At 40.5% G+C, this 561,085-nt stretch overlaps 5 protein-coding genes, 2 long non-coding RNA genes, 3 other non-coding genes and 2 pseudogenes across 31 annotated transcripts; 6 read left to right on the forward strand and 6 right to left on the reverse strand.

Moving 5' to 3' along the window:
• Window positions 1-5,399: 5,399 nt before the first annotated feature.
• Window positions 5,400-15,204, reverse strand: Bmi1 (BMI1 proto-oncogene, polycomb ring finger). The gene is made up of 10 exons (XM_048367563.1): window positions 14,982-15,204; window positions 10,155-10,285; window positions 9,763-9,859; window positions 9,206-9,261; window positions 9,066-9,116; window positions 8,706-8,814; window positions 8,588-8,627; window positions 8,093-8,191; window positions 7,680-7,760; window positions 5,400-7,590 (listed from the first exon to the last, which is right to left on the reverse strand). The coding sequence occupies exons 2-10, from the start codon at window positions 10,264-10,266 to the stop codon at window positions 7,261-7,263; spliced, it is 975 nt and encodes a 324-aa protein (XP_048223520.1). The 5' UTR covers window positions 10,267-10,285; window positions 14,982-15,204; the 3' UTR covers window positions 5,400-7,260.
• A 1,193-nt stretch (window positions 15,205-16,397) lies between these two features.
• Commd3 (COMM domain containing 3) lies at window positions 16,398-20,287 on the reverse strand. Of its 2 annotated transcripts, XM_048367564.1 has the most exons (8): window positions 20,106-20,284; window positions 18,592-18,703; window positions 18,426-18,489; window positions 18,302-18,336; window positions 17,899-17,959; window positions 17,753-17,809; window positions 17,603-17,662; window positions 16,398-16,723 (listed from the first exon to the last, which is right to left on the reverse strand). In XM_048367564.1, exons 1-8 carry the CDS (start codon window positions 20,242-20,244, stop codon window positions 16,664-16,666), a joined length of 588 nt encoding a protein of 195 aa, XP_048223521.1. In that variant the 5' UTR covers window positions 20,245-20,284; the 3' UTR covers window positions 16,398-16,663. The 2 variants fall into 2 exon arrangements, with proteins under 2 accessions (XP_048223521.1, XP_048223522.1); XM_048367565.1 differs by lacking the exon at window positions 18,426-18,489 and having other exon boundaries at window positions 18,302-18,379; window positions 20,106-20,287.
• A 25,218-nt stretch (window positions 20,288-45,505) lies between these two features.
• Window positions 45,506-45,609, forward strand: LOC125367369. The gene has a single exon (XR_007214065.1). It is a non-coding gene; the product is annotated as a U6 spliceosomal RNA (small nuclear RNA).
• Window positions 45,610-91,989: 46,380 nt separating this feature from the next.
• On the forward strand, window positions 91,990-92,063 carry Trnan-guu. The gene has a single exon. It is a non-coding gene; the product is annotated as a tRNA-Asn (tRNA).
• Window positions 92,064-96,213: 4,150 nt separating this feature from the next.
• On the reverse strand, window positions 96,214-96,320 carry LOC125367360. The gene has a single exon (XR_007214058.1). It is a non-coding gene; the product is annotated as a U6 spliceosomal RNA (small nuclear RNA).
• Window positions 96,321-192,128: 95,808 nt separating this feature from the next.
• On the forward strand, window positions 192,129-331,333 carry Dnajc1 (DnaJ heat shock protein family (Hsp40) member C1). Its single transcript, XM_048368017.1, has 12 exons — window positions 192,129-192,654; window positions 248,218-248,319; window positions 248,774-248,820; window positions 256,215-256,380; window positions 257,220-257,317; window positions 258,244-258,337; window positions 272,195-272,285; window positions 283,289-283,452; window positions 317,775-317,894; window positions 323,366-323,414; window positions 328,337-328,785; window positions 331,119-331,333. The coding sequence occupies exons 1-12, from the start codon at window positions 192,406-192,408 to the stop codon at window positions 331,185-331,187; spliced, it is 1,698 nt and encodes a 565-aa protein (XP_048223974.1). The 5' UTR covers window positions 192,129-192,405; the 3' UTR covers window positions 331,188-331,333.
• On the forward strand, window positions 196,873-217,509 carry LOC125367347. Its single transcript, XR_007214049.1, has 3 exons — window positions 196,873-196,997; window positions 199,065-199,069; window positions 217,476-217,509. It is a non-coding gene; the product is annotated as an uncharacterized LOC125367347 (long non-coding RNA).
• Window positions 198,710-221,442, reverse strand: LOC125367348. Its single transcript, XR_007214050.1, has 3 exons — window positions 221,430-221,442; window positions 207,890-207,894; window positions 198,710-199,162 (listed from the first exon to the last, which is right to left on the reverse strand). It is a non-coding gene; the product is annotated as an uncharacterized LOC125367348 (long non-coding RNA).
• LOC125367381 lies at window positions 212,784-212,923 on the forward strand (annotated as a pseudogene).
• Window positions 331,334-341,820: 10,487 nt separating the features above from the next.
• On the reverse strand, window positions 341,821-476,579 carry Mllt10 (MLLT10 histone lysine methyltransferase DOT1L cofactor). Of its 16 annotated transcripts, none has more exons than XM_048367861.1 (23): window positions 476,440-476,579; window positions 475,381-475,540; window positions 471,585-471,664; window positions 444,416-444,470; window positions 431,570-431,679; window positions 421,511-421,614; window positions 418,165-418,258; window positions 415,799-415,894; window positions 407,940-408,035; window positions 400,757-401,009; window positions 395,052-395,621; window positions 388,192-388,236; window positions 387,384-387,416; window positions 369,682-369,860; window positions 358,073-358,190; window positions 356,129-356,201; window positions 353,379-353,533; window positions 351,475-351,660; window positions 350,262-350,350; window positions 349,793-350,154; window positions 348,422-348,518; window positions 344,873-345,067; window positions 341,821-343,351 (listed from the first exon to the last, which is right to left on the reverse strand). In XM_048367861.1, the coding sequence occupies exons 2-23, from the start codon at window positions 475,538-475,540 to the stop codon at window positions 343,307-343,309; spliced, it is 3,195 nt and encodes a 1,064-aa protein (XP_048223818.1). In that variant the 5' UTR covers window positions 476,440-476,579; the 3' UTR covers window positions 341,821-343,306. The 16 variants fall into 16 exon arrangements, with proteins under 16 accessions (XP_048223818.1, XP_048223813.1, XP_048223816.1 ...); XM_048367856.1 differs by having other exon boundaries at window positions 353,379-353,536; window positions 476,440-476,578; XM_048367859.1 differs by lacking the exon at window positions 476,440-476,579 and adding an exon at window positions 475,820-475,959 and having other exon boundaries at window positions 353,379-353,536.
• Window positions 476,580-486,698: 10,119 nt separating this feature from the next.
• On the forward strand, window positions 486,699-499,551 carry Skida1 (SKI/DACH domain containing 1). Of its 6 annotated transcripts, none has more exons than XM_048367737.1 (3): window positions 486,699-489,944; window positions 490,926-492,563; window positions 492,732-499,551. In XM_048367737.1, exons 2-3 carry the CDS (start codon window positions 492,506-492,508, stop codon window positions 495,692-495,694), a joined length of 3,021 nt encoding a protein of 1,006 aa, XP_048223694.1. In that variant the 5' UTR covers window positions 486,699-489,944; window positions 490,926-492,505; the 3' UTR covers window positions 495,695-499,551. The 6 variants fall into 6 exon arrangements, with proteins under 6 accessions (XP_048223694.1, XP_048223695.1, XP_048223693.1 ...); XM_048367738.1 differs by having other exon boundaries at window positions 486,699-489,144; XM_048367736.1 differs by lacking the exon at window positions 486,699-489,944 and having other exon boundaries at window positions 489,961-492,563.
• Window positions 499,552-526,963: 27,412 nt separating this feature from the next.
• LOC125367115 lies at window positions 526,964-527,830 on the reverse strand (annotated as a pseudogene).
• Window positions 527,831-561,085: the final 33,255 nt, after the last annotated feature.

Here is a 561,085-nt window from a genome sequence, read left to right on the forward strand (position 1 = left end):
AGAACCATTGAAAGGGCAGAATTCCTGAGGGTTGCTATCAAAGGCTTCACGCATAAGACCCGAGTCTACATTGCTATGGGCTGGTGCAGAACATCGCTTAAATGGGGGTAGGAGATGAGTGTTCCATCTTGCACAAGAACGCAAGTGACTGCATTCTGCAAGATACCCATGGCAGACAAAGAAGAGTCGAGACTGCAGGTGTGCTCGCGGCTCTAACCCATAGGAAAGCCACCCTTCGGAAGAGCAGAAATGGTCCTTAAGCTCTTCTTTGTGTCTCTGCTAGCGACGAGGGACTGAACACCTTCACTTCTTTCTTTGGCTCCCGCCTTGTTTGGAAGGTGAACAAAAGCTTTCTAATGGGGTCCTTGAAAAGCCATTTCGGGTCAAGTTGAAGAAGAGAGTAGCTGCGACGTCAGCAAAGCCTCTCGGTCTCGGGGTGGGGCAGGGGGGCTCAGGTGCGGGTTCCATTCCCCGGGCTCCCGGCCGCTCCCATTGTCTGCAGTGGGGGCAGGGCCAAGCCCGGGGAGCTCTGGCTTTGGCGTGGATCTGAGGGTCGCATCGGGGTTGAGGGGGGAAATAAGTCCCCAAAGGCATCCTCAGGATTCCACATGCTCCCGCCCCAGGCGTTAGGGGGAAGACAGCCGCATCCGAGGCGGCGATGGCGGCCCGGGCTGCAAATCGCCGTCGTGTGGTTGCTACTGGCAACCGAGCCTCTGCCGAGCGCGCAGCCCGCAGCCCCTGGAAGGAAGGTGGCGAGGGGAAGTGGCTGCGGCGGGGCGCGGCGCGGCCGCCGCCCACAGGGCTCGCGCTGCCGCCGGCTTCAGGCAGGCCCCGTGGGCTGGCGCCGAAGCCCTGCCGCGCGGGGGTCCCCCCACATTCTTGGGTAGGGGGCATCGCTGACTCGGAAGCGTCAAAAATACAGGCGGCCCTCCGTGGATGCAACCGGGCAGCACGGATTTGAAGCTCGAGATCCCTCGGACCGCCGGGGAGGTGGGGGGCCGCCGACCCCCGCCGCGCGCACGATGCCGGGCTGGGAGTCAGCCCGGCCCGCACCCCTCGGCTCCGAGCCACGCCAGGCGGAGGAAGCGGCGCGGGGCCGCGCGCGCCGCCCTCACCTCCCGGCCCTTTGTTCTCCGCCCGGGCGCCACGTCACGCTATGGGGGGGGGGGGGTGGCAATCTTCGAAGACCGGGCAGCTCCCGGAGGCGCAGCAGACTCGGCACGCCACGGAAACCGCTGCCTGGCTCCGACCCCCAGTGTGGGGCTGGGGGCGTCTGGGCACCGCCGAGGGGCAGGTGCGGGGTGCTCGTGGGACCCTCCCAGCGGAACCGCCTGTCGTCGGATCGGCGATTTTCCCACCAGGCCTCGGAGCGGCGATGGCTAGCCATCCTTCCTTCGCACCCCGAGAGGTGTGAGGCCAGCGACCGGAGGAGGGACCCGGCGGGGCCCAGGAAGTGATAGCCATTAGGAAAGCAGGGGGGCGGGGAGGTGTTGTGGGTTCTGAATCGCCCTAGTCCCCCCAAAACGGGGTGCAAAATGCCCTTGGAGGTCCTCTCGGGGTCCCATTCCCTAGCACACAGGCGATTGCGCACAGGTGACGGCTGGAACCCGAGGACAGGTCCCCAAACCGTGGGGCCGCCCAAGCCAGCACCCGGAGATTATTCCAAGGGGGAAATTCTGTGCCCCCAAAGGAGGAAAGCTGGGGGGCAGGGAGGGGCAGACGGCGGTTTGAAAATGACTGTGCCACGTAGGCAAGTCAGTTGTGACGACCAGCACAACGTGCTACTGAAATGCCGAACCCGCCACCAAATGGCGGCTCCTGGCAGTCTGCTGCACTGATAAAAAGAGGCCTCGCCCGGCGTCGCCCATTTTAGGGCACTTTCACTTCTCCCTGGCTCTCCCGACCCCTTCCCACCCCCCTAGATCTTCCTTCCTCGCCGGGTTTTAGGGAGCACGTGGGACCCCGAGTGGGAGCCGCCGGGGCCGGGGGGCGGGGACGCGGTGGGCGCGTCGGCCTCGTGCGCGCGCGCGCATGGCCAGCGGGACGAAGGCCGCGGGCCGCCCCGCTTCCTCCCGCCCGGGGACCCGTTTAGGCGGCGTCTTCGGGACTCGGATCGCGACGCGGCCGGCTCAGCCACAAAGCCTTCCCGACCCCCTCACCCCGTCCAGGTTCCCACCCGAGGGAGGAGCGCGCTCAGCCGCAGAGTGACCCCCCTTCGTCCTTCCCAAGCCACCTGCGGGACCCTGGCCGCTTTGGATTCGTTCGCCATTTATTTCAGATCCACGCGACAACACCTCAAAGTCCAAGGACACCTCGTTCTAGCTGAGGGGGAAGAAGGACTTTGGAAAGGAAGCCAGTGGGGAGAGGAAGACAAAGAGAGGCGACAGTCGGGCACGGCACCCACTAGAACGTGGGTCCGCGGACTCTGCCAGCCCTGCCCCGCCTCGCGGGGCCTGGCTCAGCTTCCTGTCCACGCTGGGTGCGGGGTCCTCGGTGGCTGGGCCGCCCCGCCGCGGTCAACTGCTCTGACGAGGAAGGGAATCGCCACGTGCGGGGGGGGGGGGGGACCCGAAGCCGCAGGGTGCGGCCGTGCGGGTCCCCAGCTCCGATCCGGGTCGACTCCGCGCTTCCCGGGCCTCTCCGGCCCGAGGGGCCTGACAATCTCGCGTTCAAATTTGGCGGGAAGCGCGCGCCGCGCAGGGGGCGGCGCCCAGGCGAGCGGCGCACGCGCAAAATGGCCTCCGGGCTCCCCCGCGGCCTGTGCTGGGCGCACGGGGCTGGGCTGGGCCCGGAGGGGTTGCGGGACGGAGGGGAGGCTGTGGCGCCTTTCACTCCTCGGGGAGCCGCTGGTTCAGAAGTCGGGGGAAGGAGCGGGGCATCTCCTGAGCGGGTCCTCGGGGTACGGGCCTTCTGGCCCGGCGGGCTGCGCTCCTGGAAAAGCGCTGGGAGTCTTGGGGTCCCGTCCTTCACGCCCCAGAAGCTAAGAAACCTGTCCCCCTCTTCCCTCCTCTTCCCTTCCTTTTCTTTCTTTCTCCTTTTTTTCCTTATTTTGTAGATAAGATGGTTCCCCACTTTTGATCACCTCTATCCTTTCCGCTTCTTCTTGGGCTCCACGCGTTGCGTTTCGCAGCCCGCGCCCTGGCGCCCCGAGTCCACGGCGGGGCCGGGCGCGTTCCTCCCTCCCCATCCTCCTCCGCTTCACCCTCCCCGCTGGCCGGACGGGGTGTCGCCCCCCTCAAGCTGGGTCCTCTCTAAATGGGAGTGGGCAACCCGAATCTGCAAGGCACCTTGAAGTCACCTTCGCCGCCGTGTGAAGTGTGGGTTCCAGGGCGACCCAGCCCTCCCGGTGAGAAGGGATGAGGTGACCCGGAGTCGGGGTGACTCGGGGAACGCCACCTGCCCCTTTTGAAAGGTGTTTCTGAGCATCGCTCTAAGGAATGCTTGTAGGCCAGGGTCGGAGCTCTTACTGAGTGGTAACTATTTATTTAGAGGGCTACATGAGGTTGCGGGATGAGTTTTCCACTTGAGCCTCAAAGAACCCACGAGGATCTTCGAGTCACTCTTCCTGTGATGCCTAACTTTTGATGTGATCAGTGACTTCATGAAGACAGTTGGTAGAGAAGTTCATGTGAGAAAGACCTCCACAAATCGCACACGAAGAAAAAGAAACTGGTGCAAATAAAGGAAATCCGTTTCAAGAACCAAAAGAAGAAAAACGTTTAAAAAATCAACTGCGGAAACAGGAAACACTCGACTGTGTAAACATTTTCAGAGACTTTCAAAACCAAAAGTCTGAGTGATCTTGAGATTCGCAGAGACATGGGCTGCCCCGGGTCTCCGCGGGACGATTTCCCAAGTCAGATTTACTGAGAAGCTTCCATGTGGAATGCCTTCTCTTTCATAGAGCCTATCTCTACATTTAGTTTGATGTTTTCTTCCCACCACTCCATTTTTGCTTTTTGTATTTCTTGCAGGGTGTGTGTGTGTGTGTGTCAAGTCCCCCCCCCCCCCCAGCAAGTTTTAAGAAGGTCACTGTTGTAGTGTTCATTTATACAGGAAGAAACACCCCTGTGTGAAATGTTTCTAACCCTAGACAATATTATTAGAGTTGGGTTCTGTGCTCTTTGCACATTAAAGGCACGTAAGATTTTTGAAAAGATTTCATTGGTATTTTGTTAGAAGCAGCCCAAAACCAGCGTGATGAAAGTATAGTCATTTTTAACCCAATTAGATGACTGCTTTTATTTTGGGGGAAAATGGAAGACTATGTTCCAAAGATAGAAGAGCCTCTATTTCATGTTAACTACTTCACTAAATCATAATTTCCAACTGCCATTCCCTGTGCAATGGTTACACAATGATCTGAGAGGTGCTTATTAGGACTTTAAGATACAGAAAGAAAAAGCCTAATGCTTCCTTCACCTAGAATCCTAAGACTGGGCTCCAGGTGCAGTATTTTTGAAATCCCATTTCTTCCAGAGATTACAATATCAAACCCCTTTCTTAATGGCTAAAGCAAGTAAGTTCCATCAAGGTTCCAGAACAAAACCTCAAGAGGCCTACACAAAAAGTGAAGCACTACCCAAATCAACTACAATACCAAACACTGGGGAAAGAATCCTGAAGGAAAGCTCCCACCAGCTTTGTTCTAGTTGCATTTACCTCTTGAGATCCTAACATTTAAGAAAATGGGAACATAGTAACGTGACTAGCTGGTTAAGTCAACTGAAGGGCAACTTTCTTTTTTCATCTCAGTGCAATTAACGGGCCCAGCCAGCCGGCAATTTAAAAAGCAAAAAGTATTGGTAGGTGGTATGCATGTGTAAAGCAAGATAGATCACTATTTACACAACAGCAGCCAGCTGCATTTTCCTTTTTTACATTTAAACTAAAAAAAATCTGTGAAATCAATTTAGGTATCTGCTGCAGAATATCTTGTTAGCACCAACTTTATGTTATAGCATCCTGGAATACTTTGAGAAGCAAAAGTCAAACTTGAAAGCTGACTTTTACAAGTGTCCTGCTTTCATAAATTAGCTTTGATAGAGGTTTACTTAAGGGTTAAGAACTTAAAAGTGGTAATTTAGCAAAAGTTTTAAATCCTATCAGAACTGTAATGGCCATCTACAAACGCAAACTATGATAATCTCTCCTGTTTTATTCCAGCATACATACATTTTAGCTGAAATATCTTTTGAAACTTAAGCAATTTTCAAATTGACCAGGGGTAAAAATAAATCCTGTCCCAAATACAATAAATGGAAATGTTTTCAAGTGTGGGGAAAAGGGGCCTACAGAAGTTATAAATCTGATTTTTAAAAAGAAGTCTATTCTAAAAAGTTGTCTTTTGTCCATCATGAAAAACTTAAGCCTAGAAAAATGAGTTAAATTCACCCAAATTAGCAAACATTGGTAACTTTTACTTCAAAGATTGTAAATAAACAGATACATCTTTCACTGGGCTCTCAATACACAACAAATCATGTACTTCTTAGTAAGACAGGGATGTATTCCCTTCAACTTTCACTCGTTATAATCCAATAGTTTCCAAAACTTCCGCACATTGTGCTTTTCATATCAAATTTTTATTAAAGATCTTAGCTATTTTCTAAATGAATATTTTATTGGATTTTTCCAATTACAAATGAAATTTCATTTTACAACTATAATTAGAAACAACACATACAATGGGGCTGTACAAATTTAGGTCAAAATAAAAATATATGTATTTTGTGGCTTCATAAAACATTTACTGAGTCTTCAAGGAAAGCAGAACAGCAATATATGTAAAAGTAATGATTTAATGACTATAAGCAAGACAAAGCAATAGAATTGTGCTTCTTTTGCATACTGAGGGACAATGAAATGTTTAGCTACAATTTCCCATACAAACATGAAACAATAATCATATAGGATAAACGTCCTCACAAATAACTGATGAGGGATGAACACACCAAGTCCGACCAAAGCAAAACACAAACTGAAACTGATGGGATTTTTTTTTTAAATTTGACATGTTTACTTGATTTAAAAATATCTGTAGAAGCTATGATAAATTGCTTCTAACTTCCAGACAAAAGAGCAGGCATAACTATTAAAACAACTCTTAATTGGAAGTTACTGTATCACATATTAAAATAATTTTAGATAAAATGCTTTCTTCCAGGAATTAAAATGGTTTAGTTAAAAATTTTAGAGTTACAGTGCTAAAATGCATTTAAAAAACACATTCATCCCATCATAACCAATGGAAAAGTAGGACACTCTATAAGCCTTAGCTAAAATTTTCTTTACTGAAAATTAATTTTAAAAGTAAACATTACTGGAGGAAAGTCAGAATTACGATGACTTGGCAATTACTTCCAATGGAACAGAATTTGGAATTAGACTTCCACATCACATTTACTCTATGCTGGTAAGGCTCACCACAAGGTAGGGACAGGTGTCTGCAAAGGTCGAACCAGTTTGGAGAATTTAAACAACCAGTTTCTGAATGCATGAAACACAATATTTTCTTTATAGTATTTATAAATATATCATACAATACTGTTTCCTGTTATGTCATATACCAATATGGCATTGTACAACAAGCATAATGCCATCTGATTCTTACAAAAGCGAATCATTTAAACAAGTCAGTAAAATAAACGGTAGTACCCGCTTTTAGGCATACAGATTGTAAAACAAGTTTACTTTGATCGGTTTTGCGTAGCAACAGAGAAGTAAAAATCAAACAGGAATTAAAATGGCTAAATATGCAAGAAATTGTTATTCACAGTGACATGGCTACATAGAATGCATTATTCTATGCTTATTCTTTCTGTTTGTTGAATTTCAAGATAAAAAGCACTTGTTTTCTACAGGTTCACAAAACAGCATAATAACAAACAACAATCAAGGAAAATGTGATGTAGGTCTTAACTGACAGTAACAAACTATGGCCCAAATGCTTCAATCCACTGCAGAGTATTTCCAAATCCAAACAATGGTTACTGAAACCTCTTCACTTCTTTCCTGACACACAGGAAGAAGATCTTGCCTGCCTTCCCAGAATTCAATTCTTTACAGAAACAATCTTTTCCATTAACGTCCACATGAGTATCACATCTAGTCCATCTTTTATAGCCAAACTCAATGTCACTACAAAAGAAAGCAAACTGGACGATAGTCACATGTATTAGCATCTATAAAGCTGTAATGGCATGAAGATATCTATATAAATCGGGGTTTTAAAATCATTTCCCTCCACAGTCTCAGGAATCAGCCAGATGAAGTTGCTGATGACCCATTTACTGACGATTTCCGAGGTCTATTGGCAAAGGAAGATTGGTGGTTCCCGCTGGGGCTGTTGCTGGTTCCATTCATAGTGCTGGAGATGTGAGGAAACTGAGGATGAGGAGACTGCACTGGAGTACTGGGGCTAGGCAAACAAGAAGAGGTGGAGGGAATACCTCCTGCTGGGCTGTTGGCCTTGTCACTCCCAGAGTCACTTTCCAGTTCTCCAGCATTTGTCAGTCCATCTCTCTGGTGACTCATCTTCATCCTTTTACACGTAGGTCGAACTCTGTATTTCAAGGGAAGTGGACCATTCTACAAAGTTAAAAAGGAAAAAAACTCATCATCCTCAACTCTTTGAATGTATTTGGCCACAATCATCTGCAGTCAAATATGCTTCTTACCCTTCTCCAGGTATAAATGTAGGCAATGTCCATTAGTGTATAGTAATCCTTTAAAGGCTCCTCTTCATACATGACATCAATCTATTGAAATGCATTTGCAGTATTGTGACATAAAGAAGAAAAGGCAAATCTACATGTTTTCATCATCTAAACATAATCCCAAAATGCTTTAAAAACCTCTCCAAATACTTGGGGGAAGACAGTCTCCTTTTAAAAGTTTAAGTGAGAGAAAAATATTTCTAGAAATTAAAAGATTTATTTTCATAGCATAAAACACTACCAAAATATTTTGAGATGACTTAAGCATTACAAGTTTTTTCTATTGTTCTTTGAAGGCTCAGAACCCCCAAAGTACAAATTAAATTGTTTAAAAAAAATCAATGTAAAATTCATGAAGACCATAAAGTAGGTACCTGGAAAGTATTGGGTATATCCATTTTACTTCTGAGGAATTTTCTTAAGTGCATCACAGTCATTGCGGCTGGGCATCTTAAGTATCTTTTATCATTCACCTACAAACACATTTACAAAAGTGATTTTTTTTCAATTCTTACCTTTCAGACAAAACATTTCAACTCAATCCCTTAAATATGATAAAAATGCAAATACCAAAATCAGACACAACTACACTCCCAACTAATTATACTTTGAGTTTAGTATTTTTACAATATGAAATGAACAAATTCCTAACATAACAGTCTAAGGATATTAAAGCATGTAGCATGATCTATGGAAAACATCTTTTAAAAGTAACTATATAATTATAATTATTAATTAGAGTTGACAGATCCTCTTAAACATCAAACAAGGCCATTTTTTTTCTGTTAAACAAAATCTTCTGACCCCAGAAAACATTACTTCTCATAAAAATCAAGAATTTATTTATGTTTCTGTAACAAGGAACATACCTCCTCTTTAGATTTCTCTTTGCTTACTTTCCGATCAAATCTATGAAACAAAATGTATTAGTGAGATAATGTATCTAATAAATATACCAGCATAGCATAGATTATCTAGACAACTTACCTGTTCTGGTCAAAGAATTCAATGGATAAGCTTATTATCTCATCATCAGTTATAATTCTCTTATCTTCATCTGCAACTTCTCCTCTATCTTCATTAGAGCCATTGGCAGCTATAAAGACATTTTGAAATTCAACTTTCTAAAAAATTACACATCTAGTTAAAATGTTTTTATAGAAGGATATAAAGGATACTTTAATTCCAATATACATATTTTTTCTAATGGTGCTGCAAATCAAACCCAGAGGATTAGGCCCAATAAGCAGGCACTCTATCACCACTTTGATACTAATAAGAGCACAAATACATTTTAATTAGACTAGTTTCACCGAAATAAAATGTCACCCAACACCCCAAGCTTACCATCAGCTGAAGGATGAGCTGCATAAAAATCCCTTCTTCTCTTCATTTCATCTGAAGGAAGGAAAAAGATTTACACATTAAGGTACAACAGGACAAATCAATGAATACTGTTTTCAAATTCATTTAATCAAGTTACTCACTTTTGAAAAGTCCTGGAACCAATTTGTATACAATATCTTGAAGTGTTTTATCTGACCTGAAAAAAGAATGTAAGTAAATTGTTAACATGGCAAAAACTAAAAATGTTCTGCTTTTATAGATGGACCTTTTGGTGCTATCTTACTTGACTATGATGCTGTCTATAACTGCACATATAAATGAGAAAAAATGTTTTCTAGTATTATTTCAAATGAGAAGAAACATTTTATATCAGCCATACTTTATATCTGCTGAGTCAAGTTGGCTTTTCAAGACAGTACAGTTGCTAATATGAAAAGAGAATAGAGGAACATATGTAAACACTTTTAAAATGTATTCTTCTGTCAGCTTTAAGCAATAGAAAAAAGTCTTAATCACTGTAATAGTGACCTTTGTGTAAATGTGACCACCATTAAAAATGCAAAAAAGTGGGGCTACCGCCCCCCTCCCCCACCAAAGCATATATATATCAGGTGGGGATTTGAGAGTAAACTGCCTTCCCTGTTTGTAAATTATGCAACTCCAGTAATGCAAACAAGGAATTTACCCGTCTTCCTACCTTATGTTCAGTAGTGGTCTGGTTTTGTGAACTTGGACATCACAGATAGGACAATACTTGCTGGTCTCCAGGTAACGTACAATACATGTTTTACAGACTAGAAGAACAGGAAAGTTTCGAAATTAGAAACAAGCATTAAAATTGATGTCCTGAGAATATGAATAATGAAGATGGTCAATGGAAAGTGGTATCTTCAAGTAAATAAACCAAACTAGTCAATATCTTGAGAACACTGACACCTTGTTACTTGTAGTAAGTAGTAACAAGGTCACTAAATACAACAGCAGAAAATGACTCCCTTCCAATTGTACCAATATTCTGAAGAACTGTGGGAATTGTTAACAGATAACTGGGATATGCACGACACAAGAGAGGACTAAGGCTGGACTTACAGGAATGCAGACATTCAATGATGGTGGTAGCGTCGATGAAGTAGCCTCCACAAAGCACACACATTAGGTGGGGATTTAGCTCAGTGATCTTGATTCTGGTTGTTCGATGCATTTCTGCTTGATAAAAGATCCTGGCGAGACATAGAGATTTTGGTGATGAGTCAAAGAAATAGACTCCAGATCATCTCCAACTTCAAAGAATTGTATATTCTTCTCAAACAACGCAGTTAGCACTGCACAGCTGGACAACCCTAGCATTTTCTACAGATGGAATTTACGAATCAGATCTGAATAAACTACTGGAATGGTGGAAACAAGATGCAATTCAATGTCCCCTGGCCGCCCAGGCCCTCCGGGAGGGAGATGAAAAGGTCCGGGGTGGGGGCTGGGAGCTGGGAGGCTTCGGGTCTCTTTCTTCCATTTGTCCCCAGCTCCGCAGCCCCCAGGCGGCCGCAGACACCGCGCGTCCCCGCTGACGTCCACCCGCCGCTAGGGCCGCTTCCAGGTCTCCAAACTTATGGTAAACTTCCTCCCGGCTGCTCTCCGGAGGGGATTCCGGGACTCGGGCGATCAGACGGCCGAGCCGCCCGAACCTGCCGGGCTCCACGCACACAAAGGGAAAGCCCATTCCGCCGCGGCTGCATCCCCGGCATTTCCGGGGCTGGGTGCCGGCCCGGGAGCAGCACCTCGCGCCGGCCTCGGCGGGCTGGGGCCTGGGCCCAGGGACGCCCGGGGGCCGGGATGCGAGGGGCGGGTCCGGCGGCGCCCGGAGCGGCGTCGCGCCCGGGATTCGGAACTCGCCTCGGTCGAGGTTTCCATAGCAACTTACACTTACACTTGGCATCCGGCCACGGCTGCAACTCCGCGCGGAGCCGGCCCGAGCCCCGAGCTCCGCTGGCGTGCGGGGCGGCGGAGGGGCCGCGGCGGCGGCGACGGCGGAGGCCGCGGGCGCGGGGGAGGGGCGGCGCGGGGGCGGGGCCGGCGCGGGGGCGGGGTGGGTGCGGGCGCGCGGCGCGGGGGAGGGGCAGCCCCGCCGGGCCGCGGGCCGGGGGCCCGGCTGGCGGCTCCGGGGGAGGGGGACCCCGGAGCCCCCGGCAGCCAAGTGCCAAAGGAAATGCCGAGCGCACCCCCGGCCATTCCGGAGCCGGCCGGGGGCCTCCTTCCGCGCCGACGCCGCGGAGAGCTGCTCGCACGTCGTTAACCGTCGCGGGGTCAACATCTCACCAAGTGATCTTTTTGAGAATTGCCAACTGTGCACTGAGCCCCGATGCGTCCAGGCTCGGGTTGCACTGATAGTTCCTGACCCGAACCTCTTCAAAGCTCCCCTCTAGGAAGTCCTCTGGAGATGTAGATGAGATGAGCCGCACACTTTTGGGGGGAGGGCTGAAAACTGAAATCTGTTTTACCAGAGGAGGGGGGCGGGAGGTTGAGGCTCTATTGAACAAACTATGCTGGAGGCAAGAAAAACCAATGGGTAGGACAGTGACGATATGGAAAGAACCATGTGACCAGCCCATTCCCAACGCTAAATCAACACCTTGTCAACCCAGAGTAATGATAAGAGAGAAAAACAAATGTCATTTTTTCTCAGCCTAACTTCCACACAAACCGCCACACGAGGAAATGATACTCCCAAGATAGTGTAGGGTCTAAAAAGTCAAGGTAGGGAACTGTCAGCAACAATACACCTGGGGGCCATCATGGAAGTCAATTACTTGGTGTCTAGTGTTGTTGGAAATGAGTCGGAGCTTCTACACCTGCCTGAAGCACATCTTCAAAGGGGCCTCGAATGGTAATCTAGCAACTTGTGAAGATGTATCCTAGGCTTTTATTTTTAGGGAATGTTACCTTTTTCTTTGGGAATTTTAATGTCGAAGAGGGAAATGCCATCCAACCTACCTCAACAGCTGAAATTAAGAAGTCAGTACTAGTACAGTGACCAAAACTAAATAAAACCAAGCCTCTCTTACTAATGTGACCATAGTGGTAAGCAGCAACTTCAAGCAGAAAAGTTCTTGTGTAAGTCCTGGTGTCTTGGGTTACTTGTTTATAGCTAAGTAGTCAACCTACATTAACATAAACCTACACGAGGTAGCAAAGATGTTGAAGATGAGCAGTGTCCTTAGAAGTGTAATATATAAATCTAATTGTTACTACTGGTGACTAAAGTCTAGCCTTCTCCATGCTTAAAGAAAATTCTTGTGAAGCCATAGGGAATTTCCTAGAAAGACAGCAAGTTGATACTGCTTGCTTGTGAAAGCATACCACACTAACACCACTGATCCTGAAGTTCACCAAAGGGCTCCAACAAAAGCAGCTCCCTTTATTTCTTCTCATCAATACACAAATACTAACTCAGGAAACAAGCTTCAGTGGAGGGTTATCTACAAGGAGACTATGAACATTTAAGTCACACATACTTGACCAAAAACTCTTTCAAATTCATCGTGTCTTAATTCACACAATTCCCTGAGAAGAATCAGGTCACAATCCTACACCATTCACAATATTAACAAACATCACTTTGTTACTTAATTTTAAACCTTTCTTTATCCTATTGGAAAGTACTGACAACCTAATGAAGACTTCCAAAACGCCTGACATGCTTGATAAAGTTTAAGAGGTAATCTCTTGCCCCTTAGAAATGAAAATCTTCTAGGTCCTAACACACAACTTAGTCACAAGCCACTAAAAATGCACCCTACAACTGAAAATACTCAATTGTTAAAACTTGCCATTATAGCTTACTCAGTCGGGACTGTCAGTTTTTAGTTGGAGGCCTAACACCCGAGATGTCAAAATGAAGGAAAACAGAAGCAAGTTCTTATGTTAACAATCAGTAAGACTACAGCAATCTAAGAAATGCAAATGAACTCCATAACCCCAGTTGGGGCTCAGAGCTCAATACAAGTATGGGTAAATTTGGAGTTGACTGTGGGGAGAACTTTTTTTTTTTTTTGCCTGTCTGAATATTTCACATAAATCCCAGAACTTAGTGGTGAAGTATTAAAATTTTTTCCAGACACACTTAAATGCTTCATTTTCTTACAAAAACTTATCTGATACACATGCATAGAGTGTCTTTCATAAGGCTTTCAAGATACTATTACTAGGGGTATAATTTCCAGCAGTAGGTTATTGCAAGCATCTCTTGACTTCATGTTGGGGGAGATGTATGGAAACGAACTCAAGTATAAAACTTTTATATGATTTTACTCATAAAATCAACCTCTGGGAAATTCTACTTATAACCTCTGGCCGATCTACTTAAAACCTCAACCTTACTAGGAAAGCTCATAACAGTACTTATGAGCTTACTTACAACAATTTACATCAAGTATCAAGTCCAGTATAGTTTAGAGTTTCCAAAACTTGGGGGTGGAGGGAGGGGGGAGGCTAAGATTCCCATTATATACAGGTCAAGCTACTCCTAACATTTTGCATATTCTGACTTAACGCTTGCCTTTGGACAGATAAGCTCAGAATTTTTGCCTACTTTAAGCGAAGGGGTTAATACACGATTCTTTCAGATATTGAACCGTGACCACTAAGCCCACTAAATCCTTTTATTGCAACTGGGAATGATCAAAGTCTCTCTACTTGTTTATTTCCAATTATTAACTGTAAATCTCTGGAGGAAAGATCATGCTCCATCGCTGTCAAGCCCAAATTGACTGGGTAAACATAAGCAATCAACTTTTTAGTGCTCCTTTCCCAAAGCATCCTTTTGTAAGCCACATGACCTATGCTGACATCTAGCAAAACCTACAAAACGTGGTGGGCTGAGATCCTGAGTGTGAGTGTGTCCCACACTGGAGAGAAAAGTGATGTAGTCTTTGCGAAGGCAAAAGAAACAAGGGAAAAAGAAGTAGAGGGAAAGGAACTCTCCGTCAAGACGAACGCATCGTCACCACCTTCGCTACAGATGCATATATGCACAGGTCCTCAAACCGCTGCAAATTTGAAATGTGCACCTCCCGGGGAGCAGGTCCTAAGCCCGTTTGGGGCCCCCGTCCAAGATCCCCAGCAAATGCCACCTCGAAAACCTGCCCATTTTCAAGAGAAATGCACCAGACCTTGGGAACAACTGGGAACCGCCATCTTACGAGCCATCCAATTTCACACAAGTGTCCCTCCAACTTAAGTTAATAACATTTTTGTCGGGGCGCCCCGCCGCCTAACACCCACCGCGGCGGGATCGCGGCCCCCCGCACACCCCGTCCCTATAAGATGGGGGCGTTCCCTGGACGTTCGAACCCCTCCAGAGCCCTTTCTCGGGGCGAGGGGGGAAGCCACTCGACCCAAGCAGCTCCCGATTTCAGGAGCCCGTCCGGGTCTCCTCCCGATCTACCTCCCAACAAAGGGCGCCGCGGCCGGGAGGGCTGCGCAGCCCGGGGCGGCGAGCGTCCTCCCCGCGGACCATGTGCGTCGCGAGGGTGCGGAGGGGCGCTCGGGGGAGAAAGGAACTAAAACGTGGGGCCGCGCGCGAGGCGAGGCGGCGCGGCCGGGCGGGCGGGCGGGCGGGCGGCGGCTGGAGCGGCGCCGAGCCCGGCTGGCGGCGGCGGCGCGGCGCGGGCTGCGGGTCGGTCCCGGCGCCGCGGGCGGCGGCGGGCGGGGGCGCGCGCTCGCGGGCGCGGGGCGGCGCGGGGCCCGCGGCGGGCGGCGGGGCTCGGCGCCCACGCTGTCAGCGCCTCCGGCCGGCGCGGACCGAGCGCGGGGTAAAGGGGGGGGGGGCGCTCCCCGTCCTCCCGCGGCCGCCCGGGACCCCCCGCGCGACTCCCCGCCACCCCCCGGCCCCGTCCCGGAGGCGCCTGGCCTCCTACGTACCCGGAAAAAGCAGCCGGCGCGAGGCGATCGAAGCGGGCGGAAAAGACAATGAAAGTTAAAAGTCGTTCAGCAGAAAATGAATGTGAGCCAAGCGGCCATCTTGAAGCGAGCTGCAGACGCCGCTGTCAATGGGCAACGAGCGCAGCCGAGAGGAGCCGCGGCCGCCGCGCTCGGCTCATGCCGCCTCCGAGCCCGGCCTCCTCCTCCTTCTCCTCCTCCTCCTCCTCCTCCGCGGCCTCCTCCTCCTCCTCGGCCGCCGCCGCCGCCTCGGCCTCCTCCTCCGCCTCGGCCTCCAACGCCTCCTCCTCCTCCGGGGCCTCCTCCTCCGCCGCCGCCGCCTCGGCCGCCGCCGCCCGCTCCGCGCTCGGGGGAGGGCGCGCGCGGAGGGGGCGCGAGCGGTATTATTCTGCGGGCCGGGGAGGTGTTTCTAATCCGGATCGGGGCTCCCTCGCCCACATCCCCATTGTCTCGCCACGATCTCTGCCTTTAATACTACGATTATTATTTCATAGTTGCGGGGGGGGGGGCGGGGGGCGCCGTCTGTGCGGGCGGGCGGGCGGAGAGGCGGGGGGCGGGGAGGGAGGACGAGGAGGGGGAGGGGAGGGTGGAAAAAAAAATGCACCGCTGAAGGCAGAGTGGAAACTGACACCGGCTCCAAAATGGCTCGGAGTCCGCCCGCCCCCTCCCCCCGCCGCCCCCCCTGCCGGGTCACGTGCTCCCCCTCATTCCTTAAGGGCGGCCTGGGAATTAGTGTCGGTGTAGTCGGGCCCGTGGCCGCCCCCTCCCCTCCGCGCCGCGCGCCTTCCCCCCCCGCCCCCCCCCCACAGCTCTGCGCCGCGGCGGCGGCGGCAGCGTTGGCGCGGCCGCGGAGACATTTCTCCACAGGGCCACACGCGCCACCCTGCTCTCGGCGCGGGTATCGCTCCGGCCCCGCGCGGCGCGCAGACCCCCCACCGCCGCCGCCGTTATGTCTTTCTCCTGCCCTCCCCCCTCTGCCCGCGGCGTGCGCACGTCCACGCCCCCCCCACGGCCGACGGTGGCGGGGGGGCGGCCCGGCTTCCACACCCCGCGCCGGCCCCACGGACTGCGGCCCAGACGCTGGCGCCGAACCTGCGGCCGACTACTTGGGACTCGCGGAAACAACAGCGCCCGCCCGCTCCTGCCTTCCCGCGGCCGAGGCGGGGCGCGCGCCGGCAGCCGCGGCTCCGAGCCAGGCCGGCGGCGGCCCGTGGGACGAGCCCCCTCCGCGCAGGTAGCGGGCACCGCGCCGCGCCCGAGCCCCGGGGTCCCCGGTTCCGGGGTCGCACCCTTCCCCCCACTGGCCTCGGGTCCGGAGGAGAGGCGGGCGCTGAAAGTTAGCGCGCTCTCCAGCGGCCTCGCACGCCCAGCCCCAGTCAGCACGCGGACGCCCAGGGCAACGTCGCCACCTCATTTATTCGGGGTGCAACACTTTCTTTGATGGGACTTGACAAAGATCAGGATGGGAGAAACCGTTGATACGAAAGGGGACTCGAGTTTCCAGCATCACCTCTTCACGTGTACAAAAGCCCCATGTGTTCAAACAGTCCATTTATGAAAATGCCCCCCCTCCCCCGAAGAAGAGGAGGACTTCCAGGTGGCACCCAGGCCGGCTGGCCGGGCAGCAGCAGGGCAGCTAGGGGTCTCCTCCGCGCTCAGCCGACTCATAACTGACTTGCTCTTTCCAGGCTTTTCGAGGCATCTTTGAGTCTCCCCACCAAGTCCTACAAACGTGCACCAGGCCGGGTGTTAGGAGAACGTGGGTGACGAAGTATCCAAGTTTGAGAAGTTGTACGAAAATGAAGTTGGGAGAACATTTTTTTCTCTCTCAGCAAATTTAAGATGACCCAGGATTTGAAGCTCTGACCAACGGCTGTGGCTCATCTTCAAATCAACTATGCCCACAGATTGAAGTGTAATTTCTAACTGAACTCTCCTTTTTTTTTTTTAGGCAAATAGTGTCTAAATTAAATGTCCTAAGTCATCTAATGAATTAGTTGTGCTGTGTGCACATTTTCTAAAAGCTTAAAGTTATCTTAAGAGTTACTTAGGGTGACTCTACAGGAGATGTCTTGGAAAAACTCATTTTCATCTAAATTTCTTCATTTGGTGAAGAAATGACCTTCATTGTTAAAAAAAAGTTTGTTGCCATGTCTATCAAAGTAGTTTTCAATTTCCTCAGTCTTACACTGGTAACACAAACAGTTTAAATCTTAAATTTACTTCCCCTTTTTAAGAAAGTCATTTTGAACTGCTGTAAACAGAATTTTCAGTATTTAATTCAATTTGTGAAAGCAAAGAAGGTGTTTTTTATATCATTGCTTTTATCTTAACTGGATCAAACTCACTGTGAATTGGATGAAGTTACACTAAACACTAGACTTTAAAAGTATATTTTAAGTGGAACAAAAAATATAGACCATTAGTAACATAAGTGTCATCTTCAGGTCAAAAGTGAAGCATATGTGAAAATATTGCTTTTCCCTTTAAATCCTTAACCTTCATGAGTTGCTGACAGGTGGTTAGATTATTTTTCTTTTTAAACTTTCCATATCATAACTGACACAAATGGAAAAAGATACTCAGAAATCCTAAGACTGTACCTGTAATTGTTCCATGTCACAACTAAAACTAATATCTGGGTTGGACCCGGAATCAGCGTTCTAGGGAAGAAAAAGAAGGCTTGGTATTTAAATCAAGGATATTGGAGATTTCATTATATATCTGACAGGCACAGATCATCTTATACATACCTCTATATTTAAAGTCACCAAATAGGCAGGTCTGTACATCTTATGAAGTTGATTGGTCTAAAACAACACATAGTACATGCATATCAATCTCAACTACTTTTTAAAAAGTTCTCTAAAACCTTAGTGAGTAGTTTGCTAAACCTTACCTTTATCTGATATTCCAAGCGCCAAGAAACATCAGTTATATGAGGGAGCGATTTGCCTATACTGAAAGATACAATAATTTTGCACTTAATATCTACAGAAAAACGACATTATTTATCTTTACTAAAAATAGTGTCTCCCTTCCACCCCCTACCCCTATTTTAATCCATTCTGAAGGTATTATTAAACTTCACTTTCATGCTTGGAAGAGTAAAAACAATCTAAAACTATCTCAATAAACGTCTGTTTAAAAACAATTGCTTGAGTACAATTGTTTCGCTTGCCCTTTAGCCCCATTGAATCAGAATCTCAGGACTTTCTGCCCAGTAGTGTTTCACACAAACATTCTCCATGCATACCTGCAAGTGTAAAGGGCCTCAGCTTGACACTTTACACTGTACTTACCTTCCCAGTAGGATTTCTAGGGAATCCTTATTATTCTGTAGAAGTAAAAAAGAGAGAAACACATCTTTGCAAAGTGAGCTGAAAAAAGTAGTAATTGTTAATTTAAACTTTTAAAGCAAGTGACCTGATATTCCGTGCAAAACAGTTCTATTCTCTCTCTGTCAAATTTACAGTCTTCTAGGAAAGTGCTAGAAGGGGTGGAAAGGCAAAGTTTAGTCTCAATTTTAAAAGTGAAATTGGAATCGTAAAGATACTGTTTGAAAACAAATGGATACTTAATAAGTCCATACCTCAGAGTGGATTTGTCAGCCCGGTGCTTTCCTGCCTCCAATATGTAAGTTGCAGCTGCCGCATGACAATATTTTAAAACCACTGGGTCAATATGTTTCAAATCTGGGTGATCTAAAATAAATTAATTGCTAGTGATAATAAATTCTTTACTATCCTCTTCCTAAAGGGCACTTTAAGTTAGTCTAAAGCCCTTGTTATAAGATAGCAAAAAAATTTCAGTTTTAAGCAGTCAATTGTAAGTAAATGAGATGAGCAACAAGGTTAACTACAAAGCAGAAAAGACAATACATCAATAATTCTTTTGTAATCTGTTTTCAATTGCCTTTTAATTTTGCCTTAATATTTTACTGATTTTAAAAGCAAAGCCCTTAAGAAAAAAATAACTTACTAGTGACCATTCAAACACTGGGTGGGATCAATTCAAAGGAAAGTCTGAAGATACATATTTTTACATGGTGCAAATTTTTGGATAACCTTCGCTCTCAAAATCATGCCATTTTCAGGTATTCACCTGAAATTCACCCCATAGGCACTAATACATCAAGGGAGATAGGACGGAAGGCAAGAAGGAGGGTTTTGAAGTTTCTCTTTTATATTCTATCAGCATTGTCAGGTTTTGACAGCTGTCCTTTTTTTTTTCTTTTTTTTCCTTTTGCGATTAACCCAGGTGGTGGTTGCTATTTTTCTTTGAAGAACTTCCACTTTCATACTTTTTGTACAAGTGTCTATGACACTACAGAGAAAATTGAATTGTTGGAGTATTTACATTTCAGAACGCTATTTAAAAACGACCTGTCTTCAAATGTGTCCTCAATCCATACTGACCCTGCCTTCTGCAATCCCCGGGCCGACTGCCTAAGACACTCACCTCCTGATAACTGGGGCGGAACAAAACCTGGTGCGCCCTGTTTCAAGGTTCTAGGGCAACATACAGACTGGTGCGATCAGAGGAAGTTGAGGTACCCCCTAAGTGGGAAAGTGTGGTCACTTTTTGCACGTAGTAGTGAGTGCGGGCACTTTGCAGCCCCTTCTTGCCTCGTCTAGAGAGCCTGAACCACAGGGAGCTCCCCGGATGAAGTGCAAGTGTCAAAACAGCCGCCGCCTCCGGCCAGGCTGCAACCCGTGGATGTTCAGGCCACACAGAAGACGTGGACACCGGCTTTACAAAGGAACAAAGAGGCCGGGAGGGAGCCCGGGCCCGAAATGTGTGGCTGGCTCCGTGCAGGTGCTGGGAGGGGACACGACCAGGCTCAGGGTCCGCTGGGCGTCGGGGCCGAGCCAGAGCCCCGGCCCGGCGGCGTCCCGGCAACGCCTGGGCCCTGGGCCCCGGCGCCGCGGCGTCCCGGCGGAGCCCGGCCCCGGCCCCGGCCCCGGCCCGGCGGCGTCCCTCAGCCTCGGCCCCCGCACCCCGTCCGGAGCGCCGAGCAGAGCCCGGAGACTTCCTCTTCCCGAGGCGGGCTCCCCGCGAGCGCCCGCCGCCCAGGCCCGCTCAGCCCCGGAGCTGAGTGCTTACCTAACACGGCCCCGTCCGCCTGGGCGTCCAGCAGACTCTGGAAAGCTGCCCGGACGAGAAGCGCGAAGGCGCTGGAGTCGAAGCAGCCAGGATCCGCCAGCATCTGGAAGCCTTTCTGCACAGACTCCGAGAGCTCCATTGTGAGCGCGCCGTGACCTTCGACACGCGCACCACGTGACACGCGCCGCGCGCGCTCCGCCGAGGCGGCCGCGCGCGCACGCGGCTCGCGGCGGCGGCGGCGGCGGCGGCGGCGGCGGCGGCGGCGGCGGCGCCGCCGCCTCCCCGGCCCGAGTCTCCGCTTCCCGGGCCCCCTCCTCGTCCTCCCGCGGCTGCAGCCTCCGCACCCCCGCCACCCCCCTCCGCCACCCCCCTCCGCCACCCCAAGTCTTTTCCCCCCGCGGAGCCGCGCGCGCGGGCCGAGGGGGCGGGCCCGGACGCTTTGTGGACGCGCTCGGGGCGGACCGTCTCCCGCCGGGCCCCCCTCCCTGCAGGACCCCCGGGGGGTGGCGGGAGGTGCGGGGATCGCGCCCGCGCCGCGCCGCGCCGCGCCGCGGGGGCGGAGAGCTGGGTTTGGTGCGGGTTTTATTCTTTCTTTCTCCTTTCTTACACTCGGCGGCGGAAGCCCGGTGCCCCGGGGAGGCTGCGGACGGCGGGCTGCGGGGATCGGGGTGGTGGTGGGGGGGGGGGGGGTGGCGCTCACCTTTCCTTTGTCAGGTCCCGGGTCTGCGCGGGGGGCTGCGTGCGCACAGGTGCGGGGGGCGCGCGGGGGGGGGGGGCCGGGCCGCGCTCCGCGCTCGCGGGCGGCGTGCCCTTCTCCGGGAGCGCACTGCCCGGGCTGGGAACGCACGGTGGTCGGCGCCGCCTCCGCCGCCCATCGCCACCTTTCGGGAGGGAGCGACCCGCGACGCGCGCGCGGGGCCTCGGCGCCCGCGGCGGCCGCAGCTCGCGTGGCGTGGAGCGGGCTCTCCGCGCGGATCCCGCAGGCAGCTTGGAGGAAGCGCGGAGGGGAGCGCCCGGGTCTTTGCGGGGAGGGATGGAGCGCGGTTTGGGGACGCCCAGATCTTCCGCGATTGAAGTCCTGTGTCAGGTTTTTCACGTCCCCTCTATCTCCACGAAGTGGTTTGCAGAACAAGAGTGATTTATCCTCGTCGTTAGTATTGGATTTCCATCGCGGCGTGGGGTAGACAATCCTGATCCAAAGAACTTGGAAAAAGCGAACACGGAAACCGAAGGGCTTGACGGGTGGAGGGAGGGAAGGGCCGCGGGACGAGAGAGGTGTTAAACTCTTCAGGAGTTGGGACCTGCATGTCGCATTCACGGGAAACGTGCTCTTCACTGTCAGAATTTAGGTGCTTGTTTGGGGGTGGGGGTGGGGACGATGGTTACTGGCTGCAATCAACAGTTCACCTTGCACCTAGATGTAAAAGTAACGGGACACGAAAATGCAATGAGTTAGCATCCGTAACAAGTTGAGTAACTCCACTCGGTCCTGCTTTGGAAAGTTTTAAACAGCTTGTGCACTTCATTCTCCCTCGATGAGAATATAACAGCAATGAAAGCTTTAGAAGTCTCTGTAGGGTCTTTAGGAAACAAACACCTATTACACATCTCTCCCTTTCCTTCTAAATTCTTGGTTTCTTTTTAGCCACTAGGAAAAATGTAGTTGAAAAGTTCTTGTCAAGCTGCCTGGTTTATACAGGGCATGTTTCACAGGGCAGAACTGTTTAAATGTTTAAAAAAAAATCACAACCACCAAGCTCATGATGTTTATTACACACTTAGGCTCTAGCATAAAACTGGGTGTTTCTACTTTGATAGAATTCGCGTTGATACCTAGTCCTGCTTAATGTAGTGTCAAAAGGGGAAGCATTGATGTCTGAGTATAAGTTTTGAAAAGCTTTGGGGAGAGCAAAGTAAACAAAAGTGGTTGGGAGTGTGTGGGCATAAAAGTTAGCAATTTCACAAGAATTGTTTCCACAATAGCTGTCACCTTACTCTCTTGACCCATATGCAAGTACTTTCTCTTACAGGATGTTTGTTCTTTTTTGCCTAAATATATTTCTGTTTTAGGCCCAAGTGATGGGTACATTCCAGGTCACACAAAAGTTTTAATTACAGTACTTTCTGATGTGACCAAAAAAAAAAAAAAAAAAACCCTGAATTTTCCTACTATTGGTGCATTTAGCTCAACTTCTCTTGAAAAATGACACAGTATTAAGTATTTGTTTAAATGTGGAACATATGTTCTTTGACAAGCCATTGGAACACAGAAGAATGATCTTTAAAAGACCTGTTTGCTTAGATGTAGCCTTTCTTGGTTGTACTCACAAACTAACATATTTTATATTGTAAAAACAACTGTATATAAACATATTCTTGGAAAGTGTGAAGAACATTATTTAATTTTTTTGCTTTGATCACTGAAAACAGCATATGTGCTTTCATTAAACTTAAAATCCTGCAGACAGTAATGTAAATTTGACCTCAAAGAGACTTTATAAAGAACAATTATTTGCAGCTAAAAATAACAATAGTCAAACATCTTCATGTTAGAACACATATTGCTTCTACATGCAAATATTAAGGCACAATGTACTAATAAACTTTTGAGATACTACAAGTTACTTTGAGAACTGGAAGTATCTCCAATGTATCCCTTTAAACAGTGTTAAAGAGTTTCAAAATACATTGTATCCTTTGAGCTGGCATGGGTTTTTTCCTTTCTTTTTTCTTTTTAAAGAAAGCAACTTCACACTGGCCCCTGTTTTGTGATTACAATGAAAATAGATTGGGGATGATGATCAGATCTCGGTGATCAGCTTTTCCCACAGGCCTTCTACATTTGTAATACTTTCATGAATTGACAGTATTTTCCTTTTTAGAGTACATAAATATGTTTGTGCAAAGAAAGCTGAAAGAAGGTATTACTTTTGATTGAATTTATTGATCATCTAAAAGGAGAAAAAGACTCCAGTATGCTAAGTGTCAGGAAAACATCTAAAATTTGCCATTGTCTATGATAGAGGATAGCCTTTCTTCTTACCTATCAAACACCTGTCATTTTCTAGAAAGTTTTAAACACATTCCAAAGCTACTTGTACAGAAGAAAATATCCTCACTAGTCTCTACTACTGTTTTATAATGGTTAATTATCTTAAAACCTTGAGATGTTAATTGATGAAGATAAAATTTAGTGCTTCTTTAAGTTATTTTAAGCACACCAGCATTATCATGACCTTTGAGAGTGTAGGTTTAAAAGTATTCTGTGAAGTTATAAAGCATCTACATGTATTTTAGTAATATCTTAGGTGTAAATTTGGGATTTAGGATTGGATGGTCAGTTTTTGCTCATTCATAGAGTTCACTGGTTTCATTTGCATTTTCTGTCACCTACATGGTAAAACACTACATTTTATATTTAAGAGGGGGCAACAAAGCTTTTATTTTCAAGTTAAACATATAACCAAGATAATTTCTAAATAGTTATTATTACAGTCATTAATTTGGGCAAACAGAACCTTTCCCCCTCCTCACATAGTGTAGCTTAGTGTTTGTAGTGGATTTAAGAATAAAGCTGAAATTCTTTTCAGTGGATGTAGTGTCTTAATATGTGAGGAAAAGTGAAATGTTGGTTACACTAAAGAAAGTGGAACCATGAGAAAAAAATCAGTGATCCTATATTCTCTAAAACATACATTAAAAATGTGCTTAGGGTTTGCATGAGTATTTTGCATTTCTCTCCCTAAAACTTTTCATTCCAGACATTAGGATTCAGTACTGAATAGTTAAATTTTGTTTAAAATTTTCATCATTATGTATTATTTAAAGGTTTTAGTCTTCATATAGTTATATCAGGGAAATATAAACATTGTAATAGAACTATAAAAAAGAAGTATTTAAATATAACTTGTAAAAGTTAAATTATACTACTAATAAATTGAGTTTTTATTAAAAATAAGGCTCTAAGCATTTTCTGAAGGAAGGATGTTCATATTGCTATACATTAAAACTGAGTAAATTCTATAATTAAGATATTAGCAAGAATATTCTTGCATTTCTGAAGTAAATTTCAGGAACTCACATCTTTGGTACCATGACACAATTGTCCTAGATAGAGGAATAATAAGATAACCATAAAATGATAGGAATATATATGCACATCGAGTCATAGCTTTGTATCTAACCAATCTATTTAGAAAGGTTTATGCATATCATGAAAGTGTGTTTTCACTTTATAACTGAAATTACTTGAAGAAGTTCAGTCCCTTTTTTTTTTAATCAAAGCAATTACTGTTACATGAGAATATTTGAATTGTGAAGTCTTCACCAAAGAAGTGAGGAATTGTTCTGTAAAAAGGCAGTGAAACTAAACAAATGTAATCTGGCAAAAGATCAAGCTAGTGAAGAAATTAGTAAGAAATGAGAAAGAAAATTACCATATACCAAACATTCAATGGAAAAAAGACAGGTTAGGCTGTGTATTGGAAATTTTACACATGGACAAATATGAAACAGGAGTTTGCCCTTAAATTCAGTGATTTCAGTTATTACCATCTACTTATAATTTGTCTATATCACAATAAATGAGTTTAGTCCAGAAATCATTTTTATCTATATCACCAGTGATTTGATGTGAAAATCAGGAGCTGGCCTATCAGCTAACAGATTCTGTCAGACTGAGATTTTAGGTAAGAAGTATAGTTAGCTCTTCAACAGCAAGTTGAAGTTTTTGTGTATTTAAATTGCAGAATTTAACATTTGACTTTCCAACATCATGGATCTGATATTGACCCAAAAGACCTGTAGCTTAGCTGTAAGAGGATAAAACAAAGCACAAAGTTGAAGCAAGTTTACTTTGATAAAAGTATATAGTTCTTCCTGATGCACAGGGACTGTCCATTACATTGTTAATATGTTAAAGAGAGGGGAAAAAAAGAGAGAGGAAATAAAGAAGGAAGGAAGGAGAAAGAGAACAAGAAAGTTAAACAAGAAGGCAAGTTTACTTAGTGTTGATTTTCTCTGAAACATTCATTGTAGGGAGATTCTCGAAGCTACACTGAATTCAATTGAGCTTCACAGTAACAGGCAAGACAAGCCTGGAAGATTGTCAGGTCCCGGATTTAATCAGTTTCAAAGGATCCTACTTTTAGACCACAAAAGCAGAGAACATTTAACAGATTCCCTTCCTTTTTGCTTCTGGATTTGGAATGCATTCTCACACTTTCTTTTTTCACGTCTTTAAAAGTGTAGATTGAGCTGGATACATGAATTCCAGCAAACAGCTGAACAAATGGGCCTACAACTGTGGGTTATTATTATCGACAGAGGTGGTTTGTTTAAGTTTGTATTTGGAGAGCATGCTTTTTGCATATTAAGCTTTGAAAATCTTAGGTAAGATACAACCATCAATGTTCAAGGAGATTAAATTTGATGAACAAAAAGAGAAGAACAAAAAGGAATGTTTTGTAAGTTAAGTCTTGTCACCAAAATCTGTCCTTGCTTACAAACTAACTGTAAGGCTTATAACGATACTCACTTATCAAATGAGGCATTCCAGAATGAAAGTTGCATATGTAAAGGATGATCTGAGTTAAATACAAATGTACCTTGAACTCATTTGAAACACTTAAACCAAATTTATATTCTATAAGAGGCTGGGAATGTAGCTTAGTGGTATAGTGCTTGCCTAGTATGTGCAAGGCCCTACATCCAAGTGCTAGCACTGGGCAAGGCAGGGCAGTGAGATTTGAAAAGCATTTACTTGGCAGAGAAAGGCCTTGATAAAAGTGTTTTGATGTTCTGAAATATGTACAGCATTCAAAATAATACTGTTCAAGAATTTAACATTTTAATTGTGGTTATTGTGATTTTTCAATAGAATTCATATTTTATTCCCCTTGACAAATAAAATACAGCTGGGAACAATGGTACAGATAATTGAGTCGAAAAAATTATTATTATTATTTTTTTTGCCAGTCCTAGGGCTTGAACTCAGGTCCTGAGCGCTGTCCCTGGCTTTTTGCTCAAGGCTAGCACTCTGCTACTTGAGCCACAGCACCACTCTGGCTTTTTCTATATATGTGTTGCTGAGGAATTGAACTCAGGGATTCATGCATAGGAGGCGAGCATTTTACCAATAGGCCATATTCCCAGCGAAAAAATAATTTTAAAGAGGCTATAGTAGGCTGGGAATGTGGCTTAGTGGTAGAGTGCTTGCCTACAATGCATGAAGCCCTGGGTTTGATTCCTTAGTATCATATAAACAAAAGAGCCTGGAAGTGGTGCTGTGGCTCAAGTGGTAGAGTGCTAGCCTTGAGCAAAAGAAACTCAGAGACAGTGCCCAAGCACTGAGTTCAAGCTCCAGGAATGGAGAAAAAAAGAAAAAAGCTGTAGTAGAATAATTGCTGTTCCATTGAACATTTCTTGAGTGGATCAAGCTATTTAGAACATACATTGAATACACATACATAGAACATATACGTGACTTGTATACCATAGTAAAGCTTCAGAAAGTAATTTTATAAACAGTTGAGAAAACAAGTCCCTAGAAAATAGATAAAACCTTTCATTCTATTTCTTCTCATAAACTCAGTTTTCTCTCTCTAGTCTGTCTTTTGTTTGATTGCTTTACTATGGTTTAAACATACTGTTGTTCTAATTTTTTCAAATGCTACATTAAAAGTGAGAGTGCTTTTCATTGCTATGCTAAGGATGTAACCTTGAGCCTTGTACATGCTAAGTAAGCACTTTAATTTCACTACATCCAAGCCCCATGAAGTCTTTTTACTGTAATAAAATGCCAAGAAAATAATGACTAGGAACATGGTGAGAATTGTATTATAAAGACAATTTAGTCTATTAATTAGAAACTTTGACATGAGTTACCAACATTTGGGTAATTACTCAATTTTTGTTCTTTCTTTTTTCTTGTTTTTATGCTGAAGGAAATAGGATTGAATCATTTGGAACAGCAGTATTCTAAATCAAAATTGACCAAATAATTTTCAACTTTTATTTGTCTTGCAGTAATTAAATTAAAAGCCATGAAATGAAAATAAATTCACAAGGAATACTAATACTGGTGGAAATATGTAAGTGCATGTGGCCTAGAAAATTTCAGGATTTTCTTATGTTTTTCTTAAAATGTGAAAGTTTCAAGAAAATTTTAACTGGAGCCCAAGTATGAGGCACAGATGAGCAGTTCACAAAGGTATAAGAAAACATTTATTTTTACTAAAGTAATAGTTACTAAAATTTTTGTAAGCTTAAGTTAATATTTTTATAAGATCAAAGATACAAATAAACTGGGTATTGGTGTCTCATGGCTGTAATCCTAACTACTTAGGAGGCTGAGATCTGAGCATTGCAATTCAAAGCCAGCTCTGGCAGCTGAGTCCATAAGATTCTTATCTCTAATTAACCTCCAAAATGCAGGAAATGGAGAGATATGGCTGAAGTGGTAGAGTGCCAGCCTTGAGTAAAAAGCTCAGGGTCAGAACCCAGGCCCTGAGTTCAAGGCCCAGAACCAGCACACACACACACACACACACACACATACACACGAGGTACCAATGCTACATGGTTTGTTTTGAAAATTTTATAGATAATATATATTAACATGTATAAAGAATTCTTTTAATAGTACATATTAGAAATGTTTTGAAATATCGATTTTGTACTTGTCAATTACAATAGAAGGAAAATAATCTTACGACAAGTTTTAGATAGTTTTGTAGGTTACCTTAAATTATTTTATTAACAAGGCAGACATAATTATAAATATAAAGTACAAATGTTTGTGAAATATTTTAACCATTGTTAAGAAATGTTTTCAAAAGCCTGCAAGAACATTTTCAAACTATTACTTTTAAGTTAATTTTATTTTATCTTTATTCTCTGTTTCTATAAGTTGCTATGATCAATATTTGTCTGTTTGGCAACTATGACATTCCACAATGACTAATGTTGAAGTTGAGTCATAATGATAGTCTATTATATTAAAATCAAGAGTGACTACAGGAAAATAGTCATTTTGCAAGCAAACATCCTGCCATGTAATGGTTTGGGAACATATGTCATAAAGTAACATTCAAATATTTACCTCAGCCTTAAGTGTTTGTCCATTGACATAAATGTTATAAAGACAAGCTAATTGTGTTTGGTTAGGATTTTTTCTCTTCCCTTTTTTTTAAATTAAAGTTTTAGAAAATAGAATGAAGATAGCCTTTGCTAGGTGAAAGCATACAGTATCAATATAATTTCTACGATTTTTAAAGCTGGAGAAGTTAGGCTCAGTGGTAGAAGTTAGCAAGGCCCAGCACCAAAAAAAAAGAAGAAAAAGAAAGAAGTAAAGACTAGTGATGTCGCTAAGTGGCATAGGGCTCCTTAGCAGGTGCATTGCAAAATAAACAAATTAATATTAATAAATGTTAATACATGTAAGTGAAAATTTGTCCCATAGGAATGTGTTATGGGCTATGCAAAATTTTAAATTACCATTCTACTTTAGTAAAATAAAATATAATATAGGAGATTAGCCAATACTACTCTGTGCAATGTAATAATATTGTACCAATCTTTGAATGAAAATCATTGTGACTCTCATTTTCCTTCAAGATATCTGAATGATTACATGGTTGATTGGTTACTTGGGAAAAGATAAAGACTTAAGTGGCAAATTTAAATGTTGGAGTTATTTTTACTATGAAGTGGAGTATTAATTTTCTGATAACATGTTTGATTATAACAAGATAGATGAAAGGAGACTATTTTAAAAATCTTTTCAGAATAGAAATATAGTCATAATAGAAATATAGAATAGGCATATATTAACAGAAATATAAGTATAGAATAGAAATATAGTCTTATTTTTATAGGAAGATATTTCATAGCTTTGTTTTTAAATTTTGTTATTCTTCTAATAGAGGTAAGGATCATTATAAAGTTACACAAATAAGTTATAATGCCTTTTAAAAATATCCTGGTTTGTGTGGCTTATAAATATGGGCTTTAAAAAAAGTGACATGAGTTGTTTAAACAATTTTACTGTGCTGTTTTTATAAAGATTCCATTCACTGGACAAAACCCTGGTACATAATAGGTTTTTAAATGCATCTGCCAAATGGGTGAATGTTGTATACAGCAAAGAATGAGAGCAATGGGGCCAAAGGCTGTCCCACCTGCTTCCACTTCTACAGCCATGGAGGGAAGATTTAGTTTCCTCAAGTCTCATTCACCTCCAGTGTGCAGTGGAAATAATAACGGCGTCTCTTTTATATGGCCCTTGAAAACCATTCAGAGGGAAGGCACATTCCCCATGCACACAGTAACAGCCAAATAAGAGAATTCTGTAATTGTGAATTTCGTTTTTCCTGCTGTGGTCTTTTTCATTTGAGTTGACAGCTGTTACTCATGTGATGTAACCATCCAGGGACCCCAAGGACAGAAGAAAAACTGAAAATAAAAATCTTCTGGTTTGTCTGGCAGTTCTTCACTTTCAGGGGCTCTAAAGGGAATCTTACCGAGCTCTAATAGTAACAAGGCTTCTGGATACCTCCACAGCTTTGGCGGCAATCATTTCCTTACTCTCTCACCTCTGGTCTCCCAGGAATCTCAGAGCCTACCTACATCCATTATGGTCACCCCACCTCGAAGTACCTCCTCCTCCACCCATGTGTGTACACACCAGTCTTGGGGCTTGCACTCAGGTCATGGACACCCTGAGCTTTTTTGTGGAAGGTTAGAACTTGACTGCTTGAACCATAGCTCCACTTCTGGCTTTTTGATGGTTAGTTGGAGATAAGCATCTCGCGGGGATTTTTCTGCCTGGCTTGGCTGCAAACCATGATCCTCAGAGCTAAGCCTCCTGAGTAGCTAGGATTACAGGCATGAGCCACCAGTGCCCAGCTTGGGTTCTCTAAATTTGTTCCATTGATCTATGTGTCTTCCCCTCCACGGTCTTAATTACTGTACATTTCAAATGTCTTAAAAATCAGTACATGAGTCTGTTAATCTTGTTTTTCTTTTTCAAAGTTGATTTGCAATTTCCTTTTGTTTGCTTTTCCCTCATAAATATAAAAATCAACTTGTTGACATTTTAAATTTTTATTTTTTTTGTTGGTGGTTGGGCTTGAACTCAGGGCCTAGACACTGTCCCTGAGCTCTTTTGCTCATGGCTAATACTCTACCACTTTGAGCCACAGTGCCACTTCTGGTTTTCCGGTAGTTAATTGGAGAAAAGAGTCTCACTGCCTTTCCTGCCTGGGCTGGCATTGATCAGTGATCCTCAAAATCCTACTTGGATGTTAATTTGTGATCACATTTAATCTACTAATGAGTGTGGAAGACAAACGGCAACTATATTGAGTCTTTCAATCCCTGAACATGATATATCTTTATTTTTAATAACTCTCCTTTGATTTCCTCTCATCAGTGTTTTATAGTTGAGCATGCAGCCCTTAGACAAATATATTTTTTAAAAATTAGATCCATATCTAGGGGCTGGGGATATAGCCTAGTGGCAAGAGTGCCTGCCTCGGATACACGAGGCCCTAGGTTCGATTCCCCAGCACCACATATACAGAAAACGGCCAGAAGCGGCGCTGTGGCTCAAGTGGCAGAGTGCTAGCCTTGAGCAGGAAGAAGCCAGGGACAGTGCTCAGGCCCTGAGTCCAAGCCCCAGGACTGGCCAAAAAAAAAAAAAAAAAAAAAATTAGATCCATATCTAAACATTTAATAATTTTGGCAATTTTGAAATGAAATTTTTTTCTTTTAAAATTTATTCATTATAAATATATGGAAATACAGTTTTTTGTTTTAGATATTGATCCCACTTATAATTTATTAAACTCAATGTTTTCTATAAGAAATGTATTCCTCCTTTGAGTAGTAAGACATCTAACTAAAGCCCTGAATAGCAAGCAGACATTTCGTAGGTCTAAAGTAAAACTTCACTTTTAACTTCTACTTCTTAGCTTGCAAGTCAATCTATTCTAATTGGGGCAGAATTAGCTGCTGGATAAGAATATTTATATATCCCATAAAAACACACCCTAACCTAAGAAGGACGCTGAGTTAAGTTCTCAGCAGTCCATTCCACCACTGTTTACTGAATAAACCAACCTCAAGAATACAGACTCACTGTGCCATCATTTCTATGAAGGAAACACAGCCCCAAGTGTCATTTGTCCTTTTCATTTATTCAACAAATACTTTTTTGAGTGTAAATAAAATGCAATGAATTGTTCTAGGTGTTTGAGATACAATAACAGAACTAAGACCTCTGCCTTATGAAAAGAAAGAAAAACAAGAAGTATTATAGAGTACATTAGATGACAACAAATTCTGTCAGGCAAAAAAGTAAATCTAGGATGAAGGATAAGGAGTGAGATGGGAGGCTATTGATACTTTTAAATGGGGTGGTTATAGAACTAGTAATTTTTTATAGAACTAGTAATGTTTGAGTTAAGGTTAAAGAAAGAAACTGGGTCTCTTCAGTCCTGTAAAACAGTTTCATTCTGAAGCCAGGCACTATATAGGCTCACGCCTATAATCCTAGCTACTCAGGAGGCTGAGATCTGAGGAGTGTGATTTGAAGCCATTTCAGGCAATCTCAAAGAGTCCTATCTCCAATTAACCACTAAAAGCCAGAAGTGGAACTGTGGCTCAACTGGTAGAATGCTAGCAGAGGAGCTCAGAGACAGTGCCCAGGCCTTGCAGCACAAAACAACAAAAGCAAAACAGTTTCTTCCTGGGATTTGAGTTAGGATCAGGTTTTGTTTTGTTTTTCAATAAGCCCCTAAAACCACTGTTTCTCATTCCAGGGTACACATGTCCTAGCAATGTCCATGGTGCCTTTGGGAAACGTAGATGGCCGATTTATCTGGTACATACATGATATTCTAGATACCAAATGGTACCCAGCCTCTTCTTCCATGGGTACCTAGCTCCCCTTCAGTGAAGGGACTCTTGATCAGAGTGGGTAAGGGGCGTTGAATTTAACTAAGGGACTATTTAGGAGGGGAAGGGAAAGAAAGGGCAGATAAATAATCTTGAAATACATTGCAACTATATATGAAAACAGTATAAAGAACCTCACTGAAAGCTGTTGGTCAATAGGAGACTGGAGGCAGGGAAAGAGAAATATTGTTTGCAGGGTAATAGTAGGAGGGTGAATGCATAGAGTCCAAATAGATTATTTGCCTGTATGAAAACAAGATAATGCAATCTGGTGAAATGACTTCAGGAAAGGAAAGAAGGAAGCGAGAGTGACAGAGCAAGTGATATTGATTTGAGTGCATAGTCTAAATGAGTGGAAACAGCACAAATCTCCCTGTACAACTAAAGGAGAAGAAGAAAGAAGAAAATGAATTTAGTACCTGTAACCTATGTCTAGTAGTAGAGACGTGGAGCTTCCTCCTCCCCTTCGTGATTGTGGAGTTGAGTGGGTATTGCTGTTTGAGGCCACTGAGCAACACTGATAAAGAGCATTGTACTCCTATTGCTATCCTGGGAAATGACCCAAATTCAAAATCTCAAGTATATCTGGGTATTGGTGGCTCACGCCAATAATCCTAGCTACTCAGGAGGCTGAGATCTGAGGATCGGGATTTGAAGTCAGCCTGTGCAGGAAAGTACATGAGACACTTATTATCAAAATTAATCACCTAAATAAATAAATAAATAGCACGAAGTGGATCTGTGGCTCAAGTGGTAGAGTTCTAGCAGTGAGTGAAAAAGCTTTAGGACAGTGAGTTCAAGCCCCACGTCTGGTGCACATGAGCACGCACATGCACATACACACACACACACACACACACATTTAAAGTATGGCTTCTACTAAACCTGTATCACTTTTTATCATGCTGTTGAAAAACTGGGCTGGTGGCATAGCTCAAGTGGTAGAGTGCTTGCCTAGCATATATGAGGCCTTGGATTCAGTCCCAGTACCCCAATCAACGGATCAAGTAAAAAGAAAATGTAAGTTGCACCATGAAAGCGAATCACAATGATAATTCTCATCAGGCCAGGCCTGTAGTCTTCTAGCAAGGCAGGCAAAGTCTCACCAACTTCAGTTGCCAAAGGTAACTTCATGGCGGGATTCTGAATTATTTTAGTCCTCCCACATGTCTGCCCTCAGGGTCCCCTGCTTTCTCATTTACTGTCCTAATTGAAACCTGAGGAATCTGGTGAGGTTAGAACTTCAAAAACGGATCCTGTAATTAGACAACCCACAGGATTAAGTTAGGTTTTCAGCAGTTTTCGCTCTGATTTGGGAGCCTCTCAGCCTTGTTTCGCCACGAATGACACATTCCTGAGGACCAATCATAAATCATTCCTTAAGAATAGTAACAAGTAATCTCTGACTTTTAGTCCTTGGTGTAAACTGAGAACCTAGCCTTTGGATTGGTTCTTTCTTTCAGTTGTCCAACCAATGGAAGACAACCCTGCCCCATCCTCTTCAGATTCCTCCTGCCTTTCAAGCTGCTACTTAGTGACCTACCACCGTTGTAGTGAATGGAGTTGTATAATACCAAAACTCAAGTAGACTCTCCAAATGTTATCTTCTTACAATCTCCACACTCTGTGAAATAGCAACAAAATTTACAAAGACACTCATATGTTTCTAGTTTTTAATTTTTTCTTTTTTAATAATCCATGTTATGACTCTTCCATTAAGAGAACACACCTATTAGCATATTCTGAGTGATCAAAGCATAAAAATGAGACATTTTACATAATTTCTCATTTTGACTTTTGTTGGTTAAAAGCATTGGCCTTGGAACTAGGGGAACTGAGGTTAAAAGTCTAGGTTCATAACCTACTTTGGGGTATAATCTTGGGCAAATTATTCAGTGTTAAACACAGAGAGCAACTAGATTGTCCTTTGAACCTCTCTCTCTTTCTCTCTCTCTCTCACACACACATACACACACACACACACACACACACACACACACACACACACACACACACAGTCTTTCTATTAGCGCAGCCTGGCCTCAAGCTTCATATCCTTCTCCTGCCTCAGCCCCCAGAGTTCTGGGATTATAGCTGCATACCTTGCCTGGCTCTCGAGATGATAAGCACAGGGACAGGTCTTTTTATCTCTGGTCCCTTCCTGCACTTCAGCATTCCAGGCAGCATGGCATGGCAAAAGTCAGAAATAGTTACTGAATAAATCACCCTTCCTTTGGTCTTGCCTCCAAATTCCAGAGGTGGGATTTTTGTCCACTTTCATTACCCTATGCAACAACACATTTCCAATCAGAATTCCTCAAAGAAACTGAGAAACTGATTCCAAAATTAACATGGATATGCAAAGGATAATAATAACCAACAGAATCTTTCTTTTCTCCTTCCTTCCTCTTTTTCTTTCTTCTCCCTTCTTTTCGTTCTCTCTTTCTCTTCCTTCTTTCTTTTCTTTCTTTTTTCCTATCTATCTGTGCTTTATTTCTTTCTCTCTTTCTTTTTTTTTTTTTTTTGTTGTTGGTGGTGGTGGTCATGGGGCTTGAACTCAGGGCCTGGGAACTGTACCAGAGCACTTTTGCTCAAGGCTAGCATTGTACCACTTTGAACCACAGTTCCACTTCCAGTGTTTTGGTGGATTGTTGGAAAAAAGTGTATCACAGACTTTCTTGCACAGGGAGGTATTGAACTGCGATCCTCCGATCTCAGCCTCCTGAGTAGCTAGGATTATAGGATGAGACACCAACACCAAGCTTTTTCTTAACTCAGGGCCTCATGCTTGCTAGTCAAGTATCTCCTATTTGAACCATGCTTCTAGCCCTTTTGCTTCTATTATTTGGGTATGGGCTCATGCTTTCTGCCTGTCTGGCTTAAACCACATTCCTCCTATTTACATTTCCTGTGTTGTGGCATAAGTGATATGAACTTATACCACATCAAGCTTATTGGTTGAGATAGGGGCTCACTAACTGGGTGGGCCTAGAATTCTGATCCTCCCAATTTCCACCTCTCCTGTCGCTGAGATTATAGGTATATGCTACTATGCCCAGTTTTACCAACAGAATCTTGAAAAACAAGGGTGGAGGGCATTACCTGTCAAATATTAGAATTTATATTACAAAGCTCTAATAATTAGGACAGTATGCTATTTGCACATGGTAGACAATCTGCTAAATAGAACAGAACAAAAAATCTAGTAACAAAAATTATATGTATATATGAATGTGAAAAAATATATGATAGTTGCAACAATAGTGCTTTTGGAGGAATATGCAGGGAGAGATCTTTGTGACAATGGAATAGGTAAGCAAATAAGGTAGCTATAAAGAAAAAAGAAATGCCTTAACAGGATCTATATTGACATCAAGAATTAGGTTCTTGGGCTGGGGATATAGCCTAGTGGCAAGAGTGCCTGCCTCGGATACACGAGGCCCTAGGTTCGATTCCCCAGCACCACATATACAGAAAACGGCCAGAAGTGGCGCTGTGGCTCAAGTGGCAGAGTGCTAGCCTTGAGCAGGAAGAAGCCAGGGACAGTGCTCAGGCCCTGAGTCCAAGGCCCAGGACTGGCCAAAAAAAAAAAAAAAAAAGAATTAGGTTCTTCAAAAGACACCACGAAGGGAAGAAAAATCCCAAGCTACAAAAGGGGAGAATATGTAATAATACTTACATCTGATAAAGAACTCATGCACAATATGTAAATGTCTATATCAGACAGACTTTGACAAAAGATGATGTAGTAGTGTCAATAAACTTATTAAAAGATGGTCAACTTTAATAGATAGTAGGAAATACAAATTAAAGCCAGACTTGTTCTACCAAACACCTAAAGGAGATTTAAACAAACCCAGAAAAACCAATCAACAAAAAACGTCTTCTACCAGGGGTAGTACGTGGTACCTACCTGTTAATCCTAGCACCCAGGCGGCAGAGGCAGAAGGATCATAAGTTTAAGGTCAACTTGGGCTACATCGCGGGGTCTTGCCTCCGAAAAAATCATAAAACAAAAACAGTGGCTAGTGATGTGGCTCAAGTGGTAAAGTACCTAGCAAGCCTGAGGCTCGGAATTCCAACTCAGTACTATAAAAACCCCAACAAAATGAGAAAAAGCAACAACAACAAAAACTTTCCATAAAATAAAAGAGAGGAGGGAAATCTTCCTTATTCATTTTATAAAGCCAATATGGCTCCGATACTAAAGCCAAAGTTGCCACATAAAAGAAAACGACAGAGCTTGGTGCCCGTGGCCGTGCCTGTCATCCTAGCTACTCAGGAGGCTGAAATCTGAGGCTCACAGTTCAAATCCAGCCTGGGCAGGAAAGTCTATGAGACTCTTATTTTCAACTTACCATATATATGTATATATACATATATGCGTATCTATATATGTATATATATGGATGAGACTTTTATCTCCAATTTACCATATATATGTGTATATATGTATGTATATGTGTGTAAATATATATACATATGTATATGTGCATACATGTATACATATATAAATACATGCATGTATACATATATAAATACATACATATATACATACATATACACACATATATTCATATATGTATATATGAATATATGTGTGTATATATTCATATCTATATATATATATATATGTGGCTCTGTGGATAAGTAGTGCAGTGCTAGCTTTGAACAAAAAAGCTTAGGGACAGTACCCGGGCACTGAGATCAAGCCCCAAGACTGTTAAACACACACACACACACACACACACACACACACACACACACACACACGAAAAGAAAGAAAGAAGAAAGCAAGGCAGGCAGGAAGGAAGGAAGGAAGGAAGGAAGGAAGGAAGGAAGGAAGGAAGGAAGGAAGGAAGGAAGGAAGGAAGGAGAAAGAAAAAAAATCTATAGAATATTATTCCTTATGAATGCAAAATTCTTTTTTTTTTTTTTTTTGCCAGTCCTGGGTTTGGACTCAGGGCCTGAGCACTGTCTCTGGCTTCTTTTTGCTCAAGGCTAGCACTCTGCCACTTGAGCCACAGCACCACTTCTGGCCATTTTCTGTATATGTGGTGCTGGGGAATCAAACCCAGGGCTCCATGTATATGAGGCGAGCATTCTTGCCACTAGGCCATATTCCCAGCCATGAATGCAAAATTCTTAACAAAATAGTATCAAGATAAATCCAATGGCAACACCAAGCAAGTGTTTTTTGTTTTTCTGTTTTGTTTTGCTTAGTTTCTGTTTTTCTTTTGGTGTCAGTCCTGGGGCTTGAACTCAGTCAGGGTCTGGGCTCTGTCTCCGAGCGTGTTTGCTCAAGGCTAGCCCTCTACCATTTGAGCCACCATTCCACTGCTGGCTTTTTTGGTGGTTAATTGGAGAGAAGAGTCTCACGGATTTTCTTGCTCAGGCTGCAATCCTTAGAGCTCAGCTTTGTAAGTAGCCAGGATTGCAGTACCGGGAGGGTTTGTTGTTGCTTGTTTTTGAGACCAGATTTTGCTGTGTGTAGTTCAAGGTAGCCTCATTCTCACTGTGTAGCTGAGGCTAGCCTTACACTAATGATCCTTCTGCCTCAGCCTCTTAAGTGCTAGGAATACAGGTATGTACCTGCACACCTGACAAGCGAGACTAGAACTAAAGATACAAGTGTGTTTCAACGTGAGGAAATCAGGCTAGCTCTTGGCACCAATGGCTCACGGTGGCTCAGGAGGCTGAAATCTGAAGACAGAGCCTGCATGCCAGCAGCAAAGTCTGTGAGACTTTTTTCTACACTAAACCACCAAAAAGCTGGACATGGGGATGTAGCTCAAATGATAGAGCATCAGCCTTGAGTAAAAATTCTAAGTGACAGTGCCCAAGCTCTGAGTTCAAGACCTAGTAGTGGCACGCACGCACATGCACACACACACACACACACTCAATGCAATACACAGAATTAATAAGATAAATGAAAAGAACATGTAAATCACTTCAACTAGGAGAGAAAGAGACTAGGAATATTCTTAATGTGCTAAAATGCTTTTGTAAAAAAAAAGTTAAAAAAACCCCAAAACTCACAGCTAACATTGTATTCAAGAGCATTTGCCCTGGGGCTGGAAATATGGCCTAGTGGCAAGAGCGCTTGCCTCCTACACATGAAGCTCTCCGTTCGATTCCCCAGCACCACATATATGGAAAATGGCCAGAAGGGGCGCTGTGGCTCAGGTGGCAGAGTGCTAGCCTTGAGCAGGAAGAAGCCAGGGACAGTGCTCAGGCCCTGAGTCCAAGGCCCAGGACTGGCCAAAAAAAAAAAAAAAAAAAAAGCATTTGCCCTAAGATCAGTTACAACATAAAGGTTCCATTTTGGCTGCTACTAATCAACAGTGTGCTTTAAGTTCTAACCTCAGCAATGAGGTAATAAATACAGGCCATCTAATTTGGAAAGAAAGAAAGTAAAACTACTTTCATATGTAAACATTTCAAAGATCCTACAGAAACAAACCTCACTACTGGAACAAATCAACAAATGCAACACAATTGCAAAGTACACTAATGCTCAAAAAATTGCTTTTGTTTGTTTTTTGTTTTTGTTTGAGATGAGATCTTGCTAAGTCGTTAAGTTGATCTTGAACTCCTAAGTTCAAGAGTTCTTCCTGCTTCAGTCTCCTGAGTAACTGGGACTGTTGGCATATACTACACCCAGCTACAGATAGATGCACACATACACATGTATTTTATATGCATTGTATATATATATATATGCATATGTGGGTATATGCATATGTATTATCACTGTCAATAGCATTAAAAAGAATAAACTGCCTATGAAACAACTTAACCAAAACAGTGAAAAACCTAGTATACCTAGGTTATAAAAGCTAGTGTAAGGAATTAAAGCTAGCAAACATCATTAGTTATAAAGGAAATAAAAACCACAAAGAAATACCATGTTATAGCCACTAGAATGGCTATGGCTATAAATTTTTTAAAAAACACACACATAAGGGGCTGGGAATGTGGCTTAGTGGTAGAATGCTTGCCTAGAATTCATGAAGCTCTGGGTTGGATTCCTCAACACCACATAAACAGAAAACGCTGGAAGTGGTGCTGTGGCTCAAGAGATAGATAGAGTGCTAGCCTTGAGCAAAAGAAGCCAGGGACAGTGCTCACATGCTGAGTTCAAGCCCCAGGACTGGCAAAAAAAACAACAACACAGAAACAAAAACAATCTAAAGAAAAAGTACTATTTTCTGCCAAGGATGTGGAGAAATTAGAACATCAGGACATTATTGTACCAGGAATGTACACTGGAAAACATTTTGGCAGTTCCTCAACAAGTTAAATTTACCAAATGACCAAGGGGTTCCACTTTTATGTATCTGCCCAAAAGAACTGAAAAGACAGTAAACTAAATATATACCCGCACATTTTCACAGCAGCATTTATAATAATCTCAAAGTGGAATGGTCAGAGTGCCCACTAATGGATATACTGATAAATAAGTTGTGGTATACAATGGAATATTATTCAACTGTTAAAAATATGAAATACTGGTATCTATTATAACAGGAATGAACCTAGAAAATATTATGCTGAATGAACCATATCAAACACAAAAAGTCATATGTTATAGGATGCCATTTGCACAAAACATCCATAGAGATGATTGCAGATTGGAGATTTCCCAGGTCTGGGTTGAGGATATGAAATTGCTTAGTGGACATAGAGTTCCTTTTGGGATGGTTAAGTGCAATTGCTGACTACACAGTATTGTGAATGAACTAAATGCTACTGAATTGTTTTCTCTTAAAAGGGTAATCATATGGCATGTGAGTTTCACCTAAAATGAATAAAAGACATACAATGCTAATTTGGGGCAGTAGTGTTGAGCTATAAAGAGCTCTGATGAACTGGTGATGGATATATAGCTTGGTTACAATTATTTGGGCAAATTGGCAATATTTATTAGAGCTGAAAAACATGCATACCCTGAAGCCCAGCAAATCTCTTTCACATAGAAATCTCTTTCACATATACTTTTCACAAACAAAAGTTTAACTGTCCACTAAAAGACATATGCTGGGGCTGGGGATATGGCCTAGTGGCAAGAGTGCCTGCCTCGGATACACGAGGCCCTAGGTTCGATTCCCCAGCACCACATATACAGAAAACGGCCAGAAGCGGCGCTGTGGCTCAAGTGGCAGAGTGCTAGCCTTGAGCGGGAAGAAGCCAGGGACAGTGCTCAGGCCCTGAGTCCAAGGCCCAGGACTGGCAAAAAAATAAAAAATAAATAAAAAAAATAAAAGACATATGCTAAAATATTCTTAGGCATACTATTTATAATATAGGCCAGCTCGAGAAATTAGCTACATGCTTGTCCATGGTAGAACAACCAAATGAAATCATATAAGGCAATGAAAATGAGTATTTTACTGCAACAATATTGGGCAAAGCTGATCACTCTTGTGGGAAACGAAGGGAACTAGACAGAATAGAGCACATGTTGTGTGATTCCATGTATGTAAGGTTTAAAAAGCAGTCAAAGCCAGGCACTGGTGGCTCATGGCTGTAATCCTAGCTAATCAGGAGGCTGGGATCGGAGAATTGCCATGAGATTCCCATCTTCAATTAACCACCAAAAAGCCAAAAGTGGAGGTATGGCTAAAGTGGTAGAGTGCCAACCTTGAGCAAAATGCTAAGGGAGTTTAAGTCCCAATACTGGCCCACACATGTGCTTATGCACACACACACACACACACACACACACACGCAATGAGCTAGCTCTGTACAAAGCTCCAACTCTGTATTTCTTTAAAAAGCTTATTGATGAGAGAACTGTACAGAAGAATTAAAGGTTTTCTATTCAGATAATGCTCCCAAAGTATTTGCTGCAAAGATCTAAGTTATCTTCCTATAGTAACTTCTGTATTCTGTCAAAATCTGTCCATTCTTTGATCCCTTTTTCATTAGCCCCGGCGGGAATGGAAAGAGCCATTCTCCGTTGTTCCTGTTGTGAACACCTAGGCTGGGTAACATACACGTGGCCCCTGGGCCGCTCCTTGCGCCCATCTGCAAGTCATGGCGGCCCGCCCGCTGGCTCACACTTTTGGACTTCTGCCCAGTGTGGAGAGGTGGTATCCCCTAAACATGGGCACTCTGTGGCTCCCTATAGGAGGTCCTATTTCTTTACCTTATGTTCTTGACAGGTGAAATGTAGGAAGCAATAGTAAGAGTTGGAGAGAAAACAACAAGGGAAAGTGAATGACTTGGCGTTTCATATTTTTAAAACCTGAAGATTCATTTCATGGGGGGCGGGGGAAGGAGAGAGGGAGCAGAGGGGCAGGGAGGGACAAGAGGGGAAGGGAAAGGGAGAGAAAGAGGAGGAGAAAGGAGTCTCAGCTCTAGCAGATAGGGACGCCACAGGACTCTACTGCTCCTTGAAATCAGTCAGAAGGCAAAAAAATCTGAATTTTCTTTTCTTTTTTTCCATGTTGGTAAGAAAATTGACTTTTTCGTGCGTTCCTTTACTTTAGAAAAACTCCTACTTAGTGTGGTTGAACAAAAGAAGATACAATTATACAGAATCTGCCAAATTCTTCTAGAAACGGTAACAGCTCAGTTACAATCGTGACTTTTTTGGTAAATGTACGGTCTGTGGGTATACATATCTGGCTGTTTTCTGTATTTTCTTGTACCTAGAAACATTCTTAGTGTAAGTAACAGAATGTTAAAACATGAGGTTTGAGGGCTGGGGATATGGCCTAGTGGCAAGAGCGCTTGCCTCCTATACATGAAGCCCTGGGTTCAATTCCCCAGCACCACATATATAGAAAATGGCCAGAAGTGGCGCTGTGGCTCAAGTGGCAGAGTGCTAGCCTTGAGCAAAAAGAAGCCAGGGACAGTGCTCAGGCCCTGAGTCCAAGCCCCAGGACTGGCCAAAAAAACAAAACAAAACCATGAGGTTTGAAACTTTTATGTGAGATGAGTTAAAGTCCAATCTCTCTGACCCCTCAGATATTGAAGGAGAAAGGATAGAGTCATGCAAACAGAAGGACATACAAGGTGGTTTGTTCATTGGTGCATGAGAAAAGAACTGAAGCCAGGAAACACAGGTGTTCGCCAATCTTGCAGAGCTCCTGGGAAGAGAATAAGTGTCTACTATCTATTAGAAAGACGCATGATAAATAAGAATATTAAGAGAAATCATGGGCCTGCTATAGTGGCTTTTGTCTCTTTATAGATTTTTTTTTTCCAGAGCTTCGGACCAAACTCAGGGCCTTGCACTCGCCAGGCAGGCCCTCTTCCACTGAGATCCGCTAAATTCCCAGCCCTGTCTCTTTAAAAAGTACTAAAACAATTAGTATGAGTTAGATATTAGTTCAACAATCGTGTGTTTGGGTGTGTGTGTGTGTGTGTGTGTGTGTGTGTGTGTGTGTGTGTGCATGCATGCCCATCCTAGGGCTTGAACTCAGGACCGAGGTGCTGAGCTTTTTTGCTCAAGGCTAGTACTCTACCACTTGAGGCATACCTTCACTTTCAGTCTTTTTTGTGTGCTTACTTAGAGATAAGAGTTTCATGGCATTTCCTGCTGGGGCTAGCTTTGAACTTCTATCCTCAGATCTCAGTCTCCTGAGTAGCTAGGATTACAGGCATGAGCTACCAGCACTGCCCCAAACCTATCTTTTTTTTTTTTTAACCTTAAGCAACTGAACAACCTGGTATATGTTCATTGCATACCTAGAATATATTAAACACTACCACAATTTTAAATTCACTCATTAAATTCAGTGTTTATTAATAGAAGGTTGCAATAAATTCATTTGTGAATTCAGAAACAGCACAATCAATTTTCTAGCTTTGATTCATCAATTCCTATTTATGAGACTTCAAACAGGGGCTTAGGATATATAAATGCTAGAGATGGAGAATTTGCCAGTGTGTATGAGACTCTGAGCCTCAGCACTGAAGAGAGGAAAAGAAAAAAGAAAAAGGGATGGGAAAGAAAGAGGAGAGGAGAGGAAAAGAAAAGAAGAGGGGAGGAAAGGAAGAGGGGGAGGGGAGGAAGAGAGGGAAAGAGAAAAAATAACAAGAGAGAAGGAAGAAAGGACGAAGAGGAAAGAAGAGAGAGGAAGAGAAAGAGAATAAAAGAAAGAGGAACCTGGAAAAAAAACACATTTATTTTCTTTGGATCTCACATTCATCATCTGTAAAATAAAGATAATACCTATCTCTTAGGCAAGTACTATACCACTGAGCTACATTCCCAGACTGTTGGGATTTGAGTTAAACAATGAATACAAATTGTAGAAAATACTTGAGTGTGGGCTGGGAATATGGCCTAGTGACAGGAGTGCTTGGCTCATATACATGAAGCCCTGGGTTCGATTCCTCAGCACCACATATATAGAAAAGGCCGGAAGTGGTGCTGTGACTCAAGTGGCAGAGTGGTAGCCTTTAGCAAGAAGCCAGGGATAGTGCTCAGGCCCAGAGTTCAAGCACCAGGACTGGCAAAAAAACAAAACAAAACAAAACAAAAAAACCTTGAGTGTGAGATCAGAAGTTGGGCATTTATTACAAAGGCAGTAATTTTTCAGATTTTCAGTTAGGGGGTTCTATGCTGTAATTTGGTTATATGATCTAATTTGTGCCACATTTTCTCATTAAAAAAACCTTAGATGATTAAGTTTAATCAGAAGTTTCATTATGAGACAATCAGCAGCATCAACATATACCAGTTACCCCTTGCTACATACCATGCTTTGCCTCAAATCCATACTCAGGCCTGGAGTAGGTATACTTTGACATCCATATCTAACGCAATCAGGAAAAACAACCACAAAAAAGACAAACATGAGTAGGAAAGATAAGTTCAAAGTGAAGTTGTCACACTGATACCTACAACAAAGACCAGATTTGGAGGAAGAGAACCACTCATTTGCCTTTAAGTTTCCTAATACTCAGAAGAGTATTAGGAAATGGTCACCAATTGATATTGGTGATTAATGCTTCCAATTTCTGGCCATAGCTTTTTCAGTCAGATTCTTATTATGTCCTTGAAGCTGGGCCCCAAATCCTTTTGCCTTATCTCCCCAGTGCTGGGATTACAGGTGTGGCATGCTATACCCTTCTCTAGTTTCAAAATGTTGTTTTGTTGCAAAACATTTTTCCACTTGGCTAAAATGCTTGTAAATAAAATTAAGTCAACAATAAAACAACTAAGTAAAGACATTTAATCTCTCAAATTAGAGAAGCAATCCATATACTAGCAACCAAAGTAAACACCAAAGATCAACATTTATGACTATAAGATAATGTGAGTAGAATATTTGAAACCAGTTCCCCCAAATGAATCTCTGCCCCTCCTCAAGAGAATACAGACTTTTCTCCAGTTGTTTGCAGTATACATATGAATAGGAGGAGCATGAAAGAAGATGGAGGCTCCCACTGGCCTGTAATCATTGATAAGGAATGCACACACATCACTCATCGCCATTGAACTGTGTTTGTCGCCAACACTTTAGATAAGATCAATGTACATATACATCTTTTCTATTTTTTAATGTAAATTGGTTCAGCCACTCTGGCAAGCAGTATGGAGATTCATCAGAAGGCTAAATATAGAACTCCCCTATGACCCAGCAGCCCCACTTTTGGGTATCTATCCAAAAGACCACAAACAAGAACACACTAAAGCCACCAGCACAACAATGTTCATCACAGCACAATTTGTCATAGCTAGAATCTGGAACCAACCCAGATGCCCCTCAGTAGACAAAAGGATCAGGAAAACGTGGTACATATACACAATGGAATTTTATGCCTCTATCAGAAAGAATGACATTGCCCCATTCGTAAGGAAATGGAAGAACTTGAAAAAAATTATACTAAGTGAAGTGAGCCATACACAAAGAAACATGGACTCTATGGTCTCCCTTATTGGGAATAATTAGCACAGGTTTAGGCAAGTCACAGCAGAGGATCACAAGAGCTCAATAGCTGTACCCTTATGAACACATAAGATGATGCTAAGTGAAATGAACTCCAGGTTATGGAAACGATTGTTATATCACAGTTCTAACTACTTTCAATGTCCCATCTGTATCTGTAGCTTCTACTATTGATGATGATCTTGTATCACCTTCCTGTGGTTGTACCTACACTATCTCTGTAATCTTATCTGAGTATATTGGAAACCGTGTATACTGGTATTAGAAGTAGGAAATTGAAAGGGAATACCAAAATTGAGAGACACAGGGTAAAAAAAGACAAACAACTACAAAAGCAATACTTGCAAAACAGTTTGGTGTAAGTGAACTGAACACCTCATGGGGGGAAAGGGAAAGGGGGAGGAGGGGGGCGGTATGAGGGACAAGGTAACAAACAGTACAAGAAATGTATCCAATGCCTAACGTATGAAACTGTAACCTCTCTGTACATCAGTTTGATAATAAAAATTTGAAAAAAAGAATTTAGTATATGTGCTTGCTGTGAGAGCACATATAGTAAAACTGGAATGATATGGAGATTAACAAGGCCCCTGTGCAAAGATGACACATGAATTTGTGAAGCATTCCATATTAAAATTGTTTTAGTTATTATTATTATTAGTAGTAGTAGTAGTAGTAGTAGTAGTAGTAGTAGAAGTACTGGGGCATGAACTCAGGGCCTTAGAGCTTTCCTTTAGCTTTTTTGTTCAAGGCTAGCACTCTACTACTTGAGTCATAGCTCCACTTCCAGCTTTTTGATGGTTAATTGCAGATAAGTCTCACAGACTTTCCTGCCAGAGCTGTCTTCAAACTGCAATCCTCAGATCTCAACCTTCTGAGTAGCTAGAATTACTGGCTCATATAAATGGTTTAAACGCTGACAGATACTGTCAGGTGAGAAACCAACACCCAAATAGCAATGGTAATTGGCACAATAATGTAGAATTAAGACACAACCTAGATTGTGGCGGAATGCATGGCATCTCTTCTGCCTGCCATCCTCCTTGCCCAGACTGGAGACTTCGCAAGCGCCCTTTCCTTAAAGCAGGGACAAGAGATGCCTTTGGAGCAGGTGGGTGATTCAGTTGCTGTCAAGTCAGCTATGACCAGGAGTGGCCATCCAATATAAATCATGAGACATCAATTCTGTCTTATGAGATGCAATATGGTTCAGTGTAGAGCATGCTGTGGCCCTTGGTTGACCCCTAGCACCCAAGAAAAAGAAAGCAAAGATTAAACTTTATGACTTTTATACAACACATTTTTTTACTTCAAATAGTAATTTCCCTACTTAATCATCAGATTTATTTACTAAGTACGGTTCCTCTCCATACTTGGTTCCTGCTTCATCTCCCATCTCCAATTCGAGTTCAACCTCAGCCCTATTTATCAGCATTGAGTCTATTCCCAGAGAGTGAATCAAAGACAGTTTCAGAGGTCAGGTATTCTGTACAATTTTGGATGAAGGAATATTTCAGAAGGGGAATGATCTACTTTTTAAAAGTCATTGACTTGTAGGGTATCAGTGGCTCACGCCTGTAATCCTAGCTACTCAGGAGGCTGAGATCTGAGAATTGTGGTTTGAAGTCACACTGGACAGGAAAGTCTCTGAGACTCTTATCTCCAATTGACCACCAAAAAAGCCACAAGTAGGGCTGTGGCTCAAGTGGTAGAGTGTTAACCTTGAGTAAAAGAAGCTCAAGAACAAGGTCCACACCCCGAATTCAAACGCCAAGATTGGCAAAAACAAACAAACAAATAAAACCATTGCCTTACTAACTCTGCCCTCTTCCCCCAATAAAACTACTTGCTATGACATATGTGATTCCTTTTTCTTTCTATTTTAGTTCAAGATTGAGACTCAAACTCAGTACCTGATACTTTTGCTCATTGGGTAACACTCTATGAACTGAGCCATGCCTCCGACCCCACACACTTAATTCCTGATGGGAGCTCTACTTCTGTCTCCTGCTGCAACTCTGGCTAGGTCCCTCTGCCCTGCAAGACTGGCCTCGCTACATGCCACCTTGCCTCACAAATGTGCCTCAAGTTTTTATTTTATTATTATTACTTTTGCCTCTGGGCTTCTGCACAGGCTGAAATGTGACCCATCTCACTTAACTACCTTCTGTCTGGAAACTCTGATTAGCCTTTCAAGATCTGCTTTAATCTTTATCTTCACATGGGTACTTTTTCTGTGCCCTATTTTGGTGGCATGGCATTGGATCTCTAAACTATCCTCTGATTGCCTGGGTACTCTTCTGCCTTTCATAGTAAGTAGTAGGAGGAAGGGGAGAGCTTGTCCAGCTCATCAGGGCATTCCTAACAGTTAGAACAGCATCTGGACAGAGGGAGGGCACCATACAGATATGGTGAATGAATGAAAGACCTTTCACTGAAGGAAACAACCCATTTGTGTGGATAGCTTTGTTTGAAAGAGAAAAAAAATAACTCAACTATAGGCACCACTCATGTCCTTTTATTCTTCTTCATGAGATTTATATTCCTTAGCCAGTACTCCAAAATAGTGACATCATCCACTTGGCAGTCCTACCATTTGTATTCTCATTTTATATTAGACTTAGAGGAACCTCATAGTGGCTTATCAGAAAGGTATGAATCAAAATAACAGTTCAAAGAATGAAAATACCCTTGAGTTACAGCTCCCTAGTAAAGAATATAGTAACTAGTAGAGTTCAGACTGGAGACCAGGCAAACTAACTCCTGAATTTCAGTCTTTGCTCACTGCTGGAAAATAAAGGCTCACATGAAAAAAGCAAAAACAAAAACACAACAATGCAAGCCTGGTACAGTGGCTCTTGTCTATAATCTAGCTACTTGGCAGGTTGAAAATGGGGATATTAAGTTTCTAGGTCACCCTGGACAAAAAGCAAGACTCAACCTCAAAATTATTCAGAGCAAAAGAAAAGGCAGGAAGCCAGGCTCAAGTGGTAGAGTACCTGCCTAGCAAGTGTCTTAATACCACCAAAAGATCTCAATTTCTATCTCTAGTAATTGATATCTACATTCTCTATACCATCTGCCTCTGTATCTGTCTGTGTATATCTGTATGTATAAAATGCAAGGCTGGTAGCTCAGTTGCCTGTCATGTATAGGCCCTGAGGATTTAATTCCCAGCAGAAAAAAGAGAGATGAAGAAAAAGAAAGAAGAGAGAGAGAGAAAAAATAAGGGAGAGGAAAGAAGGGAAGAAGGAGGGAGGGAGGGAAGGAAACAAGGGGGAGGAAGGAAGGAAGGAAAGAGGAAGGAAGGAAGGGAGGGAGGGAGGGAGGGAGGGAGGGAGGGAGGGAGGGAGGGAGGGAGGGAGGAGAAATATAAGATGCTGTACCTGAGTTTGGGTGAATTCCTGCTCTGTACAGTTTATACTACTATTATTAGCAGAACATGACTGGTCATTCTTGCCTTCAACCAATGATGTTCAGTAATTTAGGTCCAGATACTTGAGCTGTTCTCCAGGTAGTTCTGACTCGGGGTTATTTCTGAGGTGGAGGTGAAGCTGTTCATCTGAACTGCAGCCATTTCTAAGGTCTTCTGGGAGCCCAATAGCTCACTTCCAGTTTACTTGTGTGAGTGGTGGCAGACTTTCATTTTGGGGGCGCTGATAGATTGAGGGCTACAATCCAGTGGAAGGTCTTCATCAATTTCTTTGCCAAATAGACCTTCTGATAGCACAGGGCTTACGGCCTAGATGCTGGGCTTTGCTCTGAGTGACTGATCCTGGTAAGAGCAAAACAGAGCTGACCAATAAGAGATGCAACAGTCTAATAGACAAAGGTCAGAAAACGCACACCATCATTTCTGCTGTAATTAGAATGGAGTTCTGTCTGCATCTAGGAGTTGGCTATACATAAGCATGATTCTCAGATGAGAGTCACTGGGAGCCTTCCATGCTTTAATAGGCTCAGAACATAGTAGTAGTGTCTTTGTTTCATTCCTAACCTCCAGATTTTTATGAATTAATTAACATTGCCTTTTTCTTTTTATTCAAACAATAAGAAAATGGATTATCAGATTCCCAAGACAAAGCTTAGCTTAAAACAACTGTAACTAGAAGACAAGACTGGAAAGATGCAGTAAAACATAACAAAAATTTTATTAACAATAATATCAAAATGCTCCTTTAGCAAACACCATACTTCAAAGGTATGTTCAAGTTACATTGATTGAGTCTCACATAAAAGACAGAAATAAGCAAAGAACACCTTATAAACAACAATGAACCTCCCAAATTGTAGCAATATCAATTGAATGTCCTCACTTTTACTTAGTGGCTGACAACTCTTAAATCCATGAAAAATGTTGCAGAGATGTCTGCAGAACGATCTGAGCAGAATATATTTATGATCAGTTTGTAATAGGAGATATTGCTGTCTTTTACAACACAATTGGTCTATTTTAAAGTTGGGGGGGATTGAACTCAGGGTCTTACACTCTTACTTGGCTATTTCTTATAAATTGCCATCCCTACAGTCCAGTCTTTTTTTTTCTGATTAATTGGGATAAAGAACTTTTTTTCTACCTGTGCTAGCTTTGAATCCTATCCTCAAATCTCAGCCTCCTGAGTAATTAGGATTACAAGTGTGAGCCACAAACAGCCAGCTTAAAGTATCTTAAGTTAACTGTCTAAAGAAAAATGTATACTTTGTAACTAATGGATTAAATGAAATGGTAATCTTTCCAAATTCAAATTTGGATCATTTAAGTAGCTTACCATGGCATTACAATAGTAATACTTTAGCCTGTAAGTTTAAAGGGATGTGACCAAAATATTGACGTTCTGATTTGAAATAGCATTATTTATATTCCTAAGTGTGGCTGTATGGTCCTATAAGGGACTTTTAAGACAAAAAAATCATTCATGTTTATTCACAATTCATACTATTCATAATTCAGACTTGAATATGTTTGCCCTTAACCTAAGACAAAAATGATTCATGGTCATTCATAATTCAGATTAACCAATAATTTTTCATCAACTGACATAGGAGTTTGAACTGTGCACATTCTAAAACAAGAATAATTATTTTCTTCTAATTGTTAAAGCTTTGTCATATGTTAGCACAACAGTTCTGTCTCTGTGTGTGCTCGTGTGCCCACACACGTGCATGCCAATAGTGAGACGTGAACTCAGGGTCTGAGCACTATTGCTTAGCTTGTTCTCCTCAAGGCTGGTGCTTTATCACTGAGCCACATTCTACTTCAAGCTTTTTGGTGGTAAATGTAGAGATACGAGTCTCATGGACTTTACTGCATGGGTTGACTTTGAACCATGATCTTCAGATCTCAGCCTCCTGAGTATCTAGGATTACATGTGTGAGCCACCAGCGCTCCCTGAGTATAGCATTCTTACAATTATGAAAGTTTTAAAGTTACAATTGTGAGATTCTTAGCATTTGTGAACATTGCACATACTTTACAACTGCAGAACTTAGAATGAACCCTGGTGATTGCTATTCAAACTTCATCAATGACCACCAGATGTCAACATTGAACTTTGTGAGTGTGTGTGTGTGTGTGTGTGTGTGTGTGTGTGTGTGAATCCTGGGGCTTGGACTCAGGACCTGGGTGCTGTCCCTGAGACTTTTTGTGTTCAAGGCTAACACTCTACCACTTAAGCCACAGCACTACTCCTGCCTTTTTCTGAGTAGTTTATTGGAAACAAGAGTCTCGTGGACTTTCCTGCCTGGGCTGGCTTTGAACCATGATCCTCAGATCTCAGCCTCCTGAGTAGCTAGGATTACAGATGTGAGCCACTAGCACCCAGTTTGAACTAACTTTTTGATAGTATGAATTTACTTTTACTCTTGACTTTATCAGAAAAAGAAGACTGTTTATGACATTTCATAAGAAATTCATCTTTAATGAAAACCATAAAAGTGTTATAATCTTACTTTGATGCCTCTCATCCCCAAAATTAAAGAATATAATTCAGTGAGTGCTTTGCTGAGAAGAAGAGAGGGGGGTTAGCAAAGAAAAAAAACAGAGGAAAAAAGGAATTGGTGAAGATTATAATGTTTGGTTAGTTGGTTTGGGTTTTGTTGTTTTGTTTTGCTTTGTTTTATTTTGGTGATACTGAGATTTAACTCAGAAATTTGCACTTGCTAGGTAGGTTTCTTTTTACCATTGACCCGTGTCCCAGTCTCCTCTCTCTCTCTCTATCTCTCTCTCTCTCTCTCTCTCTCTCTCTCTCTCTCTCTCTCTCTCTCTCTCTCTCTGTCTTTTTTTGGCAGTACTAGAATTTGAACTCAAGATCTGGCACTTCCTGACTCGCATGCTAAAACATGCTTCCAGCCTCATTTTTCATTGTTGATTTCTTGAAAGGCTCTTATTTCCCAACTCTGTGTGTGCCTTAGGCTTCCCCTTTCACTGAGACCACAAGCAAGTGCCACCATGTCCAGATTCCCTTCTTGGACATGGAGTATCTTGAACTTTTCTTACCAAGCTGGCCTACAACCTCTATCCACCCAGTCTCAGCCTTTTATTACCTTGGGAGTTCATTATTATTTATTTGTGCTCCAGTATAAATTGAGAAGGGGGTCTCATGAACTTTTCTGCCCAGGATGGCTTTGAACCACAGTTCTCCCAGTCTCAGCCTCCAAAGTAGTCAGAACCATAAGCTTTTCCTTGTCAGTCCCCTATGTAACTGGGATGGCAGGCTGAGAGGGGACCTACAGAGCTTTTTTCCCTGGGCTGAATTTGAATCCATTCCTACAATCCCTGCCTCCTGAGTAGTTAGGATTGCAGGTGTGAGCCAGTGACATCTAGAAAGTTGTACAGTTTTTAACGTCTAGTCCTGTGAAACTCCTGTAATTTTTATCTTGAGGATTTTTATTTTATCAGTATCCTTATTGTTGTCACAAACATATTTTCACCTTTGTGTGCTTTATTACTGCTTTAAAATATATATAAGTACAAATTTGGTTCAATACAAGAATGCCCAAGATCATAAGCTTCTAGAAAGTACTTTGCTGAGTACTAATGAGACTGTTTTATTGTTTGCATCATTATAGTGGTTTCTTTTAAAAAAATACTATTCATCAACACTGGCTACATAGTATATAGAGAAAATTTTTTCGTGTCTTTTTTTTTTTTTTTTTGCCAGTCCTGGGCTTGAACTCAGGGCCTTAGCACTGTCCCTGGCTTCTTTTTGCTCAAGGCTAGCACTCTACCACTTGAGCCACAGCACCACTTCTGGCTTTTTCTACATATGTGGTGCTGAGGAATCGAACCCAAGGCTTCATGTATATGAGGCAAGCACTCTACCACTAGGCCATATTCCCAGCCCTAGAGAGAAATTTTACTAGTGAAAATACACTTCTTGCCTGGCACCAGGGGCTCATTCCTGTAATCCTAGCTACACAGGAGGCTGATAGCTGAGAATCGAGGTTCAAGGCCAGCTAGGGCAGGGAAGTCCATGAGACTCATCTCTAATTAACCACCAGAAGACCTGAAGTGGCACTGTGGCTCAAGTAGTAGAGCACCCTTGAGCTGAAGAGCTCAGGGGCAACACTCAGTCCCAGAGTTCAAGCCCCATGACCAATTTTAAAAAGTACACTTTTTAATGTTATAATTTAGTCTTACATGTCCTATTTCACAATCAGTTCAATATATCTAGTTTTATTTTTTTCCCACAACTTAGGGAGTACATTATTATTCAATATAATATGTTGAAAATGTATAATTAAAAAGAAATCTCTATTTCAGAAAAAAGTGAGTTGTAAGGACTTTCAAAACATCATAAAACTCGAAATTTCTCAGCCCCAATCATCTGATTCCATGCTAATTTTCCTTTTCTTTTCTGGCTTTCCTTTTTTTTTTTTTTTTGGCCAGTCCTGGGCCTTGGACTCTGGGCCTGAGCACTGTCCCTGGCTTCTTCCCGCTCAAGGCTAGCACTCCGCCACTTGAGCCACAGCGCCGCTTCTGGCCGTTTTCTGTATATGTGGTGCTGGGGAATCGAACCTAGGGCCTCGTGTATCCGAGGCAGGCACTCTTGCCACTAGGCTATATCCCCAGCCCCTGTCTTTCCTTTTTTGTGTGCTAGTCCTGAGGCTTAAACTCAGGGCCTGAATGCTGTACCTAAACTTTTTTTGCTCAAGGCCAGTACTCTACCACTTGAGCCACAGCTCTCCTTCCTAGTTTTCAGTGGTTAACATGGACTTTCCTACTCAGTCTGGTTTCAAACCCTGATCTTTAGAACTCAGCTTCCTGAGTAGCTAAGATTACAGTCATGAACCATCAGCACCTGGTTTCCAAGTTAACTTTTATAGATTAAAAATTTTAATAAATTTTCAGAAGAAATAAATCTCCAAGTATGTTTTGATTTTTATTGCAGAGAAACCATAGCCTTGGAAATCACTTTCAAGTGGGGTGATAGAAACTGATAGTAGACATTTGGTTCATTTTAAAGTGATATAAAAATTTGAAGCACCTGAATATATTATATAAATACATTTTAAAGAAATGTTCATAAATATAAATAAGATAAAATGTATTATAAAAACATAAATCTGTACTCAATTTGTCAATAAACAAATACCTATTGAAGATCTATTGTCATACTACCCTGGACTAGATTGCTATTTGGTGATTATAGAACTTAAACTTACATATGTGTTTGTGTGTGTTTATGTTACATATGTATACATTATAGTTGCATTATAAAACATGCTAGTCCTTTGAAGACTTTATAATTTAATGGTCGATTGAGGACATAAGACTTAGACAGTAGAGATGATTTGAAGTGAACTAAGAGAAAAAATACAAAATTTAAATGCAAAAAGGAAGTCATTAGTAGGTGCTTGTATGTTGAAGTAAAATGAAAACAAGTGAGTCTTAAGAGGAGATTTAGGAGGGGAATTGGATTTCAGCAGATGTCAAGAACAAAGGAGGGAGCAGGAAGAACAGAAGAAACAGAGATGAGGCAGACGACAAGGTTCCTGGATGAACCTCACAGGGTGGAGGGTTCACTGTGCAAGTTACAGAAATGATGTTGGAGTAGTCCCAGGAAACTAGAAAACTAACCAGATGGAGTCAGATTAGAAGCAAAAGGGAATAGCACCAGCCACAGGATCTTGAGCAAACCAGCACTTATTAAGGTGTCTTTTGTATGTTTCAGTACTGGGACTTGAACTTAGGCCTCATGCTCCATCTTAGGTTTTGTCTGTGTGTGTATGTGAGCACACACGCACATGCCCATGTGTCAGTCCTGGTGCTGGAACTCAGGGCTTGAGAGCTGTCCCTGAGCTTTTGTATTCAGGGCTAGTGCTCTAACACTTGAGCCACAGCTCCACTTCTGGTTGTTTTTGGGGATTAACTGGAGCTAAGAATCATATGGACTTTCCTCTTTGGTGGGGCTTAGAACTGTGATCCTCAGATCCCAGCCTCCTGAGTAGCTAGGATTACAGATGTGAGCCACTGGAGCTGGGCTCTAGCTTGGGTTTCTTGTTCACAGATGATGTTCTACCACTTGAGGTGTGCTGGTCAATTTGCTGGCTAATATAATCTCTTGAACTTTTCTGCCAGGGCTGGCTTTGAATTTTGATCCTCAGATCTCCGCCTCTTGAGTAGCTAGGATTATAAGCATGAGCTACCTGCACCCAGCTGAGGATGTGTTTTTTTTTTTTTTTTTTTTTTTGCCAGTCCTGGGCCTTGGACTCAGGGCCTGAGCACTGTCCCTGGCTTCTTCCCGCTCAAGGCTAGCACTCTGCCACTTGAGCCACAGCGCCGCTTCTGGCCGTTTTCTGTATATGTGGTGCTGGGGAATCGAACCTAGGGCCTCGTGTATCCGAGGCAGGCACTCTTGCCACTAGGCTATATCCCCAGCCCGTGAGGATGTGTTTTTAAGAACGCCTTTCATCAGTGACTAAATGGCAACACAATTAATGACATAATTATGAGCTTGATACTTGGCAAAGAGGGTGTCTAAAGGACAACAGGAAAAAAAGAGGGCAATGATAAAAAAGTGACACTCATGAACATGTGTTGGACTCATGAATTAAAACATGTTGAATGAAAACCCCATTTATACAACTATTTAAAGATAATAAAAGTAAATTTAATAAAAACCAGAACCTCTTACCATTCCACTTGCTCCAATCCAATTACACTGGTATCAAAAAATATATAAATTAAGAAATAAAACAACAAAACAAACTTAGAAGGAAAGTGACGTCCAGAACAACTTGGAAGAGAGTAAGAAAAGAGCTATTTACACTATTCAATTTGGATATATGACATACATATATAATATATCATCACATTTGAGGTGTCTTCTGCTTGCAAAGTCCTTGATATGAGACAATCAAGCACAAATGAAAGCGATTTTCTGTTTCTGAGGAGCCTAAAATTAATTGAACTCTTTAGAAATATGCATCAAACCATTTAAAAAATTATAGCAGATTTTTTTAATGAATACTAACAGGCATGAAGATAAGACCTCATGGGCACTCACAGAAGTATGAGATTACCATTCAGGGGTTTCACATAAGAGGAACATTTCTTGTAATGTCAGTATGCACATGTTATGAAAAGGAAAGGCAAGAGTAAAAATGCCAGCACCCTGGCATGAGTAGTATGTCTTCTAAGTGGTCAGTATCTGCTAAAACTCAGGGATCTTTGTAGAAAAGTGGCTCACATTTGTAACCTTAGCTACTCAGGAGGTGGATCTCAGGATAGAAGATTAAGGCCAGCCTTTAAAGTTCGTGAGAGTCCATGTTAACTAATTACTGGGTGCACTGGCAGGCTTTTGTCATCCCAGTTATGGGAAAGTACAAGTAGGAAGATTTCAGCCTGGATAGAATGCTAAGCATGATTTCAAAACTAAGCAAAGGGGGCAAAGGGGGCAGAAGATATGGTTCAAATGGTACAGCACCTGCCTTGCACGTGTAAGGCTCTGCGTTTCATCCCTGGTACCCAAAGTGCTGTCTAAACTGGCTTGGACTGGCTTCTTAGCAGGAAAACTGGTAAATAATGAAAGAAAGGAAATATTTGAATGGGCCAGCCTGGTGAGATGAGATTACCAAGCTGAGGAGGCAGAGAAGTGAGATTTACTTAATAGAGGAACAAGCCAAAAGGAATGGAGATGATCTTGTGAGGTTCCCCCAACCTCTGCCATTTTCGCCTTTGCATGTATGTCCAACTAAGCCTCTTTTTGTATCCAATCCCGAATCCTAAAGTTCTCATTTCCCCATTCCCTTATTCCACTAAGTGTCTTTATATTTTATTCCCTAGTAACTAAACTTTGTGCTTGGAAGTTGGTCATACTTTTGTTCCAAATCTTCTGTTATCTGGCTTCTGTTGATATACTTCATTTTTTAGGTGGCAAGAAATAAACTTAGCTAGAAAACCTGAACACAGAGAACTCTAAACTTATATTTCTTCTCATTTCCCCTTGCTTCCCATTTTTCATATATTAAAGTCTTTCTATGACCCCAAGTATTCTGGTGGAAACTGACCACAGAATGTTTTTCTTAAGCATAGTTACTTAGCAAAATGTCAATACCTAATTAATTGGGCTGCGAATTTAATTAGCACACTATTGAGCAACAACTTTTTATCATTTAAAAAGAAAAAAAGGACACTTGACATTCTAGATAGTGGGCTTCGAAAGGTCAATTAATTCTGCAACTGATTATCTAAATATTTAATAGCACCCAAACAAGATACTAAATGGTCTCTGATTTGTTTGTGAAAAGGAACAATATCACTTTACACACGGCTTTCAAGTTGGTGCTAAGCATAATATTGTCTTGGGAAACGGATGATTCAAGTTTTTTTTCACAAGCAATGTCTTTTTGTAATTTATCTCAGCATGCCTAGAATTTTTAAAAACTATTTTTCTTCCTGATGCTCTTTTTAATCTCCTTTTTCCCTTTATTTCAAAATGTTGTTTGTCCCGAGGTTTAGTCTATGCAGCCTTCCTCTCTCAACATATGCATTCACTGTCTCTGGGCTGTAAGAGCTGCCTTTTTACTACGCTCACACCTATAATCCTAACTACTCAGGAGGCTGAGATCTGAGGATCACAGTTCGAAGCCAGCTTGGGCGGGAAAGCCTACAGGACTTTTATCTCCAACTACCCAGCACAAAAGCCAGAAGTGGAGTTGTGGCTCTAGTGGTGGAGCAAAAGAAAGAAAGGAGGGAGGGAGGGAGGGAGGGAAGGAAGGAAGGGGGGAGGGAAAAAGTAAAAGAATTGCCTCTGTGTTTGTAACTCCCATGTTTCTATCTCCAGCTCAGCCTTTCCCCTGAGCGCTAGCCTCAGCTCTCCTCCAGCCTTATCCACTACCATGGAGTTCTATCAGGCATTTTAAACTTCCAACCAGAACTTCTGACTCTTCCCCCTTGGCTAAAACCATGATTTGCACTGCTTTCCCCACTCTCCATAAATGGAAACTCTGGTCTTCCCAGGAGCTGTGGTGGAAAACTTGGGTGTTAACCTTAACTTTGGCTCTTCTCTTTCCCTGCCCTCCCTCTAACTAACTGTGAGAAGGTCTCATAGATTGTACCCTGGAATCCATGCAGACTGAACTCTTCCCCACCCCATCATGGCAGATCGGCCCTATTTCTACCACTTTAGTTTGCTTGGTTTGTTTTGGGTTTCTTGAAACAGGGTCTCTTTGCTACATAGCCCAGACTGGCCTAGAATTCACAGTCCTGCCACATCAGGAAAACTAGGACCATAGACACACACCACCACACCCAACTCTCCCTTACGTTCTTAACAGCTTACTAACTGTTTTCCTTGATTTTGTTTTTACCTTCAACTTTCAAATCTAAAGCTATGAACCCCGGGCTAGCCTTAAACTCAACTTGAAATCCTCTTGCCTCATCCTCCCTAATGCAACAATCACAGGCGTATACCACCATGCCTGGCTGGAAATGGCCTTATTAGGGTTACTGAATTTCATAACCACCCTTACTGAAATAGCTAAAGACAAACAAAAACAACAACAAAAATCTTAAATGACAAACTTAACTCTGAGTTAATGACTTAAATCATTTTACAAAAAAAGAGGCAATCAAGTAAGCATCTATCTAATGACCCCAGAAAAACCCTTCCATGAACCAGGCAGCTGTTCCCTGTCTTGCTTCTCTCCACCCCCTAAGTACAATGGCGTCTGGGAAATGTAGTTTTTTAGCTTCTCTGCTCCAGCTGTGCTGGATGGCAGAAATAGTGAATAAACAAGCTCTCTCTTTCGTTTGCTCTCAGGAATTTCAGATAGGAAGTGGTCTAAGTATAGGCATGGACCCAGTTCTGGCTGATAAGCTATGAGCCTTTTCACAAGAGATTCCCTTCCTGATACAGATAACTCTTTTTCACTTGCTATCTTTCCTCCAATTGGGAACACAGAGACAATGCCTCACCAACATAGTGCCATCCAGAGACCATAAGGTAACAAATTACGAATGAAAGGCAACTCACTGGGTTCATAGAAATGAATGAGAACCCCTGGGTCCCCAATGCCATTGTTGAGCTGTTGCATCAGACTTGGGTTCCTGAGCTTTGCATGATTTTTTTTGCATGTGTGAGAGAAAAATAAGCTTTTTCTTACAACTTTCATAGTGAATTTTTTTTTTGTTTGCATCCCTGAAAACAAAACCCATTCTAGAATCCGGTCTAGGGCAGGGGAAATGGTCAGACTCAGGATATATGTGTGAAAACTTCTACACTCCCTGTACAAAAGTCCCTAACGAAGATAAAAACATCTTTGTGTCACCCCCTTGACACCTGTTTCCTATTGAGCCTAAGGAAAAATGGAGTTGAACTCATGTTTAATAATTCTGAATGGCACTGGGAAATACCTAACGTCTATTTCAAACACTGAAGCAGGAACAAATGAGCCTCCAAAACCTACTTTTCCACCAAATGCAGGTGGGCAGAACAAAACCCTTCACATCAACCCACCCGCCGTGTTCTGTTTTTTATTGCTTGCAGGAGTAGACTATTGTAATACTAATACTTCTAAAGAATATATTAACTCTCAAATCAGAAAATACAGCTGGATCAAATGAACATTCCAGACCAGAACTTTTAAAAGAAGTAGTCTTGAAAACTCTCTTCCATCATTATATGTACATAATGATTTTATGCACACACACACACACACACACACACACACACACACACACACACACACACACCTTCCTGGAGCTTAAACACAGGGCCTGGGTGCGATCCCTGAGCTTTTGTGCTCAAGGCTAGCACTCTACAACTCAAGGCACAGCTCTACCTCTAGCTTTTGTAGTTAATTGGAGATTAAAAGTGTCATGGACCCTTCCTGTCCAGGCTGGCTTCAAACTGTGATCCTCAGATCTCAGCCTCCTGAGTAGCTAGGATGACAAGTATGAGACCCCAGTGGCGGGCAGTAATTTTTCTTAAGGAAGATTATGTTGTATGATTTGTATCCATCCACTTATTACAGTTTGGATCTTAAATAGTCCTCAAAGTTCATGTCCTTCAAAGATTTGGTTGCTAGCCTGTGGTGGGACCTTTAATGGGTAGGGCTTAGTGGGAGGCAGTAGCTCACCAAGCCCTTGACAGGACTAGGAGAATTCAACCTCTTTTCTCTCTTTGCTTCCTGGCTGGCACGATGTGAGCTGCTTTGCTTCACTGCGTGTTTCCCACCATGATGTTCTGCCTTGCCACCATGTCCAAAAGCAACTGACTAAGGACCGAAACGTCAGACACTCTGAAGCAAAATGCATCCTTCCTTTTTCTAAGTTGATTATCTCAGCTATTTCTGTCACAGTAAAAATGCTGGATAACACACCATCACTTGTGTCTTGTTCACACTTTTATTTGATTGGCGAGAGCAAAGGACGTGGCTCAGGGGGTAGAATACTTGTCTAGAAAGCACAAGATCCTGAGTTCAAACTCCAATACTACCATAAAAAGATGAAGAAAAAAAAAGAAACTTCTGCTGATGAGCATTTTAGGGAAGTCATAATGTACTGCTGCTATACAACACAGTTGCTTGGAAAGCTGTTTAACCCACTATACATCCTGACATGACCCTCTTTATTTCATATCCTTAGCCCAGTGTCAGCCCAAAGTACGTTCATAGGCTGGCATGAATAAGCCTAGAATGCGATTCCTATACCCAAGACCAGAGAAAATCAGAAAGTAGGCAAAGCCATCTGTAGCCCACACCGGGGCAAGCCTTGTCTCCATCTTGTCCACACCTCCAGCAGCCCAGGTAACTGGAGCTAATTCTATCTTTTGCTACAAAATCAGTCCAACCAAACCCCCAAGCAGTAGCCAATTCTGCTATTCTTTGTAGTATATATAATGAATAATTGCACTTGTGTGTTCCCTTCAAACCTATGGGATACTTTCAAATGAAGAATCTGAAACATTAGTTTCTTTGAGTGAAAGCCCAATCCTACTTGGAGCAACCATTTCATTCACAAGTCTTATTCAGTCTAGAATATTCCATGAGATTGAGACATGATTTCTAGGGCAATGTTTGTTCTTTTCTTCATGGATGCACATATGGTCACTTTGGTCCTCTTTCTCCCGGTGTTTAACTCAGTGGTCCACAGACAGTCTTTTATGGCACGAAACAAGTTGATCACGGCAGAAGGAAACTCCAGGGAATACGGTAAAATGGAATCCCGAGCAATCCAACTTCAAGTCACACAAATTTAGATATACATATTTAATACAGTGGGATGAGTGTTTCTACTTAACACAGAACACAGTCAATGCCAGGAATCTGTCACCTGGCTGCTGGGGAAAATGGCCAAATATGCAAAAGGTACCTCTGCTTCTCTCCCACACACTTCTCTGCCTGACAGGCACCCAGCTCTCCCTGGTGATGTAAGGCTACTTTTTCACAGACATATGGATTTAATATTTGCATTTTAAAAGAGGAGCTCGGCTCCCCTCCCCCTCCCCCACCTGGGAAACTGAAACAGCCCTTGGTGAGGTGCACTCTGGGCTGCTTTTCTTGCCTTTTCTTGCCTGCTGAAAGACAGCAAGACAGGTCTTTCCATGTTCTGCCATCTCTACTTCTTTCCTAATTCCTCCTGTGTCCTTGTTATCTAGATTTAACCAATTTAAATATCCTCCAGAAACTGCATAGCTCCTCAAAGAAAAGCATCCTTATGCTTTCCCTTTTGTTTGCTAACTGCAGGCCAGCGCTCAGAAACATTGTTCTGGTCCTCTCATGCCCTGTTCAGTGGAAGAAGCAACAGCAGGGTTTGGAAGGCTTCTCTAAGGCAATGATGCTTTAAATGAGAACCTGAGAAAAAGAAAACTAGCCATGCTGGAAGTAGCATTCTAGTAAAGAAACAGCACATGCAATAGCCCAGAGTCCAGGCTTCTACATTTGTTTTGGCATAGTCAAGGATGAAAACAACATCAAGGGAACTGCAGCACAATGAGCCAATGGGAAATGGTAGGGCATGAACTTAGGTATGAATGGATAGCATTGCATTTGTGGACCACAGGAATCTGTTGGTACTTGACCTCTGAGAGGGCTAGACAAGAGTGTAATCATTTATTTTATGTTTCCAAATGGTCAAGACTAGCTAGGTAAAATTGGAAATAGGCCAAAGCAATTTATATCAACAGATGACAGGAGGAAGAGCAAGGGGGATGCTCTGGGGACTGACAGCATTCTGTTCGTTGATCCACAAGCTAGCCATACAAGTGTGCTCAAGCCACAAAACACCACTAAGCTGTACATTTATGACCTGTGCCCTTTTCCTGTGGAATTTTTTTCTGTAACTTTTTGTAAAATATTGACTGAAAAATCAACATACATGCTTATCATGACCAGATAGAAGACAAATTCCAAGGATGTGCAGAAGGAAGCCCTCCTTCAGTGGATAATAGTTTGAAGCGATTAAAGGCTGGCAAGATAAAGATACAAAGAAAGATGGAGAACCATTTGAAGTGAAATTGCCAGAAGTGGGTGATGGATTGAATGTAAGCATTTTAAAGAAGAAGATACAATAGTCAGCTTTCTGTTATCATTGCAAACCACTGAAAGCAATTGACTTAAAAGAGGAGAAGGCTTGTGTCTGGCTCACAGCTGCGGAGGTTTCATTCCATGGTTAGTTGGCCTGGTTGCTTTGGGACCCAGAGAAAGGCAGCACATCAAGGAATGGAAGAGAGAGGAGACTGGCATCCATCCTCCCTTTCAAGAGCAAATGCTTAGCCAGGCCCTGATTGCTCACAGCTGTATCCCTTGCTACTCAGGAGGCTGAGATCTCAGTATCATGGTTCAAAGCCAGCCTGGGCAGGGAAGTCCGTGAGACACTTATCTCCAATTAACCACTAGAACATCAAAAGTGGTGCTGTGGCTCAAAGTGGTAGAGTGCTAGCTTTAAGCGAAAAGAGCATAAGGACAGTGCCCAGCCTCTGAGTTCAAGTCCCATGCCTGACAAGAGAAAGGAGCGGGGGTGGGTGGTGGGAAAGAGGGGGAGAAAGCACAAGCCCTCAGTAACCTAATACCTTCTGCCAAATCCCACCAACTCCTCAAAGGGCCATGGTCTGGGGACCAAAATCACTTTCTGCTCTTTCCCTGAAAAACATAAAAATAATTGTATCTTTTCCCCGAGGATTTTTGTGCATAAAGTAGTTTCCATAACTTCTCTAACAGTTGGCCATTGTGAATTGTTATACTAATTGAGAACAAATGCTTCTTGCATTTTGTAAAATAGTTTTAATAGAAATGCTCTTTATAGGAATAAATATTTGAAGTAACACATTTGAAAAGTAGACTTGAAATTAACTATAGGTATTTCTATGGCTAGGTTCATTTGGCAATAGAGGAGAGAATCAAATCTTTGAGGAAGTGGAAGTCCAGTAGTAGAGGTCAGTCTTGACATTCATTTATTTATGTCAGAACCCTTTAGAAATGGGTACCAGTGAAAACTGGTACAAAATATGATGATACATTAAAACACCAACATTTATTTCACTTTACACAAACCATAATCTAGCATTAGATTCCTACAGTAGTATTGTGAAGATGGACTAATTGGCCAGGTATTCAACCAACACACACTCATACCCATATGTATATGTATATGCATATTTATTTATTTCACGAATCTAATATGAAGTTGAGGGAAGTCCAAACACAGCTCTTGAGTGCTGAAAGTTAGTTTTTTTCCTGGTCTACTCTGATGGAAGCAGACAGCCTCTCAGGCCTTTACAAGTATTATCAGGCACAGCTGAGAGGGAAGCCCAGCCCACAGATGGCAGGTCTTTGTCCTTGCCAGTGGCCAGCAGGTCATAGCATCCTTGGTTGAACCACTGGGTTAAACTTCTCTGGATCAGAGTGGTATCCCAAGAGCAGAGAAACAGAAAAAAAAAAAAAAAAGCAAATGTAAAAAAAATACAAATCTGTTTACCTGTCATGTCAAAATCAGGAAGAGAAAAGTGAAAAAATTGCATCTGCAACCAAAATTAAGGAACCAGAAACAGCTTAGATAAAGAAAAAGAAGCTGGTAGCCTATTACAATTGGACTCAGGAAACAGTGAACCAGCTGGGATGTAGTTCAGAATCCTTAAATTCCTAAGCATACCAGAGGATGTAGCTTCCTTCTTTAGATACCAGGGCACAAGCTAAACTGTTTGTTAATAAATCAGCCAAATCAGCCTTCAAGATTACCAAGTATACTTGCCTTTGAGTTGATGTTAAGAAACATTGCACCATTGAGTAATGGCTTCCAATTGTTCAAACTTGAAGGAGAACTAATCTGATGAAACATATCTTTGATTACTTATCATTACTAAGTTGCAAGAAATAATAACTAATGATGGATGATAATCAAATTAGCTGGAAATGGTATTTTCGATTTAATTTAAATCCTATTTTGAAATTGTTTTTATTTGGGCAAATTCAATAAGAAATAGCTCAATATTTCAGAACAAGGAGCACACACCAATTTCACAGTTGGGTCATTAGTGTTTTGAATAACAATTCACTTTTTAAAGATTTGTGGTCTTAATTATTGATGATCCATTAATCTTCATTTGTTTGGAATGAGCTCAGGAAGAGATAATCTTTGCTTTTAGGATAGAATCTTGAATGGTTTGGAACTGGCTCATAGGGGGATGTATGTATAGCAATCTGAGTATGGTGGTTTGTGTTTGAAATAATGTACAACTGAGCAGTTACATGACAATCTTAATAGTTGATTTCAAATTAATAAATGTTCTAATTTCATGCAATATGGAAATATGTCATTAATATAACCAATAGGAAAAGACAGACTTTAAAATCTACTCTAAAATGATTTAACAGACTATTTGGTTATGATACTAGTATGACTTAGAGTGAAGCTGAAATTTACCACTGGCTATTTTGATTTGTTTTTAGAGAGGTAAGTTATCTGACTGGAAAATACATAATGAAATGCATGTCTTTTATAGACATGCCTTTAATAGACTGAGTATTTCACATTCAAGTTTGCAGCTGAAATCTCCAATTTATTTTTCCCACTATATGTTGCATGGGTAATTGAATCACTCACATATAAGGAATTGTTCAGAATCCGGTAAGTTATAAGGCTGTTTAGTGTTCATGTTCATTGAGGCATTATGTAGTGAGTTAATTTTGACAAGGTACTATTGACAAAAAAAAAAAAAATCTGTCTCTATTGCTCAATCTAGTTCTTTCATCTTTCACCAGTGTCCTGAGATTTTCTCTTCTTTCCACCACCACTCATTCAAAACCAAGGAAAAGAAAAAAAAGACAACATTTTGGAGTTTGAGTTTCCTCAGCAGTATTTGAATTATATCTGGATTCAAACTTCTAAATTATTAAAATATTGGAGGTATCAGTAACTATGTGAGGAAAATGTATTGGTTACTTTTGACACTGAACAAAAGAGGCAATGCTTAATTCCATCCATGAGCTGGGTGGATAAGAATTTTGCATCCTTTTCCTCTTCCTAAAATTCTCCTGTTTCACCTAACCAGAAAATGGTCAACTACACACTGTTGTTTCTCTTGTGTCTTTCTAAGCAATCACATAATACCAGGTATTATGATAAAATTTAGTATTTTATGCTGTATTCTAAATTAAGAATTATGATCACAATTTCTAGGTGATATCTCAAATGATTATTTTTGTGTCACATTATTCATAAGGGTAGTATATTGCTTTAGGAATTCTCTATACTAAGTTGCTTAGCTTAAAAAATTAGGTAACTATTAGCTCCTTAGTGGATTACAAATCAAGTTAGCAAGCACAATATAATTAGAAAACAATTGGGAGTCCCACTCTAGGGGGTCCTTAATACAAAGCACAGTATGCAAAAGTCTCCTTCATTTGTTAATTTTAGAGGACAGCATTCAGTGCAATAATTGAAAGCAGCACAATGTTCTATTCTGTGAAGAAACAAAACATTGTTTGTGTTGGTGTCAAGTAAGTAAATTATTCTTTAAAAATCTTCAAATGGAGCACATAATTGATTTTTGAAATTCTATTATAATTATATTTAGATTATTGTAACAAAAAATCCCAGTACTTTCTTCATATTCTTTATGTACAAAGTCAGCTGGTGTTCTGTGTAAAAAGAACCAATTCAATTCAGAATACTTGTGCTATAATGAAGGGAAGAATTTAAAACAATATGTAAAAATGTGTGAAAAGCATTACAAAGAACTACTGACTTGTTTTTTTTAACAGACTATTGTATTTATTGCAGCTATACATTTTTAACCCAGCAATATGACTATGTAAATTTTCAGTGATACTTTCTCACCTTTCAGTAATATCACTTAAGATCAATGACTTATAGATAACTTTTTGTGACATGAAAATACTGACATTTTAGCTGATCAATATTTTTTGCTCCCTTATTTTTAGATCTCTACAATTATCCAATAAAAAAGCCTGAGACATTGAACATGTTGCCAATTTTTAGCTGAAAAATTTAAAATATATTTTCAATTACGTAACTTTAAAAGCTATGAAATTGCTTCATTACTTCCCCCTCCACTATTTCTACAAACATCACCAGAATTCATACACAAGTTTTCTCTATAATATTTAGGATCATAGTTAGCTTTCTTAAAGAAAAAGATTTCTTTAAAAAGAGTATTGCTTTTAAATTCCCAGCTAACACAAAGAATGTTAGCCCTTGAACTTCTATTAATGTTTATTTTTAATGTATTTAGCATATTTTATTTTTAATATTTTAATGCATTTCATATACTATCCAATGCATTCTATGTATTTGATAAATGAATGCAACTGTTCATCTTAATTTCAGTTTAAAACTTAACATCTTTGAACCTTTGTAGTTTTTCATAAAATAAATCAGAAGCAGCATTAAGCATTTAAAAAGGAAATAAGAATACCTTATTAATTTTACTAAGTGTCTGATAATGCTTGGTATGTAGTACACATAATCAGATTACTTAATAAAGCCATGGATTGGAAAGGGACTGCCAAAGAATTATAAATTGTATTTGTTTGGATACAAAAATAAATGTTCTTAAAATGACACTAGAATTTAGTGAAATGAACTTATGATCTTTGCTAATCCTTATACTTATGCATATCTTAGACATTTACATTTGGGGTCCTATTTGAAATACCTGTGATTATATCTAGCACTTGAGAAAATATACTTCAAAACTGCAAGAACTGTAGATAGTTGACATCGGAAGTATCCATAAGACAGACAGGGATCATTTACAATGTACTTTATACAATCTCTATTTCAATAGCTTGAAGCAAGTAGGACCTATGAAATCATAAAGCAAGCAGTAATAAAGAAATGCCTTGAAATTATTTTAATATTGCCAATGTTAGGATTTTTTAAACAGCAAACAGACCAATAAATAATGTTGAAAAACAACATTTGATAAATACCGTAGATGTTATAAATTGATTTTCATACACTGGACATTTGTGAAAGTTTTTTTTTTGCATTCCTGAGACTTACCTTTGACAAAAAATTGCTCAGAAGTAATTTACATTCTTTACCTGTGCAAATGCATTTTTGAATGAAACTTGGGAGCTCTATTTAAAACTCTGCTTCTCTTGATTCTTAGATAGTGATCATATGCCTTATTTAACTTAGTACAGAGATTGTCTTAATTTTGGATTACATATTAGCACTGTTTAGCATATGAAATGTTAAACAAGACATACTTTAATATGGAAATCCTTGTTCTTCATTGGGCATTGATCAGTACATAGCCTCATGAAAAGGAACCCAAGTTATCTTAAGAGTTCAGCAAATAAGTGCAGTAAGTATTTTTGAATAACTTAAAAATAAGTAGGCCTTAAAGCCCATCAGTTGCCCTCCCTGATGAGATTCAAGAGTAGACAGAACACCTACCCAGAAAGCAACTTTCAATTTTTATTTAGAAGCAAGCAATCCTTCAGAGTTGAAAAAGTTACTTATTTTAAGCTATATTTACTCTTTTACTTGGCTGTCATAAATGTTCTTTTCTAAATCCCTTTAGATTTTGTAATTAAAAAATCCTGATTAAATTTAAATAAATTTGGTGAGTAAAGGGCCATAGGCACAAAAGATTAGACACAAAGGAAAAACCTGAGCTTTTGGGCAATGCTTGATTGCCAGTTTCATTCACTGTGAAATGATCAATGTCTATTCTAGTGAGGAATAATTCCAAAAATCACCCAGCCTTAAAAAAAAATCTGTCTCAGAAACAAAAGTTAGAATGTTCTTTGTATGGTAGGCCTTGAAGCTTCTCAATGTTTTTAGTTTTGTGGGATATTCCAAAGCCAGAGAGCCGGGGCCATTTCTTTTGGAAATTGTGTGTGTGGAGGGTGGGGAGGTGTTTTGTTTTTTTATTTTTGGTTTTCAGTTCCCAAAAACGGGGCAAAGATGACCTTAATTAAAGCCGTCAATACCAAAGATGGAGCTTAGACATAGGGCTTCCTCTCAAGGAAAGCGTTTATTGTTTTCTTCAAGTAGTTTGGCAGCTGTATTTCTATGAAATTTTCTAATAGAATAAAGCATATCTCCTTTGTTCTGCTTGAGAGACATCCATTTTCTGCGTGCAAATCTAAAACCAACAAAGCACATCTGTAAAAGCTGTCCTGTGGACAGTAACAAATATTTATCCAAAATGCAAAGATCGATGAACACTACAGTAATGCAGGGAGGCGGGGCCGGGCTGGCGCCCGAGCCGGCCGCAGGTGACCCGCGGGCGGCCCCGGGCGCGAGCCACGCCCGGGCTCCCCGCACGGCTCTCCGCGCGGCGGGAAGGTCGGGGGGCCAGGTTTGGGCGACGCGTCTGGTGGATCCGGGGGTGGGAGGTGACCCGGTGACCGGCGGCACTGCCTCGTGCTGTGGGAGGTGTCCGGAAGAGAGGACGCGGTGAGCGGGTGGAACTCAAGCCTGGAAACTTTCCCCCAGGGGCAAACCCAGCCCAGCGCGGCCCGGCACGCCCCCGGACCGCGTGGGGGTGGGCCGCTCACCTCCGCGTGCTCCTCCTCCCGCTCTCCCTGCCCACCCCCGCCACGGCCCCGACGGGCCCGCGGCCTCGGGACTCCTTCACCCCGCACGACCCTCTGCGCCCCTCAGGTCGCCGCGTCCGCCCCCGCGCCCCAGGTAGGAGAATGGGGCGCTGGGAACCCAGGGGCTTCTCACGCCGGGGAGGATCGAAGCCTTTGATCGCAGGGCGATGTCCAGGGCAAGTGGAGATTAAGGGGGTTCGGCGGGGAGAAACGCACTTGGGGCGCGCTGGGTCCCGCTACGGACCCGCACCGGATCGACCTGTAGATCGCCCGGGGGCCCAGCTCGGGGCTCGGCGGCGTGGGCCGTCTCCAGCCGCTCCCGAGCTGCTCGGTGGCTTGGCCAAGCCGAAAGCCTCTAGGGCGCGCACACGGGGGCCGCCTCGGGGGACTGGCGCCCCATCCCTCCCTCCCTCCCTCCCTCCCCTCGGGGCCCTGACCGGCTCCCCGCCGGCCCGCGCAGGTGGAAGTGACCCGACGGGCCGCCCACCCAGGCCCGATCGGGGCGGGGACTCTGGCTCCCCTCCAGGAAGGCTCTGTTTGGGGGCGCCCCACTTCGAAGCGCCCTCTTGCTCCCCCCCCAAGGGCTCAGTTCGTCTTTTTCGGTTTCATTCTTCGACGTTCTGGTGACCCATGCCTCGCCACGCGCCCCCCCCCCCCACCACATCTGAGGCACAACTAGAAGGCCTGGGTTCCCCGAGATGTCGGGGGTCCGGCGGAGGGGGGGGTCACCCCTCGGGTCAGCTGAATAGGAGGCCCTCTGGGAGTCGAAGGCTGGCAGGGCACAGAAGTGGCCAGGCCTGGAATGGGGGCGCGAAGGATCTCAGGTCCCCCGCCATGACCCTGCACCCCCAGATCCCAGAGACCCGGCTGCAGCTGCAGAAGCCGCCACCCCCGCTGGCGCCCGTCCACCGCCTGCAAACAAACCCAAAGCAAACGCGGCCGAAAGGCGGGCGAACATGGCGCGGCTGGAAAGGGAGCCGGGGCTTCTGGAACGCCTGTCCTTCCGCCCCCTTGGGCCTCTCCTTCGCCCCCGCTTCCAGTGTTCTAACGTGACCCTCCTTTGCATTCCTTCGGGGGGATCTGTACCCCACGATCCCACTCCCGCACCGTCACACCTCCCTGCTCTCCGCCGTCCCCTCGCTTCTTCCCCCCTCGCGGTTCCTTCTCCATTTTGTGGTGTCACCAGCGCGTCGCTTCCCGGTTCCCCTTTTGGGCTCGCCCGCCTAGCCAGTTTCACTTTTTGTTCTTGGGGTGACGGAGTGGCCGGGGATGTAGGGATGGTGAGCTTCGGCTGGCTAAAGACCCAGTTCTTTGAGAACCCGCGAACCTCTTTTCAAGAGTTGCGCGCTGCCCTGGCAGCTGCCGGGCACTTGGCTTGACCTCTGCCGCCACCGCGCTGGGCCACCCAGCGCCCCTGGCCTGCGGGGCCCCCAGTCTTCCTTCCTTCCTTCCTTCCTTCCTTCCTTCCTTCCTTCCTTCCTTCCTTCCTTCCTTCCTTCCTTCCTTCCTTCCTTCCTTCCTGCCTTCCTTCCTTCCTTCCTTCCTTCCTTCCTTCCTTCCTTCCTTCCTTCCTTCCTTCCTTCCTTCCTTCCTTCTCTCTCTCTCTCTCTCTTCTCTCTCTCTCTCTCTCTCTCTCTCTCTCTCTCTCTCTCTCTCTCTCTCTCTCTCTCTCTCGCTCTCTCTCTCTCGTTTTGGATAGCTGAAGAATCTGAAGCTTATTTTCCTAGGAAATTTCCGATCACGATTTTCCAGAACCCAGCCAAGAAGACAGCAATGTCAACTCATTCATTCTTGCTTTCTTTTGAACACAGTGAAATCCCAAGCACTAGCATAATTAGGGATTTTTTTTTAAAGACTAAACTTTCCTAAAAAAATGTTTTCTTTTACACTCATGGCTGGTTTGATATCCTTAAAGATTAACTCTTTCAAAAGGGACTGATAGGTTTGAAAACCCAAGTTCCCCAGATTGTGGTTCCTGGGTTAATTCCTTTCGATGCAGTATGATTTTGAAGTTCAAGGTCTCTCGAAGTGCTGGTCAGTGAAACAGGGAGATGGAGGTTGCTACATTAAAGAATCCAACGGTGGGTGATGTGTACAGACTGCCCATCCTGGCTATGGAGAAGCTTCTGCAAGGCTGCGCAGACTTGCTTTGGGTCTAGTAGAGGAGCAGCTGGCTATAGAAACTCTTCGCCTGAAAGAAGCAGTGACAAAACCATTTGCCCCGCCCCCCCCCAGCGCCTTTCGTAGTCCTTGTGAAAAAGGCTACCCTATATCCAGAGTTTGAAAATAATGTAATTGTTTCTCAATTACATTTAACATACCACATTCACACTTAACACTTCAACCTCTTCTCTATCAGAACCAGATCCTTCTGAATAAAATATAAGAATGCATACTTGATGTGAGTCTACAGTTACAGAAGTTATTTTAAAAGAGAACTACTGAAGGAAACTCTTGTTTAAAAAATAAGAGGGACTCTTATTTTTTTAAATGAGGGAATTGGCCTTGAAAGGCATTTTAGAATGTTTCCTTAAAATAATAATTACCTCCCTTGGTTTAAAAAAAACTAATTTTCTTGGTTTTATATTTATTACTTTTTATTAAAATTAGGTTTAAAACATATAATACTTTCAGAGTATTTATGAAAGAAAGGTGAAAGTAAGTAGATATTGGCAACTAGGCCTTATTAAGAACCTAAGCCTAGAAGCTAGCACCTTCAAATGATGTTTGTCTAATCAAGTTGGGTACAGGATTTCTTTGATTCAAATAGCTGTAAAAATAAACTGGAGTCTTTAAATCTTATAACAGTCTTGTATGTGTGAGAGCATTTGTTCCTAATAGATGAACAAATGAGATGAGTCTGACCTGATGAATAGGTAGATTCATTCCCCCCCAGATGAGCTTTCTAAAAATGCCATCTCTGATGGCATTCAGATTCTTTAGTTTAACTAGATAATTCAGTGCTTATGCCAACATAAGTCTAGTAATTGTTGTCTGCTGCTCAGAGGAGTACAAACTAAGCAAAGCTCAGATTATTTTACATGTATTTTACTCAGATTATTTTACATATGTGTATATATTATATATGTATATATCAAGTATCAGAAATGTTCAAAACCCTTTGAACATTGATGACATATGTATAAATTGTAATGTCCGATAAGGAATTTTCACATATTACGAGTAATTAGGCCTTTATTTTCTCTATTTAAAACATACATGTATAAGCCAATAAATTAAATATCAGATAGAGTAAGCACCTAAATAAGAAAAACAGAACTTGAAAAACACTGGACACAAATATAGAAGAATTTCTTCAAAGGATTTCTTAAATAAAATATTAAAAAGTATTATCTAGAGAAAATGATAAATTGAATTAGCTTTAAAACTGTTATAAGAACACAAAAGGTCAAAAGATAAACTGAGAAGATATTTTCAAGATGTGGATTTGACAAAGGGTTAATATTTAGCATGTATAAATAGCTTCGAAAGAATTTAATAGTTTATAAAGAACTTCATAAGTTAAAGATGTAAGATGGTGCACACATAAATTAAAGTATGGTCCTCTTAATAGGGAGAGTACATACTGACTTCAAAAGAAAGTGATTTCCTTTTGGAAAGATGGAAAAAGGAAGGAGATGAATTGGAAAGAATCCTTCGAGGGTGTCAACTCCTTATAAAAAGATCAGAGACAATTATGGCAAGATGGTAACACTTTCTACGCTTTGTATTTTTTACAAGCTTGTTATACTTTATTTTAAAACTCTAACATCAATTCCCAATACAAAAGAAAACAACTGACACATTTCTTTTTCTTAGTCAATAATAATTTTGTCCAGCGGCAAAGCAAACACTGTTCCCTGGTGTTTTCTTGTGCAGAGTTTGAGAGTAATATGATATTCACAGAGGAGATTCTTGTATTGTGGTGTCTCTGTGGTGTAAGGTTGTTTGTGTTCTGAGTAGACTTAATGAGAGGAATGGAAACACAATAGAAGTTATGAATATGTATGAGCATATATTCTCCATGTGTGAGCGTGTGTGTGTATGTGTGCACACACTTAAGTGCTGCGGTTTGAACTCAGGGCCTGGGTACTGTCCCATAGCTTTTCATTCAAGATTGGCTCTCTTCCACTTGAACCACAGCTTCACTTCTGGCTTTTTATTTTGGTAATTAATTGGATGTAAGTATTTCATCTACTTTCCTGACCAAGCTGGCTTTGAACCATGATTCTCAAATCTCAGCCTCCTAAGTAGCTAGGATTTCAGGCAAGAGCCACTGGTACCTGGCTGTGAGCATATATTCTTACCTAATTAAATCAGTTTTTAAACTACTATTGTTTGGATTCTGAATTCTCCCAAAGGCCCATGTGTTAAGTGGCACTATTGGGAGAATATGGGAGTTTCAAGAGCTTGAGCTTAGACAGCTTCAAGCCTCTGAATCTCTTTCTTTTTGGAGTCCCAAACCTGATAAATTTCATTTTAGTGGCTGGAATATGGCCTAGTGGCAAGAGTGCTTGCTTCATATACATGAAGCCCTGGGTTCAATTCCTCAGCACCACATATACAGAAAAGGCCAGAAGTGGTGCTGTGACTCAAGTAGTAGAGTCCTAGCCTTGAGCAAAAAGATGCCAGGGACAGTGCTCAGGCTGAGTCCAAGCCCCGGGACTGGCAAAAAATAAAAATAAAAATAAAAATCATTTTATAAGCTGATTATCTCAGGTGTTTTTTAGACTAATAAAAAGTTAATACAAAAAGTAACCCCCCCAAAAAACAAACAAACAACTATAACCAAAAAACATAGGCTGGGAATGTGGCCTAGTGGTACAGTGCTTGTCTAGCAGGCATGAAGCCCTGGATTTGATTCCTCAGCACCACATAAACAGAAATATCTGGAAGTCATACTGTGACTCAAGTGGTAGAGTGCTAGCCTTGAGCAAAAAGAAGCCAGGGACAGTGCTCATGCCCTGGGTGCAAGCGCCAGGACTGGCAAAAAAACCACAAAAAACAAAAACCCTTAACACCATTTTAAAATCACTATTGAAAAATCTTATCATCTCAGGCCTAGCAAGCAACGTTTGGTTATTTGTGTGTGTGCGTGTGTGTGTGTGTGTGTGTGTGTGTGTGTGTGTGTTCTAGATACCAGAAATTGGTGTTGTGAAAGGATAGAAGAGACTTTATTTTCTCATCTTATGGAACAGGAGACATTAAATAATGTTCCTGTCATTGCTACTTTGTGTTTACTTGTAACTTCCACATAACACAGTAACATTCAAAAATGTAGCTGTTTCATTTACTTCCAGACCTTCCCTTTGTATAAGGTCAGTGTCCATCATGGAGTAACATGGTTGTTGTTTTACTTAAGTGTGAGGCCAGTAATGGGTTTGGATGCTGAATAATCCTGTGATGGGGAATACTATTTGCAATCATGCCCTGGCACCTCTAGCTCCTGCTGGAGGCCCAAATGATCCAACTGCTGATGGGTTTGGGTCACTTTGCACATCTACATTTGCACACTTTAATTCTATACCTTTCCAAATCTCTGGGTTTAAGTCTCAAGTAACAATAGGGAGCCAGTGACTCATGCCTCTAATCCTAACTATTCAAGAGGCTGAAATCCAGAGGACCATGGTTTGAAGCCAGCCTGGGCAGAGAAATTCATGAGATTTCATCTCTAATAGAACCACAAAAAGTAGGGCTAGAGGTGATGACTCAAATCATAGAGCACCTACCATAAGCACCCAACTGAACAAGAGAGAGGCTCTGAGTTTAAACCCCAGTACTGAAAAAGGAAGAAGGAAGGAAGGAAAGGGGGAGGGAATGAAAGAGGGAAGGAAGGAAGAAAGAAGAAAAGAAAAAAAAGTGAAGAAGAGAGAAAAGAGGAGAAAGAAAAGTCTCAGTTCACAAAAGACTTCCCCGATCTTTTCACAGTCAGGGTGTCCGTTCTCATTAGAAGCTGGATCAGAAAGAACCTATTACCATGTTCCCTCCAATGAATAAGCATGAATAAGCCTTCTTCCAGGAGACAACTAACGTAGAAGAGCCTGCCACAGATACACAAGGGAGGTGTGGCAATGCTAATTTACTTAATGCAATGTGTTTGAGAATAGCCCGGATGGTGATCATGGCCTAGCACATCATGGGAGAAAAATGGAAGGCTCTCTCCTACTATTTTCTGTCCTGGGAACCTTGGAATATGTTTGTGTGTGGGGTCACCCAGAGGGTCAGGATGAAGAGCCATGCATGCATGCATGACTGTGGTTATATAATAAGGACAGTGAGAAGCAGGGGAGAGGGTAGCTCCACACAGGAAGGCGTCTCTACCACAGGTGGGCGGCCCTATGTAAGGCTCTGAACTTTCTGATCCCTCTGAAGAGACGCCATTTTTTCCATTAGCATACATTAGTCATGCAAGGGAAGGAGATCATTGTAACATTTACACGCACACACACACACACGTAAGTGAAAACATTTAAGGATTTTCCATCCTGTAGCATGCAACAGAGCTTCATTTCTTTTTCAGCTAAATAATATTCCATTAGCTAAGCATAAGACATTCTGCTTATTCATTGATGGAAAATTGAGTTAATTTCTACTTTTTGTCTATTTTAAATCATGTTATTAACATCACTTTCTAAGTTTCCTAGTGGCCACATGTTTTCAATTTCTTGGAGTGGAATTGCCATATAGGATCATATGGTGACCCTATGGTTAATATTTTGAAAGCTCTGTTTTCCAAGTGGCTGCATCATTCTGAATTCCCATCAGCCATGCACAAGGTTCCAATTTTTCTGCTTCCGGTCCAGCACTTGTTATCGTCCATCTTTTTGACCTTGGCTGTCATGGAATTAGTGACATTGCAATGTGGTTTGATTTATATTTCCCTAATGACCTTCTATATTCTGGATGTTATTCCTTTATCACATAAATGATCTGAAAATATCCTCTTCTGTTCTATGAGTTGTTTTCACTATTCTGTCTCTCTCTCCCTCATCTTTTGTTTACCCTCCCCCCCTCACCTCCCTCCCTCCTCCCCCAGTGGAAATAAAGTTTTAACTCAGAGACACTTGTGCTTTCCAGGCAAGTTGCTCTACTGCTTCTACTTGAGCCACGCCTCTGGCTCTCTTTGCTCTGGCTAATTTTCTGATAGTCTTCTTGCTAGGGCTTGCCTAAACTGACATTCTCCTATTTTTGTTTTCCACAAAGATGGGGTGCCAGGAATGTACTACCACGCCCAGCTTTTCCTTGAAATGGAGTCCCACAAACTTTTGTGCCCTGGCTGGACTGAAGCTTCGATCCTCCTGATTTTATCCCTCTGGGTATTGTAAACCATTGGTGCCCAGCAAATCCATGGTGTCTTTTTGAAGCATGGAAGTTTCTAATTTTGAAAATATTCAATTGATCTTTTCTTCTGTTGCTGTGCTTTTGGTGTTATAGCTAAGGAACCATCCATCACCTAATCCAAGATCATGAAATTTCAGGCCTTTTCTTCCCCTTAAGAGTTTGTAGTGTTAGTTCATACATTTAAGTCTGATCCAATTTGAGTTCATATTTGTGTATGGTATAATTTAAAGATTCAACTTTATTCTCTTGCATGTTCTTTTCCTGCTGAAATGTCCTAGCAACCTTATTTTGAAAAAAGTTGATTGACAAAAAAAGAACTGGAGAACCCTGTATAAGTATCTATAGTAGATTTTGGGAGCATTGTATTTTCCCCTTATCTTGGTACTGTATCTCTTTTGGACAAATTTTTTTTTTTTTTTTTTTTTTTTTTTTTTTTTTTTTTTTGCCATTCCTGGGCCTTGGACTCAGGGCCTGAGCACTGTGCCTGGCTTCTTTTTGCTCAAGGCTAGCACTCTACCACTTGAGCCACAGTGCCACTTCAGGCCTTTTCTATGTATGTGGTGCTGAGGAATTGAACCCAGGGCTTCATGTATAGGAGGCAAGCACTCTTGCCACTAGGCCATATTCTCAGCCCCGGACAACTTCTTTTATACTTTTCCCATTAACAGAGTCAATGGCAGAACCACAAAGACTCTAAACTAAATTAAGAGATTTAATGGCCAGATTCTATTTCTATAAAGAAATATTTGAGGTTATTGTTTTTTATTTGTTTTATTATCTTTTAAAAAGATTTCTGGAGAGAGAAAGATGGCGCCGAGACAATAGGGAGGCACCCCGACTCGCACCAACTGAATAGCGAGCTGGGAACTCCAACACCCAACACTCCACCAAGAACCCAGCAAAACCAGCATCCAGAAGCAGTGGAGAAACGCAGGAAAACAAAAAGGAGCAAAAAAGAAGAACCGAAAACCTACACGGAGCCGGAGATTAATCGGGGCACCCTCCCCCCACCAGCCGGCCCTGGCCCAAACAGGGTCAGGCTGGGAAAGGGAAACCCGGCGATCGGCAGACAGGTTGCCAGGAGCGCAGAATCCATATAGCGGGAGACCCCACGGACACAAAGCAGGGTGCGGACCAAGACACACCCAGCAGCGACGAGAAGTTCGGGTCCACACCGGATTCGGACAAGGGAACCCAGCGCGGCAGAAAGAGGGAACGGGGGAAGCCACCACGACACTTCGCCAACCCCTGAAGGGCCAACGGCGGTGCGGGACACACACACAAAGCAGCAAAAGTGAGTCCCCCATAATCCCTTCCCCCAACGGGAGACCCAAGCCCGACAAAGACGATATATCTCCCTCCCTCCCCCTCCCCACTCCCGTGGGAACAAAGATTCCCCAAATCAGGCGGGAAGCTCCCAGCAGGCACTGGGAAGCCAGTCTAGCAGGGGAAGGGCGGAACAGCCCCAAGCCCCCAAAGGTTCCTGAACTGGCAGAACCGGCCCCGTCCCCTTCCCAACAGGGGCCAGGGACGGCCGGCAGGGCAAGCCCCACCCGAGGCGCCTAGACCTTGCGGACTCTTACAACTAAAATCACAGGCGCTGGTGGGCAATACCAGCCCAGCAGGGTCACCTGAGCCTGATCTCGTTCCCCCTCCTCGAAGCGGAGGCGAGGTCTGAGGGTGCCAAGCCACACCCGGACAGTCGATCCCACTGGGCCGCACACATACTGCTTCCCCCCCCCAACGGACTCGCGGGAGGGCGCAAGCACAACCCAACAACCCAGGGCTCGCTCTGGGAGGCAGACCCCACTTAAGTGCCTGTTGTAGGGGACTCACAGTGCACAGGAGGGCGGGGCCCCGGCGAAAGCGCCCGCTCTGATAGGCGTGCCCTGCACTGGTGGGCGGGGCCACAGCGACAGCACCTGCTGACGCAGACACGCCTACACAGAAGGGAGGGAAGATCTACACAGACTTCCAGATGCGCAAATCACAAAGAAACATAACTCAGTTCATCAAAGGACAAGCCAACTCGCCAGCTCCAAAAAGCAGCACGACTGGAGAGGAGATGGAGAATAAAAAAGCAAATGAGGACATGTTAACAGGAATGATCGAAACCGTCAGAAATGAAATCAGAAAACAATTCCAGGAGTTTAGAGCGGAAATCTGGAAGGACACCCAGGAAGCCAAGAAAGAAATGGAAGCAAAACTGGATACAATGCAAGCCTCGTTTAAAGAAATGGAAGCAAAAATGGATACAATGCAAGCCGCCTTTAAAGAAAATCTCCACACCCTGAGAATTGAAATGCATGAAAAAATAGATTTAAAATACAACTCTTTAAAGGAAGAAATTTCCACGATCAGAGCTGATATGACAACCATGAATAGCTCTCTGACATCCATAAACTCCGCAATTGAAACCATAACACAAAGAGTGGACCATATGGAATCCAGAATCTCTCGCCTGGACGATGAAGCAGCTGACAACAACCAGAAAATGACCACACTCCAAGAAAAGGTGAAGCTTCAGGGAAGATTACTCCAGGAACTAATGGACAAAGACAAGAGATATAATCTGCGCATAATTGGAATAGAAGAAGGAGCCGAATATCAGAGCAGAGGGCTTAATCATGTTCTCAATAAAGTTATTGCAGAAAACTTCCCCAATCTCACAGGGGACCCCATCCAGGTAACCGAAGCCTATAGGACACCTGGCAGGCCAGACCCCAGGAAAACCACCCCAAGGCACATAATATTCAAGACTACAGACCTCAAGATTAAAGAGCAAATTCTGAATTCAGCCAAAGCGAAGAAGGAAACTTTTTTCAATGGGAAGAGGATTCGAATAACATCCGACTTATCCACACAAACTTACCAAGCTCGAAGTGAGTGGAAGAACACCATCCAAGTACTTCAGAATAACAATTTACAACCTCGGATCAAATATCCAGCGAAACTGGAGTTCACATTCGAAGGGAGAACCAGATCTTTCCACACCAAAGAGGAGCTAAAGGAGTATGTGAATAAAAAACCAGCCCTACAGCGAATATTAAGAGGGGAAGCCCACCCAACAGAGATCGTAAAAGACACACAGACAGATTCAGAAAGAAACTTCAATAGCCAAAGTCCAGCAGAAACACAAGCTCACTAAAGACAAGAAGAAAAAAAAAAAAACAACAGGAAAAAACAGCCCAACAAGAAATGGAAGGAGAAAAAACACCCTTATCCTTGATCTCTTTAAATATAAATGGCTTAAACTCCCCGATCAAGAGGAGCAGACTGGCAGAATGGATCCGCAAGCAAAAAGTTGACATCTGTTGTCTACAAGAGACCCACCTTACAGCAAGGGACAAAAACAGGCTTCGAATGAAAGGATGGAGCAAGATCTACCAAGCAAATGCACCCACCAAAACGGCAGGTGTAGCCATCCTGATCTCAGACAAGCTGGATTTCTCTTTAAAGTCCACTCAAAAAGACAAAGAAGGACACTACATATTGATACAAGGAAAAATCCAGAATCAAGACATCACGGTGATAAATGTATACTCACCGAACAAAAGAGGCCCGACATATGTCAAGCAAATTCTCACAGAATTACAGAGCAAGATAGATGCAAACACAATCATAGTGGGTGACTTTAATACTCCTCTCTCTCCAAGAGACAGATCCAACACCCAGAGGATTAGTAAGGGAGCTGAGGACCTAAATAACACCATTGCCCAAATGGATCTAACAGACCTATATAGAACCTTCCACCCTACAGAGACCCAATACACCTTCTTTTCAGCAGCCCATGGATCATATTCCAAAATAGACCACGTCATAGCCCACACAAAGAACCTCAGCAAATACAAAAGAATTGACATCATCCCATGTATTATATCTGATCACAGTGGATTAAAGGTAACCCTCAACAACAAAGGATACCACAGAGCCTATACACACTCTTGGAGGCTAAACCCCACGCTGCTATCCAACACTTGGGCCACAGATCAAATTAAAGATGAAATCAACGAATTCATAAGCCACAATGACAAAGAAAACACATCACAAAGAAACCTATGGGACACAGCTAAGGCAGTACTGAGGGGCAAGATCATTGCACTCAGTACCCACATTAAAAGAATGGAAGCAGAGCAGGTGAATACCCTCACGATGAAACTAAAACAACTGGAGAAACAAGAAATGACAGAATCTAAAACGACTAGGAGGGGAGAGATTACAAAGATTAAAGAAGAGATAAATCTGATTGAAAATAGAAAGACCATTCAACAAATAAATAAGACTAAAAGCTGGTTCTTTGAGAAAATAAACAAAATTGACAGACCCCTTGCAAGACTCACAAAAAAAAGAAGAGAAGAGACTCATATTCGTAAAATCAGGGACTCCACAGGAAAAATTACAACAAATACACACGATATTCAAACAATCATAAGGAGCTATTTCCAAAACCTCTACTCAACAAAAAACAATAATTTTACAGAAATGGATCAATTCTTAGAGAAGTACAAACTGCCCAAACTGAACCAAGAAGAAATAAATCAACTAAATAAACCAATAACTTACGGTGAGATACAGGAGGTAATCAAGAACCTCCCTACTAAGAAAAGCCCAGGCCCAGATGGATTCACCAATGAATTCTACAAAACCTTTAGTGAGGAGCTAATTCCAATACTCCTCAAACTCTTCCGCGAAATAGAAACGGAGGGAAAAATCCCGAACTCATTCTACGAAGCTAATATCATACTCATCCCCAAACCAGGCAAAGATCCAACAAAAAAAGAGAACTACAGACCAATATCACTAATGAACACAGATGCAAAGCTCCTCAATAAAATATTAGCTAACAGGATCCAGAAAGTGATCAAGAATATCATACATCATGACCAAGTAGGCTTCATCCCTCAGTCACAAGGATGGTTCAACATCCGTAAATCAATCAATGTAATTCACCACATAAACAGAACTAAAATCAAGAATCACATTGTTATCTCAGTCGATGCCCAAAAAGCCTTTGACAAAATACAACATCCATACCTATTAAAAGCTTTGGAGAGAACAGGAATAGAGGGAACATTCCTCAAAACAATAAAAGCCATATACAACAGACCAACTGCTAATATCATATTAAATGGAGAGAAACTTAAATCATTCCCCTAAACACAGGAACAAGACAAGGATGCCCACTCTCCCCACTTCTGTTCAACATAGTACTGGAATCCCTAGCCATAGCAATAAGGCAAGAGGAGGACATCAAAGGGATACACATCGGCAAGGAAGAAATCAAGTTATCCCTATTCGCAGACGACATGATCTTATATCTCAAGGACCCAAAAAACTCAGTACCCAAACTCCTACATCTAATAAACCAATTTGGCAAAGTAGCAGGATACAAAATCAATCCACAAAAGTCAGCAGCTTTTCTGTACACCAGCAATAGACAAACAGAAAAGGAAATTATGGAAACGATTCCATTTACAGTAGCCAAAAAAAGAATAAAGTACCTAGGGATCAACTTAACCAAGGACGTGACGGACCTATTCAATGAAAACTACAAAAATCTAATAAGGGAAATCAAAGAAGACACAAGGAGATGGAAAGACCTCCCATGCTCATGGGTAGGCAGAATCAATATAGTGAAAATGGCCATACTGCCCAAATTGTTATACAAATTCAATGCAATACCTATCAAAATCCCAGCCACATTCTTCACTGAAATAGAGAAACCAATCCATAAATTCATATGGAACAGCAAAAAACCTAGAATAGCCAAAGCAATTCTAGGCAAAAAACATAGTGCAGGAGGTATCACCATACCAGACTTCAAGCTCTACTACAAGGCCATCATAACAAAAACAGCATGGTATTGGTATAAAAACAGATCGGAAGACCAGTGGATTAGAATTGAAGACCCAGAAATAAAACCGCACTCTTACAGCCAACTGATATTCGACAAAGGAGCTAAAGACATACAATGGAATAAACATAGCCTCTTCAACTACTGGTGCTGGGAGAACTGGGCAGCCATATGCAGAAAACTCAAAGTAGACCCAAGCCTATCACCATGCACCAAGATCAACTCAAAATGGATCAAGGACCTCAACATCAGACCTGAATCCTTGAAACTACTGAAGGACAGAGTAGGAAAGACACTAGAACTTATAGGCACAGGAGGGAACTTCCTGAATAGAGTCCCAGGCGCACAACAAATAGGGGAAAGACTCAACAAATGGGACTACTACAAATTAAAAAGTTTCTGCACAGCTAAGGTCATAGCCACCAAAATAGAAAGACAGCCAACGATATGGGAAAGGATATTTACCAGCACAGCAACAGACAAAGGCCTGATATCTGTCATCTACAGAGAACTCAAAAAACTAAGCCACTCAAGCCCAATAAACCTATTAGGAAATGGGCAAAAGAGCTAAAGAGAGACTTCACAAGAGAAGATATAAAAATGGCAAAGAAACACATGAGGAAATGCTCAACATCCCTGCTAGTAAAGGAAATGCAAATAAAAACAACCCTGAGATACCACCTCACCCCAGTTAGAATGGCCTATACTCTGAACTCAGGAAACAACAAATGCTGGAGGGGCTGTGGGGAAAGAGGAACCCTTCTCCATTGTTGGTGGGAGTGCAAATTAGTACAGCCACTTTGGAGAACAGTATGGAGGTTTCTCAAAAAGCTCAATATAGACCTACACTATGACCCAGCCATACCACTCCTAGGCATCTATCCTAAACAGCAAAACCCAAGATATCAAAAGGACATTTGTACTTCCATGTTTATCGCAGCACAATTCACAATAGCCAAAATTTGGAAACAACCCAGATGCCCCTCCACAGATGAATGGATCCAAAAAATATGGTACTTATACACAATGGAATACTACATAGCGATTAGGAATGGTGAAATATTGTTATTTGCAGGGAAATGGTCAGAACTCGAACAAATAATGTTGAGTGAGACAAGCCTAGAACACAGAAAACAAAGGGGCATGATCTCCCTGATATATGACTGTTAACAAAGGGAGATGGAGAGACAGTAGAGACCAAGTCTGTGATCACTGTATATGTGCTTGATACATTGTATACTGCATATGGGTCTACCTGACCTAGACAAGGGATGGGAAAACAGGTTGTAAGATACCACAAGAAATGTACACAATGCCCTACTATGTAACTGCACCCTCTTTGCACAGCACCTTGTAAAAAAAAAAAATTATGTTCAATTGATAATAAAAAAAAATTAAAAAAAAAAAAAAAGATTTCTTCATTTTTAATTAAATCAAACATCAAAAGAACAAACTGAGATTTATTTTGCTACTAAAATTGATTTTTAAATGCTTTCAAGGCCCTTGAGGAGTAAAATTTAGTAAAGAGAAACAAAACAAAACAAAAAGAAGCCATGTCACATTGCATGCTAGAAAGCACCAAACATCACAAGGACAGTTTGTGCGTGTTTTCTACCAGCAAAGACAGGGAGGAGAAGAAACAGTTAGGTGTTCTTTCATAAGAGCAGAATGCAGGTCACTTTAACCATACAGAAACACAATTCTACATCTCTAGACAAGTTGAATTACCAAAGGCATTTTTGTTTTGTTTCTAGTATAATATAATATATATTATTATAAAGATGATGATGAACAGGGGGCTACAGTTACAAACGTAAGGTAATGAGTACATTTATATTTCAACACTGTTACCCTCCTCCCTCATTTTATTTCACTTACCACTCTCCACTCCTCTCCCTCCCAAGTTTTTAAAGTTTATTTCCAACCATAGTGTTTAGTGAGAATCATTGTTGCATTAGTTCATCCTTTGTCCTGCTGTTTCTGTGATTCCCTTTCGCTTCCATGGACCAGATAAGCTTATATACAAGACAAAGGGTACAGAACACTAAGAAAGAAAAGAATAGAAATAACTGCATACAGGACATAAAAAGAACCTCTTGTTTCCAATTCTTGGAGTTCACTTTGATACGTTCATTATATATGGTCCTATGCTCTCAGTGATTGGGCTATTGTGATCCCCTGCTAAGAATATCATAGACATATTCTAGTTATTACAACTGAGGGAAACAATGTAACCTATATTTCTCTGGGCCTGGCTTACTTCGCTTAACATAATTTTGCCCAGGTCTTCCTTGTGAATGGGGCAATGCCATTCTTTTTGATGAAGGCATAGAACTCCAATGTGTATATATACCACATCTTCTTGATCCATTCATTTATTGAGGGGCCTTATTATCTTTAAGTAGTTGTATAAAAGGGTTTCAATTCAACATGTCAATTTATGAGTACAGTTTATGAGTGTTTTGATCAATGTCACCCTTCCATCAGTAGGAATAAAGAAATATTTGATGTCTGAAAATCTTTGCATATAGAACAGAGACATGTTAAACCTTTGTTCTGTCCACAAGACAGAACAAATAAAATTAATAAGCTAAAGTGTTTCTCTTATTAATTCAGAAGCTGAGGACAAACTTCTGTAAGAGCAACATCCACACTGTTCCTTAAACATTTCAATTCAGAATTTATTGTATTTGTATTTGTTTTTTGCCAGTCCTGGGGCTTGAACCCAGGGCCTGAGCACTGTCTCTGGCTTCTTTTTTGCTCAAGGCTAGCACTCTACCACTTGAGCCACAGCACCACTTCTGGCTTTTTCCAGATATATGGCCCTGAGGAATCGAACCCAGGGTGTCATGTATACGAGGCAATCACTCTACCACTAGGCCATGTTCCCCTGTATTTGGTTTTGGGATGAGGGTGTCTTACTGAGATGCTCAGGCTGGGTTTGAACTCCATGATTCTCCCACCTCAGCCTTCTGAGTACGTAGGTCTGTGGGCAGAAGCCAGCATGCAAGGCATAATTGAATTTTTAAACTGTTTTGTAGAATATGCAGAGAAAAAGATTGCCAAAACCCACATCATTAACATAAATAGGATTCCATAAAAGAGCCCTGCAGGTGAGCATTTAAATTTAGATTTATGCATGCAATTTATTCTAGATGGGGGTTAATGAAAAGATTTCTTTTTCAAAGAAGAATGAGAGAAAATCTATAACCACACGCCTCTAAATTATAAAGTAATTGAGAATAAGGGTTTCTACTCTGTAGCTCATTTACCATTCTGGCGTAAGGATGGCCACAGACCCGTGGAATAGAATGGAGAGTCCATATCATCCATCTCAGCCACTTTTGTGCAATAATTGTTCTCTGTTCTTAGGGCTACTTCTCAAGAAACAAAAGGTCAAGTCATAGTTATTTGCTGAATATGTACCTGGAGGAAAAAAAGGGAGTTTTTATTGGAGTTTGAACTCCTTGCACTTTCTAGGTTTGGCACCCTATCACGTGAGCCACAACTCCAGCCCTGCTTTTTGGTGGTTATTTGAGAAATTTCACAGAATTTGAGGAGGTTCACAGACTTTGTTGCCTGTACGGGTTATGCATTGCAGTCCTCAAGATCTCAAGCTCCTGACTAGCAGGGATCAGAGGCATGAACCACCAGCACCGAGCGGCAGTATTTTTTTTTTTTTGACAATATTCCAGTCCCCCAAGAGACTCTCATCTCCAAGGAACTACTAAAAGAAGCCAGAAGTGGAGCTGTGGCTCAAGTGGTAGAGTTCTAGCCTTAAGCAAAAAGGCTCAGGGACAATGCCCAGGCCCTGAGTTCAAGTCCCAAGGTTATCACAAAAAGTTTCAAAAAAAAAACCCCCCAAAACTCAAAAACATGACCATGAAATTCCAATCATGATTCCAGGTTTTCTTTTGAAATTAAGCATCCCACTGGAACAACTGGTAAAATCTGAGTAAATATTATAGATTAGGGATTAATTCTAATAGTATGGGATCTGTACTGTGGTTATATAAAATAATTTTTTAGTTTAAGAAATACATTGGAGTGTTTAGGGGGTCACACATCTGCAATTTTCTTTCAAACAAATCAGGGAAAGCACTACTACTATTGAGACAGACAAAGAGAGAGAAAGAGAGAGAGAGAGAGAGAGAATAAAGCCAACATAGTAAGATACTACTGTTTAGGAAACCTGATTGAGTTCTTCATATGATTCTTGGCAACTTTTAAGTCTGACATGTCAAAATAAGATATAATTTTAAATGTTACTTTACATAAAGCTTGCCTGAAATTTAGATATACTCACCCCTCTTAGCATCTAAGATACTGTTTATCTGCCTTACAAAATTGAATTATGTGTTTGTTTTTTTTTAACTAGGCACTGTTGTCTTCATGATTTAGCTGACTTTGGTTCCAGGCTTCTTGTCTATTATGGGAAAGGAAGGAGCTCTCTCTGGGGCATCTGTCTGTGCTTGCCTGCCTGCTTGCCTGACTTCCTCTCTTGCTCTCTCTCTCTCTCTCTCTCTCTCTCTCTCTCTCTTGCTCTCTCTCTCTCTCTCTCTCTCTCTCTCTCTCTCTCTCTCTCTCTCTGTATTGGGGTTTTAAACTCACAGCCTCACACTAGCTAAGCACTCTACCACTTGAACCCCTTTACTAGCCTTTACTGTTTTAGGGGTTTTTGTCTGTCTGTTTGATATGGTCTTAGATTATTGCCTGGGACTGGATCTAGATCTCCCCTTAGCTGAGATTACAGGTAGGCACCACGGGCCCCTTTAATTTCTTTTAATCAGAACTATAATTTTGAATGGTATATTAACCTAACATATCAAGAGACATGTATTCATAGGTTATTTTCCAATAGGCCTAGGAACTAGAGAGGGAAAGTCCTATTAATTTATATTGGAGTAAATAACAGAATACTTACTTCAAGTTAGACAATGTGTACTATACTTCATTTTCCAACTGCCCACCTTGCTGATTTCATTTCACACCAGTTTTTCTCTCTCCTAGGGTTCAGAGTCCCTCCACTTATTGCCATCTGCTCTGCCCTTCCCTTCCCTTCCCTTCCCTTCCCTTCCCTTCCCTTCCCTTCCCTTCCCTTCTCTTCCCCTTCCCTTCCCTTCCCTCCTTCCTTCCTCCCCTCCCTCCCTCCCTCCCTCCCTTCCTCCCTCCCTCCCCTCCCTTCCTTCCCTCCCTTCCTCCTTCTCTCTCTCTCTCTCTCTCTCTCTCTCTCTCTCTCTCTCTCTCTCTCTGCTGGTACTGGGGCTTAGGGTTTGAACTCAGGGCCTGGGCATTGTCCTTTACTTTGTTTTTGTTTTGCTCAGGGCTGATGTTATACCTCCACTTCCGGCTTTTTGCTGATTACTAGTCTGTGAGATGAAAGTTGCACAAGCGTTCCTGCCTGGGCTGTCTTTGAACTGGGATCCTCAGATCTCACCTCCTGAGTAGCTAGGATCATAGAGCTGAGCCAATGATATCCTGCACTTTATTTATTTATTTTTAAGCAAATGAAGGGAATTTTGTTCTGATTTTTTTAACATTAATTGTTAAAAGGAGTTCAGAAAGCTAGGCAGGACTTCCAATGTACTAGTACTTTTACTATGAAGAGGGGACAGCAAAGGACTGTGGACTCGAACTTGTATACACCATCATGAAAATAAAAGGCCAGGGCTCGCTTGCTAAGAATGGTGTAGTCAGGAGAGAGACTGTCAGGGGGAACTGCACTTTACTGAGCGAGCCAGAGCGTCCTAGGAAGCCCCCCTGGCTACCGAGGAAAATGAAGCACTACTCCAGAACCTTTGCCATTCTAGTGGGATGAAAGCGTCTATCAGGATGGAAACAGTTTGATACTATTTGTGAATAATGCTTGTCTGTTAAAATTTTAGTTCTTTATTATTTGGTGAACCCATAGAAAAGGTTTGGGATTATTTCCACAAACAAAAGAGAAGTCCAAGGGGTGGTTTAGTGGTAGAGTGCTTCCTTTACATGCCCAAGGTCCTGGATCCAACCCCCAATACTGTAAAATAAAACAAAATCCCAGACAAAGAAACAAGCAAACAAGAACAAACCCTAGACTCACGGAGATTGAACGCCTATATTTTAAATAAGTCTTTCTTTGAACCCTCTACATAGAAAATGAGTACATTATTTCTTGCCTTTTTTCACTTTTTTTTTATTGGCAGTAGTAGGGTTTGAACTCAGGACCTTATGCTTGGTAGGCTAGCACAGAACAGCTAAGCCAAACCTCCACCCTGCTCTCTATAGGTTACTTTTTGCCCAGGGCTCACTGGAATTGACTGTGTACTTTTATATCTAGCCAGCTGCACTCCAGGATGGCTGTGGATTTTTTTTTGGGGGGGGGGTGGGGGGCTGAGTTAACACTGGGGTCCTTTTAATCTTAGCCTCCCACACAGATGGATATGAAAGGTGAGCACCCTGTACCCAACGATGGGCTGAGAACTTCCCTGCCTGGGGTGGCCTCGAACCAGTTACTCTCCCATTCTCAGCCTTCATGACATGAAGCCATGGGCACCTTTTCTTTTAAATCATCAGTGTATTAAAAATAAAATGAAAAGGTTGGAGACATAGCTTAAGTGGTAGAGTGCTCTGAGTTCAAAACCCTGGTACTTCCAAACAAGTAAAAATGAATGAATGGACATATCTGAAGAATTTTATAAAAATTTCCAACTAAGTGACATAACCTTAAAAAATACATAAAAATCAGAAACTATATGCTTAAAAAAGTTCCTAGTTTTCTTGAATATTTTACAGGTGTATAGATGTATCTAGTCTAAGGATAACTTATGAATCCTATTTCTCTCTGGCCTGATAACTAATACTTCTCAGTTGGCGATTTGAGTGTGAGAAATTGACTTCTGGTGAGCAGAAGATATGCGGTTAAGCTTAGAAGGGATCAACTTATCACTATCATAAATCACTTGCAAGTGTGCCCTACACGATTCAAATGGCTCTTCTTTTGCTCTGAGTAACATCTGGCTAGTTTTCTTCTTCTTCTTCTTCTTCTTCTTCTTCTTCTTCTTCTTCTTCTTCTTCTTCTTCTTCTTCTTCTTCTTCTTCTTCTTCTTCTTCTTTTTGGGTACTGGTTGAGGGTTTGAACTCGGGGCATGGGCACTTTCCTCCTAAGCTTTTTTGTTCAAGGCAAGCACTCTACCATTTGAGCCACAGCTCTACCTTGCTCTTGCTCTCTCTCTCTCTCTCTCTCTCTCTCCCACTTGAGCCACAGCTCCACCTCTCTCTCTCTCTCTCTCTCTCTCTCTCTCTCTCTCTCTCTCTCTCTTTCTCTCTGTGGTTAATTGGAGATAAGAGTCTCCTAGACATTCCTACCTTGGCTGGCTTTGAACTGTGATCCTCAGACCTGAGTAGCTAAGATTATATAGGCTCAGTATTCTTCGGGGCTTGCACTGTCCCTGAGCTCTTCTGCTCAAGGTTAGCGTTCTACCACTTTGAGCTACTGCTCTACTTCTAGTTTTCTGGGGGTTAATTTGAGATAAGAGTGTCACACCCTTTCCTGCCTGGGCTGGCTTTGAACTGTGATCCTCAGATCTCAGCCTGTTGAGTAGCTAGGATTACAGCACCTGGCTCAGGCCTGGTGCACAATCTTCCACTGTCCAAATGATCTCTCTCTCTCTCTTTCTCTCTCTCTCTCTCTCATTGTAGCTGGATTATCTATCAACTTAATCACCCTTCTGAAAGATGAGAATGGAAAAGAATTAAGGTTGTGCACTATCATATTAATGGAAATGCCCTGCGTTGCCTGCTCTGTTGGGATGAAGCAGTAAATACAGGACCTGAAAAAACTGGATTTGTGATCGTGGAAAGGCCTATAAATCAGTGCTGTCCTCCTTCCTTGTCTATTAAGACCAGCTAGGCACCGGTGGCTCATACCTGTAATCCTAGCTACTCAGGAGACTGAGATCTAAGGATATGGTTTCAAACCAGCCCAGGCAGGAAAGTCTATGAGACTATTATCTCTAATTAGCCACTGAAAATCTGGAAGTGGAAGTGTGACTCAAGTGGCAGAGTCCTAGCCTTAAGCAAAAAAGCTCAGACACATTGCCGAGCCCATGTAAATCCCTTTTGCACAGATGTTTCTCTCTCTCTCTCTCTCTCTCTCTCTCTCTCTCTCTCTCTCTCTCTCTCTCTCTCTCTCTCTCTCTTCCCCCCCTCCTCTCTCCTGGAAGAAAATCCAATATGTGGGGTCCATGGTGCTGGGGACCAAACCCAGGGCCTTGTTCATGCCAGTGTAAGGTGCTCTATCAGGGAGTGATATACCCATCCATCATACATATTCTTAAATTTTCAGTTCAATAGCATATGCTATGAAAATGACCAAGTCATTTTTCATCTTTAGCAATTATAAAGACCCTGGTGTTAATGGAATAATAAACTATATACAGGAATAATTTTTTCTGGGGTTATCTAAAGTTTAAGAAACAAATATGTCTCTGAAATTAATGCAGTATATTTACTTTGTTTTTAAACACTATATATATGCATAAATATATGTATGCTTAAAGTGAAATATTCACAAATATTTAGACAGTCTTATATGTTTTGCTCTATGTTTGTTTAGTAGGCATTTAGCATAAAAGCCATGTTAATAGATACCATTGGAAGAAAACATTCAGACTCCATTCAAACTTTTTAAATATTTATATGTTCTTTTAAAGCACTTTTCAGCAGAGAGACACATAGGCTAATTAATGGGAGCACAGTCATTCTCTCCTATTAAAATGTCTAAAACTACAGAACCAGGAATGAAGACAAGAGTTTCAAAACCACAGTAATAGTCCATACAAACAATATTTTGGGGAAGCAATGGAGGTAATCTTCTTTTCTGAAGTGGTTTTCATCAATTGTTGCTTTTCATCTATTCAGAAGGTGAACTGTTCCTGTGATGTTGAAGGGAAGAGAAGAGATGGAACTAAAGATACTAACGTGAACTAAACTGTTGCAAGTCTTATTTTAAGCCGGAAAGTAAATATTTAATGAAGAGGCATTGCTGCCCATTCTAACCAAATTATCCCAGTAACAATAGCAGAGGGAAGGACTCTGGAATTCAAGGGAGAGAAACCATTACCCATGTGGTTTTAGCTTGTATGCATAAGAATATAAAATATAAGATTGAAGGTAGCTTCTCCTAATGAAACCAGACTCATTATCTGTGCAGTATAAGTTTCCTAGATTGTGTTTTTCACACTCAGAATGCTCAAGTGCAGGTGTAAAAAGTGTGTGGAAAAGAGAGGTGCAGCTTGGCGAGAATTCCCAGCTGTTAAACATCAGAGTTTTCAGGCAACACCACTGCTAATTGGTTCCAAAGCTAATTTAAGCTGTCATCACGCAAGGGGCTCAAAATGTGGGTTGGACTAAAAAGCATGTTGCACACTAGCATAAATCATGATGTGCATAGAAGGAGAAAAAGCTACTTTAAAAGGCGCGAAGAAGACGCACAGATTTTCCTGTAGAGTATTTTAAAGGGACGGGGTATGTTTGCAAAGCAATGATTCTGTGTTAAAAGTTGTCCAGCGTTGGCCTTCCTTTGTATCTTTTGCTCTAATTTCTATTTCCTCAAACTGGATTATATATAAAGAAAAAAATCCGGGAAGATGTTTGTTTTACAGGACATAGCTTAAATGCTGAGATTTCCATTGAGAATAAAGCAGTTAACTCAGAGCAAAGGGATGCAGGAATGTTTCTGTTAGCTTTTTCTGATGTTCCTTTGCAGTAACAAAACGTTATTGTGTCCAAAAAACAAAAATCGCATTGTAGTTTAGTACAAAACAAGCAAATAGGGACTCTGTGTGTGTGTGTGTGTGTGTTTTCACCACTACCTGAATTTAAAAAGAAAGGCAAATGCGATTCAGATGACAAATAAATAAGTCAGCAGAGAACTGCACAAATCATTGGAAACCAAAGGAGAGTTTCTCAGCTCATGAGATAAACCTGTGCTTCCTTATAAACCACGGCTAATCCGAAATATAGTTCCTTATAAAAGACAGCTACGAAGAAATATCTTTCTGAAACAGAATGGGGGGGGCGGGGCGAGGAGGAATGAATTGAACACCACGCTGCAAAGTGTGTGTGGTTCTGCCCCATCTTGTACATATATGCATTCTATATATTTCAATGCATCTAAAAGGTAGAAGTTAGAAACGAGAGGATTATAAAATGCTCGGCGAAAGATTTCGGTTCCGATTTGAATCGGGGAATGGAAAGGAAACGTCGCTCGCGGCCTTGATTATCCTTCATAAAGGCTTCGGCTGAGGGACCCGGCGGCATCACAGTCTCTGTGGCGCAATCGGTTAGCGCGTTCGGCTGTTAACCGAAAGGTTGGTGGTTCGAGCCCACCCAGGGACGCTCCTCGCCTTTTATAGGCTAGTCACCAGTGGTTTTGCACAAATGGGGAGTTCAGGCCTTTGGGCCGCGCTAGGGTAGACGTTCCGGGACTAAAGCCAACTTTGGGGCCCGCTGGCGGGGAGTTTCGGGGGTGAGGGCCCTCCTCTAACCACGTTCGGCTCTCGCGGCCAGGTGGGCGCTGCTGGCGCTGCACGCGTGGCCCTCAGGGGCTCCCAATGGCGGCGGTGGCTGGTGGGGGGGGAAGGCGCGCGAGGGGCAGCGCGCAGGAAGGGGGACGGAGCCCGGGGAGGGGGGGGGGGGGGGGGGAGAAACAAGAGCGCGAGGGCGGGGCGAGCAGGCTCGGGAGCCCCGCCCCGCGCAAGGCGGGACGAGTGCGCGCAGGGAGGGAGGGAAAGCCCCGCCCCTTCCCCCGCCGTGGGGGAAATCCCTGGAAAGCCTCAGATTCCGCCCCCCCCCACGCACGCACCGCCACTCGTCGTAAACTCCCCCGTTTCGTGGGGGCTTGGGGCGTCCCCCCATCGGTTCTGGGTCAGCGTGAACGGGCACCCACCTCCCCCCACACGCCCGGTTCCCCCTGTGAATAGTTCTGAAAGGATTCCTGTCATCACCAATCCCTGGTGCGTGCAGCGTGGGCGCCGAGTGCACGAGCTCTGCGGGGCCGCTAGCATTTTGTAGGAACTGGAATTCCCCGTTGATTCAGAAAGGGAGAGACCCTCCTTTCTTCTTGTAACTACTGTGTGATTGTTAAACCCAGAAAGGAGGAAGAGGAAAAGGGAGACTGCTTTCGTGTTTCCTCTCAGCATTCTATAAGCATGTTTACCCTTGCCTTCACAAAAATGCAAAAACCTCCCCAAATAGTTACTTTGACTTTGTTCTGCTGGGTATGTTCTGCCTTTGGAAAGCGATCGTTTAATCATAATAGTCATTGTGTCCAGTAGAGATGATAAAAATCTGAAAGTCTTAAAGAAAAGCAGGAACACTGTGATACTAGCTGCTGAGGTAACACCAGCCTGTAGTCCCAGCTACCCTGGAGGCTGGACCACTACAGTCCAACAGTTTTCTACTCTTTATAGTTTCTCCTAGGTGTTCATATTAATTGCACAAGCCTCTTCTTTTGTTGCTGTAACTGGGTACCACAAGCTGGGAAATTCATAAAGAAAAATCATTCATTCAGCTGACAGTTCTGTCATCTAGGAAGTTCAAGATCCTACGGCTGCAACCTGCTGATGCCCTTCTCATGGTGGGGACTGCCGAGGCCCAGGCAGGGCAAGGCCATCGCATGGTGAAACAGAGCAAGATTGCTAGCTTGGCTCTCTCTCCTTCTTAAAAAGGCATCAGTGGGCACCAGGGTCTCACGCCTGTAACCCTACCTACTTAGGAGGCTGAGATCTGAGAATCTTGTTTTCAAGCCAGCCCTGGCCAGAAAGTTCATGAGACTTTTGTCCCAGTTAACCACAAAAAAAGCTGGAAGTAGAGGTGTGGCTCAAGTGGTAGAGTGCTAGCCTTGAGTGAAAAATCTCAGGGATAGGGTCTAGGCCCTGAGTTCAAGTCCCAGGACCTTTACGCAAGCACACACACTCACTCACAGACATACACACACAAAGCCACTCATGCCATCATGACACTCTGCCCACAAGACTATCTTGTAATTCTAATGTCTCTCCAGGACCCCTCTTCCAAGTTCCATTAACTTGACTTTGGGATTAAGTTTCCAACAATCCAGGGAGTACACCTCAATTAGAGCACTGCTAAAGACCAACCTTTATAAACAGAACATACTTTCCAGGCATTGTTCTAGGTGCTTCCATGGACTAATGTATGCAACTCTCAGTCAGTGTGGGAAGCTCTGATGATCACCTTCGCAGGAGCCCACCAAAGTACAGTGTGGCTGAACAATTTGCCTGAGGCCTCACTTAGACTTGAACTTAGATAGCCTGTGTTACTCTCTGCCGTGTTTCTACCTTGAAGTCCTCTGCTCTCAACCAGCTACTTGATCACTTAGTTAAACTAAGAGATCAGGAACCTGTGCTTTGCATCCACCCAGCATACAACAGGGTCGTTTTTGAAACTAAGTAGTTTCTTTGACCTGTAGAAGTCTAAAGGCTCCAGAAACCTTTTGTTTTGTTTTTCTTGTTTCTTTCTTTTTTTCTGGTAAGCTAACCAAGTGGATTCTGTTCTTTTAAGAACCACGTGCATTGCTTTTCTATCAAACTGTAATCAAAGCCACCCTTACAGGGTTTTCTGAGACAGATCTGGAAATAGGCTTAGCATCCTTCTGGTTCTTAGAAGCTCGGTTATTTAGACAATGGGTGTACCAGGCACACCCCAAGTATTCTTCGAAGTCTTTTTGTTTGACTGGGAAGCTCTATGACACATCATTTGAAATCATCTTGAGGTTTCAACCCAGTGTCTTGCAGTCTCATCTTGATCTGAACTTTATGCTGGGCACATTCATGTTGAGGTATGTGGCATCTTCAAAGTCCTAGAATGATTTCCCCCCCAAGTCCATTTCTTACCTTAAGAACAGTGTGTCATCCAGAGAGACGAAAAGGGAGAAACAGCATTGCTTCCAAACCCAGAAAATCCTGCTTCCTTTAGGTTTCTGCTGAATTCCACTTCGAAACTGTATACATCTTTTTTTTTTTTGCTCCCTTATTTTACTCTTCAAGTATTTGTTCAGAGGCAGCTCAAAAGCAAATAAAGGAAATCAGTTGATACTTCCAACAACCTGCCTATAAACCCAGATACCTTCCTTTCCTTCCTTCTTTCCTTCCTTCCTCCCTTCCTCTCTCCCTCCTTTCCTTTCTTGCCTTCCTTCTTTCTTTCTCCCTTCTTTTTTTCTTTTTTTTTGTTTCTCTCTTTATTTCCTTCTTTCTTATCTTTTTGTGGGAGGCAATATGGGGTTTTGAACACAAGACTTTCCATTTTCTAAGCAGCTGCTCTACCATATGAACCATGCTCTGGCCCTTTTTGCTTTAGTTACTTTTCAGATAGGATCTCATGTTTGTGCCTGGAGCCTCAGACCACACCTCCTGAGTGGCTGGGATTACAGTTGTGCCCTGATATGTCTGGCTTACAAAAAAAAATAGATTGTTGTCAATTTTGACCTAGGCTGACTGCTACCTGTGACAGTGTTGTTTTCTTATCTGTAACTTCCACGGAGCTGGATTATAGGAGTGAGTTACTCCAGTCAGAGGTCTTAGGTACCTTTTTGATTTCCCATATTACTGCTTCACCATAGTCTTATGTGTGTGTGTTTGTGTGTGTGTGTGTGTGTGTGTGTGTGTGTATTTGCATGCTACTGCTAATACATCGTGAAACTTGGATTCCCACTCCTTCATCCTTTGAGAGCAATTTCATGACATCATGGGGCTGGGAATGTGGCCTAGTGGTAGAGTGCTTGCCTTGCATACATGAAGCCCTGGGTTCGATTCCTCAGCACCACATATATAGAAAAAGCCAAAAAAGTGGCACCGTGGCTCAAGTGGCAGAGTGCTAGCCTTGAAGCCAGGCACAGTGCTCAGGCCCTGAGTTCAAGCCCCAGGACTGGCAGAAAAAAAAAAAAGAATCTTCATGTTCAGCCTTCTATCTGATTCCTAATTCATGCTACAGACACCATCTCCAAATACAAAATTCTGTTTTAGTACACTATAAAACTCCGTGCCTTAAATCAACTCTGTGTGCTATGCTACTCCTTAGGGTCTCTCATGCTGTGAAAGTTGGGCTAGGTGGCCAACACCTCAGTGCTCTTCTGTGTCACCTTTGTCCCTGGGACATCTTACCTGGCTGGGCTTTCTCTCAAGCAGACTAACCTGGTTTTCTTCAAGTAGCAGCTCAGGGCTCCAAGAGGGAAGAAGTGGAGGATGCCTGGCCTTAATGGTCCCAGAGTTAACTTCCTGTGCATTCTATTGGCCCAAATAATCATAGGCTATGCCAAGACTGAAAGGGAGGGCCATGAGCGCTACCGATGGTGGGAGTACGGTAGTAAGGGAGTTACAGAATCCTCTGAGTCTTCTTTGGGGGAGACCAGTCAGCCAAGCCCTTCATCCGTGCTGTGAGCCCATAAAGATTCTTTCCCGGGGGTCATTTTGCTTTGTCAGTCATGCCATCATGCCTGGCTTTGTTGACTTCTTTTGATTGTATACATATTTAAAATATGGAATGCTTCATGAATTTGTGTGGCATCCTTGCGCAGGGGCCATGCTAATCTTCTCTGTATCGTTCCAATTTCAGTGTATGTGCTGCGGAAGCGGGCACTTGATTGCATATTGTGACTAATATGCTTACTGGCTGCTTGTCTGTCCTGCCCCTGCGATGCTTGGACCCGTTAACCATCCATCCTCATCTAAGGTTCAGGCACCTCTCTCCCCGCAGCCTAACTTTGCCAGTCATTTCCTCATTGTCCATGCTCTATCCTCTATGGCTGCCAGGCTCCACCATCCACACACACTGATAACAGGGAGCCTGGTTTTGTACCAGCATCCCCAATGGCCTGTGGACATTGACTTTCTCAGGGATGCTGGGTGCTCTCACCCAGTGCTTCCTCATTCCATTATCGAGCAGAGTATTCCCTGGGCTTGTCCACAGAATATGGCTGGTGGGTAAAGGGTTCTGGTCTAACCTAACCATTCCTCCTTCCTCCCCTCACCTACCTGAGATTTTGTTTCCAGCATTTGACACACAATCAACTATCGTCCAAACAGATTAAATGGAAAATTCCCAAAATGAACAATTCCTCAGTTTCAAATTACATGCAGTTCTGAGCAGCAGGAGGAAATCTCTCCGCATCCTGCCCAGTCTTGCCCATCTGTGAGTCAACCCCTGTGTCCAGCATAGCCCAGCTCGGGTGCTCCCCATCTGCGTGCGGTGGCAGCACCGTGTGTGTGTGTGTGTGTGTGTGTGTGTGTGTGTGTGTGTGTGTTTAAGGAACACTGGCTTTCCTTAATAATGTTCTCAAAGCACAGGAGGGCTGACACCAGCCATTTGAATGTGTCAACAAGAGATTGTGAAATGCTCCCATTAAGTGGGGAAAAAAAAAAAGACAGTTCTCAACTTAATAGGGCAAGCAAAACAAAACTGTAAGAGGAGATTTATAGAAAGACACAAATATATCCATGAAATTGTGAAGAAACATAACCCCAACCTAGGATCATTTGACTTAGCATCTTTTTATTTGAGGATACTGGAAAGCCACAGGCATTCAGGATAAACCATACTTCAAATTTTGATCTTTTTTGTGGTCTACTGATATGTGGCACTGAGCCACAGCTCTGAGTCAGCCATGGCAAAACTGGGGCTCCGCAGTGTGCTGTGTTGCTAAGCTGTGATGTTGACGAGGGGAAGTGGATTCAGTGCATTTTCCACTTAGGATAATAGTTGACTTACAGTGGGGATGTGGTCATATTCTGAGCCGCTGAATAAATGGGTAGCTTCTGGTGATGCCTGCTAGCTTGGGCCTGTGGTTCTTCTTAGGGTCTAACCTCTTCTCTTCTTCAGCAAGCTGGTTGCTGTTATGACTTAACCCTATTTGTCTATGGCCAGGAGGGAAGGTAGGGAAGAGCTTCAAGGTTATGCCTATGGTCTTATAAGGCAGAAGATTCTACATCCTTGGTGAGCGAGGAGAGAATGATGGCTTTTGATAGCATGACATCATTTCTATCATTTATACAGGGGCCAAAGTCTGGGGAGAATGTGGGAATTCAAGATGTCCCTGTTTGATATCTTATGCTCAACTCCTTCAAGGAGTCCTGTGTTTGGGTGGTAGATGGACATAACTGGAGTGTTCTACCTCTTCCAAATTCTGCTTATCATTGAGGCCTGAGCTTAACCCTTAGTTTTTTCTTGTGTCCACTTCTAGAAGATGAATACCTTTTTGTGTGGTGGTAAAGAGTTATCTGGTGTTTGTGTTTATCTTTAATTGGTGATTAATTGACCTCAGCTTTTCAGTGTTGTTTTTTAGTGCACCAGCAAAAACCATTTCCATAATCCTTGCAACTACCACTCCCTCTTTCTCGCTCAAATCCCTGAAAAATACACTCACCAGTACAGACCTTCACCGAGATCTGGCCCTGGTTCATGCCAGGAGTGTTCAATATTTTTATCAACATCTCTGGTCAGAAGCTATCCATTTTCTAACTACTACACGTGATGGGCCTTCATTGGCCACTGGCTAATGGGTGATTCAGCCCCAAGCTGTATATGAAATGTCTCTAATATAGTCTTCATTAAGTCCCTACGAGGGGTCAGGTCCAGCACTAGCTACTTCACAGATTAGACATGAGTTTAATGAGGAAGGCTTTCTTTTGATAAAGCACCTCTTTTGATAAAGCAAGAGAAATAACATTGCTGAGCAGAGGGAAGAGCTGAACTGTAATGTAGATGTGATGGCAGCTCAGCTGATCCCTTGAGAAGCATGAGGTACAAGTAGCTCTTCAGAGTTGCACCAGATCAAGGCACCAGGGCCTTGAAACTGCAAAGCGATCAGTTATTGGATGTAGGCTACCCTTGGCGAATGCAAGGCCTTGCACTTGCACTTCCTAGGCGAGTGGTTTATTCTTAGTCACACTTCCAACCCTCTTAGTTTCATCTTTCATTTTTTTGCCCTGGTCAGTCTCCTACTGAGACTCACCTACCTATGTTTCCCAAGTAGCTGGGATTATAGACATGTGCCACCAAACGTGGTTTAGTTGGTGACACACCAAAGATGCAAATAAGAGTTATTAAAAATATATATAATTATGTATAATACTAATATATTAATGAATACTATATAGCATAATGTATTAGATCAATATACTGTATATAGCAGCACATTCATATATAAAATTCATGTACCAATATATTATGTAATATGCAGATATAAGATATATGTTTATTTTTATCATGTATATGCTTATTTTCTTTTTATAATTTTTAAAGTTTTTTATCATTTATTTTTACTTGAATAAATGAATGTAATTAATATTTACTCCTAATTATCTAGCCAACTGCATCTCTTTTCTTCTCTATTGATTTTTTGTGCTTTTTTTCATTTTTCAATGTTCTAATATTTACTTTGATTGGCACACATATATTATTTCTACTGGCACCACATAGGTTCATAGTAGGTTTTTTTTTTTCCAGTTGTAGGGCTTGAGTTCAGGGCCTTGGCAGTGTCCCTGAGCTCTTCTGCTCAAGGCTAGTGCTCAAGCACTTTGAGCCACTTCTGGTTTTCTGCTGGTTAATTGGAAATAAGTGTCTCATGGGAACTTTTCAGTCTAGGCTGGCTTTGAACTGCCATCCTCAGATCTCAGCCTCCTGAGTAGCTAGGATTACAGTTGTGAGCCACTGGCATGTGGCCATAATATGTTTTTATATTTGGAAAAATAGTGACTTGCCCCTAAACTTAGCACCTCACATTCAATGAGTTACCTTTAATTTTTTTTTTTCTTAGTGACTCTTTCTTTTAATAAAAAATACAGACTTTTCCAGTTTTGTTGAGTGGGTCAAATCCAGGCTTTTGGAGGATTCTCACTTACACAATCTTGGAGGCTTTTGTCTTTTGAAAAAAAGAGGATGTAAAAGTATAAATATAAAATTAACTGGAGACAGGGGCTGGTGGCTTGCATCTGTAATCCTAGCTACTCAGGAGGCTGAGATCTGAGGATTATGGTTCAAAGCCAGCTCAGGCAAAAAAGTCCAAAGACTCTTATCTCGAATTAATCAGCCCAAACCCAAAAGTGGAGCTGCAGGTCAAGTGGTAGAGTACCAGTGTTGGGTGGAAAAGCCAAGCAAGAGTGCAAGGCTGTGGGTTCAAGCCCTGGTATAAGCACGCCCCCCCCAAAAAAATTAAATTAATTAAGTACTGGACCTTGGAAAGAGTCTGAGAGCCAGGCTCTGGCCGCCTTCCTTATACAGGTGGTTATCTTCTTGTCTCTCCTCTTCGTGGCTCTCACAGACGGGGTCTCTCATTATTCTACATGCTAATCTATCAGCTTACATCCTCACAGGAATCCAAGAAATGACTCATTGAACTTAAAAGTCACTTCTTCATTACTTTTCCATTTTGGAATTTCTACACAAAGATTAATACTATATGCATCTAGCAGTCATGCTATACTTAAAAAGTTTTCAAGAGGGAGTACAATATAATGTTACAGATGGCTGCTAAGCTAATAAGAAACTAAGCAAAAGGGGGCATTCACTGTGGCCACTGAAACATGAATTTGCTACTCAGTAAATTTCACATGTAACCTGTTAGATTTTTCTTATAGAAATATATCTCATAGGAATACTTAATAAAATATTTTGCATCACAGATTGGGGTTTGTTGCATTTTGCTTTGTGTGTGGCGAGGGATTAAACTTGGATGCTTTGTATGTGTTTCACCACTGAAAGCTGTGCCCTCAGTCCTAGGTAAAGTTTTTAATATAACTTTAATGCTCAAATCTCAGAGTAGGGCTTGGAATGTGGCTAAGTGGTAGAGTGCTTGCCTAGCATGCATGAAGCCCTGGGTTCGATTCCTCAGCACCACATAAACAGAAAAAGTCAGAAGTGGCGCTGTGGCTCAACAGGTAGAGTGCTAGCCTTGAGCAAAAAGAAGCCAGGGACAGTGCTCAGGCCTGAGTTCAAGCCCCAGGCCTGGCCAAAAAACCCCACAAAACAACAACAACAACAACAACAACAACAACAACAACAAAAACCCTCAGAGTATACTTACAGAAAAAAAATCAATTTTTCATTCCAGAAATGATTGGAGAGACACAGGATTTGACCTACATTCATATGCCAAAAATAGATCACTAAAATGGGTGGTAAAGCCACTTAATGAAATAGTTTTGAGACCATAAATCAGTAAGTAGGTTAAAAAGTGTCTCACTAGTAAGTTATTCTCTTTATAAAACAATTGAAAAATATGTGAAAGTTGCTTAGGCTGTGTCTCTGAGCTGCTACGAACTCTATAAGGTAAAGGAACAGATTTTTATAGGCCACTTAATCTAAATACTTTAGAAATATCAGAAGATAAGTAATTTATAATTTCCACATTACTCTTAATAGCTTTGGACTTCATTGTAAGATATTTGTAGAATAGAAAAATGTGTAATTCAAATTATTTGATAGTTAACTTATTCGTTAACAGTATTCTTTGGGGCTACTATGAATTTTGGGAAATTTGAAAGATCTTAGAGAGCAAGTGCTGATGGCTCATACCTGTAATCCTAGACACTTAGGAGGCTGAGATCTGAGGTTTACAGTTCAAAGCTAGCCCAAGCAGGAAAGTCTGTAAGACTCTTATCTCCACTACACTACCAAAAAAGCTAGAATTGGGGCTGTGGCTCAAGTGGTAGAGCACTAACTTTGAGCAAAAAAGCTAGGGACAGTACCCAGGCCCTGAGTTCAAGCCCCAGGATTGACATTCACACACATACACACACACACACACACACACACACACACACACACACACACATCCTAGAACATTCAAAGGGTCCCATCACATGCTTTCTTGGTAAGAGAAACAGAAGGAATGCATTATCCTCATAAACTAATATGTTGAATTGAAATCCCTTTGTACAGCTTCTTAAGGATAATAACAAATTAAAATTTAAAATAGTCTAGAAAAAAAAAGGACCCATACATTGCTGTAAAGGAAACTGAAAACTGAATTAAACATAGGTGAACTAAGCATTTAGGATGTGGGATTAAGAAATGACTCAGGCCAGGCACCTGTAATCCTGCCTACTCAAGAGGCTGAGATCTGAGGATCCAGGTTCAAAGCCAGCCAAGTCAGGAAAGGCCACGAGACTCTTATCAACCAAGAGTGGTAGAGTGCTAGCCTTGAGCAAAAAGGAACTCAAGGACAGTGCCCAGACCCAGAGTTCAAGCCCCAAGACTGGCAAAAAAAAAAAAAAAAGAAAAGGAAAGAAATGACTGAGTCAAACACCCAGAAACTATAAGATGGCATTCATTAGCACACCTTTAAGATGTAGGGGAAAACTTACAAATATACCTTAAATTATTTTTAGTTAATATTATTTTTCCATTGCTACAACATCACACAACAAAACAAACCTCTATAAGTTGTAGGCCCTTTCAGAATTGGTAATCACAGCAAAATCATAATCTTTTTCACATTTAAACAATGTATTGTATTGGCGTCTCTGTCAGTGTGGGCTGTCTTTAGGATTGTTAGATCTCAGGCTCCTAGCACCACAGGGACGGGCCACCGGCTCCCAGCAGTGAATCACGGAGTTTGGTCAGGATCCTTATCTAATACTTACAGAATAAATGCAATCTGGAAGATGAAAGATTAGGAGACATCTGTTCTGGTCAAGCACTGATTCTGGATGTGCCAACTCTTAAGAAGATGACTTGATATCATGAGCCAAAGCGGAGCTTGCTGGCATCTGCATGTGGTATGTACACAGCCCTCTGTATCAATGATTCAAAATGTACTTAGCCTACTTCAGATGCATGGGTGCTGGATAGGGGCAGATCTTTGTTATTACTTACTAATATGTGCAATAACTGTACAGCATCTGCATTGCATGCATACAATAAGTAATCTAGATGTGATTTGGCCTTTGTGGGAGAACGTGGGCAACTTAAACACAAACATTTGAGCACCTGGAGATTGTGGTATCTGACACAGGGCCCTGTGGCTACCAATGGATGGTGAAACAGAAATGAAACCAAGGTGAACATCACTGCTTCGAAGACTTGAAGTGATTTCCTGCACGAATTGTGCATATTCTTTGATATGAATGAGCAACATTTTCTTAATTTCATAGAGAGAATGAATAAAAAAACACTTTTAGAAACCTATTTATACCATTGGCATTAATCCACAGCACACAATCAAGGCAAATTCAGTGTGCTGACTGTGGAATTTTGCTTTCCAGATGAGTCTATGTTCTTTCAACCAGTCTCTAAACATCAGCACCTCGTAGAACTCACAACGGGCCCTAGAGCTACCACTGTTGATCTTCAAGTAAGTGCCTGTTACATTCACATGATTTACTATTTAATTTAATTTTTTGTTTATGTGATACCCAGAAATTGAACCCAGGGCCTCATGCATGCTAGGCAAGCACTCTACCACTAAACCACATTCCCAGCCAAATGATTTACTTCCCTCTCCCCATAATTTGCATAGATCAACACAGAGGTATAATAATATAAGGTTTAAAAGAATGATGTTGAGATTTTGTAATGCAAGAAAAAAAATGAGAGGATTCTTTTGAGTTGATTTGCCTCTCTCATAAACAGATGTTAGACATTCTTCATTCGGGGATGCTTTCCTTTATATGCTGATAGCCAAGAGAAAATCACTGACTTTTAAATTTTGTGAAGAAAAAGTCAGAGGGAAAGAGTAGGTAAAAGAAGACACAATCTCAGAACAAAGGACATCATTTAAAAGTTGGGTCAGGGGCTGGGGATATGGCCTAGTGGCAAAGAGTGCTTGCCTCGTATACATGAAGCCCTGGGTTCAATTCCCCAGCACCACATATACAGGAAATGGCCAGAAGTGGCGCTGTGGCTCAAGTGGCAGAGTGCTAGCCTTGAGCAAAAAGAAGCCAGGGATAGTGCTCAGGCCCTGAGTCCAAGCCCCAGGACTGGCAAAAAAAAAAAAAAAAAGTAAAAGGAAGAATTTACTACACAGTCCTTCTCTTCTTGTTATGCTAGGGACTGATAAAAATGTAATGCCACATATTTGTATAGTCAACCACAGGACTAAGCCAACCTCTCCATTCTATAGCTGAGCAAATTAAAATTCTTCTCCAAGTACATCTAAACATTCTGTAAGATGTAGGTTGAATCTGATCATAAAGTAGATCCTCCCCAGCCCTTTGTTCCTTAGCAAAAATGCTCAGTTCTCTGGTCGTGGGCTCCCAGAAGCCAGAAGTCACATATAATAGTCACTAGAGATCCTGGTAGATCTTCTCAAAAGCAAAGTTGTCTTTCTGGTAAACAAGATTTTTTCTTTATATTTGTGCTATAGAGCCATCCACAAAATGTATTTCCTTGACCTGACACCTCAGTTTTAGCCACCAGTGTTATTATAAGAAAAGAGAAGCCACTTTGCAACATTAGCTAAGCAGTAGTATAAATAGGATTTAGGATGCTTTTGATTTTTATAATTTTATTCACAAGATATATGAATTGTCATGGTTTTTGCATCTTTAAAGTTTTGTTTGTTTGCTTTTCCAGTCCTGGGGCTTGAACTCAGGGCCAAAGCACTGTCCCTGGCTTCTTCTTTTTTTTATTTTTCCTTGAGGCTAGCACTCTACCACTTGAGCCACAGCACCACTTCTGGCTTTTTTTTTTCTGTATGTGGTGCTGAGGAATTGAATCCAGGGCTTCATGTGTGCAAGGCAAGCACTCTACCACTAGGCTATATTCCCAGCCCCATCTTTAAGTTTGATCTCTTATAGCTTCTAAAGTATTTTTCTTTACTTCTTTCCTCCCTCCCTCCGTTCCTTCTTCTGTCTCTCCCCTTTGCTTTCTCTTACTCCTTCTTCCTCTTCTATCTCTTTATTTCACTCTCCTCTTTCTCCTTTCTCTTTTCTTGCTTTATCTTTCTCTTCCTTTCATTTTCTCCTTGTCCCTTTCTCTTTCTTTCCTTCCTTCCTTCCTTCCTTCCTTCCTTCCTTCCTTCCTTCCTTCCTTCCTTCCTTCCTTCCTTCCTTCCTTCCTTCCTTCCTTCCTTCCTCTCCCTGTGTAGCAAAAGCTAATCTTGAACTCATTATCCCCTGCACCAGTACTGGGATTACAGGTGGCCTGTGCCACACGTATCTACAATTTTGTTTTCTTAATGTTTTTTTACCCTGCCATCTTCAAAGTTTGTATTTGCAAGCAGAAAAAAAGGATAAATTATCTCTTAAAATTTGACATTATCGGGCTGGGAATATGGCCTAGTGGCAAAAGTGCTTGCCTCGTATACATGAAACCCTGGGTTCGATTCCCCAGCACCACATATATAGAAAACGGCCAGAAGTGGCGCTGTGGCTCAAGTGGCAGAGTGCTAGCCTTGAGCAAAAAAGAAGCCAGGGACAGTGCTCAGGCTCTGAGTCCAAGGCCCAGGACTGGCAAAAAAAAAAATAATAAAAAAAAAATTGACATTATCACCCTTCTTCTCTGTTCCTTTTCCATTCCCCCCCTCCCTTCTCGCTCACTTGTCTCTCCTTCACTCCTCCTATGATGCTCCTGTCCCTAAAGTTTCCGAAAACACATCTTTGGAAATTCCAGTTTACTTGCCATTTTAGAGGTTTCCATTGTATTAATACCCAGAGAAACCCTTTATGTTGCTATCAGCCATTTACATTATAGCGTGCATGAGCTTAAGAGGGATATCAGAGAAAGGTACCATCAAGTGGGGAAGATCATAAAAGAATAGGGAGGCTAAGAACTTGGCCTGAATTCATCTACTTTACATGAATTCCATCTACTTTGCTTAGTTTTTAAAGCGTTCTCACTTTTAAAAAATCCATTTCGATTAGACTTACTGCAGACAATTCGGTAGAGAAAACAGAAATGCGTGTGATTATGTTTTTTTGTTAAACAACAACAACAACCATGCTTTATAAATAACACAAACACTTCTGGTTAATCCTAGTGGATTGAGCAGATGCTTTTATTTATGATCCTTTCTATAAATTGCAGTAAAAGGATCTTAAAGGATTAGAAAGGAATAAACCCTCACAACAAAGAGAATGGTGGAAGAAATGTCAAAAGGCAAAAGATGCCAAGCAAGATTGGGAAAGCTAATGAGTGATACCTGATTTGTAGCGTGACTGAGTTGAAACCCAAGACCCAGTGGAGAGCCAGCCCCAAATTGAGGCGCAGAGCTCCTGAAAGCCACAGGAATTTGTAGGGAGCAGAAACCTGGTTGGGGGCGATGGGAGGGGGGTGGGGGGAGCATGGGCACTGGGAGAACTGAAGGAAAGGAGGTGCACTTCTAGTCCCTAATTGCTTCTCCCAGGATAGGGTAGAGCAGCCACTTCTACCAACCCCCCAGAAGACTGGAAGGTGGTTGGGCACAATGTGTGCATGAGTTGGAGACAGATGAATAGAACCCCAAAGCAAAGCGAGTGGGGCAAGTTAGCATAGAAACTAATGAGCTTCGTTGTAAACCTCATCTATTTACTGACTCACTGTGCTCTCATTGTGGTAAAAACTGGTTTATTTGGAGAGTGAGGATGAGGAAATAAATATTTTTTGTAAGAAGGCAAAAAACTATATAAGAACAAAAAATCAAGAAGTAGCAGAATTCAAGTGTTTTTGAGATATGGGGATCAAAACAGTGATAAGTAATAATAAATACAAGTCATAGCCAAAAAAAAAAAATTACAAATGGGGCCTCCTCCAGAGTGATGCCAGAGAAGATACACTCCTTACAAAGTTGCAACCATCACTGAGTCCTTCCTTCCTTCCTTCCTTCCTTCCTTCCTTCCTTCCTTCCTTCCTTCCTTCCTTCCTTCCTTCCTGTCTTTCCCCTTCCTTCCTTTCCTTTCCTTTTTATTTTCTTTCTGTGATGATACGAGACACTTGGGTTTCTGACTCCCAAGTGGTGTTCTACCACTTGAGCCATGCCTCAAGGCCAGCGTTTTACTGGTTAATTACAGAGTTTTATCAACTTTTCTGCTCAGGCTAGCTTTGAACCTCAATCCTCCAGAACTCAGCCTTCTGAGCACCTAGGATCACAAAGGCGAATCATGGGTGCCTGACTTATAATGTGAATGTCTACCAAATTCAGGTGACACTGATGTTGCTGATGCCTAGAGCACATTTTGGGGTACCAGGGCTCTGGTGACCTGATAAACATACTTCTCTCTGCTCAAACCTATGATGATATAGTAGCACTGGCTTTCTCCATTGGACACCTTCTTGGTTCTAAAAAAATATATAAATGTGCAAGAGCAGTTCTGTGTGTCGTTAGCATTTAAGTCAAAGAATGCAATGCTAATGACCATCTTCACTGTCAGTCCCCCTCTTTTTGTTCTTTTTTATGCCAATCCTGGGCCTTGGACTCAGGGCCTGAGCACTGTCCCTGGCTTGTTCTTGCTCAAGGCTAGCACTCTACCACTTGAGCCACAGCGCCACTTCTGGCAGTTTTCTATATATGTGGTGCTGGGGAATCAAACCCAGAGCTTCATATATGAGGCAAGCACTCTTGCCACTAGGCCATATTCCCAGCCCCATCAGTCCCCCTCTTTCAGTTCGAAATGGTGATGTGTTATCCATGCTGACCACCATCTACTGATACCCGTGCCTAGAACCATGGAAACAACATAGTTAGTTACCCAACTAATGTTAGGTGGATGACTGTCTAATATACCATCGTGTTTGGCAGTGTTGTCTCTTTTCCAACTGGATTGTCTAATGATGGCAATGCTTGTTTCTGAAGTATTTGTTGCTGTGTGTGCTTAATGGTGCCTGGTTTCTGGCCCTGTGAAACTCACTTTGGTCAACTAACAGAAACATTTATTAGATTCATCATGAGTAACTAATAAATTAATGTAGGTGAAAGGAGTAGTTAATTAGCTCTAATCTTGGCAGAAAGGATCATTAGCACTTAATGAGAATGAATAATTTCATAAGACATGGAAATATATTATTGCCTCAAGCTAAATAGCTTATAACCATAGCATTGCAAATTGCTATTTCAAATTAATGAGTGACACTTTCACATATTGCTAGATGATCTATAATATTTTTTAATGCTATACCTCTAGGTCCAATAGCGAGTATACAAGGGTCATGTAATTTCACTGTAAATTATTATAGTTAATCAGACTTGAGATTCTGTCTTAATGTAAATTGCTATCCTTCTTTCCCTGAGTAAATCTAGCTGCCTTTAAATATTGCTTCTTGAGACAAGTTTTTTTCTAGTTCCTTCTATCAACCTATAACCCCCTCATTCTTTGTTTCAATCATATTTGCTTTTATGATGCTAGGGATGAAATTGCAGGTCCTGCACGTGGTAAGCAGGTCCCGCCCCAGTCCCTCATTCTAGCTAATCATGTCTGGCTTTTTCCAGTTTTTCAGAATACTTTCAGGAGTTTGTGAATGTATATTTCCTTGTATGTGCTTAATGTTTTCTTCCCTCCTGTGTCATGAAAGACAAAGAATTGGGTCAGTGGTTTAGTGGGTGAACACTGCATGTGTGAAGGACAGCAGATACCCCAAAGTCTTGTTTTTCTGTTGTCACTATAAATCTGTCAAGGATTAGATGGAGGCATCCAGTTAAATCAACTTTGAAATTTTTAACAGCCAATATTGATGTCCTCTTAAAAGTCAAGCCGTATTCCTTGATATTACCTCAGACTTTGACCTGAAAACAAAACAAAAAGAACTTATATCAGGCCACGTGCTTACCAGTTTACTTTATTTACCTCTGATTGCTATATGGAATAAAGATCAGTTATGATTATTTTCCTCCTGTAGGTTTCTTTGAACAGAATGGTAAAGTTCTGAAAGAAATCCCAGTGACACCTTCCGTGTACTTGGGATGAAAGGAACAACAGTTGTCACCTGTACATGGAGGGAAGTCTATAGGGATGGTGTGTTTCTCCCTGGTTCTGTGTTCCAGTCCAGCTTTCCCATAAAGATTATTGCTTTAGTTCCAGTATAGCTATTCCATGAAGATTAGTCCTCAGTCCCAGTACAGCTATTCTATGAAGATGGTTTGTTTTCAAGCTGAACCACTTTTACAAGATACCCTTAGACACAATCCATAACAGAACGACACACATTATCTCCTTAACCTAGTTTGAGATGTCACCCCTCTACCTAGGACACGGTTTTCCTTGCTTGTGGACTCTGCTCATTATGTGCCTTCTGCATGTGGAGTATGACACAAACCCAGTCTCTATCCTGACAGCACCTCGTTCCCATTACCTCCAAATCTTTCTTCTACTTGTTACCATTTTGGGGGAGGAGAGAAGGAAGGAGGAGATAGTAATGGAGCCTATGGCTTATCATCTTTTTAAAATTTAGGTAGGATCATGGCATGTCTCTCCTCTACCTTGACCCTAAAGAAGATTGGCTTCAGAATCAAGTCTGAATTCCTTAAGGCATGACATCATTTCAACTAACATTTGTCATAATAAAATCCTCAACTCTGAGCCCTTGGCTCAAACCAAACATTTGCTTTTCCCCCTGAATTTACCCATCTAGGTGCTTTTGATTCTTTTGTGGGTAATTTCTCTCTCTTACTGTTGTTTTTTTTTGCTGCCAGTCCTGGGCCTTGAACTCAGGGCCTGAGCACTGTCCCTGGCTTCTTTTTTGCTCAAGGCTAGCACACTGTCACTTGAGCCACAGCGCCACTTCTGGCTTTTTCTATATATATGGTGCTGAGGAATGAAACCCAGGGCTTCATGTATATGAGGCCACTAGGCCCTATTACCAGCCCCTCTCTCTCTTACTTCTATATTCCCAATTCTACCTTTCAAGGACCAGTTCAGTTGTCTTGTTCATCAGAGAGTTCCTAAGCCCCAAGCCCCAAAGGAAAATAGAATTTAGGGTCATATCTTCTGCCCTGTCTTAGACTTATTTGTATTTTTGTATTGGTTACTTATACTTAAATTCTCTTACTTTCAAGAAAGTTTGATTTCTGTTTCTTTTGCTTTTTAACTCTTTCTTCCCTCCTCCTCTTCCTCCTCCTCCCCCCCTCCTCCTTCTCTTCCTTCTTCTTCTCCTCCTCCCTCTTTCTCTTGTCTGTGTGTGTGTGCACGTGTGCACGTGTGCCTGGTCTGGGCCTTGAACTCGGCCTGGGAGCACTTCTTGAGCTTTCTTTACTCAAAGCTGGTGCTCTACCACTTGAGCTACAGTTCACGACTAGCTTTGTGGTGGCTAATTAAAGATAAGAGTCTCACAAACTTTCCTGACCAGGCTGGATATGAACCACAAGCCTCAGATTTCAGCCTCCTGAGTCACAGGTATGAGCCACTGCACCCAACTTTCTGTTTCATTTTCTTACCTCCTAAAATATCTAGTATTTTTCTAAGTTGCAAGATGATACAGTGACAAAGAAATAGACTGTGAAATAAACACTACAATATAATCATAGAGCCCTTTTTGTTTCAGCATTTATGTTCTCAGTTTCTTTAAATTATTTTAAATGGCTATATTTAGAATTATTAATATAACTAAATATCTATGTTTGGATAAATTAAGAATTAAGTGCTGGAGTACTTTGTTTGTTTTTGGTTAGTCATGTGGCTTGAACTCAGGGCTTGGGTGCTATCCCTGAACTCTTTCACTCAAGGCTAGTACTCTATCACTTTGAGCCACAGCTCCACTTCTGGTTTTCTGTTGGTTAGTTGAAGACAAGAGTCTCATGGCCTTTCTTGCCCTAGCTGGCTTTGAACCACACTTCTTAGATCTGTGTCCTAAGTAGCTAGGATTACAGGCATGAATCACGAGCACCCAGCTAGTTGTAAATGGTTATTTGTAAAAGGATTATCTTAAGGTGACTTTTAAAATCATTTTTTATAAAATGCATACAAGTTAGAAGTAAAAAAATAAAGTGGTACAAAAATTCATTTTTATCTAGAAAAACAAATGGATTAAAAATTTAAAACTCACTAAGCCAAGCAGAAGTAATCAGTTAATATAATGGAACTAAAATTAAGTATCTTTTTAATTCATTTTCTATGAGTTGCAGAAATATTGACTGGCCTCGCCTTTAAAGACTGAAAAGACTTAAGTGTAGATTTTTATCTTGTTAGGAACTAAATACATGACATCAATTCATACCTTTATGTTTTCTATTGGGGTGTACTTGGTACATATATAAAATCCTAGTGTGTTTATGTTAAAGTCCAGCAAAATTTGCTGAGCCAAGGATGGCAAGTGGGAGGAATCAGGATGTCCTCAAAATATGCTACTTGATTACAGTGATTATTTGTAGCCAAGGGCCATGGAAAAAGGGCAGAGGAAGAGGGCTCTCTGCCCTCCCCTTTTCAACCTAAAAGCAGGACATAAATCTCCATGAGGAATATGCCCCCGTTGTACCAGGAAGAGGGGAGCATGCTATCACGCTGAGCTGATAGGGAGCTGAAGCTGCACAGACAAGCCTTACAAAAAGAATTCTCCTCCCTGGTCAGTATCCTCTTCAAATGTCCTGGTCACGGTCCCACAAGCTGTCACCCTAAGCCCCAGTCCCTGTTTCCTTTGGTCATTTATGCACAATGTATCATTTTTGTTAGGACAGTGTGTAAGCTCTCAGTCCAATCTTCTTCTTTGGGTCTCCATTCCTTTACATGAAGGCTCCTACATACATGTAAAATACTAACATCAAATAAAATTCACATGCTTCTTTCTTTCTTTCTTTCTTTCTTTCTTTCTTTTTCCTTCCTTCCTTCCTTCCTTCCTTCCTTCCTTCCTTCCTTCCTTTCTTCTCTTGCTGTATTCCTTTTTTCTTCATTCCTTCTTCTTTCCTCCCTCCCTTCTTCTTTTTCTTCTATCTCTTTCTTTCCACTTAATTTTTAGACCTAACCACAAACCTAAAATAGTAAGAGGAAATTTTTTCTTCCCTTCCACAGATATTTTATAACTAAGACTTTTTGTCTTTCCATAAAGTCTTAAGAAATGGTGTGTGTGTGTGTGTGTGTGTGTGTGTGTGTGTGTGTGTGTGTGTGTGTGTTGTTAGTGAAGAGGTCCTGACAGTCAAGAGGCTGGTGGTGACCCTGTGCAGGTATTACATTTGTGGAAGGATACGGGGTCAAGTACTGAATGTCTTCCAGTGTCAGTAGTCAGCGTTTAGATGACTTTCGATTGCCCCAGTTAAGTCCTTATATTACCTTCCAAGTTTCACCTCTCCCATCATATGCTGAAAACAGATCAATTGAATCCACTATGCTTAACAGTGAACTGACCATTCCTCCTCCCTTCCCCCCTCCTTTTTTTCTTGACTTGCCAAACTCAGGAGCCCATTGCTGTCTCTAAGGAATGTCAGCACAACTAACTGCTTCCCTCCATCTCCCCATAGCCATCCCTCCCACGCTCTGCAGTCAGAGGAGCTCCCCTCCCAATCACAAATCACATTAACTTGGTTTCAAAACATTCTTTTGCTTTGACTTCTAGTCTCAACGTCAAGTTCTTCTAAGAGAAACAATGACATTCGCAGCACACAGCCAAGTCACCATGGCCAGAATGAAGCGAACTGCAGGAGGATTATCTAGTAATTTATTCTGAGCACTGCAGACAACGTGCTGAGGCGAGACAGACACAGTTACCACGCTGGCTTTCATCCCTCTGCGGTGACCATGATCAAAAAGGAGGATCAGCAAGTTCTAGCCTTTGCACTGCTGGCTGCTTTTGTTTACTAGTGTTTACTAGTTAAGTTCACACTGTGTCAGTTCAGCACACTATATAGAGACGAACACTTAATGGAAATCGGACAAAATATCCTCAAAAATAAACTGTGTAATAGCTATTTACGATTTCTCTTTGCCCTTGTGATTTAACTTCACTCTCAATATTGATCCACACATGTGAATTCTTAACTCTACTTTCCCCAAGGAATCATGTTTGCTTTTTTTAAGCTGGAATTTCGTTAATCATTAGGATAAAAATTTAAACATGACCCCAAGGAGACAACAGTTCCTATTTGACTCACACTTAGGTATTGGTTCATTTGTTTTTAGATGTGTGTATGTGTGGGAAGGGTTTACTGGAGCCTGAACTCTACCACTTGAGCAATGCCTCCAGCCTTGCTTTTTCCTGGTTATTTTGGGAGATAAAATCTGGTGAGCTTTTTTGCCCAGGATGGCCTCAAACTTGAACCTCTAGATCTAAGCCTTCCAAGTAGCTGGGATTATAGATGTGAGCACCCAATGCCTGTCTTCACATTTAGCTTTTGCCCGCATTACCATCCAGTCACAAATAGCATGGGTCAATGAAGAGTTAAAGAAAAAACATGGAAAGCTGGTGTTCTTTTTTTCCCTAGGGTATGAGGCCTCATGTAGTCACGGTTATGTTATCACAAGGTCTTATGCAGTTGAGATTAGTAAAAGAACTGAACTTAGCTGCTAAGGTTTTGCTTATCAAAACATGACCTAAAAACTGGCCTACTAATTGGATAGCTTTCCTTTCACTAAATTGTGTTATTAATGCGACGGTTAATTATCCAACATTTACAAATGCTCTCTCAACAATAAATGGATCATCTCTAATTAATAGCTGGTTTTGGTTTATTGATTTTATCCCATCAGTTCATTATATTTAGGAATGGCTATTATATATGTGGAAAGAAGGAAGGAAGGAAGACAAGGCATATATATTTTGTCTAAATCTCTGCAGTTTGAATCCTCTCTTGGCATTAGATTCTGGTGCCCAGTTCACACGGGCTATGAAGTTTCCTGGCCAATCCTCTGCCTTTCCATGGGGGAGGGTAGATGCTGGGGCAAGAGGCCCTCCAATAGCACTTGTATTTTGCAGGAACCTTGTAGAATTCTAGGCGCTAGAAAATGTTCGCTCTAGTTCTAACTCTGCTTCTAGCCAAGTGTGCTTGCTTATGTATTTATTATGTTTTTAATCATGTAAAAGCCATCCTCAAACTCACTATGCAAAACAAAAATTAGGACCTTGAGACCATAAATCTTAACCACATGGCTTCCTTCCCACTTCCTCCCCTGGCCTTCCTGACCCTTGTCCTGAGTCCTATGTCCATATTTTCTGTATTCCTCTCATTTAACCTAGTTTTAAGGCATTTATGTGGTTTCATTGTGTGTGTCTGTGTCAAAACTTAGTTTGGGATGATCATCAAAGTCACAAGTGATTCTATGGCCACTCTTATGCAGAAAGGGATTCATGTAGGTTCCTTCTGCTTGAATTTAGCTGTGAGTGTCTGCAGATGACCCACAGCAATACTTTTATGCATTACTCTTTCTCCTACAGAAATTTTTACCAGAACCAAGTTCTTGGGTCCAGAATGGGAATAAAACAAGACCAGACCCAGAGTGATACAGTCTGCTTGAGCTGGACTGGAGACATAGTTCCGACCAAGAGCAAGTCAGGCCTGGGGCCCAAGAATGTGTAAGATGTAGGGCTTGGCTAGAGAGCTCAGGATCTGGAAAGGAGATGATTGCAGACATCTCCTGAGAGAACTATGCAGCAAGAGCAATGATGGAGATTCTCTGAGTGTCTATCCTGAAGACCAGTATCTAGCTCAGTTGTGAGGGGCTGAAAAAAAACCAAACAGTAAGGATATTCTGTAAGAAGTGATGCCAGAAGTAAGACTTGAACTCAGCACTATTAAGACAAGAAAGCTGCCAGGTAGTGGTGGCTCATGCCTATAATCTTAGCTACTTAGGAGACTGAGATCTGAGGATCATGGTTCATAGCTAGCCCGATCAGGCTCCAGAAAACTGGAAGTGGTGCTGTGACTAAATGTGGTAGAGTACTAGCCTTGAGCAAAAAAGCTCAGGGACAGCATGTAGGCCCTGAGTTCAAGCCCCACGACTGACAAGAAAACTGGCTAGAGAAACTTCCACTTCCATGTGAGGGTTGACAAAAGAATGGAGGCAGACCGCATGCTTTGTTGGTGAACCCAAACATGGTGCTCAAAGGCAGGAAGGGATGAGAATGAAGTGGTAGGCAGAGACTTAATCGAACAGTGCTTCAGATTTCTACAGGTTTTCATTCTTATTCTGCCTTCCAGGATGATTTGTACTGTCTTTTGAGGACCACCAAGTACTGCAAGATGATGATGTTATTATTGTTGTCATTAAAACATACTTATATATATATTTGTCATCAGGAGATCACAAAGAAGTAACAAAAAAGTAGGCTCACTTAAGTTCACAACATAGATTCTGTGAAAACACTTTTCTCTTCTCTACAGTTCACAATACTTAGGAAATCTAAAGATTAAAAAAAAGATAATCAATACTTCAAAACCTTGTAAATGAAAGACTATGATGGAAAAATATTAAGAAAATTGCAGTCACCAAACTGCACAGTAGTATTTTCCTTTCTAGAAGAATCCTAAGAGAACAAAATGAAAATTGCGGAAAACATAAAAGTCCAAATATTTTGTTTTAGTACTCTCCACGAGTCTCTTGTTTTTAAAAATCAAATTTAATAATAAATGTACCTACTTCATGCTTATGAGGAACAAGAGGCTGCTGAGGCTAAAATGGTCCCAGAAATACCAATTTGTGTCTTGATGTGAGATTAGTTATCTGAGTCACTGGCACACAGAGTTGTTACTTTAAGGGAAGACTACATTCAGAAATATTGCAATGGTGGTTAAGACTAGTGCAAGAAATTAACATTTTTTGAGTTCTCTCTCAAATCCATCATATTTCAGTTAATACATTTGCATACACTTGCATATCACCCAACACATTTACTTACATGTTTATAAACTAATTTTAGCTTCCACAGGTGACCATTCTAACTGGGGTGAGGTGAAAGTTTAATGATGTTTCAATTTGCATTTCCTTTATGGCCAGAGATATTGAGCATTTCTTCATGTGTCTGTTGGCCATTTTTATTTCTTCTTCTGAGAAGTCTCTCTTTACCTCATTAGTCTGTTTATTAATTAGGTTGGTGGTTCTTTGAGGGTTTAGTTTTTTTTTTTGTTTTTTTTTTGGCCAGTCCTGGGCCTTGGACTCAGGGCCTGAGCACTGTCCCTGGCTTCTTCCCGCTCAAGGCTAGCACTCTGCCACTTGAGCCACAGTGCCGCTTCTGGCCGTTTTCTGTATATGTGGTGCTGGGGAATCGAACCTAGGGCCTCGTGTATCCGAGGCAGGCACTACTTGCCACTAGGCTATATCCCCAGCCCGAGGGTTTAGTTTTTTAAGCCCTCTGTATAGTCTCAATATTAGGCCACTGTCTGGGTGCTTGAAAGGGGTAGGGTTAAGAGGAGAGGGGTGAACAAATGAGAAGAAGAAGTGAAGAAGAATGCAGTTAAGAATTCAATGTATATCCTATAAAATGAAGACAAGCAAGGGAAGGGTGGGTTGGGGGGAACGGGCGAGAATGTTGAAAGGGTGACAATGACCACAATGCATTTAGTCATAAACTGATTTGTTAAATGGCAGCTCCTTTGCACAACTACTCAAAGAATAAAATAAGACAAATGCAGCAGGGGAGAAAGATCGAACTGAACTCTCAGATAATGATATTTAAACGCACATTCTTTCCTCTCAGTAATACATGATGCATGTTAACATACTAGAGGCTCCAAAAACTAAAAAGTAGGCTTGTGTTTTATTTAACTCACTAAAACTTAGACTTATTTGACCCCCAACACCTGTTTAATTGCCGTATCTTTCCTAAGAAGCTAATTGTTTGACACTGTATGGGCACACCACTGGATAAACACTAAAAAGTATTCAAGTATTCTTTGGATTTTTCAGATAGGAAGTGTTTCTACACAGAATTCTGGGGGTGGTTTCTAAGTACACAGATTAGAACGGGTTAAGGAGTGAATGGGAGGTGAGGAAATGGAGAGGCTTAATAACAAAGAAAGATATAAATTATGTAAGGGGCTGGGGCAATATGAAGTCACAGGAAAGGAAAAGCAAGTATATTTATAGCTCAAGGAATGTTTCCAACAGCGACAGAAAGCAGGCTGGAGGGACAAGGTGACCTAAGGCAAAGTGTCAGAGAGGGAGCAGGAGATGGGATTTAGGACACAGGTGTAGGGTTCTGAACAAAAAGAGTAATGGCTTAGTCCCCCAGGTTGGAAGGAAGATGGAATGTCTAACCAAAATTGACATTTACAGTTCTATCTGTATTTGAACTTACAGGAGCTCGTATCTTCTAGTGACCTAAGTGCTTCTGACTTCAGACGCTAACTCTCTTCTGCCTAGGACAACTCCCTTTTTCTTTGAGCAAAAGGATGGATCATTCCCTTGGCTGCTTACAGGCAAGTTTTAAAATTAACTTAATAAGTAATTAAGAAGAAATAAACACAGGAAAAGGAGTGTAAGTGTAAAATGGCTTAGGTGGATATTTTGACTCTCAGCCTAGTGCATTTGGTTGGGTCAAGAATTCATCCTACATTAAAATTTTGCCCTTGTTCATCCTGTTCTTTTTTTTCCTGACATCTTCATTAGCCCACATTCAGTGTGCTGTAATTGCTTGTATTATGTCTGTTTCTGACCTAACAAAGCCCTCTCTGAGGAACATGAAGTCAGGGTCATGGATGCCATCTTCTTTATTATGATTTTTGTTCTGAGTAAGAAAAGCTTGTCAGAACAGGAAGGAAGTCCAGGCACTGATGGCTCACGTCCGTAATCCTACTGATTCAGGAGGCTGAGATCTGAGGGTTGTGGTTCAAAGCCAGCCCACAGGAAAGTCAGTAAGATGCTTATCTCCAATTAACTACTCAAAAAAGAACAACAACAACAACAACAAAAACCCTGGAAATGGAGCTGTGGCTTAAATGATAGAGTGCTGACCTTGAGCAAAAAAAGCTCATGAATAGCACCCAGGACCAGAGTTCAAGCCCCAGGACTGGCATAAAAAAACCAATTAATTAATAATAAATAAACAGGAAGGCAAGATTTATGAGGTATTTTCTCACCAGGTTTGTGTCTTGTTCATCTTTCTGTCCTCATTCATCAGTTCATTCATTCAGTAAATATTTATTAAGAGCGCACGATTTTCCAGGCAAAATGCCATAGGCTGGAAATGATGAAATGAACACACAGAGCTTTTAGTATAATGAGAAGAGACATATATTAAGTGGACATACAAGTAAATATATAGAGTTAACAAAGGTGCTAAGTGATTTGAAGGAAAAATGAAGAGTTAATGAAACATTAAAGAGAGAGAAGGCTGCCTGGGTTTCTCTACGTTGTGAGAAGCTTCTCTTGGAGAAGTTTGAGATTTGAAGGATAAGTAGAAGTTCTACAGGTAGAAGGAAAGCAGCATAAGTTAAAGCCTTTAGATTTATTCTAGAAGTGCAATTGTAACCCAGTGAGGGTTCAAAGTGACCTTATGGCATAAGTTACATGTTCAAAAGGTTATTCTGTGCAGAAGAATTAGGAAGGGGCAGAGTATAACTGAAGCATTCATGGTGAGACTAGATTCCTTGATCCCATGCAAAACAATGGTACATACCCCCAGAGAGTTAGTCTTGGGAACTTGAGTGAAGGGTAATATTTGTTTTCGATTTTCCAAAGACAATTCTTCTGGAACATCTTAGATAAAATAATAATATAAGAATAAAATGATAAATTAAGGAAATAAGAACTAGAAGAAAAGACAAAATACCATTATTGGTAGAAAACATACCTAGAGACCTCAAAGCACCTACAGAAAAGTTAGCAAAAATATGATACTTTCATGATATCTAAAAGCAATAGTTAATTTAAAATTTAAAAAATGGAAGTACTCCTCGTATACATGAGGCCCTGGGTTCGATTCCTCAGCACCACATATACAGAAAATGGCCAGAAGTGGCGCTGTGGCTCAAGTGGCAGAGTGCTAGCCTTGAGCAAAAAGAAGCCAGGGACAGTGCTCAGGCCCTGAGTTCACTAGGACTGGCCAAAAAAAAAAAAAAAAAAATGGAAGTACTGATGTTTGGACTGAAGAGTCTCATACTTGATGTGCAATTACTCTGCCAGTAAGCCATTCCTTCAACCTTTTTTTGTTTGTTTGTTTTTGTTACCAGGGGTTATTTTGACATAAGGATTCATTTTTTTTGCCTGGGCCAAAACCAAGACTGTGATCCTTCTATATCAGCTTCCCACTATAGCTGGAATGACAGGTACAAGCTACCACGACCAGTTCCTTTTGTTGATTTGAACTGTAATCTCCCAATCTCATATTTGTGATTACCCATTGTATGTTTTCTTCCCCCTCCCCTTTTTTGGGGGGGGTTCTAGGTTTGAACACAGCACCATCTATCCACCCACCTGTACTCCACCCATCCATCTGCCTAACCATTCACTCATCTACCCTCCTATCCATCCATCACCCAACCATGCATCCATCTATCCTGCACCTAGCCACACACCCATCTCTCCACCTACACACCCACCCACCCATCCACCCATTCATTTATCTTATAGTCTATGCATTCTCCCAACTTTCTATATTTCTATGAAGCTTTTAAGTCTGTTACACCCTGGGCCTGGAAAACTGCACTGTCAGATGTTCACATGGCTCTTTTCCCTTCACCACTCAGATCTCTGTTCAAATATAGTATCAGAGAATTTTCTTAGGACCACAATTAGTCTACTATTGCGCTCACTTCACCTCCCCATCACTCCCTGTCTTGTTTTGTTCTCACAGCATTTATCATGACCTGAAATTACACGATTTATTGATTCTTTTCTTGTTTGTTCTGTCTTTCCCCGCAGAATATAAGCTCGATGAAAGAGGAGATTGTTTGATCACAGCAAGAGTTTAGTAAATATCTGCTGAATATGGATTTGTTAACATTTGTTAAATATCAGCTTGCTCTTCAGAATAGCACATTGATTCTACTTAAATAAATCTGTTACTATGGTTTTCATGCTGGCAGAACTAGGGAGACGATTCTCATACCTTGTAAACTTTTCCTATGCATTTTCCTTCACTGAAGTCACTACTTTTTAATTTCACCAAAATTCTTCTTTTACTAGGTGTTTGCTAGTAGTAGAGTAATTGCCTAGCAAATACAAAGCTCCGAGTTCAAACTCCAGTATTGCAAAAAAAAAAAAAAAAGAAAGTAAAATCATCTTTTGTCCTTTATTTAGTTTTGTTAGCATTTCCCTAGCCTCAGGTCCTCAGCTCCTCCCACTAGCCCCCAGATCCACCCATACCTAATGAGCCACTCCTACTCACCACCTACCTACTTCCCCTTTACCCCCAGAGAGAAGCTGCCACCTGGATTAGGTGCACGACACCACGTAGCTCCCTCTCCCGTGGGAACTATGGCCCTACTAATAAACCTCCCTATGAACCTTCTTCTCCTGTCTGTGATTATCTCCACATGGTCCTCTGGGATGGCCAGGACCTGTTCTTTCATTGGTGCCAAACCCGGGATAGGTTCCCCGGTAGATTTGCTCCCCCATTTCTGGGGGGTCCAAGCTGCCCCCAGGACCTATTCTGCTGTCCTAAGCCCACCCAGAGGACCACCGAGGTAACTTCTCCTGACCAAGCACTCTACTTCCATCCACCACGACAATCTACAAATTCGCCCTCATACCCAGGGTAAGTGATCACCTAACCAGGGGCTGGGATCCGATTTTCCGATTTACCGTAGGGCCACAGGGCCGTGGCTTCAGGGCCACACTCGGCGCTCGGTCCGGGACACGGTTACTGGGGTGACGGCCTCATTGCTGATTGTCTCCTACATTTCAGCTGACCAGAGTAATACCAAGGACGCTTGGCATTTAACTCCTCAGCTCCGCTAATCACTTGCCATGGGAGGGGCACAATCTAAAAGCTGCTCAAGTTTGAGCCCAATCTTACAAGTTTGGAATATTTTACAGGACTTACATAACTTCTATGAGCGCTCGGGCAGATGGAGTCTCTCTCTCTCTCTCTCTCTCTCTCTCTCTCTCTCTCTCTCTCTCTCTCTCTCTCTCAACTCTGCCTGCCTGTCTGCCTGTGATATAAAATGGGCTGGTACTAGCTTCCAAAGGTACCAATATTTGTTTAACATCTGCTTTGAAAGACACAAAGAAAGGTTTTCTTTTCTTGTTATTGATGTTTGCTAAGTTTGGAGATTTGGTTAAGTTCTGCTTGTTGTTGGCTAAATCCTGTTTTCTCTAGCATAGACCACATGGTGGACATAGAATTGGTTTTAGCAAGCGCCATCTTGGTTCCATCAAGGTTCCAAAAACTCTTGGAGGTGGAGCCCACCCATCCCCCAGGTGATGGGAGTGCTGAATCTCCCTCGAGGCTGGGCAGGGATGTGGAGACTCTAGCTCCCGGTAACCCTGCCCCCCACCCTGAACTCTGGAACTGCTGCCTTGCAATTCAAATGCTCAGAGGTGAAGGTGTCTTGCTGTGAGCCTGCTAAGGCTCTGACCAGCTCCGCCGCCATTACGCTTTGCCAAGTGTCTGTTCTGTTCCTCTCCTGTCTCCCATCTCCTGGACCTTCTCTGAAGGGCCATGGCATCCCACTTCAGCTTCCCATTGGAGCTGAACTGGTTTCTCAAAATGTGGCTTCTCCATTTCCTTGCCAGATAATCTATGAAATTTTTGTTTGATGGAAACATTTTTGTTTTCTAAATGACCACGTGGTTCTAAAATATGGGCAAAATAATATCATTTTGCCACTGGAATTCCAGAAAACTTACATGGCCAATTTCAAAAAAAAAATTCTAAGCGCGCCCCAAAGCTTATGCACAACAGTCTGTCATCTGTCTGTTGGTAAAACATGTAAAAATTGGCAACATGGTTTCAAAAATTACTTTCTTTTTTGACTACTATTTTAACTTACTTTTAAGTCTTGTGTTAAACTGATCTTTGCAGCCTGTGGGTGGAGTCACAGTGAACAGCCTGGAGGCAATCCTGACTCCAAATCACCAGACTCCAAGCCAAAAGGAAAAACTCAGGTTTTAAACCCAAACTAATCATGTTTGGGTACAAGCAAATGTATCTAAGAAAAACTCCAAAAAGTTCAAATATGCAGCACGTGGTATACAATGATGTAAAACCAGTGTGTTTTTCTTTATGTCCATCTATGCTAAAAGTCAAGTGTACATCTGATCCTGACAGTTCTTTGGTATAGACTAAGACTTTGCTTCTCCATTTTTCTCTCCCATGCTCTCATAAACTCTTTAAGACCAAGGGACCAGAGTCATTTTGGAATGAGTGTGCAAATGTGGCTGCTAACCTCGATTTTCCTGACCCAGGACTAATATTTTGCTTTATAGGATGCAGGTCGACATGTGTGCTAGCTGCGTGGACTGTGGTTGTCTGTGGCTACAGGAAGCTGCCTCCACAGTCTGCTCCCAAACTGCCTGGCTTCACTACTAGTGATTCCTTATTCTCTCACTCTTGCATGGAAAATTGCTCAGGGAATCTAGTAACTGGTGGTGTTCCTGTGAAGATTTGACAGGCCCAGAGTGCTCCTGCCCAGGCTCTGCTCCCCCCACCCCCCGCAATATTAGAGTTGGGCTTATAGCAGGCCTATCATGACAGAGTTGCAACCGAGACTTACTCCAAGGTTAAAAGCATCACAGTTGTGTTTGGTGGCCACAGGGTTGCATTGGGGTAGCATTGGTGTCTTGCCCCTCCATGTCTTAGAAACTGTCATGGCTGCTGCAGAGAGCAGGCTTGGTTGGCCTTTTGTCTGTGTGGATTTTGTGACCAGGAAGATGGTTAAAGGCCCAAGCCTTCTAAAATCTTTTTTAAAGTTGTCACCCTGCTTAAACCAGTAGAGCACCATCCAACAAAAGCCAGAGTACTCAGAGTAAGCAACCAGGGAATACTGGGAGATTTCAAATGTCTTTAACTAGTCTGTGTAGGAATTTGCAGGCAACCCAGCAGGAGGTGTGACAATCTATACAGGGGACTCTGAGATGCCACTACAGCCTTGCCCAGATCCAACCCATCTCTCCTGCCTGCCTCCATCACACATGACTAATGAAGCCTGCTGATCCAGGATGGAAGACACAGCCATTTCGGATCCACTGAAGCTGAGACTTTTACATTGTCCTGACCCTTTACCCTCTTGATTGTTATTCATTTGTGCTCTTTTCCACCTGCTGGTAAGGTTAAATGATATGATTTAACTTGATGGCACATGGATCTCATTCAGTCTGCTGTTCTCTTAAGTGTTACAGCAGAACTCTGGCAAGTATTTGTTGGTCAATTCTCAACAAGTTACAGGTAAGCTCTACTCCTATTCTCCTGTTGCTTTAATTGGAAATAAAAAGGGCTTTTCTTGCTAAGACTCCTTGGATTGCAGTTGGAAGCCAGCCCGGGCAGAAAAAAAAATTAATATCCCTCTAAAACTCCATCTCCCAACTAACTAGCAAAGAGCCAGACTGGAAGCTTGGCTCAAGAGAACCAGCCAAATGCTGAAAGCGGCACCGTGGCTCAAGTGGTAGCCTCGAGCAGAAGTGCTCAGGGACAGTGCCCAGGCCTTGAGTTCAAATACCGTGAATGCCAGCTGGGACCAGCTATCTGAGCAATGAGCACCTAGACCTTCAGGATGAGGTCAATCCTGACAACGAGGAACCATGGAGAGGAGTAAGAGGAGATGAAATCTCATTTTAAATGGAGTCAATTTAAACTTGCCCTTCCAAAATTAATCAGAGCCAGGAGATCAAGAGGAATAGTTGTTTACCCACCTAATGTCCATACCTGTCCATTTTCCATCTGGACAGAAACTTGCACTCTTGCCTTTGTTACTATATACATACATATATATATATATATATATATATATATATATATATATATATGCTTCTGACTGGTTACTCCCAACCAGTCCACTATCCCTAAACACTTCCTTCCTGCCCTCAGTCCAGTTATTTCTCCTTCCTTGTAATGGGCCACAGTTGGGTTTATGTTCCAAATGGAACTTTTCTGGCTTGTGCCCAGGGTGTGTTCTCCCATGTTGTTCATGTTAACTGCTCCTGTGAACTTGTCAGCCTTTTGCTTGACCTTTTCAAAAGTCTCTTTTAACAGGATAACATCCCTCAGCCAGGATGCTACCTGGGAACTTGCAGTTCAAGGCCACCCTTTACTACACTGCTGTGTCCATCATAGATCTAGACCCTGAAGACCCCAGCCCCAGTGACTCCTTGATGTGCCCAAGCTGCAGGAGGTAGCCAGAGGAGACCATGACACCCATTGGCCCTGATAACCATTCTCGTGGAAATGATGAGGACTTTTACCAACCAAACTGTCAAATACTTCTTGGACAGTACCAGGCCAAATGACGAATCAGGGACCCCTGACTACTTCGCCCCTTTACAGCAGGAAGTAGCTCCAGAAGAAACAACCTCTGCCCATACTCCTGGCCTGGTACCCCTCCTCTGTTATTAATAAACAAGTGGGGGAAAGTTAGCATTTCCTTAGCCTCAGGTCCTCAGCTCCTCCCACTAGCCCCCAGATCCACCCATACCTAATAAGCCACTCCTACTCACTTCCTACCTACTTCCCCTTTACCACAGAGAGAAGCTGCCACCTGGATAAGGTGCAGACGCCATGTAGCTCCCTCTCCCGTGGGAACTATGGCCCCACTAATAAACCTTCTTCTGTCTGTGATTATCTCCACATGGTCCTGGGATGGCTGGGACCTGTCCTTTCAAGTTTAATGTTGGATCACTTGGGTGGGTTTGACTCTTGTAGTTATCCCTGTTTCTATGAAATCCTTAACTTTCTATATTATTAATTTAGATCTTTAGATTAATTTCCACATAAGCTTTTTCATAAGCAAATCTTTTCAGTAACATTACTATTATTTTCTAGATATTTACATCATCTACACTTTAGTGCAATGTGTATTTTCTAGAGTGATTTGTTCACCAAAATCAATTTCAAAACATGGTTTAGAAGAGTTTTTTTGTGTTTGTTTTCCTAAACGATATCTTTGTTGCACACAGCAGTCTGAAAAATGATCATTTGAGAGGTTTAAAATAATACTATGTTTGATCTATAATGTTGCCAGCTGAGGTGCAGTTTGATTTTCTCTAGAAGAATGCATACAGATTTGTACCTGGTTGATTTTCCTGCCAGTGTATTGAATTATAGACAAGAACAGTGCACATGTATGCGCACGCACACACACACACCCATACCCCACACACTACTTTCCCTCAGTAGTTCTATTCTATATAGGAATGCAAATTAAAAGACAGAGACTAATTAGCACAGCCTTTTAAAAATATCCCATAGAACAATGTGCACAGAACTTAGAAGTGCGCCAAGGGTCATCAGAGAGGTTTGTCCTTAGGTAATTATTTCCTCTCTGGATTTAATGGAGAAGAATGCATAACAGGATACAAGAAACTTGCAGAACAGCAAACTTGAATGAGGGTTTGCCTAGGGCATGGAACTAGGGTCTGTGATGAATAAGGAAGTTGTTATCATAACAAAGGAGGGAAAGGTCCACTAATTTATGCTAACCAGGCAAAAGGCTGAGATCACATTATTAGCTGGGTCCCTAACTCTTCACAGCCATCGCTGCCTGGATAAAGCATTGTTTATGTAAGTAATTTATGGAACTGATTTTCTACTTCGTAATAGAATTAATGCTACCAAAATTAAGTATATTAACTCTAAGATGCTTTTGCCTAATTCCCAATTGAAATTAGATGGAGTTTCCTCCTTTCTCCTTCCTTCCTTCTTCTCTTTTCTTCTCTTTCTTCTCTTCCTTTCTTTCTCTCTTTTACTTTCTTTTTTTAAAAAAATTATTTTTTCTTGTTGAATAATCAACTGAATCACATCCAATACTAAGAAAATAAGAAAAATGTGCTCAAAATTATGACTCACACATTCTGTTTATGTTCTGTGACTATAGGTTGATCACACTGCATATTTAATATGTTTGGCTGATTCCATGTTTTGAAAAACTTAAGCCGATTCATAGATATTATTGGCTTGCTGTTTTCAGTGACATGAATTTACATATACTCCTAGGGTTCCAGTTACCAGAATTGACTGTGTAGGGCACCCAAATGCCCAGTATATTCAACCTTCATGATATTTTTCATTTTTTCAACCTCCCTTCTTTCAAATAGAAATACTTTTTCACACTGAGCAGAGATGGGTCCAATTGGAAACCAGCAGTAAGGATCAACTAAGTGAACAGCATAGTAAATCATTACAGTAGCATGGGAAGTCTTTCCATTTCCTTAAGTCTTCTTCAATTTCCTTCTTTAAAAGTTTGAAGTTTTCACTATAGAGATCCTTCACACCTTTGGGTAATTCCTAAGTATTTTGGGGGGTTATTGCAATTGGAGTTGCTTTCAGTTTTCAGTCTTGATCTTGTTTTGGCATACAGAAAAGCTACATACAGAGTGTTGTATCTGCTCTAATAGCTTGGGGGAGGAGTCTATTGGGTCTTTTAAGCACAGGATCATGTCATCTGCAAAGATTCAAGAAAGATCTCAATTAGTGTAATTCCTTGGAAAGTCAAAATCGAAGGTCAGCAAAATAAAACTTTTGGAAGCAGGTACTCAAAACGAGTAGGGTGAGGAAAAGGGGAAAACGGCAGATGAATGAAGAGAAGAGGGAGACAAGAATCCAATGTTTATCCTACAAAATTAGGAAGGGGTGGGTAGGGAAAGGATGGGTGAAAACATTGAAGGGGATGACATTGATCAAGATAGTGAATTCATAAACTGCTTTGTTAAATGGCAAGTCCTTTGTATAACTACTTAAAGATAATATTTTTAAAAACATGATGTAGCACCTAATTTATGAAAATCATTGCAGAGCAGCTACTAAGACAGTCTTGGAGAGTTCTGAGCCTAGTCTATGTCTTTCTCAAAGAGCTTTTTTCTCAGAATGAGGTGACACACCCGCACTCTCAGCTTTTCTTTTTTTTTTTTTTTTTTGGCCAGTCCTGGGCCTTGGACTAAGGGCCTGAGCACTGTCCCTGGCTTCTTCCCGCTCAAGGCTAGCACTCTGCCACTTGAGCCACAGCGCCGCTTCTGGCCGTTTTCTGTATATGTGGTGCTGGGGAATCGAACCTAGGGCCTCGTGTATCCGAGGCAGGCACTCTTGCCACTAGGCTATATCCCCAGCCCGACTCTCAGCTTTTCTAAGAATGATACGCTACTGGTACCATTCCAGATGGTGGTGACCAGGGGTGGTGGTGGTACTGTAGACGATGATGCCATTACCTGCAATGGATGCCAAAGGCCATTAAGATCAAACTCTTCCTCTGAATCCCAGAGAACAAAACACAGATGAACTAGATATGAGTCAAGCAGATAATTAGGCAAAGATGTTGACAAATATGAAATTACCACTGTGAAAAGAAACAGTTGTCATCTTTGTGGTAGGATTCAGGCAAGTTTCCTGGTTAAACTTTTTTGGGGTGGGGGGTGGGGTGTTGGAGGGCTTGAACTCAGTTATGTTCAAGGCTAGCCACAGTGCCATTTCTGGCTTTTTTCTTTTCTTTTTGTAGTTTATTGGAGGTAAGAGTCACACAGACTTTCTTGCCCAGGCTGGCTTAGAACCACAATCCTCAGATTTTAGCCTCTTGAGAAGCTAGGATTAAAGTGTAAGCCACTAGATCCCAACTCTTGGTTAATTTTAATTTTATGATTAAAATAATAGTTGATGTTTTTTATTTTTAATACTGTTTATCCACATCTTTCTTATTATAAACTAATAGTTTTATTCAAAGATCAGGAAATGGAAACACATAAAGTAAAAAATATCACCCTTCATCCCATATAGAGCAAAATCTTGGACAAACCTTATTCAACCTCTCTAGTTTTCCATTGAGTTTCCCAGTTAACAAACAAAAGTAACAGCTCTTATGGTTGCCATTGTTGTTACAGACTGCTCAGTGTTTTGAGGCAAGTTCTTGCTGTGTTGCTCAATCTGACCTCGAACTCTGGGGCTCAAGTAATCCTCCTCAACCTCTTCCATAACTGAGTCTACAGGCATGCTCCGCTATGCCCTATCCAGCTTTAATTGATGTGGTATCTTTGGGGCCACTGGGAGGACATGCAGTTTTCTTGCAGACAGGAGAATTGGCAGAAATTGCCCTGTGATTCTGCAGAGACTGGTGTGTAGGTAGAAGGCTGGGAAAAGAGAACTGAGAGGTCCAGTCAGGAAATAAGGGAGAAAGGGAGAGGAAAACTCTTGCCTAAAAAACCTAGGTATCTAACTGGCTTTGTGCAGAGCTGTTCTGGGAACACACAGAGCCTGCTCTGGGAATGGCTCCTTTCTCGCTTCTAACCTGAAGCCACTGAGGCCTCTGTCCTTTGCTTTTGAATATTGCTGGAGGGGCTGGGAATGTGGCTTAGCAGTAGAGTGCTTGCCTAGCTTCCATGAAGCCCTGGGTTCGATTCCTCAGTACTACATTAAACAGAAAAGGCCAGAAGTGCACTGTGGCTCAAGTGGTAGAATGCTAGCCTTGAGCATAGAAAGGCTCAAGGACAGTGCTCAGGCCCTGAGTTCAAGCCCCAGGACTGACAAAATAACAATAACAATAACAACAATAATAATAGAGAGAATTCTGGGTTGATGATATTTTTGCTTCAATATTTTTCTGAAAAGAACCCCTATCTAATCTGTATCTTTTCTCTACAGTAAGTCCCCCATACACCCCTGAGACACAGTTCTTTCACTTATGTTTCCCTGTCATTAAACAAGAGCACCATTCATGAGGCCGCGAGGTGTAGGAAGGTGCATTCCGCAGTCCTGTGATCAGCTCTCCTGCTTTAGTGAGCCTGAGACTGCTTGGTTTTGCCTGATTTCCCCTCTGTAGGTGAGACAGGAAGGCTGGGGCAAGCTAGAGCTGGGGCTCTGTCTTGCCCCACAGAGGCTAGGCTGTGGTATAACCCAAGTCAGTTAGACTGTGGTTTCTCTTGAGGAAAGACAGAATGCTGTGGTGTGCATGTGGTTTGATTGTGTCCCTCAGTCGTTTATATGTTGAACTTTAATCCCCATTGTGAGGTATTCCACTGGGTGGAAACTTACTCTCAGGGTGGTGTGGAAAGGTGGCGCTGGGGGGAGGGACTGAAGGGGGGACCAGGGTCGATGAGGCTAAGAGGGACAGCAGTCAAAAGATAGACTGTTACACACACTCCCTGTCTCTTGCCATGTGACACCCTGTGCCCCCTCAGGATTTTATCAATAAAAAGGCCCCCACCAGATAGAGCCTTTCACCTTGGACCTCTGGCACCATAACTTAACAAGGCTCTTTCAATAAAACATAACCCAGGTTGTGCTATTGTGTTTTCAGTCACAGAAAACAGATAAAGAAGAATTGAGAACTGAGTTCCAAAGTCCTGTTTGCCGTGTGTGTGTGTGTGTGTGTGTGTGTGTGTGTGTGTGTGTGTGTGTGTGCCAGTCCTGGGGCTTGAACTCAGTACCTGAGTGCAGTCCCTGAGCTTTTCTGCTCAAGGCTAGCTCTCTACCCCTTGAGCTCCACATCCATTGTCCGGTTTGTAGTGGCTAATTGGAGATAAGAGTCTCAGGTCTTAACTGAGTAGATTGTCTTTGAACCATGATCCTCAGATCTTAACCTTCTGAGTAGCTAGAATTACAAATGTGAGTCACTAGATTACATTTCATTTTCAGCCATTTTATTTCAACTATGCTTGATTTCTATTTTAAAGACTTTGAGATGCCATAAAAATGATAGTGTACCTGTTTTTGAAGTGGAAATTAGAAACTAAAGCTTTGTAAAAATGAAGCAAAAAAAAAAATCCTTCCTGTGGATTGAAGCTGAGTTCCCACGAGCTACACTAGAACAGGAGTTTCCTGACAGTGAACTTCAAGAGTAATACCATAGTTTACATCGTTAGCTTCATGTTGCTGTGCTAGCATATTGATTTCTTGGTAAAGACAATATTCCCCTGCTTCTCAGTTATGTTTGCCACATGGAGCAGGGAGAAGGCAGAATATTCTGGTACTAGTGAGAGTCCTCTAGGAAGGAAATGTGGGAAGGAGGAAAGAAGCACTCACAGGAAAACTATCTGTCTGACACCAGCTTTTTGGCAATGGCTGCTGATTAAAGTCATAATCATATGGTCAATAAATGTATGAATGTCATCTGCCTTCCTATTATAAAAGTTGAGGAGTATTCCATCATTGCCATAGTGGGGAGCCAGAGACACCCCAGTTTAGGCATTCCAAGCACCATAGGCAAGCACTCGATTGAGACAAGATACTTTCATATCACAGTTTATGGACACTATGACTTGGGCCTAGCAAGCAAGGCTCTGTCTGCTCACAGGTCTGTAAAAAAGTTCAGTCATTCTCAGGAAAATGCCAGATTCGAAGCACCAGCTCTTGGTTTCAACACCTGGTCTCATTCACAGAAAACTGTCCTTCCTGATGTAATGAACACAGTGACCTTCTGAGCTGAGTGATCAGAATTTAGAGTTCTGAACTAAAGCTCTTATTTGGAATGCTTGAAGGTTTTGTGGGGAAATGTGTTATAGTTTAAAGGGAGAGATGAGAAATCAAGATAGTGGATATATATGACCTATACCTTTGGATCTACTGCCAAAATATTAACCAAACTCTGTCTTATTAAACAACTCAGTGATTGAGTAGGTTATAATAAGGAGCCATAAACAATCCAGTTGTATTCAAATGACTATACCACAAACAAGGGCTGGAAACAATGCATAATAAATGCTCAGAGATTGTTCAAGTTCGGCTCTGGCAAGGTTTGCCCAGAACAGACTTCCTGTCTCATGCAGTGTCTCTCAAAAGCATTCCATTGGGAGCTCAATAGATGAACCATTGAAAAAATGTGAGTAACTGATAGTGCTTTCATTTCTCTCAGCAAAGAGATTTAATTAAACTTGGTTCCTACACGTGATTCCTGCATCGCGGTCTGCTCTCTCTAAGCCCCTGTCAATATTGCTTTGCCCATTAATTGCAGCACTGCCTAGAATGGAAAGTCTCATGCAGAGAAAAAATATTCCATATTTTTTCATTACTTCATAAAGATGCAACTGATGAACACATCAAACAATTAGAGGAGGTTGTGTATGCGTACAATGGAAAAGGGAGATGGAAAAATATTATTTTATAATGTCAGCAAGAGATCCTATTATTACATACTTACTGGTTCATAAAGAGCTGAATTCTTATTTCTTCAGGTATGGGGTGCCATGAGTTATATTGTTTCAAAAAATCTACATTTGAATCAAATTAAACTCTAGATAATCAAATTAATCACTAGATAATTACCTAGTGATCTCTGCTACATTTTAGTTTATTTGTAGATGCTATAAATTGCTTTCAAATATATTTCCTTAAAGGCAGATTTTTATATCATTTGTCTGCTGAAAAGCTTTTCTCTGCTACCCAAGGTATAACCACTACAGAAGTAGACTTGGTGAGAGAATTCAAGGCCTTCCATAACTCTCCTGGCTCTTACCTCCAGAATCTAGATTTATTAGTATTTAGTCATGCTAATCCATGGTGCTTTGGAAAAGCTTGCTCCTTCCTCCCTTCCTGCTACTGTTCGTTCAATGGGTTATTTATATGGTATAGCCTAATGGTTACAAGCAAAGCTTCTGTAGGTCAAACTTTTTTCCAGTGCTTAGTTGTGGAGCATTCTGGAACAAGTTACATAACCTATCAGTGCCTCAAGAGTAGCTATCAATAAAATGGAGCTAATAAAATTTATCTCACAAGTTGCCATGAGATTTAAGGGGCTAGGATAAATAGCTGTGAAGTAGACTGTTCCATTCAATATTGTTTCCTTAATGACATTTCTGATCTAGCCTGACATCACAAAGAACATAGGTGATAATCAAGCTCTCTTTCATTCAGACAGAAGCACAACACTGCCCACAAAGAGATTCTAATGGCTAAGGCACTGAGACCTCCTGTCATTTGTGCTGGCACATGCTTCCCAGGGACACACCAGCTTCACACAACTGTTGAATGCTTTTTTACTTCCCTGAGTGATGATCAACCACAGAAGTAGTAACTCGAGATGATTTTGGCAAAGTGTCGGAACAATATTGAGAAGTTCATGTGATTGCTGAGGATGCTGGAAATCTAGCTTTGGAGAACCAACTGCAAGAAGAGACCAACCCAAAAGACTCAAGGAGTCAGGCGCCTAGGTCATTTTGCATTTGCAAAGTGCCCAGGTGCCTCTCAATACAGCATGGCTAACAGCCAGGCTTGCACTTCTGTCCCCTGTGTTGAAGGACTGTCCTGGCTTGTATCCCTTGTGCTTGACCCATGCATGGAGTAGTTCATTTATTCATTCATAGATCTGTCTTCAATGCAAAAGAGACCGAGAACAGAAGGCTCTGGACTTTACAACAGCATTTGCCTTGACAACTCTCACGAGAAGAAGCATTCCTAACAAAAGAGATATCAGTATTGGGCTGTCACAAACAAGAACAAAAGAAACCTCCAAATGACTAAACAATATTCACTACATGCCAGGTTTAAGATGCAAAATGCAACTCATTGCTGCTACCACTCAAAGTACCGTCAGTGAAAGGTTTCATGTTCAAGCCCTGCAGTTGCCACCGAGTCCTGATCTACAGTTAGAAATAAAGACCATTTATTTCCCTTCGTTCTATGTGGGTGTTCCAGTTGCCCTCATGTTGCCAAGTGAAATTTTAAGAACTTTTCTGGCCATTCCTTTTGTGAGTGAGTCTGTGACTGGCAGGTACAGGAACAAATGCACCACTTATTGGCTGTGGTCCCACGTACAAGGAACAGGGTCAAACATACAGTGAATTAACCTCGGGTGGCGTTGCGCTGAAATCTTGATGATGGTGATCATCTTGAACATGAGATCAAGAGAGAGCAACTGTGGAGACAACATCTTTGAAATAATTAAAAATCCAAACAAACCAGTGATGTCTCCTTTCATCTTCACATTCTCTTTGGAAGAGAAAGAAATCTTCTAGAAGAGCTACTTGCTAAGCATTGTTTCCAGGGAACCAATTCATATATGAGACAGAACAGAAGATAGTGTATATAAACAGAATGATACTTATGTGCGCATATCTTTTGAAGATGAGAAGGGAGGAAAAGATTAGAGGAAGAGAAGAACACGAGAATTTTAAAAAAGGAAACTATGAATTTGCAACACAGCAAATCATTTAAGCCATCTGACATTTGATAATGTGGGTAATCTACTCAAGAAAAATGGCCAGAGAACATTTGCCTTTTTTCAACAATGAAAGTGCCTATCTTGCAATTCTTTCATCTGTGGAACGCAGCTAGGTTCTCTGGGTGCTCAGTCAACTTTCCAAAAGTTTCCCTGGGCATTTTTTCCTTCTTTCTCTTCCCTCCCTCCCTCCCTCCCTCCCTCCCTCCCTCCCTCCCTCCCTCCCTCCCTCCCTCCCTCCCTTCCTTCCTTCCTTCCTTCCTTCCTTCCTTCCTTCCTTCCTTCCTTCCTTCCTTCCTCCTCCCTCCCTCCCTCCCTCCCCTTCCTTCCTTCTTTCCCTTCCCTTCCTTCTTTCTTCCTTCCTGTCTTGATCCCTCCCTCCCTTCCTCCCTTCCTTCCTTTTTTCCCTCCCTCCCTCTCACCCACTCACCTACCTGCTTGTTTTCTTGCTTTCTTTCTTCCTTTCTTTCTACAAAACCTAAATCTCAGACAAGCTTCTCTGCTCTTGCTCACATCTGACTCATATCATAGTTTCCTGAAAGGCTGAAGATGTGTCTTGCAGATGACAGAACATTCTAGTGTTGGCTTCTAACAAGTCACCTCAGTCCACATGGGCTTCAGTCAGTCTGAGCCCCTGAGAAGAGATGGAGAACAGTTAACTCTTGCAACGAGAAAGCCTTTTTAGTATTGCCAAAAGAGGAAGTATGTTTTTCAGAGCCCAGCAGTCAAGAGATAAAACTGGAATAATTCACTTGAACAGCTTAGGCCTGGCGTCCCCCAGCAGATGTGATAACAGAATGTAAATATTGATATCCAGCTGTCAGCCCATTGGTCTTCTTCTCAGAGGTTAGGAAGACTTGGCTGTTCTTGCTGGGGGCTGGCTAGGGGCAGGCAGGAAATTCACAAGAGAATATATTTATTAGGGTTTTATCCCCCTTCTACGTTTGAAGCTTTAGAAGAAAAACAACCCAGAGGAAACACAGGACTTCCTCCCTGCTGGGTCCTGTCGGCTTCCTCCTACCCTTCATGCTTGTCACAGACGGGCAGCTGGCTTTCTAAGAAGCTGCATTTGCTCTTCATGGGCAGTCCGTGGTTTGACTTGGCTGTGAAGTCTTGAGTTTGACCTTGAGAGCTGCCTGCTGGCCGCTGGCCTTCCCCTGGTACCTCTGCTTTGTTCCCCTTCCCCCTCCATTCTGGGGTTTCTTCTCTTTCACACTGAATGAGTCTTTCAAACTGCCAACCCCACCATGGCAACCTGTAGGTGAAGCTCTCTAAAGAGACCCTACTACTTCATGGTGTGTGTTCATTTGATTGACAGTGACAATATTCAGTCATGTACCTCATGAGGACATTTTGACCCACACTGGACCTCGTACATGTTGATGGTCTTATCAGATTACACTGGAGTCAGGAGCACTGAAGGGTTACAAGTTTATCACCCTGGCTACTTGGAAGACAAAGGTCTAGAGGACTGAGGTTCAAGGCCAATGTAGGCAAAGAGTTGACAAGACTCCACCTCAATCAATCGCTGGGCATGATGGCATGCCCTGTCACCCTAGCTATGGTGATGGCAGTCCAATCTAGCCCAGGCATAAATCAAGACCCTATCTCAAAAATAATCAACACAAAAAGGACTGGTGGTATGATAGAGTGATAGAGGACCTACACAGCAAGTGTGTGCATGTGCGTGTGTGTATGCTGAAAATTGTCCATTGTATAGTGAAATGGTAGTAGTCTTGCTAACATCATAATACAACACTAACATCACTTGTGTTTATGGTGATGCTGGCATAAACAAACTGCATGTCTTATAAAAGTAAAGAATAGCACACACAATTATATACAGTACACAATACTTGATAACAATCAGAAGTATGTTGTGTTTTGCATATATTTTTATTGGTAGAGGGTATACATGTACTTATAAAAATGCTTATGTAAAACAGTAGCCATATAAATTTATATTATCTGTTGAATGCATCAAAAGGCCACGGTGATGGATTGACCTATAACATGTGGATTTGTATAACTCCACTGAAAGACAGTTACACTGATCAAATTAACTATTAGACATTTCTTACAGTATATTCCCAGGAGTAGCTGATGTATGGCTATTCAAAAGGAGAAAACACTGGCTAAGCTAGGGACATAGCTCAGTAGCAGAACACTTGCCTAACATACAAGAGGCTCTTTGAGCCCTAGCACTGAATTAAGAAAAAAAAAAAAAAAAGAAAGGAAAAAGAGAAAAGGGACATTTACTAGTCTCATTAGTAAATGAAGAGACAGGTCCTTTGTGAAGATTTTTGTTTTATCAGATTGGCAAACAGTAAAAGGATTGATATATTAAAACTGGTGAACATACATGTAAATAGCATAAGTTGTCCCTTTCTCTTCAGAGTAGGGTTATCATACTTGGCAAATATATATTTATATATGACATTCATTTAAATTTGAAGTTGGGCACTGGTGGCTCATGACTGTAATCCTAGCTACTCAGGAAGCTGAGATCTGAGGATCGTAGTTCAAAGCCAGCCTAGGCAGAAAATGCCAAGAGACTCTTATCCCCAAATAACCACCAGAAAGCCAGAAGTGGTACTGTGGCTCAAAGTGGTAGAGCACTAGCCTTGAGCAAAAAAGCTCAGGGACAGTACCCAGGCCCTGAGTTCAAGCCCCACAACCAACAGAAAAAAGAAAAGGATTTAAATTTGAGCTAAACAGCAAAAAAAAAATTTTTTTTGAAAATTTGTGCACTGGGATGCAGCTTCTTGGTAGAGTATGGGTTTAGCATATATGAGACCCTGGGTTCAACTCCCAGTAACACACACACACACACGCACACACACACACACACACACACACACAGAGTCCCATATATCATGGGGGTCATACTTCATTGTGGCGTTCTTAATTACTTTGTATGTGGACAATTATCACACTGTGTCCTTACAAAGATTCAAAACACCCTTAAGGATAGAATTTCCCCCTTTGCTTCATCCATTGTGGTTGATGCCCTTTAGAGCTGTCTGTCTGGTGTGGGTGCCATTCTGGAGACTAAAGCTCCCTCTTTCTACTGCGTAGCTCTCATTTCTCCTCCAGGGCTGTCTGTATTCTTGCTGTTATCAGAATCGTGTGTTGTCTCTCTTGGTTTGTCTCAACATTAAACTTTTTTTTTTTTTTTTTTTTTTTTTTTTTTTTGCCAGTCCTGGGGCTTGGACTCAGGGCCTGAGCACTGTCCCTGGCTTCTTTTTGCTCAAGGCTGGCACTCTGCCACTTGAGCCACAGCGCCACTTCTGGCCATTTTCTGTATATGTGGTGCTGGGGAATCGAACCTAGGGCCTCATGTATATGAGGCAGGCACTCTTGCCACTAGGCCATATCCCCAGCCCAACATTAAACTTTTTTTCCTGGAACATTTCTTTAGTATACTCTAGGTGGGAGAGACACATTTGGGGATCCTTATACATCTTAAAATATTTTAATCCTCTCTTGTCAATGAATTGATAATGTAGATTGTTAACAGAAGTGTAGATTGAGACTAGATCTCTCAGAACTTGAAGAGCTTTGTCTGTTGTCCTCTTTATTGATGAGATGTCTCACACGCTCTTGCTGTTTTATTTAGGACAGGAGCTATCTGGGGGTTTCCCTCAAGAAATTTTAGTATTTCCATTTTTATCACTGATGCTCTGAAATTTTTCAATTATATATCTCAGTAGGAGTCTTTTCCCTTTTACTATTCCTCATGTTAGAACTTTGTAATCTTGATATGACCTTCATCTCTGGGAACTTTATGCTAGTTAAGCCTTCCCTTTCATCTGGGCCCTATCTTCCTGGGATTCCTGTAGTTAGGATGCGAACCCTGTTGGATGTGCTTCTGTGCTTCATACCTTCTCCACCATGTGTCCTCATTCTTGTTATGTTTCTGGAAAACAAATGTTCCTACATTTCCATACACTTCCCTGACTATTATGATTAATTATTTTGGTGGTTTTTTTTTTAGTTTCTAACAGCTCTCTTTTCTCTGAAGGTTATCTATCCAAAGCAACTTCTTTTTTTCTTTTAATGATATTTCCCCAAATGTCTCTGAGAATATTAGGAAAGGGTTGTTTTATTATTTTTTTGTTCTTTTTCTGGAATTATAATTGCTATATCAAGACTATATTTGTGTATGTTTTACATGAATATAATGTGTGGACTCTAGATTTGTTTTCAAAGCCAAGGTGCCGAGCGCTGGGCCGCATCCTGAAAATGGGGTCTTCCAGCTCTTCGCCCCGGGCTCCGGACCCTGTCGTTCTGCCTCCTGAAGCTACTACAGCCAACCCGATGCCCCGACCTCTCCCGCACCAGCTCCCCTGTTTAATAACTGCTGGAGCTGTCGCGTTCTCTCCGGGTCCGGGCTGCTCGAGGCGGGCGCCTACGTGTACCTTGTGGCTCGGAGGCCCTGGAAGCGGGGGCTCGCCCCGGGCCCCGGGCCCATTGTGCAGGTGGTCGTCGGCATCAGCATTGCCTGTTGGGGTATAGTTATCCTGGTAGACCCAAAAGGGAAAGCCTACCGCGTTGCTTGAAGACAACACCAGTGACTTTGTCATCATGTGTCCTTGACTTCGTGATACACAGATCAAGCATGGGATTTATGGATATTCTGAATAGACACATGGACATGGATGTTTGTCACTATTGTGGATACTGACAAGCCTGAAAAGACAGTGAAAACATTGGTTGTCACTCTTTGGATACTATGAGTGTATTTTTTTTTTCTCCAATTACATGAGAACCATTAAACCATTTAGAGAAGAAAATGTTTCTATGCTTTATCAGAAGAAGAAAGATAATCTCATTTATACTGAAATACAATTATTAAGATAGTTTTTAAAAGCTATCAAAATGGAAGAAATTATAAACCAGTAGAAATAAGTTGTTTTATTATAGTTCCCTTTATTTTTTGGCAGTACAGAGATTTGAACTCGGGGCTCATCACTTGGCTTGCTTTTTAGCACTCTTACCATTTTAGCCATGCCTTCAGCCTGCTTTTTGCTATGTTTGGGAGATGGATTCTCATGGACTTTTCTGCCCGAACTGGTTTCAAACTATAGTCAGTATCTCAGTCTCCTGAGAGGCAAAAGCCATAAGTGCCCTGCCCTGGTTCTTTCAAGGCATTTTTAAATCCTTCACTGCATGAGGGCTTCAGAGCTAGTCTGAATTATAACCTTAAAACAGAATTCAAGTGTTTTTATTGGGGTCATTTGGCAAGTCAGAGATAGAGTTAGGACATGTCTACTTATTCTAGTCATTGAGGAGAGTAGTATGGTTCCAAGAAGACAAGAACTAACGTTTTGAAACACTCATAGGTATCAACTTACAATACAAGACTTAAATACCAAATGGTTGAAATAAATTCAAAGCTTTTAATAAGATGAAAGCCTTTGATTCTTTTTCCACAGCCATCACAGACATTCTTGTGATGGAATGGAGATGCTTTGGGGATAAGGGCTCTATATTTATTCATTTCTATGAGTTGTGCTTGCTATCGATGTTTTTCTCTGAAATACTGTAGTTTCTATGTAAAAGTATGTTTCAATTTTTTTTTTCTGAAAAGCACAGGTACTTATATTAGACTGCTAGTCAAAGTAAGTGATGAATGAAATGTTCAGCCAGTACCTTGAAGGCTGTTACTGACACTGAAAAACTGAAACACTTGGATTTATTTGTCTCAGCAGTGTCCAAAAATGTGTCCATGAACAAAGAGGGAGAATAACATGGTGAGATTTATTGAAGAAAAAGATAGAGCGCTCTTAAAAAGGGCTCCTACTGAAGGTTAATGCATAGGGCTAATTGTGTAGGTGTTAATAAAGTGTCTTTAAGAAAAAAAATAATGTGTGTACTCTATAGAAACATCATAAATATATGTATATAAATGTTTTATGTATATGCACTACCTTCATATAGGAGTTTTTATGCCTCTCAACAACTCATTTTCCTTTCTCTTTGTGCTGTTTAATACTTTAAATTCCAGTACTAATGAGAACAATAGACACCTTGGGATGGAGAGAACAACCATTTGTAGGTTCAGCGAGCTGGCTAGTTTGGGAAACAACTACTAAATTCAAAGAAACACTATAGATTGGTATGCAACATGGGTTGCAAGCAGGGTAGATTTACACAAGGGTAAGGAAACTATTGTATCCAGCCAGATAGGATCAGCTAATTTGCATACTTGCAGTGGCAGTAGAAAAGAAGGAGTAGATTAAAAAAAAGTCATCCCAAATGAAGTGCTTTGTTCTAACTTTACATGAACTGTAAAATCATCCTTTAAGGTTTCAACCTTGATAAACTGAGGGAAAATATGGTGCCAAATAAGTTACCCATAACAATAACCATACACACACACACACACACACACACACACACACACACACACACACACACATATCTAGGGAAAGAAATGAGCTTTGGTTGAGTTTCTGGTCGACATCAGTATAGGTAAATACCATTGTGTCCTCAAACAGGTGGGAAAAGTCTGGAGATGGAGACTGGGTACATACAGAGGTTATCAAAGTTGATAACACTTCCAAGGAGACCATCAAGACCAGGGAGACCTATGATGACATTGTAAGCATCATCCACACTCCCAGGAATGAGGATGGAAAAGAAATCACTAAAGAAGAGAGACACATCTGGAAGTGTGGAAGGAGAAAAATGGTATAGCAGCTTCACTCACCAGAGAGCACAATTGCATCATGAAGGTAAACCACCAAAACCACACAATTTACTGGTGTTCTGTAAAAAAAATGGTTAAAGATAACATTATTATATCATGTCCAGGAAGAGGCTGAATACCCAGTTGGAGAAATCTGGTAATAACGTAAACATAAACAGACCATGCATTGCACTTGCCAATAATTTGTCTTCCTTATGAACAGGCAGCTATTTCTTTTAGGTAAACAATGGAAATATTGAAAAATACATATAGAATAATGAGCGTTGCTGAGAACCACAGATAATTATCCTTAATATGCTGGTGATGTTTCTCATCATATATCTACTGGTTTATACAACTGTGGTCTTTCACAAGAGGCAATTCACCATTTTTTTCTGTTACTATTTTAATAAGAACATTTATTGGGGCTGGGGATATGGCCTAGTGGCAAGAGAGCTTGCCTCATATACATGAGGCCCTGGGTTCGATTCCCCAGCACCACATATACAGAAAACGGCCAGAAGTGGCACTGTGGCTCAAGTGGCAGAGTGCTAGCCTTGAGCAAAAGGAAGCCAGGGACAGTGCTCAGGCCCTGAGTCCAAGGCCCAGGACTGGCTGAAAAAAAAAAAGAACATTTATTGTGGCTGATGCTCTTAAATGCTTATGTTATATCCAGTCTCTTTCATCATTCACAGTACTATGGGTTTCTTTAAAGATCAGTATGTCCAACTAAAATACTCATATTCCTGGAGCTCTTTTCAGCTAGAGGGCTATTCACATAGCCCTCTGTGTGCTACTGTTCTAGCCAATGATATGTAATGAAAGGTTTCTGGGAGGGGGAAGGTTGTCTGACAAAGTGTTTAATTGGACAGATCCAAACAGCATGTTACTTATGGATTTTTGCCTCTTTCCTTTTCTTCTCTAAAATGTATACCTAATCCTTATTAGCGAGGGGTGAGCAGCTACTATCTTCAACTCTGAAGATGAAAGCTACATGATGTACACTGGGAAGCTAAAGAACAGAAAGATCCTAGGTTCTTACTATGTCATTAAACACCTGTATCAATCCTGGAATGCATTTCTCTGCACTTGTTTGTGTGTAAGACAAACCCTTCGAGTGAAATTTGTATTATGTTCTGTGTTACTTCCAGCCAAAATCAATATTGATTAATACATTTAGTGAATGAATTTTAAATGGTCCCCTTTGCATCATAAAATGTTATTAGGCATTTAATTTTCAACTCACTCCTCAGATGCTTTGAAAAAATAATGTTCCAAGATAGAAAAAAAGATATAAATAGCCAGGCCAGTCCTGAAATCCTACTTATTCAGAAGGCTTAGATCTGAGCATCATGGTTCAAAGCCAGCCAGGAGAGGAAACCATACAAGACTCTTATCTCCAAATAAGCACCAAAATGCCAGAAGTAGGGCTGTGGCTCAAGTGGTAGAGCACTAACCTGGAGCACAAACACCCAAGGACAGTGCCCAGGGCCTGAGTTCAAGCCCCAGGGTCAGCCCAAAGGGGGGACAAAAAAGACACAAATAATCTGGGCCTGTTCAAACTAGGGTGTCAGAACAAGAGCTAAATGTAAGCAAAGACAAAGTAGTTATTCTTAAAAACCTTGGTGAATGAGAGCTACTAATATTAAACCTAAATCATACCCACCATTTCTGGCACCAAACTCATCCTACACAATACTTGAAAGCACCTCAATTTATCAGTTTCTTTCTAGTACGTAGTTCTAAGAAAAAATGTGTTGTGTGAACTTAATAAAAAGATGTTGAAAGCGTCACTAGAAAAAATTTGAAATATAGCAATTTTTATCATCTGTTACCTAATATCAAGTTTCAATAAGACACAAAGTTCAAAATAACAAACTATTCAATCTAGCCCCTCACCAAAATATAAAATCTGAAATCATCTGTTGCTTTCTGTTTGTGGCCAATTCTGTCATAACGTTTGAGAGGCATTATATAAAACAGAAGGCAGCCTGAGGGACATGCAGTTCTTGTTCTTCATCATTTCTGTTATCCCTTGATTAAACGAGATCAGAGAGATGTTTCCAAGTGGAGCTTCTACAATTACCTTTGCCAGGGTTGGTTTTATCCATCTGGAATAGAGCAAAGGACATGATAATAATTTCATATGAGTTGGGTACTGCATCCTTTGTCAAGATGTGGAGAGTTCACTGCAATAGCAATTCTTAGCAGTGTGTACATTAAACACAAACAACCAAAGCATTGTTTTTAAATACCTATGTGTCAGGAAGAGCTTTATATATGCCTCTCCCTCAAGAATTGGTGTATTTTCTTCTTTTGAGCAACATAAATACATAACTCATGGCATTTATTTTTTCCCCTTTAGTTTCCAAGAAACTTAGATACAATTTTTTACCTCAACTTTATTTTAGTGTCTATCCATTCTGTGTACTATTCCTTTCTACACATGATTATGTTTATTATTTAAATGAATGACATAAGCTATATGTATAAATAAAATTGCTTTTTATCAGAAATGAAACAGTTTATACCATAAAATAAAATAACATGCTCCTGTGTATCAATTTTGTCTACTCCCTTATCCCCTTCATCTGTAATTCTTTCTACATATGACCCGTAAACACTTACATCTCATTATACATATGTGGTTTCAAATCATTGGTGAAATACCTTAAAGCATAAATAACTAAATACAAAGCCCAGCACTTGTGTGGCTCTTACCTGAAATCCTAGATACTCAGGAAGCTGAGATCGGAGGATTGCGGTTCAAAGCCAGCCTTGGCAGAAAAGTCCCCATGAAACTCTGTTCTCCATTTAACCAACCAAAAAACTGGAAGTAGAGCTGTGGCTCCAAGTGGTAGATTGCTAGTCTTGAGCAAAAGAGCTCAAGGACAGCACCCAGGCCCTGAATTCAAGTCCCAAAATGAACAATAACAACAGCAAAACTAAACACAGGAAACACACCAAAACAATTTGTCTAAACATGTGATTTTTCTGGTAATCACAGGGTAGAACCAAGTCACCATGATTAGTATGGACCTCTCAAATATTGATGGCACAAGCCAAGCTTTGGGCTGGATTTAGACAACACATACTTTGAGACTACCATCATTGGCAAATGCAGAGTAACAGGGAGGAGAAGAAGACCTACTTTGAGGAAACTAGTACTGGGCCAAATGCAATCCCAAGTGCCCTTCATGTGCATCTCAGTGGGAGACTTTTAAACTGGGTTAGGAAAGTTCTGGAAAGACAGTTATTGGTGATTAGAGACTTGGGAGGAGTGGGGTTGATTTTTGCTCTTTCAGGAAGACAGACTTGGTAGAGCCATTACCACATACATCCTGAGAAGCATCTATTCAGATGTTCATTTTCTTGGTGCAGAAAGAATTCCAACTTTCTTCATCTAGGCTCAGGAAAGATCACCTAGTTCTGGAAAACTTTGGGAAGTGCTAGCAGTGATTTTCATCAAATTTCAACAATCTCTCCTCCTATCGCCCTGGAATGACTGGCTTTGGGCAGGACTGGAGTCAGACACATCCTGCTCATTCAATTCCTGAGCTGATCCTTAAAGTCAATGTGAACCAGAAAGCTGCAGGCTACACAGAGGCTCAGAGAAATGAAGTCATCAACAGGTGACACCTAAACCTGGTCAACACAGATCCCCAGGCTCCCCAGAAGAAGCTTTAAATACAGTGTCGTTAGGAAAAATCATATTCTTTCTCATCTGTAAGATACAGCCATTTGGGTTCCATTTCTGCACATATACAATTTTCTTTTTCACAGCTGCACATGCCTGACAGCTTCTGAAAACATTGTGCAGAGTCAGCCAAGTAGACAGGCCATGCAGAAAATCTACAAGGTGTGGGCACAGATTCAAGAAATAAGAGCAGGCCTCCTAGAGTCAAGCCAGGAGCTGGAACTTCAAACAGAATGATCGTAATGAGCCAGTGTAGAAACACAACAAATTTTTGCATTTCAATTGCAGTGAGGCTGTAGTAGAGCAGCCCTCTGCTCCCCTCTCCAGCCCCTCTCTCTGGGTCAAGTCAGGTCTACAGCTTGCGAACCTCCAGCTAAGTTCTGGCTGTGGTGTTGGCCTTCACCTGTCCTTTCTCCTCAGGCTATTGAGTGAATGTCTCTTTTTGTTATTGCAAGACAGGTAAAGTCTCTTTGCTTTTCCAATAAGGAGATAAATATCCATGGTCAAATAATCTGGTTGAACAGGAAATGTTATTTCCCTTATTCCTTCATGGCCAAGTTCTGTATTTGAAAACAAATATTTATGATGGACAATTATTTCCAAGGAACAGATAGCTATCAATTAAAGGACCAGAATGAGCATGGCAGCAAATCTGATTCCCGGAGAGGGAAGAACATACTGGGAAACATTACTTTCCAGGGTTAAGACTTCTTCTTGCCATGGCTCCTCGTTCTATACCAGAGACAGAAAGTTAAACATTTCCTTGGATTGCTCCCAAATGCAGTAAGCATTCCTGACTTGAGAGAAGCTTTAGAAACCATATTGAAGTTCAAGCCACACAGAGGACCAGGGGGAGGAGGAGGAGGAGGAGGAGAGGGACCCAGACAAGCACATTTTAGGGATCTCTGCCCTAATGTTGGTAGGAGTTGGTTGAAAGAGGAGCAGCTGAGCTCATAGACTTGATTCTGAAGGCTTAGCTACTCCTTTAAGGACATAATATCATGGTAGAAGACCACAGGGCAGGGAAGGAAATGCTAACCTCATGAAAATTCCATTTTTAAGGACTCTTTACAGGCTTTTCCCCAAGAGAAGAAGAAGAAAAATGACTGTGGCCCACATCTCTGAGTATACCCAGATGAGCTACCAGGTGACCTTTTTTTTTTGTTGTTGTTTTATCTTGTTTTGTTTGTTTTTTGCACACACACACACACACCCAACTTGGTATCTGACACATTCACTCATGGGCTGGCACACTACCACCTGAGCCACATCTCCAATACCCAGATGACCAGTATCAGGCAAGCACTCTTGCCACTAGGCCGTATTCCCAGCCCTAGATGACCAGTTTCAACCCCTAATTCAGCAATTCAGAAGCCTGCCAGAAGCCCCACAGATGCCACATCCTAGTCCAGCATTTGCTGCTGTCTCCTCACCTCTGTCTCCTTTCTGTTCCCAAGAAGAACACTGGAGGATAATGGGTGCAGGGGTGGGGTAGAGGAGAGGCTGTATATTTCAGGAGCAAACAGAGACTGAATTTGAGAGGCAAGATGTTTATCTAGACCTGGGAAAGCAAAGAAAGAAAAAAGGAGGAGTCGAATAAACCAATGTCATCTTGAAAAAAGCCCTTGAGCAACCTGGCAGAGAGCTCTGGAACAAGAGATCTTTAGCAAAACGGCCTGGTGCAAAGCTGAGGGCTGGGATATTCCTTCCCCATCTCACCCCAACACTGAATGTGTGGAATCTGGAACCCCAGGATCTGCCAGCAGAAGGGTGTCTGCAGACCCCACACTTCCTAGAGCTGGGCAGCTAGGACTGCCTGGCATGGAGACCAGGAAAGGGCAGCTGTGTCCACAGCCATAGCCAAGGAAGGAAAATTCCAAACAACTATCATATGTGGGGGACTGCCATAGTGATATTTGTAAGCCACAATTCCCTCTGTCTTCATAGAAAATTGATCAGAACCCTTGCAGATATGCAAATCCACAAATGCTCAGGTTCCTAGCATGAAAGGATTTAGCATTTACAGGTCACCTATTTACATCCAGGTCATTACTAGACGACTTTAAGATCCCTAATGAAATGCAAATGCTATGTAAAGAATTATTGTAATGTATTGTTTAGGAAATAATGACACGGAAACAAGTCCATACATGTCCAGTGCAGACAGAAATTTTAAAAAATTGTTGTTGTTCTGAAGTTGGTTAAATCTACAGATGTAAACCCACAAGTAGAGAATTGGCTGAATACACGAATCTCTATAATATTGCTATTATGAATTCAGTTCATCTCTACACAGGCATCATTACAATTTACCCCTGTGGAATTGTTTCTGTGGGCTCTAAGCTTGTAATGGCTGTAAATCATATATTTGTCCTTAGGATGCTTAAAACCCAACCACCACCTGTGAGAGTCCAGATCATTCCAAACCCAGTAGTTCTTGCATAAATGTGTGGTCACACAGGCATGACCACGTGCTCGTGTGCACACACACACACACACATACACACTTTTGCAACTGGAAGTCAGAGCTTGGTCCACTTGAAGCCAGGTCCAGCCCAGTGTTCTGTGTTCTATGATGTTCTCCAGAGGATTCTTTGGGGTTAGGAAGTAACACGGTCACACCTCCCCACAAAGGAGTTTCCAAAAGGAGTTTCTCCAACCATCTCCTCACATGTCCTCCATACTTTAACCCTCGTTCCCTAAGTAGGTGACAGTAACAATCCCTTTCCCATTATGATTTCTGCACTTGGAAAGTGGGGTGATCCTGTCTTTCACACACATTGATTAGCATCCTGATTTCCACTGTCAGTCCCTCAGGGGACATTGAGGTCACTCTTGTCAACCTGTGCCATCTTGAATCTCATACCAGTAAGTAGGTAGGTACTATTGTCCTTATTTTGTAGTTGAGGACCATGAAGTAGAGAGAGAGATTATGTTGGTATGAAGCTAGATACTGAATTCAGGTCTTTCTAATTCCAGGTTGTGTTCTGTGACATAATGTATACAAAGAACGGCCAAAGTAACCTACAACCTGATTTTTAGAGTAGGTTAGAAATTTTTGCAAGGCTTAAGAGGACACTTTCAATACACAAAATCAGATTTATATCTATATACTAGAAAAAATAGTCAAAAATAAAAATTTCAGGGCTGGGGATATAGCCTAGTGGCAAGAGTGCCTGCCTCGGATACACGAGGCCCTAGGTTCGATTCCCCAGCACCACATATACAGAAAACAGCCAGAAGCGGCGCTGTGGCTCAAGTGGCAGAGTGCTAGCCTTGAGCGGGAAGAAGCCAGGGACAGTGCTCAGGCCCTGAGTCCAAGGCCCAGGACTGGCCAAAAAAATAAATAAATAAATAAATAAATAAATAAATAAATAAATAAAATAAAAATTTCAAAAATACCATGTAGGGACTATGTAGTGGTTCATGCCTGTAATCCCAGCTACTTAGAAGGTAGAGGCAGGAGGATCATGAAGTCAAAGGCAAAGTTAACAACACTATCTCAAAAACAAACTAAAATCAAAAAGACTAGGGCTAGAGTTCAAGTGACAGAGCTCTTGCCAAGCTTGAGATCCTGAATTCAGTCCCCTGAGTTATATAGATATACATTGGTCTGCCTGTCTACCTGTTTAGTAACACTTCTAAGATATATAGATAGATATAGATGATAGATAGATGTATATCTATAGATGTGTGTATATAGATGTATGTATGTAGTGTCTGTGTGTTCAATTGAACAGCTTCCCATTGACTACTATAAGATAGAAATCACTTTCATATGACTGGTCTTTCTGTCACACACCTACACATATAAAGACTACATGGAAAATCTTTCAAGTGTCAGTACCCTGAGTTGCTGGGGCTGCACCTGACACTTGATGCATCGTTGGCCAGTGCTACTGGGCATTCTTTCTTCTTGAAAATTCTAACCAGATAAAGACCTGATTCAGAAACCATCCAGGTGAGGTAAATGTGACAAGGAATTGAAGACAGGCTAGCCTGGGGCCAAATGTAAAAAGCACATTCCACTCCAAGTCTGTTATTCATATTCAATTTTTTCCCCACAAGAAAGCTGTTTAGCCAATTGCTTGCATCTAGACTACATTAATACCTAAGTATAGATTATGCTTTGGCTTCTTGTGTTATTTATTTTTTATTTTTTACATCTTTTCTGGGTAATCAAACCCAGGATGTTGCCCTTGCTAGGCAAGAGCTTTGCCACTAAGTTACATCCCAGCCCTAGTTCATCATGTTAAATTTTCACTTTTCTGACTGACTTATCTGATCTGACTTTTGTAACAGATTGAGGTTTCTACTCACAGATTTTCCATAATTGGTATGAATTAAATACCTTTTAGTCATCTAATAAAAAAATCACAGTGAGGAAATGAAAGAAAAAAAAAACAAGTAGAGAAGTGAGAAAATGGAAATGTGAGATCATGGAGAGAACAGATAGATTTAAAAGAGAAGCATTCCTGCTAATCAAAACCAAATTGAAGCTACAACCTAAAGATATTGTCTGTTCTAAGCATGCACTGTGGTTTGTTTTTATATAGAAATCCCGGGAAGAGCTATTGTTAAAACTGGAAACAGTAAGCAGCTTGAAGGGCCCAGATGTTTGTTTAGGCTTTTCTGGTCTCCGAGGAGCCCAGCTCATATTTCTGCCGAGAGCACACAAAGTCCTTGGCCAGTGGCCACTGCCTGCCTCACACAGAGACAAGCCAGGATCAAGGTTTGGCCTGACCAACGTTTTGTTAACTTATAATTTATTTAGAGACATTAACTGAACTAGGGTGATTAAACCTTTTACAATTAACAGAGGGTAGGGTAAGGAACGGCTGCTTTCCCATAGACATTTCTCTGAATTGGAGTTTTAAAATAAAATCTGCTCTGTGAATTTCTATCCTTCACGTTAGCTTATTGATGAACATAGCTAAATTTAGGTTAAATTACTTAGGAACCAACACACACATCCTCTTATGTGGTAACTTAACTTTAAACTACAAACACTACCCCTTACTATAAATTCTCATTAATTTGAAACAAGGATGTAAAATATATGTGGTTTGTGGTAGAGCTCTTACTTCGTTTGCCATGAAACACCTTCTTTTTTTTTTTAACAGAAAGCATATTTAGGATTCAATCTATTATGAACAATAATTTTCTTTTATTATGGTTCTTCAATTAATCATGCATTTCAGTTGTGTATATTTAATACTTACGCTAATAATTATCAAGATATGTAATGATATTTTGTGCTTGTGTTTTAGAGCAATGATGAAAACTTAAAGGCTTAAAAGTTAAATCAAGCTAGGTGTTGTTGGATCACACCTGTCATCTTAACTACATAGGAGGCTGAGAACAGGAATATCAGAGTTCAAGGCCAGCCAGGGCAGTAAAGATTGCTTCTCAATCCATAGCCAGACACAATGGTTCACACCTATCATCCCAAGGTTCATGGGAGACTTGGATCAGAAAACTTTGGTGCCAGCACAGATAAGGCAGAAAAGTTGATGAGACTCCAACTCCACATAAGAAAGCTGGCTCCTGATGACATAGTTGGGATCACAGTGATGATAGAAAGACTAAAAGTAGGTAGATGGCGGCCCAGGCACAAGTCAGAATGGGAAACAATGTCCTAGTACACAGTTCTGTATCTGAGCTGTCACTGGGTTAGCTGATATTTCCAGTTTGCAGGACAACAGATGGCATCTGCATGGCTTGAGTACAATCATGTATTCGACTTGTGGTTTCCTTCCCAATTGGACCTGATACACTCATGAGAAGCATGAAAATGACAGCTCTATAATTCTTTTTGTTGCTAGAATAGTTAACATGGCAGAGAGCTAAACATATATGCTAAATGGATTTTGAAGATGTCTATGGGTTTTTAACATTTGAAAGGTTTTGTTCATCTCTAAGGTGGTAGGAAAGTAAACAGGTCTTTTTTTCTTTTTGTTTCCTTTTCTTTTTTTTTTTCTTAACCAGTCCTGGGATTGAACTCAAGGCCTGAGTGCTGTCCCTAGACTTCTTTGCTCAAGGTTAGATCTCTACTACTTGACCCACATCTCCACTTTCAGCTTTTTTTGGTAGTTTATTGTAGATAAGAATCTAGTTTCCTACCTCAATTCTCAGATCTCATCCTCCTGCATAGCTAGTGCCTGGCTCTAGATGTTAACATTAATTTTTTTAATACAAAAAATGCATGAATTCAGCCAGATTCTAGTTTCCCATGCCCACAATCCAAACTACCCAGGAGGCTTAGAGTTGGAGGATCAAGGTTTGAAGCCAGCCTGGTTAGAAAAGTCTGCAAGACTCTATTTCTAATAATAACCAGCAAAAATCTGGCCTGGAATTATGGTTCAAGTGGTACAGCACAAAAACAAGCAAGCCAAGGAAGTGTGAAGCCCTGAGTTTAGACCCTAGAACTGGGGATGAGGAGGGGAGAATGAATTGATTTATATTTATTATGTTATAACTAGCATACAATTTTTGATAATTTTGTGTTATATGATAATTATCAGCAAGTTATATGGGTTCCCCACCCTGAGACCCTAGGGAGCCATTTTAAGGGAATTCTATGGGGATATGGGGTGTGGGTCAGCAATAGAGACCTGCTTAGCATGTACAGAGTCCTGTAATTGATCTGCAGCACCAACAAAAGAACAAAATGAAAAGAATAAAAGCAAAAGAGGGGAGGAAAAAAGAAGAGAGGAAAGCAGGCAGGAAGGGAGGGAAGGAGGGAGGGAAGGTGGGAGGGGAGGGGAGGGACAAGGAAGAGAGGGAAGGAAGGAGGGAGGGAAGGAAGGAGGGAGGGAAGGAAGGAAGGAAGGAAGGAAGGAAGGAAGGAAGGAAGGAAGGAAGGAAGGAAGGAAGGAAGGGAGGGAGGGAGAGAAGGAGGGAGGGAGGGAGGGAGGAGGGAGAAGGGAGGGAGGGAGAAAAGAAAGAAAGAAAGGAAAAAGAAAAAAGACACAAGAGAGAATTCTATAATAAAGGCCATTTTTTTGGCTTCTAACCATGTTTCCAATAATTACTTCCTTTGACTTCTTTCAACATTGTTCTTCTCTTACATTTGTTTCCTTTTAGTAACTTGACTTGAAACTGCTCTCATTTTGTACTTTTCTTAATGAATGCAAAAAACACATTTATTTTTCCTTTCATCCCTTCCAGTATTTTCTCTAATATCATTTTTTACATCTTCCAATTTGAAGTCACTTAAATAAGTAATTAAAAGCTTTTTTTTAAAAAAACAAACCTGTCTTCTAGATTATTTATGAAGATGTTAAACAAAACTGGATTTGACCTTAAACCCTACCGAGTCTACTAATCTAAACCAAGATCATTCCTCTACATGCTGCTTCATTTTAGATTATCTGTTGTTTACAGTCCTATCTAAGATCCATTTCAGGGTATTGATAACCAAAGGCATCCATTTCCATTTTTTAAATGCATATACTATCAGGCTTACTGAAAAGTCCAGATGTTTTATATCTTTTGTCTGTTCATTTGATAATTGTATGAAAAATTCGATCCCAAATCCTTTTCAGGGCCACCTACATGGAGGTGAACAGCAATGTGGGTCCATTAGATTCATTTGTTCTTCAGAGTTAGATAATAAGTCAGGAAGTAAACAGAAGAAATGAGCAATAAAGATGGATCATTACACAGATAAGCGATGTTTTGGCTTGGAGTAATAACATGGAAAACAGGAGAGAGGGGAAGAGGAGAGAGACTTGGAGAAGAAGGAAGGAAGGAAAAACAACACTATTGTGCAAACAACACTACTGTGTAAACAACACTATTGTATAGAACAGTTAAATAGAATCATAATATATTATCATAAACATAATGATCACATACATACCTGGCTCACAGTCACAATGAGTATTAATAATAGAGTATAAAGTCAGAATAAGCTCTATAAGCGGTAACCCAGAATGTAGCATCCTTGTACAGAGACTAAATAACAACATAAGTAGAATCAAGGATAATGTTCATCCACTGCCCAGTTCTCTTTAGTAAAAATTTCCAGTAAGTACTTGGACTGCATGGAGGAAGAAGACAGGCTCTTTGGCCTTCTAGACTGAGCCAGCCACACCATGGCTGAGTTGTGTTGTATTGTGTTTTATTTTGTTTTCTCTGTTCCTGAAGAAAAATATTGCAGAGCCAGAGCACAATACAACACCATTCCGCCTGAAAAAGAATAGGTAACTCTGTCATTCGTGATGATATGAAAAAAAACTGGAGGGCATTATGGTATTTCCACTAACTTATGTTAGATACAAAAGAGAAATATGCTGGCTCTCACTTATATGCAGAATCTAAAGACCCCTGAAGCCAGAGCCAGGCATGATGGTATATATGTGTAATCCCAGCTACAAAGTGCAGGTAAGAGAATTACAGTTCAAGGCTAACCTGGGCAAAAGCATGACACTCTATCCGGAAAGCAAACTAAAGCAAAAAAGGGATGGAGGTGTGGCTCAAGTGACAGAGTACCCACCTAGCAAGCAGGAGACCCTGAGTTCAAACTCCAGTACTACTGAAGAACCAAAAAAGAAGAAGAAAAAAATACCACAAGTATGGTGGCTCATTCCTATAATCCTAGCGACTCAGGAGGCTGAGATCTGAGTACCTCATTTCAAAGCCAGCTTGGCCAGCAAAATCCGTGAGACTCTTATCTCTAATCACCAGAATATCAGAAGTGGTGCTATGGCTCAAAGTGGTAGAGTGCTAGCCTTGAGCAAAAGAGCTCAGAGACAGCACCCAAGCTCTGAGTTCGAGCCCCACAACAAGAAAAAGAAAAGGAAAGAAAGAAAGAAAGAAAGAGAAAGAAAGAAAGAAAGAAAGAAGAAAGAAAGAAAGAAAGAAAGAAAGAAAGAAAGAAAGAAAATACGAGAGCCATACAGGTAGAGGTTAGAACTGTGGTTCCCAGAGTTTGAAGGTATGGGAACTGGAATCAATAAGATACTGGGCAAAGGATATAAAATTCCAGTGGGACAAGGGAAATAATTTTAATTGATAGAATGCAATATGATGGCATAGTAACATATCACATAATTAAACATTGCTAAGAGTAGGTCTTAAGTGTCCTAACCGTAAAAATGATGAGCATGTGAGGTAATGCATATGTTAATTAGCTTCATTGGGCCATTCCATAATAGGTATACCTATCAAAATATCTACATAATAACCATTATGCACTTTTTATTCCTCAGTTTAAAAAAGAACAATATAGAAGGGATTAGGCAAGTGGGTTTTGTTCCCTGCCACCCGACACTAATTAGTGGTGGAAAGTTAGGCAAGATGTTTATTTAGCACTATGGTACCAGTTTCTTGATTTATAAGATATTAGGATTGAGCTAAAATGATAGTTTTCCAGGTAGGGTGGGTTTTTTGTTTGTTTTGTTGATCCTGGGGCTTGAACACTTGGCCTGGGCACTGTCCCTGAGCTCTTCAACAAAGGCTAGTCCATGTTGAGCCACAGCGCCACTTCTGGTTTTCTGGTGGTTAATTGGAGATAAGAGTCTCACAGACTTTCCTGCCTGGGTTGGCTTTGAACCACAATCCTCAGATCTCAGCTTCCTGAGTCTCTAGAATTACAGATGTGAGCCACCGGTGCCCTGTTAGATAGGTATTCTCCAAGAGAGCCCTGGGGTAGGCGCAAAGGTTCCATCTACTCACATCTACTTCACAATCATTTTGCTTTGATTTTTTTTGTTTCTACTTAGACTTTTGTTTGTTTGCTTTTGGTTGTTTATGTCTTCTCCTCAGGTTTGACAAGTGTCTTGTGCTTGCTAGACAGGCATTCTACCCATTTGAGTCACTTCCCAGCCCTTTTTTTTTAAGGTCGTTTTTCAGATATGGTCTCATGCTTCCCACCCCACGATCAACTCCTGAGGTCAGCCCTAACTTCAATCCTCCTAACTATGCCTCCTGAGAGGCAGGGATTACAAGCAACAACTACCCTTCCTGGCCCTGTATTGTGTGTGTGTGTGTGTGTGTGTGTGTGTGTGTGTGTGTGTGTGTGATCTTTTTATTTTTGAGATGGAAATGTCCTCTCCTGTAGCCCCAGCTGACTACTGAACTCCAGCTCATGATCCTCTTGCTGCAGTCTCCTAAGTGCTGAGTGTAGGCATAACCATGCCTGACTCTTCACTTGCTTTTGAAGTGAGATTTCGAAGGGCAAAAGTGTTTGACCCCCCTCAGACTTATTTCAGTCCTATCCTAAGATTGTGTGTATCTACAAGCCAAGAATCTGTGTCTGTATTAATAAAGTCCTTTCAGATTACAAAGAAAAGAAGGCAGTGATTTTCATCTCAGATGCTAGATACTATAGTTTGAATATGTCTCCAAAATTCAAATATTTGAACCTAAAATCTGACATGCTGGTAATGAGTTGGCACCTTTGGGGACATCATTAAGTCATGAGAGTTCATTTCTCATGAATAGGATGAATGCTTTCATAAACAATGTCAAAGGGAGTACGGTGGGGCTCAAACTTCAGTCTTTATTTTTATTTTTGCCAGTCCTGGGTCTTGAACTCAGGGCCTGAGCACTGTAGCACTGTCCCTGGCTTCTTTAGTTTTTGTTTTTTGTTTTTTTTTTCTCAAGGCTAGCACTCTGCTACTTGAGCCACAGCACCACTTCTAGCCATTTTTTCTATATATGTGGTGCTAGGGAATTGAACCCAGGGCTTCAAGTATACAAGGTGAGCACTCTTGCCACTAGGCCATATTTCCAGCCCTCAAGCTTCAGTCTTTGAGGGCCTGGTTAGAGGATGCCATCTGATGAGCATTTCACCAGACTCTACCAGTGGCTTGTTCTTGGGCCGCCTATCCCTTAGAACTGTAAGCAAACATTTCTATTAATGACAAGTTACCAATCTGTTTTGTTTTTCTTTTTAGTTTTTAAATTATCTTTAAGTATCAGTACAAAGGAGTTTTCTTTAACAAAGCAGTTTATGAATACAATTTATCTTGATCAATGTTGCTCCTTTCAATATTCTCACTCATCCTTTCCCTACCCACCCTGTCCCTCACTCTTCTTAATTTTGTAGGATATCCATTGGATTCTTGTCTGTATTCTCCCCCTCTTCTCTTCTTCATTTATCTATCCCTTTCCTGTTGGCCCCACCCTATCCCTTTCTAGTACCCACTTCCTGGCATTTATTTTGTTGACCTTCGTCTTCACTTTTCTAAGGAATTACACCATTTGAGTTCTTCTTTGAATCTACTGTATGTCAGTGCATACATTTGGTCAAGAGAGTAGGGAAAGGCAGTACGGTCCAGAGACATGCTAGTACAGACTAGCCTTCTGAGATTTGGGTCACTGCTCAAGATGTAAAGGATCCTCTCATGGCAGTGTAATTCCTGGTGCTCAATGGCTTTGGAGACTCACCTCCAAGAGGACTATTCCTAATCCTGGTGCTGCTACAGTGCTCTGGACACCGCTTCTTCTTACTTCCTCTGCATGTCTACTTCCTGGGCATCTTAAGTACAAGTTTCTAGTGAGGGAGAATTTGACTAATCCAGTATGAAGGATTCTTACTTCACCAGTGGTTTTACAAATCTCCAAGACCTAATCCTTTGTGGCTAAGGCAGCAGAATCAGATGCCACCCAACATAGCATCTTTTGCATAATTAACAACCAAGACTGCTTTGTCTCATGACAAGTCTCATGCAAGTGGGCAGAGTACTCAGAATATAACATTCTGCCTGGTTTATTTGTGTAGCTGGCTTTGGTCCAAGGACTATGACATTGCTAGGTGTATTTCATAGCAAACTACACAGGGTTTGAGGCTTTGAATTACTAAGTGTAGATTGTAGTAAATATTGCATTTGATTGAAGACCGAACTAAGTGTTGCAATATCCCAAAGATACGGAATCTTTAGTGTGATTTTGGTTGTAAAGATGATAAATAGGGTCAGGCAGCATGGTGTATGCCTATTATCCCAGCTACTTGGGAGGAAGAGTTAGAAAGATCTTGGTCAAAGGAAAAGGGAAATTTTATTTAAAAAGTAAACTAAGGCAAAAAGGACTAGGTGGCATGACTTAAGTGGTAGAGAGTACATGTTAATTAGCATAATCTTCTTGAGTTGGCGCCAATACTGTCAAACAAACAAAACCAAATGATCAAAATAGAAAGATTTATCAATCTAGGTGCTATAAACCCTAACTCTATCCCAGATCCTTTTGTCTAATTCTAAACTTAAGTCTTAAGAAAAGTAAAAGTAATCTACAGCAGCCATGTTAAGCCTTGGTTAAGCCCATAACATCTGGGAAGATGTGAAGGTTATATTCCTCATCAGAAAGAAAATCTATTATCATGGGATCAGATCAGAAGTACCCAAAGGCCAAATGAGGCCCCAAAGGAGAAGCTGGATTCTTGTATCAAGGACCCTGTAAGTACTTCCAGGCCATATCAAGTGGGTGCTTGGGAGCCTCTTCTCTTCCTCTTCCTCCCTTAGTGAGGCTTGGTTTTTTCCTTAGTAAGGCTGAGAGGCAGCATCTGAACTTTTGGAGAGGCTCATAGGTATTCTATAGAAGGACAACCCCATCAGACCCTGTTGTGGGTGGGAATGGATCTCCGGCAGAGCATCCTCTAATGGCAGCAAGCCACCATATTCCTCTCCTTCTCCACTTAAATCAGATCATCCTGGGATGGAAGAAGGTGAGAGAAAAAGCCATAAGTTAGAGAAAAGCCTGCCCGGCCACAGGGACTCCAAAAAGGTGAATGGGAGGAGAATCCATGAACCCTAGTATTGCAACTGCTGCCTGTTATGACAAGTTACCCCCCTCTTCCCTAGCCCTCGTGTAAGTCCCATTAGCATTAACTCGGTCCCAGGCAGGAAAGGATGGCTAGGTGACTTAAGGTAGCCTCACCTCGTGAATCATACAGCGGCTATGCCAAAGGCCCCTGGGATGTCTTTGGGCTTCAAAAGCAAATCCAGTTGTGAAGCATCTCTAGTTTTCAAGTTTCTATAGTTTTATGTACATGGGGATGAATTGAACTCAAAGCGAATGCCTCTGCCTTTATTGGGTAGATTTATTTAATAAAATTAAATGGATTAAACTTTAGATTAGAATAGGAGCTTATCTAACCAGGAATTTACTTTAAAAGGAAAAATTTCCATTCAAAGCTGAAAAGGAAAAACATAAGCTTCTAGGTCACAAATATTTTCAAAATCTACCACAGACCAAAATGTTAAAAAAAAGTAATGATACTGATTTTAGTTTTAAATGGAAAAAAATTAGAGAAGGATCAAGACAGCACTATGGCAAAGGTAAGCTTCCTTTAATGTAAGAGATACGAGTTCAAACTCACAAAGTCATTTTTACAGAACTAATGCCTTCTTATAAAGGAATCGAGCCTTCTACTATGAAGATTTATGTGTACTGATTACACATAATATGATTTCACTGCAAGCTCTAATTGTATAATTACATTTCATTAACATCTTTGACCACAAATCCAATCCAGACTTATTATCAATCCATCGAAAAGTCCTGCCAATTCCAATTCCCGAGTATCTTTATTATCACTACGAAGACCACCCCTACCATCATCTTGAACTCAAGTGACTGGGTATCTGGTAATTTGTCTCCAGCTTTCCCCCTCTGTCACTCTCCCATCTGTCTGCCACATTGCAAACAGAAGGCCTCAAAATGTACATACCCCAAGTGCAAGGAAAACTTCACTGTGCTTCCAGGCCCTTCCCTGCCCCCACCTCCTCAGGCTCAGCTCACCCAAACTCATACTTTCTATCTTCCTCCAGCACCAGGGCTAATCATGAATTTAGGACTCTCAGTCCAGAATCTTCTTTCCTAACTGATGGCTAAGTCCAAGGACCCTTCAGATCCCTCACCAGGAACTACCTCCTCCAAGAGGCCTACCATGACTTTCCTCTCTGACTGGAGCAAATGCCATTCTTAAATTAGCACTGTATGACTCTCCTTCCTTGTTCCTGTTACAGTGGCACTTTTTAGTGGTTTGGTAATTAATTAGTATCCACCACCAATACAGTACCAGAAGATGAAGAAGGTACGGAAGATAAAGAAGATAAATCATTTGGTCTGTTTTTGCTCACTCCAGGACCCAGAAAGTTCTCTGGAACACAACTAGAACCCAGTAGCTATATATTATATGGATATTTAAAATAAAAACATAAGTATTATTTGGATGGAAAACATCAGGCCAAATTATTATTATGCCATGAAGCCAGGGATGGCTCAAGTGGTAGAGTGCCTTCCTACCAAGATCAAGGCCCTAGTACTGCAGAAAGAAAGAAAGAAAGAAAGAAAGAAAGAAAGAAAGAAAGAAAGAAAGAAAGAAAGAAAGAAAGAAAGAAAGAAAGAAAGGAAGGAAGGAAGGAAGGAAGGAAGGAAGGAAGGAAGGAAGGAAGGAAGGAAGGAAGGAAAGAAAGAAAGAAAAGGAAAGGAAGGAAGGAAGGAAGGAAAGAAAGAAAGAAAGAAAGAAAGAAAAGGAAAGGAAGGAAGGAAGGAAGGAAGGAAGGAAGGAAGGAAGGAAAGAAAGAAAGGAAGGAAGGAAGGAAGGAAGGAAGGAAGAAGAAGGAAGGAAAGAAGGAAGGAAGGAAGGAAGGAAGGGAAGATCCTATTTTCAACAAGGAAGAGAAGGAGGATTTTCAAACATACAATCTGAGATTCTATTGGTTCAAGACAAACTATTTTTACAAAAATGTTGCCTTTTCCATGCTATCCATGAATAGTAAACACTTGTACTATGTGTGTCAACCTCAGATGGCTTTGACATAATTTGTACTCTCTAAAGTTGAAAAAGAATTTTTGGCTCTTGAGTTTTGGTTTTGCTGAGTGAAAGTGATTCCAAATTTTAGCTTTGATTGAGTTTTACAGCTTTAAGGGGGGAAAAAAGTAGAACACTGCAAAAAAAAAACCTACTTGAAAAGGCAATGTCACTGGTGGAACCTACCTATCGTAGGTGAAATAGTAAGAACTTGAGAAAACTGGGTGCATTGTGCTGTTTTAAGGGGCCTCCGTGGTTGCTCATAATTTCTATTTCTACTTCAATAAATATTGCTGTTTGTGAGGTTTTTTTCATCACTTGGACCTCATAAAAATTTAAATGTGGTTCAAGATTTGGGTAGTTAACTTTTATGGCTAGAAACATTTGATTTCTAAATTTGTAATCCTTGGTGCCGTTAGGGGAATAGACATGTGTGAACAGTCTGGAAGGAAAAAAAAAAAAAGATTCCATTACAGCATCAAACAGAAACAGAATTAACTCTTTAATTTGCTGGGCAATCTTTGGATCTCCCATCCACCCGATATACTACACAGCCATGACTAACCTGACTATTTAAACAGAAGTCTTTTGCCTGAGTCAGAGTTCACTAATTAGAAACTTGGGTAATGTAAGGAAGTATTCTCAGAATAAACCATACCGATGATTTAAGAGCACTGTGTCTTTCTTGCTCACAACTAATTCATTTCATCTGAAAACAGTGCCTGCCATAAAGTAGATCTTTCACCACTGTCAGGTGATTTTAAAACAAATGTGTATACAAGTAAAGCTTTAAGATGCTTGGTTAAAAGAAATGACAGAATCTAAAACGACTAGGAGAGGAGAGATCACAAAGATTAAAGAAGAGATAAATCTGATTGAAAATAGAAAGACCATTCAACAAATAAATAAGACTAAAAGCTGGTTCTTTGAGAAAATAAACAAAATTGACAGACCCCTTGCAAGACTTACAAAAAAAAGAAGAGAAGAGACTCATATTCGTAAAATCAGGGACTCCACAGGAAAAATTACAACAAGTACACACGATATTCAAACAATCATAAGGAGCTATTTCCAAAACCTCTACTCAGCAAAAAACAATAATTCTACAGAAATGGATCAATTCTTAGAGAAGTACAAACTGCCCAAACTGAACCAAGAAGAAATAAATCAGCTAAATAAACCAATAACTTACGGTGAGATACAGGAGGTAATCAAGAACCTCCCTACTAAGAAAAGCCCAGGCCCAGATGGATTCACCAACGAATTCTACAAAACCTTTAGTGAGGAGCTAATTCCAATACTCCTCAAACTCTTCCGCGAAATAGAAATGGAGGGAGAAATTCCAAACTCATTCTACGAAGCTAATATCATACTAATTCCCAAACCAGGCAAAGACCCAACAAAAAAAGAGAACTACAGACCAATATCACTAATGAACACAGATGCAAAGCTCCTCAATAAAATATTAGCTAATAGGATCCAGAAAGTGATCAAGAATATCATACATCATGACCAAGTAGGCTTCATCCCTCAGTCACAAGGATGGTTCAACATCCGTAAATCAATCAACGTAATTCACCACATAAACAGAGCTAAAATCAAGAATCACATTGTTATCTCAGTCGATGCCCAAAAAGCCTTTGACAAAATACAACATCCATACCTATTAAAAGCTTTGGAGAGAACAGGAATAGATGGAACATTCCTCAAAACAATAAAAGCCATATACAACAGACCAACTGCTAATATCATATTAAATGGAGAGAAACTTAAGTCATTCCCCCTAAAATCAGGAACAAGACAAGGATGCCCACTCTCCCCACTTCTGTTCAACATAGTGCTGGAATCCCTAGCCATAGCAATAAGGCAAGAGGAGGACATCAAAGGGATCCACATCGGCAAGGAAGAAATCAAGTTATCCCTATTCGCAGACGACATGATCTTGTATCTGAAGGACCCAAAAACCTCAGTACCCAAACTCCTACACCTAATAAACCAATTTGGCAAAGTAGCAGGATATAAAATCAACCCACAAAAGTCAGCAGCTTTTCTGTACACCAGCAATAGACAAACAGAAAAGGAAATTATGGAAACAATTCCATTTACAGTAGCCAAAAAAAGAATAAAGTACCTAGGGATCAACTTAACCAAGGAAGTGACGGACCTATTCAATGAAAACTACAAAAATCTAATAAGGGAAATCAAAGAAGACACAAGGAGATGGAAAGACCTCCCATGCTCATGGGTAGGCAGAATCAATATAGTGAAAATGGCCATATTGCCCAAATTGTTATACAAATTCAATGCAATACCTATCAAAATCCCAGCCACATTCTTCACTGAAATAGAGAAACCAATCCATAAATTCATATGGAACAGCAAAAAACCTAGAATAGCCAAAGCAATTCTAGGCAAAAAAAGCAATGCAGGAGGTATCACAATACCTGACTTCAAGATCTACTACAAGGCCATCATAACAAAAACAGCATGGTATTGGTATAAAAACAGATCGGAAGACCAATGGATTAGAACTGAAGACCCAGAAATAAAACCGCACTCTTACAGCCAACTGATATTCGACAAAGGAGCTAAAGATATACAATGGAATAAACATAGCCTCTTCAACTACTGGTGCTGGGAGAACTGGGCAGCCATATGCAAAAAACTCAAAGTAGACCCAAGCCTATCACCATGCACCAAGATCAACTCAAAATGGATCAAGGACCTCAACATCAGACCTGAATCCTTGAAACTACTGAAGGACAGAGTAGGAAAGACACTAGAACTTATAGGCACAGGAAGGAATTTCCTGAATAGAGTCCCAGGGGCACAACAAATAGGAGAAAGACTCGACAAATGGGACTACTACAAATTAAAAAGTTTCTGCACAGCTAAGGACATAGCCACCAAAATAGAAAGACAGCCAACGATATGGGAAAGGATATTTACCAGCACAGCAACAGACAAAGGCCTGATATCGGTCATCTACAGAGAACTCAAAAAACTAAGCCCCTCCAAGCCCAATAAACCTATTAGGAAATGGGCAAAAGAGCTAAAGAGAGACTTCTCAAGAGAAGATATAAAAATGGCAAAGAAACATATGAGGAAATGCTCAACATCCCTGCTAGTAAAGGAAATGCAAATAAAAACAACCCTGAGATACCACCTCACCCCAGTTAGAATGGCCTATACTCTGAACTCAGGAAACAACAAATGCTGGAGGGGCTGTGGGGAAAGAGGAACCCTTCTCCATTGTTGGTGGGAGTGCAAATTAGTACAACCACTTTGGAGAACAGTATGGAGGTTTCTCAAAAAGCTCAATATAGACCTACCCTATGACCCAGCCATACCACTCCTAGGCATCTATCCTAAACAGCAAAATCCAAGATATCAAAAAGGCATTTGTACTACCATGTTTATCGCGGCACAATTCACAATAGCTAAAATATGGAAACAACCCAGATGCCCCTCCACAGACGAATGGATCCAAAAAATATGGTACTTATACACAATGGAATACTACATAGCGATTAGGAATGGTGAAATATTGTTATTTGCAGGGAAATGGTCGGAACTCGAACAAATAATGTTGAGTGAGACAAGCCTAGAACACAGAAAACAAAGGGGCATGATCTCCCTGATATATGACTGTTAACAAAGGGAGACGGAGAGACAGTAGAGACCAAGTCTGTGAATACTGTATATGTTCTTGATACATTGTATATTGCATATATGTCAACCTGACCTAGACAAGGGATAGAAAAACAGGTTGTAAGATATCATAAGAAATGTACACACTGCCCTACTATGTAACTGCACCCTCTTTGCACAACACCTTGTAAAAAAATTTATGTCCAATTAATAAAAAAATAAAAAAAAATAAAAAAAATAAAAAAAAAAAGATGCTTGGTTAATATACAAAACATAGGGTGGAACCTAGCCACTTTGGAGGTAAAGTTGACAGACTTATGATTTGAGGTCAGCCAGGGGAAAAAGTAAGTGACACACCATCTCAACCAATAAAGAAGTTGGGTATGGTTGAGTATGCCTGGTTTCCTGCCTATGCAAGAGGCATAAATAAGAAGATAAAAGTCCATGCTGTCCTAGGCAATGCCCTGCCCAAAAAATAAGTAAAGAAAAAAAGAGCTTGTGATGTGGCTCAAATGGTAGAGTGCCTGCCTAGAAAGTGAAAGGTTCTGAGCTCAAACCCCTGTACTTCCCTCACAATACATACATAGATTGGTACACACACGGTGCTAGGAATGTAGTCAGTGGTAAAGCGCTTGCCTAGCATGTTCAATCCTAGCACTCTCCACAATATCTTAAGTAATATATATATATAACACATACATATACAATATATACATATATGTATAATTTGGGTAAATCTTTTTTTTTTATTTTTATTTTTGCCAATCCTGGGGCTTGGGCTCAGGGTCTGAGCACTGTCCCTGGTTTCTTTTTGCTCAAGGCTAGCACTCTACCACTTGAGCCACAGCACCACTTCTGGCCTTTTTTTCCCCCCTTCTTCTTTTTTTGCCAGTCCTGGGGCTTGAACTCAGGGCCTGAGAACAGTCCTTGGCTCCTTTTTTGCTCAAGGCTAGCACTCTGCCACTTGAACCACAGCACCACTTCTGGCCTTTCATATATATATATTATATATATATATATATATTATATATATATATATGGTGCTGAGGAATCGAACCCAGGGCTTCTTGTATATGAGGCAAGCACTTTACCACTAGGCCATATTCCTAGCCCAGTAATTTGTTTTTAAATCAACGATTTTTTTTTTTACCAGTCCTGCAGCTTGAACTCAGGGCCTGAGCACTGTCCCTGGCTTCTTTTTGCTCAAGGGTGGCACTCTACCACTTGAGCCACAGCTCCACTTATGCTTTTTCTATATATGTGGTGCTGAGGAATTGAACCCAGGGCTTCATGTATGCAAGGCAAACACTCTACCACTAGGCCATATTCCCAGCCCCTATATCAATGAATCTTAATCATTGTAGTAAGTACATCCTTGGGTCTTGAACTTTGGAGGCAGTAGAAGTTTGTTTCATTAATGAAGAAGAAATAATATTTTCAGTGAGTTTGTCATGTCTAATAGGACTGGAGCCACAGTGAACTCACAGTTATTTATGAGTGTGTGCATGTCTGTGCATATGTGTGCGTGTGCGTGTGTGTGTGTGTGTGTGTGTGTGTGTACTGATTCTGGGGATTGAACTCAGTTATTTTCCCTGAGCTTTTGTGCTTGAGGTAGTGAATTACCATTTAAGCTACAACTCTTCTTCCAGTATTTTTTTTTTTTTGTAGTTTATTGGAGTCTGATGGACTTTTCTGCCTGGACTGGCTTTGAACTGTGATCTCAGACCTCAGTCTTCTGAGCACCTTGGATTACAGGTGTGAGCCACCAGTGTCTGGCTTCTTGTGATTTTTAATATTCACTTTATTCAAGCCTTTAAATTCAGCTTAGAGGTATTAATGTTGTACTTACAAATCTAATACTTGTGTGTTTAAAAACAATGGCTCTCATTTTGTCTTTAATTCATTTCCAAGAGATGATACATCTGTCTATTTTCTTCTAATTTATAAAACACCAAACATGCTAGAGATATATAATACATTTACCCACTATTCACTCAGGAAATAAAATATTCTAGATACTTGGGAAGTTCCTAGACAATTCCTCCCAACTATGGTGAACTATATCCTGTAAGTATTTACTGCAAGCAATACTACAATGATGTATGTATTTTAAAGCTCTACATAAACAGTATTATAAGTTATGGGTTGGTAAAAAGATGCTGACAAAAAGTTGGAACCTTTCTGTGGCTTGTCTTTTTTTTTTTTGCCAGTCCTGGGCCTTGGAATCAGGGCCTGAGCACTGTCCCTGGCTTCTTTTTGCTCAAGGCTAGCACTCTGCCTCTTGAGCCACAGCACCACTTCTGGCCATTTTCTGTATATGTGGTGCTGGGGAATCGAACCCAGGGCCTCATGTATATGAGGCAGGCACTCTTGCCACTAGGCCATATCCCCAGCCCCGCTTGTCTTTTTTTAAAAATATAAATTCTTAAGCCTGGCTCTGGTAGCTCACACCTGTAATCCTAGTTAATTGAGAAACTGGGATCACGAGGATCACAGTTAGAGAACAGCAAGGGCAGAAAAGTTCATAACACCATTTTTTAAAAATTTATTTATTAATTAAACAAAAATTTTTTTTTTTTTTGGCCAGTCCTGGGCCTTGGACTCAGGGCCTGAGCACTGTCCCTGGCTTCTTCCCGCTCAAGGCTAGCACTCTGCCACTTGAGCCACAGCGCCACTTCTGGCCATTTTTTCTGTATATGTGGTGCTGGGGAATCGAACCTAGGGCCTCGTGTATCCGAGGCAGGCACTCTTGCCACTAGGCTATATCCCCAGCCCTAAACAAAATTTTTTGACAAGGTATTGTGCAAAAAGGGTACAGTTACATAGTAGGGCAGTGTGTACATTTCTTGTGATATCTTACACCCTGTTTTTCTTTCCCTTCCCTAGGTCAGGTAGACATATATACAATACACAATGTACCAAGAACATATACAGTAGCCACGTGGCCAAGCCCAAGAAAATTCGCCTAGGGCTTTAAATGTAATGTCGACAATAGACAATATGTCAACAATAGTCTTATATGAACGCACATACATAGCTTTTGAGCTATTGTGATCCACTGAGAGGTCAATTTTTGACCTTTATATGTTGAGTAGTTGTTTGGTTTTAGTTATATAATGTAGGGTTGTTGACCCAAACCTGTGGAAAATACCATTTGACAAGCAGTTTTTGGTTTCACAGACCTGGTCTCTACTGTCTCCCCCTTCCCCCTCCTTAATAGTCATATATCAGGGAGATCATGCCCCTTTGTTTTCTGTGTTCTAGGCTTGTTCAAGTTCTGACCATTTCCCTGCGAATAACAATATTTCACCATTTCTAATCACTATGTAGTATTCCATTGTGTATGGGTCCCATATTTTTTGGATCCATTCATCTGTGGAGGGGCATCTGGGTTGTTTCCATATTTTGGCTATTGTGAATTGTGCAGCGATAAACACGGAAGTGCAAATGTCTTTTTGGTATCTTGGGACCTGTTGTTCAGGATAGATGCCTAGAAGTGGTATGGCTGGGTCATAGGGTAGGTCTATGTTGAGCTTTTTGAGAAACCTCCATACTGTTCTCCAAAGTGGTTGTACTAATTTGCACTCCCACCAACAATGCAGAAGGGTTCCTCTTTCCCCGCACCCACTCCAGCATTTGTTGTTGCCTGAGTTCAGAATATAGGTCATTCTCACTGGAGTGAGGTGGTATCTCAGGGTTGTTTTTATTTGCATTTCCTTTACTGCCAGGTATGTTGAACATTTCCTCATGTGTTTCTTTGCCATTTTTATCTCTTCTCTTGTGAAGGTTCTCTTTAGCTCCTTTGCCCATTTCATAATTGGTTTATTGGGCTTCTATTCCGATTATGCGCAGATTATATATCTTGTCTTTGTCCACTAACTAGCTCCTGGATTAGTCTGCCCTGGAGCTTTACCGTTTCTTGGAGTGTGGTAATTTTCTGGTCCTTATCGGCTGCCTCGTTGTCCAAGAAAGAGATTCTGGATTCGATATGGTCAATTCTTTGTGCTGTGGATTCAAGTGTGGAGTTTATGGATGTCAGAGAGCTATTTATGGTTGCCAGATCAGCTCTGATTGTGGAAATTTCTTCCTTTAAAGAGTTGTATTTTAAATCTATTTTTTCATGCATTTCACTTCTCAGGATGTTAAGGTCTTCTTTAACAGAGGTTTTCACTGTCTCCATTTTTGCTTCCATTTCTTTTTGATCTCCTGAAAGTCCTTCGAGACTTCCATTCTAAACTCCTGGAATTGTTTTCTGAATTCGTTCCTGAGGCTTTCCATCATTTCTGCTATCATTGCCTCAGTTGTTTTTTTTATTCTCCATCTCCTCTTCGGTTGTATTGATTTTTGGAGCTGGCGAGTTGGCTTGTCCTTTCATGTAATTTGTAATATTTCTTTGTGATTTGCGCATCTGGAGATCTGTAGGTGGCTTCCCTGGCTTGGCTTTGTGCTGGTTCCTGCTGGTCCGTCAGTGGGAGACTTGTTTGTGTCCTGGCTCTGGGTTTGAGTTTGGCTGTTGAACCTTGCTGCCCAATGGGTGAGCGTGACCTTCTCGGTTGTTGCTGAGGTGGTCACTCTCCCTGCACTTGGGGGCCGGTAGGTTCTGTGTCTTTCTCTGCGGGACAGTGTCCTGCCGCTGTGCTGTGCTGACCCTAGCGTGCCCCTGGTGGGGGTTTGCGGGTCGCTGGTTCAGCGTGGTGTGGAGGCTTATCTCTTTTTTGGTTCTTTTTTCCACTTGGTATCTTGGTCAGAAGAGCTCACCTCTCAGATTGAGATTTGCTGCTGACAAGCGGCTCACCCACCTGTGTGGATTGCTCCAGACCGGTGTTGTTGTTGAGGGGCAGCCCACCCACTGGTCCTGGATTGTGTGTGTGTCCCGCACTGCTGTGGACTTTTCGGGGGTGGGGTGCTGGGGTGTGGCGATCGGTCATTTGGTGGTGGTGGCCCCAGCTCTCCTCTTCTGTGCTGCCCGGTTCCCCTGCTCCATACACACACACCAGCTATTGATTAAGAAAATGGTGTGTTAATACACATTATTTTTCTATACCAATATACATATTTTTTTTACCATGAGCAGTAGCATCCATAGGGAAAAGTCCATAAATGACATACGTAAGAGTTAAAGAATAACTATAAAACAAACACTGTTGTCAGACCCAGCAACAAGGTGGAGCTGGAGTGAGCAGTGCCTGAGAGCCTTTCAGCCATCAGAGCCCTGTCAGGAGGAACTCTGCCCCATGAAAGGGCTGGCCCGCTATGTGGGCCTCTGTACGCAAGGCAGTTTGCTTTGCCTACTTTTGATTTTTATTTTCCATCTCTGGTTGTATGAAGCTTTATTTAATTTGTTTTAGGCTTTTAGGGTATTTTCTTCCAACTCTGCTAATTAAAAAAAAAGATCCAAGCATGATGAATCCTTTCTGTCACTGTCTGTCTGTCTGTCTCTTTCTCTCTCTCCATATTTTGTTAGCTTAAGTCAATAGATATAAGCACTTTCAAGAGAAGGGGAGTGATAATACAGAGTGTAAATACCAAGAGATAGGAATCAGGGAAAGCCATTTTATTGGCTAACACTACTGAAAATAAAATACTACACATAGTGGTGTTTAGATTTGTTTATGTTATTTTACAAACACATAAAACTACAAGGAGGGGCTGTAGCTCAGGTAGAACACTTACCTGGTATGCCTGAGGCCCTGGGTTCAGTTCCCAGCAATATGCACACAGATACACACACACACACACACACACACACACACACACTGCATCTATACAAACTTTACCGTGAGCAAGACACTGTGCTGAATACATTATTTTCACATTTAATCCTTATAACAAAATTATGAAGGTGGTCATTATATGCTTGCCTAAATGTACAATTATAATTATTACATGGATATTATTATTATATTTGAACATTAGAAAAGCTTTCCTTTCATGGTTCTTTTATTGGTTGTAGCCATTGTAATATTTTGTTGTCTGAGAATTGAACTCAGGGTCTCTTTTACTAGATAAGTGGTCTACCATTGAGGTACATCTCTTGCCCAGTAATTATGATTAAATAACTTTTCACACTTTTACTAGTGTATTGTTCAATGTTATAGAAATTATATATATTATTTTAATAACTAGTGATGCACTGGTGACCACTTCTGTACATGATATTTTCTGTTTTTGTTAAGCAAGCTATAATTGTTAAATTCTCTGAGGACAGATTATACAGTAATTAGAATTCTTGTTATGTATTACCTTTTCTTGTTTTTTAAAAGCTCTATACCATTTTACAATGCATAAAGTATTATATTTTAACATATTAGTGTTTAAAGTGTTTCAATGTATCTTTAAACACTTCTTTGATCTCAAATATGAATTTATTCACATTATTGACCCTTTCAAAGATGTACATTTTAACTTTTGTATATTTACTGTCTACCCTTTTTATGTTAACTGACCATTCTGCACCATTTAATATTTCTTTTTTTAAGACCTGAGTCACAATCTCCAACCCTAGCCCACAGTAGCCCAAATGTTTTTCTTATACATACTCATCTGAATAGATAAAATTTCCTTTCAATATGGTAGAATTCATTGGGGTTTTTTAATGTCAGACCAGTTTTTATTACTAGCTTAACTCAAATTAGTTATTATATATATTAGTTGTCTATTGCTCCCTTAGCAACTTCCTCAAAATTATGGCAGCTTAAATTAATATATATCTACATTAATATATACTCATGTATACAATGTAATATATTAAATAATATTGTCTATAACAGTATATAATATGCAATATATTTATACATTATATTTTATAATATGTAATATATCGTATATACATGGTAGAGTTTCTAAGCTGGGTGGGTCCATCTGAGAATCTTATATGATGTTTTAGTCAAAAGTTAGCCAAAGCCACAGTCACTTGAACAGTTAACTAACAGCCTTCCAAATTCATTGACTAGCAATTGACAGGAGACTGAAGTCCTCCTCATGTAATCTTCTCTTTAGAGCTGCTCCTAACAGTTGGTCTCCTTCAAAGTGAAATCAATAAGTGAAGTAGGCCCAACGACTCATGCCTGTAATCCCAACCGTTTAAGGCCAGCACAGGCAAGAAGTCATTGAGATCCCATCTCAACTCACAAAAGCTAGGTGTGGTAGTGAGCACTTGTGATTCCAACTATGGGAAGCGTAGGTAAGATTGTGGCCCAAGCTAACTGTGGGCAAAATGGCAAGATCCTATATGAAAAATAACCAGTATAGAGAAAAGGCTGGGGGCATGGCTCAAGTGGTACAGCACTTGCTTAAAAAGCACATACCATGATTTCAGACTCCAGTACCACTAGATGAAAGGAAGAGGGAAGGGAGGGAGGGAGGGAGGGAGGGAGGGAAAAAAACAATAGAAGCTACCATGTCATTTATAACTATATCTCAGAAGTCGCACGCCATGATATTCAGCTACTGCAAGCTACTACAGACTACTGGCCACAAATAGCAATTGTGTTACAATGTGGACTGATGCAACCCCAAGGTGGAAATCATTTCAGACAGGTTTGAAGATGACTACCACTGTCATGCAAGGTTTTGCTATTGTTGCTGTTGTTGGTTTGGGAGGTGAGGACCATATATGAGCTTGAATTCAGGGCTTATGCTTGCTAGTTTGGCTTGAATCATGTCTTCAGCCCTGCTTTTTGATAGCTATTTGGGAGATGGAATATTGCAGAGTTGTCTGTTCAGGCCTGCTTCAAACCATGCTCCTATGGACTTCAGCCTCCTGAGTAGCTAGGACTACAGGCATGAACCACAGGTGCCTGGCTTCTTGCTGTCTATTGATACTATTGCTTCTGCTCTCTTATATTGTATTAGGAAAATATGCTAGTTATTACTCTAATCCAGTAACATTTGCTAAGGCTTCCTGTAAGATGCAATATTCAAAATGTATTATTGTGTCATTTACCAATTATGTTGTTTAAGTCATATACATTCTTTAGAATTGTCTTTTGTTTGGTTATGTTAAAACAACACACTATGTAGGTATGTCAGTTTCTTATAATGTATCAGTTTTTTTTCCATAACTTGTAATGTTGCTTTTATTTTTTTTAAGTTTTTATTATAAAACTGATGTACAGAGAGGTTACAGTTTCATACGTTAGGCATTGGATACATTTCTTGTACTCTTTGTTACCTTGTCCCTCATACCCCCCTCCCCCTTCCCCCTTACACTTTCCCCCCCTGAGGTGTTCAGTTCACTTACACCAAACAGTTTTGCAAGTATTGCTTTTGTTGTTGTTTCTCTTTTTTACCCTTTGTCTCTCAATTTTGGTATTCCCTTTCAATTTCCTAGTTCTAATACCAGTATACACGGTTTCCAATATACTCAGATAAGATTATAGAGATAGTGTAGATACAATCACAAGAAGGTGATACAAGAACATCATCAATAGTAGAAGCTACAGATGCACATGGGATGTTGAAAGTAGTTACAACTGTGATATAACAATCATTTCCATAAAATGGAGTTCATTTCACTTAGCATCATCTTATGTGATCATAAGGGTATAGCTATTGGGCTCTTGTGATCCTCTGCTGTGACTTGCCTAAACCTGTGCTAATTATTCCCAATAAGGGAGACCATACAGTCCATGTTTCTTTGGGTCTGGCTCACTTCACTTAGTATAATTTTTTCCAAGTCCTTCCATTTCCTTACGAATGGGGCAATGTCATTCTTTCTGATAGAGGCATAAAATTCCATTGTGTATATGTACCACATTTTCCTGATCCATTCGTCTACGGAGGGGCATCTGGGTTGGTTCCAGATTCTCGCTATGACAAATTGCGCTGCAATGAACATTGTTGTGCTGCTGGCTTTACTGTGATTTTGTTTGTGGTTTTTTGGATAGATACCCAAAAGTGGGGTTGCTGGGTCATAGGGGAGTTCTACATTTAGCCTTCTGAGGAATCTCCATACTGCTTGCCAGAGTGGCTGAACCAGTTTACATTCCCACCAACAATGAAGTAGGGTTCCCTTTTGGCCACATCCCCTCCAACAACTGTTATTGTTAGTTTGATTGATATATGACATTCTTACTGGGGTGAGATGGAATCTCAATGTTGTTTTGATTTGCATTTCTTTTCTGGCCAGTGATGTAGAGCACTTTTTCATATGTCTCTTGGCCATTCTCATTTCCTCATCAGAGAAGTCTCTTTGTAGGTCTTTAGCCCACTTGATGAGCGGGCTATTGGTTCTTTGCGGTTTTGTTTTGGAGGAAGGTAATTTTTTTAGTTCTGCATATATTTTAGATATGAGGCCTTTGTCCATTGAATGGCCGGTAAAGATCTTCTCCCAGTCTGTGGGCTTTCTGTTTATCTTGCAAGCTATGTCCTTTGCAGTGCAGAAGCTCTGCAGTTTGATGCAGTCCCATTTGTCCAACCTTTCTTTGATTTGTAGCCTTTCTGGGTCTTTGTTAAGGAAGTTCCGTCCTGCGCCAAGGAGCCCAAGTGTTTCTCCTACTCCTTCCTTTAGTGTTTTCAGGGTGTCTGTTTTGATTTCGAGGTCTTTAACCCATTTGGAATTGATTTTGGTGCAGGGTGATATATAAGGATCTAGTTTTAGTTTGTTGCATGTGTTGAGCCAGTTTTTCCAGCACAATTTGTTAAAGAGGCTATCTTTCTTCCAAACTATTGTTTTAGCCCCTTTATCAAAGATTAAGTAGGCGTAGTTCTGTGGGTTCATTCCCGGGTCTTCAATTCTGTTCCACTGGTCTTCCGGCCTGTTCCGGTGCCAATACCAAGCTGTTTTTATTACTATAGCTTTATAATACAGCTTGAAGTTGGGTATTGTAATTCCTCCAGCACTGTTCTTTCTGCTTAGGATTGTTTTTGCTATTCTAGGTCTTTTATTATTCCATATGGATTTCTGGATTGCTTCCTCTATTTCATCAAAAAAATGGTGTTGGGATATTAATGGGTATTGCATTGAATTTGTAGATAGCCTTTGGCAATATTGCCATTTTGATTATATTAATCCTCCCAATCCAGGAGCATGAGAGGTTTTTCCATTTCCTTAGTTCTGACTTAATTTCGTTTTTCAAGGTTTTAAAGTTCTCCTCAAAGAGGTCTTTCATTTCTTTGGTTAAGGTTATTCCTAGGTATTTTATGTTTTTGGGGGCTATTGCAATGGGAGTTCCTTTCCTGATATCAGCCTCGGTCTTCGGGTCGTTAGCATACAGAAAGGCCGTTGATTTTTGAAGGTTTATTTTATATCCTGCAACTTTGCCAAAGTTTTGGATCAGCTCTAGTAGCCTGGGGGTAGAGTCTATGGGATTCTTTAGGTATAGGATCATGTCATCTGCGAAGAGAGAAAGTTTAACTTCATCTTTACCTACTTTATATTTTCTTCTTGCCTGATTGCTCTGGCTAGGAATTCTAGTACTATGTTGAAGAGCAGGGGAGAGAGTGGACATCCCTGCTGCCTTGTTTCTGATTTTAAAGGGAATGGCTTTAGTTTTTCACCATTTAGAGTTATGCTTGCTGTTGGTTTGTCATAAACTGCCTTGATTAATGTATCAGTTTTTAAGGTAAACTAATTAGGTACATGCACATTTAAAATTGCTAAAACTATCTATTGAAATGAAGCATTCATTATTATAAATTATCCCTATTCATTTTGAGTAATGCAATCTCTCTTGTAGGCTATGTACTCTAAAATTAATTTGGCTGGCTGGGCCTTCTAATTTTCCAGTTACACTAAAGGCCTAGGTTTGATTCTTCAGCACCACATATATAGAAAAAGCCAGAAATGTGCTGTGGCTCAAGTGGTAAAGTGCTAGCCTTGAGCAAAATGAAGTTCAAGCCCCAGGACTGGCCAAAAAAAAAAAAATCATGCCTGGGCTGACTTTAAACCATGGTCCCCAATCCCTAGTAGCTAGGATCACAGAAGTGAGCCATAGCACTTGACCAGTCTTTGTTTTTTGGGCTTTTATTTTTTTATCCTGGTCGTGGGTCTTGAACTCAGGGCCTTGGCCCTGTTCCTGAGTTTTTGTGCTCAAGGCTAATGCTCTACCACTTGAGCCACAGCTCACTTCTAGCTTTCTGATGTTTACTTGGAGATAAGAGTTCCATGGGGGCTGGGAATATGGCCTAGTGGCAAGAGTGCTTGCCTCATATACATGAAGCCCTGGGTTCAGTTCCTCACCACCACATATATAGAAAAGGCCAGAGGTGGCGCTGTGGCTCAAGTGGTAGAGTGCTAGCCTTGAGCTAAAAGAAGCCAGGGACAGTGCTCAGGCCCTGAGTCCAAGCACCAGGACTGGCAAAAAAAAAAAAAAAAAAGAGCTCCATGGACTCCTTTGTCCAGGCTGGCTTTGAACTGTGATCCTCAGATCTAGGCCTCCTGAGTAGCTAGGAGCCATCAGAGCCTGGATTTCTTTTTTTTTTAACTGCTGCCCACTCTTTAGTCATCAGCCAAACCCCAAGTTTTTCCTCTGACCAAATAAGAGGAAAGAAGGGGCTGGGGATATGGCCTAGTGGCAAGAATGCTTGCCTTGTATACATGAGGCCCTGGGTTCGATTCCCCATACATACATCTGATGTATAGCTGAGGCACTGAGAAGAATTTTCTTCCAATGTCTCCTCCTTGTATTTTTAAATTTTTATATATTTATTGCCAAAGTGATGTACAGAGGGGTTACAGATTCATATGTAAGGCAGTGAGTACATTTCTTATCAAATGTGTTACCTCCTACCTTCTCCCCCTCCCCAACTCCCTCCCTTCCTTCTCCTTGTATTTTTTTCTGCCTTGAACTCAGGGCCTGAGCACTGTCCTTGGCTTCTTTTTGCTCAAGGCTAGCACTCTGCCACTTGAGCCACAGCGCCATTTCTGGCCATTTTCCATATATATGGTGCTGAGGAATCGAACCCAGGGCTTCATGTATATGAAGCAAGCACTCTGCCACTAGGCCATATTCCCAGCCCTCTCCTTGTATTTTTTAAAGATCTCTCTTTCTCACTTTTGAGCCCTGTGAATGTATTCCCCACTCAAAACTGACAGGAAAGAAATCCATGAATGTCGCACAGGATGGAATTCAATTATGACTATTAATTCTAATAACAGGTCTCTTAGCTGGACAACAGTGGCTTACACCTGTAATCCTAGCAACTCAGGAGGCTGACATCTGAGGATCGTGATTCCAAGTCAGACTGAGCAGGAAAGCCCATAAGACTCTTATCTGTAATTAACTATCAAAAAAAGCTAGAGGTGAAGCTGTGGCTCAAGTAGTAGAGTTTTATCCTGGAGGAAGAGGAGGAGGGGGAAGAATGAGGGGAGGGGGAAGAAAGGGGAAGAAGAGGAGGAGCAGCAGAAGGAGGAAGAAGAAGAGGAGGAGGAGGAGGAGGAGGAGGAGGAGCTCTAAATTGAATTCTGATCCACTACTTACTATTTTGTAACCTAGAAGAATTACTTAACTACTCTAAACTTGTTTTTGTCGAAACACTAAGTTTTAATAAAGCTTATCTCATAACATTATTCATGAAATTATAAAATATTTGTGTGAAGGTCCTGAATAAATACTTAATATTTCCTTGGTAATTTTCCTACTCAATGGTTGAATAATAGAGAAGTATAAAATCTTAGAATTTAAAAAACTCAGTATATATTTTTATTTACCATATTGTTTATAATTCTCAAGAAATATATATTAATATAGCTAAGGTTTAACATTCATAATCTCTGTAATTTAATTTCATTGGGTTAAGCATCATTATATTGATAGTGCTGCTTTTTAATAAATTTATATAAACATTAAAAGAGAGACTGAAAAGCAAATTTGGCCAAATGTTAACAACTGGTGAAGTTAGGAAAAGGGCAAATCATGTTTCCTCTAATCGCAAAACACATCCCTCCAAAATCTAGTCATTTCTCCCCAATTACCATCCCAATCTATGTCACCATGAACTTGACTTGCTCTTTTCTTTTCTTTCTTTCTTTTTTTTGTATTTCTGACACTTAATCTCCACAGAGATGCTTGTAAAATACAACGCATTGCCTCATTCTCTGCCTAAAGCCCTCTTAAAGGAAAATCCCAAGTCCTACGACATAAATCCTCTGATCTGCCTTTTCTCCTTTGCTCTCTCGGCCTCAGCCACAAAGACCCTGTTGTTTTCAAACTTGGCCATCCTGTTCCCACTTCTCATTTAATATTTGTTGGTATGTCTTTGTATTCTTTCCCAAGATAAATTGGTTTTGACTTTACTATTTCCTTCAGGTTTCTTACAGAAAAAAAAAAAATCCCTGGATGTATTTTGACATTAGAGAATGCCTAATTTGCTGTTGAACTGGATGGAAGTGATGTAAGACTAAGGACTCAGGGAAGCTATAGCCCCTTATAAATTCCAGTGTATGGATCGAGATTGGTGTCATATGAAGGCTCTGGATACCTCTCAAGAGATTCATTATTGTAATGACTACAATTATAATGACTGTGTGTTTGATGAATAGACATATATTGCTTCACTAAGTTTCCAACAGATTAAGACCTGCAGGCCAGATCTATCTTCATGACTATTTTTGTTAAGTCCTAAAACTAAGAATTTTAAAAAGTATTTATGACTGTTGAAAATGACATGAAATTCAAATCCATAGCTATAAATAAAGTTTTATTGGAACATAGCAATGCTTATTTCTTCACACACTGTCTGTGTCTACTTTTGAGCTATGATGGCAATGTAGACTAGTCTCAATGGAGACCATATGGCCTAGAAAACTTAAATCTAGTCCTTTATAGAAAGGTAGCCAATCATGAATTACAGAGCAAATTCTACCCTAACATTTATAAAGTAGTACATTCCTGAACAATGTCTACTATAGTTACTATCGCTAACGTCAAAGCAAGTAATTCTCTGTGAGAATTTGTTTAGCCAGTTAAAAATTAATTGCTCATGTAGTTTTGTTCTAAGGTGAAAGTACTAGACACAGTGGGCATGAGCCCAGAGTCAGAATAATGACAAATAGCCTTTGCAAACTCTCTTATGTGTGCTTGCTCATATACTCTTTTTCTTCTTCTCTCTTTCTCCTCTCAAATAAGCTGTGTAGTTCAGGAATTGTTAGTTCCTACTGTTTTAAAATTATTAAAGAATTTGTCTTTGGGGTCTCTTTTTTTTTAAATTTTAAGTTCTCAAATTTCTAGCTTTGAAACTACATGGCACACAGATTTATAGATCCTGATTGCAATCAAGTTTACATCTACCAAATGCCAGTGATGAATAGTCATAACTCTGGAGGAGGGATGACATTCCATAGTTAAACGAGCTGCTCAGTCTCTACCAGAAAAGAATGATATAAATAAAGACTGGAAACATGGCTCTCCCTGGAGAAAGCTCTGTTATGCGCTAGTGTGGAGGGAAATAAGGAAACAGAAAACAAGGTGAGAGCCACACAGAATGTATTCAGTCTCTGCACCAAGAACAGAAAGGCTCTCTTGAGATACAGGATTGTGGTTTCCCCTCCTCCCCCTTTGGTGCTGGTACTGAAGCTTGAACACAGGGCTTGGATGCTTAGCTTTTTCACTTGAGGCCGATATTCTACCACTTGAGCCACACCTCCACTTGTGGCTTTTTGGTGGTTAATGTAAGATAAGAGTCTCATAGGCTTTTTTTGTAGCTTTTTTTTTTTTTTTTGCCAGTCCTGGGCCTTGGACTCAGGGCCTGAGCACTGTCCCTGGCTTCTTTTTACTCAAGGCTAGGACTCTGCCACTTGAGCCACAGCGCCACTTCCGGCTTTTTCTATATATGTGGTGCTGGGGAATCAAACCCAGGGCTTCATGTATAGGAGGCAAGCACTTTTACCACTAGGTCATATTCCCAGCCCTTCACAGGCTTTTTTTTTTTTTGTCTAGGCTTCCTTCAAACCATGATCCTCAGATCTCAACCCCCTGAGTAGCTAGGATTACAGATATAAGTCACCACTCCTGGCTTTGAGCTGCAGTTTTTATCTGTGAATCTAAAAGCAGCTGAGGGTGTGTGTGTGTGTGTGTGTGTGTGTGTGTGTGTGTGTGTGTGTGTGTGTGTGTGTGTGTTGACATCATTGTGGCTGGCTTTATCTTCCAATAAACATTTATCTTATCTCAGCTGAGCTGAAACAGCTCCTTTTCATCTGTCCCATTTGGAGACAGTTGAAGAGAGTTAAAAATCTCATCTGTAGAATAGACATGAAAAGAGACCCCCTCATTCCTTGCATTGTTCTAGTATGTGGATGGCAATGTGGTAATGTTACTTGGATGCCTGAGAGAGTGAGAACAGATTCTTTCCTTTCCTGGTTTATGACTAGGGGCCTCTGGTCATACTCAACTATGATATCTTACATAAAAGCTTCCCTGGGGTGTATTACTCTTTTCTATTATGTCTGTCTCTGTGTCTCTGTTGCTTTTTCTGTCTTGCTCTCTCTTTCTCTCTTTTTCTGGTACTGGAGCACACAAAAAGCCCTACCAAGCCAGGCACCGGTGACTCAGGCCTATAATCCTAGTTACTCAGAAGGCTGAGCTCTGAAGATCATGGTTCGAAGCTAACCTGGACAGAAAAGTCTCCATGAGAAAGTCTCCCATGAGACTCTTACCTCCAATAAACTACTTAAATGCTGGAAATAATGCTGTGGCTCAAGTGGTAAAGCACCAGCCTTGAACTCAGAGGCTCAGGGACAGAGCCCAGGCCCCGAGTTCAAACCTCATGAACACCACCACCAACAAAAAGCCCTGTACTTGAACTCAGGGCCTCACACTGTTGCTTAGCTGTTTTTGCATCTGGCTAGAACTCTACCCCATAAGCCATATCTTTAGGTCCAGCTTTTTGCTGGTTAATTGGAGATAAGAGTCTTGATGGTTTGTTTGCTTAGGCTGGCTTCAAATCTCAATCCTCAGAGCTCGACCTCCAGAGTAAGCTAGGATTATAGTCATGAGTCACAACTGACGCCCAGCAACATATGGACTATTTCTGATATAGGATATTTTCTTTGGGACCAAACTTGTTTTGAAATCACAGGACAAGGATTGCATTCTATGTGATTCTACTTATATTAGCATTCTTTGAGCTCATATCCATATAATTACTCAAAATATCCAATTTAATGGTTGTTAGTATATTCAGAGCTGTATAGCCATCACCACCAACAGTCTCAAAACATTTTCCTTCCTCCGCCAAGAAACCCTGATTCTCGTAGTTATCTCCCCAGTCCTGTACATCCCACCTTGCTCTAGCCAATTACTAATCTACCTCTGTCCATTCTAGGCAGTTCATAAAGGTGCAAGTCCCTTCTGGTTGGCTTCTTCTACATAGCATGTTTTCATGGTCATCTGTGTGCTAGCATGTATTTAGTCCTTTGTTTCTTTTTCAGGACAAATGATATCTCCCTGAATTCTATACTCATGAAATGCCAAACTTGAAGACATGGAGAACAGATTAGTGAATGCAGGTGTTAGTGGTGATGTTTGCAGGTGGAAGGTGACTATGGTTATATGCCATTAGCATAAGGACCATTGTGACAGAATTGTATCTTACCTGCAGTGTTTACCACACAAATCTCTGCATTGAGCTAAATACACATAAGCACATGAATGCATAAAAATCTGGTAAAGATCTGAATATATTCAGTGGATTGTAGCAGTACCAATTTCCTGGTTAAGATATTGTATTCCAGCCAAGTGTCTGTGGCTCATGACTGTAATCCTAGGATCACAGTTCAAAGTCAACCTGGACAAGAAAGCCCATGACTTCCCTTTATCTTCAACTAACCATCAAAAATACTGCAATTGGCATCGTGGCTCAAGTGGTAGGTGCCAAGCTTGAACAAAAAAGCTAAAGGACAGCACCTAGGCCCTGCGTTCAAGCCCCAGTACTGACATAAACATGTATACAGTATATTCCAATAATGCTAGCTGCTTCTTTCATTGAGAGAAATTGTAGATGGAATCTCTTTGTGTTAGTTCCTATGCTTAACATAGTCCATAATTATATAAAATAAAAAAGGTAAAAAGGTAATGAAAACTGAGGTCGGGGGAGAAATTTAGGAATGATAAAATAAGGACCTCTAAAAATTCATTCTCCCATTAAAAGCAGCAAGAAATTTGGCAAAATCAATGTTTCAGAACTCTGGAAATGAGCAGAAGCTTGCAAAACTTTGAATGTTTATTCAATACAAAAAGGTAAATTCTAGGTGGAAATGTGGCTTAGTGGTAGAGTGCTTACCTAGCATGCATGAAGCCCTCAGTTTGATTCCTCAGTACCACATAAAGAGAAAGAGCTGGAAATGGCACTGTGGCTCAAATGGTAAAGCACTAGCCTTGAGTACAGAGAGGCTCAGGGACAGTGCCCAGGCCCTGAGTTTCAAGCTCCAGGAATGGCAAAAAAAAGATAAATTCTAATAACACTGAATTTGGTGGCATTTTAACTTACCTCATGTCCCTCTTCGCCTCCCTAGCTCCAGAGTAGCTTTAAAAATTAAGTCACCTGCAATCATAGTGGAATGCAAAAGTCTAACAGCCACTGGGATAGCCAGAATAATGAAATGATTCTAAAACTGTCTATTAGGAGACTGGAAAATTCCACTAACACTTGTCTTTATTTGACCTGTATACAAGCTCAGGGTATATTTTCCCCCAATAGTATTTGTAACAATTGGTGACAGTTATTATATATCACAACAGCCTGAGGTCATGATAACAGCTAAGACAGACCACCAATTTGATATGTAAAGCTAGGAAACCAAGCCAGGCATAATGTACATGCTTACAATCTCAGCACTCATGAGGAGAAGGCGGGAAGATTGAACATTTGATACCAGTTTGAACCACATAGTGAACTCCAAGACAGTCTGGGCTATGAGACTCCCCCCAAAGCTAGGAAATCAATCATTCATCACAGGCTTCGGAAATTTCTGACATATTCTTGGGACTCTAGAAGGTCATTCTATGCATAGAGCTGTTTTGCATGTCCAGGAAATATCTGAAAAGGCCCATGGTTCCCATTTCTGACTAACCATAAGGCTCTGTGCAAGCAGGTGTGATGGTTAAGATAAAATTATAACCTGTCTGCCTGGATGTTAAAAGCATGTCCTAGCATGCACGAAAAGTCCCTCAGCAAAGGCTGATAGACTTATTATATATCCAAACACTAAAGAAAAATTTCTAATCATTAACTGCCCTCTAAGATACCCTAGCAGAGATGACAGTGTATATACACAGAGAGAGAAAGAGAGGAGAGAGAGAGAAGAGAGAAGAGATAGATAGATAGATAGAGAGAGAGAGAGAGAGAGAGAGAGAGAGAGAGAGAGAGACTATAGAGAACTGATTCAGGAAACTCACTAAATAGAAAGTAGCAACAGTAACACCAAATAGCAACCACAATCATTGAGAATTAAAGGAAAATCTAATTTCTAATTACGCCACATTTAAAACTTTCAATTTTAACCAAAAGTTAGGAGAAATGATGCGAAAACCCAAGAAAGTATGATCCATACAAAATACAGGCAGTAAAATTTGTCTGTGAGGAAAATCTCATGGTAAACAAAGACTTATTTGGTGAATTACTTAAAACATACTCAAAGAACTAAAGGTAACCATGCCTTAAGAAAAGAATGTAAATGATGTCTCAATAAATAAAAAGTACAACCAGGCTCATGCCTGTAATCTCAGAAGGCTGAGAAATGAGGGTCATGGTTTGAAGCCAGCCAGGGCAGGAAAGTCTATGGAGACTCTTATCTCCAATTAACCACCCCAAAACCACAAGTGGGACTGTGGCTCAAAGTGACAGAGTGCTAGCATTGAGCACAAAAGCTCAGGGACAGTGCCCAAGCCCTGAGCTCAAGCCCCATGACTGACAAAACAAGTACTCACCAGTATCACCAGGAAGGGGGGCGGGGAGAGGGAGGAAGGGAGGGAGGGAAGGAGGGAGAGAGGAAGGAAGGGAGGAAGGGAGGAAAGAAAACAAATACTCTTGCTCTCTGCATGTTGAAGATCTGGCTTTAAACTTGCAGGACAATCTTGACAAGTGACAAGGCTTAGGGCAGATGAGTTTACTGTACTCTTCATGAAGACATCAGTGCAGAGAAAGGCATGATAGTACGAGATGAGGCTGTAATTGGACAGAGGCAACAGAAATTTACCCTGTGTGATGGGAAGCCCTGGGACTTCTCAATCAAAAGTTAAAGAACAAATATACTTCAACTGAGAGTGGGGAGTAGTGATCCACACCTCTGTCTGATGCCAGTACTCAGGAGATAAAGATATGAGTCTGGGCTAAATTGTGAGATTGTGTCTCAAAAACATACACACACAGACACACACACACAGAGACACACACACAGACACACAGACACAGACACACACACACACACACACACACACACACACACACACACACACACACACACACACCAAGAAATGGGGTCATAGCTCAGCCGTAGAATACTGCCTAGCAATATTTGAGCTTGAGCACCTCACAGCAAACAAACCATGTGTCATAATCTTTCAAGGTAAAGTTGGTATTCTAAGAATGAGGAAAAAGCAAATAGTTTGAAAGTAATTGTTGGAAATTAAGCAATGGTTAAAGCAGGTTTAAAAATATATAAATTAACCTTAAACCAGCCTTTTAATTATTATCAGGAAGTGTTTGTTAAAGCAAGATTTTGCCTCATAGTGGAGAATATGATTATTTTTATTGAAACTGATTATGATTTTTAAAAGCATGGCGCTGTCACCTAGCCATTGGTGTCACCTAGCCATTTTCTTAGCTCCAGTCACCAACCCTGCAAATATTTTTTGGCTAAAATTTAGCTCAGTAGTTTTCTGTCCTCCCTAATGTGAAATAACTGTTGATACAAACAGCTGAAAAGTGAGGGTTAGACAAAATATTTTCAATAATCAGATTTTCATTCTCAAGGTTTTGAACAAAGTGGTGTGTGTGTGTGTGTGTGTGTGTGTGTGTGTGTGTGTGTGTGTGTGTGTGTGTGTGTCCTGGGACTCGAACTCAGAGCCAGGATGCTGTCTCTGAGCTTTTGTGCTGAAGGTAAGCACTCTACTAATTGAGTCAAAGCACCAATTCCAGCTATTTTGGTGGTTAATTGGAAATAAGAGTTTCTTAGATTTTTCCACCCAGTCTGGCTTTGAGTCACCATTCTTAGATTTCAGCCTGCTGAGTAGCTAGGATTACAGCCACTAGTGCCCAGTTTTAAACAAGTTTTTAAGGGTCCAGAGGAGTAGTCATTAGAGACACATATCATTTTCAAGGAAAGAAAGAATTATGTATTCTTGAGAATACTTCCAAATTATCGTTTGCTCAGATAGTTTTCTCTACAGTCTTAACTTCTTTTCACTCACTGTTAACATATTTTCATTGCTTTAAAGAGATGCTATAGTATGTTTACATTTTTAAGATTGCCTTCTACTGACAACTACTTGCTATCACCAAAAGATCAGAAAAATTTGTCCTAGGCAGATACTGTCAGAATTCATCATTGGAGAACTGGTTCAATTCAATGTGGGGCTGACTACTTGGCTGAGGCTAGTTTATGTCAAAGATGGATAATATTGGAAGAGTTGCTATAGTGTTTAAGACCGAAGAATAGTATCACAGAGACAAATTTAGCTTTTGAACAGAGGGTGGCTGAGTAACAGGTCAGGCACATACTTTATTCTGTTCTTTCATATATATACTTAAATGCATATACATGCATTTAAGGGAGGTTGGGGAGGAACTATTATCTCTCAATTTCTTTCCATCCCTAACGGTTAATGATGGGCTGGAAATGTGGCTTAGTGGTAGACTGCTTGCCTTGCATGCATGAAGCCCTGGGTTCAATTCCTCAGTATCATATAAACAGAAAAAGCCAGAAGTGGTGCTGTGGCTCCAGGGATAAAGCGTTAGCTTTGAGCGAACAAAGCTCAGGGACAGTGCCTAGGCCCTGAGTTCAAGCCCCAGGACTGGCAAAAACAAACAACCTAATGTTTAGTGATGCCCCTAAATAAATCCTGCACACTGATCTTTTGCAACTTCTTTTTCTCCTTATATTTGTTTTCAATATTTATTTCAATATGAACTCATTTGGATGCACATGTTCATTACATGAATACCCAGTGGTATCTGCCTCAGTTCTGAAGTTCCTATTGGTAGTTCTGGTGCTCAATACTGACCATGGAGATAGTGACGAGGCTTGAGGTGAGCAATAAAGGAAAAGCACCAACAGTGGATCTTTCCAGAATACTGTGGCCTCTTCATTCTCTTCCAGCCCTAATGGGAAACTGGTATTAGCCTAACCCATTGACAGGAATGTGGACTAGGCAGTGCTCAGGGGCAAGAGGGGAAAGAAAGCAAAAAAAAAAAAAAAAAAGAAAAAAAGTGGCTATTCCTCTTCTACCACAGATATCTTGATTTTAGAACTCAGCTTGGCTTCTTTTATTACTATTTTTAATAAGATACAAATCAGTTATAATCCAGATTTCTTGAAATTTCACAACACAGGAATTACACATGTTAAACTGAACATTTCACCACAGTAATTCTTATCATTGCCTCTTACCAATTATTTGCCATGAGAATTGTGCTTTTTGTTTACTTGCAACTATAGTCCTTTACCAAGTAAATTCTTCAGTATCAAGGTAAAAAGGATAATTTGTGATTTGATATGCTTACCATTTATTCTTCTCTCATAGTTATGAAATTAATAAATGACAAATCATTAATCAAAACAGGTCAGTGAGTCTGATTTTAGGAGGTAAAGACCTGAGTATATGAGCTATATCCTATTAAATGCACAACAACAACAATAACAAAAATCTGAGCAGAAATACATCTTAGGAAACCATTAGTCCAAAAATATTCCTACTTAAAAGGTGTAAAGTCCACCACAAACAAAGGGTAGATTAGCATTTCAAAAGTTCAATTCTACATTTTCTTCCTCATCCGTGAATTTGTGAAAGAAAATGATGGGAAAATTTTTCATTTTGTGGTGAGTTAAAACGGGGTCTCACTACATAGCCCAGGTTGACCTTGAATTCATGATCCTTCTGCTTCAACATCTTGGGTATGGGATCATAAGTATATCAGTTAAAAAATTCCTTTCAAGCAATTAAGTTACAGTATATGTCTAATTGTCATGGTAACTTGTCTAATTTTTCTTTTATAAACATGATTGTTCTTCAACTTTGAACATTCAAATTAGAACCTGTATCTCTTGATCTAAAACCATTGAACTTGTAGCAATAGTTAACTATGTTCACACAAGATAATTTCTTTGGAATGTTTAAAAATATCCTTTGCCTATAGAAATATGGTTTGCCCCCTGGTGGTGAAATTATTATTACTTTTATTTGTTTTGTTTTGTTTTTAAGTTGTAAAACTTTATGGAGTCAATATGCTCAAATCCTCTATAGCAAGCAAAAATAACAAAATGTTATATACTGGAGGTGGAAAGAGAGGAAACTAGGTTATGCAGCATGGTAAAATGGGCATATCACAACATATTTAGGACAGTAAATTAAAATTTTCTATATGTTACCATGTAGAGCTAAGATTTCCTTAGCCTAGTCCTATTTGTTTCCATGTTGATCATGTAGCTAATTTAGAATTATAAACAATGCTGCCCTATTCTTAGTAAATTTAATAATAAGCATTTCTGAGGCATGGCATTTCTACACATAATCCCATGCTTTAGTTAGGGTTTGCTGACTGAGATGAACAGCAACTTTGTATTGCTTTTCATTGTGTTCCAATTTGGCATCACAAACAATATTAGGGCTTGACAGTAGAGTGCCAAAACCAACTTGTTCAGCCTGAAAGAATAGGTGATGAAGAGGTCTGTTCAGATTTTCTTTTGCACACTAATTAGAGCTTTTGTATGTAAGGAAAATAGAGAGCTGAAGGGAATAGCTGGAAGGAGAAAATGGCTGGGTTGGCTAAAGGAGAAAAATAAATAAGGTTCACTAAAAAAGCAGATTCAGGCAAGTTACCACAAACCTTTGAAAAATTAATGATAGTCCTGGAACTGTAGGAGACGTTAGAAGAAAGAAGCTTTTACCATGGATTTTATTTGATGCATTATAAAAATCTATGAAAAGCAGAAAAGATTGCCTGAAAATACAGAGCTGGTTTAGGGGAAGATGACATGGGTTTTTAGTGACTTACTAATGGAATGTGAATATTTCCCTTTTCTTCTGTTCATTTGGATGCAAGTTCTTAACTCTAGATTTACTGTTTAAACTAAAACTGAGCTTAGTAGGAACTACTTGGGAGCAAAAAGCATTAAACTAGCTCTTATAAGCAGTCATTATTTTGTACAAACAGTCTTGTTTGTCATCATCCTCTGCAAGTTAGTGATTGGGTAAATTTCTGGTGAAGCAGGCAATTGCAACCCAAGTTTGATAACAGATACCTTTAAAGACAACCTCAAAGTATTTATAAATTGATAATGTTTCTATAGGGAACTTAATGCCATATAAATGGATTTCCTATAAAATATAGCAATATTTAAATGGCAACATCTACATAACAGGAAACTTTATTCCCAATAAGACCTTATAATTTTGGTAGCCCAACAGTATTATTTTAATTTTAGCAATGTAGACATTGAAATGAATAGAAATTGAAATATGTATCACCCAGCTAGTAAGGGGTAGAGCCAGGTGTCAAATTTAATCAATTTGAGTCTAGAATCTGTGTTCTTACTCTTGTGAGATTATTTGAGTAAGTAGTACATTATTCAGAGAAGTGAAAACCATAGTGTCAACACGTAAGAAATATATTTATTATTTATAACACAAAGAACATCTGTATTTATTTATGAGAACCTTCACATGATTAAAATTCAATACTGCAACACAAAAGGGATTATTTCCCAAGGAGATGCTTTCCCAAAACAATATTTTTCTAACCTTTGTCAACTCAATATAGGTTTCTGAATAGTGTTTGGATAAATAAATTACTGAATGAAGATATAAATGTTCCATTAAAGAACAATGATATCTTAGACTTATATGCCCCTGTATTTGAGAAACAGCCCTATAGAGACTAATGAGAACATTTCAAGATTTAATGAGAGCCAGACATTTTTAAATCATGGGATGAATAAACCAGTAATGGTTGTTTTAAGAAGACTTTAGATTTTAGCTCTAACAGGTATTGTATTCAATTCTGTTTGATATGGCTAAATTTGATCTTACCCTAAAGTAAAGCTAGAATACCAGATGGCTTATTTAAGTCTCTTTGAGTTCTCCTATGGGTTATAAAATCACCAGCACTCTCTCTGATTCCCCCTGGAAAGTAATGTTTATAATAATATTCAAGCTCTCATGTAATGAGATCAGAACTCCCCATCATCCACCAAGCACCCTGACTTCCCCCTCCTCACTTCACACCTCAACCACAAACTATAATAGTCACATCCTGAACCTTATCAACACTATCCAAAAAGAAAATTCATTAGCCATAAATGAGCTGATAGGATTCTAGCTCACCTAGATGCAACACATTGAAATACAATTAGAAACTGCCATGGAAATTTTCATTGGGTTTATTCTTTGGTTATTTATGCCATAGCTATGCTGAGTTTATGTGATTCCTTAAATTAACTGAGCTCATTAAATTTCCTGTCTTCCTTCTTTAACATGTTTAAGGCTACAAACACTTTTTGATATAATTGCCTTTAATACACTGTTTCTATACTGTAACTATGGTGTATTCAGGTGCATTCAGTGTAATTGTGGTGTATTCAATTAGACTATGGTATATTTTTCCTAGTGGAGGTTTGAAGTCCTTACTGTTATCTGTGTGGGTGGGTTTCTTTTCCTTTCTCTTTCTATAAGCAGCTTCAGTGCCATATAATTAGCATACACATATCACCTACTTAAAATATATAAATCATTATTCTTTTAGCATAGTCATCACCATCACCACTATCATTTTAAAACACTTTCAAACCCTCTAAAAGATATTTTGGATTCATTTGTAGTAAGTCTCTTACTAGCAGCCCTAAATAATCACTAACTCACTTTCTGAGTTTGCCTACCGTGGACTTTTTATATAAATGGAATCATATACTATGTGACCTTTTATGACTGGCTTTACTCACTTGGCATATTTTCATCTGTATTACACAACATGTATTTGTGCTTCATTTCTTTTGATTGCTAAATGATAAGTAACACCATTAGGAATAATAATAATCACATTGTATGGCTACCCCATTTTATTTAATGATGTTGATGGACATTCAAGATGTTTCCAATTTTTCTGATCATGTGTGAATAACAGTGTTATGGATATTTGCATATAAGTTTTTGTGTGGTCGTATAGCTTTATTTCTCTGGGAGTCCCATTATTCCGTCATCCAGTAATTCTTTGGGTACATTTTTTTAGAAACTGCCAAATTGTTGTCATGATTCTGTATTCTAATGAACCAAGTTTTAATTTCTCTACATATTCTCCACTACTTTTTTTTTGTCTGTGCTAGGGCTGGGGCTTCATCTCAGGGCCTAAGCACTATCCCTGAGTTTCTTTTTGCCCAAGTAGTGCTCTACCATAAGCCACAACTCTACTTCCAGCTTAAAAAAATAGTTTAGTGGAGATAAGAGTCTCTCTCAGACTTTCCTGTATCGGCTGGCTTCAAACCTGATCCTTAGATCTCAGGCTCCTGAGTAGCTAGGATTACAGGTGTGAGACACCTGTGCCTGGCTTCATCACTACTTTTTATTGTCTGTGTTTTTAATTATAGAGACCCTAGTGTTTTGATTTGCAATTACTTAATGACCGAAGATATTGAGCATATTTTAAGTGTGACTATTGGCCTTTTGCCTGTCTTCTTAGGAGAAATGCAAAATTCCTATTTTCAGAAATGAATCTGGTTGTGTTTTGTATTTTAGCTATAAATATTCTTTACACATTTTTGGATATAAGTCTTCAATCAGGTTTACTGTTTGCGAAGATCTTCCTAGCTGTCTTGGTTGGAATGTTTACATTCTCTTGATGGCCTTTAAATTTTATGATGATATCATAGTTTAGAGGACAAAGTCTTCTACTCAGGGCCTCTTCCTTAGCTCAGTTTGCTTGCATGGCTAGAGCTCTACCACTTGATCCATGCCTCTAGTACACTTTTTGCTCATTATTTCAGAAATGGACTTTACTGCCTGGGTTGGCTTTCAATCTTCATCTGTATCTCACTCTTCTAAGTAGCTAGGATTACAGGTGTGAGCCACTGCTATTTGGCACAGTTTTTTAAAATTAGTATCAATTAGTTGTACAATGTATACAAGGCATCATAATCAGGGTCACTCCCTCTGTCAGTCAACTTAAAAGTTTTCAGTTTCTATGCAGTCCAATTTCCTTCAAGTATTTATGCATTTGGCATCATATCTAAGAAATCATTGGCTGAATCACTAAGATTTGCTTTTCATTTTCTTGTAGCATTTTATATTTTTAGCTCTTCTGGTTTAGATTTATGACCCATTTTGAGTTCATTATTTTCACAACTCCTTTTATTTATTTATTTTTTTTGTGTGTGGGTTGGGAATTCAGGAGGACTTATGTAGACATGAGCTGGGGCTGCCAAGAGCCTTATTGCCAGAATTCTTTTGTTCACAACTCTGGAGTTTAGGTGCTCTTTGATTCAGTTTCTCTACACATAGTATCTCATCATCTAGGGCCTCTTTCTTCTCCTTCACTGTCTTACAACATAGTGGTCTTAGCGTAGTCATACTTATATAATGGTTGGTTTCTAAGCAGGACTGCAGAGAATGTGTGACAGGAAAGCGAGAATTCCAAGAGACAGAGAAAGTCCACCCCCATGAGATCTAATGTTTTTGTCAGTTTTTCTTTTTCTTTTTTTTTTTTTTTGCTATTTTTTTTTCCTATTTATTGTCAAAGTGATGTACAGAGAGGTTACAGTTTTATATGTTAGGCCTTGGGTACATTTCTTCACAACTTTTATTTTGTAAAATTCTTGGTAGTATTTCTTCAAATACTGTTTCTGCCTCTTCCACTTTATTATTTTTTAGGAATCTTGTCATATTTCTGTTGGGTTTATTCTTTGTCCACGTTGCTTTTAAGCTCTGTTCTGTTCTCTCCAGTTTTTTTTCCCCCATGTGCTTCATTCAGTGTGGGTATCTTTTTTTCTTGACCTATCCCCAAACTCACTAATTCTTTGTTCTACTATGGCCAGTTTTCTATTACACTTATCTATCTAGTCCTTGATTTCACACAGTTCTCAATTTAATATATTTCCATTCCTTTTTTGTGGATTCTAAATCTTTGACAAAATTCTACATCTTTTAATCCATTTTGTCCATTTTCCTTCTGTTTTATAACCTATTGCTTTGTTTTATAAGTTATTTTAAGTTCTTGACATTAAAAGAACTTGAACTATTGCTCTTAAGTTCAACATCAGGTTTATCTGTTAGTATTCTATTATCTGTTTACCCTTTTCATTATTGGTTATGTTTTCTTGATATTTTCTTGTCTCATCATTTTTTAAGTATATGTCATACAGGTCTTTTAAATAAATGTCTGTAGGTACTGGTGATATTATTTTCTTTCAGAAATGAAGGTAGATGAGGATGGAATTCTGCTTACCTTGGTCTAATCAGGGATGAACTGGATGAAGACTGGGATGTGGTTTTAAAGACTCGGTCTATTCCTTACTTAATTTTGTTTTTCATGATCCCTGTGAGCTTTTCTTCAAGAACAGAAAAGGTATCTGTTTCTTCTGACCTCGATTCTGCCACTGAGAGGCTTTAAGCTTAAACTATTACCCTCCCGGTCATACAACTTCACAAATATCTTGAATGGGAAGAATGCCTGTGTATCTTAGGCAGGTTCCCTCTTCTAGATAGAATTAGTTCTATATACAGTAGTGGAATGGAGGTAGTGGGGGCAATTTTGTGTCTCAAACCCAGAGCCTCAGCAAATGTCCTACAGAAAACTTAGCTTTATGTTTGGAGATTCTTTAAGTTTTCCAATATGTGACTCATAGCACAGTGGTTTCTCTTTTTCTAGGTAAAGTCCTCTGCTCAGGTCAAGTTTGGTGGGTCCTTGTCCAGAATCAATAAATGCCATCAGGGTGGCTTAGTCCTGGACTCAGAAAAATCAGGTTCACTCAACTGCATTGTCCTTTGTAGCACAATAACCATGTGAAGATGACAGACTAGGAATCTAAATGTTAACTGCGGTCTTTGCAGGGACCTAGACAAGCAAGAAAAGCATCTCGGGATGGACAGGTATTATGAGAACCAGAGAGGACAAATTTTCAAGAACATGAATAGCTGACAAGACAGTTTCCAACTCTGCTAGGTTGACCTTAGAAGGGGATGTGCTCCCTCTAGATAAACTCCCTGCAGTTCTTGGGAAACAGGGGTAGATATCAGGAGGAAAAATACTAGAATGTCTGCTAGAAGCTCAGGGTAAGACTCCCAGATTTTGGGCCATGTGGCATCCATTTCAAATGAAATACCTGATTTTGTCTAATGATAAAAAAAAAAAGAGAGTCATGTGAAAGTAGTACTTTTTGTTACTTTTTATTATTTGATGATTTATTCATTGAATAAATAGTAACTTAATTTAGCAACTTGGTAAATATGATTTTTATTCCAAGAAAACTAGTATATCAAAAGATAAACGTAAAAGCTATAGTAGAGAAAATGTGGTAGAGAACTGTTCACAGGATTCAGTTCAATTCATTGAGTTTGATCGTGTGCTTTGCATTGTCCTAGTACTGAGGATACAAAGAAAAGGTAGCATCTCTTGCTGTGGACTAAATGTTTGTAGTCTCACAATATTCATATGTAAAAGCCCTAAGCTCTGATGTTGTAGTATCTGGTGGTGGGATGTTTGGGTGATTGAGATGAACTTATGAGAAGAGATAGGAGTTTCTCTTTACATCTCTCACTCTACCTTGGTCATGCTAAGATATTACATAAGAAGGCAGCCATTTGCAAAATGAAAAGGAGGTCCTTGGTATAACCTGACCATACTGGCACCCTAATCTGGGACTTCCCAATATTTTAGAACTTTGGATAATAACTGTTGATTAAGCCTCATAAGTCTATCTTTTTCTAGAAGATTCAGCTCTTGTAATCTCTGAAAGGGCAACCTCTTGATTAAAATGTGATTCAAGTATATATTCTTTTAAGCAAGATATATTCCCATTCATTTATGATTTAAAATATATTTAAACTCCATGATAATTTCTAAGATTTGCTTCTATGTCATGTTTTGTTGTTGCTTTTTTTTACTTCCAGATTTCTTTTAATTTTTGTTATTGTTATTATAAAGGTGATATAAAAGGGATTGCAGTTATGTAAGTTAGGTAGAGTATGTTTCTTTTTGGATAATGTTACCCTATGTCATGTTTTTTAACCTTTATTGATTTAAAAAACATTTTTTATGTTTTGTTGGTTGTGGTGCTTGAAGTCAGGGCCTGGGCACTGTCTATGAGCTCTTTTGCTCAAGGCTAGTAGCACTCTACCACTTTTGAGTCACAGGCCCACTTCCAGTTCTCTGGTGGCTGGTTAAATGGAGATAAGAGTCTCACAAACTTTATGTATGGGTAGGCTTTGAGCTGTGATCCTCAGATTTCAGCTTCCTGAGTAGCTAGGATAATAGACATGAGCCATCAGCAGTAGACTCTAATATCCTTATTATGACAGTGAAAGTAACTTTATCATTGCCCTATTAACACAATGTAATTGGACAGATCCAAAAAGGGGAAAACAGGAGGCCAGACTTTCAAAACTGGGCTACCACTTTGAGTTATACAAGCATTCTTGTTCTCTTTTTCATTTTCAGCTATTTGAAAAGTATTTTTTGTTCTCTTTTTCTTCTTCAATAGTAGTAGTAAGGGAGAAATATGGGAAGGCTAAAACTAAGTTCACACCAAAGAACAATAGCTGTGGAGGAAAAATAGAAAATAAACAGAAGCAACAGAAACCTAGACGTGAGATCTTATTTGAAAGATAAGACCAGGTTTTTAATCTGTATGTCTTTAAAAACAAACATTAATGTGGGTGGGGGAAGGGAAGGGACCTAATTAATGGTTTAAGCTACATTTCTCCTGAAACTAGGATTGACTCATGATTAGGAACTCTACCAAGCTTTTTGTTTTATGGTATATGTGTCTGAATCTTAATTGATGGTTAGAAGCCTATCTTTTGTCTTGAATTCCTTTTGTTTTTATTTCTCTCTCACACTAAATCCCACTCACTAAATTTGTCCCTTTTACACATTGGTTCCGTTCCTTCTGTTGATGGGATAATGAAATGTGTGAAACAGAAGCCACATTCAAGTACGCTATTTTAGAGTTCAGTACTTAGCAAGAGAGCAAGACAGCGCTATTTAGAAAGGAGCTATTTGTAAGTGAGATGTCCCCGGTAGATGCGTGACATCTGTAACTGTTTAAGTCTGTCCACCTGCTTAAATACACGGGCAGCTCCCTTCACATGCAGTCATGAGAGGCTCTGGTGGCAGTAGAGGTGATGGGGAGTGCGCCCCGCACTTCTACTTCCGGTCCCGCCCCTCCCCACGGTTGCTAAGAGACGTGATGTCACCGGAAGCGGGACCTGGGATAGGCTGAGGCCAAGCCTCGCCCCCTCCCCTGCCTCGTCGCCGGGCGCTGGCGCTCCAGCTGTTTGTAGGCCCTGGGGCGAGGGTCGGGGAAGGGAGGCCCGGCTGCCGCCCCCTGGCCGCCCGCTCCCACCGTCCCCACGACCCCCGCGCCCTCGCCGGAGCCGGCTGCCCGACTGGCTGCCCGCGCTTCTGACTGACAGACGCGGTTCCCCGGCAGCCGGGCTGCCCGCCACGTCCCCGGTTGTCGGCCGACGGCCACGCGTGGCGAGCGACCTTTCGGAGCCCAGCGCGATGTCGGCTCCCCGCTCCGGGCGGGCGCCGCTCCCTCCGTGGCCCGGACGCGGACTCCGGCTCCGGCTCGTGCGGCCCTCGCCGGCCTCGTCGTCGCTGCCTCCGCCGCCGTGGCGGTTGGTGCTGCTGTCGCTGCTGCTGCTGGCGGCCGCGGGCCCGGCGCGTGGCTGGGAGAGCGGGGACCTGGAGTTGTTCGACCTGGTGGAGGAAGTGCGGCTCAACTTCTACGAGTTCCTCGGGGTGCCGCAGGTAAGCGCGGCGCCCGCGGAGCCCACGCGCGGAGGGAAGGAAGGGCGCGGTGGGGCGCGGGGCCGGCGCGGGACGCGCTTCCTCCCAGCGAGCCGGGCGTCCGCGGCGGGCTGGAGTCATCCAGGCCCCGCGGTCGGGTTCAGCCAGGCCCAGCGGACTCTCCTGGTAGTACGGCCCGGTGAGGACGCGCCGCCCTTCCCCAGCGCCTCTCCCACTCGTGGGCTCGGTGACAGGCTGGAAGGGGCCGCTGCGCCGGGTGGTGCTGGCTTCCCCTCGCGCTGGCGTTCGTGGGAGGGGGCAACCTTCCTCCCAGCTGTGCTTGGGGAAGTACGGGGACGGCTCCACCTGGACCGCCAGAGAGTAGCCATGTCTCCCCCTCGGCTGTCACCTTCCTACTTTCCACGTCTCCTGACTTCATCTGGGTTCTTCTTTCCCCTTCCTCTCCACTTCCTCTTCGGGAAATGTCCCACGTTGTTGTCACTCAAGTTGTAATCTTGTTAGCCCGTCTGTTGGAGGGAGGGAGGGGTCGTAAACTTACCTGGAGGAATTGGATATACCTACCAGCTTGTTCTGGAAACTCAGGAGAAGCTCTGAAGCATTCTGGTAGCAGCTGTGGGAAAAGAAGCCTGATTAGTAGGGCAGGGTCACGCCCTGGGTCATTTTCTTTGCTTCTCATGTCCTTATTTTTGTTTTTTCCTTCAAAGTTTGCTGTTAACTTGTACAGTCCATTTGTTGTGGTTTATTTCTACCATAGAAGATGGTTGAGTTGTGGGTATTTATTTAATTTCTATCTGTATGAGCCTTGTATAAAGATGAACGCAGTTCAAGTATTTCAGAATATTCTTAGTAGAGTGAAAGATTTCACATGTTAAACTTCATATGTTCTGCTGGAGTCCTTCATACAATGCTTAGAATAAGTTAAGGTTCAAAACCAAGTTAGACAATTGTCACTATAAAGGCACAGCTCACATGACTAAATATGAAATGCACAACTACTCCCATAGGCTATTATAAATTTGGGTGAACCATTGAAATCTTAAAAGGGAATCTAGATGGTGTCGGTGGCGAAATCTTAAAAGGGAATCTAGCTGGTGCCGGTGGCTGTCACCTGTAATCCTAGCTACTCAGGAGGCTGAGATTTGAGGATCATGGTTGAAAGCCAGCAGGGCAGGAAAGTCCAAGAGACTCTTACCTTTAATTAACCACCAATAAAAACAAACACCAGAAGAGGAGTTGTAGCTACTAAGTTGAGTTCAAGCCCAGGACCCCCTCCCCCTGTCTAATTTTCCATTTAAATTGAACAATTAAACAGAAAGTTAATACATAAGCATTGTATTTGTATCCTATTACTTAATATAAAATGCTAGGTTGTCATAGTTCTGTGACTTTTAAGTTTTCATTTTTATAACATGAAAGTATGTGTTTCCCATTTCAAATATTTAGTAGATTTAGTAGTAACTGTATTTATGAGTCACCTGGTTTGACCTCCTACTCAGAGACAAAATATACCTCATTTTCAAGGTGAATGTTAATGAAATGTATGTAACAATAATTAGTGGAAATACATGTTTGAAGAGTAACTCCCTCCACCCACCCCCAGCACTGGGGCTTGAACTCGGCCTGTGCTTGCTAGACCAGACACCTTACAACACTTCAACCACAGTTCCAGCCCTGTGGTTTGGTTCTGTTACTCCAGCTAGAATGCTGGGTTACAGGCTTGCAATACCATACCTAGGACTGGTGACTCATTTTGGAGAGTGCCTTAAATACCAAGAAGATTTGTTTAGATCTTATTCAGATTGACTAAATTCTGTGCGTAGTAAGAGTCTTACATTTAGACTATTCAAAAATCTTGAAGATGGTTTCCAATTATCCATGGAAATTAAGCTCCTCTAAGAAAACACAGAAAGTAGTAGTGGCTTCAAATTTAGATTTTTGATTTAGCTTTGCATGTGTACTCTCATAGAATTTTCATATATAATCTCATACTGTTTAATTTTCAATTAATTAGGCAATGTGAACAACCACAGCACTTAACTATGTGAGAAAAAGCATAGATAGTGAAGAAAATATTCTTTGTTGAGGTAGAATTTGAAATGAGGAATCCAAGAAATTTATTTGTGCTTTTCTGTCTAACTGTTGAAATTGCAATGAAAACCAGAAGAAACTAATTCTTGAAGTGGAGGAATACATTAGAACTTTTTTTTTTTTTGCTTTATTTTGAACCTTGACTTTCTTGGAACACTTTCAGAAGTGCAGACTTCAGGTAGAGACAAATGCAGCTTGTTTAAGGTCTTTAATGTATAACTTTTAAGCTAGAGCCAAGCAGTCTCTTGGTGATTAGCCAGACTTTGGGATAGAACAAAGCAGGAAAGACTACCCAAACTGGTCACTGGGCTCTGTGAACTAATCAGTGTTGTTGCTTATTCAGTAGACTGACTTGGAATGTGGCCCTTATTCTGGAACCTAGCTTTATATAAAACAAAACCTCTGTATATATAGTAGAGTGAAATGCATAAGAAAACTAGGTAAATACAAATATGGGATGATGACAGGAGGCTTCTGAAGGTAGTTAGGGAGTAAGCCTTTCTGATAATTGGTGTCTTGGTCTTTTCCAGCTGCTATACAGAACATAACCTGGACAGTTTTGCAACAACAGAGAATTATTTCTCATAGTTGGAAGGTTGGGGAGTCAAGATGATGTGCTGGACGGTTGTGTATATGCTGAACACCTTCTAATTTATGGATGGCATCTTCTGCTATGTTCTTGTATCACCAATGAGGAAAGACAGATATTAGGGGCTCTATTTGTAAGGGTACTAATCCCGTTCACAGAGGCTTCATTCTTAGAACCTTTTCATTTCCTAGCTGCTGCTTGTCCTAGTATTATCACTCTGAGGAATAGATTTTTTCATATGTGTTATGAAGGGATTCAAACATTCAGATCCTAGCACGGAGGAGGAACATTCAAAGAAGAGTACAAAGTAAGTGCAGAGGCCTTGTGGTAGAAGTTGGTTTAATGTGTAAGGAAGGCAGCAAGGCAGCCCATGTGGTTGGTTCAGAGATGGAGGATCATGGTAATAGGAGATATTATAGGAGCCATAAGTTGTGGGGAAAGATCATGTAGGACTTTGTTTGTCATTATAAGGACGTTGGCCTTTACTTACAATGAAATTGAACTTCCAGTGGGGAGAGGGGTATTGATCAGAAGAGATACATAGTTTGACTTAAATTTTAAATGGATCACTTAATTGTAAGGACAGTTTATAAGGCATTCTTAGGAATAATTGTAATGTAAAATGGAGACTAGACCCAGACAGTAGCATTGATGGTGCATAGTGGTCAAATTCTGGATTTAATTTGATCATAGAACTGACAGGATTTTACTGAGAGAAAAAGAGAAATTGAAGACAGTTCTAAAGATTTTGAAACTAGGAAGGATGCAGGTATCAAACTGGTGAAGCCTAGAAGTCTAGTTGAGGACAAATCAGGAATTTGGGTTCTGGTCATGCTGAATTTGCAGTGTATGCCAAACATTAACTGGTGTGTGAACATTTGTTTGTTGAGGTCCAAGGTTCCCACAGAAAGGTTTGGGGTGCAAGTATATGAATTTAAGAGTCTCTGGCACTTAGGTGATTTGAAGCCACATCATAGGATACGATCACATGTGAGTAAATCTAAAGGCAAAGAGAGGAGGGTTGGGAGTTAAGCCTTTGGGAACCAAACATTATTTTGTCAGTTAGGAAGATATTGATGAACCAGTAAGAGATATGAGCAAGAACTGAGAAAAAGAACTGATTTCTGAGAATTGACGATTTAACTGTGGGAGTTATTGGGTATCTCAACAAGAGCTGTTTTGGTGCAGTATTGAGATCAGTAGTATGGTTAGATTAGATTATGGAGAGAATTAGGGAAAGAATTGGAGGCAATTAATATGGAAAATAGGATACTTGTGGCTGGCTGAAGTGTCTTTTTTCTTCTAGTCCACCAGATCTTATTTCTCAGCCATTCCCTAAGTTCTGTAGTTGGAATAACTGGTGACTTTTAGAATTAGGACCAGGACACCTCTTGGCTTTATGACTTTGGGCAAGTTAATTGCCTTACTTTACGTCAGATAGTACACATCTAAATATTTACTGAATGAAAAATATAAATATCATACATAAACTACACTGTAATTCCCCCAACAAATACTTGCTTGACAGCTAACTCAGTATGGGATAAAGAACATGTTATTCAAAGATCTCTTATTAGTAACTTAAATTCTATGTCCTTACATAATGCTCATATTTTGTGTAATAGCTTTTGCTGTCTGGACACTTATTTCTTGTGGAATCAAGAGGGTTTTCTTATATAAAAAAATCCTGGGATTTGGGGATAATTTTCTTGTGGTATCTTGGCTTTCTTTTTATCAGTACTTTGTACAGAGCTCTAGTCAATAATAAATACTTGATTCTCATTTTAAAAATTTGGGTGATCATCTTAAATTTTGCAGTACTTTTTTATGAGTTAGAATTGTTTTAATGGTATCATTCAGCAATTACAGACCCCTACTATTTATATAGCTAGAAATATACTTCATTTTCTTTTTAAATTTCATCTTTATATTCAATTGAATGCTACAACTTAGTTAAGAAAGACTTCTGCTTATTAAATATTTGGAGTTTAATTTTAATCAGTATCAATGAGCTTTTTAAGCTCTTTAATCTGTATTTTCAGATGTATAGAATAGAAGCTCCTTTAGGGGAGTTACTGCCCACTCATCCTCTGTCCAGGGAGGGACTTCCCTAAGCAAACCCTGAGTTTGAACTTGGAGTCTTAGAATTGCTAGGCAAGTACTCTACCACTTGAACCATGCCCCTAAGTCCTTTTGCTCCCCCAGCCAAATCCCTTTGCTTTTTAGATAGGCTCTTTCACTTTTGCCCCACCACCTTCAAACAAGTCTTTCTACCTCTGACCTCAGAGAGACTGGAATTTTAACATGCTTGGCTTGTTTGGAGATGGGTTCTCCCTAATTTCTTGCCTGGTCTAGCCTCAAATCTGCAGTTCTCCTATCTCTGCCTCCCAAGTTGCTGGGATTTCAGGCCTGTGTCATCATGTCCAGTTTAATTAGTAATTTAATAGAATTTGTTTCATGTCATATCCTATTTAAAACTAAAGTAAGATTAAGATTCACTCATAACTTATACAGTGTTTCTAATTACCATCATCCAGCAACTGCAATCTCATTGTAATCAGGCATGTTGCAAAAGCAAAGATTTGCCATATTTCACATCATATGCATAAAACATGGGTGCCTATTTTATTACGAACAAGGCAGTGGGCATTAGCTGGATATGGCTCCACAGTAAACTAATAGAATTTGTGTTTTTAGTATTAAAGAGCCTAAGACCAAAAATTAGATGAATGATATGTCATAGGGTAAACAGCATCATTGATCCGGAAAAGAAGGTGGTATTAAAATAAGAGCAAACACTAGAATTTGAAAAGGGAGAAATTTCCTTAAACAAATTCTGGAATATACATAACTCCTATATATATAAAAGGCACAAGAATTTTAAACACCTACATGGCATTATATTGTGGTATATGTAGAAAAGTAGCCAAAATGAGTTAAGACCAGAAGGAAGAACATCACTGATGTCATTTGCTGGGAATCTGGACAAACCATGGGGAAATCTTCAAGGAAGACAGAATCTATTTCTAGCCAATTTAAGAACTTTATTCACAATATTAAACCATATTGGAGCCAGGTGCTAGTGCTTCACACCTGTTTCTAGCTACTTAGAAGGCTAAGATCCAAGGATCTCAGTTCCAAGTCAGCCCAGGCAGAAAATTTCCCGAGCCTCTCATCTCCAGTTAAACACAGAAAGTGAAGCTATGACTCAAGTGGTAGAGTGCTACTAGCCTTGAGAAAAAAGCTAAAGGACAGAGTCCAGGCCCTGAGTTCAAACCCCAGCACTGGCACAGAAAAACTGTATTAGGATAAGATAGCTATTTCATGATCAATTGAATGTATACTTCACAAAGAAAGCTTTGACGTATGGAATCTCAAAAGGAATTGCAAGTTTTGTCAGCAGTTGTTTTCAGTGACCACATTTTAACAGATTAAAGATTAGTATTTAGGATCTTTTTTGATGTTATGTACTATATTATGTTTAATGGTGATAAAATTTGACTTTTGAAAGTTACATATTTGAAGGAAATCTGGAAATTGTGGTTTCTGCTTTAGCTTAATTATATCTTATGTCCATATGAATCTTTTTATCTATAGTAGGAAATAGACTTCTGGGTTTAAATGAAAGCATGTTAGACATTTGATAAAAGTTCAAATAACTGCTATGTTCTATTGTAGATTTTATAATAGTTACAGAATTAATGTTGACTTTTTGTATCACATCTTGAGGTAGTTATTGTGAAAAGCTTCATAATTTTCAACAATAATGACATCTTTCAAAATGTCACTAGAATATTTTGTTTTGACTTCTTCAAAAATCTGCAGAATATTCTTTATACCTTCATTTGTAATTTTTAAGTCAGTTTTGAATTTAACAATAATCATTTGGAACTAAATTTGATTGCCAAATTAAGTTAGCAAGCTTTGGCCAATACATTTTGTATTGATAAAGAGATGTTAAGCCAGCTCAAGCTGTAGTTCTAGCTACTTGGGAGGAAGTCATCAGGGGACATAGTTTAAGGACAAATGACTAGGAATGGTGGTGTGTGCCTGTTGTCTCAGCAAAAATAGTAGTATCAAAGTCTAGATAGTTCAACAAAAGGCTACCAAACAGCCAACATAAAAACAGCTGGGAGAGTGGCTCCAAGAGGTAGTGTGCCTGCTTAACAAATATGAGATCCTCAGTTTAAACTCCTCAGTTAAAAAAAATCAATATAAATTTCATGTAGGCGCATAGCTTGAGGATTGTTCCAGAGAATAGTCTTAGAGAAGTTTTGAGTAATAGCTCTATCAGGTAAAATTTTAGCCTTACCAGGTAATGGAATATATTAAGTAAATCACCTTAGGGGAAAATACGGAAATGCACAAATACAAATATAAAAGGTAATATCTCCATCTTGTGGTCTTCTTTGGATATTACCATTAAAAACACGAAGGTGTTGTATTTTTACAACTGTAGGCATAAATAAGAATGAAATATGAGACAGGTGAAAACAAAATACAAGTCAGAGATTTCTTACAATACTTTGCAAGAATATTCTAGGATTGAGCTTTCCAGTTAATGTATTGGAATGCAGGTGTGCTGACACAGCAATACTTGGCTCTCATAGAAGCAAAACTGTTGTTTAGTTTGGGCCAGGGAATCATGCTAAAGAAAAAAATCCAAAAGTGTTTGAATTAGCATCTGGTAGTTACTTAATTACTCAGTCTTTTTTTTTTTTTTGGCCAGTCCTGGGGCTTGGACTCAGGGCCTGAGCACTGTCCCTGGCTTCTTTTTGCTCAAGGCTAGCACTCTGCCACTTAAGGCACAGCGCCACTTCTGGCCGTTTTCTGTATATGTGGTGCTGGGGAATCGAACCCAGGGCCTCAGGTATACGAGGCAGGCACTCTTGCCATTAGGCCATATCCCCAGCCCCTAATTACTCAGTCTTAATGGCATGATGATAATTATGTGTTACCTTCATTTGCAATAACTCAGAGGAATAGTTGTTACTACATATCTGTCTCACCTTTCATATCAACTGCAGATGTAAAATTAATGCACCTGCAAAAATTGATCTGTACTGGACAGAAAGAGACTTGTTATTATTCCTAAAAAGTACAGTATGGTAACTATATAGCATTTACAATGTATTAGGTAATTTAATCTACTTAAGGAATTTGGGAAGATGTATATTAAGTTACATGCAAATACTACTCTATTTTGGTATATATAGGGGTTCTGGTACTATAAATAATCTATAACCTTCTCTATGACTTATAAATGACTTTGCAGTAAATAAATATGCAAATTCTAGGTAGCATAGAGGAGTGTTTTGTGACAGTGGGACACAGGAGAAATAGTTCACTTATAAATCTTAACAGATATATCAGGTTTGACCAGGTACAGATGTTTTAGATCATATGTGATATATATGTGTGTGTGTGTGTATATATATATATGATGCAAGCTATAGATGTTATTAAAGTTTCTAGAAGTTGCATTTTTTAAGTTTTTTATTATTACTGTAAAGGTGATGTTCAGAGGAGTTACGGTTACATAAGTAAGGTAAAGAATACATTCTTTTTTAACAGTGTCACCCCTTCCATTGCTTTCTCCCAGTTTTTCCTTTCTATCTCCATGCACAAGTTATAAACTTCATTTTCAACATAGTGTCTAGTAGTACTACTGTTGCATTTGTTCACCCTTTGTCCCTCCATTTTTGTGCTGCCCTTTACCCTCCCAAAGACAGATAGAACAAGCAAGATGAAAAGAAAACAAAAGGGTTGGTGATGTGACTTAGTGGGAGATTGCTAGCTTAGCATGCATGCATGAAGCCTTGTACCTCAGTACCACATAAACAGAAAAGGCCCGGAAGTGGTACTGTGGCTCAAGTGGTAGAGTGTTAGCATTGAGCAAAACAAGCTCAGGGACACTGAATAGGCCCCCAGTTCAAGCCCTAGGATGCCATAAAAGGAAAAAAAAAAAAAGGAAAAGAAAACTAAAACAACAGAGAAAAAGTTGCCATTTCTTGGAGTTCATTTCAATAAATATTATATGGTCTATGTGCCTCTGCACATAGACCCCTTTGTATTCCTCCCCTAAGTAGAAGTCTTAAAGAGCAAAAAATAAAACATACGGCTTAATTTGTTTAACCCAGTACAGAAAAACTATTTCAACCAGTAATCACATTTTAATTATTTTTGTACTACTACTGGGATTTGCACCTAGGTCTTAGGTTCTGCCCTTTGGCTTTTTTGCTCAAGGCATTGAGGCTCTTATCACTTGAGCGCCACTCTCCTGCCTTTTTGGTGCTTAATTGGAATTAAGTCTCATGGGGCTGAAATTGGGATTCTTAGATCTCAGCCTCTTTGAGTAGCTAATATTACAGGCGTTAGTCATTGGTCCTGGGACAATTTATTTTTAATTTACTTTTTTTTAATTTACTTTATTTTTTCTTCTCTTCCTTGCATTCTCCCTTTCCTCCCTCTCTCCCTTCTTCCTTCCCTTCCTTTCCCTTCTTCCCTCTTTCCTTCTTCCTTCTTACCATGCAGCGCAAAGCTTTTAGAATATGTTAGTCAAGAACTGTGCCATAGGGCTGGGGAATGTGGCTTAGTGGTAGAGTGCTTGCCTAGCATACATGAAGCCCTGGGTTCGATTCCTCAGCACCACATATACAGAAAAGCTGGAAGTGGCGCTGTGGCTCAAGTGGTAGGAGGCTAGCCTTAAGCAGAAAGAAGCCAGGGACAGTGCTCAGGCCCTGAGTCCAAGGCCCAAGACTGGCAAAAAAAAAAAAGAATTATGCCACTGAGTGACATCTCTAGCCTTTGTTGTTGCTTTTTTTTTTTTAAATCATTTTTTGAAAATTGTTATTGTAAAGGTGATTTACAGAGATATTATACTTACATAAGTCAGGTAGTGAATACCTTTCTTTTTGAACAGTGTCACCTCTTGCATTTCTCCTAGTTTTTACCTCCCAACGCCCCCCCCCCGCCACAAGTTCATATTCAACCATAGTGTCTAGTGAGTATCACTGCTGCATTATTAGTTCATCCTTTTCCCACCATTTCTGTGTTCCTTTTACCCTCCCCAAGACAGATAAACTTATATACAAGACAAAAGATACAGAAATAAAAAACAACTGAGGAGGGGAAAAAAGCAAAATAACAACAACAACAAAGAACCTCCTTTCTATTCCTTGGAGTTCATTTTGAAACACATCATTTTCTGTGATCATATGCACTCAGCTATTGAGCTTTTGTGATCTTCTAAGAATATCCTCCTTTGGTCTCACTGTGTCAGTGTCCAGAGGCTTGTATAATTTCTCATGTCCAAGTATACTTTTTTTTTTTTGTCTTTTACTATCCAGTGTGTTTACTTTAGATTACAGCCCTTGGTTTTAGAAACAGTTTTTCCTGTATACAGAGGCTTCCCTCAGATTTGTGATTCTGCTGTGTCCACTTCCCCAGGCATGAGGTTACTGGTGTGCACCTCCATGAGTAGCTTAGAAATACTATCAGTAAGAGAGCCTGGGATGGTAGCTCTGGTGGGATGGTAGCTCAGTGGGTATTTGTCTAGCATCTTCAAGGCCCTGGGCTCCATCTCTAGCTCCACACAGATAAAACACTAATGAGAGATTTCACATTGTAGCTAATTTTTACCAAGTCTTTAAAAATCTGATTGTATTTTACATTTATGCTTCCAGCATACTTCATTTCAGATGTTAAATTTCATTCAAAATCCTTAATCTTCATTCCAGTTTCATAAAATGTACACCCAATAAGTATATTCAACTCAAGCCTGAAGATTGAATGTGTTTTAAACTTTAATATAAATTATTTAAAACTAAAAAATTAGCATCTCAGTTTAGCTCATTTTAAGTGTGTGTATATATATATAGTTAATGAATATTGGATAGCACGCATGGATATATAATTAACATTTTTGTGTTGTGCCAGTATAATTAAGTATTTTGGGGTAAGGTCACTGGTTACTGTTTCTATTTTGTGAGGGGCATAGTACTCTGTGTGTGTGTGTGTATGTATGTATTTCCATGTGTATAGGTGTATAGTTTTGTTGTCTATTTTTTGAGGGGAGTGTGCATTCCAATTCAAATATCATCTTCCTAGTTATTGGTACATTTCCTCCATGCTTCTTTTGTTCTATAAAGGCTATAGACTTTGTAACCATGGTTGTCTGAACTTCATGTATAGCCCTGTCTGTGAAGGGTGCCTTTCATTAGTCAGTTTAATTCCAATGGATCCTTTGCTGTTGCTGACTCACCTGTTACATTTATGATTCTATAAGTGTTTAATATTTTAGATTCTTTACTTATGCTCGGATGAAGAAATAACCATTGTTCTTGCTTTGGAATTTTAACTCCATGATTCCTATTTATTCTGAAACTCATCCAATATAATATATTGGTAGCTGTTAAATATTCTCTATGTTCTCAGCTATTATATATTTTGATTGTTTTAATGTCTTTATATGGCTTTCAAAAGAGATATCGAGATGCAGTTCTATTTGGGCCAGTCTGTTGGCTCTTCGTAATATCAACCAGGGATTCCAAAGTCATACTGTTTTACTGCCTGTCTTTGCCAAACCTCTTCATAGCTCCTAATGAGTACTAAATTCACTGAGTTATTAATGACAGTCTTTTGCCTTTTCCTTTTTATACTTTCATAAGCACCTGACAAAAAGTAGATCTTAATGCTGATAGTACTTTATACCTTCTAGCTACTAAATATAAAAGAAATTGCAGTGAGTCTAATATGGTCAAAAAATTCTATATTGAAGGGAAAACAAGAACAAAACAAAAGTTAAAGAACCATAATCCTGAAGTTGGAAAAGATCTCATTAATATCTGCTTCCTCATAAAGGAATCTCTTTTGTTGCATTCCCACTGGATAGATGTGCATCTAGACTGCTTGATTATGTCTAACAGTAGGGACTATGAAACAGCTTATTAAATTTTGGGATAATAGTACTCAGGGGAAATTTTATTCTGATGTTAAGCTGAAGTCATAATTCTTACATCTACTTTCAGTTTCATTTCTTGTTGTCTTTTTGTAATAACCTCAAGTACATGTTCAAATTATTTGTCCATAATGCCTTAAAATAAAATATACAAGAGAAATACTTATTTGTTGACTTTTTCACACAGTAGGATTATTAAAGAGAGACTAGATGACAGACAGGCACATACAATCTAAGGGAGGCTACTTACTTGTATCATTAGACATGTACTAAGTCTCCTTTAGAGAATCCCCTAGTCACAATAGCTAAAATGGTTCTGGAAGTACATTAAGCATGGTGAAATAATGGGGTCATCAAAGTCAGCACTAGGAAATCTCTGAAAGTTGAAAAAATAACATGTTTGGGGTGCATTACCTTTGATATCAATTACGCATGTTTCCAGAAGCCATTGTAGACTTTTAAAGCAGGGTCTCTGTGTACAGTTGTGTAGGATATGCATCTGCTTCAGTCTTACTATGATATAAAAAGTTTTAGGTTTTTGCATTTTTGGAAGAATTGAAATTCCCAGTTGTTTAAACTGTAAAATAGGACTGCTGTAGAGGGAATTTTAATTTTCAGTCATGTTGAGTAGGAGTTTCTCCTCTCTGTTCACCTCCCCTACATGGCCTCTTTACTCCTTTTCCTGACCCATGTAGATAAAGAGCTAGGTCATATGTAGGCAGCTTAGGGCTCCCTCCTGAGGTTATATCGTGGCCATTGCAGATCCAGATGCCAAATCTGCAGATCCTTTGGCCTGTTTTTGACTGTGTAGCTAAAAAACCTTGCCTTGGATCATCTCAGATATATAATATTTTAGAAACTGTCTCTTTAGATAATACTTGCCTTGTCACTTTTTTCTCCATAGGTTCCATTGCAACCCTTGGTTTCAAGCATTAAGCATTGTCTTGTAGGATCATTTTATTTCTCATTACTCCATGGAATTCGAGTTACTTCAGCCTTCTTGTAGGCATGGAGTCCAGTAGGCCAATAACTTAAACCCTGTTTGTGGCTACAAGCTTCAGTTTTTCAAAAGAGATACTTAACTCGTTTATGATCATGAATGTGTTTTGTAACTTTTCGTCTTTAAATTTTAGTGTCACAAGTATGGAATGGGGTGTAGAGGAAGTTTCTTAAATATTTTAAGTGCTACTTTGATAATACAGCATGTTGAATAAATTTATTTTATAGTAATAATTATTATTAGTGTTGGTTTTCCAATCTAAGAACTTTTTACCCATGACCATTCAGAAATATGGTCAAATCTATTTATAACAAAATAAAAGGCTTTTACTTAAGCATTACAATAATATTCCATTCTGTTCTTGTCCCTTTTTGGCTGTTGTTTCAGACTGTCCAAGACCGAGTGGTAGAAGAGGTAAATGATATCTATAAAATAATCATGCCCCACATATTTTGATTATATAATAAGTAGTGTATTATGTATTATAGTAACATTGATGTCCTGTTACTGGAGAGGCACAGAGAAGACCTATGTTATCTTTAAGCTTAGAAAAGTACTCCAGATGGCAAGGTAGATACTAAAACTTTGTAAGTATCAGAAAAATCAGAGCAAGGAGAAAATTAATGGTTTTAAGATTACATCATATGCAGATAATTTTATGTTGAACCACTCACAAACATCTTCCAAAAGACTCTCTTTCTGGGACTAATGACCTTTTTTTTTTCTCTTCAGTCTTCAAAGATTCACAAACAAAGGACAATGAGAGTTATTTTCACTTAAAGCAGTTTTAATGGTCAACTTAATGATACAGCTTCATAGAATTAAGAATGGTCTTTAACTGATGCTTTAGGGTATTTTAAGAGTGTGTTGTTAGAATGTACTTGAGCTGATTTATTTTAAGGGATAAAAATGTATAGTTCAGGTTTATAGACGGTAGAAGATCATTTCAAATTATTTAAATATAATCAATTTATATACAATCTGAGAAACATTTGTAATTATATATGTTGAATATTGACATATGTTGACTTATTAATTAAGTCTCTAAAGACAGATTGAAGAGAATTGTGGTATATTTTTAAAGCACATTTTCACTTACAGACATTGTTGCCTTTAAATTTTTTTATTACTATAAAGTTGAGGTATAGAGGGGTTACAGTTACATAAGTCAGATAAAGAGTACAGTTCTCTTTGGACAATGTCACCCTTCCTCACTGTTTCCCAGTTTTCCCCTCCCATCCCCACTCACAAGTTGTACAGTACCGTTCATTTTCAACAGTGACTAGTGAGTACAACTGCTACACATTGTTGCCCTTCTAATGTCAATAACAATATTGTTGTAATACCAATCAGGTTTCTATCCTTTGTCTCTGTGACAGAATAGAATATGCAAAGCTACCTAGATGCTGTTATGAAATTCTGATAACAAAACCTAGTTTCATATTTGTGTATTCTTTAGTTCTTCTCATCACATTGCTAATAAGAATGTGAAATAATTATAGTAAAAAGAGAATAGTTGAGTCAAAATGACATAGTTTTGGTGTGATATATAATCACCTACAATGTTTGTTAGTCATTATACTTAATGTAAGTGAAAAATCAAAATAGCAACTTATATTCATATTTGATTATAATTTTGTATGAACTATATATACTTATATATGTATATACATGTGAACGAGAAACATGAACAGTGAAATTTTTAGTAGAATTTTATATAGGAGTGAATATTTCATTTAGAATTCCATTAATATTCCTGACATATACCCATGTAAATTATGAAAGAAGAGTGTTATATAATTAAGTCACAGTGAGATAAATGACTTGTTTCATGTTTATGAGGTAAACTATATACCTATTTTTAAGCTGCCTTTAACCTATAACCTATTGAAAATTGTAAGGAAATTAAGTGTGACAAATAATTTCAGAGTAAAATCTCATATGTCACATTTAATTTATAGAAATGTGTTTATTTTGTTATTTTAAAGGTAGTACAAAATAATTGCTAATCAGTGAATCAAAAATCATTCCATAATTTCATGTTAGTTTGAGTCAAAATTTATGATTTATGATCAACATTGAATAAAAGTGATTTATGATCCAAATAGTGAATAAAAGCAGCTGTCGATTTATGATCTATATTGGATAAAAGTGATTATAAATATACTCACAAAATAAGCTGTGGGTATAATTATACATTTTAGCAAATTATAAATTTTTTGGTGTCCTGGCCAAGAAAGCCCACTAATAGGTTTGAAATTGAGATTATAGTTTGGTACCTTGAATGTCTGCACTGTTTATCTGAATCCTTTTATATATACTATTATATCATTAGTTTAACTTTTCAAATACAGCAAGCCACACTGTTGGCTTTTGTAACCCTTTACGTCCTCTTAGCATTTATGGCTTGGCATTTATACTACTCAGTACTGTAGCCACTAGATAAATACGTAAGGCCATAGAGCTCTTGAAATGTGACAGATGTATGAATTTTACATGTATTTTAATACAAAATTACATTTGAAAAATAGAAAGAATATAAGATATTTTCCCATTAACCACAGTCTTATTACATGGCCTAAGTAAGACTACATTTCACTTTAACTGCTTATTTCACATAGGAATTAAGATGTGCTGTAAAAAAAAAAAAAAGAATAGATTTTGAGGGCTTAATATTAAGTGACATTTCTCAATATTTTTTTTCTCAATTTTAATATTGGCTACTTGCTGAAAAAGTAATATTTTTGATAAATTGCTTAAATATAACCTGAAATTTTTTGTTTTCCTTTTTAAAAGGTGACTACTAGAAAATATAAAGTTACACATGTGGCTTGCATTATGTTTCTAATGGACAGTATTGGTTTACTGCAGTAATGGGCAATTATGACATGCTCATGGCTCAGACCTGGTTTAGAACATTGAACTCCAAAATTAGGGAGTCCATAATATTGCTTAGAGGTACAAAAGATTACTGTTGAGTTTAGGAAGAAAACGTTAAAACTTCAAATTAATTTTTCTTAAAAACTTCATACTTTTTATATGTTTTTATCCCCTATTCCTTCTCTGTCTGCAAGTTAGTGAATAAGTAGAGAGATAAAATCTAAATATGAAAATTAAGCCTTTTTTCCTGATGAAGTATATGATCCGAAATATGGCCATAGTTTGAAAGTTGCTCTAAAATAAGAATGGGGAGAAGTAAAATGGAGATAAGGAAAAAGGTAGGACTTTGAGAATGATACACTAAAGTGCTCACCAAATCTCCCCCAAATAAAACTTGACAAAATTGTCAAAAACAGTCATCTCAGGACACTGAAAATTGACCAAAGACATACAGAAAATTGATAAAATTAGTTCAACCACCATGAATTAGGGAGCTCAGTAAGATAAGTGGGATTGTTGTAGTATAACATTGAATCCATCCAAGTCTATCTGTGACCATTTTGTCAGGAATGCAAGATGTGAGAACAGCAGTTAGACTGCTAGAAGAGACTGATTGGATTTTTAATAAAAGTTAAAACATTTACTGTAGTTGGTAATAGTAGGTGTTTTAGTGACAAATTGGGAGGGTAAAGATCACAGTCTGCCCGAGGTTTTTAGCCTGAATGGGGCAAACAGTACCCCAGTGGACTAACCAGAAAATTAAGAGATACCCAGAGAATGAGATAGCCATAGTCAACATTAGTAAGATCCAATGTATCTCGGATATGTTGGAAGAAAGGAGATACATACATACATATATGTATATATACACACATATATATGTATACAAGGATGTATTCACACTCACAGGAATAGAGAGCACTCTAGTTGTTCATACAGTCTTGGCTGAATTTAGGCATTTAAAGAAGAGACAGGGGAGTCTACTAGAAGTTGAAGGCACTGGAAGACTTAGGTTGTGCCCGAAAGTTTTGATGTGTTCCCCATGTAACACATACAGTATATCCATTTAGTACAAATTCTGGCCAATGACTGGTGTATCACTAATCTGAGCTGATGTGGTGAGGTGAGCATATCTAGAAAGTCAGACTTAAAAATAAATAAAACAACAAAACACTTGAGCCCAAATTTCAGTGGCTGCACACATACTCCCAAGGCAAGTAATTAAAGGAAAACTGCACTAATAACTCCTAATTGGGGTTAAGAGAGTAAGAATCAGAACTTAAGTTTGCTCTGATATAATACCAAAATATCCAGTTGTCAACAAAGAGTATGATGCCTACAAAGGAAATATAACTCATCAGGAAAATGTAGAAATTACTGTTAAACAGGATCAGATATTGTATTTAGCAGTATGCTATTCCAAGAAATAAAGGAAATATGCTTAAAGAAAAAAATGTAATGAGTGTTGCAGAAAAAAGAGAATGTCAATGAATATTTTAAAAATAAAAGATAAAATTTGGAGTTGAAATATATTTAATAAACAAATGAAAAACTAGATGGGATTAGTAACAGAGTTGAGATGATAGAAAAATCAATAAGAAATTGTTCAGTTTGTAAAGCAAGGAGAACAATGGGGAAAAAAACAGAAAGACCCTGTGGAACAAGTCATAAATACTTAGGTGATAAGCAAGATTTCAAATCAACTAAGCTTTTGTCTTTAGTGACTGAGGTGAAAAAAAAAAAAAAAAGAATCCCAAAGCAAGGAAGAGGGAAAATAAAAAAGAGCAGAGTTTAAATCAACAAAATATAAAACAAACTATTGGAAAAATCATTGAAAGCAAAGTTTGCCCTTTGAAGAGATTAACAAAATTTATAAAAAGAGAGACATGCCATGCATCAGCAGTTTATACCTGTAATCCTAGCTACCAGGAGGCTGAGATTGGAGGATTGTGGTTTGAAGTGAGGGCGGGGAGGGAAAAGGGGAGGGAGAGAGAGAAAAGATTTCCAACCCCAAAATGCATTACAGTGCATAACAGCTAGCCTACGGTATTTAAAAGGGTTACAAAAAGATACTGTAAACAACTTTGCTATTAAATTAGGCAGCTTAGGTTAAAATGACAAACTACCAAAACTGTAGACTGTTGTATTAAGTGGAAAATTAAATTTGTAATTAAAAATCTTCACCGGTGAATTCTATCAAATATGTAAGAAGAAATAATTAGAATCCCTCCCAAACTTCTAGAAAGTAGAAGTGATGCTTCCTAACCCATTTTATGAATCTAATCCTATACTAAAGCTATACATTGTAAGAAAACTGTGTGTCTTCATTAATAATGATGATAAAACTCTTTTCTCCAATTAACCACCCCCCCCAAAAAAAAAACAACACCTCAAACTGTAAGTGGAGCTATATAGCTCCAGTAGTTGATCCCTAGCCTTGAGCACAAAGCTCAGTGCCAGTACCCAGGATCTATGGGCATGAACACATAACATGCTAAGATAAAGGCTTGAATTTCAGGCTGGTGTTTAAGTACTAAGTATGGGATTTTACTTTTGTGCTTGAGGCTATTTCAAGGGAGTTGGAGGCCAGCAGTGTGGTTAGTATCCATTGTATTCACCTATCTGCAAGAAAAGTACCAATACACTTTGATTCATTCAAGAGAGCAGTTTTGTGGACAACTCTGCTTCTTTCTTGGCATTGGTCCCTTTACCTCTTTCTTTTTTTTTTTTTTTTTTGGCCAGTCCTGGGGCTTGGACTCAGGGCCTGAGCACTGTCCCGGGCTTCTTTTTGCTCAAGGCTAGCACTCTGCTACTTGAGCCACAGCGCCAGTTCTGTCCATTTTCTGTATATGTGGTGCTGGGGAATCGAACCCAGGGCCTCATGTATATGAGGTAGGCACTCTTGCCACTAGGCCATATCCCCAGCCCCCTTTACCTCTTTCTTGATGCTGCTCATTTTGCTTAGTTGCTTTTTCAGTGGTTGTGCTGTTATGGGGGGAAAAGAAATAGGGGAGCCTAGTGGGTGGCCTGCACCCACACAAATGCTAAGAGAAAGGTGGAGGCCACAAGGATCTTCTTTTCCTTTACCTGATGTTAAAAAATATCTGTTGGCATTTTTCTCATCCTTTGATTTGCATTTTAAAATTATTAATATGATTCAGTGATAAATAACAGGTAATGGGATGGTATTGGTGTCTGTGGAACTATGGCTAGTGAGGAAGAGATGTTGTTAGAATTAATGAATAAGCATTTATGACTTAGTTTGCCAGTGAACCATCACTTACTTTTGCTATTGGCCATACTTTATAGAAACAGTGCTTTTCACATAATGGCAACATTTCATGACAGGTCAGTCTTAAATATGAGTACACCTAACTAGTACATGACACTTTTCTAGGCTCTATAGAGTACATGGAAGATATGATCCTTGCTGTCAAATATGCATAGTTAAAAGATGACATGTAACTGTGTTTTGGAAGGAGAAAAATGAATCAGCAGTAAACCTTTCACTGTCCTAAAAATACATATTACCCTTCAAGATACTGTCTTTCTTATAAGTAATAAATTGTAATCATAGTTGTAACTGCTTATGCAGCTGCTGTAAGATTGGTTCAAGATTTATAGATCTATTCAGCAAATATTAGGATTTCTGTTGTTACATTTTTGCCCACAAATATATTACTCTTTCTTATATTTTCCTGTTTGTTCTAGAAGCAATTTGAGGTCAACTTAACATTAAAAAACAAAAGCAAAAAAACCTGTACGCTAAAAACTTGAATGGTAATCAATTCTTAGTTTAATAAAGGACATGTGTATTTGAGTTTCTGGATAACCTCTCTTCCTTTGAAAGTGTTTCTTAATTAAAACCAGATGAGTGTAGCAAAGAAGGTATTCAGAGCACTAAATAAAATGAATGTGCTTCATGGAATTTGCAGAATTCATCAATACATGTAACAATGATTTATAATTGCATTTGGTCCTAACACATATCAGTGTAGATCTAACAGAGGCACAGTAAGTAAGATGGCTAGTATAAAACACTAAGGTGAAAGGGTTAATTGGCCTTGCACAGTTCAATTTGCCACTCTAGTGGCACTTTCTGTTGTCTGTGTAAACAGAGTTGCTAAGTACTTTCCCACTAAGCTGCCACTCTTTTATTTATACAGTTGAGCTACCAATGAGGAATGGATCCGTTTACTAGTTGTTAGGCCTTTTCTCCTGCCTTTTCAGCCCAGTTCCTGCTTTTTCCTTTCAGCTGTTGCTACATACCTCCATAATCTTCCCTTTTTTGGTCTTTTTTTTTTTTTTAAGAACTTCTCTTTTTCTCTCTCATTCATTGATTTAAGCATGGATATTTGGTTCTACTGATCATTGTTCTTTCTTATCTCTACCTAACATTTTACCGGTTCACACCCCGGAACTTAGCAACCCCTTTAATATGCTTTTCAAATTTCATTTAAAAGAAATTTAAGAATTAAAACATCATACACGTACTTACATATGTGTGTGTATGTGTGTGTGTGAGAGAGAGAGAAAGAGAGTATTTCTTTAACCAGCCTTTACCTGTGTACCTCACTCTATTAACATTACAATATATACTTACATACTTCCAGGGTCTCCTGGCACTTGGCACAGGCTATGTTCCTATGCTGACTGTGTAGAAAGAGGAAGCAGAGTAAACCTACCCTAGATAACACCTCAGCCCCTACTCCCCACCCCCATGCCTAGTCTGTACTGTGAACACGAGACATGGGGTGGGGGAACAAAGAAGAAAGTATGGAGAGCAATCTTGACTAAATGACGTGTGCCAGCAATTATTCTTCAATAGGAGTTATGGTAGAAATAGTTCTTGATTAAAGCCAGTGGGTAATCATCAGTTCATATGGGCTGACCGTGCATGTAGACAGCATGATTAGAGAAAAAAATCTTGAAAAATATTTACGATAAGAGTTTTGGCTGATAGTTTTTATTCTACTGTCATCAAGGACCATACTAACTGTGCCTAAGAAAATAATTTAGGAAATAGTTTTGTGGGAGTAACAGTTCCATATTCCATTGTTATACAAGCTTGAAAATAAATCTTTGGTGTGTCAGCTTTAGAGATATTGACAAGAGAAAGTCCATCAGGATCTACAAAGGAAAACATTTATTATGGAAGGACAGAAACAAATACTTGAACAAGGTTGCAAGTATTTCTTCCCTCTTGAAAAATTTCAGATCCTCTGTTTAAAATGTTTTATCAGTCCCTCTTGTAATGGATAATCTTCTGTTTCTTCTGTTTACTTTTTCTGTTTACTTCCTGGTTCTGCTGCCACTACTATATATATATATATTGGCTTTTTAAGAAATTCCCAAATATTAAGAAATGAGAATTTTTGTTGTATTTTCCTACTGACTTCCTTTAAACAACTTAGGAAAGAACATAAGTGAGAGGATTAGTTGATAATTTAATTTTTAAATGCTATAATTTGGAGAGCCACAAAGAAAATTCACCTAATTCATGGTATTTATTTAATATAAATTATATTAATATGACTTGGAATTGGTGTGTATTTTTTTTTTACTGTTTGCAATGGGTTTGTTAACATTCATAGTTCCAACTGTTTTGAATTGCTCTTTGAGTCAGTTACTGATGTTCAGTTTTACCATATGCAATCTTTCTCTGTGCAGTATTCCCCAAGAGAATCGAGAACTATATGTGTTGAATTCTTTAGCCAAATTTGCAATTATAACTATTCCTCTGAGATTAGGTATTGGTAAGCCCCTTGTAAAGTTAAAATAAGTGGACAATGCATTTAGGATACCTGGCCTCCCAAACAGTCTTCTAGCTTAGCAACTTTATAATAAAAGTTGTAAGAGTTTGCCCATCTAATTTTCTGGTTGGTTGAAAGCTACAGTTGGCTACTACCATAGTACAGTATCTCAAGAAATCTATATCTAAATATGTCACTAGCCTGGAAAAATATAAAAATTGGAGGTATGTTTTCTACTGAATATGTATCTTTTTTTTTTTTTCAAATAATGCTAGGGATTGAACCCAGGGCTTCACATGTGCTTGACAAGCACTTTGCCACTGAGCTATCGTTTTCCATGTATCACTTTTTTTTTTTCTTTTTGTCAGTTACAGGGTTTGAACTCAGGTCCTGGGCACTGTCCCTGAACTTTTCTACAGTTCTACTTCTGGTTTTCTGGTGGTTAATTGGAGATAAGAGTCTCAAAACCCATAATGGCTTTGAACTGAGGTCCTCAGATCTCAGTTTCCTGAGTAGCTAACATTACAGGCAAGAGCTATCAGCACCTGGCTCATGTATCACTTTTGTACCATATAATATCCAAAGTCAAGCCATCATAACTTGAGGACCATCTGTATATTGTGTAAGGTTCTTTTTGAGACCTATTTTGAAAATGTTGCCAAATATCTTTCCCCACCTTTATTTTCTCTTATCAGTTGTTTAACATTTAGGAGTTAAGAATATTCCATTGTTGTCACTACGATTATTTTCCAAATCACGTTCTGAAAGTTTCATACTCACACATGGAACAGAAAACTGCCTCTTTATTAACACATAGTGTTACAACAGCAATTGTAGTAGCCAACAACTTTGAGAACTTGGGAGTGTGGGAGAAATGTTCAATTGAAAACAGTGTAGCTGGGCTGGGTATATAGCCTAGTGGCAAGAGTGCCTGCCTCGGATACACGAGGCCCTAGGTTCGATTCCCCAGCACCACATATACAGAAAACGGCCAGAAGCTGCGCTGTGGCTCAAGTGGCAGAGTGCTAGCCTTGAGCGGGAAGAAGCCAGGGACAGTGCTCAGGCCCTGAGTCCAAGGCCCAGGACTGGCCAAAAAAAAAAGAAAACAGTGTAGCTTTAATTTTAGGGTCATATATAAATAACATATACCCCCAAACTTGGCTTTATACTATAACAATGCATTGTAAGGCTTTATTGTTTCAGTGATGTTGCATATGTGAAGTTCAACTACAAAAAATTCCAGATTTTTTTGCTCAACCATTTACTGTCTAGCTTTATTCGTACTTTTTCCTTTCTCAGGTTACTGCTTGTGCCTAAGTAAAAGAATTAGATGTTTGAAGCTCTGAGTTCACATCTTGGTCTCTCTCTCTTCCTCTCTCTCTCTCTCTCTCTCGCTCTTGCTCTCTCTTAAACACACATACACACACACACACACACACACACACACACACACACACACGCTTTTTTTTTCTTTTTCCAGTCCTGGGCTTGGACTCAGGGCCTGAGTACTGTCACTGGCTTCTTTATGCTCAAGTCTAGCACTCTACCACTTGAGCCACAGCGCCACTTCTGGCCACTTTTTATTTATGTGGTTCTGGGGAATCAAACAAACGAAACAAAAAATACACCCAGACACACACACACACACACACACACACACACACACACACACCCTCCAAAACAAACAAACGAAACAAAAAATACACACAGACACACACAGACACACCCAGACACACACACCCAGACACACACACACACACACACACCCTCCAAAACTGAGGATCCAATTTAAAAGATTCCTCAGTAGTTATATCTAGAACAAGTTAAACAGAATAAGTAATGATAGGAGGAGATTCTTGTTGTTTTGTGCTGGTCCTGAGGCTTGAACTCAGTCCTGGGCACTGTCTCTGAGCTCCTTTTATTTTGAAGCTTGTACTCTCCCACTTGAGCCACAGTTTTTTTATGTTTAAATTGGATATAAGAGTCTTACCGACTTTCCTGCTCAGTCTGCCTTTGAACCTCCGTCTTCAGATCTCAGCCTCCTATAGCTAGGATTATAGGCATGAGCCACCAGCACCTGGCTTATCTTTACACTGGTCCTGGGGCTTGAACTCAGGGCCTGGGCTTTGTCCCTGAGTTTTTTGGCTCATGGCTAGCCCTCAACCACTTGAGACTCGGGTCTATTTCTGGCTTTTTGAAGGCTATTTGGAGATAAGAGTCTCACAGACTTTCCTGCCTAGGCTGACTTCGAACCACAATCCTCAAGTCTCAGCCTCCTTAGTAGCTAATATTACAGGCATAAGCCACTAGCGTCCAGCCATTCTTTTTGAGAGTTTTTTCTTTTTTTGTACTTGTACAGTGGCTTGAACTCGGGGCTTCACCCTCTCATTCTTGCTCACAGTTGATCTCTATTACTATGTCACATCTCTAGTCCATTTTTTTGCTGGACAGTTGGAAATGGAGTCTCACAAACTTTTCTGTCTGGACTAACTTTGAACCTGGATCCCCTAGGTATCAACCTCCTGAGTAATTAGGATCACAACCATGAGACACTGGTGCCCAGTGACATTGGAGGTTTTGATGTGATTGTGAGGACTCTGTCATTTCAAAGAAGAAATGTGGTAAACCAGATACAGCAAGAAACTTGCTCTTTTAACCATCTTTATGAGTGAACTTTGTTGGCATTAAGTACATAATATTTTTAACCATCACTACTCTATACTTTCATATACTTTTTATATCCTCAAACTGAAACTATGCCCATTAAACAATAACTTCCCAGTCCCTCTCTCTGTTCTTGTAACTTTATAATCTACTTAATCTTTATGAATCTACCTCTTTTAAATTCCATATTGCCCTTTTGTACATATATACACATACATATACACTAATTTATCTGTTGATTAACACTTAGGTTATTTTCACTTTTGATTATTGTGAATATCATTGCTTTGAACATTGATGGCCTAGTATCTGCTTATGTCCTTGATTGCCGTTCTCTTTCATAAATACCCCGAGTGAGAGTTGCTAGAACATACTGCAATTAAATATTCTACCTTTTTAAGATTATCACATCAGTTGCACCATTTTCCATACTTGCTAGTAATGAACAAGAATTCCATTTATTTCCATTTTTATAACAGCCATCCTAGGTGAGAAGTAGTACATCTTATAAGTTTTGTTTATACATTCCTAATAACTAATGATTTTGAATATCTTTGTTTGCTTAATGGTTATTCATATATCATCTTTGCAGAAGTGTCTGTTCAAAGCCTTTGCCCATTTTAAAATTAAACGTTTTGTTTTCAGTAGTAAGAATTCTTTATGTATTTGAAACATTAACTCCTTATCAGATACATGAATTGCAAATATTTTTCTCCTTCTGTAGTTGTGTTTACTTGCCTTTTTGTTTACTTTAGGTGGTGCTAGGAATTGGAACCACAAAGTCTTTCATGTGCTAGGCAAGTACTTTACTGTTGAGCTACATCCTTAACCCTTTAGCTAATTTTTTTCATAGTATATTATTTCAATTCCATTTCCTTTTCTGTCTAGTAACTTTTTTTTTTTTTTTTGGCCAGTCCTGGGCCTTGGACTCAGGGCCTGAGCACTGTCCCTGGCTTCTTCCCGCTCAAGGCTAGCACTCTGCCACTTGAGCCACAGCGCCGCTTCTGGCCGATTTCTGCATATGTGGTGCTGGGGAATCGAACCTAGGGCCTCGTGTATCCGAGGCAGGCACTCTTGCCACTAGGCTATATCCCCAGCCCCCAAGTCTAGTAACTTTTTAAAAAGTCATTTTCTAAGTGGTTACCTAGGTTTTTGTAAGTTAAACTAAGTTGTTCTAAGTTTAAGGTATTAGTTGCAATTACCAAGATACCCAAGATATCTACTTTTGATCTGAGTAGAATGGTTTTGACTAGATCCATTTTTCATTTTATTTTGGCTATGTGCTAAAAATATGACTACTGAGAGAAGATGCCAGGTCATGGCTACAGTTAGGAAATATGTTAGACTTTTAATAATCCAGACAAAAAATCATGACCCACTATGGTAATGGTAATGGTGTTAGTGTTCGGATTCTGAATGTATTTTTAATAGAACCAATGGGATTTGGTAGTGAATTGTTTGTGACTACGAGAAAGAACAGACAAGAGTGACAACCATTTTTCTTAAAAGATGAAGTTCCATTTGGAGATAGAATTCAAAATTTAGGATTTTTAAAAATAAAAAAATCAACGTTTTAAAAAAAAATACCACATTTTGGAGCAACTAAAGTATCTCAAAGACACTAACATTGGATATCAGAATATGTAATGGAGTTTGCTATAGAAAGACCCATTCCTCATATCTTCTATTTCTCCATCCAGTGACTAGTCTATTAAGAGTGGTGATCATTAACTACTGAAAGAGTATGAATTTTCAAAAAGGAAGGGGGTAGGGAGTTTAGTTATAATCATACTGTCCTTACCAGATGATGTAAATAAGCCTGTTAATAAATTTTAGAAAGAATTTCAACAGCACACTCTGTGTTTTAAAAAATGAAATAATTTAGGTTTTTGCTGTTAAATTTTGTAGTTATGTATTCTAGAAGAACATTATTTACTCCTTCCATTTATATGAAATATCCAAAAAGCATTAGGAATTTGGGTGTTACATATGTATACATTTTGTATGTTTAGTAATTCTCTGAACCTGGATTGTGGTTATTTCCTACAATTTTAAAATTTACTAAAATCACACTTAAAACAGGTGACTTTTTGTAAATTATGCTTCAATAAAGCTACTAAAATCATAGGAAGACACACTTTCAGATCCCAGTATAGTTTTAGTTTCAATTCCTTGTTTATAATTACTGGTATCAAAATACCTAATATGTTTTATATGTATTTTCAATATGCTGTTAAGTAGCATAGTTTGTATGAAAATTAATATTAAGGCCTAACTAAAAATATGTGATTGTCCAGGAGCAGGAAATACACATTCTGTTTTAATATGAAGAAAGTACTTGGCTTAGTGAAGGTATAATATAAAATAAAATATTTCTGCATGTATGCATACATAAAAGTGTATGCAGGTGTGTTTTTTTTAGATCTAGATATGTATCAAACTTGTAAATTTCTTCTATTAGGGAGTATTAAGTATGAAGAGACTAAGAAAAGAAAAAAGAGAAGGGCCTAAATAAAGTTACTCATGAAAGAGAAGAAGCTTAAATACATAAAAAATATTTACTTGCCAAGTTGATATATTAAAAATCATTGCAGAGATTTTTTTAAAGACTAGATTACACTAAATTAACTCATTGAGACTATAAACATTCCTTGAACCTAAACATTGAATTTATAAAGCAAAATGGACTTGCTATATATAATGATTAAATGAAAAAGATATGGTATGGTATGTGCAATTTAGTTTGCTGATGTTAAAAACAGGGAAGTGGGATAAGAGAAAGATCACAATACTAATATTAATGATACAGTTAAGTGAATAGAGAAGCCCTAATTTACTGTGATCTTATCTCCAATTAACCTGCAAGAAGCCATAAGGGGTAGTGTGGCTTCAAGTGATGGAGCTCCAATCTTGTGTGAAAAATCCAAATGACAGCATGAGCCCTGAGTTCAAGCCCCTAGTACTAACTCACATACACACACACAAATAGGTATCTCTAGTATTGTTTAAATTACTCAGTTTGCCAACTTTCGAGCTAATAAGTATTTTTTCAATCATACATATTTTTATCATGAATTTGTTATTTTCTGTTTTCATAAATACTTTGAAAGACAGTTTAGTAAATGAATTAGATGCTTGTCAAAGAGAGAGAAAGGGTTTTCCTAAATTTTTATTTTCAGAAATGTAGTTTAAAATACTATTTGATAAAAATTGAGTACAATGTATTAGTTTAAGTCCACATCACAAGTTAGATTCCAGTTTAGCCATTCAGTAAGTAACATATAATATATTTTAAATATACTCCACATAATAATTTTTTATAAATCAAAAACTTGATTGGAAAAATTTGTCCCAGTATGATGATGCATGCCTTTAGCCATTTAATTTAAGTCAAGGAGGGTCATGAATTCAAGATTAATCTGGACTAAATATAAATAGCAAAAGTCGGTCTCAGAATTTTTAATGCAATGCAAAAATATATAAATAAGTGATAACTCTTCTATTTTATCCGTCAGTTTCATTTTCCAGAGGTAACAGTTTCTAAGTACTTAGATAAAATTTGTATATGTCCATTATTTTCATGTTTGCCTGTATATAAACCTTGCATTATTAAATTTGCCCTTATCTTGTGGTTTTTAACTATAGCAACATCGTCCTTTTTAATTATAAGATTTAATATTAGGCACATTGGTTCATCATTTGTCTCCCTAATGTTACAAAATTATTGGTTTTCAGCTGGAGACACTTCCTCTCTATCAGGTACATTTGATTAAAGGAGACACTTTCCTAGAAGTATTTTTGATTATCCCAACTGGTGGCAGTGAGGCCACACTTTTTAGCATCTGATGCTAGAGTTTCTAAGTGTCCTACAATGTATAGAAAAGTTCCCCACACAAATAATTATCTGGCCCAAAATGTCTATAGGGTCAGGGTGGAGAAAATTTGCCTAACATAAAAGTGGTTCAAACTGAGGACCTGCCCAAGTGACTGTTTCATATGTATCACAGTCCCAACACTCTTTGTGGGTCAGTCCTAATGGGTCTGTTTCCTTGTCTATATAATGATAATAGTACCTTGTTTTATAGGGTCCTTGGAGGTTTATTTAAAAGTCTACATGTCAAACACTTAACAATCATTCTTGGCTGCTAAGAGAGATGTTGATCTTTGTGTTGTTAATTTAGCATGGAGTCTATACCTATAATCGAAGGTATAAAATTTTCAATTTCGCAGTCTATAAAAACAAGTATTTCAGTTAAAAAAATCTAACCAATAAAAAACATAAGTTTTCGTTTTACAAATAAATTTAGAGGACTATCCTATTAATAAACTTGTTAGCAGTTTTTTCAGATTGTATAAACATGGATTATGAGACCTACTGACTTAGTTGTGTATTCCTACATATATTTCACACACAAATAATTCCTTAAAATATTTACAGTTATGTATCAAGTTATGATGGTTCTCACATAGCGGCATATCATTTCATTGATCTTTTTTCCTAGATTCTGTAGTTACAATTTTTTCAAAGTTCTGACTTCTGTGACATAATTCAGAAAGCATGCTTATAAAAAGGAGCGAATTTAAATAATTTTGATATAAATTGAATTCCCCCTTGCCTTTTGTTAATACTCATTTCTCTTAATTTGCTTGTTAAATCTTTAATTCTAATTCTCTCCACTTGTAGGCTATTGGAGAAATTTAGGGATCCATTGTTAGAACAATTTCTAAAGAGGGTACAGTGAAAATGTCATTTTATTAAGCTCTATATGAATAAATAATAGAAGATGCTCTATTTAGTCACATCATAATTTAAAACTTTTAATAACTGTTAGGATGTACTACAAAATTTATTAGTCTTAAGTTATTTAACAGCCTTTTTCCCTGCCAGAGGTAATATTTGAAAATACAGCATTTAAGTATATTTCATTCAAGATATATTTTCCAAAATTTGAATAGGACAATAGGTAATATGGAAGGGAACTACAACTGAACTGAGAAAAGAGGGTGCATACATTTCCTGTTTTTCTTCGCTACCTTTCCTTTAAAAAAATTTTTTTAAGGTTCAGTTTTAGATTTTTACCACTTGATGGCAGTGATGGAGCTAGAGCTACCCTAAGAAGGTTAGGGCAAGAACTCATTATGAATAACAAAAGGAAAGATACAAAGGAAATCTTTGACATTTTAATATTATTCACATTTCTAGGTGATATTACTTATATTGCAAGTGACAGTAATAGGGGGAAAAGCCTCTAGATGGAGCTTCAGTACCTTGTAAAGAAGAACATTTGTTCTGTCTTTCTGAATACATGCTTTATATTATTTTACATAATATATTGAATCCTGAATGGACTTTCAAACATGTTTAAAGATAATTTTATTCAGTTGTAGTTAGTGAAATTAATTTACCAAATCTACTAATACTTTGAAAAAAAGACTGTCTTAAACTTCTGTTTCATTACTACTAGTATTCGTGGAGAACAGTATGTTACAGACATTTCTAAGAAATCAAATTAAAATTGATATTGCCTCATAATTGAACAGCCATTATATGTATTTTAAATCAGTATACCTGTCATCTTTCACATGTTTTTTCAAATTTTGCATTTCATAGGATTCTATAGTTTTGGGTGTGTGTGTGTGTGTGTGTGAGAGAGAGAGAGAGAGAGAGAGAGAGATACTGCCCTATGATTAAAATCAGCTGATAGAATCAACAGTAATTAAAAATACGGATGTTTTTGCTTAATAATTGGGCAATTTAAATACTCAATTTTAAGTACTTAATTTCTTATTAGTTACATGCATAGCTACATTAATAGTTTGTGTCTTTGTCAATTTAAGCTTCTGAAAGTTTTTGTCTATATAAACTTAAGTTTTTGAACTTAATTTCAGATTTTCAATATAATTGGATTCTAATGTAAAATGATAAAACTGTATAGTATCTATATAGTGTCAAGTTTCTTAGTTCTTTACCTGGACAAGGAAGAATATGTTAACTAGTTAAAAGGAGCTTTTATTGAGGTTTAATTTAGGTTTACCTAAATTTTGGTTTAAAAAAAAGTGATCTTTGGGGCTTGGAATGTGGCTTAGCAGTAGAGTGCTTGCCTAGCATGCATGAAACCCTGGGTTCTATTCCTCTGCACCACATACACAGAAAAAGCCGGAAGTGGCGCTGTGGTTCAAGTGGTACAGTGCTAGCCTTGAGCAAAAAAGAAGCCAAGGGAAGTGCCCAGGCCCTGAGTCCCAGGCCCCAGGTCTGGCAAAAAGAAAAAAAAAAGAATTATCTTTAGTTGTACAGAGGAGTTGCCATTTAACAAAGCAGTTTATGAATAGTATGCATCCTGATCAATGCCACCCCCTTCAACATTCTCACCTGTCTCGCCCAACCCACTTCTGCCCTCACTTTTCTTAATTTTGTAGGATATGTATTGAATTCTTGACTTCATTCTCCCCCTCTTCATTTGTCTGGCCTTCACCCCTTGGCCCCTTTTCAACTACCTGTTTCCTAGTGTTTATTTTATTGAATTTTGCCTTTCTAAGAGATTAGTTGTAAGAAATGATAGTCTTAACTATAATAGATTGTTAGTCTGTGTACAATTATGGCTAAAATAAAATTTAATTTTCACATTTATACTGGATATGGTTCAAGTTTAAACCTAAATGCAGTTGTTATTCATTAATATACTGATTCTCTCAATAAAATTTGTTAATATTTGTTTCATTGGCATTAGATGTAACCTTCAGAATTTCTATAAATATCCAACAAGCTAGTTCTAAGTTAAACCATTATTTTATTATTTTGTGTTACAGCCTATAGATTGGGAAACAATAATATCAGTATATTTAGAATTAGTTTGCTATATTAAGGAAGTTAGTAACATACACCTTATTAAGAGAAAAATAAGAAGCGTAAACAGCAATATGAACCTTAATAAAATGGAGCCATGTATGCTGTCATTCCACATTTGGATTCCTTTATAAAAAATATTTTTTCCAATCCACATCCTTGTTAAAAACTAAGAACTTTTAATGTAAACTATTATTTAGTAAATATTCTTTATTTCATCAGTTCTCCCCCACCCCTTTTTATAGCCTGCCTTCATTCTCTCTGCATATTGAAAGAAGGTTGTCAGTTTTATTAGGAGAAAAATGTTAATGTCTTCATATCACTGTTGATTTTAGTGTCTTGTTTCTTTTAGGATAACAAGAAACTTTGAAGCTTAATAGCTTAATTTTGTTGCTCAAAGCACTTCAGTGAATATATGTACAGTTGCTATTTTTAGGACTCAGAACATTAAAGAGAAATCATGGATAATATTTGGTTTAGAATTGCATTAGATAATTGCTTTGTATTGATAGAGAATATATAACTATAAAAACATAAGAAAATCATGAAAAGTATTTTGAAGTGATTTTACTCAGTCTTTTGAATAAAATTCTCCCCCCCCCCCCCATCTTGAGGCTGCAACTCTGGGCCTAGGCTCTGTCTCTGAGCTCTTTTTGCTCAAGGCTAGCACTCTACCACTTGAGCCATAGTGTCACTTCTGGCTTTTTCTGCGATTTAATTGGAGATTAAAAAGTCTCACAGACTTTCCTGCTGCAACGGCTTGAAACAGTGATCCTCATCTCTCAGCTTCCTAAGTAGCTGGGATTATAGATGTTAGCTACCAGAGGCAAAAAGATTACTGAAGCAGTAGTTGTCCGTAACTTTTTTTTTATAATTCATTTAATAGCAGTGTTAGCACTTGTTGATTTTCTGTTTTGCTTAAGCACATATGCTACAGATTTATTTCAAGATATGTATATACTAAAATAACTTTTCAGCATAATTTGATTATTAATCACATTAATAATCTTCCAGAATGTTATGTGTTGCTTTACTTGTTCCTTATCTAGGTAAGTTTTCCTTACACTAGAAAGGAACACATTTCCAAAACATCTAAGAAATGATCAAGTATTCTTCTGTTATTAATACCTTCTAGCTTAACATAATCGCATTAAAATAGTTTTTTAGTGCAAAACTATTTTATTTATTGTCAAAGTGATGTACAGAGGGGTTACAGTTTCATACATAGCAAAACTATTTTTTGCACTAAGAATGGAGTAAACTTGAAAAGATACGGTCTGTTTCTTAGAGGTGGAAGACTCCAAGAGATTGTCAGGCTGTTAAAAAAAGATCTGTAAATAGTAGCCTTATAATAGTAGATACTGAAAAAGAGTTAAAAAAATTGCAGATATGGTAGGTAGTTCCACTTTAGATTGAAAAAAACTCTCTCTTGCACAGGGAAAACATAGGATTCATTTCTTGGAAGCCCTTGATCTGAATGAATACTTTGAATATCAAGTGAATTTTACATGCTAAACTTATTTTGGGGAAAGAGTAAAGCCATGTAGTTGTCATTTGCAAGTATACAAGTTAAAATTTGTCCTTGATGTGGTGGAAGAAAACTGTTTCACTGTCGTTTAGGTTGCGAGGGTACATTTTCTGCTTTTTATTGGTAATATGTGGTGTCACCTTCAATATTTAAAGCTTGTTTGATGGTTTTTTAAAAACTCTCGCTGGCAGTACTGCCAGAACTTGCAAAGAAGCATTTTTATTGACTAATACTTCGTTATGTTTCAAATAGTATTCTCCCTTCCAGCACTAATACTATAAACATGTTAATCAGTGTAGATAAGATAAAAAAATAACCAAATAGGAGTATACATTTCTTTTAGTAAACTACTTTTTAAGTAAAAGTTCCTGAAATGTGATCTACCTTATAGATGTTTTTAAATGTTGAAAGTATAATAGCACAAAGGAAATCTATAGTACTTACTATACTACTTAATAAAAATCTATTTGGCCAAAATACTCAATTATACAAAATAAAAAGCAACTGAAACAGCTCCTTACTTTTCATGTAGATTTTGAAGAATGCGCATTGCAGTTGCCAATTCCTTATATGTGTTTGGACAGCTCTATATCCCATTTGTTGTGTATAAGTAAATTTGGTTTTATATTATTGACTAGTTTTTATTAATATCCAAAACATGATCATAGAGACGCTAGTAAAACAGGCTGACTAGTTATTTTGTTTTTCAATAATTTTTTACGTTAGCTTTAGAGAACTCTTCTAAAAATAAGTTATAAATAACTAAAGTAATTGCATTTTATCTTTTACCATCCTATTGCCAAAATAGCTGTTGACACACTTTCCTCAAGTCTGATGCTGTTCCACTTGAGCAGTTTCTCCACATTTAGCTTCTTTGCATGAAAATTGGAGATAAGAGTCTCTTGAATTTGTCTGCCCAGGTTGGCTTTGAACCATGGTTTTCAAAATTTAGCCTCTTTAAGATTGATGTGAAACCAACAGCAAGCATAACTCTAAATGGTGAAAAACTAAAGCCATTCCCTTTAAAATCAGGAACAAGGCAGCAGGGATGTCCACTCTCTCCCCTGCTCTTCAACATAGTACTAGAATTCCTAGTCAGAGCAATCAGGCAAGAAGAAAATATAAAGGGGATCCAAGTAGGTAAAGATGAAGTTAAACTCTCTCTCTTCGCAGATGACATGATCCTATACCTAAAGAATCCCATAGACTCTACCCCCAGGCTACTAGAGCTGATCCAAAACTTTGGCAAAGTTGCAGGATATAAAATAAACCTTCAAAAATCAACAGCCTTTCTGTATGCTAACGACCCGAAGACCGAGGCTGATATCAGGAAAGGAACTCCCATTGCAATAGCCCCCAAAAACATAAAATACCTAGGAATAACCTTAACCAAAGAAGTGAAAGACCTCTTTGAGGAGAACTTTAAAACCTTGAAAAACGAAATTAAGTCAGAACTAAGGAAATGGAAAAACCTCCCATGCTCCTGGATTGGGAGGATTAATATAACCAAAATGGCATTATTGCCAAAGGCTATCTACAAATTCAATGCAATACCTATTAATATCCCAACACCATTTTTTGATGAAATAGAGGAAGCAATCCAGAAATTCATATGGAATAATGAAAGACCTAGAATAGCAAAAACAATCCTAAGCAGAAAGAACAGTGCTGGAGGAATTACAATACCCAACTTCAAGCTGTATTATAAAGCTATAGTAATAAAAACAGCTTGGTATTGGCACCGGAACAGGCCAGAAGACCAGTGGAACAGAATTGAAGACCCGGGAATGAACCCACAGAACTACGCCTACTTAATCTTTGATAAAGGGGCTAAAACAATAGTTTGGAAGAAAGATAGCCTCTTTAACAAATTGTGCTGGAAAAACTGGCTCAACACATGCAACAAACTAAAACTAGATCCTTATATATCACCCTGCACCAAAATCAATTCCAAATGGATTAAAGACCTCGAAATCAAAACAGACACCCTGAAAACACTAAAGGAAGAAGTAGGAGAAATGCTTGGGCTCCTTGGCGCAGGACAGAACTTCCTTAACAAAGACCCAGAAAGGCTACAAATCAAGGAAAGGTTGGACAAATGGGACTGCATCAAACTGCAGAGCTTCTGCACTGCAAAGGACATAGCTTGCAAGATAAACCGAAAGCCCACAGACTGGGAGAAGATCTTTACCGGCCATTCAACGGACAAAGGCCTCATATCTAAAATATATGCAGAACTAAAAAAATTACCTTCCTCCAAAACAAAACCGCAAAGAACGAATAGCCCGCTCATCAAGTGGGCTAAAGACCTACAAAGAGACTTCTCTGATGAGGAAATGAGAATGGCCAAGAGACATATGAAAAAGTGCTCTACATCACTGGCCATAAAAGAAATGCAAATCAGAACAACATTGAGATTCCATCTCACCCCAGTAAGAATGTCATATATCAAGAAAACTAACAATAACAGTTGTTGGAGGGGATGTGGCCAAAAGGGAACCCTACTTCCTTGGTGGGAATGTAAACTGGTTCAGCCACTCTGGCAAGCAGTATGGAGATTCCTCAGAAGGCTAAATGTAGAACTCCCCTATGACCCAGCAACCCCACTTTTGGGTATTTATCCGAAAAACCACAAACAAAATCACAGTAAAGCCACCAGCACAACAATGTTCATTGCAGCACAATTTGTCATAGTGAGAATCTGGAACCAACCCAGATGCCCCTCAGTAGATGAATGGATCAGGAAAATGTGGTACATATACACAATGGAATTTTATGCCTCTATCAGAAAGAATGACATTGCCCCATTTGTAAGGAAATGGAAGGACTTGGAAAAAATTATACTAAGTGAAGTGAGCCAGACCCAAAGAAACATGGACTGTATGGTCTCCCTTATTGGGAATAATTAGCAGAGGTTTAGGCAAGTCACAGCAGAGGATCACAAGAGCCCAATAGCTATACCCTTATGATCACATAAGATGATGCTAAGTGAAATGAACTCCATTTTATGGAAATGATTGTTATATCACAGTTGTAACTACTTTCAACATCCCATGAGTATCTGTAGTTTCTACTATTGATGATGTTCTTGTATCACCTTCTTGTGATTGTATCTACACTATCTCTGTAATCTTATCTGAGTATATTGGAAACCGTGTATACTGGTATTAGAATTAGGAAATTGAAAGGGAATTCCAAAATTGAGAGACAAAGGGTAAAATAAGAGAAACAACAACAAAAGCAGTACTTGAAAAACTGTTTGGTGTAAGTGAACTGAACACCTCAGGGTGGGAAAGGGGGAGGAGGGAGGGGGGTATGAGGGACAAGGTAACAAAGAGTACAAGAAATGTATCCAATGCCTATCATATGAAACTGTAACCTCTCTGAACATCAGTTTTATAATAAAAAAAAAAGATTGATGTGAGCCACCTGAGCCCAGCTGTTTTAAAGTTATGCAGGATTATTTTTTCGTGGATTATTCATATGTCCTTTAAAATAATTTCTGCTTGTTTTTGATGCTACTTTGTTGAGAATGTAGCTTTGAATGTAAAATTTCTTTGAATGTAAAATAAATTACATTTTGTTTTTTTTTTTTGGCCAGTCCTGGGCCTTGGACTCCGGGCCTGAGCACTGTCCCTGGCTTCTTCCCGCTCAAGGCTAGCACTCTGCCACTTGAGCCACAGCGCCGCTTCTGGCCGTTTTCTGTATATGTGGTGCTGGGGAATCGAACCTAAGGCCTTGTGTATCCGAGGCAGGCACTCTTGCCACTAGGCTATATCCCCAGCCCTACATTTTGTTTTTGTTCTGAGTATTGAGCCCAGAGTATACCTGTCAAGTTCTCTCCCAGTTAAGCCTACTTGCCAATCCTTTACACTCTTCTTGAATGTCATCTATTCTAGGACAAAAAAGTATCCTTTAAATACTTTCATATGCCTGTACTATTAGTTTTGAATGCTTTTTTTTTTTTTTTTTTTTTTTTTTGCCTTGGACTCAGGGCCTAGCACTCTGCCGAGCCACAGCGCCACTTCTGGCAGTTTTCTGTATGTGTGGTGCTGGGGAATCGAACCCAGGGCTTCATGTATGCGAGGCAAGCACTCTTGCCACTAGGCCATATTCCCAGTCTTGAATGCTTTTTCTTTTCTAAAAATACATAATTAATGAAGAGGACGAATGTATATAAGTAATAAACTAATGATATAAACTTTATGAAGTACCCTAAAAGTTAATTAAATCAATGGTTGCCGATGCAATTATAGTTTGGAATAAGAATTTTGCTTTCTTGAACTGGGGCTGGAACTCAAGTCCTCAGGCTCTCATGGGCTCATTTGCTCAAGATTGGCATGCTACCACTTGAGCTACACCTCCAGCCAGGCATTTTTCTAGGTTATTGGAAATAATCTTTCAATCAGGTTCACTTAAATCCTCCAGGTCTCAGCCTCCTGAGTAGGATTCAAGTACCTGACTTAGAATTAAGAATTTAAACACATAGTGAAATTTAAAGTGATCCGTGAGCGAACTTAAATATTAGAATACTTGTGTACAAATTTTTCTAAATTGTGGGTTTAAGGTTGGAGGCACAATTAAGTTTAGAACATTTAATAAGTATAATTAAATTAATGTGTTTGTAGAAAACTTGACTTGGTGTTTTTAAGTAGCTTTTGCTTTAAAAAGTCATGGGGCTTTCAGAGTAGAGGATTATAGAACTTTGTGCTCTATATTCTTCCTTTACTTACAGTATTAGGGATTCAACTCAGGTCCTTGTGCTTGCTAGGCAGGTACTCTACCACTTGAGCCATACCTTCACCTCTTGAATTCCTAAGTTTTTTATTATGGGTACTATTTTTTATTGTTATTCTATGATTAGTATATACAAATGCTTATTATATATGTTTACATATTCAGTGTGTATATAACATATGTATATGGCTATATCGAGGCTTTTGAAAGAGTCCTTATCAATGTAATATTTAATCTTTAAAAATAGATTTTATTTAAGCTGTTTTTTCCCAGATTGTCTTAATAGAGATCTCCACAAAGCCATATAGTTTTACAAAACTGCACCTGTTAAAGTTAGCAAAATCAGTTTAAATTATTCAGATAAGGAACTAGAAACATAATTATATATCCTACATTAATTGTTAGCTTATCAGTTGTTTTTAAAATAATTATTTTAATGTTTTGTTCAATGTTTCATACAATGATGTTCAATAATTTGTTTTGTTTTCATTTTATACCCAAACTAAACATAGATCTGGCTTAGTGTGGAATTATGTTTAGCCCTTGAAGAACAGTTGATTTCTGAGTTATCTAATAATATTATCATTCAAATAAGTGCTATGTAATAAAATGCTAGTTCTCAAGTTATTTTTATACTATCTCTCAATCTTTAATGTTCAGCTATTCTGTTAATTACAAACATTCAAACTTTGGCATAGTTACTGCTTTTCAGAGATGTCAGAAATCATTGCACAAAGTAGCAGGAACAAAGTAAATGACAAGCTTGTCACTTGTGGCTCACATCTGTAATTCCAGCTACTCAGGAGGCTGAGATCGGAGGATCATGATTCAAAGCCAGTCCAAGCAGGAAAGTCTGTGAGCCTTTTATCTCCAACTAAATACTAAAAAGCTAGAAGTGGAACAGTGGCTCAAGTTGTAGAGTGCTAGTCTTAATCACAAAAGGTCAGGAAGAGCACCCAAGCCCTGAGTTCAAGCCTAAGGACTGACACACACACAAAAAGTAAATGTTAAAGTATTGGATCTAAGAAGCAGGTAAATTCAACATCCCAGTGCTCTTCAAGTCAGTATTGATGGGATCAGTTTGTAAAATTTCTAATTCAAGACAGATTGTGTTTGGTGACTTGTAGTATACATTAAGAACGCAGTCAAGGTTAAGAGGTGTTCAAGTTAAAACTACTTGTACTTTAAGCAGTTTTATTCTTCATGTCCAGATTGGAGAGCTTCTAGGAAAGAGATGTTACTAAAACATGTAAAGTTAAGTCAGAGGCAATGGATTTTTAATACTTTTGCTTACCAACAAGTAGTGAAAAGTTTTTAAATTTGGGTGCATGTTTTGAGTCACTCTTTTCTATTACAAAACAAACAAAATACAAGATTCCAGAAAGGAAATTGAAATAACCCTAACCACTTGAAGAGTAAAGGTTTAAATTTGTTCCCTTCATGTTACATATATATTAGAATTTAAAAAAAAAGATTGCTTAAATAATTTCCGGATGTGTTTTGAGTGTAGTTTCTGTTTTCTTTCTCTGTTTTTAATTGACTTAATAAATGATTTAAAATTATTTCCAGATTTAGTGGGTTATATCATTCTGTTTTGAAATCCCTAGGCCTCAATAAAGAGGTTGCTTTCTAATGCCAAACTAGATAAACCAGTCCTCTAAAATTTTGGGATCCTTGGTAATTGGAAGAATTAAGGAGAAATGAAGTTTTATGGATTATATACATGTTTAATCTAGTTGCATATTTGTGTGCTGTTTTGCATAGTGAATCATTTATAGAATAGGTTTAATTTTATTTAAACTTCCTTTAGTTTTTTTTCTTAAGTGCTCCATACTATAAATATTCTTAGTCTAACAATATATATCCTATAATTTTATACTGGTAAAGACAAAAATATATTAGTCTGTGAGAATTTTTTACAACTTCCCCTTGATAATTTATATTGCACATTTCTAATTCTAATTTTTTTTTTTACTTGGGAATATTTAGTTATTTATCCAAGGTCAAGAAATAAAATGTTAACAGAAAGTCCCATTGTGTAACTATATCCCTAAGGACATCCATTATCCTGCCTTCAATATCATTGATTTTTTTATTTATTGATTTTTTTGGTACCAGTCTTGGGGCTTGAACTCAGTGCTTGGGTACTTACTGCCTATGATCTTTTTTGTTCAATCCTAGCACTCTGCCGTTTGTGCCACAGCTCCACTTCCAGATTTTTTTTGTAGTTGGCAGAGATGAGAGTCTCACAAGCTGGGCCCTGGTGGCTCATACCTGTAATCCTACCTACTCAGGAGGCTGAAATCTGAGGATTGCATTCAAAGCCAGCCTGGGCAGAAAAGTCTCATCTTTTTCATGGTTAATTGGAGATAAGAATCTCGTGGACATTCCTAGCTGGACTAATTTTGAACCACAACCCTAAAACCCTTTTGAGCAGTTACAGGTGTAAACAACTAGCACCAGGTTTCATTGATTACTGTTTTTAGGTTGGCTTTAAGATTTATTCTCATACAATAAAAGTTAATTCATGTTCATTACTGTCTAGTCCATTGTATGGATAGGCCCTAGTTTATCCATTGTACTGATGGTGAATATTTAGGTTGGTTCTATTCGGGCTGTTGTGAACAATACTTTTATGAAAATTCCTGTTCATGTGCTGAACTGAGACTAGAATTCAGCCTTAAGATGTCATTTGGCTTTTTCTATTACGGCTTGTGTTCTACCACTGAACCACACCTCCAAATCTGGCATTTTGCTAGTTAATTGGAGATAAAGTCCTATGGACTTTTCTGCCCCAGCTAGCTTCACACCTCAGTATTCAGATCTCACCTTCCTGAATAGATAGAATTACAGACATGAGCCAATAGTGTTCAACCATATATAACTTTTGATGTGTATATGTAAACATTTCCGTGCTCTGTATACTTAACAAATGAAACTGCTAGATCAAACGTTTGTGTTTGCTTTAAGTAGATATTGCCAGTTTCCAAATGGCTCTTCTTCCATAGATGTTGCATTTGCTCTGCATCCTCATCAACAATTATTATCTTATTTGTACAGATAAAACATTTGTAGAGGGGCTGGGGATATGGCCTAGTGGCTAGAGTGCTTGCCTCGTATACATGAGGCCCTAGGTTCGATTCCCCAGCACCACATATACAGAAAATGGCCAGAAGTGGCGCTGTGGCTCAAGTGGCAGAGTGCTAGCCTTGAGCAAGAAGAAGCCAGGGACAGTGCTCAGGCCCTGAGTCCAAGGCCCAGGACTGGCCAAAAAAAAAAAAAAAAAACATTTGTAGAATTTCATTCAGGGGGGAGGAGAGCTTGAACTTAGGGCCTGGTTACTGTCCATGAGTTATTTTTGCTCAAGGCTAGCACTCTACTACTTGAGCTACAGCTTCACTTCTGTTTTTTGTTTGTTTTTGTGGTGGTAGTTAATTGGAGTTAAGAGTCTCACAGTCTTTCCTGCCCAGGCTGGCTTTAAAATCCTCAGTTCTCAGCCTCCTGAGTAGCTTGCCATCTGACTGGAATCTTTATGACTTAAGAAAAAAAGTCATTTTTATTTTGACCATTCTAATAAGTATATAGTGGTATGTATATCACTGTGGCTTTAATGTGATTAATCCCATGAATCTTTTCCATGTTTGTTGGCCGTTGATTATACAAATATGTAGATTGTAATATTCCTAGGAAATACTCTTATATAGGAAAACAGGGAATTTGAATTTACTCATTATCTTACCTAATATGATTTTGATTCTTTATATTTTCAAATTACTTAAAATTACATTATTTTATATAAAGGTAGAAATATGAAGAGACATTGATATGGGAAAAGGGGTTAAAGTAAACATAGAATCAGTCATTGTATATTGTAGATATTTTAAAGGATAGTTACTTATTGCTTATCTGTCTTCTCCTGTTCTATCTGTCCTCCTCTGCTCAATTACATGTCTTTTCCCTTTTTGAGACCTTTGTACTGCTTCTGAAAAAGGGCATAAAAGAACTTTATTACCATCAACTTGTATCTTTATCCTTGTTGACCCAAACTGAATTCTGTCAACTATTGTTGGTATGATAGTTATTTCAAAATTTATAACATACTCAGCTACTTTCAATTTCTAATGACCAACCTATAGACTTAGACCTCCATTTTTTTCCTCTCTTTCCTGCTTGCAGGCCAGGTTTTCTCCCATGTTTTGAGTTCTGTTTTCTTACTCTGCCTCACATGCTCTGAAAATACATTGCTAATGATAATATCTATCACTTACATTTGAATTCTTCTCTCAACTGGAACCTTTTCATTGACATTTACATAGATACATTTCCTTAAAAAGGAAAGAAAACCTCCTTCAGCTGCATATCTCATTCCTTTCAGCTGCCAGTTTTCTTGAAAATTTCTCCTCATTTTCTAACTTCCCACTCATCCTTACCCAGCCATAGTTTGGCACCTGTGTCCATTGCTATATCAAACAGCTCTCCTGAAGGGTGCCAGTGATCTTCCTAGTACCAGATCCAGTTTGATATGTTTCAGAGTTCATTTTACCTACAATTAATCTTCTTTTATTGTTGGAATAAAACCAAACTCTCTAGTTTTGTCTCTTCAGTCTTTGCCAATTTAACATTTCTTTTTAGTAAATAATTGGCATTCTTTGAAGCTCATTTAAGCCTGCATACATTACCACTCTGCTTGCTTCTTTAAGAAATCTCATTCATGCCTATGGTTTGATTTTTTTTCCATATATGAATGGCTTCTAAATTTATATGTCTAGCACAGACTACTTTGAGCTTAAAACCTGTATACCCAGATGTTTAATTAACAGTTATACTTCACTATTTCAAAGACATCTCCTCCTTGGCAAATGCACAGTCTTCTCTGCCTTTCTGATGTTCTTCCACTGTTTCTTATATCTGAATGATAGCAGTATTTTACTCGTGTAAGTCTGGCACCCACAAGTTACCTACCATTTACAACCATGCCTCCAATGGAATTCATCAAGCAAGCTGAGTGCCAGGGACTCACACCTGTACTTGTAGCTGCTCAGAAGGCTGAGATCTGTAGGATCTTGGTTTGAGGCTATCTCAGGCACAAAAGTTTACTAGACTCTGTCTTTAAAATAACCAGTGAAAAGCAAAGCCAGAAGCATGGCATGTTCTATAAGCACAACACCCTGAGTTTAAACCCTAAGACTGGGAAAATAAACAAATTGGTTGCTATCTTCAAAGGAATTACAATTTACATTGTGAAAATCTTAAATTTTTCTTGAAGAGAAGGTAAAAGTAATGGAATATTCCATATGTATTTATATGGAGATAGAGATTTAACTCCCAAAGAGAGTTAATTCAGACAAATCCTCTGTGGAATGATAGTGGATTGTTTTTAACATTCCCTCATATTAATGTGCTTTTCTTTACTAAAGAATATGGAAAATTAGTAAATATCAGACTCATTTGCCACCAATGTTGTGGATACAGTGTAGCTTTCTTTGGCAGAAGATGGAATCCATGATTCTACTTCTTTTACTTTGTCTCTTCGCATGCATGGATGCTCCTGTCTGTCCTTTTTGTTGTTGTTGTGGCATGAATTTGTAACCTACATCTGCATTTATTGTGACCTTTTTTCTTACTTTGCTGGCTGTACAGATTAAAGCATACTAGTAGGAAATGGGACTAAGAAGTTAGCAGTAGCAGTTAACTGGTTGTGGGACTCAACTATGGGCCTTTAAGACTATCTTGTCTTAGGGAAAGAGGCTGCCAAGAACAAAATCGTCTCACAGAAACCATAGCAGGGGGAAAGCCTGTTTAAAAAAAACTGAAGCTCTGGAATTATGGATTGATGAAAGGGAATAAATGAACAACTATATTAAATGGATGGCAGATTTTAACTGTTCCCTGTCACATCTGCAATTTGTCTGAGCAAAGCTTTCAGATTTTTTTTTTTTTTTTTTTTTTTGGCCAGTCCTGGGCCTTGGACTCAGGGCCTGAGCACTGTCCCTGGCTTCCTTCTGCTCAAGGCTAGCACTCTGCCACTTGAGCTACAGCGCCACTTCTGGCCATTTTCTGTATATGTGGTGCTGGGGAATTGAACCCAGGGCCTCATGTATATGAAGCAAGCACTCTTGCTACTAGGCCATATCTCCATCCCAGCTCTCAGATTTTGACCCTACTGTTGGCAGGTACAGTAAGTAGAAGCAGAGGGAAGGATGAAAGATAGCAAAATGGCTGTGTGACCATTCTGTATATAAGAAATTTAGGATTAAATGTCTAAAGAGATACGTCTGGTATATTTATTTTAATTAACCTTGCTGGAGAACCATTTTGTTCATCTTTCCTAAGAACTATGAACTTTCATCATCTCACAGAGTTTTTTGCCATTTCTATTTTATTATCTTTGTTTCCTTTTCACTATCTTTTGGTTTATCTCATTGCTCTGTTTTTACTTTCTTGGGCACTTGGCTTATATATTTTGAATTTGTCTTGTTAAAAATATCATTGCATATATGATTTTCATTTTGTAATTTAATTTAATTTTGTTGGTCATAGGTCTTGAAAACAGGGCCTGGGTACTGTCCCTGAGCTCTTTTGCTCAAGGCTAGCACTCTACCACTTTCAGTCACAGTGCCACTTCTGGTGTTTTGAGTCGTTAATTGGAAATAAGCGTATTGGAAATAAGAGTCTCACAGAGGGGCTGGGGATATAGCCTAGTGGCAAGAGTGCCTGCCTCGGTATACCCGAGGCCCTAGGTTCGATTCCCCAGCACCACATATACAGAAAACGGCCAGAAGCGGCGCTGTGGCTCACGTGGCAGAGTGCTAGCCTTGAGCGGGAAGGAGCCAGGGACAGTGCTTAGGCCCTGAGTCCAAGGCCCAGGACTGGCCAAAAAACAAGAAAGAGTCTCACAGAGGCTTTTCTGCCCTGGCTGGCTTTGAAACGTGATCCTCATGTCTCATCCTCCTGAGTAGCTAGGGTTACAGGCATAAGCCACCAACTCCTGGCTTGCATATATTTTTATATAAGAACTTTGGTTCTCATAGATTTTATTTTGCTTCTCATTAATTTATGTAATACTAGGTTTGAGCTTGAGTTTTCTAGGCAGGGGCTCTACCTCTTGAGCCATGCATTCTGCCTGCTCATAGTATTTTATTTGAAATATTTTTATTAATTTCTATGTAATTTGTGATTTGTTTTTATTTCTCTCTTAAAATTCATAGGTTTTTAAAATTTTGCTTACTGATGTTTTATTAGTTTTTAAATGTCTAAAATACCTCGTACAATTAAAATGTATTACTTATTTTTTAAATGAGTTCTAAATACAGGATTAGTGTGTTGGACTAATATTTAGTGTGTTGTGCTAATAATTTAGTGTGTATATTAATAGTGTGTGTACTATATGTTTGTATACTTGTATGTACATTAAAGCAATCATTTCCAAGATACTGGTTTTGAAATTGTACTGAAATCCTTCATAGATTATATTCCATTTTGATCTAAAACTGTGTTAAGATCTGGAACAGATATATTAAAGTCTTTTATCATGTTTGCTTTTATCAAGTTCTTACATTGAGGAGCTTTTGTACTTATGGAGATGGATTTAGCTTGTTTAGAACAAAAAGGCTTATTACTATTTTAACTTTCCAGTGGATTAGACTTTTAACATTACCTACTAGTATTTCTGTTGCTTGGACTGTATTTGACTTTAAATCCCCTTTTCTGATATTTTATCAACACCACTGCATTTGTGCTTCTATCTTTGTTCTCTTGTTTTCAACTTTTGAGTTTTTGCATGTTTTTGTTGTTTGGTTTGATGATAATTGGAGTTTTAACCCATAATCTTACACTTGCTATGCAGTGTTGTACCACTTGAGACACCTCAGCCCTGGAGTTTTGTTTTTAATCTCAATTTGTTGATTAGTTGTAATTTAGTTAGGAAATTCTGTATTTGTTTGCATTTATTGAGACACTAATATATTTAATCAAAACACACGTATTAAAAATTACTAATCACAATATATTTACATATCATATTGACTCTAGAGCCTACTTTATTGTATTTATTATTTTATTTACCATGAGAAATTATTTATTTTGTGCTGCTGGAGATTGAACCTAGCACTAACACCTCTGTACTACTCCCAGGCCCTTTGTTTAAATTTTAAAAACATTTTTTCTCGGGGCTGGGGATGTGGCTTCGGGTTAGAGTGCTAATAGCATGCACGAAGCCCTGGGTTTCATTCCTCAGCACCACATAAGCAGAAAAAGCCAGAAGTGGCACTGTGATTCAAGTGGTAGAGTGCTTGAGCAAAAAGAAGCCAGGGACAGTGCTCAGGCCCCCAGTCCAAGCCCCATGACTGGCAAAACCAAAACCAAACAAGCAAAAAAAAAAACATTTTTCTTTTCAGTTTATTTAAAATTTTCATCTGGCATAAAATCCTGTAATCCCAATGATATTATTTGATAAATGTAAGTTTTCTGCCCTGTCTAGAACCCTTACCAGAAATAACTTTCTATAAATGTTTGATGCTAGATTGAGCTTTTAATCTGAAGTAACAAATGTGAAAATGTCACAAAGACATAGTGAAGAAGTTTACATACACGTACTTATTATAAGACAGTTAGTTGGTCTTGGTTAGTAATGCTTCACACATTAAGGTTCTCCAAGTCATCCAGAGTTTGTTCTTGAGTTCTCTTTTCAAGTCAATAGCCAGTATTTTCTTTGGAGAGATCCTTGATAAGGTGCTTTTGATTTTTGTTTTGGGTAAACTAGCCAAATGTTTCTGTATAATCTGGCAGATTAAAAAGATAGATGCTACGTTATGGAGACACTGTGTAAGTAGAATGAGTTGTATATTATTAGCAATCTATTGATATTAACCAGGAGTCAGCAAACTACAAGGCATTGGCCAGAACCATCTAGGACTTGTTTTTGCAAATAAAGTTATTGAAATAATACCACACTTACTTGTTTTTATATTATATAGCTACTTCTCATTACAATGGAATAGGCTGCTAGTTCTGCCTGAGACTATTTAGCTTACAAAGCCTAAAATATTTACTCTCTTGGCCTTTTTAGAAAGTTTCCAATCCTTCCCTGTTGAAAAAAAATCTTGAATCACCTAAGGTAGAGTTTTCAGTGCTGTTGCACAGCAAACCTTTTTGTGCTGTTTGTGCATTGGTAGAGCACTTCCTCAGCATGTACAGGTTACACTCCAGCATCACATACAAATACACAAAGAGAAACTTTATGAGGATAGGGACTCTGTTCCTATTGCATCACCAGTGTTAGTACATAGTACAAGTATTCAGTAAACATTATATAATTTTTAATTAAAAGCTCCAAATCTGTTTTAATTTCCATTCCCTAGCCCTCATTATTTAAAAGTGTGAATTCAAGTAAACTGCAAATCAGGTTTGATACTAAAATGAAAGAGAAATGGTGACTTTCTAGCTTCCACATTATAATAACTTTCATTTATTTAATACTTGTTATATGCCAGAGAGTGAAATAAGTACACCATAATGTATCATAGCAGTCTTTTAGATGCTGTAGCATGACTATCCCATTTGACAAGTGATAGATTAAAAAGTAGGTAATTTGCTCAAAATGGCATTGCTAATAAGTGGCTAATCATTTTGAAACTCATCTTTATTATAAGCATTGTACTGAATGAAAAGGGGCTACCTCTACGTGTAATATGGGTAAAGTTTCTTTGAAATATGTTCCAGTCTTATAGACATTAGCCTTACTGGATTTTGTTCACTATTTTGTTTTAAATTTTTGCTTTGCTTTGGGTTTTTTTGTTGGTACTGGGAATTAAACTCAGGGCTTCACTGAGGCACTCTACTACTTGAGTCATGTCGTCCAGCCTCTTTTTGTAGTGGTTATATATTTTATTTTTTGCCATTCCTGGGGCTTGGACTCAGGGTCTGAGCACTGTTCCTGGCTTCTTTTTGCTCAAGGCTAGCATTCTGCCACTTGAGGCACAGCACCACTTCTGGCCGTTTTCTATATATATATATGTGATGCTGGGGAATTAACCCCAAGGCTTCATGTATAGGAGGAGGCAAGCACTCTTGCCACTAGGCCATATTCCTAGCCCTGCAGTGGTTATTTTTGAGATAAGGTCTTGCTGTATATCAGGTACTGGGGTGGTAGGTGCATTCCATTGCCCTCAGCCACTAATTGATGATACCTTGTGACCTTTTTCCTTAGACTGTCTGAACCATAGCTTGGATTACAGGCTTGAAGCCACTATGCACAGTTTGTAGAATTTTTAAAAATTTCTGTAAGGTAGTAATGTGTCACTTTCCAATTTTTGGTCAACTATGGACCACATATACAATAGCAGTCCTGTAAGATTTCAGTGAAGCTAAAAATCATTGGTCAGTGGCCTCAGTGTCAGCGCCATACATTATCCACATATTTGTGGTAATGCCAGCGTAAACAAACGTACTGCACTACCAGTTACACCAAAACATAACATAATTATGTATAATACATAATACTTGATAATATATTATTGTTTTGGATATTTATTGTTTGTTATTTTAAGACATACTGTTTAAAAAGTTTGATGTAATACAACAACCCTCACAAATTTTGTTTACTGTGACTCTTAATAGTCATTTCCTTTTGTGGCTGATTTAATCTCATGTTGTTTTGTTTGTTATAGTCCTAGGAACAGTAGGCTGTAATGGCTAGCTAGCTGTAAATGCCATGTAGTCTAGATGTATGATAGATTATACTGTAGGTTTGTGTAAGTACGCTCTACAATGTTCACTCAGCAGCAAAATCCCTTAAATGATGTATTCCTCTGAATATATCCCTGTTGTTAAGGGATGTATGGCTGTAATTTGAGCACTTTAACCTACTTTTCTCATTCTAGCTGTAGGTATATCAAATTTGTTGATGCTTTTAGAAAACCAACTTCGGTTTTTAATTTTCTTCTGCTTGCTTTGGATTCATTTGCTCTTGTTTTTCTAGCCTCAAACTTTATGGTTTTTGTTTTTTAGATTTTTTTATTGTTATTATAAAAATGATGTACAAAGGAGTTACAGTTATATAAGTCAGGTAAAGCGTACATTTCTTCTTGGACAATGTCACCCCTTCCCTCACTCCCAAACTTTAGTTTTTCTCCTCTTCCTCTCCTCTCCTTCCTCCTCTACCTTCCTCCCTCCCTCTCTCCCTTCTTCCTTCTCTCCTTTCCTTTCTTCCTTTTTTTCTTTCTCCTCTCTACCTCTTTCCTCCTCCTTTCTTCCTCTCCTTCCTCCCTTAACTTCCTCCCCTTTTGCCTTCCACCTTCCTTTCCCCTATCTCTCCCTCCTTCTGCCTCTCCTTCTCCTTCTGTGGTTTGTTTTCATTTTCATTCATATCAAAGTATTCCCTAATTACCCTAGTGATTTCTTTGCAATATTTTAAATTTTTTATTTTTATTGTAAAGGTGATGTAGAGAGGAGTGACAGTTACATAAGTCAGGTTATGAGAACATTTCAGTGCCACCTCTTCCCTTGTTTACTCCCAATTTTTTCCCTCCCACCCCTCTGCCCCCACAAATTATGTAGTTCATTTTCAACATAGTGTCTAGGGGCTATCACTGTTGTATTTGTTTATCCTTTGTCCCACTCTTTCTGTGCTCCCCCTTATCCTCCCCCAGACAGGTAAAGTTACATAGAAGACAAAAGGTACAGAAATCAAAAAAGCAACAAAGAAGAAAAACAAAATTAACAAAAAAACTTGTTTCCATTTCTGGGAGTTCATTTCTGTAAATACCATTTTAAGTGATCATATGCATGGGCTATTGAGCTTTTGTGATCCTCTCCTAAGAATATCCTACTTTGGTCTCTTGCTGTGTGAATGTTTAGAGTCCTGTTAAATTTATCATGTCCAAGTGTAATTTTTTGTTTTTCACCATTGATGTGTTTACTTGTAGATTTATGGGCACATTCTAATTACTACAAATGAGAGAAAACATACAACCTGTGCTTCTTTGGGTCTAGCGTACTTCGCTTAATATAATTTTTTCCAAGACTTTCCATTTCCTTATGAATGGTGCAATTTCATTCTTTGTGATGGAAGCATAGAATCCATTGTATGTATATGCACCACATTTTCTTGATCCATTTGTCCACTGAGGGACATCTGATTGACTTCATATCTTGTCTTATGATAAACAATACTGCAATAAACATGATTATGCTGATGGCTTTAGTGTGGCCTTGTTTATGATCTATTGGTTAAGTGTCCAGGAGTAGAGTTTCTGGGTCATAGGGAAGTTCTATGTTTAGTTAGTCTTTTGAGGAACCTCCAGACTGCTTTCCAGAGTGGTTGAACAAGTCTACATTCACACCAATGGTGTAGTAGTGTTCCTTTTGGGCCACATCCTCACCAACATCTGTTATTGTTAGATTTCTTGATAATGGCCTTTCTAATGGGGGTGAGGTGAAGTCTCAGTATCATTTTGATTTGCATTTCTTTTATGGCCAGAGATATTGAACATGTCTTCATCTGTTTATTGACTGTTCTTCTTCTAAGCCTTTAGCCCATTTATTAATTGGGTGTTTCTTTGAGGGTTTGGTTTTTTGGGGGGAGGGGTTAATTTTTTGAGCTCTAAGTATATTTTCGATTCAAGATCCTTGTATGATGCATAGCTAGTAAAAATCTCCCATTCTGTGGCTTTCTGTTCATCTAGCTAGCAAAGTCCCTTGCCATGCAGACACTCTTCAGGTTGATACAATCCCATCTGTCCAGTCTTTCTTTGATTTGTTGATTCTGGATCTTAGGAAGTTTTGTTCTGTGCCTAGGAGCCCTAATGTCTCCTCTCTGTAATATTTTCCTGGTATCTGGCCTTACATTGGTGTCTTTGATCCATTTGGAATTGATTCTGATGCAGAGTGATATATAAGGATCTAGCTTCAGTTTTCTGCATGTGTTTAGCCAATTCTGCCAGCACCATTTGTTAAAGAGGCTGTCTTTCCATCCTGTGTTTTTGGCGCCCTTACTGGTCTGTGGGTTCATTTTGGGGGTCTTCTATTCCATCTTTGTAATATTTTTATAAAACTGAATATAATATCTTTATTTTTGTGTCATTTAACTCAATAGGCAATTATAATTAACTGTTAACATTAAAGAATTAGAATATTCCAGAAGTTAATAGCCCAAAAGGAAATGTCCCAACAGGTGATAAAATCCTGACATTTTACTTTTTTTTTTTTTGGCCAGTCCTGGGGCTTGGACTCAGGGCCTGAGCACTGTCCCTGGCTTCCTTTTGCTCAAGGCTAGCACTCTGCCACTTGAGCCACAGCGCCACTTCTGGCCGTTTTCTGTATATATGTGGTGCTGAGGAATTGAACCCAGGGCCTCATGTATACGAGGCAAGCACTCTTGCCACTAGGCCATATCCCCAACCCCAATCCTGACATTTTATAAAAAGGCTTTTCTCTATCAGCATAGAATATTGAAACATAATGGGAAATTTTTTCTCTAAACCTTTATTGGTTTATTCTGGAGTACAGCTTACTGGCCTGTAACTGAAAATGGTCTTCTAACATATATATCTTAACAGGGAGACAACAGTGTTCTTCAATTTCTGCTTATTTGTGGCTGTTCTAAACTTTCTTCTGTCATCCATTTCTACTTCTTTCTGTCAGAGAATACTTATTATTTTAGTCCGTGTGTGCGCACATGCGCGTGTGCCTGTGCCTGTGTGTGATTGTGTGTATACGCGTGCACTGGAAGTTGAACTCAGGGCCTGGGTTCTGTCCTTAAGCTTTTATGCTCAAGGCTAGTGTTCTACCACTTGAGCCACAGCTCCACTTCTGGCTTTTTGGTAGTTAACTGGAAATTAAGAGTCTCACAGACTTTCCAGACCAGGCTAGCTTTGAAATCTCAGCCTCCTGTGTAGTTAGGATTACAAATGTAAGCCAGTGTCGTCCAGCAATTTTAGTCTTTTACAATGTACTGAGAGACTCAATTTATATCCTAACATGCCCATGGGGATGTTCCCTTGTACACTTGACCTAAATGTTTATTCTGCTGCTGTTTGTGTTTCTGATCAGTTTATATTTTTTGCTCTTTCCTTGCTTATTTTCCTGGTTGGTTCTATCATTACTGAAAAGTAAAACATTAAAATTTTCAACTATTTTTGTACATATGTTTCAAGTCCTGGGGCTTGATTGAACTCAGGGCCTGGTTACTGTCCCTGAGATGTTTGCTCAAGGCTAGCACTCTAATACTTGAGTCACAGCTCCCATTCTGACTTTTTGGTGGCTAATTGGAGACAGTAGTCTCATGGACCTGCCTGGGCTGGCTTCAAACCAAGATCCTCAGATCAGCTTCCAGAGTAATTAGGATTATAAGGGTGAGTACTAGCACCCAGCACAACTACTTAAATTTTTCTCTTTCTCTTGTTTTATCCATATTTGCTTTATATATTTTGAGATTCTGTTATTATAGACATGAGTTCACACACACACACACATATATATATACATATAGTTGAATTGGGTTGAATTTATGATCATTAGGTAATGTCTTTTCTTTGTAGTAATCATTAGTCTGTATGATGTTAGTAGTCTTTCTATTACATCTGTCTTTGGTTACTGTTTGCACAGAATATCTTTTTCTATCTGTTCACTTTCGACTTAAGCTGTGTCTTTGGTTCTAAAGTAAGTCTGTTGTACATACCATGAAGTTAAATCATGTTTATTTTTAGTCCATCCTACCAATCTCTGTCTTCATTTGGAGTGTATACTCCCTCTGGCACAAGGAACCATACCAAGAGCTTAGGATGGCATGCTCAAGACCTTTACTCTCAGAATCAGCTGACTGCAGATTCTTAAGTGCATGCTTGATTGCGGTAAACTTTGGTTTCTAGAGTTCAGGTAAAGTTGATTCTGACAGTTTTGCCGGGTTATTCACTCTTTCTGGGCCCTTAGAGTTTTCTATCCTGCCAATTTCACTGGTGTCTTACACATTTTCAATTTTGACGAGCATATTTTGCACTCAAAGTTTTTAAAAGAGTGACAATATGTCTCCTTTCTACAGAGGTTATCCAAGTGTTAAGGTAATTCAGCTTGCAAAGAACTGTAACACATTTAAAATGGAAAGGATCTAGCAAGTTAATATATTAGATCACCTGATATCAATATTGATAAAGATGACCACCTTACCCATAGCTCTATCAAAAATTTTCTAGTTTGGGCTGGGGATATGGCCTAGTGGCAAGAGTGCCTGCCTCATATACATGAGGCCCTGGGTTCGATTTCCCAGCACCACATATACAGAAAATGGCCAGAAGTGGCGCTGTGGCTCAAGCGGCAGAGTGCTAGCCTTGAGCAAAAAGAAGCCAGGGACAGTGCTCAGGCGCTGAGTCCAAGCCCCAGGACTGGCCAAAAAAAAAAAAAAAAAAAAAAAAAAAATTCTAGTTTGATGAATAGGGGAAGTGAATGTTTAAATTTAAGTCCCTAACAGAAATATGATATAAAGTGTTTTAGAAGAGACAGAACATATTAGGGTCTTGGAACTGGGTTTGGCATTTCATGCCTGTAATCCAACTACTTGGAAGGCAGAGATCAGGACTGTTTGAGGTGAGCCTGGGGGAAGTTAATGAGAACTCCACCTTAATCAACAAGATGGGTGTTGTGGCTCACATTTCTAATTCCAGCCATGCAGAGGCCATAGGTAGAAGCTTCCAGTTCAGACTGTCTCTAGGCAAAAACGCAAACCCTTACCTGCAAAAGAGGGTTGGGAGTATCACTCCAGTGGTAGAGTGTCTCTGCCTAGCAAACACAATAGCCTCCCTGAGTTCAGACTCCAGTGCTGAAGAAAAAAAAAATCACAAAACCAAACAAAAAATGTGAGTGTGAAGCCTGAGACAGTAGTGTGTGCCTATATTCTTAGGGCAGCAGAATCAGGCCCAGGAGTTTGATAGGAGCCTGGGAAACATAGTGAGACCCCCAAAATATTGCCATTATCAACAACAACACTTCCCTCAGACAAATTCATGTTGTGGTTTTGTGGATATGCTTCATTTAAATTATAATATTAATAAGAGTGTAAGGTATCCTCACTGCCTTCATAATTCTGTATCTTTTCGTGAAGTTATCCAGCCTTAATCTGAAGCTGCACAGCCAACATAGGAAGAACTGGCTCTAAAGCCATATATTCTGTGCTTGGATTCTATTTTTATTTATGTATAAGCAATGCAAACTTAAATATAATACTTAATTTTTCTGCCTCATTTACCTTATCAGCTGGATAATAATTGTAACTATAGGTTTTTTATGGCTAAAATAAAATCGAGTTATTAAATTGTAAAATAAATAAATATATAAAAATTTTGAGGTGCAACTTGTTTATAGTATGTCTTTCTAGATAGTAAAATTCCTCCAAGCTTTTCAACTGAGCATGGTTAGGCTTCTTTTTTCCCCCCTGTAAGGGTCCTGAGGCTTGAACTCAGGACCTAGGAGCTGCCTCTGAACTTTTTTGCGCAAAGCTAGCACTCTACCACTTGAGCTACTGCTCCACTTCAGTGTTTTGGTGGTTAATTGGAGATAAGAGTCCCATGAACTTTTCCTGCTGGTGCTGGCTTTGAACCATGATCCTTAGAGCTCAGCCTCTTAAGTAGCTAGGATTACTGACGTGAGCCACCAGCACCTATTAGTTATTTTTAAGTATGTCATAGGTCTTGCATTCATTTGGATTGAGAAAGATACTTAAGCTCTTATTTTGTAAGAAATCTACTTTTGTAATGATTTTCTCTAGTACAGTCCCAATTTAATAAAATCTAAATTTAAAACCCCAATTACAGAATGACTACTCATTTGTCACTTAGCCTTTTTTACTCGACAAAAAGATTCATCATATTTTTCCATTAAATAATCATCCCTTTCTACCACATATTGCTTATGTTAAATATAAGGAGCACATCTATTTCATTAAGCCAATTAGAATGGAAGAAACAACCTTATTACCTACAGTGCTTACTCTGCTCATTTTATAACTCCTTAGCCCTCCATAGTCACAAAATATTCACACTTAGGGTACCCTATTATCCTGAAACAATAAGTTCCAGAAGACTTAAGGAAAATGATTCATAAAGGGAAGCTTAATTCATTTTATCTTTCTCCAACTTTATTTCTTAACAGTTTAGTGTTAGGTATATAGGGTTTTGTGCTTTTTTTTTTTTTTTGGACTTTAAAGTAAAAGTAGTTTTTTGAATTTGTTGGACAAATTTTTTCTCAAGTATTATTGGAATATGATTAAACATAATGGACATAAAATTTTAAACCCTAATTTTGACAGTATGTTCTTTGTTATTATGCCTTTTACACTGATTATATAGTTAAGTTTTCCAAGTTTACCTACACACACAAGACTATATAATTTAACACCCATTTGTATCCGAGGTACTGAGTCACAATGACCTGTTAAACATATTTAAGCTATAGTAACAATAATTAAAAAATGTATTTCTTGGGGCTGGGAATCTGGCCTAGTGGCAAGAATGCTTGCCTGGTATACATGAAGCCCAGGGTTCAATTCCCCAGCACCACATATATAGAAAACGGCCAGAAGTGGCTCCGTGGCTCAAGTGGCAGAGTGCTAGCCTTGAGCAAAAAGAAGCCAGGGACAGTGCTCAGGCCCTGAGTTCAAGGCCCAGGACTGGCAAAAAAAAAAAAAAAAACCTTTAAAAAATGTATTTCTGAAAACTAGACTAGTAGTACTGAACATTGAAATTACTCCTTAAAGAACTAAAAAATAAATAATTTCCTAATTATAACTATTTTTGATAAATGGAACTGTAACTGCCTTTAAATGGGCATAACTTTTTTTGTTTTGTTTTGTTTTGTTTTTTCCAGTCCTGGGGCTTGGACTCGGCCTGAGCACTGTCCCTGGCTTCTTTTTTCTCAAGGCTAGCACTCTGCCACTTGAGCCACAGTGCCACTTCTGGCCGTTTTCTGTATATGTGGTGCTGGGGAATTGAACCCAAGGCTTCATGTATACCAGGCAAGCACTCTTGCCACCAGGCCATATTCCCAGTCCGGGCATATAACTTTTTGATACGTGAAATTGGGATTCCATTGGTTGCTGCTGGATAGTAAATTCAACCTAAATAACAATTAAGTACATATGGGATTCAGAAACTGGCTTTAAGGTTCTAAACAAAGACCTTTGAGGCATACAGATGCATTAATTTTTAATTTGTTTCTTTGATCTTTTAATTACGGAAAGATTTATTGGTTAATTTTAGGAAGGCAAGTGTTTGAAAAGTTTTGCCAAATACTGTCCTCTTTAAATGACTCTATGGTAATGAAAAGTTAGTAGGAGAGCCAAATTAGATTGAATAATTGTTCAGTCATGTGGGTCAGACTAGCTGCTTAGCCTGGTTGTTAGACTGATTGCTCAAATTACATTGCCTGGGGTCCTGCACTTGGTTGGCTGTCTTCTCAGATCTTAACAAGGTTCTGGGAATTTCTTTCTCTGACAAAGTTTGCTTTGTATTCCTCCTCCTGCCCCTCCCTTCCAGGATGCTTCATCTGCAGACATCAGAAAAGCATATCGCAAGCTTTCACTGACTTTACATCCAGACAAGAATAAAGAAGACAATGCAGAAACTCAGTTTAGACAAGTAAGTGAAATATGCTGTTATTTTGGGACATATGTGTTAATAAATCTATGGTAGAAATAATGACTTACATGTAGAATTTTTTCCATTTAAAAATGAAATAGTCCAAAATATGGCATCCATATTTTCTTTTTTTGTGAAATACTTTTTCACCAACATTTTATGTTACTCTAATCTCTTAAATTGTTGGACAGTCATAATTGTCATAATTATATTGTCTATTAAATGTAGCTTTTGCTTTTAAGAAGCATATGTATTACATACTTTTTTCAGAAAGATTCATTTAGATTTCAGATATTTTCAAACTTTTAGAAGTGCTATCAAAGATATAAAATGTTATGTTGGTTGCATTTGGGCAAATAGGGTTTTCTGCATGTGCATATTACAGCCTTCAACCTCCTGTGTGCTTTCTTTTAGTTGAGAGTATTTTTATTTTAAAGTAATGCTTCTGTTTCAGTTGGTGGCCATTTATGAAGTTTTAAAGGATGATGAAAGAAGACAGAGGTGAGTATTCATTTGTGCTTTTGAATTAAGATGTTAAAGTTCTATGCCACAGCTTTTAAGAGGAAAGGGTATAGTCTTAAGCATTTTAAGTATTTTATATTCATTTCTGCAAGGAAATGCATTGTTTTACAAATATGTGTTTAAATCAGAGTTAATTTCTATTTAAAATAGTCAGTAGGTTGATCCAGTACTTTTAGATTTAGGACCCATAATGTTAGCAAGTTCTTAATTAGATGAGATTTTTAACATGGGTGTTTATGCCCTGGGAAATGCAAATACTACTTGGCTTCAAACAAATGTTCATTCTTTTCCATGTGTCAGTAATAACTCCTATTTGTACTTGATCTTTCCTCCCTTGACCCTTCCTTAAATGTTTAAAATTAGCCTGGTAGCTATAGTCAAGTTAGGATAGTTTCTTGATGATTCGTCACTGTCCAAATAACCCAATTTATGAGTGAGAGCATAGACTTGAATGAGCCTATAGAAGGTTAGAGAGGAAGACAAATATTCATCTCTTCTCATTTCTTTTGTTTTCTTTCCTTTCCTTAACCTGCTCCAATAATTGGGTTTAGGGTAAATCACAGAGTGGAAGCAACTCAGAATTCTTTGTGCACCTTTCAGAAGAGTAGTAATGTATTAGTGGTTTATGCTAGTGATGTAGAGGAGATTTCCAGAGGCTCCTTTCTTTTCCTGTATTCCTATAGAATGAATGGAATGTTGTAGATACACTTATAGGGACTTCAAAGTTTTAAAAGTCAAACACACAAGAAGTACTTTTGAAACCACATCTCAAGACACACATGGACACACACAACTGAAACAAAAGTTTCATAAAACTCTTGTTGCAAGTGACATTGATTTTTCTATTCTGGGCTGTCTAATCTTTTCTTTTCTTTTCTTTTCTTTTTTTTTTGCCTTTTTGCCAGTCCTGGGGCTTGGACTCGGCCTGACCACACCTGGCTTCTTTTTGCTGAAGGCTAGCATTCTACCACTTGAGCCATAGTGACACTTCTGGCTTTTTCTGTTTATGTGGTGCTGAGGAATTGAACCCAGGGCTTCATGCATGCAAGGCAAGCACTCTACAACTAAGCCATTTCCCAGCCCCTCTTTTTTTCTTTTTGAAGCAATATTGGTTGTAGTCTACTGAAGTGATTTTATGAGACAGTAGTGAACCACATCTGAAATCTGTCTTCTTTTTTTGCCAGTCCTTGGACTTAGGGCCTGAGCACTGTCCCTGACTTCTTTTTTGCTCAAGGCTAGTACTCTACCACTTTAGCCAAAGTGTCCACTTCTGGCTTTTTCTGTGTATGTGGTGCTGAGGAATTGAACCCAGAGCATCATGCATGCTAAGCGAGCCACTCTTCCACTAAGCCACATTCCCAGCCACATTGGAAACATTGCTCTACAATAATAGACTATTTTAAAAAGAACACAGGTATTTGAGATTTAAGCTCAAGGTAGCCTAAATATCTATATCTTGTCTATGGAGCTCTTAAAAACTTAAATTATGTGACAATCTGAATCTTTCTTTAAATTTGTTGCCTGGAATTACTCTACATCCAAAAATGTTAGCTACCACTCTGGTTCTCATCATAACTGCTTAATTTAAATGCCTCCGTTTGTCAGATTGCAAAGCAGCAATTCAAGATATTCTCTTGATGTGGTCTTTGCTTTATAACAAGGACTGGCATTGGTCCAGGTCCCATAACAGACATTCCTCTGGTTTGAGATAATCTATTGTGCTGAAAGAGTTCTCCAAGTGTGTTGAAAGAAGTGTTGGTCATTCAATACATGTCTCCTAGTTGATTTCTCCCAGTGAGCCCCTTGTTTTGTTTCATACATCAAGAATGTGTGTGTGTGTAAAATAGCTTTATTGAGACTTCTAACATGTTTGGCATCAAATTTTGTTGCTGTCTTAGGAGTCAGTTTCTTTCAATTACTGAAATTATTTCTATCTTTTCAGAGCAAATAACTTCTTACATATAAGTTGTTTCTTCATTAAGATAGCCTCTTGAACCATCTTTTCAGGATTAGTTCCCTCCGCATTTAGTTTAAATTGTTGGTAGAAAAAGTGGATCTGACAGTTAACACCAACAGCTGTAGTTTTTACCCCTAGAGGCACTAGTAACTCTTTGGTAACTGGCTTTCCTTGAGGCAAAAGTCTTAACTAATCAAGCTGAGAATCACTTCTCTAAAGCCTTCGCCTGAGGCCAGGAGACCTATCAGTATTTAGGCCAATAGGAGAAAGGCATTTCTGTTGAGATTACCTTAAAATCATAATTCCTTAAAAACAAAAGAATTCAGCTTTATTCTTTAAAAAAGATCATCTAATATTAGAATTAACAAGTACATTTTGCAGTTATTTACCATAATATTCATGGAATTAAGTGAACCTTCTAGGAATTTACATGTCATAGACATGTTTGCTGTTTATTTTCTATACATACAATTAATTACATTTTCATTGGAATCAGATGCATTATTTGCATGTTAGTGTGATGGAAAGGAAATAGCAGTGAAATAAACTAACCGACTGAGTTGTACATGCCATCGCCCAAATCCAGTTCTTTTGTTTTTTTGTGCTGGTCCTGCGGCTTGAACTTAGCCTGAGCACTGTGTCTGAGCTTACTTTGCTCAAGTCTACCACTCTGCCATTTGAGCCACTGTTGGCACTTTTTTCTTTATTTGCTAGTTTGTTGGAGAAGAGTCTTAGGGACTTTCCTGTCCAGGCTGGCTTTGAATCACAATCCTCAGATCTCAGCCTCCTGAGTAGCATGAGCTCCTCCGCATTGAGTTCTCAATCCAATTTTTGAAAAGAAAATAGCACTTTTCTTTATCACTAAAGAAAATAGAAGCTCATTTGCAGGCATTCTCAACTATAACCTTGGTCCCAGGCATTAACTGATTTATTTTATGGGCCTATAATCTTTTCTGCTCATTTCATATATAACTAGAATTACATAATATGAATCTTTTGAATATGGCTTCTTACTATTACCCTGTTAGGTTCATCCACATTGTAGCATATTCTGGTTTGTTATTCTTTTTTATTGCTGAATAGTATTCCATACGAAAATATGAGTATGATTACATTTATATGAATTCAAGTATGAATACAACACTTGTTCATCATTTATGAATTGATGGACCTGTGGGTTAACACTTTCTGCTGATGGGCATTGATGCTATGAAACATATAAGTGTTTGTCCGGACTTGTGATTCACTTCCTAGATTTTTAGGAGTACCATTTTGAATAAAGGCATAGGCTGTATAGTATGAACATAACAGGTTTTTTTTATTAGTATAAGGAAACCTAGTATAGCAACCTTTCCTAACTCCTTAGCTAACTTGCTAATTTGGGAGAACAATGTTCCAGGAGACTTGTGTTTAGTGAAAGTACTGGGTACCAGTCTTTACCTATACACATAAGTACTATTAACATATTTACTTTTGTTTAAAATCTGTTATAGATTTAACCAGCATTCTTTTGCTACTTCCATTTTTTTATTTGCTTGTTTTTGTTAGCACATTGGGGTTTGAACTTCATCTTTGAGCTTTCCAGGAAGGTGCTCTTATCACTTAAGCCATATCCTGAGCCCCTATTTTTCAAATAGGATCTCACTTTTTGCCTGGGCTGGCCTAGACTGTAAACTTCCTATTTGCAGTTCTCACATACCTGAGAGATAACAAGTACACAGCATGTGCTCCAGCTTTTATTGGCTGAGATGGAGATCTCACAAGCTTTATGTTCTGACCAGCCTCAAGCCACATGATCCTCTTGATCTCTGCCTCTCATGTGGTTAGGATTATTGGTATTGGTGTGAGGGGCCAAGCTTTACAATTCCTTTTGTTTATTTTATTTATGTTACTACATTTATTAGAAGTTTAATATATTTTAGTCCACTAAGTAAAATCATGTCCTATTTACATGTGTATTTAAAAATAGTTATTAGCCTTGATTTGCTAAAACATAAAGATGCATTGTATAAATATTGGAAATTTGGTTACAAGTGTGTTCAAAACAAAATAAACATTATCTGAGGAGGACTTTAATGTTGGTACCTTCCTTACTTGGAGGTACAAGACATGCACAAGATACTCAGCTTGAGCAGACACATGTGATTTTAAATATGAGGTCCATTTTAGTCTTTTTTAAATTTATGATTGCTGTACAATTAACTTGTACTAAAAAGTTTGAAATCTTACCCAAGTCAAATTGTGTTGCTGTTTCTTAATCTTAAATTTTAAGCTTTATATGATGGAAATTCACAATTTAGGCATGTAATAGAAGTATTTATTCACTTTCATACTACATGAATTTTCTATTTTAGTTACATAATTACTAATTTGTTTTTGGAAATATGCCAATATCAATTTTTATGACTGCTTTTTGCTGGTAATTCAAGAATTTTAAATTGACTTGTTTTACAATATTAATAGTAGATAATTATATTTGATGAATTGCAGATTCCAGTACGCAACTCACTAATGATTATGCAACCGTTATTTTTTTTTTGGCTTATATATAAATTTTAAGAAAATCAGGTTAAGTATTATGCAACCATTCTTTTTTGTTTATGTATACATTTTAAGAAAATCAAGCTAAGTAAACATAGGTTCGGCCATATGTTGGGTATATAGAATTGATCATTAATGCATTCCTAAAGTTTCAGGAAAAGGACTTTTTAGTTCCATATGATGTTTTGTATTTATATTTTGTCATGAGATTTACTTCTGTCTTATGTTTATACATTTTCACATTTTTAAGCTGATATTAATTGCATACTTACCGTATTATTCTCAATTATCGAGCATTTTAACATTGCTGTGGGCTAAAAATAAATAGGTAATAAAGCAGTATTTTAAATTTCATTTTTAGCAATGTTTTCTCTTAAATAACATAAATCATATCTTCGTGTATTTTAAGAAGTGTATTTGTCATTTCATCAGGAAAGCAGTAATTTATCTTTAATAGCATATATTCTAAAAAGTGAACTATAATAGACACTATCTTTCCATAAAATGGCAGTCATGTGAGCCATAATGTTCATTGATGGTAAAATCAATAGAGCATTGATTCTAAACTTGATCCTTGGACTCTGTTGTTTAGAGTAGCAGACATAGCCTAGTAAATAATCTGGTTTTGTTTAATGTGTTCAGTGCCTGAGGTTTTGCCATCTTGAATTTAGTTATACGTGATACAGTTCATATGTAGGGCAGAAAAATAGCTATTAATAAATCGCTATTAATAGCCTCTTTTGCCATGATGCTGACAAAATATTTGATAAGATTCTTAGTTTTGAATTCCACTGTGTTTTCTTTTGATGTAGTTTAGATTGAAAACAAATTTAATAATGCTACTAAGATATTGTCTCCCCTTTTCTAGATGTTCTTTTTTAATAATGACTTTTTCTATTTAGTTATTTCATAGTAGAGATTATATTCACCTTTTTTATCCTCTCAACAAATCTGAAATGAAATAAGGATTTAGAATAAACATTAAACTTAAATTGGACTTCATTCTAACAGCATCTTATTTTATAGTATTTAAAGCCTTTTTAACGTATCTCTGTCTAATTCAAAATAGGTTGTTCTTAAAGGTTGATTTAAACACTAATCTTTAAAGGAAAAATGATAGTTTTATGGAGTCATATTATTTTATCTTCATGTTAATATTCGGGAAGTACTACAAATATTGTAAAAATAATGTTGAACACCAAATTTTGTCTGACCCTGCTACTATATAGAACCATATTTTGACTCTTACATAATACAGTTTGCCTTTTAAAGGTTCAGTAGTAATTAATGTAATTTGCCCTTAATATTTGGTTATTCTGTGGTAGTAATATTAATAACCAAATTTGATTTAAAAATCAGGCATTTTAAATCTGGTAATAAAATACTTCACATTAATAACCATATTTTTCTACTGATAAAGTTTCCTCTAATAAGCTCTCTGCTTTATTTTTTTTTAGCATATCTCCAAGGTATCAATTTAATAACTATCAAAGTAGCTACTGCAGTTGTTGCATTTAAATTGATTTACATGTCAAGACTGGCAGTTTAGCAGCTGCGCTATTATTCCTAGATCGGTCAATTTACTTGAGAAAAACCTACTACTGAGCTCTACTGACCTGCCTGACAATGTAGGCCCTATTTCTATTCCTGTAATTAGGGCTGCGACTAACTCAGAATATTTTTAATTAAAATATTTTGGTCAATGTGTTGCACCAAATTAGGCCTTTCAGTGAAGGTTTATTTCTGGAAATAGTGTGATTAGAATATTTAATGAGTTGTGTTGAATTAAGATTAACAGGTTGTGTGTGTTGAACATACAATGTTTGTGTGTGATCATTTTTTTGAGCTTCATAATAACGTTACTTCTTAGTTTTTCCTTACAAATATCTGCTGTATAACTGCCTGACAGTTAAGTTGAAATTTAGCTGAAATTGTTTTAAAATACCTTTTAAAATAAGCTGTTGCTTAATATTCTTCCCTTCCAGCAAAAGCTACAAATGAGTGAATTGCCACTTAAATTAAGTTGACAAATAGTTTTATTGTAAATGAGACATTAACATTGGTTGTTTCCATGTTCCTTTCTAGTCTACATTTTTTTTTGTTTTCTGAGGGAACATGAAAATAAAAACAAAGGTACACATTTTATAGGCTTTTACTCCATTAAAATAACCGGCAAAATAATATGCATAAATGTTTCATCCCTGAACCACATAGTATGAGAGTAGGAAAAAAGCACTGACTGAAAAGTTTATTCTGAATTTATTTCAAGTAATATGTAATTCATAGTAACACATAGCTCTGAACTTGATTTTTCTCCTTTTGAGCTTGTCCTTTTGTTTGGGGGTTTTTTTGGTTTTGTTTTGTTTTTGCCAATCCTGGGCCTTGGACTCGGAAACTGAGCACTGTCCTTGGCTTCTTCTTGCTCAAGGCTAGCACTCTGCCACTTGAGCCACAGTACCACTTCTGGCTGTTTGCTGTATATGTGGTGCTAGGGACTTGAACCCAGGGCTTCATGTATACGAGGCAAGCACTCTTGCCACTAGGCCATATTCCCAGCCCGAGCTTGTCCTTTTGTTACTGACCTCTGTGATGAGTGATTTCCTAGAGACTATTGTAGACAGGTAGACCGTAATGTGGTGTCAGCCCAGGAGTCACACCACTGTGTGTAAAACATGAGATCTGACATCCAGACTGTATCTTCTAGAAAGTTGCAGTTACTTGAGCCATGGACTAGACACTGTAATGTTAACAATCTACATAAATGGTATCAATTTGGAAGAAATTATTTTTCTTCTTTTTAAATATAGATACAAGTAGCTTTTGTTCTTTGTGTATCTTAAATTCTCCATGAAAATTGCTGTATTTGTTGCTGTAGGTACGATGAGATTCTGCTCAATGGACTTCCAGATTGGAGACAGCCTGTATTCTACTACAGGCGGGTGAGAAAAATGAGCAATGCTGAGTTGGCATTACTCTTGTTCATTATTCTCACAGTGGGTCATTATGCTGTGGTTTGGTCCATCTACCTAGAAAAACAGCTGGTAAGTATTGATGATAAATCAGATAACCTAGCTTCTTTCATTTTATATAGAATTTCCGATATTTATTTCTCAAGTGATGAAATTTTAATTTTTCTGCTTCTCATTTTAATGATTTTACACTCAATAGTTATTGTTTGATTTATTTCTGAGTCAAGAACACATAATACTTTCTTAATTCTTGAAAAAAATATAGCTTTTCCGTTTGTTAGAAAACTTTATAAGGTCCCAAATATGTCATTGAAAATCCGAAGGTAGAAAGAGCTATGTTTCAGTAATTATCACCTTTTGAATAGAATTATTTGTAATGTAAGGTAACTCTAGAAACCTTTTGTCATGGCCTTACATAATGAGTATTGTGAAAATACTTAATTAGATAATATTTTAGAGTAATATATTTTATGACTTAAAATCAGTTTATCCAGAAAATTATACTTGGCTTATTTAATATGGTGCTTTGAGTTTATTTGCTCTGGGGTTTTATTTATTTGTTAGACAATCAAACATTTATTCATGAATTAACGTCTGTTTACTCATTGTATTTCGAAGTGACATTAAAGTTGAATGAATGAGAGAAGTAAGTTAAATGCCTTGCCTTCTTAGAAAACTTAGATTGCTATGGAGATGCACATGACTGACAGTGCTGAACTCCATGTGTGTTTAAGACCTGGATACCATAGCAACACTTATTGTGAAAGATTATTTTACTTAATTATCTTGGACCCTACATATATTTGCATAAATACTCCTCTAAAGTGTTTACCCTTCATAGAAGAGTCTTGATAACCTTTGAAGAGTACATATTAAGATAATTTGTATCCGCAATTCTTTTCCACATTAAGGATGAGCTTCTTAGTAGAAAAAAGAGAGAAAAGAAAAAAAAGACAGGCGGCAAAAGTATGGATATAGCAAAACTTGGTGCTTCAGAAAAAAATGAAAGGTGAGAGCATATAAAATACTGTATAATTTGAAACTCTTAAATAGGATTCAACTTCATATGTATATCTGTTTCAGATATATTGTCATTTACATCTGTAGTAGGTTTATAAAGACTAATGTGCCATCAATTATAAAACAAATTCTAATCTTGGGCAAAATCCCTACAAGTTTTCTTTCTTTATAAAGTGCTCATATGTATTTAGATGATATAAATCTCTCAGATTCTTATACTTAAAATTTTTATACTAAACTTTAGAAGCAAAGCATTATACTATCTCTTCACTTAGGAATGACAATTAGTAAAGAAGCCATAAGTGATACACAGTGCCCTCAGAAAGATGCCACCATTTTCTTTTATTGATTCATAGAAAGAAATAAAGGGTTTAAACAGTTCACACAGCAGGGCAGAAACTAGATCAATGTAGGGTGGACATCAGAGACTATTCTGCCTGGCTTCTATTCTGTTGACGTCAGTGAATAATGCCTCAGTGAACTGCAAATGACATTAATTTTTATGTATTGGTTTGTTTATGCTGCAGCCTTCCTATCTGGTTGTCAGCACTTGGGAACACTGAAGATGGTTAGTCGTTTATAGCTGAAGTGTAATCATAAGGTTTAAGAATTCATTTTGCAGAAGCAATGAGAGTCCTGGTTACAAAGAAGGCTTTTATTTCTTTATCTTTTTAATTTGATTTGGAGCCTCTTTCCCCAAATTTTGTCCAAGATTCTCTTACTTGCTATATGTATTTCATTTGTTATAACTGCCACATTTCATGATAGAATAAGTCAGATTAAGTGATGATAGTATTTAAATACTTTATTTTGGTGAAATAGGCATTCAGAAAATAATTTGTGAGCTTTTAATATATGCTTTCTTTCCCATTTTTTTTCTGTTTGGTGATCTGTTTGGATTTTTCTCACTTTCAGATTGCTAATAAAACCACAGTGGCATGATTTGCTTCCATGCAAGCTGGGAATTTGGTTTTGCCTAACATTAATAGCACTGCCTCATCTAATCCAGGTACTTCTTCCATAAAATATTACAGGCTTTCATTTTTAATTCATGAAATTATGCCCACGTCTGCTGTGTAAGTGCTTATTATATAGAATATATGAGTATGATGTTGATTGAATTGTATTTTTATGTTAGTCCTAACTTTGAATAGTTATTATTTTAACTCCTATTCCTTTATTCTCTCTCTCTCTCTCTCTCTCTTTCTCTCTCTCTCTTCTCATGAACTCAGGGCTTTGTGTTCTTGCTTGGCTTTTTTTTTCTTAAAGTTGGTGCGCTGCGACTTGAGCTATCCTCCCCTCCTTGTAGCTTTTGCTGGCTAATTAATTGGAGTCTCACATTTTTATGCCCCGGCTGGCTTGGAATCTCAATTCTCAGACTCCTGGGTAGCTAGGATTACAGGCATGAGCCATCTGTGCCTGCCTTATAATTATTACTTATTTTCTTTTAGAACACCTTAGAATTGTAGTACACTAAAAAAAGGAAATAAAAATACTGTCTTCAGCACAGGCACAAAAACAATAAAAGCTTAATCTGCATTTAATACATACCCAGTAAAAAAGGACCCCATCTCAAGTACTTTTTCACTCATTATCTTAATATTTAAATACATTAATAAAAACCCTTTAACAGAGTAGGAAAGACGCTAGAACTTACAGGCACAGGAAGGAACTTCCTGAATAGAGTCCCAGGGGCACAACAAATAGGGGAAAGACTCGACAAATGGGACTACTACAAATTAAAAAGTTTCTGCATAGCTAAGGACATAGCCACCAAAATAGAAAGACAGCCAACGATATGGGAAAGGATATTTACCAGCACAGCAACAGACAAAGGCCTGATATCTGTCATCTACAGAGAACTCAAAAAACTAAGCCCCTCCAAGCCCAATAAACCTATTAGGAAATGGGCAAAAGAGCTAAAGAGAGACTTCACAAGAGAAGATATAAAAATGGCAAAGAAACACATGAGAAAATGCTCAACATCCCTGGTAGTAAAGGAAATGCAAATAAAAGCAACCCTGAGATACCACCTCACCCCAGTTAGAATGGCCTATACTCTGAACTCAGTAAACAACAAATGCTGGAGGGGGTGCGGGGAAAGAGGAACCCTTCTCCATTGTTGGTGGGAGTGCAAATTAGTACAACCACTTTGGAGAACAGTATGGAAGTTTCTCAAAAAGCTCAATATAGACCTACCCTATGACCCAGCCATACCACTCCTAGGCATCTATCCTAAACAGCAAAACCTAAGATATCAAAAAGACATTTGTACTTCCATGTTTATTGTGGCACAATTCACAGTAGCCAAAATATGGAAACAACCCAGATTCCCCTCCACAGACGAATGGATCCAAAAAATATGGTACTTATACACAATGGAATACTACATAGCGATTAGGAATGGTGAAATATTGTTATTCGCAGGGAAATGGTCAGAACTTGAACAAATAATGTTGAGCGAGACAAGCCTAGAACACAGAAAACAAAGGGGCATGATCTCCCTGATATATGACTGTTAACAAAGGGAGACGGAGAGACAGTAGAGACCAAGTCTGTGAATACTATATATGTTCTTGATACATTGTATATTGTATATATGTCTACCTGACCTAGAGAAGGGATAGAAAAACAGGACGTAAGATATCACAAGAAATGTACACACTGCCCTACTATGTAACTGTACCCTTTATGCACAACACCTTGTAAAAAAATTTGTGTTCAATTAATAAACAAATAAAAAACAACAAAAAAAAACAAAAAAAACCTTTACATAAATACTTGTATAATTACACATAAAACATAATATTATGTTGTGTTTTATTTGTACTTTGTGGGGAGTAAGGACATTTTGTCTTTAGTGGTAATCAGTGGTCAATTTCTGTTTCAAATTAGTCTTGATAAAATAATGAAATGGGAATATATATATTATATATGTATGTAATGTATGTATATTTGTACAGCTATTTCCCTTATTACATTTAGTTAGGTAAGTGTATTTTGTTAAAGAATTGCTTTGCTAATTTATATTGCCCAATGCCCATAATCATATGTGCTTGTGAGTCTTGAAACTTGGCTGAGATCACAGTTTAAAACAAACAGGGTAGAAAAGTCTGTGAGACTCCATCTCCATTTGACCAGCAAAAAGCCAGACTGGAGGTATGGCTCAAGTGGTAGAGTGCCAACCATAAGCAACAAAGCAAATGTGAGAATCCCTGAGTTCAGGCCTTAGTACCAGCACAAGGAAAGAAGAAAGAAACTAGATAAATTAATACCACCACATATTTTCAACATAATAGTTGAAAATAGATAGTATATTTTTTGGTTCTTTAATATTGTATTTTTGGAGGAAAAATGTTTTATTTCAGAAGATTAAGTGCTAATAAGCTAGAGAGCCAATTCTGCCCAATTTGTATTTATATATCAGAACTATTTTCCCTAATCACAATAACTAGTGATTAGAATGTTTATATTTTATTTTATTTTTCTCTTATAATAAAAATTTTCTATTTGATGAAAAGTGAAATATTAGTTACTATGCTTTTTTCCAGCCTGGAACAATTATTTAGCAATTTTCTACTAGATTCGTTCATGTTAATAATTATTCCTTGCAATTAGTTTATAATTAGTAAAGAATATTTGAAGCATTTTGGTATTATGAAAGTTTTTGTTTTTAGCTATTTAATCAAATTTGGGAGGGAAAAATTGCTTCTATATTATGTTGTTAAGAATTAATAGGAAAGGGGGCTGGGGATATGGCCTAGTGGCAAGAGTGCCTGCCTCATATACATGAGGCCCTAGGTTCGATTCCCCAGCACCACATATACAGAAAACGGCCAGAAGTGGCGCTGTGGCTCAAGTGGCAGGGTGCTAGCCTTGAGCAAAAAGAAGCCAGGGACAGTGCTCAGGCCCTGAGTCCAAGCCCCGGGACTGGCCAAAAAAAAAAAAAAAAAAAAAGAATTAATAGGAAAGAGGAAAAGTGTGTATGTTTATAAGGACATGTGATAAAGATATTTTAGGGCAAATCTTTAGATCTTTTTGTTCAGCTTTAGAGTATACTCAGTATGAGAACTAGAATATGGATGAATTCTAAAATACTTTATGGAGAAGTATAAATAGAATACCACATGAAATGTCAATCTCAAACACTTGTTTTGACATTTTAATCTAAGTAATTTGAAATAAGACTTATTTGGTAAAATTAGCATTTTTTTTTTAGTTAGCATGCAAGATAACTTGCCAAAGTAGCTAGACCCAACAGATTAAACAATTATTTTGCCTCAATATGAATTTTTAGAAAATATGCAAATGTAAGAAATTATACAAAACCTTTTTGGCCTTTTTATCTGATCACTTTGAATTCTCAAATTTTTCTTAACATTTATCACACCAGTTACCTTTTAATATTTTTCTGCATATTAGCCTTTTAAGACCTTTTATTATGCACTAATTATGACTTCCTGATAGATATATCCCTATAAGAAAAAATAAGATTGTTTTTTAAGCAAATATTTATATTATAATTCTGTTTGGGAAAACATATTAGATTGATAAACATTAGCTTATGAATTACAGCAGCAAAGCAATACTAAGTAGTTGCTGTTAGGGTCAGATTTTTGTCTTACTTTGCTTTCAGTCTAGCATCCATAAAATTTTATACTGTGAACCATGTGCCTGTCAACATACTAAAACTGGGTTTTTTTGTTCGTTTGTTTTTGGCAGTCCTGGCCTAGGCATTGTCCCTGAGCTTCTTTTGCTCAATACTAGTACGTGCCTCTTGAGCCACAGCACTACTTCCAGCTTTTTCTGTTTTTGTGGTACTGAGGCGTAGAACCCAGGGCTTCATGCATGCTAGGCAAGCGCTCTACCACGAATCCACATTCCCAGCCCAGACTGAAACTTTATGTAGTACTTCTATAAGATCTTCTTAAGTGTGATACTTGTGAAATTTACAAGGACCTCTTTCAGTTGAAAGCTTGGACTGATAATTGATAAAGAGGTCAAAACAGCCCTAATAAAACCAAACATAAAATATCTATAAGTTATTTATACACACACACACAACCTCAAACTTTAAAAAATGTACTTTATGTTGAACATGCCTGTCATTTGGAACCATTGTTGTGTTTTTTAAATAGGAGATTACTTGGTGTTTCTTGTCCTTTTTCTTGTGTAAATTATACCAATAATTTGTTTTCTTTGAAGACAGATTTACAACCTTGATTTCTTTAATGAAGAGTTAAATTGGACTTTGGTGAAGCAATATAACTATATATAATCCTTTTAGATTTCATGACTTGCCTTGTCTTCCATATCTAGTGAATAAGTAGTTTTATCTACTCTTTTATTTTTCTTTTGGTCATAGGGCTTGAACTCAGGGCTCGCACTGCCCAGAGCTTTTTCACTCAAGGCTAGCTCTCTACCACTTTGAGCCCACTGTGCCACTTTCGGTTTTCTGGTGGTTAATTGGAGATAGAGTCTCAAGGACTTTTCTGCCTGGGCTGGCTTTGAACCATGATCTTTAGATCTCAAGTTCCTGAGTAGCTAGGATTACAGTCATGAGCCACTGGCACCTGGGGAGTTTTATCAACTCTCACATTGAACTTTCCAAAGCATTCACCATGTTTCTTATAGAAAAAAAATCTTCTTTGTTACTCACATTTCACCTTTACATAATATTTAATTGAATCCTATAATTACAGTAACAACTATCACTGAGACAAACAGCTTTAGGAGCTATCACAACCAGTCTTTCAAGCACACAGTAAGAAAGAACCCGAGGAGTTGCAGATACTAAGTACAAGTATATGAAACAGGAGATTTAGAGGCTTCCATCAGGTAAACTGCACAACAGCAGGATCCATACCTGAATTTTGTAGTAGTAATCTCTCTAAATACTTATTTCTTTAATATACTTCATATACATATAAAGTTATCCACTAAGACAGGAAAAAGTGATACTTTAGATCAACGTAGGCTCTCAAGTTCTCTTTTATTATCTCATTGCCTCCTTAATTTACCTTATGTTTCCCTTTTCTCCCTGCCCCCCCCCCAAAAAATAGTACTACATGGAATCCGAAGTGTAACGCTTCTTGAGCAAAAATAAATTAAGGGCTAGGAATATGGCCTAGTGGCAAGAATGCTTGCCTCGTATACATGAAGCCCTAGGTTTGATTCCTCAGTACCACATATACAGAAAACAGCCAGAAGTGGCACTGTGGCTCAAGTGGCAGAGTGCTAGCCTTGAGCAAAAAGAAGCCAGGGACAGTGCTCAGGCCCTGAGTTCAACACCCAGGACTGGCAAAAAATAAAATAAATTAATAAGTACATATGAAAACAAGACTTTACAAGGGGCTCTAGAAATTAATATGCCTTCTAGGACTTGTTGCTACTTAAACTACAGTTACAATAGATGAGTTAAAACACCATGATATACTATGGTATATAAGCTTCCCATGCATATAATGATATCTGTAGCTACTCAGAGATGCATGATCCACCCTTTTAGTATGACCAAGAAGAACTAAAAAGTGGAGCCAGGGTTGGGAATATGGCCCAGTGGCAAGAGTGCTTGCCTCATATACATGAAGCCCTGGGTTCAATTCACCAGCACCACATATATTGAAAATGACCAGAAGTGGCACTGTGGCTCAAGTGGCAGAGTGCTAGCCTTGAGCAAAAAGAAGCCAGGGACAGTGTTCAGGCCCTGAGTCCAAGGCCCAGGACTGGCCAAAAAAAAAAAAAATAAATAATAATAATAATAATTTAAAAAAATAAAATAAAAAGTGGAGCCACTTGAGTTGAGTCTTGAAAGATGAATAGACCCTTAACCCTGAAGCACCCACTCTTTGTGCTAGGTAATATATAAAGATAATTTTGTAGACATTGTGCATCTCATACAATCATACTGTGGTAAGGTTGAAATAGACCAGAGGAAAGCATTATGCCCCAACTTTCTCTTTCTTAAGAGGTGTCACATAGCATATTACTGTCATCTAAGACTCTTTCAAGTCTGTAGATATGCCCCGAAGAATGTATATTCCAACAGATAAATCTTATATAAAAAATTAAAAAGAGCATTTAGACAGAATAAAAATGAGTGATATGATAGCAGAGTGTTTCCATCTCACATATCGGTCAAAGGTAAGTGTTAGAAGTGGTAGCTACTAAGTACATAATGGCTATGAAATGGCAGTAAATACTCGAGTGCTTCTGTGATCCGGGAGGATAGAAGTAAAAGTAGATCATTTTTATATTACTGTTTTTTTTAAAGGTTCTTACTACCACCAGCACTGAATTTTGTTTCTCTTTTGCTCTTGGAAAGATAATGGGCCCCTCAGCCAGGTATAGTGGTGCACTTTTATAATGCTTGCTACTCAGGAGGAGGTCAGGAAGATTGCAGTTTTAATCCAGTTTGGGCACCAAGATAGAAAGACCTATCTCAACCACCAAGCCAGGAATTGTGACCCAAGTCTTTAATCCCAGCTCCACAAGAGGCATTAGGTAGAAAGATCACATTGAAAGGCAACCTCAGCGCCACCCCCCCCCCCCCAATACCCTATTTGAAAAACATACAAGCTGGCTCAGGAAAACATGTCTAGCCAGTAGAAGGCCTTGAGTTCAAACCTTGAAATGCCCCCTCCCCAGAAAAAAGGAAAAGAGAAAGGATATTATCAGAAGAATTGGGGTAGATTACAGAGCAAGCTACTATACTTGTAAAGTGTTCAGTGATATTAGTGTTCAATCAAATCTTTACCAGATTGGTCAGTGTTCAAGGAGTACATGATGGAGATTACTGTCTGTCCTGTATCATTCAAGTACCCACAGGAGCAGAAAGAAAAAGTCAGATTCTCTGATGAGAATGTGGAGAGTGTTTGTAAGTCAATGAGTAGACAGAGGGCTAGTGTTTGGTTAAAGGAATAGAAGGACATTGGAGAGGAATACCAGGCATGAGTATACACAGGGAAGCTTGGAAACCTGGGAGATTGTTCAGCTAGCTAAGAAAGCAAGTAGAATGAGCAGCAGAAGACATAGGATGTATCAGGGAATTTGGACTACATCAAAAGAGGGCTTAAATGCTCTGAGGCTCAAATTTAGCTGGAATATTAAAGATAGAGCCCCAGTGACACTTGGACATCTTACCATTATGTTTCTGTTCTCATTATGTGACCTGTTAGTGCATTTTAATTGTATAGGATGTTACATTGTGATATTCTCATATATGCATATCATGTACTTTAATAAAAGAATCACCCCTTCTAATGCTCTTTCTTACTCCCATGACCCTCCTCTTTTAAACAATTTGTAATCTGTTTCATTTTATTTTCATACATGGGTATAGAGTGCTTGAATCATGTTCACATACACACATACCTACCTTTTATTATAGTTCATTTGGGTTTTTGTTGGTCTTGGGACTTGAACTCAGGGCCTGGGTGATTGATGTCCCTGAGCTTTTGTGCTCAAGGCTAGCACTACCACTTTGAGCTGTGTCTCCATCTCTGGAGATGAGTCTTATAGACTTCCCTGCCCGGATTGGCTTCAAACTATAAGCCTCAAGTCTTGGCCTCTTGAGTAGCTAGGATTATAGCCAAGCTTTTATTATACTTTATTAATGAAGTATATATTCTCTTGCAGACTGACCAAACTTTGTCTCCTCTGTGCAAGTGTATACAAAAGTATTAACTGAAATATGATAGATTCAAGGGAGATCTCAGTGTAATTCCTTTGAAAGCCAAAATCAGAGTTCAGCAAAATAAAACAGATACTCGGTTAGGGTGATGATCAAAGGGAAAAGGAAAGGGGGAAATGCAGATAATCCAGTGTATATCCTACAAAATTGAGAGGAGTAAAGGAAGGGGGTGGGTAGCGGAGGGGTGGGTGAGAATGTTGAGAGGGATGACATTGATCAAGATAAATTATATTTACTAACTGCTTTGTTAGATGACAACTCTATTGCGCAACTATCTAAAGATGGGGAAAAAAAAGAAAATAAGAGCCCCAGAAATTTATATTCCCCTTTAAGAACACTCCCTCTCCCTCTCCCTTTCCCTTTTCCTTTCCCTCTCCCTCTCCCTCTCCCTTTTCCTCTCCCTTTCTTTCTCTCTCTCTCTCTCTCCTTCTCTCCCTCTCTCCCTCCCCCCCTCTCTCCCCGCCCCACTTCCAACCATGGGATTTTTTTTATTATATTTTCTGTAATGGTGAAAGTAGCAAAGGTTAAAAACAGTCAGTGTTATGTGACATTTTCAGCTTACTTAATTTTTTTTCTTTTCTTTTTTGGTTCCGGGAATCTAACCCAGGATGTTGCACTTGCTAAGGCAAGCGCTTTGCCACTGAGCTATATCCCAGCTCTCAACTTACTTAATTTTTGCCAGTGTGTTAGAACTTCATATTTTTGAACCCATAATCATTTAAATTAAGATCATTCGATTCTCACATGAAATCAGAAAGTTCCAAATATCTCCAGTGATTACCAGTTTAAATCATATAGTTGTAATTGCCCATACTTACCTGATGAAACAAACCTTAACTACTCAGAATTAATTTGCTTGATAGTTTGCTTGATGTGGGGGGAATTCACTATTCAATTTTCTGCTAATCTTTCTGTATGTGCTAAGTTATATTTCTCAGTAAAGTAACAAAATAGAAAACTCATTGGGAAATTCATTGCCTAATGTACGTTTTTCAAGTTGTGGAATTTTATTCCCATCTTTTCTCCCTAATTGACATCTACACAGTTTAAATGAAAATTTTTGTAGGAAGTTTCCAGTGTGAGTACTTTTATTTCCAACAGTGATGAAAGGTTATGTAGGAGCAGTAGCTAAGAGGGAAATCTCTAGCTTTTTCCTTAATAAAACACTGAAGTTCCCTAAGAGTAGAGAAAATACTATCCTACTATATATAGGACTTTCTATAAAAGCATTCTCCCTCCTAAGAAGCAGCTCCCTTTGGGACTACGATTGTGGTGGCCTAGATTGGAGGTTGCCACCTTTTACAATCAGGGCTCTTCCTTTCTAGCTTTTTTGCTCTGATGGACCTCTGTCAGAAACCAAACAAACAAAACATTCACAGCTAATTAGCAAGGGAATTAGCAAGGGGGAAAAAGCCTCTGAAAGGCTAGAAGAGCTAAATTGCCTGCCCTTCTACTTAAATACAAGTTTTCTACAGGATAAGGCAGTTTATTTTTAATACTCTGAAACTGTGTGTGTGTGTGTGTGTGTGTGTGTGTGTGTGTGTGTGTGTGTGTGTGTGTATACATCCTAAGGCATTGAACTCAGGGCCTGGGCACTGTACCTGAGCTTTTTTACTCAAAGATAGTGCTCTACACTTGAGCCACAGCTCAACCAGCTTTTTATTGGTTAATTGAAGATAAGAGTCTCACAGACTTTCCTGCCCCAGCTGTCTGTAAACCATAATCCTCATATTTTAGCCTCCTGAATAATGAGGATTACAGGTGTGAGCCACCATCAATTCTCTGAACCTTTTTTTAAAAAACTTTTCAGATGGGGCTGGGGATATGGCCTAGTGGCAAGAGAGCTTGCCTCGTATACATGAGGCCCTGGGTTCTATTCCCCAGCACCACATATACAGAAAACGGCCAGAAGTGGCGCTGTGGCTCAAGTGGCAGAGTGCTAGCCTTGAGCAAAAAGAAGCCAGGGACAGTGCTGAGGCCCTGAGTCCAAGCCCCAGGACTGGCCAAAAATAAATAAATAAAATAAAAAACTTTTCAGATAAACTTATTTTATATAAACAAATGGGAAGAGATGGATAAGCTGGTCTGAATTTTTGTATGGCTGACAGTGTATTATAAAACACAAAAGGATGCAAGAAAATGGAAAAAAGGGGCTGGGAATATGGCCTAGTGGCAAGAGTGCTTGCCTCGTATACATGAGGCCCTGGGTTCGATTCCTCAGCACCACATATAGAGAAAATGGCCAGAAGTGGCGCTGTGGCTCAGGTGGCAGAGTGCTAGCCTTGAGCAAAAACAAAGCCAGGGACAGTGCTCAGGCCTAGTTCACCGCCTAGGACTGGCCAAAAAAAAAAATTGGAAAAAAAATCTCACAACGTAAGACATAATCTCCTGTCTTTCTGCCTTCTAGAAAGAGAACATAAGCTACAAGTATTCCAGAATTCATAGACTATAAAGTGGACTTTCCTGGTTTCGTTGCTAGATATAGAAAAATTTAAAAGCCACAAAATCTTAGGTAGGGTTTTATAGCCAAAAAGTACTTCAGTCTCAGATTGGTGAAGCAGTTTTCCTAAAGTGACACTACTTAATGATAGAAATGAAAACTTAAAGCAGATAAAAGTATTAACATTACCTGAAATATAAAATCTAGTCTGGATTTGATAATATACCTCTATAAATTCAGCATGCAGGAGGCTGAAGGGTGAAGATCTTGGTGTGAGGATATCCTAGGCTTATATCACAAGACCTTTTCTCAAAGCAAATATAAAAGCTAAAAGAAGTGTTGTTGTTTTTTTTCCAAAACTGGATAATGGCTGGGAATATGGTCTAGTGGCAAGAGAGCTTGCCTTGTATACATGAAGCCTTGGGTTCGATTCCCAGCACCACATACATAGAAAAGGCCTGAAGTGTCTCTGTGACTCAAGTGGCAGAGTGCTAGCCTTGAGCAAAAAAGAAGCCAGGGACAGTGCTCAGGCCCTGAGTCCAAGCCCAGGACTGGCAAAAAAAAACAACACAAAAACAGAAAACCAAAACTGGATGATTAGAGCTTTCCAGTGAGTACAATAAACTGTTAGATCTTAAATTCCATCTGGTAATTTTTATGAAAGTTATATGTAAAAGGATTCTTGGATTGGAATTAAAGTAAGTGGTAACTACAGTCTCTTCTGTCTCTTAGTCTAAATGGAAACGTAGCTTTGGGGCTTTATTTCTCTCTTTTTTTGTAAGAGGTTGAACTCAGAGACACCAGGGGCTCTACCTCTTGAGTAGGACTGTTTCAAGTAGAGGAAGGCATAGCTTCTGGTTTTCAGTTTTATTTTTGTTGACCTGTTATGAATTCAGTATTAATAGTTCTGTACATAAATTTTTACCCTTACTCAAAATAGACAATTTTTAAAGTTTTTTATTACGTACTATGTATGATTATGAAATTAGATTAGTAGTCAGTGGACCAACAAAATTTAATACAGACCATTTGACTTTATAGGCAGATTTTTCAGAAATTTACTTAGAGTACTGTTATGGTTTGAATGTGAAATGTCCCACAAAAGCGCATGTCAAAGCCTATGTCATCCACTGATGGAGACATTTTGGTAGTTTCTGGAAACTGTAGGTAATAGAGCCTAGATGAAAGAAATAGGTCACCGGGGGTAACATTCTTCATGGTACCTTGTCCCTAGTCCAGGCCTGTCTCCCTCATTTTGCTTCTGTCTTCCATGAGATGAACTGACTGCCACACAGTCCTGCCACCTTGCTGTTATTTCTAAGTACCTGGGGATAAACAACCATGGACTGAAATGAACCCTCTGAAATCATGGGCCAGAAGAAATCTTGAATCCTTTTACATTATTGTCTCAGGCATTTGAGCACAGAGACAATAAAAGTAACTAATACATGTATTTTCTTGTGTTGATAGGGCTTTGTTAGCTTCAAACAAAAGAGATTTGTACTGTGAAACAATCCAAAAGGCATGGAGAATCTGCCATCTTTGTTTCCAGCTACCTTGCCTCAGAGCTCTTCCACATTCCTTGTTCTCATACTTGTGCACTTCTACAAAGTACTTCTACAAAGCTAAATGAATTAAAATAAGCATTCATTTATTCACTAAGTATTAAACTTCTATCATGTAACAGGCACAATGCGAAAGCTTCAAGGAGGGATGTAACGTTTATATCCACAGAAACCTGTAGCTCCTGAATAGATACAGTTATCCAGAGTTATTCTGGATTCAAATAATTTTTATGTTTATTTTCTCTGCTAAACAGATTTCTCCTACAGAAAAATGAGTACATGAATCCCCTTTAGAATAAATATTTATTAATAGCCACCTACTATAGGCTCAGAGTCTACCAGTAGATAGCTACCAGCAGAGTCAATCTATTTGATTTTTAGCTAATTTTAATTATTGAAAAACAGCTCCTTACATTTATTCTAAATCAAAATTTTCATCTCCAGAATTGTATATGGTAATTTACACTTTATTTTCCGATAATGACCCTTAAAATAGTCTGTGGTAGTTACTAGTTTGTCCCTAATCTCTTATTTCCAGTCCCTGCTAAGAGACAATTTCAAGCTGCCTCACCATTTGATCACTTTCCTTTTATAGCTTTCCTTTTGGCAGTATGCTTTTTTTAAAAAAAATGTAGTACATCACATTATATACAAGGATGACTGGAAGGAAATACTTAGTAAATATAATTATTTGAGATTGTCAGTTTGTTGAGGGAATAATGGTTCCTGGAAAGGGCATTTTGTAACTATAATTTGAAAGTGTAATTAAGAGGAAAATAAAAAGCATCTTGGTGAAATGTAAAGCATAAAAACTTAACCCTTATGGAGAGAACTTGTTTCTAGTCCAAGTAACAAACACATGAAAGGCTTGACCTGTAGAAGACACATGTCAAGTGTTTCCCATATATTAACATACTTGATCATCATAGCAATCCTATGAATTAGGTACTGGTCCACAAAAAAAGTTAATATGCTGAATGTCACAGAGTGGTAAAATGAAAGAGCTGAAATCGTTACCTATGTAGTATAGCTCCATAATCTGTTATCTTGTGGTGCTGCACACCTGTAATTCCAGCACTTGGGAGACTGGGGCAAGAGGATCATGAGTTTGAGTCCACCCTGGACTACATTATAGTACTCTCTCTCTCAAAAATAAGTTAGTATATCTGACTACTATGATGATTGATTTCAACCTGGCTCTTTCACCTCTCATAAACAGCTAACATTTATCTTTCTTTTTAATGTTGCCACATTTTCTACTCTGCCCTTTTCCTCTTCCCTGTTAAAACTTACTGTATGGAAAGAAGCAAATAATCTCATTCGTTTATTCACATAAAAGGTATACATGACTGATAGGATTAAGTATAAAACATTCCTCTAGGATTGAGGTGATTTTTAAGGGGAATGGGGGATGTGAGGGGTCATAAAAACCTTTTGAATTTTAAATTTAATCTTTGTGTTAATAGGCATGGAAGGATGCTTAGACCATTAGCTTATTTTCATATTTGTGATTACTTAAGGCCAACTCTTTTGGGGAGGGCACTGTGCTAAAGTTTTACCCTTTGTACCACGCATTGAGACTTTAGCCATTGTATCTTTACACCTGAGTAGGTAGTATGTGTCCTCAGTCCCCCATATGTGTTTTGTACTGGTTTCTAGAGGTGGTAGGAATAACAGCTTTGTACTTACTGTATTTAAGTGGTCATGTATGTGTGGTCATCACATTTGCATTTATTTAGAGATACTGAAAACCTACTGGAGTTAAGGGACTGGTCTTCACGTACTTTGTCAGTCAAAATAATATGATTTACTATTGCAAATAACCAGTTCAGCAAGTAAATTTTTCTGTTACCTGTCCACCCAGTAGTTTAATTTTTTAAAGTTATATGATGGAAGAAAAAAGTTATATGATGGAAGAAAACAGAAAGTGGAGATTTTTTTCATACATGAGATAAATAAATTACTTAAATGTATGCATTTGTAGTTTCTGTACTTGGCTCTCTCCAAGAGAGAAAAATCACAGAAAAATGTTCTGTTACTTTTGTTCATCGTAAGATTTGAAAACAAAAAGTTACTTGTGAATGTACTATTTTAAAGACAGTTTCAGGGAAAACATTGTCAAAGCAAACTGTTTTTTTGTGTTAATTTACTTATAACTTCTTTTTTAAGGATGCTGGGCAGTTTTATGCTAAATATAAAGAGACAAGATTGAAGGAAAAGGAAGATGAATTGACTAGAACTGAACATGAAACACTTCAAAGTGAGTTTTTAATATAATTTACTCTGTTAGCAGTATCATATAAAATTATCTCAATTTGAGTTTCTATTTAAATTCAGTAGCATTTGATTCTCTGTGCTTTCTTTCCATTTTCTAATGGAGTGGCTTGTACTTAATGTGTAATACATGGAAAACACTTTATGACTGAATCACCCAAAGTCTGGTATCAGAAGGAAAGACTGAATCACCATAGGGTCATACAATTTGCATTCCTCAAGAATGGGACTGTTCAAGGTCTACGAAGTTCTGTTCAATTTATCAGTATCTTCAAAAGAAATGGAATACTAAGACAGTTCTTGCTGATTTTAGCAAAAATTTGAGCATTTTCTAAGCCCTGGTACTTTTTTTTTCAAATTTTGCCATATCTACACACACATACACACACACACACACACGTTTACACATGCACATACTCTGTCTGCTTATTGCTTTACTTAACAGCAGTACATTTATTAATCTTGTCCATGCTTGCTTTTTTTCCAATAGAGTGTGAGTCCATAAAAGTGAGTACTTTTTCTGTACTTTTCAGGGCTGTGTTTCCAGGGTCCAGAAAGTAGGGTTGTTTTCGTGAGTTGTTTTTCTGTGTGGCACAGTCCTTCATATGGTAGAAAAACACCTTTAGATCTTTTCGTCTTTAGGTCTACAATATTGAATAGTGTTGCAGCACAGTAAAATTACCAATGGATGGATATATGGATTAATGGAATTCCATAAATATTAATGAATGTCAACTACAGAACTCTATTTTAAGGACCAAATAGAACTCTATTTTATAGGACTCTGTCTATATAGAACTCTATTTTAAGGGTCCTATAAATTAAATTTTTTTAAATTTAATTTTATTTATTAATTGAACACAAATTTTTTGACAAGGTGTTGTGCAAAAAGGGTACAGTTACATAGTAGGGCAGTGCGTACATTTCTTGTGATATCTTACACCCTGTTTTTCTTTTTCTTCTCTAGGTCAGGTAGACATATATACAATACACAATGTGTCAAGAACATATACAGTAGCCACGTGGCCAAGCCCAAGAAAATTCGCCTAGGGCTTTAATATAAATTAATTTTTAAAGTTCTAACAATCACATACAGAATGATACTTAGATCAAATAATAATTGTTTAAAGAAGAATTCTGTAAACAGGGAAAAGTTAGAATAATAGAGGATTACCTGTTAAGGTTTGGCAGATATGTGTGTGTTGAGAAGTAGAAATGGGTAAATGAAGCTCTAAATTTAACTTGGCTTTTGTTGAGGTCCTGGGGATTCAATTCAGGGCCTATTACTTGAGCCATGCCCAGTCATTGTGATTTTTTTTTCCAAGATAGGTAGGGTCTTGTGCTTTTGCCCGGCATGGCCTCAGATTCCAGTCCTCTACCTCCACCTCTGGAGTAGCTGTGACTTTGGGCATGTGCCTTCGCACCTGGCCAAACGTAATTTTTATCCAGTTGTTTCTTTGGGGGCTTTGAGAGAGGTTTCCGGAATGAGGTATGAACTCAGAGCCTCACACTTGATTGGCTTGCTTGCTCACACTTGAGCCACACCTCTATCCCAACATTTTGCTGGTTTATTGGAGATGGAATCTCTCACACTATTGTGCCTAGGCTGGACTCAAACAGCAGTCCTCTGTATCTTAGCCTCCTGAGTAGCTAAGATTTCAAATGTGAGCCTGTGATCACAAATGGAAAACTCATTCTTTCATTAAACTTTTAATTGATGTATAAAAGGCATATGTATTTATGAATACTAAATAATGTTCTGGTAATATACATGTTGTATAGTATTGAGATCAGAGTAAATACATATTTTTCCTCAAAAGCATTTGTGGTGAAAACATTTTTCCTCTGTGTTTGAAATGTATGTTATCAGTAAATCGATAATTCATGTTTGACATACAGAGATACTGTTTTGAAGGATAGAAATAGAACTTTCTACTTCTGTTCTCCATCTCTCTATAACTATATGAATTTTAAAAATAGCACATCAATATCTACTGTCAAGTACTACCTCTTTATGTGCAGAAACAATACTTTTACACATTATTTGTGTTTGCTTCTTGTTTTGTGGACATTGCATGCTCCAGTGGTGGTATCTCAGAAGAACAAGTAGATGATGGGGAGCAAAATATACCTTTTTAGAAAGTCAGGATGAGAGACTTAGTGGGCAACGTACAGCAGAATTTTCTTTTTCCTTTTTATTGGTCGTGGGGTTTGAACTCAGGGCCGGGACACTATCCTTGAGCTCTTTTTGCTCAAGACTAGTGCTCTACCACTTTGAGCACAGCACCACTTCCAGTTTTCTGGTGGTAAGTTGGAGATAAAAGTCTCACAGACTTTCCTGCCCCGGCTTTGAACCTCAATCCTTAGATGTCAGCATCCTGAGTAGGTAGGGTTATAGGCATGGGCCACACAAGTACCCAGGTTATATAGCTTTTTTATTGGCTATGATAGGAGTTATTTGTATGTAGCATATTACAGTCTACTGGTATAAACATTTTTCAATTTCAAGTGTTACATAGAAACCTTGCCTCCTTTTACATTTCTTAACATCTCTTATTTATACCTGTCTTAAATATTTTATATATATATACTGAATGTTCAGTTCTTTTGTTTTGTTTTTGTGCTGGTACTAAGTCTGGATCTCAGGGAGTGGGTGTTGTCCCTGAGCTTTGCTCTAGTGTAGTCTTCTCTTGTTTCAGCCATAGCTCTACTAGCTTTTTGGGTGCTTAATTGGAGATAAGAGTATCATGGACTTTGCTGCCTGGGGTAGCTTTGAACTGTGATCCTCACAGTTCAGCCTCCAGAGTAGCTAGGATGACAGTATTAAGGTATGAGCCATTGACACCCAGCTCAGCCTTCTCCCACCACCCTGGGAGGGAAGTTGGGATGACTCATGGCAGGCTGGCAAACAGAGGAAAGAGGGTGAAGCCATGGTGTTTCTCACTGTTTTCCTAAAACAGAGTGGATGTTGTTTGAACATTTTGCCCAATAAAATTCTACTGTTTTCAGCACTATCAAGGTATAGATGTTAAGACATTAAAAATAGCCTTAGCCTCACAGCCAAAGAGCCCAGAGCAGTATTTGGTAAGTGTGACTTGACATAAAAACACTTTTGTGCTTTGGCTCAAAATATTTGATCAAAGTATCTGGCTCATAAGTTGAGTTGTTTAAGTGTCCAAGTATTAAGATAGACTACTTATGCTAGAATGGTTTTTTGCTTTTTGTCCCATGGGTCTGGGGATTGAGCCAAGAGCCTTAGGCCACATCCCAGGCCCAGACTGTTGTGGCTTTTTGTTGTTTATTCTGGTCCCATGTTCCTTTTGCTTACAAAGAGCTTTTTTTTTTTTTTTTTTTTTTGCTAGTCCTGGGCCTTAAACTCAGGGCCTGAGCACTGTCCCTGGCTTCTCTTTGCTCAAGGCTAGCACTCTACCATTTGAGCCACAGGACCACTTCTGGCCTTTTCTATATATGTGGTGCTGAGGAATCAAACCCAGGGCTTCATGTATACGAATGAGGCAAGCACTCTTGCCACTAGGCCATATTCCTAGCCCCACAAAGAGCATTTAACTGTAGCAGTCACTTAGGATGACTTTTGATTCATTTATCTTTCCTTTGATGGGCTCCCTGAATTAATTTTTCTTTTAAGAGAAAACCATTTTTCTTTATTTACTAGATACTTAATGAATCATGAGTTTCATTTTAGTTTTGTTTTGTTTTTTGCCAGTCCTGGGGCTTGGACTCAGGGCCTAAGCACTGTCCCTGGCTTCTTTTTGCTCAAGGCTAGCACTCTACCACTTGAGCCACAGCGCCACTTCTGGCTTTTTCTATATATGTGGTTCTGAGGAATCGAACCCAGGGCTTCATGTATACGAGGCGAGCACTTTACCACTAGGCCATATTCCCAGCCCCATGAGTTTCACTTTTATTTTATCTTTATTTCAGTTTTGTTGTTTGATTTTTATTTGATCGCTTGATTAGATGATTAGTTTTTTGCTTTGTCAGGCTAAATTATCATTAAGGAATAAGTGCAGTGTAACTTGAGACCAAAGTTTGTAACGAGATCAGATTCCCATCCATCAAGTGATGAAGTATATATTTTATTTAACTCAGATTTTTTTCAAACAGGTCTAATCATGCTGCTAAAAATAAGAACAAAAAATAATTCTTAGATTTATTTTTCTTGAATGGAGTACAAATAATGATGTAAAGCCTGTGTCCATTTTAATTATGTACATTTTATTGAAAATCAGAGAAATGATGAGCACAGACTAGTCTCAAACTCAGTATTATCCTCATGCCTCAACCTTTTTTTTGTTTGTTTGTTTTTGGGTTTTTTTGTTGTTGTTGTTTGTTCTGTTTTTTGCCAGACCTTGGGCTTGAACTCAGGGACTGAGCACTGTCCCTGGCTTCTTTTTGCTGAAGGCTAGCACTCTACCACTTGAGCCACAGCGCCACTTCCGGCTTTTTCTATATATGTGGTGCTGAGGAATCAAACCCAGGGCTTCATGTATACAAGGCAAGCACTTTACCACTAGGCCATATTCCCAGCCCCATGCCTCAGCCTTTTAAGTGCTAAGATAACAGCTTGTGCTATCACACCCATTTAAAAATACCAAATTTTGGAATTTTAGAATTTGCTTTGTTATTATAGAGGTAATATACAGTGGGGTTTCATATATATATATATATATGCATATAAGTACATTTTCTTTCATACAGTGTCATCTGTTCCCTCATTCCCTTCCCTTCCAATCCTTCCCTCCCATCTCCCCTCACCCACGAGTTGTATAGTTCACTTCCATCAATGTCTAATGCACTGCACTGCTGCACTTTTTAACCCTTTTTCCTCAGATTCTGTGTCCTCCCCCCCCCCAGATTTGCAGGTGAATACACTGTATGTAAGGTAAAGTATACAGAATCATCAGAAAAAGAAAAAAAATTAAATCTTTTGTTTCCATATCTTTGGAATTCATTTTCATATGTATATTAATTTATATGACTATGAAGAGGCACTTAAGCATTGCACCTTTGTGATTCTCTCCCACGACTATCCTCTCTTAATCTCACTGTATGTGAGTATCCAGAATCCTGTGTAATTTGTCATATCCAAGTGCATTTTAGATCTAACTTCCACATATCAGAACATGCACCATTCACTCCAGTCGTGGCTTACCTCACTTAATTTGTTCTAGTTCCATTCATTTTCCTGCAGATGACATTATTTTATTCTTTGTAATAGCTGTGTAAAATTCCATTGTATACAGGTAACACAGTTTCTGGATTCACTCCTCTATTGTGTAGCATCCTGGGTTGTTTCCATATTTTGGCTATTGTGAATAGTGCAGCAATAAACATGGATGTGCACGTGTCCTTATCATTTCCTGTTCCGGATACTCAGAGTAGATGCCAATGAGTGGTATGGCTGGGTCATAGTTTCTTGAGGAACCTCCACACTGCTTTCCAGAGTGGTTGTACTAGTTTACATTCCTACCAGCAGTGCAATAGGGTTCTCCAACCCCACCAGCATTTGTTGTTCAAATTCAAAATGTTGGCCATGGGGCTGGGAATATTGCCTAGTGGCAAGAGTGCTTGCCTCATATACATGAAGCCCTGGGTTGGATTCCTCAGCACTACATATATAGAAAAGGCCAGAAGTGGCGCTGTGGCTCAAGTGGCAGAGAGCTAGCCTTGAGCAAAAAGAAGCCAGGGACAGTGCTTAGGCCCTGAGTCCAAGCTCCAGGACTGGCCAAAAAAAAAAAAATGTTGGCCAATCTAACTAGGGTGAGATGGAATCTCAGAATTGTTTTGATTTGCATTTCCTTTATGGCCAGCCAGGGATAATGTGCATTTCCTCATGTGTTTCTTGGCCATTCTTACCTCCTCTTCCGAGAAGTCTCTCCTTAGCTCCCTTGCCCATTTAGTAAATGGTGTATTAAGGTTGGGAGGGGTTAGTTTCTTGAGCTCCTTGAATATATTGGATTAGGCCTTTGTTTGATGTATTGATGGTAAAGATCTTTTCCTGATTGTTTGGCTCTCTTTCTAATTCAGTACCTATGTCCTTAGCTGTGCAGAAAGTTTTTGTTTTAATGTAGCCCCACTTGTCAAGTCTTTCCTATCTGTTGTGCCCCTGGGACTCTATTCAGGAAGTTCCTGTCTATACATGTAAGTTCTAAAATGTTTCTTCTACTCTCTCTTGGAGTAGTTTCAGAGTTTCAGGTCTGACATTGAGGTCTTTGATCCACTTTGAATTATATATTAGTGCATGGTGACAAAGCAGGGATCCACTTTTATTCTTTTGTTCTTTTTTTTTTTTTTTTTTTTTTTTTTTTTTGCTAGTCCTGGGCCTTGGACTCAGGGCCTGAGCACTGTCCCTGGCTTCTTTTTTTGCTCAAGGCTAGCACTCTGCCACTTGAGTCACAGCGCCACTTCTGGCCATTTTCTGTATATGTGGTGCTGGGGAATCGAACCCAGGGCTTCATGTATACAAGGCAAGCGCTCTTGCCACTAGGCTATATCCCCAGCCCCTCCATTTTTAGTTGTCTGCATATTGCTGCCCAGTTTTCCCAAAACCAGTTGTTGAAGAGGCTATGTTTTTTCTACTGTGTATCTTTGGCTCCTCTGATCTTCAGGTCTATTTTTGTGCCAATACCAAGTTGTTATTATGGCTCTGTAGTAGAGTTCAAAATCTGGTATCGTGATACTTCCCACATTGCTTTTTTTCCCCCTAGAATTGTTTTGTCTATTTTAGGTCTTTTGTTGTTCCATATGAATTTTTGGATTGTTTTCTCTATCTCATTACCAGTTTTTGTTATTTTTATTGTCAAGGTGATGTACAGAGGAGCTACAGTTTCATATGTAAGGCAATGAGTACATTTCTTGTCAAATTTGTTACCTCCTCCATTTTTCTCCCACCTTCCCACCTCCCAACCTCCCCAATTTTCTAATACATGATATTTTACCACATGGAATATTTACTAAGCCTACTGGTTTGTTGGATGAATTGTTTTTTTCCAGTAGTATTAGGGTTTGAATTCAGAGCCTTGTGCTTGGTAGGTAGATGCTCTGCTTCTTGAGCCATGCCTCTAGCCCTTGGTATTGTTATTTTTCAATCAGTCTTACTTTTTACCCAGACTGGACTGGACAGTGATCAGTGATCATCCTATTTATATTTCTCATGTAGCTGGTCTGATAGGCATGCACTACCACACCCACCCTTTTATTGGTTAAAATGGGTGTCTGGAGAACTTTTTTTCCCCAGTTGAGTTTGAACCACATTCCTCCTAGTCTCTACTTCCCTAGTCCTAGTAGCTAGGATATAAGTGGAATCCATCATACCCAGCAATTAGCTTTAGATATCTGAATTTTCAGCTAGATTACGTTGGGTAGTATTTATTAAATTTGATTTTGTTTATAATTTTGTAAAAGTATTTTATCATATACTTTTATACATAAATATGCATTCATATTATTATCTATCTTTTTACTATAATATTTCTTTTTTCCTTTATGCTTGTGTCTGTACTCCTTCCATCTCTTCACCTACATATCTTAGTGTGTTTGTCCATATTTTTCTCCATGCTTATCTAATATTATTTACTTGCACATGCCTTTTCAGTGATTTTGAAAAGCAGTATTTTTCTTTAAAATATGAATCATATGCTTTTGTAATTTTGCTTCGGTTACAGAAACTCATGAAAATATTTAAGTCAATTTCTATAGTTGTCCTACATCAGTGATGATGTAGTTTATCATCAATAGCTAGTCAGTCATGTTTTTCTGAGCTTTTACTCAGTTACAGGTTTTGTGTCTTCATAAAGAAACAGTAAGCAGTCATATATGCACACATACCTATAAACCTACACACTTAGAATTACATTCCAGTGTTTTGTTTTTTGGTTTTTTTTTTTGGCCAGTCCTGGGGCTTGGACTCAGGGCCTGAGCACTGTCCCTGGCTTCTTTTTGCTCAAGGCTAGCACTCTGCCACTTGAGACAGAGTGCCATTTCTGGCCGTTTTCAATATATGTGGTGCTGGGGAATCGAACCCAGGGCTTCATGTATACAAGATAAGCACTCTTGCCCAGGGCATATTCCCAGTCCCCAATAACTCACATTTTCACCTTAATTTTAGAAATACCCGTGTCCCTGACAACCATATATATATATATATATATATATATATGGAATTTTATATATATATATGGAATATATATATATATGGAATTTTAAGTTCCTACTCATAATAGATTTAAAATCATGTCTTGATTTTAGCTGAATTTGTATTTCCTCAGCCTTTAGAGAATAAGAACATCATTTTCTTTGCCATGTGGATGGATTGGTTCGCTTGCAGATTTTCTATTATGACCTTTACCTATTTTCCTACTGTATTACCTTTCCCCTTGACAATTTCTAAGCTTCTTTATATAAGTCTTCTACTTATCCCCTGAAACACAGATATTCTTTCCAAATCTATCATTTGTACTGATATATTTATATTTTGCCTTTTTCTATTTTACTGGGACTGAAAATTGAACTGAGGGCTTCTTGTTCTCAGCACGTGCGCGCGCATGCGCGCGCGCGCGTGTGTGTGTGTGTGTGTGTGTGTGTTTGCCTTCTGTTACTTAAGCATGCTTTTTTGCTAGTAAACTGATGGCTGCTGACAAGTTTCTAGGACTTTTCTGCCCAGGCTGACTTCAAACCCCATCCTCCAAACCTCAGCCTCTTGAGTAGCTAGATTAATAGGTATGAGCCTGTCACTTGGCTTGTGTTTTGTTTTTTTTACAGAAACTGAGTATTTAGTCTTAGTTAAAATTTTTTTCTTTAAATACACATTTTTCAGTTATTTTGTACAATATTTTTATTTTTTCAAAAATCAATGACATAAAGATGGAATGGGAAAAGAAGAGGGGAAACACTGGAATGGGTGGTATTGACCAAGATGCATTGCACTTGGAACTTGACTTTTGGAATTAAAACTTCTTTGTAGAACTAAATAATAAATATTCTTAGAAACTTGTAATATGGATATATTACAATATGTAATTGTCATTGAGTTTTAAGAATATAGTATTGAGCAACCACTTCAGTTTTTTATTATTATTATTTTTTTTTTTTTTTTGGCCAGTCCTGGGGCTTGGACTCAGGGCCTGAGCACTGTCCCTGGCTTCTTCCTGCTCAAGGCTAGCACTCTGCCACTTGAGCCACAGCGCCACTTCTGGCCATTTTCTGTATATGTGGTGCTGGGGAATCGAACCCAGGGCCTCATGTGTACGAGGCAAGCACTCTTGCCACTAGGCCATATCCCCAGCCCCCACTTCAGATTTAGAAAAGAAAAAAATCAACTCTAATACAGCTAGAATTTATTTTTGTATATGGTTAAAGGTTGTGTTGAGATGTTTTTTTTCCCTTCAATTGAGTATCAGTTTTGCTAGCATCCGTTATTAAGTCCTTTTCCCACTAAATTGAAATATTTTTCAGTTTTGTTCTCTTCAAGAAATTTGTATTGATTTTATTACATTGACATGCAAACACATGAAAACTAGGGCAGTAAAAACATATTTAGGATGCAGGGGTAATTGTGATGGTAATAATTAATAATGGGAGTTGTTTCTCAGTTTGAGTCTCCAGTTAAAATAAGATTTAATAATGGCCCTGTAAGAAACCATTTATTTGAACTCCATGTTATGGAAACAGTTGTAACTACTTTCAACGTCGTATGTGTATCTGTAGCTTCTATTATTGATGATGTTCTTGTATCACCTTCCTGTGGTTGTACCTACACTATATCTCTGTAATCTTATCTGAGTATATTGGAAACCGTGTATACTGGTATTGGAAGTAGGAAATTGAAAGGGAATACCAAATTTGAGAGACACAGGGTAAAAAAAGACAAACAACTACAAAAGCAATACTTGCAAAACTGGTGTAAGTGAACTGAAAACCTCCGTGGGGGGGGGGGGGGGAAGGGATAGGGGGAGGAGGGAGGGGGGTGTGAGGGACAAGGTAACAAACTGTACAAGAAATGTATCCAGTGCCTAACGTATGAAACTGTAACCTTTCTGTACATCAGTTTGATAATAAAAATTTGAAAAAAAAAAAAGAAACCATTTATTGCTTCATGATAGTAATGTTTTGTGAGAAATATATCATTAGGCAAATTTATCATTGTGGAACATCCTAGAGAATGCATACTCAAACATAAGAATAGTTATGTTGCCGAGCACTAGTAGCTGCCTGTAATCCTAGATACACTGGAGACTGAGTTCTGAGAATCATGGTTCAAAGCCAGCCCCAGCATGAAAGAATGAGACTCTTATCTACAATTAATCACCAGAAAACCAGAAGTGGTGCTATGGCTCAAAGTGGTAGAGCACTAGCTTTGAGCAAAAGGGTTCAGGGACATGGCGTTAGGCCCCAAGTCAAGTCCCATGACTGACAAATTTTTAAAAGAATAGTTACGCTGTTACTAGGTGATATAATATTACATGACCATCATGATATATTCAGTGCTGGAAACAGCATTATCTAACACTGGCTGTTATTGATAATTACTAGTATTACAAAATTATCTTTCCATTTGTAAAATATTGAACTGATAGTTATATACCACTTGTTGAGAACCAGTTTATTTTTACAGATGAGAAAATGAACATTTGTTGTGTTATTTACTCAATATTACATAGCTAATAAGTGGTAAAGGTAAAATTAACACACTAAATTGAAATTATTTCAATTCTCATAGTAAAATACTTCAGTGAAAAATTCTTTGAAAACTAAAGGTATGCATAAATCAAAGTGATTATGTCATCATCATCAGTATCTGTGCAATAACACAGGTAGTTATTTATGATAAAACAATTCTCTTTTGAAAAAAAAGACCATCATTTTTGTGTCCTTTCAAGATTTGGTCTATGAATAAGGTATTTGAGTATTTTAAACTTTTTAAATTTTTAACAAATCTCAATAATTGGTTCTCTTAAACATTTTTTTTAGAACAGAAGAAAGTTAAAGTTAAAAAACCCAAACCTGAATTTCCTGTATACACGCCATTAGAAAATACATATATTCAGTCTTACGATCATGGAGCTTCTATAGAAGAAATTGAGGAGCAAATGGATGACTGGCTGGAAAACAGAAACAGAACACATAAAAAACAGGTAAATGCCTTCCCTATCCCACCCCACTGCTTAGGATCAATTGCAGGGATTTATGCCTGCTAAGCAAATGCCTAAACTTTTATTTTTTTGAGAACAGGTCTTATTATGTAGTGTGGACCAACCTTGATCTTGATATATAGCCTAGGTTGGCTACATAACAGTAGGTGGGGTCCTCTAGCTGCCACTTTGTAAATCTGCTTTGCTAGAATTATTGTCATGCCTTACTACACGTGGCATAAACTTTTTAAAATTTAAAATTTGTTCTAATTGAGTAAAGCATATACAGAAAAGTACATTCAATATAGTTTACAGCTTGGTGTTAAAAAAGTGAACCAAATTATTACTGAGACCGTAAATTAGAATGTTGCCTATATGTAGATACCTCCCACTTGCTACTTTCCTTTTCTATTTGGTTCTCTGTCAAATTATCTTTCTCTTCATTGAATTGTTTGTTAATATCTTCCATTGTCTTTTTAAATTTATTCAATTGTTTATTCTTGGAATTGTTGATTGTTTTTCTTTTAATCATCCTTTTCAATTCTTAGCGTTTTGGCTACATATGGTATCTTTGGGAATCAGTTACTAGAATTATAAGCTTTAGTAGGCTTCATATTACCTATTGTTTTATTAGCATTTCTTGTGTTTCTATGTTGAGATTTGCTCATCTGCTGGGATGAATATTTCTTCCATTTTTATGTAAGCAGTTTCTCAGTAATATGCTGTGGGTTATCAATTTGTTGTATAGTGTTAGGTTTCGCTTGAAATGGGCTTTATAATAGCATTTTTCCCTTTGGGCTTTTGTTTTGCTTTTGTTCTTATTTGTGTGCCAGTCCTGGAGCTGAGGTACTTGGAGACTTCTCTTCCAGGCTTCTATAGTATGGAGGAGATAATGGCTCCAATTATAGTGTGTTGTGATAAACCTTGGCTCATGCTGGACGTGTTGGGGCCAAACACTGTTTCCACATTTCTCTCCAGACAGATTAAGGAGATATTGACTGCACTAGGGGCTATATTCTCTCAGGTGGTTTTTAATATGCATACCAAAGGCTTAACAAATGTGAGAAGTACAGCGAGTCTCTTTTTTTCCCCCAATTTTTTTGCAGATTATAGACTGTTCTGGGAATTAATATTCTCATTCCAGAAGTCAGCATGTTCCATGTCTTGGCCTATTTCAGGACCATAGTGAACCCTTCTCACCAATTTCAGCAGTATTTGGGTCATGCTGGACAGGCTCTGGGGTTGTTTTTGGTCTGCTTACCCAGGACACAGCAAAGGCCAAATTGCTGCTCCATCCCCCAACGCATCCTAGTTGAGGAGCAGTCAAACCCTAGAGTTCTGCCTGGAGGGAAGGGGTGTAGTGGAAACCGAGTCATTTACTAGTCTCAGTCCCTGACATGACTATAGTGCCCTCCACTCTTCATCGTATTTATATATTTGTATTGTACATTCCTCACCGCCTAAATTTCTTAGGGTTTGTGCCTGACACATTGTCAAACAGTGAATTTCTCTTAACTCTCATTGTGTCTCCCACTCAATGCTCTAGTGTCTATAGTAACCCTAAATTGGAATCACTGGTGTTTTCCTATCTTCAGAGCAATTAAGTCATTAGCAATAGGCCCCTGCTCGAGGGCTTCTTGTTATATAGTATGGTGAGGTTTGATGAGCAATGAAATTAACTCCGTCTATAAAGCTAGCTTATTCTGTTAGAAAAGTCACTTTTAAAACCAAGTACAGGTGGTTCATGCATGTATTCTTAGCTGCTCAAGAGGCTGAGATTTGAGGATTGAGATTCAAAGCCAGCCTGTGCAGGAAAGCCCATGAGACTCTTATCTCCAAAAAACTACTGAAAAAGCTAGAAGTGGAACTGTGGCTCAGGTGGTAGAGCCCAGAGTTCAAGCCTTAGGACTAGCACCAAAAGGGGGCCGGGGAGAGGGAGGGAGGAAAGGTCACTTTCAGATCAAATCTCCAAAGTGTCAACTACTCTCAAGTTTTTAATTTCTATAAAAAAAAAAATCTTGCTAGGATTTGGATTAGAATGAATTACATTGAATGTATACATCAGCTTGGGGAGTTGTTATCTTGAGAGCTTGTTTGGAGGTTCTAGCAGGGAAGCGCAGCTACTCATATACCCTTGACCGGAGACCGGTCCTCCTCTATCGGGGATGGTTGTCCTCTTCGACCTAGCGCGCAGCTTCGGGAGGGACTCACATGGATCGGTGAGGGAGGAAGGGGACACCCGCCTAGCCAGCCAGATCAGCCAAATCAACCCTGGCGATCAATGGGGTGACAGATGTCGCAGCCAGATCGCCCTCACATCCGGGAGTTGTTATCTTAATAACTTTTTTTCTTTTGGTTGGTCGTGGGGCTTGAACTCTGGGCCTGGGCCCTGTCCCTGAGCTCTTAGCTCAAGGCTAGAGCTCTACCACTTTGAGCCACAGTGCCGCTTCTGGTTTTCTGGTGGTTAATTGGAGATAAGAGTCTCACAGGGGCTGGGAAAATAGCCTAGTGGCAAGAGTGCTTGCCTCATACACATGAAGCCCTGGGTTCGATTCCCCAATACCGCATATATAGAAAACGGCCAGAAGTGGTGCTGTGGCTCAAGTGGTAGAGTGCTAGCCTTGAGCAAAAAAAAGCCAGGGACAGTGCTCAGGCCCTGAGTTCAAGGCCCAGAAATGGCAAAAAAAAAAAAAAAAAAAGTCTCACAGACTTTCCTGCCCTTGCTGGCTTTGAACCTCAATCCTCATATCTCAGCATCCTAATTAGTTTAGGATTATAGGCATGAGCCAGCCAGTAATATCTGAAGTTGACTCATAAATATGGTTTTATTCTCAATCTATTTAAGTCTTTTTTTCTTGGGTACATCTTTTATTGAACTTAAACTTAAATTGTATTGTTATACTTTTTTAAATGGTACTTTACATTTCATTTTCTGGTGTTATTTACTAATTAGAGTTGAGCTTTGTATACCAACCTTTTATTCTATAATTTTGCTCTATTTACTAGTACTAGTAGCTTTTAAAGAAATATCTTGAGATTTTCCTGCATAGATAATTATGTTGTGTACAAATGGAGAAAATTTCATGCCTTTACAACTTGAAAGCCCTCTTATTTCTTTTTATTGCCTTTTGATTGAATAGGAATTGCAATTCATTGTGGGAGGTTTCTTTTTGATGGTAGTGTTTATTTTTATTTTGGAAATGATATAATGAATTCTTGTCTCATTCTCAATCTTGGAAATTATTTTGTCTTTTCACAATTACTGTGATAATTCTAAACTTTCACAGAAGGTTTTAGTTTGGCACTGAGTTTTTATCATGGATGGATGTTAGATTTTTTTTGTCAATTGATTTTTCTGCATCTGATAGGATAATTATATGGTCTTTTCATATATTTATTGTGAATTCTATTGATTGGTTTTAAACCATCCTTGAGATCCTGGGATAAACCCCAGTTGATCTCTATGTATTAATATTTCTTATGGATATCATATGCAGTGTCCTGTATACTTTATTTTGTGGTTATATTGGTGTTATAATTTTGTTCTTTTTAATATTGTTGTTTGCTTTTCACATGTTAAACTGACTTCCTGTAATACATTTGAATGTATTTCTTACATGTTTTCTGGATTCATTGGTAGTATTTTATTCATTAAAGCTTTGATAGTTTATATATCTGAAAAGGTGTGGTTCTTTGATCTAAGTTCTTAAGTACATTATTATGAACTGTTTCAAATATTCCTTTATTTCATTTTAATGTCTATATAGTCTGTAGTGAAGCTGCTCCTTTGTTTCTGATATTGATAATTTTTAAGTCTTTATGTCCTGGACAGGCCATTTTACATCTAACTTACCCATTTCAAAAGTCAGTGTTTCACTGATTTTTCTCTATTGCATTTCAGTTTTATATGGATTTGATTTCTGCTTTTATATTGCTTTTTTTGTCAGTGTTCTACTTAGCTTGAGTGTAATTTGCTCTTTTTCTAGTTTGTTACGGTGAAAGATTAGCTAATATATGGTAAAACATTTTATAAACATAGCAACCTGAAAAACATGATGTTTTCTCCTTTCTTGCCTTGTTTGGAATGCTACTGTCTCTTTCAAAGTATTTGTCTACTTAAACATTTTTTGTTCATTAGTAGAAACTGAGTGAAAGCTCCTCATTATGACCGGGGGAAAAAATACAGGGCTAAGCAAGGTGCAGCATCAGACACACCCCAGTGACCTGTTTCCTCCCAGTAATGCCATCATATGTTAAACTGATCAAAGGATTAATCGGTCATTAGTTAAGAGACTTCAAGATCTAATTGTCTCTGGAAATGCCATCTTAGGAACACCTGGAGTTGTGGTTTACTAGTTTCTTAATCCATTCAAGTTGACATAATCATCACACCTATCCTGAATACAGTCTCCCATTGGCTGGGAGATACAGATGGAATAAAATGGAAAAAGGATAAAGCTAGGTAGTATGAGCATTCTCTTTGGCTTCCCGGCTACAATGAGTTACATGGCCTGTATGAGGTCTTCCTGCCACTGTAATATTCTGCCTCACCATAAGCCCAGAATCAATGGGGCCAAGAACTATTAACTAAAATCCCTGAAACTATGAGCCCAAATATATCCTCTTCCCTTAAATTGTTTTCTGAGGTATTTTTTATCACATCCTTCGATGTGAAGCAGTAACCTGCTCTCCAACCATGCCCCAGCTTCCACAGACCTACCATTCAAAATAATCTATTCCAATTTTGAGCCTATTAATGGATTAATCCATTAATCACTTCTTCAAGGCTGATCAATTGACATCCAAGCCCCCAAAATATGAATCTGTGGGGGACATTTCATACTCAAACTGTAATAGAGACCATATCATTTATATCATTATCATAGTCATTCCTAACATCTTTTGAGTACCAGATGATATCTTTTTTTGTTCATTTGTTTTTGTCATGTGGACCTTGCACTCAGGGACTAGGCACTATTCCTGAGCCTCTTTGTGCTCAGGGCTCGTGCTCTACCCCTTGAGCCACAGCACCACTTCTGTTTTTGGAGTGATTTATTGGGAGATAAGAGTCTCACAGGGGCTTTTCTGCCTGGCTGGCTTTGAACTGAGATCCTCAGATCTTAGCCTCTTGAGTAGCTAGGATTACAGGGGTTAGCCACCAGGGCCAGCCACTAACATGTTTTACAGATGGAGTAGCTCATTTAACCTTTACAAGAATGCAGTACTAGTATCTTATCCTTTTTACAGACAAAGTTTGAATATCAATGGTAGTGTGATAGATTTAATTGAATTGCATGTTCTTTTTTTTAGATCAGAAACATTGAGATATCAAGAACTTTACATGGCTCACTAATATAAGTAAATTGGATATTAATCCATCTATGAATTTCTTAACGTTCTCAAACTCTTAGAAAGTTCAAACCCAGGCTTTATCTCCTAGAATTTTTCAGGGTTTTTATTTATGGCATTGCCAACATTTACAGCAATAAGTGAATGACAAATATCTAAGTAGTAGAATATTAGATGAATTACACAAAATTATAAAAGTTACTTCTGATTGCTTTATACTTGACATTTTATGTTGGTATCTTTTTCCAACTTCTGAAATAATTTAATTATTTTAAATCTACTAAACAGATATGAAACAATTTGTGAATAGAATCATTCACATTCATAATTAATGAAAGTAAGGCTTTCATGTCATTGAGCAAGCCAAAGCAAATTATTTTCCCCCATAAGTTATTATAACAAATATACTTTAAAAATATATATAGATATGCTTTTTTTTTCTTTTTGTCAGTCGAGGAGCTTGAACTCTGGGCCTAGGTGCTGTCTCTAAGCAGTTCAACTCAAGGCTAGCATTCTACCACTTGAGCCACAGCGCCACTTCCAAAAATATATATATATATATATATATATGCTTTTAAAAAATAAAATATTCTTTCCTCCCCCTGTGACCTAGTGGTAATATTCTGCAGTGTTTTATGTAGGAGACCTGGATTTCATTCCTGTTCTTGTTATCACTCTCCCTGGGGCTACAATGAATAAAATAAGAAATAAAATCACTATCCCGCATTCTTATTGCCATGGGCTGTACCCTTGTCAGGTTGCATAAGCTAAGCTAGATGGGTCTGGTTAGTATCGGGGTAGAAGACCTCTAAGAAAACAGTGTATGGAGTACAACATCTATGCATTCAGTAGTTCATCTTCCAAGAAACCTTGTCTCACAGTTATTATACTTTCCTCTTCACTATTTGATTAATTGCTTTGGAAATAAATAAAAACAAAAATGTCTTTAGAAGTAAATGCATTTTTAGTCATTTAAGTTAATATATTTTCCCTTTCCAAACTGGAAAGATTGCTTAGTATGAAAAATAATTGATTATATTCCTCAGGAGACAATATCACAACTTAGCAATGTTTTTCAGTTTTATTTTATCTCTAAAGTGTCAGATTTCTGTTTCTATTTGCTAGTATATGTGTGTTTTGCAAATAATAATACATTATATAAAATAAAATTTTAAATACAAATAATGTAACAACATCCAAAATTAAATCGTTTTCTTGTTCCCTTTAAAAGTTACATTATGTACATACTCTGTAATTATATTTTAATTTTAACTTATTTATATAGATGTATCCCTTCTAAAACTGTTTTTTCTAGAGTGCAGATATATAGTAGTCATCCCAGAGTCATTCAGGTTTTTGGGGTGTTTTTTTTTGCCAGTCCTGGGCCTTGGACTCAGGGCCTGAGCACTGTCCATGGCTTCTTTTTGCTCAATGCTAGCACTCTGCCACTTGAGCCACAGCACCACTTCTGGCTGGATTCTATATATGTGATGCTGGGGAATCAAACCTAGGGCTTCATGTATATGAGGCAAGCACTCTTGCCACTAGGCCATATCCCCAACCCCAGAATGCAGATATATAAACATAACTTTTCATAAGTATTAATGATATGAACACACACACATATTCCTATATTCTCTGACAAACTGTTTTTCTCCTCCCTTTTTCTCCCTCTTCTTGTCCTCTCTCCTCTGTCTCTCTTTCCTGGAGAATTTTTAAAAATGATACTTTATGTAGAATCAGTATATAAAAGAATAATACAAGAAGCCTAACATGTTAATGCCAAAACTTAAGATGCTAGTATCCTGCCTTGTGTTCCTTTTTTCTTTCCTTTCTTGTCCACCATTAGACAGACAATTAACCAGGTGCTGGTGGCTAACACCTGATCCTAGCTACTCAGGAGGCGAAGATCTGAGGATCTGTTTAAAGTCAGCCAGGGCAGGAAGTCCCCATGAGACTCTTATCTCCAATTAACCACCAGAAAAACCAGAAGTGGCACTGTGGGTTAAAGTGGTAGAGCACTGGTCTTGAGCAAAAAGAGCTCAGGGACACCACCCAGTCCCTGAGTTCAAGTCCCAGGATTAACACACCAGGATTGGCGCGCACACACACAAAATAAGTTACAAGTATAAACATGATCTTGAGAAGTATTAATGGGAGTTGATGGCTCATGTCTATTCTTATTTGTATCTCCTTCAATTACCATTAAAATGAGAAATGAGTTTAAACCAAAGTTAAACCCACAGAATTGGATCAATCACTTAAAAATGGAAGGCATATTCCTCTCTGAAATAAGAATGTCCACTTATTTATGTAATGATCAAATTTATAATCTAGTAGTATTCCACTGAGTATTTCTCTATATATCATAAATTATTTTTTCAGCAACTAGTTTTTCAGTTTTCCTACAGTATTAACCATATTAAATCAACCTTCCATATAAAAACACTTTGGGAGTGGTATGTTGGTATTTTTTTTAAATGGGTGGTTTTGAGGGGAAATGCCTTGATTGGTAGCATTTGCCAATTTCTGTTATGAAATGTCTCCCATTATGGCTGATTTTAAACTATAAATGTGGCATTACTAATGTATATGGATTATAGAATTAGCAAGAGTTTACCATTTTATCTTTCCACCATGTAGACATAGCAGATGTAAGCATCCTCAAAGGCTTACAAGAAAGTGTAGTGAACTGTGAAGTGATGAATTTAGAGTCATCACAGGTTGAACATGTCTGAAAACCTAAAATCTCAAATCAAAACTTTTTCAGTGCTAACCTAGAAATGTTTTCAGTGCTAACATAATGCTCAAAACAATTCAGATTTTGGAGCACTTCAGATTTTTACCCATTATGTCCTATGCAAATATTCTGAATCCTAAATTTCTGAACTCTAAACACTCTTTGTCCCAAGAATTTTAGCTATGGTATATTCAACACTTACTACCTTTTTAAGTAAAGTGTAATTAATTATATTGATTAAATTAAAATTTAATTATAGATTTACACTACCTAATGAAGCATATTTTGCTGACTTTTTTTTCATGAAAATGGTTGGGGCACTGGTGGCTCATGCTGCCTGTTATCCTGCTACCTAGGAGGCTGAGAGCTGAGGCTGGAATTGAAGCCAGCTGGGGCAAGAAAATCTTGAGACTCTTATTTTTAATTAACCACCCAAAACCAGAAAGTAAAGCTATGGTTCAAATGGTAGAGCACTAACCATGAGTAAATAAAGCTATGGAACAATACCCAGGCAGGTTGTATATGCTCCAACATTACTATTTGATGATTTGGCTTTGTGTTTAAAAAAATTATATATTTTCCAAAATACAAAGATTATATAAAATTTCCAGTAAAAGTTTGATTCAGCTAATCTCCCTTTAATTTGATTAAACAGATTCAGCTTAAGTAGTGTTCTAGATTGTTTTTTATTGATATTTAATATATTTGGAAGGTAGTGAATACCATTCTGTGTGCAGTTTCTGTGTATCAGCTTAAAGCTATATGTCTTAAAACATTATCTTATTCTGTAGCCATTTATTACCTTCTGTTACCTAGTAGTGACTACCACACATGACAACTAAAACCAGCCCTGAGTACAGTGACATATTGGGGAGACATCTTGCATAACAGATCTTCAGCTACCTAGAACTTCCTAGATTGATCTCTTTTATTGTTAAAAGTGAGACATGAATATACACACTGCAATAAAAAAAAATGGCATCACAATGTGCTTTTGGTCAGCCCTCTGTGGCTCATGCCTATAATCCTAGCTACTCAGGACATGAGATCTGAGGATCACTGTTCAAAGCCAGCCCAGGCAGGAAAATCTGTAAGACTCTTACCTCCAATTAACCACCAAAAAGCTGGAAGTGAAGCTGTGGCTCAAGTTTAGCTATTAAAGTGATGTACAGAGGGGTTACAGTTTCATACATAAGGCAGTAAGTACATTTCTTATCAACCTGTTACCTCTTCCTTCGAATGTGGGTTATTTAAACTGGTGTCATCTATACAAAGGTGTATTGAACTTATGTTAGATTCTTCTTTTATGTCTATAGTTATTTTTATTGTGGGGACTTATGAATTGAATTAGATATATTCCATTGGCCACCCCAAATAAACAATTTTTATATCACTTTTCCCCCTACCCACCTTACCTCTAAGAAATAGCATCCCCAGCCAGGCTTTCTAAACTTTTTAATACAATTAATTTGCTAACACACACTGAAGTCCACAGTTCTAATTGTCCTAACAGTTAACTCATTGGTAATATCACCTTGCTGCTTTATTAAATTATTTTCAGTATAACATTGTCTAAAACATTTTTCTTTTCAGAACAATTTATCTTTGCCAAAAGATAAATTTGAACTATATTTATTAGAATAAATAATCTATTTTGCCCAGTTGACGTTTTTGCAGTGCAAGGATTTGAACACAGTTGCTTAGCATGCATATACTGCTTGAGCCACACCTCTACCCTGGCTTTTTGCTGGCTGTTTTGCATCTGTAGTCTTCAGGAAATTTCTGTGTAGACTGGCCTTGAACCTTGTCTCAGCCTCCTGATTAGTTAGGAATTACAGATGTGAGCCACTGATGTCTGGCTTTTAAAACTATACTTCTGGGATCCTTTGATCATCTGGACAGAAAATGGCCAGGAATTTCAGAGCTCAAAAAATTGGGATAGTTGTTCACTCTGTTTTTTTTTTTGTTTTTTTTTTTTTGTATTCTTGCTTTTGAAAATCCTATTCTAAATACATTAAAAATCACTTCCTACAAATATTAAATATGTAATTCTTTAAAATATAACTTGTATGTTAACAAGAGAATACAAAATACATCAGATCTTTTGGTTTTTCCAAACCTTTCCAACTTCAAGTCTTGCTCCACACAGACCCCCCCAGGGCCTGTGAGTTTTCATTGATTTTGGTGGAGGCACAGCACCTTTCTTAAAGGTCATCCAAAAGAGTGAGTCTCACACTAATTTTGCCTAGACTGACCTCAGATTACAGTCTTCTTTCTTTTTAAATAAAGTATTTTTTATTGATTGATAGATTGATTGCCGGCTCTGGGCTCTGTCCCTGAGCCTTTCTGTGCTCGAGGCCACATGAGCCACAGCACCACTTTTGGCTTTTTCTGTTTATATGGTACTGAGGAATCGAACCCAGGGCCTCATGCATGCAAGGCCAGCACTCTACCACTAAGCCACATTCCCAGCCCAAATTACAGTCTTCTTGACTCTGCTTCTGAATAGCTGAGATTACAGGCCTACACCACTATACCCAGCCTGGATTCCTTCTTGAGTGGTTCCACATCTTTGTAAGCAGGCTACTGTGGTACCTGTAGTCTTTAACATGACAAAAGTCCCTCATGCCAGGCTTGCCATGAGCCCACATCCCTGCTCTCATCCTGCCTCTGTTGACACGCCTTCCCTGCTGCCTCACACAGCACTACACAGCCCCACAAACCACCGCTTCCCAGTTTTGGGTAACCCTCACTCTCTCAAGGTTAGCTTCCTCTTTTTCTTTCAGCTTTCATTTATACCCAGATATTCTTTTGTACATACTTTTCTTTACACATAAATGAAACCTAATGCCTTTCATACCTAGTAAGTATGCAATACCAATGTTCTCTAACTCATTCTCTTTAAGCAATAAAAAAATAAGCAAGTAACAGGTTTCTATATTCTGCTTTATTCATACTAATTAATGTTGTTATGGTAACTTGCTTTGGGAAAAGATAATGACCATGGACTCAGCTTTAGAGTGTTACAGACTGGTAAAGTCGAAACTTTCCATACTGTAATGAAATCCACAAAATAATAATGTGGACTATAATCTATACACAAGGCTGATTTCACAGTTTGTGCATGTAGCATTCATGGATATTCAAGAATATATATGTGGCCGTGCACTGGTTGTTCATACCTGGAATCCTACCCACTCAGGAGGCTGAGGTCTGAGGATCACAGTTCAAAGCCAGTCCAGGCAGAAAAGTCCCTGTGACTCATATCTCCAATTCACCACTCAAAAACCAAAAGTGGAACTGTAGCTCAAAGTAGTAGAACAAAAGAGCTCAAAGACAGAGTCTAGGCCCTGAGTGCAGGCCCCGCAACTGACAAAAATAAATAACTAAATAAATATATGGGTAACAAAGAACACTATTGAAAATTACATGAGATGTGTGTATAAAAGTGGAAGACATAGCCCTTCAGTAGTTTTTAAAAGAATTAATGGAATTATAGTTCAAGTGGTATTTATCAGTATATCTATTCCCACTCATGTTTTTGATCTTCACCTTCATAATGTCATTCTGACTATCACAGAAAGCTAAGCTTTTTGTATCATTTTGTGATGGTTATTTGACTTTTAACTATTTAATTATGAATTTATTTTCCTCTTAGAAACTTCTTATAATGGAAACAGTTTACAATTGATTTTAAGAATTCCAAGATAATACTGAAAATTAAGTCATTAAAGTGAGTCTTTTGTTAAGCCTACACATTTTATAATTAATGACTGCTACCACACCACCTGCTCTCTTCTGCCTTCAACCTTATCACATCTGTGTTGCTTTGAAATCTGAGAATCCATTCTACTTTCTAACAACTGTTAATGCTACTTGTTCTAGTCAGACCTCGCATTACTGATTAGCTGAATGGTATTCTTGCCACTACCCCACCCCACATCTCTAAGTGATCTGCTTCTGAGTTGTTGTTTTTAGTAGGATTATGATGTTACATGAAACAGGTCCTTAAATAAATTACATTTTATTTTTGCAGAGGGAAAGGAAATAACGGAAGAGACAAATCATAATACATTAAATGCTTTTCAGAAATATAATTCTTATAATATTTAACTTAAATATACTTGTAAAGAAGCTATTTGTTTAAAGGCCACATTTTCATCAATTTTTATAGTGTATTCTCTTATATTCTGTAATACAGGATTTCACCTTTTGTTTTGTTTTTTGCCAGTCCTGGGGCTCTGACTGAGGGCCTGAGCACTGTCCCTGGCTTCTTTTTGCTCAAGGCTAGCACTCTGCTAGCACTTCTGGCCTTTTCTATACATGTGGTGCTGAGGAATTGAACCCAGGGCTTCATGATATGAGGCAAGCACTCTTGCTACTAGACCATATTCCCAGCCCTAGGGTTTCACCTTTCTAACTTGTATTATTTCCCTGCATTCAGTCTTCCTAATGGTACAAATAACTACTTTTAGGAAGCTGAGTTATAAGTCTTGTATTGTTATCTAGTTACTTATATTCCTCCTCTACTCCATCATAAACAACTTGTGGTTTGCTTCATGCCTAATATCCACTATATTTTTTCTCTGTATGTAGGGTACATTGAATTGAACTGTTGAATGAGACCGATTCCCATTGGTTATCTTCACTTTGTCACTCAATACCTACCATACCTTCTTATTCTTCATGTTTCATGTTCAAGGGTAATCTTACTTTCATCATTTTAAACTTTCTGGGGATGTCTTTCCATAGTCTAAGCTACTGATGATAGGAGCAGAGCTGGTTTATTTTGATACTAGATTTAAATACACATACCAGAAAAACAACTTCCCTCTAACAATCAAGATATTCTGAAACAATATGGTTAGTATGGAAGAAATAGTGATTTCCATGTACCTAAATAAAATGTTGCACCCATGAGGCCAAAGTACGTTCTGGAATGTCAGTTTATTAATTGTCATATGTATTTAAATACCCTCATAAATGTGACAGTTTTCATTCTCATTTGTGCTTAAATAAAATTATATTCCAAAGACCTTTTATCAGTAAACTATGGAAAAAATCACAGTCTTATGACCTGATAATACTCAAGGTAGAAAGAACGAATTCTGAAAAAGAAGATACATTCAGCCAAGTCACAAAGCCTAGACACTTTACATTAGCTTTGAAAACCTATTGCAACATGGTGAGAGTAGAAATGAGAGAAGGCTCTAAGACAGGTAACTGATGTGAGTTGGAGGAGCCAGGGTAAGAAGTTTAGATTTTTTTCATATATTGGGGCATCTTTAGATGTTTAGCTAGAAAGGAGTGTGGTGTTTACATACTCTGTTTTATAAAGGTGCCTAGCAGCAATAGATTGAAACTGTGGATTGAGAGTGGAAAGGAAAGTATTTGCATCTATAATTGATGCAGAAATAAAATTCAGGCTTCCCTAAAACCATATCTAACTAGCCAGGTCTCAGATGATCTGTCTGATTGTAAAGCCACTATACTCTCCACACTTCACAATGTAAATATTTTGTGCATATAATTATTTATTGTGTCTGTTAATTACCAAAGAGAGTGCTGTCTTTAAATTTTCATATCCTCGTGTCTTAGGATACTGCATAACAAAATAGTGAGTAGTTCCTGAATCAATAAATATTTATTGTGCCCTTACCACACATTTTGCTACTGTATGCATATACTTCAGTTGTACTAGATACTGGTAGTTTCCTTAAACAGTTGTAACCAGTCTACTATCCACCAGCTTATGAGAGAACCTATTGATATTGTATGTCTTTTTGCATGCTAACATCCTTGGTAGATACCGCAATAGAATTGGTTTCTTGGTTTTTTTTAGTAATTTTGTTTTACTATTCTTTAAAAACTGAGATGAGAGCCAGATGTTCATGCCTGTAATCCTAGCTGCAGAAGACTGAGATCTAAGAATCAACATTTAAAGCCAAACCAGGCAGGAAAGTCTGCAAGACTTATCTCCAATTAAACACCAAAATTCCTAACGTGGAGCTATGGCCCCAGTGGTAGAATGCTAACCTGAGCAAATGAAAATGCTCAGGAACAGTGCCCAGCCAGGCCCTGATTCAGGCCCCAGGACCGGTAGACATGCACATAAGCACACACACACACACACACACACACACACACACACACACACACACACACACACACACAGTGGTGAAATTTCTATTACAAAACTAGCCTTTCAGTGGCATTTAACATTTTGTAAAATTGAGGAGTTATTTATAAACATAAAATTAACCTTTTAAAAATGGACAGTTCGATAACATTTAGTGTATTCTCAATGTTGTACAACTACCACCTCTCTTTTTCCAAAGCATTTTATCAGTGTAAAAGGAAACTTTGTACTTGTTAAAGTTCTGCCTTTCTTACTCCCACTAGTCTATGGCAACCACCAGTTCATATTCTATATATTTACCTGTTCTGAAAATACCATAAATGGAATCATATAATATCCAAGGTCAACCAAACAATGACCTTTTATAAGGGATTTTTTTCTTTCTTTCCAGTCCTAGGGCTTGAACTCAGGGCCTGAGCACTGTACCTGAATTTCTTTTGCTCAAAGCCAGCACTCTACCACTTGAACCACAGTGCCATTTCCAGATTTTTCTGTTTATGTGCTACTGAGGAATCGAACCCAGGGCTTCATGCAAGCAAGGCAAGCACTCTACAACTAAGCCACATTCCCCAGCCCCGTTTTTATAAGGGATCTTTTGTCTTGTATGTTTTGACGTTGTTGTTACTACCAGTCCTTTTTATGGCTGAACAATATCCCGTCATCTGTATATTCACAGTTTATTTAGAATGGTGCTGCTATGGACGTGCATGTACATATATTAAGTTCCTGTTTTCAATTCCTTAAATGCAAACTTGCTACTCGGTCATATGATAATTCAGTTTTACTATTTTAAGGAAGTCTCAGCCTCTTCCATAGCAGCTGAATTGTATAGAATTCCTTATATCCTTACCAACATTTTTAAAATTTTCCAGTTTTCTGTGTGTGTGTGTGTGTGTGTGTTTAGAACCATCCTAGAGTATGAGTGGATTCTCATTGCAGCTTTGATTTACAGTCCTTTAAGGCTGTTAAGAATGTTTCCACAAGTTTGTTTGCCCTTTGTATTTCTTTCAAAAAGTGCCCCTTTTTAAAAATGGGTAGTTTTCCTTTGTAATGTTACATTCTTTATATATTCTGCATATTAGACTCCTATCAGACACATGGTTTGCAGCTCTTTTCTTACATTCAGCATGGGTTTTATTTATTTTCTTTAAAATGTCATTTTAAGCCAATCACTGTTGGCTTATGCCTGTAAACCTTGTTACTTAGGTGGCTGAAATCTGAAGATAATGCTTTGAGATATTTTATATGGAGACATAATAAATAGATTTGGGAGGGGTGGGGGAAGGGGCCATGGGGCTTGAACTCAGGGCCTGGGCACTGTCCCTGAGCTTTTTTGCTGAAGGCTAGCACTCTACCACTTTGAGCCACAGCACCACTTACAGTTTTTCTGGTGGTTAATTGGAGATAAGAGTCTCATGGACTTTCTTGTCCTTGCTGACTCTGAATCATGATCCTCACATCTCAGCCTCCAAGTAGCTAGGATTACAGGCATGAGCCACTAGAGCCAGGCTTATTTTTCATTGTAACTTTTTTCCCAAAAAATTATTTACTGCTTTCTGTGTAGAAAATAATGTGTTTGGGTATTACGATGATAAATAAGACATGCTAAATTTTGTCCTTAATATTGTGACATGGGAATTCATTTGTAAGAAACAGAGAAAGCACATTTTGAGAGTGACTGCAGGTACACTCCTGGCTCAAAGACTTGCAGCCCAGAATGCTGTTAGCACAGAGCTTATAAAAGCAAACATCACATGTTTGTCCTGAGGACCCAAGCCCAACAAAAGCAGACAATATAGGGGAATACTCAGGAGAGAGCAAAACAAACTATATAGGGGAACAGTCGGGTGATCAAATCAAACCATTTATGGAAATACTCAGGGTCTAGCAAAACTTTCCATCTAGGGGACTACTCAGGAGCAAGCATTCTCTGTGGTAAAACTTTCTTGGGGCTAAACAGCATGCCACTTCTGCAATTTAAAGAATGCCTTGTTTTACCTCTTTAGGTGTTTTGGAGCCAAGTGAAAAGCCCTCGCCACCCAGCAGAGCGCCAGGATGGCAGTGAAAATAAGGAGATGTTACTTAGACCCAATATTAGCTAACCTTTATCAGGTGGTTAGTATGATCCTGTATGCATTTAATATATTGTAATTCACAAATACATAGCACACGCTATTACTTTACTGATTTTATGCAGACATAAACAGGTGAGGAGAAGCACAGTAACTTCTCCCAGGTTACTTACCTGGTGAGTAGCATAGCTATGATTCATACCCACCTCCCTCTAATTGAAAAAGTAAGGTAGAAACCTAAATATAAATATTATAAGAATTTTCTGAGGTCTAAAGTATTACTGCAATTCAGCTGATAATAAGAGTACTTCCACCTATGGGCGGGAGGTTTTATGGAGGACTTAGAAGGAGTAGGAAAACATTTCTGAGATAGCTTCCTTTGTCACTCATTCCTGAGATAGAACCATTCAGAGTATATTAGCATAAACAATGAGTTCTTATCTATGTCAAGTAATGTTTTAAATGTTAAAATGAAAAGTTTAAAAGGAAATTGCAGTGAAATTTAGATCTTAGATCTGGGGGTAAAGCAATTAAGTCACATTTTGTATAGGCAGTTGGGTAGTACTGCTAAGTCTGTATCTTAGAAATATAGCTGCAAAGGCACGTATGCTTGAAGGAAAGAGAAGGAACAAGTAAAAGGTTATTGAAATAGTGTAAGAGAAAATAAATCCTTAAAATACATAGGCAGCAAGAAAAGTGGGAACCAGAATAGAGACTGGACAAATCTTGAATCTTGAAGATACAAGAATTGAACTGATTAGATATAAAACTAAGGTAAATAGAAAGTGAAAATGGCTAGTGGATGATAACTGAAAACAGAATCAGTTAGGAGAGAAGATCGTTTTGGAGAAAAACAATGGCATAATCAGTTTGAAACGTTTGAGTTTCTAATGCCAGCAAGACAGTCAGCAAACAGTTGGTAATGTAGTATTTAAGAAATCAGAATGAGAGATGCAGCTCTTGGGGACTTTGGCATACATTTGGTAGCTAAAACCAGGGAAACACATCAAAGTAAAATGTCTAGGAGACAGATGGAAGAATCAGAGCCAGAAGAGAAACATATATCCCCAGAGTAAAGAGACCCAGAGATTATAGTGACTTAAAATAGGAAATGAGAGAGTAGAATGTTGCAGAGGGAGAAAATATGGCAAAGCATCGACTTTTATGAAATCTAAGTTGTGAGAACAACAAGTGTGTACATATATGTTTTTATGCTTTATAGATTTTTATTTTACTTCCTGTCATTGGCTGTTCTTTTTTTTTTCTCCCAATATTGGGGTTTGAACTAGGCAACTTTCAGTACACCATCTACCGTTAGAGCCGCCTCCAGCTGAAATCATTTTCTAGCCCTTATATCTTTTAATTCACTTCTAGATTCATTCATAACACCTGGAAATCATAGATTAACTACGATATCCATAAATGTTCTGAGTGTATGTGTGGTGAATATTGATAAGAACCAACCTGTCTTGAGAAAACTCCTTTGGGAGATTTCTAGCAATAGACTCTAGATGTGAATGAGCCCTGCATTCCTCATGTAAGATTATTATGAACAACAGCAAAATGTATTTATAACCTAGGTAAAAAGAATAAAAGGGAAATTTAGTTTTGTTTTGGTACTAGTAACAACAGCTCAAAACTGGTAATTCGCATCTATACAGTTACTCAAGAGGCTGAGATTTGAGGATTGTGGTTCATAGCCATCCAAGGGAAACAAATCCATAGAACTTTTCAATTAACCAGCAAAAAGACAGAACTGGAGGTATGGCCCAAGTGGAACACCCCCTGACTTGAGAGAAAAAGCCCATTGAGAGTGTGAGTCCCTGAAGTCAAGCCCTGGTACCAGCAAAAAAGGAAAAAACAAAAACAGACTCATAGGAACTGACAACACAGAATGAGTTTCGGTGTCTGGGGTTTTAATACCTGTGTGGGGACAATTATCTCTGTTCTACAGATAACTGGAACTGGATCCTACATAAGGTCTAGTCTCAAAGGGCTATTCTGTGAAAGGCCAATAGGAAAACCAATGCTCAAGACCACTAAAACCCTCAGGGTTTAGTGTGTTCTTGTTTGTGGTCTTTTGGGTAGATGCCCAAAAGTGGAGCTGCTGGGTCATAGGGGAGCTCTATGTTTAGCCTTCTGAGGAATCTCCATATCACTTGCCAGAGTGACTAAACCAGTTTACATTCCCACCAACAATGAAGTAGGGTTGCCTTTTGGTCACATCCTCTCCAACAATTATTGTTAGTGTTCTTGATATAGGACATTCTTACTTGGGGTGAGATGGAATCTCAATGTTGTTTTGATTTGCATTTCTTTTATGGCCAGTGATGTAGAGCACTTTTTCATATGTCTCTTGGCCATTCTCATTTCCTCATCAGAGAAGTCTCTTTTTATGGAAACAAGTGTTAAACCACTGTTGTAATTACTTTCAACATGCCATGTGAAATCGTAACTTCTATTGTTGATGATCCTCTTGTATCCCCTTCCTGTGGTTGTACCTGCACTATCACTGTATCTTATCTCAGTACATTGGAAACTGAATATACTGGTATTAGAACTAGGAAAGTGGAAGGGAATACTAATATCAAGAGACACAGGATAGAAAGACAAATGACTACAAAAGCAATACTTGCAAAACTGGTGTAAACCAACTGTACAACTCATGGGGGGAGAGGGAAAGGGGCAGGGGGAGGGGAATGAGGGAGGGAGGAGGTAAGAAATAGTACAAGAAATGTATCCAATCCCTAACTTAGGAAACTGTAACCTCTCTGTTACATCACTTTGACAATAAATAAGGAAAAAAAAAAAAACAACCCTCAGGGTTCTGACAGAAACCAAAGCAAAAAATATTCTCTAGGCTTCACCTTTGAGAGTGCAGTTGAAGGAAAAAAAAACAAAGAATTCTCAGTGAAGTCTATTAAAAAAAAACAAAACATAATAAAGTTGGATGTTAGAAGATGCAACAAAGAAGCGAACTAGCATTCCATGAACAGGAGAGAAGAAAACTAAAAAGAGACCGCAAAACAAATTAGTCTTACAATGATTAAAGAGTGAACAAAGCCACCATAGAGATAGGAAATGGCAGAAGAAGTGACATTTTTTGGAGTGGGGAGTAGTTAGGTGACTAGAGTTAAGATACAAGAATTTAAAGTGCAAGAATAGCTAGGAGACATTGAAAATATAGTAGGAAGACAAAGTCTAATGACAATTTCAGACGGAGAAAATGGAAAATGTACTGGCTGATATTTTCCAAAATAGATAAGAGAAATGAGTCCTCATAAGAGAGCAATACAGTGTTAAAGCAGTCCATATCTAAGCAAGTCATTGAGAAACCTCTAGACATTAGAGCAAATAGAAAAGAAGCAACCCTTAAATTCATACTTAAACTGGAAATTATTTGCTAGAATAAAAATCATTTATATTTATAGTACTTGCAAGCATTGTAATACTGTGAAAAATTGTAATTATACTTTAATTTTTTAGAAACATTCAAGAAATGGTCTACTCCGGCCATTTGTTTTGCTATATATTTATGACATTCTATAATATAATCAGTCTATTTACTTATTGTCAGTGATAGCATTTATATGTGTAGCCTGCAAAACTACTAATGATTTACTGAACTAAAATTGGAGAACCTAAGGTTCCCCCCCCCCCCCGAGCTCCATCACTGATTGCCCAGTGCATTTATGGAGATTTACTCAACTTTTGTAAATATCAATATCTTCTTTCTTAAAAAATAAGCCATTGGCTGGGCACCAGTGGCTTACACCTGTAATCGTAGCTACTCAGAAGGCTGAGATCTGAGGATTGCGGTTCAGAGCCAGCCCAAGCAGGAAACTCCATGAGACTCTTATCTCCCATTAACCTGCTGGAAGTGATGCTGTGGCTCAAGTGGTAGAGCACTAACCTTGAGCTGAAGAGCTCAGGAACAGCACCCAGGCCCAGAGTTCAAGCCCCATGACCAACAAAGAAAAGCCATTGGACTAAATTATATCCCTTTATTGAAATGAGTATTTAAAGAGAATATAACTATTAAAAATATTACCTTTAATTATTTAAATATTGTATTTGTATGATTCCATTTATTTAAATACTGGATCAAGTACTGTCCTGTTGAATAATGTGACCTTGTACTACCATAGAATGTAATAGATGGATAGATTTCTTCCTTCCCTTACAGCATATACCAAATCTTATGCCCTGATTTTTTATTTTATTTTGTGTGTGTGTGTGTGTGTGTGTGCCAGTCCTGGTGCTTGGGCTCACACTCTACCACTTGAGCCACAGCACCACTTCTGGATTTTTCTGTATATGTGGTGCTGACTAATTGGACCCAGGGCTTCATGTATATGAGGTGAGCACCTTACTGCTAGGCCATATTCCCAGCCCTGCCCTGATTTTTAAAAGAAAAAAAAACTCTTCAATTTCTTTAAATTTCAGTTTTTTACCCAGGAGGATAATATAGAAAATTTCCTGCCTGAAGATAGAATAGGTTGTTCCCTTGAGAGCACATTTAATTTTAAGAGTACAAATCTAAAAATTAAAATGTCCATTGAGACATGAAATTATTTCTTTGGTAGAGACTTCTAACTTTACTAAGCAAAAGATCTTCATTTTGAGCATCACTAATTCTGGGAGTAATATGTAATGATTGTCATTGCTCATTCACATATGAATTAACCTCTACTGTTTCTATATCTAAATTTAAAGTGACCTGCTAACTTCCTGTCTATTTCTCTTATGAGTTCTTTTATTTTTTCCCAAAGTTTTCATTCAGTAGTTCTTCATGGACTTTCTTTTTTTTTTTTGGCCAGTCCTGGGGCTTGGACTCAGGGTCTGAGCACTGTCCCTGTCTTCTTTTTTTTTTTGCTCAAGGCTAGCACTCTGCCACTTGAGCCACAGCGCCACTTCTGGACATTTTCTGTATATGTGGTGCTGGGGAATCGAACCCAGGGCCTCATGTATGTGAGGCAGGCACTCTTGCCACTAGGCCATATCCCCAGCCTCTTCATGGACTTTCTGATGTGCTCCAGGCATTGAGGACATATAAATGAGAATCATAGTCTTGAAATAGGAGAGTATAACCTATACTGAAAAACAGTTAATATAAAGAGACCATCATAATAATGACAATGATTTTATATAAAGGTAAGGAGGGAGCATAGCAGGTGTGCTTAAGTATCCTAAGGATTTAGAAAATCTTCACAGAAGAAACTTACTCATATGGAGGAGAAGAAAGAGAAGTTATTAGAGTAGTACATTCTGGGCAGAGGGAAAATACTCAAAAGGAAGAGAGAGATGAAGTAGCCTGAGTGTTCACAGCCAGTAGTTTTGGATATCTGAAGCATATCTGAGGCAGGGAGTAAGATGAAATAAAACTAGAGGGAGGGGGCTGGGAATATGGCCTAGTGGTAGAGTGCTTGCCTCCCATACCTAAAGCCTTAGGTTCGCTTCCTCAGTACCACATATATAGAAAAAGCCAGAAGTGTGGCTCAAGTGGTAGAGTGCTAACCTTGAGCAAAAAGAAGCTAGGGACAGTGCTCAGGCCCTGAGTCCAAGCCCCAGGACTGACCAAAACAAAAACAAAAACGCACAGGCTCTGAGTTCAAGCCCCAGTATTGGCACCATTAAAAAAAAACTACAGGAGGTTAAATTAGGGACAAATGCACAGTTTTTTGATGCCATACAGAGGAATATGGTGGGTTTTAATAGAATCAATAGTGGTCAAATCTGTGCAATCTGGGACTTGTTTTGTAACCTCTCAATGCCTGTGTAAAATGGGTAATGTATCTCATGAGGATTAAATAATTTAAATAATTTAATAATTTAATATTGTGAGGATTAAATAATTTAATACGTGTTAAACAATGCATACTAAGCATCCAAAGAGAAGCAAAGCCTTTTGTGTGTGTGTGTGTGCGTGTGTGCGTGTGTTTGTGTGTGTGTGTGTCACATTTTCTTTATCCATTCATAGGTTGTTGGGCACCTAGCCTGGTTCCATCGTATGGCTACTGTGAATAGTGAGTGCTGTGATACATACGGTTTTGCAAGTATCCTCTCTTACGTTGATTTATTCTCCTTTGGGTTTATGTTGAAGAGTGACATATAGTAGCAAAGGTTTAAGATAGAACTATTTTAGTTTTTTGATGAACCTGAATACAAATTTCCATAGTGCTGACTCCATAGTCAAATCTGGACATTAGCTTAGATCATTACTTGACCATCCAGTGTCTGACCAGCCCTTCAGGAATGCTTCTTGATGTGCTGCTTTTGAAAAAGAATGGATAGAAAGGACAACAGAGTTGGTAACATTAAGGCACAGAAAGGGTGCAAAATAGAACTTGGTGATCTACATCAATGTTTGTGACAATAGAAAATGATAAAACACATGTGCCTCATCAAGAAGCAGCAGGCTGGGGCTGGGGATATAGCCTAGTGGCAAGAGTGCCTGCCTCGGATACACGAGGCCCTAGGTTCGATTCCCCAGCACCACATATACAGAAAACGGCCAGAAGCGGCGCTGTGGCTCAAGTGGCAGAGTGCTAGCCTTGAGCGGGAAGAAGCCAGGGACAGTGCTCAGGCCCTGAGTCCAAGGCCCAGGACTGGCAAAAAAAAAAAAAAAAAAAAAAAAAGAAGCAGCAGGCTAAGCTAATTGAGGAAAAGAAGTACACTCCTCTAACTCACCACCACAGCCAGGGGGAGGTTAGACCCTGAGCAGGTTCCTGTATTCTTCTGGGAAGATTGCTTACTGGAAATCTCGTCCTCATAGTGTACAAAATAAAGAATTGGTCCAATTTGATAGATAGATGATAGGTAGGTAGGTAGATAAATAGATAGATTCCATCAGTACCATCAGTATCCCTCAAACTTGCCAGTAGCAGTAGGCAAACATGGATTTGCAAACTCTGTGGTATGGTGGTATCTGCCAGTTCATTGACTGGAAGGTGATATGAAAAGACCTGGAAGAAAAACTTCAGGATGTGACCTTGTGCTTATCAAGTATACCATAGAATTCACACAAGACAGAACAGAGCCCTGGGACCCGAGATCAGGACATTATGTGCAGTCCCTATTCCACTCAGAGAGAGGAAGCTTGGTTCCCACTTGATGTGTGATTTCTTCCCTATCTTTCATTTATTCAACTTAAACTTTGTTGTAGTCAGTGCTAGGAAAGTGCCTTTTCCAAATACATATGCTATCCCTTTCCTGGCCCCACTTCAAAGTTTGCTGCTGCAGTTAGTTTCCTTGATGGAGCTGAGAGTGGAAGTGGTGTCCATTCGGATCTCAGGGCTCTGTTCGGTCTTGTGTGGATTCTGTGTACTTGATATACACGAGGCCACATCCCCAGAGTGGTTCTCGTAGGTCTTTCTGTATCACCTTCAAGTTGATGTGCTAGACACCACCATCATGGCACAGAATTTGTGAATCCATGTTTGCCTGATGCTTGGCAAGCTTGGGGGATATTGATGGAATCTAGACCACTATGCCACTAGCTCTAATTTCTCATCAAGAAGCTATTTTCTGATTGTTTCACTTCCAAGCTGCTGAGGAGAGTGGAAAGTATGCCTGCTTCTAATCTGCCATTGTGGTCCTTCACGGTTTATTTTTAGTTTTAAGTGGTACAATACTGGCTTGTGGCTCAACCAGAGGCACTAATAATGGTTTACCCTCCTCTCTCAACAAGAGGCTGATGAGGCCCTCTTGTTTGATGTGATATATTTGAGTTTTGAAAGTTCTTTTCCTTAATATTCTAGTAAATGTGCTTTTCAGCTAAGGCAATAATGCAATTTGCACCTCTACTTAAGCTTGAGCAGTACTGATCTTCTCTAGATAATCCAGCTTAATCTATAGCATCTTCATTCCCATTACTAAGATAATACCTCATAAATTCTCACTCCATTTCAACTAGGAGAGTATTCTAGGGTGTCAAGGATTACCACAAAAATTGGTCTAGATTTCTCTAGGGTAATTTCTCATTTTCTGCCGGATCATTATAATCTAATTGGTATAAAATGAGTTTACTAGTGACACCTTCATTCTGGCTTGCCTATGATAGTGTACGTGAAAGGTTTCTCTGAAAGGATGAAGTCAGGATCTACTTTTAAAAACAGATCTTTTACTGCCATTTTGAAATGGATTGAAGATTGGCGTCTCACACTACAGAGGAGTATAGTCTGTGAAGTCAGCCAAGCTAATTTTGTTTCTCTTAAGAAGAAAAAGAGTCGTTTTCCAAGGACAGTGTATAAGAAACATTCAGCTTCTGCTATACTTTCTGTCATATTACTTGGCACCAGAAAAAAACTACTTCCCAAGAGTTTAGGATACTCAAGTAGCCCAACAGACAGGCAGTGATGGTGTCTCCCACAGGAGTAAAGAAAAACACATGCGTTTTTTTCCCCCTTGTGCCGGCTCTAGGTCTTTCTTGAACTCAAGGCCGGGGCGCTGTCCCTGAGCTTCTTTTTGCTCAAGGTTAGTGCTCTACCACTTTGGCCACAGCACCACTTCCACCTTTTCTGAGTAGTTTAGGATATATGAGTCTCATGGGTTTTTCTGCCAGGGCTGGCTTCGAACCACAATCCTCAGATCTTACTTCCCAAGTGAACCAGCCATTGTTCACATGATTTAGCCTGATTTATATCCATAACTTTTTCTCCTTTTATGATCTTTGTAGGTGTGTGGCTTTTGATTATTGTGTGAAAGGGAATAGAAACCAATGCCTCTTCAGGATGAATCTTAAGTTACAGTGATGCAAGCCTGAGCTTGACCAAATAGGATGGCAAGAAAGATTCCAACCTGGAACCAGTTTTGCACTAATGAAGGCATTTTTCTGGGAGTTGTCTTTAAACCAGTTTCCTAGTATTCAATCTCAGCCACATCTATACTTCTTCCTAACCAATAATTGGCAGTAAACAAAAAAAAAATATGTTGCCTAACCGAGTATATAATTTATAGTCAACTTGTTCACCACAGATTCCCATGTATTTCCTTTTAGTCCTTGCAAGACCTTCTTCCTTCCTCTTTTAGAGCACAATGTCTATCAGAACCCTAAAACTGTCCAGAACTATGGGAGAATTAGAAATTATATCCTATTTGCAAGCAAACAAGGTAATTCTGCCCTAGTTGCATGGATTCTGGCAGAAGATAAGAGATTTGGGGTCAGAGACTAGGGGCAGTTTGTTACTTGCAGCCATAGCAGGACCTAGAGGTATCAGCATTTTCCAGTGGGTTCTCTTTGCCCATTTCCCTCAGAATAAGAATACTGGTTAACTGCTATATGACCTGTGAGTTATACAGAAGAGGAATCCTGAACTTAGGAAACTCAGCTCTTTTACACCAGGTAGCAAGTGTAGCTTCCCGTGACTCGAGAAAGAGTCATTATATTTACTGCACTAAATAATAAGAACATGTTTTCAAGCTGGGCACCAGTGGTTCACACCTATAATCCTAGCTACTCAGGAGGCTGAGATATGACGATTGTGGTTCGAAGCCAGCCCTGGCAGAAAAGCCCATGAGACTCATATATCCTAAACTACTCAGAAAAGGTGGAAGTGGTGCTGTGGCCAAAGTGGTAGAGCACTAGCCTTGAGCAAAAAGAAGCTCAGGGACAGCACCCAGGCCTTGAGTTCAAGACCTAGAATCGGCACAAGGGAGAAAAAAACGCATGTGTTTTTCTTTACTCCTGTGGGAGACACCATCACTGCCTATCTGTTGGGCTACTTGAGTATCCTAAACTCTTGGGAAGTAGTTTTTTTCTGGTGCCAAGTAATCCGACTCTTTATTTCTACAATATTCTATTGTTTACACAGGTCATTCACTATAGGAGGAGGCTACAAAAGGTATGAAACTAGGGAGTAAGATGAAAGACCATCTTGGACTTGGTACAATGGCCATATAAGAGATCAACATTTCCTCTACATTTAGTTAAAAAAAATATTTACTCTTCATTTAGCAAAATGTAGGGTAAATAGGCATATCCTTTATGGGAAACAGTTTGGAGGATCCTCAGAAATTTACAAAATAGAACTACTGTATGATCTAGCAATCTTGCTATAGGGTATTTATCCAAAGGAAATGAAATCATCCTACCAAAGAGACATCTGCACTTCCATCTTTATAGTAGCACTATTCACAATAGCCAAGATACACAAATAATCTGTCTGTCAACTAATGAATGAGTAAAGAAAATGTGATGCATATATACCATGGGATATGACTCAGCCATTAAAAAGGGTGCATCCCTGTCCATTTGCAACAACCATGGATGGCACTGACGATAGCTATCTACAGTGATATAAGCCAGGCACAGAAAGTACTGTGTAGTCTTATTCATATATAAAATAAGCTTCATCCCTTGGAGAGTCATCCCTTGGTGATTACCAGAGTGAAGAAAGTTGAGAAAATTGAGGAGAGGAAAAGGTTACTCATGAGTACTAAGTGTTAGTTAGACAGGAGTAAGTTCTAGTGTGCTGTTGCATACATAGTATAGTGGCTATAGATAACTATTATGTACTGTATTATTTCAAAAAAACACAAGAAAAGATTTTGAATATTTAAACCCCAAAGAAATGATAAACATTCAAGAACATTCATAATTATTTAATTTGATTTAAACATTATGCAATATATACATATTTTGAAACAACACATATTCTACATGATTTTATGTTCATTGGTTAAAAACCCATATGTAGGCACAACTGGTTTACACCTGTAATACTACTTAGGAGGATGAGTTCCAAAGGATGATTATTCAACCACTCAGAAGAGTTCTTGAGACTCTCTCTCCAAAATAGCCAGCAAATAGCTGGGTTGGAGGCCTGGCTCAAGTGATAGAGCACTAACCAAGCAAGCATGTCAAATAAGTAGGAGGCCCGGAATTCAAACCTTGTACTCACAAAGAATTAGCAAGTGAGTGAAAAAATGATGAAATAAAAAGTGAAAAGCTTGAGAATCCTTTACCAGTTTTCTAAAAGCCTGAAACTATTTCAAAGAAAAGTTAAAGAACTTTGAGCAAAAAGGTATGTTACGGAGTAGGAAAAATAGTACACAGTACATATCTAACAAAGATCTTGTATATACAAATCATAAAGAGCGTACAACTGAAAAAGACAGACAACTCAATTAACAGGTGGGCATGAACACTTACTTTATGAAAATAAGTATTCAGTTTGCCAGTGAGCACATGTAAAGGCACTCAAGATCACTTATAATCCGGGAAGTGTAAATTATAATAACCACATTCCTTCCAGGATGGTTAAAATTAACACGAGAGTGTCATATATCAGCAAAGAATACAGGAATTTTCAAATATTACTCCTTAGAGTATAAAACAATACACATATACGTTCTCTATGACCTAACAATTCCTTTGCTAGATATTTATACAAGAGAAGTTTATCTGCAGGCCTGATTGAATTGGTAAAGTACCTGCCCAGCAAGTGCAGAAGCCCTAGTTGAAACCCAAGTACTACAAGGTGGGATGAGGGAGAAGAGAGCCCTATGCTCAAAGAATTCTAAAGAATGGTTAAAACAGCCACTCAGAGAGTATATACAAGTTGTCATAACACATAATGACCAAAGGCTGGCAGCAACCCAAGATCCATTAATAGGAAAATGAATAAACAACTGGCAATACAAATCTTTTCCTAATATATGCTGTGAATATTTGCTCCCAGGTCGTAGCTTTTCGTTTGTTAAATTGTGCCGCTCCCCTCCCCTCTTTCCCCCTAGCCCTGGATATCAAACCCAAGGCTTTGTGCAGGCTATGTAAATAATTTCTTTTAAAGATGAAAAGTTTAATTTTAGCAAAGTCCAAATGCTTATGGTTTTACCATTTCAAAGACATGGTAGGCAAGTTTTTAGCACTAAGAGAAGGTTGCTGAAAGCTATACAGTAAAGCAGTCTCTGGGGACACTTAAAAGAGTGGTGGACGATTTGCAATGTGCAGGGATTCTAGAGTCCTTTGTTAGATGAGACCTCATTTTGAAAGTAACAGCGTAAATGGACTCAACTGCAATTTATAAATGAGGAGCTTGTTTTCTCTGGGACCCAAAAGAACCTAAAATGAAATGGTAGATGCTAAAAGGGTCAATAGCTATTTCATAGCAATGTCATGAAGCCCTGTGTTTACTGAATAATTTTCAGAAGTTTAGCAAGGTGGCAGAGTTTTGTACTGTGTGGGAAGCAGTGGCCCTTCCCTTTGTGTAGGCTCCTTTGTGTTTGTCCTGAACGAGTCAAGAAACCTCAGAAGAAGAGGTTGTCAGTGTAATGTCATATCTGTGCTCCTGGGTGTGTGTGTATGTGTATGTGTATGTGTTTGTATATATATGTATATATACATATATGTATACATGTATACATGTGTACATATATGTATATACATATACGTGTATACATATATACATATGAGTAATGAAATGAAATTAGGTATATGTATACATATATGTATATATGTACATACATACATACATACATACATATATATATATATATAGTTAAGTAAAGCTCTTGTCCTCAAAGATTTACGTTACGGCAAGGCCGTTGAGAGTACCATGGTAGCTGGGTAAAAATATATTGCACCCCTTTAGAGTTGAAAGCAAACTGCAATCCAGAGATTGTTGAAATATCCTGAATAGAACAGCCTTGCCAAATCTATAATAGCAAAATATTTACCAATTGCTGTGTAGTCAGTAATTTCAATAATATGGGGTGTGAATCTGTAATGAAGTCTATGGTATTAAGGTTGAGGTAATCTACCGTAAGATACTATTCATTTTTCCCAAGTGTAAGTGCAGGCCAAATTGGGCTGTTAATGGACTAGCAGTGAGGATAATCACCCCTTTCTAAATAGATCCTGTGTAAGGGGTTTCAGCCATTTATTGAAGGCCCTGTTTTAAGTTACATGGGGTATGTTAACCATTTTCATGGGGGAAGGGTAGATCCATAGGGCCCATTTAATTTGTAAGTGCCAGAGACCTAATTTCATTTCATTACTCATTGAGTCAGTGTCCATGACCACTATAGGGTATTTTCGGCTGTGGGGAATTTAGTCAAGACAGTAGTTGTGATTAAGGAAAGTTAAGTTGTGGTTATGTTCAGCAACTCTTGTAACGTTATGAGGGGCACTTTACATTTAATGCAATTTTCAGTATTATGGTCATGAAAGCCTTGACAGCTGATGTATTTCATCATATGTCCTATCAGTTCAGAACTAGTATTCAGAGGCACAAAAGCCAGTTCTTTCTCTTTTTGTCTAGTCGTCATATAAATTCTCCCAGTGAATTTTTGTTGCAATTGGGTTAAGTTGTGGGCTTTGATTTCAGCTTTTATTTTTGTTCCCTCCTTGTTAGGGACTAAATTATGTCCCCTCAGATTCCCAGGTTGAAGCACTAACTCCCAGTGTGACTGTACTTACAGAGAGGGCCTATTGGTAATGAAGACTAAATGACATCACAGGGTGGGACCCTAACGAATTCTGGAATTGTTTTTTTGTTTTGTTTTTTTTTTTTTGGCCAGTCCTGGGCCTTGGACTCAGGGCCTGAGCACTGTCCCTGGCTTCTTCCCGCTCAAGGCTAGCACTCTGCCACTTGAGCCACAGCGCCACTTCTGGCCGTTTTCTGTATATGTGGTGCTGGGGAATCGAACCTAGGGCCTCGTGTATCCGAGGCAGGCACTCTTGCCACTAGGCTATATCCCCAGCCCCTCTGGAATTGTTTTAAGAGGCTCTTCTTAGAAGAAGAAGAGACACCAGAGATTTCCTCTGCACAAAAAAGGCTGTGTAGGGGCCATCCACCAGCCAGGAAGAGAGGTAGCTTCTCTTTATAAGATTGAGGATATTTGAGGTGATTTGTTTTTAATTTTGTTGTTGACACCCTACTTGTCTATAGTGCATTGATACTGGTCAAGAGACCTATACTCAGTTTTTAATTTGGACAAGAAAATTGGGCACCTAGGGGAAAGCTAATTGTACATTTTTAAGTGGAAATTATATATAAAACATCCGACTTAGAAGGTAGCAGATAATTAGTATTATACTGTCGCTACATTATTAGCTATATTTCCAAATTTGTTGGGGATATTGTATTTTTAGGTAAGATTTCTGAGAATGAGCTAAATCTTAAAAAGTTGAATCCAAAATTTTAAGTTGTGCAACTATATTAATAATAATAATTAGCAGATCATTTTGATGGAAATATTTCTTATTAGGAATTTTCTGTATTAAAAAAGGAATATGAAAACACAGTGACAAGTACATTTTTCTTGTAACTTGCTGTAAGTTTTCAGCCACTGTAATTTTTGCATAATACTTTGTAGTTGTAGTAAACACTTTATGGTCTAGAGCTGTGACAAGAAACAAGCATGTAGGATATATAAACATCAAGCATGACTTTCCCCTACAGCCTCAACCCCCTATAACCTAAGGATGTTAAAGATGTTCAAAGGCACCAAGTCTTTGAACATTGCAGATTTTATGACAAATATGTGCCCCAAGGAAACATTATTTAGTAACAATTTAAATTTTCTATCTGTTTTTACTGTAGTATATATATTTGGGAGTCATTACATAAAAATATTGAATACTTTGAAATTTTTTCTTTATTTTGTATTCAGTATGGAGACCTATTCCCAGAGCAGGGCTTTTCTGATGCAAGAATGCAATGCTTGTGTAGTCACAACAGCTGTCCCCACACCATGTGGTATCTTCCATTACTTCACTATAGCGATGAATTTTTGGCCCAGTGTTTCAGTAATATTGGACACACATGGTTTTAAGTGGCAAAGCAGTATGCTTATGCATTCATTTGACTTTCACAGCTACAGTTGGCTTCAGATTAGAACAAGGAGAATACATTCACACCATAGCCACCCTCATGGCTGCTTAGTAGCTGAATCACAGTGGGCTCTGTTGCTTCTAAAGGCCCAACCTAACTATTGCTGAGGAATTACACACTCACCCAAGTGCCGTACAGCTGCAGAGCAGAGAATAATGAATGGCTAAAAGGCTTCTCTCAGATTTCAGATTATAGCCCTAGCTATTATTAAAGTATTAATAATAAAAATGATGGCCATGAAATAACTGAAACAGGAAAATTGGTCCTACCATTGGGTGGTTTTTCAGGAAAATCGATCCAAATATTTCTTTAAAGTTTTCCCTTCCCAGAACATAAGTGGTATTTTACTTTTAGACTCTCATTAACAAGGAATTAAAATTACATTGTTTCCTAATGCTCATTGTTGGTATGTGTAGCATATTTGGAAAGGCAGTCTGTTAAAAACAGAAATTACTTTTAACTGATTTTCTATGTGAAACAGTGACTTGCATTTTCAACATTTTAGACAATTGTGGTTGCTCCAGAATGTTAAAACTACTACAGAAATTAGATAATTTCATTCAGTGGAAAATTGCATCAATACATCATATGGTTTTAATACTGTATCAAGTGTATATCTTCATGCACTTTCAACCTAATGCTCTTAATGGTAGCTTCTCTTTAAATTCTACTCAAAATTTAACTCTTTGGCATCTTTGAAACTAATTTGTAAGCTTATTAAACCTTTGGCTTTTAGCAGTAAAAATATCACTTCCTTAAAAATCCAATTATGTTCTTAAATGGTATCTGAACTAATAATTTTTTAAGTAAAAAAAACCACAAGAACCTCTGTGTAAATTTTTAAATCATCTGATATGAAGACTTAGATTTCTGATATTTGTTAAATGTCAAAGAAATTTTTACCAGACCCCAAATTCACGTTTTATGTAAGTGAATTTATGCATGTATTGTAGGGGCTATACTGATGAATATGTTTGAGGCTTTCAGCTCTTAGTGGATACAAAATAGAATGATTGATAAAATCCTCCCTACTATTGGCTATTATTTACTGACTCTTAAGTGGCAGGTTGTATTTATGCCAATTTATCTGCTTCAGGGAACATTCTTGATAGAACAAAGTGAATAAAAGTAGTTTGCTTTGCAAATGAATGCAAATGGGAGAGCCTTTCGGAAAGCCCTTTAACAGGGGCAGTGCACTTTGATTATGAGTGAAGCTGCCATTTGGACATGGTGAAAAGAGCACGCTTGAACCATTGATTGGGGGAGACAGTAAAAAGTCAGTAAGGGCCCCTAAGCTTGCAGCGGAGCAGGCGGATGTCAGCGTGGTTAGAGCACAGTGGGAGAATGACAGGGAGGATTAGTGTCAGGGAGAAGCTTTGCTGGAGCTGTGGAGATAGTCCCTGGGGTCACTCACCTCTGACTGTTGTTCTGTGCTGATGGTTCTGTAATGCAAACTGCCTGATGTATGCCTGTTCATTATCAGAAATGGTGATTAGAAAAGGTATTTATTTCAAAGATTTCTTTCCACTCCACTTCCTTCCTTCTCCTTTCCTTCCCTTCCCTCTTTTCCTTCCTTCCTTTCTTCCTTCCTTCCCTCCTTCCTTCTTTCCTTCCCATTTCCCCTTTTCCCTTTCTTATTCTCTCTTGCTTTCTATGTCTTTCTAAGCAAAGGAAAATAAGGTTGGCTTCCTCAGTCCGCTGACTTTTTAAGCATTGTTTAATATGACTGTAGTTACTGCTTCTGGTGGAGATAGCTTAGGGCTAAATAAAATACAGTATAAAAATAATTGGCACATATTTTTTCTTGTTCAGTAGGTATTTTTCTTTGCTTATTAGTTTTATGTTCTATCAGTGGTATTGTTGCAGTAAACTATAGAAAACATGGTTGCTGTTAGGATTTTTGTGTGGTTTTGTAGTCTTTTAAGGTGTTTTTACTTAGAAATAATTTGGTCAACTTTTAGAAGAATTTCTGAAAAATGAAATACTGTTTTTTCATGCACTGAATGGTTTAGGTCTGATCCTAAGAATTTCTAATTGTTCCTCAGTTTTATAAAATGCTATCATTTGATAAGTTAAACTTATTTTTTAAATTAACTACTGCTACATAAAATGAATAAGACATCTTTCAGTTCTGATTCTGAACCAATACATTTACTTAATCACGTTTTTATTCTTGTTTGTATTTTTCCCCCACTCTTTTTCATTGTTGGTGTGTGTGTGTGTGTGTGTGTGTGAGAGAGAGAGAGAGAGAGAGAGAGAGAGAGAGAGAGAGAAGAGAGCCCTACAGCTTGAATTCAGGGCTTGAGCACTGTCCCTGGCTTTTGTGCTCAAGACTAGTGCTCTACCACTCCAGCCACAGCTCCACCTCTGGGATATTGGTGGTTAATTGAAGATAAGAATCTCATGAACTTTCCTTCCCTGCCTGGCTTCAAACCACAATCTCAGATCTCAGCCTCCTGAGTAGCTAGGATTATAGGTGTGAGCCACTGGAATCCAGCTCTTGCTCTTTAAATCTTTAAGCTCTCTCTCTCTCTCTCTCTCTCTGCATATACACACACACATATATATAAACACACATATATATGTATATATACATATTTAACTTCATTAGCTGGACCTTGATGGCTTATACCTGTAATCTTAGTTACTCAAGTGGCTGAGATCTGAGAATCGAGTTTCAAAGTCTCCCCAGGCAAGAAAGGCTGTGAGACTTTTACCTCCAATTAACCACCAAAAAGCCTGGAAGTGGAGCTGTAGCTCAAATGGTACATTGCTGGCCTTGAGCAAAAAGTTCAGGGACAATGCCCACCCCTGAGTTCAAGCCCCAGGACCAGCACAAAAAATAAAACACAAAAAAAAAACAATTTTAATAGTCATATAAACACATTTGTGAGCAGCACTGCATTTAGTAGCGAAAATTCATTACATAGGTTTTAATAATGATTTCTCAGATTAAAATGATTTTTCTGAAAATATTTTTATTTGGTGTACACATAGGAAGCCTTTAAAAGGCTGCTAGAGCTCTGCTTTCTGATCCTAAACATGCATATCAAGCCTTTATCAAACTGTTAGATACATTTTAGTGCTGTTGGGTTTGCAGAAAGCATATTGCCAATTATGTCACAGGCTTGTTAAATGCTTTAGCAATCATTCTCTCAATTGTCTTTCTTTTCTTTAATGTTTTCCAGGCACCTGAATGGACAGAAGAGGACCTCAGCCAGCTGACAAGAAGTATGGTTAAGTTCCCAGGAGGGACGCCAGGTCGATGGGAAAAGATTGCTCACGAATTGGGTCGATCTGTGACAGATGTGAGTTCACTCAGATTTGCTTTGTATAGAGAGTGACAAACCAGAACAAGCCAACTATGTAGGAGGTAGACGTAGATGGGTCCTACATTATCTTTGGAGAAAGGCTGCAATTCTTCCAGGACCTGGAAGTGAACCATTAATGAAATAAGCAAGAAGCAGATGTGAGTCAGCCCCCTCTTTCACAATTAACAGCTGTGTGAGGAATTGTACTGTTTAGAGAGTAATGCTACTGAAACCTAGTCACAGAAAAACAATGCCAAGTTTTATGTTTATAGTGACCCTTTAATTGTGGAAAAGACAGTTTTCAAACTGATCAGAAATTAGAGATGTTGTATTTCAGCTGGATCTTTTTAGCATTGAAGTAGATTGCCAGTGTATTTAGACAGGTGGTTTGGATTAATTAGAGTACTATTCTTATACTGCAACTGTTTGCCTTTTTATTTCAAGGATGATACAAACCATTCTAAGTTTGCACATGTGTGTCTATTTTCTTATATACAACCACTACTGTATACACACACATCCATGTGGCCATTGATATGAATTATATGTGTGAATGACCATACTTAACATTTAGAAAACCAAGTATTTACCTGGAGAAGAGTTGGCGTAACATTTTGAATGCTTTTAGATAACACTTTAAAAAGCACCTACATAGTACCAAACATGTTCTAAGCACTTAGTAAATGTTCAAAACTGAAGCACTCTTACTTGCATCATTTATCTATTCTAATTGTGTGTGTGTGTGTGCGCATGTGTGTGTGTGTGTGTGTGTGTGTGTGTGTGTGCTTCCCTGCCTTCCCGCCTTCCCATCTGTCTGTCCCTGTCCTGGGGCTTGAAGTCCCTGAGTTGTTTTTTTTTGGCTGGTCCTGGGGTTTGAATTCAGGGTCTGGGTGCTGTCCCTGAGCCTCTTTGTGCTCAAGGCTAGCTATTCTATCACTTGAGCCACAGCGCCACTTCCAGCTTTTTCAGATAAGAGTCTCACTGATTTTTCTTCCTGGGCTGGCCTTAAAACACCACGATCCTCAGATCTCATCCTCCGGAGTAGCTAGGATCACAGGTATGAACCACCAGCACCAGCTCTCTCTCAGCTTTTTGCTCAAGTCTAGTACCACATCTCCATTTCTGGCTTTTTGGTGGTTAATTGAAGATAAGAGATTCAAGGACTTTCTTGCCTAGGCTGACTTCAAACAGAGAACCTTAGATCTCAGCCTCCTGAGTAGCTAGGATTTATAAGCGTGTGCTACTGAGTGCCTGGCTGTTATTAAAGGATAGTAAATATTCTTTACTGAATTTACTATAGATATATCTTGTAGTTCAAAATTTCTTAAGGGCTCTGAAATATTTAAATTCCCCTTCTCCCATTTCATTCTGTTACTATGCTTTTAGCTCTATTTGGAAAGTACATTTTTAATAGACCCGCTAAATGACTATTAAACACAGCTACCCAAACAACAATGACAAATATAAAACTTCTTTTAAGTATGTTAAGTATGTACTTTCTGTAGTAAATCTTAAAGATTCTAAATTTAGAAACAAATATACTGTCAAAATATCTTTTCATTTTGGCTAGGAACTGCTTTGAAAATATTTAATAACGTGCATGAATATTGTTGTTATTACATAGGTCTTTTTTAAAGTCACTTTTAGGGCTGGAGATGGGGCTCAGTCAAGCCCAAGACCCTGAGTCCAAATCATAGTCTGTTTCCATCTCCTCACCCCCAAAAAACAGTATTAAAAAAACTACCAGCCAGGGGCTAGTGGCTCACGCCTGTAATCCTAGCTACTCAGGAGGCTGAGATCTGAGGATCAACGCTAGCCCAGGTAGAAATAATGACACTGGGCTGGGAATATGGCCTAGTGGCAAGAGTGCTTGCCTCATATACATGAAGCCCTAGGTTCGATTCCCCAGCACCACATATATAGAAAAACAAACACACACACACACACACAAAAAAAAAAAAAACCGACCAGAAGTGTCTCTGTGGCTCAAGTGGTAGAGTGCTAGCCTTGAGCAAAAAGAAGCCAGGGACAGTGCTCAGGTCCTGAGTTCAAGCCCCAGGACTGGCAGAAAGAAATAATGACACATAAAACTATGGCTCAGGTGGTACAGTTCCGGCCTTGACTGAAAAGGCTGAGGGATAGCACCCAAATCCTGAATTTAAGCCCTAGTACTTGTATATACATACACATGTATACACACATGCATATACATACATACTCATGCACGCACACACGCACACACACACACACACACACACACACACACACACCCCGAGTTATTTGGCATTGGAATGTAGCTCAGCGATAGACTGCTTGTTTAGAATGTACCTGGATCTAGGTTCAATCTTCAGCACCAAAATAATAAAAGGGGAAAAAAACCCCACAAGACTTTTATTTAAGTTTTTATGAGATATTTCACATCATATTCACTTCAAAGTTAAAGTATAATTCTGGAGGAAACAGTGATTCTATTGGCCACAAAATTTTTCTTTGCTACTCTTGAGGACTCTAGTTGCTGTGAGTGACTGGAAAACCAAAGGACCCCTTCTGCTAAGAGTTGCTGGAATGTACATTTTATTTTCTCACTTTAAGATTGCTTGTAAAAGTTAATTGTGGCTTATCAGGAATATCAAACCACCTTAAAGATATTCTATGGTTATGGCATTTAAAATATAATGGCTTTTAACTATACAGCTGCTAACAATATAATGATTAATTAAAAATAATAAAATAATTCCTAACAGCTTATAAAACGTTGGTGTAAAAGGGCTTAGAACTTTTCTCCAGTTGCAAAGATAGAGAATATAGCACACAGCTAATTTAGTGTCTCTTTTGAAGTTAAAAACTACTTTGAACTTTTTATATTTCTTTGAGGTGCTATGGTTAGTGCTAAAAGAAAATTGAGTAGAAATTGTATCCAATTTTTCATTAAAATTTGGTTGAATTTTTTTGTTTTCCAAGAGATGAATGTTTAAAAAAGTGCTAAGAATATATGTGCTTAAACTAACAGAGACTCTTAGATCTAGATATCTACACTTAAGAGTAGCCTTGGTGCAAAGGTAAACCTTTTACTTTAAAGAAATTTTCCTTCCACGACTTCCCTGAAGGAGGTAGCAATCATAACTATTTGAGTGAGAGACTGTGTGTGTTTTTACTTTTTCTGTTTTCATGTCAGAGTTTCTGAGAAATAGTTAATACACCTAAACCTCTATAGCATCAGAATATGTCTTTGTAACTGCCTCTCAACATTATTATATATAATAATGCATTTGACACTATGCACTCCATGTCCAGAGCGGGGGAGGGGAGGAGAGCCACACTCTTCTAAAGAGAACTGTTATCTGAAGATTCAGCTAACTCGTTTTAATAACACACAGGAATATGATTTGTGAGTTTTGTGAATCAGCTGAAATAGCTATTTCTTTACTAGAATATTTACTAGCAGTTTCTTTACTAGAATGCTAAATGGAAGTTTATCACACTTTAAAAGCTCACTTCTTCATCTTTTTGACTTATGGTGTTAATTAGATTTGTTTTCATTAACGATTTGATTATGAAGAAAGAAGAAAAGCCAGGCTTAGTTGGCTGGCGTCGTATTTCCCTTTACTTCTGCACACTGACCAGTCTGTCCCAGCTCTGCACAGCTGTTCTTTGACCTGGCTTCCCTGCTAAATTTGTAGCTTCGGGCTTGCTTCTCTTCCCTTGCAGAACAATTGACCTCATAGGGGGAGAGGTGAAATGAGGCAGTGGTGGGATCTATCTGGTTCTTTATTTGGGTTGACAGAGTAGTGAAAAACTTGTACTATTTCTCAATTCGGAAAGGAATTAAGTATATCCTTTGTCATAATTAGCCAAGTTTGATTGCCAACTTCTGGGTAAATTTAGGCAATGTTATAGCTTTAAAATGTTTTTGACACAATGTGTATTTTAACTTATCTACCTATACCTACAACCTATTTTATTATGGTTAAGTATTTTAAATATTCATACATACCCTTTGGCAAATAATTTTAGTAACCACAAAGGACACTCATTGTCACAACAGAGGAAACAAAACTGTCTGGCATGTAAAACCAACTTGAAGGTGATTATTAACTGCAGGTTTTCTAAATTAAGGTCAGGGAGCCTCAGATTTCTTGCTTGTGAAGTAATACTATTCTCTTGCCTGAAAGGATGTAAATGGATTCTGCTTCTCTCCATGGCCACTAATCTCCTGCATTCTGGTTGTGATAACAGACTGATTGGGGATTTTCTCCTTGTTTAGAAAAGGCCCAGGTAGGCAGCAAGACAAAAGACAGGTGGTTAGATTTAAACAGGCTTTTATAATTACCTTAGTGCCCTTGTGTGAAGTAAGAGATGTGTCGTTAGATAAGCAGCCCATTATGCCAGTGAGGAGAAGGGAAGATAATAAAAATTTATCGTTTTATATAGCCACCGTAAGCATGGAGATAGAGAAGAGTACCTACTGGGGGAATTGTATGTTGTTATGATGGTTGTTTCAAAATCTATAAGTGGATTATTCAGTCAAAAAGAAGCTTTGTAATATAGCCATGAACTAAATATACTTTCTATTTTGGCATATATATTCTATTACTCTTAGAGTCAGAGTAGCTGTACCCAAAATTGTGAAAAGAACAAGAATGTCCTTTTGTTTTTTTGTCTTTATCCTCACTGAACACTTACCAGCTTTCTGTGGTCATAATTGTCTTGGGTTTGAGCCTGATCCTCACTCTTGTCCCTTCCTTACTCTCAAACTCAGTCTTCAAAGGTGTGAATCTTCAAAGAAAGGAAATGAATGCTTTGCTTTTGCTAGATAGTCCCCCCTACTATGATACAAAATTTACATTGATATTAGTAAATAACTATTGAATGTTAGCAGATACACATCCATAGTAGTATTTAAAGTTTTCAAATTGTTTCAAGAATATGAATGATCGGTGTATGCATTACAAGCAACCTGACTTCCTGTTTGAAGGAGAGAGGGAGTGGTATTTTGAAGTGGTGGGACTTTTTCTGTCCATCAGATTAAACTAGTTGGTTAACTAGTCTCTCCATTGGCCTGCTTGGAGTTCTGCTGTACGTTATATGGTAATTAGTGCAGAGTTTTTCTTTTCAGCTCTCCATTTTAATAAAGAAACCTAATGTTTGTTAATTTAAATATTAGGCATTGCTATGCGATACATTATTATACTAGGGAAGTTTTCTTCCCTCCCTCCCTCCCTCCCTCCCTCCCTCCCTCCCTCCCTCCCTCCCTCCTTCCCTCCCTCCCTCCCTTCCTTCCTTCCTTCCTCCCTCCCTCCCTCAGCCATTTAATCTCCCTGGCCTATTTTCTTGTTGGTTAACAAATAAATTTCTAGACTTAAAACTTAACGTGCCCTGTTCATTCACTTATACCTTACATGATACAGATCACTTGACATACAAGGTATGTGGGAAGTAAGGATTTTACTTTTTATGTTTTGAAACAGGTGACAACCAAAGTCAAGCAACTAAAGGATTCAGTTACCTGCTCCCCAGGTATGTTACTTAACTCAGTAACCCAGGGTGGTTTCTCAAAATTGATCCTTTTCATAATCATTTGTTTAAATACAAATGTGATACTTTTGCCCAATGAAGTCTAGTTATCCTAACACAAATGGATCGAGTTACAGGTACCAACAAGCCAATCTGACTGTACACATACAGTTGGTGCTGAGATCATGTAGTATGATTAAAGAATGATACAGGGCTGGGGATATAGCCTAGTGGCAAGAGTGCCTGCCTCGGATACACGAGGCCCTAGGTTCGATTCCCTAGCACCACATATACAGAAAACGGCCAGAAGTGGCGCTGTGGCTCAAGTGGCAGAGTGCTAGCCTTGAGCGGGAAGAAGCCAGGGACAGTGCTCAGGCCCTGAGTCCAGGGCCCAGGACTGGCCAAAAAAAAAAGAATGATACAACCTTGTTCTTTGCTATTTGTGGAGAAAGGAATGCAGGAGAACACTGGACTGCATCACACAAATGCGCATGTACAGGACTCCCATATCATCTCCCCTGCCTACCACCATTCCCCCATCCAGCACTCCCTCCAGAATAAACAGCTTTCCTGAGAACTTAAGTTACTCCAAATCCATTTCTGCCAAGATTAACTCATTTTGTGAGACTCTGTACTCAGAACCAAGAATTTGAGTTTTCCATCCTAACTCAGAAACGGGTGTCACAGAGAGTAATATAGACAAGCCAGGGGTTTATTAGCAAACTCTGAGATCGCCAAAGTTGTCCCCAGGAAGGATTCAAGCATTGAGAAAGAGCATTTCCAGATTCCTTTCCTACTAACAAAGTGATTTGTTTGGGCAGAGAGGCAGAGAGAGGCATGGTGTGAGACAAGTCACCCTGCACAGCTTTCTCCAGAAATATTGAAAGGCATTGCAGGCTAGAGCAAGTAACTGACATGAACCTTCCTACAGCACTGGCATGGGGGCCAAAAAGTGTTCTGAGGACAGCAGGAAATGTGTAGGAACCTGAAATGTCAACTGTGGCTGGAAGTGCCCTTTCCTGCCATCTGGAGGCCCCAGCAGCAGCATGGAGCAAAGAATAAATGCAGTGCGTGGTTCACAGATAGATGGAAAGGGGAAAACACAGAACTAGTATGATAGTCGAGCCACATCCAAGTACCCTACAGCTCTCTAAAATACCACTAGGTCTTGGTCACCAATTCACTTAACTCTGTTTTACTTTATTTTCAAATAGCCTTCAAAGAATCAAATAATTTTGGAATTAAGTATCTTTCTGTTTGTTCAGTATATTAAAATTCTCCAAGGAGTGAATCTACTGAAGCCATAAACCTGCTCTTTCCAAATACTGGAAATTCTGAAGCTGTACCCTAAGATTGTGTATGCTTTGAAATGGAAAGTTGAGAGAAATAAAGCTGGTTAACAGTCCACAAAGTGGAAGTGACCATCTGCTACAGATAGGAACATGTTCAAATGAAAGTATTTGACCTTAAGCTATACACTGGTGGCTCATACCTGTAATCGTTGCTTCTCAGGAGGCCAAGATCTGAGAATCTCAGTTCAGAGCTAGCCCAAGACAAAGCCATGAGCCTTTTATTTCCACTTAACTAACAACAACAACAAAGTGGGACTGGAAGCATGTCTCAAGTGATAGCACCAGCCATAAGCAAAAACGCCAAACCAGAGTGAGAATGGACCTGAGTTCAAGCCCCAATACACACACACACACACACACACACACACACACACACACACACGTAAACTATTTGGCCTTGTCATATTTGCTATATTGAACATGGAAGGAAATATTCATTAATAGAAACAGAGGAAATGACCCCATTATTTCTTCACTTTTTTTTTTTTTTTTTTTTTTTTTTTGGCCAGTCCTGGGCTTGGACTCTGGCCTGAGCACTGTCCCTGGCTTCTTTTGCTCAAGGCTAGCACTCTGCCACTTGAGCCACAGCACCACTTCTGGCCATTTTCTGTATATGTGGTGCTGGGGAATTGAACCCAGGGCCTCATGTATATGAGGCAAGCACTCTTGCCACTAGGCCATATCCCCAGCCCCTATTTCTTCACTTTTTTTGGAACATGTGTATAATATTTTTATAATACAATTCTGTTTATGTTTTATAGCCTACATGCTAAGGCTTATAACATCATTTTAATGACTACATAATGTACACACCCCATTATTTTGTTGTTGTTTGGGGGTGGGGCTTGTTTTGTTTTTCTAAAGACAAGGTCTCACTTCATTGTGTAGGTTGGCCTTTAACTCCCAGCCTCAGTCTTCTCAGTAGCTCGGACAACAGGCCTGTGCTACCATGCTCAGGTTCTTTTCTGGCATTGCTGGTGTTTAAGCCCAGCCTTGCTGGTGCCCTACCACTTGAGCTACAGGCCATCAGCTCCCCGTTTGTTTTATCATCATGAGTAATAGTCTCCAATATTGGGTGAGCAAAATGATCAAAGGACTATGTTAGGATTTCTCCTGAGTTTAGTTGTTGGGTTGTGTGTGTGTGTGTGTGAGCGCGTGCGCATGCACGTGTGCTTGTGTGTGTGTGTGTGCCAATCTTGGTGCTTGAGCTCAGAGCTTGGGCACTGTCCATGAGCTGTTTTTGCCACAGCTGCACTTGTGGCTCTTTTGGTAGTTTTAAAAGAGAATAAGAGTCTCACAGACTTTGCTCCCTGGGCTGACTTTGAACCACGATCCTCAGATCTCCACTTCCTGAGTAGTAGGATTCTAAGTGTGAGCCATCGGCACCCAGCTCTGAGTTTAATTTTGATGAAGGAAAGAAAAGGAAGAAGAGGAATGGGAGGGGATGGAAGGGAAAGGAAGGGATACTTAATATGCAGAGTTGAACCCCAGTACCTGCACTGTGTCCATACGTGTGTGTTACATGTGTCACTGAGATTTCCTGAGGAAACGTGGGAATTCCTGAGGTTGTAGCCTTGTCACTCATCCATCTGCTATCAGCACACTGCTACACTGGTTTTGTGGGGTGACAGATTGCCGTAGAATTACAGGGATACTCTTTCATGAGCTGGGGCATAATCACTATCTTTTGTGACAAGGCATTAAAGTAACTGTGTGTGTGCGTGCGGGTGCTCTTGCTGATACTGGGGCTTGAACTCAGGGTCTGGGTGCTGTCCCTTAGATTTTTCTTTTATTATTTAAAGCTGGTAAGCTGGTACTATGTCACTTGAGCCACAGCTCCACTTCCAGCTTTTTGGTGGTTAATTGGACATAACAGTCTCAAGGACTTGCCTTCCCAGTCTGCTTTGAACTATGATCATCTGATATCAGCCTCCTAAGTAGTTGGATTGCAGGTATGAGCCACTGGCACCTAGCAGTTTAAAGTATGAACTAAGTCAGGGTCTGGGCACTGTTCTTGAACTTCTTTTGCTCAAGGCTAGCACTCCACCACTTGAACCACAGCACCGCTTCTGGCTTTTACTGTTTATGTGGTGGTACTGAACCCAAGGCTTCATGCGTGCTTGGCAAGCACTCTACCATTAAACCACAGTCCCAGTCCAGTACTTTAAATTAAAAAAAAAAATTGAGCAACCAAGTTCTAGACTTAGTTTTAGATATTAAGATAAAAATGTTTCTGCAAAACAATGAGACAAAGGGTGAACCAATTCAACAGTGATACTAGACACTATGTTGAAAATGAATTTTACAACTTGAAGGCCGGGGGGCCATGGGGGTGGGGAGGGAATGGGAGAAAATGAGGGAGGGGTTAACACTGTTCAAAAAGAAATATACTCATTTCTGTACCTCACCCTTACAATAAAATTTAAACTAAAATGTTTCTGTAAAGATGACTTTTTAACAGTCAATGGGAAAACAGCTGTTTTGAAAGATACTTATTCTCTAGAGAAAATATTTTGGAAACAGAAACCAGAAAGTAGTTTGTTTATTAAAGTGTTCCTACAGATTAGAAATGTTGAAAGTGGACTTTAACCTGTAAATTCTGAAAACTGAGTTCATGTGTTAATAGGAAATGGGTAATAGTGTTTACTTAGCAAAAGCACATGATTGGTTTAGGGAAGATTATTATGAAAGCTCTATAATTTAGATTGCAAAATAATTACTCTTCTACTAGCACAGACTTGGAATGTGGCTTAATGGTATAGTTCTTGTCTAGCATGCATGATGCCCTGGGTTTGATTCCTCAGTACCACATAAACAGAAAGAAAGCCCGAAATAGCACTGTGGCTCAAGTGATAGAGTGCTATCCTTGAGCAAAAGGAGCTCAGAAACAGTGCCCAGGCCGGGGGTTCAAGCCCCGGGACTGGCAAAAAAATGGCTACTAGCACAGCCATCAGTGAGTATCACTGATACTCACTTATACCTATTGGATGGATCTTTGTGAGTTATCATTTTCAAGTCTGAGGACTATTAAAACTCAAGCATAAGCCAGATGGGTACCAGTGGCTCATGCCTGAAATCCGAGCTACTCAGGAGGCTGAAATCGGGGGCTTGTGGTTCAAAACCATTCTGAGCAGACAAATTGATGAGACTCCTATCTCCAGTTAACTAGTCAAAAGCTGGAAGTAGAGGTATGGCTCAGATGGTGAAAACCAGCCATGTACAAAAGAGCTAAGCAGCACCCCACCCCCCAAAAAAAGATACCCTTACCTAATAAATGCCAAGTCATCACTTCTTAAAGAGATGTTTGTGTTCTGTGGTTACAGCCTGGCTGCGTGTACCCATTATTCCTCAAAGCAATGAAAAGGCAGTGACTCAGAGTCAGACAGAATGGGTTCCAGTCCCACCTCTGCTACTCTCTAAGACTTGTTTTCCTCATCTGTAAAATTAGGGTATTAATACTTACTTTTCTAGAATAATGAGTGAAGGAAGGTCAATGACATATACAGAATAGGGCATTATCTTCGTCCCTGAGTTGACCTTGCCATTTCCTGTGTGTTGTGACTTCTTTCCTAGGGATGGTCAGACTCTCTGAACTCAAGTCAAGAGTCCAGAGTTCCAAATCCCTCAAGATGACCACGGCCTTGCCGGATGACATAATCACTCAGAGAGAAGATGCCGAGGGCGCTGTGGAGGACGAGGAACCCGAGGCCGAAGCCAGCGAGCCGGAGGTGGCAGCCCTGGAAGGCCGGCCCCGGCGGAGGAAAGCCCCCAGGCTCCCTGAAGCGGCAGCCAAGGTGGAGCCAGAGGAGAAGTCAAGGGGCAAAAGGCAGAAGGACTTCGATATGTCGGAACAGCATGAATCCAGTGATGAAGAGAGTCAGAGGAAAGAGAGAACTGCTGCTGCCGAGGAGGCGTGGACTCAGAGTCAACAGAAACTCCTGGAATTGGCGTTACAGCAGTACCCGAAGGGAGCCACTGACCGCTGGGACAAAATAGCCAAATGTGTCCCCTCTAAGAGTAAGGTGGGTGAAGTGGGGGAGCAGCGACTCTCCCCCACTGGCGTGGCTGCGGCCGCCTGGACCCCTCTCCGCCTTCTGTGATTCATTCCCACCCCTGCTGCTCCCTAGCGTGGAAGCGTGTGCTCGCTGCTAGGCGGATGGGCAGGAGATAAGCACTCTAGCTTGAGTCCTTATGTGCACTGAAATAAAAGTCGGTGGAAATAAATTTCCCTCTGCGCTGGGACCTGTCGGCCTCTGGAGGAGGCACCAGGAGAGGCAGCGGGCCGTCCTGTGGGCGCACTGCCCCCTGGCTCTCTACAAGAGGACGGCCAAAGGGGCTTGGAGGTCCGCCCCGTGCTCTACCAGGACAAGCCTCGTTCTACGAGGAAGCAGAGTTGGGCTGTCCCGAAGCTCTGAGGTAGAACTTACGGATGAGTGCAGCGCAAGAGCAGCGCTTAGGACCCACCCTACCCTCCGTAACCTAATTGCCTTCTAGTCTGTAGTTGTTAGTACCTGCTATAATACATCTGCAGATGCAGGAGGAAGAGTGGGTGGGCTGGGCCTTCGCTCCCTGTGCTGTGTGATCTGGGGTGGGGTGCGGGGGGAGATGAGCACCCAGGCCTGGGCCTTCCCTTCCTGTGCTGTGTGATCTGGGGTGGGGGGGCGGGGATGAGCACCCAGGCCTGGGCCTTCCCTCCCTGTGCTGTGTGATCTGGGGTGGGGGGGGGATGAGCACCCAGGCCTGGGCCTTCCCTCCCTGTGCTGTGTGATCTGGGGTGGGGGGGGGGGGATGAGCACCCAGGCCTGGGCCTTCCCTCCCTGTGCTGTGTGATCTGGGGTGGGGGGGGGGGATGAGCACCCAGGCCTGGGCCTTCCCTCCCTGTGCTGTGTGATCTGGGGCGGGGGGGGGGGGGGGGGGATGAGCACCCAGGCCTGGGCCTTTCGCCATGCAGGGCTCCTGGGCCCGCCTTCCTTGGCTGTGCGCTCCAGTAGTCTGACTTCAGGAACAGGAAATGAAAGGAACCCGCCTCCCGTGCCTCCGGTGACTACCACCTAGCCGCCTCTGGGCACAGTGATGCTCATTTACATGCTTCTCTCCCTTTTTTTTTAATTGAAATTCTGTGTTGGTAAAATCTAGCTTGTGGCCATGCATCCCTGAGTGCGCAGGTCTAGTTATCTGTCACCTACTTTAAGATGAGGGCTGAGAATTCCTGAGGAGAAAAAGCAAGCATTAGCAGTGGCTCTCCTTGGGAAGCACAGATTCTCCCTCTCCAGCGAGCTTCTCTACTGCCTGTCAGGTCACAGCATGTGATGGACGGGTGTGTTGGCTCAGAACGAAGCGGCTAGAACTGTGCATTCCTTGGAAGGTTGTTGCCTGGAGGATAGAAATCCTTTGTTTTTAGCCAAAAATGAGCAGGATTTCAGTGCCCCACAGGTGTCCTCCCTCTTGGAAGCCTTGACTTTAGGATGGCATCTGGGAGGGCCGCCCGCTGTCCCTGGCCCAGGGCCACAGGGACATCAGAGCCTCTGCTGCTCGCTGAGGGCACGGTGCTCACCCCACACCACTGCTGCCTTGTACTGGGCTCGGAGACACATGTGGCTGTTAAGGAGACACATGTGGCTGTTAAGGAAAAGCTGGGATTTTTGATACTGTGAGGGGTCTTTGGTGATGCAGAAAAGGCACTCACTGGATGAGACTTCTAGAACTCAAGACCCCTTGGTGGAGTCACTTGGTCTAGACCATAAGGCAGTTATCCTAGACCCTTATCACAGAGGCCTACAGCACCACGGAGCTAGTACTGTTACAGAAACAAATGAGTTGAAAAAAGTACCCTGTGATTGCGTCTCTGCTTTAGTGCATACCACCCTCCCGACCCCCTAAGTGTGACCACTACAGATAGCGCGATTCTGGGGCTAGTCATTCTGTAACCTCACTTTGGAGGTGGTGGTGGTACCCAGAAGAAAGAACAGGAGAAGAGTTCCCAAGGCCTCGCTGCCATGGCCTACCCTGGAAGATTCCAGCAGCCCAGGGAGAGGCAGAGCCAAGTGAGCGTAGCACTGTGGCTGCCTGAAGCGGTGTGCGATGAATAATGAAACATTAGCAGCCGAAAGTCACAATCTTCACACTGATGTGCCTCACAGACAACTCCCCTCCACTCTTACCTCTAGCTGACCTTGCAACATACCTAAAATGCCTAACCAGAGCTACTCATGACCAGCTACACTTGCCCAGAAGGTTCCAGAATGTTCTGGGAAAAGGTAATGGACACCACCAACAGACCACAAGAAGGCTGACGGTGTGGGAAGCACAGACTCGTGGAAATAACATCTTTGCCTCTCTCTTTTTCTTCCTACAGGAAGACTGTGTCGCTAGGTACAAGCTGCTGGTTGAACTGGTCCAAAAGAAAAAACAAGCAAAAAGCTGAATGTTCTGGAAGATGACGTTGCCTTCACTTTCCAAAATGAGTATTTCAAAAATCTTACGCAGAGATTTGCATTTTGTACCTCAGTATTTCTATACATCATGTGCCTTAGTATAAACAGACAAATAATAAATAAATGTTTAAACAAATCTTGTGTTCAGGGGGACGGGATTTGGATATTTGACAGATTATTTTATTTCTCCTCACTGGAAAGGTTTGGGGGAGAACCTTTCCATTCAAACGGTATCTTCCCTTCTGGCAGCCAAGCCAATAGGTTCTGCAGAGTCTTCAGTTTGGGCTGCTGGGTAGAAGTTGTCCACGGCAGGTAGGCCTGCCCAGCCACGTGCAGGAGACTTTTCAGGAACTAGTGACACTGGCTCCTGGTCTGCCTGTACTGTTGACCCCTGAAGACTTCCTCACCCTTTGTGTTGAACTGTTACTGTCTGGATTCGTTGTGATTGCAATAGTTTGCTTAATTGAAAATCGTTTGATGAATAGAGAACATAGAAGCTTGGATGACAGACAGCTGGAGCACATGGAGAGGAAGTGATGTCTATAAAGATGAGATGTCATTTTCTCTAAGGAATGCCATGAGTTAGAGTTCCCTGAAGAACCCTTTGGGTGGCAGAAGTCACCTCTCCCCAGGAGGACCTGGGGCCAGGTAAGCCAAGCCCGGTGGCGGGCTCTGCTAGCCACATCTGAAAGGGGCGGTTGTGAGGTGTCAAGGCAGCAGACGCCCGCGAAGGGCTCTGGTCTTTGGGGTTTGGTAGTCGCGAGGCGAATGTACGGCTTCAGAGAAGAGAAGCAGCGCCGGTCAGGCGCATGGGAGAGAAACTGAGTCCTGGCCGAGTGCCTGCCGTCACGCAGCTTGTGACATTCTGTGAGCATCCTGCCATCAGGCCATCTTTTCTTTTTTGAAGATTTCTGTTCCCCAGCACCCCCTGCTGCGCGTCCCTGGCGGGTTCTGGGCGTTTCAGGACGCGGTTGGTGCTGGGACCCCGCCGGCCGCTCAGCCTCCGCATCGCTTCTGGATGTCGTAACAGTGTGGCTCCAGCATGGCGTCTGCCTTCCTGGTAAGAGTCGCTGTCCGCGCCCCTCCCCTGCTGCTCTGGGAGCTGAGGGGTTCCATGGAAGGGGGGGCGAGGGGCACGGGGGAGCAGTTGTGTGGGTCCCCGACTCCCAAAGGCTGTGTGAGCCGCTCGCTCCTGGGCAACCTCACCGGGTGCGGGCAGGCCTGGTCCTGAGGGTGCCCGGCCCCCCGCACCCCGCCCTCCGCGGGGGTCTTTGTGTGTCCTTGAACTCGGTTTCTGTTTTGGAGGGGAGACGTGGCCGTGTGATTGTTAAAATGCTTAGTGGACACTCGCCTGGCCACCGGTGAACAGGGCCGCCGCAGGTGGCAGGCAGGGCTTGCGGCCACTCGAGCGCCCCAGCGAAGCCACTGTCTCCAGCTCTCCACCAGAAAGCTGGAAATGGCACTGCAGGTCACAGTGGAAGCGCACAGCCTTGGGCACAAACGTTCAGGGACAGTGCCCAGGCTCTGAGTTCAAGCCCCAGACCTCACACATGTGAACGTGAGCGCGCGTGCGCACACACACACGCCAGAACCCCCGGGCAGGCTGCTAGGAGTGGGGCGATGGGCGGCATCTCCCTCCCCCACGTGGCCGTCTCCCCGGGGCGGGCTCCCCTCCTCCCGCGCCCCCTCAGAGGGGGTTTAAGGAAGGAGCAGCAGGTGTGGGGCCAGAAGTAAATCTTGGATGTAGACCAGTGAGGAAGGAGGAGGCCCACGAGGGGCCAAATGGTCGTGTTGTGTGGTCAGGAAGGGGTGTGCGGGAGGGCGGCTGCTCCAGGTCAGTGTGCGGATGGGGGAGGCGAAGGCATATCGGGGTTTGCGTCGCCTGGGTTGGAGTTGATATGTGCTCCTCAGGCGGCCGGGCTCCAGACCCCCACCTGGGCCCGAGCTGGCCTGCAGCGCCCTGGCCGGGGACAGGGCTCAGGCCGGGGGCCCCCCTCGCGCAGGCCGGGGACAGGGCTCAGGCCGGGGCCCCCCTCGCGCAGGCCGGGGACAGGGCTCAGGCCGGGGCCCCCCTCGCGCAGGCCGGGGCCTCCCTCGCGCAGGCCGGTCACTAATGCACAGATTTCGGGGTTGCATCCTGAATTTTCTTCCGCGAATGCTCCCAAAACAAAGGCTAGGAAATGAGCATCCGGGTCTCCCTTTCTGCCCTCACCCCTGAGCCGGTGGCGTGGGTGCCAGGCGGGGGTGGGCCTGAGCGAGAGGGAGGGGAGCGCGGGGCCCGGTGGGCATTTCCTGCGGGGAAAGGCTCCCCTGCGGCGCCCGGCCAGTGCCCTCCGTGGGTTCCGAGGGCGGTGGGTGGCGTGGCCGCGTGGGGCTGGAGTCCACAGGTGGGAGGTTTGGTCATTGCCCCCAACTCCCCACACCCGACCCCGCCTCAGCCCCGCCTGCAGCGAGGAGCCGGAACTGGGGGACCTTGCCCGACCCCCCTGGACAGCCCGGCTCAGTCGCGTGGAGCTGTGCGCGGAGCAGCTGCCGCTGTGCTCGAGGCCAGGCCACAGCGCCGCTAGTTGCCCTTTGCCACTTGAGGGGCTCTTTATGCCCTTGTCTTGCCTGTTGCCCACCACACTGCTCCTGTTCGTGTCACTTTCTAGTTACTGCTCTTTTGGTGGTGTTTTTGTGGTGCTGGGGATTGAACCCACAGCCTTGAACATGCTGGGCAGAGCTGACCTACTGAGCTACATCCCAGCCTTTCAGGTCACTAAGTACTGCGCCCAGGGGCATTTGGGGGGTCACCTGACCTCCCCTGGTGACTTAGTGTGGATCTTTGAACCTCTACAGCCTTTCATTCTTTGGGGAGTGAGATGAATGTAAATAAAGCCTGGATTTCTGGATCATCCCGATTTCTTTCTAAACATTTGACCCCTGTCCATCTGCCTCCTGTCTCCCGTTCTCCCAGCGCCCTCCAAACAGCTTGGCTGCCACTAGTGTCCTGAGGACAGAGGCCCCCCAGCCTGTCCCAACCACTAGCAGAATCCTCCTCCATCCCGGGCACTGTGTCCTTCCCCGACTCTCAAAACTACCGGCCGCCCTGCGACTCTGCCTCTCCAGACCCCGCCACCCGGGCCCCCGCCCGCCCGCCGCCCCTAAGGAGCCGCGTTCCCAGCCCCGCTGCACGCAGGCTGCAGCGCGGTTCTTCGCATGTCTCTGGCGCCCCTGTTCCCTCTGAATGGCAGCAGGATCACCGTCTGGGGGCCGCCGTGGCGCACTGTGCGCTGGCATGCGGGCTCGTGCAGTGGGGCCCCACGCCTCCCACGCCTGGCGCATCAGCTGTGCCTTGCAAGCTGCAGAGCCGAGGAAGGGTGCGGTCAACACGGGGCGCGTGGGTAGACAGCCTCGGGGGCGCCCGTGTGCTGCCCAGGTGGAGCACGGCGTCCGCAGGGGCCTCCTCCCTGCCTGCAGGTGGTGCTGCGCTTTGTGCCACTCACCCTTCCACGAGGGCCTCACCCTGCGACCTCGAGTCCTGCAAGGGCGGAGCATGCGCCCCAGCGCGCCGTCACGTGCTCCTGCAGGCCCAGTCTCCACCCAGCGCGCCATCACGTGCTCCTGCAGGCCCAGTCTCCGCCCAGCGCGCCATCACGTGCTCCTGCAGGCCCAGTCTCCACCCAGCGCACCGTCTCTGCTCCGGCAGGCAGGCCTAGGCTCCACCCAGCGTGCCGCCACGTGCTCCTGCAGGCCCGGTCTCCGCCCAGCGCGCCCTGAGACCCCCAGCGCGCCCTCACGTGCTCCTGCAGGCCCGGTCTCCGCCCAGCGCGCCCTCATGTGCTCCTGCAGGCCGGTCTCCCCCACAGCGCGCCGCCACGTGCTCCTGCAGGCCCGGTCTCCGCCCAGCGCGCCCTGAGACCCCCAGCGCGCCCTCACGTGCTCCTGCAGGCCCGGTCTCCGCCCAGCGCGCCCTCATGTGCTCCTGCAGGCCGGTCTCCCCCACAGCGCGCCGCCACGTGCTCCTGCAGGCCCGGTCTCCCCCCCAGCGCGCCGCCACGTGCTCCTGCAGGCCCAGTCCCTCGCGCCGGCGAGGGTCCGGAAGCTTCGCGGCAGCCCGCAGATGCCCGAGCAGCTGTTCAGAGCAGTCCTGGTGTTGTGCCAAGTTGCAAGACCACCCCCAAGAAGACCACCGAGATTCAGACACTCCGAAATGCAAAAGCAAGGCAAGGCTTTATTTAACGAGCTGCCAACTCGGGCCTCGTCCTACCCACCAACACAGCGGAGGTTAGGAGGAAGCCCCGAGCTGTGATTATACAGGGCTTATAAAGGCAAAGAACAAGGTTACAACAATCAGCTGTGCAAGCAAGATTAGAACACAGGTACAAATCTAATTGGCTCAGGGTTCGATTCTAAAATGGGGTTCACGTGGTGGGGCCTGACTTCAAAGTCTGGCACCTCATTTCCCCCTTTTTCTTTTTGGTACCTTGGGAGCCAATCATGGCTCCATTCTGTCCATTTCAATGGCTTGCATGTCTAGGGGATGATATAGAGGTAAGGCATGGGCCAGTAGGGCCAAAAGTAGTATCCGAAAATAACTCTGGTCCCTCGGTTTTAAAGGGGAGCTGATGGGTGAAGATCATCCATCTTCTGTAACTTCTTCAGGCTGACTCAGGGGCGTAGACCTTACCTAGCCAGGAACCTATAACCTTAGTCTCAGCTATGCTCTAAGGGTCGGGTGGCTATACCCGTATTCCTGAGCAAGCCCAAAACTACCTAAGATAAGGGGGTCACCTCACTTTGAAGTGAGCTGCCAAAATAACATCAACACTAGCCAGGGTAGTAAGGAAAGAAGGCAAAAAGAAAATTATAACAATATTCAGTCTAACTTTCTTTTCTTGAGGCGAAGGCAAAGCGGCTGAGTTGGGTGCTTGGAGACCTCCCATGTTCCATCACGGTAGTTGTCATCCAGGGCAAAGGGGTCAGCTGGCCTGGCGTGGAAGCAATGAACCCAAGTGGCGATGCCATCTAGGGTCCCTTCCACCGTGGTCCTAAGGATTTCAGTCCCCTGGTCTGAATAAATGGGGGGGGGGCAGGGACAGAAGCAGAATCATATAATGCCTTAAGTTGGGGTCACATTCTTGTACACGAGCTGCAAATAATCGAGTTTACACAAAAATTCAGCATTATCCAAATCAGCAAGCAATTCAGTCTGAAGGCTAGGGATAATGGGCGGGGGGGTACCCGTACATTATTTCAAAAGGAGTAAAGCCAAGTTGATAGGGAGAATTTCTTACCCTAAGTAGAGCAAAAGGAAGGAGTGACACCCAGTCTGCGCCAGTCTCTAAGGCCAATTTAGTTAAGGTCTCTTTTAGAGTCCGATTCATTCTCTCTACCTGTCCTGAACTCTGGGGTCTACAAGCACAATGCAATTTCCAATCTGTCCCCAGTGCAGCGGCTATTCCCTGACTTACTTTTGAAACGAAAGCCGGTCCGTTGTCCGACCCAATGGTGGATGGGAAGCCATACCTGGGTAGGATTTCTTCCAGGATCTTCTTCGCCACTACATTCGCAGTCTCATGCTTTGTTGGATAGGCTTCAACCCATCCTGAAAAGGTGTCTACAAAAACTAGCAAATATTTGTAATTTCTGTGAAATCTACTTCTGTGAAATCTATCCCAATACACGCCTGGCCTATTCCCACAGAGGCGAGCTCCTTTAGTAATCTGTTGATTGGGGGCATTGGCAAGCTGACAGGTCTTGCAATTTTTAACAATATACCTTTGCAGGCCTTTAACAGATCTCAATAAGGACACAATCTCAGGTCTACAAGCTTTCTTTACTAAACAGATGTATGAGCTTAAAATTCTCACTGCCAGTCAGGGCTTTGAGTAAATGCGGGGGGTGAGATTTTAATCTATCCTCTCATTTGACAAACTTACCCTTACTAACCACTATCACAGATGACTGGCAAATTCCTGCCCAGTAGACAGACATGGGCATTGGAAAGGCATGCTTATGAACTATTCTTCTAGGACTTCCCGGCTTTAACTTTTGAAAGGCCAACAGTAGTGACTCTAGGATCTGACACCATCTCTGCCATCCAAGCAGTGGCTTACTGCCTTTGGATGCTCCATCACTTTTGTCCCAGGAGGAGTGACTTTCCACTGGACTTGGACTCAGGGCCTGAGTGCTGTCCCTCAGCTCTCCAGCTCAAGACTAGCACCCTACCACTTTGAGCTCCACACAACTCCGTTCCCAGCACTCTGCTGGCTGATTAGAGACAAGTCTCTCACAGGGACCTTTCTTTGCCCGGGCTGGCTTCGAACCGCAGATTCAGATCAATGAGTCTTATAAGGGGCCACTTTACTCCAATTATAAGCAACAAGGTGGTCCACACAGAAGTAGTTTTTAAGCATGCTCTCTTACCTGGAACTTATTAAGGGTCAGTATTAGATCTTGACAAACTTGTAGGAATCACCTGTGCTTCTCTGTGGGCCTGCTGGAAACTGTTACAAAAAACCTACAAAGAAGCTGGAATGACAATTAAACATTTTGGTAGCCATAATTCTCCTTTTCTCACTTTGCAATAATTATTTAGGACAATTTTACTTCCAAATTTCTTATCTAGAAATGTATTCTTGATTTCCAAAGCCTTTTTAACACTAACACAACACTTTAGCTTTTATCTGCATCGGAAAAACTGAAGCTCACAGGCAATCTGAAACCAGGTGCCGCCTTTTGCTTACGGGCTGCTTGTTTCAAAAGAGCCTCTTTTTTTTTTTTTTTTTCTTCAGTCCCAGTTACTGCATGGCATGAAGACCTTTGAATTTAAACTTAGTTTTGCATCATACTGCAGTCTCGAACATGTTCACACTCACACATGCACACACACATATATTTTCAAAAGATCTTAAAGCGCGCTGAATAAGCATCGGCCGTACATTTTAAGACAAAAACCTTTAACAAATGATTTTAGCATTCTCCAGCCTCATTTTCCAGGGCTTGATAGTTTTAGTAAAACATTTTTAGTCTTAGTAAAACATTTTAGCACACCAAACAATTTTCTGCTTAAGAAGGCTGGGTGGGGGTCCCTCTAGAGTTCTTTCTGTGGACACTCACACTCTGATTGTGAACCATCACCTGTATATCTTTCCAATGAGCTATGCAGGTTTGATACAAAAGACTGTTAGACTTACAAACAACACAGAGATGACAGCACAGCATGGTGAGGTCACTCCCTGCCACCTGTGGGTGGCTTGTGCTGGCCCTACGTCCACCCCGTCGGCGGCTGCGGGTCAGGACTTGGACTTGGGGCTGATGCGTCTGTGTCCTGGGCTGTCGGCACCAGCGAGTTGACTTGGCAGGACCCTCCGGAGCGGAGGGCACAGCTGAAACATTTTCCTCAGAGTCCTCCTCTTGTAGAGTTAACTGGGATGGGGAGTATGGAGCGGGAAACATTTCCTCCTCCGTGTTTCCTCCCTATGTCAAAGCTCCCTCAATTTCCTCAATGGTGGACCCTTCTGACTTTCACAGGGTGATCCACTTTTCCTTCTTAAGGGCCACACCTTGGTTCTGAGCTATCTCCTTAACCTCCCTCCAGTGAGCTAGGATCAAGTCTAGGGGGCTAGATGGAGGTTCTCAAGATAGAACATTATCCATAGCTCTGATCAGATGTACAGTCCAAAAGGCTACAAAAAACAAAACAATTAATACAAAAGGAGGAAAACACACAGGCCTAAGAAAAGCTACGAGTTGGAGATCTCCCAAGCTGGCCCACAACCTCCTACAAGAGTGCAGAAGGAATGGACCCGAGTTGGCCCACAACCTCCTGCAAGAAGGAGTGGACCCGAGTTGGCCCACAACCTCCTGCAAGGGTGCAGAAGGAGTGGACCCGAGTTGGCCCACAACCTCCTGCAAGGGTGCAGAAGGAGTGGACCCGACTTACAAGTTGGAGATCTCCCAAGTTGGCCCACAACCTCCTGCCAGGGTACAGGAGGAGTGGACCCAAGTACAAGGTGGGCGGTTTGAGTCTCCTTTAGGAGGCCCTCCGGCCAAAAACCAAACTGACTTGTGCCCTACCAGTATAAGCAAAAGCAAAACAATCAAACAGACAAATTACAGGACAAGACAAATGAACAGCGCTGTTTTCTTACCTTCGGAGTCTGGGATCTCAGGGTCTCTGGGGCTATCCCGGACGAAACCCCAAATGTTGTGCCAAGTTGCAAGACCACCCCCAAGAAGACCACCGAGATTCAGACACTCCGAAATGCAAAAGCAAGGCAAGGCTTTATTTAACGAGCTGCCAACTCGGGCCTCGTCCTACCCACCGACACAGCGGAGGTTAGGAGGAAGCCCCGAGCTGTGATTATACAGGGCTTATAAAGGCAAAGAACAAGGTTACAACAATCAGCTGTGCAAGCAAGATTAGAACACAGGTACAAATCTAATTGGCTCAGGGTTCGATTCTAAAATGGGGTTCACGTGGTGGGGCCTGACTTCAAAGTCTGGCACCTCACTGGGAAGGTAAGCACGGCGCGCTTAGAGGAAGCTGCCGGTTGGGCCAGAAAGAATTGTGACCAAAACCCGAAAACTGAACTCAGGCAGCCTCAAAGTTGCTCCTGAAATGAGTTTCTGCCAAAAAGATGAGCGCACCTGGAGAGGCACCGAGGGCTGGGTCATGTGGGCCCCGTCTGTGGAGCCCAGGTCTAGAAAACAATGCAGTTGTCTGATGCAGCCTTCCCTTCCCCACGTCCAACGAGTTTGGGGTTTTAGAGGTTTTGTGTTTTAGAGGTACTGGGGCTTGAACTCAGAGCATTGCATTTGCAAGTCGGTGTTCTACCACTCGAGCTGCTCCTGCCAGCTCCATTCTGTACTGCTTTCACTTTATGCCTGTGCTCCGTGTCCATAGTGGGTAGGTGACAGGCATTGGTTCAGTACTGGGACACCCCAAGAAACTAGGGCTACAGGCTTGAGCCATCCCGCTCAGCCACCAGTTTATTTCAAGCGGCCAGGAGGACTTTCTTAACCGTGAACGCTAGCCCCCGCCCGTGCTCGTGTCGCCTGGAGGTGCCGGGATGCTTTAATCAGAAAGCAGTTGTGTGACTGCAACCCCAAACCCCAAAGCAGTCGGAGAAGCCGGAGACTGGCAAGGGTAACTGGGGGGTGGGGGGGCGTGGGGGGAGACCGCCAAAGGCTGGGTGTCTCCTCAGCCTCACAAGGGAAGCTGCCTCTTTGGGAAGTCCTGCCACATTGGACCAGTCACAAAGCACATTTCCCTGTGTAGCTACAGAGCTGTGTGGAACAGAAATGACATTTCCTTTGTTGCCAGTAACAAGAGGAAACCAATGACAGGGCTAACAGCTTCTTTCTTTTGGTCAGTACTGGAGTCTGAACCCCAGGCCCCCCTCCTCGCGAGGCAGGTGCTCTATCATTCCCTGCCATACTTTCTTGCTTTAGTTTTAGGGTTTTTTTGCCTACAGCCAGCTCAGGCTGCAGTCCTGCCTGTGGCCATCGAGATGGGAGTCTCATTAGCTCTTTTGTCTGGGCTAGCATTAAACCAGTCATCCTGATCTTTGCCTCCTTAGTATTTGGGATTACAGGCATGAGACACTGTCCAGCCTGGCTTAAATGATTGAAGACATAAAATTGTTATTATCAGTCGGTCATGAGACTTGAACTCTGGGCCTGGGTGCTGTCCCTGAGCTCCTCAGCTCAAGGCAAGAGTTCTACCACTTTGAGCCATAGTGCCACTTCCAGTTTTCTGGTGGTTAATTGTAGAGAAAAGTCTCCTGGCTGCCCAAGTTGGGCTGTCATTGACCAGCGATTGCAGCCTCTTGAGTAGCTAGGATTACAGGCGTGAGCCAACTGATTCGGCTTAAAACTGCTTTAAAAACAGCGTTTCCTGGAGCTAGGGATTTAGCAACCAGAATACCCTGTATTCCTAGCATAGCAAAGGAGAAGCCCACAGCCACTGCATTTTGAAAGGCTTGGTTTATACAAAAAAAAGAGATTGTGTTATGTCTGTTTTACGTACAGTAAGTGAGACTTTTAGTCGAAAAAACATGACCCCCTTATAAAAAGCAAGATGGCACTTCATCATGAGGCACGCGCTGTCCAATTCCATGACCCAGCTAGGGCGCTCCAGGCACTTTCCTTTCCCTTCTTTAGCTCTGTATTTGAGGGCTTCGTCTTGTTCCCCTCCTCCTCCCTCCCCCACCATCACACCTGCGGGGACTAACGTAGATGCCCCTCCCCCCCAGAAGTCAGCCATTAGCTGAGCTTTAGGAACATGACTTTCTAGAATAACTTAGGTTCCTAGACTCATTCCTTAGCAGAGTTAGAAAACTAGAACATGTTTCTTGTTCATTCAACTCTTAATTACTAGTCTCAAATGACACAGATCAGTAGATTCTGATTTAGTTAAGTGTAAAGGTTTTTACAAGGCAACATCCCCAATGTGATGCCGCCCAGGTCCAAGGAGAGAGGGCGCCCCAGCTCTGACAGTGAGCAAGCGGTGTGGTAGCTGCCCATCCAGCCTGCAGCGGCTTCTTCTCCCGCCCCTCCGCCTCTCATGCCCTTCATTCGCTACACGGACGACCTGCAGGGCCGTGTCCCCTCAGAACAGGAGTGACACAGAGTTATGAACATTATTAGATTTTATTAACAAAAACTTTGTACATTTTAATACATGTGGAATTTTACATCTAGGTAAAATAACAACACATTCAAAATTTACCATTTATACAAATTGTTACAGAATAACAACCAGTGGGTTAAATAAGTAAAATAAGCCACTGATTTTTTTAAATTATCTACAAAAGATTTCACTTTTCTTTAAAATTCCCCTGAACATATAAAAATAAATTAATTTTACTTTTCTCAATTAAATCTACCAATTAGAAATATTACAAATCAAAATATCAATGTTATCTTATGAATTTTTCACAATACAAAACAGATTCACAAAACATTATTTACAGAAATGAGGTAAGAACTGTGCAATGTTTAACCAAGAGACATATTGCAGAATTAACGTGTTCTTCCAGCTAAGTACACAGTGGAGGTCTAATTACAGCTGGGTCTTTTCCACTAATAACTCACACTGAGGCACTGTCACATCAAGAGTGTGGCAGAGCTCTAAGGAAAGTTTGGTTTCACCCTAGTCAATGGAACTGTACTGGCCGGGGTTTTGTTTAAAAGGTCAGTGATGAGAAACTGTTTAAACAGAACACGTGTACTTACCAGATCCACTCATTTTCTTGTGACTCATTAGTGGACAATACCCAGGTAACAGTTTCGCCTGAGCTATCTACAGTGGCACAGGAAGTTTTCGACAAAGGCAGAAGCACGGGGAAGGCCGCTGCTAGCAGCTGTTCCTGCCACTGGCGAGGGCTGACTAGTTGGAGCTCTGCTGTCTGGAGCCGCTGCAACCCAGGGAGGTCCTAACAGGCACTTGATTAAGGCCAGACCCTACCAGTAGTTTCCAGAGCGGCCTCTCTTTCTGAAAGAAATCTTTCACTTTGAATTGATCTGGTTACCCCAGCAGCCTTCGAACTCACTTAATTCAATGTTTCTTTACAAAGAAAATTACCTTTAGCAGAAGCAGACATTTCCCTCCAAACTTGATTATCAAAACTGGCCAGATCTCTTTAGAAAGGAAAAAAGGACCTACCAGTCAGATGACCTATATAATTGTAATATATAATGAATAAAACTCCGGGAGAATTAAGACAGTTCCTTAAAATTTAAGATCTGACTCACAAGAGCAGGCATATTGTATCCGAAACAAGATAATTTCAGATTCCAACTTGTACAGGAAAACCAAATAGTTCGTAAATGAAAAAAGTCTTCAGTTCTGCACCAACTATATTAAAGTTTTTCTTGGGTTGATAAACTTTACATGTGAATTACTTCACTGACAAAAGATAATTCTTAAATTTTCTTTCAGAGTTCAAATACTTTGGGTGGGGCGTGGGCATTCCACTTCAGTGCAACAAAGCAACAAGAGTCAAAGCCTTGGAGAGTGGCCCGCGGCTTCCGCTGCTGCTCCTCGCTGGGACAGGCGTGTGGCGTGCGTGAGGCGGTGCCACCGCAGCAGGGTGGGTGGCAGCCGGGTGCTTCTCAAGTGTCAGCTTTTCTCTTGCGCTACCGGTCCAGTTTTATCACTAAGTCTCTGCAGGTATAACCAACAAAGAATCAGATGCGTTCACTCAATCAATCCCGGCTAACATTTGTAATATGCTCTTAAACTGAAACTTGATGAAATGTGGTACGTGGTTAGGCCTTTGTTTTTCTGTAAATTGGCTACTTTCCAGCCTAGTAAAGACATTAGTAAGAACTATTTTAAAAACCCTAAATTGGGCAGTAAGGAGGATTAAAGGCAGGTGCCATCTGCGGGATAGGGGGGTTACTGAACGCATGTAGTCTCAGCCTCCCAAACCCACTTCTCCACACAAGCAGTGACGCTCTTGCCGATGAGTTTTTATGGACCAAGAAAGACACAGCTCTGGTCCCAATTGCTGTGTGTCCTTTCAGCTTCAACTCTCACGATTTACTTACCTATGAAAAGTGGGATTACTGCCTGTTAAAGATTTCGACCGCATATACCCCCGCGGAGAAGGCGGGGACTTTCTAGTAGCTAAATAGTACTAGATTGCTTCTGACTGGCTGATTTGGAGATGAAGTCCCACTCTGTAGCCCAGACTACATGGTCCTCCTGCTCATCCTTCCTGGCAGTCAGGATTATAGGTATGTGCCACCACACCATACATCAATAATAAAAAGTGAACAAAGCTGAAGTTCTGCTATCAAAAACGTACTTCACATTGTGTAATTTAGGAAACTTTAGTTTGTAGTTAAACATGATCAAGCATAGGGGGGAAAAAGTCCAAAACTTTCTGTATTAGTACAGAATGACCAGGAAGCTGGCAAAACAGAAGGAGCCAAAAGCACTGGAGTCCGCCGGGGCAGGGGGGTGGGGGGGTGGGGGTGCTCTCAGCTGTAATCCTAGCTCGACAGGGGCCGAGATGTGAGGATCGCCTCTCAAAGTACAGGCAGGAGAGCCAGCTATGAAGACTCATCTCCAACTAAGCACCAAAAAAGCCAGAAATGGAGATGTGGCTCAAGCCAGAGCAAGAGTACTAGTCTTCAGGGGAAAAGTTCAGAGTTCAAGGACAGGGCCCAAGCCTTGAGTTCAAGCCTCACGACAGGCACCGAAAATAAAAAAGCTGATAAGAGTACTTGGATTGCTTACCCTAGAATTCATATATTATTACATTACAAATTCAATCTTAAAAGGCATTTTGGAATAAAATAATACCAATACTTCTAAGTTATATAGAGTGGTTTTACAGGCAAATTAATTTAAGTACACTTGCTATAAAAACCACCAACTATTATCTTTTGATTGGACTATCCTATACAACTTGCTAATTAAAACATATTTCCATCTTGTAAACTGCTGAATTAAAAAGGCCTTCAAACCCTTATGTGCAAATTCAAATTGCTATACTTAGGGGATATGTAAATTGGCTTAGGGTCCTTTGTGCTTACAATATCCAGCTGTTGAAACAACTGATTTTAAGAAGAAAATTTCAGGGAAACGATGTTTTTTAAAAAGACTAGAAAAACGATGGACTCGGGCTAAGCCGTCGCGCTCTCCTCCCTGGCCAGCGGACCCGGGGCACGCACTCACTGTGACTTTCTGGCTGGCGCTGTCCCCGTGGAGGGTGAGGAAGGGGTTGGCAGCGGTCGGGTGCAGCGGCGGCGCCTGCGCGCTGGCCAGGAGGTTGTTGATGGGGATCTGGGCGGGGCCCGGGAGCTGCAGCTGCTGGAGCTCGGGCGGGTGGCGCTGCTGCATCAGCTGGTACAGAAAGGCTTGGTGCTGCTCCTTTGGCAAAAACATGGCAGAGAGTGAGTTCCAACCTCAGAATAAAGCAGTCAGGAACGCCTCCGTTTTCTATTTCCTTCCTTTAGCATTAAAGCACAGTCACACTAGGAAGAAATCAAGAACTTGGCTGGGAGCATGGCTCAAGTGGCAGAGCGCCTGCCTAGCAAGTCCTGAGTTCCAACCGCAGTGCACACAGCCTTGTCTAGAAACACGCTGCACTAAATCATCTACTATAAAGTAGTTTTATAGGTGAAAAGCCCGTTTTCCAAGACCTGGGTTCAAGCAAGGCCATCGCGATCCGTGCTGAGCCAGCAGAGACGCAGCGTGGAAGGCGAAGCCATCACCTCTGCCTGGCTCAACGGGGCTTTCTGCTGCAGTTCCGGACTGTTCTTTCTAGCAAGTAGATGTTCTAGTCAACACTCTTCCTGAGCACTGCTTGGGACATGGGAGTTAAGGAAGTGAGGAGACAAAACAAAATGTTACAACGTGATTATTGTGGAGGGCAGAGGGGGTTGAGGACCATTCATTCTCCTGCAATGAAAGAAAGATGGAAAGAAGCCACATAACCAGAAGGAAGGATCGAGGGCCCTAGACCTCAGCTTACCCAACAGGAGCCAGGTAAGATGAGGGACAGGGAGGAGGGCGAGCGGAAAACAGGGCCTGGGTTTGTAAGCTGTAGATTTCGAGCACTTCTGTCCTTACTCAAGGAGAGGAGACAGGAAAGGGTGGGTTTCTGGCACCGGAGACGCATGCGTGCTTGGGGCTTTCTCTGTGGCACCGCTGAGGGGTGGAGAGCAAGGGTCACAAGGACTTGGCATTGCTGTTTTGGGTAGGATGTTGGGGTTTTGGTAGGATGACACTCCAGAAAGATTGGGGCTGAAGATGAAAGCCATCAGCACAGAGCACATTGAAGATGTGTCAGGACACTTGAAGGTAATGGGGGAAGAGGAGCTGTGTCCCAGAATGGAAGCAAAAAGGACAGGCCAGGTACACAGGGAAACCAAGTGAGATACTGTGGTGTGGTGAGGAGAGAAAGGAAAGACAGTGATAAAGTGTCAGGTGAGAACTGTTGGGCTTAGCAGAGAAGGCCTTCTGAGGGGGCAGGGAGAAGAGGACATCAAGAACAAACATTCCCTCTTCCTGCTGAGCCTGATCCCAGGGCTTCTTCCACTTGAGCCTCCCCCTCCCCCCATCAGGCCGTTTCCTCCTTAAACTAAACCCCAACAATCCCGCTACACCACAGCTTTCTATACTAAAATGCGCTGGGCTGTATAGACTCCTATTTTCTTCTCTTTTGTGGAGGCTCTAGCCCGGCTTTAGAGCCCTGCAGGATGGGAGTGCACCGCGGTGCCCTCCACTCCCCCGCGCTGACTTCCCAGGCCAGAAATGAGCTCCGGCTGTTCAGTGAGGGTTCCTGTGACTCGGGGGGGGGGGGGGGGGCGCTGTTTTGCTTCGCTTTTGCTTCACATGCCTGTAGGATCTGCCCGCGTCGTGTGTGCTAGCAGTTCATTTTCACTGGCAGTGTGGCTACAGTGCATGCAGCTGTCTCCATGTTTCCCTGAGGACATAACAAGGGCGGGCGGCTGGGTCCCTGGGTTGTGTGCTCACTGCTGTAGATCCTGGCCCGCCCAGAGGAAACTATCAGTTCACACTTGTACCAGCAAGGGGGGGAGGAAGAGTTCTACACTCCTGTTGCAAAAATCAGCCCTGCCTTTCTCCAAGCTTCCAAGTGGCCAAATCTCATTGGTGCCTTTCCTGGAAACATTTCTCCTGGCCCCTAAGACACCCTTTATTGGTTTATTGTCCCTTTCCATCTTCTAGCAGGTGACATCAGATCTCACTCTTTACAGCCTTTCCTGGGAGTCCAAGCTCACATTATACAAGTGCCTGCTCAACATTTCACATGCCCCTCGAAACAAATCTCAAAGTTGGTTTCCATGGGAGAAGGTTCTAGCCCTACCTCCCTGTTCCCAGATTCCCAAGTCCAAGGATGCTCACGCCTTGTAACAAAATAGCACAACAGTGCCAGGCATGGTGGGACACACTGTAATCCCAGCACTCAGAAGGCCGTTAGGACTGTGAGTTCAAGGACAGCTACATAATGAGATCTTGTCTCCAAAAGGAGGCATCTCCATAGAACTTACATGCCGCCCGTGTACTTTACGTCATCTCTGTAACAGCTAATACACTGCAAAAATGCTATGTGGCTAGCACCTACTGTATTGTGTAGGGGACAATAACAATAAAAAGCCTGGACGAGCTTAGTAGTATAGTTTCATTTTTGTTTTCAAAAAGCTTTCCGTTTAATTGAATCCGCAGGAGGGAAACCCTTCATGAATCACTGTCTCCTCTTACACACTGGTTACCTTCTGGTCTTTCAAATCTCCATTGAAGTCAACATTAATTATTCAGGATTTTATGTCTGACAAGTCTTGTTGGTTCTTATCTAAATATACCCCAATTCCAGATTTTCACATCTCCATTTCCAAGTGGTGTGACACCCCATTGCACTGAACACAACCATCCTACATACCGCAGTCAATGGGACCCCAGTGCCACGCCCCCCTTCCCGGTGCACTCTCTCCAATGGTGCAGACGGGGCTGGGTGAAAGAAGACTAAACACGGACTTTATGGTAGAACAGTGTGTGCACCCCTTTAGTATATGCTGCTCTCTACTGATGGTAAACTCAACTATTCAGTAATAACTTTTCCATCACACTCAAATCCTTATTTTCCACCACAGCCAAATGGTGGCGCTTGGAGCCGAGGTGCCTCTGTCCCACTCCAGCCCTGCTGCCTGCCTTCAGTGTTCGGAGCACGCCTGCTCATCCCACCCGCCTCTCTCCCAAGTCCAAGAGGTCCGCACTCAATGGTACCCTCCAAAACGGCCGGAGCACCTACAGTGCTCCTCCCTGGCTGAGTGCTTGCTCAGCATCCACGAGGCCCTGAGTTCCATCAGGCTGATGCAGGTGCAAAGAAACACAGGACAGAAAGGCAGACGCCTCTATCTGTTCTCTACCCTCCTGTCCTCATTTTGCTTCTCCGCATTTAACACTGAAAAGGCCATGCATCCGTCATCTATCTCCCTACCAGAACGAAGCTTGACAACAGATCCATGTTCATGTCTCAAGTCCCTAGAGCCAAGTCAACAGAGCCACAATACAATTGTAATACGAATTATTAAGTGAATGTGACATCACTTCGAGGCCTTCCAACTTTGCAAAATGGCAATTAAAACTTTTTGGATACGCACTCCATAATGTTATTTCACAAAAAAAAAAAAATATGCCCATCTAAAGCTCAGAACACTTGCTCTTCATACAAATCAAACATAATCAAAAGGAGTAACTTACTGGTGTGAGTTGTTGAGAATTTAACAACTGTTGAAATTGCTGTTGATGAATAAACATTTGTCTTTGCTGGTCAGAAAGTAATCCTAGTCCTGAGGCACTGAAAAAGGATTAAAATTCTTACTTTCTCTCAATACTTTTGATATCTCTAAGAAATGTAAAATACAAGGCATCTTTTCAATTTAATATTTAATAAGCAAGTTTTAACTATAACATTCTTTAAACAACTATGTACAATTTTTCTTTCTCTGTACACATGGGTAACAGGAATTCATGTTGTCAAAGTGTTTTGCCACCAAAAAACCAGAAGTGGAACTGTGGCTGCAGTGGTAGAAGCATAACATTGAGCCAAAAAGCTCAGGGACAGCACCCAGGCCCCGAGTTCAAGCCCAAGGACTGGCATGGGGGGGAGGGGGGGGAGAGTGTTTTGTTGTTATATGCCAATAGGTACAAGCTTATTTTGGGAATAGAAATGTGCGTGTGTTTATTATAAAACATTTTGTTTAAGGACAACCCATGCTAACTAAGACCAGAGGAGCAGTTGCTAGGATGAGCCAGGACCATCTTCCGCACTGGGAAGGGAGGGAGTGGGGGAAGGAAGGAAGATCCAAACCATGCCCAGCTGACTGAGACAAAGTCTCACAAACGTTTGTCCGGGCTAGCCCCGAACCATGGTTTGCCCAATCTCTGCTTTCCAGATAGCTAAGTGGCACAGGCTGGAGGCCCCTGCATCTGGCAAAATTTAGCTTTTTGTAATGGTCACATTAAGCATCAATGAAAAGAAAGCCAGAAGAAATAACGTACGCTTAACCACTGAAAAGCCAGTTAAAATGAAGTCTCTAAAAGTACAGCATGGGGACTGTACAATCCCCTTATTCTAAACATTCAAAATCAAATCCCAGTACAATGAAACCAGGGAGTTTCTTCCTGTAAGTTTAAGATAAATATTTGCCTCTCACTTATATCCAGATCTTTGATTTAAAAAGTTAACAAAATTACACTTAAATTTTTAAGAAGCATTATATGTAATCAGCAAGCTAACATTACCTTTCATTTGAACTTATTATATACATGAATATAAACATACAAGGAAATTCAAAAAATAACATTTAAAAGTAGACAATACAGATCAAGACTGACATTTTCAGCACAGAATACATTTAATATTTGATTACCAAGAGATTTTTTAAAATCTGAAGTACATAACTTTCAAAAATAAATATACTCTATAGTATATACGAATTTCAAAAGTTTGGGTACATTTTTATCTTAGACTACATCTGTGAGAAACACATTACAAATTCCAATCAAAGCGTGAACAACACTGCTAATATGTTGCTTTTAAAAACTCAAAGTCCTATTTAAATGTCTTACCTGTTCGTCAGTGTGGCTGGCATTGGATGTGTTGCATTAGGCGGCGCAGTCGTGTGGGTGAGGGGGGCAGGGTTCTGGGATATTGTGACAGGGGTCTGAATAACCCCATTTAAAGCTCCTACAATGCCGTTAATTGCCAGTTGGTTACCTGGCAAAGCTCCAATTATTCCGCCCACTGCAGACACAGCAGGAATCGTGGATGTTACAGTCTGCATTCCACTAGCCAGCGCCCCTACGGTCACACCATTGACCTGCTGAACGCCAGGAACGCCTGGGCCTGGCTGAGCTGGACTCTGCCCAGCGGGCGGTGGCGTAGACAGGGCTGACGAGCTGCTGGTGCTCTGGCCACTGGACGTAAGGTCCTGATGCAAGGAAGAACACAAAGTTCACCAGTAAATAGCAAAGCACTTTCATGTAACACCTTACTGTTCACAAAACACTCAAATGAACATGACCATACAAAAATTACCTGGTTTAATACAGGAAGAGAATTGTCAGGCAAATAGCTATTTCCAATATGTGGGCTCTTACTGCTGTTCAGGGAGTCACTAGTAGGAGCTAGAATAATAAAAGAAAAACAACCTTTTTTTATCCTTACATCACACAATGTGTTCAGATTAGAGGCTATTTAAAAGCTGCTGCTGCCAAGCACTGGTGGCTAACTCCTGGAATCCTCAATTACTCAAAAGGGTGAGATTTAAGGATTATGGTTCAAAGCCAGCCCAGGCAGGAAAGTCTGTGAAACTTATCTACACCAAAAAGCCAGAAGTGAAACTGTGGTTCAAGTGGTCATCTTGGGCACAAAAGCTCAGAGATAGTTTCCAGGCCCTGAGTTCAAGCCCCATAACTAACACCAAGAAAAAGAAGAGTTCTGAAAAAACAACTTATGGTGAGGTCCATACCAGTAACAGATATTAAGAAATTAGTCTTGCCCGGGGCTGGGAATATGGCCTAGTGGCAAGAGTGCTTGCCTCCAACACATGAAACTCTCGGTTCGATTCCCCAGCACCACATATATGGAAAACGGCCAGAAGGGGCGCTGTGGCTCAAGTGGCAGAGTGCTAGCCTTGAGCAAAAGAAGCCAGGGACAATGCTCAGGCTCTGAGTCCAAGGCCCAGGACTGACCAAAAAAGAAAGAAAGAAATTAGTCTTGCCAGGTGTTGCCTGTAATCCTAGCTATTCAGGAGGCTGAGATCTTTGGATCAGGTTCAAAGCCTGCCTGGGCAGCAAAGTCTGAGATTAATCACAGATTAATCTCCAATTAACTACCAGAAACCCAGAAGTGGGAGCTGCAGCTCAAAGTGGTAGAGTGTTAGCCTTGAGCAAAAAGAACTCAGAAACAGCATTGAGGCCCTGAGTTCAAGACCTATAACAGACCAAAAAACAAAAACAACAAAAAAGTCTTACTCCTAAGACTAATTTAAAAGTGGGGTGGGGGAGAGTGAAAGATAAGACTACTGTGATGTGAATGTACACCTTTATATCAGTAGAGATAATTATACGTTTAAATAATTTCAACACTAAACTATTTCTAAAGAGAATATTCAAGTAAATCACTTAACAGGATTCTCTATGCCCTTCAAAAATGGCCCAGCATTCCCTTTCTACATCTTTATAGAACTGGTGACCAATCAAGTCCATACATTCCCATGGTTACAAAATAAACATTCTCATATGCTTACCACTCTGTGCTGAAAATGCATGTAGCTGATGAGACGGACTCGGAGTTGTTATTGTCGGAAAAGGCACAGAAAGCTGTGCGTTCAGAAGCTGTAGACGTTCCTTTTTGGCAGTCAAATTTTTAATCTGTTCCTCTAATCTTCGATTTTCAACTTGAAGTTGGTGTAATGACTTCAGCATTCCTAAAACTAGCAGACAATTGATAGTTTTCAATAAAAACAAGTCCACACCTATGACTAGATATTTTATGTATATCAATAATCTTAAAAATAAATTATAACAAAAATGTGGAAATTCTATAAAATATCTGATTGTGGTTTATTTCTGAATTTCTACATAGATGTAACTCTTACCTGTAAAAATGTTCTTCCTAGGTGTACTATCTGGAAACTGCTTTCACATACCCCGCCACCCCCAAGGAACACAAAAAGATATCAAGTTCACATCATTTCTATTTGCCCTCAAAATGTAAACTAAATTAAAAATTCATATGTCTGCTAGGAAGTTACGTTTCCAATAGTAAAGAATCACAATAATATTCTTTACCACAATGAGCACATTTTGTTACATGGTTTAAACTAAGTGCTCCAGGGCTGTCAGTGCTGACAGAACACACATTTAGCATGCACAAGGTCCTAAGCTTGATTCCCAGGGGAAGGAGGGAAGGAGGGAAGGAGGGAGGGAGCAAGGAGTCTCCTATGCCACCAGACACCTGGCAAGAAGCCTCCAATTCCATCCGCTGCTCTGCGTGTTGCTGCACAGGTCTCCAGCAGGGGGCGCTGTGAGCGCACTCCTGTGGCCTCTCCCTTGCAGGAAAAAGGAGCAGTTTGTAAACAGGCGGACTTTCTGTCCAGCCCTGTCACTTCAGAAATTAATGTGTTAGTTTCCTTCAGACTTGGACTTTGCAACTGATAATACAGAGTTTTGCCCTTAGGCCATAGTAATGGATGTGTTAAAAAGTTGTATTTGTTTAACACAACCAGAAGGCCCCCGCTGGCTCTGCTGCTATAGACACATATGGTCATTTACCAAGGATTTAACTTACCCTCCTCTTCAACAGCCCCCAAGAAACTTTTAAGGGTGCGCAAATGAGATGCAGTAAGACTAAGCTAAACCTGTCTTCCAGCTATAACATTTAAAAAATTACCCCTACATGAATTTCCTCACATTTTTTTGTTGGGGGCCCATTGATAAAAATACAAACTATGATCAACTAATAATTAAAACCTTTTGTTTTAATTTTAAAAATTAGTTCAAGTTTCTATCCCCAAATGATGGAAATCTGTTTCCACTGGAATCATTTATGTTAATACTGCTATACTTCATCAAACCAATATCTGTTATAACTTCCCATTTTGGGGGCATTTTCTACCTGTGGCAATCACTAATCATTAAAATCTTACTAATATTAAAGATACCTGGCCACACTTGACTTTATGAATGCTTTTTTAAAAAGTTCTCCTAGCATGAGTAACCTTTCTGTATAAGCTTAGAGAAAACAGAGAGTGTATGGAGCCAAAGTACTGTAAGTACAATAAGGAAACAAAGCACCAATGTGATCACAACGAACAGTAGCCAACAAAAAGTACTTCATATGAGCCAAGTGATGTGATTTACATTTTTCATACTGTTTTCCTCGTAACAGCCATATGATACAGATATGTTCTTATTGCCACGGTCTACAAATGACCATTGAGAACTGCAAGAAGACTTCCCCAGCATGCTGCTACTAACAGTTAAAGACAGGAAACCATGTTATGTCCTAGGAAACCACGTTATATCTTTCATCATATTAAGGGCAGCCTAAGTTCATATGACTCTGGTTATTATGGATAAAAAGTGACTTCTGCAAAAGATAGGCCTGTTTGCCTATCTTTATTTAAAGGCAAGAAAAATGAATACTTACTGTCACTAGGAGTGCCCTGTTCTAATAAAAATTGCTGTCCTTCACTCCACTGCCGCTCCAAAAGCTGTTCAATGCTGGACGCGACTGGGGGCAGGTTCTCCAGACTGCTGTTGCCTGGTTGATCGTAACGAAGCTGCAAGTTGCTTACAGGGGATCTGCTGAAAACATGAGTTCTCAAGTTAAACAGAAGAGTGTGTTCGTTTCTTACCTAATGCTGACCCCTTTATCTCATACAAGTTTATTAACACCAGGCTGTTTATGCCGTAAGTTCAGATTCCTGGGTTACCCTAAAATTGAGTGATTATCACTCTTCTTCACTGAACAAAGCAAAGAGCTATAATAATTAAAAGCCACTAGAAAATCACAAATATACCACCAATCATCACTAAAATGGGCTACCAAAGAAGTTGCTGTGGTTTGTTTTATTATAAAACAAAAAAGGCAGAGCCAAGAACCAGTGGCTCACACCTATAATCCTACCAAAGAGACTGAGCTGAGAATCCAGCGGAGGCAGGAAAGTCCCTGAGACTCTGATCTTCAATTAACCACCAAAAAGCTAAAAGTGGAACTATGGCTCACATGGCAGAGCACTAACTTTGAGCAAAAAAACTCAAGGACAGTTCCCAGGCCCTGAATTCTAGGTCTAGGAAAAAAAGGAAAGGAGGGAGGGATTAGTAAATGAGGCCTTTCTTGGCCTCTAGCATCTGTTCTACCATAATACATCAATAAAGAATGTGAGAATTTTCGAAGTGTTCCTTATGATCTCACAAGATCTTCACAACAACCTAGTGAGAAGCCCAAAGTCTGATTTACACATTCCACACCCAGATGAGAACACAAGTCGGAGCTTCAGGGACTTGTCAGAAGGCATGCTGGTGCGTAACAGACACGCAGTGGAGGGACTAGTGTTCACACCACTGTGCCGCAGCCTCAGTGATCAGACTTTGTATTTCATATACAAGCCTCATGTGCAACATACAGTTGGCCATCCTCTGCAAACACAAAAAAATAGTCCCAGATAGCACACTCGTCCATTTGTGGCTGGCGTGCGTGTGCGTGTGCTGGTACCCGCGTGAACTCCAGGCCACATTTTCTCATGCTCAACAGAACTCCATGTGAGTAATAAGACACCCCTATCCACAGGGCAGCCCCCCTCAAGTTTCCCCTCTGGATTGTGGAATACAGTCCAAACTTTTTCCCCCCGGTGCTAGCACTGAGGCTTGAACGCAAAGGCATGAGCTCTCCCGCAGCTTCCTCACGTAAGGCTGATGTTCTAACACCTGAGCCACCGCCAGTCTGACATTTTGTTGGTTAGCTGGAGATAAGAGTCTCAAAAAATTTTGCCCAGCTAGCTTCATGCCCTGATCCTTCAGGTCCTGCGCTCTGGAGAAGCTAGGATTATAGGTGTGAACCACTGGCAGCCAGCTCAAGTTGATTTTTAATATAAAGTTGGAAATATATGTGAGAAATAATTTAGGGCCATATATTAACTTCCCTAAGAACAAAAGGTACACTAGCAAAATAATACTAAGATTTTGAATAATTTCTGGGTAAATTAACTGGTGCTCTAAGTATAAAAGCGAGACAAAGAAATGCTTCTTTCACTGAACATATGAGCTAAACTTCAATGACGTTCTTCTTTGGAAGTAGTACAGTACAGAAGTACTCACAACATGAAAGCACAGGCCAGTGAGATAATACTGTTAATGTCTACTTCAGATTCCTAGGTCCCAAAGAAAGGGTATTTAACTTCCTTCAGAGTCCAAGTAGGAAAAAAGATACACTACTTTTAGTTCACCCAGAAAATATACAGGAAAAAGGCAATACTAGATGTAAAAAGAAAAGAGGCTAAAAACTAAAAATTTTTATAATGGCAAAAAAGGAAAACAACTCACTAACAGGCATACTGTATCCCAAGAGATGTGCAGCACACACCACAAACCTTCACTACGACTCCATGGCTAACAGAATTTTCCCCTATAGAGAACTTTCCTTCTTGTTCCCATTCTCACCTAGCCTGATGTTTGAAGGCAGCTTATACAAGTAGAGAACTAGGGACAGAAGTTGAAAAAAAATCAACAATAACAACAGAAACACTCCACTGACATCCATAAACTGACACACACACTAAGTCATACCCATCTCCCCATGTAGAAGAAAAGGAACACCAAGTTCCATAGCCGCACACTAATACATTCCTATTAACAAATGGTACTAGAATGATGCCATATACTAAGATAACTGCCCAGAGCGTGAAATGTACTTTCCACGCCGCTTCAAATAACCTAAAAACCTAGGGGATAATGGGAACTGCTACCTGCGTTCCGTTTATGCGTAACAGCAGCTAGAGAGGAAGGAAAGGTAAATGTGTAGCCTTTAAAGCCAGAACTGGCCCCCACGTTACGAGTCTTGAGCTTGCAACTGTAGGACTTATTGGAAGACTATCTTATGAGCAGAACTGATGACCCAACTCAATGCATTAATTATACCAGCAGCTAAATATACAGATGATTGGAAACCTAAAAAATATGAATTCCTCTTAGCTGAGAAATCTAATGTGTTTAAATTAATATTCAAATTAATTAAGAATTTTTCTTGACTGTCTAGACATGCTTATCTACAGAATGCTTTTATAGAGCCTCAAAGTATACTCTCCAGATGGGAGATAAAGAAGTTTCCGAATCTCAGCGGTTCCCTTAGCCAGTTCTCCCCTCGTCAACTCGGCAGTGTAAATATTACATATCACTTACCTCGGGGAGAGACTTCCCTGGGGTGAGCTGCCTCGGCCAGCTAGGTTTCGGCTATTGTCTCCAAGATCTTGATCTGCAGTGTAAATATTTCAGAGCTGATAAAGTGACTCTCTCACAAGATAAAAGGTTTTAAGCTCATTTTTTTTTTTTTGGCTAAAACACACATAGCAACTTTTCCAGGATCTTTGCTGTTTACCCCGAAAGCATCGGGCAGAGCCCGGTGCCCACTCAGCAGCTGAGTGTAAGGCGGGGTCCCCACGTGTTTCTGGGGTGTACAAGGCCATGGGTTATGCTGTTCTTTCGCGCCTTTCCATTTTTCAGCACAGAAGCATGGTTTGAATCTGCAGTACCCTCCCCTCGGCCACTTTTAATTTCTATGGTTAAAGTAATGAATCGCAGCTGTGGACAGCTAATCTGTATGCTTATCACAGCAAATCCTTATGCTCTGTATGTTTTAACACTTTGCATCCCAAGACAAATCATAAAAATACATCTACACAGAGCCTTACAAGAGAGTAAAAACATGTTATATGGAACCTCACACTAAAAATAAAATTACATAAAACACTACATTTCCAAGATGACCAAACAAATGAAAAATCTAGAATTACATATTTAAAAGGCAACAAAATTCATCCTTTTAAGTATGGTAGAGGTAACAGAGTTATGTCCTCTTAACAAGTAACTTGTACTTTCCCTGTACTTAGTATTATTAGTCCCTTGTAAAATCGCCGATCTGGCCTCTTTCAAGGTTGTCCTCCCCTTATTCTGAGTCCAGTAACCTCTGGCCCTTGAAGGGTACAGACATGACTGATCTATTCTTGGTGAACTGCTAAACCCATTCCCTTCCCCCAAACAGGCATGACTACTTAGACATGTCAACAAATCCTTAAGGATGGAATGACACAAAGCAAATCCAGTGGTTCCTTAAAACAATACAAGAGGTAAATGTTACAAAATGTCAACTAGTAAAAATTCACGGGATTACTAAGCACTGCAGAGATTCTCGAGCAGTATTTTTTAAGCCAAATTTGTGTGATGCAATTTCACGAATTATGCAAATAAAGGCTTAGGCTATTCACAGAGAGACCCAGTGTTATGCTACTTTCATTGCATAGAACTGAGGAGTGAATGCATCAATCACAAAGTCACAGGAGACAGTGTTGCGCTCCTGCCTGCTGGTGGCTGTTCTTAAACATTTGCATTTCAGACAGTTTTTTTTAAAAAAATAATAATAAAGCACATCACTATTTTCCAGCATAGTATATTATTCAGTACCAACTGTGATTCTTTCCATTAAAAATAAAATAATAATCTCCAATTAACCAGCAGAAAGGTGGCGCTGTGGCTCAAGTGGTAGCAGTTAGCCTTGAGCACGAGAGCTCAGGGAAGCACCTGGACCATCACAAACAAAGAAATAACAGTAGAGCTTCTTTCTCTCTTTTTTCCAGGCACCACTGGCTCACGCCTGGAATCCTAACTACTCAGAGGGCTGAGATCTGAGGAGGATCACCATTTGAAGCCAGCCTGGACAGGAAAGTCTGTGAGACTCTTATCTCCAAGAAAACACCAAAACACAAAACACCAGAAATGGGGCCGTGGCTCAAGCAGCAGAGCCACAGGACCCGTGGGGAAGGAAGGGGAGGGGAGGGGAGGGGAGGGGAGGGGAGGGGAGGGGAGGGGAGGGGAGGGGAGGGGAGGGGAGGGGAGGGGATTCCACTGCAAAAGAATTGGAGAGTTTATGGGGGGATATGGCCTAGTGGCAAGAGTGCTTGCCTCCTATACATGAAAGCCCTGGGTTCGATTCCCCAGCACCACATACACAGAAAACGGCCAGAAGTGGCGCTGTGACTCAAGTGGTTGAACAAAAAGCCAGAGGCAGTGCTCAGGCCCTGAGTTCAAGCCCCAGGAAAAGAATTGGAGAGCTGAACTTTGAAAACTTACCTGTTTGATTGTTTTCAGACTGCGCCATGAGAGCTGCCATTGATGGGTTTGGGTTTAATCTATTGCCATACATGTGAGATGGGGCCTGACTAAGAGAAGATCCAGACAGGGTATTTGCCTAAATAAAAAGAAGTAAAATGATAAATGAACTATACTGTAAAACGCCATCGTTTTTCCTCCTGGAGACATAGTGGCTGTATTTCCTGCAATCTCAGCACATTAGCAACATCTTCAGACATTTTGAAAACCATTTCATTCATTCATTTGCCATTCCAGCATGTCAACTGAAAAGCTACCTAACTACGTTTTTTTAAATGGGCTGCCACACTCAACACTAAAGCTCACAGCGTGGTAACCACACGACTTACTATGTAATCATCTTAAAACCATTTAGAAAATAAGATCAGGTAGGCAACAGATGTTTTCACAAATGCTCCAGTCGCTTACATCACCAGCAGGATAAACAGGTCAAAAGGTTCAATATCTACTTTTAACTATACAGAGCCATATCTGCCATTGCTTAACTCTGTCATTAGTAAAACCTGCACACTGTTTTGTTACTTCCTATTTTGATAGCCTTGGAAGCCTGCTGCTTTTACTGTTTTGTTTTGTTTTTATTTTAAAAGAAAGCAAACATGCATCACAAGTACGTGTTCTATACAATGCAGGGCTCGAGGAATCACAGCTCTGCCCTGACCCCATATAAGGCACTGTCTTTTTGGCAGGAAGCCAGCTCTACTAACTGAAGAGCTAGTCCAAAGTTTGTAATTCATTCATGTTGCTAACCACAATTCTGAAGGCCTCCACTGGGATCTGTGCCAAACGAGCGCAAATGAACCCTTAAACAGATGAAGCTGGGGAGGCCGGCCAAAGTGTTGCATAATCCAGTGTAATAAAAATGCCTTCTTTGATGTGCACACTCGCCCACTTTCCAAGAATATTGTAACCTTAAGACGTGACATTTTGGAAGCAAATCTCTTGTACACAAAATACTGTTACTCACAGAAGGCTATTAAGGCCTGAAATATTTTTCAGATTTAACAGAACCCCAATTTTAAACTATTCCTCTTTTTCATGAATGAAATTAAACTTAAGCTTTTACAAAATGAAATCACTGAAGAGTTATTTCAGAAAACTCTTGAAAGTAACTTCAAAGAACTGAAGCACTCTTCTAACATAAAAAAAATTGAGAAACAGGAGAACAAAAAGACATGGGACATTTTGACATGTCATAGAGCATGTAAGAGACTATGATGACATACTTGTTATAGCAAGCAAGATATTACACTCTATTTCTGGACAGACTCATATCCTGACATCATACTTTGGCTGTTAGCCAAGTTACTAAGCATGAAAACTGTACTCTTACAATTCACAGAAATAGTATCCATGATGGAGAATCCCCTCCTTCCTTTTGTATTTCAAAGGGTATACATTCACAATTTCATGTGTGTAATCAATCTATTCCAATTATATATTCCTTATACCCAATATGGATGAAATCAGTTTGTAGCTCTCAGTACAAGACATAATTTCAACCTAAAGATAATATTGCATACTTAACTATGCATTTAATAGTATGGGAAACATGGGAATTTTAGCTACTCATAAAATAACAGAGAAAAACTCAAACCAACCAATAGAAAATGACCAAATATGACTAGTCCCGCATGTTTATATGGGTCTTTGATACCTAACGCTGGCTGGAGAGCAACAGCCAATTTACTCTTACAGGGCACACAGTTCTAAAAAGATCAACCAAGAACGGAACACATTAGAACTGGGAAATTAATTCAGGGGAAGAAGAAAGATGAGTATCTTGAGACAGTTTGTTGGCAGCAAGAAGTAACGACTCACAGCAAGAGACAAGAAGGAAGTAACGGAAGCGCACAGGGGCCCTGCCAAAACACCTCCACGCACAAGGACACAGTTCACCTCCAGTCTCTCTGCAGTCATCTATGTTACACACTGGCTAAGTCACAACTAAAACCAGTTGGGACGGACACCCTTTCAATTCCAACCATCAGTCTCCCGAACTGCATTAAGTCTCTTAATAAGAATCAAGAGAGCCAATTGTAACCAGAAATAATTCCTTTTGTTAAGGAAGGGTTTCTTTCATAGTAGCTTCTACTTTCAGAGTGACACTTTTCTGATCTAGTCTCCAAATTCTTAGCATTCCTATTATTTATCCATTGGGCCCAATATACTAAAGACCAAACTACAAAACAGTTCGGCATAATTGGTCTGCATAGTGACCATCACAAAGGGAAAGTAAGTCGCTTTAGCATATTCAAAGCCAGGAAAATCTCCCCCCCCCCCCCCCCACCCCCGCCGTGTGGATGGAACTCAACTCAGGACCTCACACAAGCTAGGCAGGTGCTCTGTCTGTCGTGCTGGTCTGACACCTGCTTCATTTTAGTTCTCCTACTCCTCAAAGAGTACCTCAACCTGGCTTTCTGCCCCGGCCACCCCCAAACCATGATCCTAATTACCTCCACCTCCTGAGCAGCTGGGATTACAGACATGTACTACCACGTTTCACTCAGCCTGGTGGTTTTTTGAGGTTGTTTTTCTTTAGCTACAGTAGTTATACAGGGGAGGGGTGTTCTTATTACCTTTTCACACATTTATAATGTACTCTGATCAATCTCATCACGCTCCCTGCCCCGCTCTTGCTGATTTTGCCCCGGCCACCCTGGATCGCACTTCCCTTACCTATACCTCCACGGTCCGCACAAGTTAACAACTATAAACTAAGGTGAAAATGCTCTCGTAAACCAATTTCCAAAACCATCCAGGGGGAAGGGGTGGTCTTAGCACTGTTTTTCCCTTTTGAAAGTTGCTCCATTTGTGTAAACCAATTTTCAAGTGGACGGTGCACACCTGTTGCCGGTCCTGTCAGGGGACACTATAGAAAGTACGGGCTACTCCACACCTGACCCACACCAAATAACTAAGTCAAAACAAGTTATTCATTTTACAAGATTACTTTTGCTCTATTACTGTCTAAACCACTTGACATTACTTTCTGCCAGAACATCATTTCAAGGTGGGCAACTCAAGTTCCAAAATACCATTTGGAATGGCTTCTGTTGGTGCCGCCTGCTCCAAATCCCCCTCTTTTTTTTGGCCAGTCCTGGGGCTTGGACTCAGGGCCTGAGCACTGTCCCTGGCTTGTTTTTGCTCAAGGCTAGCACTCTGCCACTTGAGCCACAGCGCCACTTCTGGCCATTTTCTGTATATGTGGTGCTGGGGCCTCATGTATAGGAGGCAAGCACTCTTGTCACTAGGCCATATCCCCAGCCCTCCCCCTCGTTTTAATGAAAAGATCCCACAACTTAGCAACAGAGGGTAAAGAGGGAGAGCTGGAAAAAGATGAGTTTGTTAAGACTCAAAAAAATAAAAAATAAAAAACGTTTGTGAAACTGCCAAGTGATTCAAGAGCACAGACAGAAGTCCAAGTTAACCTACAGAAACAAGGGTTATGAAGCAAGGGGCACTAAAAGCTTTCATATAAAAGCCATCCTGAACAAGGATAAAAGGAAAATTAATATACACATATTTCTCAACAACATACTTTTTAGACATGGGTTTTTAAAGGGGCATTGAAACGATTAGTAATGTACTATAAGTCCTCTTCAAAAGATCCGGTATAGAAAGACATCTTTTTTAAAAGGAAATAGCTATCTGACAACATTTCAATTTTATTCTGCTAAAGTAAGAAGAATGGCTATTGTAGACAGATATTACCAGTACTACAAGTTTGTGAGCTTGTTAATATTAGAGAAGCTGAATGAAGGATATTTACAATATATATGTGAACATTCTGAATTGTTCTTGCAACTTTTCTGTACAGTTACAATTATTTCAAGGTAAGAAATTAATACTACCTATGACAAACTTCTGCTTGAACTTGTAATGTGTATTATCTTACTGAGCTCCCCCCCAACTAGGATTAGTAATTAAAAGGAATAACTTCCATACTCAATGTTATAACAATTATTCAATACTCAATGTTATAACAATTATAACAATTGACACTCCAGTAAAAACATCATTAAGCATAATTATTTTAAAGCTAGACCCAAAGACTAGTAGATTAAAAATAAATTGAATAATTACTGAGGTAAATCTAAATCACATTTAAACAAAATATGCTTATCTGTCTGAAGGCCACTACTTGTGGTTCACACGTGTAGTCTGAGCTACTCTGCTGATGCTTTGGCAGGAAAGTTTGAGACACTTATCTCGAATAAACTACAGGACCAGTATTAACACATACACACATACCCTCTCTCTTGACAAACTTCAGATAATTTCATATACTATCAGGGAAAAACAATGCAAGTTTTTACCCAGGGAGTCAGTATTCAAACAAATTCCTAAGTAGACTGGCACATCTATTAACAAGATTAGAATTAATATTTCAGGTTGAAATTTCACTGGTTAATAGTTAACCTCTTATATTTCAAATGTCTGTTTATAACTACAGATATACTTGTAAGTCACTCTGATTAAGTAGTAACTAATGAATTCCTAGATAGTTAGCTTATTCCAAGGAGTTAAGAAAAGTAAGGTGTGCTGATTATCTGAATATATCAGACTTTCCAAAGGGGGTATTGTTTTTGGTACATATACTTCTCCTACAACGATACTTTCATTTTTGGAAAATATTTGCAGTCATATAACTAGAGGTAGGCTTGCATCTTCACAATTCTATCACACAGAAACAAGCAAGCATTTAAAGCATTCACAGTTAACCCATTAATAAACATTCAAGCCAAATATTTCTAGTAAGCTCTAAAATGTACCAGCTGCCTGCTCAAGTTTCCAACACTGGCACATGACTTTAAAATGCACTCTCAAAATCTTATCAAATTCACTAAATTATTTATTTTTAAGAATCCCTAACTCATGAGCATAAATACATACACATTTAGGAGAGGTACAGTACTGAGTTTTGAACTCAGGGTCACATACTTAAGTTAGGCATGCTCCTAACACTTGAGCACAAACTGCAGTCCTAAACTTTGTTTGATCATTTTTTTATAGTGCTTGGGACAGAATCCACAGTCTCACACATGCTAGGCAAATGCTCTACAACTGAACTACATACCCAGTACCCTAATCCATACATATTTTTAAAAGAAAAAACTTTTATCACTATATCTGCCATGAATTACTTTATCACACTGGGCAAGTTAGTAAATCGCTAGATCCCCAATTTTCATCTGTAAAATGAGAATAAGAACAGCAAGAATTGAGTTAACATATGTAAAAGCCTTTACTTTTAGCTTGATAATTAAAAAGATTACCTAACAAGCTATTATGTCTTCTATTCTTCCAAGAACTTTATTAAGGATACACTTCAGAGATTAAAACGTATTTCTCACCTGTGGCTGTTGGCGCACACCTACAAATCCTAAGTACTCAGGAGATCTGGTTACGGAGGGTGGAAGCAGCCCAGGCAGACAAATCTGAGATCTTACCTCCAATTAACCAGCAAAAAGCCAGAAACGGACATGTGTGACCCGAGTGGAAAAGGCCAGGCAAGATCAAGAGGCCGGGAATTGAAGCCCCAGTGCCTATGGACGCACAGGGCACACACATCAACTACTTCGCATGCTCACTTCCGCAGAACACACACTAAAAGTGGAGCAATAAAAAGACTAAGATGGATCCCTGAACAGGCGTGCAAGGGTGCACACAGTAGTCCATATTTTTTTTAGCAAAAGTAACTCATGTAAACAAATAAAAAGATTTTAACCCTTTTCCTCAAAGAAACATTAGATAGTAAAAAATGCTTCATAGTGCAGCATTATTTTACATTTTTGTATGTTCTATAAAAATATATCAATACTGTAGATCCCATGTTAGGATTCAAATGTTTTAAATTGTTTTTTTCCAGTTTGCAAACACAGAATATTTAAGCAGAAAATATGAATGAACATTAGACAGGGATTGAATCATGCAAAGTTTCATCAATTCTCCAGCTTCGTTCAAACTTAGACTATGAAACCTACTCTGATAACAAACCCCATTTCTATGTCAGCTACCACCAGTAAGGCTTTAATGCTCAGCATGTGATGAGAGATGAAACCAAGTGTGAACAACTTTCTGGTCCCATGAGTAGAGTGCCTGTTGAAGCTGTCAGGTTCAATTGCATCATTCCACATTATTCAATGCCCCAAACTGCTCCCTAATTGTTAGGAGCTTAATGTATTCAAAACCATTGTTTAGGCTAATGCTGAAATGTTCCACAATTGAGTTTCCAAAAAATAGTAGGAGGGATTAAAGTGTAGTTAAACCATCACTGAGCACTCATGACTGGACAGCAAGACTGTATAGAATAACCAACTAATTCTATATAGGTTTCTTAATTGGCTAATATCTAATCAATGTATCCCTTATGTTCGGGGGGCAAATTAGGTTCCTAGGAGAAAGGCAGCTACTGACATAATTTTAGAACTGGAAAAGACTTTGATCCACTGCTGAACATAAATTGGCTAGTTAATATATCTGCATTAGCATGGAATTAAAGAGCTTGCACAGAAAACGTTCATACTATATTTATTTGATAAAGTGTTCTGAACCACTTCTCTTCTCACTATTAACCAGGCTGTTTTCTATAATAACTGAAATTAATAATCATTAATTCCAATGTACTTTATGATCTATAATTGAGCTTCAAAATATACCTGTGTAGCAGGAAGGACAGGCATTTCGTATATTCCTGTTTACACATGAAAAAAGCTGAGGCTCACAAAAATTAACAAGACTTTACCAAGAATACACTAGGAAGCAGCAAACATCCTGGAACCCAGGAATTCTGATGCAAAATTTCTGCTAATTGACATTGTATAACACATGCATAATACCATTCCAACAATGCCTTTCAAAACAACCTCTCTCAGCAAAAGAGGCCTATCTTGGGAAATTCACGATTGTAATCATTGGCAGTGCAGACTAAAGAGTTGGGCGGTACATATTCCACATTTTCCCCTATATGTGACCTTGCATTGTTGATTAACATTTTTAACACCCAACTGTAAGTGACTATAAATAAGTGATTATAAAAGTTACCAAAACTTGGGCTGGGAATATGGCCTAGTGGCAAGAGTGCTTGCCTCGTATACATGAAGCCTTGGGTTCAATTCCTCAGCACCACATATACAGAAAATGGCCAGAAGTGGCGCTGTGGCTCAAGTGGTAGAGTGCTAGCCTTGAGCAAAAAAGAAGCCAGGGACAGTGCTCAGGCCCTGAGTTCACAGCCTAGGACTGGCAAAAAAAAAAAAAGTTACCAAAACTGGTTATTCTCAGAAAGGTCAACTCCATAAAATTCTAAGCCATTATGAAATTATTGAAAACAGATGAATTTTAAATCCTCCCTCCCACCTCTCTCAACACACACCCCTGTCCAGGTCAATTAAATTTGCTTAAGAAACTGAAGCATTTTCTCATAAGGAATCACCGTCATTATCAGTCATCAACTGCAATTAAGAGCTATATCAAAGACAAACCCAAATTGTGCATGCAAGTTACAGTACTAGAAAACAATATATTTAAGGTTGAGGGCTGAGGATATGGCCTAGTGGCAAGAGTGCTTGCCTCATATACATGAAGCCCTGAGTTCAAGTCCCCAGCACCACATATATAGAAAATGGCCAGAAGTGGCACTGTGGCTCAGGTGGCAGAGTGCTAGCCTTGAGCAAAAAGAAGCCAGGGACAGTGCTCAGGCCCTGAGTCTAAGCCCAGGACTGGCAGAAAAAGAAAGGAAAAAAAAAAGAAGAAGGTTGAGGTAAAATGTCAGAACACTGCAAAGCTCCAGTCACTGGACTGTACTTTAATACTAAAAGATCCACATTTAGTAAATATCTTATATACACTGGAAGTATTGTCGATTCTCATTTTTAAGCACTCATTCATATAGTAAGGAAGCATGTAGATGGTACCAAAGAACAACTCTAAATGCAAGCTATAACAGGAATGTAGTCATTCTCACTGTTCACTTTTAAATTCTTTGATTTAATAAATCACCCTTCAAATGTATTTGCATCCTCCTAAAGACAAAACAGAATACAAGAAGTGGAAAACAGTGGGATTTGAAAGGGAATATGAAAATCTAACAGTTCTCCTACAGAAACCAATTTATACTTTTGCTCAAGATCTAACACTAGAAGAACATATCATTAACAATTGTATGGAGAAGAATTCTACCCTCTTGTAACATTAAGGAACTATAATTACAGTTGTGGGCTCTCTATCAGTTATTTGCAAAACAAAAATTACCAGAAGAAACAGCATTAACAATCATATGCTCAGGCATTCTATTCTTCAGTAATATTCTGATAAATCCCAATGTGAATTATTGTGAGACATATTACTCTAAAATATATAAAACAAAAAAATTAACAATATAAAACTGATCAAATAGATTTTTACAAAAATTTGTTCAAACTTGGGCTGCAATCAATTTCCTTCCCTCTTTTGTCCCCAATTTAAAAAGCCCAAATCAAGCTATCCTTAGTTTTTAATATACTTGTCCTGATTCTACTTCCCTGCAAACTTCCCAGGGAATAATTCTCAATACATGAGACAAACCAAACAAGAGGTCTGTCTACTGTACTTACAATGAAAGTGGAAAAGAGTAAAATTGAACCCCTGAATTTTCATCCTGGTGGCATCAACCCAGGCACTAAAAATGAACACTTTTGTTAACATTACAGGGAAACATTGGCAAAAAGTTATTCCAATTTTTATTTTCTATTCTCTATTCATACTTGCATTTGGTTTCCTTTCCTTTTTTTCCTCCACATTCTGGGAGCCAAGAGCTTTGCACACACTACACAAACATGGTTTTCTTAATAACTATGGTAAGATTTCCACAATTACATTTCAAATACGGATCATTTCCTTTGGCCCACTTATGTTATCACACTGATCTCATTTCATATCAACTACCTACAAAGTAGTTCTAAATAAAATGCCAGAGTGATATGACTGCTTAAACACAATGGTTTGAAGTCAAACAAGACCCATGGAAGGATTAAAACAGGTGTCACTTTAAGAAAACAAAAAGATGCAATTACTCATTTTAACAGTTCTATTCATTCTACCTAAGTATTTTTGTATCCTTCTGCTTGCACACTACCTAGAATATTTCACATTTTCACACTCAATCACTATTGTCACAAGCAGCAAAATTGAAGCAGTTCTGCAGTCAGTTCAACTGAGAGGTCAACGTGCCTCAGTTGCCTGGAGACTGATGGTTGCTACAGCAGCACCAGACAAGCCAGACTCAATAAGCTTGAGCTTCAAGGTAGAAAGCATTTACTGCTAGACAGAAACACAGATGCAGGCGTCTCAGCAGGCAGCATTTGAATCTAACTGGATCATCCTATTTATTTATAAGAGACCCGTCTTACCAAACATAGAAAGGGGATAAAATGTGAAGATTTTAATTGGACTGAATCCTGGATTACTTGCAGCTCTGATTTCTTTGTTCTTCAGCTGAATCACATGTTAGATGGAATTTTCCCTCTAGCTATAAATTTCTCTTTACAGCCCCTTCTCCCATGCACCTCTCCCTTGTGCCAATCCCTAAACCTACAAACATAATGAACAAGAAAAAATTAGATTTTTGCTTAATTCAGCCTGGAATTAACCGGAATAATTAAAATGGAATTTTATAAAGACAGAAAAGAAAATGCACTCTGGAGTCGTATATGAGAAGTGGTACAAGGATATCAGGCTTCCAAAATGCACATGGCTACATACAATTTAAAAAGAGATCATACTATTTGTGATAAAGAGGTAACAATATTGATTTATTCTTTCATTCTTTCACGCTAATCCCAAATTACTATGTGGACACTTCATTTTAATACTGGCATAAACTAAAGTAAAACCTTCCTAAAGTAATCACATTCTCCTTATTTAGGTTGAGAGGTTCATCAAATAGTTAACTTCCATCTCCAAAGACGCTATTCTATTACTAATCACTCCACAGATTTTTCTGGGCGGCACTGTCATTCATTCTAATACGCAGCTTAGTTATAACAGTGATCACTCACATGAATTAAAAATAACCTATGTGCTATGAAGTACAGCTTAAAGGAAATGTTGGAAGCCAGGCGCCAGTGACTCACACCTGTAATCTTAGCTACTCCGGAGGCTGAGATTTGAGGATCGAGTTTCAAAGCTAGTCCTGGCTGGGCAGGAAAGTTAGGGCCATGAGACTCTTATCTCCAATTAATCACCAGAAAACCGGAAGTGGCACTGTAGCTCAAGTGACAGAGCACTAGCCTTGAGCTGAAGAGCTCAGGGACAGCACCTAGAGTTCAAGCCCCATGACCAAACCTCCCCCACAAAAAAGTTGGAAAAGATGTTTGTAATATATTCTAAAGCCCCATACTTCAGAAGTTATACATATATCAACATTTTTGTTGTTTCTGTTTTGTGGTGCTAAGGTGCTTGGTATACCCCCAGCTGCAAAGTTCAAGTTTACAGCAAATTACAAACAACTGCCTAAGTTAATTGTAGTCACTACTACAAATTTCTAGGACAGTTAAAACTAACCACTAAATTTGGAGAAATGAACAGTGTTATAAAGAATTTCAAATAAATTGTAAAAATGTACTTAGGAATGAATCTTAAGTTATATTCTTTGGAGAAAGAGGACAGAAAGAGGGATGGAAGGATAATACTTTTGCCCATTTACTATCCTCTTCATAAAATTCAAGACTTTATTTTTCCTATTTGATTCCTGCTTTTTAAAAAATTCCTATAGACTCGGCCATCTTATCAAACTATAGATCTAAAGTGAAGTAACAAGGATAATGAAAGAACCTATTTAGTCACCATCCATTACAGTATTTCCGAGCATCTAGCAACTTCCACCAGGAGAGAACCGATCCAGTGCCTGAAGGAATCGCTCTTTATCTCCGCCGGTGCAGGTTCTAAACTTCAAACTTTCATGTATTTTTGTGTTTTATTTAAAAAGCACAAAAATACAAAACTAAGTGCTTGCTTTGGGACTCCAACTTTTGAAAAAATAAGTGCTCTCCTGAAATCATTATCTCAATCATCAGGATAACATGAGAAATGCAGAAACTACCAAGACTTGGATGGTACCCACATACATACTCACTGTCTTCTTCTCATAAAAAACATGTTAGTATAAGCTATTTCACAAACTCCTACAGAAGGTTCATTTTTCCTACTCCAACCAGACAATTAAAAAAAAAAAAAAAAAGATAACCCAGGCCAGGCATTGTGGCTCATGCCTGTAATCCCAGCTACTCAGGACAATCAGGGAGACTGGGCAAAACATTAGTGACAACTATGTCACTCAGTAAGCTAGGTACTTGTGCCTGAGATCCCAGCTATTCCAGAGGAGGTAGTAGAAGGTTGTAGTTCAAGGCCTGTGCTGGACAAAAACCAAAGACTCCCCATGAGAAACAACTGAAAGGCAAAAAAGAGGAGTAGCTGAGAGAGTGACACAAGTGGTTACAGAATCTGCCTGGCAGTATGAGGCCCTGAGTTCAAACTCTAGCACAGGTGGAGGGGAAATGTACATGCAACTGTCCTGTAAAATGGTAGTGAGTTACCTGAGTTGTAGCAGCAGCGGGGGTTGCAGGTGGCACGGCTGAAGGAGAGAGCGCTCCCACCTGCTGCAAATGCCCAGGCGCCTGCTGAGGTAAATGAGAGCTGGAGACAGGCGTGCTGGAGCCCGAGCCAGACACCACATTTGGAAAGGACGCTGCTACATCACTGCTGTTGTAAATGCCTGCAAGATATTGTATTTAAAAGTTTATGTCACCTTTATCACAGATATGCAGTAATTCATCAATAGCTTAGAGTACTCAGTTCTCCTTGATCCCGCCCCCGAAAGTAAATGCTGTTAATGTTCAAAAATGTAGAACAAGTAGAACAATGTAGAACAAGCACTGACTGTTCCAAGAGAACTTGAAGACAGCCTTCGTTTGGCACAATACTTGGGGTAAAAAGACAAAGAGCACATCAAGAAGTTTTGTGAAAAAATGCAAGTGTTGTAAGAATTCCTAAGAGCTATGAATAGGTTCTGAAATAACTAATTTTTAAAAAAAAAATCACTTAGTAAGCCTTTCAAACTACACATGCTCAGACCTTAGAAATTACGATTAAGATCTGAGATGGGAACAGGCCTTGTTCAAGCAAGACTACAGCCAGGCACTGGTGGCTCACGTCTGTAACCCTCACTACTCAGAAGGCTGAGATCTGAGAATCACGGTTTGAAGCCAGCCCAGGCAGGAAAGTCCATGAGACTCTTATCTCCAATAAACTACTCAAAAAAAGCCAGAAGTAGCGCTATGACTCAAGTAGCAGAGCACCAGCCTTAAGTAAAAGGAGCCCAGGGACAGCACCCAGGCCCAGAGTTCAAAGCACCAGGACCAGCAATAAAGAAGAGACTACAATGTAAAAAATAAAGCAGTACAGGAACGGATTTGAAATTCAGTAAACAAATTCACCTGCGTGAATAAAGAACAAGGCATATTCTAAACAACTATATGACACAATAAACAAGACCCGTGAGTGGCTCTTTGGGGTGTGTGAACAGAGGTGGGGAAGAGGGAGGGGGAAGACATGATGGTGGGTGGGTGCTAGGTGGGGGCACCCATTCAACTTCTGAGATCACAGGGTAGAAAAGATGACTGCAAGACTTGATAAAAACATTTCAGTGTTTCATGAGCAAAAGAGAAGAAACAAACAGAAGTTAGGACATTGGAGCTATTCATTCTAAAAATGAAAATCAGGAAATAGACAAAGTGAGCCTAAGAGGAGCCAGGCACCCAGGAAACACAGGAGTGTGTTGTAGTTGTGCATGTGTGCTTGCGCTTCACACACCAGTCCTGGGGCTTGAACTCAGGGCCTGGGCACGATTCCTGAGCTTTTTTGCTCAAGGCTAGTGCTCTACCACTCGACCCACAGTTCCACATCTGGCTGTTTTTGGTGGTAAACAGAGGTAAGAGTTTTATGGACTTTCCTGCCTGGAATGGCTTTGAAACATGATTCTCTGGGCTCAGTTTCTGGAGTAGCTGGGATTATAGACATGAGCCACTGGCACTGAACACTAATAAACTTTTCTTTTGTTTTTAAATGGGAAAAACTGGCCACTGAAGGGAAAAAAAAAAATCTCACCAAGAGAATCTTTGCAGATGTAAGATAGGAATATGCATGGTCAAGTAGTTCTTAACTAGGGGCAATTCTACCCTAAAGGGAAATTTGACAATGTCTGCAGACATTTTTAGTTGTCAAACATAGTGAGTGCTCCCCAATGGGTGGAGGCAAAGGGCACTGTTACCAACTAGGAAAACAAATTACCTGGCCCAGAGTACTGACAGCACAGAATCAGAGAAACCTTGCTACAAGCCAGGGCTGGAGAGGCGGAGGAAAGGAAATTCAACACAGCCTGACACTTAATAGAAGGAAAGCAACAAAGTACAAACCTAAGTGGTCTGCAATTAAAAAAGAAAACCAAAAAAACTTTATGACTTACACTGTTCTAAAGAACATGAACACTACTGACTCATATTTATAAAAGCAAGCCAGGCACAATAGCTCACGCCTTTAATCCCAGCTACTTGGAAGGCCAGCCTGGGCAAAAAGGTTAACAAGACCCCATCTTGACCAACAACCCAGGCACAGTGGCATATACTTGTAATCTTTGCTACACAAGCAAAGGTATGAGGATCAAGGTCTAGGAAAGCTTGGTCAAAAGATGAGACCACACTGGGCGCTCCCACCTGTAATCCCAACTATTCAGTAGCTGCGATCAGAGGATTATGGCTCAAAGCCAGCCCAGGAAGAAAAGTCCCCGAGACTCTTATCACTAACTCAAATACCAGAAGTGGCGCTGTGGCTCAAAGTGACAGAGCACTAGCCTTGAGCAGAAGAGCTCAGGAACACTGCCCAGGCCTTGAGTTCAAGCCCCATGATTGGCACCCACACCCTCACCACAAAAAAGTAACACCTTACCTGAAAAATAACTAAAGAAAAAAAAAAGGCCAGGGGTGTGGCTAACGTCGTAGAATACATGTGTAGCAAGCATGAGGCCCCAAGTTCAAAGCCTAGTACCACCCCCCTTGCCAAAACCCAAGGTCTTCGTTAAACAAAAGAAGAGAATTTGAACGTTTAAAAGGCCATAAACTACAACTGAGAGGAGTGTTGGAGGCTCATGCCTAAATCCGTTTCCTCGGGAGTCTAACATCGAAGAATCACACTTTGAAGCCAACTCAGGCAGACAAATCAGAGATTCTTATCTCTATAAATAACCAGTAAAAGTCAAGGAACAAAATTGGACATCTCAGAGAAGTTCTCGAAATAATCAAGAGAAAAGGAGACAAAACTTTCAAGAACATTACCATTTAAATGGTAGACAAAACTAAGAACAAAAGACAAATACAGAAAACACATTTTAGAAAACCTCTAAAAAGAATTTGAAAGGTAAAAGTCAAACAAACCTATCGGTCAATTATGCTAAGTCCAGAAAAATCTCACTGCATGTGACTATTCTGGCTCTTTTAAGAAGTTTGGTTAGTCAGGACAGAAAAGAGCGTGCTGAGATGCGAGGATCATGGTTTGAAGTCAGCCAAGGCAGCAAAGTCTGCAAGACTCTTTTAACTACCAAAAAGCCAGTGCTGAAGCACTACTCTTGGGGGGAGAGGGTACCTCAAGGACAGTGAGTTCAAGCCCCAAGTTGGGCACCAAAAAGTTTAATTACTCCAATAGTTTGTTCAAACAAATATTAATTGGTTTTTCTATTTTAAAAAATAACCCTCTGCCTGCCTCCAACTGGACTAAAATGAGGATAGGTGGGCAAGAAAGAGCCATTAGGAGGCTATTCCATATGCTCCTCTCGACTAGCATGGGGAAAAAAATGAATCTGCAGTGCACCTAAAAGTTAGTCTTCTAAACTTGATAATTATTTGGTAGGGAGGGTAGAGAAAAGTTTCCTGAGTTTTATGAATCATAGGCTCCCACCAGCTAGTATCATCCATTGAGAAGGTAAAAAGTACAGAAAAAAGACTGTTTTGCTTGCTTGCCTGTTAAGTGGTACTGGGGTCTGAACTAAGGGCCTCCCATTTGCTAGGTAGGTGCTCCATCACCTGACCTATGCTCCTCTCCCCCGTTCTTGTCCCATTAGTTTCTTTTCTGATACTCTTCTGGTCTTGCCAGGGGCTGGCACCGTACCTGGCTTGTTGGTTCAGATGAAATACCATTAACTTTTTGCCTGTGCTGGCCTAGATCAGTGATCTTTTCGATTTCTACCTCCAGAGTAGCCAGGATTGCTAACACGTACCACATTAAGCCTTCGGGCTTTTAACAATACATTCCTAAATTTCACCTAGTTGGTGGTGTGGCCTGTATAATACATGCACTTAAGAAGCCAGATCCCAAGTCTGAGACCAACCTGGATAATACAGTAAGGCCCTGTTTCAAATAAAGAAACTGAGCTAGGACTACCCAGAAGTCCAGTTAATGAACAGACTGATAGTGCCCGGTAAGTTTAAGATGAAAATCTTAATCACAGTATAGTAAGGGTAAATCTCAACAGAACACTGTTTAAACTCAAGTTTTAATTACTATCCAATGTAATTATATAAAATTAGATGTATATGTAGTGAGAGGACTGTCATCATTCTAAGCTATGCTGCTCAGTTTTATACTGACTAGGAGATCAAATCAGTACCATATCAAGTTTTCCTTGTTCAGCAAAAAAAAAAAAAGTAAATGAATGAGACAGTCTGGGAGAATATTTAACAAGGTAAATGATCAAGCCTGATGTTATTCCTTTACCAACACCCCAAGAGAATGAATATTGTTCTTTAGAAGGTTAACATGATGTGAAAGTAGACCTCCAAATCCTACCCCCTCATGCAAATAACCTAACCTCTTTGAACTTCATGTAACTGATCTACAAAGCGGGGAAGGCACCAATGATCTCCAGTGCTGGTAAAGGATTATTTAAAATATGCAAAGCCTAAAGTAAAACTTTATCCCATATGCATACTATGTATACCAATCCACAGTAAACATTTGACAAGGAAAACCATATTGTTAAATATGAAGGAGGAGTATCTGTTAATGCTACCTTAATGTCCCTTCCCTTTGGCAACTAATGAATAAATACAATACTTCTTTTCCTTAGTTTTCCCTTTGACAGAATGTCTCTCCATAAAATTAATGTATTCATTATTCAAGGAGGATTTTAAAACAAGTAACTGTTCCTAAATCTACACATCAACTACAATCTTAGGTTGCTTTATCTTACAAAATAATTCTTTTACTCATTATATATCATTTCTTTCAGTTATTGCATATAAAATAACATTCTTAAAATTTTGAAGTACAGGGGCTGGGGATATAGCCTAGTGGCAAGAGCGCTTGCCTCGTATACATGAAGCCCTGGGTTCGATTCCCCAGCACCACATATACAGAAAATGGCCAGAAGTGGCGCTGTGGCTCAGGTGGCAGAGTGCTAGCCTTGAGCAAAAAAAGAAGCCAGGGGCAGTGCTCAGGCCCTGAGTCCAAGGCCCAGGACTGGCAAAAAAAAAAAAAAAATTGAAGTACATGGAAAAGTAGTTTTAAAAATTACCTAGGAACACTGTAGATATTTTAGTATCTTTTCAATCTTCTTAGTGCATGGTTTGCAGTTTTGTTCTATATGTCCTACACTAAGTAAAGAAGTCTTAATTCTTTATACATTTCACAGTATTCCTTACTTCTGTAAGGTTATGTCCTAAGATCCGAATAGATTAGCCTAAACTGGGGAGAGAGCAAACCCCCTAGATAATTTCTTCCTTTCTTGTCTTTTCTTTGATTTTTGTTTTTCCCTTTGGTTTTGGTACTAAGGATTAAACTCAGGACCTCACACTCTTGTATGGCTTTCTTGTTGATAGGTGGCACTCTACCACTTCAAGACAGAATTTGGCTGGTTAACTACAAGAATCTTGTAGACTTTTCTGCCCAGGCTGGCTTTAAACCGTAATACTCCAGGTCTCAGTCTCCTCAGTGGCTAGGATTACAGGTGAGACACCTGTATCCAATTTGATAGTGTTGTTTCCCCAGTATACTTGCAGTATCATCACATAGTACCAGACTGAATCTATCCATCCATGTTTAGGCCCCGATTGCCTCCTTTGCAACACTACTCTTGCACTTTGGGACCATTAACTAAGTCAAGTAAGGGTTACCTGAACACAATTACTGCAATACCATGACAGTTCATCCGATGAAGAACTTAAGAACAAATTGTTAAAATTGAGAAAGTAATAACACATGGTGGGGACTGCTGAGCTCTTCCTGCTTGAGGAAGAATGTGCTAAGACTCATTTGCGGATGGCTTGCCCACCTGCATCTTCACAGTTTTTAAAGCTAATGATGTGGGGCTGGGGATTTGGCCTAGTGGCAAGAGTGCTTGCCTCCTATACATGAGGCCCTGGGTTCAATTCCCCAGCACCACGTATACAGAAAACAGCCAGAAGTGGTGCGGCTCAAGTGGCAGAGTGCTAGCCTTGAGCAAAAAGAAGCCAGGGACAGTGCTCAGGCCCTGAGTCCAAGCCCCAGGACTGGCCAAAAAAAAAAGCTAATGATGTGAAGAAATATACAGAATGAAACCAAGCAGTTTAGGCTGCGTGTCAATGATATACGATGGAAAAACGGCTTCCACTGAAAGTACTTACCTTTCCCCTGACAGCCCTATCTCCTGTCCTTGCTGAATCAACTCCCCTCCCCTTAGCCCTGAAGAAATGCACCTGGGAGTCTTGGAAGAGAGCCTGAGACCTTGCAAGGCCAGTCTGCACTGACACCCCTGGCAGACACAGATGCTGTTCAAACCTTGAGACTCCTCAGAAAAAACACTGCTCGCCCACGCCACCTCCATCTGCCCTGCGTGACTTCACTTTTTCTGCCTAAGATTTAAAGGGGCCCTCATTGTAAGGGAGGTGCACCATTCCCCCTTCACCAAGGCTAAAGGGGAATTTCACTGCCCTTCCCAAGTAAAACCTGGTCTGCTGCATTTAGCCCTTCCTACTCCTTTTTCTCACAATATAAAAAATGACTTTTCAAATGTGGTTGCATGTTACAAATTATAAATGTTACATATTCTGCCTGATGGAAGATCTATGGCTAATAGAGTGGGGGGGGGGGGGGAGGTTAAAAATAGGAATAAACATATTGCACCACAGAAATTGAATATCTGGAAAATGCTGGTCAATATTGAGAATGGAAATTTGATTTTTTAAAAGTCTTAGTGAGCTTGGGGCTGGGGATATGGCCTAGTGGCAAGAGTGCCTGCCTCATATACATGAGGCCCTGGGTTCAATTCCCCAGCACCACATATACAGAAAATGGCCAGAAGTGGCGCTGTGGCTCAAGTGGCAGAGTCCTAGCCTTGAGCAAAAAGAAGCCAGGGACAGTGCTCAGGCCCAGAGTCCAAGCCCTAGGACTGGCCAAAAGAAAAGTCTTAGTGAGCTTAGAGATTTGGTTAACTTTCAAACCTGCATCTAGATTCCGAATTCAAGAGAGACTTTGCAAATAATATACACTAAAAAAATGTGAATGACAGGAAAATAGAACAAGGTCTATGTGGGGAGAGGGGGTACCAACAGAAGGAAGCAAGGCTAGAGAGTAAATAAGGACGAACATGGCTAAAGTAGTTTTGCTTCCACATATGTAACTTGTTAAAATTGTTACACGGGGTATAAAGGAGAGTGATACAGAAGATTGAGTGGGATTCTTTGTATACATGTATAGAAATGTCACAATAGAACTCTCCTTGTAAAACTTAGAGTAATTTTAAAAAGAAAAAGATTTTGCAGCCAATCTCTCCATATTCTGGATCTATGCTCCCCGAGAGGGAAAGAAAAATTGCAGGCAACCCCAAACAGACCTGTGTAATACTGAGTTCTTCCTGCAGACCCCTGCGGTGTTAATGAAGTTTGAGGAGGAGGTGACACCGATGCAGCATATACTGATCAGTTTTTCTAGAGACCAATCTAGGAAGCTGCCTGCTTAAAGTTACCCTAACCAGGCTGTCTTTTCTTTTCTTTTTTTTTTTTTTTTTTTTTTTTTTTTTTTTTTTTTTTTTTGCCAGTCCTGGGGCTTGGACTCAGGGCCTGAGCACTGTTCCTGGCTTCTTTTTGCTCAAGGCTCGCACTCTGTCATTTGAGCCACAGCGCCACTTCTGGCCATTTTCTATATATGTGGTGCTGGGGAATTGAACCCAGGGCTTCATGTATGGGAGGCAAGCCCTCCTGCCACTAGGCCATATTCCCAGCCCAACCAGGCTGTCTTGAAGGACAGAATGTCTGCTGGCTTTGCACATTCAGTTTCGACTGACAAATGTAATGAGATCTTTTTTCCTGTTTTTCTTTTAAACTCCTTCAATCTCTTGAGTCATGTGGATGTGTAAATACCTTCAAGTAGGATTCAGATCACTAATTTGTACAGAAAAAAAAGTGAATGTGTTAACCCTCTATATTGTGATTCAGTTGCTCTATGTGCTGTATTGTAAAATAAACTAAGTACATTATGTATATAAGTAGACTACACAGGTGGCACATGTATTCTCTGGCTGAAAGACAAAAGTCACAAACAGCAGAATTTACCAAGTGTCATTTATCATCAAGTTCACAAAAGCAGCTAGACAAGTAAACGTGTCTTAGGTTTACCTGCCCTAAGTTAGCTCATAGGTGCACAAGTATGTAAAATATGATAGTGAATATTTTGTTGGAAATAATGTTCTTGCTGAACTATCTTGACCAAGCTAATCCAAAAATCCACGGGGATAGAAATATTGATAAGTAATGGGATATTTTTTACAGTCTCACAGCTTACTCTAACAAAGTAATTCTATATGACATGGAAAAAAGAAAATGTGTACACTGGGGTGGAGAGGCCCAACATGATGGAAAACTGTGTACATTGGGAGAAAAATGAGTGTTCACCATCTGGGGATATGCAATGAAAATGAAAAGATCATTTCTAAGATATTCTGACCTAAAAAAAAACACACCATAGTTTGGATCCAGCAATAATAGAGTGAACAAAATTCAAATCAGTAGCCTGTGATCTTCAAAAATACTAAGGCAACTATCAAAAAAACCAAATGATAGTAACAGAGCAACGCTAACTTCCTGTTACTGACAGCTGCACTGTGATTCTGTAAGAGAATGTCCTTTGTAGGAAATAAGTATTCAGGGCAGATGGGGCACTGTATCTGCAACATAAGAGTCAAGTGGCTTATAAAAATGTAAGTCACTAAAAGTCCTTAATAGTTGAATCAAACAACTAATTACACTGAACTGAAGAGATTATCTTTTTGAATAGAAAGAAATTACCCAGCCCTAGGACAGAGATAAGTGGAAAATATAAAAGACATACAAGCTGGGCATGGTGGCCCACACCTGTAATCCTAGGAACTTTGAAGGCTGAGCTCTGTGAGGATTGTGGTTCAAAGCCAGCAGGGGGAGAGAAAGTCCTTGAAACTGTTATCTCCAATTAACCACCAAAAGCCAAATGTGGAGCTGTGATTCGAGTGGTAAAGTGCCAACCCTGAGTGAAAAAGCTGATTTCAAGTTACGATACCAGGAGGAAAAAAAAAGTCATAAAGGACATAAAGAGGAAAACATGCCTAATAAAAACTTTATGACAGGGCTGGAAATATGGCTTAGTGGCAGAGTCATTGCCTAACATGCACAAAGCCCTGGGTTCCATTCCTCAGTACCATACAAACAGAAAAGGGCTGGAAGTGGCACTGTGGCTCAAGTGGTAGGGTGCTACCCTTAAGCAAAACTCAAGGACAGTGCCCAGGCCCCAAGTTCAAGCCCCAGGACTGGCCAAAAAAAAAAAGTCACCAGACTCCAAAATAACCAGGTTTGGCGAGCTGGACTGGAAACATGGTAGAATGCCAATGAGCAAGTGTGGTGAATAAAGTGCTAGGCCCCAATTTTGTACTAGCAAAAAAATACAAAAAAATTAAAAGTACAAACTAATTTACATCAGATAAGGTTACTGTGTTTTTTGTTGTTGTTTTGGCCAGTCCTGGGCCTTGGACACAGGGCCTGAGCACTGTCCCTGGCTTCTTTTTGCTCAACTAACACTCTGCCACTTGAGCCACATCACCACTTCTGGCCATTTTCTATATATGTGGTGCTGGGGAATCAAACCCAGGGCTTCATGTATACAAGGCAAGCACTCTTGCCACTAGGCCATATTCCCAGCTCTACTATGAGTCCTTAATTGTGCGTTTTTACTACAAGCGCAATTCTTTTTCCTCTAGAAACAGAAGTGTAAAAATAGGGGTAGGGAAGCTAATGAAGAAGAGTAACTTCAACTAGAATTGAGACATAACCAAGGTTAATACCAATCATAAGCCCAAATGTGATATATTAAAAAAAAACTACTTCATAGTTATTCTTTTCCTGTTTCGTTAGTGTAAAACTAAAAAGTAAAGGAGCCAATAAATCACAGGCTAGAAACTCCAAAATAAGCCTTTTCTATCATAAGTTCATTTTCTCAGATATTTGGTATAGTAACTAAAAGCTAAAATACTTTTCCAGGAAAACATCACAGATATATTTCCAAGTTGCTACATAAATTTCCTAAATATACTTGATTATCAAACCCAGGAAATACCACATGAAATGAGCATTAGATTTACATTATTAGTATTTCAAATTCTTTGCTACAATAAGTATCTGTGTAGGTGTACATTTCCTCATGACAAAAGTCTCCATTTTGTCTGTTGTCATGTTAATTCCTCCTCTCTCCCCACTTCTTCCAAGAGGCACTTTAATATTGTCTAATGTTTTAGAATTCTCTTTTCTTTCATATTTTAAAACTTTCCAAGTTTCCAGTGTGGCTAGGTAAGTTCTGCCTTCAGTCTTATCTCTGTGGAGTTCTATAGGCCATTTTAATATAACTGGTCTGTGAGGAAATCTTTGTCTATTAGCACATTATTCTTTTCAATTGTTTCATCTTCTCCATTTTTATTTCTTCCCCTTCCTGAGGCTTGTGCTATCTGGAGTCTACATCTAGGCTCCATGGTACGTAGTTCTTATGTCACACATATATGCACACAATCCTGTTCTTTCCTTTTTTCTTAGATTTCATTCATCTAATTTGTCCAGTAATTGCTTTGTTTCTTAACTGCATCTGTTATACTATTTATCCCAATGATTGTGTTCTTTATTTCAACTACTGTACTTTTTCATACTTAAATTTTCTCCTTTCTTTTTAAAACTTTCTTTCAAATTACTATTGTCTCCCCTCATATCTATGTTTATCCACTGACTTGTTTTCTTTCTGTAGCTCAGGACTGAGCTAAATGGGTATTAGATTTTGTATTACTGCCAACCTAGACAAAATTCCAAGGCCAGAAGTAACTTTCAAAAGCCTTTTTCAATGAAAATACTAACTGTTCCTAATACTACAAGCATGATAGGAAAAGACTGTCATTCTGTAAATATGCTATTCTGTCAGAAATGGGCATTTACATATACCCAGATATCCTGAAATAAAATAAATAACAATTCATCCATGGAAATGGACTACCATTAAATTATAATCTGTAACTCCAGTTTTGGGCAATGTGATTGGAACATAGTTTCCATCAATGTAGACCTTGAAGTTAATGTGAAAGAAAGCTGCAAATCAATTAACTATTATACAGAGAGAAAAGAAAAGATAGTAATATTCTTATTAAAGATGGGGGAGGGAAGGGGGAGAGGAGAGGGGAAGAGGGGAGAGGGGGAGGGGGACAAACATACCAACTCCAGTATATAAATATTTCAGACAAAAAGCATACAAGACGGGGGAGGAGGGAGGGGGGAGTATGAGGGAAGAGGTAACAAACAGTACAAGTAATGTATCCAATGCCTAACGTATGAAACTGTAACCTCTCTGTACATCAGTTTGATAATAAAAATTTGAAAAAAAAAAAAGAAAAAGTTGATTGGGCCTAACAATTAACATATCTCTTTACATAAAGTTCAAATAAAATATTTCTTTCTCCTGTATATAAGAATATTAAAGACTTTTTGACATAATAAAAAAACATACAAGAGCAGAATTTCTAGAAGACACAGAAAATTATAAAAGAAAATAAGTATAGCACAAAAGGATAATCTTCACATATATAAACACAATTTATTATTCTGATTTAATCACTAAAACACATTTCTCAGGTATACTAAAATAAAAATAACTTCTAAATCCATTCAAATTACCACACATACCTAACAGAAATAATTATGTTCTTCCTGGGCAAAAAAAAAATCTATTTTTAACTTTCTATTAAAATTACAGATACATTTTTTAGCTTTTGTTTCCCTCTGCCATCCAATTAAGCAGAGAGAATTCCTCTACTTGTCTCACTTGATCTTCCCATGCTTAGTCCATCACATATCCTTCCCTTGAACATCAGTCCTTTCATTTTTTCCAGAGTCTTCCTTTCCAAGACATCCCTACTTTAAAATAAACCTGATACCACAGGGAGTGATGGCAAACACCTGTACTCCCAGCAATCAGAAGGATGAGGACAGGAGTTAAAGTCCAGCCTGGGAACACAGAAAGACACTACCAATCACCCACAGCCTCATCGAGCCTCTTTCTTTATCATCTCTACCAGCATTTTTTTTGTCATGACCAGTCTCAGAGTTTCTGTTATTACCTCTACATAAACTAGCTACAATCCTTTCGTGCCCAAGCTCTACTGATTTATGTGCTAAATATCTTAGTAGTAAATGAATACTCTTCTTTCCCAGCTGCCATTCAATTCATTGACAATTAATGCCAGTTCTTGAATAATCAGACTGACTTCCATGGCCCTCATTAACACACCCAATATATTTGGTAGAGTATAACAAAAATCTACCTGGATTTTCTTTCCCACCATGAGCTCTCCTCCAGTTTTTTTCAGTATGTTGACTACAAAGTGAACTCTCCTGAATAGATTTTATTACCTATTCTTTTTCCCCCCAAAATCAAACACCAAACTGCTTTTGACTTTATGGCATAACAGCTAAATGCTTTTTGTGTTTTATGTTTATTCTTTGTTTCATATCAAGTATTAGTATCACTGTCACTATTCACAGCCTATGTATCCTCACTACATTGTGACTGCTTATACTAATAAACACATTTCCTTTTACACTGTGTGTTCCCTAAATGCAAAACCCATTTGTGGTATATATTTCCCCAAAGCAACTAGGGAGGATCTTAGATACAAAAAGAACTTAATATATACTTCTCATAGGGCCAAAGGGCCAAATGGTGATTCTGTTTTCTAGTTCAAAACACACATATTCACTCCTAACTGATCCACAAGTATTTGAGAGATAAACTAAAGTCTTAGAGAATTATTACACATCATACAACAAAGGTCTCATATTCTTCCTTCTCTCGACACTTACATAGAATACTGAATTAATAATCAAAGACCCAGGCACCTAGAACTTTATAAAGTTTTCAAATCTAAAGCCCATCTATGTCTTAAAGCAATATGACAAATCATAACAAATATAACAATCAATAAGAACATTAATAATATGGTTCATTGCATAAATAGGTTCATTCCATTAAAACTTTTCAGGTTCTCTCCTATATTAGACACACACTAAAAATCATTTTTCTGGGGCTGGGGATATGGCCTAGTGGCAAGAGTGCCTGCCTCGGATACACGAGGCCCTGGGTTCGATTCCCCAGCACCACATATACAGAAAAAATGGCCAGAAGCAGTGCTGTGGCTCAAGTGGCAGAGTGCTAGCCTTGAGCAAAAAAGAAGCCAGGGACAGTGCTCAGGCCCTGAGTCCAAGGCCCAGGACTGGCCAAAAAAAAAAAAAAAAAAAAAACTTAAAAAAAAATCATTTTTCTTTATAGCAGTTAACAAACATTAAAAATAATAATTTTACTCCCGGTGGTGACACACCAACCAAATGTTAATATCTATCTTATAGGAACCAACAGAATTCTGTTTTCCTCAAAGTCATCTTAGGTTCTTGCCATTTTTCTGATCCAATAGAACAAATTCAAAGGCCTTGGTTTATTTTCCTCCAGTTAACTGCAAGGCATTCTAAATCTTTACCACTATGTTTTATAACCTCCCATCATGCTATGGTCTAGACCTGTATTTTCCTCTTACCAAGTGATTCAACTTAGAAACAACGATATCCTGGGATAACACCTATCCCCAAATGAGTGTGTAGTTTAGTGAAAAACAATAATCTCAAATAAATTAACAAAAAGCAAAATAATAATAGAACAAGTGAGTTGAAAACCAGAATGTCACCATTCTGGTATATAAAAGTAAATTGTAATCTTCCTATACCTATATTACTTGGCCCATCACTATCTCAAGAACTTTAAATGTATCTACTAAGTAAAATGAAGAAGTTAGATTTATAGTTTATTAAGATCTTAAGATCTGAATTGTCTTGGTGAAAACTGCCTGGTTCCAAGGCACCATCCCAAAGCCAAACATGAAATTCAAGGCACCATTCTTCATGAGCATTTATAAAAAGTTCTCCTTACACATGTGCTTGGTTTTAAAGACTACTTTGGCTAAGTACAAAAACCTGAGGCACCATAGTAGCAGATACAACTAAATATAAATCACACATCTTGCAGAGAATTGTGCAACATTATCATGTAGCTTTTACTAGTACAGTATAAAATTATGAGAAGAAGTCCGACTTTAGGCAAGAACCAGGTTACAAAAACTACATATGCCAGGCTAAGGCCTATCACCCCCAAGTTCCAGAAACCTCTTAATACATGATGACATAGGTTTGAATTTTAGGTAGGCCATCAATTCTGGAAGCATCTAAAGAAGGGGCTGGATATCAGAATAAAGTCTAAGAGGCTCTTAAAAGAGTTCAGAGAAATAGGCATGTAAGACAGCTAAGTAGAAGAAGCAGAAATTTATGGGGGATTAAAAAAATGTAAGTAATGGGAAATATCATCCTTTAGTTAAAAAAAAAAAGGAAGAAAGTAAGAATAAACTTGGTTTATTTCCTAGTCCAAATTTGGTTTAGGTAGTGGTACACCATAAAAAGAGATCTGTGGAAAGGATTGTGAAACTTATGAAAAGGCTTTGGGAAGTTTGAATCTGGAACTCGAGAGCAAAGTCTAATAAATAGGAAGATCGGTTTGGAGAGGTTAATAAATGTAAAGATACTTATAGCTGTAAGCATGTGTAAGGGTTTTCAACTGAATGTACATAGGATATAAACCAACAGGGGGAAAAATTCTAAGAGAAAAACAAGGAGTAAGAAAACAAATCATTAAGGATACTGATAAAGTTGGCATAGTGACACATACCTATAATGTACTTGGGCAGAGGAAGCAAGAGATCACAAGTTGCAGGCTAGCCTCAGCTATAAAAACAGACTCTATATCTCACAAATGAATGAATGAATGAATGAATGATTCAAATTAATGACCTAGCTTTCCCTTAAGGAACTAGAGGAAAAAGAAAACTAAAACAACATAAGCAGAAAATGATAAAATTGTAAGTTGGTTCTTTTAAGATAAACAAAATGGACAAACCTTCACCTAAGTGACCAAGAAAAAAATGAAAGAATGCCCAAATTGCTAAAATGAAGAATAAAAAAGAGGGGGAGGGTATTATCAATATTCTTACCAAGATAGAAAGGGATTATCAGACAATACTATGAGTAACTATATGCCAGATAATTGGGTGATACAGAAGAACTTGGGAAACTCTGATAAACAATAGCAACAACAACAACAAACTATCAAAAATGATGCAAGCCAGTAACTGGTGGGCCACTCATGCAATCCTAGCCTCAGAAGGCTGAGGTCAGAGGATCACAGTTGGAAATCAGCCTGGGCAAAAAAAAAAAAAAAAAAGCTCAGGAGACTCTTATCTCCAACTACCACCAAAAAGCCAGAAGTGACAGAGTACTAGCCTTGAGCAAAAATACTCAGGGACATTGCCCAATTCTGAGTCCAAGCCCTAGTACAGGGGAAAAAGGGAAACCTGACACAAAAAGGAATAGGAACTCTGAATGGCTCTAAAACAAAGAGGTCAAGGAGTTATCCAATTTCCTCAGCCCACTAGAGGACACTGTTGAAAAACTCACAGCTAACATTATATTAAACACTGAAAAATTGTTTCTTCTTTAAGTTAAGTAATAGCACAAGGGTGTGTGCTCTCAGCAATTCTACTTAGCATTATAGTATTTCAACACTGCAAGAGGAAAGAGATTGGCTGGAGACTGTAAAGCACTAAAAATTTTAAACATTACTGTACTTAAAAATTAAGATCAGGGCTGGGGATATAGCCTAGTGGCAAGAGTGCCTGCCTCGGATACACGAGGCCCTAGGTTCGATTCCCCAGCACCACATATACAGAAAAACGGCCAGAAGCGGCGCTGTGGCTCAAGTGGCAGAGTGATAGCCTTGAGCGGGAAGAAGCCAGGGACAGTGCTCAGGCCCTGAGTCCAAGGCCCAGGACTGGCCAAGAAAAAAAAAAAAAATTAAGATCAATGGGCACTAAGTTGCAGCAACAAGTTCTACTGTTCTATTGCACAACAAGGATTTGAGATAATGATAGTATAAATATTAAAAAACTAGAAAGGATTTTAAAGTTTTCACCATAAAGAAATGATGTATGTTTGAGAGGCCAGGTATATTTAACAGCTTGAATATTAGACATCTATGTGTACATGCACCAAAACATCATATTACTCTATTAATAATTAAATTTGCATGTATCAGCTAAAAGACCATTATCAGTATTCACCACATTTAGAAAAAGGAAAAAAAGGAACAAGTAATATTTGCAAAAAAAAAAAAAACTCCCCACAGTAAAATCATTCACTAACAATATAATTCACTTCATTTCTCTTTGCATTATGTAATTTTTTCTCTATATTATGTGTCTGAGAAAACACAAGCAACTGACTACACTATTGGAAAATTCAAACACAATCTTCTAAGAACTAAAAATTTAAGGAAAGTTGTTTATGATACTCATCTATTTACCTGTGGAGTACTATAAGTATGAATAAACAATAAGCATAACTTTATCTATGCAAACTAAAAAGGATGTTAAGTTTCTTCAGTTTTTAGAATTCTCTACTAAAGAATGGTAACATGGTTATCCTCCAGAATGCTTTCAATCCCTTTTTCTACAGATACTTCATGTTCAGGAGCTCTATGTTATCAAAGGTATTTATTACCTAAGCCTCTGCACATATAGGGAAGCAAGAGAAGCAAAGCCTGTAAGTAGGACTAGGAGTATATAGCTCAATGCTACCTTCTCTACCTACCATACACAAGGCTCTAGGTTCAATCCCCAGCATCACAAGAGAAAAAGTTATAAACATACTCATCAATAAAATGATCACCTATGGATTTACCAACTTGACCACTCCTACCATCAAACCAACAGGAGTGCCTGTATCTACTCATTTACATGACTGTCCTCTTGCTTACTATCTATTGTAAATGCAATTGGTTACAAATTAAGGAAGTTAATTAGCAAAATAAGCCAATCTTTATAAAGAAAATTTGCAAAAGCTATCTGAGGAAATAAATGAGATACGTCAGTTAAATAAAAAAGAAAATCAAGTAAAGTGTCCCTAGATTTTTTTTCATGTTGATATAAAAAGGAAGGTCCTTGGGTAAAATTGAAAACATTCTCAATATATTTTCTAGAGTGATCTTCTTCATAATTTATAATAATAATCACTGTAGAAGTGAGAACTGATGCCTTTTTGCCTTGTGTGCTGATTCAGAATCCAACCCAGAAGAAGATACAATCTATGATAAGACCAGGTCCGAAATGGATGCAATTTTAAAGTTTATTTTCCATTTATTCAATATATAAAGTACACAGAGAAAAATAAAAGTACTCAAATGAAAATTCTAAACTAAAATTCACATGCCAAGTTGTAGTTAAAAGCAGTAAATTACAGCTATAATAAGTACTAACTACTACTGCAAGAAACATACCAAGAGAACTAGACAAACTGTTTACAAAAGTAAAGACTTCCAGAAACTTAAGGCAACTGTTATCTTTCTGCCTCATGAGAGACCATAAAAGCCATATTGATTAACTGTATAGCCCTATCATCCTCCTGAAGGCAGTACACAGAATTTTCACCAACATGCTGAACGAGAGACTCACTGCAACACTGGATTCCATCTAACCAATAGCACATGGTAGCTTTCAGTCGGGATTCTCTATAAAAGACAACCTTTGTGATAAGTGAACCACAAGAAAAGATTCTAATAAACTTACCATTGTGTATTGCATTCAGCAACTCTGAGAAAGCTTTTAAGTAAGGAAAAAAGGACTTCAGTTAAGATCATTCACAAATACAGAAGAAATACACAGGCACATACTAAGTAAGTTTATCAAACTACTAAGTAACTCTTATGTATTATTGCTTCAATTATTAAAACTGAAAGCTTCATTCATTTTTACATAGTATAAATTTCTAATGACCCTATTTCACTTACTAAGCAAACTGAAATGTGTTAGATATAATTTCAATAGTGTAATAAGTTTTAAAATTACTTTTGAAAAGACATTTGGTACGATGTCACATGTTGCTAAAAGAAAATAAGCAAATCTCCAGTGATATAATTCTAGACAGGTAAAGCTACCTTACTTCAAAAAAAAAGTTCACCATACCTAATTCAATTAAATATTTTCATTTTAGATTTCCATATAAACCTCAGCACACATAGAGATCTAAACAAAACGGCTACTAGACACATGCTGAACATTTATATTAGCATTAAGACTAATGAAAACTAAAATACCATAAATGCTATTTTACCAAGGGGCACAGTTCACAATTCTACAATGGAAGTTCTATATTAAAATCCACCAATTAAAATTTGCCCCACAATTTTACTGTTAATATGGATCCTAAACACAAGATATGCTAAGATTTCTTTGTAGAAAAAGAAATGTACTTAATTAGAAACCAAGTTCATTTTAGAAAATAAATTTTAGAGGTTCAAAGGTGGTGTAATTCTTTTAAAAAGCACTAATGTTAAGATTTAAAAAGCCTGTTTAACAACCCAGTTGGAAAACTTACTAGTTGTTGGACAAGCTCCATCGTGCCGATACTGCATGGAAATTTCTGTTGGGAGGGAGGAGAAAGGAAATCAGCAAAGGAATTGTCAATGACTACAGAATAGAACAAGAAATAAGCCAAAAAAAAAAAAAAAAAAAGGGGAAGGATGGCAGGAATTCAACTGTAAGTCCAGTTGAGTATGCCAAAAAGAAACAAAACTTAGAGGGCAGTAGTCAGGACATGAAAGGTAGGAAAGCCAAATATAATGGAATTCTCATAAACATTAAGGGATGGTGTGAGAATGTAGGTATGTATGCTCAAAGGGTAAGGAAAAGATTTAAATAAGATCTCAGTGGGAACTACCTGTCAAAAACTTTGAAATACAGTAGTCATTTAGAAATTGTAAAAATGGGAAGGTGCCAGTGGCTCACATCTGGAATCCTAGCAACTCAGGGGGCTGAGATCTGAGGATCACAGTTCAAAGCCAACCCAGGCAGAAAAGTCCCTGTGAGGCTCTTACCTTCCTCCAATTAACGACTCAAAAACCAGAAGTGGCACTGTGGCACAAGGGTAGAGCACTAGTCTTGAGCACAAAAAGGCTCAGGAAAAGCGCCCAGGCCCAAAGTTCAAGCCCCATACTGACAACCAAAAAAGAAAAAAGGAAAAAATTTTAAGAATGATAGGACCTGTGCCAGTGGCTCACTCCTACAATCCTAGCTACTCAGGAGGCTGAGATCTGAGGAACACAGATCAAAACCAGCCCAGGCAGTAAAGCCCATTAGATTTTTATATCTCAAACCACCAGAAAACCAGAAGTGAACAGCTGGGAATATGGCCTAGTGACGAGTGCTTGCCTCATATACATGAAGCCCTAGGTTCGATTCCTGAGCACCATATACAGAAAATGGCCAGAAGTGGCGCTGTGGCTCAAGTGACAGAGTGCTACTAGCCTTGAACAAAAAGAAGCCAGGGACAGTGCTCAGGCCCTGAGTCCAAGCCCCAGGACTGGCAAAACAACAACAAACAAAAAAGAAAAACAAACAAAAAAAACCCAGAAGTGACGCTGTGGCTCAAAGTGGTAGAGCACTGGCCTTGAGCTTTGGAAAAGCTTTGAATAGTGCGGTGCAGTGCCCAGGCCCTGAGTTCAAGCCCCACAACTGACAATAATAATAATAATAATAATAATTGTCTAGTTTATTTATGACCAGAAATCCATTATATCACAGAACTGTATTAAACTATATTCTGCTCATGTTCAGGTGCCTTGTATTTTTGAGACAGATAATCAACAAATATGAAATAACTCATTTTTATTCCACCTAGTGAGGAAAATAAGTAACAGATGATGTGAACTGCTAGAAATAAAAGCAGTGAGAACATAAGAAATGAATTTCTAAATGGCATTCTAACAAAAAAGTACCTTTAAAAAAATCCAGGTACCAGTGGCTTACATCTATAATCCTACCTACTCGAGAGGCTGAGATCTGAGGATCATAGTTTGAAACCAGTCTGGGCAGGAAAATTTGTGAGACTCTTATCTACAACTAAACACAAAAGGCTGCAAGTAGAACTGTGGACCAAGAGGTAGAAGACTGGGTTGGGCACAAAAGCTCAGAACCAGCACCTGAGCCCTGAGTTCAAAAGGTGGGGGGTGGGGGTGGAGAGACCAAGTGAATCTTAAATATCAATTTGAGACGAACAAGACAAAAACTGAGTCATCTAAAAAAATAACTAGCTTGCCTAACAAGTGCAAGCCTGAGTATTCAAACTCCAATATAAAGCAGTCTCTATAAATGTGATCACAATCAAAGGAGTAGCTCTCCATAATCTCCTTTTGTAGCATTAATCATCAGTAAAGAATTTCAACACTGACACGTGCCTGAAAAGCATGTGTTCCAACCAGGACTGCCAAACCAAAGAACAATTTACTTTAGTAAACCATAAAATCTTACGACTTAGAAAAGGATAGGTTCAACGTGTCAATTTTTCCAAATGCTAATTTTCATTGTTTCAAAACACTAGGTAACTACTATCTGCTCAAATCCCTAAAGATTATTGTATAGGAGAATTCAATCAAAAGCTTAATATAAAACTGAGTATAGTGGTGCACACCTGTAATCTCAGTACTCAGAAGCCTAAGGCAGCAGGATTATGAGTTCCAGGGTTCTCAGCTACACGATCTACTAACCAGAAATTTACAACCTGCAGCAATCACTTAAAACAACACACTTCTTTTTGTACAGTCCCCATAAAACAATGAATGGACCACTTAACAGAACGTGTAACCAATTCAAATAAAAAAAAAAATTTACAATCCAAACCTTCTCTGATCACTGAGGTTTTACTCTAATGTGATCTAGAGACCCTACAATAATTTTCTATACTATTATAAATGTATACTCCTGAATATATAAAAATATTTTTAATTTTTTTTAATTTTTGAGAAAGGGCCCTGCTATGTACACCAGTGGTCTTGCTACATAAATCCTGAGCTCAAACTCAGATCCTCCTGTCTCAGCCTTCCAAGTGCTGAAAAATTTTTTTTCAACTATAGCAACTTCAAGAAGGAATTGCATTAGAATCTGATTTGATTTTAACTCCTAGTAAACAATAGCATATGTCCTACTTAGACATAATGAGATAATATCTGCACAATTCCCAACTCTCAAACACAGATATCACCAATACCATACAGAGTTGAATGAGGTAATATTTTGTTCTTTTCCATTAAAGGAACTCTAAAATTATGTAAACCACAAGAATTAAGTCCAGGACATATATCACAGGAGAAAGACCATTAGACTATTAAGTCTTATTTCTGCATCCTGGCGTTCAACTCTCTATACTCATCCTATACCATTCAAGAAATACACATTATATATAGAAAAGAAGCCAGGGACAGTGCTCAGGCCCAGAGATCAAGCCCCAGGACTGGCAACAAAAACAAAACCAAACAAAAGAAATATAGATTAACTAAGATACATTGTATTTATAAGCTGATTCTAGAACTGTAAAACTACTTAAAATAAATACATATTTAAAAATAAGCCAGACAGGTGGCAGTGGCTCACAACTGCAATCCTAGATACTCAGGAGGCTGAGGTCTGAGGATCCTGGTTTATCATCAGTACCAGCATGAAAGGCTGTAAGACATTATCTCTAACTAAAAAAGCCAGAAGTGGAGCTGTGGCTTATAGTGGTAGGTCAGTAGCCTTGAGCAAAAACAGCTCAGGGACAGGACCCAGGCCCTGAGTTCAAGACCCAGGACTGGCACATGTGTGCATGCACATCCATGTGATAAGCACTTAGTGCTTAGTAGTATTAATTCATTTCTTTCAAAAGAGATGCTTTGTGTCTATTATGATCAAACCACTGTGGTGGCAATGATAATATGGTGGTGAACATCTCAGACATAGTCCCTCACAAAGTAGTGTCATAGGGGATATAATACTCTAACATCATGCCAACATGTGCTTGCAAAGGTCACCTTCAACCATGACTACATTATCACTGTCATTAAAGCAAATTAATCTTTTCAGTGCTTCGTGCAAAACAATTCTTGGCAATGTAGTAAATAGTATACATTTTCTACTTCCTTATATGAGGGGAAGTTTCCTGCTTTTAGTTACTGAATCATTTCTCAATCTAAAATTTCCCTAAAGGAAAAATTAAAATTTTCATTTCCCAAGAAAATACTATTGTTTAAAGCTGAACTTTTGGTTCAAATGTGCTCACAGATCTCCCCACTTAAAATACAAGTGACAGACTCATCCAGGGTTTTAGAGCCCAATCAGTGAACATTTGCTGACTTTTCTGACTACTCTCAAATCAGGGAAAATGCACACCTACCTCTACCACTCAGGGTCTAGTTTTTATTCTATATAATGAATAAAAAAGTACTTGGTGGTTTGTTTATTTTTGCCAATCCTGGAACTTGGACTCAGGGCCTGAGCGCTATCCCTGGCTTCTTTTTGCTCAAGGCTAGCACTCTGCCACTAAGCCACTTCTGGCTGTTTTCTGTTCATGTGGTGCTGAGGAATCGAACCCAGGGTTTCATGCATGCTAAGCAAGCACTCTACCACTAAGCCACATTCCCAGTCCCACTTAGAGGTTCTTAAGTGTTTAACACCATGCTTTACACATATTCAGTATTCATCAGCAGTTCCTAATTTCTAACCTTAATACAGTGAAGGAGGTATAATTCCTAAAGATGCATAGCATTTAGCCAAGCTTCTTGTACATAAAGATAGATCTTTTACTATAAAGCTTGCTATTTTAAAAAAAATAGTGTGATTTAGTCATAAACTTTTATTAAAATGTATAAAATTAAAGCTTATATCAATTTTAAGTGAGCAAAATTCTCCTTATAGTTTTAATCGAACATAACCCTCAGACAACTTTAAAAACTTATTGGCGAGTTAAATTTTTCAGTCATTAATTTTGTGAAATGGTATCATCTATAGGAACTGCCCCTTTAATTAATGGTCACCTAATAGTAAGATAAAAGAAATAAAAATCCACAGTTCTCTGTCACAAATGTACCATAAATCCAGTCCCCTGGAGGTAAGGACTATTTCTATTTCTCAATGTTGACAATTTTCTTACTCATGTGACATGTAGAAAAGCCTTTATGGGAGTAGAAACCAATACATATTTAAATTCCAGTAATATGAAAATAAGCATTCAAATGTAACCTTTTTGAATTCACAAATTTTAACTTGAGAATGTGACTGGAAACTACAGGAACCACCAAAAACAAGTGTTAGGTTTAATTTTCTCAGATACTCATTCGATTATCATACCTCTTGCTAAAAATAACATGAATCCACTTTTTATCGGGGTAAATTGGTTTAGATTTACTTTTTTTAACTATAGGCTAAGGCTATAATTACTAAGATGTCTAGTCTCAAAAGAAACATACAAGTAAAAATGTCTATTCAAATATGCACAGTATTTAAATGTATTTAATGAACTTCTTTCTCACTGTAGTTTATTTCTCTCCCTTTTCAAACAAGATTCTCAACCAATTTCTAGTGAGTTGTGAGTGTTTAACAATGTTTGGAAACTTTTTTTGTTTATGTAGGGAAGGTGCTATCAGCATGTTAGTGAGAGTTAATGATTCTGTGAGCATCCTATAACATACAAAAACAGCATTATATATAAAGAATTGTCCCACCCAAAAGATCAATGTCAGTATTAAGAATCTTGCACTTGAACCATCCTAATGCTACCAATAAAACACTTCTTTTATGGTTTCCACTCAATTGTGGAAAAAGAGTCTTACAAACAGGTCCATGACAGTCACCAAAGCTTTCTAAAACACAGAATAAATTAATTCCCTGCTTGTATAATCTTTTTCTCTTCTTTTTTTTTGGGGGGGGAAGGGGGGGGGCCCTTCTTGGGTCTTGAATTCTAGTGTTCTACCTCCTGAGCCCAGTTCTACTTCTAGCTTTTTGGGTGGTTAATTGGAGACAAGAGTCTCATGGACTTTCCTGTCCAGGCTGGCTTTGAACCACAATATTCAGAACTCAGCCTCCTGAACAGCTAAGATTACAGGCCTGAGTAATCATCACCCATAGGCTGTATAATCTTAAGAAACTTAATTTACCTCTCAAAGCCACATAATCAGGGCATTAAATGTTCTTCATATTAACTTAGCTTCTTGTTTTTATTTTGGTAGTACTGGGGACTGAGCCCAGAAGCTCATGATTGCTAGGCAGGCACTCTACCACTTGAGCCACTCATCCAACCCTTTTGCATTGGTTTTGAAGGTAAGATCTTATTTTATGTCCAGACAACCATGGGCTATGATCCTGTTTACACTTTCCAATATGGCCGGGGATGGGCAGCAGGTGCACACCACTGTACCCAGACATTAAACTTCACCATAGCAGGGATAAAAGCTGTATCCCAAAGCACCTGGCAACCAGCAAAATATGGAATCTCTGGAATTCTCACATCTGTGGTAAGGTAAAACTATGATTCCTGCCTCCTAAGTAGCAAGGCTGGAGCTACTGTGCCCAACTAACTGTTAAATAAGATATAAAGAACTTAACAGAATTTAACACATAACAAGTAACAGTTATAGTTACCATTTCTCACATCTGATATATATATAAATAATCTTTAAAACCAGAAGTGAAATTTACAATCAATATTTACTAAAATCCATTTTATATCTAATTTAACAGATAAATGCTGATGCACAAACCAATCACATACCTGTCTAAAAGTATGCATTCTCATTAAATTTTTAATTGAAAATACCCATAGTGCAACTTGCAGGCTATACAGAGAAATCCCAATGATGTGAACAACAACATATATAAACTCACTGGTACTATAATAAGGACAAAATCATTAAATACAACAAAAAAATTTAAATCATTTTGGTTAGCTCCTGAAATACAATTTCATAACAAGTCATTTACACTGACTAAAAAAATGTCATAAAGACCTAATCATAATATGTATGAAATTATTTCAAAAGTAAAAACTAAAACTGAGGGAGGGAGGGAGGGAGGGAGGGAGGGAGGGAGGGAGGGAAGAAGGGAGGGAGGGCACTAAACTCAAAACAGTGACTTTGTTATCTTAAATGTGAATCCTGGTGTTAAACACACTATGCAGGTGACACTAAAGATCAAGGTGTTATCATAAGTAATAATGACCTATAAACTATTTAGTGTAAATGTAGTAACATTACATTAGTGCCAAACATTTCAACACGAAATTGTCTTATACTATATTTTTTATCATGAATTTTTTTTAAAGAAATGTTATGTTTATTAAGTATCACTAAGTATTATCATTAACAACTAACTTTTTAAACCTTTTCAGGGTTAGAAGGTGGGAGTGAAGAATAACAATGGGCAAATCCCTACCTGAACCAACTGGAGATGAGCCAACACTAAGACTCTGTAAACTTCCATTCCTGAGCAATGTAGGAGATTTCTGAAGACTAGAGCTTGTTATGCTTCCTGCAGCTGATGCTACAGATGATGTTGGTGAAGCAGAAGAGACTGAGAGATGAGATACATTCTCTTGAGTTTTGTTCCCTTTGGGTCTGCCAGGCCCATGCTTACTTTGTTTATTTCCTTTTCTTTTCTTTTCCTTTACAGTTTCTTCTTCTATGCCAGAAGTTTGAGCTCGCTTATATCCTGCTGTAGGAAGGCTGGAGCTACCCAAATCTGCAGGTGAATTTTCAAAGCTTTTAGGCTGCGAAATAACAGCTGAGGTCACAGGATGACCAATTAAGGAACTAAAACTATTTACCCCCCCTTCCTGGCTTCCAGACTCTCCTTTATGTACATCTTTGGTTGATGACGACTGTTGGGAGTGAGTGTAACTGTCATTACGCAGATCTGAGTCTGTAAAGCTCAAGAAATCCTGGGGAGACTGTACTGAGCTTCCAGAAGATGATTTTACACTGCCTGGAGTTCCTGAAAAACTGCCTGTAGTAAAAAAAAAAAACAAAAAAAAACAAAAAACAAAAATGGGATAGGAAAAGAAAAAATTTTGGATGCAAAAGTGCCATGAGCAGTAGACATGATACAATCATCAAAAATAAGTGAGTTGGGAAAAGAAAGAAGAAAGGTCAACTATAAAATTTAGGACATATCACAAAGCTGGATTACAAAATGAAATCAAGTTTATCTATAAAACCATCTTTTAAAACACTCACCATTTAATAGGTAGTACATATTTACCCTTGAATTACAAGCTATTATTTATAAAATGAAAATATACAGTGTGCTCTAACATACTTTTTATCACATTATTCCTCAGTTCTTCCCCAAAACACTGTGTATCCTGGGGAAGGACTGAAGAATAGCAAAGCCCCTTTTCGACAGACATGCAGTAACACCTGACAAAACTTTAATTCTCCAAGGAATCTTCTTTTTCAAATACTGGAGAGATTATATGTTCCCAATATACTGTAAGAATCACAACCTCTTTCCTAGTTTAAGACAGATCAGCAATTGCTATTATTCTGCTGAAATTATCCAAATAAAACATAAACATGAAAAAATAAAAATCGTGTCTAAGTTATTATATTCTCCAAGTTTATTTTCCATAGATGTGCATAAAGAAAACTAGTCCTAACATTCTCTAGTTTTTATAAAATAAAACACACGGAGAGGAAGCTTTCATACACCTTTGCACAACTGCTTATTCTCTCCTCACTTCTAGGACCATGATTATTTGGTCTAAGAACCTTGCAACTCCATTTGCCTGGTCAAAAATTAACATGGCCTAGAAGGAAACAGTTTGATCCTCCGTCTCACCAAACAGTATGTTCATAAAACTAAACTATATATATATATTTTTTTTTATCTAAAGTACCAGTCAACAAAAGTTCAAAATAGAAATAGAAAGGAAATTTTAAATTAAGTGTTAAATTTGTTACACTGTATATTCACAAGAAATCCCACATAAATCCATGTATCTACAAAAGTTATCTTTTTTTTTGGGGGGGGGGGGGAGGGTCCTGTCTTTGGGCTTGAACTCAGAGACTGGGGCACTATTCTTGAAATTCTTTTACTCCAGGCTAGAGCTCTACCTACCACTTGAGCCACAGCTCCACTTCCATTTTTTTTGGGGGGGGGAGGGGTTAAGGGGTGGGGGGAAGGGTAATTTATTGGAGATAAGACTCTCAAGGACTTTCCTGCCCAAGCTGGCTTTAATCATGATGTTCAGATCTCAGCCTCCTATTGAATAGCTAGGATTACAGCTACAAAGATTCTTTTTTCATCACAAGAAATATCCTCTAAAATGAAGTCTCAAGGTTTGGGCTTTTAATCTCTTAGAAATTGTTCGCGGGGCTGGGAATATGGCTTAGTGGCAAAGTGCTCGCCTCGTATACATGAAGCCCTGGGTTCAATTCTTCAGTATCTCATATATAGAAAAAGTGGAAGTGGCATGTAACTCAAGTGACAGAGTAGCTAGCCTTGAGCAAAAAGAAGCCAGGGATAGTGCTTGAGCCCTGAGTTCAAGCCCCAGGACTGGCGAAACACAAAACAAAACTAAAAACTTGTTTCCGCCTACAGGGGAATTTTCAGAACTATGTCTAAACAGAAAACTGTACATATTAAGAATCCATTTGCAGTACATTGAAATAAGGATACTACCTGGTGGGTGACCGGGAACAGGTTTAACTGGCGCCATCTTGTCTTCAAGATGGAGGAAAGTAAAGTCCCACCCCCCCAGGTGATGGGCATGCCTGAATTCCTAGAGGCAGGGGCAGGGACTTGGACAATAGGTTACTGGACCTGCCAATCCTGTGCCACGAACTTGAACTCGTGAGACTCTCCAGCTCCCTGTGACCCTGCCCCCTGTCCCCCACCAGCTCAGAAGCCATTTTGCACCATGCTTCTGTCAGCTGACTCTCCTCAGGTCACCATGGCGACCTTCTTCAGCTCTCCATCAGAGCTGATGAGGTTTGTTGGGATTGTTTTTCTGCTTCTTCTTTGCTTTACTACCCTGGTGGCTCAGTTTTCTAAGTGTTGACTGTATTTGAGGCTGCAATGTTTTCCAGGGACATGTGGCCACCTACTGTGACTGGCTTTCTAATAAAGACTCCTGATTGGACCTCTCAAAAGGCTGCTTCTCAGTTTCTCCGGACTGAATTCCCCTATAACAACATCAATCATTTCAAGGATAACTGCAATTTGGTATGTCATTAGCAGCTACAGAAAAGTTCTTACCCATTTTAATTTGTTACCATCTGTCTTTATAGTTTTTGCTTTTATATCTAGTATTAAATTTTCACTGTAATTTATCAAATGACTCAAAATATTTAGTATCTGCAATACTTTAAATGTATATCTTCAAAATTTCACATGCTGCCTCCCATGGAAAAAGAAATGCAACCAACCTCGTTCAGTACCTTATATTTGTTTCAACCTTTAAATTAGAAACTTAAAAATACAGATTTAACAATGAAGGTCTTCCTTGTAGAAACAGTGTCTGAATTCTGCTAATACCACATTCTGAATGTGAATGAAGTACATTTAAATAATAATGTACAACTGAGGTGTGACTCAAGTGGAACAAGTAAGCTAAATTTTTATCCCCAGTACCACCAAAAATGGAGGGAGGGGGATCAATATCTGTACATTTTAGTAAAAGTGAATTTAGTATTTCATTTTCTAATTATTTGTTCTATAAAAAAAGCGCACACGCGCGCACACACCACAAAACTGGTACTTGAAAATCTTCCATCCCCAAATTACTAAGCAATCTACATATACCTGTAATATGGAGGTTAGATCTGGCCAGTACCATCATTGGCCACATGGCAAGTTGTACTCCTCTTGATGGATGTGCCTGGATTCCCACAGGAAGGGAAGTCCCATCCCCAGGTAATGGGAGTTCCTGAATCCCAACAGACAGGGGTGGGCACACAGCCTATAGGTTACTGAACCTGTCTGTCAAGTGCTTAGAACTGGGAGCTTCCTGTGACCCTGCCCCCTGACCTGACCCGAGTCAGGCCAGCTCAGGCACCATTATGCCATGCCACATGTCTCCATGTTCGTATCTTGTGTCCTGTCTCCTGGCTCACCTCTCGTCCCCATGGCACCCAAAGTCAGCTCTCCATCGGAGCTAAATTGGTTTGTTGGTATAGTTTTTATTCTTTCCTCCCTCTGTGGCCTGTTTCCTGATAGTGTTAAGGGCATGTGTGGGCTGCAGGAATTACTTAGAAATCTTCCGGAAGTATGTCTGTCCTGTTTTGTGTTATACGTTTTTCTGAAACCTGGAAGCGGTCCATCTGGAACTTCCCCAATAAATTCATCTTTTTGCCTGAGACTGTCTCTGAATGGTGGACTCTTGGAGGGACGGGGAATCCCCTCCCTCAAACCCCATAACATACCTACTAGATTCTGTATATATTTGTTATTAGCCAATGTTTCAACAGCAAAAAGAAGAGACAATTATCTTTTCCTATTTACCCCTCAGGGAACAAAGAATAAAAGGGAATGTATAGCATTTCTTCTGTGTGTGTATGTACACACACACATAGGCTTATGTATATACATGTGTATACATATACACACATATCTCATGCACGCGCATATGTACCCATCCTGGGGCTTTAACTCGAGGTCTGGGTACTACCCTTGAGCTTTTTTGTTCAAGGCTAGCATTCTACCACTTGAGCCACAGATCCACTTCCAGCTTTTGGTGGTTAAGTCTCATGGACTTTCCTGCCCAGGCTATCTTTGAACAGCAATCTTCAGATCTCAGCCTCCTGGTAGCCAGGATTACAGGAATAACCCAGTGGTACCTGACTATTTACTTGTATATTTTCCTTCAACAGTTTTAACAGTTCTATATTTTCAAAGTACTATGTTCACGTTAAAATTATACAAAACAATCACATGTATTGTAAAAGTAAGCTGGTTAGTTGGTTTTCCATAAAATAGGGTTTGCCATGGAAAACAGCATAAGCATTTAATTCTCAATTTCAGTTAAACAGTATATGGGACATAATAAAATATGAGTAATAGTACTCATTATTTAATGAGTAATAAAATATTACTGAAATTCCATTTTAACTAAACATCTGGCTAAATATATCAGCTTAGCAGAAGATGGGCTGAGTACAATTCTACTTTAAAATTCTACTCTGAAATTCTACTTTGTAATAAATGCATTACTGATCAACAATTATTTGAAACCGGCTTACAGGCCATAAAAATTATTCAGTACTTGTTCACCTATTTAAAATGTAAATCTTAGCTATTTTAACGTTAAATTAAGAAAGGCAATTGATAACAACTTATAGCCGGGTTATTTGTGGCCCAAGTTTGTTTTTCCTAACTACTTAGGCTACTGAGATTGGAGGATTACTGTTCAAAGCCAGCCCAGGCAGGAAAGTCTATGAGACTCTCATTTCCAATAAACTACTCAGAAAAGGCTGGAATGATGCTGTGGCTCAAATGGCTGAGGACTAGCCTTGAGCAAAAAAAACCTCAAGAACAGTGCCCAGGCCCAGAGTTCAAAAACCCCAGGACTGGCAGAGAGAGAGAGAGAAGAGAGAAAATAACACATAGAGCCAGCACAAGTGGTTCACACTTGTAATCTTAGCTTCCAGGGAGGCTGGGACCTGGAGGATCAAGTTTGGATGCTAGTCCTGGCAGAAAAGCCTGTGAGACTAGTTCCCATTAACCAGCAAATTGCCAGGCTGAAATGAATGGATAAAATAACAGCACCAGCCATGAGCAAGCAAGCAAGCCAAGTGAATTCTCAAGAACATAAGTTCAAGCCCTGATTCTAGCATTTAAGTATATATATATATATGAATAACTGTTCTACAGAGAAAAAAGAAATACTTACTCTACCTTTCATAGCTTTTCTGTACAACTATTTAAGCATCAAACTTTTTTTAACTTTCATACATAACTCATGACATAGAGAAAAGTTTAGGAAATATTAACAAAATCTTTGAAGTAAGGTGAATACATCAGTTAATTAGATAAGCCAAAATGATCATTAGTTATAAATAAAAACTAAATTCTGTTAAAAAGTGTAACTGTTATGAACCATCATCAGAACAAGTACTGTAAGTAAGCACCATAATTAATACCTTGTGGAAAGGGGCTAGGTGCTGACACAGTTGTTCCTGGATTCCTTCCACCCGGCTTCCTTCCTCGTTGACCTGAACTGTGAGCCGAAGATTTCTTGCCTTTGCTCTCAGATCCTCTAACTTCTGAAACGTCTTTTCCACTAGAAGTGTGTGCAGACACTTCCTGGAAATTCGCATTTGTAAATCTGGCCGTAGTATCTTCCAAGCGCTTCAATGATCCAGATATAGAGTTGTTGCTAGTGCTTGTGTAAGTCTGACATTTTGATTCAAAAACAAGGAAATAAAAGATAAAAAAGAACTGATTACATTTAGCCAGAGAAAACAATAAATGACACATAATGATATGATGGGTACTAAACTTGTAAAAGAAACATGTTTCCATTCTAGAACAGAGATAATCTACCTAAGAAAAATCAAGCAAAAACCAATTTTTAAGTCTATACTAACTACAGAGACTTTTCTCTTATAATGAGCTACATATTTCTATGCCAACTACTATTTTTTAAGAAAGTATAACTTCATAGGATAGTTATTTGAAGGTCAGACTGCAATAATTACTAACAGCACATAGTAATCACACACAGAAATACCAAAAGTACTCATTTCTTTTTCTCTTTTTTAGTCGTACGAGGCTTGGAATTCACTACCTCAGGCTTGCTAAGCAAGTGTTCTATCACTTATCCCACACCTTGTCCTTATTTTTTAAGTCTTTTTCAGACAGTTCCCTTATGTGTGCCTTTGTACTTCTCGACTGCAATCCTACTTCCTCCCTCCCACATAGGAAGCATGTATCTTATGATGGGGTCTTGCTAATAACATTTTGGGCATGTTGGTCTCCAATTGCAATCCTCCATATATCTATCTAAGCTAAGAAGACATATTCTACAAAATAAAAGATCTTTGCCAGCTATGCATGTGACACGAGTTAGATTACGAGAATATACAGGAGTTCAAAAAAAGCTAGGGCCCTATATAATCAAAAACCCCATTAAAACTGGGCAAAGGAGACAATTGTTCCTGTTCTATTCCTAAGAAGAAATATAGCCAATAAATGCATGAAGAAATGCTCAAAATCCCAGGCCATAAAGGAAATGCAAATCAAAACAACACTGAGATTCTGTATCACTCCAGTCACAGTGATCATCATCACAGACCATTTTTGCTCCAGGAACAAAAAGAATCCAGTGACACAAAAGCAAGCACATTCTCAGGGGGAAAAAAAATTGATTAAAAAAAGGAGAAACTACAAGAGGTTCTTGGGGAACCAACAAATTACAGAGAAGCCATCAAAGCAGAAGAAAAGAAATCTGGAACCAGAGTTCAGCTCCCTTGGCTGAGAGCAGGGAATTGAGAAGACAGCAAGGTCTATTTGAGGGATCACCAAGTTCAGCTATAAGGACAGCAGACACAACCTGCAAACCTTACTATAGCCCATGGACTCGGGAGGCAAAGACAAGCCTGCTGTGAGAGGTTGTAGTGCAGGAACGAAGATATTCAGTGTTTCCTGTTACCTCTGACAGTGACAGAGAGTCACCATCTTAAAGACAGCTTCTCTCTGAGAACCCAGGGACCAAAAGCAATTACAAGTTTAACAACCTATGGGACATTTTACCACAGGACATGGGTATAAATCTCTTATAAGACACATGGGAAAGAAAGGACAATCAGGTATCAGAGAACAGCAAAAAAGTTTAAGCTGTAGTATCATAAAATAGAGGTTTCAGAATACTCACCAGACCAGAAAGCACAGAGGCATCTGGGCCTGGGCTATGAGTCCCACCAGGGAAATTGCTGCAATGCCCAATTCCTCTGGGCAGAAATTGGACACATGTATGGAATGACGCTAAGCTATCACAGCCCAAAACAGCTCAACCCTGTCTTAGATAGAAGCAGCTGTGCCACACTTGGCAGTTAGCTCTCAGATGAGCCAAATGATGGAAGCATCAAGCATGAGGTTTAACTCTGAAGCCTTTCCCCAGATAAGGTCTTCTGAGGGAAGCAAAGTCATCGTGCCTAGGTATAAAACAGCTACTACACATATGTACACGAATAAGAAAAACCAAAAATTCATATTTGTTGTACAGAAGTCTATATTTGTTCCTTTATTGGCTCAAATGTCAAATGTTTTAAACATTGTGTTTGTTGATATAGTTTTTCCCCTCTATTTCAGATAATGGCCCATTTATTTACCTTTTAGCTTACACACTAACATAAACCTATCATCCCTTCCTATTTAATCTTTTTTTTTTTTTGAGGGGGGGAGGTCTGTCAGGGTCTTGAACTGGGCCTCGGCACTTTCTCTGAGTTCAAGGCTGGCGCTCCACCTCTGAGGCCACAGCGCTACTTCCAGATTTCTGGTGGTTAATTGGAGATAAAAGTCTCACAGATTTTGCTGCCTGGGCTGGCTTTGAACTGTGATCCTCAGGTCTCAGCCTCCTGAGTAGCTAGGATTACAGACATGAGCCACTGGCACCCGGTCCTATTTAATTTTATACTTTGCTTTTCCCACTTACTTTTATCTCAGAACATCATACCTGAACCCCATTATCTGTCTTTTAGTACTCTCTTTTGAATCAGTTTCATCCCTTTCCCATAGGCCCTCACCATTTGCAACCTCCTTATATCGATAAATGTACCTCTTCCTTTACCCTGCTGCCCCACCTCCCAAATCTTCCACAGTATTCAAATTCATACTTACGTATCTGGAAAACCTGGACATCATTTATTTCATTCTGTGGTTTTTCATGATCTGCTTTCTAGGCTTTGTTTTGTTTGTATGTTTGTTTTGCTCTTTAAATTTTTTTCTCTTGATCACTGGTATTATCTGTTTTTTAAATTTCTGTGTGTGGAAATAATTCACATCTTGTCACCTCCACCACTCCCTAGCCCAACATAGTACTAATTCTTTTTCTGTTACTTTACTCCACCCATGTTCCCATTAACTTTTTCCATAAAAACTAAGAAACTCATCCCATTAGCAAATACTTCGTGATATCCCAATGGAACTATCCCCTTGATCACCTGCCTGGTTAAGAAAAATCTTCCTGGAACACAAGGATACACTTTGGGTCCTATATTCACGTAAACAGATCAAAGCTGTAGCAATGTTTGTATTCATTAAGACTTAACACAAACACAAGAATATAGCCTTTGAAAGCAAGCTTCCTCGATGAGTAGAGAATAGTCCCACACAGTGTCTCCAGCACTGAAATCAACTATTGTCAGCCAAGACACTCTCTCCCAACTCATCAACAATCATCCATCCAGCTTTTACCAAGACTCAACAAAGGTACAATAAAGTGCCAACTCAAAGTATACAGATTAAAACCTCCATAAATCCTAAACCCAGATGGGCAAATCTTAGCAAATGATCATGAAACTGATGAATCAACAAGGCAACCTATCTCCTTCAAAAACCATTAACACTACATAAAGTCCTTTATGACTTATATGAGAGTCAAGAGAAAGGAAGCTGAAATGATGAGCTCAATAAAACAAGCATCGTTAATAAAATTGTTAAGGAACAATTTGGATACCAGGTCAGGCCTATAATTCTAACTAGGATTCCAATTCCAATTCTAATTAGGAGTCTGAGATATGAAAAAATTCAAAGCCAGCCCAGCAGCAAATCAAGAAATTTTTAACTCCAGTTGAGCAGCAAAAAGACAAAAGTGTGGTAGAGTGCAGGCCAGGATAGTGGGGAAAAAATGAGAATTTTAAGCAGTGGCACATCAACAAAGAAACAGATTTGTTTAAAAAAAAATTCCAAGATAATGTGAGCAAACAAGAGTATTAAGAAAAACAGCTGAGTGAAATTTTAAAAAGACAGCAATTCAACAAAGATATGGAAACATTGAAAAGAAAAAAATTAATCATAAAAATAAAGAGCTCAGTTGCCAAAGTTTAAAAAAGCATTCAGAAGTGTTAATATACTATTGGTGAGACTGTAAACTGGTACGATCACTCTCAAAGACAGTTGAGATTCCTCAAAAGATGAAACATAGAACCACCCTATGTTCAGCCATATCATTCTTGGGCATCTGTCCAGACCATTACAAGTCAGAATATGGTAAAGACATTTATTTGCACATCCATGTTCTCTGCTGCACTCATTACAATAGCCAAGTTAGGGAAATAGCCCAGATGCCCTACAACAGCTGAGTAGATCAAGAAAATGTACCTATACACAATGGACTACTCATTCATTAGAAAAAATATGTCATTTGCAGGGAAATGGATCGACTTAGAACAAGTCATAGGAAGTACACCAAGCTCAGAGAGACAAATGGTGCATGTTCTTTCATATATGGAAGCCAGATCTAAAGTACAACTAGGCATGATAACATATACAGGGCTCAGTGCATTTATACACAAACTGTCTAAAGAAGAGTACACTCAGAGGAGGAATCCAAAGGCATAACTCCTCTGAACAACTTAAGTACTGTTTATCAACATGAATACCAGGAAATAGAAACATGCTAACCCTGTAAAGTCCAGGATTACATGGATTTATGGCCAAATTCCATCAGGTTTTTAAAGAATTCCAATACTCTTCAAACTCTTCCATGAAATAACCCCACCAAAGAATACTACAAAATTTATTGTATAAAACAAGTATTACATTCATTCCAAAACCACACAGAGATGTAACGAAGAAAAACAATTGCAAACCAAACTCATTGATGAATATTTTAAAAAGAAAATCAGTAAAATCCTTACAAACAGAATTAAGCAACACATTTTTAAAAATGCACTATTATCAAGTTGATATCAGGGATGCAAAGGTGATTCAACATATGCAAATTAGTATCAATCAATAAATCAATACCACATAAACAGGACCAAGAATGAAAATCACATGATTTCAATTGATGCAAATAAACCCTTGAGTAAAAAAAAAATGAGTATTTTTACATATTTATTTTTATAAAAGCTCTGAAGAAACTTGGAAGGGATCTGAACTTACTAACAGCTGCTTGACAAACCTATAACCAACATCACATTAACTGGGGAAAAACATCCTGTACAGTACTTAATAGATCATACAGATTCCACTAAAAAGCATCTACATCTGATAAATATCTTTGGAAACATATCAGGATACAAAAATCAATATTAAAAAATACGTAGCTTTTCTAGATATTAACAATGAATAAGCTGAGAGGAAAATTAGGAAAACAGTATCATTCACAATACCATCAAAAACAATAAAATAACTACATATTAACAACAGACATTAAAGATTTCTACAATAAAAACTATAAAACCTTAAAGAAAAAAATTGAAAAAGACATCAGAAGATGAAAGGACATCCCATGCTCATGGACTCATAGAATAATGTTAAAATTGCCATATAGCCAAAAGCAATGTACAAAATCAATGCAATACCCATCAAAATCCCAATATTATCCCTCATGAAATTACAGATATCAATCCAAAAGTTCATATGAAGGTATAAAAGACCTCAAATAGCAAAATAAATTCTATGTAAAATGAGTACTCCCAAAGCTATCACAATAACAGACTTCAAATTATACTACTATATAGCCACAGTAATAAAAAACAGCCTGGTTGGGCTGGGATTATGGCCCAGTGGCAAGAGTGCTTGCCTCATATACATGAAGCCCTAGGTCCAATTCCTCAGCACCACATATAAAGAAAAGGCCAGAAGTGGCGCTTTGGCTCAAGTTGGCAGAGTGCTAGCCTTGAGCAAAAAGAAGCCAGGGACAGTACTCAGGCCCTGAGTTCAAGCCCCAGGACTGGCAAAATTAAAACAAAAACAGCCTGGTATAAACACAAAACAGATCGAAAAAACAATGGAACAGTAGAGAAAATCCAAGAATAAAAAAGTGATATAAAACTAAATGGGAATCCTTGGTATGTTTACAGAGGTGGGAAATTTTAGAGAGATTAGAACACTGGGAATGAAAGTCAATATATAACTACTACATAAAATATGCTTAAACTTACTTTTTCTGTAGCCAACTAACTTTTGACATTCACAATAAGACAGCCTCTTAAACAAACTAGGTATCTACCTTCAGGAAACAAAGTGAGCCCCTTTCTCTTATCCTATACAAAAATTCAATCTCAAATCAATCAAAGAACTCAAAGAACTGAAATTTTAACCTGACTACAGGAAGTACTCTGGAAGTTAAAGGCACAATTAATTATTTTCTGAGTAGAACTCCAATTAACCAGAAAGCAAGAACAAGAACTGACAAATTAGAGTACACCAAATAAAAACTTTTCATACAGCAAAAGAAACAACCACCAAAACCATGAAAATGGAAACGGAGCTATTCAACAAATAAAAATTTAATATCTGACATATACAAAGAACTTGGAAACAGTAAATAGCAAGGAATAAATTACCCAATTAATGGGCAAACAAACTGAACACAGTTTTCACAAAAAGAAATATAAATGACTAGTAATCACATTAAGAAGTGTTTGACATCCCTAGCCATAAGGAAATGCAAATCAAACCCATACTAAGATCCCACTAATATTTCATCTCGTCCTCATCAGAATGGCAACTTTCTAGAACAACAGCTGGCAAGAACATGGGGAAAAAGGAATTCCCATGTACTATTGGTGAGAATGTAAAACTAATATAGCCACTAGTAAGGAGGTTCCTCCAAACACTAAGAACAAATACATTATGACCTCTTCATACCACTATTAGGCATATATCCAAAGGAGAGTAAATCAATTTACAAGAAAGACACCTGCACATCTATGTTTACTATAGCAGTGTTCACAACAAACAACGAAATCAGTCAAGTGCCCAACAACTTATGAATGAATAAAAAGTGATATATATACACACATACACACACACACACACTAAAAAAAAATGAAATCGTGTCATTTGCAGGAAAATAAATACAAATGGAAAAAAAACATCACTTGAGCAAGACAAGACAAGCTCAAAAACCAAAACATCATAATGTGTCGAGTGGATAAAGCCCATTCCAAGAGCCCAAGTTCTTAATGTCAGTGGTTCCCCAATTTGATATCCTTATTGGAAATAAGTATAGAATAAAAAGGTGACACAAAGTACTAAGTGGGAATCCTCAGTATGTATGTATAGGTGGGAAAATTTAGAGAGATTAGAACACTGAGAATGAAACTCAGAATACAACTATCACGCAAATCAAAATAGGATACTTAAACTTACTTTTTCTGTAGTAACAGTCAATGATGGAACCAATGCAGGTGATGGTTCCGGTTGCTTCTTGTGTTTTTGTTTGTGTTTGTCCTTCTCTTTATATTTCTAAAAAATAAAACAGAAGTAAAATCTAATTTAAACTATAACCAATGTATACAATACTCAATGATAATTCCTTGGTAATTTTAAATATTAATGATTCCTATGTCAAAAAATAACTGAAAGCTAGCTACTGGCAAGCAGTTCACATCTATAATCCTAGCTACCAAGGAGTCTACAATCTAAGTACTGCTGTTTCAAGTAAGCCCAGAGAGAAAAATCCAAGAGACTATTATTTCCAATTAACCAGCAAAAAGCTGGATGCTGAGACCTGGCTCAAGTGATAAAGTTAACAGCCAATGAGCAAATAAGGCAAGTGAGAACAGAAAATCTGTAGCATTAACTTCAAGGCCCAGTACCCACACAGAAAGAAAGAGAGGGATGAGAGGACATGGAAAGATAGGTAGTGGAGGGAAGGGAAGAAGGGGAAAGAAGGGAAGAAAAGGAAGGGAAAGAAACACATCTAACTGCCTAGAATTGTGTCCCAGAAGGTTCTACTCACATCTTATTTCTCTGCTCTACCATCCTGGTAAACTATTTATCTACATGCTTTTTGTCCTCCTTCCCCAAGAAATTAAGAGGTAAAGTATGTTCTTGCTCACATCTACTCCTCTTCTTCATAGCTAAGATTTTAAAGTTAAGTACTCTTTCTACACTTATGCCCACTTCTTTTGTTTACTAACTTTACTTGGTTTCTGAACCCGACCCACTTCACTGAAACTCTTCAACACTTCCTTATCACTCCAAAGGACATTTATATCCTCTACTTGAATACTCTCTAGTTGCCTGTGTAGAGTCTTCCCTTCCTCACTATAAAAGAAGCTCTTACAGAATGATAGAAATACACATTTCCTTTGTCAACCAATATTTATTTCAGGCTAAAATCACTAAAAGTTGCTAAGATTTCTGGCTGAAGACTTGATAAAATGCAAGGCAGCTGTCCAAATCTAAGATGGCTACAAAAGATCTCTGACCCTTAGTAGGCTGATCTATTCAAACAGAATACTGAAAAAATGCTAATTATGGGATCAACATGGCTAAACTGGAAAATCCTTTATTACATATAATTTTAACATTTTTGTAAAGCATTCAAACAATGGGGAAGGGAGGATATGACTGTGAGAGTCATAATGCCTCTTTAGAAAAATATATATTCCAGCTTTTCCTTTCCTCTTCCCTTAGATCAGTTACTCTGTGAAGACCTGGGTGCCAGAGGGCACCAGGGGTTCTTGTCACACAATCCTCGCTATTCAGAAGGCTGAGATCTGAGGATCACAGTTCAAAGCCAGCCCAAGTTGGAAAGTCTGTGCAACTCGTATCTCCAATTAACTACCAAAAAAAGCCAGAAGATGGGTTGGGGATATGGCCTAGTGGCAAGAGTGCTTGCCTAGTATACATGAGGCCCCAGCACCACATATACAAAAAATGGCCAGAAGGGGCGCTGTGGCTCAAGTGGCAGAGTGTTAGCCTTGAGCAAAAAGAAGCCAGGGACAGTGCTCAGGCCCGGAGCCCAGGTCCCAGGACTGGCAAAAAAAAAAAAAAAAAAAAAAAAAAGCCAGAAGAGGTAGAGAGCTACCCTTGAGAAGAAAAAAGAAAAAACAAGTTCAGGACAGACAGCGCCAGGCCTTGAGCTCAAGCCCCAGGACCAGCACAAAAAGGGGCGGGGGGGGGGGGGGGACACAGAAAAGAGGGGGGAGGAGGAGAACAGAGGAGGGAGAAGAGAAGAGAGAGAAGAGAAGAGAAGAGAAGAGAAGAGAAGAGAAGAGAAGAGAAGAGAAGAGAAGAGAAGAGAAGAGAAGAGAAGAGAAGAGAAGAGAAGAGAAGAGAAGAGAAGAGAAGAGAAGAGAAGAGAAGAGAAGAGAAGAGAAGAGAAGCTAGATGTCATGTTACATGACACTTAAACATCCCTACTGGGAGAAAAAAAAAATCCACACTCAACTCAGCTAACACCAACTTGCTAGACATATGAGTAAGCCATATGCATTTAAGCCAACATCTTGAAGGCAATTTGTAAGAACCTGAGCTACAAATACTAAATTCAAATTCCTGACCCATAGGCACTATAAAGCAATAAACATTTATTATAGTTTTGAGCCACTAAATTTTAGAGTAATTTGTCATGCTGCAGTGGTAAACAATACAGCTTACAGATTACTCTGGGAACAACAAAACCTAAAAAATACAGGGTAGATTACAATCAGTGAACTGACAGGACTTTCAGAAGATATTAGTGAAAGCAAAGAAGAGGGGAAAAAATGAAAATTTTATCTTGGGACAGATGTAATTTACTGACATATGTGTTTAGCAGGAACCAAAACCCTGGGTTCAATCCCAGTACTAGAAGAAAGCAAAGAAAAATGTGAAAGTGAAATTCAGTCTTTTGCTATATAGTACGTAAAAGTTTAGCAAGACTGTAGTAACATGAAAAGTAGAATATGCATTTAATGAATTGCTTGCTTTGAATATAGTGATTTATATTTGCATTTTGTTTTCTCAGTTTAGAAGGGGAAATCCATGAAGAATGGGAGAAATGCAGCAAAACAGCAGGGAAAAGAAGACTGTGTAAACTTGACAAGGTAGCTGGACCTAATGACACATACCAAGACTGCAATACAAGGATGGCAAGTTCCAAGACCAGCCTGGACTAAATGTTTTAGAGAGACCTTGTCTCTAAAAGAACCCCATTCAAATGAAAAAGAAAAGAAAAGGAAAGCTAGCAAGGTAAAATATTCACATTTTTTAATTGGGGTGAATAGTATAGAGGTAGCTAATCATAGTATATCTGCCACATATCTAACATTGCAAAAGCAAAAAGCAAAAGGAAGGCTTGAGGTATAGTACAGTGCTTGCCTAGCATTTATAAATATGTGGATTCATACCACCACCACCCCGTCCCCTATTCCCTGTGCAAGTGGATAAAAAAAAGAAGAAAAAAGTTTAAAAGGCATATCATGTTTCTGCTTCATGCTCAAAGGCCAAGAATGAAGTCTAAAACTAAAATTGCTTATAAAACTCTTAAAGGATCAGCACCTTCTCCCAACTTAGCACACTCCCACCAGTCATTCTAAACTGTTGCTCCTATGAAAACCAATGTAGAATTCTCTTAGCTCTACATTCACAGAAGCAGAGAGCTTCAAAGTTAAATGCAAGATTCCAAATGGAAAAAAGGAGGGTCAGGTAATCCCCAATGCTAAAAACTTTCACACAGCACAGAGAATTAGCCATACACTGATTGACAGTTTAAGTCCTATGAGACACAGAAGATGGTCTAGTGCTCTTCAGAGATGAGTGACCCTAAACAAAAGGGAAATGCAGTCAATCCCCAAGGTCACAAACACTAATCGAATGTCTCCCCCACAAATCTCCACTGTACTCTAATACTTTATATTTGCACAAAAGTTCCTACATCTGTTGCCAGCTATTAAAAAGAAACAACTCAAGGTCAAGTGAGCAGAAGGACAAATCTCATCTCACCTACTGTAGGGGACAAGTCTACATATTTGGGTACATTTCCATAGAAAGACAATCTCTGACTTAATGGTTCAACTTGACAATTTTTAAACTTCATAAAAAATGTTTTCAAATGACAGGTGTAAAGGCAATATGTATCTCACAGAAACTAGACATCAAATTATAGATTTTAAACTTCTTGGGATAGCAATATACACTACACAATTCTCTATGGCAATGCACAATGGCAGCAGAGAGCAGTTTCTAATCATTCACATGATCATTGTACTGCTAAGCTATGATAATCAGTGTGTATATGTAATAGTCACTAATGATTAGCAGCCTATCAAGTTATTCATGCTTTATACATCTGATGCAAAATAGATTAACTAGCATTAATGAGTATAAGAGACATAAGCTTAAAGACCAAATTAACTAATACAAGATTATCTCAATGAAATAATAACCACTAATTTCTAAATGACCTACACAAGCTTTCCAATATACCATATATTGTGACATCTGATATGCCGCTGTATTCATCAGCCCTTGGCACATCCCATTCTATGGTAGTACTTCTTTACACACAAAAATAGTAAATGTAGGGGCTGGGGATATAGCCTAGTGGCAAGAGTGCCTGCCTCGGATACACGAGGCCCTAGGTTTGATTCCCCAGCACCACATATACAGAAAAAACGGCCAGAAGCGGCGCTGTGGCTCAAGTGGCAGAGTGCTAGCCTTGAGCGGGAAGAAGCCAGGGACAGTGCTCAGGCCCTGAGTCCAAGGCCCAGGACTGGCCAAAAAAAAAAAAAAAAAAAAATAGTAAATGTAAACATCAAAGTAATTCCATTTTCCTCTAAGCACTACTACTTGTAAACAGGGACTTTGCACAAGACTCTTTAAAAAAAAAAAAGACTGCTTTGCAATTCTTAACAGTTTTTAAAGCTGTCAAATAAGAAAGGGACAGAAGTGATGTTGGTACTTTTAAACCTTTTTACAAGTTATAAAGAGAATTATTTTTAATGAAGAATCCTTTGAAGACAGAAAATTTCCCTACTAAAGACCGCTGGAAGCTGGGTGCCAGTGGCTCACACCTGTAACGCTAGCAACTCAGGAGGCAGAGATCTAAGGATTTCAGTTCGAAGACAGCCCCAACTATAAAGCCTATGAAACTCTATCTCCAATTAACTACCAATAAAGCTGGAAGTGGAGCTGTGTCTCAAGTGGTAGAATGCTAACACTTGGGGGGGGCGGGGGAGCTCAGAGACAGCCATTGGGCCTGAGAGCAAGTCCCAGAACCTTCACACACACCATGCATAAACACAAAAAGAGAGCACTAAAATAAATTCCTAGTGACTTCAACTATAAACAACTATTTTGTTACTTTTGCTACTGTGTGTGTGTGTGTGTGTGTGTGTGTGTGTGTGTGTGTGTGTGTGTGTGTGTGTGTGAAATGTGCACCTGATCTCTGCCTTCAACAGTTCCTGACAATAGAGCTTTACTAAAGACCCATGCATTTGTATCTGGATGAGAAAGGAGCTAACACCCTGGTCCACACGTTTTTATCTTTTAGTAAATTGTGACAGCTTCACAATGTAGCCAGTTTGGCCACAAACTCTCAAGTCTTCTTGCTTCAGCCTCCAAGTGCTGAATGGCATGCATGATCACACCTTACCTTCATGTAAAAATCTTAAGGGGGGGAAAAAAAATATATATATATACACATACATATATACATACATACATACATACATACACACACACACACACACACACACACGCCAGGTAGTAGAGACAGGTACAGAGGCATAAGCCTGTAGTCCCAGGTAGGAGAGCAAGACCCCCTTTCTTATTAAAAAATAAATAAAAAATAGGCAGGACTGGGAATGTGGCTTAGTGGTAGAGTTCTTGCCTAGCATGCATGAAGCCCTGGTTTCAATTCCTCAGCACCACATATATACAAAAAGCCAGAAATGGCGCTCTGGCTCAAGTGTTAGAGTGCTAGCCTTGAGCAAAAAAGCTCAGGGACAGCGTCCAGGCCCTGAGTTCAAGCCCCAGGTTTGGCAAAACAAGAATAAGCAGACAAACAACCAACTAAATAAATGTAAAGCCAGACCTGGTGTTACATCTTAATCCCAAGGATCCCCAAGTTCATCTCCAGCCTAAACTACTGTGTCCAAAAGAAGCAGAAAAATAAATTTGTAGCATTCCATCTTTTCAACTATACTACCATTTAGCATACAATATAATCACTTGGCCTCACCACCAAATATTCCCAAGACAAACAAAAGGATCTAACAATAAAATTGTATTTATTTCAATGTTTACATTATCAATTATGTTTACATTATCAATTATAAACCTGCTTATCTTTGGCTTTGTCTTAATAAAGACAAGCTGGGAACCAGTGGCTCACACTTGGAATACAAGCTACTTTGGAAGTTAAGATCTAAGGATCACAGTTTGAAGCCAATCCAGGCAGGAAAGTCTGTTAGTCAATTATTGCAAATGAATCACCAAAAAGCCAGAAGCACAACTGTGGCTCAAGTGGTAGAGAGCTAGCTTTGGGGAAAAAAGCTCAGAGATAGCACACAGGCCCTGAGTTTAAGCTCAAACTAGTACCAGAAAATGATGATGATGATGATGATGATGATGATGATGATGATGATGATGATGATGATGATGAACAAAAACAATAAAATACAAAAATAGTTCTAAGTTTGGTAACAAAACAGGGTTCTAAGTTTACTCAATACTAAGAACAAAATCCACATAGTAGTTATACACCTCTGAAATCTAAACAAGTATTCTTAAATCTAACGTTCAAAACTTATTTCAAAAAATTTTCAGAAAATAAAAAGCTATATGGAAAAGTTGATGAATGAGAACACAGGCGTCTGTACTAGGTTTATTCAACACTACTAAATTTAATAATTGTCTTTCAAATAAAATGATAAGGCATAAACAAATATGATCATACTGGGAACACCTCTAAAATAAATTAATGCTCAAGAAATGGTATAACAGAAGACCATTAACTGTGAGACTTTGTCTTCAAACTTTATGTACCTTACCTAAAGAAACTTTACTTCTGGATGTTATAAGCTTGAATAAAATCACATGATGTCTTACTGCTAATGGAACTTGTCATGACATTACCTTTATCAGCAATCCAAACTAGATCTCTATTATTACTTTATTACAAAACCACATCATAACAAAGTCAAGATAAATATGTATGTTGTATTTGCTACTAAATATATCTTATATATGATTTCACATATATGCAAATATTGAGAGGGTTATGTCTATATATGTCTGTTTGTATATTTACATCAATATGTATAGAAAATGTTAGATAACTACCCTAAACATAGGCATAAAGTTATACTTAGTATTTCACTCATAATAGAAAATTTAATCTCAAATACTTTAAATTTTAAAATGTGTACAATAAAAAAGTTACAAATATAAGCTGCCAATAAAGAATGCTTAAATAATTTACACAACAGCACTTCCCAAATATCCAAAGTATTTATAGTAATCTACAGAAATATTTTCAAAACCAGTTTATGCTGACTAGGTAAAATTACAGTTCTCCATTTGAAGTTGTCCTTTATATCTTCATTTCCACTAAACCAATTCATAATATCATTTATTATACCAGCAGAATACTCTTAGAAAATTGAAATTCAAATATAATTCTACAATATGCATTTTTAGTTTACTAAATACTACGCATATCCTTTAAAGTAGGTAAAAATGTAAGCAGAAAACAGGTAAGTATGAAGACAGATTAGTATTTAGCAAGATTTTAGTGTTTTAACTAAAAGACAAAATACTTTCAAACAATGGTCTAACATTTGGCCATTTAAAAAATGATAAACCATTATTAGCACCACTGAAAAACAAAAAACAGCCAAAAACAGTAATAACCTGAAAACTCTTCTATTGTTAAGGAGAAAAGCTGATGAGATAATTACTTACATGTGATAAAAATCCTATTGGTAGCAACAAACCGATATTGTGGAAATCATCTAGATTTCACAAAATGACCACAGTTAACACATGCAAGAAATCACTCACATGCTTTCAATCAAGTTACAATTTAAATTTTCAGTTGCAATGGGTAAAACCATATTCACAAATATGGTATTATTTTAAACCTACTCTTCTAACTAATATTCTTTATTCAAAAATTTTTCTGTATTTCAATGTTTCCATTTAGTTATCCAGAACTTAATTAAAATTATCTAAAAAGGCAAAAAAAAATCTATTAAGTGATGTGCTACGTAATTAGCAACAACAAATCCACTTACTTTTTTCTCTTTCTCATGATGTTTATCCTGAGAGTGAGAGGAAGAATCACTTAAACTTTGATCATATGACCTATTAGATCCCCGTTTGCTCTTTTTCTAAAAAAAGAAAATATTTATACATATATGTATATAAAAAATTACCTAGAGAATTTTTGTTAGGTTTAAAATATTTCAAATGTGAAGTATTTTTAAATGTCTACTGAAAATTTTTAAAGGCACTGTTTTGATTTATATAATCCAGATTATACGTCATCCATTGCATTGTGAAGAAAAAAAAACTAAGGTCAACATTAATAGCATTATTTTTGTGTATTTATTACAGTGTAAAGAGTCTGTCTACCAAGAGATTATCTTCAAATGAGCTCCTATGCTCTCAATGTTGGCTTTGAAAAATGTTTCAACTAACAGAAAAATGCCATATTAAAGAAAGATATCAAGACTAAAAGAAAGAAAAGTAAATATTTAAAGAGTTACTATAATGCCACTAGTAAAGAAAGAAGTTTTTAATCTTAAACTTCCAGTATTACAGAAAACAAACCCATAAAAACTTATCTAGGCATCCTTTTAGAGGAAAAAAAAAAAGATAAAGGAAATGTCAGTATTAGACCCATGCATTCTTTTCAAAGCATTACTAAAATTGCATTATACATTTCTGTTAAAAATAACATATGCCATTGCATAAAAAAAGATTAGGTTGAGCGTTACTTGGACTATTTAAATGTTTCTGGTATCACAACTAATTAAACTAGATAAAAGGATCCACAAAACATGCTCAAAATCTACATAAATGTACTTTATACAATCATATTAAATTATTAAACTATCTTCCAGTAAACATTGCTGTAATGTCAATCATTAGTAATGGCAAAGTTCTATTTGCACAAACTTGAAACTACATTTCAATTTTTTTGAAATTTTATCTGTGTCAATTCTCATTTGGGAAGTGGCAATTCTAGTAGTCTTTTAATACCTAGGAAGCAAAATATTAAATTTCACAACCTCAAATTTTCTCTCATTATTTTTTCACAAGGCATTATAAATGTATCAAAGCATTTAACATCAAATGATATAAGCATTTCTAAGAATGTTCATGTTTATTAACAATGAGATACATTCTAGCGAATGTGTTAAGTAACTCATCCTAGTATGACCATCATAATAAAGTATACTTATACAAGCTAGAGGAAACATTCTTCTACAAGCCTAGACTAAATGGTGCAGCCTACAGCTTCTAGGTTGCAAACCTATACAGCACACATAACTGTATTAAATATTGCAGATAACTGTAGCATAATATTTTTATTACTAAGCATATCTAAACAGAAAAGTTAAAGTAAAAACAATAGTAATTTTTCAGCTCCATTATAATCTTATCAAACCACTATCATGTGTTGTTCATCATTAAATGATACATATTGTATTTCATTATCATGAATCAGAATATTGGAAGCATGAGATCATCACTTCATAAGACAGGGTCCCTAATATTATTTCTTCAAAACTAAAATCCTAAAATTTAAAAAAAAAAAGTTCATTCACCAGAGATATGTAGTGGTTTAAAAATTAAACACTTGAAAGAAAAAGACAAGACATCAGTGTATAACTTTCTGTATAATGTACCATTAAGGACTACGGCACACACTTGGAACATTAAGGAAACAGTGAGTGATCTTTCAAAGAAACATGGGCAGCAATATCTCAGTGAATCAAACACTATTAACCAATCATGCATGCAAACTATTGACTTGATCTTAAAAAAAAAAAAAACAACCCACACACATCAAAGACTGTTTTCAAGGTCTTTGATCAAGTTACAAAAAGACATTTACCGCAGTTTTACAAAAAAGTGTAATAATTATGAACCAGGAAGATGGGAACAAGTGATGAGAAAATGTATAAGGATGGTGTGGCGTGGTGAGTCACACCTGTAATCCCAGCACTTAGAGGAGACTGAGGTAGGAAGAATATCCACAAGCTTTCATTAACATAATCAGTTCCTTGTCAGCCTTATCTACAGAGCAAGACTCCATCTCAAACAAACAAAAGACCCAAAATGGTAATTACATGCTGAAAACAAAAATAATGAAAAATAAAGTTTTCAAAAGTTAATTTTTCCAGCAGACTATTAACATATACTATTATCAAGTGCTAATAGTCTAATCTACAATGTTTTAGATCACTGACATAAAAGAATCAAGGCAGAACAAAACCTTTTAAAATTACTACTTTTCATTTCTAATATAAATTTAATCTTAACCAAAAACTCAAGGGAAAAGAAGCTGATATGACTTTTCTTTTAATAGCAGTATCACTCTATTGTCAAAACTAATTATCACTTTAATATTAGGTTCAAAAGTAATTCTTACCAGCTTACTAAAATGGTATTTACAGTAGCCACAGTACTGGACATTATCTGCACCATTACCTTCTTCTTCACAAAGTAATCCAGCAAACTGAGCACTGAAAATAAAGGCCAAGTACATCAATCAAAAATTTAAGCCACAGCATACACAAAGCTACCTCTAAGCATCAAACACTTGCAGGAAAACAAAGTAAACAGGACTGGTGTGTGGCTTAGTGCTAAAGTGGCTGATTAGCATGCCCAAGATCCTGAGTGCCACCACCAAAAAAAAAAAAAAAAAGTGGGGGACCTGTCCTGGGGCTTGAAGTCAAACCCTGAGCACTGTCCCTGAGCTTCTTTTACTCAAGGCTAGCATTTTACCACTTGAGCTCCACTTCCAGCTTTTTTGGTAGTCTATTGGAGGCAAGATTCTCAGGCTTTCCTGCTGGGGCTGGCATCAAGCCAAGATCTTTAGATCTCAGCCTCCTGAGTAGCTAGGATTACAGATGTGAGCCTCTGGCACCATGTAGTCATTTTTTTAAATAATCTTTTCACCCACTTCTATCAAGGATTAGTGTAATGTCCATATTTTTGTGTCACTAAAAATTCACTTAAAGTTTTTGGAGTATTGTTTTAATGTTTATTTTAAGGTAATTTGGACTGAAGACACAGCCTCTACTTGAGCCACATCCCCAACCAGGAAAACCTACCAAGAACCCTTTCCCCACCAAAAAAAGATAAAATTATTTTTCACCTCACAATTCTTCTATCTACATCACACATACAAAAATAAAGGCCAGGGGCTGGTGATATGGCCTAGTGGCAAGAGTGCTTGCCACATATCCATGAAGCCCTGGGTTCAATTCCCCAGCACCACATATATAGAAAATGGCCAGAAGTGGTGCTGTGGCTCAAGTGGCAGAGTGCTAGCCTTGAGCAAAAGGGAGCCAGGGACAGTGCTCAGGCCCTGAGTCCAAGCCCTAGGACTGGCCAAAAAATAAAAATAAAAAATAAAGGTCATGCCTCTCTAAAATACTAAAAGGACAAGTGATGAATATTACATGGATAAAGATTATACCCTCTTAAAAAGGAATTTCTTTTGTGTGTGTGTGAGGGGTAGGTCAAGATGGGGCTTTCACTGGGTAGCACACGCTGCCTTCAAACTCATGGTCCTCCGGCCTCAGCCTCCCAAGTATATGCATGATCACACCCAACCTTCAGGGGAAATTTGGCAAGAGGTGAGGGGGTAAGTTCTGGGGACTGAAATCAAGAGCTCAAGCTTGCTAGGCAGATGTTCTACCATTTCAGCCATGCCTCCAGCCCCCTCTTTGCATTAGCTATTTTAGAGGTGGAGTCTTCATGTATGTCCAGGCTGGGCTGAGTTACTACCCTCTGTAACTCCCTGTGCAATTCAGGCTGAAAGGTGTCCGACCACTGAGCCTAGCCACAGTGGCTCCCCAGTGGCTGGGATCACTGGCTAGTAACATCGCACCCACCCATGGGCAGACGGAAGCTCTGGGACTTTTATTCCTGGACAAGCCTCAAACCACAATCCTGGATCTTCACCTCCCAAGTATCTAGGATTACAAGTATAAGCCACCTAACTTCATTTTAATTTCATTAAAAATTAAAATTTTAATTTCATTTCAAGAAACCCCGCCATTAAAAGGAAGTCTCTCAAAATGAAAAGTGTCATCTAGCACTCACTTTACAACTCTAAATGCCTCAAACTCAAAACACATTAGGCAAAATAAGCCTAAGTAGTGCTTTTCAGCCAAAACAATGTAAGAGGACTGGAGACCAGTGGCAAAGTACGCCCCCCTCCTTTGCGCCCCCCCCCCCCCCGCCCCGCCGTACCCTGAGCACCAGGAGGAGCCCGGATAGCTAGTGACAGAGTGCTTGCAGAAGCCCTGGGCTCAAATCCCATTACCAAAATTTTAATTAAAAAATTCTCACAAGAAAACCTTTAACTCCAATTCCTGCATGGGGATCAGGAAATGTGTCTGTTGTTCTGTTTCTCTTTACTTTTTAAACCTATCGTACCCAAATAAGTTCTTGCTAAAATTTATAAATACGTATGAACAGACATATATATATATATATATACACACACATATATATATATACACACACTTTAAAAGGAGGGAGGAGGAAGAATGGAATTGAAATGTAAAGTAGTGGTATTTCTATTTCTAAAAACGGAAAATGCTAATTTATAATCATCCTGTTCGTGAGACCTTTACACCTTAAACATCCCAAAATTACTTATCGTTCTCTTAGAGCTCTCTCCTGCCTCCAATCAAAAAAGCTTTCAGCTTTTGGAAAATAACCTAAAGTAATAATAATAATAAATGCAAATAAAAAATCTTGTTCATTTCCCCAAAGTGAACTAAAATGTGGCTCATATTTCCAGCCTAGGAAATAAACATATCCCTGCACGAGGAGATAAGCATGGACTTATTCTTAAAAGTAATAAGTGTATCAATTATTCTCAAACTTTTCTTTTTTGGCCAGTCCTGGGGCTTGAACTCAGAGCCTGAGCACTGTCCCTGGCTTCTTTTTGCTCAAGGCTAGCACTCTACCACTTAAGCCACAGCGCCACTTCTGGCTTTTTCTATATATGTGGTGCTGAGGAATCGAACCCAGGGCTTCGTGTATACAAGGCAAGCACTCTTGCCACTAGGCCATATTCCTAGCCCATTTCCCAAACTTTTATGTGGAACTATTACCAGAGTAAATTTCGACACTGAAAGTTTATGCTGAAAAAAGGTAAGCCAAACTTTCTAAGAAGTAGCCACTGTGCATGAGAATGTTGGTGACTACACAAAAGGTTATTCCATATTAGTATCTCAGAAACTATACTGTTCACCTAAATCTACTTATTTCCTTCTAATAACAAAAGGAATCAAACCTATGCCAGTTTTTAAAATAGACAAATAATCTCTACTTCAAGTCTCAACATAAAGCTCTTTCAATAATATGTACTGTAATAACACATGGGTAGTGAACCTGGGGGAAGGAGGTGGTACTAGGGCCTAGTTTCTGTCCCTTAGCTTATTTGCTCAAGGCTAGCATTCTACCACCTGAACCACATCTCTACTTCTGGCTTTTTGGTGGCTTAATGAAAGTAAGAGCCTCGACCTTCCTGCCCAGGATGGCTTCAAACCACAATCTTTAGATCTCAGCCTTCTGAGTAGTTAAGATTATAGGCATGAGCCACCAATGACTAGCCAACTTATTTTAATTTATTTCTTTTCCTTCCTCGGATCTCAGGCATGAGCCACCAGTACTCAGCTCTAAGTCCTCAGTAAGATTATTATACAAGTTACAAGCCAAACATCCCTTCTGTACAATGATGAAAACATACTTACCATGTTACATGGAAAGCCTGTCGACATCCATGTTTATTACATGTCATGCAAGCACCAGTGGCAGCTTTGCTTTCTCTTCCTTGTTCATCACAAATGTAGCAAGTCTTAAGATAAAGGAACAAAAATAAAATGAAACACGAATCAAATACATGCTTAACAGCAATTTTTCTTTTATACCTAGCTTCAGAAAGGAAAATCAGGTAAATTATCTATACTTACTTTTCTTTAAAACATGAATTCTTTTTCTGGACAGAAATTTAACTTTTGTGAAAAGTAGAAACAAGAATACATAAACCACAACATACAAATAGTCCTACTAAAAATTAACAAAGGCACTGTTTTTAAGTCTCAAAACGTAAGCCTTTTTCTCAAACATCACTGTTGATACATTCAACTGATTCCTAAAACAAAGAGTATGAGACAAGAGGTTTCTCTTTCCTTTCTGCTGGAAGTAAGTACATCTATAAGGATTTGATAGGGACAAAAGCTAGCCCTACTATATATGTAAGCAAAGTGTAGATCACTCCAACTGTCTACAAGACATCACATTAATATCCTTCAGCCCAACCAACAGTACAGAGAGGAAGATGCTTTAGGTAATAAATACTGAGAGATGTAAGTAAGAACAACACCAACAACTCTGGCTGATGTTCAGTCTATTTTCCATGTTAAAGAAACCTTTTTTTACAGCTTAAAATCATGGCCAGTAATATGATAGAAGACTCAATTACATTAATTGGGCCATCAATGAAATATATAATAAACAAAATTACCAGATGACTGGAAGTTGACTAAGTCAAAAATTAATATCATAATTGCATGTAATGCCCTTGAGAGGAACTTAAGAACCAGAGTTCAGCGGTTCTGCCTGAAAAGACAGGATTCAGAGTTCATGAACAGTTACAAGGTAGGTTTCTGCACTATACCTATAAATAGATAGACATATGTAGCTCAAAACACCAGTGTGTCTCATACATGCATAAATGTATACAATTATCTACTTGTCAGTCAAAAATAAGAAAAAAAAATCAAACGAATGGGGTACTCAGGTACTATTAGTTCAAATAAGCTAATAAAAAATTTAAGTAAACGCACGGTGAAGGGACCCTACAATGGAGAACTTTGTGGTAAGCAATTAGTACCTCCAAAATAGTAGTAGAAACAAGCAAAAGAGCAGACCAAAAGATGAACTGAAAGAACCAGAGTACTGGACAGCAAAGAGTCCTTCTGGAGTCACACTCATCTCTGGAGATCTAGAAAGCTGAACATAAGAACTACGTTGCAGCCAAAAGGATAAATCAAATCTGAATTTGTGGTAGATGTAAAAACAGTCCCTAAGTCACATATAAACCCATCATTGAGACTTAAAGAGCTCTAGTAAAACCTTTGATCAAAAACTGGCTGAACATTTACTCTGACATAGTGTCAACTCCTAAGAAGCCAAAGTTGAAAATAAAATTACATTCATACCTAGTATCTGAAAGACTGCATGTAACTCAATGTTAAACCTTCTAAGGAATGACTTGCAACTTTTTGGAAAATAAAAACCGCATCCAACATTAAAGGGTGAAAATCAAGCTGGTCCTAAGAGGAAGGCGTAAGTATAACCAGACCAGTATGTTCTGTGTGTGAATCCAAGGTATAACAAGCCTACAAAGTTAAGCTCAAAAATGGATTGTGGGACACATTTGTGTAGGTCCGTTCCAGGGAAAGTAGACTTAAGAATCAGTTCGGTCAAGTGATTAAGGATTGATCAAACAAATATTAAAACCCACAGAAGTAGACTCATTAAATTTTCAACAAAAATTGTAAGACATACATAAGAATTGGAAAATATAAGCCATACGCAGAAAAGGCAGGCCAAAGAATATTTGAGTTTGTGTAGTGATTGGAATCAACCAAATGGAAATTCTTAAATTTTAATTTTATTAATGAATCTCAAGGCAGATGAGCTGACAGAAGTAAATTATCAGAAAGCTTAAAAATAGCTAACACAAAAATCAGGACAACAAGCCAAGAAGGTGTGGTATTTCAGTTTCTGGCACCTTCTTTTTTAGTTTCTACTCATGGTTATGACATGAAATTTCCACTTAGGAGAGCAAGGCAAATTGGCAGATAAGAAACATCTGCTATATTCAATCCCTGGATGAGGAGAATCTGATGACAAAGAAGACACTAAGATTTTAAAAATAGAAAGAGAGGAAAAGAAACAGAAACCAGAAAGGAAGTAGCAGGGAAACAGAAATCCAGAGAGAAACAAAAGAAAAGCAGTAAGGAGTCGCAAGACAGTCCAGTCCCTGGCTTCCTCAAAAGGCAAAGAGAAATTGAAGACTAATTCAAAGTAAAACAAACCAGGTAAAACATGCTGTCAGCCAAACAGACTGCCAACTCTATCTTTAGGGAAAGCCAACAAAACCCACACAGATATGTGAGATGGTAACTTTTCAATGTGGGAGAATAAATAGCTTTGGTAAAGAAGGACACCTATGGGCTGGGGATATGGCCTAGTGGCAAAAAGTGCTTGTCTCTTATACATGAGGCCCTGGGTTCAATTCCCCAGCACCATATATACAGAAAATGGCTAGAAGTGGCGCTGTGGCTCAAGTGGCAGAGTGCTAGCCTTGAGCAAAAAGAAGCCAGGGACAGTGCTCAGGCCCTGAGTCCAAGCTCCAGGACCGGCAAGAAAAAAAAAAAAAGGACACCTATGATTTCCCTTATCACAAAAGGTGATAATAAGACATTATCTTAAGAGAAAGTCTAACCTTGGATACTAAGCTGACTGAAAATAAGGAACAATCATGGCTGAAGGAATCACAGGACACCCTGCCATAGATTTTGGATGTAAATCAGTCAGTCATAGGACCTGTTGAAGAGACAGTGTATACAACAGTCAACTCCCCACCTCCCACAAAGAAGTTGAAAGTAGGAAGCTATATTGTCAGTTTAGACACGAGAGGCAGCAACTTTGCGACACCCAGTAGTACTTGGGAATCCCTGCCAAATTACCCAGCAAAGGAATGGATGTGGTAGCAGATTGTGGCAGCTGTTGAAACTGCCTGCAGAGGAACTGAAAAATCAGATGAAACAAAGAAAATCATTTCACATTAATAAAGGGAAAAGCCAAAATTACAGTTAACATATACAAGCCAAATAGTAGTACATACATTAGTTCATTAAACTCCCAGCCTTAAAAGCACTTATAAACCCCAAGTACAATAATAGTGGTAAGACTTAAATACTTCACTTGCACCAATGTTGAGTCATTCAAAAATACCAAAGAAATATCAGAAGTAAATGACAAAATTTAGAGAACTTTAACCTATTGGAGCAAAATATACATTGTTCTCATTAACGAAGAGAATGTTCTTTAAAATATATGATATTCTAGGACATAAAGTCTTAGCAAGTACAACTAAATTAAAATAACTCGACATAGTCCATCAAACCATAATGGATTTAAGCTAGAAATAGAAAATATTCAACACAAAATCTGAACAAGACATTGTTGAATGACAAAATGAGTCACTGAAGAAACAAAGGGAGAAATCAAAAAGTTCCTGGAATCTGATGACAATGAAAATATGCCAGAGACTTTGTGTTCAACAAAAGGGGACAACTTATGACAATATACATGAAAAAGACAGAGGGCTGGCATATAAACAGCCTAACAATATACCTCCAACTTCTAGAAAAATAGAAACAGGCAAAACCCAAAATCAGAAAACGGGAAGAAATAACAAAAGATTAGGAAAAACATTACTGAAATGGAGACCAAAGAACATAAAGAAAAAGTTGATTCTCTAAAAAAAAGGCTGATTCTTTGAAAAAATAAAAGAGTAAGAAACTCCTACCTAACTTCACCCAAAGAAGTAGGGTTCCAAGTCTCCAGTTAACAAAACAAGAGATGAAAAGGGAAATATCACAAGTGATATACTGTAGAAATAAGGAAATACTTTGAAAACCTATTCTCAAGTGGATGATCTAGGAGAGATGGATAAAATTCTAGGGAAAGAACACTACTGATCTCATTCCCTGAAGCAAATATTGCATTCACTGCAAAATTAGACACAAAACAAAAAGAGAATTTTAAACCAATGTCTGATGTATATTAATGCAAAAAATCTCAATAAAATGCTCATAAGCCAAAAGCTGGAAACTGGTGGCGCACACCTGTAATCCTAGCTACTTCATTCAAGAGGCCAAGATGTCAGTTTAAAGCTAGCCCAGGCAGATTAAGTCCATAAGACTCTTATCTCCCATTAACCAGCAAAAAAGCCAGAAGTGAAGATATGGCTCCAGTCTTCAGTAACAACAAAAAAGCAGCCAAAGTATAAGATCCTGAATTCACAAACTTAAGTACTAGCACATATACATACATACATACATACACACACACACACACACACACACACACACACACACACACACACACACACACACAGACCTGTTGAGAATGTGGGCTGAAAATAATCTCTAGTAGGCAAATCAACTAATGCAGCCATTCTGGAAATCAGCATAGAGGCTCCTCAAAAAACAAACTATTGGACATATACCCAACGTATAAGTCAATATACAAGGAAAAAAACCTACCTAATCGTGCTTTCTGATAGCACTGTTCACAAATCTAAATAGTAGACTCGGTTAAGGTACCATTTTGGAAAAACATGAAATGAAGTCAGAAGACCAAACAGTAAAAAATGTATCATTGATCAGGTACCAGTGGCTCACACCTGCCATCCTAGCTACTCAGGAGGCTGAGATCTGAGGATCACAGTTCAAAAGTCTACATGAGACTCATCTCCAACAAGCCACCAAAAGCCAGAAGTAGAACTGTTGCTCAAGAGGTACAGTGTTAAATCTGTGCGGACCAAAAAACAACAACAACAACAACAACGCTCAAGGACAGAGCCCAGACCCTGAGTGCAAAACCCAGTACCAGAACCAAAAAAAGGTAATGGTGGGGGTGGGGTCAATCATGGGGCTGGAAATCAGGGCCTGGGCGATGTCTCTGATCTCTTTTTGCTTAAGGCTACCACTCTAGCACTTTGTGACACATCTCCATTTCTGGTGTTTCAAGCGGTCAGGTGGAGATGATACTCACAGGGACTTTTCTGCCTGGGCTAGCTTTGAACCACAATCCTCAGATATCAACATCCTAAGTAGCTAGGATTACAGGTGTGATTCATCCGCTGGTGCCCAACTTCCTGACATTTTTACTAGACATATTATTATATGTTAGAGTGCCCATTCAATTCATTCATATATTCACTCATTCATTCATTCATTTTTCTGGGGCTAAGAAATGAGCTTAGGGCCTGGCAAATACAAAACAGGCATTCTGCCACTGAGCTGGATCCCCAGCCTAAAAATGACCTCTTAATAGAATATGCACACTAAATTATTTAGAGGTGATAAAGCATATTGGTACATTACTCTCAAAATGATTTAAGGCAGGAAAGAAGGCTCTTTCCACTAGTCCTGCAATTTGTATCAGTCTGAAAGCATTTCAAAATGAAAATGAAAACCAAGTATTTTTAATAAACTTAGTACTAAACACAATATATACACATCCACACACAGAAATCTTCCCACTGAACAGCATCAAACAGTAAGGAAAAGAAAATTTGAACTTCTGCACTAGAAAAACTTAACCTGCTACAATAACAGTAATAAAAAAACTTCATATAGAAGTTAAAAATGTTTAAAAGCTGGGGTATAATTTAGTAAAGGAGTACTTGACTAGCATGCTCAAGGCTCTGATTTCAATCTCTATGCCATAAAACAACAACAAAAGCAAATCATGAATTTTGTAAAATGTAAGCACCAAATTAAGAACATAATTTCATGCAAAAAAAAAAAAAAAAACAGAAAAAGGGGCTGGGGATATGGCCTAGTGGCAAGAGTGCCTGCCTCATATACATGAGGCCCTGGGTTCAATTCCCCAGCACCACATATACAGAAAATGGCCAGAAGTGGCGCTGTGGCTCAAGTGGCAGAGTGCTAGCCTTGAGCAAAAAGAAGCCAGGGACAGTGCTCAGGCCCTGAGTCCAAGCCCCAGGACTGGCAAAAAAAAAAAAAAAAAAAAAAAAAAACAGAAAAAGTATCAATTGAAATTTATTTATTGTATAGAAAGTTATAAACTGTGGAGAGTTCAAGGAGAATAATGATAAATGTCCTTATGATTCAGGAAACACTTTTTTCATAGTACCATGTCAGATTGTCTCTGAATAGTGACTTATTTTACGCTTTAATACTTTTCTTCACATACTTTATATAAGAACACTTCAGTTGTATTATTCGGTGTGACTAAGATTTTAACAAATCCTGTGAGATTTCTATCAACTAGTTACAAGTTCTATTCAGTCTTCAATGATTAACGTTCATGATTAAAGTTTTATGATAACCTTTTTGTTTAAAAAGATGGCTGTTGGGGGCTGGGGATATAGCCTAGTGGCAAGAGTGCCTGCCTCAGATACACGAGGCCCTAGGTTCAATTCCCCAGCACCACATATACAGAAAACCGCCAGAAATGGCGCTGTGGCTCAAGTGGCAGAGTGCTAGCCTTGAGCGGGAAGAAGCCAGGGGCAGTGCTCAGGCCCTGAGTCCAAGGCCCAGGACTGGCAAAAAAAAAAAAAAGATGGCTGTTGGGGGAAGAGTGCTTGCCTTGTATACATGAGGCCCTCGGTTCGATTCCTCAGCACCACATATACAGAAAATGGCCAGAAGGGGCGCTGTGGCTCAAGTGGCAGAGTGCTAGCCTTGAGCAAAAAAGAAGCCAGGGACAATGCTCAGGCCCTGAGTTCACATCCTAGGACTGGCAAAAAATAAAAATAAATAAAATAAAAAGATGGCTGTTTTGAACCTTTATGTATAGATATAACTTTGTTTGATGATGAAAGAAAAACCCTGAACTGTGTCAAAACAGAAAAATAATGTCTATTGGAAGGATGTTTTGTTTTAGTATGAGTTACCATTGCTGTATTGTAAAGATGGATATTTAGTATTCAGTTGGTTTTCAATTTTTAAAAATCATTAAAATTTTGAAAAAATTTTGTATAAAACACTTTTAAGAAATAAAGTTACATTAGCATAAACAAATAAACATGCCAGGGCAATTAACATATATGAAAACCATCTAAAAGCATTTTTAATGGTAGCACACAGAGCACTTAACGTGAAATATGGTTAGGAGCAATTTTACACGCTGCTAATGTAGTGTGAGTTGGCAACTGCATCGAGAGGGCAATTTCACACAATACAATGAAGCTTCCAAAATATTTTTCACACCCTTTACACAGATTCAAATGGTGTAAAGTACATGCCAGACACCTAACTAGACCATCCAATAATAAGGCACCGCTAGCCAGTGACTCATGCAAGTAATCAACAAGCTTAACAATATAAAGGAGGCCAGCCTGAACTGCAAAACACTAGCCATAGTAATAATAATAATAATAATAACAGGTCCCTTCATCACTAGTTTTTTTATATCTAGTAACACTATATAGTCTGTCCAAGCATACACAAAAAATACAGCAGAAATATCTTTATCTCCCACACAAAAATTATGTTTAGGGCCAGGCACTGGATGGGTCACACCTAGCAACTTTGGAAGCTGATATCTAAGGATCTCTTTCTTCAGAGCCAACCCAGAAAAGTCAGTGAGACTCTTATCTCCGATAAACTACTCAGAAAAAAGCTGGAAGTGGTGCTATTACTCAAATAGTAGAGCACTAGCCTTGAGCACAAAGATTAGGGAGATCACCAGGCTCTGAGTTTAAGCTCCAGGACTGGGGAAAAAAAAAGAAAATACTACACAAACATATAAATGTATGTTTAGAATTAATAAATTACATAGTATTATAACTCAGTAGTACAGCATATGCCTGTCTACCATGAGCAAGGCCCTAGGTTTGATGCCAGTGGCACAGAGAGAGAAAAAAGTAAGCAAAATAATATAAACAGTATGATCTAAACCTATATAGAGGCAAAAATACACCAAAGAAAATCTACAAGTATCTCAATGGAAGCTTTACAACAGTTTTTGTCAGCCAGGTACTGGTGGCTCACATCTGTATTTCTAGCTACTCAGGAGGATGAGATCCGTGGTTCAAAGCCAGCCCTCTCACCCCCCCACCCCCCCATCCCCCCCCACCAATGTCTGTGAGACTCATCTCCAGTGATGCACCAAAAAATCTGGAAGTGGGACTACGGCTCAAATAGTAGGGCCTTAGCCTTAAGCAAAATTAGTTGAGTACAATGCTCAGTGCCCTTAATTAAGCCACAGGATGAGAACAAAAAGACAAAGAAAGGAGTTGGAGGTGTGGCTCAGTTGGCAGAGCACTAGCCAATCAGTGAGTGTTCTGTACTGAGTTGAGTCCTTGTACCAGACAAAAAAAAGGAAAAGGAAAGGAAGAGAGGGAGGGAAAGTTTTGTCTTATTCTTATACCTCTCTGCAATTTCAAATGTTTTAATAATTTTTAAATATAAAAGTTTTAATATGAAAATATCTGAAATCTCAAAATTGACTACAATGAGTCTTCCAAGATGGAACCTTTACCTTCATTTAAGTATTACCATATTTATAGCCACATGCATAAAAGAAAACCTTCTAAGGAAGTAGACAGTGGAACAATGATGTAGGTGTACTAACTGCTGGCCCTGAATTCAAGCATCCTCCTCCCTCAACTTCACCTGTACCTGGGTGTACAAGTGGGCACCACTGCACTCAGGTAAGTATTTTGTTTTTTAATTTAAAGGACAAAGCAAAATCAATTTTTACATACAACTTTGAGAGAAAATTTTTCTGGCACAGAATTTGGGGGGAGGGGAAGAGTTCTGGGACTTGATCTTAGGTCCCAGGGCCTGGGCCCTGTCCCTGAGTTTTTTTTCACTCGTGGCTAGGACTCTACCATTGTGAGCCACAGTGCCACTTCCAGTTTCCTAGTGGTTAAATGGAGATGGATCTCAACAGACTTTCCTGCCTGGGCTGGCATGGAACCGTGATTCTCATATCTCAGCTGCCTGAGCAGCTAGGATTACAGGTGTGAGCTACCGGCCCCCTAGTGGCCCTGAGCTTGTAGCACTCTCACCTGAGCCACAACACCTTTTCTGGCTTGTTTGATAGTTTATTAGAGATTAAAAGTCTCATAGGCCTTCCTTCTCAGGCAGGCCTCAAGCCATGATCTTCAGATCTCTGCTTTCTAAGTAGCATGAGCTACCAGCACCTGGCTCAGAATTATTTTTTTAAGAAAGAATGCATCAGGGGCTGGGAATATGGCCTAGTGGTAAAGTACTCGCCTCGTATACATGAAGCCCTCCCTGGGTTCGATTCCTCAGCACCACATATAAAGAAAGAAAGCATCCTATCATAATGAATGTATGACAGCTAATGATTAACTGAAATCAATAAAACTCTGGCACTCAAAAAAGCAAAAATGGTCACTAATTCCTTTTGGGGGGGCAGGGGCTAGGAGGCATTAACTTAGGGCCCCATACTTGGCTAGATGTGCTTTATAGTTGAGCCAGGCCTCCAGCCCAAGGACGGTCATTTTTAAGCACAAATGTGTAATGATTAAAATATCCTATAAAGGGCTGGGGATATGGCCTAGTGGCAAGAGCGCTTGCCTCGTATACATGAGGCCCTGGGTTCGATTCCCCAGCACCACATATACAGAAAACGGCCAGAAGTGGCGCTGTGGCTTAAGTGGCAGAGTGCTAGCCTTGAGCAAAAGGAAGCCAGGGACAGTGCTCAGGCCCTGAGTCCAAGCCCCAGGACTGGCCAAAAAAAAATAAAATAAAATAAAATATTCTATAAATATTAAAATAAAACCTACCTACATTAAAATAAAAATGACACAATTTTATGAGTTTTATAATCCCATGACCTTAGTAACATTTTAATAACTGCATTGTAGGATTGTAATTCTATTTTCCCCCAAATCTCTTTGGAATTTTTAAGCTTAGAAGTTGTTATTTTTTAAGCCTCTATTTTCCATCTCCTAATTTCAAAACAAAAAACCTGATATCCAAACAATAATAAAATAATATCCACCATACCTTATTGTAACGATCATGTGGAACAGACTGTAAAACGATTGGTTCCATTGTAGAAACATTGGCAAATTGTACCTCTGGAATATACAGGGCACAAACCACATGAGCCCAACCTAAAAATAAATAAATAAATATAAATAGGTAGGCAGGCAGATAGGTAGGCATTTTTATCAAAAATAAAGTTAATATTTCTGGAAAAGAGCTTTTGAAGATGACTATTTAAGCAAATAAACTACAAAGACAGTCTCGAAAGTTCTGCACAATAGCCAAACCACTGTTAAGAACAGGGGTTGCTAATCTGTTCTCCTTTCTCCAGCACTATATATAACAATATAAACAAAAGCAAGTGACTCTCCCTAACTTTGCCCAAGCTGGCATTGAACTGGAAATCCACTTGCCTCCATCTTCCTGAGTAGTTACATGCCCAGATGCCACTTCTTTATGAAGGCAAAATAAACTCAGATCAACACTACTTTTGGAAACCACTTTAAACAGTTTTAGTGGAATGACTCAGTGGTAGTGCACTTACAAAACTCTGAGTTCTATCCTCAGACCTGGGATGAATGGATGAATGGATGGATGGATGGATGATGGATGGATGGATGGATGGATGGATGGATGGATGGATGGATGGATGGATTGATTTAATCAGTTTGTTCTTAAAATGTTTTTAGGGCTGTGGGTATAATGGTAAAACACTTGCCATGCAAGGAGATGTAACTTAGAGCTGGGGATATAACTTAACAGATTATTTGCCTAAAATACTCTGGTGGTCCTGGGTTCAATCCCTAGCACTTCACAAACAAACAAAAAAGCTGGTTGCTGGTGGCTCACACCTATAATCCTAACTACTCAGGAGACTGAGATCTGAGAAAAGTGGTTCAGGGCCAGCCCAGGTCAAGAAAGTCCCTGAGACTCTTATCTCTAATAAACTATTCAGAAAATGCCAGATGTAGGGGCTGGGAATGTGGCTTAGTGATAGAGTGCTTGCCTAGCATGAATAAAGCCCTGGGTTCAATTCCTCAGTACCACATAAAAAGAAAAAGCTGGAGGCAGCACTATAGCCCAAAGTGGTAGAGTGCTAGCCTTGAGCAAAAAGAAATTCAGGGACAGTGCCCAGGCCCTGAGTTCAAGCCCCAGAACTGGCCAAAAAGAAAGAAAGAAAACACTGGAAGTGGCACTGTGGCTCCAATGGTAGAAGAGAAGCAGCTGAGGGACAGCCCTAAGGTACTAAGTTCAAGCCCCAGCACCAGCAAAAAAGTTTTACCATTTTTAATCTTATGTCAATAATTTTATAGTATTGATAGTATTTTAAATGTTATAGTAACTCCATTTTTAAGAACTAATGAAATAGTGAAAAGTTACTATAATATTGGTAATCAGCTGGAAATACAGTTCAAATAGTACAGCAGCTGCCTATACAGCACAAGTCCCAGAGTTCAAACCCTAGTACAGAAAAGAGAAGGAAACAGTAAACTCCTCACTCCATTACAGCTGTACTACTGAAGGACTAAAAGCCAGGATTGAGAACTGAAAGTACAGAGGCCACCAAGGCCACTCCTGGGCTTTGGGCAGCCCACACTCTAAAATCTACCATAGTACTAAACTACAGGTATCCTGTAAATACCAAGAGCAAAAAAGTAGCAAGCTGGTCACAAAAACGTTCTGCAATTTGTTAATCAGAATTTCCAAAACACCAAAATACCAAACACATCTGAGATAAGACCTCATGAATAAACAGGCAGAAACAAGAAAATCAAAACAAATCTGCATTTCAGAGTTATCACATAAAGCTTTTTAAATAAGTAAAGGTTGCCTATGTAACTTGTGGCAGAGATGGCAGGGGAAAATGGGGGAGAGGGAAGGAAAGAGTAACACTGTCCAAATGAAGAAATGTACTCAATGCCTAACTTATGAAATGGTAGCCCTCTGTATAACACTTTAATAATAACAATAAAATTGTATTTTAAAAAAAAATAAGTAAAGGTGAGGCTAGGAATATGGCCTAGTGGTAGAGTGCTTGCCTCGTACATATGAAGCCCTGGGTTCAATTCCTCAGCACCACATATACAGAAAAGGCCAGAGGTGGCGCTGTGGCTCAAGTGGTAGAGTGCAAGCCTTGAGCAAAAAGAAGCCAGGGACAGTGCTCAGGCCCTGAGTTCAAGCCCCAGGACTGGCAAAAAAAAAAAAAAAAAAAGTAAAGGTTTTAAAACAAATATACTTATTGTGAAAAAATATGTATAAAGCAAAATTAAAAACTACTTCTAAAATGTGAAAACTATAAACAGCAAATCTAGAAGGAAAATAAGAAGCTAGGAAATCAATGAAAGGAGATTAACAATGTTTTGAATATAGATGAAAATGAATTAATAGGCAACAAAATAGGTCAGAAGAAAATACCTATATAGTAGAATGAAATAGTTATGAAAAATACAAAAATGGGATGAGATATGAAAATGATAATCCTAATATACATGCAAAAATATGAGAATATGACATGAAAACAAATGGTACGCAGGTACTGGTGGCTCATGCCTATAATCCTAGCTACTCAGGAGGCTGAGATCTGAGGACTGAAGTTCAGGGCTAGTTAGGACAGGAAAGTCCATGAGACTCAGCTCCAGTTATCATCAGGAAACCAGAGTGGCGCTGTGGCTCAAAGTGGTATAGCGATCGCTACCTTTGAGCCAAAGAGCTGGGGAACAGCACCCAAGCCCCAAGTACCAGCCCCACGACTGACAAAAAAATTGTAATACCTAAAAACTTTTCTAGTACAAGTCAGCAAGCTGCTGAGTATAGAATTACTAAAACTCAAGAGTAAATAAAAGTAAATCTATACCAACCACAATAAAAACTTGTAGAAATACAAACAAAATAGATAAACAACCAAACAGCAAATTATCAAGCAACTACATAAAGCCAGAAAATACTTTGACACAAACTATAAGAATACAAGGAAAAAAAGAATACAAGAGAATTTTCTTCAGATAATAAAAAAACATGTTGCCAAAAGCTGTGAGTTGAAGAAAAAAATAATACTTTTAGCGGGTATTGACCATATAAGATAGTAATGCCTTATTTCATTTAAAAATAACTGCTTGTGTTAAAAAGTAAAATATTAAACTGTAACCTCTCTGTACATCAGTTTGATAATAAAAATTTGAGAAAAAAAAGTAAAATATTAGGTAATAGAGTTCTTAGAAAGTGACAACCCACTGATTTCTACCGATGAGCAGTGAGTACCTTCCCTCATTTTGACCTTGACAACCCATAGAGATCTTAATGACATGTAATCTATTTAAGTCATTACAGACATTTTCACACAGCTCCCATTTCCTCTGCCATTCTCACTTCTTGCCAAGTACTTCCAGTTGCTAAGTACAGATTTGACACTCAATGAGGGGATAAAGTGTAGAAACTATGATCGGAGTTTGTTTTGAGAAGTAATTTTGAATGCCTGATTTTTATGAATCTGATTTTATGAAACTTTTATTAATACATAGGAATAAGTCCTATGGAGTTGATTAGGTGGTCATCAGTAATATACATTACACTAAATTCTAAGGAAATACAATTACCTTCATTTTTTAAAAAGGTAAAAATATTGCTTGCTAGTGCCTTTAGCCATATATAGACTGGACTCATTAAACTATTTAAAAAAAAAAAGATTGGAGATTTGGCAATGTAGCTCAATGACAGTGTTTGCCTAACATGTGCAACGCCCTTGGCTTGAGCCTCAGTGTCACCAAAATCAAAAAGGGAGGGAGCATAAAAGTATAAATGTATGTAGGAAGAGCTGGTGGCTCCTAGCTACTCAGGAGACTGAGTTCTCAGGTTCAAAGCCAGCTCAGGCAGGGAAGTCTGAGACTTTCATCTCCAATTAACCACAAACAAAAACAAAAACAAAAACACCAGCAATGGAGCTCAAGTGTACTAACGTTGAATAAAATAGATAAGCGATCAATCCCTGAACCTGAATTCAAGCCTCAGTACTGGTATGCATGCATGAATGCATTCACATGCACGCACATACACACATATACTATACATTTACATATAGTATATATATATATGTAAAACATATATACAGTACCAACAAAACAATGCAGAAGGCAACTCCAAGAGAATATAAACTTTTTTTTAATTAAGCAAGAATTCACAAAGCCTATCTTAACAGAACTCACACCGGAAAACAAGAAAGGTTTTCAATAACCCAGAGAACACTGAATTTAAAAACAGGAAATGTTTTCCATCTTTACCTTCCCTTGACCTATACATGCCTTAGGTTGAAGACAGAAGCTACTTCCCTGGTCTCTGATTTCAGAAGGAAGAGGAAAAAGGTAGGTGAAAAGAATTGTCTCCATCTCTATTCTAAAGAGTCAGACTGAGACAATGTGTCTTCCTCCTTCTCAAAACACACTTGGAACAGGTAAGTGGCACTCAAATCACTATAAAGCATATAACATACAGAGCCTGGAAGCAAAGATTACAGCTGAGACATACAATAGATTGTCAAACCCCAGCACCACATATATAGAAAACGGCCAGAAGCGGCGCTGTGGCTCAAGTGGCAGAGTGCTAGCCTTGAGCGGGAAGAAGCCAGGGACAGTGCTCAGGCCCTGAGTCCAAGGCCCAGGACTGGCAAAAAAAAAAAAAAAAAAAAAAGAATTGTATTTCTTTGTTTACCAGAGTTTACTGGAATTGTAATCACTAACCATAATGCTTCTGTTTGTCTGCTTGCTTGCTTTGCCTAACTTGCCTGACCATCTACGTGTGGTACATGTGATTTTTGCCTTTAAAAACCCAACCCTGGGCTGGGAATATGGCCTAGTGGCAAGAGTGCTTGCCTCATGTACGTGAAGCCCTGGGTTCGATTCCCCAGCACCACATAAACAGAAAACAGCCAAAAGTGGCGCTGTGGCTCAAGTGGCAGAGTGCTAGCCTTGAGCAAAGAGAAGCCAGGGACAGTGCTCAGGCCCTGAGTCCAAGGCCCAGGACTGGCAAAAAACAACAACAACAAAAAAAAAACCACAACCCTACTGAGGCCCAGTGCTGTTCTTCACTATCCAGTGGTGGCAATCAGATGCTGTGCACAGCTAAATAAAAGACTCCTAGCCTGAAAAAAAAAAAAAAAAAAAAATAGATTGTCAAAAGCCTAGAAGAAAAACCTAAGGAGAACGATTTCCCCAGAAACTGGTACTTCTAAAACAGCTAAGTGTGCATAGGTATGCCTAACGTAGGACTAATCCCAGAAATGACTTGAAATACTAAACCTCCATCTTTGGTTGGAATGTAGGTATAGTGCAAGCAGAAAATGAGGGCAAGAGCAAGGAAGAAATGAAAGAATACCCACACATATCTTTTTTTTTTCAGTTTCATATTTCAAGTTGTTTTATTTCCGTGAGAATTTTCTTTAGGGAAACTTGACTTCTGATACAGACATTAGGTGTGGTCCTCCCTATACCCAAACATATCTACAAACACCATCAGAGGCGTTCCTGGTTTTGTTCTTTCTCTCACTGTATCTGGCAAGTGATATTCAAGGAAATCTTTGTCAAAACAATAAATGAAGACAAAGAAGGATACACAGGCTTCAACAATCATATATAACAAAGAACATTGAAGTCTTCTTAAAAAATATTTTAATAGCCTTATAGCTGGGACTAATTGTCTGTATTCCTAGGTACTCAGAGGCTAAAAACTGAAAGATCACATTTTGAAGTCAGTTCCAGAAGGAAAGTATGTGAAACTCCATCTCCAAATAACTAGCAAAAAGCAGAGCTAAAGGCATTGTTCAAATGGTAGAATGAGAGCTAAACAAGCAAGACAAGCAAGTTAAGGCACTGACTTCAAACAAAAAACACAAACAGCTGTAAGGGTTTGCGGATATGCTCAGTGATAGAGCACTTGCCAACCTTGTGCAAGGCCCTGGGTTCAATCCTCAGCACCACAAGGCAGGGTTGGCATGGTAAAGGCTTTGGCATAAAGCAAGCAGCAAAACTAAACCTGACTGGGAGGAAGAAAAAGAAATTGAGCAACCCTGAAAAAAAAACTGAATAAAATTATCTAGTCTGAAGACCTTTGGCTAAAAAACAAAACCATGCCTAAACAATCAGTAGGACATAATCAGAACAATCTGTAGGACACAATCCAGAAGTAAAGGAACAGTAACAAAAAGCAGAGAGAAAATATGAAAAAAACAATGGCCCACAATTTTCAAAACATATTAAAAGCCAAGGAAATTGATAAAATCTTGAAAACAATGAAAGAAGCTACTTATTGCACACAAGGGATATTTAGTAGTTTCAAATTTTCAATGGTTTGACTCACAATTTTCAGCTTTGCAATGGCGAGACAGTAATACGTATTCAGTAAGAATTAGACTTGAAAATTCAAAATTGTGAGCTTCTATCAGGCTAGCAATAAAAAACCATACTCTCCCAGAAGCTACAGCACTCCAGTAAGCAATGGAGACATGAGGGTAAACAGACAGTTCTCAAGCCATTACACTCAACAGTTTAAGTCTAGCAATGTATTTTCTGTTTAAGTTACAGTCACATGCGATATAAAACATTTCAAAAGATAAACTACCTACACAACTATGGTCCCATAAGACTGTTAGGCAGGGAAATATTTCCTACGGCATAGTAATGTCATAGTAATCAAAATGTTCCAGTACAATGCATGGTGAAACTGTTGTGGTGAAGCGGACCTAAGAAAACTTACTATGCTGCCAGTTGTATGGAACATGTAAAACAATGTTTACTACATAATACTTGATAGTGTTAATAAAATTATATTATTTTAAAGTGTATTTGCACATATTAAAAGAAACATTGGGGCTGGGATATATGTCAGTAGTTGAGTGTTTACCTAATTAGGCATGGGGTCCAGGTTCAATCACTAGCACCACTTGTTTTAAAAAGCTAACTGTAGGGCTGGGAATATGGCCTAGTGGCAAGAGTGCTTGCCTCACATACATGAAGCCCTGGGTTCAATTCCCCAGCACCACATATATAGAAAACGGCCAGAAGTGGCGCTGTGGCTCAAGTGGCAGAGTGCTAGCCTTGAGCAAAAAGAAGTTAGGACAGTGCTCAGGCCCTAAGTCCAAGGCCCAGGACTGGCAAAAAAAAAAAAAAAAAAAAACTAACTGTAGTCCTAGCACCAGGTGTAGTCTAAGCACCAGTAGCTCACACCTATAATCTTAGCTACTCAGGAGGCTGAGATCTAAGGACCACAGTTCGGCTGGGAGTATGGTCTAGTGGCAAGAGGGCTTGCCTCATATACATGAAGCCCTAGGTTCGATTCCTCAGCACCACATATATAGAAAATGGCCAGAAGTGGCGCTGTGGCTCAAGTGGCAGAGTGCTAGCCTTGAGCAAAAGGGAGCCAGGGACAGTGCTCAGGCCCTGAGTCCAAGGCCCAGGACTGGCAAAGGGGGAAAAAAAAAATCTAAGGACCACAGTTCAAAGCTAGATCACAGAAAAGTTCATGAGACCCTTAGCTCCCTTAAGCACCAGAAAAGCCAAAAGTTTAGTTATGGCTCAAAGATGCAGAGCACTAACCTTGACAAAAACCTCAGGGACAGCACCTACGCCCTTAGTTCAAGCCCCAGGACCAGCAAAAAACACACAAAAGACAGCTAATTATAGCCCAGGAGCTGGTGGCTCATGCCTATAATCCTAATTACTCAGGATGCTAAGGATCAAGATTCAAAATCAGCCAAAAAGAAATTACTCCTTTTATCTGACTTATAGAATTATAACCCCTCTACAACTCAGTTATAATAACTATTTTTAAAGTTAAAATTTTTTATATTTATTTATTTACTGCCAATCCTGGGCCTTGGACTCAGGGCCTGAGCACTGTCCCTGGCTTCTTTTTGCTCAAGGCTAGCACTCTGCAGCTTGAGCCACAGCACCACTTCTGGCTGTTTTCTATGTATGTGGTGCTAAGGAATCGTGCCCAGGGCTTCATGTATACAAGGCAGGCACTCGTGCCACTAGACTATATTCCCAGCCCGTTAAAGTTAATTTTAAAAAAGAAACTCAAAGCCATTCCAAGAAGAAAAAGTTCATGAGACTCTTATCTCCAATCAATCAACAAAAAGACACTGCTTGCAACTATACTGATGATAGCTCCACCATTTCTGTTATTATTGAGTTCATTTGCAGTGCTGAGGATTAAGCATAGGGCCTTAGGCTTGTCAGGCAACAACTCTTTCTCTATTACATTCCTTCCCAAAGAGTAAGTTTCTGAGTTAACTTTTTCAGCTGGGTAAAAAGGGATGAATGTGGGGCTGGGGATATAGCCTAGTGGCAAGAGTGCCTGCCTCGGATACATGAGGCCCTAGGTTCGATTCCCCAGCACCACATATACAGAAAAAACGGCCAGAAGCGGCGCTGTGGCTCAAGTGGCAGAGTGCTAGCCTTGAGCAAAAAAAAAGAAGCCAGGGACAGTGCTCAGGCCCTGAGTCCAAGGCCCAGGACTGGCCAAAAAAAAAAAAAAAAGGATGAATGTTGAAGTCAGGGTCTCAACTTTGTTAGGCTACTGTTATATAGCTGGGAAATGCTTCCAACCATATTTAAAGTCTCACTTCCCTCCTGGGCATATATGAGCTAAGGTCTGCCTACTTTTAGGCTTCCCTTTGTCCTCCTGAGATCACAGGTGCCCAACACTACATCCAACTTATCTTCTACAGAGCCAGATTCTCAAAGATAGTTCCACCTGGGTTAGCCAGTTCCACCTGGGTGAGCCACAATCCTCCCAATCTGGGCCTCCTATGTATCTTAGGATGAAAATATGCACCATTATGGGTTGAAAAGAGGGTCTACTGGTTCTACCAGCCACAAGGGGGCCAGTTTTCAGGGTGATAAGACAAACCAAATCTTGAAGAGAGAATAAGAAAACCTTTATCAAATTAGAAGATGTCCTTTTGCAACTGAGGCTATTCTGGAAAGGTTTGAAAGTTTTCAATTCCCTTCACATGGCCTGGTGAAAGGATAGCTGAAGTTTCCAGAGGATTCATAAACTGACACGCCATTCCTCCAGAGCAGTCATATGCTGACTTCCCTTCTGTGCTGGTTTTGTAGACATTGGGTGCCACAGTTTAAGTGTTCCTGCAAAGTTCCTATGTTGGAAACATGCCCCACAGCAACTGTGTTAAGAGTTGGGTGACTCATGCTGCTATGCAGGAGGTCAGTTATGGCCGGTGTAGGTTCTGGTAAGGGCAGGTGTCCTGATTCCTTTCCTGCACATGCCTGCTCTCTTCCCTTCCACCCTCCACCATGACACACAGCACGGCAAAAGGGAAACTTCCTTCCATGAGCCAAATAAACTTCTATTGCATAGAGAGAGACAGGGTCTAAAAAACTTTCCTGCACAGGCAAGCCTCAAACCATAATCCTCCTTTCTCAAGTCCTTCAAGAAGTTAAGACTAGGGGCTGGGGATATGGCCTAGTGGCAAGAGTGCCTGCCTCATATACATGAGGCCCTGGGTTCGATTCCCCAGCACCACATATACAGAAAATGGCCAGAAGCGGCGCTGTGGCTCAAGTGGCAGAGTGCTAGCCTTGAGCAAAAAGAAACCAGGGACAGTGCTCAGGCCCAGAGTCCAAGCCCCAGGACTGACCAAAAAAAAAAAAAAAAAAAAGAAGTTAAGACTACTGGAGAAAGCAACTGGCATGTGCTTTACTTTTGAACAAAAAGTTTTTAAAAATGAATAAAACTTAAAAATTTTTAAATACAGAACAAAGCTTATAGAATAAGGAAAGAAATGTTCTTCTCTGAGTATGATGGTATCATTCACTGAAAATATTTTGGAACAGATAGTGTTTTAAGCTAAGATTATTACAAAACAGTCAAAAGGTTACAAAAAATTTTTAAGTTTTTTATAAAGGACAGAATAGCATAAAGAAAACCACAGAACAACAGTTGCCCAGGGGATGAAAGTGAGAATTGACAAACAAGACTCGGGGCACAGGGGCTGGGAATTTGGCTTAGCAGTAGAGTACTTGCCTTCAACGCATGAAGCCCTGAGTTGATTCCTCAGTACCACATAAACAGAAAAAAAAAACAGAAGTTGCACTGTGGCTCAAGCGGTAGAGTGCTAGCCTTAAGCAAAAAGCCAAGGACAGTGCTCAGGCCCTGAGTTCAAGCTCCTGGACTGGCCAAAAAAAAAAAAAAAAAGACCCTCAGGGCACCAGTCGCTCAGGCCTATAATCTTAATTTCTCAGGGAGCTGATACCTGAGGATGGTAGTTCAAAGCCAGCCCAGACAAAAAAATCCATGAGACTCTTATCTCCAATTAGCCAGCAAAAAGCTAGTGAAATAGAGTGGGGGTTCGCTACAAGGAAACGCCGCCTCCCCCCCAAGGGAGGGGATTCCTGGTTCCCCCAAGAGTCCACCACACAGTCTCCAGCTACAAGACAACAAAAAGACAGATTTATTGGGGAAGTAAAAAGGGAACAAAAAGTGAACCCACTGGCCTTGGGAGCCGAAACTGCCGACCACGTGTGCAGGATCAGGGCCCAGACTCGGGAGCTGGGACGGCCCGCACGTGTGCAGTCCAGACTCGGGAGCTGAAACCATGCAAAACTGTGCAGCCCAGACTCGGGAGCTGGGACCGCGTGTCCGTGTGGCCTTCCAGCCTGGTTATAAGGCAAACCTCACAGACAAGCTTGTCACACGCAGGTGACCAATGAAGATACAACACTTACAGAGCATGCTAGGCCGCACGCAGGTGGCCAATAGAGTTAGTCTGTCTCATAATATCCTATTTGAACTAACCTATCATATCTATTTGAACTAACCAATCATTCTATGCCTACTCAAAGCAGGTTCCCTTGAAGCTCCCAGGCCTCAGGTGGTCAATCTACATAATTTATCATAATAAAGAGGAGGACACAGGTTCCCTTGAAGCTCCCGGGCCTCAGGTAGTCAATCTACATAACTTAACATAGTAAAGGGGAGCTTCCCTGAATAGGGTGGGGGAGGGCTTAGTGGAGATGGAGTTGGCTTCTGCTCTTATCTGAGCTGGAGTCAACCTGAAGTCCCTCCACAGTTAATGATGGCATTGGGCAGATCTGGCCTCCCTATTACAGCTAGAAGTGAAGGTATAGTTCAAGTGGCAGAGTGCCAGACCTGAACAACAACAACAACAAAGCTGAAGGAGAACACCCAGTTCAATTTCTAGTACCAACAGCAAACACACACACACACACACACCACCACCACCACCACCACCACCACCACCACCAAAAGAGAACCCCACAAACTGGTAGAAAATCTTTGCCAGGTATTCAACAAATAAAGGATTAATATCCAAACTCTACAAAGAATTCAAAAACTAAGTAACAGGAGAATAATTAAAAGTGAACAGTTAGTGAACTGAACAGTTCTCACAAGAAGAAATACAAATGGCTGATACAAGTTCAACATACTTAGACAAAGGAAATGCAAATCAGAACCACATTAAAATTCCATCTCATTCCAGTCAGAAAGGCATCCATCAAGAAAACAAACAACAAATACTAGGAAGAATTGGGGAGGGGACTACCCTTCAAGCACTGTTATGGAAATGTAAACGAGTACAACTATGGAAATCAGTATGAAGTTTTCTTAAAAGACTAAATCAATTTACCAGGAAGACACCTACAATGTTTACTGTAGCACTATTCACAATGGCCAATGATATAGAATCAGCCGACATGCCCAACATTAGATAAATGAGTAAAGACATGATACAGACACATACACACACACACAGGGAATGTTATGTAGCCATAAAGAAGAAAGCTGGAAGTGAAGCTGTGACTCAAGTGGTAGAAAGCTAGCCTTGAGTAAATGAAGCTCAGGGAGAGCACCAAGGAGGCCCTGAGTCCAAGCCAAGATGAGTACCAAAAAAAAAAAAAAAAAAAAAAGGTTTTGGATTTGGGAGCATTTAAGATGAAAGACTTTTCTGATTGGAAATGCTCAAACTAGTGCACAAAAATCCGCAAGGAAGAACACAAGCCAGGAGCAGTAGGCAAGGCCTAGGCACTTGGAATACTGAGGCAGAAGGATCTGGCCCGAGTGGAGTACACAGTGAGAGACTGTCTCAAAAAACAAAAAGTAAAACCATAAGATTTCAATTGTAAGTATGGAGATAATTCCGCAAATAAAAAATATTTAAGTCTACCCACAAAGGAGAGAAACTATTTTAACTATAGTCTAAGAACTCAAGAGGCTGATCTTCTTAGGTTTGAGGCCAGCCTGAGCTACATAGTAAAACTTGTCTCAAATTAATTAAATAAATTTCATTATTGTTAATACTGACCAGTAAGTAAACAACTCCATTTGATAAAATCAATATCAACTACGCTGACATGATGGTACACATCATGGGAAGGAGAGGTCAGAAGAGCACAAGTTTGAGGCCAATTTAGACTACATAGCAAGATCTTGTTTCAAGTCAAATCAATCGATCAATCAATCAAGTCCATTACTCCTTTCTCCTTTATTTTCTTTTTTGCCTTTTCTGGGGATTGAACTCAGAGCCTCACGATTTCAGCTTTTGCCACTCAAGACTAGTACTCTATCACTTGAGCCGCTCCTCCACTTCTGGCTTTTTGCTGGTTAATTAGAGATACATCACATATTTGTCTGCCCACACTGGCTCCAAAATGCCTCAGATCTCAGCTTCCTGAGTTCCTAGGATTACAGGTATGAGCCAACAGCTCCCAATCGTTACCGTTACTATGAGTATAAACACTGCTGAACTTGATTAAAAAATATGAACTACCAAAAACTTTTTAATGCTTTACCACATCAATTGTCAGTACTTTTTGTTTCAAATATCTCAGTACTTACCCCCATTATCTGTTCTTTTTAAAGCTCCATCTTTATGGGGACACAGTTCACATCTCTATTTAAAAAAAGGGGGGAGGGAAGAAAATGAAATTTTTTCAGATTACCAAAAGCACAATATATTCCCTCAAGCTACAAAATTAATAAAAATATGGAAATAGCATCTGCACTAATCGCAACAAAAATATTCTAGAACATCACTCACAAAATGACTTCTCAATGACAAGGGATCTTCCTCATTGCATCAGATATGCGACTTCTTTAAAAGTGCACTTTAACTGTTAAAATCCTGCCACAATTCTTTCGAGTTTTGCATTAATTAAAAAAAAAAAAACTTAATATTGAGTGGGTGCCTGCAGACCCATATACTTTAGAGGTAGAAGCAGGAGGCTTAACTGGCCCCAAGAGGTTGAGACCAGGCTAGAAAACACATAAAAACCCTTATCTAAAAAGGAAAAGATGTAGTGCCAGTGGCTCATGCCTGTAATCCTAGCTACTAAGACAGGTGAGATCTGAGGATTGCAGTTGGAAGCCAGCCTAGGCTCAATCACCCCCCACCAAAAAAAAAAAAACCTCAGAAGAGAAACTGTGGCTCAAGTAATAGAGCACAATAGCTAAAGGACATTATTCATGGCCTGAGTTCAAGCTCTGAAGACCAGCACAAAAAATAAAATAAACAATTATATAAAAGAAGAAAAAAAGGGGCTGGGAATGTGGCTTAGCGATAGAGTGCTTGTCTTGTATGCATGAAGCCCTGGGTTCAATTCCTCAGCACCACATAAACAGAAAAGGCCAGAGTGGCTCTGTGGCTCAAGAGGTACAGTGCTAGGCCTTGAACAAAATAAGAAGCCAGGGACAGTGCTCAGGCCCTGAGTCCCAAGTCCCAGGACTGGCACAAGAAAAAAGACTAAGTTACAGTTAGAAGAATCTGGGATGGGACTCTGTATGCTATAGTTAAGCAATCCAAATGTAGTAGTTTCACAAGGCAGGTTGTAGCTGCATTTGTCAGTTATAAGTCACTGGTAATCAGGTGTTGGTGGCTTGTGCCTATAATTCTACCTTCTCACAAGAATGAGATCTGAGGACTAAAGTTCAGGGTCAACCCAGAGAGAAAAGTATTCATGGTTCTGGTTCTATCTCTAATTATCCAAAAAAAAAAAAAAAATGCTGGACTAGAGATGTGGATCGAGTGGTAGAATATCAGCCAAGAAAAGGGCTGAGGACATAAGTTCTAGCTCCAGTACCATCACACACACATATAAAAAAAATTGCTACACTAATTTTTACTTTAATAAGAGACTATACTAGAGAAACAAGTAGATCCTGTGAAAGGGAATCCAGACTACAATATATACTTATACTACAAATATTTATGTATTTATTTATTTAACACAATTTTTCAAGGGAAGAAAGCTTAATTGAAATGCCCAACCCAAGTAACAAGTAAAAGCTATACAAAGGTTCTCTGTGTTCTTTCTTTTTTCCTTCAGTGCTAGGATTAAACCCAGGGGTTACACATACTAGGCAAGTGCTCTACCACTGAGCTATCTTCCTAGAGGAGCTCTTTCTTTTCTAAACCATTAGGGAAGAATGAAACTACTTTTTTCCATCTTTGTAATTTTATTATCTTTTTGGCATCAATTTCCAAACATACTTTACTAAACCCAGTTTACCGAAATACTGACCATTAGGAAGCTCTGGCTATGTAATAAACCAGTCAATTTCCAGGAGTTTACACAGACTGTGACCACTGTATTAGAAAAAAAAAACAAAATAATAACTGCAAATATGTGGTAGAATAAGAAGTGTAGGGGTTGGGAATATGGCCTAGTGGCAAGAGTGCACAACTTGTATACATGAAGCCCTAGATTCGACTCCTCAGCACCACATATATTGAGAACGGCCAGCAGGGCACTGTGGCTCAAGTGGCAGAGTGCTAGCCTTGAGCAAAAAGAAGCCAGGGACAGTGCTCAGGCCCTGAGTTCAAGGCCCAGGACTGGCCAAAAAAATAATAATAAAAGTGTAAATTAAAAGTTTAAGTCTGATCTTGCTCATGCTACATATAAGATATAATTTTGGATTATTTTATAAGTGCGTGTAATTTCTAATTTTTTATTAGCACACATTTGTTGTACAAGGGCGATTTCATTGTAATATTCCCATACACACAATGTATCTTTATCACTCACTCTATCACTCTACCTTACCCTATTCCCTCTCTTCTTGTACTTCAACAGGTTTCCCTGTTCTATTTTCATACATGCAAACAAACTACTCTGGCCCTATTTATCTTCATTCACTTTCTTTCTTAGCCCTTGCCCCTCCTCCAGAACCATCCTCTAACAGCCTGTTTTCAAGTGTGTGCATCACAAAATAAAAACATATAGTTGACCTTTGTCCCAGTTCCTGACAGAGCGCTCTTAAGACTCTTGGAGGGGCTGGGAATGTGGCTTAGTGGCAGAGTGCTTGCCTAGTATGCATGAAGCCTTGGGTTCAAGTCCCCATTATCACATAAACAGAAAAAGTCAGAAGTGGCACTGTGGCTCAAGTGGTAGAATCCTAAAGCAAAAACAGCTCAGGGACAGTGCCCAGGCCTTGAGTTCAAGCCCCAGGGCTGGCTAAAAAAAAAAAAAAAGACTATTGGAATTTCTGAAATAACTGGATCACACCTGGGATTATGCTAATGAGGTGACTTAAAGCAAGTGCCCCCAGACAGCTTCAGAATGGGATGGGTCAATAGACAACCAAATGATTACCCAGTTGGAATTTTTGGCCCCATCTCAACCTGCAGATTAGGAAGCTGATTAATTTACATTCTTTCCCCCTCCCCCCTTGAAATCGAGTTGGATGTTTTGTTTGGGCACTGGGGTTGAACTGGAGACCTGAATACTGTTAGCTTTTTCTGCTCAAGGCTAATGCTCTACCCTCTGAACCACAGTTCTACTTCCAATTTTTAGTAGTTAACTGGAGATGAGAGGATATAATTTCCTGCTCAGGATGGCTTTCACGTGAGTAACTAAAAATACAAACATGAGTCACTAAGACAGTTTAAATAAGGTGTGCTGAGTACGGGGATTGATGAACATACCAAATGGAGGGAGAAGAGCACTACACAAAGTCGGAAGCTCCTGCACACAGGACCCTTTTGGACCTAGTACTATGATTTTTTTTAATATGCTTTTGAGATGGAGGGAAGCAAGGGTATAGATATGTTATCTAAGATGGTCTCAAATTTCTTCATTCAAATGAGTTGCCTATCTGTAAAGGAGAGTCATCTGATTCCAGTTGTAGGACTCTGGGAATATAGGCAAGCACTTGACTTTATTTTCACCTCTGCATCTGGCTGTTCACCTATCACATAATTTCCCTTATTTATAATAAGCCAACATATGCTAGTCAAGTGTTTCACTACGTTCTGTAAATTCTTCTGCAAATTATGGAACCAAGAGGGAGTTCTGAGCATCTCCAACTTATAGCCAGTCAATGAAAACTATAAAGTCCAGACTTATCAACAGGCATCAGCAGATGAAACAGTCTTAGGGGACTGAGATTTACTGTACACGATCTGATGCATTCCAAGCAGTTATTTCAAAAGTGAACTGACTTTTGAGCCATGCTCCCGGTCAAGCTTGTTAATACTTAATTGGAGATAAAAGAGTCTCAAAACTTTTCTGTCCAGTCTGACTTCAGAGATCTCTCAAGTCTTAATCTCCTGAGTAGCCTCAATTACAGGTGTGAGCATTCAGATAGAAGAGTTTAGGCTTTTATTTAGGTACTAATGATCAAACCCAGGGCCTTGTGAATGCTAGATGCATATTCTGCCGCTGAACTCTACCTGTAACCCCGTTTCTTTAAGCAAAATTTGTAGTCTTCTAATATCAACATTACATTTAAAGCCCTAGGCGAACTTTCTTGGGCGTGGCCACGTGGCTACTGTATATGTTCTTGATACATTGTATATTGTATATATGTCTACCCTGACCTAGAGAAGAGATAGAAAAACAGGACGTAAGATATCACAAGAAATGTACACACTGCCCTACTATGTAACTGTACCCTTTTTGCACAACGCCTTGTCAAAAAAAATGTGTTCAATTAATAAACAAACAAATTTAAAAAAAAAATTGTAGTCTTGACAAGGGATTCCAAGGCCAACCAGGTAAGCCCAATACCTTGTTCTATCAACTGGCAAGCAAGCTATCAAACTATCAGAATCACATTAAAAGGATTTATGAGCTAGGTGCCTGTAATCTAACTACTGAGGAGGCTGAGATCTGAGGATCACAGTTCAAAGCCAGGCCAGGCAAGAAAGTCAGTGAGACTCTTTTCTAGAACAATACTCAGACAAGGCCAAAAGTGGCGCTGCGGCTCAACTGGTAGAGCAGTCTTGAGCACAAAAAAACCTCAGGATTCAGGCCCTGAGTTAAGCCCTAAAACCAGCAAAAAAAAAGACATACAAGCTAATTAATCTTCAGCCAACAGGAAAGAGGTGAAATTATTTAGGTCAACAGAGATTAATGGCAATAGACTGAAACATACTAAACATTCCTACATCCATGATAAAATAAACTACCACTTTTAAAATGATAAGCTTGTAAGATAACCCCTTAACATAGATAGTAACTATAAATTCTGGACAAAATGCAAATAGCAGCTACCTGAATACAACAGAGGGGTGACATGAAGTAAAAACCTGAAAGGATCAGCTTAAGAGTCCAAAAGTTTTTAGAACTTTTAGCCTGATGACATGCCAGTCAGTCATAGTGACTCTTGGAGTCCTATTATCTAAGAACCAGTAGAAAAAGTTTGGATTAACCTTACTATAACTATAAAGTAAGATTTGAATCCCAAAAAGTAAAGAATAAAGAAAAGGCTACACATCTTTTTTTTTTTTTTTGGGGGGGGGGAGGGAGCTTGAACTCTAAGCACTGTCCCTGGCTTCTTTTTGCTCAAAGCTAACACTCTACCACTTGAGCCACAGTGCCACTTCTGGCTTTTTCTATATATATTGATGCTGAGGAATTGAACCCAGGTCTTCATGTATACAAAGCAGGCACCCTACCACTAGGCCATATTCCCTGCCCCAAGCTCCACACCTTTATGCATACAATCCATCTAAATCTTCTGACCTTTTTTGGACCAAACACAGGGCAAGCTAGTACCATGAAAAACAAAAGAAAGCAAGTAAGATTTAAGCAGGTATTCAAACTATACAAAAGGTAGTGTGAATCCAACCTAATCAAGTACCTAATTAAAATACTTTATTCAAAGGGATATTAGGAGATGATCCAAGTTAACTGACCTACTTATAGCCAAAGGTGTCAGCATTCTCAAACGATGATAAATGTCAACCCCATTGAATTTAGCAGATAAGGGTTTTTAAACAGATATAATAACTAAAATCTATGGAACCTAACAATAAAGATGTACCTACAATAAATGAAATAAGAAATCTCAATGAAGAAAACAAAAACTATAGTAAAGAAAAATATGGTGAGCTGAGGATACAGCTCAATAACAAAACACCCTGTACTTTTATGAGTCCTTGAGGTTTGCTCTCCAGAGAAAAAAGGAGAGGGAAGAGAAGGAAGAGAGAAAGGAGAAAAAGAAGGGAAAAAACAGTTCAAGAACTGAATAAAGCAATATGTGAAGTGAAAGTTTTATTGGACAAAAAAGAACAAAGCTGACACACAAAAAAAAGTCAGTGAACTTGCAGCTCAATAAATATAGTATCTAATTTGAAAGAAAAAAATCCACCAGCGCTACCACCCTCAACTGGTGAAAAAGGTGTGGGCAACTCTTACCAGAGAGTCAAATATGCACAAATAAAGGCCTGGAAAATAAGAGAGTCAAAGAGAAAAGAGAGGAGTATTAAGCCAGGAAAAAAATTTAGAATACGGCCAAATTTTTCAATTTGAAATTAATACAAATTTACAAATTCAGGAAGCTCAGCAACCCAAGCACTTGGGAGCCAGAGGCAGGAGAGTGAGCTTCATTTAGGCCAGCCTACATAGCTACAGCTCCCAGGCCCTGAGTTCAAGCCCCAGAACTGGTTTAAAAAAAAAAAAAAGAATTAATTAAAATAAAATATGGGTGGAAAATACAAATCAAAAAACTGAGCAAACTTCCTAGAGCTGTTACCTTAAACCGCCTGCTGCCAGGCCCAGTGGTTCATGCCTGTAATCCTAGCTACTGAGGTGGCTGAGATCTGATGATTCAATTGGAAATAAGATCTATTGGTTCAAGGCCAGTCTTGGCCATCAAAGTCTCTTTAGACTCTGTTGTCCAATTAAACACCAAAGAGCTGGAAGTGGAGCTGTGGCTCAAGTGGTAAAGTTCAAGCCTTGAACTTTTTTACAAAACTAAGGGACAAGTACACAGTACCTAGTACCAGCAGTTAGATTTTTTTTTTTTACAAAAATGCTTGCAGCAAAGCAAGAACAAAGGTAGGAATCTAAAAGCCAAATGAAAGTGATAAAACATACAATGGAGCACAATGGCTGAAAACATGGCCAATTATGTAAAGGATGAAAAACAAAAGAAAATATCTTTAAAGTGCTGAAAAAGTACTGTCAACAGAGGATGATGAACAGGTAAGATTACTTAAGCTTTTCAGATACTAAGAAAGCAGACAGAATTCACAGCAGAATGACATTACAAAAGGGAAATAATACTAGAAAGTTTCAGGAAAGAAAAAGAGCAACACATGGTCAATATCTGGGTAACAATATAACTTTCTTAGAATTATACAATTATTGAAAACAGGAAACAACAGTATTTTCTTCCAGCTTCTATAATCCATATAGATCTAACATATCTCACAATAATCTAATTGACAAAGGGTAAAAGTGATAGACTTCAGTAACATGATTTGTACACTTTATAGTGATAAAGTATTAACATTAAGTGGTATACTATACAAAGACTAAAAAACAAAACCAAAATTGTTAGAGCTGTGTGCAAAAAAATTAGCTTGGATCCCCCTTCCTAACAGAGTACATAAAAATAAACTCAAAATGAATCACTGATCTAAACATGAGCTAAAACTGCAAAATTCTTGGGGTAAAAAAAAAGGAGTAAAAACTCACATCTAGTCACATCATCAAGAATAAAGACAATGAAAGATAGATATATTGGAATTTACCAAAGTTCTTTTATGCTACCAGTAGTAACATCTTGAAAGTAAGACAATCTCCAGAATGGAAAACTTACAATCATGTCACCAGATATGTACTCAGAACTTGTATCTAAAATAGATAAAAATGTTCTTCACTCATAGCTGAAAGATATGCAACCCAACTAAAAACTGGGTGCTGGTAGCTCACGCCTGCATTTCTAGCTACTCAGGAGGCTGAGACCTACGAATGCAGTTCAAAGCCAGCTTAGGCAGAAAAATCCAGAAAACTCTATCTCCAATTAACCAGGAAAAAAACTGGACTGGATATAAGGCCCAAGTGGTAGAGTACCAGCTGTGGGTAGAAAAAGTACAATAAGAGCTAGAGATCTTGTCTTCAAATCAATAGTGGCATTTGAAAAGGCATGGCTCAAGTGCTAAACCACCAGCCAAGCAAACAAGCCCAATAAAACAAGAGTGGGGGCCCTAAAGTTAAGCCCAATACTGTCCAAATAAATAAATATCAGGTAAAGTACTGTAGCTTATACCTGCAATCCTAATTACTCAAGACACGGGATTGGGAAAAGAGATTGTAGACCAGTTGAGCAAAAAAAACTCATTTCACAAAACCTCATTTCAACCAACAAAAAAGTAGGCATAGAGTTTCATGAGTGAAGAGAAGTAAGCACAATCCAGGCTCACATGAGCAAAACTACCAAACCCTATCACAAAATAAACACAGAAAAAAAAGGGGAGGGAGGCAGGGTGCCATGGCTCAAGAGAACTTGCCTAACAAGCACAAGGTCCTGAGTTCAAACTCCAGTACCACCAAGGGAAAATAAAAATAGGTAGAAGATATGAAAATATATTTCTCTAAAGAAAATACATAATTGGTACATAGGAGGTTTGGGTTGTTTTAAATTTCCCCCCACTCTTCTTCCTCATCTCCTTCACAAAATACTGCAAATCACTTAATTCCACTTATATGAAACATGTAGAAGAGACAAATTTATAGACAAAAAGCAGATCAGGGCTGGGGATATGGCCTAGTGGCAAGAATGCTTGCCTCCTACACATGAAGCCCTGGGTTCAATTCCCCAGCACCACATATACAGAAAACGGCCAGAAGTGGCACTGTGGCTCAAGAGGTAGAGTGCTAGCCTTGAGCAAAAAGAAGCCCAGGGACAGTGCTCAGGCCCTGAGTCCAAGCCCAGGACTGGTAAAAATAAAAATAAAAATAAAAAAAGCAGATCAGTGGTGACACCTGTAATCCTAGCTACTAAGGAGACTGAGATTTGAAGATCTCTGTTCAAAGCCAGCTAGGGCAGGAAAACCCATGAGACTCTTATCTACAATTAACTACCAAAAGAGCCGAAAGTGGAGCTATGGCTTAAGTGGTAAAGTGCTAGCTTTGAGCAAGAAAGACAACTCTGGGCCCCAGGACACCAGCACCGCCCCCCATCAGTATCTGCCAAAGGCTGGAGGAATAAAATAGTGGGGAGAGGTTAATGAAGATTGTTTTTTGTTTGTTCATTTGTTTTAAGCTAAAGATTCTTTGGGAAGTGGTGAAAACATTCTAAAATTAATTGTGGTGATGGTGATTTTTTTTTTTAATTAAAACAACAGAATCAGGGGCTGGGAATATGTTCTAGTGCCAAGAGTGCTTGCCTTGTATACATGAAGCCCTGGGTTCAATTCCCCAGCACCACATATATAGAAAAAGCAGAAGTGGCACTGTGGCAAGTGGCAGAGTGCTAGCCTTGAGCAAAAAAAGAAGCCAGGGACAGTGCTCAGGCACTGAGTTCAAGGCCCAGGACTGGCAAAATTAAATAAATAAATAAAACAACAGAATCATACAACTCAAATGATTGGACTGTACCATATGTGAGTTGCATGTCATTGAAGTAATCCTAAAACAGTAATTCTAAAATTAATTCCAAAAAGGAAATTATTTAAAGGTAATTTAAAGCTAAGTCTAAAATAAAACATAAAAGGCTTAGAAAAAAAGATGAAGCACAAAATTTATAAAAGTGAACTCAACCCAAATGATATAATTACTTCAAATGTTAAGAAACTAATAAGAACGTATACCACAAATATGAGAGTAAAACCAAATTCTGTGTCTACAAGAAACACACTTTTTAAAGACATTAAATAGATCAAAAGTAAATGAATAAAATTAAGAGAGTGGTGAGTAGTTATATAGTAAAATAAAAAGGGCTATTTCACGATAAATCACTGTCAACTCATCAAAGCAACGTAATAAAACTAATCATACAAGCATATATACATATATATATATATATACTGATAACAAGGCTTCAAAATGCACGAAACAAAAATTATCAGGAGGATTAACTAGACAATTCCACAAGCAGAGTAAGATATTTTAACATCTCCATCTTTAAGTGACAAAACTAAAAACCAAGAAAACAAAACAATGAAGAAATTGATAATCTGAGACAGTGAGGGAAGGAGATGACATTGTCCAAAAAGAAATGTATTCTTTAACAGACTTATGTAACTGTAACCCCTTTGTATATCACCTTTATAATAATAGTTTTTAAAATTTTTAAGAAATAGATAACCTAAACAATGTTGTAACATATATTCTTCTCAGGTGAATATGCATTCACCAAGAAAGACCACATTGGTCCACAAAACAAAACACAATGGGTTGTGTTTCTTTTCCTTGGTTGTGGGACTTGAACTCAGGGCCTAGGCACTGTCCCAGAGCTCTTTTGCTCAAGGCTAGCACTCTACCACTTGAGCCACAGCACTGCTTCCATTTTTCTGGTGGTTAATTGGAGATAAGAAGCTCATGGACTTTCCTACTCAGGCCGGCTTCAAACATGATCCTTACCTTTCCTCTCCCATTCCTTCGTCTCTCATCTCTTTTCACTCCCTTACATTCCTGACCCATCCCACTAATACAGTATGTGAACTCTTTGGGACCTGAAACATCCCCTCCCTTCTTGTGAACTGTGAATATAACCAACTATCTTTTCAGAGGCAGGTGGATCCCGATCTGTTGGTATCCTTTTTTGTCTAGATGGTTTTACTGTGTTTTGGCTGGTACTGGGGCTTGAACTCAGGGTCTTGCATTCTTCCTTAGCCTTTCAGCTTTTTGCTGGCAAATTAGTCTCTTGGATTTGCCTGCCCAAACTGGCTTCAAACCATGATCCTCAGTTCACAGCCTCCAGAGTACCTAGGATTAACAGATACAAACCACTGGTGCCCAGTGCCCAACAGTGTTACTATTCTTAAATAATGATAAAAACCTTTTAAAGCAATTAATAAAGATTAACTTAGCCTACAAAAATATAAATGAAATTAACCCCATTCCATAAGGGGAAAAAAAGTAACAGAAATGCAATCAGAGACAAAGAGATAAAACAGTGGGTGCTAATGCGGTAGTGGGGTGGGGGTGGTAGTACTGCTGCCTCTGCTGAGAATAGAACCCAGGACTTGGAGTGACTCAAGTGCTCTACCACTGAGCAAAATTCCCATCCCCAAACTGTGATATAAGTAAGGCATGATCACTTACCAGGGTGAGTTAAACTACAAAAAAAAAGTGGCCTACCAAAAAAAAAAAGTTAAGAATTAATGTTGTTTAAGTTATGTTTTAAGACACAGGTCAAAATACAAAAAAAAAAAAATAAAAATAAAATCTATTTCTATATACAAAAAATTAAAAATGGAATTTTTAGCCACGCATAGTGAGTGGTACATGCCTATAATCCAAGTACACTGGAGCCTGAAGCAAGAGAACCATTTGAGTCTGAGCTCACAGTGAATCAATCCTAGGTGAGCCTGAGTTACATAGCAAGACCATTCCTCAAAACAATAAATAAATAAGGGTAGAAGCATGTCTCAATGGTAATCTACCCAGGCATGTCTCAATGGTAGTGTACCTAACTAGCAAGAGCAACCCCCATAACAAGGAAAGAGAAAATTGGTTAAGTACATGTTTAAAATAGAGTCAGGTATGGTAGCAGCAAGGCACGGCAGTAACTGAAACACTGAAGAGGTAGATGCAGGAGGATCTGCAATTTAAGGCTGGCCTGTCTCAAAATACGTACGTATGTACATACATACATACATACTCAGAAAACAACATACTTTAAAATATCTTTTAAACTGGCACAAGAGGCTCAGGCCTGTAATCTTAGTTACTCAAGAGGTTGAGATCCGAGTATCATGGTTCAAAGTCAGCTTAGGGAAGAAACTCCATGAGACTCTCATCTCCAATTGACCACCAAAAAAGCAGGAAGTGCTCAAGTGATAGAGCACTAGCCTTGAGCAAAAATGCTCAGCAACAGCACCCAGGCCCTGCCCCAGTACCAGCACTAATAATAATAATAATAATGGTAATTTTTTTAAGATATGGAGGCTTGGTCTGAATTACATCACTTATATAGCAAGCATGAAACACAGAGTTCAAAGAGAAAGAAGAAAGCAAGACACAGTGGCTCATATCTATAATCCCAACTACTCAGGAGACAGATGTCAGGAGGATCAAAGTTTGAGGCTAATCCGAGCAAAGTTACCAAGATTATCAACTCAATCAATAAGCCAGACCTAGTATATATCTATTATCCTAGCTACTCAAGTCCATGGTTATGGTTGCAGCCTGAGACTGGCCATGGGGAAAAAAAAACAAACATGACCTTATCTGGAAAAAAACTAGATTCATACACTGGGCACTGGTGGCTCACAACTATAATCCTAGCTACTTAAGTGGCTAAGATCTGAGGATCATGGTTCAAAGCTAGACCACACAAGAAAGTCCATGAGACTCTTATCTACAATTAACCATCAGGAAACTAGAAGTGGCACCATGGTTCAAAGTGGTAGAGAGCTATCCTTGAACAGAAGAGCTCAGGGACAGAGCCCAGGCCGAGTTCAAGCCCCACAACAACAAAAAATAAAAATATAAATAACAAAATTTAATAAATTAAGATACATCAAGATCAAAGAAAACTACAAAATACTACTCATGATAAAAGAAAAAAAGACCTAGATAAATAGATATACTATGGTAATGAGTAGAAATATTCAACATCATTAAATCAATTTTTCTCAAATCGATCTATATATTCAAGGCAATTTTGATTATAATCCCACTGACCATGGAAGAAGCTAACATTTACATGAAAATGTGAAAGACAATATATAATCTTGAAAAAGAAAAAAAGGTTGTAGAACTTACAATTTTGACATCAAGATTTATTATAAAGTAACAATAATTTAAAGTGTCATAATGATGTAAGGCTAAGCAGAACAATGGAACCAAATAAAGATTACTGAGAGACCATTATGCAGCCCATGTATTCCATCACAGCAATCTAAGTGAGGCAAGAGACTTCCGAACAGCTGGTACAAAACCATACAGAAATGAATCCTACAAAAAAAAGAAAAAAACTGACATACATCAGGCCTAAATAGAGATTAACAAAAAAAAGAAAAAAAGAAAAAAGTAGAGGAAATAAAGGAAATTACCTTCATGACTTCAGAGTTAGGCAAAAGTGTCTTAGCTCACAGTAAGCAACAACTATAAAAGAAAACACTGATTAAATTAGACTTCTTCAGATTAAAATATTTCTGCTTATCAAAGGGCACAGTTAAAAAAAATAAAATTTTACAGATTTAGGGGAAGTATTTACAAAAAAACATTTGTCTATGAAAAGGCCAGTATTGATAACATGTAAAACCTACAACTTAAAACCATCAAAGAAATAAAAAAAGAAGGTAAAGGTCTGAATGAACCCTTCAAAAGAGAATTCACAAATGGTCACCAAAACACAAACTAAAACATGCTCACTATCACTAGTTACTATGAAAATGCAAGTTACCACAATGATACCACTTCTAGTCAAGATGGAGTGAATAAAGAGAACCATACTTAGCCTTCTTGCATGAAATAAAAAAAAAACCTGAGAAAATGAATGAAATCACAGCACTAAGATACTGGACAAGTAACATAAGACAATGATCCCTCAAAGACAAGAAACAAATGACACAAGTCACATAGTTGCCCAGCTTACTGCCTTGAGAGTTTCCAGGCCAAGGAACAGGGAAGAAGAACCCAGGCAGAGCCTGTGGTCTCCCCAAGTTGAGGAAAACGGAGCTGGGAGTCCAAGGAAGCCAAGGTGGCTAGAGCTCACAAGGGAGACCAGCAATGAGTAGACAGCTGGAGAGAGAGAGAGAAAAATGAAGATATCTACAAAGATTCACCCTACAGTTTTTAATTGAGTCACAAATCATCACTTGAATGTGAAGAACCTACCAAGACCAAGGAGACCAACCAAAAGAATTAGAAGTAACAATGTCCTAACATACACAAGGTGAACAGTACCTACTTCCAAAGCCATAATATAAAACTTAGTAATTCATATTTATCAAAGGACTAAGAAAAGCCAGGTGTTGGTAGCTCATGCCTGTAATCCTAGCTACTCAGGACGCTGAGATCTGAGGATTGCCAGATCCTCAGATCTGAGGATTGAAGCCAGTCAGGGCAAGAAAGTCTGTACATTTTATCTCCACTAAACTTCCATAAAAAAGCCAGAGTGGAACCGTGGCTGAAGTGGTAGACGACTAGCCTCGAGCAAAAAGAAGGAACAAAGCCCAGGCCCTAAATTCAAGCTTCAGGACACACACACACACACACACACACACACACACACACACACACCATCAACACACACACACACCATCAACACACAAAAGAAAAAACTCTTCCCAACAGCATAACCTATAAAAATAAAAGTCCACAAAGAATTCTATACACAGTCATAGAGAACAAGGCAAAAATGGCAGTGACTAAAAATCAATTGAAACTTACAATGTTTATAAGATATATTTCATGCCTGAAATAACAGTATTATTAGACAATTTCAGATGACCAAAAAACTAGGACTGGCAGAGTGGTTCAGGTGGCAACAAGGACAAGGCACTGGGTCCAAACACCACTTCCAATGGGGGACAAGGGGAAACCTAGAGGAAACAAATTAAGTAAAAACATCCAAAACTTTTAAAAAATGTTATTGCTGGAGATAAAAATTACAAGGCCTTTTATGAAAATCACACTATGAGATTTACACACACATACACACACACTCACACATACATACATACAAAATACAATTAGGGGCTAGAAATATGGGTTAGTGGTAGAGTACTTGTCTAGCATGATGAAGCTCTAGGTTCAATTCCTCAGTACCACATAAATAGAAAAAGCTGAAAGTGGTGCTGTGGCTCAAGTGGTAGAGTGGTATACTTGAGCAAATAAAGCTCAAGGACAGTGCCCAGGCCCTGACTTCAAGCCTCAGGACTGGCAAAAAAAAAAAAAAAAAAAAATTGATAGGTGCTAACTCACTTATAAAAAGTGACTGGGCATCAGATGCCTGTAATCCTATGTACATAGAAGACAGATATAAAAGTGAAGCCAGCTTGCGCAGACAAATCTGTGAGACTCTTATCTCCAATAAGTTAACCAAAAAAGCAGCAGAAATGGAGGCATGGCTCAAGTGATGGAGCATCTACTACCTATGAGTGAAATAAACCAAGTGAGAGTGAGAGTTCCTCCTGAGTTCAAGTCCCAGTAGGGGAATAAATTTTTTAAAGGAAAAAAACTAGTGCTGGTACTAGGGCTTGAACTCAGGGCCTGGGCACTGTCCCTTGGCTTTCTTACTCAAGGCTGGTGCTTCACCACTTGAGCCATAGCTCTACCTCTCTACTTGTGGTTTTCTGGTGGCTAATTGGAGATAAAGAGTCTCGTGGACTTTCCTGACCAAGTTGGCTTCAAACTGTGACCCTCAGAACTCAGCCTCCTAGGTAGCTAGTATTATAGGCATGAGCTGCAAGAGACTGGCTCTAAATATATACCAAATACATACATACACACATACATGCAACAGTGATGTCCTTGAGCTTTTTTGCTCAAGGTTAGTACTCTATCACTTAAGCCACAGCTCCACTTCCAATTTTTCAGGTGGTTAATTGGATAGTCTCACAGACTTTCCTGCCTGGGCTAGCTTTGAAACATGATCCTCAGATCTTAGCCTCTTGAGTAGCTAGGATTACAGGTGTGAGCCACCAGAACCAGGCTCCAAGCATATTTTTAATTAGAGCCATATGGGAAAAGATAACATGGGGGGGGGGTGAAATCAGAGAAAAGTCAATGGTTTTTCCATTCAGCTAAAATTATAAATATACACAGCAAACTATCTTTTTGTTGGGAGGGGGGGTGTCAGTCATGGGGCTTGAAATATGGGCCTTGGACGCTGTCCCTGAGCTCTTCAGCTCAAGTCTAGCACTCTACCACTTGAGCCACAGCACCACTTCCCATTTTCTGATGATTAATTGGAGATAAGAGTCTCTTGGACTTTGTTGCCCAGGCTGGCTCTGAACCTCGACCCTGATCTCAGCCTCCTGAATAGCTGGGATTACAGGTGTGAGCCACCAGCACCCAGCAGCAAAGTATCCTTTTAGTAACTATCAACCAATAGAAAGACTCAAGCCAGATGAAGAATCCTAATACAAAGAAAAAGGCTGTATTACTGTAAAATCCAAACATAGTAGAAACAGTAATATTAATATATAATAGAATCTTGTCAGAAAGATTAAGGGTTTAATTTGTCAAGAAGATACAAAGTCAGGCGCTACTTCAAGAGACTGAGATCTGAGGATTATGGTTGAAGCCAGCCTACGCAGGAAAAGTCCATGAGACTCCTCTTAACTCCAATTAACCACCAAAAAGCCAGAAGTGGAGCAATGGCTCAAGTGGCAGAGTGCCAGCCTTGAGTAAAAACAAGCTCAGAAGCAGTGTCCAAGCCCTGAATTCAAACCCCAAGAGTGGCACCAAATTAAAAAAAATGTTAAGAGCTCAGTGATAGAACATTTGATTAGCATGTACAAGGATCTCAATTCATTCAATCCCTAACACCAAAAGAGAGACCCAAATCCTAAACATTTATTTACCTAGTAAAAGATTTTCAAAATAAAGCAAAATAAGAATAAATGAAAATATCTACAATCATATCATAATTTGAAATTTTCAGCAAACCTTAGATATTGTAGAGCCAGTGAAAAATCAGTGAGCATACAGAAGCCTTGAGTAGTATTATCAACCAAATTGGTCTCAGTGACGCTTACAGGACTCTACAGACTCTACAAGTACATGTGGAACATTCACGAAGACTAATCATAGGAAAACCATAAAACAACTCAATTTACAAGGTTTTATGTCACACAAAAAACTTTTCTCATTTTCTCACCAAAAAGAAATTAATTTGGAAAAGAGTTTTAAGAAAATATCAAAGAAAAATCCCAATACTTGCATCTATATATACTTTTGTTTTTTGTTTTTTTTTGGCCAGTCCTGGGGCTTGGACTCAGGGCCTGAGCACTGTCCCTGGCTTCTTCTTGCTCAAGGCTAGCACTCTGCCACTTGAGTCACAGCGCCACTTCTGGCCATTTTCTGTATATGTGGTGCTGGGGAATCGAACCCAGGGCCTCATGTATATGAGGCAAGCACTCTTGCCACTAGGCCATATCCCCAGCCCCTATATATACTTTTTTTTAACCTCAAACTCTCAATCTTCCTGCCCTAACCTCTCTCCAAAGTGCTGGGAGGCTTGAACCATCATCTCTAATCTAAATATTGTTTTATGGGTTTTTTGGGGGGGTAAGGGCTTGAAGAGGGTAAAAGGGGTAGGAGTACTAGGGTTTGAACTCAGGCTTATACTTACTATACAAGTACTCTATCACTTGAGCCATGTGTCTAGTCCAGTCTTTTGCTGGTTAACTAGAGATGAAGACTCTTGGACTTTTCTCCCCAAGCTCGCTTTAAACTTTATACCCCAGACCTCAGCATCCTGAGTAACTAGGATTACACATATAAGCCACCAGTACCCAGCTCTAAACACACATTATTTTTCTTTTCTTTTCTTTTTTTGTGCCAATACTGGAGCTTGAACTCAGGGCCTGGGCTCTGTTCCTGAGCTTTTTCCATTCAAAGCTAGCAACTCTACCACTTGAAAACTTCCAGCTTTTTGGTGGTTATAGATAAAGAGTCGCACACTTTTCTGCCCAGGCTAGTTTCCAACCCCAATCCTCAGTTCTCAGCTTTTTGAATAGCTAGGATTACAGGTGTGAGCCACTGGTACCTGGCTAAATAGACTTTTAAATACCTAATGGGTCACAGTTAAGGATGGAGTTGAGTGGTAAACAATCTTCCTAGCAGAGACCTTAGTTTTGATCTATAGTACCACATGTTAAGAGAAAAATCCTAGGGGGCTGGGGATATGGCCTAGTGGCAAGAGTGCTTGCCTCCTATACATGAGGCCCTGGGTTCGATTCCCCAGCACCACATATACAGAAAATGGCCAGAAGTGGTGCTGTGGCTCAAGTAGTAGAGCGCTAGCCTCGAGCAAGAAGAAGCCAGGGACAGTGCTCAGGCCCTGAATCCAAGCCCCAGGAATGGCCAAAAAAAGAAAAAAATCCTACACAGACATGAGGAAAACACAATGGGTCGATGAATCAAAAAAAAAAACAAGAAAACATTTTATGGTACTAATGTAGCCAAAAATTGAGAAAGAAATTTTTAAATGTCTACATTCAAAAAGAAACAGGCTTGGGCTGGTAATATGGCCTAGTGGCAAGAGTGTTTGCCTCCTACACATGAAGGTCTTGGTTCGATTCCCCAGCACCACATATATGGAAAACGGCCAGAAGGGGCACTGTGGCTCAGATGGCAGAGTGCTAGCCTTGAGCAAAAAGAAGCCAGGGACAGTGCTCAGGCCCTGAGTCCAAGGCCCAGGACTGGCCAAAAAAAAAAAAAAAAAAAAAAGAAACAGGCCAACCATATCCCAGAACTCAAGTAGAAGCAGGGAGACTGAAATCAAAGCCAACCTAGACTACATAGCAAAACATTGTTCCTGCCACCAAAAAAAAAAAAAAAAAGAAAGGAAAAAATAAATCTCCACATGCAGTAGGGAATCCCTAGAAGCCTAGCACTCAGGAGGAAAATCAGGAGAATAGAGTGAAAATTTGTCTCAAAAAATAAATCCAACAGAGGAAAGATAGGACTTTCAAAGTATAGAGCAATTAGATATTCATTGACCTTAATGTTATAATCTATATATAAACTAACTCAAAATGGATGATGTCAAGCATAAAATTATCAAATTCCAAAAAAAGAAAAATCTTTAAGACCTAGAGAAAATTTTATTAGATTTGACGCCAAAAAACATTCATGACCTATATAAAGGGAACATATATAAATATAAACATTGGACTTCATCAATATTAATCCATTTCCAACACTCAGAATATGAAACAGGAAGATTCTGTGTTTTAGGGCAGGCTAGGCTACATAGCAAGTTCCAGGCCAGCCTGGGAAACAAATTGTAATCCTGTGAAAAAAGAAAATCTAATAAATCTAGGAATATGGTTCCGCTCAGTGATAGAGCACTTGCTTTAAGCACTTGGGTTCAACCCCTGGCAAAAAAGACAATGACCCAAAAATATGCATCATTCAAAAAATATATATATACAGAAAATGTCTGAAAAAGACCTAACAGGCCCAGCACAGTGGCTCATCCTGCAATCCTAGCTAAAATGGAGAAGATCTGGAGATTCAGTTGGAAGCTAGCCCTAGCTTCAAGTCCACCAGACCCTATCTCAACTACTTAAAAAAAATAAACCTGGGCTGGGGATGTGGATTAGCGGTAGAGAGCTTGCCTAGCAATGCATGAAGCCCTGGGTTCAATTCCTCAGCACCACATAAACAGAAAAAGCCAGAAGTGGTGCTGTGACTCAAGTGGTAGAGCACTAGCCTTGAGCACAGAGAGGCTCAAGGCGAGCGAGAGCCTAGGCCCTGAGTTCAAACCCTAGGACCAGCAAAAAAAAGATAAACCTGACACAGCGCTGGTGGCTCATGCCTATAATCCTACTCAGGAGGCTGAGAGCTGCTCATTATCTCCAATTAACCACTAGAAAACCAGAATGACTATGCTGAGGCTCAAAGTTATAGAATGCTAGCCTTCAGTAAAAAAGAGCTTAGGGACAACACTCTGGATCTGAGTCCAAGCCCCACAGCCAACAGAAAAAAAGAAAAAGAAAAATCCAGATAAAGTGGCATGTACCTGTCATCCACCTATGCAGAAAGCATAAACAGAATGATCACAGTCCAGATTGGCCTAGGCAGGAACTTAAGACCCTATCTGAAAAATACTTAATGCCAAAAAGAGCTGCAGGTGTGGCCCAGGTCATGGCGCCTGTCTAGCAAGATTCTGGGTAGAAAGGACAATGGCAAATCTTCTAAACAACCATCTTAAAGACAAAGAAAGAAGTAGAGGAAGCTATGGGAAAAATAAGAAAAAAACTTTCAAAGTACAATAACTAAAAGGAAAACTTCCCTAGGAGGATTCAAAGGCTGATTTGAACAAGCACAGGAAGAATAATAAGTTTTTCTTTAAGACAGGCCTAGCAGAAAGCCTATGAGACTCATCTCCAATTAGCCACCAGAAAAATGGAAGTGGCATCATGGCTCAAAGTGGTAGAGAACTAGCCTTGAGCAATAGGGCTCAGGCCCTGAGTTCAAACTCCATAACTGACAAAAAAAGCAAAACAAACAAACAAAAAAACCCAAACCTGATAAAGGGACTAGGAATATGGCTCAAGTGGTTCACATGATAGAGCACTTTCCTAGGAGGCATGAGGCCCTGAGTTCAATCCCATTATCACCAAAAAAAAAACAAACAAAAAAACAAGCTTGGCCACATGAAATTAACAGCCTGTAGTCAGATGCAGTATTTTGAAAAGTAAATGAATGGAAGTCTATACTTATGAACTTGCCTAAAATTAGGATTCAGACAGTCTACAATAAGGTTCAAAAATAAGTACTGAAAACCAGTATTGTGGACATCTATTGTGCATCTACTTCATAAATTTCACCCTTCTTTTCCAAAAGCACCCACCCCTTCCCCCCCACATTATGGAAACTCTCTTACCCCTGACTCCAACTATGTAGTTCTAGTGAGGGTTGCCATTCATAGTACCCACCCCACTCCAGCCAGAGGGATGGTGGGTACATGATCCAAGACAGGTCAATCAGAGTCCTTCTCAGGATTCTTCAAGACAGCCCCTTCTCTTGGTGGAAGGGGCTGGGAAGATGAAAGCCAAAAGCTGCCAGCAGTCATGGTTCCAGCCTCATGTAGTAGAGAGTCTGTAGTATGAGAGAATGAAATCAACACGCAGAGAAACAGAGATAAGAGGTGAAGTCCTAAATCCAATGGAAGGAGGAAGAGAAAACAAACACAATGATAATGAGATTAATATAGCTGAGGTAACTAAAGACCAGAGTTTGATTCTGGACTACCTGCCTGGCAGCCAGAACCAAAGAAAAATAGAAAGTACTATATATGTTTAACAAAAAAGAGGAATTTATACTAGATCCCCAAACACAGTAATCTTCCTGATGCTAAACTGTTAAAGAACTTCTTATAAATGAATCTTCATTTAAAGATCACCAAAGATAAAATGGACAGTGTCCATGATGAAATAAATACATCTTTAATAGCAAATGCAGATTCCATATGCTATCACTTATGACAAGTAGTTATCTCTTGATCATTAAGCACAACTAAGAGACTGGAATGTAGTAAGTAGTTATGGAAGTGAATGTATACACTATGGTTTTATTTTCCAAGAAGTTTGCCAATAAAGGTCAAGAGAAAAAAGGTTGAACATGTAATAAGGGAAGTAGAACCAATGGGAAGATACAAAAACATTTGTGAGATGAGGAGGGAAATCAAGTAAAAAGACACATTGACGACATATAACCAGTAATAGGTAAAGAAAGATCTAAGAAGAAACTGGGTACGAGGGCCCTGTGGCTGTAATCCCGGCAGCTGAGAAATGGAAATAAGAGGATCATGAGTTTGAAACCTGCCTCAAAAGAAATCGGACAAGTCCCCATCATTAGCACAAACAATTACTCTTAAAAACTATTTCCTCTCCTTCCCTAAATACAGAAAGTCTATATTGAGATTAAAAAAAGCATGAAGCCACAAGTACAAAAAAAGTGCATAAAGAAATACCCTACAAAAATTTGGAAGGAGAAAGGGATATAGCTCAGTGATACCACATAAGTGTGTGCACACACACATGCAAACACGCACACACACACAGATTTCACAGACCAGGAAAGGCTGTTGCATGAGGACATATCCAAAAGCAGTAATTCTTATCCTATACGAGATAGCATCAGAAATCAGACGAATTTAAGGATCCAGGCACCAGAGGCTAGCAGTGATGGTCTACACATATCAGACAGGACCTGTGTTTCCCCATAAGTATAAACCAAGAGCAATTGAATATATCCTAAAAAGCAATCAAAACCATTTTGCCTTCTCCACCATACCCTATCAAGTCTTTCCTTTATACTAGAAAATTTCAGTGGTTAATTTTCAAGACAGCACACAAGAAATCTAGATTCAGGGACAATGAACAGCTGAAGAAAAGGGTATCTTATTTTAAAGGAATTAAGTCAAAGTCAAATTCTACATACTCAAATTCTGGCATCCTCCTACCTCAAGGAATACTAATAACCAGGCCTGTCAACCTCAAAAGGATACTTGGAAATTTCTCTCTGATTATTATCCTATAATAAAGTCCGTCAACCAACACACAGTCCTCGTATACAAGGATTCCAATAAACTCATTAGAATTTTGTCTTAAATATGAATTTATGGCTAAGTGTCACCAGAATTTGGTTTTTGGGGGAATGGTACCAGGAAAACTCAAGGCCTCACACTTCCTAAGCCGGTGCTCTACCACTGAGCCATACCTCCAACACTGTTTTTCACTGGCTGTTTTTAGGACAGTATCTCAGTACCCACCTGGCATGTGCCTCAAATGCAATCTACCTACCCTGGGATTCCCACAGTTGCTGGGGTCCACAGGCACAGGTCCACACCACCATATCCAGTTTTCCTCCATTGAGACAGGCTCTATTGGACTCTTCTGCACAGACTGGCCTGCAACTGTGATCTTCCAGTTCTGTGCCCCACCCCTACCCCCACCCCCACCCCCAGGTAGCTTGGAATGACAAACCTTGCCACTGTGTACCCTGCTATAGGTTGAGAAAAATCCTTCAAACTTTTCTGCCTGAACTGATCAAACCAAGATACTCCCATTTTCAGCCTCTCCCAACCACAGTCACCAGATTTTTAAGTGAAGAGTTAAGACCAAAACAGCTGGCTCAGTAGCTCACGCCTATTTGAAGCCAGCCAGGACAGGAAAGTCCAGAAAGTCAACTCAATGAAAGACTCCAGTAAACTACTCAAAAGATCCAGAAGTGGTTTGAGGCACAAGTGGTAGAGCACTCACCTAGAGCAAGAAGAAGCTCAGAGACAGCACGCAGACCCAGAGTTCAAACCCCAGGACTAGCCAAAAATAAATAAATAAATAAAAGACCAAAATACTGCATCTAAAACACAAAAGCAGACCTGACAGCTCTGGCATGTAAGTTCAGGAGGCTAAAATCTGAGGGTCCAGGTTCAAAGCCAGCCAGGACGCTGAGATCTGAGGATTATGGTTGGAAAGCCCAAGCAGGAAAGTTCATGAAACTATTTACCTCCAACTAACCACCAAAAAGTCAAAAGTGGAGCTGTGGCTTAAGTGATAGAGCAGTAGCATTAAGCAAAATCAGCGCAAGGACAGCACCCAGGCACTGAATTCAAGCCCCAGGACTGGCAAGAAAAAAAAACCCACAAAAAGCAAAATCAGGGGCTGGGAATATGTCCTAGTGGTAGCATGCTTGCCTCACACATATGAAGCCCTGGGTTCAATTTCTCAGCACCACATATATAGTAAAAGGCAGAAGTGGGGCTGGGAATATGGCCTAGTGATAAAGTGCTCGCCTCATATACATGAAGCCCTAGGTTTGATTCCTCAGCACCACATATAGAAAAAGCCAGAAGTGGCGCTGTGCCTCAAGTGGTAGAGTGCTAGCCCTGAGGTAAAAAAAAAAAAACAAAAAACAGGGGGGCTGGGAATATGGCCTAGTGGCAAGAGTGCTTGACTCCTATACATGAAACCCTGGGTTCGATTCCCCAGCACCACATATAGAAAATGGCCAGAAGTGGCACTGTGGCCCAAGTGGCAGAGCGCTAGCCTTGAACAAAAAGAAACCAGGGACAGTGCTCAGGCCCTGAGTTCAAGCCCCAGGACTGGCAAAAAATAAATAAATAAATAATAAAAGCCAGAAGTGGAGGTGTGGCTGAAGTGGTAGAGTGCTAGCCTTGAACAAAAAGAAGCCAGGGACAGTGCTCAGGCCCAGAGTTCAAGCCCCAGGACTGGCAAAAAAAAAAAAAAAAAAAAAAAAAAAAACACCTTGGTACTGACAATCAATCACTAGGATGACAAGGGCTAGAGGTGTAGTTTAGTGGAATAATAATAAGTCTAACAGAGCCAAGCACCAGTGGTTCATACCAGTAATCCTAGCTACTCAGGAGGCTGAGATCTAAAGACTGAGGTTCAAAGCCCACCCTAGCAGACAAATCCAGGAGACTCTTGTCTCCATTTAACTAATAAAAAATCAAAGTGGAGGTGTCGCTCAAATAGTAAAGCACCAAACTTGAGCAAGAAATCTAAGCAAGATGGAAGGCCCTGAGTTAAAAATTCAAAAGCATTTTTCCTGACCTAAATTCATGTTCCCTAGCATTATTTATCAAAGCAAAAGTACAACAGTATTTAAAGAATCAGGCCAAGTGCCAATGGCTCACACCTACAATCCTAGCTGTTCAAGAGAATGAGATTCAGAGGTTTGGAGAGTCAAGGTTTGGAGTCAGACTGGGCAGACAAATCCAAGAGGCAGTTATCTCCAAACAAACAGCAAAAAGCTGAAAGTACAAGTATGGTTCAAGTGGTAAGAGTCCTAACTAATAAGCAAAACAGTGGAGCAAGAACACAAGATTCCAGATTTACACAAGGTTCCAAATTCAAATCCTACCACCAAAAGAAAAAAAGTATTAGGAATAATCTCAATAAAGAAAAATTATTGCCAGCATCAGAAGGCTCATGCTTATAATCCTAGCTACTCAGGAGGCTGAGATCTGAGAATTGCAGTTCAAAGGCAGCCAGGGCAGGACAATCTGTGAAAACTCTTACCTCCAATTAACTAAAACCAGAAGTGACACTATAGCTCAAAATGGTAGAGTGCTAGCCTTGATCTGAAGAGCTCAGGGACAGTGCCCAGCCTCAGAGTTAAAAGACCCATGGGGGGGTAAGCCAGATACGAATGGCTCATACCTATAATCTTAACTACTCAAGAGGCTGATATCTGAGTTTTGGGTTGCTTTTTGTTTCTTTAGTTTTTTTGTTTTTGGTGCTGGTCCTAGGGCTTGAATTCAAGACCTAGACACTGTTCCTGTGCTTTTTTACTCAAGACTAGCACTCTTGAGCCACAGGTCCACTTCTGGCCTTCTTGATAATTAGAGACTTATGGACTCTCTTGCCTGAGCTGGCTTCAAACCATGATCCTCAGATCTCAGCCTCCTGAGTAGGTAAGATTATAGGAGCCAGGCTGAAGATCACATTTTGACGCCAGCCCAGGCAGAAAAACCCATTAAGACTTTTGAGCAACAAAGCCAAGTAAGAACATGAGTTCAAGCCCTAGTACTACATAAACAAATAGGTACAAGTTAGCAGGAGACCTATATTAGCAATTACCTCCCCCCCCCCCCCTTTTTTTAAGGGAAAGAATCTAGCTATGTAGTCCGGGCTAACTAGCCTGGAACTATTGCCTCTTTCTACCAAATGCAGAGAATAGAAGCAAAACCACCACACTCAGACTTTTTTAAGCAATCAAAATAACATGATTAGGCTGGGAATGTGGTGCTTGCCTAGCATGCATGAAGTCCTGGGTTTGATTCCTCAGTACAACATAAACAGAAAAGGCCAGAAGTGGTGCTGTTGTCTTTATCCATTATAACCTCCGAGATTTGATAAAATAATTTTAAAAAGTAAACGATATGAAACACTTCATACAGTTAACTGGCACACAGCAAACAGTCAAAAAGTTAACTACAAAGTTAACTACTACCGGTGGTACCACAGAAAAACAGGCACACAGATAAAAGTAGAAACAGGAATAAGACTTAATTCAATTGTCTTTCTAGGTCATGGATACATACATGTTAGAATTCTTGAGTCCTGTAATCTTAGAAGAAAATGCCCCTTTTGTGCTTAGAAAAGGTTAGAATGAGAAACTGATTCTTAAAAACAGACCCTACTACCAGTTGCCAGTGGCTCATACCTAGAATCCTTAGGAGGCTGAGACTTGGAGGATCACAGTTCAAAGCCAACCTGGACATAAAGGTCTGTGAGATTCCAGGGCAGGACTGAAGGCATGGCTCAAATGTTAGAGCGGCAGGCACACGCAAGCAGGCCAAATAAGTTCGGGGCACTGAGTTTAAGCCCAGGTATTGACCAAAAAGAAAAAGGACCCCACCTTTTATAACTGTAAGGAATCTAGAGGAGACTATACCTGTTCTTTAAAATCCTGATGGCCCCCACACCTCCCAAAAAAAAAGGCAAAATAAAACATATCCCCAAATAGTCCTATCACATTCACCATGACACTTTGACCTCATGCCTAGGCAGAATAAAAATAAAGAGGCAACAACTCATATTTGAAACATTGAACTACACTCAAACATTACTTTATCCTCTCTTGATATCCATCTTTCTACTTTCCTCTGACACCCCCTGCCTCAACTAGCAATGGTTACTGATAAAGCACAAATTCCTTTGCTTGGTAACCTATGTATCCAAACCATAATGCTACAAAGAGAAAAAGAGATTTATATAAACTTCAAGTCTTGAAAATTTTTTAATTCATTCTCCACTTGCATAGTCTTATTATCTTAACACTATAATAACTGCTATAATTCTGCTACAATGCATTTTTACATCCAACCAAAAAATATAACAATGCTACCAAAATATTACTGTTATTTGGCCTACTGGGTCATAACTTCCACAGATCCAAGTTAAAATGTTTATTGTTCTAATTTCCAAGTTCTGTACTAGTCAACACTGAAAAGTAATATTGCAAATGGCAGTGCTTTTTGTATGATTAGTTAAGGTTAACTGTTTCTACTGATATTTCCAAAAGCTCAACTTCAAAAACTGCTTTTGGCCAACCAAGAATACAAAAGACTTATCTCTTTATAGAGCATTTAAGCTTAAGGGTCCAGAAAAGATTCATCTCATTGCTTTATGAAAAGGACTGGACATCTAAAAACAGGGAATGTATAAAGCTAACATACACATGCATGGATACAGTAGGAAGAATATGAGAGGCAAGCACTCTACCAGTAGGCCATATTCCCAGCCCCAGTAGGAAGAATACGATAGTGACGAAAACTCTTGTGGTATTTTCCATTAAACAAAACCTAACTAGCCAGGCACTGGAGGCTTTCACCTCTAATCCTAGCTACTCAGGAGGCTGAGGCAATCTAAGGCAGATAGTTCAAAGCCACACTAGGTAGGAAAAGTCTGTATTCCTTATTTCCAATTAGCAACCAAAAAGCCAGAGTGGAGCTGTGGCTTAAGCAATAGAGCTCTAGCCTTGAAGCAAAACCGCTCCAGGAACAGTGCCCAAGCCTTGAGTTCAAGGCCCAAGACTGGCACCAAGGGAAAAAAAAAAAAAGCTAGCAAAATAGCAATGTAGTTTCCTTATGTTTCTATTGCCATTATTGTCAATGTAACTTTCAGAGCACATGAAACATTACTACTTGCATAGATATAAAGTCCTGAATATGACTTCATATCTTTATTTTCAAAGTATCTATCAACACATACTTACTTAATTGAATTTTTTAGATTTTACAAAATCTATTAAATTCCAAGTCAATATTTGGCCCAAACATTCTTAAATTATAATACTGACAACAAAAGATTGACATTTGTTGAAACTGCAACATTAGTGTGGTTTCCTAAACTAATCACTTAAGTACTTTAATGTATTTGATAAACAGTTCTTACCACTCTAGCTGCTCTCTCCTGAGATTCACATTTCCTGCAAAACCATGGTCCTGTGGGCACTTGAACAATGCCATAGCAAGCTGTTGGAAACAAAATATTTTAAAATGTCAAAACTGAAAGAATTATGGACAACCAATCTTTGCAAAACTCTAGTAAGCTACCCCTCTCAAGCTATCCAAATCAACTACTTCATTTGAAATACTGAACATATTTTACTATATACATAACCATTTAATTAAAAAGTGAAATTGACTGGGCAGTAGTGGCTCAAGCCTATTATTATCCTACCTATTCAAAACACTGGGATCTGAGGACTGTAGTTTGAAACTAGTCCCTGCAGGAAAGTTCTTGAGACTCTTTTTTTTTGGCCAGTCCTGGGGCTTGGACTCAGGGCCTGAGCACTGTCCCTGGCTGGCTTCTTCTTGCTCAAGGCTTGCACTCTGCCACTTGAGCCACAGCGCCACTTCTGGCCATTGCACCACATATACAGAAAATTCTGTATATGTGGTGCTGGGGAAATCGAACCCAGGGCCTCATGTATACGAGGCAAGCACTCTTGCCACTAGGCCATATCCCCAGCCCCTCTTGAAACTCTTATCTCCAGTTAAGCACCAAAAAATTCTGCAAGTAGGGTATGGCTCAAGTGGTAGAGCACTAATCTTGAGCAAAAAAAGCTCAGGGACAGCTCTCAAATCCTAAGTTCAAGCCCCAGGACTGGCATCAATAAGTAAATAAGCAACAGATATTATAGAAGATAAAATTAAATATAATGTTGAAAGTGAAATACTTTCTGGTAGAACATTTATTTACTCAAGGACCAAGAGTTGATTTCCCACAAGAGGAAAAAAGTGGTATTTGTATGAAAATGTCCAGAATAGGAAAATCCAGACAGACACATTAGTGGCTTCCTAGGATGGTTGGGAGTTGGGTCCAAGGACAGTTATTACAGTGATGAGAAGGTTCTAAAACATTGGTAATAATTGTGCAATCTATAAATATATCCAAACCCACAAACAGTACGTTGTATGTACATCTGAATTACATTCTAAGCTGTACATCTCATGGTGCTGGGATGTAGGTCAGTGGCAAGCACTTGCCTAGGAAGTCCAATGTCCTAGGTTCAATCCCCAGTACCAGAAAAAACATACATCTCAATGAAGCTATTGTTTAAAAAAAAACTCAATAGTTATTATTTTAAAAAAAGAAAAACATGCTCATTTCTAAGTATTTTATAATCTGGATGAATGTTCTGAGTACCTATCATATCAAATTTATATGCTCACTAAAAGTTGCTTTTTGGGTTTTTTGTTTGTTGTTATTTTTTACGTAGTACCAAGGAATTGAACCCAGGGCCTCATGCTTTGCAAGGCAAGCACTCTACCAGAAGTAAGCCACATTCCCAGCCTGAAAATTGTTTTGTTAGCTGGATATGGTGGCACACACCTGTAAATCCCAACACTCCAGAAGTTGAGGCAGAAGGATCTCTCAGTTGGTTAGCCTAGAATTCATGGTAATTCCCTTTCTCAAGAAAACACAGGCTGGCAGGGTGCAGGTACCTCCAGCCTATAATCCCAGCTACTCAAACTTGAGATCTGTGGACTGAGGTTCAAAGCTAGCCTAAGCAGACAAATCTAACTCTTATTTACAATTAACCAACGAAAAAGCAAGAAATCGAGGCATAGCTCAAGTGGTAGAGTGCCAGCCATAAGCTGAAGAAACCAAACAAAAGAGGCAAGCACCACCCCGCCCCCCCCCCCATGAAATTTTTTGAAACTCCAGGGCTGGATAGGTAGCTTGAGGTACAATACTTGCCTCAAATGTATAAAGTCTTGCAGAAGGAAAAAAAGTTTTTAATATTAATACACAATTAGCTGAAAATTCTCATGTAAAAAATGCACTGGGTTGGCACTCACACATGAGTATACTCAGCAGAAACTTAAAGTGATCTAAATATTGGAAAGCAAAAGGTATATAGAATCAAAACATCCAGTCCTAGGAGTGAACTCAGGCCCTGGGCACTGTTCCTGAGCTCAAGGCTAATACTGTGCCATTTGAGCCACAGCTCCACTCCCAGCTTTTCGGTGATCAACTGGACAGAGTCTTACAGACTTTCCTACCCAGGCTGTCTTCAAACTGCAATCCTCAGATCTCAGCCTCCTGAATAGCTAGAATCACAGGTGTGCGCCACAGGCACTCAACTAGAATCAGAACTTTTTAAAACTCTTAACAAACTTGAGCACCTAAACCCTTTAAACATGTATAAATAGGTCACAGTAAAAATATGTATCAGTCAAGAAATAGCAATGTTCATACTCTTACTGTTACTTGAGGTACTCCTAAAAGAAAAAAGTTGACTCACAAAAATTTTTGTATTAACAATAAAATCCAGTAATTATCTAATTCATAAGCAATACCTCTAGAAATGCTAACACTGTAATAGAAATTGCAAATACCAATCCTAAAATACTACTATCAAGTATCTAGTTTTGATACACATTGTTTTCTCTCCTTAAGAAAGGTATACAACTTTGTCCTTCTTTAAAAGAAACTGAAAAAATAAAATAAAACTATCTTCTCAGGTTAATTCACTATGGCAGATCATCACCACTGCCATTCCCAGTGGCAAAATTCTTCTTTAAAGAATGCACTTGAGACCTCAGCTGGAAGCCTGCCTGGCAAGTGAGAGCCCTGAGTTCAATCCTAGTACTACCAAAAGGAAAGAGGAAGAGAAAGGGAGGAATTTTCCTCCACCCTCCTTGGTAATGTCCCTTCAAATACACAACTAAACAAAATCTGCATCATTTAATGACAGCTTTAGAAATGGAAAGGGCGGATGAACCACCCAAAAGAAAATTACTAGATTGTTTCAGCCCGGATTTCCTTCCTTAGCACCTGAAACAGAAAAGCCAAAACCACCAAAGACCTGGAAAAATCTCTTATAGGGCATCCTCCCCGTTTTCTCTTTAATATTCACCAATGAAAATACCCAGAAATAAATCAGGAAGCAACCTAAGCCCCATTGGTGACACCACCACCTCCTCTTGAGTAAGGCTGAGGAGGGACCTGATGCAGCCACTCATCAATCAGCCTTTCCCACCAGTCTGAGGGCAGCTTAGCCCCAATGGGGCTCACATGGGCACCAGTAGCTTTGCACCAGCCTTCTCCACAGGAGGCTCCCAGTCGTCGGCCGCAGCTGGGTCGGTGCCAGAAAGCTTGGGGTGCAGCGGCAGAGGCTGCCTTCCCTCCCTGATCTCAACAACAAGCAGGGCAACCCTCCCACCTCGCGCTCGCAGCCTAGTCACGTTTGGGAGCCTGGCTCCACGGAACAGGAAGTCTGCAGGCACTGCGGCAGCCAGGACCGGGCAGGCAGGGGGCGGAGTCTGATTCCCAAACCCACACCCACACCCACGGCCACCGTGACCCCCAAGACCGAGCCCACGCTTCCCCCACCCGGGCGCAGCTAGCAGCCCTACAAACCACCGCGGCCCCAAAAAGTCTACAAACCCCCCTCACCCCCACCCCCGACGCAGGGCAGGCACCAAATGACACTTGGGCGTGAGAGCGCAGAATCACATGACAGTCCAGGCCACACGCACTTTCTCGCACATGCTCGGCCCACAGCCCTCGGGCCCGCGGCGGACCCCGTGAGGCTCCCGCGGGCCCCGACGCCGGGCGGGGGCGGGACGGGGCGGGGCGGACGGGCGGCCTGGCGATCGCGACCGAGGTGGGGGTGGCGGTGGCGGTGGCGGTAGGGAGCAGGCCGGGTCGGCCCCGCGGGCGGTGGGGTGTTTTTTACCTTGATGCACCGCGACGCTGCAGCCGTGCCCGTCGCAATAAACCAGCGGGTTCTCGGCCCAGCCTCTCTCGTCTGAGCAAACGCAACAGCCTCCAATCATCTCCTTCATACTATGGGAGACCTCGTCCTCCAGTGACACGGGCCGGTCGCTAGAGACCATCTAAGAGGGAGTTGGGGGACCATTAAAAAACACATGCAAGCCAATGAGTGCCCCCCCCACGCACACCAACACGCAGCCTCCCCCCAACTCCCGCTCCCTCCCAGCGCCCCGGCCTCCGCCCGCCCGCCGGCCCGCCCGCCCGCCGGCCGCTCGCTCACTCGGCTTTGCCGCTCAGTCACTCACGTTCCTCACAGGAGTCAGGAGCCATGTCCTTGATGACTCCCCCCACCTCCCCTCCACCGCCTCCTCCGCCTCCTCCTCGGCGTCTTCCCACCCCACCTCCACCCGGCCGCTAACGCTGGCGCCCGAAGAGGGCACACATAATCAAGTAGGCCTCCGCACAGGCGCACTGGGGGGGCTCCCGCTGAGCCTGGGGCAGCCGAGGAGGGGAAAGGGTTGCGCTTCCTCCTCCGAGCGTCACTCGGCGTGCGCGTACCCGCCCGCCCTGCGACCGACGTGAAGGAGGAGGCGTGGGGTGGGGGTGGAGGGGGAGCGGGAACGCGAGGCCGGCGTGCGCGCCGCCGCGTCCGACGCCTGCCTGGGCCTAGATTCTGGGCCTGTCCCCTCCCGCCTCGCTCGTCGTCCCCGGGGGGGAGCCGAAGGTTGACGAGCCGAGCTAGCGGCGCGCGCGGGGGCCGAGAGGAATCGACGGGAAAGCGTCGGGAACGCGCACGCGGGGGGCGGGACTTTGGGCCGCGCTCTGCGGCGCCGGGCTCGCAGCCTGCGTGTGCGAGTAGGGCTGGGGCTGTGGAGGGAGGGTGGAGGGAAGGCAGATTCCCAAGGCTAGGCGGGGTCTTACGCCCCGTGAAGCTCTGGAGCATTCACACACTCATACTCTTACACACACACACACACACACACACAGACGCTCGGGGCAGATCCCTGCGCCGGGAACCTACCTGCCGGCCTTTCCCTCCTGGACTGAACCGTGGGTAACAATGGTTGGGAGGGGATGCCAGCTTCCATGAAGGGTGTAATGAAGCATGGCTTCCTGCAGTTGGCCGTGCGAACTTCACACTGCTGCCCGCAGCCTCTCCAACCCATTAAATTCACATCCTGGCTGCTTCCCAAAGTTCCCCCATTGGAAGTGTTGCCAGATCGACCGCCCATTGACGCGCCGCCTGGGCCCCGGTGACTAAGGGAGAAGTGCACCACTGGCCGGAGGTCAAACGCCGGTGTTGGGGCCATCCACCGGGAAGGGAACCCCGGGACGGCCCCGGGCTCGCGGTGCGGGGACGAGTACCGACGGTGATCAGGAATTTACCATAGGAAATAGGGTGCAGCTACACGACCCTGGGGGGGTGGGGGGGTGGGGGGAGGCAAGTCCTAGTTGGTCACCCAGGAATCACCAGCACCCTAAGACAGCAGAGTCCAGTTATGGTGAAGAACGACTCTGTTCTAGCTCCCGTTCCAAATTTTACTCTTGGAAATTGTGAGGTCTAAGTGGCAGAAAGATGGGAGCTCCCTCCTCACAAACAAGTGGGGAAGGGCGGGATGGATTAGGCCTCAGATTAATTAGCTGGATGCTGAGCAGTTTTTAAGCTGTAAAATCTTCCTAAACCCAATATTGATTTTAAGCAAAAAAAAAAAAAAAGTGTCTCATCATAAAAGTTTAGCATGAAATGGGAATTATGGCGAGATTGTTTAAATGACAAGCATAGTTACAAGGCGAATTCACGGCTTTTGGTTAATAACTTGAAGGTACTAAATGGTTTATCAGGAATTAGCAATATAATGTGATGATCTGGAAAATGCACTTATATAATGCTAAAGGATGGAGGAATCCAAATTCTAGGCAGTCACCAGAACATAATAGAATGGTTTAAGCTTTAAAAGCATTCCCAATGTTCTCATAAAGAAAAAAAAATGGCTAACAGGGCTATTTTTTCTATTGCAAATTAATTTCTAGAAATCTACTTAAGAATGATAATATACTACAAGTGTACATTAGCAGATATAGTCAAATGTTTTAAAAGCTAAGTGAGATGTCTACAGTAATGGAAATCTACCAGAGTTCATGGTAAAGAGAAAATGTACACTACAAAAACACACAGGGCTGGAGTTGTAGAAAAAGGACAGAAAAACGAGAATGTTCCTGTAACCAAATTAATACATTTAGAATGAGTAGCCACAGGAATACATAAAAATAAAAACTTTAGGATATGGCAATAATTAAATTTCTGGATCTACAGTAACTCTTCTTAAAATGTCTTTGAAAAATAGTGTCTTTGAAATTTGCTTGAAGGATAGATTTACTTATTTTAAGATCCTTTTTATTAACATATTTGTTATGGGGGGGACTCATTGTGACATTTCCATACATGCACACAATGTACCCAATCAACCTCATGTCTTTGAAATTCACCAAGTTAAAATTGCCTTCAAACAAAAGCATGCTGTTTTGTGTATCTTAACTATACAGTGTATTTTACCTTTACCCTTATAGAAAACATACCATTTCAATATCCAATTCCTGCTCAGACTCTGAATGTAGAGCTATTTTGAGGTGAACTATCCCCAAGAAGATATAAATTATTTAAAGATCCATTCATTGTACTTTTTTGTGCATTTGAGGTTAGTTCTTGTGATTATGGAATTAATTGGTATGTAAAGAAGGATGACCTTATCTTTTTCTGTAACACCTAATAAATGTAAGCAAACACTTGTCTCTTTAAAAAAAAGTCATTTGTAAGAGGATTTTGAATTTTTAAAACCATAGAGAAAATGCACTATACACCAGGCCTGTATATGAATTTTGTTAAAGACATAAATGTAGAAATGTTAAGAAAGCATAACTAAAATTATTGAAAACTGATTTTTGACATAGTCTGGATTGTTATGAAAACAATGACAAAAAAACAACCATAATGGGGTAAATAGATCATTTTTAATTCCCATACCAGATACTGAACTTTTTATGCTATGTATCTGAAGTATAATGTTTACTATATTTCTATAAAATATTAACTGCAAAGAATCACCAACAGTATAAGAGTTCAAATATATGGTGAATTATTTATTCATTCAGTAAGTATTTATTGAACATTTACTGTGTCGGGGACTGTTTTAGATATCAGGAACATAGCAGTAAGACATGTATATTTTACTTTTTTAGATATATATTAATATGCAATATTTAGCTGAATATGCCAATTCTTATATCTCAGAATGAACAAAACTTACAGCTGTCAAAATTGTTGACGTTCAAGTATTTTTTAAATACATAGTGGTATAAAAAATAACAAATTAACATGAGATTTACAGAATAATTTCATAGAAAAGGATAATATCAATCTTAAAATAATCTTACCATTTAAATCTAATTGTATATTCCCAAAATATCCAAGTTCACCTAATACCTGTAGAATAAAAAGCCTTTTATCTCTCATATTCTTCATCACATAATAGCCGCTAACACAGGACTGGCTCATCCATTTCCCTAAACTAATCATCTGAGGCAAACCACAAAAAACCGAAGGAAAGTATTTTATGATGTAACCTCTAACCCTACTATAATGGGAAAATGTATTTTCACTCCATGGGTAATATATCTTCTTATAATTTTCTTTAGTCTTTAACTTTAACAAAATTTTTGAATTTGCTTTTTTATAATCAATTGCGTAAGTAGATACTGTGGAAGAAGTATTTAAAACCATAGGTTTTAAATTCATAGGTTAGCATTGTACATATTTATCTCTATTTGAAACAAGTTTCATTTGACTTCTGTTAATACTACAAAATGTACTTTATCAGACCCATTGTTAAAGCATATTTCCATAATTAGCTATAGAATAGAAGCAGGTATATTTCTATAACAATAAGACTCTATATACTTTGCTTAGGTCTGATTCTTCCACAAGTGTTTAAAAATACTGAATTAGTTCTGATACTCATTTTTTAAACAAATTCAAATTCATGCATTACTAAAGCTAACTGGAAACTATAACCTTGCTTCTAAATAAATTAGAAAGCTGGGGGTGGGGGAATGGCTTTTTCTTAAGATCTATATAGACTTTCAGATGTATCCTCTTTTAAATAAAATTGTATAAAATGTGAGTAAAATTTTGTTTAATTCACTTGGTATCCAAAAGTTTTTACCTTTTATATGAAAAGTATCATAAGTCCTATACATCTATGGGAGTTTGATTAAAATACTGACATATTTCTGAAATGAATTTTGTTATTTACCTTACAATGAATATGTGTCTTTATAGAAGCAAACCTACACATGGCATGTAAATGTATTCTGTATTCAAATTTTCATTAAAGGGTATTCAATTATATTTTCAGTTGTGAATCTGTTAATGGATTTTTGCAACATTGCATTTAATGAAGCCTGTGAGTCTTACTAAATCTTTTTCCCTCACAATAGCACCCAGCAAATGCCTAAAATGCCTTGCACATAGTAGGCCCACATAAACAATTTTTAAAGGTGCAATATTGGCATTTAACAGCTAGTTATAATCTAATCCTTATTCTTCAGGTTAAAGCAAAGACTTTGTAGGTATAATGCAACTAAAATTAAAAGAAGTTTTCAGATGAACTAGTTTCCCTAAATATTTTAGTAGTTAATACACATGGAGAGTTTTTCTTTCCCAGATAATTTAGAATTGTCTACATTAAATAACGCTAAGATGCTAACCACCTTTTCATGTAAAAGTCAGCACTACATTACAAGCCTCTTAGAATGAATCATAACTAATATTATCACTAGATGCACATCAGTTTTATAAAGTGCAGTTAGGTAATTCTCAAATGTAAATCATGTGCAATGTAAATAGAAAATCTTTTTTAAAGATGCAACTCTAATATTTCCTTTAAAGAGTTTAGTTTAGTTAATCTTGTGTTTGGCTTCAGAGATATTCCTTTTGCCATAAAATTGATATTAATTGGCTGCACTTACATTTGGGGAGGTAAAACACCATGTAATTGTCAATAGAAAAATAATGTCTCAAAAATGCCTTTAGATCTTCTGGTGTTACCTGAATCTCAAACGTTTCAGTTGGGCTTTTTTTTTTCTTTTCCCTGTGATTCAGCATAATGTGCGTTACACTTTGACTTTTCAGGATATCATCAATACAATGTAAGAGGAGGACTGTAAAATCCATGTTCCATTTTTTTACTGACAGTGAAGATTTGCATCTCTGTTATAATTAAAGTGTGATTTAAGTGACAATTTTAGGTTTATGTTTATAGGACACAATACAATTATCTAGGCACTATGGAAAAGAGGAAAATCAGTTTGGGGCCGGAAAAGAAGCTTAAAAGAAATGAAGCATATCTAGTATTGAAAAAAAGGAAGAGGAGGAAGAAAAAGAACAGGAAAGGAAAAACAGGCAAAGAAAGAAGGGAAGAAAGAAGGAGAGAAAGAAAACTGAATTAGAAAGTACTATGTAGACCCAAGAAGGTCACTTTTTAAGATTTAAATGTTTTCCTCTTAGAAAGGGGCCACTGCTTACCAAATCCCTAAACAAGCCCCAGAATATGTTAATTAAGTGCATTGTGTTCCAGAAAGAATGAGTTTGACAAATTTATTTTTTATTCCTTCAATTAAAAAACTGTCTAGCATATCTGAGATTTTAGAAATCTTTAATGTGTATATTTACCTCTGGAAATTGTACAATAACAGTGCCAAGGACCAACATGACCCCATAGGGTGAATCTTGAGAAACTTAACATTCCTGGCAAATTAAACCCACAAGCACTGAATTTCTTTTTGTCAGTTTAACTTTACTGTGGAATTGAGGGCCAGAATGTAGGTAATTTTTATATGATGGCACTTTACCCCAATTAAAAAAAAACAATCATCTTTGGTTCAGGCAGAAGTGGAAAATATAATGGAATAATATTAAAGAAAGGTATCACAAAGCCTGACAAGGAATGCTACTTGTCCCTCTCCCTCCCCACCCCCATCATGCCTTTTTTTTCCTGCCCATTTGTTTTTCTCACAAGTACATCCTAACTTGTAACTAATTTTTGTATTCTAAATGAAGTAAAAATGCACAATAGTAAAAGATATAAAAAGGTTTGTCTACTACTGTCAACTCTGTAACAGATAAACTTGTAAAGCTATTCAAATATTCAGACTTACAAATAAAAAGTGTAAATTGGCTGGGAGGGGGGCTAAGTGAGGAGCTCAATAAACAGATTAAAATACTTCTCAACCCTGTTTTTTTCGATTCAAACCTTTTCATAATCACAGTCCAAAATTTCTCCCAGTGTTTCGAAATAACTCAATGATTTCTAGGAGGAAATGCAAGTTCAGAAAGAAAACCGGAAAAAATGAAAGAGTTCAAATGTAAATAAACTCTATAGCATTTCAAATGCAAAATTAGACCACTATTACCTTTAACTGGCTCTTAAGGGTTTTTTTTTTCCAAACATACTATTTATGAACATCATCTGTTAAACTTCTTTCTTGTAATTCAAAACCCTTGCCAAATGATGTTTTCATGATGACGTGTAAATATAATATTCCATTAGAGATCAATTCTAATTGGTTTTTAAAAATCCACCTTGGGAAACAGTGCTGCCTAATACACAGACTCCTAATGAGTATTTTCGAAGGAATTTCTGCAAAGTCGATTATAAATCTAAGTCGAAATGACTCTCTTTGCCCAATCAAGGTTTGGGCCACTGGACTGAGATTATTTCTTTAGGAGCTTTCACGCACAATGACTTTGGTCTTGTCTACCTCACGAGGACTTATTGGAAATCTTCATTAAAAAAAGAGAGTGACAATTTGCCAGAAATATATATGTACACACACACACACACACACACATATATTTTTTCCCCGTATGCCTTACAAAGGAAATCAAGCAGAGTTTCATAGGTCGAGTTGCAATTATTTGTTTCCAAAGCATGATTTTTCAGGGCACATGGGACGTTTTTCCCCTTTGGAAACTCCACTATTATTTCGAAAATGCATTTCGCATGGAGAAACCCAGCCCGGCGGTGGTGGTGAGGGCTGGGCGCAGCCATTCCTTTTAAGACCTGACTCCTGGAGGACAACAAAGCGCCGGGCACTAAGTACTGGGGACGGGGAAAAGGCGCTTTTCCCAACTCCTCTGAACCCTGACATCCGCCTTCCAATCCCTACGCGTTAAAGGTGTCTCCAACACTCTATAATCCACTCGAACTTTCCAGATCCACATTCGTCGCTTGTCTAGTGAACACTTGACAAACACATCTGCACTCTCCCTCCCCCCCCTTTTTTTTTTTGGGAGGTGAGCGTGGCAGGCTCGCCCGGCTTCCTTCCACGGAAGCTCCGCACGCTGTGCAGCCGCCTTCCCGCGACGTCCGCCCCGGGAACCGCTCGCAGGCCCAGCCAGATCGTAAAACTTGCCTGGGCCACCCCGGCCCCTCCGAAGAGTTTTGGGAACCAAGGGCTGGGGTGTGGGGCAAAGGGAGTTCGCCAGGACGAAGGACACCTCTCCCCCCCCACCCCACACACACTCCCTCGGGGAGAGCGCCCTGGCGGAGCCGCGGCGACCCGACCGAACAATGAGGGTGGCCGGGTTCCGGGACCCGCTTCCTTCGCTGCCCGGCGGCGGGCAGGCCCCGGTGCCCCCGGCCCAGCGCGGCCCGCGCTCGGATCGCTCCCCCGCGTGCCCCCCGCCCCCCCCCCCCGGGCCGGGCTCCGGGCCCCGCTGGCCCGGGCCTGTGACCCCCACCCCCACCCCCGAGGCGCTTCCTCCGGCAACTCCAGCCAGCGCTGCGGCCTTCTCCCCGCTATTTGCAGGGCATTTTTTTTTTCCTTTTTGACAATTCCCTGGATTTTGCAGACCTGGCTGAGAAGTCTCCCTTCCATCCTAATGCTGGTTTTTGTGCTTTTCCCCTCGGGGTGAGGGGATGGGGGGCGGGGGCTGATTCCTCGGGATTTCCCCACTCTTAAAAGGAAATCCAGCCGACCGCATTTAGAACAAAAATGGTTTTCCTTTCAACGCACGAATGGAGTCTCAGACCTGCACAGAAGTATCCCCTCCTTAAAAAAAAAAAAACACAACTTTAAATATTATTTTAAACTCTCCTCCGAACGCCTCGTGACGGGAACAGGCAGAGGCTGCGTCCCGCCGCACGCAGCAAATCAGGGGTCTCATCTTCCGCCTCGGGGACGGGGCGCGAAAAGTGGCGGGTGGACGGGGAGCTCCCCGGACCGAAGAAGGCAACACAACCCGCCAGGGAGGCGGGCGGGGGGCGCCGAGGCCCCGGGCGCTGGGCCGGGAGCGGGGCGCCCAGGGATGGAGGATTTAAATAGTGGGGGTTCGGGAGGGGGGCGGCGGGCTCGCGCGTGACGATACTTTCAGGGAGAGGATGGGGCCGCGGAGGAGTTGACGGGGCTGTCTGGCCGACGTCCCCCCCCCCCCCCCACCCCTTTCCTCTCCTCTCCCCACAGGGGTTTAATTTAAAAAAAAAAAAAAAGTTGGAGGGAGGCGGAGAGAGCGGTCTCGGCCATCCCAGCCCCTCCCGACCACGCCGCCGATGGGCTGGGGCTGACCAATGGCAGTCAACAGGTCGGAGCCTCGGCCAGGCCGCGCGCCGGCGCGCGCGCGCGCAGGCCGAACCCCTCCCCCAGGGCCCCCGCAGAAGAAGGCCCGGCCCCTTCCCCCGGGCCCCCGCGGAGGAAGGCCCGGCCCCACACTCTCGCCCCGCCCAGTTTTGGTCACGGTGGCCTCGGCTGGGATGGGGGTGGGGCGGGAGAGGTTCCTCACCACCACCGCCGGAGAATCCTCCCGCGGGGCTGGCGATGGGGGCGGGGAAGGGTGACAGGGGTTGGGGTTGGGATGTGGGGCGGGCGGGGCGGGGGGGGGGGAGGAGAGGTGGAAATCGGGGAATGGAGGATTAGGAAAGACTCGAGCTCGGCACGAGCGCGGCCCGCGCGAGGCATCCTGGGTAAAAAGTGGCCGCGCGGCACCCAGAGAGCGGGGAGAGGAGCTGGGGTCAAAGGTCAGGGCACTGCAGCCCCGCGCGCCGAGACACCCCGCACACACGCACGTGAACGCAGTGAGCACGAGTGAACCTCCCCCCATCCCCTACACACACGCACACCATGCCAGCATGCTCCCGGAAGAGCCCAGGCTTCAGGAAAGCAGAGCTCCGTCCACCTCGGGTCTTCTCACCCCTCGCCCCAACACCCACCCCGACTCTCCCCTTCCCCTCGGGTCTCCAGCCCGCCCCGGCCCGGGGCTCGCCGCGAGGCCGTCAACCCGCCTGCACAAGTGGGGGTGGCTGCCCTCCCCCCCACCTCCCCTCCCGCCCCTCGCGGCGGCTCTTGACACTACTGCAAACCCGGACTATAAACATAAACATGTGTCACCGTCCCCGCGCAGGTAATGGACGCATTGGAAGGTGGGGCTGGGCGGATGGAGACTCGGTTGCCGCTTGGGGGGGCAATAAAAAAAACAAATCCTACACCACGTTTCACGTGCTCCACAGCTTCGGGGGCTGCACGCACACACGCGCACACACGCACGCACACACATACACACATTGATAGAATGCCGAGCGTGGTTACTTATCCAACCCCCACAGAACCACAGAAGCCGACCCGCTGATTACCTGGGTACCCCCAAAGCAAAATACGCATTGCATCCGGATCCCTCTCCTTTCCCAGCCAACACTGCCATTTCTGCTGTTAGCCAACAGTAGCGCCAATACTTAAAATCCTTTTTTTTTTTTTTCCTTTTTCAACGGTTCCCTTCCCAAAGATAGCAAGAGAGATCACTTTTCGACCTAAAGCCTTCAAGGCTCCCTTCCCATCCACAGAACCTCTGTATTTTGTGCAGGGGGGAGGACGGGGGGGAGGGGAATAAACACCTTTCAAACAGCAAGAAATGTTATTTCAACGACTCTGAGTTCGAAATCGAAATCGAGGAGGCAAAGGGTTCTATGAGGCTTCTGCCTACGAGGCATTTAACAACTTCTGCAAGTTACTGCTGACTGGCTCTGTGGGGCTTCGCCCCAGCAAGCTGTTATTATTATTATTTAGTCCATATTTACAACTGCCTCTCAACTCTCGTTCTTACTCCAACAAGCAAAGCAACCCATTGCTTAAGGGAAAGTGCCCCCCCCCCCGCCCTCGCCAGCTTTTTGCCTTGAAACGGAGGGAGATGGAGGAAATGTGGAGATGGGGGAAGAGGTTCCCTTTGTTCTTTCATTGTTTCTCTCTACAACTGGTGGCTACGAGGACAAACACTTACCTTCTCTTCTTTTTGCTCCAAAAACCAGACGTTCCCATCAGCTTCAAAATATACAATCCACCTTGAAAGTAACTACGGATGGCGGGAGAGTTTGTATTCCATTCTTTTTCGCTCGCTGCCCTCTTTTAGCGTAGGATTAAGTTGCGGAGCACGTTGCTGCAAGCTGTAGCCCCCCGCCTTAGTGAATCGGTCACGTTTAGGACCCTCTAAGTCCATCCTAATTCTGCCAGTAGAATTGAGGGTATTGGAGCTCTAAACTTTCTAAAGGAAAGGAGCCTGAAACTCTCCAGAAAACTTACACATACTCTGTTTCCTTAGGGTGTTGTTTTTTTTTTTTTGAACCATTGATTTTATTTTATTTTTTTTGCTGGACATCACCAAATAGTATTAAGCTAAGAAATACTATGCATTTCCTCAAGGAAAGTTTTGTTTTTCCAGTTTGTACTTAGCTATGCATTATTTAGACAGATGGAGGGAAAGAGGGTTGTACAGGAACTTAACACAATAAGTGCATTTTCCCAGAACCTTTTGTTGTGTAATGTACTTTTAAAAACAAAACAACACTAGTACCCTGAGAAGAGAGGAAAATAAAAGTTTGAATTAAAATGCTGAGGAAAGACTTAAAAAAGAGGCACGAGAGGCTTTTATTTGAATTTTATCAGTGTAAGACCTGGTCTCAAAGGTGAAAAGTTAGTGTTTCTAAGTTGAGTTAAAACAGCTAATTTTCATGCTGACTTCAAAACAAAAAAAAAAAAAAAGAAGAAGAAAGAAAGAAAAAAGCATATATTCTGGCTAGTAGTCTTTTTTTTTTTTTTTTTTTTTTTACTTAGCCTGATGGGCATTTCTGCCCAAACTTTGTTTCAATCTGGTTATGATGTGATTTGCTGATGGCATAAGTAGGAAATGATACTTGTAGATCCATAAATCCAGAGTTGTTTTTTTTTTTTATCTCTCACTTATTTTTTTTTTTTAATGTGTCTGTGTTCCCAGTAGCTGCAGCAGCGGAAGACTGTGATTGGCCCCAGTGCTCCTAGAAAGAGTTGGGCTGAGCCAGAGGGAACAGAACTAGAGGATTCCCTTTCTAGGGACCATCAGGCTGTTCCAGTCTTATCTTTCCTTTCTCCCTTCCTGGGTGCTCAGGAACTCAGAGTGGTTCCAGCAGCCCATAAATAGGCCTCAACACTTAGTGTCATCGCTCTATACCTTTGGCCTTTGAGCAAAGTAAACAAAAACTTAGGAGCCCCAAATACATGGTACTTCTTGAGATCTATGATATTATTTCATATACTAAGGTTGAACTCTCTGATTTTCCCCCCTTACATTCAGGATCAATTGTGAAAAGGCCCTTGTGTTTCATAGAAAAATATTGCAACAAAACAAGATAATTGGGGGGAAAGGCTTTTGCAGTAGGAAAAGTGGCTTTTCTTTGATAGCATTTAATTGGAGTTAAAAGATTCTTGAGCTGTAAACATTCTTTATTTATTCAGCACACATAAGCAGGCATTGTTTTATTACCATCATAATTATGGTGTCCTTTAAACTGGCTGATAGCAGGAAAGATAAGGGAATGTGCCTACAGATTCAGATCAGTCTCAAGCCTTTCTTTTCCTTACCTTCTCTTCCCTGTCTTCTACCCTCCCCCCACCCCCATTCTTTCCTTGGTCACTAGGGTCCCCCACAGCCCTTGAGATGAGAAGAGCTGGAAGATTGTGGCCTAACCATTTCTTACATCATGAAAGTGATTTGCACCACACTCTAATTTGATGCAATCCATAACCTTCTTGTCTCCAATGTTTATAACGGGTTTTAAGCTTGCAATATGTGTTAGCTGAAGAGTTGTCTTCAGCTCACCTGTATAAAAATCTCATCCAGGAAGGCTTCCTGCTTTACCTTTGTCTAATTTAGAAAGCACACTCTTAGGGCTTTTTCACAACAAAGCCTCACAAAAACTCCTTTACCTCCAAGGATTTGCAAATTTATAAAGGCTGCATTGAATTCAAGATGGGTCAGGGGGCAAAAAAAGGGTAGAAGGTCACTGCATTTTGATTATGGGTCAGTAGACAACATGGCATATACTCTGTGTCTCAAACTTGTGTTAAAGACAGGATTTTTAAATGCCTAAGAACAGAAGGATGAGTCCATTGAGCGACTTGCCCTGATATATTTGAATGAGACAAAAAGAAAAAAATGTTATAATTTAAGTTGTTTCTCTTCCTCTAGTCCCATTTTCCCTTCCCCAAAAGAAGAGATGTGACATGAGATAAGTAACTAAGCAACGGTTTAGATTTTATTGTCTTAAATCCCCAACTAATTCAGCCATGTAAGACTTTTAAGTTATTATTTTAGATTTCATATAACAAATATTACAGTTACTTTTGGTTAGCAGTATAAGTGACTTCTTTTATTCTTCTAACCATTAGGCCTTTATGATATTCCCTGCTTTTTCCTCTCTGAATTCACTTCAAAATATGCCCAGCAATCACTAAAACAAATATGGTATATGGTAAAGTTAGGTGGTGTTGGGGGGTGGGGGCTGATCCTCATTTAAATTATGTATGTATGGGTGAGAGCTTGGAAAGAAAAGGATTATTTTAATGCTCTTCAATACTTTAATTATATGACAGTTGTAGTGTAGAAATGCAAAAGTACTCTTAGGTTTTCCTTCAGGTTTTCAAAAGAACTTTCCCCATTAGTAAACTACTCCTGCAAATTGCTATTGCATTTCCCAGCTAACCATTTAAAAGACTGTAAATGCCGTGTGCATTACTTTGCTCCAGAGGAAAGAGGTCAGACTGAATTGCTATGGTATTTAAACATAAAATACGGTGAAAATAAATCAAAATAGAACATCTGCAGGTAAATTTAGCACATTCATATGGGATAAGTAAAGACAAATATGTTCAGATCTTCATAGCCCATCACTTTAAAAACTGAAAGTGCTGATTTCTTACAATAAATGCAGAAGTAAGTGGACATTATGAATATATTTCAGTCTGTATTTCTATAGAGGATTTTCCTCCAGCAAGGAGCTTTGTTTTCAAAGATACATTTTAGGATAGCATAAAGATTATACTCTCTTTGCCATGTAAAGGCTCACATTTCATTTAAAAAAAACTCAATGCATATCATATATATAATTTCTAAATTCACAATAATCAAAGATAGATACATGTAAATATGAATGCTAATTTGAGTATCCCCATCCACATACATGCATGTATTTGAGAAAGATAGAACTTGATATATCCTTTCTTTAAAAAGAATTTGAATACGGCCCATCATCTGAATTGGGTTCATCTTTGATTGTAGAGGTGGCTGACATGGTCAACAAATTTATCAAAGAAACCCCCTAGCTTTTGAAGAATAGTACTTTATACATCTGGATCTGCACATCCAGGAAAAGTAAGTAAATTATTGCATAACTTTAAGCATAATTGATAACAGACACCTTTAATTTTTCATCCCCATTCTTTTGGCCCGCTTTCGCATTAATAATCTAAGCCATAAATGTTGGTAGCTATTGATCGAAATCCCCGGTGTGCATGCAAATCCATCTTAAAGTCCCCTGCCTTTCATGTGTGAGCGCTCAGGGGCCTCTGCTAGATCTTTTTATCGGGATTGCCCCCCAATGTGGCTGGAGAAGACCCCGGATATGCAACGTGTGCTGATGGCCACAAGAAAGCTGTCTGTCACATTCTGTGTGTGTGTGTGTGTGTACATGCAAGAGCATCAGTGCCAAAGCCTTAACACACACACACACACACACACACACACACACAGATGGGGAAGTTAAAGGAACAAAAGAATGTATTAGACAAGGATATGTAATGGTAGTATTAAAAATGTATAAGTGTAAAGGTGTCTGTGTGCACATACACACTAAATAAATAGTATAAATATGTGTGTATACACACATAAAACACACACTCATTTCCTAAATCTTTTGACCTTTGTTTTTATTGATCCAAAGATTTTTATCTTTAGTTTTTAAAATACTTAATGTTATACTAGTTTTCAAAAACACCTATATTGCCAGTGTTTTAAAGGTGGAAAGGAAAGAAGGTAAATTTGAAATGGTTACTATATCACATTGCTATGTGGAGGAGGAAGAGGAGGAAGAGAAAGAGGAGGAGGAAGAAGAAGAAGAAGAAGAGAGAGAGAGAGAGAGACCCCCTCAAAGATCTGAACAGGAATCAAGAAAGGTAAAACTACCTGACCACCCCCGCCCCCCCAGGGGAAAAAGACTCTCTAGACAATCTTTTGTAATGTCTCTCAAGGCTTTTTTTTTTTTTTTTTTTTGCCAGCTTAGTATTTCTTGGCTGCTGGACTCTGGTCTAAATCTTAAAGCTGGGGGGAGGAGGGGAAGGGGCGGGGTGGGGTGGGAGGAAGAGGGCTGGAAGTATATAAGTGCATCAGGAGGAATTTTTAAACGACATTATTGTCGTTGGCAATAGAAAGACTCCAGCCATTCTACCATAAAAAACAAACATCAGAATCTGCTTTTCCTGGGAACTTCGCTTTCTGCATAAAGCTTGTGCATTTTGCCTCCTATGAAAGTGAAAGAGAAAAACGCGGTGTGGTAGATCCAGATGCAGAAGCAAGCCAACTCGGTGGATGGTATTAGCTGTGACGAGGCATTGTTCATTGCTGCCTCTCGGTTACGTTTAAAGCCTGAAATATCACGAGATCCATTCAATGATCCTTCCTCATTCAAGGGACAAAAATGTAATTTGCTGTAGCTCTGATTTCTTGGATGGAAATGCTAGCCTTAGATTTCAAAGGCAAGAACTAGACATCGCGGTTTGTACACACATTGATTAAGTTGAAGAGCGGCGATTACATCTGTGCTGAGTGCAACAGTAGTCCAGGGCTGACTTTTCAAATCCCAACCTCCTGAGTTACAGACTCTCTTAAATAGACTTCCTTAATTTCCGGATGTACTTCTTGAAATTCCCAATTCTCTTCAAAATTCCTGGGAAATTACAAAGGAGATGAGAGTGGGGGTGGGGAACTAGGGCCGAGATTTCATCTTGTCAAGCAAACTACCTTTTTGTATATCTGATTCCTGGTTGTTGTTTTTTTTTTTCTTTTTGTAGCTATACCTGCTCCTGCTAGCCAGACCAGAGCAGGGGGAAGTTGGAACTTTTGAATGTGAAGAAATTATTGTAATTTTTTTCTTGCAGGCTCAGAAATATCCGTTTATTCTTTAACCACACGGATGTGTCTATTTTTGGAGGAAGAAGGAAATATATAAATGCTTGGGTCACATTTATGCTGTAAGCTGCTAACACCGAACACTTAAAGATTCTGCCGAATTCTGCAGAGCAGCCAACCCACCGCCTTGGGATCTTGGTAATTCAAGTGGGAAGACCCTGGTTCTCATTTGGCAATATTTTGGATATCCTTGAAAATGACAGCAAACTATGCCTTAATTTGACTTAAGAAGAGGTCAAGCCATATAGATATTCAACCAAAGTCATTTTGTCTAAGCAGATGATTGGCTTTCATGGAATTAAAAAAAAAAAAGGCAATTGTGGAAGATTCCCCTAAACTACCAGCCAAACCATCACAGACCACGGAAATAGTCTGTATCAGACATCAAGACTTTCTTCTCATCATTACTACATAAAAACCTCTGGAAGCACCTTGGGCGTTCTACATTTTCTTTTCTTTGCTACAGAAAAAAAAAAAAAGTAATCTGCTGCCTGCAATTCTGATCTGTGGTGAACAAGATCCTGAGGAAGGCTGTACAGGAGACTCTAGGAAGATCCTACCTCCAATCCAGCCTGGTTAATTGTGGAAAGTGTACACATTTCTGGCTTATCTATGCTTTGTTATGAGTCTGACGAGAACCTACCTCCTTCCCACCCTACTCCCCCCAGCAGAGAACCTAAATCCAGTTGAATTGTGACAGTGTTTAGAAGCTGGAGCCTTGAACTGCTTGCTTGGTCAAATAACTTTGTATCTGGTTGTAAAAAGGCATTTCAGAGGGGGGAGGAAAAAAAAAAGGAAAATCGAGAGAAATTCCAAACGTAAGTCTGTACTGGGGTGGTTCAACGGGCGTGTAACTTTGGAGCTCCCAGTCGGTCTCCTTCCCCACTCCCATAAGGGAAATACCAGGCTATTCTGCACATTTTCGCTTAAGCTCCATTTTCCAAAGGAAAAGGGGGTGGGGTATATGTATTTGGACTTGATAATGTTTTTTTAAATGCTTTTGTTTGAAACGATAATAGCTGCATTGGTAAAAAATGCAAATAAAGCAAAAATAGGCAATATTTCTTTAAAGGGAATATACAGTGGCTTCTTTTTTTTTTTTTTTTTTAAAGCGTACACACACTGCTTCTTTTGAAGTCTGTGAGTCAGGCTGTTTCTGAGCTCCGATAGTTTAATGGAAAGATTTATATACCGACTGTATTATTTACTTTGGGAGGGGAGGTGGCAGTATAAGGGTATGCTAATTAGTAGGAGATTTTGGGGGGAAGGGGTGGAATATCAATTTTTATTGCATCACCTGTCAGGAGTGTCCAATCAGCGTTGGCTTTAGGGGAATTAATTGATGAAGGTGTCTCCGGACGAGCTCACTTCACTCTGTCATTTTATTTGTAGCTAAAGCAGCGGCGGGAATAGCAGCTGCATTTCTTTTCTCTTTCTCCCTTCACATTCCATTATCATAGTGCTCCAATGGAGAAAGAAGGAATAGAGCGGCCCAGGTACTGATCTGCCTGGAGGACTTAGACCAACACACTGGCAGATCAGAAACCGGATGGTTTTTTTCCCTCTTTTGCAAAAAAACGAAAACCAAAAAAAAGAGCAAGAATCAAGTCAGTGTAATTTCATGGTGTTTTGTGTGCAAGGGTGTGTGTGTGAGTGTGTGTGCGCGCGCGTGTGTGTTTTGTTTTGTTTAACCCCCCCACCCCCACCCCCAAATAATTTCGCCTAGAGTTTGGCACTCCCTTCGCCGGGAATAACAGTCTTTGTTATTTTATTAGCAGGATGCCTTGAGCCACCCGCAGCATCTGGCGGAGGATTAACATACATACATGTGTATGTATGCGTCACGTATATATTTACTGCAAATGGTGGGGACCATTTAGTGCCCGAGATGGGAGACCTGAAGTCAGGTTTTGAAGAGGTGGATGGCGTGAGGCTCGGCTACCTCATCATTAAAGGAAAGCAAATGTTTGCCCTCTCCCAAGTCTTCACCGATCTGCTGAAAAACATCCCGAGGACCACCGTGCACAAGCGCATGGATCATCTGAAAGTGAAAAAGCACCACTGCGATCTGGAGGAGTTGCGGAAACTCAAGGCCATCAACAGCATCGCCTTCCACGCCGCCAAATGCACGCTCATCTCCCGGGAAGACGTGGAAGCTCTGTATACCTCGTGTAAAACCGAGCGAGTCCTCAAGACCAAGCGCCGCAGGGTCGGCCGGGCCCTGGCCACAAAGGCGCCGCCGCCGGAGCGCGCCGCCGCCACCGCCGCCGCCAGCCCCCGCGCGGGTTTTTGGAAGGACGAGCACCAACTTTGGCGGGGCCTGAGCGGAGCCGCGCGGCCCCTGCCAATCAGCGCTCAGTCCCCGCGCCCCGGCGCCGCCGCCGCCGCGCGCCCCGCCGCCCATCTACCTCAGATTTTCAGCAAATATCCGGGCTCCCACTACCCGGAAATCGTGCGATCGCCTTGCAAGCCCCCTCTAAACTATGAAACTGCCCCGCTCCAGGGAAACTACGTCGCCTTCCACTCGGACCCGGCCTACTTTCGGAGCCTGTTGTGCAGCAAGAACCCCGCCGCCGCCGCCGCCGCCGCCGCTGCCGCCGCCGCCGCCGCCGCCGCCGCTGCCGCCGCCGCCGCCGCCTACTACCAGGCTTCGGCGGCCGGGCCCCAGCCCAAGGCGGCGGCGGCGGCGGCGGCGGCGGCGGTGGCGGCGGGCGCCGGGGCCCCGGTGAGCCTGACCTACCGGTGCAAGCGCAAGCGCGGGGGCGCCAAGGACTGCCTGCTCGCGCCCCACGCCGGCGCCCGCCGCCTGCTGCTGCTGCCCAGGTCCTACAAAGCCAAGGCGGCGGCGGCAGCGGCGGCGGCGGCGGCGGCGGCGGCCGCCGGGGCGACGTGCCTGGAGAGGTTCCATCTGGTGAACGGCTTCTGCCCGCCTCCCCACCACCATCACCACCACCACCACCATCACCACCACCACCACCACCACCGGGCCCAGCCGCCGCCGCCGCCGCCGCCGCCCAGTCACCACCCCCCTCACCACCGCCGGCCGCAGCCCCATCTGGGCAGCTTTCCCGAGAGTTGCAGCAGCGACTCCGAGTCCAGCTCCTACTCGGACCACGCAGCCAACGACTCGGATTTTGGCTCCAGTTTATCCAGCTCCAGCAACTCTGTGTCCTCGGAGGAAGAGGAGGAGGAGGAGGAGGAGGAGGAAGGAGAGGAGGAGGAAGAGGAGGAGGAAGAGGAGGAAGAGGGGGGCAGCGGGGCGTCGGATTCCAGTGAAGTCAGCTCGGAGGAGGAGGAAGAGGAGGAGGAGGAGGAGGAGGAGGAGGACTCGTCCACCGAGTCGGACTCGAGCTCCGGCTCCAGCCAAGTGTCAGTGCAGAGCATCCGGTTCAGGCGCACCAGTTTCTGCAAGCCTCCCAGCGTGCAGGCGCAGGCCAACTTCTTGTACCATCTGGCCTCCGCCGCCGCCGCCACCAAACCCGCTGCTTTCGAGGATGCCGGCAGACTTCCCGACCTCCGGAGTGGAGTCAAAGCCGAGTCGCCCGAGGAGTGGAATCTGCAGAGCTGGGCCCCCAAAGCGTCTCCGGTGTACTGCCCGGCCAGCCTGGGGACTTGTTTCCCAGAGATAAGGAACGATAGGGTATCTGAGATCACATTCCCACACTCGGAAATTTCCAGTACTGTAAAGAGAACTGACCTGACAATTAACTGCCTGGCAGAGGGGGCCTCTTCACCTAGCCCAAAGACAAACAATGCATTTCCACAACAAAGAATACTCCGAGAGGCTAGGAAATGCCTACCAGCAACTCCTACTACACACTGTGCAGATAACAGCACAATAGCTGCTAGGTTCTTAAATAATGATTCTTCAGGAGCAGCAGCTAATTCAGAAAAAGATTCCAAACTCCCTCATTGTCCCGCATTTGCTACGGGTTTGCCCTCTTCTCAAACTGATCCTGAAGTGGAGGCAGCTGTAGGAGCAGCAGCTGGTGCTGCTGCTGCTGCTAAAGCAGAGAATCCCTGCTCTGACGCGGGCGACAAGACATTGCCATTTCTGCACAATATTAAAATCAAAGTAGAAGACAGTAGTGCTAATGAAGAATATGAACCTGATCTTATCACAAATAAGCTAAAGTGCGAGTGCAATGATACAAAGGGTGAATTTTACAGTGTGACTGAAAATAAAGAGGAGGACGCCTTGTTAACCACAGCCAAGGAAGGTTTTGCATGCCCTGAGAAAGAAGCTCCTTCCTTGAATCCACTGGCTCAAAGTCAGGGCCTTTCATGCACTTTAGGTTCTCCAAAACCTGAGGATGGGGAATATAAATTTGGTGCCAGGGTGAGGAAAAATTACCGGACACTAGTACTGGGAAAACGACCTGTCCTTCAGACTCCTCCAGTCAAACCAAATTTGAAATCAGCTAGAAGCCCTCGTCCTACAGGTAAAACTGAGACACATGAAGGAACACTGGATGACTTTACAGTTATAAACAGACGCAAAAAGGTAGCCAACAATGTAGCATCAGCAGTGAAAAGGCCATTTAATTTCATGGCAAATTTTCCTTGTCCACCATCACTCATTATTGGGGAAGATGGGGATTTGTGGCCTGCATATTCCTTAAACACCACTAAGGATTCCCAAACTCCTCACAAGGCCCATCCTATATGGAAATGGCAGCTGGGCGGTTCTGCAATACCTCTTCCACCTAGTCACAAATTCAGGAAATTTAATTCATAAAGATGTTTTGGAAGATATTTTCTTGAACCATATTACCTTCCTTTTGTTGTAAACTGCACAGGATGGTTGGTACAAGTCCATTAATGGTGTTACACCCCCTTTGGAGTCCTGGTTTATCGCATTTTGAAGACAGAAATCGGATTACTTTTTTTTTTCATTGCGGTTTTTTTTTTTTTTTTTGGAGCAGGGTGGGGGCGGGGTGGGAGAAGGGTTGGTTTACATACCACAGACTACTTCAGGCTAAAGACTCAAGTAAAACTCAGTTATGATGGTAGAGCTGGAACACTTTACTGTTTCAATGCTAATAATGCACCGGTACCTCAATTCAACTGCTACAAATAAATGTCAAAAGGTTGAATAATAAATATTACAATGAGCCATTAAGTTTATGCACTAGATTTCAGATTTCAGACCTGGAAGTGTAACTGTTAATTCAGTGAAAGTTTGTTAGGTTACATGGTTACACAGTGAGGTAGCACGAAGTTTCTGTGAGCCCAAAATGTAATTTTCTGGAGCTCTTGTTTGTGGGGTGTCTTTTTCTTTTTACTCCTCTTATTCCCTCTCCAGGAGTAGTTGCACTTAACTTCTTGTTGTTATGTGGGTTTGTTTTATTTTTGTTGGGCTTTTTTTTTTTTTAATGGGAAGAAGGGGTGTGAATCTTGATTGAATGCTGATTTTTAAAGAAAAGCTGCCTCACATATAATAACTAAGAGAAATATGGCATTGTATTTTTTTAAGGATGTGCTTTTACTTTTACAGCCACTCCTTGCAATTGGAAAAGTCCTTTTTGTGTTCTCACCCAAACATCTTAAATAAGATGACTGTTACTTTTTTTCCTGCCCATCTTGTGGTCTGAACATGACTCTTCAAACTTTCAAAACAATGAAAATATATCTCTTACTAGCAGGATATTTTATGATCTAACTCTTCATAGTGACAAAGCCGTAAATACAAACAAGAAAAAGAAGGGTTAGAGTTGTAATATTCCAAATTGAAAAAAAAAAAAAGTTATTTCAGGTCTTTTTTGGTACCAGAACTCAGGCACTTGGATCCTATTACCTTATTCTTTTTTCTGCATCTCTCTCAAACTTCTGTCTTCAGACCATCCTGTGCATAGAGCAGGAGAGTTTCTACTGCAAGTGACAATCAGAGGTGACTATCTATATTTGCACTTAAAATCAAAGTAGTTCAACATGCAAATGGCTAGGGTCTAGCCCTTGGTAAGGGCCATGCTGGTATACTGTGTTGTGATGATGAGAGCAGTAAATCAAAATTATGGAAATTTGCACTGTTGAAAAGCATGCTTTAGCTTTATTTTCAATTAAAAACACTGTTTAAAATTCCTGGTTCTATACATTTCTACTTATTCCAGATTCAAGAATGGTTAACAGGAATGAATGGTTTTGTTGACATTTTCACTTGTAATGGTTTTGTCTAAAAGAAATGCATTTAATGGGCCCAGTGTTTTGTTGTAATACTTTGCAATGAGGGCTGGTCAGGTTCTGTCCATTTCTGTGGTGGATTTTTTTTTTTTTTGCCCCCAAATAACAAGAAAACTTTACAAACTTTGTTACAAATCAAGGTCTAGAAGGTTCAGATTTGTGAAAGTGAAGCAGATATAAGTTGCTGTTGTTGTTTTAATTGAAAGTTGAATCTAATAATTTTAGGACCACCAATTATGTATCTCAGATCCTTGCCATCTTGAATCTAAGAAGTTGCATCTATAGATCATAAATCACAAAGCAAAACAAGGCACCACTGAGATGTGATTAAGTCACTATTTCTCATGGAAATTCAGCCTATCTTCCCTCTTAACCTTTTAATTCCTGCAGCCTTTGAAATTTTCCTTTTGTCTATAAATGTTGCAGAAAGATCTGGATGGTCTCAGCTCTAATTGCTGTGTATACTCTGTGGTTTTCCTCTTGTTTTAAAGGACAGAGGCCCAGTATACCTGCATCCAAATATACTTGGATGGAGTAAACAGATGCTTTGAACTGCCTCCCTTCCTTTCCTTCTTGAATGTTGCCAGATGTAGGGTCACTGGATCATTTTATATTGGAATGGTAGATATGGTCAAAGCAAAAATTTGGGAGATGTTATCCTTGAATTCATGTTTGTATACAATTCCAAAGACCAGCCCATGTTTCAGTTTAAAAATCTCAGAAAGCTAAACGATTGGCTTTGTAGTCTCAGATCTTTCCTCTTTTGAAGGCAATATACAATTTAGATACAGTGACTTGTCCTGGAAAACCAATCTATAAAAAGTGTGACACACATACTAGGCATCAGTAATTTCTACTCTAATCACTGATAAGACAAAGTTCAGAGGACGATGACTACTATATTTAGATCAGTACTTTCCTTGTTAGTGTTGGACTCATTGTCCCTGAATTATAAATTGAGAATATAGTTAAAGACTACAGATACTGGGGGGTGGGGTGTTATATGGAATAAGTACAAATTAAAACAAATGTACCCTATGTAGTGTCTGACATAAAATATCGGCCTCCAACTTTGACACTTGGTCTCCAGACCTCAGAGAATCAATAGTTTCAGTTTATAGGAGCTGGAGAATGAGCAGTATGGAGGCCGAGGCATTCCAGAGTGATGCCATCAAAAGGAAAAAAATTCAATAGTCAACACTAATTTCACCCCACAGTACTTCCAGAAACCGGACAACTCCAGCAAAACCTGAGTTGGGCCTTCTGTCAGAAAAGTATACCAAAATAGTATGCAGGGGCTTGCAAATGCAAGGTATTCTTTTAATTCCTGGTACTCCCTCAGCTGTTTTTCCATCCTGCTGTGGGAATTATTCTCAGTAAAGTTTATTTTATTTCAGTTGTTTTATGATTAATGACAATATCTACATTTTTTCTAAGCTGCTATAAATGTCCCATTTGTTCAAACGTTAAGTAAGCCTTATTGAGAGAGAAACAAAAGTTACCTCCGTTGATAGATTGCATTTTTACACCTAAATGTTTTCAGGGAATAGATTTTTTTTAAAGCACTCTATGGCTCCAGGGTTAGTGATTCCTGTGTCTAAATTAGCTCAATATTCACAGACATGAGGAAAAGCCACTTTTTCTGAGATTCTGGTGAAACAAACTCATTTTTGGTCTTCTATAAAAGTAATTTCCTGATAAGACTGTGAACTGAAGATTTAATTATTTTTTTAAGAGACACATGCACTCTCTTCCACAGCCAGGTTATCTGTCTTTAGAGAAAAGGCAGCTTGCTTCCCCACACACACAGTATTTACTTTTTACAGTGGGTGTTCCTTTCTACTGGCTTACTTGGTTACAGTGAAGTAATCTCAATAATGGTTGTTTATTTGAAAATCAACAATAAGAAGCCACCACTAAACAGCAATAATACAAACTAGATGGACTGGTGTGTGGATTTTTATCTTATTCGTGTCTGGGTGACTTTTAATGGTCTAGAAATTCCTCAAAAGTTCTAGCCAACAAGAATTGGGTGGGGCGTTTCTGCTGGTATGAAAATGATAGTTTTGTTTGCATGCAGGAAGAGATGTAGAAGAAACCAATTCCTCAAAAGCATTTTTTTCAAAGAAAATAAAACCAAGAATCCTCTATGGTAAATTTTTTTCTTCTTAAAGAATAAAGCGTTAGCATCTAAAAAAGAAAGAAAATGTGGTGAGTTTTGCTTCACCTTCAAAACAACTTCCTGTTATAAAGGATGTGAAAAGAGGGATTTCCCAGAGCCCAACTAGATAGAACTCTGAGTATGTTGGGGAAGGGAGGGGTGGAATTAAAAGCTCCCTCTCAACCAACCTCTGAGAATTGGCAAGAAAGAACTAACTGGGGACCCACCTTAGGGAGTACTCCCTGTTACTGCACCCCCAGGATTTCCTCCCTGTCTCCAAGGAAGAAGTATTTTTAATGTTAGCTTTGGTTTTAGCTTGTTCCCTAGGCCAAAGGGCGTTTTACAAACTAGCTTGGGGGTTGGGGACCTAGGACAGGTCCAAGAGTTGGGGGAGGGCTGCATTTTACCTGTTTAGCAGGCCCTCTTTTGCTTAAAAAAGGAAAGAAAGGAAGAAAGAGGGGGGAAAAGAGAGAGAAAGGGGGGCAGCTATCATTCTTTGCCCATGCCCTAGGCCCCTGCTACTCTCTCACTCCTTTTCAAACTGTGGCGGCCTCACAAGCTCCTACTTTAAAAGGCCTGAGATGTTTTGCATGAAGCCCTCACAATAGGGGTTGAGGGAATTGACAGTTTCAAAAACAAGGCGTTCAGTCCTTTCCAGCTGCCGGCCTCGCTCTCTCACACCAACTCCTCGTTCCTCTCTGCTGGTGGCGTCCTCCGAGGCACACGGGGTCCCCCCACCCTGCCGGCCAGCACTCTGGCTGGCCCACCCCGCCCCTGAGCTGTGTTTGTAAACAGGGGTCAGTGGCCAGGGGCTGCTGGCGCGGGCTCTGGGCCTAGCGGCCTGGGAGGGAAGGCAGGGGACAAGTGAGCAGGCCAAAGGCTGCAGGCAAAGAGCTGAGGGACACGCGGGATTCAGGGTCCCACACTTGCCCCACAAACCATCCAGCTGGGGTGAGGATAGGCCTGCACTGACCCAAGGCACTTTTGAACTCTGGCCACCAGCAGAAAGAGGTTTAAGTGCCGCCATTTTGCATGGTGGCAAACAATTTTTTGTGACTTGTGTTTCCCCCCTGCCCAGATCTTGCAGTCCCTAGAACAGAACCTATGACAATTTCGTGTCCATCCCAGCTCCCGCTTTGAAGAGCCTGCGCCTCAGCTCATCTGGAAAAGTCTCCTGGTCCCAGCTCCCTGGAGGCTGGGAGCAGAGGGCAGCTGGGTGCAGCAGGGTGCTTGGCCAGCCCAGGCCCCTCCCTGGGGCCAGCCCTGGGGGACAGGACTGCCTCCTCTCAATTTGCACTCCTTTTGTGTGTCCTGGAGCCATTGCCCATCCCTACAAATGCAGCCTGGCTATTTCTCACCTCCTCTCTCCAGGCAGATGGGACCTAGCTCTTTGCTTGGGCAGAGGGCTGGCTTAAGCCTAAATGCAAGACTTCTCATTAGGCCAAAATGACTGAGAAGCCACCTGGGAAGTGGCCCAAGAGTGGCGACCCTGAGAGTGCAGAGGACACAGTTCCTAAAAGTGGGAGAACCGTATGGAGCCAGGGCTTGCTTGGCTCTGTTGCATGGAGGTCCCCGTGCCTTTGGAACTCCTCTGGGTGCGATCTGCAAGGGAAATGATGACCTGGAAATGGGAAACAGGAGAGAGTGACCTGGAAAAGCACCCTGGGCTTGGAAGGTTGGAGTGCAGCAATGCAAACAAAGCTGCTACTGGGGATGAGGGGAAACAGAGGTGCACCGCAGATAAGTCACAGGAAAGTGCAACAAGCTTGTTTTCCCGAGTGTTTAAAATGCAGCCCCAGTTGTAAAGTGTGTGAAATTACGCACTGGTCTCTTAAAGAGTGCCTAATTTATAGTAAATAACAAGGTCTTTGTAAATGGCTTTATTATGTTGTTTCTTGTTAATTGTTGAGAAAATCCCCATTGTTGAGTGTGAAAGGCTTTATGAGCTAACCTGGTCCTGGGCGCAATCAGAGGGCAGTAAATGGCCGCTCTGCCTCCAAGGCCTTGCGCAGAAGCTGGCGCCGGCCAACAGGGCCTCGGGGACCCCGGGAGGTGCTGCTGCGGCCTGGGAAGAAAATGGCCGGGCTTCCCAGGTTTTCATTCATGAGAAAGCATGTTTTGAACTCGCAGACCCGGAAGAGCAGCTGGCTGAGTACAGCCAGGGAGCATGGCTGGCTGTGGAGACCCGGGGCAGCCAGGGCCTGGGGGAGGCGGAGCGGCCCGGGGCTCCCCTCCAGGGTCACAGCCCACTGGAGGTCGCGCCTCGATTGCTGCCCAGCCGGCCCTGGGTTCCTGAGCTCGGGGCTTTGTCTCCAGATCTCGGGTCGCTTGGAGCCTGGGCTCAAGCCCCTTGCACCAGGCTTGCTGAGACCCCCAAAACGCCTGTCGGCCTGAGGAACTAGAGGGTCTACAGGCAGAGCTGGTTCCGGGGGAGCTCTAGGCCCCTGCCTGGGCCTCCTTGTCTTTTGTTTCGAGTGCTCTCTCCTTGCCTCCCTCCCTCTTTTTCTCTCTCCTCTCTCACACACAAACACACACACACACTCACACACACACAGACTAGCTCTCCATTCGAACCCTGAAAGGGACTCAGAAGACAGGAAAAAGCAGAGGAAGGAGTTTTGAGTTCTGGATATTTAACAAGGAAAACAATTTCTTTAGTCTAAGATGAAATATTCGTGTCTCCTTTTCCTATCTCTACCAGGTCTCTTTCCAGCTAGCTAGGACCCCAGGGAAGTAAATGGGCAAATAAATAAAGAAATAAATTTAAAAATAAATAACGAAAGGGCAGGCTCCATTGTAGGAACTTGGAAGAGAGAGCTCTGCTAGGTCTTGCAGGCCGGGAGCCGCAGGCCTTTCCCGGGACTTAGGACCCAGTGGGTCGAGGGGGAAAAGCAGCTGCTGCTTCTCTGTAGCTTCTGAACTCTTGGCACTGCAGCTAGAGGGAAAAGAAATTTCTTCTTGGGCCTGCATCAGCAGAAGAAAACCTGGGTTAGGTGAACCACTGTATGTGAGGGTCTGCACATTAGCTAATGCAAAACACAAGGAAATGTGAATTCCCGTCAGAAAAACCTGTTTTCGGCTCTTTCTTCCTTCTAAGATGGCCCTCTGCTTGTGCACTCTCGCTTTCACCAAATTAGCTATTACGTGCAATCCTCCTGGGTTTAAAGCACTTGTTTCTCGGATTCGCGTACAACCCATATTAACTATGCACTTTCTGGTATTCCTCTTGTGACTGTCCCTGCTTCTTCCTTTCTTTGCGGAGAGTATGATGCATTTTATTTTAGTCCAATCGATGCGTGCAAATACTGGGATAACACAACCCACACATCTGCGGTGGAGGCTGTTTTCAAAATTGAGTTTAGGGATCAATACTAAGTCGAAATGCTCCAAATTGCACGAATTCACCAAATTCAAGCCTTGGGCTTCCAAGCCCCTTGCCTGACTGATTAAGGCACTCCCCAGCTATATCTGCACCTCTATATTTGCTTAGTTTCTCAAAACAGGATGTTTTCATATTGTGTATTTGGCTTTCCCTAAAGATCACTCCACTTGGTTTGTTAAACCGTTGTCAATGGCTTCCATGCAGGTCTGCTCACACTTCCATTGCAGACTGTTGGTGTTTGTCTCTCAACCCCCCACCCCACCCCCATGTTAATTTGCCCAGGACCTAACTTTAGTACCTACAAGAGTCATAATGGGTGCTCCAAAAACCTTTGCTCCATAGAATTCGTATTTTACTGGCCAAGAAACAGCCATGACTTGGCTCTTGGGGGTTCTTTTTCCAGATCTCAGCTGTTTGGGTCATAGCACACTTAGCTCTCCATTCTTTAGCAGCTGGGGGTCATAGCTGCAGGGACTTCCCCAACAGGGGGTGGGGGGAAGGATTGTTCTCTTGTTGCAAGGGACCCTGAAGGCCAGAGAGGTGGATAGATTGGGAAAGAGAATTAGGAGAGGCTACTGCTTGCAGATGTGTGTGTGTGTGTGTGTGTTGTGATGTATAGCCTAAAAAAACATATCTAGAAGAATTTTTAAAAAACCAAACCCTCAAGAACCTAGAATGCTAGAAACCCTTGCTTCTTAGATCCTGCAGGGTCTTCCTTCAGGTTAGATGACTGAGACAAGAGAGAACGCCAATGTGGGTGGGGGAGGGAGAGTGGAGGGGGAAAACAGCCTTGAAATTCCCCAGTAAGATATAGTTATTCATCTAAGGAGAACCATCAATAAGTTTGTATTTTGGATGGAAAGGCTGAGAAGTCAACAGAATTAGAACTTAAAATTTCACCAGTCTAGCACAGAGCAACTGCTCACACAAGTTTCCAAAGACCCTCCTTTCCAGAGCCCAGATGCATGGAAGAAAGGAAGGGAAACAGAAGGGAAACCATTTGAGTTGCTGCCTGCCCTCTTCCCCAAGCCATGACCAAAAACAAACAAACAAACAAACTCAGAATTCTTCTGGAGAAGCACAAGCAGGCCACTGAAAGGTTACAATATAACTTCTATTGTTAGTGCTTGCCTTTATAAAGATCAGTTTAAGTTAGCTTCAGGAAAAGCACAATAATTGTAATAAATGATGAGCTGTGGAATGGAAAAGCAGAGGGATTACATATAGTTTAGGCATCCTTCTTGCTCCTTTCCTGTGCAAGTGAGATAGAGCACAATATATAAAAGATATTAAAGCTACAACTTGGTCAGTAGGTGAGTATTTCGGTTTCAAACAACCTGAAAGGCCCTACATAATTCAATCTCCCAGAAACAAAGGCACATTTTGCATTCATTTTCCTTGTCTCTCTCTTTTCCCCTCCCTTCAAATAAATACCCTAGATGTCTATGGGGCAAATGTCAAAGATGAGGATTTGGGTTTTGTTGTTGTTGTTTTGATTATACACTGGGTCCAAATATGTAGTCTGGTGGATAGTTATTAAACTTCCAGATCTCAGGTTATCATATCCATTTGAATTAAAACCTGTCGTCTATCACAGGGATTGCTAGGGACAGGTTTATTTACCTTTCTTCATCTCCCCCTTTATCTTCCTCTCCCCACCTCCCTTTTCCCACTCTCTGAGTTTTTCTTTTCTCCCCCTTTCCCAACTTAACTCTTGCAACTCAGGTGAAGAGTACTGGAAGAAATACCAACATTTAATAATCTTTTCTCCAGAGGTGGAAAAAGGGGTGGAGCTGGACGTCAACCAGTGCTGAGAGAGGCAGTCTGGGAGCCTGTGGTGATCTTGAGCTTCCTGGCTAGGGTGAGGGGCTGTGCTTTCTAGCCTCTTGTCCTGCTTGTGCTGAGCTCTTCTGGCTGGACTATAAAAAACAGTGTGGGTCTCAAGACCAGGAGAGTGCCACTCCACAAACACATGGCTACGGTTCTAACATGGAGTGCATTGCCAGATGCAAATGTACAGAGATGCTTTTAATTTTGTTCCAAGTGTTATACATCATATGGCAAATTGGTCTTTGGAAAGCCAATTTTAATTTTTTTTTCTGCTAATAATAAAGATGTCTTAAGCATATAAGACTTGGAATTAAAAATGTATACATAAAAAAGCATACATCACTACCACTCAAGTATTTCTTATCTGATGTTAAAAAGAGAGACTACTTTTTTTAATTTCCTAAACAAGGAGGCTTGCTTGACATTTGAATTGTCCAGTTGTGTTTGCTGCCAGTATAACTTTAAGAAAGTAATAAAAAAAAAAACACGTTAAAATCTTTGTTTTTTAAAAAATCCTTTCACATCTTTATAGATCATAAACTTAAAAGTAAATTAGCAAAGTAGTTAGACACTCCTGGCATCTTCATTAGGAAAACTACCCCTGAAAGATCTATTTTTCCTTAAAATATCAACATTTCATATTATATATGGTCACTATGCTTGCAGTTTTAGATACAGTTAAATAGGAGGGGACAGGATTTATGTTGCAGAACTTCAATGAGAAGGCATTATTTCATATTTTGTAGACTTGGGTGACCAGGGTATCTGAAATTTCCTGCTTTGTGTCATTCCTAACTGGTTTATCTAAATAGAATCTGATACTAGACACAGGAGGGCCACCCATAGCACCCTGTCACAGAAGGAATTTCTAGATGAATTGGAAGCATTCTGGTTGTGAATTTCCTATCTCTTCCTGTTTTGAACCAATACTTTAGTGCATACTCCAGGATTGATTTTAAATGTGATCTCCTGAAAGAAAAAAGAAAGTGCAAAAAATAAGCATTGTTAAAGAAAAGAAAAGCAGGGAATCTTTTATAAATATTGTTAGGACCATTGATTCTGGTTACCTGCAGTAATGTGAATGGCATCATTATGGCTGTTCCATTGACATGGTTTCTTCATTCAGGATGCTGGCCAAAGGAGTAGTATGTCAATGTGCAAAATTCTAGCCAAAGATAAGCCATTACAATGGAAATGGCGATGTGCAAAGTCTCATTGAAGCCAATGAAATGGAGTGTAATATCCATACAGCATTTCATCTGCTTGCTTCAGGATTTAGTATGCGGCTCAACATTGAAATGGGATTATGCATATAAAATGCCAATATAGAATACACTGCCCAATAGAACATTAGAAAAGCAACTTATAGTCATACTCATGGGCTTTACTTAAGTTTGAACTTAATAGGCAAAATAAACCATAGTACCATTGGAACACTAAATCTACACAATGTCCCTCACACCAGTTTTTCATGCTTCTTTCTGCATGGCTCTTCGGCCCCCCCCCCCCAAACCCCACTCCTATCCAAACACAATTCTTTTAAGGGGACTCTTCAAATCATCCAACAATTCCCACAGGGTATTCTAGGAGTCTCTTAAAGTGTCTTTCTAAATTAAAAGGCTCCAAACAATTTAAGTGCATTTAAACAACAACAACAAACATGTGTGTATGTACACACATATTCATATACACACATACACACATACATATATCAGAAAGTATTTAGACTTGCAAATCTAAGATGTGTAAAAAAGAAGAAGAGAGGGACCAAAGAGAAAAACTCCCCACAGTGGATTACAAGGTTATGGGACAGGTCACTAGGAAAGGGAAATAAAACTGAATGTTAGGTTAGGCTTGTAAATTATGCACCTTTCAGGGAAAGAGGTTTAAGGTCTCTTCACTCAAGGGTTTTTTTTCCCCCATCCATTTTGCTATTAATTCTTAACTCTTGGTAGGCAGTTCTTTAATGAGGTTGTTTGTGGCAGGTTAATTTTCTCCAATCTACTGAGTTCCTCATTTTCCCTTTTAAGTGCACTGCTGCCTAGAGCTTTCAGAATTTTCCATACCCGAAGAAAACAGAATAAACCTCGTGAAGTTGCCTGGCTGGGTTGGGAATTAAAAAACGTTATGTGGACAGATAAACAGAGGATCTGGACATCTGGGAGAGGGAGGGTAGAAGCCAGGCTGAGTTGAGGGCAAGAGGGAGAGAATTTGGTCTTAGGAGAGCAATGACCCTAGGAGTGTAATATATTAAATATTGCAGCGATCGATTTCAATACCCCAAGTGGACACGGGAATAAAAATTCACCAACAAGCTGAAGTGATTAGGAATGCTTTGTTGTGAGGGGAAAAATGTGATTTTCTTTAAATCCTTTTTGTTCAGGTTAGAAGAAGCCCAGACAATCCAAGTGTAAGCCCTGGACTCCCAGTTTGGGATATAACCCTAAAGGTTAGTCATATCTCAATGGCACTTCTGCACAGTGGAAAGATGAGCTGTGTACCAAGGAGGATTAAATATCAACCACAATTATGGGCTGGTGACTCTAGGAGCTTTCCTTCCCAAATCAGACAAGAGGACGATGTGGAGAGGCTATGCCTTTCTTGTGCATTAGCCTTTGTTTCAGTTCTGGGACAAAGCAGGGGCTTTTGCACAATTCTTCTTTCATTAAAATCCAGGCAAAATGCACAATATAATTTGTAGAAGATTGAATCACAATCGTGGGACATAAAAACAGCCTTCAGTGCTATGCATGGGAGAGATTTTTGATGTGTCATTTTGGGGGACAAATGTGTGAAACTATCATGTATATAAGCAGATACCACATGATTCCGATAGTGATTTCAGAATTGGGTGAGATTTCTGCTCTTTTTTCCCCCCTACCAAATCCAGCTCTCAGACAATCATGCTGTCTGTGTGCTATGTTCATTCTCCGCCCCCCCCCCGTGTGTGTGTGTGTGTGTGTGTGTGTGTGTGTGTGTGTGTGTGTGTGTCTAGGAATCTGTTTAGGGATTTGGGGTAGTCACGGTGCAGGCTACTTGGAGCAGGGGGATTGTTTTCAGTCACAGCCTAATGGGCAAAGCCTGGGCCCTTCACACTGGGGACACCAAGTCTGCTGCTAGGGACACACTGCTGGATGCCTGCATGCAGCAGCAGCAGCAGCAGCAGCTACAGCTACTGCAGCTGCTTCCTCTTTCCGTGTGGCGGCTACAAATCTGGGAAAGAAATGCAGCATCATACAAAGGATTTCTTTAATGAGGAAGAGTTGTTCAAACTGACTGTGGGCTGTGGCTGCTGCTCAGGCTTCTCCTTCCCCTCCACAAAAGCTTTTCTTTATGTGTTGGTCAGGGGTTGGAAAGGTCCCCCCCAACATACACATGCACCCCACTTCCCCTGATAATCCATACATATAGGCTGACTTCTATTTTGCCCTAGAGGCTTAAGAAGGATGGATCCACAAGGTCTGAGTCTGGCCAGATTGTGAGTTGAGCAAAAGCAAACCTCTCTCTCTCACACATTCTCTCTCTCTCTCCACACACACACACACACACACACACACACACACACACATCTTTTTCTGCCATCAGTCATCTACTCTTCTATCCATCTCAATAACAGTAGCTCCCCTTGCAGTATGATCCTGAGGACCAGTCATTTTTCTATGTGAGACTCTCCTGGCCAGGGCAGAGGTCAGACAGGAGAAGGAACCCCAAGCTACCCCACTTCTGTGGAATCTAATTCATGCTAACCATGGTGGGTTAAGGCTGAGATTAGTTGTTCAGCAGAGCTCTTAGGTTCCTGTAGCTCGAATCTCCCAGGCTTTTTGTGGAGTGATGAGTGGCTACAGGGAAGCTATTATGCCCTAGAAAGCTGTTTATCTCCTCTAAGCTACATGGACTTCTTCCTCTCTTCAGGTTGGGTTCAGTCAGGTGCAGGGGTAAAACAACATTCAAAAAGGTTACCTTGCCAGGTGCCAGTGGCTCATGCCTGTAATCCTAGCTTCTCAGGGGGCTGAGATCTGAGGATCACTGTTTAAAGCTAGCCAGGGCAGGAAAGTCTGTGAGACTTTTATCTCCAATTAATGACCCTTTCCTCCCCCCAAAAAAGTCAGAAGTGGAGTTCTGGCTCAAGTGGTTGAGCACAAAGCTTGAGCACAAAAACTCAGAGACAATGTCCAGGCCCTGAGTTCAAGCCCCAGGACCAACAGGTACACACAAAACAAGTTACCCTTAGAAGCTACTTCTTGAATGTGGGAAAGATTGTGTGGGAATTTGGATAAGAAAGGAATTGCCCCATCTTACTCTTCCCTCTTGGCCATTCTTGTTTTCCCTCTTCATCCTTTCTCCTTCTTGCCTCTTCCTTTTCTATCTTTTCCATACAGGTTTAAAAGCCCTTGCTACTTGTCCAGTGAGCAGCTGCTGTAGCTGGAGTCAGGCCTCTGTGCCTGGGCAGGTGGGGGATGCAGAAAGATTCCTGTCCTTGTGTGATTGAGGGTTTATTTGAAGAGAAGGAATCTGGTGGGAGTGGATGGGTGAGGGGAACATGGAGGGAGGATCTTTAATTTCCAGGTCACTGAGATACTCTTTCTGAGTCCAGGGCCTGAGCTCTGGGGCCCTGAAGGCCAGCTTGCGTATAAGTACCTGTTGCTTGAAGTGTCTGAGAAGTCTTTGGGTTTCTGATCTTTTGTAAGTCTTGGGGTTAGGTCGGGCTCCCCCTGAGGCTTCTAGATTCACCTGTCATTGCGCTTACTGCCCAGAGACCTTGACAACCCTCCACAATGCAGGTCTGAACCAAGGCTCTTAAGGTTCACTGAGCTGTATGTAGAACTTTGCAATACTGCAAATAAGCGAGAAAATTTGCCCTATTCTTGTGAAGGGAGATACAAGTTTGCACTTAAACGTGGAAGCATGAGAAAGAACGGGGTGGGGGGTGGGGGGGTACTTCTGGCCAAAATTCCCACTGTAATCTCCAGAACAATTTCATTTCCTCTGCAGCACCCTGGCTGCCCTGGCCCAGGCCTCGGAAAGGTCAGGGAGGAGATGGAGCTTAAGGGGGGGGGGGGGGTGAAGAAGATCAGGGTTCTGCCCCGTGGCTGGGTCGCAGGTGAGGGCAGCGCTGGGTTGTGGAGAGGGGACAGGGTGGTGGAAGGCCTCAGGACAAGGGGGGAGCAGAGCATTGCAAAGATCTAGTGTCTTCCAGAGGGGGTTCTCAGGAATTCGCACGCCCCAGCTCTCGGGCAGCTTGCTGGGCTCGCCCCCGCCCCTTCTCCCGGAGCTGCTCGCTGGGAGCTCGGGTTTCCGCCCAGGCCCCGGCGCTGCCGGGCGGCTCTCGCTTCGCCAGCTCGGCGCTGAGGCCTTTCCCGCTTGCAGAGAAAGGGAAAAGCGCGTGCCCCGGCGCGGGGCGGGCTGCGAGGGTGGGAGTCCCCCAAGAGGCCGGTCGTTCTCGGAGAGCCAGATGGTTCCCCCACCCTCCCCAGCCCCCCGATCCGGCCGAGCTGGCACTCAAGCGGGGGGGGGGGGGGTCCGGGGAAGGGGTTCCCGCAGCGCGCCGCCGAGAGCCCCGGCCGCGGGGAACTCCAGGCGAGCGGCGAAGAGAAGCGGCAGGCCGCGGGAAGCTCGGCCTCTCTCCTCCGAATGGGGGAGGCTTGGAACTTTTGAACCCTTTACTTTAAAGTGATGGATCACGTTTCCCTCCGAGGCAGCGGCCCCACCTCCCGTCCCCACCTCCGCTGCCCGCGCAGGTCACCCCGGCTCCCAGGGCGCGCGGAGGACGCCCGGGCGCTGCGTTCGGGCGCGAGCGCCGAAGCCCGCGCCTCCGAGGTCCGTTCCCGGGTGGGAACCCACTCGTGGAGCTCTGGTTCGCGCCCCCCCGGCCCCCACGTCACCCTCTGCAGGTGAAAGGCGCCCGCGATCGCTGTTCCCACGACAGCGGCCCCCTGCACGCTTCCCTCCCTCCAAGGAATCTCTCGCAGGAGCCGGGCTCCGCACGAGGGAACTGAGGCACAGGGCTCCGGGCTTCCACGAGCCGATGAGGAATTTGGACTCTTCGGAGCTAGCAATGCGCTCGACGCCTTTGGCCTGGGGAATTCTCCGTCTAGAAAAAAGGCGAGAAGGATCCAGGCTTGTGGCCTGGGTGGGGGGGGGGGGCGACGAGTTTGGAGACGCCTGGATGTGGGTGTCCCTGGGTGGACTGGGCCGCCCTCGCCGGGCAAAGCTTCTCTCGTCCCGGCCTCCAAACAAATTCCCAGTGTAGAGTAAACACATTCGTGTTATTAAATAGGTGAAACAGAGAGGGTTGGAAATGGGGGCATGTCAAGGGGACCCAGACCCCCTGATATTCTTCTCTGGTGACAAATCAGGGTGCTTCCAACACGAAAATAGAAACGTAACATTCGACTGGACGAATTAATTTTTGACGGATTTACGGTGTGATTTTCTTTCAGGCGGTATTCATTGGTTCTTTCGATGCATAGTGCGGTCCAAAGAGAGAAATATAAACAAGCACTTTCTGCTTTGCCGAAGCCCCTTAACAGTATCTCTCAAAGAAAGATCAAGACACTTTGTGAATTTGCCCCCCCTCCCCCAGATAATGCCTCATATTCCGAATGACTGATCAGAGAACCCCGGTATTGTTAAATAAAATGAGAGGAAGGCGAGTGACGTGGGAGCCGAACAATGGCATTTCTGAATCAGTTTGCTTGATTGACATTTGGGAGCTTCATGACCCCAGGGAATAGGACTCATTACGGTGAATACACCAAAACACCAACCAAGATTAGAACTCTAGATCCTGTTTTAATCCCATTTCAGCCTAAATTATAGTTGGAAAATATAAAATCCAACAGGAGAGAATTACTCGATCATATATTGACCTTAAGTTTTAATTGTAGTAAGTGGGGAAATAAAATGGGAAGTTTTCAACATTTTAGGAATAGCACTGACAAGCCAAAATGGTAGGGGAATACCAAGGCTTTCTGTGGCATAAAGCGTTATTTATTAGGAAGGCTTTTTACTCCAGAAAAATGTAAAAAAAGTTTGCCCCCCTTGTATGTGTGAGAAAAACATCCCTTCTACTGGTTAAAAAGTGAGGGTCACTATCATTGATGGTGAGAAATAACCCAATACCTTAATGATACATTGTAATTTTACATTATTACTAGGAAGACTTCCCTATTACTTGGGAGATAATTTTTTAATGCCAGAAGTTGTGCTAACATTAAATGTAACCCAGGTAATTGTGAGTGCTGATTTTCAACTCATCCTGGGAAAAGGAAGTGTGTTTTGTAGTCTGTTTTAACCACACACAAGTGTTCAAAATGTGGGCTGTTGGTGAGGAGGGAGCCTAATCTATAGCAAATTCACTGTACAAAACGTGGAACTCACCTTAAATCTTAGAAATGTGAAAAAGTGAAAAGTCTTAGGAAGTCTGTATTAAATGGAACCAATGGAAAGACCAACTGAGGTTGGAGATACACTTCACATTCTCTTATAACAAAAATTACAACAAAAGGGAATGTATCAGAGAGATATAAAAATAGAGTGTTTGTTATAAATAAGGGGATAGAAAAAGTGCTTAAAATATTGCTCTCCACTACCATTTTGAGGGGTAGATTTTAATGAGAAGCCTCTGTGTTGCATTGAAACTGGGAGAGCTGAGAATTATTATTATTTGCAGCAAGAAGGAGCTAAAATTAATTATTAGGAGCTCAGTAATCACCAAATAAACTCTGAGCTTTGAGGTTAAAAAATAGACGACTATCTACATGTTCAATTATACCCTATCAATTACTAATACAACTGATGTTTCAGCGTCTCAGCGCGACCAGATACCATCTTCTATGGAGATATCTTGGTATTAATTAATGACTTCTTTATTCTCATTATTCACAAGGAAAAAAGGGGTCGTGTCATATTAAAATTAAGATTATCTTAGTTTATCTGGGCTCTCAAACAAAGATCACTCAAAGTAATTATATTTTTGAATTAACAGAGGTAGGCAATTTATCTCCTTTTTTTGGGTTGAAAGACGGGAAAATAAAGATCAGAAGTAAACAAAGTTTCATTTTGCAGATAGAGCGAAGCAAACAAACACGTCTTGACTTTCGCAATATTTCCCTTGCTAAAGGGGGGTGGATGACGTGACTTTGCAAAGTGAAGTCCTTTTTAAAAGACTCGGATCGAAATTCTTGCTATGCAACAAGGATTCAAGTTTGATTAATTTTCTGCAAGCGACGTGACAGCGGTGTTTTAAAAGATTAATTAAAATTGAAGTGATACGGAGCAGGAATTCAACCTGCAGAGGCGTCCCTGGCGCCTTGGGGGGCTTTGCGAGCGAGTCCCGAGCCCCGGAGTGCGGGCTTTCCCGAGCGGGCGGCGCGATTCCCGTCTCCGGGAGAGGAACGCGGAATTTGGCAGGGCGCCCGTCTGGCCGCCTGGCATCCCGAGCTGGCCGCCAGCTCTCGGGGGGTGGGGACGGGGTGTGTCCCGGGGAACCCGCTGCTCTGAGCAGCGCCTTTCGAGCAGCCAGTGAGGACTAGAAGTTGGAAGGGGGGGGGGGGGTTCCAGGCAGCCTGGGGGACACCTCCTTTGTGACCCCACTCGTGCGGAGGCCCCATGCAAGGGCGGAAGCGTGCAGCTGTGTGTGGGGTGCATGGACGGCGCTGTGCGGAGGTGCGGGTCCTGTACTGGGGATGCGGCGGGGGCTGGGCTCCGAGCCTGGGCCTGGAGGAGCAGTCACGCTTCAGGGGACTCGCACCCGGGACTCGGGCCGGCCCCTTTTCCCGAGCCACGGCCCGGGCCACGTCCTCCCACCTCTTGGCTCACTTTCCTGCCCCAACTTCCTCCCTCCCCTCGCATCCCCCCATCTCCTCGGATTCATTCCGTGACGCCTCCATCCGAGTGAGAAAATGAAGCTGAACCCCATTGTAACTGCACTCGGGGAAGACACAATCGCGGGAGCCCTCCGGGTCGCGCGCGGCGGAGGGGCGACGCGGGTGGTGCCACTAAGGGCGGGGTGGGGTGGGGAGGAGGGGGCGTTGGTTGGCAATCAGCCTCCCCGGGGCACCATCTGCCGAGTCCTCCTCTCCCTGACTGAGGGGTTCCGACCGCGAGGCCCGGGCTGCGCGCCCCGGTTCCCCACGCCACCGGCGGGGGCGCCGGCTAGGTGACCTTGTCCGGGGGCGTGGGGCGCACGGCCCTGCGATCTGCAGCGACCCCGAGAGCGGGGTCTCCGCGTTCGGTCCCCTCTCCAGGAGGATCCCTGGAGATTCTCCGTGCCGAGAAGGCGACGTGGTTTCTCCACCCCCAGATCGGCCTCTCCCACCCGCTTCCAGGAGCTCTCCAAGGGGGCGCAGTGGGACCAGAGGTGGGACTGCCCGCGGTGCAGGCTCGGGGCGGGAGCCGGGCAGCTGCGGGGGTCCGCGTGCAAAGGGCAGCTGGAGAAGGGGCGCCGGGGCCGCGGCTGCGGAGGGCTGGGGGTGGGGGGCGAGGCCCCGTGGCCTTCCCCTCCGAGGGGCGCAGGGGGATCTCTTCCCCAGAGAGCTCCCACCCAGCAGCTCCCAACCTCGAGAACAAAGGGTCTGGGAAGCGCGGTCGGGGTCGGGGAGCCGAGGTGGAGGGAGGCAGGAAGGCAGGCGGTGGGGGCAGGGGCGGGCGCCTCCCCGCGTTTCCTCTCCCGGCCGAGTGATGGAAAGCTCCCTGCAGCAGCAATCGCCCGGCCGGAGGCCGCTTCTAAATCCGGGAGGGCTCGGGTTCCTTACCGAACGGCTGCACTCGCGCCCTTTCTCCCCGAGCGTCCCCACCCCCTCCGGGGACGGCGGCCCCGAGAGCCGGGAGGTTGGGCGGCGCGGCGGCGCAGGCGGAACCGCGGGGCAGCAGCGCCCCCTGCAGGCGCGTGGCGCTCCCGCAGCCGCCGCGCGCTCTCCACACTCTTAAGGTGGAACCCGCCGTGTTCCCCGGCGCGCGAGCTGCTCTGGGCGCCGCCGGGTGCCTCCCACCCGCGGCAAGTTTGGCTGGCTAGACGGCCCTAGGGGACGCGAACCCGAGGGCGGCCTATCCTGCTGCTATTTCCCGATCCTTTGGCTCTACATGCAGGACCTAGTCCGTGGATGTCCTGCTCTCAATCTCCGCTGACAATTCCCTTTGGGAACCACAGGGATTATTCCTCCTCCCGCTCCTCCTCCTCCTCCTCCTCGGAGTAATAATTACGCTAGGGCGGCAAGACCAGAGCCGCATTTCTGTAGCCGGAAAGCAAACTTTTCCTCTCCTTTATTAAAAGCAGAAGGCCATCAGCAAAGTCCGCCAAGGGTTGGCATATCCTCGGGTCTTCCGCATCTAAATGTTCAGGATCCGATCTCCAGTAGTGGATCCGATCTCCAGTAGTGGATCCGATTTCCAGGGCGCACCCTCCGCAAACTCGGGAGCAGCGGCGGGTGCTAAGGCCGGGGGAGAGCGGCGCGCGCCCGCCCGCCCGCAGGGGAGCCTCTCCTCGGGCCCCTCTGGAGCCCCAGAATCCACGCACGCTCGCCGCGATGCTTTATTTGGTGAGACCAGGGAGCGTGAGGAGATCGAACAGAAGTTCTTCCAAAAAAAAAAACAAAACAAAACTCCAAATCCCCTTAGCTGAATGGTACGTGTATGTAAACTCACCGGCTCTTGGAAATTACGGTCATTAGTAAACTGCAGATGGGGGGGGGGGGAGTCAGGGGAGGGAAACCTGTGATCACAGAGCAGGAAAAGGAACGAGCTCAGTCGGATCTCCCCAGGACCTGCGCGCACACCGGATTTGGAGGCGCGGAGGAAAGGGGGGGGTGGCGTGCTGATCTCCGCTCCGTGGGAACTTCCCCCCCCTCCGCCCTCCCCTCCCCCGCCCCCATGTGCAGCCCGGGCTCCGCCCCGCCAGGCCGACGCTGAGCGGCGCCGAGGGGCGGAGGCCGTCGGGGAGGGGGTGGGGGGGGGTGGGGAAGCCGGGACCACCGGTTAGGCAGCTGCGGGGAAAGCTCGCCCCTGCAGGTGCCGCGGGGTCAGACCCGCCCCGGGGGTTGCAAACCGCAAGCGAAAGTGGAGAAGGGCTGGAGCTTTGCCTCTAATCCGTTTTACACTGTGAAAACCGCAGACGTGTCGCCTAGGCGGCCACTTTTTAATTGGGAAGCAAATAGATGAAAAACCAAAACAAACGCTCAAGCAGACTTTCCCCAGGACCCGCCCCCCCCCCCCCCCAGCGGAAAGCCTGATTTCTGGGAAGGAGGGAAATTTTCGGTGCTCTGGGGGAGATTTGCTTACTCTGGGATCCGGGCGCGCAGGAGGCGCACCCCGCACCGGGCAGCCCTGCAGTCCCTTTCTCTCCGCAATTCCCGGGCTTTTGGGGGGCACAGATTTCCTCGAATCCTGTTTCTCTATGGATCCCACGATAACCTTGTGGCGAGCCCCATCCTGTGCTTTGTCGCTCAGGCTCAGGGGCAGATGTGAACCGTTGGCTGTTGGCTTTTCCCAGAGTCTGGAGTTCGGGGCTAGGGTTGCCAGGCTTGCGGGTTCCGGAGCTCTGCTGCCTTCGGAGAAGGTACATTTTGCAGAAGAAGTCGCCCAGCTCACGGTTATCCCGGGGTGGCTAGTTGCTAGGTGCAGGGCGCATTCACCCCAGTAAACTCAACTTCTGATGGGTTTGCTTAGGACTGGGGGGGAGGGAACCCAGAACAGGGAGGAGAGCAGAGAGGAGTAAGGATGAGAATGTTGGATTCCCAAGTTCCTGCGTTAAGGAGTCCTATGTGGGGAAATCATTTTAAAACCAAACATGTAGTCATGGAGATGGGATGGGGAGAAGGCAAAAGCAAGATCTTTATTTCAAAAAGGAGAAACTAGGAAAATTTGTGTGATCAAATTGTGGCCAGAGAAGGAAGGAAAGGATGGAGAAGATCACACTTTGTTCTTGAAAACAGGAGGACTTTCTGTCAAAATCAAAATGGAGAGAGGCATTCTGGGCTGGGTTGAGTGAAGTTTTTCGAAGGTTCTTTCTCACCCAGTCCCAGTTGGTAGCTCAACTCATTTGGATCTAAAGCAGACTTGTGCTCAAAATTTCAGAAGAGAAAATGGGTATACAACAGGATCTGTCGTCTCTCCAGTCTTTTCCTAAGAAATTTAATAGTAAAGGCTTGCTTGACCCTTCCCATATAACCAGATACACAGCGCCGTCCCTTATGCCCAGACTTTGAAGAATCAGCCTGTAAATGTATAACTTGTCAGTAGAGGCCTGGGCTTTTTGAAACTGAGGAAACAGTTGAAGACTTACCTACTTCTTCCCCAGCTGTGTAGTTTGTCAAAGATCTCTGATAAACTAATGCAATGACTATCTTTGCTCTGAATTTCTTCATAATTAAATGGAAAAAGTATTCCTGAACGATTTAAACAAGATTTTTATTTTTGGTATCAAAATATCTTGAAAACGACCTTTCATTGTTCCAAATATTCAGAACAATGGCTTCTCCTTTGAAAACATATTTTAAGCAAAGCTACTATGTTAGGTCTTGTTAATTGAAACCGACTAATCAGGGCATATGCTCCATAAAGATAGGCCTAGTTACCTTGCTGTGCTCCTGACAACTGTAACTCTATGTTTCAAATGGCTAGAGCAACCTCTCATTAAAGGAGAGTTTGTAGGATTAGGAACTGTGTAATTATTTACGTGGTTTTGGTCTTTTCATGAAGTTTTAATTAAATCTGATTTTAAAATGACAAAAACCTAAAACAACACACCAATCCCTTGAGTGATGTTGTAAAATAAGATGTGATTATTGCTGAAAGTATATACACACACGAGATATGTGAGTAAAACTTGATGAATATGGGTATAACTATTAAGTTTTTTTGTTCCTGTGTTTTCTCTCTCTCTCAAATGTGAGACTTGCAGGATTCCAGAAACATGTACTTTAGTTTGTTCTGATAATAGCAAAAACGGATGCCAAAGGCATTTGATAAACATCATCTTTCCTGTCACATCATGGTCTATACAAAAATCCCATCTCAGGAAATATGCACGCATATTATATTTGCTTCAGAAGCTTGAAAGTACAATAGAATTTGAAGTACTGAACATATGATGTCTGGTTGACAATATCTTAGAAGTGGCTGAGGTATCTCTTCTTGAGATGACTTTAATAATGACTGACTTTAATAATGTCAGAAAGGAAGGAAAGATTTTGATGGTAGGCAAAATGTGATGAACGAACAGCAAGGGACAATGAAGCTATTGACAAAACATGCTAACTTACAGAATTCTAGTGAAATTATTACTTTTCCCCCCTCAACTCAGAGGAAGATAGGCAAGTACACCAGTGCTCATTAGATGCAGGGTAATAAAAATGTGACAGTTAATGATCTGTGACTGTGACGTGCTCATTAGTGGGGAGTGAGTAGATCCACTGGATTGTTTGGTCCTACTCGAGGAAGATCCACCCTTGAGATGGGTAAAGTTTGCAGAAAACTGTGGCTAAGAAGGAGTAAAAAGAAAGGAGACTAACATCAAAAGGGAGCACATTCTGAAATTTCAAAAAAAAAGTTTGTTTACAATTGTAGATTTGATTCTTAGTCAATTGTCCCTGCCAGCTATTTAGATGAAATAAATAGAATATCACTTAATAGGCAGAGGAGCTGATACAATTTCCTCTGAAAAGATCCGATTCCTAGCATCCGAAGGAAAGGAATTCAAGTTAGTATTAGAACTTGAATTTGTTCTGCCAGAGTGAAAATTGGTTCCATTAGCCATCAGTCACAGAACTCTTTCAGACCTGACTAGAGCTGTAGATATGATATGTCCCTTTAGCTGAAACAATAGAGGCTTAAGTAATGTTCCAACGTGCTTTGGGAAACCATCCAGGAGATTTTAATTTTTTTAATGAAAATTTCCTAATTTTACAGTCCTCATAAATCTGGGCAAAGTCTAATTAAGGTCATCAGGGTGAGTAAAACTCTTAAGACACAAGTGCTTGAAGAAACCATGATAAGAATAACTTAAAATACAGAATACACAATTGTGTGCAGTCTTTCACAAGGATTCCTTCCTGACCTTTTTTTTTCTTCACTCGCTTATACTTCCTTCTCATTGCAGATTTATAGTTCTCTGGGGGAAACCCTTGGACAAAGTAATATATTTGACAGATATACTATCCAAAAGCTGAAAAGTTAATGTGTGACTAGATACATAAAAATCTAAACAGTTGAAAAAGAAAAAAAAAGAAAATCAACTTTCCTTGTATGAGCAAATATGCCCAATAGGTTGAGAAGAAAGAGAAAAATATGTAAGTCATCCAAAAGTTCACATTTTATTAAATATGGGGACATTTCAAATATATTCAGTTCATAATGTAAACACACTGATTTTCCGTAAACTAAATAAAACAAATAGATTGGAAACTCTGACATGTTCTTCTTGTCAGAATATTTGATAGCTTTCCTGAAGTAAGAATTTTTTTTTTTTTTTTTTTTTTTTTTTTTTGCCAGTCCTGGGCTTGGACTCAGGGCCTGAGCACTGTCCCTGGCTTTTTTTTTTCTCAAGACTAGCACTCTGCCACTTGAGCCACAGCGCCACTTCTGGCCATATTTTGTATATGTAGTGCTGGGGAATTGAACCCAGGGCTTCAAGTACTCTTGCCACTAGGCCATATCCCCAGCCTGAAGTAAGAATTTAGAATTTGCAAATGGACAATCACATATTCCACTCAAAAGAAAGGTTTCAATGATTTGAAAATTTCCTTAGTTTGTCACCGAAATTTTGTGTTGTTGTTGTTCTTCTTTGGAACAACAAATTTGTAAACTTACTATTTTGGCATCAGTTTCTTCTTTTATTTCCTTGTGAACAAATGTTATTGGCTAAGTTAATAATACCAAATATACTAAACCATAAAATCTCAGAAGTCATGTTTTGTGTGGATAGTAATTCAAATTTAGAAGTACTCGAGGATAATTCAGAAAGCTTAATTTTTTTTTTTTTTTTTTTTTTTAGCTATTTTCCTATTCTGCATCTATCAGATTCTTTTTTTTCCAGTCTTGTGGCTTGAATTCTGTGCCTGGACACTGTCCTTGAGCTCCTTTTGCTCAAGGCCAGCTCTACTTCTTGAGCCACAGCTCCACTTACAGCTTTTTCTGTGATTGATTGGAGATTAGAATTTCATAGATTTTCCTGCCCTGACTGGCTTCAAACCATGATCTTCAGATCTCAGCCACTTGAGTAGCTAGGATTATAGGTTTGAACTATCAGCGCCTGACTTCTATCAGATTTTTTAACCTCTTTTATCTAAAGGGCGGGTAACAGTGTTTTCAAGACATGTAAAACATAACTGCTAGTGGGGAGAGGGAAAGTGGGAGAAAACAGGGAGGGGGTAACACTGTTTAAAAAGAAATATACTCATTACCTTATGTAACTGTAACCTCTCTGTACATCACTTTACAAAAAAACTTGCTAGCTTCAACAATTGGTAATTCAGGATTGGAACTGAGCTTGTTCTTTTGCAAGTGATTCAAAGTAGGAGAAGAAGGTTGGAGGCTTGGCTCAAGCAGCTTACATATTTTTTTTTGGGTGGGGAGAAGCTAAACAAAGGAAAATTGAGAAACTCCTCAGAATAAATTTAGTGTTTTTTTTTGTTTGTTTCTTGTTATTATTGTTTTTATAAAGTATCTGTTGCCTTCCTAAGATTGAGTAGCACAACACCATGACCAAAAAAAAAAAAAAAAAAAAAGCAGCCATTAAACATTAAAAGTTAAGAGGAGGGCTGGGAACATGGCCTAGTGTTTGAGTGCTCGCCTCGCATACATGAAGCCCTGGGTTCGATTCCTCAGCACCACATATAAAGAAAATGGCCAGAAGTGGCACTGTGGCTCAAGTGGTAGAGTGCCAGCTTTGAGCAAAAAGAAGTGAGGGACAGGGGCTGGGAATATGGCCTAGTGGCAAGAGTGCTTGCCTCGTATACATGAGGCCCTGGGTTCGATTCCTCAGCACCACATATACAGAAAATGGCCAGAAGTGGCGCTGTGGCTCAAGTGGCAGAGTGCTAGCCTTGAGCAAAAAAGAAGCCAGGGACAGTGCTCAGGCCCTGAGTTCACGGCCTAGGACTGGCCAAAAAAAGAACAAGAAGCGAGGGACAGTGCTCAGGCCCTAAGTTCAAGCCCCAGGACTGGCAATAAATAAATAAATAAAAGGTAAGAGGAAAGTCTGTGAGTCTCTTATTTCCAATTAACTACCATAAAGCTAGAAGTGGTTCTGGGGCTTAAGTGGTAGAGTGCTATGTTCAGGGACAATGCCCAGGCCCTGAGTTCAAGCCCAGGACTGGCACACAAACACATACTAGTTCTAGAGACTTTAATAGAAAGTTTCTGTTACACTGGAGCTCTTTCCCAGTTTTTTCCCTGCTCCATACAAGGGAGATTGCTCAGTCCTGTGGCAGTCTTGCTCTTCCCAATAAGCCCAGGGGGGAAGGGAGGGGGAAGAAACAAGTGGGTCCAGGAGTGTTACCTGTCTCAGCATGTCTCAGGGGACTTCATATTCCAGGTGGTCAGTGGCCAGCATCTGGAGGAAACTTAGGTAACTGCCAAGGTTCTGGTGGAAGTACTACCATAGCCAGCTACACATACTGGCTCTGTGCAGAGGACATTTCTGCATGAACACAAACAAGAAACGGAATGGTCAATAGTAAGGGGACATTACTTCTCATGTGGGTACATTAAAAGGACAGGATAAACACTTGTAGATTTGTCTTTAAAATGTTTATGATTATTTTGGTGCTGGTCCTGGGGCTTGAACTCAGAGCCTAGGCACTGTCCCTGAGCTTCTGTACTTATGGCTGGCATTATCCTGCTTGAGCCACGCTTCAATTTCAGCTTTTTGGTGGTTAATTGGATATACCAGTCTCATGGACTTTCCTACCCAGGCTGGCTTTGAACCTCAGCCTCCTGTGAGTAGCTAGGATTACAGAGGTGAGTCATAGGTGCCTGGCTTTGTTTGTTTGTTTTTTTTTTTTTTTCTTCATTTGTGAGGCTTGAACTCAGGGCCTGGGCACTGTCCCTGAGCTCTTTTGCTCAAGGCTAGCACTTTACCACTTTGAGTCACAACTCCACTTCCAGTTTTTAAGTGGTTAATTAGAGGTAAGAGTCTCATGGGGATTTTTTTTTCTGCCAGACTGCTGTCTATCTGGGCTCCTCAGATCTCAACTCCTGAGTAGCTAGGATTACAGGAGTGAGCACGGCACCTGACTTTTGTCAGTCTTTTAAGTTGAGAATAGCTTTGCTTATTCTTTATTCCTTAGCTTTAGTTGTTCAAGACTGGTATTCTGCCATTTGAACTGTTATATATGTGTAAATTATCCAAGAAGCCACATATTGAAGGAGCGAATCTTGGAGTTTTTATTAGAGCATTAATAGTCTGTAGGCAGCCAGTTGTTACAAAGGCCTGAAGCTCAAGCATACCCTGAACACTATCAGGAAACAGGCCAGAGAGGGAAGAAAGAACAAAAAACCATACCCACAAACCAATTCAGCTCCAATGGAGTGACGAGAGAGGAGCCCGGAGACAGGACACAGAACGCAAACACGGAGACTTGTGGAATGGCGTAATGACACCTGAGCTGGCCTGACACTAAATAGGTTCAGGTCACCGGGCAGGGTCATTGAAAGCTCCCAGTTCCAAGCACTTGACAGCACTTGATAGGTTCAGTAACCTATAGGCCATGTGCCCACCCCTGTCTCTAGGGACTCAGGAACACTCATCACCTGGGGATGGGACTTTCCTGTCCCTAGGAATCCAAGCACATCCATCAAGACAAGATGCCAGGTAGTACAACTGGCCATGTGGCCAATGATGGTGCTGGCCAGATCTGACCTCCATATTACAGAACCACAACTCCACTTCCAGCTTTTTGGCAGCCTTATGGTGGTTGATGGAGAGAAGAGTCTCATGAACTTTACTGTTCTGGCTGACTTTGAACCGTGATCCTCAGATCTCAGCCTCCTGAGTAGCTAGGATCCCAAGTGTGAGCCTGGCTTAGCTCTCCTCTTTCTGACTGATGTGACACTCTCTGGTGTGGCTCTAGTGTTCGTCCGAGGGGATCCTAGTGGTAACTGGGCAAGCACTTCATTGGGCAAGATTTCATCTGCGGGTTGCAGGACTTTTAACAAATCTCTCTTCCATAAATGCCAGAGACATTCCCCAGCTACTTTGACAGCTGTAAAAAAATATACCTCTCTATCAGTTTTTATTGAATAACAAATCATCCAGTACTTAGAGGCTTAAAACAAAATCGTTTATTGTTTCTCTCGGCTTACCAGGAGAGTCTGAGCCAGACTCACTGGGGCTGAGTGGTCTAGAATGGCTTCTTCCAGCCTCAGCTGAGACATGGAGGATGGCTAAGTCTCTGAAGGGTGGCTCAGGTTCAGGGAGGTGAACTTGGACTTCTTTACATGCTGGTTGTAGCTAGAGAAGACAGGGCTCAGAGCATATGCATGTCTCATGCGTCTGCTTACATCGCCTATGCAAATGTTCTGTTGGCCAAAGTTAGTCAGATGGCCAAGCTCAGACTCAAAGAAAGAAAAGCAATGGAGTCCATATCCTTGAGAAGAGACACGGCAAAGTCACATAGCAAGGGAGCATTTGTACAGCCGGGAAAGGATTCTGTGGCCTGTTGGAAGACCACTGGCTGATGCCTGTCACCCTAGCTAATCAGGAGGCTAGACTTGAAGACTCAGTGTTCAAAGCCAGTCTGGGCAGAAGTCTTCCAGACTCCATGTCCAATGAATTAACAAAATACCAGCAAGCTTGGGCTCCAGGCTCTGATGTCAAGCCCTGGAACTGGTGTGTGTGCACATGCGTGTGTATGCATGCACACACACTCTCTCAGAATTTGTGACCATATTTTGCATTTTATCAGTCTATGCTCTGTCTACAAATTATTTATGTTATTTTCTCAAGTAAAATATGTTTATCTAACTGGGCACCGGTGTCTCATGCCTGCAATCCTAGCTACTCAGGAGGCTGAGATCTGAGGGGCACAGTTCAAAGCCAGCCAGGGCAGAAAAGTCCATGAGACTCTAATCTCCAATGAACAGACACAAAATCCAGATGTGCAGCTGTGGCTCAAGGAGCACGGTGCTATCCTTTAGCATTAAAAGCTCAGGGACAGTGCCACATCCTGAGTTCAAGTCCTAGGACTGGGAAAAAAAGAAATATAATGTTTAAGACCTTCAAAGCTTCTTTGTTGATTATTGCATCAAATTGATGCTCCTTTCTCTCTGTCTCTCTCTCCATCTTTTTTTTTTTTTTTTTTTTGAGATACAGTCTCACTCCATAGCTTAGGCTGGTCTTGAATGTATAATCCTCCTTCCTCTTCCTCCCAACTGCTTGGATTATAGGCATACCACATCCAGCTTTGATGTAATATAAAGTATAAGCTTCTCATATACTTGTGCGTGTGCGTGCGTGTGTGTGTGTGCGCGCGCGCGTGTGTGTGTGTGTGTGTGTTCCTGGAGCTTGAACTCAGGCACTGTCCTTGGGCTTTTTTGCATAATCCTGGTGCTCTAGTGATACTCTTGCTTCAGCTTCCAAATTGAACTTCTTCATTTTTAATTGACTCCCTCTGAACTCTGCTTGCTAGCTGGTTTTTTTTCTTTAGCCCTGCTCTCTCCGAGTACTTTATTGCTTCCACTAAGGCAACCCCACTGGTGCTTTCAATAGTCCACTCAAAAGTGACTGTGGCTCACTGCAAACTCCAGTCAGTATCTTGTCTACCTTCCATGTTTCCTCAGATGACCATTTGCCAAATGTTTTTTTGTTGCATAATACAGACCACCATTTTCCACTACATACATACATGCATTTATTTGTTGTCAGTCCTGGGATTTGAACGCAGGTCCTGGGAACTGTCCCTTGCTATTTTTGCTCAAAGCTACAACTCTACCACTTGAGCCCCAGCTATACTTTTGGCGGTTTTTTTTTGGGGGGGGTGTTAATTGGAGATAAGAGTCTTATGGATTGTCCTGCTTGGGCTGGCTTTGAACCGTGATCTCAGCCTCCTGAGTGGCTAGGATTACAGGTGTGAGCCACTAGCACTTAGCTTATTTATTTTTGAATTAGAATCTTCTTAGGTTGGCATCAAACTTGTCATCTTTCTCCTTCTAGCTTCCTGAGTGCCGGGATTACAGGCATACACCATCATTCCCAGCAACTAACTAATGATTGTTCCTTACTTTTTCAGCCTTTGTGAATGGTTTGCGTGCTCCTTTTCCAGACCCTATGAAATCCCCAAACCAAAGCTACATATTTTAGATACTGCTGTGGGAGAAGATTAATCACCTATCCAGTCTGCCAGAAGCTCTGGAGTAGGCAGATGAACTGGAGAAATCTGAGTGGCCAGGAGCTACACAGGCCCTCCATGGGGAGGGCTCACAGACAGGTCTTTGGGAAGCTGTTACCTCTGTAGGTCTGCATTTGGTGGTGGGCCTGGGGCTGCTGCTGGCTGGGAAGATGATCTGGATGTAGAGTGATAGAATGATGTCCTATTGGAGTTGTGGAGCACAGCTGAGATGGCCCACTATACTGCTCCCTGCTGCAGGCTTCTGCTTTCTATGTTCCTCTCATGCTCCTCTGTTGGCCAGTTCTCATTTGGAATACTCAGAGAAGGGGATGCTGGGAACCGTGGCTAGCTATGGCCGACAGCAGCCTAGTCCAGCTTTCAGCCCACACATCATCCCACACCTCCTGAGAAAGTGGCACCACCTTCTTGGAAATGCGCTATAAGAGACATAGAAATATAGAAATATAGAAATCTGTGTAGACTAGATGACATTTTCCTTCCTTCCCTCCCTCCCTCCCTCCCTCCCTCCCTTTCTCTTCCTCCTCCTCCTCCTCCTCCTCCTCCTCCTCCTCCTCCTCCTCCTCCTCCTCCTCCTCTTCCTCCTCTTCCTCCTCCTCCTCCTCTTCACCTCCCCTTCTTCTGTAGTTGTGAGGCTTGAACTCAGGGCCTGGGCTCTGTTCCTGAGGTCTTGGTGCTCAAGGCTAGCACTCTACCACTTTGAGCTACAGCGCCACTTCTGGTTTTTGAGTGGCTTTGGGGATAAGAGTCTCACAGGAACATTTCTGTTCAGGGCAGCTTTGAACTGCAATTCTCAGATCTCAGCCTCCTGAGTGGCTAGGATTACAGGTGTGAGCCATCAACTCCTAACAGACTAGATTTCAAGAAGGCTGTGTGTGTGTGTGTGTGTGTGTGTGTGTGTGTGTGTGCTTGTACAATGGGATGGGAGAGGGAATGGAAACTAGAAAATAGTATTCAGTCTTACTTGGTGCCAAGAATCATATACACCTGTGGTTTCCAGCATTTGATTTCAGATTTTCTTCTAGCGCCATTCCTGTCTGTCTCATATTTCTGTCGCTTCATTAAAACCGGTCTTATGGAGGGTAGGCATGGCCTCTTGGCTGCTAAAAGCAGGGAGCATTTCTTGGCTTTTATCTCCCTTGCTTTTGGAGGAAGAGAAATGTGAGCTGAGCAGTTCTTCCTTTCCAGTCTTCCTTTCTGATTCGGACAATGGGTTCTCCCTTCAGAATTCCTTTGTTGCATCTGTTCCTTAAATACTGTGTTAGGATGATCTGGGGGGCTGCTTCCAGTTCCTGCGTGCAAGAGCCGGGCTGCTCACCCGTTTGGGTGTATGTCTTGACAAATCCATGCTCAGCGATGACAAGTTGGTAGCTTGAATTGGTGGGAGTGTTTACACCACAGACTCCAGCGTATGCTACAAACCTGGCCCCCTTTCGCAGGAGAGAGGAAAGCTAAACACTTAAGATAGCACTGCTGCTATTCCTGCTCTTCACGCCCTTCTCTGTATTGGTGACTAGCACATCTTTCCTTTCCAGGGAAGAGCTGTCTTCAGGCCCAGTTTTTCAAATCCCTTCTGGCTTTCCTTGGCTTTTCCACACCATATCATATTTCCTCTTAAAATTGCTCTTTCTTTCTTTCTTTTTATAATTCTGTGATGGCACCTTCATTCTTCCTCTTGCCCTTATCTCCTCACTTCTCATTCAAACCATCATCAAATATGCTGTGCTTAATCCCTTCCTTCCTTCCTTCCTTCCTTCCTTCCTTCCTTCCTTCCTTCCTTCCTTTCTTCCTTCCTTCCTTCCTTCCTTCCTTCCTTCTTTCCTTCCTTCCTTCTTTCCTTCCTTCCTTCCTTCCTTCCTTCCTTCCTTCCTTCCTTCCTTCCTTCCTTCCTTCCTTCCTTCCTTCCTTCCTTCCTCCCTCCCTCCCTCCCTCCCTCCCTCCCTCCCTTCCTTCCTTTTTTGCTTCCTTCTTCCTTCCTACCTATGCTGGGGATAGAACTTAGGGCATTAACATATGTTAAGCAAATGCTTCTTCACGGCCTGCTCATTTTTTGTGAGATAGGCTTTTACTATGTAACAAAGGCTGTCCTCAAACTCCTCCTCCATCTTCACCTTTTTTATTTAATAAGTTCTTGATTTATTTAAAGTGATTTAAAAATATTAGATTAGGAACCAAGGACAATGCAGTGTACAAGAGAACCACATCTTCATTTAGTTTAATAACACTGATCCAGTTTTAACTGAAAGGGATAAAAACTTGATATTTATATGTATCCAAACTGTACAAAAAATAAAATGAAAAACCAACCTTATTTGACTATCAAGTACCTTCTTCATAAAGTCTCGGCACCTTGAGCTTCTGTGGATCTGAAGCACGCGCCTTGCAGAGGTGTGGATGCAGGCAAAGGCCTGAGGAACCCAGCAGCCAGGCTGTCTAGGGAAACACTACCCAGCCTCCAGGGAGAAGGAGCCAACAAGTATCGGACATGAAGCATATTCCTGGGCCAGGAATACAGGACTTCATTTTATGAATCCTCGTGGGACGGCTCCACCATGCTTAAACAGCAGTCAGCAAACTGCACAAACAAAGGCTCTTGCATATAGGTTCTCATCAGCTTTGCTTTGTTGCCCCCCTGATCAAGGCTGATCATTAACTGTCTAAGGTGCGGATTCATCAATAAGCTTCTTAACGTTGCAGATTCCCCTAGATTCTTCAAGCTCTGCAAAGAAACTCTGTCTTCTTCCTCATCACTATTGAGCAAATCGGCTATAGAGTCATCATCTTTGCTGTCCTCAGGCTTTGTGAGGTTTACAGGCACTGCTGGTCTTTTCTCAGTGGGACGATTTTCAGGGTTGCTCGGCTCGTGGTGCTTCCGGAAGCAGGTCACCGAGCAGTAGGGCACGCGGCCGGCCGGGCAGCGGTATTTGGGCTTCTCCAAGCAGATCACGCAGACCACGGTGGACACCGGAGCGACGCCATGGCCCCGCACCACGCGCCGGCTCTACGCAATGAGCGACGCGCGTCAGCGCCGGGCACGCCCACTGATTTGTGTCCATCTTCACCTTTTTTTTTTTTTTTTTTTTGGCCAGTCGTGGGCCTTGGACTCAGGGCCTGAGCACTGTCCCTGGCTTCTTCCCGCTCAAGGCTAGCACTCTGCCACTTGAGCCACAGCGCCGCTTCTGGCCGTTTTCTGTATATGTGGTGCTGGGGAATCGAACCTAGGGCCTCGTGTATACGAGGCAGGCACTCTTGCCACTAGGCTATATCCCCAGCCCCAGCCATCTTCACCTTTTAAATACTGGAATTACAGTCCTGCACTACCACACCCGGAAGTTCTGCACTGAATCTTTTTCGAAATCCCCGTGTTCTTCTTCATCCTTCTTTTTTTAAAGCATTATTTTCTTCTTTACTTACCATTTAAAAATTTTAAATTGTCATTATAAAAGTGATGTATAGAGGGGTTACAGTTACTTAGGTCAAATAAAGAGTAAATTTCCTTATGGGCAATATATAATCTCTTCTTCATTCTTCTTGCAATATCCCTGGGTCTGAGTTTCTCTTTTGGATTATGGCACTAACTTCCTAGCTGGCTTCCTACCAATCTGCGTTCTATGGTACATCTAGAAGGTTCTTCCAGAGGCATAACTATGATCATATTGCTCCTTGTTTGAAACCCTGGAATGACTCAATACTATTCTTAGCACCAAAGTTCAATTTAATTCACCTAGCACACAAGCTTCTTACAGTAGGATGCTGTTTGTCTTTCAAACTCATTGTCATAACTTTTCCAGACATCTGCCACTTCACATTCTTCCCCCAAAGTTCTTTTACTTCTGGGACTTTTGGTGGTGTCTATTCAAAATGTTCTGGGCCTGGAGTGGAGTTCAATGGTAGAGCACTTGCCTAGCATTTGCCCAAGGTCCTGGGTTCTACCTCCAGCCCAAACAAAATATACAAAAGGTTCTGCTTACCTACTTTTACCTTCTCCACACATATTGCTCATCCTTTAGCTTAGAAATCATTTCTATAGGGCACAGTGGCTCATGCATGTAATACCAGGTACTCAGGAGAATTAAAGTTATCAAAGCCCCATCTCAACAAACAGTCTGGGGATAGTAAGCAGTTCATGTCTGTAATCACAGCTACATAGGTGTTACAGGTATGAAGACTGTGGTCCAAGACTTGTCCCCTGGCAAAAATGCCAGAAATAAATACTTGAAAACAAAAAATGGTTAGGGATATGGCTCAAGTAGCAGAGTATCATCCCAGCAAGTGGAGACGCTGAATTCAAATCCCAGGTCTGCCAAAAAATAAACAATAAGACCAGGTGCCGTTGGCTCACAGCTATAATCCTAGCTAGTCAGGAAGGCTGATTGGAAGATTATTTTTTTCCCCTCAGTCCTAGGGACTGAACTCAGGGCCTGAGCACTGTCCCTGGCTTCTTTTTGCTCAAGGCTAGCACTCTACCACTTGAGCCACAGCACCACTTCTGGCCTTTTCTATATATGTGGTGCTGGGGAATTGAACTCAGGGATTCATGTATACAAGGCAAGCATTCTACCACTAGGCCATATTCCCAGCCCCTGGACAATTATGGTTTGAAGTCAGCCTGAGCAGACAAATCTAAGAGATTCTTATCTCCAATTAGCCAGCAAACGGCTGAAATTGGAGGTGTGGCTCAAGTGGTAGAGTGTGAGCCTTGAGCAAAAAGCTGAAGTTCTGGCATAAATAAATAATAATAAAAAAAATGGTCTCCTTAGCCAGGCAGCAGTGACTCATGCCTGTAATCCTAGCTACTCAGGAGGCTGAGATATGAGGCTAGCAGTTTGAAGCTAACCTGGTCAGGAAAGTCCTTGAGACTGTTATCTCCAATTAATCACAGATAAAGCCAACTGTGGCGCTGTGGCTCAAGTGATAGAGTGTTAGCCTTGAGCAAAAGGAGCTCAGGGACAGTGCCTAGGCCCAGAGTTCAAGCCCCAGGATTGGCAAAAAGAAAAAAGTCTCTTTTATGTGTCTATGTGTTCACCAAATCATTTCCTGGGACACAGAAAATATATACCACCTATTGGTCTTGGGCAGGACCACGTGGCTAGTCTTGGAGATCACAATTTAATTGGAAGTTGTGAGTGTTACTTACAGGCCCCAGTTCTTACCTAGCTGGGGTTTCTTCCCACCCTCTTTGCCCACCCCTGCCACAGGTCATCTGACTGCTGTGTCTGTGGAGCTGTCACTCCATGTTGTCAGAACAGGGTCCCAAAGCCTGGGTCCCTGAGACACCTTTGCAGGACAGCACAGAGCAGTCTGCTGGTGTCAAATAAAACCGAGTATTTATTATGTTAACTCAGTGACCTCTAGGGTGTGTTTGTTTTGCCATCTAGCAGTAAAATGTCCTGATGGCTGTAGCCTGGGAACATCCCACGGTCCTTGCATGCTTGTTGGAATGCCTCTGTCAGTTTGCAGGATGCAGCGTCCTTGTCCTGGTGTTGAACCACCCCTAGGTGACACAAGGGCCCAGTGGCTTGCTTCTGTTTGTCAGCTGCAAGGTCTTTGAGGTCAGGGGTGGCTCCTTATTCACTGTCACTCTGAAGTGTCCCCCAGACGCTCACGGTTCCAATGCTTGGTGCCTGGATGGTGACACAATTTTTGGAGGTTGTGAAAAACAGGGATTTGAATTTGTTGGGTTGGCACTATACTACTTGAGTCATGCCTTCAACCTTGCCTTTTTTGTGTTCTGGTTATTTTGGAGATGGAATCTCATGGATTTTTCTGTCTGAGCTGGCCTCAACTTGGGATCCTCCAAATCTCAGCTTCCTGAGTCGTTTAGGGATTATAGGTGTGAGCTACCAGAGTCTGGATAGGTTGTGAAACTTTTGAGAGGTGGGGAGTACCGAGTTTCCCCTCCCCCCTCTTCCTTTCTCTCTCTCTCTCTGCTTCCTGACTGCCATGAGTTGAACAGCTCTGCTCAATATGTACTTATTGACCGATGTTTTGCCTCACCATGATGGAAGAGGCCATGGACTGAACCCTCTGCAACTGGGAACCAAAATACACTTTTTCCTTCCTTGTTTCTGACATAGCAATGAGAAAAGTAACTAACACAGCTGCCTTGCACAGCCTGCGATGTTGTCATCACTGTCTACCAGCCTATTGCATACATGCAGGCATACCTTTTATCTTATTTATTTTTTTCCAGTGCTGGGGCTTGAACTCAGGGCTTGGGCACTGTCCCTGAGCTTCTTTTGCTCAAGGGTAGGCATTTTACTCCTTGAGTCACAGTGCCATTTCTGGCTTTTTCTATATATGTGGTGCTGAGGAACTGAACCCAGGGTTTCATGCATGGTAGGCAAGCACTCTACCACTGAGCCACATTCCAAGCCCATCTTATTTATTTATTTACTTATTTTTGTGATAGTGGGGATGGAGCCTGAAGTCTTGTGTATTCTAGGCTTATGGTGTAACCACTAAACTACACCCCCTTTCCCCCAGTCTTTGTGGTTTCTGTTAATCAATTGAAGCCTCATGCTCTCATGAAGTTTTCAATTTCTCTTTTGAAACTTGTTTATCTCCCCTTCATTTTCCAATAATACTAAAGGCTTACTCAATCCAGCAGAACACACCCCAGAAAAAGCTACAGGATCACCTAGTGCTGGTGGCTCTTACCTGTAATCCTATCTACTTGGGAGGCTGAGATCTGAGGATGGAGATTCAAAGCTAGCCTGGGCAGGAGAGTCTACGAGTCTCTTATCTCCAATTAACCACCAAAAAACCAGAAGCAGAGCTGTGGGTCAAAGTGATAGAGTGCCAGCCTTGAGCAAAAAGCAGTTTAGGGACAGTGCTCAGGTCCTGAGTTCAAGGCCTACAACCACCACCACCAACAAAAAGCTACAGGATCTACCCACTTCTTCCATATGTTTGGTTTGGGGGCTATAGTACCTCACATCCTCTTGGGGTATCACCACAGCACCAGCCCAGGCCTGGCCTCATAGTGGGAAAGATGCCCCTGCTCCCCCAGATCTCTGACAGATGGCCACATATGGGCCCCCAAAGAATAGTTTGCCATTCATGTGCACTCATTATTCCCAAGATCCAACCCCTGGGACAAGGTAGCCGGGTACAGAGAGCTTGATCATCTCCAGTTTCACACTCTGTGAGACATACTCCTCCTCCATGACCTTCTGGGCCTTGGGTCACCTGTGCAAATCCTTCTCTGTCTCCTGGTGAGTCCCCTCCCCCTCCCTTTGGAGCCTTTGATGTCTGTTCTCTCCAGTTCTCTGTTTCTCAAAGTGGTTGCCAGGGCACTGGCTCTGAAAGAGAAGAGGCCAGGATTCGATTGCTTCTTCATGGACATCATGTCTATGATCACTCAGGTCACTCTCAGTGAGTAGTTCTGCATGTCAGCTGGAGGGGGAGAGGGAGAGGAAGATTTTGTCAGGTCAGACAAGATCCTTCCCTGAGCAGTGGGTGCTTGCTCCTGACAGATTTACATGGCCATGCATTGATTTTTGTGCAACCAAAAAGCAGCTACATTCTGAAGTGACTTTTCTCTGGTCAGTGAATCCAATGGTTTGCAACTTCTGGGAGAGCTCCAGTACTTGGGGGATGGCTGAGGTATCTGGGTGTTATGGTTTATTGGGGTGGGGATGGATGGGCAGGCTCCTGATTGATCGTCAGCACCACAAAAGAAAATTTTATAACTTCCTCTTTCTTTTCAGAGAACATCAAGAAAAGTATATAATTAGAGTTATTTAAAAAGGATGAATTTATGGCTGAGGCAAGAGTTGCAGAGTTCAATGCCCGCCTGAGCTAACGTTGGAAAAAAAAATGAGCTGGGTGCTGATAGCTCACACCTGTATTCCTAGCTACTCAGGGGGCTGAGATCTGAGGGTTTTAGTTCAAATCCAGCCCAGGCAGGAAACTCTGTGAGACTCTTACCTCCAATTAATCACCAGAAAACCAGAAGTGATGCTGTAGCTCAAAGTGGTAGAGGGCCAGCCTAGAGTGAAGAAGCTCAGGAACAGCACCCAGGTCCTGAGTTCAAGCCCCATGATTGACAAAATAAAAGAAAAAAGAATGATTTTAAATACAAATGGTTGTGTTTTCCCCCTCTGCTTCCACTAAAGTTCACCCCAGTCCTCTCCTTTCCTCTCACTGCTGCCTGAAGATAGTGAAGAATGCATGGACAACTACCCACTCACCTCTGTGCACTTCTGACTTGGGTAGAGAACCTTCCTTTTTACCCAGTTTGCTTCTGCACTATCAGTACAAACATACACATCGAAAAGACTGATGACATATTAATTATATTATCAAAGTATCTTTGGAATTGCAAATCTTCTTCTTCTTCTTCTTTTTTTTTTTTTTTTGGCCAGTCCTGGGCCTTGGACTCAAGGCCTGAGCACTGTCCCTGGCTTCTTTTTGCTCAAGGCTAGCACTCTGCCACTTGAGTCACAGTGCCACTTCTGGCCATTTTCTATATATGTGGTGCTGGGGAATCGAACCCAGGGCTTCAAGTATACGAGGCAAGCGCTCTTGCCACTAGGCCATATCCCCAGCCCCATTGCAAATCTTCTTAAAGGAAGCCCTGGAAGAATTTGCACACTATAAGAACTTTTTACAAGTCAGACATAGTGATGCATGCCTGTAATCCCAGCTACTTGTGAAGTAGAGCTAGGAGTTTGAGACCTTCTTTGGGAAAGTTATTGAAACCCTGTGACAAAAACAAACCAAAGGGGCTGGGAGTATGGCCTAGTGGCAAGAGTGCTTGCACCGTATGCATGAAGCCCTGGGTTCAATTCCCCAGCACTACATATATAGAAAATGGCCAGAAGTGGTGCTGTGGCTCAAGTGGCAGAGTGCTAGCCTTGAGCAAAAAGAAGCCAGGGACAGTGCTCAGGCCCTGAGTTCCAGCCCCAGGCCTGGCAAAAAAACCCCAAAACCAAAAAACCCAACCCCCTCAAAAAACCAAGAAAGGGTTGGAGTGTGTGGAGCAAGTGGTAGAATGCTTGTGTAGCAAAAACAAGACTTTGATAATCATGAGGAATGAATAGTGAAAAAATAACTAATGGTGAAAGCTAAATAAAACTCTTTTTACTTTAGTTTTTTTTTTTTTCCAGGTAGGGCTTAGAGTTTATGCTGGCTGGCTTGGACTGTGATACTCCTATTTATGCTTCTGTTGTAGCTGAAATGATGTGCATGCCATTATACCCAGGTTGTTTGTGTGTGTGTGTGTGTGTGTGTGTGTGTGTGTGTGTGTGTGTGCACATGTGCACATGCATAGTTTCTGAGGCTTAAATTCAGGGACTGGGTACTCTTTTTGAGCTTTTTTTTTTTTTTTTTTGGCCAGTCCTGGGCCTTGGACTCAGGGCCTGAGCACTGTCCCTGGCTTCTTTTTGCTCAAGGCTAGCACTCTGCCACCTGAGCCACAGCGCCCCTTCTGGCCGTTTTCCATATATGTGGTGCTGGGGAATCGAACCGAGAGCTTCATGTGTAGGAGGCAAGCACTCTTGCCACTAAGCCATATTCCCAACCCTCTTCTTGAGCTTTTATGCTCAAGGAATAGTGCTCTACCATGTGAGTCACAGCTCCATTTCCAACTTTTTTGGTAGCTGATTGGAGATAAGCTCACTGACTTTCTTGCCTGGGCTGGCTTTGAACCACCATCCTCAAATCTCAGCTTCCCAAGTAGCTAGGATCACAGACAAGAACCACCAGCACATGGCTCATCTTTTCTTCTTATGTGGAAAATCTTGGAATGGAACAACAGTAACAGGATTCTTTATTTTCTTTACCCTACACTATACATGAAATAGCTAGTGAACGTCCTTAGATGATGACATCCATGGTCTATGTGAGTGGTTGGAGAAAGTGTCTGCTGAGAGAGAAAGAGAGAGAGAGAGCGAGAGAGAGATCGAGAGAGAGAGCGAGCAGGTGTGTTGGAGGAGTCAGCACAGGGGAGATGGCATAGAACAGCCCTTTCAAAGAATGAGTAACTGAGTTTGGGAAGCTTTCTAGCAGAATGATCTGGCAGTGTTAAGTCTCTGTTTGGGATACAAGGTCATCAAGTTAATAGGGCAGCAATCAGTGAGGTCATATGACTTCCTGAAATCAGAGCTGCGCTCATGGGAGCAGTCATGAGATACATCCACAGGGAACTAACCGGGGCTGGGGGTTTCCAGGCAAATGCAAAGAAGAAAGAGAGGGTGTTTGCTAAGGATCAGTGCTGGACCACAAAATGGGGCAGGAGGAAGTGGGAACTTGAGGGGCGTGATGGAGAGTGAATAAATGATCAGGCTAGTGCTAAAAAGATCCCCCCCCCCACCGCGAGATAACAAAAATAGTTAGGTCAGGGAAACTAGAGCTAGGAAGCATAACGGGTAAGAGTAAGTGGGATGGAGGACAAGTAAGAACCATTAAGATCAGAAGCAGAGCACTGGTAGATCACGCCTGTAATCCTAGCTACTCAAGAGGCTGACATCTGAGAATTGTGGTTCAAAACCAGCTCAAGCAGGAAAGTCACTGGAATTTTTTGCTTAAGGTTAGTGCTGTGCCACTTGAGCCATAGCTCCACTTTTAGCTTTTTGGTGGTTAAGTGAAGGTAAGAGTCTCATGGACTTTCCTGCCTCTGGTGATTTTGAACCTTGATCCTCAGATATCAGCCTCCTGAGTAGCTAGGATTACAGATATGAGCCACTAGCACCAGCCTTTTTCTGTCTTTTTTCATTTCTTTATTGTTAAAGTGATGTACAGAGGGGTTACAGTTTCATATGTAAGGGAATCAGTACTTTCCTTATCCAATTTGTTACATTGGTTTACACCATATAGTTTTGTAAGTATTGACCCAGCCTTTTTCTTTTATTGAAATTTCCTGTGGTGAATGGTTCTATGACTTCAAGCTTCCCTGATAGTTTCTCTATCAGAATCTTTTTTTTTTTTTTTTTCTTTTTTTTTTTTTGGCCAGTCCTGGGCCTTGGACTCAGGGCCTGAGCACTGTCCCTGGCTTCTTCCCGCTCAAGGCTAGCACTCTGCCACTTGAGCCACAGTGCCGCTTCTGGCCGTTTTCTGTATATGTGGTGCTGGGGAATCGAACCTAGGGCCTCGTGTATCCGAGGCAGGCACTCTTGCCACTAGGCTATATCCCCAGCCCTCTATCAGAATCTTGACATGTGAACTTGCATTCCATTTGTCTCCATTTATGTACTATTGTGGAGAGAGACAAGTCTCTTTCTCTACTGTAAGTAAGTTCTTCCATGATGGGAATAAAGACTTGGTGTATTTGAGGGAAAGTGGGACAAATGAAGAGAGGAAGAGTAGCAAAATATAATCATAATATTCAACGAACATATGTGAAAATAGAACTTGGAAAGTTGAAGGGAGGGATGGGGTTGGAAGAGCTGGGAAGAATGATAAAAAGTGATCAAGGTGCATTGTACTTACAATCAGATATGTTGGCTTGAAACCTCTTTGTATAACTTTTTAAAGATAATTAAAAGAAATAGGAATAAAAGCTTTCTGTCCAAGCCAGACACTTATGGCTCATACCTATAATCCTAGCTACACAAGAGGCTGAGATCTGAGGATCAAGATTCAAAGCCAGACCAGACAGGAAAGCCCATGAAACTGTTATCTCCAATTAAATGCTAAAAAGCTGAAAATGCTGTTGTGGCTCAAAGTGGTAGAACACTAGCCTTGAGCACAAAAGCTTAGGGTCAACCTCCAGGCCCTGAGTTCAAGCCCAAGTGCTGGCTCAAAAAGAGAAAAGAAAGAAGAGTGACAATTGTTTTACTAAATAATAACAGATCAAATCAGAGAAAGCATTCCAACATCAAGACAGTGTATTGTTATCTCTGAAGTACTGTGTTTTCAGGTTTCATCAGGCCAATTACTTTCCATTTCATAGCTTCTGGATATTTCAGCAAATCAGTTCAGCTGCTTTTCTATAAAATGATTAAAAAAAGAAGTCTGGGTAACCTTTTTCTGCCCTCAAATAACTTAAAAAATTGTTGGACATAAAAGCTTCCAGCTGTATATAAATTCATAGCCCTCTGAGGAATACAATTGTTTGTTAGTTTGAGACAAAAACTTAGTGATGTTTTTTGAGTTGGAAAGCCTCTAATATTACATATTCACACATGCTCAGTGTATTGCTCTTCATCTGTGGATGAAAATTGATCTGAGGCTTTTATACCATATGTGTAAGATGCTGGTTTCCTTTTTATTTACCATGCCATAGAACTTACAAAAAAGCATATGGGATTTATGTTGTAACCTTTATATTGAAGTGAAAACTTTACACCTGTCAGGCAATATAAAAACAGAAGTCCTGCTAGGATATTGCGCAAGTCATGTAGAATACTGCGCAATGGTGACATTCTTCCTCCCACCCGACAGTGATCTCAGTTCTGCTCACCTCCCATCAAAGCAGTCCAAGTGTCTGGTAACTCCCCACCGGGAAGAGGCTTTTTGGAGGCTCCAAAAATGATTTTCAAACACATTCTGCTCAGGGCCCTCATAGAGGGTGTTGGTCGCTAGTAGGGTTTAAAAATAACTTCCATGGCAGTTTCCGTTAGAACATCAAAGGTGCTCGGGTATCTTCTGGTTTAGATGAGCAGTGACTTCCAGGGCTCATGTGGTGAAGGTATGGCTTCCAGCTGTGGATCCCGTCATTGAGAGGTGACTGGATCATGAGGGCTCTGACTTAATCAATTAGTGATGGATAATTGATCAGGCATTATGGGGAAGGGATAGAAAGTAGGATGTTGGTCACTGGAGTATGCCTGTGAAGGGTTTATCATACCCTCAGTCTCTTCCTCTCTCTCTCTCTCTCTCTCTCTCTCTCTCCTTGGCTTCTATGAAGTGAGCAGCACTGCTATGCTATCCTCTCTCCTTCATGATAGATCTGCCACAATGGGGCTAAGCAACCATGGACTGAGAAATCTGAAACATTGAGCCAAGACAAATTTTCCTCCTTTTTTTTTTTTTTTTTTTGTTGGTTGTGGGTCTTGAATTCAGGGCCTGCGTGCCTTCCTTGAGCCTCTTCCTGCTCAAGGCTAGTGCTCTACCATTTGAGCCACAGTTCCACTTCCAGTTTTTGAGTGGTTAGTTGGAGATAAGAATCTCACAGGGATGTTTCTGCCTGGGTTGGCTTTAAACCACAATCCTCAGAGCTCAGCCTTCTGAGTAGCTAGGACTGCAAGCGTGATCCATTGTGCCAGCTTAAATCTTCCTCCTTTTAAGTAGTTTCTTTTGATTGGTGGTTTTTGTTTTTTGTTTCTGATGCTAGTCCTGGGGCTTGAACTTAGGGCCTGGGTGCTATCCCTGAGAATTTTTGCTCAAGGCTAATGCTCTACAACTTGAGCCATAAGTCTATTTCTAGATTTTATTTTGGTGATTGCTTGGAGATAAGAGTCTCAAGGACTTTCCTGCATAGGCTGGCTTTGAACTGTGATCCTCATATTTCAGACTCCTGAGTATCTAGGATTATAGGCCTGAGCCACTACCACTCAGTTTGGAAATCCCTTTTATTGCAAAGGAACAACACATCCATTCATCAGTGTATAACAGGCTTTTATTTCCTAATTGTTATTTTTAATTTATTTAATATTTATTATTTGCTCTAAGAAATTCTTAGAACAATTAAAAATACCATTAAAAAGAGAAAAATTTCTGGGACATATTTTCTTCCCTCTTTCCAATCTTCTTCCTTTCTTCAATTTTGGAGGTTTGAACTTAGGGGCCTTGTAGGTGCAATGCAGGTGCTCTACCACTTGAGCCACTTTCCTAGTCCTTTTTACTTCAGTCGTTGTTTTGTAGGTAGTCTTGTATTATCTTTGCCCAGGTAATCCTTGAACTGCTATTCTTTTACTTAGGTCAACTATGTAGCTGGGATTACAGGCTTGAATGTTACCAAGTGTGACTCACTTGAAGAGATGAGGGTCTCTTTTATTTTATTTTTTTTCATGTCTGACCTCTAACTGCCCTCCTCCCAATCTCTGCCTCCAGAGTAGCTGGGATAACAGCTGTGAAAACTACCATGCTCAGGTAATGTTCTTGGTTTTCAAAAGGAGAAGACAAGGGCTTGGGAATCAGGCTCCCTACAGAGCTTGCCTAGGATAGAAGAGGCCTGTGGTTGACTCCTAACACTGAGAAACAAACAAAACAAGAAACAAGTAAGGGTCAAAAAAAAAAAAAAAAAGGTTCACTGAAAATAACCTGTGGGGAAGCCCCCTCCTCCCCTCAACCCCCCCGCCCTCCTATGCTAAATTATAATTGAGCCATGTCAAAACACAGTGAACTCAAGTTTCATGCTTTTTTTTCTCTATCTTGGATAATTAGCAAAGTGGGTCTTCCAAACAGAATTAACCTAAGAAGGATGAACAGTTTAGGAAAAAGGTATATGTACCTTCGGTGGATTTTTATATAATCTATCTGTCTATATATTTTATATAAATCTATTGATTTAGCAGTGCTTTGGTTTGAACTCAGGGCCTATGTACTTGTTAGGCAGACACTCTCACCACTGGGCCACACTTCTAGTTCTTTTTTGTGCTCGTTATTATTCTTATTATTACTACTATTATTTTGGTATTGGGGGCTTGAACTCAGGGCCAATACAATTGCTAACAGTCTTATCACTGAGCTACATCTCTAGTCCTTCTTTTGGCACTGTTTCATTTTATTTTATTTTATTTTATCTTTCTATGCTGGTTCTGGGGCTTGAATTCAGGGCCTGGCCACTGTTCCTGAGTGTGTTTTTGCTCAAGGCTAGCCCTCTGCCACTTGAGTCAAAACTCCACTCCTGGCTTTTTGGAGGTTAATTGAAGATAAGAATCTCACAGACTTTATTCTTCCTGGGCTGGCTTTGAACTTAGATCCTCAGATCTTAGCCTCCTGTGTAGCTAGGATTATAGGCATGAGCTACCAGTACCTAGCTCAGTACAGTGCCGTTTTCTTTCTGACTTAGAGTCTTACTTTCTGCCTAGGCCAGGGATTATGCCGAGATCTACTTATTTCAGGTTAGGATGATAGGCATATGATGTTAGGCCCAGCTATGGATTGAGAAGGAGGGTCTCAAAACGTTTCTGCTCAGAATGGCTTTAAACTAGGACCCTCCCAGATTTTGCCTCCCAAGTAGCTCGGACTCATCTGACTTAGGAAATAATTAACAGCCTTAGGACAGCTAGAGATGGAAAATTCGATTTGTATTACATATGAGCTATTGAATATGATTTTACTATATGGTAGAGTGCCCTATAAATCCCTCCCTATCACCGTCCATCCTAAAACATGACACTGAAAGCAGTGCTTGTCGCTTAGGCTATGAATTCACTGTGGCTTTCAAGATAATATGCTCTCTATTTTTTAATAACATTTAACATGTTCATCTCCCTTTGACTGAGCACTTTGAGCAAAATTATTAGTGTTATGGCTTACTGCAGACTGTGTTTATCCTGGCTTTCCAAAAGCCACTTTTATCAGTTAGAAGAAAAAAAAAATCTCACTGTGGTATTTCCAACCTTTTAAGCTCACATCTGATTCTATTAGTTCCTAAGAAGAGGCCCCATAAATAATCTTCCCATTCTACAGTCTATGCTTTTAGCTAACACATTAATCAGAGAGTATTCTCCATCACCTCATGAGAAAAACCAGTTCTTAGAGTTTAAAAATTTGATTTGCAAAATATGGTATTTTGGGTTGGCAGCAGTGGAAGGAAGTTGGAGATAGAAAGAAGGGGGGGGGGTCTTTCCTGGATTTGTTTTTTGAATAAAAACCTTGGGAACAAATGGACCTTTTCTTTCCAGGGCAAAATAATATCTCAGAGCTCTCTCTAGTAATAAATTTGGTGGGAGGGGCAATGTATTAACTCCTTCAAGTCACAGGGGAGCCATTCATTATTCACAGTACCAGTCCCCCGAAGCCATTCCTTGGTCAGCATCTGAGGTGCTCAGGAAGAGCTTAATAGGAGAGTGTTAGAGCAAAATTCAAGGTAATTAACTGCCCTCCCTCCCTCCCTCCCTCTCTTCCTTCCTTCCTTCTCTTTCTCTCTCTCTCTCTCTCTCTTTCTTTTTGTGCCAATACTAGGGTTTGAACTCAGGGCCTAGGTGCTGTCCCTTAGTTTTTTCACTCAAATCTGGTACTCTACCACTTGAGCCACAGATCCAGTCCCAGCTTTTTGCCGTTTAATTGGAAATAAGAGTCTCATAGACTTTCCTGCTCATGCTAGTTGCAAACTACAATCCTCAGATTTCAGCCTCCTGAGTAGCAAGGACTACAGGGTATCCAACTAGCTGCATTTGGGGTTTCTCTGCTGTTTTGGTTGTTTTATTTTGGTACTGAGGTTTGAACTCAGGACCTCACACTTGCTAGACAGACACTCTACTGCTGAGCCATGCCTCCAGACATTCTTTGCAAGATTATTTTTGAGATTCAGTCTCACTTCCTGCTTAGGTACATGCCTGGACCCTAGACCTCTTGTTTTTGGTTCTTGTAGCTGTCAGGACAGGCATACAAGACAACTTCCATCTTCTTCCATTGAGATGGAAGATTTTTCAGTATGGGCTGACCTAGAACTCCGATCCTTTAGATCTTAGCCTCCCATATAACTGATATAATAGGCATATACCTGGCTATTGGTTGAAAGAGCGTATCACAAATATGCCCAAGTTGACCCGGAATTTTTAGTTTATTTTTCATTTTTATATTACAATACTAGAGTTGAAACACAGACCCTCACACTTTCTAGGCAGACATTCCACCACTTGAGCCACACCACCAACTGCATTTATTTTTACATGAACTGTGGGTGAAATTTACACACAGAAAATGCAATTATTGCTGGATGTGGTGGTTCAAGCGTGTAACCCTAGCTACTTGAGAAGTGTAAATTGGGGATTATGGTTTGAGACCAGCCCAGGAAATACAAGAAGTTCTCAAAACTCCATCTCAACCAATGGCTGGATATGGTGATGTACAGCTATCATCCCCAGTGACATGGAGAACCACTATAGGCTGCTGTGAAGCCATGCTTTATGATTAAACATCTTATGCACCTCTATGAGATCGTCACAATGAAACACACCTATTGCTTCATATAATTAATATCTACTAATAAAAATGAGAATGTTTTTGCGTTTCTCTCTCTCTGATTGGAGACCTACGGCTTCAGTAGTCTCAGACTAGATTATGTGTTAATTTTCAGCTTTGAGGTCCCTTGATCATGTCAACAGTGTGAATTTCAACCTGGCTCCCACCCAGGGCAAAGGTCTAGGTTTCAGATTTCTCTCCAGCGACTTTCTCATGGTTACAAGTTTCCTTCCTTACTTCCTGGGTCTGGTGAGCCAGGATTTTACAGGCTCTCTTTCACAGCCAGCCCTTTGCATCTTGAATAGACAGAGTCTTTTCCTTTCCTCATTTAGTGTTAATGTCACAGGTGCCACTGTCACAGACCATATCCAAGTCTCACTCCTCTGGCAACCCTTTATTTCGGCTCCCAGTTCAGAATTCTGCCATGTTCCTACACATTTCATGTCTTGCTTTCAAAGTTCATTTCCATCTCAAGATTTAGGAAGTTGCATGTTACACAGTAGTCCTATGATGTTGAAGTAGAAGGATTTCTTACATTAGCATAGCCTACCAAATGGAATAGAAAATAAAATTTATTGTTGGGGGCTCAGAACGTGGTATTCTCAAAGTAGGGTGACTAGGCATGTCGAATACTTTGCACTGACGGGAAAAGACTGAGAAATGAACATTTTCTGGCTGTAAAGAAATTCTCTGAGCTACCTCGTGCCATCATAGAAGACCACACCTCATACCTAGGAGGAAGGAATGTTGCACAGAAGGGCCAAGAAGAATTGAAACAGCTTGCTCTGTGTGCCTTCTCAGCTTATTACATGTCCCTTGGTCCAATCATATCTCTATGTGGCTGTCCATCCTTCATGGAAGCTGAACATAAAAATGGAAATCATTTCCCTGGGCCTTTAGCTCTTTGTTCTGGAGGCTCTTCTGCATATTATACTTTGATTATGTAAGTTGGTAATGCTTTTCTCTTGTTAACTTGCCTTGTGTTATAGGAATGCCAGCTATGACCTTTATGCTGGGTGGGAAAAGGCCTCAAACCCTCTGTTCCCCATATTACTGATAATATTATTATTAATAGTGTGTGTGTGTGTGTGTGTGTGTGTGTGCATATGCACGCTTTCATGCACTGGTCCTGGCACTTCAAATTAGGCCGTGGTGCTGTCCCTGAGCTTTTTTGCTAAAGGCTACCAGGCTACTACTTGAACCACAGCTCCACTTCTAGCTTTCTTAGTGGTTACTTGGAGATAAGAATCAGAAGGATTTTCCTACCCAGGCTGGCTTCAAACTGGGATCCTCAGATCTGAGCCTCCTGAGTAGCTAGCATTACAGGCATGAGCCACTGGCGATCAGCTGTTCCCACATAGTTAATGAGTACTGAAAAGCAAAGAAAGCTTTCGTGGTAAGGTCTGTCATGTTAAAGGTAAGGCATGTATCATGCCATAATTCTCAAATTCTACTTTCTTTTAAAATTGGAGAGCTGAAGCTGGGTGCCTATAGTTCTTATCTGTAATCCTAGCTATTTAGGTTGAGATTCAGAGGACTGAAGCTTGAAACCAGCTCAGGGAAGAAAGGTCAATGAGACTCTTTCTCTAAAATAACCAGTGAAAAGCAGGGTTGGAAGCACGACTCAACTGGTAAATTACTAGATGAGCAAGCAAGCTCAGCAAACATGGGGAAGGTCTAAGTTCAAGCCCTGGGGCTGACCAAAAAAAGGAATCCTGCCTGGAATAGAATAGTGGTGCCTGCTTGTACATAGGAGGCAAAGACAAGAGGATTTTGAGTTTAGAAATAGAGAAAGAATGGCTGGGAATATGGTCTAGTGGTAGAGTACTTGCCTTATATACATAAAGCCCTGGGTTCAATTCCTCAGCACCACATATATAGAAAAAGCCAGAAGTGGTGCTGTGGCTCAAGTGATAGAGTGCTAGCCTTGAGCAAAAAGAAGCCAGGGACAGTGCTCAGGCCCTGACTTTGAGTTCAAGCCCCAGGACTGGCAAAAAAGAAAGTAGAAAGAAAGAAAGAAAGAAAGAAAGAAAGAAAGACCCTTTACTGTAGCTCTCTACCCCTCCTGCCAGGTTGGAGACTTGGCTCAGTTGGTAAAATCAATGGGTGAAAGCATCAGGTACTGAGTTTGAGTCCCTGTCTCAGACAAAAAGAAAAAAGAAAAAAGAAGGGGTGAAAAAAAGAGTTGAAGATGGTGAAAGCTGTACACTAAAAAACAGGCAGAAACCAGACGCTGGTGGCTTGTACTTGTAATCCTAGCTAGTCAGGATGAGGAGATCAGAGGTTTGAAGCTAAGTAGGCAGAAAAGTTGAGGAAATTCCATCTCCAAGAACAACCAGCAAAAAGCTAGGGTGGGGGTGTGGCTCATATGGTATTATGCCAGTTGAGCAAGCAAACTTAGAAAGCTCAAGGTCCTGAGTTCAATATTTAGTACCAGCCCAAAACAGCAACAACAGAAAACATGGGCAGAAATCTTTTGAGAGTCCCAAATGATGGCCCTACATTACCAGCACAGGTTACAAGCTACATATGTGATTGCCAGAAGATATTAGAAAGTGAAAAGGACATGCATGAATCCAAGGACTATAAAGATGCATATTTATTTATTTATTTTAAAAATTATCTTTAAGTCAGGTGCTGACATCTGTAATCCTAGCTACTCAAAAGGCTGAGATCTGAGGATTGCAGTTCAATGCTGGAATTAACTCTGTGGCTTAAGTGGTAGAGTGCTAGCCATGAGCAAAAGAAGCTCAGGGACAGCACCCAGGCCTAGAGTTTAAGCCCCAAGACCAGCACAAAAGAACAAAAACAAAACCCCAACCCAAACCAACCAATCCCACAGATGTAGCAGCATCTCTCTATTTTCACCCAGAATTTTTTTTTTTGCCAGTCCTGAAGCTTGACTCAGGGCCTGAGCACTGGCCCTGGCTTCTTTTTGCTCAAGGCTAGCACTCTACCACTTGAGCCACAGCACCACTTCTGGCTTTTTCTACATATGTGGTGCTGAGGAATCGAACCCAAGGCTTCATGTATACTAGGCGAACACCACTAGGCCATATTCCTAGGCCCTCACCGAGAATCTTGAGAGGAAGTCTGCCTAACAGATGAGACAGAGTCCTGCAAGATGGTCACATACTAGTTAAGTATTACAGAGGAGCAATAACCTAGGCTTATGGACAAGAGACATAGCAAATCCTAGCTGATAGATGAGGTCAGCAAGTTCCCACCAGCAAGGCAGGCAAAGGCTGGGAATATGATACACCTGGCCCAGGTAAGAGCCACTGAATGCACCGTTAGTTTCAAGCCCTGTTCAGAGACCCTGGCTTCCGGCTACAGAACTGGTTGATGTCAAACAGTGACCTGCTTTACGGGTGTGTGGGAGGTATGGTCTGACAACAAGTTCCATCTCATTGTAAAAACACAATCAACATTCCCGATTGGGTCTTTGTCTAGTCGTGGGCTTTAGGAAGAACTCAGAATGGATTTTCGGAATTTCTGAGGGCTAATCTTGATTGCTTACTTGATTGGATTAAGAAACATTTAGGAGATTAGAAAAGCTTCAGTTCTGAAAGTGTCTGTGGAGGCATTTTCAGAGAAAATTAACTAAGGGAGAAATTACCTTTCCTGAATGTGGCTGACACCATCCTGTACTCTGGAGGCTGGGATGGACAGAAGGGAAAGACGTAGGAACCCAACATCCTCCTCTCTGTTCTCTGGCCACCCTGTGGTGAAGAGCTTTCCTTCCTTGAGCCTTTCTACCATGATCGGCCCAGAAATAAGAGTCAGGACATCCATGGACAGCAAACATCAGCAACTAAGAGCCCAAAGCAACCTGGTCTTTGTTTAAGTGGTTTGGATCTGGTGCTGTGTCTCAGGGATGAAAAGGTGACAGAATTGGACTGCGACTTAATAGCCATCCTTTTCACTAGAATGAACATTGTGGTTTGGAATCAATCAAGGTACAAAGCCTGGCTCTAGGTGTTTTCCCCTTGGTTCTATGTATTTGTACTTATTGCTTGACTTTCTTACACTTCAAGTATTGCATCTCAGGTGTTTCATCAGCAAAATCAGGATTATGCAGACATTTCTGTGAGAATTAAGTAAGGAACTGAGCCTCAATAGCCTCTCCATAAAAGCTACTTCTTGTCTGGATAAATATCTCAGAAAAGGTGAGCAGTAATATTGAGCCAAGTTAAGAAATGCTATGTCCTCAAAGAGATCATCTTTGACCCTCAGTCTAAATTAGGTTCCCTCTTACATGCTTTACTAAGGACCTTTTTTCTTATGACATTCTCTGCCTCAATAATGATACAGTTATTATTTCAGTGACTAGTAGTGCTTCAGTTACTCACTCAGTGCTTGGGGTGGGAGGTTGTGTGAAAACCCTGTGGCTCCAACCACATAAGTCCCCACTCGGAGCTGCCAGTTCTTTGGAGATAGCAATGGGCTTAGTGCTACTGGACATTCCCATTTCTCATATAACCCACAACTTGGACTTTTCATGTGAAGTGATTGGAGAGACAGGTGGGCAGCAGATGTGACTCAGTGGTAGAGTGCTTACCTTACATGCTGCAGGCCCAAGGTTCAATTCCCAGCATTACAAATACAAAGCAAAGTCCTCAAAGTCATCTGTGGGCCATAATTGACCTACACTTGCTCATTTTTGGTCTCTGGTTGGTATCTGTTTCTATCTCTAGACTATGTGTGTCCTCTCTTGTTTGTGCAATGCCTGGTATAGTGAGAGTTCTTAGTAGGTGTTAAATATTTACTAAAAGAGGCTGGGAATGTGGCTTAGGTAGCATGCTTGCCTAGCATGCATGAGGCCCTGGGTTCAATTCCTCAGTGCCATATAAACAAAAAAAAATACAATTGTAAAATAAATATTTACTAAAAGAAGAAAGGAAGAAAAAACTAAAAAAGAAATGGAGGAAGGAAATAAACACTGTAACAATTTCCCATTTTTCTTCTAAAACGGATTATATTGGAAAAATTGCCAGTACTAAGAATACCAATCATGTTGACTTGCTCAGAAATTCCAAATTTGTTAATACCCACTCTGAAAGGGGAAACGCTGCTTCTCTGTATGATTTTTAAGGAAAAATAGAATTATTATTTCTGTTGCTCTTAGAGCCAAATGTTTCAAGAATGAAAATGTTTAGAGCGGAGGCAAATTTTGCCATAGGATCCTTACCGGATCCTATTAGGCCATTGGTTGCATATTGCCAAAGCAATTTTTGTTTTCTATGAAATAGAATTTAATCTCTGACCTCAAGTTTTATTGTGTAATGAGCTCGCCAAATACACAGAACTGCACATTTCCATGGTAGTATGATTTGTGTACTGGCTTGAACTCTGGAAGCCACTGCAGCTGTCATTTGATGAAAAATAGGGGGAAAAAAGGGCTTTGGGGAGCTTAGGTTTCTAGCTGATGGGAAGGAAAAAAAAGCCTCAAATGCTAGATTATTTAGAGACTGTCTAAATTGCAGTGGCTATCTCTGACATATTTGTAAGTTTCATTATTCCTAGAGATTTGTCTCCGGAGACCCCAAATATGCATCAGTAACTAGAATGGTCTGTAGAAGAGATTACTGGATAGCAAAACAGAAGATCAACAAATGCTCCTAATAGATACATACCATGTGTCCTATAGTGGAAAAAAAAGAAGAAGAAAAAAAAAAAAAAAGAAAAGGAGAAGAAGAAGAAAAAAAGTCAGGCCCTTGTGCCTCCAAACTCAGTACTGGAGGGTGCTAGAAGGGAGCTGTCTCTGTCCTCAAAGAATTTACAACCTGGCTAGGGAGCCAAGGCCAATAATTGGGGAAGGATAAAAGAGCCTATGATTAAGGGCTAAGCCATGTGTTAGAGACTGTAAGTGTAACAGGAAATCAGAGGGTAAAAATCACAGCAGGCTTTATAGATTAGGTGAGAACTAGCTAGAGCTCAAAGAAGGATGGTTAGGATTTAGAGAGACGGAAAGAATTCACTATCTTGGTCCTTTTTGCTTTTGAACAGATGTTAATTCTTACCTTGGGTTTTCCTCAAAAATAAAAAAGTTGTCTACACAACTTACATATTTAAAGTATTTCTTTAAAGGCAAGAAGTCTGATTGTTTTCATTCAAATGGAGTTTTGTTTTCTCCTTCTCTTTTCCCCTTCCTCCTTTCTTCTATTTCTCCTCCTTCCCTGTCTTTGTCTTTCTCTGTCTCTCTGTCTCTCTCTGAGACAGGTCTCATGGAGCTAGTGCAGGCTGGCCTGCCTCCACCTCCTGAGTGCTAAGATTGCACCATCACACCCAGATAAAATTGGCTTCCTAATGCTAATATGTTAGTTGAGGGCTTTTCTACTGTGCGCTTAGATTTTCATTTGCATAGCTCACTCAGCAAGTGCAAAGCCAAGAATAGAATCAGAGCCTGTGCTTTGTGTCTGACCCCAGTGGTTTTTGTCCACTGTCAAAAATCTTCACATAGTCTCTGCTGACTGTGTAAATAAACATTCTTATGGTGGAATACTGTGTAGCCATTATCAACGATGCTTTATACTTGCATATATCATTCTGGAAGTTGTTTATGGTGTTTTGTTGTTGTTGTTTTGAGGTAAGTCTTGCTAAGTTGCTCAGGGTGACTTTGAAATCTCTGTTTTAGTCTCTGAAATATCTAGGATTATAGATGTTCACTCCTTTGCTCAGATCCAGTGTATTTTTAGCTGAAAGAAGTAATTAGTAAGTATAATCCCATCCTTATAAATATTTATCTTTATGCATGTGGTTGGAAAAGATCTTGGAATTTTGTTTTAAACATTTTTCTTTTTGTGCCTGTATTGGGGCTTGAACTCAGGGCCAGAGTGCTGTCCCTTATCTTTTTCACTCAATAGCCTGGGATGGTTTTGAGATGAGATCCTCAGAGCTCAGCCTCCTGAATAGTTAGGGTTATAGGCATGTGCTATGGGCACCTGACTCAAGCTGTGTTTTAATAACACAGGTTCTTTCTTTCTTTCCTCTCCTTCCATCCCTCCCTCCCTCCCTCCCATCCTCCTTCCCCTCCTTTCTTTCTTTCTTTCTTTTTTTTTTTTTGCCAGTCCTGGGCCTTGAACTCAGGGCCTAAGCACTGTCTCCTGGCTTCCTTTTGCTCAAGGCTAGCACTCTGCCACTTGAGCCACAGAGCCACTTCTGGCTGTTTTCTATATATGTGGTGCTGAGGAATTGAACCCAGGGCTTCATTTATACAAGGCAAGCACTCTTGCCACTAGGCCATATTCCCAGCCTTCCTTCCTTCCTTCCTTCCTTCCTTCCTTCCTTCCTTCCTTCCTTCTTTCCTTCCTTCCTCTCTCTCTCTCTCTCAATCTCTCTCTCTCTCTCCTTTCTTTGCCAGTCCTGGGGCTTGAACTCAGGCCCTGAGCACTGTCCCTGGCTTCATTTTTGCTCAAGGCTAGCACTCTACCACTGTGGCTCTACTTGAGCCACAGTGCCACTTCTAGCTTTTTCTATATATATGGTGCTGAGGAATTGAACCCAGGGCTTCATGTATATGAGGCTATGAGGCAAGCACTCTACCACTAGGCCATATTCCCAGCCTTCCTTCCTTCCTTCCTTCCTTCCTTCCTTCCTTCCTTCCTTCCTTCCTTCCTTCCTTCCTTCCTTCCTTCCTTCCTTCCTTCCTTCCTTCCTTCCTTCCTTCCCTCCTTTCTTCCTTCCTTCCATGTTTTTACTCAAGGCTAGCACACTTGAGCCACAGCTCCACTTCTAGCTTTTTGGTGCTTAATTGGAGATGAAAGTCTCAGAGATTTGCCTGCCAGGGCTCGCTTCAAATCACATTTTCAGAGATCAGTTTCTTGAGTAACTAGGATTATGGATGTGAGCCCAGCTCCTGGTGTAATTTATATCTTCATGTCTCCAAGTCTTAGCCAATTTCAATTTTGTTTTAGTACTGGGATTTGAACTTGGTACCTTTGAGCTTGGTACCTTTTTTTTTTTGGCCAGTCGTGGGCCTTGGACTCAGGGCCTGAGCACTGTCCCTGGCTTCTTCCCGCTCAAGGCTAGCACTCTGCCACTTGAGCCACAGCGCCGCTTCTGGCCGTTTTCTGTATATGTGGTGCTGGGGAATTGAACCTAGGGCCTCCTGTATCCGAGGCAGGCACTCTTGCCACTAGGCTATATCCCCAGCCCCAGAGCTTGGTACCTTTTGAATCAGGCCTTTAGCCCTTTCTATTTTGGTTTGAGATAGGGTCTCTTTTACTTTGCTGGCCTGGATTATAACCTTCCTATTTATGCTTCTCACTATAGCTGGGACAACAGGCGTGGACCACAACACCAAGCTTTTTCTTTTCTTTTTTTTAAAATTTATTTATTAATTGAACACAAATTTTTTGACAAGGTGTTGTGCAAAAAGGGTACAGTTACATAGTAGGGCAGTGTGTACATTTCTTGTGATATCTTACACCCTGTTTTTCTTTCCCTTCCCTAGGCCAGGTAGACATATATGCAATACACAATGTATCAAGAACATATACAGTATCCACGTGGCCAAGCCCAAGAAAATTCACCTAGGGCTTTAAATATAATGTCGATATTAGACAATATGTCGACAGTAGTCTTATATGAACGTACATACATAGCTTTTGAGCTATTGTATTCCACTGAGAGGTCAATTTTTGACCTTTATATGTTGAGTAGTTGTTTGGTTTTAGTTACATACTGTTGGGTCGCTGCCCCAATCCTGTGGGAAATACCATTTGACAAGCAGTTTTTGGTTTCACAGACCTGATCTCTACTGTCTCTCCATCACCCTTTCTTAACAGTCATATATCAGGGAGATCATGCCCCTTTGTTTTCTGTGTTCTAGGCTTGTCTCGTTCAACATTATTTGTTCAAGTTCTGACCATTTCCCTGCGAATAACAATATTTCACCATTCCTAATCGCTATGTAGTATTTCATTGAGTATAGGTACCATAGTTTTTTGGATCCATTCATCTGTGGAGGGGCATCTGGGTTGTTTCCATATTTTGGCTATTGTGAATTGTGCCAAGATAAACATGGAAGTACAAATGTCTTTTTGATGTCTTGGGACCTGCTGTTCAGGATAGATGCCTAGGAGTGGTATGGCTGGATCATAGGGAAGGTCTATATTGAGCTTTTTGAGAAACCTCCAGAGTATAGGCCATTCTAACTGGAGTGAGGTGGTATCTCAGGGTTGTTTTTATTTGCATTTCCTTTACTACCAGGGATGTTGAACATTTCCTCATATGTTTCTTTGCCATTTCTTTTTTTTTTTTTTTTTTGGCCAGTCCTGGGCCTTGGACTCAGGGCCTGAGCACTGTCCCTGGCTTCCTTTTTGCTCAAGGCTAGCACTCTGCCACTTGAGCCACAGCGCCACTTCTGGCCGTTTTCTGTATATGTGGTGCTGGGGAATCGAACCCAGGGCCTCATGTATACGAGGCAAGCTCTCTCGCCACTAGGCCATATCCCCAGCCCTCTTTGCCATTTTTATTTCTTCTCTTGTGAAGTCTCTCTTTAGCTCCTTTGCCCATTTCCTAATTGGTTTATTGGGCTTGGAGGGGCTTAGTTTTTTGAGTTCTCTGTAGATGACAGATATTAGGCCTTTGTCTGTTGCTGTGCTGGTAAAGATCCTTTCCCATATGATTGGCTGTCTTTCTGTTTTGGGGGCTATGTCCTTAGCTGTGCAGAAACTTTTTAATTTGTAGTAGTCCCATTTGTCGAGTCTCTCCCCTATTTGTTGTGAATCACAGATGTTTGTTGGATTAAAAACAACTCAGGTGTGTATGCACTTTGAACTTGTGATTTCATCCCTGAGACTTTTGCATGAACAGGAAAATGAAACACATTGATAGTTGATAAGCAACGTCGCCACGGATGGTTAATGCCATGGGCTTTGCTAGTTGGTTTTTGAATTGTGAACACTGTAGTCATAGAAAGAGAAGAATGAAAATAAAAAAACAAGGAATAAAGAAGATGGAGGATGATTATAGGTTCTGCCTATTCGTTTTCTGGCAAAGGAAAGCAACGGACCCTATCTCTGGACAGAGGCATATGCAGGGCAGATCTGCAGGTAGTAATTGAAATTTATATAGACTTTGGCTAAACTGTGACCATCACCCACATTATCCCCATCATCTCCCAGGCCAGGCATGCCATTATATGGGATGTGATCACTCTCACCGCAGGGAACACTAGTTTGAGAACGGCCAAGGTGGTTACTGAATGCCTGGTGAATTCAAAGGCCAAAAAAATATACTTGGATGCTCTGAAAGGAAGACAAATTACCATCAGCCTGCTGCAGGCCCTCTGCAAGTGCCCTATGGTCATAGAAGGGTGTTTCTTGAAACCTGCCTGGGAATATTTGCCATCATAGTCCCTCTAGGTCAGGATCTATGTGACACTGAATAGAGAAAGTTCGTTGGAATATATCAGGGACTGTATTTACCATATATTGTAGACTCCTTTTTTTTTGTAGTGATATATGTTCTGGACCTCTAAGAATATAATAATAACATTTAAAAAAGCCATCATTTCCTGAGCTGACACATAATTTAGGAAGGTGTGAATCCCCAAAGGAATAGATGCTACCCAGACTAAAACAACAGAGAAACAATCCAAAGGTCAGAAAGGTTAAGTCACTCGGACGAGGCCACACCTGGTACGCATGCGCAGAAGTGCTGGTCTGTCTTATTTCTAAGCTCAAGTTCTGGACACCTCACACTGTGAACTATGCTCAGACATTTCCAGAGCAGCGTTTACTGCACTTAAATGCAATAGAAAAAGGTACTGTGTGAGGTGGAGCTGGAGGGTCTTCCCAACTATAAAACTCCATTCTAATAGTTCTCCTTGAATAAAGTCTATTCTTACCATCTTTAAAAACAAAATTTAAAACAAGGGTTTTAGCCAGGCTCTAGTGGTTAATTGGAGATAAGAGTCTCACAGACTTCCTGCCTGGGCTAGCTTTGAACCTTGATCCTCACACCTCAGCCTCTGGAGTAGCTAGGCTTATAGATGTGAGCTCAGTGCCTGGTTTGTTCTTGATTTTTAAAGTAGACACATTCATTTTGGAGAGTGTCCTGAAAAGATGGAATGTGGGCTAGTGATATAGCCCCCCACCCCAAACATAATGCACACTTCCCCTTTCCCCTCCAACATGCATTTTCCTATTTTGCTTTAATTATAAGGTTAAAAGTCACTCAGGGAGAAACTGTGTCTATTTCATTTTAGACAATTATATAATTTTTATGGTCATTGACTCATCATGCTTTGGGGAGGGGAGGGTAAAATATGACCTGAAAGACTAGCCTATTTAGTTGTCTGGAATCCATCATTCTGTAATGTAGACAAGGCACACCAAGAGTGCACTCGTCAATTAATTTAAGCCAGGGGGACATAAAAAGACAGATCTGTTGGTAGCCATTAAGTCAACAAAACAGCCAGCCACTTTTCTATTTTCCTTCTTCTGACTATGGGCCATATGTATATTGGTTGGTATTGTGAATGACGTGGATATTTTGCTCAAAGAATGACATTGACTCAGTCTGACTCACATATGCTTCAAGGCATTCACAATTTATTAGAATCCAGAATGAACTGAAGATAGCGAGCAAGCTGCTTTAACAAACAGATGGTTTTCATTAAATGTAACCATTAATCTTTTTTTTTCTTTTCCTGACCATTTACTGGAATGTGTTAGGTTGCAATGTTTCTTCATCTATTGATGAACTATCGCCTCAAAATATGTCACTGAAGTAAAATAATTGTTGACGTGTGAACAAAAAGCATCACATAGACCCATAGCTCCCCTACCTCTGCCATAGATTTAGGTAAATGAAGAAATTATTTCAGAAGAAAAAATGGGGTTGTAAATATCAGGTTTTTACTACTTCTCTGGAGCACTTCCCCCGCCCCCCTAAGATCATGGAGCAAAAGCTCAAAGCTGTGTAAATGACCTGTGGAATTATAGAACCAGTTCTGATTAAGCACATCATAATGGAAATCTCAGTTTCATCAGAGCAATTAAGGGATCAATGGTTATGGCTGGCCTTGGGTTTTTGGGCTCAAATGATCCTTCTGCCTCAGCATATAGCTGGGACTATAGGTGTACACCATTGTACCCAGCTTGCTGTAATTCTTCATTTTAAAACTGACCATAATATTTTAAAAGATTAACCATCTAGTAAGTTTATAATAATTTAGATTTAAAATCTCTATCCATCTTGTGCTAGAAAGGTATCTTATATGTAAGGTAAAATGAGCTAGCCTGGTACACAAAAGTCTTAAATGGAGGTAACAGTGTCTATGTAGCACTAAGGACTATCAGATTATCGGGCGGGGGGTGGTGGTGGTGCTCAGAGCCCCTTTTATTTTATTTTATTTTGTGCCAGTGCTGGGCCTTGGACTCAGGGCCTGAGCACTGTCCCTGGCTTCTTTTTGCTCAAGGCTAGCACTCTGCCACTTGAGTCACAGCGCCACTTCTGGCTGTTTTCTGTATATGTGGTGCTGGGGAATTGAACCCAGGGCTTCAAGTATACGAGGCAAACGCTCTTGCCACTAGGCCATATCCCCAGCCCCTCAGAGCCCCTTTTACAGTAGGGACTAACCAATGAAAGGCTTGGGCTTTACCTGTATTTATTCTATAATTATGATATTCTGTATATGCGGAACTGGAAAGGTCCAAGTGAATACCTTCTTATCAAATAATCAAGGAAACTGAACCCAAAGAAACCGAGAGAGGGCCTAAAATTGGTCAAGGTTTTCCCAGTGGTCAGAAGCATGGATTCTAGAGTTTGATTGCCAAGTTTAAGTCTTTTTTTTTTTTTTGCCAGTGCTGGGCCTTGGACTCAGGGCCTGAGCACTGTCCCTGGCTTCTTTTTGCTCAAGGCTAGCACTCTGCCACTTGAGCCACAGTGCCACTTCTGGCCATTTTCTGTATACGTGGTGCTGGGGAATCGAACCCAGGGCCTCATGTATACGAGGCAAGCTCTTTCGCCACTAGGCCATATCCCCAGCCCAAGTTTAAGTCTTTTTATCCTACTATCTACACACTTTTTTCATATTTGAATAGCAAAAAAAACAAACACCCCTAAATCCATTTAGATTGTTAAACACTTTTGTTGTTGTTTGATGTTGAGACAGGGTCTTGATATTGTTTGTTATCATTGATTCATTCAGCCTCCTGAGTGCTGGGATTATAAGTTTGTACCACCACACCCGGCTGGTGAACATGGTTTTAAAAATTAAAAATAATGTTATTATAAAGGTCATATACAGAGGGGTTACAGTTACATAAGTCAGGTAAAAAATACATTTCTTTTGGACAATGTCACCCTTCGAAGCCTCACTCTCAGTTTTTCTTCCCATCCCCACCCACAAGTTGTATAGTTCATTTTCAACATAGTGTCTAGTGAGTACCACTGCTGCATTTTGAACATGGTTTTAAACCGTATTACAGAGTTGGTGGTTTTTTAAACACAGCTGCATGACAAAGAGTTAAAACTGGCAGCACACATTTATGTTTAATTTATGGTGCTTGTGCCTCTTCAACATGATGTTGGCCTTTTTTCCTCTTCTGGCTTCATTTCCTTTCTGTTTCTTATTCTCTTTACAGATTGCTTCATTCTGTTTCACTTCTGAGCCAAGAACATTTTGAGACTGGGTTCTCATTTGGGATCCTTTACTTACCCATGTCTTGCCTACACATGCTTCTACAAACATTTACATGGACACACATGCACACAGAGCTAATTACACAAGGACTTAGCTCAAACCTCTAATCACATACGCACCCATAAATAACCGAAGTGCCACTAGAAAAGCACTAGAAGGCTTTCATATGCTGTTCATCAGTCTATTTCTTTATGGTGATATCTCCTGAGCTTCTCTGCATAATACTTTATTTAGATGCCCAGAGGGGCCAAAATTGTCTCCCCAATACCTGTAATTCTAGAGTGAGTTAAGATATCTGGCACTTGTATATATCAGGTTTTCATCACTGTGACAAATACCTGGAAGGGATCATCTTTCATAAGAAAAGATTTATTTATTATTATTTGTGCTGGTTCTGGGGCTTGAACTCAGGACCTGAACACCGTTTCTGAGCTCTTTTGCTCAAGGGTAGCGCTGTACTACTTTAAGCCACACATCCACTTTGGGTTTTACAGTGAGAGTCTTAGGGACGTTCCTGCTTAGTGCTGACTTTAAACCGAAATCCTCAGATCTCAGTCTCCTGAGTAGCTAGGATTACAGACATTAGCCAACAGCGCCCAGCTGCACAATGGATCAGCTATGAATTCACCCAGGGATGAATTCATTAGTGAAATCAGAGCCCCTATGATCTAATCATCTCCCAGAGCTCCCACTTCTGGACACTGCTGTATTGGAGATCAAGTGTTTGATACATGAGCTTTTAGGAGGATATATCATATTCAAACCACAGCAGAAGTCTGGACCCTACCCAAGTTAAAAACAACATAAAGCAACTGATGGGGTTCAGGACACATTGATTGACATACTGAATATTTTCAGCTGAAGGAACTGAGAGGATGGAAGAGATGGGAAGTTCTTTCTGACCTCCCACTGCTCTTCTTCCCTGAAGTGGGCTGTAAGATCAGCAGGGAAGAGGTGCCCTCTCTACACCTGTAGGCAAGGAGCATCCTTATCTCTGAAGTCATGGGAACAGAGAAGAGTCTGAACAAGCAGGCCTTGCTGTTTTCCCCAGTCCTTTTACATTTGGATCATATGTCTTTTGCTATGTCATATTTCTGCAGAACTCTACACTCCCATTTAACATATATATGTATATATATGCATATATACATATATATGTGTATATATATATAAACCCAAACCACTCCTAGCCTGAAGGTATAATACCACAGAAGAGTACAAAGCCCTGGATTCCATCTCTAGCACAGCAGACAAAATACTTTGGGTTGACTGGCATTTCTATGGATCATTTCCTAAGGCTCCCATATCATGTAAAACTTGATGCTTTTTGTTACAGAACTGTAACCAAAGCACCAACTCCTTATTTGGGCTGACAGATTAGCCAAAAGCAGCAGAAAAGCTTTGTCTCCTGCCCCCATTTTGCACCTCTCTTAGTCTAAGTCGTTCTGTCTACAATCACTTTGCAGCCACTTTGGGTTCTCCACCAACACATACCATCTTTAGGAGAAGGGATGGAAACTGCCCCTAAAGAATATTAGGTCTGCCTCAAGACAGACCACTTGCCTGACTTATTTAACCCACAGTAACGACTTCTCTGGATTAAATAATGCTCAACCTGGCTGTAATTTGATGAGGACTGTTTAATAATTATATACATCTTTTCCCTAGTTCTTTTGCCTATTTAAACCCACAGCTCATGTCTGTAAGCAGACAATGGCTGAGGACAGCTGACTAGCTCTCCCTCTCTGCTATGTAATAAAGTCCCTTTCTCTGTCCTTCACCTCGTCTCATTATCTGGCTTATAACAGTGAGTGTCAGAACCTGACAAGTGGAATGCTGGGAGTTTAAGCATGGAGACTAAACCTCTGATTTTAAAACTGTGACCCTCCTGATCCCGACTACAACACTAGGCCTTCAAATACAGAACCTTTGAAGGGTGAAGAAAAGGTTTTATCTGGGGCTTCTATCCTTCTACCCTTGTTTTTTTTGTCGGTCATGGGGCTTGAACTCTGGGCCTGGCTCTTCGGCTTAAGGCTAGTGCTCTACCACTTTGAGCCACAGCACCATTTCTGGTTTTCTGGTGGTTAGTTGAAGATAAGTGTCTCACAGACTTTCCTGGGCTGGCTTTGAGCCATGATCCTCAGATCTCAGGCTCCTGAGTAGCCAGGATGACAGGCCTGAGCCACAGGTACCTGGCTTTCTACACTTATGTAGTCATCACAGTTTTACTCATCACTCAACAAAGGCAGCTTTTGAATGAAGAGTGTATTTCAGGTGCTCTTAGGACCTACAGAAGGTGTGAAGTAGAAACATTGTCTAGGAAATTGTCTCTTTGAGACACTCAGGAGTGAAGGATTTTCCCCTTCCCTTCTAAAAGTCCAATTCTGTTGAAGTAAACTGGCAGTAGATGAAGTAGAAAAAAGGCATACAAAATTAATGTGTAAGGTTGAGTGTCAACGGCTCCCACCTGTAAGCCTAGCTACTCAGGGGGCTGAGATCTGAAGATCTCGGTTTGAAGCCAGCCCAGGCAGGAAACCCCGAGAGACTCTCACCTCCAATGAATGGCAGAAAAAGCTGGGGGCTGTGTGGCTCAAGGTCATCAAGTGCTAGCCATGAGCAGAAAAGGAGCCCAGGGACAGTGCCCAAGCCCAGTGTTTGAGTGCAGAAGGGCATGAGAGCTGAATAAAATACGAAGCTTAAGAAAGATGGTTGAGGCTTGCATGCCCTCCTCATACAGGGCAGAAGTGAGTCATAAATGAGGGAAGTTGGGGGAATAGGCCATTTCAGAGGACCAGTAAATAGGTTCTCAGGTTGATGAGTGACTGAGAGAATAGATAAACAATGACCTGGAACAAAACTTCTCTGGGTTCTCGATGTGGTTTGATTGGTTTTCATTCTCTTCCAGAAGTTAATCCTTGATTCTGTGATTATGTATTTTTTTTTTTCTTGGACCAAGATAGAGCTGCAGAGAAACAGTCTTCCAGTATTGGAGAAGACAAAGAGGATCAAAGGCATTTGGCAAAAAGGAAGGCTGGGGCAGGGCAGATTGATCCTAGTGTTGAGATTGTTTCTAGAGCTCAACGTATGAAAGGGGTATTGGGGTGTCATTTTCTGAGCCCTAATAAGAGCAAACAGACTGAAACAAATAATCCCATGCCAAGGTAGTGTGAGTGAGAGGTTCTCAGGTGGAGAAGGCAAAGGACCATACTTAGTCAGGGAGCACCATCTTTTCCTGCCTCCCAGAAGAGCACTGGGAAAGGCTGGGCGCTGGGCACCCTGGGAATTTTTCTGTGCTCTGCAGGAGCTTGGGATTTCCTTAAGAAGCCTTGCCAGTGTGGGCCAGGCCGCTTTGAAGTGAAGAGGTATTCTGATCTTTCTGGCCAGTTGGATTTCCAACTGCTTGCAAGTTTTAAAGCAGGCAGATTTTTCGGTGTGAAAAAGGGTTGCTTATGCTTATCTTCCCTTTAATGGGCATTTTTTCTTCAAATGTTATACAGATGACTAAAGTATTCCATGCTGAGAGTAAGTTGGAAAAGTGCACATTGCAGTTCTGGATGCATTTGATGTCAAGTTTTGCTTTGGGATTCTCGGCCTCCTGAGCTTTTATATCTAGGGCCTTCTAAATCAGAAACGGATTCTTAATTGGGTAATGACAGAGTTCCCTGGGCTCAGAGAAAGAAACTCTGGCTTCCTTTATTCTTCTATGGATGACAGATTTTTTAAAAAAATATATGAAAGAAAAATCTGGACTAGAGTAAAATAATCCTGTTTCTATTATCTCTGGTCTGTTAAATTCTTCCTAAAAAATTCATTTTCAATGTAGATCATATTTGCACAGCATGTTGGAAGTGTTGTGGGAAGGCTAAGTAAGTGATTTGTGAGGACCCAGATGTAAACGGGGAACACTCCTTTGTTTATGTATCTGGGGAGGAAGGTCAGAAAACTCAATCTGGATAAAAAGGGCAGGTTTAAACCAGGTGTGGGTGACTCATGCCTATAATCCTAGCCACTCAGGAGGTTGAGATACGAGGATGGTGATTCAAAGCCAGTCTTGGCAGGAAAGTTTGTGAGATTCTTATCTTCAATTAGCCACTAGAAAACCAGAAGTGCTGCTGTGGCTCAAAGTATGTAGAGTGCTAGTCTTGAACAAGAGAGCTCAGGTACAGAGCCCAGGCCCATGACCACCAACAATGAAAAAAAAAGGGGGGGGGGCAGGTTTTAGGGATTATAGAAATTAGATAAGGTGTTCATTTACATGGTGAAGACCCCCCTCAGTAAGAGACAAAATACCCGACTTAGAGAACTGTTATCAGCGTTTTTGGCAATACCAATGGTCTTTGATGTACTCTATCAAGATGGACCCAATTAGAACAGCTTTACTGGGGTTTAGAGATTATTGTCCTTCAAAAATCATATCTGGAGGCTTGACCTCTAAACAGGTAAGCAAGCTTGAGTGAATCTTCCCAAGGTGTCCCTCTTACCAGCCCCCTCCCCCACTGGCACCCCAGTACTGAAGCTTGAATGCAGGCCCTCAGGCTTTCTTGCTTTGGATATTAATAGCCAGCATTCTACTATTTAAGAGTACGGAAGAGCTCTCAGTCTCCCAGTTTTTGCTGGTTAATTGGAGAGGGACTCTCTTGGAATTTTCCACCCGGGCTGACTTTGAACTGAGATCCTCTAGATCTTAGCCTGCTGATTAGCTAGAATTACAAGCATGACTTACCAAGCCCCCTGACATTCCTAGTTATTTTGATTTTGTTGGGTTAAAACTAACTTGAAGAAGCCACACACTAGGGTACAAGTATGTAATCCTGGCTGTTTGGGATGTGGAGACAGGAGGCTTCTTTGATTTGGGAGTTCCAGGCCAGCTTGGGTAACATAGCTTATAAAATCTTATATCAGAACAAGAACAATAAAAATAATGAGGAAAATACTTAATAATTAGAGCTAAGTACACACACACACACACACACACACACACACACACCCTTTCCCTGCAGAAAATAAAGTCCTACAAAAATCAAACAAACAATAGTCAAGAAAAGATGACTTAGGATATGAAATTTCTTTTAGGTTTATGATTTCTAAATTTTCTCTTTTTTCCCCCCTTTTTGGTTTGGTTTGTGTTAAGTGACACATCTTTATCACATCTAGCTATCAAGTGCTGATTTGCTTGGTTGCAATTTCATCATGTGAAATAGTCTTTGTCTATATCCACACTGCTTCTTTTTTTAATAGAAACCTGATGAACTTCAGAATTTATTTGAAATATGTGTTCAATATGAAGTGCTGTTCATTTTGTTCTTATTTGCAAACATAGAATCGCACAGAAGCTTCCATTTGTTTTCAAAAGTATTTTCTATTCTTTCATCTCATTCTCCCATAGCAGCCCTGGTCAGGCTGAATAGAAATATTGATAAACATGAAAACATATTCGACTTCCTTAATAATCAAAGAAATGTATATGAAAATGAGATGCTTGTGTTCCTCCTATCAGA

Source organism: Perognathus longimembris, chromosome 18 (assembly GCF_023159225.1).
Source record: "Perognathus longimembris pacificus isolate PPM17 chromosome 18, ASM2315922v1, whole genome shotgun sequence".
In the NCBI taxonomy this organism is placed as follows: Eukaryota; Metazoa; Chordata; class Mammalia; order Rodentia; family Heteromyidae; genus Perognathus; species Perognathus longimembris.

Bases quoted from the DNA above. Each gene is read 5' to 3' on its own strand.
- Bmi1 (XM_048367563.1), bottom strand. From the start codon at position 10,266: ATGCATCGAACAACCAGAATCAAGATCACTGAGCTAAATCCCCACCTA. The intron at 8,815-9,065 runs GTAAGCTTGGGG...ATGTCTTTATAG, and splicing joins AGCTCATCCTTCAGCTGATG to CTGCCAATGGCTCTAATGAA. The intron at 8,628-8,705 runs GTAAGTTGTCTA...TTTGTTTCATAG, and splicing joins GAATTCTTTGACCAGAACAG to ATTTGATCGGAAAGTAAGCA.
- Dnajc1 (XM_048368017.1), top strand. From the start codon at position 192,406: ATGTCGGCTCCCCGCTCCGGGCGGGCGCCGCTCCCTCCGTGGCCCGGA. The intron at 248,821-256,214 runs GTGAGTATTCAT...TTGTTGCTGTAG, and splicing joins GATGATGAAAGAAGACAGAG to GTACGATGAGATTCTGCTCA. The intron at 317,895-323,365 runs GTGAGTTCACTC...GTTTTGAAACAG, and splicing joins TGGGTCGATCTGTGACAGAT to GTGACAACCAAAGTCAAGCA.
- Commd3 (XM_048367564.1), bottom strand. From the start codon at position 20,244: ATGGAGCTCTCGGAGTCTGTGCAGAAAGGCTTCCAGATGCTGGCGGAT. The intron at 17,960-18,301 runs GTAAGTACAGTG...TGTATCTTTCAG, and splicing joins CTAGAAATCCTACTGGGAAG to TATAGGCAAATCGCTCCCTC. The intron at 17,663-17,752 runs GTATGTATAAGA...TTTCTTCCCTAG, and splicing joins TGGTGACTTTAAATATAGAG to AACGCTGATTCCGGGTCCAA.
- Mllt10 (XM_048367856.1), bottom strand. From the start codon at position 475,540: ATGGTCTCTAGCGACCGGCCCGTGTCACTGGAGGACGAGGTCTCCCAT. The intron at 401,010-407,939 runs GTAAGTTTAAGT...TCAAAATGTCAG, and splicing joins TGACTGTTACTACAGAAAAA to ACTTACACAAGCACTAGCAA. The intron at 351,661-353,378 runs GTAAGTATTCAT...ATTGTCTGCTAG, and splicing joins ACAGGGCACTCCTAGTGACA to TTTTAGGAATGCTGAAGTCA.
- Skida1 (XM_048367737.1), top strand. From the start codon at position 492,506: ATGGTTTTTTTCCCTCTTTTGCAAAAAAACGAAAACCAAAAAAAAGAG. The intron at 492,564-492,731 runs GTCAGTGTAATT...TTATTTTATTAG, and splicing joins AAAAAAAGAGCAAGAATCAA to CAGGATGCCTTGAGCCACCC.